The 576716-nt window shown below is 43.5% G+C and overlaps 2 protein-coding genes and 1 non-coding gene across 3 annotated transcripts in view; 1 reads left to right on the plus strand and 2 right to left on the minus strand.

Annotated features, from left to right (window-relative positions):
- Positions 1-27654: 27654 nt before the first annotated feature.
- On the plus strand, positions 27655-336226 carry TSPAN4 (tetraspanin 4). Its single transcript, XM_065404001.1, has 7 exons — positions 27655-27987; positions 237357-237548; positions 266537-266611; positions 312123-312224; positions 325406-325537; positions 332964-333047; positions 336158-336226. The coding sequence occupies exons 1-7, from the start codon at positions 27655-27657 to the stop codon at positions 336224-336226; spliced, it is 987 nt and encodes a 328-aa protein (XP_065260073.1).
- Positions 336227-375951: 39725 nt separating this feature from the next.
- CHID1 (chitinase domain containing 1) overlaps positions 375952-576716 on the minus strand; it is a 274987-nt gene continuing 74222 nt past the window's right edge. The window contains exons 9-13 of the mRNA XM_065403952.1: positions 553980-554081; positions 550737-550892; positions 381535-381615; positions 378128-378170; positions 375952-376107 (exon numbers count right to left, since the gene is read on the minus strand). Of these exons, the coding sequence (XP_065260024.1) occupies positions 376009-376107; positions 378128-378170; positions 381535-381615; positions 550737-550892; positions 553980-554081 (481 nt within the window). The 3' untranslated portion in view covers positions 375952-376008. The remainder of the gene's footprint in view (positions 376108-378127; positions 378171-381534; positions 381616-550736; positions 550893-553979; positions 554082-576716) is intronic.
- On the minus strand, positions 499317-499423 carry LOC135878801 (U6 spliceosomal RNA). Its single transcript, XR_010561408.1, has one exon. It is a non-coding gene; the product is annotated as a U6 spliceosomal RNA (small nuclear RNA).

Below are 576716 nucleotides of genomic sequence, written 5' to 3' on the forward strand. Positions count from 1 at the left end.
TCAGCTTGACTTTCAGAGTCCTAGGGTGAATTTGCAGGAGTTTGAAAAATTATTCTTGTAAACTGAGCACATCTGATTTAAAATTCCTTAAAAAACAAGGAATCCCATGATGGTGTTTTCAGTCATTTTTCAGAAGAGAACCATGCTTTAAGCAAACTCTTTCTAAAGGGTTTGGTTTTGGTTCCCATTTTCTTTGAAACAGTTCATCACAGATCCATACCATTACAGTACTACTCGCTTAACGTTGTAGTTATGTTCCTGAAAAATGCGATTTTAAGCAAAACAATGTTAAGCGAATCCAATTTCCCCATAAGAATTAATGTAAATGGGGGGGGGGGGGGGTAGGTTTCAGGGAAATTTTTTTCACCAGACAAAAAACTATATTTTTATATATATAAAAAAAAATACACACACACACACACACACACACAGAATATAAGTTTTAAACAAACAATTATATACTGCACACAGCAATGATGATTGTTATCTTGGTTGAAGTGGTGAAGTCAGAGGGTGTAAGAGGGTGGGATATTTCCCAAGGAATGCCTTACTGCTAAATGTGTGAGCCCTCAAGGGTTAACACATTGTTGTTAATGTAGCCTCACACTCTACAAGGCAGCACGAATGGAGGGAGGGGAGACAGCATGGCAGACAGAGACATACACCCTCTGTGTGGGGGAGAGAGAGAGATGTGCATTGCCCTTTTAAGTACGCTGACACCACTCTAAGTACATTGCCTTTTTAAGTAGATCAGAAAGTTGAGACAGCAGCTGCGGCCAGCAAGCTCTCTCTGTCCTGAGCCCTGTTGTGTCTCCACCCTGCTCTATATGGAGAAGGGTTAAGTGGGGGGCAGGAGTAGGGGGGAGGGAAAAAACCCTGACATTAGCCCCACTCCTCCCCCCTCCCCTGCACAGCAAGCAGGAGCTCCCAGGAGCAGCTCCAAGGCAGAGGGCAGGAGCAGCACATGGCAGTGGGGGGAGGGACAGCTGAACTGCCGGCAATTGGTAGCCTGCTGGGCAGCTGCTGCACAGGGAACTTAGGGGAGCAGGGAGCTGTTGGGGGGCTACCAGTCCACCCTGGTTCCAAGTCCCCACCAGCTAGCTGCAATGGGCTGCTCATCCTGCAAGCAGTGGACAAAGCAAGCGGCTGCCAAACAACGTTATAAGGGAGCATTGTGCAACTTTAAACGAGCATGTTCCCTAATTGATCAGCAACGTAACAACGAAACAACGTTAACTGGGACGACTTTAAGTGAGAAGTTACTGTACTATAATTCTCTGTCTTGTCCCATGGATGCAATGCTAGGAAACCCCTGAGATAACACAATGGTCTGAAAAAAGTTTGACAACAGCACAGCTTTGCAACTGAGGAAGAGCATATTGTTTTGTATTAAAGGGTTTCTTAGAAGGTGGTATTATCTTGCTCCATCAGTGCCTCACTAAAAGGGAAATCGTACTTATGTGCTAGACAGAAGGAGCATTGCTCTTCTTATCTGAAGGCGTCAATTTCTCCCCACCTATTTTCCTGTCAGAAAGTAAATGCCTTCCTAGTGTGATACTAATGGCTGCTGATTATAGGTTCTACCTGACAAGAATGTGAAGGTCAAGTTAATTTCCCTCTGCAAGTAAGGTAAGATGTGAGTTTCTATGGCAACCAGAATTCTGCCACCACCCCACCCCAAAAGCACTTGACATGTAAATATATTAAAAGATCACAAAGTTAAAAACTCTCATTCATAAAATGTTAAACTAATATAAAATGAAAGAATAAACCCCATAGCAATTGTATCTATTCCACATAAATAGCAATAAGCTCCAGGCTGACTTGATTTTCAGGGTTGCCCTGAGTTTTTTAAACTGTTCTCCTGTTGGTCTTGTAGCACATTAGGTATCTCCGACCCAAATGCTCAGTAGCAGTACTAGAGTGGCCTAAAGTGATAGTCTGTTCTAAATTTTGGAGCAATTGTAGTCCAAGGATATCCATCATAGACACAGCCATTGGTGGAATGGTAATATTGAGGTGGAGATCTTCCTATAGCTGTGTCTACACTGGTAAGTTAAGGACCTGTAATTCTCTGCTGACACTGGTAAAAACGCATAATGTTAGTACTGACTTAGTTCAAATGGCGAATGATGAATCCTCAGTTTGCCAGGGTAGCCGCAGCCATAAGAACAATAGCAATTTAGCATCACGATTCCACCAATGGACTATGACCATAATGGATAGCTATAAACTATTGTTACCCCCATGATGTGCCAAGTTAATATTATAGCTAAATCTTGTTAAATTAGGAACCTTGTGGTACCTCAACTGCACTGTTCTACAAAATATACTTTGGGTTTATCAGATAGAGCCTTAGCGCTTCTGATCTCCTGATAGGGCCTTATATGGGTCCAGTGGGGGATTTTTAAACAAAACAAAACTGCCTTATTAAGCTTGACTTCAAAGAAAGGATGCCAAGAGAGGCACATTCTCTCCATTGATAGTCAGCAGAGATCTGATTAATGCAATCTGCCTGCATGTGTAGCAAGCTGGAGGGGTCTGGAACTTGGCCTCTATTCAGTTAAAAAAAACAACATAGACAATAAGTCTAAGCCAGTGGGCTGAGACTGATTTTAAAATTAACTGGTTTAATCCTGCCTGGAATAGCCGATATATCACCAATCATATGCTAGTATTCCATTCTTCTTCTGCAGAGATGCTGCACTGGGCAGGAATGATGTCCCTAGCCTCTGTTTGCCAGAAGCTAGGAATGGGCAACAGGGGATGGATCACTTGATGATTACCTGTTCTGTTCACTCCCTCTGCGGCACCTGGCATTGGCCACTGTCGGAAGACATGATACTGGGCTAGATGGACCTTTGGTCTAGGGTGACCAGATGTCCCGATTTTTGGGTCTTTTTCTTATATAGGCTCCTATTACCCCCCACCCCGTCCCGATTTTTCACACTTGCTGTCTAGTCACCCTACTTTGGTCTGACCCAGTATGGCCGTTCTTAAGTTGTTAACATGACAGAAAGGGAGTAGTTGCTTCTTTTGTGGGAAACAAGTATACTCACAACAGGGCTGGCTTTAAGCCGATTCGGCCGATTCCCCCGAATGGTGCCCTGCGCCTAAGAGGCCGGGGCTGCCGGTGGAGTGAAAAAAAAAAAAAGCCGCGTCCTGCTTCTCCCCCCTCCCTCCAGCGCTTGCACCGCCATACAGCTGATCAGCGCAAGCCTGGGAGGGAGGGGGGAGGAGGAGGAATGCGGCGTGCTTGGGGAAGATGCGGGGCCAGGGCGGGGATTTGGGGAGGGATCCAATGGGGCAGTGAGGGGGCGGGGCTGGGGGCGGGGCCAGGGCGGGGATTTGGGGAGGGATCCAATGGGGCAGGGAGGGGGCGGGGCGGGGGGGGCGCGAGAGACAATTAGCGTCCCGGCGTGGGGCCCCGCACCTGCTAAAGCCGGCCCTGACTCACAACATACTAGCCACATGAATGTCCTTAACATCCAGGTACCTCATGCAGTTGCTTATCCTGTGTCTCCCCAGACTAGTCTGGTATCAGCATTGTCTCCATCAACCATTAATTGGTACAATTATTATTATTTTAAACAGATCAGATTTTTATTGTATTGTCCCTTTCGAAACACTGGGAGGTTTTTCTTTTCACAGATTCATCCCTTTATGAGTTATTTATTTAAAAGGCTTTCCTTTGGTATCTTGCCACATGGAAAATGCATTGTTTTGTCAGGCCTGTACCTCTTCAGCTATTAATAAAAGTGAGCTCCAATGTGTCACTATACATTTGTCTCTTTCTAGTACCCCAATGTTCCAATCTGCAACCTGTGTCCTAGATTTACAACATTAATTGTTTTTTTTCCTTTCTGGTGCAAAAGCTTTGTTTGTTTGTTTGGACTTAGATAAATGCTACAATCAGTGCCTGCCCTCTAGGTGTATCTTGATGTAACTTAAAAATATCATCAAAAATAATTTCCCAGCATAACTAAAACGCTCTAGGAGAACTCAGCATAACTGAACACCAGCTACTTAAACTTAAAAATTCAAATCTCCCTTTTACTCTAATGGTACCCACCAGCGCCCCTCCCAATTTCAAATGCCATAAAGGCAATAGGATTTGGGCTGTTTGGGACCAATGAGGTACACAAGTTCCATAGCTGCAGGACACCACAGAAAATACCCAGCAAGCAGCTTTGCCTCATTTATACCAATGGGGCTCTAGTTCAGGTGCCCCTGCTGATCTCTGTGTGTGATAGTATGACATAGGTGAGGTAGGAGAAGAAATCTTCCTGCTAGGTAGTTCCTGGATTTGATTCTAAGCTATATTTTGGGTTACAACAGTGGTGTCCTAATGACAGAGCTGCTGAGCAATAGGCAGTGACACTGGAAGATAACCCAATACTGTTACCAGTAGCGAGTTGTGACCACAAATCACTGTTTTCAATGTAAACTGAGAAGTACCGCTGCAAGGTAGTGCTGGATCTCACAGGCTGGTGACCAACATGTTGCTCCAATTGTATCTGGTAGGAAAGCAGGCAGAGCTTCACAGGGGCTGCACAGTGTGAGGGAAACCAAGTGGCCAAAAAATATAGACAACGTGGTGTTGATCCTTAGGTGAAAACTTAATCTGGCCCGTTCTCCAAGTGGACACAGATGCACACACTGTTGTTCTTGCTTGTCTCCCAGTGAGAGGGATAAAGCAAGTGTCAAAACAGATCACCCTCAAAACAAAAAAAGAATGGTGTGTCGTTCTGTGAAACAAGCTGTGTGAGGGAATATCTTTTATTGGACCAACTTTTGTTGATGACAGAGAAGTTTTCAAGCTTACCCAAATGAAGAGCGGCTCTGTGTAGCTCATAATCTTGTCTCTCTCACCAACAGAAATTGATCTAATAAAAGGTATTACCTCACCCACCATGTCTCTCTAATATCCTGGGACCAACCCGGCTACAACAGTACTGCCTGAAACAATGGAAGATGTTGTTCTGTGCAAAAAGGGTAGTTAGCAACAGAGTGAAATTCTTAACAATACCAATAGGTGCCACCAAAAGGCTTTTGGAATGTTGGCTTGGCTGCTTTTGTCTTCAGAACAATCAGATTTATATATAACTACTGCGTGAAACTGATGTTGGCCAATCAGATTGCTGGCTGTTTGTATTCTGATATACATCTGGGGGGGTAAAAGGTATTTGAGCAGTAAAAACCTCTTTTTCCCCCCCAATTAAGGTACAGAGTACTCTTAATAAATTATTTTTATGAATACTTTCTGGTTGGCAGAAGTACTGAGCAATTGAATTCCAAAGTCAATCAGAATGGAATTGAAGGTGAATTTGTTTCTCTTACAGAGAGAGATTAATAATAGCCCTGACTAGAGTCTGACCAAAGAGGAAGCTGGTAATGAACGGTTTGCTGCCCTCTCCCTTTGTACTACCTCCTGACTGGCAGCAACCCTGCTGTTCTAATGCTGTTCCCCAGTTTCCCCCCACCATACTCATCTCCCTGTTTTTCCAGTGGACCTGCAACATCCCCTGCTATTCCAGTTCTGGCCTCCAGTGCTCCTTCTGCACGGCAACACCCTTCTGCTAGGCCAGTCATGGCTCCAAACGTAGCTATACCAGTGCACCATGGTGTGCACCTGCAGTCCCTCTGATGTCTGTTCCTGTCCTAGACTCCCCTACTCCATCAATGTACCTTTTAATCCTGAGCATATTCCATACCTGGGCCTCTGCTGAGCAGAGCCTGCCAGTTGTGTAGGGCATGTGGTAAAATGGTATAAATGTCCAACATGGCCATCCTGTCTAATAATACTATGTAACTAGTATGATGCTAAACTCAGTTGCACATAGGTTAACTAAATTTATTTTTAAACTAGGATTCCTGATCCACTGTGTTGCCTATCACCTCAAGAATTCAGGTTTTCTGTACTATTAGAAGAAATATCTTTTGAACAAACCACTGTCTATCAGACAAAATGTTGCTACTGCAACACTGATAAATAACAGAAATATCCAGACATGAGCTATGTAGCAAGGGTCTCAGTACAGAGTAAAATGGATTCCCCATAATTTCTGTGAGAATTCTTGCAAATGACTGATTTTCATAACTTATCAGGTAAGTGAGCAAACAATAAAACATAAGGGCATTAATAATACTTTGCACTGTGTGGGGTCAGATCCAAAGCCCACTGATGTCAATGGGTATCTTTCCATCAACTTCATTGGGCTCGGATCTGGCTTTCCCCACTAAGGATCTAAAAACACTTTATCCCGTAAAGTATGAAGGCATTAGACTTGAGCATATTTGATTTGGCCACTTCTGCTTCAGTTTTACAGACTGAGGCCCAGAGATATTGTGACTTACCCATATTGGATCTAAAGCCCATAGAAGTTAATGGGAGTCTAATACTAGATGGAAATGGTAGAATTGTCAATAAAAAGGCAGAAAAGGCAGAAATGTTCAATACATACTGCTTTTCTGTATTGGAAACAAAAACCCAGTTGACATAGTTACATCCTGCTGCTGCTGATGATGATGAAACACTTTGCATTCCACTAATAACTCAGGGGGATGTTAAACAGCTACTAAAGTTAGACATTTAAAAATCAGCAGGTCTGGATAACTTGCATCCAAGAGTTTTAAAACAGCTGGCCGAGGAGTTTGCAGAGCTCTTATGTTGATTTTCAGTAACTCCTGCAACACTGGGGAAGTACCAGAAGTCTTGGAAGAAACTAATGTTGTGCCAATATTTTAAAAGAGTAAACAGGGCGACCCAGGTAATTATAGGGCTGTCAGCCTGACATTGATCCAAGGCAAATTAATGGAATGGCTGATACGGGATTAATCAAGAATTAAAGGAGGTTAATGTAATTAATACCAATCAGCATGGATTTATGGAAAAATAGATCCTGTCAAACTAACTTTTTTGCTGCGATTACATAGTTTGGTTGATAAAGGTAAGAGTGTTGCAATATTCTTAGACTTCTGTAAGGCATTTCACATCACATGACACTGATTAAAAATGAGAATGATATGAAATTAACATAGCAGAGCACACATTAAATGGATTAAAACCAAGCTGACTGATAGGTCTCAAAATGTAATTATAAACAGGGAATCATCATTGGGTGGGTTTGTTTCCAGTGTAGTCCCTCAGGGATCTTTCTTGGCCGTATGCTGTTTAATATTTTTATCGATGACCTGTAAGAAAACATACAATCGTCACTGATATAGTATGTGTCTGTAGAAATTCACTTCACTGAAACAGGGCTGAGGTTTCATACAATTCTATCTTCTGCTCCAGCTGATGTACTATATGGACCAAGTAGAAACTAATCCATGTTAGGGTGATTGTTAACATGAAATTGCTCTTCTAGTAAAATCACGAAGCACTGTAATGAAGGCTGTGAGTTGTTATAATGGCAATTAGCAATGTATCTGACCTTTTGCTCAGAAAAGCCCTTTGCTGGCACCTATTGGTACTGTTATAAAAGCAGCTTCAGAACAATTCTGTCTTGGCAATTCACCTGCACGATGTTAGTGGCTCTAAGTCGTTTTGCTCTGTGTCTCCACTGAACTTTCAGATTTGTAATGGAACTACTTATCACTAACTGTACTGCAGGAGTGCCTAGAAACATCCGCTGAGATGGGTGGTGCCTTCTATACGCATACATAACCAGGGAGTCCCTATCCCAAAGGGCTTGTAGTCTAAGAAGATTAGTCAGAAAAAGGTGGGGAGGGAAGCAGAGGCACAGAGAGGTGAAGTGACTTGTCCAAGGCCTCACAGCAGGTCAGTGGCAGAGACAGGAGTAGAACCCATGTCTTCTGACTCCAGTGTACTAGGCTACACACTTCTCAAGGGAGACAGCTCTCATCTGTCCCAGTTGTTGCTCACACCCCCTAACCAGGCACACACCACTTGTTAGCTGCCTTTGGTGAGAGTACAAGCCAGAAGGCACCATTTCCTTAAATTCAGTGAAACACAGCAGACAGTTTGGGTTTTCCTAAACACAGGCAGCTTGTTCTCAGGCACACTAGGGAGGGGAGGCTGTCAGGGAATGGTTGCGGATCCTTGATTCTCAGCTGCCCAGCCCCACTGCAGGAGGCAGCTTTAACTGATGCCACTGACATGAGTTCCCTCCAGGCCTGTATAGCAGTGGAGATTCAGGCGTAGAGGATCGTCATGCTGTCCCAGCCCTTCTCCTGCCCCACCTCTGTCCCCATATAGCAGGGTGTGGGAATTCTAACACTGGAGGCTGTAGAGCCATTTGCACCAGTTTTGTGCTGGCAGAGATTCCTCCTAGCCGGGGAATTCTCCAGCTGGAATCTCTGTCTGCTTTAGGTTTGCTTTGTGCCATATAAACAATAGTACGATGAGGGGAAGTGGAGAATGAGGGTGAGGCTTCAGGAGGGATCTAATTATATGTGGTAACTGTGCTTAATAAGACAAGCCAGGAAAAGGCTGTTAGCACTCAAACAGTACCGCCTCGGCACGTAAGACTGGCCTCTCAGTATGCTCAGTAAAGATCTCTATCCTACAACTATGCCATGCCTGCCTCGTCGCTTATTGCTAAGGAAACCTGGTGATGGAGATTTGTTAACAAAACAAAGCAAGAGCAGCGCAGAGTGAATTTGACAGATCAGAGAAACCAGCCCACAGGGTCCGATTCACCACTGCATTACCTTAGTCTGACACAGGTGTAACAGCCCAGTATGGTATTAGCTTTTTTGCAGAACCCCCATCTGGTGGAGCTGTGCTGTCAAGGAGCAGGCTGCTGGGGGACAGCACCAGGCCTCTGCACATATCTTTGGTGGTGGTTTGCAAGCAGGTGGAGGGAGTCACTGAATGGGAAGATGGGTGGGGAAATTTTCTCCCTTTAGAGCCCCTCAAGCACATTTTACAATAGGAGGCGGGATCTAGCCCTAAGTGGCTTTTTGAGGACTATACAAAACATCCTTGTAATTTACCCACTACCCTTTGTTACTCTGATGCACCTCCACATTTCATTGGTTTCTCTCTTAGCTCATTTTCTTTCTCTCCTCTCCTTGGCTGGTGCTCATCTGAGTGTTTAGGGACATGACAATGCACGGTAGGATGGTTTGGCCATTTCTGGCCCACCAGGCCTTGACAATTTGAATAGCTGAGTTAATCTTGCAACTTTCTCTCTTACGTGACCCAAGCATGAAGGTGCTCAGCAAATTTACTGTTGCCAGCTTTTGTGGGTTGATCGTGAATCTTGTGGTATTCGGTATTTCTTTTAGAATCCCAGTGGCTGTGATTACGTGGGAATCTCAGCTTTCTTTTTTTTTTTTTTTTTTAAAGTAAGTTTCTGAACTTCCTGGTTGGGGAGAGAGGCTGCAAAACCAGAAGGCAAATAAAAGGAACCCAAACATTTACTTTTTAAAAGATTATTTTTAAACCAATCTCATGATTTTTGGGGCTGACTCATGATTTTTAAATGCTTGAGGTTGGAATGCCACAGATTGATACAACATGAAGAAACAGAAGCCGAAATTAATTAGAATGGCTTCATCACAGTATACATCACCCAGGATACTTTTTAATTTTACTTTTAAAGGAAAACTTCAGCTCCCACTGCATTTAGTGGATGCAGGATCAGACCCATAGACTAATAAAAATATAATTCAAATTCCGAAATACACCTCTACCCCGATATAACGCGACTCGATATAACACGAATTCGGATATAACGCAGTAAAGCAGTGCTCCGGGGGGGCGGATCAAAGCAAGTTCGATATAACACGGTTTCACCTGTAACGCGGTAAGATTTTTTGGCTCCCGAGGACAGCGTTATATCGAGGTAGAGGTGTAATAAATCCCAATAGAAGCTGCAGCTGCTTCATGGCCATGGGTTGCTCTGACCATACTTAATGGAGCCATGTTGTTCCCTCATTTCTTTCCCTCTCATCCTGACTCTTTTGGCCAGAACTCCATGCAACATTCTGCTGCTCCCTTCACCCGCCTGGGCCTTGCTCAGTGAGGATCTCAGCTAGAGTGATAGACAGCAAATGTGAAAATTCGGATCAGGGGGTGGGGGGTAATAGGAGCCTATATAAGAAAAAGACCCAAAAATCGGGACTGTCCCTATAAAATTGGGACATCTGGTCACCCTAATCTCAGCCCAAAAGGTGCATTTACCCCCCCAAAAAAGCCAACTGAAAGTGGAGTTATAATGAAACTCCTGACACAGAGTGAACTACAGTGCTCAGTACCAAGCAAAGGCTATAATAAAAACGTAATTGGCAGCAGTATCCTGCTACCCATTACTGCCTAGAAGGAAATAGTAAACCTAAAACCTGCCTTCTGTAATGCAACTGGCTTGCGCTGTATGGATTGGCAGGCAGTAGATGACTGTAGGGTGACCTCTGGCCTGCATCGGCTGCTTGCCTTTGGGAAGAGAGAGGTCAAACTTGATCAGAGATGCAGCTTAAGAGGGCACATTCAGAGTCCAAACCCCCTGAGGTTTCCCCACATCCATTAGACCAAAGTGAAATGAGCTGCTGCTGCGAGGCTGGCTAAAGGCTGAATCCTCTGCATGGCTGGTGCCAGAGCGCAGGAATGATGCCTCACCTGCTTCTCTTCAGTACCAGTGCAAGCTGCATGAAGCCTCTGCACATGCAGCTGAATTGAAGAAGGGAAACAAAACCCATGCACAGGAAGAGAGAGGGCAAAATCTACCTAAATCTAATCTGAACTCTAACTAAAGCAAATGCTGCCGCAGATGTTTTTCAAGGTAGCAGCAGGAATGAAAAAGCCAGTGTACCAGGGTGTACGCAGGGAAAAATATATCATCAGTGTCATTGTTTGCCTGGCTGACTGAAGCCTGAGCAATTTAAAGGTCACTGGCTGGATCCTCAGTTTGTGTAAATCTGCATAAATCCATTGACTTCAGTGGTGCTGTATTTATTTACATTGGCTGAGGATCGGGTCTATAAATCTGAATCATGACTGAAAATGTGTGCATCGGAACAGTTCATTTCAGAGCCTGATGGTTAATCAGCATGTGGCATTAAAGGTAGATTTGGTTTAAGCAAGTACCACTCTGGTGAAGCCTGCCAATCCACCCATCTAGATGGATAACTGGTCTCTGTCACTGAAGTATCAGAGAGGTGCCAATTTATGGCAGGTGGGAACTTGGCCATGATGTTCTTCTCACTGAAATTCAAACCCGACAAAAACAGTTTTTAAAAATAAACATGTTATTCATCTTTCACCAATGTTTGTTAGTGAAATTCTGTTCACCAGAATGCTTGTGTAAAGAGACAATACAATGAATATGTGTTCAGACACAAATACTCATGCAGAGATGTATTCACATGAGTATTTGTGCTGGTAACATTCACACAGCCATCTTGAAACCACTTGATGGACTTGGGAGTCTGGTCCAATCAGGGAATAAAAAAACACTCTGTGACTTAGATGAGCAAACAAGGTGAGAATAGTAAATTGGAAAGTGAATACTGAAAGCAACAGTCGCAGTGAACAGTTTACAAGCTACTATGGCTTAAATATATTCCCATTAACCAATAATGAGGTAGAGGAAGATTTTCAAAGGTATGAAGAACAAGAAGGTACACAACTTCCATTGAATTGGGTGCCTAACTTCCATTTGAGCCTTTAAAACACTTCTCAGTATATTTTTAATAATGGCTATGTTTGTAAAACTCAAAGTCAGCTCGTAGATGATTTGCAAAGCAATTTCCCGAGCACTGAAATGCTTTAGTGTAATTGAACTCTTTGGGTTTAATATAGTGGTAGCTGCGGGAAAATTTATGTTCTGAGATATACGGGAAGTCAGACAACATGATCTAATTCTTCCTTCTGGCCTTAAACTCTAAACTGTGAAAGGGGGATAACTTAATTGACTACATGAACATTTGCACAGCTGTAGAATAAATACAGCTGTATTTTTCCTTTGCTTCATTAAGAGGTAGTAAATTGTTCCCAGTGTCTCTTCTGCCCTGCCCCCACAAAAGAATGGCAGTTTAACTCATTGAATTCTGATGAAGTGGATTTTAGCCCATGGAAGCTTATGCCCAAATAAATTTGTTAGTCTCTAAGGTGCCACAAGGACTTCTCGTTGTTTTTTCATTGACTTCTGTATCTTCAAGTCCTTTTTGGTATTTACCATCCTTCCTCATGGCCCCTTGATCTCTGCCTCTTTCTGCATAGGCAAAACTTTTTTGAAGGAGTGGAGTTCTTTTCTTAATGAAAAGATGCCAGGTTTATGAGAATAAAGTATTGATTTCTACTCTCCCTCTGCTCTGCTCAGCCAAAGAGGGAACTCTGTGTGTGCTGTGGTTATTGCTAAAGTTATTTGCCAAAAATCCATTAGTTGTAGTGTGGGAATAGCATCACCTCTGGCTATTGCCGCTAATGGACATTGAGCAAAGAGTGTGCCTGTTTTGCAAGAGGAGGCTACTAGGTCCCTGGGAAGAAACCCCACTACCCCGGCCTCTATCTTAGAGGTTTATCTAGGAGCAGGAGGAGATAAACTACTGCATTCATTTGGCAGATGGGCCTGGTTAATTTGCCATTTAGAAACTATTAACATTCTGCCTTCAGCCTAAGAACACAGAGACAAGTCATGAAGCCCACAAATAAGGACTCTTGGAGATGCAGAAAGTGTTTAGGAAAGCCCCAGCTGCTCTCCCCTCACATTGCCCTGCTCATCGGAGTCCTTGCAAGGAGGAGAGGGAATTCCAAAAGAGCAGCTGTTAACTATGCTATTATCAGGGAAGGCAGAATTGCACCCTGCTGCCCTATCCCTTACTTTAATCCCTATGTGTGAAGGTTTTGTGGGTCTGAGTTTGACATGGCTGCACTACTAACCCTTACTGACATGTGACCATCTCTGGGTAACGCCTCCACCCAGAAGGGAACATATCTCTGTGGGTAACTCCTTCCTGTACTGAAGTGTGGATATATCCCAATGAATACCTCCACCACCCCACCCTCTCCTTTACTGATGTATGTCTAGATCCCTGTAAGTAGCTCTCTCCACACTGCTGAGGTTGGAATAACCCCCAAAGAGCCTCATCCATCTTGCAAAGAATGAAAGTGTACCTTTATCCACCCTGGGAAAAATGCCAATGTGCTGCCGCTGGTTTTGGGGGGGGCATTGCCATCCAGGGTACGGTCTACTGAATTGTTTTGTTTTTAAAGCTGTTTTATTTTCCACATGGAAAGTGTTTTTTATTTGAAGTGTAACAATAAAAAATCTTGTAAGCCTCCTTAGTGTTTGAATGTTATTACTGCAAAGTGATTTGCTTTGAAATGCTGTGTGCTACACCTCTGTTGCCCTGAGCCATCTTAGGGAGTCTATGTAACATCTGAAGGCAGAGTAGAGCATGTCTTCTTGCTGGAGCCTCTGTCTCCTGACAGAGCTTAACATGGTCAATAAACTAAATTAAATCATGGCAGTGATATTGATTTCAGTTCCTTTGGTATGTGTCTCCAAACTGGGATGAAGCGGTGCTGTGGTACCAGAAAGCCCATTGTTTTACCATCTAAGGCATCATGGTATGTCAGAGAAGATAATCGGGATGGAGCAGAGACTGGAATGGATGCTGGTGTATATTTCTGCTGTCGTTAATACAGACACATGCACCAGGCACACTGGATGCAGGAATGGAAAGGGGTGTTAAAACAAATTAAATTGGTAAAATGTGATAGCACCATCTGAACCCAGCAATTTTAGTTTCTATTACACATTCATCCCTTGCTAAGTCACTGCTGTCTCTTCCTCCTCCATCTTCAGTCTGTATGTTTCCCCCACATAACTCCTAGGATGCAGGATCCTCTGCTGGAAGAATACTGCATTGCAACCCCTTCTCCAGTTATTCTGCTTCAAGTGGCTAAGAACTGCTCTCTGTGGCTTTCTCCTTCAGAGCCTACCTTCCTTTTCCTCCTCCTCCTCCTCCTTCCTGTTCTTGACTGCTGCTTAAGGATTTCCAATTGGGTACCTTTCAGAACAGCCTGGTGATACTTTGCAATTTGTTGTTCATATTATTTGTGTAAGGGCTTGTACGCTCAGTGGAGTAATGTGCACTATGCATGTGGGATTTCTAAAGTGCACTAATGTGATGCACATTAATTGCTCCATGTGGACACTGCTGGTGCACACTAAAGATTCCTTAGTGCACCATAACCTAGGTAACATACGTTATAGCACACTAGGAAATCGTTAGTGTGCATCAGCAGGATCTACATGGACCAATTAATGTGCATCGCAGGAGTGCGCTTTAGAAATCACACCCCTGTAGTGCACATTACCCCATTGTGTAGACAAGCCTTTAAACTAGCATCTAGAGAGGGCCCAAAGAAGATCTGGGCCTCATTGTGCTGGACATGAACATATGGAGAGCTGACAATCTAGATAGAGAAAGAAACAATTTTGTCCCCATTTTACCCCTGGGAGGAGCTGAAGCACAGAGAAACTTAGTGATTTGTGTCTGAGAAGAGAATTGAACCCAGATTTCCTGAGTCCTAGCCAGGTGTTTTAACCACAAGGTCATCCTTCCTCAGTCCCCAGGGCAGCCTGTCTAGTAACAGAGGAGCAGCTGCCTTGATGCCCTACTATTTTCCCCAATCCTGAATGTGTTTTCCCCTTCCCATCAATGCTCAGCACGGGTCAGTGGCTTAAATCCCTCTTAGGGCACTTACCAGCCAGCTCCTGCCCAGCCTGCTCTCTCATTTGCATGGTAGGGTTACTTTTTGGGATGATGATATTACATTCTATTCATTTTATTTTTTAATGAAAAAGAACCTTTTAAATGTTGTCAGCTCTGATCTAGAAGCACTTGGACTCTGCAAACAGATGTAAAGGTAGGCCCCACAGTGGCCTGGCCAGCCTTGCGGTTATCTCTTTGACAAGGCGGATAAACCCCCACCTGCTTTTATGGCAGGGGAAGTGGAGAGCTGCAAGTGGGTGCCAGACAGGCTTGCTGGGGAATGCAGCCATGGGGGAATGTTGCCAAGTTGAGCTAAAGCCAGTTATCTTATTATTGGGAACCACTGGGACTATAAGAAGAGAAGAGGTTGTTTTGAAGTCTGTCTGTTGCTGAGCTTGAATAAGCAGCTGAGACCAGACTATCCCTAGGGCCAGAGAAAGGGGAACCTCCTGTGTAATCCTCTGATTTGTGGTTTTTGTTATGTGGATTTTGTGATTTGTAGTTTGGGATTAAAAAGACCAGAAGACATGTAAAGTATGCATTTCTTTGTGCCGCTTGTGTCACTTTCTATAGATTTGGAGCTAACCAACAGGTGATGGACCCTTTATCATCTAATTGACTCCAGAGTTGTCAAGTTGCAATCAATGAGTGTCTAATATTTAAAAAAAGAAAAAAAACCTCCCTCTGATATGAAGCTATGGTACACTGGCTTCCAATGAAACGACACACTAGTTTATAAGATATGCAAATAGCTACGCTGAGGGAAATCAGATTTGTAAATTAGCCTGTGCCAAGGCTGACTGTGGCATGGTTCCCTTTTTATCAGAGTTCGACACCCAGGAACTGGTGAGGCCGAGGAGAGATCATGCCAGGTGCTTATGTAGTGCTTATGGCTGCATTCGGAGTTGCCAAATAGAGCATGTTGCAGCAGTGAAAAGATCCCAGGGTGAGACTCTTTGGAGCAATTTACCCATGTAGTGCAGGGATTGTGGAATTTGTGCCCTAGGTTTGTCAAGGAGAATGAGGTTAATGCCATTAGAGCAAGTTTTAACCATAAGGAATCTTGTATGATAAGGTGAATTTTAATGGGGGTATGTTTCTACTGAAGCCTTTCAGATGGTTATTATGCAGGGGATGAGGGGCGAGGCAGCTGTCATCCTAGTACAGTATCTTGCATCGGCTGAAGTGGGAGGAGTGGACACATGGCTCCTCTGGGAGTGTTGTCAGTTCCACGCTGTCGGCAGGCCATCAAAGGGCACTCACAAATAGAGTAACAATTCCAGCCCCTCCTCTCCTCTCCACCCCCGCGGTTTAAGAACTTGTCACATCCCTCACATGTCTGCCTGATCTTCACCAGTCCTGTGAGTATCCTGATTCTGTGGCAACCGGGTGAGCCTCCAAACTCATTCCTTCTGCTTCCCCTGCCCCCGTCACATGCAGAGGTTATACCCCCAAATGGAAATCTCGGGAGCAGATGACTGCCCTTCCTGTTGAATTACAAGGCTTGTTAAAATGCGGCTTTTGTCCACAGTAATTTAACTGCACAGGCATCACTGGGGCTGCATGATTGTTATAAACCTAGTCTGATAGTTGTGTAACTAATCCCAGTCTGATACGCTTATACCACACCCTGGCAGTGAGATCTGTGTGTCTAACTGAGGGGAGAATTCTGCTAAGGGGGCTGCACAGGTGTAACTGAGGGTAGCCTATCCCAGAGCCTGTTGAGGTAAATGGATAGACTCTCATTGACTTCAATGAACTTTGGATTGGCTTCCTAGTACAGTAGCCTTTTTGTCCTCTGTGATAGTCACAAAAAATAGCCACTGTCCCTCAAGTCTAGATTGCTAAGAAACCAGGGAAGGTTTGTTTCTAGCATCTCTATAGCTGGGTCCTCCGAGAATTGGAAGAATGGAGATGGTCCAGGCCAGTGCTTCTCAAAGTCGGGCCGCCACTTGTTCAGGGAAAGCCCCTGGCGGTCCGGGCCAGTTTGTCTACCTGCTGCATCTGCAGGTTCGGCCGATCGCGGCTCCCACTGGCCGCGGTTCGCTGTCCCAGGCCAATGGGGGCTGCGGGAAGCGGCGCAGGCCGAGGGATGTGCTGGCCGCCCTTTCCGCAGCCCCCATTGGCCTGGAGCGGCCAGAGATGGATCTGACCCATAACGTTTAACGTTCAGAACCGTTACTGTGATGCCCTGGCTGCATATTTTGCTGTGGGAATTTTGGGAGACTTGATAAAATATACAGTTAGAGAAAGGAAAAAGTTGTAAATCAAGGAAGTGAATGGGTGATCACTGTGCATTCTTCAGTCTCCATTCCCTGCCATCCCTGACAATGTCATTTGCAGGGAAACAACCTCAGACAACTTCCTTGTTTAATTCATAATGGTCTGATGAAGACAAGTAACAAACCAACCTACCTATGGCCACCCTGAGGAATGGCCATACATCTAACAAAGTAACAACTGCGTTGTGGTTGCGGGGTTGACCCTGAGAGTGCAGTGGCTTAGTTTTTTATACACTATGTTTGTTTTGTTTTTCTATCCAAATTCAGAATTTCAGCAAATATTCAAAATGGGGGAATATTTTGAAAATTCCTCTTAGGCACCTGTTCAATAAATGTATATGCTTTAGCTCTTCTCTAATCAGCAAAGCATTTAAATATGTGCTTAAGTTACACTGACTTCAATTGATACTTCAGTCTGTGGTTAAAGTTAAACATAGGCTTAACTGCTTTGGTGAATAGGCATGGACTTAGCATGCTTTTTATTTAACTTAAGTTGGCAGAATTGAGGCCTCATTGAGTAACAACATAAAAGTCTTTAGTGTCTAACAGTCAAGTAAGAAATTTAAACAGGGGAATATAAGGTTAAAGGTCATCTGTGTGCTGATGTAAATAGGTGGGTGCTGATCCAGTGATTTAAATGTAGCTGGGTCCGTTTGTTTTGTTTATATTTTATTGGTTTTTTTTCTCCCAAAAGGAGAGGGAAAGACGAAAAGAACAAAAAAAATAAAGGAATGGAAAGAAAAGGAAGGAAGGGGCAAGGAGAGTGACATCTCAGCCTCCATCTGAGAGGAATTAATTAAAGATTTGTAAATAGACCAGATCTTTTCAGATTTGCCTGAGGTCCCTCATATTGCTTAGGTGATAGAACAGGTTGCCTCCAGGGACAGAAGCTGGGCACAGCAGCTTAGCTGACCTGGCAGCTAGAGAGTGGATAACATTTAGGAGAAGAGGGACCTCAGTGGGGTCAATTTACGCCAGCAGAGAATTGGGTCCTAAATATCTTTGTTATAATTAAAACTAAATATTTTGTGAATTTAAATGTTTTCATTTTCAAGCACTTACATTGTGCGGTGAGTTGCAATATTTTATTCTGAAGCTTCTCTGCTGATTCTGCGTCTAAAGCCGGATCTGATTTCTCATTGTTCTGTATGCTAAGTATGGGGAGTCAGAAGACAAAAGCTCATGCCCCTGCCTGCACATAACATTTCTCAGGTAGCAGGAGTTCCCCCTTTTTTGCTTGAGTGTCTACAGAGATGTCAGGGAAAAAGAACCCCTGCTGTTTACTGTCAGTGTTTAGGATGAGATAAGCCTCCATGGTTCCTTATACATCAAGAAGAAAGGATAATAGCTGATGGCATTGTATATATCTGGCTAGTCACATTTTCCTTAAACAGGTGCATTGCCGTTTCATATTAAAATTTAATAGTCACCTAGTGTTTTGTTTATTATTCCTTTCCAAATACTCTGTTTAAGCCATTTAATTTGCTGCAGACTGTTTCATATTTCAGTTTAATTTTAAACGCTCTCCGGTGAAGCTTGCTTTATAAGGATTACATTCTGGATAGGTGCTGTAGAACCTCCGTAATATTTTGGCTTAGCTGCCTATAAAAAGTAATGTTCTTTTACTTATCCTCAGAAGTTACTATCTTTCAAATGGAAAAGACCGAGTCAAAAAGAAACTGTAGCTCCCCACAGGAGTTCAAGTCCTTTTTAAAAACAGAAGTTTATTTATATTTCATCTGGGATTTTCAAAGGAGCCTAAGGGAGTTAGGCACCAGCTGGACTTTTTTGAAAATCACAGGATCACACCCCTAAATATGGCCCTGATTCAGTAAAGCATTTAAGTATATGCTTAACTTTATGCACACGAGTAGTTCCACTCATGGGCGGCGGGTACCATAGACTGGGGAGGCTGTGCCTCCCCAAACAGCGAGGCAAGGCCCTGCTCACGCGGAGCCCCCAGGTTCCTCCCTCCTGCTTCCTGCCTGCTCTGCATGTGGCAGTGTGGCTCCAGTCCCCCTGTGCGGTGGCCCTGGTGTGTGAACTGCAGGCTGGGGGAGGCTAGCCCCCAGCCCCACCCCTTCTGCCCAAGGCCCCGCCCCTTCTATGCACCTCCCCCTGCCGGAGCTGGGAGCCCCTCACCACCGGCCCCTGCCCCAGGCTAGCCCCCCCCAGCTCTGGAGTGCCGGGAGGGCAGGTGGGCACGGCCCCAGCTCCCCAGTGCCAGGAGGGCAGGCGGCACGCGGCTGCAACCCCCCCACATCCTCCCAGCACTCTGGGGCTGAGGGGGCTAGCCTGGGGCAGGGACTGGTGGCCACAGTAGGGAGGGGCTCTGCGCTCCGACAGGGGGAGGTGCATGCAAGGGACAGGGCCTCGAGTGGAAGGGGTAGGGGGTAGCCTCCCCCAGCTTGCAGTTCACACGCCGCCCACGGTTCCACTGAATTGCAAATTAAGCTCATGCTCAAGTGTTTCGCTGAATTTGGGCCTAAGTGACCTGATCTTCAAAAGTGCCAAGCACCCAGCAACTCCCATTAAAATAGGGTTACCATACGTCCGTTTTTTCCCGGACATGTCCGGCTTTTTGGTAATCAAACCCCCGTCCGGGGGGAATTGCCAAAAAGCCGAACATGTCCGGGAAAAATACCGCCGGCCGGGCACTTCCCCTCCCGCGGCTGCTGTGCTCCCTACCTCGACTCTTCTGCTCTGTTTAAAGCTGAGCTGCCTGAGCGCTACCGGCTTTGGGCAGCCCCCATGCTTCCGGACCCTGAGCCGCCGGCTGGGCACTTCCCCTCCCGGGCTCCGGCTGCTGTGCTCCTCCCCTGACTCTTCGGCTCTGTTTAAGAGCCGAGCTGCCCGAGCGCTACTGGCTTCGGGCAGTCCCCATGCCTCCGGATCCTGAGCCACCGGCCGGGCACTTCCCCTCCCGGGCCCCGGGGGCGCAGGGTCCGGAGGCATGGGGGCTGCCCGAAGCCCGAGCGCTACCGGCTTCACGGTTTGCCGGGCAGCCTCCAGACCCTGCGCCCCCAGCTGGGCGCTTCCCCTCCCGGGCTCCAGCTGCGCTAGGGAAGCACCGGCCGGGGGCGCAGGGTCTGGGGGCGGAGCGCTCAGGGGAGGGGGCGGAGTTAGGGCAGGGACTTTGGGGACGGGGCGGAGTTGGGGCGGGGCCGGGCCGGGGGTGGGAAAGGGGCGGGGTCAGGGCCCCGTGGAGTGTCCTCTTTTTTTATTTTTTAAATATGGTAACCCTACATTAAAATCAGTGAGAACGTCTGGGTACTCATTGCTTTTGAAACTTATTTTGGGAGCCTGCGTATGGATGTAGGAGCTTAACTTTTGGCTTTTCGAAAATGTTGGCTTTAAATGTATGTTTTTGAAGATGCATGGAAGCAAACAGTTAATTTTGAACTTACTGTTCTGCAGCTGCAGTATTGAGAGTAATGCAAATTATATGCTGGCTAGGATACAACAAATGATTATCTTTGTTAAAAACCAATGGTGTTTCTTTTTCCCTTTTCACAGCTGCTTTAAAATACCTACTATCTCAAGTTACCATGCCGGTGGGCAGTTACAGTGGTTTTTAGGTCTGATTCATCACTTTGTACTAGACAGCAGGAGCATGTGTACTGGCTCTGTGTTTGAAGTGCTATTTCTTTGAACCTCAGCTGATCTTTCAGGTTAGAAGATGCAACCTAATTTTAAGAAAGCTACCACATATATTGCACTGGTGCTGTACAGTGCTGCTGACTCTGCATGGAAATGTCTGGCAAAGATTCTCTTTGGGCAACAACTCAGCTTATACAGAATGTCGCGTGATCTGCATTTCTATTCCTTTGCTCTTTATTACTGAGGGCATTGGCAGGAGAACTGGTCTTTTGCTTCTTAAGAGTTCATCTGCTCGAGCTGCTTATCCCCCATCTGAAGCAATAATCCTCTCTGCTCGTGACATAAAAATAAATAGTTATTCCTAGGGAAACTGTGGAAGCTCCTCACTTGGACCACTAAATATTAGACAGCACAAAGCACTAAAACCCCCAGGGAAAAATCCTGTGTTAACAGAGAAATGTACAAGAAACTTTAAAGGGCCCAATATGGAAAAGGAGGCCTGCAAGTCATGCACATAGAACTTTGAGCCTGATCCAAAATCCTCTGTCAAAGATAGTCTTTGCACTGATCCCACTGGGCTTAGGGGCAAGCACTGTGCTCGTGCACACACACATCAGCTCCTCTACTTTCTTTGCACTGCTGTTTGGGCTTGCAGGTGCTAGAATTGTCATGAGCAAATTCCATGTGCCCAGCTGAGGTTGTGGGTGTAAATTCCATCACATTTGCACTTCACCTTTGCACGTAGGTGAATGTGCATAAAAAGTGGGCCAATTCCTGCGTATGCAACTTTGCACATGCATAAATAAAGGCCATTGCAAATCATGCCCAAAATACCTTCTCTCTATCTATGATTTTATTATTTCCATAGCAACTAATTATGCCATGAACCAAAGATCATGACTTCAGGTGTATATCAGCAGGAGGAGAGGAAGAGCTGTTAAGTGAATATCCTTTTTCATGCAAATTTCCTTAATTTATAAGGAAAGATAATTATAGAAAACATATCTACTATATAAGTGGAATTGCTTCTGAGTTGAATGTTTTTCAAAGTTTTGTTGGCATCAGTAGCTCTTAAAAAAAAAAAAAAGTTAGGGCGCTTGGGTACCAAAAGACTGGTAAATTCAAATAGTTGAGCAAACCTCTAGAATGTCTGTTCTCCCCTCCCCTCCCCTATCAGAGCATCACTTACATTCTAATATCCATGGCTTAGCCTCTTTAAACTGAAAGTCTAGCTGCTAAAATTGCCAATGCGGGCACACAGTCCAATTCAGAATCTAGCCCTTTGATGGCAATGCTGTTTCTATAGGGCTCTGCATTTGAGGTGCAAAACTTCTTCCCGTCTCCTGCAGGAATTTCTAATTTAGAACAGAATTGATCAAAAAGAGGTGGATTCTATATGTGCATGTTATCAGCCACTGAATTACTGTATATTGATAGTGAGCAACAGATAGATATTAGACGGAAGAGAGAATAGCAAGCTCCCTGCCAAAAAGATGCCTTAAAACAGGGGTTCTTGGGACAAATTTTTTGGTGGCCACAGAGTGCGGCTGTGAAAAGTGATGTTAACAGACATACAAGTATTGCTTTTTACAACAGATTTACTCAGCCCTGTTAAGCCTTGGGACAAATTAAGCCCTGGATGGGTGGGGGGGGGGGGGCGGTCGGGGGAGGCAGCAGAGGCCAGGAGGAATGGAGTGGATGGGGGGGAGGCAGTGGGGGACTGGAGCCCGAAGACCTGTGGCCAGAGCATGCTGCCCCACCACTCCAGGGCTGAAGACTGAGCCCAACCGCCCCTGGGAAGGTGGGGAATTCACTGGCTGCCTGCTTCTCCAACACTGTGCCCCAGGTGTCTCCAAAGGGGGGGCAGGGCCCCACCCCTGCTGGCGCCCCAGCAATCAACACCAAGACAGTGCATCCAGGAGCAACCTCGGGGGGGAGGGGCCACTCGCTACTTCCCCTCCCCACCCCAACAGCCCAGGAGGCTGTGGCTGCAAGAAAAGCCCCTGGTGGCCGCATTTGAGAAATGCTGCCTTAAAAGAGCTGCCAATACTGTGAGCTATATTGTCACTGGGGTGGTGAAGGTTGAGGTGGAACCATCCTTCATATTGGGGTGCACTGGCACTAGCCCATGTCTGGCCACTTCAGTGTGGAAAGACTCCTGTCTGAAAGGTAGCCCTGTATGTTGTTTATTATTTATTACCCAGGAGCCACTTTTAGAAACTCTTTCTTCTGCTTCACATCTTGGCTTTATAAATAAATCCACATATGTGCATTAAGGACTGATTGTGTGGCAGGTTTTAATATTTGTGCTGTGCCATCCTCTCAAGAGTGTCAGGTTCCTTCCTGTTCCCCATGACCTTAGGTTGGGAAGTGGGCGGGGAAAGGAGGAGGAGGGAAAAGAAGCTTGAGAATTTGCTGTTTATTTTTATTGGGCGATTGATTTCTTGCCATGAGGGAGGGTCAAATCTGTTTTAATGAATGGCATTTGCACATAATGTGACATCTGGAGGCCAGTGAAAATGAACTAGTTTTGAGCCCCTCAGAAACAGGGTTTATAATGGAGATGTTAAACTGGTCCCTGTTACACTCTGGAAACACTGTGGGGCACCATTGTTGTTAATAAATGGTGACATGACACTATTTCAGCAGAGTATGAGAGGCATTATATCTAGTTTTTCTTTATATTGCTTCATTTATAATCGTGTGCATTTCTGTAGGCTCACAAGGGGTGTGTGCTAAATGGTGTGAATCACTTCTCACTCACATTGTACATCCCGGAGGCACATGGGTGTTTGCTGACCCCTAAGAAAGGGGCAGTGCTTAGCAACCTACATACACCACTCCATTCTTTTAATTTGGTAGTTCTTTTTATTTACATACTATGACATTATGGGCTGCAATCCAGACCAGTGAGGGGCAGTATCATCCCTGCCCTGCAACCTGGGATGCCTCACAATGCTTTGCTGCTGTAGCTCCCAACCTGGGCTCCTCCCAGACAGCATGCAGGTCACACCCTGAGTGTCTGTGTATAGCCATGGCCCTGGTCCAGCAACTCTGACACCGGCAGCCTGTCAGCAACACCAGTCACACTCTGGCTCCCAGCAGCGTTGGTTACTAGTTGCAAGATGACCCAAACACACTCCCAGTCCGGGATTTCCCCCAAAAAACGTGTGTGCAGCACTGTCCAGCCCTCTCCTGGACAGTCCAGATCTATTAGGTCCATTGCCCCCCCAAAGTGCTGAAAGAGATTCCATGCTGTTGTTCGCTAAGATGCAGATCTGTTTCCATCTGTTAGGTGATTGCCCATCAGCTTTGGCAAGGTGTCAGCTTGTCCTTTGACTTTGAGAAGCAGGTTTACTCATTCTCCAAGTGGTGAATGCACTTCGGTCATGATTTCAACTTATGTTCATAACTTCACATATAATGTTGCTACACACATTTCACCATGATTATGTTGACCAGCCAGTTATTAGTTTTCAAATGATACCTCACAAGGCATATTTTGTACAACGGTTATTACAGTAGTGGGTGAATACAGTGGTGCATGTGGCCACACATATATGGCCCCATCATAGCAGTAGCTGAGTGCCTCTCAGACATTATTTTAATCTCACAGCACCCCTGTGAGCTTGGGAAGTATTGTTACCCCTATTTTGCAGAAGATGAACTAAGCTACCAAATGACTTGTGCAAGGTCACACAGGTAGTCTGTGGAAGAGTTGAGAATTGAATCCAGATTTTCTCCTTCTCAGTCCACTCCTTTAACCAGAAAGCTAATCTTTCCTCCGTCCTACACCACTCTCCCATCCCCCATGTCAGTAGAGGTGGGGATTGCTGCAGAGGTGCTTCACTCTTTCCCATGGATGTCTTTTCGGGCTGTTTTAGGTGAAGTGGTTGTGGGTTTCCCTGCTTGGAGCATGGAATTTGCTCTATACAGCACCGAGATGGGAAGTAAGGGAGCTTTAATTATTAAAATCCCTGAGTTTCCTCAGGACCCCTGTGAGGATAAACTTGGATGGCATGGGCAGAGGCACAGAAAGCCTGCTTCTAAAATGCATGGGGAAATTCCCTTTGGATTATCATTACCTTCATTTAGGGTGACCAGACGAGAGGAAGAAAATATCAGGACACATGGGGGGGAGGGTCACCGGCGGAGCAAAAAAAAAAAAGGAATACCGCGAAATATCGAGACAAACACCTAAATACCTAGATATCTGGTCACCCTACCCTCATTCTGGGATATTGAGAGACGCCAGGTACATCGGGCTGCACCAAGTGGATGTGTGCATCAGCAGCACCTAGATATGTTTGGTATGAGCAAAGTGGTTTAAAAAGAAACAACTAGAATTAAATGATGATAGCAAACAATTTGTGTTGAGATGGTCATGCAGAGGCTGTTACCATACTTAAGTACTCTTTATCTAAAAAAAAAAAATATCAAACATTAATTAATCCCCATCATCCCTTTGTGAGGTGGGTCGGTATTGTTATGGACAGGGTACACTACCGATCTGTGTCTTACGAAGACGCTGGGGCCACCTCATAGAAGTCAGATGATTCAAATTTTCATCCTCTCCTGGGCTTATCTGCAGCAATCAGGGACCAGGTAGGGAAGGGTTAAGGTTCTGTAAGGTTGAGGCAGCTGAGCTCATCAGCCAAATGGGTCAGCCTGCCTTACATACCTAGACGGAAGCAGAGAGGGAAGCTACAGGAGAAGTAAGTGGTGAATCAGAACTCAGAGCTGGAAGGATTGTTTGTTTTGGACTGTTTGCGTATCCTAGATGAGAAGGAGTTTATATTGGGGATGGAGTTTGTACCTGTAAGGAAAGGGAAGGACAGCTGCTGTAGGCCTGAAAGAGCCCCACTTGTGAAATATCTTTGTTGTTATAGATAAGGAAACTGGGGTACAAAAAAGTGATGACTTACACAAGGCTGTAGAGGCGTGTGGGCTAAGAGTCAGAGTTGGAATGTTCTTAGCACCTAATGCAGTGCTTTCTCTCTAATACTAGCAGCAGGTGTGTGCTGTATATTTATATATTGGGGAAGAAGATGAATGGAAGTCTTCACGATTTATAAATGAACTGAATCAGGGGCTTGTTTGCAGGAATGAACTAAGAAAGGCAACTTTGCTGCTAAATACATTGATTGGTGTGTGTGTGTGTGTGTGTGTGTAGGTGTGCACGCGCGCGCGCATGACCTGGTTTTATTTGGCCTATTTCTTCACATGAACAAATCTTTAAAAATATCAGCCAGCCACCTCTTCACCCTGCCCCAATATGCATAGTAAGGGGCAGTCCCTGCCCCAAGGGCTTGCAATATAAATTGCTAAGACAAAGGATGGCAGAAATGAGGTGTTAATATTACAGATGGGGAGCTGAGGCAGAAGGAAATCAAAAACGTCTTGCCAGGGTCTCACAGGGAATATGTGACAGAGCAGGGAATTGAGTCTAGCTCTCCTGCGTTCTAGTCCAATGCTTTAATTACAAGCACATCCTTCCTCTCTGAGAAAGTTGCATTGTGTGAAAGATTTTCTACTAGTTGCTGAAGTGTTAGAGCAACTTGGGCCAGTTGTGGGGAGGTGAGCCCCACACGCAGAGCGTGACACCAACCCAATAGATTGGGTATGGAAAAACAGATAGGTAGGTAGAGAAGCAAATGTAATGAAATAGCCTTAAACTGAGTGACAAGTCAGATGGATACTGATTTGAAAAAAAGTAAAAAGAGAAGTCCCCACACTGAGTAAACATAATAGATAGGTCAAACCAGTTTTCAGGCAAGTGAGTTTTAATAGCATCTCCTGCAAAAACAAATATATATCCATGGGACTCTCATGATTTTTTGGGTCTAAAATCTGATAAATAGTCATAAGTGGATTAATAAATACATTTGCTGTCATCTATAGCACTCTCTATGTGTATGCCATATGCAGCACATTCTATATGTGTGCCTGTGAATCTGGATGTGTAATGTATGCATACCAATCCTTGCAGGACCAATTGCATTTCAGACCAAATCTAAATTCAGTTGCTCTTTGCTGAGAACTACAAATCGGAGAAGCCACTAGCAGCTAGGATGATTAAAACCTGCTCCAAGCTTTGATGTACACAGGACTGATAGAGAATAGAATTACCCAGGGGAATGGACCTGGTTAAATCTAAGATACATACTGTAGTCCCTCCACCTGTGCAGTGATTGGTTAAAAGCAGCTTATGTTGGATTTGCTGAGAAGAAACCAAGGGGAGGTTTTTATTTTAAACAAGGTAGTGGTGGTGCGGAGTAATGTTGTCTGAGGGTAATTTTGATTGGCTGGGGGAGGGCAGGAGCCGGAGAGAATGCTGAGCAGGCATTCATGAGATACAGTAAGAACGCTCATTCTCTCTGCCTCTCGCTTCAGATGCAGGGATGGACCACAGAGCTGTGACTGTATACTAGCAGAGAGCATGATTGGACTGGAGTCTCAGAGGAGTGTCAGCAGCACTGTGAATGAAGCTCCGTGGCTCACTTACCATAGGCTCTGACTGTGTGAGGAGAAACAGGGATCTTTAAAGTGAGCTGAGCATCTCAGGGCAGAGCAAAGTGGCAAAGAGGAATGGGGCATGGGAGCTGCTTGCCTTTTGGATAATTTCTGTTCTTGCCCACAAGTCTGTGCACCTTCCCTCTCGTGTGTTTTTAGCATGTGGAGCCAGGGTTTTATATGGCATTTGCGACAAAAGCGAGATCATACTTCCTTTTTTTAAAATTAATTGCTTTGGGTACAGTATATCTCTGTCTCTTCATTTGCTTTTTGGTGGTAGGGCGGGCTGGGGGGGGAAAGCGTGAAACCAAAGGGAATGTTTACTTGTTCAGAAGTCTCTCTCACACGGAAGCACGCTGTTCCCTAACTCCTGGCTGAGCAGACTCCAGTTTGCCAACCTCTACTTTACAGCACACTTAACTCCTTGACAGAATGGCAGACCAAAGAACAGCTGGTGCAAAGCAATAGGGGGATAAGGAGAGAGGAAAAAATAAATAAACGTATTGCCCCCCACCGCCAACATCCAACAACTATCACATCAGTAGTAACTGTGGAACAATCGGAAGTCACCATGCGCAGGTCTAGCACCGATGAATCGACCTATCACAGGAGTCCTTCTTTGGACAGCAAGGATTACAGTTTTCCAAATGGCGCCTTCCGTCGCTACAGCAGCATGTATGGCGGCCAGTTTGGGGCCGCCAGCAACTCATTTTTTGGATTCCACACCAACCCGGGCCCTAAAGCCACCAAGGCTAAGTACACGTCCCCCAAGGGGAACAAGTACGTTGTCTTTTACCTGGATCTCTCGTTTATTTTTCTCCTAGAGCTGAAGAGGTGCAGCATGGCTCACAACTGCCTGCAGTGCATCAAGTACCTAATGTTTGTCTTCAACCTCCTCTTCTGGGTGAGTATGCATCTGAGACTGGGAGCTGTTTGCCTTTGTTTCCCCTTTTTTTAGTAAGGGGTGGGGGGGAAACATTGGGTATTGAAAGTTTTGTTTTTTTATATTGTTTCCTCCAATTTGTGAGCACTGAAAGTTGGATGTAAGCAATGTCTAGGCCAATCTTTCTTTGGTTGTGGTAAGTCAGGATCAAGGTAATCTAGGTACCCTCCTTACCCTCCCGTTTCCCTGTGTTCTACACAGGTAGGTCGCAACACCGATATAGGGCAAAACATACTGAACAAAAGGTCACTTGTATGTATGCCTTTGACTACCTGAATACAATGGTTAACTTTAACTACATGAATAGACTCATTGAAGTCAGAGGGATTATTCACATGGCTAAAGTTAAGCATATGGTTAAGTGATCTTTTAGATCAGCACCTTGCAGCATTAAGCCCTGTATCAGGAGTCTGCAGGTGATTTTTCTTCCCCAGCAGTTGTGGGTCCTTGTGTGAATGTCTCTGAGCTATGGGTAGAATGCAATGCCTGCCTCGTCTAGTTTGGGTTATCTGAGGTTGTTATTCTGTGGCCTGGATTTACCCAATACTCACGCGTCACTGGAGCACACATGATGGCATGTATGTGCGTGCATCTCTACATCATCATTTTAATAGATAAAGCAGCTGGTAAAAGCCACCTAGTGGGTGTTTCTCTGCCAGGCGCAGGAAAGTGAGGGGTTTGGAGGCTGATTGAGGGAGCACGGTCAGGGATGTGGATCATGAATGCTGTTACCCATGTAAAAATGAAGTGACTTGATTGGCAAGGCAGAAGAGAAAGGGAGTTCCTCTTGTTTCAAAGTAGCCCCATCCAGATCTCTGCATGGGAAGGTGTTTTGTTGGAGTGCCTATCTTCAGTAACTCCATCTGAATTTTCCCATGGTGGATCATGAGCAGGGAATGGAAGGATGGGGTGACGTAAAACGATGGCAGCACCATATTGGCATTTGGGGGTGGTCGTGGGGGGCTGTGGTTGGAAATGATGCTTTGCTTACTACAGACTCTCCATTCTCTCATGTGTTGCCAGAGGTATAAGGAAGGGTGTGTGCGTGTGTGACAGTGATATTCTCTCTATCAAGCACTACTGTGCAATTGTCTGTTCCACGCATGCTGCAGTGCCTTGTGCATCAGAAATCACTGAGTGTAGGTAACTTCCTCTGGCACTAGTGTGACGCTCTGATACCAAGAATTCAGGACATGATAAACTAATGCAAGTCCACCGAGTTGGCCTCGTACTAAGAGGCACTATGAAATACAGAGAGGGTGCCCTTTTAAAGCCTCAGATAAGCTGATAGAAAGCATCTGAGTAGGACTGCGGTCTGTTTTCCAACTCACATTCTCACACACACTGCTGGGGGCAGAAATATCTCCTGATGTCTATCCCAGCTTATCCCCAAAGCTTCCTGAAAAGATGGGAACGCTGGCTCTCTTGCCCTTTTAAGCCTTATGCTTCTTCGAAGGCTATCGTCCGTCTCCGACTGAGATTATAGCGCAGTCAGCCAGCTGAAGCCTGTGCTGGAGAAATCCCACAGAATGTTGGCAGGAACAGTCCTTTTTGAAACTAGCCATGGCAGCCCCTCAAGGGATATTCTCTGTGAGCTGCTTCCTTTTATTCCATTCATCCTGCACCGATGCATATCCGTATATTTTACAAGGTATTTCTGCATGTAACGTGCATGCATTTACAATGGGCTGATGGCAGACTGTTTCTTTGGAGTGTTTCACAAAGGCAATGCCTTAGCAATCGTTCAGAGCGACAGATAAAGAGGGTTTGCTTTTCTCCCCTGAAGACATCAAAGCTTTCCTCAAGCATTGGGTGGTGGTGATGGGGGGCTGTTCGAAAAGAGAATACCATTCAGCCAGGAAGGCTCTGAACTAACTCAGCCCTGCAAGCAGGGGGAGGAGGTGGTGTCAAGTGCTGCAGCACACTCTCTATTTTGTTTCCCTTTGACATGCTTCCCGCACAGGAGGCAGGATTGACAATGACAGTGTCCGAATGAGATTTGCATGGTATGTAGCTGTAACTGTTGCAGATCTCCGGCTTCTCATAAGCTATTAACAAGCATAAAGGTTTAAGTGGATTCTCTCTAAAGAAAAGCAGAAAGGATGTATTTCCAACACTTGACAATTTTGCAGTGATTGTGGATTGATGGTTTGGGGTTTGTTTTGAAAGCTGTTGCCAGTCATATGGCTACTGCATTTGCTGAGAAACCAAAGAAAAAGAGTTTTCAAAGTGTCTGTGCAAGCAGGATTCATCTTTGTATGAGTACCTGCCAATGCTTTTGCTATCCCCTTATCCTGTTTCTCTTCCCTCAACTTTTCTAGATGGTTATCTGGTGGCAGGCAATAGAAAGCCAGAAAAGAAATAGTATTTTGATATCCTTTGCCTTTTAAATAGAAACGGCAGGGTTTTTTCCAAGAATAAAGAGAAGGCATTGCATTAAATGACAGAAACCTCATGTCTCCAATAGACTGTTCCCAATTTATGTTCTGGATGAGCAAATGCTTAGATTCTCTTTTCGTAAGGTATAATTCTACTCTCTTGTACCTTCCATCTGTTCCCATTGCTAGGCTCCATGCACGCCATACCTCTCCATTCACCTGTGGTGATCTCCCACCTAAAATGGGGGATAGGGGAGAATGATTCACCAGTGTGTAGCTCCAGTGGGTTCAGTATTTCATATCTCAGAGCTATTTTTGGTTCTAACTGCAGTGCATTTATAGAAGAGGAAATCCCAAAGGCCTGGATTTTAAACATTCCTGGCATGCTTTATTGGATTAAGTGTTGTACTCGCATTGTGACAGTGCAAGTTGTTGCACAACTTGTGAAATTAGAGCAAAAATCTCCCCTCTCCTGTTGCTGGGTAAAATACTGGGAATTTTTGCAGGTATCATTGACTGAAGGGCCTGACCAATGCTGGGAACGTGAACCACTCCGCTGGTAGTTTAAATGCTATTACACTGTGCCAGAAGTTATTTATGTAGGGCTAGATTCTAATAGTCTGAGTCAATAGTTCCTTCCTCTATGAAGCATCCCATTTGAAATCAGCCCTTACTCATAAAGTAGGGTACTACTAAGCTGGACTACACGTATCAGAATCTGGCCTATAATTATTAGAAAGCATCACTTGTAAAGGAATTGCCATAGTGTTATCAATTCCCTGAGAGTTGCTATATACAGTCATGATTGTATCACTGCATTGGCTTGTAAGCGCTCCCAACTTTAGACACATGCTATGTAACACTTGCCCGTATATATTTTTGCTATAGAGACTTGCTTTTTCCTCTGTTGAATCTCCATAATTCTGAAGTCTACAGATCTCCCTCTTCTACTGATCACTAGGCAGAATATTCTCCTTGTGAAATACCCAGGGAAGACCAAATTCTTTCCCTTCTGCCCTCCTCACTCACAAAGTTTCCTCATGACAGTCAGTGAAATGAACAACTTGCTTTTGTGCTTATAACCCCAGACGCTGCTGTGCCTGTTCCTTTCGCTAGAGTAGTGGTTCCCAAACTTTAACAACCTGTGAACCCCTTTCACCAAAATGTCAAGTCTCGCGAACCCCCTCCTAAAAAAGAATATTTCCAGGGTTTTTCTCCTTTACCTGAGTATAAATTATAAAAGCAGTGATCTTGGAAATATAAAATTTGTTTTTGTGACATGCTTATTACACACAATTTATTATTAATTATTATTTATCATTACAGTATTTTTATTACATTATGAAAACGGCAACACTCTTCCAAGATCTCACTTTCGTAGCTTGTATCACTTTGAATAAGCCTGTTATAAGACAAGGCTCCTATGTTTCATCAAGGAGTATCAGATGTGAAACAGCATGAAGGTATCTAAGAAGCCAACTCAAAGAGTTCCCCTTATACAAGCATTCAGGTCTTAAGCAGTTCAAGCAAACAACACACGTTACAACAAAGCTTAAACTTGTTCTTCATAATAATTTTAAAAACAATACTAGCTGCCTATTTAATTTTTAAAACAGCAAAAAATATCCACCTCCCTTTCCATTTCTTATAAGGAGTCTTGAAGTTTAAATCTCCTCAGTGTGATAGATATGCTTGCTTTGATCTGCTTAGCTCTTGGAAGTCCAGGGGCTCCGGGCTGCTGGTCCCGTGCTGCCCGGGGCCCCTAAGGACAGCTCTGTCTGCCATTAGGGAATTTTTCCCCGAGAACCCCCTGTAACATTTCGTGAACCCCCGAGGGTTCATGAACCCCAGTTTGGGAACCACTGCGTTAGAGGCTGTCTTGTGTTTCCAAGGTTGGATATGTTCTTAGGGCAGTATGAGCGCTGCTAAAAGATGAATATTGATGTTGTTTTACCCTCTGTGGCTCCCCAAACTGCTCCACGTGTTCCCACCTTCTTTCCCCAAAACTCGTTTCTAAGATGTATGGTTCTGTGTGTTTCCCTTTTCTGCTTGTGTTTCCAGTGTCTCTTGCTTTTCATAGAGAGTCCTTTGCTGGAGCAGGGACAGGATTGGTAGCATCTCTGCCACCACTAAAATTAAGAGTTTTCTTTGAAGCAACAGATAATGCACGAGCCAATATAAAACATCAGTAAAGAAAAGAAGCTGCACAACAATGATTTGGAAGAAGACTCGCATAGAAAACAAACAGTAACAAAAAACAAAGGAAGAAGGTCAGAGGCAGAGAAGCTTAGTAGTTATCGCTGATGATTTCTATGGAAATGTCCCCATGTTTTTAGGTCATTTCTAATATTAGTTCCAAGGCTTGAAATCCCTATCTTGTGAACATTTTCTCTCATACCAGTGAGAACACTGCCGGGGGGAGGGGAACTACTGTAATTTGTGTTACTAGTAGACTGGCACAGTGCTACCTACTGGACACATCTGAGTGTGATGAGTAACTGAGAAGCCTCAGAGCAAGACACTTGGTCTGCTTTGCTAGTGCTGAACCAATCCGCCTTTTGTTTCAGTTTCTAATCCATATAAAGTTTTTGACTGATACAGTTCTGAAAAGTCTGGCACTGCTTCACCATGGCTTCTGAATCAGAAAAATGCCGTTCTTTTAAACACTGAACTGCAACAATCCAAAATATGGTTTCTCTGATTGAAATGCAGCACTGTTAGACACTGTGTGACAGCTTTGGGGGTCACTGCTTTTAAAAAAGAGGTAATTATTGTTTAAAACTTCCAGCATTGCACCACCCAGCTCTCTTTGCCGGGTTGCCACATTAGCCTTTCACCTCTGAATAGATTAATTCCAATTCTAACGTAAGTCACAAGTGAAAAAATTATACTTGGCATCACCTTCTAGTGCTTAGAGGACACTGGCCCATGTCAGAAGTAAGCATAGTTTAGGGCTAGATTGCAAGGCTGGCTGCACTCCTACATGGGGTTGTAAGACCCTCCCCTTACACCTCTGTACAGGATATCTGGGTTTGCCTAGGTAAAAGCACAGCACAAGCTTGTCCCCTGACATGCGCATGCGCGCGTGCACACACAAGAGCAGATGAAGAGGTGGGGATTGGGTGGAGCCTTTGTTCTGTCCTCATCATGCACTAGCCAGCATAGCTGAGCTGGTGTGTCAGCGCCCCTTAGGAGCAACTGGGGAGGAGGAGGAGATGGGAATTCAGCTACAGTTCCCTCCTTGTATAACTCCTTAGGTGGCACAGTGATGCACCACCCTTTATTAAAGGCTGTGTCCTAGAGCAGTGCTTCTCAACCTATTTACCATTGTGGGTCACAGGTTGAGAACCACTGCGCCAGGCACACATTGGCTCACCCACCCTGCACTGCCAGTCTGCCCCTTTCCCTCGGGGGCAGACCCACACCACATGCCGCCCCCCACAGCACTCCCCCAACTCCCTATACCCAGCGCTCCCCTGCCCAGTGCCCCCCACACAGAGACCCCTCTACAGAGCAGGGCCAGGAGCTGGGACCCTGTGGCGCAGGGCCAAGAGCTGAACCCCAAGTAAAACCTGGGGGTGCTGCAGCACCCCCCACACACCCGTAGTTCCCAGGCCTATGCTGCCCTGCACCACCCACAAACCCTCCACTGCCCAGCGCCTCCACCTCCTCACTGCCTAGAGCCCCCCCCGTTGCCTGCCCCTCAGTCAGCCCCATCCCCTGCCAGACCGGAGCGGCAAATTTTGAATTTTTTTTAGCACAGTTGGGCCGCAGCTGTGTGCTAATTTGGGCTGCGGGTTGAGAACCACTGTTCTAGAGACACAACTCTAGTCCTTGGCATGTTATGTCTGGAAGAGGAAAATACTCCAAATGTACAGGCAATCCTGCACGTCCCCAACAGTTGGCAACGAGAAGGAAACAAATATATTATTGGATGGCTGCTCTGTAAACATTTCAATCTATGCACGTTGACCTCCCCTGAGCATGACCACTGGGAGGAGGTGGGACATTTCTTCAGTTCTGAGCGAGCAACTCTACCAGAAACCTGCCGACAAAATTAAATTGGAAGGAGCGCTTTTGGCTGAACCCATGTTTGCTGCCCTAGTTGTGAATGCTGAAAAAAGGTGATATTGCTGAACTGGGCTCCCCACCCCTCTGTATATGTCATTCCCCGGAATAGGACTGGGAATAACTAAAATGGCCAGGAATCTCATTGAGTGTTAAAGGATCGCCAACACTTCCCAGTCGTCCTAGGCAGCCAACTTTAAATTATTAGAAACAATACAACAATAGATTGATTAACTGGCAAAAAGTTCCCCCTTCTTCCACTAGTATCAGCTCGAGCCTTGTGTCTTTATCCCCTCACGGAATTTCTTGTAGTACTGAAATAGAAGGAGGAATGCTGCAGTTGCAGCTCTTATGTCGTAAGGGAGTGTTATGTGATTAATCCCTACTTCTAAGGGGAGGGAGTAGGTAGAGAAATTGGTAGAAAGCTAAGGGTTGGATTGTGGAGCCGTTACGCAGGCTGGTGTGAGCCCTTAGGTGAATAGGCTCATTGGTTTCAACAGGATAACGCATGTGAGTAAATGCTCATCCAGATGAATTAAGGGGTGCAGCTACTGTCATGAACCTGAGATCCTGCAATCAGGGGGAATTGTTCCCTTTTCTGCTAAAGGAACATGGACACTTATTTACCACTTGTGGTCTTACCCTAAAATTGAACCTTTGGGGCAGAATTTAACTGGAAAGAAAAATAGGCTTGTTAACAGAAGAGAAGGATTTGTCTTTATATCCAGTTGCCTATTTGTTAGGTACCTTCTCCCCTTACTCATGATGAGTAGTGCCTTAATCCACGAGTAGTCCCATTGCTTTACATGGAACTGCTTGCATAATGAAGTACCCTTTAACATGAGTATGGGCAAGGGCCACATCTGGCTGTACGAGTACGGTTTCATCACATGACATCATCTTTAATTAAAGATTAATTCCTGGAGACTCCAGGACAATCCTGGAGGGCTGGCAACCCTATCTACTAGAATTGCTATCAGGTAGATCCACCACATCTCATTTTGCCTGCTTTAAAAAGAAAAATAGTGAAAAGAATTGGGAAACCCCAGTGACTGACGGAATGGACTGTAGAATGTGGCATGTTTGGTTATGGAGAAGCTGGCGTGCCTAAAATGATCAGTATAATGGCTACTGCATATTTTCTGCGCAGCCCAATGGAAGATAGTAAATTCAACACAGTTGGGAGTCAAAAATCAGGATGAGATCGTTCCCAGCCCCTTCTCTCCGCTGTACTGAATTGGAAGATTTTGATGGCAGGCCTGTGCTTGCGACTCACGTGTGATTTCCGATCCATGGAATTATAATGTTACCTGCCATCACATAGTTCACTCTGTTTGTGATATACCCCTTTCCTCCACCCTGGGCCTGTGTTTTTGCGTAGTCCCTGCCTAGAAGAGTTTACAGTCTTTCTGCCACTCTGTGTTTGTGCAGTGCCTGGCACAAGGGGGCCGCATTTTGGGGTGATCCTTAGAAATTACTGTGATAAACATGATTTATAATAAGAATTTTTTTTGCTTCATTTTTATTAAATACATAATTTTTGGCTCACATGGCATGTTTGTATAAGAAACAAAATCTGGATAGTGCTGAAATTATAAATGAGCACTGTTTGGTCTATAAAAAAAATGAAAATATGGAGCTATATGATATGGCTTTCAACTGAAGAATACCCATGAGGGTTGCAATCAATAGATTATATTTCTTAACATTGTCCAACAATTGTCTCTGCTGAAAATGTCAAACTGTTACAAGATGCCATATAAGTAAATGTAATTAAATTGTAAGCTGTAATTGGACAGTCAGACTGTAATGCATCTCAAAATCTCTTCTAATTAAAAAAACCAAAAACTTATTTGGAACACAGCCGGGAAAAAAACATACCATTTGACATAATTTAGAACAATTGTCTGAGATTGGCCTTAGAGACTCTGTGCAATTGAAATAGCAATTGTAGGGGAACAAGGGGCTTATATGTTAGGACTGTAGAGCTGTGATCTAAATTTTGCCACTTCTTCCACTCAGCATTTCAGAAATATGATCTTTTCTTTCTACCCACAGTCACAAAACTCTCATCCAAGCCCTGAACATCTCTCACCTTGTCCTTTCTCAAATCTATTCAAAATATTGCTGCTAAGATCATCACCCTAGCCCATTGCTGTATGTCATCCCTCTCTTTGAGTCCTTTCTTCCTCACTTCAACCATAAACTTCTTGTTCTTACCTTCAAGTCCCTTCCCAATTCAGGCCCACCCTATCTTCCTATCTGATTTGAGAAAAAAAATCATTTAGATGAATGTTCTCACTTGGTATTTTTGTTGTCCCCCCCCCCGCCCCCGTAAAAATTCACCCTGTTCTTCTTTACAAGACTTTTCTGTGTCATACACTTTTAGGGATATTAGTTATCAAACACTGGACAAACGACACAATTTTCAAAAGCACCTAGATGGCTAAGCCTCTTTTGAAAATGGGACTTAAGGTGCTTTGGAAAATATCTATCTAAAATGTTTATAATGCTTTGTACTTACCTGCAAAGTGCTTATCAAACACTAGCATTCATGTGAGGTAGGCAGTTAAGTATTTATTGATAATATGGGCAATTTTTTTCAATTTCTGCAAACATTTTCATTAAAAAAATGACACCTTTCTGAGTCGGTGTCAGAGGTGGGATTAGAACCTGGTGGATCGTGGCTCCCAGTCCTTGTGCTATATCTGTATACCCATACTGCTATATCTGTTAACATGAATTTCTTTAAAGGAAGAATAAACTCTTGAGAACATGACCTACTTAGGTTTTCTTTTTAAGCAATTGTAAACTAAAATTCCTATGGAGTTTGTGTGTTCTTTATGAGGATACGGCGAGATCTTTTGTTGATATAATAAAGTTGGTTAGGGGTCTGATTCTTTACAACATTTTTAAACCAACAAAAATCCCTAGTGGAGATTCAGTTATACCAGCAAAGAAATCCTTTTGTTGGTTTAGCTTATTTAGTTTGGGAAACTGGTATGAGCATTATTGGGGGAGGGGGGGAACCTCTTGCCTGTATAAGCTGTGTCTCCACACCATGGGGGGAGTTGTCAGTACAGTTATACTGGCAAAACCTTTCTTTTCATAGGCAAGGCCTAAGAAAAACAATGCTGTCTTTGTTTATTTCAGACGGTTCTGAAACTGAAGAGAGAGAATTTGATTGATACTGGGGGAGGATTAATTTATGGGAATTTAAAAGTCTGGTCTAGTCTTCTCCAAAGATGACTTTGAACCCTTTGAGGTCTTTGTATAGCTGAAATTTGGGACTCTGACTCCAAGAGTTGTCTGGACTAAGAGGTTTCACTGCTTTGGATATTAACTACATGAAAATGAAATGGAGAAGGCTTTTTGTTGTGGGCTTTGTGTGTGTGTGTGTGCGCGCAGTGCCTGTATGTTTAAATTATGAGACAGCAGTAGATGGCACTGCAAACAGCCTTCTGCACAGACAGGTTTCCAAGTCGCTGGCTGGGAAGCTGGGAGTTTAATCTCTAGGGAAAGATACCAGCTGATGGCTGAGGCAGAAGGAGGTAATGGTTCCAGAAAGAGCTGCAAAGATTGTTGTCCACTGGGAGTGCAGGAAGAGGCAAACACCAATTCTTTTTCAGGCTCCTCTGTTTCAGGGGAATTTTTGGGGTGGACATTTGATCATTTTGCAAGAAAAAGACAATGTTTGAAAAAGGGCTTTGGGCAGATCTGCAACACAGAAACAACTTGCATTCTTGACAAAACCACCCAAAGCCCCAAACCATCCTAACTTTGTGTTTTGCAAAGAGTAGAACAATTGAAAAATTGACATGCAGTCTTCCATTGTTTCCTCACACTGGCCTTTCCTCCTTAGCAAACTCTCCAGTAACTCTTTTTTGCTGGGGAAAAACTTCCCTCACTCCCCCAAAATAGCTCAGCTCCCATTTAATAAACTCTTAAGGCTAGACAGGACCCCACTATATGTTTATCTAGTCTGGATTCCTGCATAACACAGACCATCGAATTTCACTCAGTTATTCCTGCAGTGGAGGGAATTATTCTGCCCTGCTATGCAAATAGGGTTGCCAACTTTCTAATGGCACAAAACCAAACACCCTAGCCCCGCCCCTTCCCTGAGGCCCCGTCTCCTGCTTACTACATTCCCCCTCTCTCTGTGGCTTGCTCTCCTCCACCCTCACTCGCTTTCACTTGGCTGGGGCAGGGGCTTGGGGTGTGGGAGGGGGTGAGGCCTCCGGCTGGGTGTGCAGGAGGGGGCTCCGGGTTGGGGGATGTGCAGGGGGGGTGAGGGCTCTGGGGTGGGGCCAGGGATGAGGGGTTCAGGGTGTGGGAGGGGGCTCTGGGCTGGGGCAGAGGTTGAGGTGCAGGGTGGGTGAGGCTTCTGGCTGGGGGTGCGGGCTCTGGGGTGGAGCCGGGGATGAGGGGTTTGCGGTGCAGGAGGGGGCTCCAGGTTTGGGGGGGGTTCAGGGCTGGGCCAGGGGGTTGGGGTACAGGAGGGTGTGTGGGCTCTGGGCTGGGGGTAAGGGCTCTGGGCTGGGGCCAGGGATGAAGGCTTTGGGGTTCAGGCGGGGGCTCTGGACTGAAGGGGGTCTCAGGGCTGGGGCAGAGGGTTAGGTTGCAGAGCGTGTATGAGGGCTCTGGGCTGGGGCCGGGGATGAGGGCTTTGGGGTGCAGGAGGGGGCTTCAGGTTTGGGGGGGGCTCAGGTCTGGGGCAGGGGATTAGGGTGCAGAGGGTGTGTGAGGGCTCTGGGGTGCAGGAGGGGGCTCCAAGTTTGGGGGGGTTCAGGGCTGGGCGAGGGGGTTGGGATACAGGAGGGGGTATGGTCTCTGGGCTGGGGGTGAGGGCTCTGGGCTGGGGCCAGGGATGAAGGTTTTGGGGTGCAGGAGGGGGCTCTGGGTTGGGGGGGTTCAGGGCTGGGGCAGGGGGCGCGGGGCTTACGTGGGGCGGCTCCCAGTCAGCGGCGCAGGGTGCCTGGAAGCGGCCAGCAGGTCTGTAGGTGGGGGGGAGGAAGGGCAGGAAGTTCTGCGTGCTGCTCTCGCCCACTGCAGGCACCGCCCCCCAAGCTCCCGGCTGGTTCCAGGGCGCAGCGCAGTGCCAGAAAGGACAGGTAGGGACTAGCCTGCCTTAGCACCACAGCACCGCTGACCGGAGCTTACCAGGGCCCCTTTTTGACCGGGTGTTCCAGTCAAAAACCGGACACTTGGTCACCCTATCCAAGCGATCCCAATCCAGTCTAGTAACTTGTGGTTGAACTCACCTGTTTAATTACCAATCAGTAGCTCTTCAGAAGGCAATTGTGCATGTCATATAAAAGATATTCTTACAGCAGTGGGGTTAGGAGGCCAGGTATTGTACCTCTGCGTTGGATGGGGAATCAAGGAAGCTGACTAACAGCAATGCAGAGAGAACAGGGACACATGAAACTGCCAAGCTGTAAATGTGCAGAGTTAGTGAGATTAAACCAGCTGTAAAACATACTTCCCTTTCTGTGCCTCTTGAACATTGTTGTAGTACCATCCTTTCTTCATTCTCCCAGGGCAAAGCTTCTACCAGGAAGAACAGAAATCTTAGCTGGGACTCTGGGGTCCTTTGCCTGACATTGCTGAGATCAGAGCACTTTGTTCTGAGCCTAGAGCTGAGTTTGCTTTTGTCTCTCAAGAGGGTTAAATCGTTTCACTGAGGGGAAAGAGGGTTTTGGAAGAAAGTACAGTTCCTTTCTTACCCCAGAAAGCAGAGCAAACCTGAAAGCTAAGCTTGGTGACAAGGTTACTGGGAGTTGAAATGATCTGCCCTTGTCAGTAGGCGTCAGTGCAATCACTAAGAAGAGCTATTGTGATTTGCAGGGAATAACTGAAGCAGTTGAGGCAACAGAGGAGGGACAGGCAGTAAAACCAACATAAAACAAAAAGAATCAATCTAAACTCCATCAGAGGCCAGCTGCGTTTCAGTAAACACCTATGGTACCTATGTTTCTGTAGTTTAATCCCACCTCTTATTGTGTTACCCACTTGTGATGCCAGCCTCCACACACTCTTGTCGACTTCTCCCACAAACATGCTAGTCCTTTCTAACATGTCAATCCTTAACACATGAACACCGTCCCTTAACTGATCCCTAAGGCCACTGAAAGCCAATGTGTATTTGTACCTAACAATTTATGTGTGTATTTTTACTTACACACACAATGTTATCCCCTATTCCACTCACTGTTTGCCTGCTTAGATGATGAGTTCTACACTGTTTCTGCCTGTGTAACTGTACAGTGCCTAGCACAATGGAGCCCTGTTCCAGAATGGGAATTGGGGATGCTATTAAAAATACAAATGATATATTGTTATTTTGTTTGTCCTTGTCCATACAAATATAAAGAAGGTGTCTCAGAGGGATGGTATGGATGCATGGCCTATTTTCCTATATTTCAGCGACATTCGTCATCGATGGAAGAACCCAACGATGAATGCAAATCCAGTCAGCATGCTGCTCTTTCTGACACACATTTGGCCTCATTCATGAAAGTATGGAACATTTTCAAGAACTGCTGCAATGTAAAGGTCTAATCCAAAACCCACTGGAATCAGTGGAAAGGATGCCGTTGACCTCAGTGGGCTTTGGATCAGGCCCTAGTGAAGATGTAGGAAAGAATGTAAGTGTATGCGTTAATGGGGGAATGTGTGTGAGTGGTATGGGTGCACACGAAGGTATGTTTCTATGTGCAGAAAGGTAAAGGTAGGGTTTTATTGAATAAAGCATGGTATGTAAGAATGGGTGATAATGGGCAACCTTTGAAAGGTTTTCAAAAGCTTGGGTGCTTGTTCTACCAGTTGGAACCTTATCAGCCCTGAGATTAACCTATTTCCATAGCTCAGGGCTGTGACAAATTGCATGCCCTGAGCGCTGTGTGTGCCCAGTGTAGATATAGCTAGGTCGACAGAAGAATTCTTCCATCAATTGAGCTACTCTCTCTTGGAGAGATGGATTACCTACATCAATGGAAAAAACCCTTCAGTCAATGTAGGAAGTGCCTATACTATAGTGACATAGCTGCAGTTCTACTGCTGTAGCATTTGTAATGTAGACATAGCCTCAGTCTACCAAGTTTCTCTGGAAACCTTCGAAAGCTTATGCTCAAATAAATTTGTTAGTCTCTAAGGGTATGTCTACACTACGAGGGTATTTCGATTTCACTTAAATCGAATATGTGGAATCGATATTGCAAAGTCGAACTTGTGTGTCCACACTAAGGACAGTAATTCGACTTTGTGAGTCCACACTAACGGGGAAAGCGTCGACATTGGAAGCGGTGCACTGTGGGCAGCTATCCCACAGTTCCCGCAGTCCCCGCTGCCCATTGGAATTCTGGGTCGAGCCGCCAATGCCTTCTGGGTAAAAAAAAAGGGTCGAGGGTGCTTTTGGGTAATTGTCATCATCCGTCTGTCACTACCGCCCTCCCTCCCTCCCTGAAAGCGCCGGCGGGAAATCAGTTCGCACACTTTTCGGGTCAGTGACAGCGCGGACGCCACAGCACTGCGAGCATGGATCCCGCTGCGACCATCGCTGCAGTTGTGGCACTTGTCAACGCCTCGCAGTTATCATCCACCTTTCCCAGAGGCAGATGCAGATAAACCAGGCGAGGAGGCTACGGCACCACGGTGAGGGCCTGAACTCTGAGAGGGGCACAGACCTCTCACAAAGCACAGGACCCAGCTCCGAGGACATCACGGTGACAATGGGTCATGTGGATGTTGTGGAACGGCGATTCTGGGCACGGGAAACAAGCACGGACTGGTGGGACCGCATAGTGCTGCAGGTCTGGGACGAATCCCAGTGGCTGCGAAACTTTCGCATGCGGAAGGGGACTTTCATGGAACTTTGTGAGTTGCTGTCCCCTGCCCTGAAGCGCAATGACACCCGGATGCGAGCAGCCCTGACTGTCCAGAAGCGAGTGGCCATAGCCCTCTGGAAGCTTGCAACGCCGGACAGCTACCGGTCTGTCGCGAACCAGTTTGGCGTGGGCAAATCTACCGTGGGGGTTGTTGTGATGCAAGTAGCCAACGCAATCGTCAAGGTACTGCTCTCAAAGGTAGTGACCCTGGGAAACGTGGAGGTCATCATAGATGGCTTCGCCGCGATGGGATTCCCAAACTGCGGTGGGGCTATAGATGGAACTCACATCCCTATCCTGGGACCGGACCACCAGGCCAGCCAGTACATCAACCGAAAGGGCTACTTTTCAATGGTGCTGTAAGCACTGGTGGACCACAGGGGACGTTTTACCAACATCAACGTTGGATGGCCGGGCAAGGTTCATGATGCTTGCGTCTTCAGGAACTCTGGTCTGTTTAGACGGCTGCAGGAAGGTATTTACTTCCCGGACCACAAAATAACTCTTGGGGATGTGGAGATGCCTACAGTGATCCTTGGGGACCCAGCCTACCCGCTAATGCCCTGGCTCATGAAGCCCTACACTGGCGCCCTGGACACTGAAAAAGAACTGTTCAACTACCGGCTGAGCAAGTGCAGAATGGTGGTGGAGTGTGCTTTTGGCCGTCTCAAGGGGAGATGGAGAAGCTTACTCACTCGCTGTGATCTCAGCGAAACCAATATCCCCATTGTTATTGCAGCTTGCTGTGTGCTCCACAATCTCTGTGAGAGCAAGGGGGAGACCTTTATGGCGGGGTGGGAGGTTGAGGCAAATAGCCTGGCTTCTGATTACGCCCAGCCAGACAGCCGGGCGATTAGAAGAGCCCAGCGGGACGCGCTGTGCATCCGGGAGGCTTTGAAAGCCAGGTTCCACAGTGAGCAGGGTAACCAGTGACTTTTCAGTTTGTGTACAGAGAAGCTGAACCTGCCCCCGTTTCTTTACCCAGTTAAGGATGACTATCCTCTCCAGTTACAGATCCCCTCCACCCCCTTCCAAAAAAATAAAATCAGTTTTACTTTTGTTATTGAACACCGTTGTCTTTAATACTGTTTTCGCGGGAATCTTTGAAACCGGGGATGCAGACTGTGGTGGGGAGCGGGTGTAGTGTATTGATGCAAATGATCCTTCTAAACTCCAGGAATGACAGGATTCACAGTGGCGGACTGGTTGTTTCAACGGAGCCTGCCAGCCCTCCTGAGTGGGACTGCGTGTATGTGGGGGCTATGTGACTTTATGGCAGGGGGAGGAGGGTTACAGATCCCCTGCTGCGTGGCTCTGTGATCCAGGACAAGGACCGCTGCATAAGATCTGTAACTGCCCTCCCCCGCCACAAAGTCACAGAGCAACTAACCCCCCCCGCCCCCCACAGAACATGAAAACCACCTCCCAGACTGACCAGGGTAACTAGTCACTGCACTATGTATGTGCCCTGCTGCTGGACCTGCCCCCGCCTCTGTAGCCTGCTAAAGGTGACTGTCCTGTCCAATTACCAAGCCCCTTCCCCCCCTTCAGACAGACTCTCCCTCAAAAGAGCCTGACTGAAACAGTAATGAACAGAAACGTATTTTTTATTAACAACCAGACAGGAAACTGGGGGTGAAAGTTGGACGGGGGCTTGGGTGAGGCGGGCAGGAAAGGACTTTTCAAATTTTGGGGAATGACAGCCTTCTGGTGCTTGAGCAGTCTGCAGGGGTGGAGTGAGAGTTTTCACGGACTCTACCGCCCCTCCTTCTTTGGACTTTGGGCGAGGGGGGTATGGGACTTGGTGGCGGGGGAGTGCGGTTACTGATAGACTGCAGCGGGGCTCTGTCCTCCTGCCTCCGTTCCTGCAGAACATCAACAAGGCGCCGGAGCATGTCCGTTTGCTCCCTCAGAAGTCCAAGCAGCGTTTGAGTCGCCTGCTGGTCTTTCTGCCGCCACCTCTCCTCACGTTCCATGTGTGTCCGGTGCATTTGGGACAAATTCTCCCTCCACTGGTTCTGCTGTGCTGCCTGGGCTCGGGAGCAGCCCATTAGTTCTGAGAACATGTCCTCTCGCGTCTTCTTCTTCCTCCGCCTAATGTGCGCTAGCCTCTGGGAGTGTGATGCCAGGCTGGGTTGGGAGACAGTTGCAGATGTGGCTGTGGGAATGAGGAAAAGGCAGTGAATTCCTCCGAAAGATAAATGTAGTTGTGAATCAAGAACATAGTCTTTCTCTGTGAACAAGACCATGAACCACACCTATCACATGCGCACTCAGGACAAGGTCGAATTTTCGAACCTCGCCTTCAGTGCCTGGGCTTTTGCACTGCCGATCTGGGAAGCGGGGCAGGACACGGTACTCTCTGTAGCAGGCAAACATGGTAAGCCATAGACTTGTGGCTGCTTAAAACTTTAGGAGTACCACTGGCCTCCTTTCACATTGAAAGCACTGCCAGTCTGTGCTGCCAGCAATCGGCCAAGCAGGAACTCTGGCCCTGTCCCACCCCCTCGCGGATGTGCCAGGGAAAGATCCCAGTATGCTGCCCCTCTCCCGCCCGCACCGTGTGGCTGTAAACCAGCGGTCACAGTTCTGTAAAGGAACTTGTTGCAAGCAGTCCCAATACTAACAGTCCCCTACCTAATTCAAAGCAGGTCATCATGAGCGACATTACTCTCATGAGGATCCCGGACACCGAGATCCAACGGATGCTTCGAGAAAGCCTGCAGAGACCGGGGCCCTATGCCGCCATGCTATGCAAGGCAATGATACCAGAGTACCTGCTTGTCTCCTGGCGCGGGAACGTCTCGTACTTCGGAGGACCAAGTAAAGCCGCTCTCCCCAGGAACCTGATGAACAGGCTATCCCATTACCTGCAGGAGAGCTTTGTGGAGATGTCCGTGGAGGACTATTGCTGTATCCCCGGACATATAGACCGGATTTTCATATAGCTGCAGTAGCAGGGACTAAAGAGTGGAGCAGCTTGGGCAGCACAATCATGCACAACCGGACACTGTTTGATTTTTTTTAAATAGTTGTTACTGATTACTTAAGCGCCCAGGGGGAAGAAATCATGAATCACAGATTGTTATTACTCTTACTAAAAAATAAAGGTTTATATGTTTAAAGCACTTACCGCTTGATCCTTCCCCTGAATCTGTGTCCGGGTTACATGCTGGGGAGGGTAGGTAGGGGATCTCTGTAAGGGTGATGAAGAGCTCCTGGCTGTCGGGGAAATCAGCTTGGTAAGCGCTGTCGACTGCCTCGTCCTCCTCATCTCCTTCCTCATCTTCCCCGTCCGCTAACATGTCCGAGGAACCGGCCGTGGACAATATCCCATCCTCAGAGTCCACGGTCAGTGGTGGGGTAGTGGTGGCGGCCGCACCTAGGATGGAATGCAGTGCCTCGTAGAAATGGGATGTGTGGGGCTGGGATCCAGATCGTCCGTTTGCCTGTTTGGTCTTCTGGTAGCCTTGTCTCAGCTCCTTGATTTTCACGCGGCACTGCGTTGCATCCCGGCTGTATCCTCTCTCTGCCATGGCTTTAGAGATCTTCTCATAGATCTTTGCATTCCGTCTTTTGGAGCGCAGCTCGGAAAGCACGGACTCCTCGCCCCACACAGTGATCAGATCCAAGACTTCCCGATCAGTCCATGCTGGGGCCCTCTTTCTATTCTGAGATTGCACGGCCATCTCTGCTGGAGAGCTCTGCATCGTTGCCAGTGCTGCTGAGCTCGCCACGCTGTCCAAACAGGAAATGAGATTCAAACTGCCCAGACAGGAAAAGGAATTCAAATTTTCCCGGGGCTTTTCCTGTGTGGCTGGTCAGAGCATCCGAGCTCGGACTGCTGTCCAGAGCGTCAACAGAGTGGTGCACTGTGGGATAGCTCCCGGAGCTATTACCGTCGATTTCCATCCACACCAAGCCTAATTCGATATGGCCATGTCGAATTTAGCGCTACTCCCCTCGTTGGGGAGGAGTACAGAAGTCGAATTTAAGAACCCTCTATGTCGAACTAAATAGCCTCATGGTGTGGACGGGTGCAGGGTTAATTCGATTTAACGGCGCTAAATTCGACATAAACGCCTAGTGTAGACCAGGCCTAAGGTGTCACAAGTACTCCTGTTCTTTTTGCGGATACAGACTAACTCGGCTGCTACTCTGAAACTTGCAAGGACAGACTTTCTTGTGATATTTTATTGCTTCTAGTTCTGTCTAGTACCAGGAAAAGCAAGAGCCTGAAAAAATGAAATAGATTTGAAAAAACTTTCAGCCTTCAACAAAGAAATGGGGTTCAGCTCAGATGTAGTTTGTGTTTTGTGCATACTGTAGAATTGGCTGGTTGTTTGTTTTATCCAAATGGTTTAATCACTTGTATGTGTGAGCTGGCTTTTTGTGGAGTGGGCGTTCAATTTTGGCTAACAAGATTCTGCCTCAATTAGAATTCTAAATAACAAGTGACAGCTGTGGGACTTAGAAATGTGCCAGCTTTGGAAGTCAGGTTATAATGATTACATAAGAACAGTAGGTGTACATATTGAACAGACTGATTTTGTCCCATGGCAAAAACATATACATCAGGTTGTACAAGGGACTTGAAAAGCATGTTCAATCAATTCTGTTGAAATAAATACAGATAGATAAGAGCCAGAACTCAAAAGACACTGTGCAAAGAGCAACTTAATGAAAATAATTAAATCTCCAAGACCCATACATGATAAAATACAAACCTCTTTTGACTATTGTTTAATTGGGACAGTGTTAATAAAAATATTATGAAATGAGGGTATATTTAGACAGTGTCATAGAGCGATGTGGTTTTTAACTCCATGTGAAATAGATGTCCAATTCTAGGCCCCAGTCTTCTGATACAGAAGTTGCCAAACAGAGGTTAAGGGGAGAAGAAATAAAGATGAAATGCAATGATTATCATATACTTATTCCACAAACAGCTTTAAGTCTTAGAGATTTTTTTTTTAAAAAAATAGGCATTTAGTTGTGATGGCTGCTGTATCAGGACAATAATCAGGATTTTAGGGTGTCCTTAATTAACAATATTCTGCACTCAAAAGTAGTTACTACAGAAGAGCGCTAGTGACTTTTATAAAAGAATTTCAGCATGCATTCTAAATATAATATGTGCTATACAGTAGAGTTGCTATTATAGCCTTTGTTGTAAACAATTATTTGCATACTTATTTATCTAATTGATGCTATTCCAGACTATTAGGTACTTAATTCATTAAAATACTCCCCCACTCCCATATATTTTAGCTGGATGAATTCCAAAGGAGCTCTGTTTTGGATCTCTTGGGCAAACAGTACACACACATATATTTTGGGGCATAAAGGCTAAGGTTGGATAGGCCAGGTGATTGTTAATGGAGTATGAATCCTTCCTCCTCTAGGTTGTCAATTAAAACATATCCAAGGCTGACTGTGACAAAGCCACCTCTGCTGATGAGGGTTCTGCTCTAGAGAAAGTACTTAAGGTTAGGGTTTTCAAAGGAGTGGGGTATGTCTACACTACCCACCGAATCGGTGGGCAGCGATTGATCCAGCGGGGATAAATCGACCCCCGAGCGCTCTCCTGTCAACTCCTGTACTCCAGCACCGCGAGAGGTGCAGGCAGAGTCAACAGGGGAGCGGCAGCAGTCGACTCTCCGCAGTGAAGACACCGTGGTAAGTCAATCTAAGTACGTCGACTTCAGCTACGTAACGACTTCAGCTACGTTATTTACGTAGCTGAAGTTGTGTAACTTAGATCGATTCTCTCCCCCGCCCCCGGTGTAGACCAGGGCTAAAAGACTTAGGTATCCAGCTTCCTTTGAATTTCAGTGGGAGCTTCGCACCCTAATTCCCTCAGGCCCTTTGAAAAATTCCAGTGTCAAGCTATGCAAGGATTTTTCTCTTTAGCCTCTTGAAACAGTTATCTTCTTCCAATATGTGGCCCCTGGCTTTGTCCACAGGAGCTCTGAAGAGCTGTTTTTATCTCCTCCTAGCTCCGAGCCAAATTATTCTCTTGGCAAATGTAGAGACTTAACAGAAAAATGAATCGTATCACATGCAATGTCCCCTACTGTATAAATTACATGGAAGTCTGGAGGTCGGGGTGATTTTCAATAAACCGAGCTCTAGCTCTGTCTCTAATCGTCCAATATAGTCCCTTGACCCAGGTAAGTGAAGCCTGATCAATGACAATACAGGACATGAATTTGTGTAGGGCTGCAGTAATCCTCCTGTGAATTGTACTTGCTGCGTTTGTCTGCTGGCTCTTGGAGTGCTGCAGCACCCTCCAGTGAGTTTTCTTGATGGGGAAGTGAGGCATCTGCCTTAAGGAGCGCTTCACATGGTTTCAGCCATGACTTTATGTACCTTGAGTAAATTGAATCAAGTGTTTTTTCTTTATGTGGTGAAACTTGTCTGAGGCCTAAATTGACCAGTGGTTTTGGGGCCCAATTTGAGACACCTTAAAGGGGACTGTTTTTTAGAAAGTGTTGATCAGCTACCTTCTGAAAATCAGGGCCTTTTAAAGCATCTCAAATAGGGCTCCCAAAATTGTGGCACTCAAAATCACGAGTCACTTTTGAAAATTTAATCACAATTTTTTTTTAATAAGGACTCAAGCATAGGGAATCTATGATCACCTTTGGATTTCTTTCCCTTTTCTGATGGTCTTGTGTAGCTTTTAGATTTCTTTTTCTTTTAACTCCAGCGTATAAACAGTTCTTCCATTTAGTCAGTTTTATCCTCAGAAAGCTGCTGGTGCGTTTGGATTGAGGGTGATGAGGAGGATGAACTGTACTGATGCAACATGGACACCTTAGAATCTTTACGGAATTATTTTTTCTGCTTTTTGAGCATGTTTTTAACCTTTCTTGAGCACTTTGTTTAAAATTTGCTGAGGCTGACCAGGTGGTTAGCTATGGACTTTAGTTCCAGGATTTTGGTCTAGGAGTCTGTCACCTCCGATGCAGAAGGAAATCGACAGAAAGTTCTTCTGTGCAAAAATCATGGTAAAGAGAATGGGGGGGCCTGTGTCGTAGGCAGCGGTAGAGCTGTTGGCAAGCAGTTCCCTTGGGTAGCTGCTGAAAATCCTGGCATAGGTTTTAACTAGTGTTCAGAAAAGATTCACTGGTCTCGGAGCTGATCAGCAGTGGAGATGCTTAAATCCATCTCAAGATTTTGTAAGGCTGCCATCTAGGCATCAGTTTACTTCTTTTTTTCTTTGGATGTCAAGTTCTTCAGTCTGTTGCCTCTCTTTGTGCCCTAATTGTGTCCAGCCCCCTGTTTTGGCACAAGGACACTCCCCACCCATGTTATGCCCCTGGGCACCTCTCCTGAGGCAAAGACTGCTCCAGCCTAGCACCCCCATTGGTGTGAGTCTCCTAGGAGGAGGCAAATAGGACATGTTGGTCCCATTCATCCCTTCCATGCAGACCAGTAATGCTGGACCCATGCAGACAAACACTGCACCTAGCTGTACTGTCCTTCCATCTCCTGATGGGGCAGTGTGTATCCTCATCACCCCTTCCAGAGAGCTGTGGCTTAGCACCCCGTGGGAACCCTTACTCCCCTGCCTCACTTTTCACCCTTCCATTGCTGTCTCACTGCTTGTTATGTCCCTGGAGGTCCTGTTTTCAGATTGATGAGTGCACTCTACAGGTGAATGTAGCAATTTGGTGCATGGATGAACAGTTAGGACAAATTGGGGGGGGGGGAGGCAGAATTATTTCTGTTTTGTTTTCCCTTTCTCTGTTTGTACAGACTTTACCATCCCTGCTTTTGCCAAGTCCCTGAAAGTATCTCCTAGGACCACAAGACAGATGGACCTGCTTATTCCCAGGTAGATTCAGCACCAAGGGACTTTTTAATGAGCTCCCTGCATGTACCTATGTACGACCGATTCTACCCAACAGTTCCTTTCTTCTGACTCCTGGCTGCCCTGTTTTAGGAAGCCCAATTTACAAAACTGTCTGCTTGTTTTGGAAACCTCATTAATTAGGTGTGCAGTCTTCTTTGTTGCTACCTCGGTACTTGAAGGGGTTTGTGCGACGACCTGAACGTTGTTTATATGTAGCAATCTTTTGTGTTTAATAGCCCCTGTTGCTGGGTTTCTGACTCTTCCCTCTAATAAGATGCATCGTGAGTTTGACAGAACGATCACGACCAGAAGAGTTTAATCCAGCACTGAGTAAGCTATTAAAGCTGTTTGATCATCTATTATTTGACCAAGTTCATCAAATTTGAAGGTAGCTTTGCATTTGCACAATTAAGATCAGGATGTAGCATTTATTTAGCAAACCAGTTCTCTGCTGCCCACTTCAAATGCAGCATCTCAAAGGGCAGATGTCTGTAAAGTCATCTGCCGTTGCGTCAATGATCCTGTTCCATTGGGGGGAAGAGTCAGTGGAAACCTCCTCTCTGTGTCTAGTGCTAGAATCTCTAATGGATGTTTGATTTGTCCCTCTTTGCAGCTCTTGATGTGACCGACCATGGGCTGTTTGTTGCTTCTGCAACTAAAGTAAGTTGGCGGTATGTTTGGAATTCCCCTCCCCCCCCCCCCAGTGGCTTCAGTAAATTGAGAAGACAAGAATCAACTGGTTTTGATGGGCAAGGGATTAGAAATGCAGATTCTCTTAAATATCTCTCATGTTGCCTAGTGTCTCTGAAGTATTTTTTGTGAGATGAGTCTAGATAGGAGTATCATCCTCTGGTACTTAAGGAACTAGCTGAAGCAGCCTCGGAGCCATTAGCAATTATCTTTGAGAACTCCTGAAGGACAGGAGAGGTCCCAGAAGACTGGAGAAGGGCAAACGTAGTACCTATCTTTAAAAAGGGGAACAAGGAGGACCCAGGGAATTATAGACCAGTCAGCCTAACTTTTGTACCTGTAAAGATACTGGAGCAAATTATTTAACAATCAGTTTGTATGCTCTTGAAGGGTAATAGAATTACAAGAACAGATCATGCCAATCCGACTTAATTTACTTCTTTGATAGTATTATTGACCTAGTAGATGGGGGGAAGCAGTAGACATGATATACCTTGATTTTGATAAGGCTTTTGAGACAGTTCCGCATGACATTCCAGGGAAATGTGATCTAGAGGAATTTACTATAAGGAGGGCAGACAACTGGTTGAAAAACTGTACTCAGAAAGTAGTTATCAATGGTTTGCTGTCAAATTGGGAGGGTATATCTGGTGGGTTCCCGCATGTTCAGTCCCAAGTCCGGTAATAATCAATATTTTTACTAATGACTTGGATACCGGGGGGAAAGTATGCTTATAACATTTGCAGATGACACCAAGCTGGGAGGGGTTGCAAGCACTTTGGAGGACAGGTTTAAAATTCAAAATGACCTTGACAAATTGGAGGATTGGTCTCAATTCAACAAGATGTTTTTCACTTGCACTGAATTTCAAGTGCAAAGTACTTCACTTAGGAAGGAAAAATCAAATGCACAACTACAAAATGGAGAATAACTGTCTAGGTGGTAGAACTGCTAAAAGAATCTGGGGGTTATAGTGGAACACAAACTAAATGAGTCATCAATGTGCTGCAGCTGCAAAAAAGGCTAATACGATTCTGGGGTGTATTAACAGGAGTGCTGTATATAAAACACAGGAAGTAATTATCCTGCTCTACTTGGCACTGGTGAGGCCCAGCTGGAGTACTGTGTCCAATTCTGGGCACCACAATTTAGGAAGGATGTGGACAAATTGGAAAGAGTCCAGAAGAGGGCAACAAAAATAATAAAAGGTTTAGAAAACTTGACCTATGAGGAAAGGTTAAAAAAACTGAGCATGTTTAGTCTTGAGAAAAGAAAACTGAGGGGTGAGCTCATAACAATATTTCAATATATTAAAGGCTGTTATAAAGAAGATGGTGATCAATTGTTTTCTATGTCCACTGAAGGTAGGACAAGAAGTAATGGGCTTAATCTGCAGCAAGGGAGATTTAAGTTGGATATTAGCAAAAACTTTCTAACTGTAAGAGTAGTTAAGCGCTGGAATAGACTTCCACCAGAGCTCGTGGAGTCCCCATCATTGGAAGCTTTTAAATACAAGTTGGACAAACACCTGTCAGGGATAGTCTAGGTTACTTGGTTCTGCCACGCAGGGGTGGGGGGACTGGACTTGATGACCTCTCGAGGTCCCTTCCAGTCCTACATTTCTATTGTTCTGTCATCAATACAGCTGTGATACATAACTGTACATCTCTAGCTCCATGTAACCTGCCAATTTGACCTCTGATTAGGAGAGCATGGCTGATGTCATTGGCTGGGTTGGCTGGAGCTCCCTCGTCCTCATCACAGAGAAAAGAGAAGTATTTGCTCCTGCCTTGTCTGATGGGACATATTTTGAGCACGTGAGGCAGGATAAGAAAGCTGGCATCACTTTCTGAAAGCCACGTGCATCAGACATGATAGGAAAGTGTTATTTTCAGTTGCGTATTTTGTGTCAGCTGCACCCTTATGTACCCTTCACTAACCCATAACACAATAACATATGCACTTGCTATCATGAAACTGGATCATGTGGCAGGTTCCTTCTAGCAGAGCACCTACACCCCTGGCAGTTTGTTCAGAATGTTTGCTCGCTGATCTAGACCTACTGCTCTCGCCTAGCATTCTTCGCACTGGCTTAAAGTTGTCAATCTAATCATTTTTCCAATTGTGGGCTCTGGCTCTATCCGAGACAGCTTCTTTCAACTTAGTGCTGATGGGTAACTGCTCTGGCAGTACCCACCTTTTAGGTAGGCATCTCGCCATCCCATCTCAGGTTTGCCAGTGATCATGCCTGTGCAGTGGTGAGTTGTAGACCTGCATATTTTTCTGGGTGACATCCCTCTTAGTCCACATCTTCCAAGTTTTAAAAATCTCCTTCAGATATTTTTATTGCAGGTGGGTTTATTATGATCACTCTTGAGTCTGTATTTACTACCTGCATCCCTGCCCCTTCTCTCCTTTTTGCATTGTATCAGTTGATTTGGAACACAATTTGCCATATTGGATTAGACCAGTGATTTGTCTAATGCAGTATCATACCTGCAAACAGGCAGTACCAGAGACTTCAGAGAAAGGAGCAGGAAACTTATAAACCTCTCCCAATGGGAGAATTTCTTTCTAATCCCCATTAGCTTGTGGCTGCCTTATACTTTGAAACACGAAGGTTTATTTCTGTATATATATTTTTAGTTTTATCTGATGCAATGTGTATGTTCTTGTTATCCAGATAAATGTCGAGGGTGACATCCTGATTCCAGTCAAGTCAATAGCAAAACTCCCATTGACTTCAGCGGGGCCAGGATTTTACTGCAAGTCTTTTTTTAGTGCTTTGGACTTGTGTGCATAACCCTACTAATCGATTTATATTCTTAAGACTTGGGCTTTGTATCCAAGCAGTTTCTACTGTGTAGTCTCCTCCACTCAGTAATGTTATCTCAGTAGATGCTATGGAGTTTTTCAGATATAACAATGTTCTCTTATGCTTGTGATCTATTCTGTCCTTTCTGTATACTGTCCCATTGCTTTTTGTCACTCCACTATGTTTAGGAAATGACCGTTATGTCAAAGTCCTCTTCCATTGCCAGGCATTCCAGTTCTACCTATTTTAGCTTTTAAGCGTCTCACATTAGTATATAGACATTTAAAACATTTATTTTTGGCTGCGTGCCTGTTTTTCTTTTAACTCCCTTGTCTGATACGCGGATACTATTCCAGAATGTATCTCTTTGATTTCTGCCTGTCTTTCGTCCAGTTCATCTGTTGTTGATCTATCCTTGGCTGCTGGGTACAGAGTTATCTTTTTATTAATGTTTTTGAATGTTAGAAGGAGGTTTTTAGTGTAACACAGAGCCCAGAGTGTCTTGGCAAGGAGGATGCTTTATCAATAATATTATCAGTACCCACCTCTGTTGATTTGCTTTACAACTTCTTGCCAACTTGGCCAGTAGAAGTGAGGTCCTATTTTAGCAGGAATTTTATTGACCCCTAAATGACCATCTGTTTTGTCTTCAAACACAGAAGTCAGTATCTGAAGTACTAAGCTATCAGGCACAAGTGCTATTCAGACAGCGCCGTTAATCACATGATGCCTTGCCTCAAGTCTAAGGATCTCAGACCTGATTTGCAATGAACTTTACAAAGCTGGACCTGAATTTGGGATGGATTTTTAACTCCACTAAGGATGGACAATCCTGCCTATCCAGGCTTTAGCTCTAATATGGACTTCATCTTTTTCAGCACTGTTCACTTCTTAGCAGCGGACCATGAGCAGTATCAATCCAGGGTAGAGGCCATGCCAGTTATCACGTCTCCCTGTTTATCAGAGAGCTGGTCTATCACAGCCATTTACTACTTGCTCTTTTTTATAGTCCCCTCCATATTATCAGAGGCAGGTTTTTTTTAACTGATGTCAGGGCCCGTCACAGGGTAGTTTGGCTTTTTAGTGGTTAGATCCAGGGGTGAACTCAAGGTCTCAGTCAGTAGTCATGCCAAGGGTCAATCCAGAGTCAGTCACTGGAATTAGGGTGAGGAAGAAGGAACAAGGAGCAGTAATGGCAGCAAGGAGTGGGAACCCAGGCAAGGAGGAAGTGACTTGGTCTCAGATATCTGGTCAGTAGCAGGCCTAGCAACTAGTTCAGGGGTGGGCAAACTTTTTGGCCCGAGGGACACATCGGGGTTCTGAAGGTGTATGGAGGGTGGGTGTAGTGTATGAAATTGCTCCCCATAGAAATGTGCTTACAGTGTACTACTTACGGCTGCCAGTCCTGGTGCTCTGAGCGGCGTGGTAAGGGGGTGGGGAGCGGGGGGGGGGGGGTTGGATAAGGGGCAGGCGGTTCCGGGGGGGCAGTCAGAGGACGGGGAACAGTGGGGGTTGGATAGGCATGGGAGTCCCAGGGGATCTGTCAGGGGGCGGGGGTATGGATAGGGGTCGGGGCAGTCGGGTCAGGGAGCAGGGGGGGTTGGATAGGGAGTGGGGTCCCGGGGAGCGGTTAGGGGCGGGGGGTCCCGGGAGGGGGTGGTCAGGGAAGAAGGAGCAGGGGAGGGGGTTGGATGGGTCAGGGGTTCTGAGGGGGGGAGTCAGGGGGCGGGAAGTGGGAGGGGCGGATAGGGGGCGGGAGCCAGGCTGTTTGGGGAGGCACAGCCTTCCCTACCTGGGTGTAGTGTATTAAATTGCTCCCCTGTAGGAATGTGCTACTTACGGTGTACTACAGTACTACAGTACTTACAGCTGCCAGTCCTGGTGCTCTGTAAGTAGCACATTCCTACGGGGAGCAATTTAATACACTACACCCGGCAGCTCTCACAGCTGCACTTCTCGGCAGGAGCTCGCAGCCCTGCCGCCAGGAGCCCTGGTGGCACAGCGAGCTGAGGCTGTGGGGGAGGGGGGACAGCAGGGGAGGAGTCGGGGGCTAACCTCCCTGGCCGAGAACTCAAGGGCTGGGCAGGACGGTCCCGTAGGCCGGATGTGGCTCGCAGGCCTAGTTTGCCCACCTCTGAACTAGTTGCTCAGACATGGGATGGGACAGGAGCAGGAAGCTGAGTCAGTGGGTGTAGCTTCTGGCAGCGGGGTTTTAGCTGCAGTTTCTTTGTCTGACATTGCAGTGTGATGGCACAGAGGGTGAAGTTCTAGCTCGGTAACCCTACCGACCTGGGTTCAAGACTCACAACACCTGATCAGTACAACAAAAGTATCTCTGAATGATTTATTCAGTTCCCCAGTGCTATGTTTGACACTGTGCAAGACTCAAAGTAGCTTAAAATCTAGTCAGGCTAGTCATCCACTGTGGTATCAAATGGCATACATCCCCAAATCCCTCGAAAAAGTATCCCTGATATGTACGCACTACAGCATGTATTTTAGTAGACATGGGTAGAGCTTCATATTTGGTAAGAAAATTAGTTGCTAATAAAGCACAGTGGTGTGCATATCTGCAACGTTCCAGGCCACATAACAGCACCCAGGTTATGGTCAGGTGCTGTCTGCCACTTTGACAGTCACAGAATACAACTCCAGAGCTCGCTCTTATTTCCATTGGGACTCCTCATTCCACCTCAGCCTATCGTGCATACGAGATACTTGGGCTCCAGTGTGCACAAGAATGTCATGAAGAACACTTGAAATTTTACAGGATAGCTAAATCCCATTCACAGGGATGCCGTCTGTAGCCTTGATATGCTGAATAGTTAAGGCTTCCCTTGCGGTGATGCATTATTTTTGCTTTGCCACAGCAGCAATTCCATCCACTTTCTACGTAAGCACAATCCTTCCTCCCACCCTAGATATTCCCAGTAGGATAAAGCTGTGTGCCACCCCTCTATTAAAAATGCAACAGACACACAAATCCATGGTGAAGTGTCATAGGGCACATCTACACTGGCAAAGTTACAGTGCTGGAAGTTACAGCGCTGCTCAGAGAGCGCCGAAGGAAAACTGCTGTTGTGTGTTCACACTGACAGCTGCCTGTGCAATAGCCTGTTCACACTTGCAGCGCTATTTGGAGCAGTGCATTCTGGGCAGCTATCCCACGGAGCACCTCTCTCTCTTTTGCCGCTAAGACTTGTGGGAAGGCGGAGGGGGTTGCAGGGCATCCTGGGTCCAGTCCCAATGCACCGTGATGCATTGCTTCGCATCCCAGCAAACCCTATGCTTCCGTCCACATTTGGCGCCATCTTTCAACAGTTTGTGTACTGCGTGCCCTGCTTCTTTCAGGCTGCAGGAATAGATCCTGAACTGCTGACCAGTATGCTGCTCGCTCTGACCAACATGTCATGAGTGGCAGTGGAGTTATTCCTTAAACTACAAAGTCAAGCGGAGTGTGACGTTGATCTCACCACGCATAGTAGCTATGACATGAGATTGCTTGTGGCTTTCACGGAGGTGCTGACCACAGTGGAACGCCGCTTTTGGGCTCGGGAAACAAGCACTGAGTGGTGGGATCACATCGTGATGCACGTCTGGAATGACGAGCAGTGGCTGCAGAACTTTCAGATGAGGAAAGCCACATTCATGGGACTGTGTGATGAGCTCGCCCCAGCCCTGCGGCACAAGGACACGAGAATGAGAGATGCCCTGTCGTTGGAGAAGCGCGTGGCGATTGCACTGTGGAAGCTGGCTACTCCAGACTGTTACCAATTGGTCGCTAACCAGTTCAGAGTGGGAATGTTGACCGTTGAACTCGTGTTGATGGAAGTCTGCAGGGCCATTAATCGCATCCTGCTCTGAAAGACCGTGACTCTGGGCAACATGCGTGACATTGTGGATGGCTTTGCACAAATGGGCTTCCCTAACTGCGGAGGGGCAATAGATGGCATGCACATTCCAATTCTGGCACCAGACCACCTAGCCACTGAGTACATTAATCGCAAGGGGTATTTCTCAATGGTGCTCCAGGAGTTGTGGATCACCGTGGACGTTTCACAGACATTAACGCAGGCTGGTCCGGAAAGGTGCATGACACATGCATCTTTCGGAACACTGGCCTGTTCAAGAAGCTGCAAGCAGGGACTTTCTTCCCGGACCAGAAGATTACCGTAGGGGAAGTCAAAATGCCCATTGTGATCATTGGAGACCCCGCCTACCAGTTGATGCCGTTTCTGGGCAATAGAGTTCAAACCGATGACCAGAGTGGTGAGATCAGGCATTGTGGGTCACCTCCCGGAGGCCAATCCCAGCGCTGTAAATCACCATGGTGTCTACACTGGTGCTGTAGCCCTGGTGCAGAAAGCTGTACACCTCTCGTCAGGGTGGTTTTTTTTAGAGCGCTACAACTGTGTAGTTTCTGTGCACTAAGTGGCTTGGCAGTGTGTACACCTCAGGAGTTACAGTGCAGAAAGCTGCTTTACTGTGCAGAAACTTGCCAGTGTAGATGGGGCCATAGTTGGACTTTGACCTCATTGTCAGAGTTTGGTGTTGTATGTTTGTTCTTAAAATATGCGTGTGTGTATTTGTATAAAACTGACAGTAATGCGCACACACTACTATAAAACTAAGGTTGCATGGAAAACACTTGGAACTAATCGTTGCTCGTCAGGAACACATTTTACGATATCCAGGAAAAGCAGTTACCTTCTCCTTTCTTCCAGTTTAATGCCTGAAAGATGACCCAGGAAAAACCTAGCAAATGCCTGCTTCATTAAATAAAGAGCTTACCCCATGCCTTTAAATCACTCATAGCTCACTTTTTATGATGCAGTTATGAATGATGTTCATTTTACATTTTGTAATTAGAGGGCAGAACAAATGGTGAAGCTTGCGCGTAAAGTGATGTGCCCATTAGAGTAAGCCACAGTGTGTGCTACTTAGTGTCTGCTCACTAGAATGTGGAGGTTTGTTCCCATTAAATGCTTTGTAAGGAAACAGGGCAGGCAGCAACAAATGTTCACCAAACCCATTTATCAGGGTATGTCCCACTGTGTCCTCCTGTAGCTTGGATTGTGGTCAGATTTCACAAACTAAACAGGGTTTGGGCTAGGTGGGGAGAACGTCATGGAACATCTAGATTCTGCAGAGGGTGATGGTGCTGATGCAGGAGTGCCATTCTTCCTTCTGAGGTGATGCTGAACAAGTGGCTCAGCCTAGCATTAGGGAGCACTGTGCTGCTGGAGGTGAAGTCTTTCAGATGAGACATCCCACAGAGGTTCAGAGCGTCTGTGGTCACCAAAGATCCCATGGCACTTTTAGTCAGAGAATGGTGTTAACTCTGATATCCTAATCAAATTTAAACATGCAGTAATTATAGTCCGACAACCTATATTTCCCCTTCAGTTTCAATTGGATATGGAATTCTTCATTCCTGTCTTACTGCTGTGCTGTTTGCTTTGTACTATTAAACAAGAGCTGCATTCCAATGCAGAGGTGACTTCATTTCATTTGTAAGTGAGGTACCTTTTTCTACTTCACAGGATGTTATGAGACTTCTTTCATGTTTGTAAAATGATTGATGTTACTGTAATGAAAGATTCTATAGAAATGCAAAGTACTATTATATTTTTTACTTATAAAAACTGAAAGGTAAAGTAGGAGAAACAAAAGGAGGAATATTAATTGATCTTAAGAATATGCAGTAGATTTCTAAGGTTTCTTTGATGTGAAAATCCCCCTTCAGAAGGAACATTTTCCTGCAAGCAAAGTGAGTGAGCCTGCCGTGCTATTATGGGAACAGAGCTGGATGGGGCTGAGATGCCGCAGAACATTGGCTTTGCTAGATAGCGAAGCTGCCAGGTGGACACGCTTTCCCTTTTAAAGTAGGTAGGAAAAATGGGTGGAAAATACATCTATTGTAGAGTTCCTTGTTGACTATCTGAGGCTCTTTTCACACATCACCCATTTGAAGAGAGTTTATCTGACTTTTGCCCTACGTCTGGACAGGTGAAAGCACCAGCTGACAGACAGAAGTTATTACTGAGGACACTTATGATTCAGAGTTTATCTGCAAGACACAATAAAAGGACTGCTCAGAACTTTGTGCATGCTCTCTTTCTCTCTCTCTCTGAATTCTTTAGTTTTTCCTGCCTGTCCTAATATTAATCTGCCCATTTCACCAATCATCTATCTATTCCCCGTCTATGCTATATGTCCTTTTACCTGCAGCTTCAGTTCCATAAAGCCTATATAGTGTCATACGGCAAATACAGAATGAGCCAATGCTATTTTCTTCTCTCCTCCATGCTGCTTCTCCTTCATTAACTTCTCTATTCTTTTTCTCCTCTTCCTCCCCTCTCTCCATTGCCTTCAGATTTCTACTTTTTAATAAATATTTGTATCCACTGAAGATTTATTTTTTATGGTTGAGAGTCCACTGCTAGAAATGCAACACTCCTATTCGTCCAACACTGATCATGACTATCCCTCCATAACTGTCAGGGTTCGTATCTTTAAGTCACTATGTGTTGGTGGTAACGAATTCTTAGAGCTACTAGGAGTGTTAAAGCTCCAGTGCCACTACTGTATTTACAAACAGACCCACAAACAACTTGCAGCACGTGTGCAGATCCCTGATGGAATCTCACCTTGTCCTTTGCCATCATGGTGTTAGTTTGGTGCTATACATCTGTCCTTCCATTATGGTGTCCTTTGTCTATCTCTGGTTAAATTTAGCTCAAATTTAAATTTAGCCTGGTTGTATGAATCAGGATGAGAAGTCACGGTGAGTCTGACTTGTCTATGGGCCAGATTCCTATACCTTTACTCATATTGAATAGCACTCTGCACACAGTCAGTGGTCCTATTGATTTCAGTGGACTACTTGCAGAGTAATCTATTCAAGAATGAGAATAAAAGTATCAGAATCTGAACTCTTACCTTCTTACGTGCAGAATTTGGAGTTGTCAGCATTCATTTTCCTTGGAATTCAGCTAGAATAAAGAATCGGTCTAATCCACGTCTCTTTCCTTCCATGAAACCGAAATACTCGCCGTGCTTATGATTAAGACTCTCCCAAAGAATTCTCAGCCAAACATTTCGTTACATCACAGCCCCATCCTACTAACTTAGTACCATCATTCATGCTAGAAAATACGTCCCCATGTACTGCTTTGGTATTAGACAGAAACCTTTGAAAAGAAACACATGAGGGTGAAAAATGTTGAATGGGAGTCAGTTGACTATCCTCCTGCTCCCGTCCCCAGCAGTGCTGCAGTACAAACGTCACAGTCCTAGAATTGTATGTTCACATGTTGCACTGCTGCCCCCAAGCAGATACACCTTTTCCCAGCATGGCCGCACTCACTGTCCCCGTTTTTCCGGGGCAGAGAGGGGAAAAGGTTAGCAGCATTTCAGACTGGCATTTGTGCTGCTTTCAGAGCTGTGTTTTGTCAACTACTTTCTGAGCTGCAGTCTTTTTGCATAACAAATGCACAAGTTCAGGGGGGATGAGGGAGAGAGGAGTGTTTCAATGATTAATACCACTGCAGGGCACCAGGATGTCAGATCCCAGCTGCGGAAAAGGAAGAAATAATCCTTTGCTTTTAGGAGAATAAAGAGGAAAGATTTGGACCAGCTTTCTGCTGCATTACCCTACAGGCTGAAGGCTGGATTTTTAAAGATATTTAGGCACCTAAGGATGCAGATGGTTGTTGCGTGAGATTTACAAAATGCTGAATTCACATTTATTACAATGGGAGTTAGGTGTCTAGGTGCTTTTGAAATCCCAATAGGCGCCTAGCTGCATCTTTAGGCACATTAATACCTTTAAAAATCTGCCCCTCAGCCCTTTTTTATTCCTTTGGAAATTGTTGAAGCCATATAGCAGCTACAGAATTTGGGAATGCCTTTGACTTAAGAGAAAGATGGCCGCATTTGATGGTGAGGATTCAGCAGTGACCACTGGTTATTTCATTGCCATAAAAGCAGCATCACAAAAATCCAGCGGAGTTACCAGGAAAAAAGAATAAAGTGGGGGCAGATCTTTGGCTGTGTAAATTGGAACGGCGCTAGTGAAATCAATGGAGCTATGCCTTGTTACACCTGCTGAGACTCTTGCTCATAGTAGGAATGAAAGGAACAGATCTGTCTAAAATTATAGACATGTGACAGCATTGATTTAAACAAATACCTCTTTGTAAGTGTAGTCAGCAGATCAAAGAAACAGGAAAGGGCTTGTAAGTTCCCATTTCCTTTGTACCACAGCAATTTTCTCATGAAATAGTTGGGTCAAAGGTTAAATTCATGAGCTGCTAGGAGGACCTCAGAGCTACCTCTACGGATTCTGCTGCCCTCATCAAAGCAGCAAATCTCTTCCCCCTACTCCCCTCCGCACACGCAGCCCTCCACATAGCCCCAGTTATGAAACATTTTGCTGCTCCCTTATACGTTGCAGGCTGTTTCATAGAGCCAGCCTTTCTCCTTCCCAAAGGGCTTTAACTTACGTTGTTAAAAGAATCAACCAACCCGATTTTGGATATGAAGAACCAAATTAATTAGTGGCGCGTAAGGGGGTGTAAGTTAGACTTCCTGAGACAATTTTGCTTTCAGTTACATTAATATAATAGAGAGTAACACCACTGAAGTCGATAGAGCTATTCCAGATTTCCATCAGTGTAAATGAGAGGAAAATATGGCTCCGTTACACTAGTTTTAGATCTGCTTATGCACACTAGGTATGGGAGTCTAGTTAAACTTACGTGCCAGTCAGAAGGGGTAAGCTAAAATAGGTAGGAGACTGTTGTGACGGGTTGGATCACAGAAACCCCCTTGGGAGCTGCCACCTGATGTGCCAAGACTACCCCTGCTTCTGTTTTCCCTGCCAGCTCAGGACTCCAGCACCCTGTCTTGCTGAGCCAGACACTCCTGTCCGGCTCCAACACAGGCCCATGGTCTGAATCACTTGTCCCAAAGCTGCAAGTTTACCTGAAAACAGCTCACAGAAGTGTGCTTGTCTTTAGCACTCAGATGCCCAACTCCCAATGGGGTCTAAACCCAAATAAATCCATTTTACCCTGCATAAAGCTTATGCAGGGCAAACTCATAAATTGTTCGCCCTCTATAACACTGATAGAGAGATATGCACTGTTGTTTGCTCCCCCAAGTATTAATACATACTCTGAGTAAATTATTAAATAAAAAGTGATTTTATTAAATACAGACAGTAGGATTTAAGTGATTCCAAGTAGTAACAGACAGAACAAAGTAAGTCACCAAGCAAAATAAAATAAAATGCTCAAATCTATGCCTAATCAAACTGAATACAGATAATCTCACCCTCAGAGATGCTTCAGTAAGTTTTTCTCAGACTGGACATCTTCCAGGCCTGGGCACAATTCTTTCCCCTGGTACAGCTCTTGTTCCAGCTCAGGTGATAGCTAGGGGATTCTTCATGATGGCTCCTCCCTCCCTCTGTTCTCTTCCACCCCTTTATATATCTTTTGCATAAGGCGGGAACCCTTTGTCCCTCTGGGTTTCCACTCCCTCCCCCCCACTGGAAAAGCACCAGGTTAAAGATGGATTCCAGTTCAGGTGACATGATCACATGTCACTGCAAGACTTCATTACTCACTTGCCAGCACACACATATACAGGAAGCCTCACAGGTAAACACAGTCATCTGCAGACAATGGTCCTTGTTAATGGGAGTCATCAAGATTCCAAACCATCATTAATGGCCCACACTTTACATAATTACAATAGGCCCTCAGAGTTATATTTTATATTTCTAGTTTTAGATACAAGAGTGGTACATTTATACAAATCGGATGATCACACTCAGTAGATTATAAGCTTTGTAATGATACCTTACAAGAGACCTTTTGCATGAAGCATATCCCAGTTATGTTATATTCACTTTTTACCATATTTTTCTAAAACTATCCCAGTTACATTATATTCACTTATTATCATGTTTTTATAAAACCATATAGACTGCACAACGTCACAACTGTTTTAACTTACACTTCCTTCCATTGTCTCAGCAGGTAAGCTTCAGCAGTTTGGACTCCTTTACAGTCAGGAGGTAGGTGTAAGTAGGCCTAAGGGAGGCTGAGCGTAAGGGGAGGTAACTTATGCAATATTGCCAACCCCAGATGTTCAAAAATCATGAGTCAGGCTCACCAAAAAAGAGATTGGCGTTACAATCATGAGACTGTGTAAAAATAATAGATGTGGTGGTCTTTTTATTTGCCTTCTGCTTTAGGGTGAGTCTTTATAGTGCACTGCGGTCACACTTGGAAGCTTTCCCCATGGCAATGAGGGCTAGAAACATACTTTTTCTTTAAGAATGAAGGCTGAAATCATCACGTATCCACTTGACTCCAGGAGCTGGGGCTTTAAGGAACACAATAATTGTCATGAGATTCATGACAAAATCATGAGAGTTGGCAACACTGCCGTGCACATCATCCCTGAGCTGCATTTATTTAACCAGTTTGTACAGTTTCCATTTCTGCTCCCGCACTTTGTTTGGATATGGACAGGCTCTGTGGGCTAATAGGCGATGTTGCTATAACTAGGGTTACTATATTTCAACACTGAAAAAAGAGGACACTCCATGGGGGCCCTGGCCCTGCCCCAACTCCGCCCCTTCCCCACCCCTGCCCCGCCCCAACCCCGCCCCTTCCCCGCCCCCATTTCAACCCCTTCCCCAAAGTCTCTGCCCCCTCCTCTGAGCACCCCACATTCCCCCTCCTCCCTTCCGCTCTGATCTTGGTTGGGGGTTGCTAAGTGCTTCCCTGATCCCCACTCGCCCTGCAGCCTCTGCAGACCCCCTTGCCCTGCAGCCTCTGTGACCCCTGCTCCCCACTTGCCCTGCAGCCCCTGCACCCCCCCTGCAGCCTCTGTGACCCCTCCTCCCCACTCGCCCTGCAGCCTCTGCACCCCCCCTTGCCCTGCAGCCTCTGTGACCCCTGCTCTCCACTCGCCCTGCAGCCTCTGCACCCCCCCTTGCCCTGCAGCCTCTGTGACCCCTGCTCCCCACTCGCCCTACAGCCCCTGCACCCCCCCCGCCCCTGCAGCCTCTGTGACCCCTCCTCCCCACTCGCCCTGCAGCCCCTGCACCCCCCCGCCCCTGCAGCCTCTGTGACCCCTGCTCCCCACTCGCCCTGCAGCCCCTGCACCCCCCCCGCCCCTGCAGCCTCTGTGCCCCCTGCTCCCCACTCGCCCTACAGCCCCTGCACCCCCCCGCCCCTGCAGCCTCTGTGACCCCTGCTCCCCACTCGCCCTGCAGCCCCTGTACCCCCCTGCAGCCTCTGCGCCCCCCGCCTGCCCTGCTCCCCCGCTCACCCGGCAGCCTCTGCCTGGCGGGGGCTTCGGACGCTCAGCGGCGACCGGGGCGGCGCGGGTCCCTGCAGCCCCGGCACACGCCGCAGTCCCCGCCCCGCGCCGCAGCCTCCTTCCTGCCGCTGCCGAGCACGTTCCCCGGTCTGTCTGTCCCTGCTGGAAACAGCTCCTGTGGCGCTGGGGCCGCAGGAAGGGTCCCCCAGTGGCCGGGGGGTCCCCGCCCGCGAGGGAAGCCCAAGCCGCTGGCTGGGCCCGGCCTCCCCGTGGTCCTGCGGGCTCGGCTGGGGCGCGCGGTCCGCCCGGCCTGCGGGGGCAGCAGCGGCCCCTCCGCCGCCTTCTGCAGCTGTGCCCCCCATCCGAGCTCGCTACAATGTAGCTGGGCGGCTGGGCTGCGCTGCGGACCCGGCGGGTCGTGCTGGGGTCGGGCAGACCCTGGCTTATGCCTCCCTATTTCCCCGGACATGTCCGGCTTTTTGAAAATTCCCCCCGGACGGGGATTTGAGGACCAAAAAGCCGGACATGTCCCGGGAAATCCGGACGTATGGTAACCCTACTATAACAGGGGCAAAAATTGGTGTGTAACATAAACCCAGCTATTGTCCGAGCCACAAGAGTCTTTCCTTCTGGCACCTTTCCCCAAGACACTGCTCTTCAAATCAGGCTGATCTCCAGCCTGAGTTAGGAAAGCCTTGGGGTTTTTTGGTTGATGTTTAGTCTTTTTCTTTTAATGGCTTGGTTAATCATTTGATGTCTGCAGGCTCTAATGCACCTGGGTGTTTCTGTTCCCGATTCATGGCCAGCTGAAGCTGTTCATGGGTGGGATAAAAACAAAACCAAACAGCTGGCTCTGCAGTTTTGCATGTACGTAGATGCAGTTTGCCCAGTTCGCTGGAAAGGCACAAATTCTGTTCCTCGTTAATTCATTAAAACTCCACTGCAGACCCTGAGTGTCTGCAGTAACATTAGAGAATCAATACCACTCTGCACTTTCTCCGCCAAGGTTCATTTTCTGAGCTGTAGTTTGTTTATGCACAGGGTAACGCTGACCTAGTCCAAAGGGGAAAAATAATTAATCTGCCCCTCACTTTCCTCCCCACATCTCCACCCCTCTATGCTATTCCTAAAGACAAACTTTATTTGCAGATTAAAGGTGAAATGGAAACAATATTTCTCTTGGAATTCAGCTGCTAGAAGATGGAGATGGGGATAGATTTTATTTAATCTGGCCTCCCATCCTGCAGGATACTGGACTCCTTGAATTGCCAGGATTCAATCCTGGCATAATTTTAGCCCTCTTCTTCCTTCCAAGCCCCCAGCTACATACCGAATTGGAAAGCTCTTCACTGCCATGATAAATATTACTGCCCACAGGCTACAGCTTTCCCCTATCCATCTAATAAGTAGTCACTTAGTGCTAAAGACAGGAAAGCTGCCTAAAGAAATTGATTGCTGGCGTGTGCAGCCTTCTTCAGGGGAAGGCAGCAATGAATACAGATGATGAGGAGGATGGGATTTCCTTGTGGGGAGAGAATCCTTCGATGTACAGGGGATTTACCATAGGCAAGTGACTCACAAGTGCACCTTGAAAATAGTAGGCTTGAAAGAAGTGCTATGCAGGAAGAGGAGATGGGAATATGGATTGGTAGCAGGTGGAAGGGGTGTTGAAACACAAAGGCAAGGTAGACATTAATATGTTACTAATCAGCATGTATGTGATGCCATGTTTTATCTGAGGTTTTCAACATGGGAGACAACAACACTGCATGTGTACATGTGCATTAGTGTTAGGACCCTGGGCTGGCTGGCTGGACTCGTTTTATGGGGTATGTTCTTAGCAGAGCTGCTTGCATTTCTGTCATAATCTGAAGGTCTTGAGTTTTGCCTTAGAGAGCACAGCATTTCCCCGCCCCCCATGTTATGCAAGAGATCAGACACTAGATGCTAGAACCCTTCTAGCCCCAAAACAAAACTATTAATTTAATTGACATAACAATTTTTAATACTAGTTAACTAGCGGGAGGGTCTGGATGGAAAGCACCAGTCAGCTCTGATTGAATTATTTCCATTGATATTCAGGTGTCATCTAATTAATAACTGTTCAAACAGACAGAAATATCCTAATGAAAAAAACTTCTATTTCTAGCTTTTCAAACTCTCCACGGACAGATGTGCTTAAAACTGCTTCTCTTTGAGCTCGTACCCAGCTACTACTCCAATCTTGACCTCCTTTTGTTCCACTTCCCTTGACTTTCCCTGGTGACAGAACTACTCTTTCCCCTTGTGTTTCCGTGTTATACATGCTTTCTCCCTCCTTCTCACTAAGCAAATTCCTCTCTACTTATCTTGCCTTCAAACTTCACTGTTCCCTTTTTATGATTGACTCATGGCATAGTGTTTTATAATTCTCTGCAGTGAGGATTTTATATAAAAATTAATTGTATTTTTTGCTCCCATCTGACTTTTGACCCCCCACAATTTTCCCTTTTGTTCCTTGACCTTTTAACATATTCAGTTGTACAGAAATAAACTCCAACCTGAGTGTGCATCATACACTCCAGATAAGATGATATGGACTTTTTTTTTTTATCTCTAGCAAACCATTCTTACATTCTATGCAGCATGGATTGATTTTGTTATCTTTCACTTCTCTTCTAGACTGCTCCTTGACTTTGGGATCAATCTTATCTCCTATAACTTTTCTGGTACTCTATATTTTTTTCTAGCCTCTTGATTGGATCTGACATGGGCATTGCTGTACAGTGATAGTGTAATTTCATACTCTCCTTTCAGATGCAGCATAATTTTCAGTGAGATTTTAAAAGTGTTTGCCATGCTGTGAGCCAATAATTCAGCTGGAAATAGGAATGCCCCAATTTAATTCATAGTAATGAATGTTATAACTACCAGAAGGTCCCGTGATGTGCAGAGAATTTCACTAACATTTCAACAGATCTGGCTTACATTTTTATTCTACCTTGCTGGGTATAGAACTAGGCATGTAAATGTTTCCAGGTACCTTGCAGTAAGCAGTGCATGTATGCTCTCTCTCTCTCTCTCTCTCTCGTATGCAGACATCAGAGTTTGATGTCCAGGTTCCTTAACCAGAGGACAGCCCCTGTATCAAGGGAGGGTAGGCATGGTAAACTACCTTTGAAATGTCAGGATGAGCACTCTCCCATCACATGAGTTATTGTCTGCAACGCTGTCCCACAGTCACTTAGTAGGGAGAAAACCAGGCCAAGTCAGTGCCTGGTTGTGACAACTCTGGAAGAGCCAGAGAGGAGCCTGGTCCAGGCTCTATGATGACAAGAAGACGAGGGCAAGCGATGGACTCATAAATGTATTTAGTTTGTTAGACTCTTTCTCACTGATGCTTCCACTCTGTAAGGAGGTAGTTTTCACTCCCTGGCAGCGCTGATCATCTGTGTAAGCTGTTGCAAGTTATTCCTTGTAGGCCAATAGTTTGGTTCATTCAAGAAATGATTAACAATCGAAGCTTTATCCTGCAAGTTGGGGAGAAAATCAGTCGCCTTAAATGCCTCTGCAGTGGTCTTCCACAAGGGTCACTCTTGGTTACTCTTTTGTTCAATGTATTATACACAGACAACCTTCCTGAAAAGCAGGCCAAGAAGTATGTGTATGCTGATGACATCTGTATTGTTGACGCTGGAAATACTTCCACAAGATTGAAGGGAATCTCAACCAATACATGGATACTTTGACCACTTACTTCCAGCAAAGGAGACTAATTCTCATTGAAATCAAGGCAGAGGCACTACTTTCCCTCTAAACAGTCGTCTTGCCAATCAGCCCATCTTGGTCCATGCCCATGTAGGGCTACTGCCATTCTATCTGGTTGTCACATACTTGGGAGTAAAACTCAACCATAGCCTGACACACTGGCGTCACCTGGAACACTTGAAAGTGAAGATCTATAAATTTAGCTTGTCAACACGGAGCTGAATGCAGCCACTTGTGTTATTAGTGGACGCTTGAATTATACACCAACATCCAATCTGTATGTGCTTCTGCACATACGTCTGTGCAGAAGACAAGCGTCTGCTTGGAGAGCTGTAACAGATGAAACCAGCCCATTACACCTCTGACTGACTGATGTCCCATTCTCAGACAGGAAACAACACTCAATGCCAACTTGAAGGTCTGCTAGTAAATCGGGGGGGAATTCTATTCCTGCAGATGGGAGTGTCACACCATGGCTGATCTCTCAACACCCCTTTGCTATGGCACCTCACACGCTCTTAGGCAAGAGGACTACTGGCACTTTCCCATGCATGGACGATCAGCGATGTATGGTATGACCATAGGATATGTTCTGCAGTATGCTTTAGTGACTGGAAATGGTGTGGATTTGGGTGTAAGGTTATATGGGGTCTTTTAAAACATCCACAATACAAAGTTTTGGTGCAAGGGGCCCAGTCTTCATGTCTGGCTGCGCTGTGCTTAGTACTGGAGTGGGGAGGGCAAAGGTGGCTGTATTTCGCTTTATGCCCTCTACCCCTCATCCTCAGGGCATCTCTAAATTACATGCAGCTGCCAGAGCCCCTTAGTGGCTGTTCTGGCAACTAGGGATGGCCAGAGCTCAGCATTGCTCCAGCCACATCCCCTTTCCTCTGGCCATGCTCCTCTTTGAGCAGGAGAAACGAGACTCAGGGTATGTCTACACTACGAGAGTAGTTCGATTTTACTTAAATCGAATATGTGGAATCGATATTGCAAAGTCGAACGTGTGTGTCCACACTAAGGACAGTAATTCGACTTTGTGAGTCCACACTAACGGGGCAAGCGTCGACATTGGAAGCGGTGCACTGTGGGCAGCTATCCCACAGTTCCCGCAGTCCCCGTTGCCCATTGGAATTCTGGGTTGAGACCCCAATGCCTTCTGGGGAAAAAATGTGTCGAGGGTGGTTTTGGGTAACTGTCGTCATCCAACCGTCACTCCCGCCCTCCCTCCCTGACAGCGCCGGCGGGAAATCAGTTTGCGCGCTTTTCTGGTCAGTGACAGCGCGGACGCCACAGCACTGCGAGCATGGAGCCCGCTGCGACCATCGCTGCAGTTGTGGCCGTTGTCAACGCCTCGCAGCTTATCATCCACCTTTCCCAGAGGCAGATGCAGATAAATCAGGCGAGGAGGCTACGGCACCGCGGTGAGGGCCTGAAGTCTGAGAGTAGCACAGACCTGTCAGAAAGCACGGGACCCAGCGCCGAGGACATCACGGTGGCAATGGGTCATGTGGATGTTGTGGAACGGCGATTCTGGGCCCGGGAAACAAGCACGGACTGGTGGGACCGCATAGTGCTGCAGGTCTGGGATGAATCCCAGTGGCTGCAAAACTTTTGCATGCGGAAGCGGACTTTCCTTGAACTTTGTGAGTTGCTGTCCCCTGCCCTGAAGCGCAATGACACCCGGATGCGAGCAGCCCTGACTGTCCAGAAGCGAGTGGCCATAGCCCTCTGGAAGCTTGCAACGCCAGACAGCTACTGGTCAGTCGCGAACCACTTTGGCATGGGCAAATCTACCGTGGGGGTTGTTGTGATGCAAGTGGCCAACGCAATCGTTGAGGTACTGCTCTCAAAGGTAGTGACCCTGGGAAACGTGCAGGTCATCATAGATGGCTTCGCCGCGATGGGATTCCCAAACTGCGGTGGGGCTATAGATGGAACTCACATCCCTATCCTGGGACCGGACCACCAGGCCAGCCAGTACATCAACCGAAAGGGCTACTTTTCAATGGTGCTGCAAGCACTGGTGGACCATAGGGGACGTTTTACAAACATCAACGTCGGATGGCCGGGCAAGGTTCATGACGCTCGTGTTTTCAGGAACTCAGGTCTGTTTAGACGGCTGCAGGAAGGTATTTACTTCCCGGACCACAAAATAACTCTTGGGGATGTGGAGATGCCTACAGTCATCCTCGGGGACCCAGCCTACCCGCTAATGCCCTGGCTCATGAAGCCCTATACTGGCGCCCTGGACACTGAAAAAGAACTCTTCAACTACCGGCTGAGCAAGTGCAGAATGGTGGTGGAGTGTGCTTTTGGCCGTCTCAAGGGGAGATGGAGAAGCTTACTGACTCGCTGTGATCTCAGCGAAACCAATATCCCCATTGTTATTGCAGCTTGCTGTGTGCTCCACAATCTCTGTGAGAGCAAGGGGGAGACCTTTATGGCGGGGTGGGAGGTTGAGGCAAGTAGCCTGGCTTCTGATTACGCCCAGCCAGACAGCCGGGCGATTAGAAGAGCCCAGCGGGACGCGCTGTGCATCCGGGAGGCTTTGAAAGCTAGGTTCCTGAGTGAGCAGGGTAACCAGTGACTTTTCAGTTTGTGTACAGAGAAGCTGAACCTGCCCCCGTTTCTTTACCCACTAAATGTTCAGTATCCTCTCCAGTTACATACCCCGTCCCCCCCCTTCCAACACACGTTTAAAAATAAAATCACTTGAATTTTGTTAATGAACACCGTTTTCTTTATTACTGTTTTCGTGGGAAAGTGTTGAACCTGGGACGCAGACTGTGGTGTGGAGCGGGTGTAGTGTAGTGATGCAAATGACGCTTCCAAACTCCAGGAATGACAGGCTCCGCGGTGGTGGACTGGTGGTTTCAACGGAGCCTGCCACCCCTCCTGTTTGGGACTCTGTGTGTGGGGGGGCTATGTGACTTTGTGGCAGGGGGAGGACGGTTACAGATCCCCTGCTGCGTGGCTCTGTGATCCAGGATAAGGACCGCCGCATAAGATCTGTAACTGCCCTCCCCCGCCACAAAGTCACAGAGCACCCCCCCCCCGCCCCCCAGAACACTAAAACCACCTCCCAGACTGACCAGGGTAACTAGTGACTGCAATGTGTGTGTGCCCTGCTGCTGAACCTGCCCCCGCCTCTGTACCCTGCTAAAGGTGACTGTCCTGTCCAATTACCAACCCTCTTCCCCCCCTTCAGACAGACTCTCCTCTAAAGAACATGATGGAAACAGTAATTAACAGAAACGTATTTTTTATTATCAACTACACATGAAACTGGGGGGTGAAACTTGGACGGGGGCTTGGGTGAGGCGGGAAGGAAAGGATTTGTCAAATTTTGGGGAATGAGAGCCTTCTAGTAGTAGAGCAGTCTGCAGGGGTGGAGTGAGAGTTTTCACGGACTCTGCCGCCCCTCCTTCTTTGGACTTTGGATGAGGGGGGTATGGGACTTGGTGGCGGGGGAGGGCGGTTAGAGATACACTGCAGCGGGGCTCTGTCCTCCTGCCTCCGGTCCTGCAGAACATCCACAAGGCGCCGGAGCGTGTCCGTTTGCTCCCTCAGTAGTCCAAGCAGCATTTGAGTCGCCTGCTGGTCTTCCTGCCGCCACCTCTCCTCCCGTTCCATGTGTGAACGGTGCATTTGGGACAAGTTCTCCCTCCACTGGGTCTGCTGGGCTGCCTGGGCTCGGGAGCAGCCCATAAGTTCCGAGAACATGTCCTCCCGTGTCCTCTTGTTCCTACGCCTAATCTGCGCTAGCCTCTGGGAGTGTGATGCCAGGCTGGGTTGGGAGACAGTCGCAGCTGTGGGAATGGGAAAAAGGGAGTGAATTCCTCAGAAAGATAAATGTAGTTGTGAACAAAGAACATAGTCTTTCTCTGTAAAGAAGACCATGCACAGCACCTATCACATGCGCACTCAGGACAAGGTCGAATTTTCGGCCTTCGCATTCAGTGCCTGGGGTCTTGCAGTGCAGATGAGAGAAGCGGGGCAGGACACCGGAATTTGTGTAGCAGGCCGACATGGTAAGCCGTAGACTTGTGGCTGCTTAAAACTTTAATAGTTGCACTGGCCTCCTTTCACATTGAAAGCAATGCCAGTCCCTGCTGCCAGCAATCCGGCAAGCATGAACTCTGCCCCTGTCCCACCCCCTCGCAGCTGTCCCAGGGAAAGATCCCTGTATGCTGCCCCTCTCCTGCCTCCACCGCGTGGCTGTAAACCGCCGGTTACAGTTCTGTAAAGGAACGGGCAAGCAGTCCCAATACTAACATTCCCCTACCTAATTCAAAGCAGGTCACCATGAGCGACATCACCCTGATGAGGATCTCAGACATGGAAAAACAAAGAATGCTTCGGGAAAGCATGCAAAGACCAGGGCCGTATGCCGCCATGCTCTGCAGGGCAATGATCCCAGAGTACTTGCTTGTCTCCTGGCGCGGAAATGTCTGCTATTACGGAGGACCCAATAAGGCCGCTCTCCCCAGGAACCTGATGCAAAGGCTTTCCAATTACCTCCAGGAGAGCTTCGTGGAGATGTCCATTGAGGATTTCAGCTCTATCCCCGGACATATAGACCACATTTTACTGTAGCTGCACTGGCAGGGACTAAACAGTAGAGCGGCTTAGGCAGAACAATCATGCAAAACCGGACATTGTTAGATTTTTTTTCAATAGTTGCACTGCCCAGGACTGAAACGTTAAGCGCCTAGGGCACACTAATCATGAGAAACCCATTGTTGTTATTGTTAATATTCCTGTTCTGTTAAAAATAAATGTTTAGATTTTTAAAACACTTACTGGATGATCCTTCCCCTGATTCTGTGTCCGGGTTAACGGCTGGGGACGGTTGGTAGGGGATCTCTGTAAGGGTGATGAAGAGATCCTGGCTGTCGGGGAAATCGCGTTGTAAGCGCTGTCGACTGCCTCGTCCTCCTCATCTCCTTCCTCATCTTCCCCGTCTGCTAACATGTCCGAGGAACCGGCCGTTGACAATATCCCATCCTCAGAGTCCACGGTCAGTGGTGGGGTAGTGGTGGCGGCCGCACCTAGGATGGAATGCAGTGCCTCGTAGAAACGGGATGTCTGTGGCTGGGATCCGGAGCATCCGTTTGCCACTTTGGTTTTCTGGTAGCCTTGTCTCAGCTCCTTGATTTTTACACGGCACTGCGTTGCATCCCGGCTGTATCCTCTCTCTGCCATGGCTTTAGAGATCTTCTCGTAGATCTTTGCATTCCGTCTTTTGGAGCGCAGCTCAGAAAGCACGGACTCATCGCCCCACACAGCGATGAGATCCAAGACTTCCCGATCAGTCCATGCTGGGGCCCTCTTTCTATTCTGAGATTGCACGGCCATCTCTGCTGGAGAGCTCTGCATCGTTGCCAGTGCTGCTGAGCTCGCCACGATGTCCAAACAGGAAATGAGATTCAAACTGGCCAGACAGGAAAAGGAATTCAAATTTTCCCGGGGCTTTTCCTGTGTGGCTGGTCAGAGCATCCGAGCTCGGACTGCTGTCCAGAGCGTCAACAGAGTGGTGCACTGTGGGATAGCTCCCGGAGCTATTAGCGTCGATTTCCATCCACACCTAGCCTAATTCGACATGGCCATGTCGAATTTAGCGCTACTCCCCTCGTTGGGGAGGAGTACAGAAGTCGAATTTAAGAGACCTCTATGTCGAACTAAATAGCTTCGTGGTGTGGACGGGTGCAGGGTTAATTCGATGTAACGGCGCTAAATTCGACATAAACGCCTAGTGTAGACCAGGCCTCAGAGTGAAAATAAACAATCTTTCCATCCTTTTCTAAGCGTTTATAGTTCCTGTTTCAAGGAAGGTAAAATCAATAGTATGTTAAGAACTGAAGACAGGGCCTGAGCCAAAGGATATTGAAGTAATTGGAAAGAATCTAATTGACTTCAGTGAGCTTTGGATCAGGCTCTTCTTCTGCATCCAGAACTACTAAGTAAAAAGTGGGGAAAGGGACCAAAAAATCTGAGTGCAGATTGTTTGGCTCTTGTCAATTGTGTTTTTCTTTTTCTTTTGATACTTCTTTGCTTTAGCTGCACTGTTTAGTTCCCCCACCTCCACCTTGCCATCGGCATTATCTACAAGCCATCACGTGCTATACCAGGCTTTGTTGACTACCTAAGTTAGGCTGGAATAGCTTGTTACTTGTGCTGTGCAGTTGGACTGCAATGCAACTGTAACACCCATAATATGTGCCTTCTGGAGGAAATGCTTTCTGATGGTAGGAGGATTGCAGCATTTTATGCCTACTTTGTGTTTACTATGTAGTGGTGCAGGGCAGTTAGGCCTCTAATGAACATGTGTGGTGGGGCAGATTTTCAAAAGCTCCCAGCATTGGCCCAACCCTGCGCCCACTGAATTCAGCAGTAAGAATTAGGTCAGTGCTGAGCACTTTTGAAAATCATACCCATGGTACACATAAGGTTTGTGCCAGGTCCTCAGCTGCTGTACTGGAGTGGTGCTGATTATGGGGCTTTTGGGGCTCTTCAGCCCTTCTACATGGTGTAAAGGGAGTGGAGTGGGCGTGAAGATCTCACCCGTGCTCTAAAGAGATTATGATCTAATTTTAGACGAAACAAGTGATGGTAACAAACAGCAAGAGGAGCAATATGATCATTTGTTGTATATACACTTTGATTCTGCTACTGTTGTATTATGTTTGTGCTTAAACAATAATAGTAATAAAGATTCTGCAGTCAGAATTCCGCTGATAATTTGGCTGGTGACATGCAAGGCAGAAAAAAATCCACTGTGCTCTTTGATAACTGTACTTGGTTGTGCAGTATAGATGAATAAAGACTTGTTTGTGTTAGTGAAGTAAACAGATGTGCTTCAAAGACACGCAAGGAGCAGATAGTGGAACAGCTTTACATAGCAACTATGAAGAAGCTAAGGGGATCAGAATCTAGCCATTATTTAGTATTTGTGAGCCTCCCAAAATGTGCTAGACATCAGATATACAAAACCAGATTGACACATTGCTATCTCTGGTGACAACCTTACTACTGTTATCCCCATATTCCCTTGTCAAGGGAAAGAGGTGTTTTTAAAATTCCATACGGTAGGCATGGCCATTTAACAGTGCAGCATCGCTGTATATATCAATCTACCGCTTGGATCAGTGTCACTGGCCGAATGTTTAAGAAAAATGAATGGGAGTGGCATTGGCGATTGGCTTCAGTATGGAATGAACATACTAATCAGTCTTGCACTGAATCCTGCAAAGGTGTCTGTTGGTCACAGTGGGTTGACTGTCATGCCAGATCATGAAAGAAAAATTACCTGCGCAATGCACACTCCACTACCAGTGATGGTAGCTTTTCAGGATGGGTAGAAAGACTGTCACAGATAGATTGGGGACTAGCTGAATGATACGGATGTCTCCAGTGGGACTGGATCGGTTGTCCATGCTGCCTGAGAACTGGTTCACTGACCCCAAATATCACCAGGTATTTCCCCTAACAAAAATGGAAAAACAAAGAAGCATTAAGTACTATCTGGAGTATAGAAGGAACAAGTATTATGTAAAGCAATAGTACTGAAAATCCTACAGTGATCTGCAGAAAATATCAGTGCATGTGGGGCCTAATCCAAAACCCGTTGAAATCAGTTGGGAGCCTTTCTGTTGACTTTGGTGGTCTTTGCATTAGGCACTTATTCTTCAGAGGAGAAGAATAACAAAATCACTGGAGAACCACCAGAGAAATCATGTGCAGGCTAGAGAAGGCGGCCATTTTCCTGCTGGCAGGACTGGCTGTAGGGACATCTAGGCTCAAATTTTCCAAGGTGCACCGTAAACTTCACATGAGCTGTTGTGCTTGTCTGACATAGGAGTGTACACAAAAAATGATGCACTTGCACAACCCTGATTTGTGTGCCCACTTCAAGGGTTTTATGCATCTAAGTCAGACGTGCACTTAGTTGCTCACCCTTTGCAAAATCTGGGCCCTAATGGGGAAGGATGATCTGCGTTGGATTTTTACTGGAACCATGGTGTCCAGCAGATCCAAAAGGACTGGGCTGAAGGAGATGAAGGTGATCAGTAATACAGACTGGAGTGATGATAAGAAAGAAGAGGGTTAGACGTAGGCAGAATAGGCTAGTTATCAACAACTCCATTAAAAGAAGGATGCGAAGCAGATGCTGATGGTAGACAAGATGTTTTTCACATGCCCTCACTCAGCTGCTTACAGACAAGAACTTGTGACTTTCAGTGACTCTCTGATGGAATCTTATTAAACCAGTGCTCGTAAATGGAATCATTTAGCAATTTGATTTGAAATCAAGGGACTGGCAACAGCTGTTTTTTGTTGTTGTTGTTTTTGTTTTAAAAGATTGGGAACAACAAAATGCATAATACGTATTCCTGGCATCATTAGCAATTCCCTCAGCTTTGTTTTCCCTGCCACACTGTAATGAGCAATGAACTGGGCTGGTATTAAACCAGGCTTAAGGAGCTATTGCTTTTAAAATTACAATTGTTTCAATACGTCCCTCTTTTTTTAAAATTAATTTTAAATAAATCCCATTTTGGTAGCTACCTTCCTGCTTCCTAGTGCATTTGCATTGTGTTTCTGCTGACACAAGTGGAATCCTCTCTGGTGCACTGATCAGACCCTCTGTGTTACCAAGTCCCATCATACAATAACAAAATGCACACTAGGAAATCAAAGCGCAGGAAATGTGGAACCCATGAAAGGAAATACTGCTTTATGCAGTGAATTGTCAGTCTCTGAAATTCATTGCTGCATGAGGTTATTGAATCAAATACAGTGACTGGATTTTTAAAAGGACACGATGACTCCAAGGCCACAGATAACATTTGTAATTGTGCAGGCTAAGTTAAAGAGAAGGGTAAGTTAACCTTATGCCTCCAGGTATCATGAAGAAGGGTTGTTTCTCTCCTGATCTTCCTTGAAATCATTGGGTTCTGGCCAATTTGTGGAAGCAAGTTACTGGAGACAGCTGGATCACTGGTCTCAGCCAGTTTGGCAATTCTGTACTGGTCACCCTATCTCAGAAAAGAAGGGGTCCATAGATGGGCAATGTAAATTACTAAGCGGCATGGAAGGAGTTTGATATGAAGAGTGATTGCACAGATTCAGACACGTAGTTTGTAGGGGAGACAAATAAGAGGGAATGTGATAAGAGATCTACTTAGATTAAGTAACTTTTTAAAATGGGCCATAGGTTTCTAGATCACTTAGGCACTTTTGAAAGTTTTACCCCAAGAGCTGTGTAGCATTCATGAGTACTCCCATGGTTGCATCCGAAAGAATTTTTAAAATATTCTAGTAAAGATACAAATCCTCAGGCTTCCAGGCTTAAGCCAACCAGTAAATGATGAGGACTAGGCTAAATTTCCTGTATGGAGCATGTTATTCCATAATTGTTATGTATGGGGTTTTTTTGCACCTTCCTGTGAAGCATCTGATACTGGCCACTGTCAGATTGGATATTGGATTAGATGGATCAATTGTCCTATCTGAGGTGGCAGTTCTCACGTTCCTATCTAAATAAGTGGTGGTGGTGACAGTCTGAAAAAACTATGGCATCATCTCTCTCACTCATTAATCTAAATGCATTCATTCATAGCCAAGACATTTAAAAGTGACTTGTCCTTTTGGGTGCCTCGGTTTTTATTATCCAATCTGAGACATTTTAAAGGGCCCAAATTTTCAGAAAATGCTGGGCTCCTAGCCTCTGAAAATCAGACCCATTTGAGATGTCTCAAATCAGGTACCCAAAATTGAGCCCCAAAATCGCTGGTCGCTTTTAAACATCTTGTCCTTAAGATTATAAAAGACCAGGATTTGTTACCTTTACTCACATAGAGAAGCACCTTAGCCTCATTGACTTTAGTGGGAAAGCTTGTGGATTGAGCTACTTCTTGACATGAGAGTACAAGTATCAGAATGTGGCCCTTACATTGGGTGAAAAGTGGAAGAGTGTATGCTAATTGCCCATGTGGCTGAGTGGTTCCATTTTGTTCTCAGTGTGAGTGTAAGAACAAATCCACCTAAACACAGTTTTACAGGACACAGCTCCAAAGAGGAGTCATTACTCTATCAGGTAAATAATGGCTATTTAGAGGCAAAACTCCAAAGCTTGTGTACATATTTACCTGATGCTTTAGTACCTGTAGGCAGAGGAGCGGTTATCCTGTCAGGCTTCTCAGGCTTCTGTTGTCAGTGTGTTTCCCATTCCCTTGTATACATATTTATAGGATCAGATTTAAGACTTCACACAAAAGAGCTAATGCAGGCAGAGGTGCGTTTTCACTCCTAGGTACCATGCAGCACTTCCAGCAGAAATGTCTGTCTGGAAATAAAAGCACTTCCCTTTAAAATATTCACAGCACAAACATGTTTTGTTTTCACACATTTAGGTGAATGTGAAAGAGGAAGGTGGTTGTTGTTGTTGTTGTTTTTTTTTAGTTCTTCATGGGGTCCCTCCTGGCTTCCCACTCTCTTTTCAGCCTAATTTAATGGAGCTTTCCCTGCTTATTACTGAGCAGTCTAAATACTTACTCCGGCTCTGTAGCAAGGACTGCTCAGCAGCAGCTGTTCTGGAGAAAAACCCTTTGACCAAAGGCTTCCTCAAGGTGGTAGGTCTCTGTTGTTGATAAGATTTTGAAGACTGGTAATGAGCCAGAATTTCTCTGCTCAGAAACAACTGACTAGTCAGGCTGTATCTAACCACAGCGTAGAGCAGGGGTCGGCAACCTTTCAGAAGTGGTGTGCCGAGTCTTCATTTATTCACTCTAATTTAAGGTTTCGCGTGCCGGTAATACATTTTAATGTCTTTAGAAGGTTTCTTTCTATAAGTCTATATTATATAACTAAACTATTGTTGTATGTAAAGTAAATAAGGTTTTAAAAATGTTTCAGAAGCTTCATTTAAAATTAAATTAAAATGCAGAGCCCCCTGGACCGGTGGCCAGGACCCGGGCAGTGTGAGTGACACTGAAAATCAGCTCGCGTGCTGCCTTCAGCACACGTGCCATAGGTTAGAGTGTTCAGTGTGTGAGAAGTTTGGAGGGGTAGAAATGATGGAGAAACTGGATTATAATTATTTGTTTCCATTAGGGCAGCAGAGGGATGCCCCATCTGAGTTTGGGGCTCCATTGAGCTAGGTGCTTTACAAACACATAGTAAGAGAGTATCCTTGCACCTAAAGAAATTACAATCTAAACAGACAACAAAGACAAAAGGTGTGAGAGAGGAAGTATTACCCCATTTTAGAGCAGGAAAATCGAGGCAATTGAGAGGCTAAGTGACTTGCCCAGGGTCACACGGGAAATCTGTGCCAGAGCCAGGTTTAATACAATTTATATGTCAGATAAAGCAAAGGCATGCTCTGATTTTTTACATGCTCTGATTTGTCATTTGGGTGCAGGCAGGCTAAGCTTGCTACCAGTATGATAGCTGGCCTTTTCACCACCAGCAATCCAAGCATCAACATTTGTCACAAATGAACTGAGTTCTACGGACTCAACACAAGTCCTGGTGTCCTCTCATGCATGCTACACATGGTTATTATGTAGGTTGACATGAGTGGCAGTTTCTGTTGAGAAGGGCCCCATTCCTGGAATAGCAGGAGGTTAGAGTGACCAGATGTCCCGATTTTATACGGACAGTCCCGATTTTGGGGTCTTTTTCTTATATAGGCTCCTGTTACCTCCCACCCCCATCCTGATTTTTCATACTTGCTGTCTGGTCACCCTACAGGAGGTGTTGCAAGCCAGGACTGAGGAATATCAACCAAACTGCCTGGAGAAGGCAATGCCTGCCAGTACAGAAAAAATATATACATAAAACAATGAAGAGTGTAAATAGGTAGAAATATTTTAGCTTTGAAGCTGCTGCATTGCTGCCAGAGGCCACCTCTCAATCCAAAGGCCATATGGGATTGAATTTGTAAGCACAGTGCTGCCGCTGTGGGACTGGCAATGAAAGCAATCTGTTGTGTTGCCTCACAGGAAACGCTGCTGTTGTAAGGGGCTCTGAAATGGACACTCCAGCTTCAAACCAAATTGTCCAGTCCTAGTTCGGCTGCATCTGCTGTACTTGAATAATAGGGGAGATTTCAAAGTTTTTCTTTTTTTTTTTTTCCTGTTGTCATAGGACGTCACTGATCTCCGTTTATTGACTTTCTGTACTGCACAGACATTTGGATGTTGTTCCACTAACTTTGCACCACTGCTGTCCCTGATGAGCTATTTGCTGTCTTTCCAGGAGTTTTAAAGCCAGGAAATATATATATGGAAGTATGGTTTTGGTCAGAGAAGTGACTAAGTAAAAATGACTCCTTCCTTATGCCTGAATCTGCCCCCAGTGTGTTTTCAAGTCATCTGCGTATTTTGACAAATCCAAGTCTTTATTCTTCTTCTCCCTGCAGAGCCCATAAAACTATGGAAGAGTGAGGTGGAATCTTTTCTGCCTACTGCATCTTTAACATAAATCATTAACTGAGTCCGGGTTATGAAATCTCAGAGTCTTTATTACCTGTGGCCCTGTAATAGGCAGGAGGAACACAACATGATTTTTCCACTCCTTGGGTGAGCTGGGTGATGGGCTGACAGAAAAAAAAATTGCTATCTTGAGTTACAAACTGAGCACAAACTCAATAAATGCAGAGCCCACAATGTCATTTATACAGTCACTATGCTGTCTGGGCTCAGTGATGTTTCTAGAGCCTAGCCCCACAATGGAAGATGGGGATTGGAAACATGGAGGTGCAGCTGCCCCTACAGGAACTCAAAGTCTCTAGAGCAGGGGTGGGCAAACTTTTTGGCCTGAGGGCCACACTGGGGTGCAAAACTGTATGGAGGGCTGGGTAGGGAAGGCTGTGCCTCCCCAAACAGCCTGGCCCCTGCCCCCTATCCAACCCCTCCCACTTTCCACCCTCTGACTGCCCCCCTCAGAACCTCCCACCCATCCAATCCCCCTGCTCCTTGTCCCCTGACCGCCCCCTCCCGGGATCCCACCCCCTATCCAACCTGCCCTGCTCCCTGTCCCCTGACTACCCTGACCCCTATCCACACCCCTGCCCCCTGACAGGCCCCCCGGGACTCCCATGCCTATCCAATCCCCCCAGTTCCCCGTCCCCTGCCCCGATACCTCTGCCCCATCCAACCGCCCCCTGTCCCCTGACTGCCCCCCAGGACCTCCTGCCCCATATCCAACCCTCCGGCCCCGGCCCCCTTACCATGCCACTCAGAGCAGCATGTCTGGAGCCGTGCCTCCTGGCCGGAGCCAGACACTCTGCCGCGCTGCCCTGCATGAGTGCGCAGCCCCGCTGCCCAGAGCGCTGCCCGCGCGGCGGCGTGGCTGTGGGGGAGGGGGGATAGTGGGGAAGGGGCTGGGGGCTAGCTGCCCGGCCGGGAGCTCAGGGGCCGGGCAGGACGGTCCCGCGGGCCGTAGTTTGCTCACCTCTGCTCTAGAGCATAGCTACTGTGTAACTCTGTTGTAGTATTTACTTCTTCCTGTAGCTGGTCCTGGCCCTGCTATCTCTCTGCTCCTAGTGTAGAAGGTAATATTTCTGTGGGTGCTAGTCTTAGTTGGTCTTTGTGCTCCTGGAGCAAGCTCTGCCATTGTGCCCAGCTGCTGGGCAGGGGGAGCATGGGGACCACTGTGCCTGTGCAATGGCTGGGCACAATTCGCCTCTGTAGTTGCATTTTCAGTCGAAGATAGATCTGAAGTGCAAAACTTGGATTGAGCTCTACATTTGCATTTCAATTTGAGACTGTTTTGATTAAGAGTTTTGACCATTATATAAAGAAGGCACAGCTGTAAGATTCTGATCTGGATTCTGCATTTTAGCACCTTTGCAAATCTCAGGGCTTTTTAGATTCATTCTTTTGGCTTGATCCCATTTCTACCTTTACATAAGGAGTGGGACGCTTCTTTTTGAGTCATCGACAAATGTAGGTCCATAGCATCCTGTGATTTTAATGACAAATACTCGTTCTAATTCCACACATTTAATGGAAGTTTTGGGCCTTTCACCTCTGATTTAGCAGGCTGGTCCTACTGCTCCTGAAGACTTAATGGAAATTAGGAAACAAAGGATTATGAAGTCCTAAATCCTGCTTAGAAATAGAGCAGACTCAAAACTGTAACTGAGAGTATCTGGAATTGAGAGCTGGGGGAAAACAGCGCTAAGTGAACATAGAAGAGGGGCTGCTTATTTTACTCTTACCTATCTGGTTACTTCTACTTTGCTGGTCTACCTGATCCACCAGCTTTTGAGCTCAGCAACTGATTAGCAAAGAATGCTTTTGTTGTTTGGAGACTCAAATAACATCTTCCCAGGCTGTACATTCGCGAGCAGTCTCACTGCCATCTCCAGGGGTGGTATAGTTTTCATGCCATGCTCGTGTCTTATAATTTCCCACCATCTTAGGATATGGTTTGTGGTTATGCCCAGTGGATCCATCAGGTTTCAGAACAGGAGTGAAATTGACTCCGCATTGCCAGTGTCATCTTCTGATTTGAAGAAACAGTACAAGGAAGGGAATTGATTTTCATCTGCATTAGCTGTCACCCTTAGTGCTGCTGAACAACCTAAAACAGCAAAACAAAACTAGGTGCAATCACGCCAAAGACACAGATTCCCCACCTGCCCATTCTGCTCTGATGGACCAATTATTCAAAGGTGTTTTTAGGAGTGGCTCCCCCCCCCCTCAGTCTTCCCCGCCCCCCAGTGAAAAATTTCAGCCCCCAAAAAAAAATTATCATAGTTTTCCTTCAGAAGTTTGGTGTTGTTTTTTTTTTTTTGAAAAACAGAAAATGTAAAGTTTTGGGGGTTTAGCTGAATTTCAGAATGGCCAAAAAATGAAAAATAGTGTTTTTCATCAGGCAAAAAAAGTTTTGGCTTCAAAAAACCATGAGATTTGACTCTAACATGATGGAATTAAAAAATTAATGTTGGGATCTTTAGTTGCCTTTTGGGTGCACTCGGGTCATGCTTTTCTCTACAACCATGAGGACTAGAAAATTCCTACAAAAACAAAAAATGAAAGCTGAAATCGTCCCATAATCACAAGATTCCAGGAGCTGGGGCTTTAAGAAAAAGCCCCAGTATCTTGAGATTTGCAATAAAATTTTGAGTTTGCAACACTGCAGAACAAAATGAAGAAACCCAAACCCTAATGATGTGTAATGCAGACACAGGCATTTGTCATCTACCATGTAGCAATTTGTCCTTTTGTTCACAGACTTTTAATTGGTGTTTTGTTTTTGTTAGAAGATGCTGCTTTAAGTGCAAGAGATTTGACATGCAGATAAATGCAGCTAGTCATTTCTTGAAGGCTGGAGTTCCATTTTATTACAGCACAAGAAAGAGTGTCATAAATTCACACACTCATGCACACTTGTAAACACATGTTTGTGCTCTGTCACATACACCCACACGCATGTGTGCACACATATATTTATACCTGCATATTAATTCAAATACATATCTATGTTAAGAAGTTATGGAAGTCAAAAGCAGGCAGAGGTATCAGGTTTCATAAGTGTAAAATCAAAAGTTTCCCTCTTTGCCCTTACTCATATAGGGCACCGATTCAGCAAAGCACTTCAGCACATGCTTAACTTTAGACACTTACCCACATGCTCAACTTTAACATTGGTTTAAGTGCTTTGTTTGATCACGGCACTAGTTAGACGCTCTCTCCTATGTGCTTTCCCTGTCTTACTCATACAAACATATGCTATTGTCTTAATACTCTTATGTCTATACTTTTATGCATAGATACATTTCCATCTCACGTAGTTATACGTATCATGCACAAACTTGAAAGCACACTCACCATTTGATAGCCATTCCCTTACAAGTTCTTGGCTTCTACTCTACCACAGGAAATTACTAGAAAATCTTTCTCTGGTAGGTGGTTTGCCGGTTCCAGCACTCAAACAGCATCATCTACACTCCAGTCCCTCAGAACCATTGGTTCAGCAAAGGGGCCCTGCCCTCATGGACAACAATAAGTGCTGCACCCAAACTGCAAACTTCCACAAAGAGAAAAGATGAAAAATGGAGGCCAACGTTTTCCAAAGGAGCCTCTGAATTTGGGTGCCCAATTCAAGCCATTTGAGGCTTGATTGTCCAATGTCTTGAGCATCAGCTGCTCTTGACGTCAGTTGGAATTGTGGAGGCTTAACCCTTTTGACAATGAGGTTCTACATGTGTCACTGCTGGGCCATCAAAATAAGCAGCTAGTCCTGAACATTTTGGCCTCATGTAACATCTTTTGATTAAAGACAAATGGTTTTTTTAAATACTTCCATAGGACATGAATGCCCAGATCCTTAGTGCAGGCCTTTTCTGCTCAGTTCTTTGTCCACTTATGACATCTTTTTATGCTGAATGATACCTGGTTAAAGGGTGTAATTAGATGGCTGGACTTCTGGGAGCACTCTCTGAGATTGGTGAAGACCACTTGCCAAACAGATAGAAAAGCTGTAGAATTCTTTCATTTTCCAGAGGCTGTTGAGCCAGTATCTCTTGAAGGTATTTATGTAGTTCCCAATACCATAATATCTGTAATCCTCACAACACCCCCTCTGAGATAGGGAAATACTGTTATCCCCATTTTACAGACAAGGAACAGACGCAGGCAGAGGCTAAGCGACTTGGCTAACATCACACAAGAAGTGTTTGGCAGAGCAGAGAATTGACCCTGGGTCTCCTAAGTCCCTGGCCAAGACCTTACCCCTGGACCATGTGTCCTCTCTGTATATTTTGCTTTCCTTGTGTACTGTTTTGTATTGTGGATAGCGAAAATGCACAGGACTGTCCCTGTGAGGAAAAAATAAATTTGAAAGAGACTGTGGCTAGGTCTGTAGGTGCAGTCTGCCTCAGCTATTTTAGAGTGTGTGTGTTTTTAGAGTTGTACTTATCTCACTTTGTTAAACCCAGAGAGCGATCCTGTCAGTAAGCAATGACCCTCCTGCAGTTTGCCTTGGGGAATAGACTAGACCTTAGAAAGACCCTTCTGGCTAGAGTTAGCCTCAACCAGGGCCGGCTCTAACTTTTTTGCTGCCCCAAGCAGCAAAAAAAAGCGCCGCCCCCCCGAGCCCCCCCCTCCCCCCCGCCGAGCGCCGCGCCGCCGGAGCCCGCCCCCCCCGCCGAGCGCCGCGCCGCGCCACCGGAACCCCCCCCGAGCGCCGCGCCCCGTGCCACCCCCCCGCCGAGCACCGCGCCGCCAGAGCGCCCCCCCCCCCGCGGAATGCCGCGCCGCCGGAGCGCCCCCCCCCCCGCGGAATGCCGCGCCGCGCTGCCCCCCGCCACCCCAAGATTGGCCGCCCCTGACCAGGTGCCGCCCCAAGCATGTGCTTGGTTGCCTGGTGCCTGGAGCCGGCCCTGGCCTCAACTATGGGAAGAAAAAGAATTATCTGAGGAGGGTTACTCATGTCATGCGATAAATATTGAAGGGAACCTTGGCAGATGGTTTCTGGAAATAAGTCACTCACACCTCTTGCTTTCTGAAGACAGCTGAGCGCAATGTTCTGTCCCACTGGCCTCTCACAGGGATATGAGGTGGGCTGAAGGGGCATAAATAGCCCAGGCGTGCAAAAGCCTGCAGCTGGGAATTTCAGTGGTGTTAGCATCTGTCTAACTTCCTGCATGCCAAAATGCTGTGCACTCTTAGACCTTGCCTATGCTTACAGCAGCCTGGGGTACGGGTAGCTACACACCACAGTGAAAGGCAGGCTCCATACACCCTTACTGCTATACGAAGCAGTGACAGGCTGTGGCAGGCAGGAGGCAGCTCTGCTGGCAGAGCCTTTCCTCACGGCCTCCCCCCTTCCAGAGTCTCTCCCCACTGCTGGAGCCTTTCCCTGCAGTGGGAGGAGCTGCTGGAGCCTTTCCCCACCACAATGAAAAATAGCAGTGGGGAAGAAGCAGAAAAATATGAATCACTGGAGTGGGAGCTGCCACTCATGACGTAGCCCATCCAACATGTGAATTTTATTACAAGTACCAGCCAGTATATTTTTTATCAATATATAGTTTCAGCCTTATGTTCACTGTAGAGTAGGGTGGTACCATGAAACAGAAGCAGCCAAATACATTGGGTATTCTGTGGGTTTGTTTGTTTTTCCAGAAGAAAAATGAGTGAATTTAGAAACCAAACAAAACTCACCTCAAACCTGTTTGTTCCCATTATTATTATTAATTCATTATTTGTACTTTGGTAGCATCTTCAGGCTCCAATGAGGGATAAAGACACCATTGTGCTTGGTTCTGCATACACACATAGCAAAAACACAGTCCTTGACTCAAAGAGTTTACAGTCTACGGCAGGGGTCGGCAACCTTTCAGAAGCGGTGTGCCGAGTCTTCATTTATTCATTCTAATTTAAGGTTTGGCGTGCCGGTAATACATTTTAACGTTTTTAGAAGGTCTCTTTCTATAAGTCTATAATATATAACTAAACTATTGTTGTATGTAAAGTAAATAAGGTTTTAAAAATGTTTAAGAAGCTTCATTTAAAATTAAATTAAAATGCAGAGCCCCCTGGACCAGTGGCCAGGACCCAGGCAGTGTGAGTGCCATTGAAAATCAGCTCGTGTGCCGCCTTCGGCACACGTGCCATAGGTTGCCTACCCCTGATCTATGGGCTTGCCTACGCTTAAAACGCAACAGCGGCACAGCTATGCCGCTGCAGTTGTGCCGCGGTAGCATTTTGGTGTAGACACTACCTGTGCTGATGGGAGATATTGACTACTCACAGCTCCCACTGACTGTTCGTCAATGAGAGCAGCTGGTGCTCAAATCATTGCACAATCAAGCCCAAAGTGATTCTCATTGCCTTCAGTTGGAATTGTGGAGACTTAGTGCTTTTGACAAAGAAGCCCTGCATGTGTCACTGCTGGGCCATCAAAATAAGCAGCTAGTCCTGAATATTTTGGCCTCAAGTAACATCTTTTGATTAAGAGTGTAGGTGTAATTGTGGGAACTTATCACCTCTGAAAACCAGATCCTAGATTGCTAAAATTGGACACCCAAAATACGAGGCTACTTTTGAAAACCTGAGTCTTTATTCTTTGCATTTTCCACATTCTAATTTAGTGTTCGTGAACGCAAGGGGCCACCTACCACTGACTTAGTGAGGAGAGCAGAGAAGCAGGAGTGACCAGCACATAAATGCTACATGCTCTTGATTCGGCTTTTCTTTGTCACTGGCCTTTTGGCATTGCAGTTCAGGAAATAATTGGAATTAAAAGGAAAGAAAAAGGCCAGTGAAATGGAGTAAAAATCAAGTAAGGACCGATAGCCATAAAGTGCTGATTAACGCCAGAAGCAGGTGGGAAAGAGGACCCCGCAACCTGAGCACTTTAGTTTACTCAACCAATTAATTGAGAGCATTAATGGAGAGAAGCATCCATTGTATGGTTTCCAATAAACCAGAACACTGAAAGCTCTTAGTTCAGCTATTTGGATGATCAAAGCAGCTTAAGCCCATTGCTCATAGGTTGAAGGTTATGAGTGTAAAATAGATATTAGCAATAAGCCCTAACATGTCATGCAATTAGGGCCAGCTCCAAAGCACATTAAAGTCAATGGATAAGAATTCCCTTGATTTAAGAAGGTGCTGGATTGGACCCCGTATAGTTCATGTCTGTGCTGCTCTGCTGCATGCATGGAGGCATGAACTTGAAGACCAAGGGCTGGATCCTCAGCTGGAGTAAGTCAGCCTCGCTCCACTGAAGTCAATGGATTTGCAGGTTTACAACAGCAGAGGACCTGGCCTCAAGTGCCTTTGACTAAGTATGCAGCTTGTAGCTATTTGATATAACTGAACTGCTTAAAGGGTTGTAGCTTTTATCATTTTTATTTTTGGTTGCACTTCTGTACAGTTGGCTGATGAGTCCCAACTTGTGCAACTATTGTACTTGAGACCTGCACAGTTGGAACCTCTGCTCTTCAGAAGGAGTAATTCTTCCTAAAGTTCAGCAAAGCCTCAGAGACCACAGGGGATCTGTAATGAAGCCACATTGTCTCCAAGGCAAGAGCAGCCTTTTTTGTTGCCAACAGTGGAATCTGTCCTGGCCTGAAGTAGCTGAGGGCAGCCTCCTCAGCTGTCTCCGGCCCAGAGAGCAGGAGATGTATTTGCACAGTGGCTCAGCAGGGGATGCATCCCAGAGCAGAGTAGTTTTGCATTTTTTCTCCTAGGGTAAAATTCTCTTCTCTGTTTCAAACCTTAGTGCTCCCCCCACCCCTGTGGATCTCTATTGTGTCTCCTGTACTTATTCAGCATGTGGAAATCTCATTGTAATAGAGAAATGCAAGGCCTGATTCACCATTGCACTGCACTTTATGTTGATCACTTACACCGGGCTACTATATCTGAAAAATAGCGTTTCATGATGACTTTGCTCTAGAGCAGTGGTTCTCATCCTTTACAGACTAGCATACCCCTTTCAGGAGTCTGATTTGTCTTGCGTACCTCAACTTTCACCTCACTTAAAAACTACTTGCTGACAAAATCAGACATAAAAATACAAAAGTGTCACAGCACGCTATTACTGAAAAATGGCTGACTTTCTCATGTTTACCACAGAATTATAAAATAAATCGATTGGACTATAAATAGTGTACTTACATTTCAGTGTGATACTTGAGCCTTGTCTGAAGCCGGAGCCCCAGGTGGCAGGTGGCAGGGCTGAAGCCAAAGCCCCGCCGCCCAGGGCTGAAGCGTGTAACTTAGCTTCGCTGAGCTCCCTGTGGCATGGGGCCCTGGGAAATTGCCCTGCTTGCCACCCCCTAACACCAGACCTGCACTTGCAACACCCCTAAACCTTTCACGCAACCCCCAGGTTGAGAAACTGATCTAGATGTGTTGAGTACCCCCTGCAAGACCTCTGCGTACCCCCAGGGGTATGCATACTCCTGGTTGAGAACCACTGCACTAGAGTAAATGACTACAGAAGGTGCAGGGCAAAAGAGAATCAGGACTTTGCCGTGGATAAGAGATCTGCAGTACAGATCAGAGAGGAAATATTTACTTCCAGAACTGAAGCGCATCCCCACATATGGCTTGCCTGCTCACTACAATCTCAGGCAAAGGGAAGGACCCTGTTGTTTGACTTGAACCTTATTCTCCGCTTGAATTTTCGCATCAAAATTCCTCCTGAAATCCTTGCTGTAGGGACCAGAGCGTGGGTGGTCAGGTCTAGTGGTCGGAACTGGGGTTGGAAGCCAGGAACCAAAGCCAGGATGAGAGCCGGAGCCGGAGTAAGGATCGTGCCAAGGTCTGGAGGTGGGCTCAGGAGTCACGCAAAAGGTGGATCTGGAATCCGTATCAGGAGTCACGGTGAATGTCAGGACTGGAGTCAAACTCAGACAGCTGTGCCAAGAGTCATGCCAGCATCCTGGACTATGATGGTCATGCCAGCTGGCTTTGAAGGGCTGACAGGCTTTAAGGAGGCCACACTAGTTTGAGTTAGTTCAGAACCATCTGGCATTCTCATCCAGCTCATCCTCAGGGGCCATAATTCAACTTCAGTTAACTGGAGTTGTGTTGTATAGATCCTTAAAGAGAGATCAGCCATAAATGGTTTGATTTCCCTTTAGAGAGAAACTGCTTTGTGTAAAGCTTTCTAACCATCTTGGAATGGCAGCTGTAGTCAGAAAGAGTGAGGAGGAGGGGAGCTTTCCTGCACAGTTATTGCAGCAGAGAGACATCTTGCCCTTTTCAAGACTAAAATGCCAACTTGCATTTCACTTTGCATCATTCAGGAACTATCTGCATGACTTGCAAGGGCACAGTGAGAGAACAAATGTACACAGGCAGCTGACCTTGACAGAGTCAGGCTGACATCTCCTTTGCCTGTGCCAGCAACATGCTTGTTGCTGAGCCAGATTCCCTGCTTATCCTTAAGCGTATGTCCTTTTCCAAGGGCCCCGATGGATCCCATTTGCCTTCAGTGCTTTGCTAGGTGGCAGCCTGGAGGTGGAATGAGTACTGGGGAGAGTGGGAGCTTGATGGAAAGGAAACCAGATGCCATATTGCCGTCTGTGCATGGAGGGTGAGTGTTCAGGTGGCAACACTAGAACCAATGAACCAACTTTGCCTTGGACAAGGAGCTCAGTGTCACTCCTGAAATGTTACCATTGAATCAGGACTTGCTGGTGGACCCCTACAAATCCGTAGATATCCGCAGACCGTTTTTACGGATTGGATGCAGATACAAATTTTGTATCCACGCAGGGCTCTACGTATTGGGCCAGACCCTCAGCGGGTGTAAATTGTACAGCTCCATTGAGTGAAATGAGCTCTCAGTGCTGATTTACCCAGCTGAGGATCTGGTTTATTTCAATGTGTTTGTCCGATATGAAGTTATTGCATGGTGTATATGTGTAAATTCACAGTATAAATAACCTTTAATAATAATAGCTGTATTTAAGTTCATTTACTTAATAGTCTTTCTCCTCACTAAGGTATTCTGTGACCCAGCAGAGGCTGTGAAAATCTCCTATCTTCCTCTATTAGTCTGTATCACACACCTCAAAGTTCCTCATTCCAGCCAGGGAGGGCTAGTTAAGAATGAAGGGGGTAGCAGTTGCATTCCCACAGCTGGGTGTGCAGCCTGTATAAGAGGCACAGTCAATATTAGCCCCAAGAAACCGGAGACTCTGTGGCAGAGGATTGAATTCCGTCTTTTGCACAGCACTTCCAACCACCAGTCCCCAAATTAAACCCCATCTCCCCCCTTTAAAGTGGACACTGCCAAGGAGTATTTTTAAATGATCGTCTTTTCTTTCCCCTGTTGATACTTATCAATTTGTTCTCCTCCATCATATGCGCGCATGTCCCCCTACGCACACCCTGAGTTGTTACTGCAGGGTTGCTTGCGAGCATTCTCCCCACCAATAAGAAAAAGGAGACACTGAATCTTGTTTCTTAAAACCAGTTGGATCTTAGCGAATTACCACACAGGCTCTGGCAGGATGAAAATTAAAGCACCTCCCTGCAAAGCCCCTGCAGTTGGAGTGGCTCTGCTGGTGTTCTTTACAGGATTGCTGCTGCTGTTAGTTGACAGTGGGCAGTAGTTAACTGAGGGACTCATTTAGTGCTTCTGTAGCTTTCTCTGTCCATCAATATCTCAAAACTTTTCACAAAGGAAAGGCAGTATCATTAGCCCCATTTTACAGATGGGGAGACCTGGAACAAAGTGAGGTAAAAAGAACTTGCCCAAGGTCACACCTGGAGTCAGGACCAGGCCGTAGGCATCCGGGGCGCCCTGGTCAGCTGCTAAGTTGTGATTGGGACATGAGTTGCGGAGACAGGAGTGAGCCTGGTCAGAATGCCAGGAAGTCAGGGTTAGGCATGGAGTTGCAGGTGGCAGGCAGATAGCAGGGGTGGAGTGGAGCCAGGTCAGGATACCAGGAAGTCACGGTCGGGCACCAGGTTATAGACAACCATTGAATAGCCAAGTCAAGGACAAAGAAGGGTCAGAAGCTGGAGTCTAGCACCTAGTAGAAACAGGCAGGTAGTCTGTGTTGTTGCTCAGACAGCTCCTCATGAGAGCTTCCTGGTTTAAATACTGGCATCAGCCAATCAGTGCGCTGTCAGGGGCTGCCACTGAGACACTGCTGGGTGGAATTTCCTGCTGCGCCTACCTTCACAGGGTCCTCCTGTGGAACCCAGCCTAAGCCTCCAGTGATGAGGTAGGGTTGTCAGGCGTCCGGTTTTCAACCGGAATGCCTGGTCAAAAAGGGACCCTGGTGGCTCCAGTCAGCACCGCTGACCAGGCCATTAAAAGTCCGGTCAGCGGCGCAGCAGGGCTATGGCAAGCTCCCTGCCTGCTTTGGCTCGATGAGGCTCCTGGAAGCGGAGGCATGGACAGGTGGCTCTGCATGCTGCCCCCACGCCAAGCGCCAGCTCCACAGCTCCCATTGGCGCAGAACCGCAGCCAATGAGAGCTGTGGGGGTGGTACCTGCAGGTGGGGGCAGCGCACAGAGCCGCTTGGCCACGCCTCCGCCTAGGAGTAGGAGGGACGTCACCGCTTGGGGAGAGCTGCCCAAGATGAGCGCCACCCAGAGCCCTCGTCCTGCACCCCCTCCTGCACCCCACCTCCCTGCCCCATTCTTGAGCCCCCTCCCACACCCAAACTCCCTTCCAGAGAATGCCCCCCACTGCCCCAGCCCGGAGCCCCCTTCCACACCCCAAACCCCTCATCCCTGGCCTCACCCCAGAGCCCACACCCCCAGCTGGAGCCCTCACCCCCTCCAATACCCCAACCCCCTGTCCCAGCCCATAGCCCCATCCCGCACCTTGAACCCCTCATTTCTGGCCCCACCCCAGAGCCCGCAGCCCCAGTTAGAAGCCATACCCATTCCTGCACCCCTGTCCCAGCCCAGAGCCCCCTCACACACTCAAAACCCTTCGCTCGCCCCCTAGCCTGGAGCCCCCTCCTGCACCCCAAACCCCTAATCCATGGGCAAACCCCAGAGCCCACACCCCAAACTGGAGCCCTCACCCCCTCCCGCACCCCAACCCCTGCCCAAGCCCAAAGAAAATGAGCGAGGGAGGGAGCGGGGATGGAGGGGGGGGGGCTCAGAAAAGGTGCAGGGGTGGGACCTCAGGGCAGGGAAAGGGTGTTCAGTTTTTTGCAGTCAGAAAGTTGGCAACCATATGGTGATGTGGAGGCAGCAGCAGCCCAGAACCCCCATGGTCACAGGTTCTATCCTTGCAGGTTCTTACACCCAGCATATCCATGGTAAAGACAGGAATAGAAGCTGACACCCAGTCCAGAGCCATAGCCCCTGGAACATGCTACCTGGAGAGACCCACCTCTGCCCCCCATAGATGGTCCATTATTTGATATTTCAGTCATTGGTGCCTCTGCTGAAATTGTCCTCAGGGTTGCCATGATAAATCATGTGGACACCTGTCAACTAGAAACTCAACCCAAACCAACAGCTCATTTAACGTAGGTACCTTACAGCAGTCAGGTGATAGTAACTGGAAAGTTACCATCAACCCCGCCTGGATCCTAATAATCAAAGCTAGAGGGAAAAGGCTAAGGTTCTCAGAGTTTGGCCATTGATTTCACCCTAAAAACAATGAGGAATCCTTGTGGCACCTTAGAGACTAACAAATTTATTTGGGCATAAGCTTTAGTGTGCTAGAACCCACTTCATCAGATGTTCATCATTACCATCCATTCCCTGTAAACGTAAATTTCCTGTTATAATGGGCTTACTCCATTATTACAGCGAAGAGCTGTTGTCAGCGATAGTTACTTTCATAGATAGGTTATACAAAGCGTAAGTACTTCCAACTATAATCTGGTCTTGATTAGGAGTAAAGATCAAACAATATTATTCATGTAAAAGCTAAAAACGAAATGCATTTTTATATAGAAAGGGTTTGTGTATGGGATGTTTTTATATTGTCCACATTCTATCAGGCCTTTTAAATTATTCTGGGACATCTGAGTAATTCCTTTCGGGTCCACTGCTTTTATCATGGGCTAATGTTTTTAAATGAGTAACCATTGCATACCTATTGGGATGATGGCTGACAGGCAGGCTCTTTGTTGTCCTAACTGACCATCAGAGGAACACCAACTATTCTGTTATGTTAGCTATTAAGGAGAAAATCAAGATGATCTTTCTGGATCCCTTTTTGCAAATGACCAGTAAGATGAGAGGAGATATATAAGAATATGCTTCTGACATTCTAAAATGCAAAGATTTAGATGACATTTTTCTCATTGATTTCGGAAACATCCCGAGTGAAGATTAAATTAAAATTACCTGCCTTGTACATGATTTCACTCGTTGCATGTTTGTAGAGGAAATCTGTACTTATGGGAGGCTCCATTGATACAAAATTTAATAGGCTAGGCCTGTATTTCTGGAAGTGGATGTAATAGTGAGGCTTATCAGTAGAAATGCAACATCTTTTGGGAAAGCCTCTTTAATGCTTCAGTGATATTGCAAAACACATTTTAAACACTGGCTGCTGTGTGTTGTTTTTCTTGCTTTGTAGCGTGTGTCATTTTAAATTGGATGCTGAGTCTTTGACTATGTATGGGGACGTTCCTCTGACTTTAACACATCGGCAATAACTATTAGTATCCATATGGAAAATAACTCTTATTTTACTTAGGGTGATCAGAGCCAATGCAAGGAAAAGCATAGTGGCACATGGAGGGGAAGGAAAAGGACAAAAGGAGATATTTTGCTTGAAAATGGTTGGATTAATGTTGGGCACTGGCTGCTATGAAGTTTGCCTGAGGTTGCCCACACCTCCAGTTAGTGAGCAGTAGTATCTTCCTTTCAGGGGGAAGGGCACCATACCAGTGTGGTGCTGCCATTTCCTGTGGAGCACAGAACCAATTTCTGGAAGGAAAATAGAGACGGTATCATGCTGTGTTTGGAGACTTTTGGATACAAAGCCTAAAGGACAAGCCGTATGCCTCTGGTGGGTGGAGGCTCTAAAACCAAGGCCTGGCGTATAATCCTTCAAGGGACGTGCACTATCCATCCAGCACAGCTCTTAAACAAGTGTAACTTGAAGCACATGAAGAGTCTTATTAAAGTCAATGAGACTGCTGTCATGTATAAAGTTCAGCAAATGATGAAGTGCTTTGCTGGATCGAGGCCACAGTGTGGAGCACCTTGCAGGACTGAGCCCTTACAGAATGCCTTTCAGACAAGCACCTCAAAACTCTCTGCAAATATTAACTAAGGCTCACTAGACCCTTGTGAGATAAATGTTACATAAGGGTAAACTAAGGCACAGAGAGGTGCCATGATTTGCCTTAGTGAGTCAGTGACAGAGCCAGGAATGAGACCCAGGAGTCCTGACTCCAAGTTTTCCTCCTCTAACCTTACGCAAATTACTGTTGGGGACCAGGAGGCTTCAGGCAAAGGAAGCTGGCTACGTATAGGAAGGGGACATCTAACTGTTCTAGGTGGTTCTTTGAATCTATTGGTGGACAATACAAAGGTGTGTTTCTTCTTTGGCATCCTTCCTCTGTTTAGTTGATACACTCCAAGGTCATTGCTGCCTGCCAGATAAGACATCATTAAAAACCACTCAGCTATAAATAGACCACAGTAAGCCAAGACTCCCCCGGTTCATCTCTCATGCCCTACTTCCACCTCTCACCGGCAGCTGTCCTTTTCCTTTTAATTAAAACTTTTTTTCGTGGATTTCATTTCCATACCACAGGGCTGGAGTTCTTCTGGGCTTGTAAAAAGAAGGAGTTATTAGCTGATGCATAGTGATTCCCAGTGGCCTTGATGAACCGCAGTCAAGGTCTGATGTACTGTTTAAATTTTTCTGAGTCTTTTTGCTTCTTGAAACTTCCAAGAAACTACATGGTTCAGGAATAGAATGAATGACATCCTTCTTTTCATTTTAGCTGTAATGCTCAACTGTTTAATGATCGGCTATGACTAGCTCTTTCAGCATGAAGCAAAATGTGTAGTCGTCTGTCAATTAGACTGTTAATGTACTTTAACAAATAATTTTCCTTGGTTTAATAAAAATACATAGGGCCACTTTCTGAGCTGGCGTAAACTAGCGTAGCTTCATTGACTTCAATGGAAAAATGTGGGTTTAAAAAAAAGTAGCTTTCTTTAGGTCTGCACAGCATTGTGCAGATACATTGTGAATGGTTCTAAAACCAATTAATAATGGTTGCAATGTATCTTTATTGTAGTGAAACATTTGGTACAGTGCCTCAGGAAAGCTTACTTGCAAAATTAATTCCAATTGGTTTGGATGTGAATGTAGTCATTCAGACTGAAAACCGGACAAAGAACCATGGAAAAAGGGAAGTAATAAATGACAATAGAGGATCTGATCCTGGAACCCAGTGCCTTAAGTGAGATTTTTACCATTGGCTTATTGAGTTAGGTAGGAGGTGTGTAGTGGAGTAGCACAGGGATCAGTATTAGGGTGTAGTCTTAGTTAATATATTTAATTATCTGAAGGGAGGAAGTGGTAAAGAGAATATTAATTTAAAATTGCATTTGCAATTAAATTGGGAGGTCTTGTGAATACCAGTAAGGACAGAGAAATATGACAAATGCACCTGGAAAGTTTAGAAATAGGAGGAAATTAAATTAAATTCAACCTTGAAGTATGTAAGCTAATACTTCCAGTAATATAAGTCACATCAGAAGTATTTGATGGAAGGATGGCACTTGGAAAGCTGTCACAGTGATGGGAGACAGGACACATTAGATTACAGTTGAGTTTGCAGTGTGGTAGGGCAGTAAAAACACCAATGTCTATTGAGGCTATTTTTGCAGAGGTATCGCAGGAAGGTGACAATCTGTCTCATGCATGAGCTTCAAATAAGATTTCACCAAAGTACCAGTTTTAGTTATGGGCACTTTGATACCAGAATGTTGTCAGCACACTTGAGTGGATTCAGAGATGACAGACAAAAATTATAAAGCGGCTGGAGAAAGTGACTTAGGAGGAAACTATTAGATAGGTTAATTGTGCATCTTGATTAAAGAAACCAACAAATTGTGGGAGATAGGGGTCATGATAAAAGCCTACAAGTATTTTAATAGTATACATGCAAAAGAGGGAGAGGAATTAGTTTGATATCAGGAGTGTGTAACTAGAAGTGAATGGATGAAATTCAGAAAAGACTTAATGTCAAGAAAGGTCTCCTTTGTTAAGTGGTGGAAGTCTTGTTCCTTGAGACATAGCATATAACACTAGACTGGACTGCTGGAAAATGCCGTGTAATGAACAGTCCTGCAAGGCCTGGGAAGTAGTTTAGCTGAACAAAGTAGGTCTTTCCAGTGTAATTTCAATGATAAGGTTGGAAGCTGTGTGTGTGTGTGCAGGGGGTGTAAATGGAAAAGAAGGAAGTCTGGATGTAGGAATTGTTAATTATTGATAAGAATCGGCTCTGAGGTGAGTCAGCTGACTTAGGGTTTGCCTACATGGTGTGGCAATGTTCACTAGAGGGGTGTGAATTCTAAGGCGCATGAACGTGTTGCACAATAACTGGCCAACATCAAACTTGCTGGCGCACACACTGAAAGTTCCCTAGTGTGTGTTAACGTAATCCTCTTGAAACAGTAACATGTGCTAGGGAACTTTTAGTTTGGACCAGCAGGGTAGACATGGGCCAGTTAGCAGGGAACGCGTTGCTGTGCTTTAGAATTCACATCCTTCTAGTGCGCATTGCTGCACTCTGTAGACAAGCTCTTAGTTAGTTAGAATTTGACTTTGGGCTGCGGGGTTTGCTTTTTTCCAGTAGAAGGCAATAAGATTTGAATGAGAATCACTAACATGCCTTAATAAGATAAAGTCCTTATTCCATTCTAGAATGTTCTGAACCACTTCAGGATTTGACAGGTTTAAAATGACTTCCCGTTCATTGTGGGCTTTTTGGTGGTCACTGGTCTTTGGCAAGGAGTGTACACCCTTATCTGAAACCCCTGCAAAGAGAAACTTGACAGGCTAAATGCATGCATTGACCTGAAGTTCTCTGACAAATTTTCATGCATTGGAGAGTGTCTGGGGAAGTGTCATTGGACTAGAACAGTGTTTCCCAAACTTGGGACGCCGCTTGTGTAGGGAAAGCCCCTAGCGGGCCGGGCTGGTTTGTTTACCTGCCCCGTCCGCAGGTCCGGCCGATCGCGGCTCCCACTGGCCTCGGTTCGCTGCTCCAGGCCAATGGGAGCTGCTGGAAGCGGCGTGGGCCAAGAGACGTACTGGCCAGGGGCTTTCCCTGCACAAGCGGCATCCCAAGTTTGGGAAACACTGGACTAGAAGATGATAATTCTTAAAAAAACAAACAAACAAACAAAAAAAGCTCCAGCTTTGCTTCTGTGATAAATTTTCCCTCATTGTTTCCTGGTTTGTGTTGTTTACAATGAATCTGAAGAGAAATAATAAGGTTTCACCACTTAGTCTTTATACTTTTTGCAGGCACTTTCTTTAAATTATTCAGTCTAGTTTTCCTTCAGTCACATAGAAGGATCAGAATACTACATTCTCGCCTGGAAACTGTGCCCTCTGGTGGGTATAAGGGAGGTGTCAGAGATTTAAAATGTGGGTCCTGATGTGTGCAGTGCATAAAAATCATTTCACATTAGGGGTTTGATTCTGATCCTACACCTTGGATTTCAATGGAGTTGCTTCTGATTGACTCTAGTGTAAGAGAAAGAATCAGGCTGCATGGTACACAACATCATGCCTTATTCAACATTTTGGGTCAGATCTTCATCTAGTGTAATTCAGTATAACTCTGTTGAAATAATGGAGCTATGCTAATTTACCACATCTGAGGATCTGGCCCACCCTATTAACAAGTAAACACAGAATAAAAATGAAACCAGATTGATTTTGAAATATATCATATCTTAGTCCTGCTTTCCAGTGCTTTGGTTCTTTGAATTAATAGTAGGAAGATCATAGATTGAACCCCTATACTAAATAACGTGATTTCCTAGCAATGGCTTTTATAGTAGTCTGGCACAAGGGGGCACTCGTTTTAATGACTTGCAAAACCTAATTCCTCCTTGCCCATCTTCGGGGCCTGTTAATGAGTTCACTCTTGTCTATCGAAGTCATTGAACATTTTGCCATTGACGTCAATGGCAGCAAATTCCATGGTTTGTTTTATTTAGGGGCAAAATCCTGGTCTGACTGAAGTCAGTGATAAAGTGTTTATTGACTGAAGTGGGACTGGACTTAGGCCCTTAAAGCATAAGGGATAACCTCAGGGCCCTCACTAACACAAAGCGCTGTTCTGTTTGCCTGCAGCAGTAATTGCAGTGCCAGCGTCAAGGTGATTGCTTTGGGAAATGCTTCAGGATACCTTGGGTCTGGAAGGCACAATATAATATAATCACGTTCTGTTCTGTGTCTATTCTATAAATGTACAAGGGGAAAAAAAAGTGATGCAGACAGAGAAACTTGCTCTGAAATGTCTGAAAGCCTAATGAGAATGGAATGACTTTTCTCTCTCTCATCATTCCCCTGTTCTAAACAAGTAGTAACAAGCTGGCTATGAGGCATTGTGAAATGTCAGAATATTATTATCTTAAGTAACTCTTTGCTGTAAAATGATTTTTCTCTTCCACATCATTTGACGGGGGGGGGGGGGGGGGAAATGTGCTTGGATGATGTTAACAGTCAGTGTTTTACTCTCCCCTCCCACCCCGCCCCCAAGGATTCATTTATGCTGGGAAAGGGGAGGGGGTGGACAGGGGAAGGAAAGAAGATGGTTTGTAGCCAACACACAAAAGTTGGAGTCAGAGGCCTGGGTGCTGCTTTCCTGACCTTGCCAGGAAGTTCTGTGGAACCTTGGGCAAGTCACTCAACTTCTCTGTGCCTCAGTATCCTCGTATACAGATAAATAGCACTTCCCAGTGCTCTTGTGAAGATTAACTCATTCATTATTCACAGAGTCATAGGTTTTTAAGGCTAAAAGGGAGTCCTTGACCGTCTAATCTGGACTCCTGTATAATACAGGCAAGAGAATTTCACCCCGTTGCTCTTGCATTGAGCCACAATATAATATAATCAAATTTCTTGTGTTTGACTTTGAATTCTTTGTGAAGCGCCTTGAACTGCTTTCTGGGAAGCACTGTAGAAATTCAGAATATTTCCCTGTCTGGAACATAGTGACAGCACTGCTGTGTGTGCTGTCCTAAGATCCTAAATGCAATAATCTTTTTATTATTCTTGCTTCTCCATTTCCCACCACTCTCTCTCTTTTCCCCTCCTTTGAAAAGCTTTGGCGCACATTCCCTCATCCCTGGCCCTTCCCCATATGTAGATCTAGACTTCCACAGGCTGTTCATCCTGGGTCGGTGATGTAAAATTGACTGATTTCCCCACCTCCTTCCACACAGCTTAGAAGAGAGCTGCATGCATATTTGGGGAACAGTTGGTCGATAGTGTTGCGAGTCTATTGTTAGCCTGCAGAAGTTACTAGTAGGTTGGGTTAAGCATGCAGTCTCCAAGTCCGTATGCTATTATGCCTGACTGGAACATGCTGGACTTTCTTTAACACTTGGGGGAGGTAATATCTTTTACCTCCCCCACCTTCTCTCTCTAATATTCTGGGACTGGTATGGCTATAACACCACTTCCTTCAGCTATATTATTTATCTTTGTTGTCTGAGTCAAGGAAGAACTTGTGCTTTTATGGACAAAGATCCAGTAATGATTCCATGTGTGATTCTTCATGCTTATTGGCAAATTCCTAATTAGACAGTGGCTGGAAGCCTAGATGCCATTACAAATAGGAGAGGTGAATCTTGACAGATAAGAACCTCACTATGACATAGATAGCATGTGACATAAATGTGCCATATGTGAACCAGATGGCCTTGGTTGCTGCTTAGGAAGTTGGGGGAGGAAAAGCTAGTGGGGAGCCCCGCTAAGTTTCTTAGTTACCAGGTGTCTCTCACTGTTTGGTGTGAGGAGAGGATTCAGTGAGTGATATAAATAGGATAATGAAGAACCATTAATTAAAACCAACAAGAAAACAAACAAAAAGCCCTTGAGCCAGTCTTTCTGTTTGAAATTAAATAGGCTTTTAAAAAAAAAAATTTCTAGGATTTCCCTCTTATCCTTACCTTTTACGTGATGAGTTTTTCTGAGATTCGCATTTAGAATTATCTTGTTCATGCTTCTGCCATGTGCATGTGGAGAAGAAAAGGTATTTAATGCTGTCAAGGCTGCTTCCCCACTCTGAACTTTAGGGTACAAATGTGGGGGCCTGCATGAAACTTCTAAGCTTAACTACCAGCTTAGATCTGGTCCGCTGCCACCACTCCCAATGTGCTAATTCCCTTCCCTGGGTAGCCTTGAGAGACTCTTCACCAATTCCCTGGTGAATACAGATCCAAACCCCTTGGATCTTAAAACAAGGAGAAATTAACCATCCCCCCTCCTTTCTCCCACGAACTCCTGGTGGATCAAGATCCAATCCCCTTGGATCTAAAAACAAGGAAAAATCAATTAGGTTCTTAAAAAGAAGGCTTTTAATTAAAGAAAAAGGTAAAAATTATCTCTGTAAAATCAGGATGGGAAATAACTTTACAGGGTAATCAAACTTAAAGAGCCCAGAGGACTCCCCTCTAGCCTTAGGTTCAAAGTTACAGTAAACAGAGGTAAACACCCTAGCAAAAAGTACATTTACAAGTTGAGAAAACAAAGATAAAACTAACACGCCTTGCCTGGCTGTTTACTTACAAGTTTGAAATATGAGAGACTTGTTCAGAAAGATTTGGAGAGCCTGGATTGATGTCTGGTCCCTCTTAGTCCCAAAAGGGAACTACCCCAAAACAAAGAGCACAAACAAAAGCCTTCCCCCCACCAAGTTTTGAAAGTATCATGTCCCCTTATTGGTCCTTTGGGTCAGGTGTCCGCCAGGTTACCTGAGCTTCTTAACCCTTTACAGGTAAAAGGATTTTGGAGTCTCTGGCCAGGAGGGATTTTATAGTACTGTACACAGGAGGGCTGTTACCCTTCCCTTTATAGTTATGACAAATGCCATGGCTGGTGATAATCTGATAATGGTAAGGAAACAAAAGGCCTTGACTATTTGGTTTGATGTTGTTTTTTTCTTGGTGCCTGTTCTCTGCTAAAGTCAAACATTCTCACATGCAGACACAGGGTGTGTTGGTGAAAGGGAGGCTTTCATAGGTGTGACATAGAGTGCTCTCTAAAGGTCCAGGGTACTGCCATTTGGTTAGCTGAAACTCCAGGTTAATTCACATTTCAGGTGTGCTTTCCCTGCCCAGCCTCACAGAGCAATGAGATTGTCAGCTAGGTGTAATAACAGGGCTGTGCTCCGACTCTTGTGGCTTCTTGAAAAGTGGTTCTGTTCTGAAAAGTGGCTATGTACAAATGGCACCACCTTATCCTTCAGATCTGGATCCTGTATGTATTCAGACTCTGAGGTACTGAATTCAGGGACAAATAGAAGATTTTACTTCTTTTTGCCCTATTAGCCCTGCAAAGCCACCATAGTTAAGGGGCAGTGAGACAGTTACCAATTCTTGTAGTTTTAGTCAGAGTCTTGCTCTTATTCTTAAAGCCCTAGCTGGAGTCGTGTCATTACTTGAAATCTTAGCTTTCATTTTTTTAAAGCGTACATTTTTAGCCTTCATGGTTGCAGAGAAATGTGAGCCAACTGTACCTTAAAGGTTCAGAACCAGAAGATAAATGAAAAGAACCATATATTAATCATGATTTTAAGGTCAATCTCATGATTTTATGGGGCCTGACTCGCGGTTTCTGTGTGCATGAGGTTGGCAATACTACATCTAGCTGGATTCTGTTCCTTATTGTGTCTCATCATCAGACTTTAATGTTACAGAATTCCAACCCGTTATATACCTTGGCAAACCCAGTAAAGCCAGTGTGGTAGCACAAGGTTCATTCAGGGCATAATTTGGAGACAGTGGGTCCATATAGGTGTCACTGAGGGCCTAATTTGGCCATCAGGAATTTTTTATCGGTGATGTTATGAGAGCTGGAAGGAGACCAGCTTGGTTCTCAGCTCCTTGCTCGAGTTTGTAGGACTGGCAGTTTGGAGGGGGAAAAGCATCTCTTGGAATCTGAGCTCATTTGTAAATTGGTCTCTGAACTGGAAATCATTCACACAAGCATGCCCTCGTTGCCATTTTCCCAGTGTCATCTTTCATATCAGAACTAGATTTTAAAGCCAGCTGGTCTGCACAGCCAGCGCACATTCTCTTCTAGAGCACAGACTGAAGCTATTTCAAAGCCTGCTGGCCATTTCCTCCTTCATCTGAAACCCTTCTTACCCAAAACTGATTGTTTTAAGCATCCCTCAAGCTTTGTGGCAGCAAGTGATGGCTCAGGGGACTATTGCCATGAGGAACTGAATACAAGAGCCAGGAGCCCTTTGAAGATGCTGTTGGGCCATGTAGTGGGGCTATCACTCTGGTGTGGAAGGGGTTAAAAACAGCCCTGGGAAAGGGCTGCCCTGGGGAGCCAATCAGGAGCCGGTTTGAGGCAGCCAATCAGGGCTGGGCTGGGAGTATAAAAAGGCCTAAAGGAGGAGCTGGGTCAGAGTCTCTCTCTAGCTTTGGAGAGAGATGGACCTAGTTGCCTCAAGGCGTAAAGGGTACCTTGGACAGAGCAGTGCTGGGGGAAGGGCAAGAGGAGCTGGGGAGCTCCAGCCTGGCAACTCCCCAGGCTGAGGCCTTGATCAAGGCCGACGCAGGTACTGGGGCTGGGAGGTGCAGCCCGGGAATAGGTAGAGGCAGCTGGTCCAACCCCCTTGCCAAAGATGAGTGGCCATTACGGACTGCAGTTTGCCCCAGTGAGAGAGGGCTAGGCGATGACTGGCAGTAGCCACTGAGGCAAGGTGGGTTTAGAGGGTTGGGGGTTCCCTGGGAGGGAAGACCCAGAGTGTGGGAACTGCTGGGGGCAGAACCCTGAGGTAAAGGGGCACCGGGGTCTGGGAGGGACATGAGGGGCCTGAGGCAGGTGAGCCACTGGACAGCAGAGGGCACTCCATGGCTGGAAAAGAGCTAATTCCCAGGACGACCAGCAGGAGGCGCTGCACCGGTGAGTCTCGACCTTGCTACAGGCCAGCTCAGCTGCTGCTTGCGCTGAAAAATAGGGCTGGGGAATCTGTATCAAGGGCAGAGGAGCAAATGGCTAAGCAAGCTCCACTTTTACATGTGCAATTTCTGTTTGCGTACAGGCTAAGGGTTTGCTCAAGCAAAACTGAGTCTTGCATATACACAGATACCAGCTTTGCCCTTGGCTGCACATGTGTATATTCATAGTTCAAAAACTGGGCCTGTAAGCACCACGCAGCGATATGCAGGCTACGGCAACCCATGGTCGTCATACAGATAGCATGAGGCAGCTATCTGTATGATAGGAATGGACTTGATCAAGATAAGTGCACAGCCATGTAATAGTAACATAAGTTACCATGTATTTACAATGAATTGTTTGGCACTAATTTGCCAGCATCACTTTTTACAAAACCATCCATGAACAGTTAAACAATAATAGAATACCAGTTTAAATGTATTATAAATATTTTTGGATGTTTTTCTACATTTTCAGATATACTGATTTCAATTACAACACAAACTGCAAAGTTTACAGTGCTCACTTTATATTATTTTTATTACAAATATCTGCACTGTAAAAATATAAACAAAAGAAATAGCATTTTTCAATTCAGCTCATACAAGTACTGTAGTGCAATCTCTTTATTGTGAAAGTGCAATTTACAAATGTAGAATTATTGTTTTCACATAACTGCACTCAAAAAACAAAACAATGTAAAACTTTAGCGTCTACAAGTCCACTCAGTCCTACTTCTTGTTCAGCCAATCACTAAGACAAACAAGTTTGTTTACATTTATGGGAGATAATACTGTCAGTTTCTTATTTACGATGACACCTGAAAGTGAGAACAGGCGTTCACATGGCATTGTTGTAGTGGGCATTACAAGGTATTTACGTGCCAGATATGCTAAACATTCGTATGCCCATTCATGCTTCAACTTGTAGATTGCTCTATCTTTTGTTTATCTTTTTACAGTGAAAAAATAATAAAAAATATAAAGTGAGCACTGTAAACTTTGTATTCTGTGTTGTAATTGAAATCAGTACATTTGAAAATGTAGAAAAATATTTATAATAAATTTAAACTTATATTCCATTATTGTACAGTGTGATTAAAACTGCAATTAATCACAACTGTTTTTTAAATCGTTTGACAGCCTTAAAAAAGGTGAAAGTTATTTTTGCCTGATTTCATTGCAAATCTACCTTTGTTTAAAAATTGACCTAACTTCACAAAAAAGTCAGTTTTCAACTGCAATTTCATGTTCTATGACTAGAAAATGGGTCTAAAAAAGGCTTATTTTCAAATGGAAAAATATTTTTTTCATTTATTTTATAAAAATGGGGTGCTTTTCACTTTTGTAGCAAAATGTCAACAGCACAAACATTTTTAGGATTTTTTGAATTTCTTTGCAAAAATTTCCCAGTTACATTTAATTAATAGACCTTTCCACTATGGCCCCAATCCAGCAAAGGAATGAAGTATGTGTAATTTTAACCAGGTGACTCATCCCAGGAGTATTCACATGGTTGAAGTCACACATGGTCAGTTGTTTTGCTGGATCAAGATATATATTATTTCTTATTTTTCACTTTTCTCTTCCTTTTTCTTGTAAATTTTTGCTGCATTCATTAAACCAGAAAACTCCTTTGTGCATGTGATATGTCTCTAATGCCCAGATATCTTTGGCTTTAGCCATTTTCTAATCAAACAAAATAATAATCCTCACATTGCATCTCCTCTCCTACCATGTGCTCTCCTGCTCAGAATAAACTGGCCCAGAGCTGGTTTTGATCTCCTGCAGAATAGTTAGCATCCCTGAAAGTCATTAAAACAAATTAATCTCTTGGATTAACAACATGCCTCGTTGCTTTTGTCCTGCCTCGACTAACAAGTTTTGACAAGCAAATTATTGGGTCAATAGCCCTTGTAAAATGGGTTGGGTTTGAGAAGCTGGCACAACATAGCAGATCTGCAGGGACGCTGAACCCAATTATCCATACCCTCCTTGGGTAATGCCAAGCTGTTGCAGGCTAATTACCTGGAGTTTTGCCTGGTTCTAATCAACTTTTTTCATTGGCTCTGTTCATGTCAAATGCAGCGAATTTCACTTCTGCATTAGTGGTTTTCTTTAAATTGCACCGCACCAGCCTAGTTGGCTAGCTTGAGACTTGATAATTAATATCTTGATACTGTATATTATTAGTGCTGTTGTTTAGTTTTAGGTGATAAGAGAATGTTGTTACCAAGCAGTTGGCTTTCGGCATCTATTTTTCCAGGAGATTGTCTCTTGTGTCTCTCCATCTTCTGATTCATATTCAGTCTCATGTTACTTATTGCCTGATCCAGCTGCTATTAAGGTCTGTAGAAAGACATCTACTAACTTGAATGGAGAGCTTGATCAGACTTCTACAGGGACACTGATTTAGGCACCAGTCTAGCAAAGTATTTACGCGTGTGCTTATATTCCACTGATTTCAATAGGACTTAAGCACATGCTTAAGTTCTTTGCTGAATCAGGGCCTTAGAGTGGATCATTTGTTCAATAATCTTTTCATACCGAGAATATAAACAAACATAACTCCTCCATTCTTGCTTTAGAAAAATGTTGAACAATTTTCAGAAAGAGCTGAGATTTCAATATCTACTTTTTTGTTGCCATTTTGGTCTTCAAACCATGTCTGGTTCATCATCTGCCAGAATTGGTCACGGGTGAACCTCCAAGTTCAGTTTCAGTTTGGACACTTGTCTATTTTACAATAGCTTGAATTTTTAGGACCGGATTCTCACTTACACTGATTTTTCAGCCATTGGATTTCATTTTGGCTTCATTGAAGTAAATGGGAGTTTCGCTCGGTGGAGATGAGATTTAGCCCACTGAATCCAGTGGGTTACTCTTGGTGTGCATTGTAGTGAGATCAGAATCAGGCTTCTCTGAGGGATCAATCCAAAAGATGCCGAGCACCCTGGCTCCATCCATCAAAGCACGTAGGCCTGGATTCAGCAAAGCACTTAAGCACCCGCTTAATGTTAAATACATCAGCAGCGCCATTGAAGCCAGTAGGACTAGTCACATGTTTAAAGTTAAACACATGTTGAAGTGTTTTGCTGGATGGGGCCAGAGCAGGACTGAGTTCTAAATATGCAAAGTAGGCTGGAGATAGGGGGACCAGATGTCCTGATTTTATAGGGACAGTCCCGATATTTGGGTCTTTTTCTTATGTAGGCTCCTATTAACCCCCACCCCCTGTCCTGATTTTTCACACTTGCTGTCTGGTCATTCTAGCTGGAGACCAGACCTTCTCTTAACACTTCTGATGCTCCCTACTTCTGGTCAGGCACATAATCACATACCCAACTTTCTACTTGGTATTTCAGCATCTCTGCTGCAGGACTTGTCTGTCACATGACAATGAACAATGAGGAGAAACATTAGTCAAACACTTTTAAACCTCAAGCTTTGGTGTGTTCTCATGTTGAGTTTTAGGGTGGTGGTGGTTTCTGCCTGTTCTTGGATTACCCTAAATCAGGGGTCTCAAACTCAAATGACCATGAGGGCCAGATGAGGACTAGTGCATTGGCCTGAGGGCCGCATCACTGACACCCCCCCACCTCGCCGCCCTTGGCCCCGCCCCCACTCCTCCCCTTCCATGAGGCCCCGCCCCTGCCCCGTCTCTTCTCCACCTCCTCCTCCAAGCGGTTTTAATAAAATAGATACACTCAGTAAAGCCCCCCCCCCCACTGCACTGGGCTGCACCACCACTCCACCCCTGCCTCTTCCAGGGGTGGCAGGTTTGTAGAAATTTTGGTGGTGCCCAGAACCTGCCCCCCCAAACTCCGCCCCCACCTGCTTAAGGCTCTGGGAGGGAGTTTGGATGGGGGAGGGGGTCTGGGGTGCAGTCTCTGGGATGGAGTTTGGGTGCTGGGTGCAGGCTCTGGGCTGGGGCAGGGGGTGGGGGGTGCAGGCTCTGGGATGGAGTTTGGGGATAGGCGGGGGTGCAGGGGTGAGGGCTGTGGGGCTGGGGATGAGGGGGTTGGGGTATTGGAGAGGCTCGGGGCATTGGAGAGGCTCAGGACTAGGGCAGAAGGGCAGGCGAAGGGCAGCCTGCCCTAGCGAAGGGGGGCACTAGGACCCTGTGGCAGCAGGTGATGCCGGAAGCTGGCAGAGCGGAGCGGAGTCAGCATGAGCTGCAGGCTCCGGGCAGTGAGGGGGCAGCAAGTGAGCCCGGGGGACACTCGGGGGAGGTGTGTGGGGGCGGCAGGCGGGGCCGGGGGAGAGACCCAGCCCCAAACATTGGGGAGCAGGGAGCTTAGCTGCCACATAAAATAACTCGGGGGGAGGGGAGTTTGGCGGCGACAGGAAGTAACTGTGGGGGGGGGGGCGCGGGGAGCTTGGCGGGCCGCAGGGAAGAGCTCCGCGGGCGCGTGTTTGAGACCCCTGCCCTAAATGGTTTCTGCTGTCTTTTGCCTGAATCAGTCAAAATCAGTCCTCATTTGACCGTAGGAAACCCCAACAAATGTGTTTTCTGTGGCTTTGTGTGTGCTTATGGAACTTTTATGGAATTCAGCTTGTACAGAGCCTGTCTTGACTCAGAAAAGTTTCATGGATCAATTTCTAATCCGTTAACCTTCCTATCTCTTACTGTCCTTCAAATCAAGTCTTTTTCTTTCATCCTCCTAATTGTATTCAAGTTCCATCCACTAAGATCTTGATTTATAGGGAGAACTTTTCTTACTATGATTCAGTGAACTATGTAATGGTACTTTATATTAAACCATCTGAGATAAATTCTGCATTTACTTCTTTCAGGGCATTTGTTTTTAACTAAAGGAGAAATGTAACTACAAAGTTGCATCAGGCCAAACCATATACCATAATAATTTGGGTTTACACAGCAGTCAGGACTGTAACATAATTAATATTTAGCATTCAATAGCTGTGTTTTGAATTTATTCATAATTATTTTTGTTTTTGGGAACTATATTTTAAAGTTTCATCCCGGATTTCTATGGTTTAAATCAGGGGTCGGCAACCTTTCAGAAGTGGTGTGCCAAGTCTTCATTTATTCACTCTGATTTAAGGTTCCGCGTGCCAGTAATACATTTTAACGTTTTTAGAAGGTCTCTTTCTATAAGTCTATAATATATAACTAAACTATTGTTGTAGGTAAAGTAAATAAGGTTTTTAAAATGTTTAAGAAGCTTCATTTAAAATTAAATTAAAATGCAGAGTCCCCCGGACTGGTGGCCAGGACCCGGGCAGTGTGAGTGCCACTGAAAATCAGCTCGCGTGCCGCCTTTGGCACAAGTGCCATAGGTTGCCTACCCCTGGTTTAAATGGATATTGCGAAGATAAAAATAATTTACTTAAATTCCAGAATCATCCCCTGTATTACTAGCAATATCTCAAGTTATTACAACAGCAAGTTTAAAAAGTTCTACTTTTATTTTCACCATTTGTGCTCACTTTATTTATTTTCTGCATTTTGCTTAGCCTGGGATGATGAAACCAAATGGATCACTTTTGGTCTGTAGTTATTTTCACTTTATGGTTCTCATTGACTAACACAATGCTATTGAATTTGGATTTTCAGTGCTGGAAGAGACTGGTTACTTTTTTAATAATCCTATCTTCTTGGGAAAAAGTTAATATTTCTATTCATACTAAATTGAATAAAATTTTGCATAGAACCCCATCTTCAGCTTAGAGCACACGAGAAGTTAAAATTCAGGGGTATGATAAGGGGCTTTTATCCACCTTTGTGCTCCCCCACTCCTTGGCGTAAGTTAAAGTTAGATGTGGCTGATCCCCAGAGTAAGTTAAAGCTGCTCTAAATTACACTCATTACCAGTCCTATGGGAGGTTATATGGGTGCTAAGACTGCTTTGTGCCAGTGATGTGGCATGAATACAGGGGAGAATGTGAGCCTTGTATTCCAAACCTACATTTTGGGTCTAAACTACTTGATACTATCCATTTAATGGAGAGTGTATGAAGCCAGGCTTGCAAATACTTTCAGGTGTTTTCTTTCTGATTTCTTGCTATCTAGGATCAGATGTGGTTAAAATAAAAAAGCAATTGAACTGAGCTGCCCCCCAAAGCAGTGATTGAGTATTCAAGATGACTATTTAGCATTTTTTCATTTCTTTCAGCAGTACAAAACAGACTGGTACACATAAGATATAATGCTGTGCTGCAGAGTTATTTCAAATAGGAGGAAATATGAAAGACTAAATTAAAAGTTATTTATAGCCAAAATGGCTTCTCTTGTCAGGTAATTTTCTGTAGAAAATGCAAATAAATCCAGGTTAAATGGTGATCAGTAGTTTATTGAATGGGGCATAGGGCAAATTCTTTGCATAGGGCACAACTGGTGAGCCTACAGATAAAGCATCTATTCAATCTCAGGAAATCTGCAGCATGAGCTAATGGGCAGTTAAGCACATATCTATAAGAAATCCATGTACAAATATGGGTTTCTGTTAGAAAAAAACAGGTGCACCCAATATATCCAGGGCTGAAAATGTGGATATATTAAAGAAATGTTATTCTATACATATATGTATTCTATTTATAGTATAGATATTAAGGTTGGTTGAAAATTTCCCTTCAAAAGTTTTTTTGATAGAAAATTGGGGTTTTGACAAAATGAAGCTCTTCACAGGAAGTATCTCCTTTCCAGGGGAAAAATTAGACGTTTTGCTCAAAAAAATACCAAACACCCGAAAACAAAATCAATCCAAAAACTCAAAAATCTGAATTTGGAAATGTTGCTGTGGTACCTCATTGATGTTGTAGTTAAGGCGTGTCATTACCCTGTTCTCCTCTATGGGCCAGGTTCCCCAGCTAGACTACATCTCCCATAATGCCCTGTGTCTAGGCACTCCTGTGATATATGGAGTAGCTTAGCAAGAGGGCAGACATGGTGCATCACTGGTTTTCAGCCTAAAATTTTCCACTTTCAATATTTTGTGGAAAATTTACTTTCAAAGATTTTTATTGAAAATCAGTGAAGTCCTTTGCAAGCCACCTGTGAATGACTGAAAGCCAATACTGTATATATAGTAGGAATGCATCTAAATCAGTCATGTTAACTGTTAAAATGTTTTCTAGAGGATGGGTTAGGAGGAAACCATACAAAATTCCATAACCAGTGAATCACAGATGTAAATATACACATGGGAACTGACATTGGGGTCCCACTGGGTTTGTACAGACATAGCAAGAGACAGTCCCTGCCTTGAAGAGTTCACAGATACTGAGCTAAACACGGTGATTAAGTGACTTGTCCAAGGTAACATGCCTGTGGCAGGGCTAGGAATTGAACGGCAATCTCCTGAGTCCTAGTTTAGCCCCTTAACCACACAACTATCCTTCCTGTTATTACATTTTGTTTTCCATTGGGTACTTCAGGAAAAATCCCTGGGTTAGCTGCATGCAGCATCAAGGGGAGTGAAGTCCCCTCATTTTGTGTTGAAAGTCTCTTTCAAAGTATAGTGTTGGGAGGAAACCAACATAATTTTCACCACAATTGCAAATTCACTGATGTTGCTTTACATTTCATTCAGCCCTAATTTCTATTGAATTAGAAGAAAAGTTGAACCATTCCCCTACCTTTATTTTCTTCTAGTATAAAGCAGCAGCAGCAGGTATAATACATGTGCCTTGACATTAAAAAAAAAAAAAAAAGAGGAAAATAAACCATTGGTGAAAGAAACAAGCCACTAGGGAATTTCATACTGGACTGAAAATCCTGTAATTCTGCAGTTACTCTAAATTAAGTCAGGTTTATTTACAAGGATTATTAAAATAGAAGATGGAATAGCCTTTTCTGTGGCCTTCACAGCTTGCCACTGTTTGAGTCAGAGTAATTATGGACATAAATATTAAGCATGATCCTGTGGGGGTGAAAGGAGGGAGGAAATGTAGGAAGCAAAGAGCTTTTAGAGTGTTCAGGAATGCACCCTATTATGTTATGGGGTTTGAGGGTCTGACCCAAAGCTCGTTCGAGTCCATGGAAGAACTCACTGAAGTCAGTGGGCTTTGGATCAGACTTTGAATGGAAAAGCCAGAGTTGTATGGAATATGATTGCTATGTTTTTCTTTTTTAAAGTGGTTTTGGAGTTGTTTTGGGCAGGGGTGCTGGGGGTGCGGCAGCACTCCCGGCTTAAAGTAGTAATCATAACCAAAGACATGGTTTCCATCATATACAGGGTTTACAGTTTTGTTTAGTGGCTTTCAGCACTCTCACTATAAAAATTGTTCCAAATCCCCTGGGTTTGGGTAGCAATAATTCCTCTGTTTGGCAATAACAAATGGTGTATTGAATCATCTTATGATTTAGGTAGTTTAGCATCAACACTTGGGATTGTTCTTCTAAGCCAGATGCTTAGAACTGAAAAGGGTGGACCAGTCCCTTGGATGTAGTGGCAACATGCTGCCATTTACAAGATCCAAGTTGTGGTCACAAGTTGGGCTCCTGTCCTCCATGTCAGTTGACACTTGGAGTTGTGTGATTAGCCCATGGAATTTTTTTTGAGGAATAAGAACTGGCAACTGTTCCCCAAACAAGTGCCTGAAAAAGCAGTGCTTAGCCTATTCTGAAGTAAGCCATGTTCCATGCTTTTTTTAACAGAGAATTTTGCTACAACACATGCAGTTTAAGCATAGGAAGAGACAGTAAAATTAGGGGGGAAATGAAAATCTCTAGGACTTCCTGGATTTAATAGACGAAATAAGTCTTATATAAAAAGTAACGGTTTGAGACATGTGGCAATGATCTAAGAGTATTGGTTGTCCAACGCACCCAAAAGGTGGAGTGTGCAAATCAGAGTGGTATTCAAGAGTGTCTTGCATCTCCTCCTTGCACCACTCAGATCCTGATGCTGCTCTATGTGTGGCCATTCCCCCTGCCTGAGGGATACTCTAATGCCTGACAGCAACAGCTTCAAGGGTCCGAAAATGTAGCCCTAGATTGGCATGACGGATGAATAAGAAGACCATGCTGCCTTTTCCCTGTTACATTGACAACAGAGAGTCTGTGTGATGTATGAGCTTCTACATTGGCTCAATGCCATTGGAGAATCCCCCACATACTGGAGTGAGCCTTCCCTGGACCAAGTTAAAGAGTATCTAGCTCTATAAATCTAAAATGACAGGATATTGAGTGGTTCAGGTGATAGAGGTCTGGAGTCCTTCATCAGTTTTCATTTCAAATCCAGCCCAGTTCATTAGAGATCAAAAGTTGTTACCATAAGATGGCTGTTCAGTGGCCTTTACAAAATGAGATAGTGGTCTCAGTCCAGTTCATATTGGACAAATGTGAATACTGCAAAAATCACCATTGTTCTATTTGGACCTAGCAGAGCCGAAGATAGACACAGGTGGAGCTGACAGAAACACAGCCGTCTGCTGTGGTAGCTTTATTGTTCCAACAGCAAAACAGAAACCAAAATCAAAGTGAGGCTCTGTGACTGAGCGCAGAATGACCAAACCATTTAAAGCTCAGGACATTGCGGTCCTCCGCACTACTTTAAAATACTTTCCAAATATATATACATTATTGTTTACATGGCTATCATAAAACACTGTGTAACCTAATTAAAAGTCACAGGTGAACTACTGCAGACTCTTAAACTGCCAGGGATTATTCTGGTTTGGAATAGCAGCTCACTTAGCTAAACAATGTATAAGTTCAGGTGTACGACTGGTTTTTGCACTGGCTTAGGATAATGTGGTGATGGTGATACGGCCATGGGGCTGAGTGATAAGAGCAGTCATTGGTAAGGCATCAACTGGATCTAGTATGGAATCAATTGGATGTGGTACCAAAGTTTCTTCCAAGTGGTCAAAATTAGGAGTTGTAACGGAAAGAGGTTCTAGCAGAGGAACAAAGTCCTACTGGAACATCCCTGGACTCTTGTACTTGTCAAGGCTGCAACTGATCCATGTGGTGTTTCTATAAAGTACTGCCAGATACTTTAACCATGAATGAAACAGGTCCCTTGCATTTTACAAGTTCTCCAGGTACCCATTTCACTCCACAACCAGAGTTGCAAGTCCATGCTAAGTCTCCTACTTGAAAAGAATGATGACAGATCTCAGGTTGTCGATCAATTTGCTTAGCTTAGGATTTGGCTACATGTGAGGCAACATCGGGACATAGCAGGTCCCAACAGTTATGCAAAGATCTCTTCAAAAAAAGAGTTGCAGATGACTCCTGGGTAATAGCATGTGGTGTGTTCCAAACAAGAAAGGATGGTATAGAGTAGAACATATGTGCTGAACTCCATTTGAAGCTAGGAACTTCTGACGTTCTGCAGAACAGAACTGAGGTCCATTGTCTCTTACCAACTGTAATGGTAGACCAGATTGGTTAAAGAAGGTGTGAAGATGTCCAGTGGTCCTGGTAGCTGTAGTAAAAGTTATTCTGAAAACTGCTGGCCGTTTTGAATGGGCGTTGATTATGGCCAGAAATGTACAAACTTCTAATCACTTGGCAAAGTCCACGTGTATATGTGTCCAAGGAGTCTGAGTCCACGACCAAGGGTGTAGATGAGCAGGGCCAAAATCATGCTGAATTTGTTGACATATAATACAGTACTTCGCCTTTCTCTCAACATCTTTTGTCTATCCCCAGTCACCAGACATGACTCTGGACTATATCCTTCATCTATACAATGCCAGAATGACCTTTATGAAGAGCTTTTATAAGCTGACTTTGAACTGATTTCAGAATGATCGCATTCCCCATGAAATGTAACCTTGATTCACAGATAATTCACGTTGACATGACACCAATTGTGTAAACCGGGGAATCTTATGATCCAGCATGATAACTTATTATACCGTTTCCTTCAGTGGTTTGAGCATTGGCCTGCTAAACCCAGGGTTGTGAGTTCAATCCTTGAGGGGGCCACTTAGGGATCTGGGGCAAAATCAGTACTTAGTCCTGCTAGTGAAGGCAGGGGGCTGGACTCGATGACCTTTCGGGGTCCCATCCAGTTCTATGAGATAGGTATATCTTCATATTAAAAAAAAAAAAATTGCCTACTCCTTTGCTCATGCTGGCTGGCTCATGCAGTCCCAGCAGCAAAAAGCAGCAGTCTGCCACTTTGTGTCTCTAGATGAACTTTTCTTGTATATATAACACTTACTTTCTCATTTTCTGCATTCAGCAGTGGGAGCACTGGACACTCATGGAATGGAAGGTCCTCATTGCCAGTGTTATATTTGGACTCAGAGAAGGAGGTAGATACAGGGGGAGCTGATAGAAACACAGCTCTCTGCTGTGGTAGATTTATTGTTCTGGCAGCAAAACAGAAACCAAAGTGAGGTTCTGCAATTGAATGCGGACTGACCAAACCATTTAAAGGTGCAGGGCATTACATCCACCAAGATCGTACTGACGGGTAGGTGGCTGTCAATCTCAGCAAAGACACCATGAATCGGATGGATGTGAAGAATGATCTACCCTTACATCCAGGTCAGGGTTGAAGCACATTGGCAGGGCAGAATGGGAAAACTTTCACTGCTGATACTTAGCTGCCTGTGTTGTACCTGTCCTGTGAACAGAGACTTCAGGCTCCAGGACCGTCATCCTATCACATTCCTAAAACAAATGCCAGTGCTACAGTCTGGGGGTGAAATCCTGTCCCACACTGAGTTAATAGGAATCTGGCCATTGACTACAGTGGGCCCAGGATTTCACCTCAGAAGTGTTATTTTGACTAATCCATGAGTAGCACTGGTTGAAGGATTTCAGACAAAAAGATTTTTGTCAAAATTGGCCTTTTTCCTAAAACAATTTTTTTACCAACTTTTTTCATTTTCCATAAAAAAAATTAAGTACCTTTTTATCAATTTTGTTTTTATCAAAAACATTGCTGAAAGTCTTGTCAAGAGTTCTCAATTTTTTGTACTTAAACTAGTTTTGGCAAATGGAAATTTCTCATAACATTTTTGATGTTTTCAATATTAAAGAAAATAATTTGAAAGGGGGGCAATGTAGCCTAGAGGATAGAGCACTGGACTGGGACTCTGGAGACTAGATTATTTTCCTGGCTTTGCCACTGGCCTGCTAGGTGACCTTGAAGTCATTGCACCTTTCTGCCTCAGTTTCCCCTTCTCTAAAATGGTGATAATGATACCTCCTTTGTGAAGCATTTACATCGGTTTGATGAAAAGTACTCTAAGAGTTGGGTATTATTAATTATTATTATTATTATTATTATTATTTATTTTATTATTATTTATTTATTAAAAATGAGACATTTTTGGGGAAAAGGATCCATTTTGAACACTTTGAAGTGAAACCAAGTTTCAACTGTTAGTGTTTTTCACCAAATAGTTTTTTATACTTTTGGCCACTTCTTTCTATGATATGTTTCCAGAGAATCTTCCTGTGACCACCTCGTGCATTTTGGGAGGTGAAGCAAATTTTTGTCGATAACTTGTTTCAGAAGTACAGTACTGCATAACAGCGAGGACAAAGTAGCAGGTAGCTGACATTTGGTGCTCTGTAATGTAATGTAATTTTCAAGACAAGCACTTCATTCTGTAATGGTTGAAGGTAACTATTAAATTACTGAGCAGCTAATCCAATGGCTACATTTTTGCTGTTCCTGTTGCTCTTCTTGTTTCAATTCTTAACAGGATCCTCTGATAGCAGTTTTCAGGTATCTAAAAGGGTGTCATAAGGAGGAGGGAGAAAACTTGTTCACCTTAGCCTCTAAGGATAGAACAAGAAGCAATGGGCTTAAACTGCAGCAAGGGAGGTCTAGATTGGACATTAGGAAAAAGTTCCTAACTGTCAGGGTGGTTAAACACTGGAATAAATTGCCTAGGGAGGTTGTGGAATCTCCATCTCTGGAGATATTTAAGAGTAGGTTAGATAAATGTCTATCCGGGATGGTCTAGACAGTATTTGGTCCTGCCATTCGGGCAGGGGACTGGACTCGATGACCTCTCGAGGTCCCTTCCAGTCCTAGAATCTATGAAAAAACAAATGGTAGCTCATTTTAATATAACAACAATGAACTTTGATCAGACTATATTAGTATAAAATGGAAAGAAATTTGAATGTCCCCCTGTCCATCCTGTGCTAAACCCGAAGCCCATGACGCAAAGCTTCTAGAGGTACCATAAAATCATAAGGGTGGATGAGGCCTCAAGAAGTCATCAGGCCAAGCCCCTTGTGCTGAGGCAGGACCAAGTAAATCTAGATCAGTTTGACAGGGAACTATTGATAACTACTCTTAGAGTATGATCTTTCAATCAATTGTGCATCCACTTTATAGTAAATTAATCTAGACCTCATTTCCCTAGTTTGCTGTAGAGAAAATCATGTGGGACTGTGTCAAAAGCCTTACTAAAATCAAGATATATCACATCTACTGCTTCCATCCTATCCACTAGGCTGGTAATTCTGTCAAAGAAGGAAAGTAGCTTTGTTTGGCATGATTTGTTCTTGACAAATCCTTGCTGGCTATTCCTTAATCCTGTGCTTTACATGGTTCGTATGTTGTTGCTAATAATGCAGAAAACACTGCTGGAATTAGCAAACCAAGGGTCATCTTTGTCAAGCTCAATAAACATGAAGTTTAGAATACATCAGGTGGTGATAGTAAACATCCTGTGTGTGTGTGTGTGTGTGTGTATATATATATATGTATGTGTGTATATATGTGTGTGTGTGTGTATATATATATATATATATATATATATATATATATATATATATATATATATATATATATATATATATATATATATATGAGACCCAGATTTTTAATAGGCTTCAAATCAGGAAAATTAATGCCTTTGTATGTAGCCTCAGATTCTTGGCACCAACTGGTGTGACTATTTATAGCATCAAAGAACATTATCAAAGACGCCAAGTGCTGTGACTGTTCATGATAATCAACTGCATTTTGAAGCTTTGTTCTAATGCTATTGATTGTTTTCAGAAGAAAGTATTCTACAGCCAGTTGCCAGGAGTGCACAACTAGTCAGAATAATATGCCTCTGTGTCTTTGAGGGAACAGTGGTTTCAGGGAATCCAGGGAAACACCCTTAAAGAAAGAACATTCAATACAAAGGAAAAACAAAGGCCCACACTGCAAGAAGCCACCAAATAAGAATTTCTAAAAGAGGTCAGCCTTTGTGGGTTTTCTTTCTTGTTTTGTTGTCCCTATATTTTTGCTGTAGCTGGACTGTGTGGCGGCTCTGTCGTCCTAATATGAATATTTGTTTTGGCAGGAAACAAGTTATCCACAATGTACTGCATATTAATAACATAATTAGGGAAGCATAGGAAATTGTAAGGAGGAGAAATATCCATCCAGTTCAACATGTTTGTTGGTTTATAGCCTTCTACTTTTTCATAAGGATCTCCTGATCCACAGCGCATTGAAGTTAATGGGAGCGTTTCCATTAACTTTTATCCCCTCATTCAGCTAAACCACATCTACATCACATAAGCTTTATTATAAAGTACTCATTCAAATCACATTCCTCAGTAGCTTTATTGTGTACTTATAGTCTGAATGAGGCATAGAAGTTTTGGCTGTTTTACGCCCTTTACTTGTAATACATTTGGATGAACCAAAGCTTAAAAAAAAGTTCCCAGTTCAGTCTCTTACTACAATCATATTTAACTTTGTGTTTCCTATTTCCTGCCCTACGTTCCTTTTGAATGCCTTCCTTGGTGCTTTTTAAGCTATTGTTGGAATTTATTGGCTGGAGTTGAGAAACATAAAACATCTGAGTGCTGTGATATGTGGAATTAAACTCTTCTTATTTCCTTGGTCTTTGAAAGATGTGAAATGTAACATTAATTTCATTTGCTTCGATTCTGAACGTTATCCTTCTTTTGCCTGTTAACTGCATTCCTCTTGAGACTCTTGCTGGCATACATGAAACTATTCTTCCCTCTCCTTTCTTTACCCCAGCACACAGATTGCTGGACTTCTCTGTGGATCCTATGCATGATGCAAGGTGCACTGGGACTACTGAGCAGTTGGCAGGATTTGGCACTTAATGAATTTAATGTTTTGAATGAAATAGATACGTATAGACAGACGCAGTTCTGGCTTCCACTGTGATCCTCTGCCAAGGTGTGGCAGCCTTGTTCTGGAGTCACCATTATTCTAGGGGTGTGAGGATGGTTTAATTTCTGTGCTCATTTAGGATCAGATGTAAAGCCCATTAAAATCAAAAGGAAGACTCCCGTTGAACAGCTATGTTTCTAGTGGGGCTCTGCAAGGATTGGTTCTTGGACCTATGCTATTTAACATTGTTTTCAATGTCCTGGAAGAAAACATAAAATCATCACTGATAAAGTTTGCAGATGACAAAAACTGGGGGAGAGGTAAATAATGAAGAGGAGCCAGGTTGCTGATTCTGTTAAACTGGACACAAGCAAACAATGTATTTTAATATGTCTAAATGTTAATATATATGTCTAAGAGCAAAGAATGTAGGCGAGACTTACAGGATGGGGTGACTCTCTCCTGGGAAGCAGTGACTGTGAAAAAGATGTGGGTGACATGGTGGATAATCAGCTGAACACGAGCACCCAATCTGACTCTGTGGCCAAAGAGCTAATGTCATTGTGGGATGCATAAAAAGGGGAATCTTGAGTAAGAGTAGAGAGGTTATTTTATCTCTGTATTTGGCACTGGTGTGACTGGTGCTAGAATACTGTCATGTTCTGGTGCCCACAATTCAGGAACGATGTTGACAAATTGGAGAGGGTTCTGAGAAGAGCCACAAGAATTAGAAGGATTAGAAAACATACATTATAGTTATAAACTCAAAAAGCTCAATCTACTTCTCTTCACAAAGGAAAGCATAAGGGGTGACTTAATTACAGTTTATAAGTAACTATATGGGGAATAAATATTTAATAATGGGCCCTTCAATCTAGCAAAGAAAAATATAACATGATTCAGTGGCTGGAAGTTGAAGCTAGACAAATTCAGTCTGGAAATAAGGTTTGTACATTTTTTTTATAGTGAGGGTAATTTAACTATTGGAACAATTTACCCAGGGTTGTGGTGGATTCTCCATCACTGACCATTTTAAAATCAAGATTGGATGTTTTTCTAAAAGATCTGCTTTAGGAATTATATTGAGGAAGTTCTTTGGCCTGCATTATACAGGAGGTCAAACTAGATGATCAAAACGATCCCCTCTGGCCTGGGAATCTATGAATCTGTGACCTGATTAGACATTTAATTTTGTTTCTCTAGCCACACTATAAACAGAGGTGCTAATTTTCTGTAACACTTAATTCTAGCATTTGGTGCCTGATGATGCATGCATTAGAGATTAGTCTAGAATACTTCATTATAATTAAATAATATAGAGACTAATCCTTTAAGAACTGAAACCACTAACCCATTTCACATAGACCACTAAATAACCTTCAGGGGATAATGACTTTCAACTACTATTGACTGGGTTGGGTTTGAGCTGGTGATCATAAGTTGAAGGGCTCTTACTTTCCGTAGTCTGATTCATCCATTTCCTGTCGGCAGTCTATAAAGATGGTGAAAAACCTCCTGATGTTTTTGCTCTTACTAATTGAAGACCTCTAGCTTCAATTTGTTGATACCCTAATCCTGTTATGGCTGATATCAGTTTGTGGTGGATGTTTTTGCCTTAAGATTTATGTGGTCAACATGAAACAATTGGGTTACAAAAAGGAATAAATGGAAAATTTCTGAATGTTCTTTCTTGTGGTGTTTTCTGAGAACAGCCTATCAACAGAAATTGGCAAAGGGGAACCTTCCATATAGCTATTAAAATCCTGAAAGGAATTTCCCTAAAACCAGAAGAAGAGTCTTCTCTAGGCTGCTGTGTGTGTGACAAGCTATTAATGGCTTTATCCCCTCTCTGATGATGCAGATTTATAGAAAACTGCAAATCTTAGCAGTGTAAATTCTTCAGGGCATAAACTGATTAAAAGCTAGGATCTGGTGGAACTTTCCTCTGTAGGCTAGTATTGTACAATTCAGTGCCGAACGAGGGTTTTACATCCTTCTCTGAAGAATCCCACATTGGTGACAGCCAGAGACAGGATATCAGGCTGTATGAAGAATGGAGCTTTTCTGGTATGTTACCATGGAAATGTTCAATCATGGGAATTCCCATGAGGATAGTCCTAAGGATACAGCATTTGACTCACTAGTGTAACCTGGCCACTTTCCCCTGCTCCGGTGGCACAAAGCCACTGCAAACTCTGACGCCCCCCAGGATTCCTCCTACACTATATACGGAGCATAGCCAGGCAAAGGTGGATGGGGCTGGAGTGCCCTTGTGATCCCCAGAGTAACTGCCTGTGGCATGGGCAGCCTAGGGCAATGTTTCTCTCTCATCTTTTTCATTTCTCTTGTACATAGCTGCAAACCAGTAACGCTGAGAGAGATTAAGAAGGTCACAACACCTCCTAAGCCCCTGTGGGTAGCAGTTCTTTGGGGGGAGGGAAGTGGGCCATTGTGCACCTACCTCACATAGGTGATCTATGCATGGAAACTAGTTAAACAGTTTTCAGAGTAGCAGCCGTGTTAGTCTGTATCCGCAAAAATAACAGGAGTACTTGTGGCACCTTAGAGACTAAGGTATATATTGAACAGTATCCCCGATAATGTCACAGCTAACCTGGTGGCTGAACTCTGTGACTTTGTCCTCACCCACAACTATTTCACATTTGGGGACAATATATACCTTCAAGTCAGCGGCACTGCTATGGGTACCCGCATGGCCCCGCAGTATGCCAACATTTTTATGGCTGACTTAGAACAACGCTTCCTTAGCTCTCGTCCCCTAACGCCCCTACTCTACTTGCGCTACATTGATGACATCTTCATCATCTGGACCCATGGAAAAGAAGCCCTTGAGGAATTCCACCATGATTTCAATAATTTCCATCCCACCATCAACCTCAGCCTAGATCAATCCACACAAGCGGTCCATTTCCTGGACACTACTGTGCTAATAAGCGATGGTCACATAAATACCACCCTGTACCGGAAACCTACTGACCGCTACACTTACCTACATGCCTCCAGCTTCCATCCAGGACACACCACACGATCCATTGTCTACAGCCAAGCTCTAAGATATAACCGCATTTGCTCCAATCCCTCAGATAGAGACAAACACCTACAAGATCTCTATCAAGCATTCTTAAAACTACAATACCCACCTGCTGAAGTGAAAAAACAGATTGACAGAGCCAGATGAGTACCCAGAAGTCACCTCCTACAAGACAGGGCCAACAAAGAAAATAACAGAACACCACTAGCTGTCACCTTCAGCCCCCAACTAAAACCTCTCCAGCGCATCATCAGAGATCTACAACCTATCCTGAAAGATGATCCTTTACTCTCACAGATCTTGGGAGACAGACCTGTCCTCGCTTACAGACAACCCCCCAACCTAAAGCAAATACTCACCAGCAACCACACATCACTGAACAAAAACACTGACCCAGGAACCTATCCTTGTAACAAAGCCCGATGCCAACTCTGTCCACATATCTATTCAAGTGACACCATCATAGGGCCTAATCACATCAGCCATACCATCAGTGGCTCGTTCACCTGCACATCTACCAATGTGATATATGCCATCATGTGCCAGCAATGCCCTTCTGCCATGTACATTGGCCAAACCGGACAGTCTCTACGCAAAAGAATTAATGGACACAAATCTGACATCAGGAATCATAATACTCAAAAACCAGTGGGAGAACACTTTAACCTGTCTGGCCATTCTTTGACAGACCTGCGGGTGGCTATCTTAAAACAGAAAAACTTCAAAAACAGACTCCAACGAGAGACTGCTGAGCTGGAATTGATATGCAAACTAGACACAATCAACTCAGGGCTAAATAGGGATTGGGAATGGCTGAGCCATTACAAACATTGAATCTATCTCCCCTTGTAAGTATTTTCACACTTGCTTCTTATCAAACTGTCTGTACTGAGCCATCTTGATTATCACTTCAAAAGTTTTTTTTTCTCTTACTTAATTGGCCTCTCAGAGTTGGTAAGACAACTCCCACCTGTTCATGCTCTCTGTATGTGTGTGTATATATATCTCCTCAATATATGGTTCACTCTATATGCATCCGAAGAAGTGGGTTGTAGCCCACGAAAGCTTATGCTCTAATAAATTTGTTAGTCTCTAAGGTGCCACAAGTACTCCTGTTATTTTTAGTTAAACAGTGTCCCTGTGGTGGTGCTTGGTATTGGACTAAGGCTGGCTGTGTCAAATTGTGGGGCTGAATCCCCCTGGTGGGGCCTAGACAGAGACTGGCTAGGGCCTAAATGTTTTTATTCACAATTTGGAAAATAAGAAAATGCAAATGGCTGCCTAGGATATTCTGACTCTGCCAACTCTGACTGTGGTCTCTCATTAAACCATCCCAGCAGGGTTTCCCCTGAAGTGACTCCTTCTGACATGTAGGGGCTGCTGTGGTGTCAGCACTGAGGCAGGGAGACTGTCTCTCCTCTTCCTCTCTCCAGGCTGCCCCAGCTGGTACCCAGTACAAGTGTACTGTACAAGTGCCAGGGGGATGGTGGTCACTGGCTGCCTCAGGGTGTTGCTGGCAAGGAGACGAGAGGAAGAGTGAGGGGACAGGCTGGGGAGATACAGGTTCCCCTTGAGCCCTTGTCCACCCCTTCCATGTGTGTTCTCCCTTGAGCCAAAGGGAGATTGGCAGGTCACTCTCCAGTTTCAGTCTGGGTCATGTCTCCAGCCTGGATAATCTCTCTGTGCACCCAGTAACAAGATCCTCCATCTTAATGGAGCGAGCCAGGGTAACTCTGGGCTGGTATAGCTACTTGCACTTTAGAATTCTCCTTCCTCATCAACAGCTGCTCTGTAGGAACATTGTCTCCAGTGCACAGGAAAGTGGGATCCTGAGCTCACTTGCTGTGATAAGTGTGGGCAAACGATAATAAGTTTTGAGAAGCACTGGACTACCGAATAGCCCAAGGTTTTAGCACTTCAGCCCAGGAAGAAGAGGATGATAACATTTGCCTTTTTAGTTAATCTGACATTGAACGTGTCACCTCTAGAATGCCTGCAGATCTAATAGAGGCCAAGAGAGAACGGTTAACCTGGTGTTTGGGAGGAGCAACATGAAAACTATGGTCCAGTAGAGCTCTCCGGTCTTTGCTTAAAAGAAAAAAATCATAGGTTGTCTCTGGAAATAATAGAATCTGACTGTTTCAGCCTTTCTGCTGGGAACTTTTATTTCACACTGAAGAGGCTTGTGCTATTAGTAGTGTGAAGTGTGGAAAAGATTAGTTACTGGCTTGAGGAGCTGGCATCTCTCCTTACTCACCTGTAAGAAATATGTAATGTCACTTCTCCCTGAAATCAGCATATAAATGTTTCATTAGGAACAGTCAGAGCTTTTCATACATTCCACAACTCCCCTGCAGCCACTGCCCTCTCTATAGCCATCCATTCCTGCTTGATTGCCTGTCACTGAGATTTACTCAGCCCACGTCATTGGGCACATGATTGAATTAACATACATACATAGGGCAAAAGGGTAAGGACTATTTTCCTGTGTGTCACAGGATGGAAAATGATTTCATGTCTCATTGCATGGTGGTGCATACACAGTTCATAATACAATCGGAGCGAAAAAGATTAGACTACATAGCACTTTCATTTAGAAACTGAAGACATTTCTTTCTTCTGCAGCACATGAGGTCAACATTTTCAAATTTAGGTGACTAGAGTTGGGCACCTAGATCAGTTTTTAGGCATCTGACTAAAAGTAGCCTGATTTTTTTGCACAGTTTCTGATCTTTCACTGGGCTCAACATCTCTAAAAAGCTAGCCACTTTTATTTAGGTGGCTAAATAATGGATTTAGAAGCTTAGCTTGAGGCACCCAAGTTTGAAAAAATTCACTCAATTTTCTAAATAAAATTGAAATAAACAGATAATCATGCCCATGCTCCTCTGCCCCCAGGTTCACTATGCCCAGGGGCTAAAATGGGCAAAAGAAAAAAGTAGTGGTTAGAGTTGAGTGAAATTTGGAATTTCCATCTTGCCAGAAGTTCCAGCTGTTCAACATTTGATGATTTGGGGGTCCCTTCTGCCCTTCAACTCCATGACTATTTGGTTTTGTCCCAAACTGTGATTGACAAGTTAACATTTTGAAATTTTTCACAGAAGAGAAATTCTGAAAAACTACAATTTGGAAATGTCGAAATGTGACGTTTTTGACTGAAACAAAAGATTTTGACATTCCCAAAACTGAAGTTTCATTTTTGTTTATTGAAGTGACTCAAAACACTTAGGTTCAAGTCAGTTTAGTATTAAACTGAATTTTCCCATGGTGGACACGTGAGAGCTGTAGTTCGGGAGCCTGATGCCTCCAGTCTCCCCTATGGGCCAGGCTCCCTGGCCATCTCCCATAATGCGCACAAAGACGTGACTCCCTTGATGTGCCATGCAAATTGGTCAGAGGAAAATCTGCATTGCATTATGGGAAACATAGCTCTCCAGGTACCCAGCCAATAGGAGAGAATAGGGGCTTGTCGACATGCATTACTCCGCACTAGAAGGATGTAAATTCCAGTGCACACTAGGGCATTGCGTACTAATAGGCCCATTTGGACCTTGCTGGTGCACATTAAACATTCCCTGGTGCACATTAATTAAGTGCTCTTTGAAACGGGATTTTATTAATATGCACTAGGGAACTTTAATGCATGCCAGCAGGGTCCAAACAGGCCAGTTAGTGTGCAAATGCTATTGTGAACTAGGATTTACACCCCTCTAGTGCATACTAACACACTGTGTAGACAAGCCCCTGGGCTGTGAACTACAGCTTCCACAAGGCAACACACTGATAGGAAAATGAAATATTTCGAGTTGTTTCCAAAACCCAAAATATAAGGATCCAACTGATCCAAAATGGAATAGTTCATTTTGGTTTCTCTGAAAGAAAATTGAAAGAAACTGCATTTCCTATCAGAAAATCATTCTGACAGGAGTCCCAACTATCTCCAGTAATGGTAGTCCTTTAGTCAAGCCCCACCCAGTTGAAATGCCAACATGACAGCCACCTTGTTAGAGACCAGTTCTTATCAAAGTTGTTCTCTAAATCCCATCCCTACTCTTTTTGTGATCTTTATGCTTTTGGGGGTAACATAGGGATACATTTCTTTTCTGGTAAGCCAACAGTTTAGTGTTTTTGAAACCAGCACACCAGACAGAGGCTCTCAACAGGGTGCTGAGACACTGGGGACATTCTTGTCTACTTTCTCTACAGGTGGAATGCAGGTTCAATGTATAATGTTAAATGAGCACCCAGAGTCAGGTTGATGGGAGGGAAGGCACAAGAGCAGCAAGTTCCAACAGAGCTTGCTTAAGTTTCTGGTAACCTCTAGTTCATCTTAGGCTTGCTGAGAAGCTTAGCCACAGGCATTATAATAGTCACTCCTATTCTAATAATGTGGGGTGGGATTTGGGGACATCTGAGAAATTACGTAGGCACTTCTGAAAATGCCACCCTCGATATCCATTCTTAAACTAGGTGGTGGCTATATCATGGGCGAGGGATGGTGAATAAAAATTTAGTAAAAGTCTTTCAGACTGTGTAAATATCTGGGATGAAGCCTCCTTTATCTGACTGCTCTGCAGTACTGCCAGACTGAAACTGATTTCCACTGTTGTCCGGACACTGGTCTTCAAGTGAGAACAAAAAAGAGCCTTAATCTGGAATGAAATATCTGCAAAGAACTCCCCCCTTGACTAGTCTGGTCTCTCTCCTCAAAATGTGAGCGTCAGTAGTTACAGATGTGTCTCAAGGACTCTGTTAGGCCAGAAGTGCATGCTCTTTGTAGATAGTTATTTTACTTCAAAGATGTCCAAGGTCACCAATACCATACAGCAGACCAAATTTTGCGCTCTCCTTCTCTCTTGTAATGTCTTGGAGAAGATGATGAATGTGTTCCACTCTTCATAGTCTGTGTGTCAGGAATATAACAGGAAACGTGATGTTAGGGGAACATAGAATTTGTCCTCACTGAATTAGACCATTGGTTCATGCAGTATATGAGCATATACAGCCTCTAACAGTGATTAGTACCTGACCCTTCAAAGCAAGGTGACCCCAAGTCCCTTTCAGTAATGTACCTAACCACTTGTACAGTATTGTCTGGTGGTGGTGTGGGTGGGAAGATTCTTTTCTGGCTTCTGAAGCTGGCAGTTTACACCCCAAAATATGACTTTTATTTACCTATGTTATCTTCAGTTACATAGTGACATACACTATTAGGGGCCATGAAAATTATCCAGCCCCATTTAAAATCCATGCCCTGCATCTGTCAGGAGGAATTCCAGCAGCAGTATATTCCACATACTGACTATATGCTGCCTTAAGAAGTCTTTCTGTCTATTGATTTTTAATTTGCTGCCCCATAACTTCATTGAATGCGCTAAATATTTTAAGTGATGGAAATGCAGAATAAAGGCACCAAACAAACGTAACAGTGTCCCCGTACCAATGTCCTGAGAGAACTCAGAAACACTGTGTCAACCTTATCCATCCATGATAAACAGCATAATTTCATCAGTGACCACAAAGACTGGAATATTTTGCCCTTCATCCGATAATGGTTGCGGAACTCTGGACTTCTCTATGGTTATGCGGAGTCCACAGAAAAATGTGCTTAACAAATTCCTGATTACAGAAGTATCAAGGAAACATTCCTTAGACTTCATTAAGATTCCACATGCCACCAATTATACAAGTGTTATTAAACCCAGCCAGTGTATCTACTTGGACAAACCTCCTACACTAAGATCATTAAGTTAAGGGCACTTTCACAAAGGGAACAAAGGTTAGTGTGGTAGTGAAACATCACACTCAGTACCAGGGACAAGCAGGTATGAAAACAATGCTTTGGATTGCATCTTTCCAATATTCTGTGCTCAAGTTGTACAAGTACATGAGTGCTTTTTTAATACAAAAAAGTTTTCAGTTGTACTCTGTAAACTTTCTTAGAGATTTAATGAAAAGAGAGAATGTGAGGAGGCTGATGTTCTGGTTATCCAACCAGTACAGTGCCTATTTCAAGTTTAAGAAGTCAAACTAGTTGTTGAAGACTTCTTAAAGCCCTTAGAAGAAGTCCTTGATCCAAAAATAACCCATTTTACAAAGTAGGTCTGATGGGAACAAACTAGGAAATATTGGGCTCTAGTGTTAAAAGGCGTGGTGTTAAGTGTGTTTTCATTTGGGTGTGTTAACAGTGCACTTCCATATTTATAAATGTTTGGGTTTTCCTTAAATTTAACCTTAATTCTGAATTTCCTGGCTGTTTCAAGGTTGCTTTTGGGTAATTGCAATGTTCTTGTAATCCCCCCCCCCCCCCCCCCCGTCAATTAGCATAGTCTGTCTTAAAAAAGATGCATTAAACTGGAATTGTTTTGCTTTTGTTTTTCATGTGTGAATAACAACACCTTGTACTTCTATGTGCTTTTAATCTGGGGATGTCAACGTGTTTTGCAAACATTGATCAGGCCTCATGGATAGTTGTTATACTCGTTTTATAGATGGGGAAATAGAGGCACAAAGATGTTAAGAGACTTGTCCAAAGGGCCACAATGACTGAGTCAGTAGCATAGCCAGAATAGAATCCAGGAATCCTGAACCCTAGTCCTATGCTCTAATTACACTTTATTCTGTTTTTATATGTTGTGCAGCACTTCTGGCCAATAATCTTAGAGGGTGTGGGTGTTGTTTGTGCAAATACATCATAAAGCTTAGGAGGAAATGATTAAACAGTCATGGCAACATGCAAAAACATAAATTACTAAGATTGTTGGTAGTATAAAAGCTTTAGAAATGATTATTGTTAGTGGGTGACTTGTATATAATGCCTTGGGCTAGTTTATCATTTCTACCAAGCAAAATTGGTCATTTAATTGAAATCTTATTCCTTCCCTATCCCATTTCTGCAACACGGGATTTAAAATGAGGAGTCTGGGCAAGATTTAAATCTTTTGTTCTTTTAGAGAATTCTGAACTGATATCTTGTAATATATGTGGCTTCCAAAGGGAGCAGATGCTCAGCACAGTCTTACAAGGTCTCTGATGCTGTCCTCTCCACTGCATACAAATAACTTATCACAAGACAATGTACTGTTGTCACGAGCACAGTCCCTCTGCGGCTTAATTGGTACACTGTGGATTACAAATATATATATATATATATATATATATATACACATATACACACACACACATATGAGTACCTATCAAGTGCAGGACTATGCCAGTGACAACAGTAGGTTGTCTTGTGGTGAGTTGGTGGAGCACCGTGGAGAATATATATATATAATTAATGCTTTAAGTTACAATGCACAGATTTAATATAAGAGCTTCTACTAACCCAGCATTTCCCATCATGTGAGGTGCTTCTTCTGTAGGGAGGATGAAGGGGTGTGAGCACAGATGTGTAAATAAGGATAGGTAGGCATTTAATAATACCTGGTGTGGGGGCACAAGTTGCTTCATTTTCCTAAAATGGGGGCTCAGCTATATGAAGTTTACGAAAAACTATCCTAACCCTTTCCCCTGGTGTCTTCCTTGACTTTGCTCCCTCCAGTTATTATACGTAATGGTAAAATAAAAAACAAAACCAGGAACTAATAAGATCTGTATGTAACAAAATATGGTTTTTTTTACTCCTTTCAACAGCTCTAACCCTTCTTATGCAATTATGTCTGATTTAAATTGGAGCTTTTTGCCTTTTTAAGTTTTGAAACTATGCAGATGTGTGCAATCTGCAATAAACAGAAAATCAAATGCATGATTGTGCCATATTTCCATTTCTGGGATGGTCAGTGCTGGGCTGCCTCTGAGACTGATGCAGCGTTGGGAATCCGTTAGTGCCTTGCTGTGCACTTCTAACGTACTCCCATTCTCCCATTACAGCCGACAGTGAAGGTTATTGTTCATGATAAACATTAGCCTCTCACTTCCTTCCTCCTCCTTCTAAAAGCTCCTTAAAATGCATCTCATCTGACCAGAATCTCTGACACCTGAGGCATTCATTGTCCTCCGAGAGTGAAGGAGGCTCCGATGCAGCTGTCTCTAGCAGCCCATCTAACTAATAGCAACATTGACTCCATGCAAAACTCTGAACAGAAGGCATCTCTCTCCCCTATCTCCCCCTTCTGTCTTCCATCACCCACAGCTTTGAGTGTTTAATGAGCATGGGATCTAACCAGAGATAGCCTCTGTGCATTCACTGAAGCTAAACAGCTCCTCTCTAAGCCAATCCAGCTTTGATTTAATTTGGCTCTGACAGTAATGGGGAACAATGGCTTTCACCATAGGAAGCAATTGGCTGTTAGTGGGCTCTGCTCATCAATGTTATCCGAAGGAAGATCTGCTTTGACATATTTCTGTCAAGGGGTGAACAGGGTCACGTCAGTTTTATATACTATGCTGAAAGGGTTCCTGTACCTGCAGATGGACAGTGGTTAAAGATGTCAGTGGAAGGACTGCATATCTGGCTGTATTAGAAGCCTGATCATTGAGCTGTATCCAGGTGTGTATCTGCACTCTGACAGCACCTACTTATTAGAGGTTTCTCTGTCACTGCTGTGGCAATTTCTAGAGTGTAACTTTTGACTCCCCAGATTCCATCTGTCTCAGTTTGCTTCTCCCAACTTTTAAAATACCTTTTTGTTGTTATTGCAATTAATTAGTGTTTTATGGTAATGACTTCAGTCCACAATGGAGAATGGAACTTCATTGTGGTAGGCACTATGGACAAACATGGTCTCCCAGGATAAGAGAGTCTCTACCCCAATGAGCTAACAATCTAGTATATGTAATAATAGTATTATATTAATGTGGGGTTGACACAATACCCCATATTTGTCATGGTGATATTATTATGATTATGGCATAATTATGATGCATTTTGTACAAGATGGGTCATTTAAGGTGTCATTGGAAAAGTTATAATGTGCTGAATATGATTATCCTATTTATATACATGTATCATTTTTGTATGTGAAGGTATAAATATTGACTATGTAGCTGTATTTCAAATGTGCTTACTCTGGGAACACCCACAGCTAGCCTTTCAGGTACAACAATGAAGAAGCTAGATAGTGCTGGTGGCCCATCAGCAAAGACAATGGGCTATGGAAGAGTTTAGCTTTCCTGTAAATGTTTCAGCCAGTCTGTAAGTAATGGCTGCTATGACTCAGCAAGGGCATGTGACCAGACCACATGATACTGAACTCCATTTTATGTACCTGTATTTTTCCACAAACTGGGCTGGGAACTGTTTTTGGAACCAAGGGTTCCCACCATATGTTAAGGCTATATAAGGTGGAGTCTGACATCGTCTAGGGGCCTCACTCCCCACAAAAGGACACTCTTGAAAATATCTTAGGAACAAAGACTGAACTGGGGGAAGCGCTGGTCCCAGGCTAAAGGAATTTCTAGCCTGTGTATGGAAACCTGGTGGACTGCTTGTATCATCAGCCAGAGTGAGAAGTTGCTAATTCATATCCAATCTGTCTAGTATGTTAGGCTTAGTTTGTAGTTTTGTTTATTTGCTAAGTAATCTGTTTGCTATTACTCATCACTTAAAATCTATGTATTGTAGTTAATAAACTTGTTTGTTGCTTTATCTAAACCAGTGTGTCTTTGAGTGAAGTGCCTGGGGAAAAATCTCAGCTTAGTTAACACAGGCTTGTTGCATATTCCTCTCCACATCGAGGGAGGGCGAACTGAGTAATACATTCGTACTGGTCGGGGTTTTGACCAAGGCAGGACGGTACAGCTCTAGGGTCTTAGGCTGGGGAGCTGGGGGTTATCTTGGCTCTAGCCTCTGTATTGTTGGTTCATGTAGTGGCTGGTTGGAGCCTGCATATAACTGCAGCTGGGTGTACCCAGCCTGTGTGAATGCTGGTGGGAGTTATGACATTACACCCCATATTCTTCATAGAAATATTGTTATGATATGAATATGGCATGATTAAAATATGTTTTATGCAAGAGGGGTCATATGAGGTATCATTGAAAAGGTTATGATCTACTGAATGTGATTATCCAATATGTATGCATGTATCATTTTTGTATCTGAAGCTAGGAATATTGAGCATATATCTGTATTTCAAATGTGCTACTTTGGGCGACACCCACAGCTAGCCCTTCAGGTACAACAATGGACTGTGAACGAGCTTCATTTTCCTGTGGACGCTCCAAACAGCTTGCAAGTAATGGCTGCTATGACCCTGCAGAGACATGTGACTGAGTCATCTGCTACTGGACCCCACCTTGGAATGCCAGTGTTTTTCCACTGGAAGACAAAGGGTTCCCGCCATACACAAAAGCTATATAAGGCAGGGGAGTGATGACATTGTGGTTCTCCTCTGCCTCCCTGCCCAAGGAGACACTAGGAAACAAGAACTGAATTGGGGGGAGAAGAGCTGAGCCCAGGCTGGAAGGGTGTTTAGTCTGTGAGTAATAATACCTGAAGTTTCAAGCTGCAGGCCAATGCAGTTGGCTTTCAAGAATCTTTGCAATCTGCCTGAAACAATATTTAGGGTGAGAAATTACTATTTGTAGCCAATTTCTTTAGTGTATTAAGTTTAGTCTGCGTGTTTTGTTTTATTTGCTCAGTAATTTGCTTTGTTCGGTTTGCTATCTCTTATAATCACCTAAAATCTCCCGTTTTTAGTTAATACATTTGTTTTGTTTATTGTAAAACCCAGTTTGTGCAATTTCTAACTGGGGGGGGGGGCGCAAGAAGCTCTGCATATCTTTCTTCACATTGAGGGAGAGGCGAATTTTTTTGAGCTTGCGCTGTGCAGAATTTTCTATACAGCGCAAGACAAGATACCCTTGGGTCTGCACTGCAAGGGAGTTGGGCACCTGAGTGCTGGGGCAAGTCCCTTAAGCTGAGTCTTCCTAGAACTGATCTCAGTGTCTGGGTCTTTCTGCAGCTGGGTGTGGCCCTGCCTGTGTGTGAGCTAGAGGAGGCTTAAGAGCCTGGCTCAGCAAGACTGGTTAAAGGGGCTCAGGCTGGCAGAACAGGCTCAGTGATATCTCAGTACATCAGGTGGCACCTTGATGGGAGGGGGGGCAACCCGTCACAGGAGTGAAGAATCGGTAGCGGTCTACAGCTTGTCACAGCAGCACAGTGTGAGAGGGAGCCGAGGCTGGTGAGGCAGAGGGCTCGGTGGTACCCCAGTTCCAGGTAGCACCTCGGGGTGACAACCCATCACATGAGGTTTTTTAAATTGCATTTTAGTATGTGTACTCTTTAAGACGCATTAAAAGTGATATGGGCCAGATTTTCAGAAGGGCTTTAAATTTATGTCTACATCATTTTTGCTCCTGTTTGTTAATATTGTGGTAGCCCCCAGAGGCCCTAGTTTGTTCCAGGAATCCAGTGTGCGATGTGCTGGATAAACACATGGTCCTTGCTCATAAACACAAACAATCTGATAAGAAAAAAGCAGACAAAGGGTGGGAGGTAGTACAACATATGAGCAAAGTGATCAGGGTGGTCATGAGCCTATGATGTTTACTATGTATTTGAATTTCACATAACACCCTTTAGCTCCTTTGGATATCTCAGCAAGGGCATGGGTCTGGCAATCCTCATGGGATTGTTGGTCCTGCTACATGTTTGCTTGGGTTTTTTTATGATGATTGTACTCCTAATGGATCAAGTGATCATGCATTATGGGAGCTACATGTTGGTTCAAACTAAACCTTGGAATTGAAATAATTGCCTGTAGGATGGAAGGTGAGAAGTAAACACCCACATGTGCTTTTTTTTTTTTTTTTTGAACAGTGAGCGATTAATTATGGGATTATACTAAATAGACATTTTGTTTCATTTTTATGCTGAAAGACTCCCAACTCAGCCTTCAGTGCCCTTAGCTAGGCTGCCGAAAGAGGAAATACAACTTAAGCAATTTACTTTTCAAAATGAGACATTAGCAATTTACTTAATTAACTACACGTACTGCTTTTTGCTCTGCACTTGAAATACTCACAGTAAAAGGATTTTTTTTTTTTTTTTTAGAATTAGCTCTGCAGTGGCAAAAGAAGCCAAGAATTTATCCTGTGTTTTATGGGAGTCGAAGGCTAGTTGTGTGCTTCCTGCTTCTGTTCAGTTTAGTTGATGGGTTCCTCTGGGCAAAGTGTATTCCTGGTCTGTGATCAGGGCCGGCTCTGGCTTTTTTGCCGCCCCAGGCAAAAAAGCCTCCTGCCGCTCCCCCCCCCCCCCCCAGGAGCCCGGCCGGGGCTCCGCTCTCCCCGGCGGCCGGAGCGCCGGGGGGAGGGCGGCGAGCCCGGCCGGGGCTCCGCTCTCCCCGGCGCTCCGGCCGCCGGGGGGAGGGCGGCGAGCCCGGCCGGGGCTCCGCTCTCCCCGGCGGCCGGAGCGCCGGGGGGAGGGCGGCGAGCCCGGCCGGGGCTCCGCTCTCCTCGGCGGCCGGAGCGCCGGGGGGAGGGCGGCGAGCCCACTGCGTCTCCGCTCTCCTCGGCGGCCGGAGCACCGCGCCGCGCCGCCCCCCTCCAGGTGCCGCCCCAAGCACAAGCTTGGTGGGCTGGTGCCTGGAGCCGGCCCTGTCTGTGATAGAAAGTTGCTGCCATCTACATCTCTCTTTTTATGATGGAAAAGATCATTGTCATTTTGTTGGTTTCTTGGATGCCATTTAGATTTTTCCCTTTAATTAGTTCCATATTAAAGCGTTACAAAAAATCATGTCTTCCATGTTCTTAAGTTCAGAATTGTGTGGGTTACTGAGGACTTTTAATTTTTCTTCCCCTTCTTCACTCCTCCCCATTTTTGCCAAGGATGTTTCAAAGGCAAATAGCATTAAATAGAAAAAAATCATTGAAAATATTATTTTAAATATATCAACAGCAAACTGAAAATAAATTCAAGTTAAAAACCACTCCAGTATATTCTGCTAGGGCTCAGTTTTGCTCCGTGGGGTCTCTGATCTTGGGAAACTATTCTTGAGAAGCAGTCAGAAGCGGACACATGGCTAGTGCTCAGATATATAGTGGGGGGGGGGGGAATGGCATTGGACTGTATTGACCCTTGGATGCTCATCTCTGTAGTTTTATTTTCCTTGGTGAGGTTACTTGCAGATTTTTGAATTACAAGAGATTGCTCTGGAAGCAAAGCTTAGAGTTTTTAAAGGGAGCTGTTTTTCCCCTTGGTAAACCAAATCTAACCATGATCTAGATTCTGCTATATCTATCTCAGGCAGTGTGCTCTAGTGGATAGGGCACTGGAGTGGCTCTTGGGTGACCTGAGTTCTACTTCTGGCTGTGCCACTGACTTACTCTGTGGCCATAGAAAAGTCACTTCACCTCTGTGCCTATAGTTTCCCCCTCCCATGCTTTGTCTTATCTGTTAAGATTGTAATCTCTTTGGGGCAGGAACTGTCTCTTACTGTGCCTTTCTGCAGTACCTAGCACACTGGGGACTACTGTAACACAAATATTAAATATTGGTAAGAATATTTTCCAAGATTTAATGAGTGGTGATGCCATGAAAATCTTTGCTGAACATTTTTTAGACACCATGTTTATCCAATATCCTGCATTAGTATCACAGTTCCAGGGTAATTGCACCTGCACTTCCCCTCCCTGGTCCCTCAAGGGCACCCAGTTAAGGTCTCCGTACATCTGTCATCACCTGTTTTTGGGTATGGACCCTTGTCCCACTCTTCTCTGATCGGGGTTTTTGTACGGCAAAAGCAAGACATGGCAAGCCAGTCTGCCTGAAGGCCAGTACCTGTGCTTTGCTTTCTCTCTCTGAAGGCTATGAACAGTGTATTGACAGAAGTTACAAGTTACCACGCAGCTCTTTCTAAGCCAAGCACCTTTATTTTTAAGGTAAAAGCAATATAGAGAAAACCTAATAAAAACAATACATAGATTTAAGCACACACTAAACATGCCAGGAGTCACTAGCAGACCAAAGTCTTTCCAAACCATCTTCAAGAGTTGGGACAGAAGCTCCTGTCCATTTGCTGAATCAGAAAGAAGCCCTGTGTCAGTTCAAGCTCATCCCTTTTACACCAGAAGCCATTTCTTTGTCTCCTAGTCTCTGGAAAACCCATCATAAGCCAGTATATGCAAACCACTCTTGAGGATGGTACCTTTCTAGAGTTGTTTAGAGTGAGGCACTGAGACTAAACACCCACCACTGTTTTTATTTCCTGAAGGTACTGTGGTAACCCTCCATCATGGAGTAGAATGTGATCATACATAAACCATACATAAATTTAATACAGTGGCCCCCAAAGATACTGCATGGAATTGTAATGTTTGTCACACTTAGTTTCTCTGTTTCTCTTCCTTTACTCTTTCCTGCTAAGGATATTTCAGGAAAAATAGCATATATATCTAAAATGTTTGTGACGTCTGTGACATTATTGACATGAACTGGGACTGTATAGATCATTGTTGCAACGAAGGTCCTGTAGTGGCACCAAATCTTGTATAAAGGGGGTCAAATAAGGTGTCTAAGACAAGATTATGGTTTGCTGGTTATGATTATGCTATCTGTATGCATGTATCATTTTTGTATTTAAAATTATAAGTATTGGCTCTATACTGTCTGTAGTTCAAGCTTGTGTTATGCTTCTGGGTGACAGCTGTGACAAAGTTCCTCCTCTGTCTTGGTGGGTCCTGCGCTTATTGGTGGATTTTCTTGCCTCAGAGATTCACCATGTGGGTTGGGAAACAGCCCAGAGACCTTCCCCTCTGGAAGAACCCACAGTCCAGGTCAATTGGGAGGTTTGGGGGGAACCCGGGCCCGCCCTCTACTCCGGGTTCCAGCCCAGGGCCCTGTGGACTGCAGCTGTCTATAGTGCCTCCTGTAACAGCTGCATGACAGCTACAACTCCCAGGGCTACTTCCCCATGGCCTCCTCCAAACACCTTCCTTATTCTCACCACAGGACTTTCCTCCTGGTGTCTGATAACGCTTGTGCTCCTCAGTCCTCCAGCAGCACACCCTCTTGCTCCCAGCTCCTCACACTCGCACCACAAACTGAAGTGAGCTCCTTTTAAAACCCAGGTGCCCTGATTAGCCTGCCTTAATTGATTCTAGCAGCTTCTTCTTAATTGGCTCCAGGTGTCCTAATTAGCCTGCCTGCCTTAACTGGTTCTAGCAGGTTCCTGATTACTCTAGTGCAGCCCCTGCTCTGGTCACTCAGGGACAGGGCCGACTCTAGGCACCAGCAAAACAAGCTGGTGCTTGGGGCGGCACATTTTTAGGGCGGCATGGCCGGCGCCAGAATGCCGCCCCTAAAAATGTGCCCCGGCCGCCCTAGCTCACCTCCGCTGCTGCTGCCACGGCGTGCGAATCAGCTGTTTCGCGCGCTGCGGCGGCTCGGGGTCTCCCCTCCCTCCCAGGCTCTCAAACCTGGGAGGGAGGGGGAGATCCCGAGCGGACGTTTTGCGCGCCGCTGCTCCCCCTCCCTCCCAGGCTTGGGAGCCTGGGAGGGAGGGGGAGTAGCGGCGCCCGCGCCGCGGCCACTCGGAGTCTCCTCCTCCCTCCCAGGCTCTCAAACCTGGGAGGGAGGGGGAGCAGCGGCGCGCGAAACGGCCGCCGCTCCCCCTCCCTCCCACCACACCTAGGAATGCCCGGACTTGTTTCTTGCGACTTGGTTGGGGCCAATTTTGGATGGTCTCTAACTTGTTCACTTGGGGTTTTACCAGACCTTTTCCCACAATGTAGCCAAGATATTTGGCCTCTGTAAACCCTACAGCACACTTGGCAGGGTTTGCTGTAAGGCCAGCTCGCCTGAAGGTATCGAGGACTGCCTCCACCTTCTCCAGGTGGGTTTCCCAGTCTGGGGTATGAATGACCACATCGTCCAAGTAGGCAGCAGCATAACTGTTATGTGGGCATAATAGCTTGTCCATGAGGCGCTGGAAGGTAGCTGGGGCCCCATGTAGTCCAAAAGGGAGGACAGTATATTGAAAAAGACCCTCTGGTGTAGAGAACGCAGTCTTTTCCTTTGCGTCTTCTGCAAGGGGAATCTGCCAGTACCCCTTTGTCAAGTCTAGGGTAGTCAAGTACCGGGCATTACCCAGACGGTCCACTAGCTCATCTATGCGAGGTATGGGGTACGCGTCGAACTGGGATACTTCGTTTAGTCACCAGAAGTCGTTGCAAAATCTTGTGGTGCCATCAGGTTTGGGCACCAGCATGATTGGGCTGGACCACTGACTGTGGGATTCTTCGATGATCCCCAACTCCAGCATTTTTTTTACTTCTCCTTTTATTTCCTCCCTTTTTGCCGCTGGCACCCGATAGGGCCTCATTGTTACTCTGGCCCCAGGGTTCGTGACGATGTGGTGATATGTCTCGGTTGTTCGACCTGGTTTTGTCGAGAACACATCTTGGTTCCGGAAGATCATCTCAGACACCTCATTCTTCTGGTCTGGTGTTAAATCGGGAGACACTCTCACCTGTTTGGAAGGCTTGTTTTCCTGGGTTAGGTCTTTTTGGACCGTTGCGCATGCCAGGGTTTCAGAAGGTTAACGTGATAAATCTGTTCTTGTTTTCTGCGTCCTGGCTGCCGCACCTTGTAGGTTACTTCCCCCACGGGTTCAACCATCTCATAGGGCCCCTGCCATTGGGTCAGAAGCTTGCTTTCTGCCGTGGGTACCAACACCATAACCCGATCCCCTGGTTGGAACTGTTGCACTTTTGCCTAGCGATTGTAATAGGTTCGCTGGGCCTCCTGTGCCTTCTCCAAATGCTCCCGTACAATAGGCGTAACCCGGGCTATCTGGTCTCGCATCTGCATTACATGCTCTATTATATTTCTCCCCTCATTGGGTTCCTCTTCCCAGAACTCTTTGGCGATATCTAGTGTGCCACGGGGGTGACACCCGTATAATAACTCGAAGGGGGAAAACCCAGTTGAGGCCTGAGGTACCTCCCGGATAGCGAACATAAGGTAGGGTAGTAGGGTGTCCCAATCCTTTCTGTCCCGACTTACCACCTTCCTTATCATAGCCTTGAGGGTTCGGTTAAACCTTTCTACCAACCCATCAGTCTGCGGATGGTAGACCGAAGTTCTCAGGGTATGTATATGGAGCAGCGTACTGAGGTCCTTCATTAGCTTCGACATAAATGGGGTTCCTTGGTCAGTTAATATCTCCTTCGGTAGACCCATTTGGGCAAAGATCCCCACCAGCTCTTTGGCTATAGTTTTAGAGGCTGTGTTCTGCAGGGGGACGGCTTCCGGGTAGCGAGTAGCATAGTCCAAAACAACAAGTATATATTGGTGGCCCCGAGCCGTCTTCTCCAGGGGTCCCACTAGGTCCATGGCTATTCGCTCGAAGGGGACCTCTATGATGGGAAGGGGTACTAAAGGTGCCCTCAAGACGGGGACTGTGCAGCTGACACTCCGGGCAGGAGGCACAGTACCTCCGCACTTCTTCATGTACTCGAGTTTTACTGGGATGGTGGGGTAGTAACTAACTGTCTCTTTGTGGCCTCTGATGGGCCTTCAGCCTCTCTCTTTTTCCACTTGGGCCCTCCTGGTGGCCCAGTAACCCGAACTTTAGGGCTTGGTGCTGCTAGTTTAACCCAGGGTGCCTCTTCCTTAACTGGTCGGGTCAGCTCCCTCGCTGTCCTTCGCCTCTCTACCAGGGTGACAACCTCGTCATAGGTGGAGGGTTCGTTCTGGCTTACCCAGGCAAGATGGTCTGGTGGTAGTCCCCTCATGTGTCGGTCGATGACCAGAACCACTAGTATCTCTTCCGGACTCCAGGACTCTGTTTGCAACCACTTTGCGAGATGGATGAGGTCATACAATTGGGACCGCGGGGTTTTGTCTTCCTGGTACCTCCAACCGTGATACTGCTGGGCCCGCACTGCTGTCGTTACCCCAGATCTGGCCAGGTTCTCTGCTTTCAGCTGGGGGTAATCTGCCGCAGCCTCTTCAGGCAGATCATGGTAGGTTTTCTGGACCTCCCCACACAGGAATGGGGCAAGGATGCCAGACCACTGATCTCGAGGCCAAGCCTCCCGTAGGGCTGTCCTCTCAAAGGCCAGAAGGTATGCCTCTACATCATCCTCCCGTGTCATTTTCTGCAGCCAATGGCTGGCCCGTATGAGCCGCGTCCCATCATGGCCGCGATTCAGCTCTGTAAGGGACTTTACCTAGTTTACCAGTTCCTGCAACATAGCTCGGTCTTGAGCAGCCTGGTCCATCAGCAGGCGATTAGTCTCTTGCTGCAGCCGCGCGGCCTCCTGTTGGGCGGCTGCCTGGACACGGGTAGCCTCCTGCTGGGCCGCCGTAGCTTGTATCAGTGCCCGCACTATGTCATTCATTGTGGTGAAAAAAAATAAACCCTCTCCCTTTTTTTTTTTTTTTTTTTTTTTAAATCACCCTCCTTCTTCCGCCGCACTGTGCACCCCACGATCCCACTCCTGACACCAGTGTGACAAAGTTCCTCCTCTATCTTGGTGGGTCCTGCGCTTATTGGCGGATTTTCTTGCCTCAGAGATTCACCATGTGGGTTGGGGAACAGCCCAGAGACCTTCCCCTCTGGAAGAACCCACAGTCCAGGTCAATTGGGAGGTTTGGGGGGAACCCGGGCCCGCCCTCTACTCCGGGTTCCAGCCCAGGGCCCTATGGACTGCAGCTGTCTATAGTGCCTCCTGTAACAGCTGCATGACAGCTACAACTCCCTGGGCTACTTCCCCATGACCTCCTCCAAACACCTTCCTTATTCTCACCACAGGACCTTCCTCCTGGTGTCTGATAACGCTTGTGCTCCTCAGTCCTCCAGCAGCACACCCTCTCACTCTCAGCTCCTTGCGCCTCTTGCTCCCAGCTCCTCACACTCGCACCACAAACTGAAGTGAGCTCCTTTTAAAACCCATGTGCCCTGATTAGCCTGCCTTAATTGATTCTAGCAGCTTCTTCTTAATTGGCTCCAGATGTCCTAATTAACCTGCCTGCCTGCCTTAACTGGTTCTAGCAGGTTCCTGATTACTCTAGTGCAGCCCCTGCTCTGGTCACTCAGGGAACAGAAAACTACTAATCCAGTGACCAGTATATTTGCCCTCTACCAGACTCCTGTACCCCACTGGTCTCGGTCTGTCACACACCCCAGACAAGTTGGTGTCAGCTCTGCCTAGCCTGCTTGATAGCCCGTTAAGGACCATCAGCTATACAATTGACCCATTGAAAGAAGACAGATACACCTTGTGACTCAGCAAGGTATGTAGGGACATGCCTATGGACAGAACTCTAAGGTTTTTCCATGTCATGTGATGGACAACTTGTCTTTGGGTCAAAGAAAGCAGAGACCACGTGGCAAGAGACTATAAAAAGCTGCTGCAGCTCCTCCAACTTGTCTTCAATCCTGCTTCTTATCTCTGGAGGGACTTTGCTACAAACAGAAGCTCTACACAAAGGACTGATGACCCATCCCAGCTGTGGATGTACTCCAGAGACTTGATTTGAACCTGCAGTTTATTTGATCACTGCTATAAGCCTGAACCAAGAACTTTGCCATTACTGTATGTAATTGATTCCATTTAACCAATTCTTGCTCTCATCTATATCTTTTTCCTTTTATGAATAAACCTTTAGATTTTAGATTCTAAAGGATTGGCAACAGCGTGATTTGTGGGTAAGATCTGATTTGTATATTGACCTGGGTCTGGGGCTTGGTCTTTTGGATTGAGAGAACCTCTTTTCTTTTACTGGGGTATTGATTTTCATAACCATTCATCCCCATAACGAATGGCACTGGTGGTGATACTGGGAAACTGGAGTGTCTAAGGGAGTTGCTTGTATGACTTGTGGTTAGCCAGTGGGGTAAAACCAAAGTCCTCTCTGTTTGGCTGGTTTGGTTTGCCTTAGAGGTGGAAAAACCCCAGCCTTGGGCTGTAACTGCCCTGCTTTAAGCAATTTATCCTGAATCGGCACTCACAGTTGGGTCCCACCAAGAACCAGCATTGTTACAACGCTGCGCTCCATATATTTAATGAAAACATGCTTATGAACATGAATATGATGTAACTGGAACATGCTTTTTGCAAAAGTTCTCTTGTAAGGTATCATTACAAAGTTATAATCTATTGAGTGTGTTCATCCTATTTGTATGCATGTATCATTCTTGTATCTGAAGCTAGAAATATGAAGTTAGAAATCTGACGTCCTATTGTAATTATGCAAAGTGTGGGCCATTAATGGTGGTTTAGAATCTTGATGGCTCCCATTGACTAGGACAACTAGTTGTGGATGGTTTATTTACCTGCAAGCCTTCCTTTGTACGTGTGGGCCAGCCCGTGGGTAATGAAGAATGAGGTCTTTCAGTGACATGTGACCATGTCACCTGGTAATGAAATCCATCTTAAATCTGGTACTTTTCCATTTAGAAGGAGGGGTGGGGACCCAGAGAGACAAAAGATTCCCGCCTTATGCCAAAGGTATAAAAGGAGGTGGAAGAGAACAAAGGAGGGCAGTCATGAGAAAGCCCCTGTTTTCCACCTAAGATGTCAGTTGGAACTAACAAGTACTGTACCAGGGGAAAGGATTGTTCCCAGACTAGGAAGGCGTTTAGTCTGTGAAAGAAGCTTATTGGAATATCTCTGAGGGTGAGATATTATCTGTAATCAGTTTCTTAATGTGTTAGGCTTAGACTTGCATGTTTTTGCTTTATTTTGCTTGGTGACGTACTTTGTTCTGTCTGTTATTACTTGAAACCACTTGAATTCTACTTTTTATACTTAATAAAATTGCTTTTGTTTATTAATTAACCCAGAGTAAGTGATTAATACCTGGAGGAGCAAACAGCTGTGCATATCTCTCTATCAGTGTTATAGAGGGCAGACAATTTATGAGTTTACCCTGTATAAGCTTTATGCAGAGTAAAACAGATCTACTTTGAGTTTGGACCCCATTGGGAACTGCGTGTCAGGGTGCTGGAGGTAACTAACCTGCAGAGCTGTTTTTAGTTAAACTCTGCAGTTTTGGGGGCATGGACCAGATCACAGTCTGTGTTGTAGCAGGCTAGCATGTCTGGCTCAACAAGTCAGGGTTCTGGAGTCCCAAGCTGGCAGGGAAAACAGGCTCAGAGGTAATTCCAGCACGTCAGATGACAGTCCCAAGGGGGTCTGTGTGACCGAACCCGTCACAGTGTTCATTTGTTCCTTCTGCTTATATGCCTAGTTGAAGGTCCTACTTATCTACTTGTGATGTCATAATCGTATATAGGGACAAACTCTGCCACCATTTACAGACGTTAAATAGTAGCTTATTCTGTGGGTAGTCTCACTGAGATCAATGACAAAGGGTGGCAAAATTGGACTCACAGTAACTGGAAGAACCCTTCCAGCCCTGGGGCCTGTCCAGTTTTACCCCTACATATTTATGTTTTCAACCTACAGGCTCTAATTTAAGTAATTTATTCAGGGTAGTATTCCAGTTTTAGTACCCTCACAAGTGGTGGTGGGGGGTGGGGGGCGAGAGAGAAGGAATTTTAGGACGTTTTTGTAGAGCTTTTTTATTCTGTGTGATATTAGACCTCTGAACAGTTCTGGAGTACTTTAGAACTTAGAATTAACAAAGGTTTTTTCATCTCCTCCTCACTATCTCAGACAAATAACACCATTGTTTGAGGGGGGGCGTGTCTTGTAATAATACTACACCCTGGAGGAGGAATATTTAATATCACCTAACTCTGAGTCTCTAACTTTAGCTGTAGTTGAGGGTTAATTTTTGTTGTCATTCATTTCAATGACAAAATGTCTTTTCAGCAGAATAAGAACTAAGTGCCTCCACTTTGAAAATCAATAGCAAATTTCGAATCCCATCAGCAAGCACGCAAGAAGCTGCTGTTGCCCAAATCTCTTTTATTTTCACCTTTAATGAGGTAGAAAGTCATCCAATTGATATAGTGTGCCCTGGCCCTTTTCTGGTAATTGACCTGGACTTCTGGGCCATGCCTTAATAAACCTGTTGTTCAAAAGGAGGGGAAGAAGAGAACGTTTGGTCTAGATCCTCTCCTATGAACCTTGACTCCCTTGTTAGTAATTTCAAAGGTCCCTGTGCCAATTCTTTGCTGGCTGAACTAGGTTGCTGTTATGACATCAAGATAGTGACCAAGAGATCATTTCATTTGACATCTGGGATGTATTTCTGCTTTTCCTAGAAACTGTTGCCAGAGACCTCAGCCTTAAAGGACTTCTTCATGGCTTTGTGAAGACCACTGTCCTATTCAGTTCTGGTACATACAGTAGTTGTTGGGCATTTCCCATGCATCTGACTGTAGAACTCCTTATAAGGAGAGGATACTGTGGTCCCTGATTTTTTGACTAAGGATCTTGAATAGGTAACTTCCTACCCTGTCTCCCTTTCTTAGAGTTCATTCAGAGGTCTTTTAATCTCTCTGAGATGGTCTATATATAGTCATAGACTCAAGCCACCTTATTTGTAGGTGAATCATTATTTATTAAGAAGAAAGAAACAAAATCAGAGATGGCATTCATCCCGTGGACTGATCCTTGTTCTGTTTCAGGGTGCTGGTCAAGGGATCACCAAATAGATGCAGCAAATCCTTCCCTGTTTCCTCAGTAGTGTGTAGTATTTGCTCTGAGAAACCCCATAATTGGACAAATACAGCTGTTCTTGTCAGGAAAGAAATTGCTAAGAAATAAGCAATTAATGGGAGCTCCTGGGTGCTCAGCACTTTTGAAAATCAAGTCACTTACATTCAGATATCTGCCGATGGGCTAAGCAGCTTAACTATAGGCACCCTGGGTATAAATGTCAAAAGTGCCTGAGGATACGTCTACAGAGCAATTAAACACCCACAGGACTGTAAAATTGCGGTGTAGATGTTCAGGCTTGGGCTGGAGCCAGAGTTCTGGGATTCTGTGAGGGAGAGGGGTCCCAGAGCCCAGGCTCCAGCCTGACCCAGAATGTCTACACAGCAATTTTTAGCCCTGAAGTCTTAGCCCCGCAAGCCCGAGTCTGCTGACCCGAGCCAGCCGCGGGTGTTTAATTGCTGTGTAGACATACCCTAAGTGACTTAGGAGCAAGTCACTTAGGCGATTTTGAAAATTTTACTCTGTTTTGAAGATCTTTATGAGAGAAAGAGAGAGTATAATATACAGTTGATATAAGCAACCTGTGGTTTGACTACTATGTTAAAAATAAGCAGTCTCTGTGGCTGCATGAAAATTGTCACTGGCTATTTTGTGCACAGCTGAGTGCTGAAAAATATTAACTCAATGCACTCACAAGCACCCATATACTATGGAGGCCCTATAAGTACTTAGATGACAGAACACAGATTTGATAGCTGCAGCAAAATGAGAAGCTTGACTTCTTCAAGTCTCTTCTGAAAGTTAGTGTCAGTGAGTCTACTGTATCATTTTTAAAAAACCAAATGTATAAAAGGCAATTACAGGATGTGACATTTTTATTGTTTCACACCTCCTGCTCTTATAAGAGCTTTCAGCGACTGCACCTTTCACATCAGCGCCAGGTGTTAGAACCATGGAGTGGGTGAGTGCACATGGCCAGCACAGTGGGGGAATTGGGTGCTAGACACGACCAGATGAGCTTGAGATAAGTTTGAGACAACTAGGTTTCCCGTTCGGTAAACATGTGAGGAAAATGTTTGAGAGGATGTCCATATTCCTTGGCTTGAAATTTAACTGGGAAATAAGTTCTAATTCTCTGGAATATTTCTCCTTATGTAAGGTGCTTATATATCCCCATTTACTGTAGTATCTGAGCACCTTGCAATATTCAATGTATTTATCCTCACAACACCTCCGTGAGATAGGGAAATGCTATTATCCCCATTTTAAATATGTGGAACGGAGGTGCAGAGAGACTAAATTACTTGTCCAAGGTCAAACAGAGTTGGTCTCAGAGCAGGGAAATAGAACCTGGGTCATTTGAGTCCCAGGCGAACATTGTATCTACTGGGCCATCCTTCCTCTCTTTGGTTTGTTTGTTAGATGTCATTAGAACCAGAACCCCGATTACATGCATTGTTTTTGTGAGTTTGCCCCTTGGATATTTAAGTGTTCTCATTAGCAGCATAAAACCTGCTAAAAAAAAATTACATTACATAAATAATGTAAATCATACTCTGTGTGTGTTTGTGTTTATATACATATTACATACACAAATTGTTAAAAACGTGTTAAGTCAAGCTCTTAAAACTTAGGAAATGTCAGAATTAAGGTTGCCTGTGCAACCATAATTCAGCCCCCATGTGTTTTTATATGTCAGTCTTTAATTACATGATCACACATTTTTTCCACAGGATCCCTGTCTCATTCAATGCATAGAATGGACTATGCTCACTTAATGAGCATCTGTTCAATATTTTGTTTTATCCTTATTGTTCAATGTGTGGCCCTAGGCTTTGTTTACTACACGTTATTCAAGCCCTGCTCTGAAGACAGGCAGCTGTAATTCTGGCATTTTCTAACTTTTGAGTGCTTGACTTTGCAACTGTCTTAGTGTTCTTTTTAATCTAGTGTGTGTGTCATTTCCTAGGTTTAAAAAAAAAAAAAAAAAAAGCAAACTGAAAAAATAGAAATGCCATCACATGGCATCATATTGACACTCACATGAGTCATCAGCATAGTTGGAACCTTTAGATCCACTGTCCAGACCTTTGCTATTTGAGCTAATGGAGTAAATGATAGCAATAGTAGGTTGTCATTCTGTATGTGTGAGATGAAAAAAAACACTTTGCCAGTGGGTTTGACAGATATTTGCTGACTACGGAGGAATGGTGAGGATTATAGTTTCCATGTCAGGCTCTGGAGGAGAGTTTGCTTCAGTGGATACTTTAGCACTGACTCTCCTGCCTGACTCCCCCAAAACTTGAACCTCTGTGTCCATCCTCTCCAACCTGTCCAAGTCCTGTCAGTTCCCCAGTCCTGTCTCCTCATTCCAGTCCCATTCTTCTCACCTATCCATTCCCTGAGGCAGACACCTGGCCTGAAAAATGTCAGCCTGAATGGTTAAAGTGTGACAAAGTTATAAGCAACTGAAAACAAGGTCATATAATGGGGAAGTGTCAGGTAACTTTAAAAATAGATAGTGCTACCATCCCTGCCTCTCTCTCTCTGTGTATGTGTGTGTGTGTTTATTTATGTAATATTAGACATACATTTATATTTGAAAGTCTAAGAATTTAATGTTCATGAGAGTGAAGGATTAATGGTACTAATGCCATGCAGGCAGGTAAGGAAGGTCTTATACCCCCAGAATCGAACAGTTCCCTGATGCTTCCTGCTCTTTCTTGGACACCCATACAATACTTGATGTGCTGTCTGATTCTCCTGAGACCGTAGCCCTCTGCTGCTATTCTCCTGAACCACCAAACATAGTCAAGTGAAGTCCCTGACCCTCTGCACCTGCACTGCAGTTGCTTGATTGATTCTTTTTCACTTGTTGAAATGATGGCCTCAATCTGGCCCTCTCCTTGGGACTCAAGAATGACTCTTGCAACAGTGCTGAAAATAGTGTTGTCCTATGCATACTAGCCTTTAAACAGCTTTCAGCACTGGTTCCTCTGGACCTATTGCTGATGCCGCTTGTCAGCAATGAGTCAATTTGTTATTGCAGATATGGCTTAAATAGAACAGGATGGGTTTTAGGTAAAGTTGTTACTCATGCTACTATAGGCGTTTCTATTTCGGAGGTTAAATATCACATTGTCCTTTCACAGAAAGCTATTATTTTGGCCTCTATCAGTTCTCTATTCCCAGACTGTTAGCCTGATATACTGAAGGTTTTGCAGAGGATACAATCCGTCAGTCTGGGATTAAAAGGCAACATTCTGACTGAAGCACATTGTTCACAATGGAGTCCAGCAGGTGTTGTTAGATACCAAAGCAGCAAAAGACAATCACAACTGTCCATTTTTTCACATCCATTTTTTCAACATTGCATTTCAGTAACTTTGTGTATGTTTTCATTTGTTTCTATTCTATTTAAATTATTATGCCTCACTCATCTACATGGTATGTGAATGTCTTTTGTTGGCTTATATTGTGATATTGTTCATAGGGGATTTGAAGTTTTCTTATACCAATGCCCATTCTTAAATGTCAGCTATAGAAATTTTTTTCCTGTAGACATTCTTGTGAAAGGGACTAAAGCACATAAATATGATTGAAGGAAGGACAGTGTTAGTGGGGGAACAACAGGGGCAGAAACTTATCACTTCAAAATATACACCAGCCCTTGGGCTCATATTCATTTTTCTCTCTCTCCAGCACAGACCTAAGTGTCTGAACATGTGTGCTGCACTGTTACTTTGAAGTAACGTTAAACTGAAGTCCAGTCCGTCCATCGCTGGATGTTTAAGCTCCTATGGCACATTTAAAATTGGAAGGTTTCATCCTGACCAACACTTCCCCTCTCAGTAAAAGAGATTCCATGTTGATGAGTCGGCTCCTCTGTTACCATAAAGTGATGTAATTCCATTGACTTCAGTGGAGCAAGATATGCCTATTTACACCAGTTGAGGATGTGACCCTATGTTTTTATATAGGCTATTGCTGAGTAGATAATGATTTCAAAATTTGCCTGAACAGTTACTGCACAAATTCTTAACTCATTTTGAAATACATTACTTTGAGTTTCAAAGGAACGAGACTAAGTAAAAGCAGATTTTATTTATATATATATAAATATATATATATATATATATATATATATATATATAAAAGAAAAGGACAAGTTTTAGTCTTTATGGTCACATAAATTTTGCCCAGATACTATGATGAAGGCCATATAAATGTGTGTAGCAATAATAATAATTAATAACTATATTCATTAAAATGTGTAAGTAGATGAATAATCAGTGCTATTGGGGATAATTTACTGAATTTTGTAACTTCAAGAAAACCTGCCCATAGATAGATATTAGAGCATTTTAATATTTGATGATTGAGTGTTCTGTAAATAAGCAAATGTGAAAATTATTGGTAGAACTACTACAGAGCTGAGCTATTTTCAAATTTTAAGAACAGGAATGCTAATATTCTTAAAAATGGGAAATAATTGTGTGATCCCCTTTGAATCTAGCTCATAGAGGGTGAAGGGCAACACAAGGCCCATGTGTCAAGCTGTCTGGAGTGGCTCACGTGCATGAGTACCAACCTCAGGGCAGACATTCAACAGCACTTTTATATTGCTTTGGTAGAAACAGCAGCAGGTTCACATGGCTGTGATGGCACGTTGAATAGACTTCCATCTTGAACAATTCTTTGCAAGTCTTCTCCTTTCAGCAAGAGTCAGTATGGGAGAATTTAGATTTCTTAAATCCCTCAGAATTGCTCCCTCCAACCTCATTTGTGGTTGGCCTCGTGCTCTACTTTTTCAGCCTCAGCTCTATAAACCTGTAAAAATGTTGGATATAACCCCACCATTGTAGCCATTGTGTTTTCAATTGGTGCCAGACTGCAACTTCCCAGGATCATCTAAGTATCTTCTCGTTTGTGACAAAAATCAAGCCAATGGATGTTAAGAATACGCCATAACTTTTGACACCGAAAACTGTTTCGCTTCCTCTCCTCATGTGTTTTTAACAGCCATGTTTCTGCTCCATATAACAGTGTTGTCATCACTACTGAGTTGAACACTCATATCTTAGTCATCACAAAGACACCCCGCCTCCCAAACAGGAGTCTTTGAAGATGCTGAAATGCCATTGATGGAAGATCGAGCCAATGTGTGACTTCTTCGGTTATAGAACTCTCTGTTGTCAACCGACTACCGAGATAGATAAACCTATTTACCCATTCAATGTCATTGCCATCTATGTGCAGCATCAGGAGATCATTCATTTCCATTTTATAGGAGACAATGAATAGCTTTGGTTTTATCACCATTGATCTTATGTCTTGTAGATTCTGCAGTTTTTCACAGCTCTTCCAGCATTAGCTGTAGTTGGCGAGTAGCCTCTACAAGTAAGACAATATCCATCAACATATTCAATATCCTCTAAAGAAGATTTAAATTTTATACCTCATACTTTGGCCTCAGTCAGCTTTATTATCAGCCTATTAAAACATAGGTGAGAGAACACATCCATGGCATACTCCTGATTCTACTGAAAACCTGCCTAATATAACTGTTGACCCCCACATAGCTAAATGTACCATGGTTCAGTTCCTCCACTAGCCACAGTAAGTCCTTAGGCACTCCATATTGGTGTTGCAGTATCCACAGTGCTGATCGATACACTGAGTCAAAAGTGGTTGCAAAGTCTATAAATGGGATGCTTAACTTCCTTTTGTCACTCTAGTTATTTTTCAATAACTTTCTGCAGAGCATATATAATGTAGACTGTAGATTGACCTGTATGGAAACTACACTGTGTCTCATTTTTGGGTTGAGACAGTATTTCGGTCAGTTCAGTGGTATGATCATAAGCGCCTTTCTTGGGACTGACAGCAGTATTATTCCCTTATAATTTGAGCAAGCTGATCGCTCTCCTTTTCTGAAAAAGGGACGATGCTCCCCCTTTCCCAATCTACTGGAATGTGGCCATTTCCCCAAACTTTTAAGACAACTCTGTGAAGCCAGTGAACTAAATCTGCGCCTCCACTCTTTAGCAATCCTGATGAAATATTGTCAAAACCCAGGTGCTTTATCATTTTGTAGCTCTTTGTCTGTAAGTCTTTCTCCATCACAGGCTTCTTTTCTGTTGGGTTCATTTTTGGATTAAGTTGTCTTTTACACCTTGGTGAGAATCTGATCATTAATTCACAAAAATGCTCAAATTGTGCATATATCCTGGCAGTATTTTCTATTTTTATCCAATACTGGCAGAAGCGGTGAGAATGGACACCCAACTGGGACCTTCAAAGTCTCAAATACACATTTCTGGTTATGTCTTTTAGAGGCTTCCTCAATACTCTGAGCCATACTTTTCCACCACTGATTATGATCATTCCAACAAGCCCTTTTGACTGCTCATCCAAGACATTTCTTTTCCTCTATTGCCTATGTCCTCCTCTCTTAACTGACTCGACTTTCACCTTCCAATGCTTTGATAAAAAACATGTTTTTATATTCCTTCTTTGTTAAAACATCCACAGATCCTTCAATACCCAAAGAAAACAAAAGGAGTCTGTAAGAAAGAGAGAAGGAAATAAAAGTTTGGTATATTTCTGATATGTATTGTTTGTACTGGGAATCTCGCAAGAAAATTGTATCCTGAGGATTTTCAGATTTTCTGAGCTGTGAGTTTGTTCTGCCTGCCAGCTAACACTAACTGCTGTTTGTAGGAGCAGACAGTGTGAGCATCCACTTTGTGTTTTTACAAAAGTTTCTTAAAAATTAATCTGAGACAAAAGGTTTCTTAAAATAAGAAAAAAAGGCTTTTCAGAGATAATTAAAGGTAATCAGTCCCTAGAGCCCAAAGAATGTAAAACCTGAGATTATTAGTATATGCCACACAGTGCAGTCTAGACATATTCTGCATAACAAGAGCCTTCTAAATCTATTTAATCAGTTTAACCCAGATTCTAAGTATTTTTAGCAGTATTTTTTAACATGAAGATTACTTTGTATTTTGTTATTTCATTGTCCAGTTTGTTTTCTTCTCTCTGCTTCCTGCAAATTTCAGATATTGGATGGGGAAAGGGTATTGGATTCTCAGTATATCGTGGGCTTCTGTCCAGTTGGAAGTGTCTTGTGATGATTATTACTTTGCTGAATAATGGCACATAGCCTATTTTTGTGGGGAATGAAGGCAGTTTTATGGCATCAGATGCCATAAAGATACTGTGCTTGTCTGCACATTATATAAGTCATCAGCATGTCTGAGCTGGGTTTTGTCCATTTTATAGTAAACATGCTGTATGTGAACACTGTAATAAAAAAGGAATGAGCTTGTTATGGGGAATAAATATGAAATTTGCAATGTTGTTTGGATCTAGATTTTTAAATAGTCAGTACCCTAGTGATTTATAATCAGAACATACAATTACTGTTGTGTGCATCTAGATTACAACTTCTGTGCATTGGTTGTTTACTGGTTTTAATTCTGAATTAAATAAATAAGTGCTATGTAAATGCTAAATTATGGATTCCCCATGTGCTAGTGCTGTGCCAGTCAGGATTGAGGATTCTGCATGTGCTAGCACTGGTCTGTAGGGTAGCAAAGAATTTAGCCCTTGGCATCTCATTTATGCATTTGTATGTTGGAGATGATAATACCTCCTCACCTCACAGGGGTATCGTGAGTATAAGTTCCGCAAGGTATGTGAGGCGCTCAGTGATAACAGTTAGAGCCATATAGAAGCCTAATGCTTTCTCCAGTGCAGGGGCTGGATAGTGGGCAGTAAATGAGATATAGGGCCACACCTTGAACAATAAAGTTTAAAAGAATATTGATAAGATGCCTGTCTTACTCAGCAGAGTTGATCCTCTGCACTGAATTAGAGAGGGATCCTGCAGAAAAAATAGTTTGTGATTGTAACGGGGTTTACTCACTGTGGAATTGCCACCTTGTGGACGCATATCCCTGTGGCTCTTTTCAGGTCTCATGCTCCCTTCCGCTCGTTGCTCACACTGCATCCCTCTTGCTCTATAGGACTTGCAGACAGTGCTCCCACTTTATGACTCAGCCCTCCAGCCAGGACTGTGGTGCTCCCCTTCCGGGGTTTCAAAGTCCCACTGAATCTGCTGTTCACATGCTGTTCCAGACAGTCTTCTGGTCCCAGGCCAGGTCCTGTGCCACTTTCCCAGAAGCTGGTAGGAGAACCCAGGGCCGCCCACTGCTCCAGGTTCAGCCCAGGGACCCTGAGTTCAGCAATTATGATCTACTTGCTACAGACCCTGTCACTATTTTTCTGGACATCTTCTTACTTCCCTTTTCTATCTTCTCCTCCCCACTGAGTTTACCAACCCAAACTCCCAGGGAGTAAGTGTAGACTGTCTCCCCTCTTTGACAATTTGCCAAACTCTGTAGCCCCAAACAAACTTCCCTTCTCCCAGGGAGTGACTGCAGACTACTTTCCCTGCGGCCCCTTTCTGTTCTCAGTTTTACACAGGCCCAACCTGCTCCTTCCCAGACGAACTCCATCTTTGGTTAGGCTTTATTGAGCCCTGGTAATCCTCCAGGTGCTGCCTATAAGGTTAATTGACCTAATAAGACCTAGTGTGCCTCGTGTGCGGTGGACACCCTATCACATTGGTCATTTAATTAAAGACAGTATCATAATGCATATTCACAAGGGGGCAGCGTCAGGCTGGCACAGGCAACCTTCATTGTTTCCTCTCCAGACCTTGGAGGGCTTCACTTTGGAATCTTACCATTCCTTAAATGTATTAGTTGTGTGTACTTTGTATTCTAACTCAATCACGGATTATATGCTATTATATTATTTAAGCCTGCGTTTCACACTACAACAGCTTGTCGAATAGAATATTCCATAACCATTTCTGCTTTCTAAGTACAGTCTTATAGAGCATCCTACAACCCAGTTCTACAGATATATTTTGAACTGAACCCAGGTTTTTAACTGATATTTTGATTCATGAAATCTAAGCTTAACCGTGGGGTCCTTTCTGGAGCCCACATTGGAGTGTTTAAAATCTACATACTTCATATGTCCAACTTTTTATTAGTGCTAATTCTGATTAGAAGAGATACAGGTCCTCAGAGTACACAATCTCTTTGTGAGACTTATTAATTGTGCCCTGTTTACACAGCTTGATCTGTTGTTTTGCTGGAAGTAATTTTGGCTGTTTCGGTTAACTCTGACATTTAATTAATAAGACCCTTTTCCTAAGACTGTGTACATCGACAAATGACAGACTAAATAGAACAGACTGTATTTGGATTCAACACAATGATTCAAGGTGATAAATAATTAATGTCTTTGGAAATTGGTAACACTGGAATTGCCTGTTTCGAATTATACGTTATCTAGATGGATGGTCTTGAGTTTTAGAGAAGCTTATCAGGTTCATAATGAGTCATTCCTTCCCTGCCTCGTGCCATCTTAACAAGAGAAGTAACATTCTTGTGAGCTACGTTTCCTAAAGTCCTATTATTTAACATCTGCGAGAGCACATAATGGCAATCCTATAAAACTGGCATTCATGTTATAGAATTCCTTTGGCTGCCGCAGAATCCTTAGTGGTTGTCAAAACAGCACCTCCTGCTCCCTAGATTGTATGACAGGATGTCCCAGGATGTCCTTGCCCCTAAAGACATGTCCTTTGCAAATCTACCCACCAGTTCTGTGTGAGAAATTGAAGATGATGGAAACATGTGTCTTGCATTTTCCCCATCCTGGAGCTTATCTACCTCAGCCACTCCACACCTGCTCTCCTTTGTCTGAAATAGGCTGCAGGATGTCTCCTTTGCCAAACTCCTGTCAAGCACGTCACCTTTTCTGAGCCATTATGACCTTGTCATGACTCAGGGCAGGGTTCCTCAGTGTTTTGTCCTTCTCAAGGCACTACAGCCTCACTTGTGCTGAAAGAGCTGCTCTTGGGAAAGAAAACTAGGACACCTCCATGGTAAAGAAACCTTGATTTAATGGGACTGCATCAGCAGTTTTAATGTATTAGTATTTTTATTGGACTGTATCATGAAGTAAGTGCATTAGTGTGGATCAGCGGTTCTCCGTTATATTTGTATTTTATAGGGGTTATCAACAAGTCAATGTGTTGAAAGCTCTGTTGGTCTGGATCAGCAAGTCAATGCATTAGTAGTTCATCCAAATGCCTAGACCCTAGAATCCAGGAATGTTAATGAAGTGGTGTTGTGTATCATTAGTCCAAGTATTATCCTTAGACTTTGGTTAGAAGCTAAGGTTCTGAACTTTGATGAGTATTGATTATCAGACAAGAAGATTAGCTTCTGTGTAATGTATTCAGTAGTGCAAGGAGGAGAAGAGAGATGGCAAGGAGGTTTTTTTTTTTTTTTTTTTTACCTGTTCCAAACTTAATGTATTGAGGAGATCTTTTCTGAGGAGAGTAGATTTGACTTCAAATAGCAGCTATAAAATTCCATTCAGATTTTAATGAGAGATATATGGCATGGTATCAGCTGGAATGTAGAACAAGTAATACAGGGAAGAAGGGCTTACAGATGCTGAGGAGTCAGTGTAGAGTCCTGGGTTTTGGCTCTTTTCTCTGGGCCCCCTGTCTGGATTTTTTGGATGCCCCTATGCGAGGGGCTGCTGTAAGCTGGACTGGATGCCTGTCAAGCTGTTCAGATCTCTCTCCCTAGCTGCTCAGAGTTCTATTGCCTGGCTTCTCATGGCTCTGCCATGCTTTCCGTGGCCTTCCCAAATCCATTTCCAAGAGCCTATCCAAGGTTACTGTGACTAGGGCTAGTTGAAACTTTTCAAATTTCAAAACAAAATTTCATCAACATTTCAACAGGACAAAAATGATTCCACTAATTTTTTTGCTATTTTTTCCTGTTTTCCAGCCAACTTCATTTTTAACATTCTTTTGTCCAGTAGCATCTAAACATTTTGTAGTTTAAAGTTTTATTTTGTTGTCTCAACACAGCAGCACGATTTCACCTAGGTCCCAGTTCAGGAAATCACATAACCATGTGCTTAAGTCCCATTAAAATCATGGGACTTAAGTATGTGTTTAAATTTAAGCATGTACTTAAGTGCTTTGCTCTATAGGAGCCCTAATCAGCTCTCTTCCTACATTGCTCACCCCTAGTTTATTGTTACTTCCATACTTCCTTTCCAAATACCCAGAGATAATGGGATATGTTGTTTAACTTGTAATTTATCCATATTCCAGTACAGTAAGCAGGTGAGAAGTCCCTGAGTTGCCCACTGATAGAGGTGAAATGCAAATGTGTAGGGTTTATAGATGTCACTGATCTCCCCACACTGGAACCCATAGGGGATATCATCAAATGACTAAAACCCATATTTGATGGGCTCCCCATCAATATTTCCTGAATCCCCTTTTCTGGCCTTCAAACCAGTGGCTCTCAACCTTTCCAGACTACTGTACCTCTTTCAGGAGTCTGATTTATCTTGCGTACCCCCAAGTTTCACCTCACTTAAAAATTACTAGTTTACAAAATCAGACATAAAAATAGATAAGTATCACATCACACTATTACTGGAACACTGCTGACTTTGTCATTTTTACCATATCATTATAAAATAAATCAGTTGGAATATAAATATTGTACTTACATTTCAGTGTATGGTATGTAGAGTAGTATAAACAAGTCATTGTTTTTATGAAATTTTAGTTTGTACTGACTTCACTACTGCTTTTTGTGTAGACTGTTGTAAAACTAGGCAAATATCTAGATGAGTTGATGTACCCCCTGGAAGACCTCTGCCTACCCCCAGGGGTACACCTATCCCTGGTTGAGAACCACTGCTTCAAACAACTGCCTACCTCTCCAAGCTCATCATCCGAAGCAAGCTCCCCACAGACCAGGACACTCCAACTCAAAGCCCCACCAGACCCTGCCAGAACAACAGATGCAAAACCTGTAGACCTATCTCCACTGTGATCAACATCACCCCCCAACACACCTTTCAAGATCCATGTGTCCTACGCATGCCTATTACATGCAGTGTACCTCATCAAGGGTATTAAATGTCCCAATAACAACTATGTGGGTGAAACCAGACAATCACTATGCTCCCGAATGAACTCTCACAGGAAAATGATAAAACACAAAAACCACCATATCACCTGTGGGTGAACTTTTCACAAAGCGATCCCTCTATATCTGACCTATCAGTCCTTATCCTCAAAGGAAACCTGTGTAGCACTTTCAATAGGGTGACCAGAAAGCAAATATGAAAAATCGGGATGGGGGTGGGGGGGTAATAGGAGCCTATATAAGAAAAAGACCCAAAAATCGGGAGTGTCCCTATAAAATCAGGACATCTGGTCACCCTAACTTTCAAAGACGACCCTGGGAGCTTAAATTCATACCTTTTCTAGACACTAAAAATCATGGTCTTAATAAAGGCACTGGGTGTATGGCTTATTACAACAATCTGTAACCTACTAACTCCCCTTTTTGACTTTTGACTACAGGAGTGTTAACAGGCCACTTCACCCTGAATGGTCCCTTAGAACAATGTTTCTTAATGACAGGCCCGTGGCAGCCGCCTTTCTGGTCCCTGAGATTTCCCTGACACAGTTTAGGAACTCAGTAAGCCAGTCCCTGGTATCAAAAAGGTTGAGAAACACTGCCTTAGACTGTTTGATCTTGTATTTAGCTGTGACACTCTGAGACTTGAGGAGGAGGACTTGAGGTGTGGCTCGAAAGCTTGTCTCTGTCACCAACAGAAGTTGGTCCAATAAAAGATATTACCTCCCCCACCTTGCCTCTCTAGAGGAAGGCAGCAGGAAAATCAAACAAAATACTTACCTTGCAATGTCTGGGTTAGTACTGATAACTCCATTACCCAGCCTGATCCCTCCAGCTACAGATTAACATCATGGACCATCAAATAATGAGTTGCTAATGAATCATCAAGTTTCACTAGCATAGGGCTATATAAAGTGGTAGTGCTTCTCTGGGTTAATCTGTCTTTTTCCCATTCTCAAGCAAACTAGCCCATTCAAATGTGGTATTGTGGCTTCCTGGGAAACAGAGATCTGATTTGACTATCCGCCTGAGGACTCCAAGTGCCTGTCATCTTTGTGTGCTATTTCTGCTCTTATCACCCATTGGGATGAGCGGCAGTGGTGGTGGCAGCATGAACACCACTCAATCTCTTTCTTTTCTCAGAAGCCCCTTTTACTGTGCCTTTATCATTCGGAGTGGTTTACAGGACAATGGGAAAAAAATAATGCTGCTATTGGCTTAGCGCTAGCCAAAGGGAAAATGATCCTAGATGTTTGTATCCATGTATCTGTATCAGCATGTCATCTGCCTGTGTGTTCCCAAGTGCTGAGTGAAATAAAGAAAACAAACACACTCAAATCACTTTCTCCCATTCTCCTTTGCAGCTGTAAAGCTGTGTAAAGTCAGGTGAAAGTGACTGGCTGTGATGCTTATTGTTTTAACTTGCTGGTAAATTCCTTCCAGCAGACTGAGAGACTTGCCACAGGCTGTTGGTTTGATGACATTATGTTCAGTTAGGGGAGGGAGGGTTCCTGCCTTGTGGAAGGGTAAGGACTGGGCCTGAGGAAGTGCCTTACTGCCTTCTAAGTTATTTTTAACATTCTGGCACAATAGGAATAAAGCTCACTGTGAAAATTATTTCCAGCAGTTTCCTTTGCTCACCTGGAGTTAACTGCTTGCTTGGGAAATGTGCTGTGGCCAGGACATACCCCCATCCATTCTGAAACTCACCAAAAACCAAGAGCAGCTGTTGTGCAAAGGTTGCATCCTATCTGTGATTTGCATAATATGTGATTTGCAACATAAGCAGGGATGTTTTAAAAGATCAATTTCCCTCCTCCTTAACAGCCACCATGTCTCATTTTGCAGAGCGCTATCTAGGACCTTCATGGGTCACTAACCAGCTGGATTATTGGAAGGAGGATGTATTTGTGGTTTGTTCTCCCTGTGTATGCCAGTGGCATAGCATGGAACCCTGTAGTCTTCGTTGCTTCCATTTACTTTTCTTGTACAATGTTTTGCAGTAATTCAAGGCTCAATTCTTCCACTTCGACCTCCTGAAGCACCTATCTGCCAAGTAGTCCTATTATTGAAAGCAAGCCTGTATTTAAGTGACCCAGATCCTCATCATTACAGCACCGAATGAATCTGTGATAGAGAAGGCAAGAGAAAGAAATGAGTGTTTTAGTCTGGGCTGAATGGTAGGGGACACAGTAATGTGAATGAGGGACTGGTGTCTATTGGAAATCATAGGCTAACGTGAAAAGGGCTGTTTTATGGTACATCTGGAATCGCAGGCTGGAGAGAGGCTGTGTGCAGCTCAAATTGTGAAAATCAACACTTCAGCCAGAATCCTTCATCTGATTAAGTTCCCAAAATGACTGGGGGGAGGGAGACACCTGGGGATTTCTGGCTACAAGAGGGAGGAAAACCCATGTTACAAGTCTGAGGAATTGCTCCATGACAAACCTGACTTGTACAATCCTGGTGTTGCCTCCCACATAGAATGCTGTGATTTAGAAACAGAAAGTGGAGTGTCTCCTGTGGATGAGGGAGGCTCTGCAAGCACAAATTAGTGAGGCCCCTGGATACTTAACCTGTTTAGTATCAGAGGGGTAGCCGTGTTAGTCTGGATCTGTAAAAAGCGACAAAGAGTCCTGTGGCACCTTACAGACTAACAGAAGTATTGGATCATAAGCTTTCGTGGGTGAATACCCACTTTGTCAGACGTCTGACAAAGTGGGTATTCACCCACAAAACCTTATGCTCCAATACTTCTGTTAGTCTATAAGGTGCCACAGGACGCTTTGTCACTCTTAACCTCTTTAGTTCTCTAGTTTATCTTTGAGATTCTATGCATCTTGGGTTTTTCATCCCTGGCTACTTTTTGCGGAGGAGGGATTTGTGTCCTTCAGCAGATAAGCCAGCATTTCCAGGAAAGCTGTTTGTCTGTTCTCTGATTCCCATACTGTGCTGAGGGGATTGACTGTCAGTCAGTCAGTCACAAGGGAAATCGTGACAGAAAAATTCCTTGATATGAACGCCACTCAAAAGAACTTGGCAGCTCCACAAAGAATGCCTGAAAACAGATACATTAGCCCTTTGTTTTAAAAATCACATTAATTTGCACAGGTTCTTTCTTGGCTGGCCTCTCACTCCACAGCTGGCCTCTCTGAGAGCTTTGTTCTTTATGTTTTGGTGTTGTGTGGAGTAAAAGAAATGCACCAGCCAATGAGCTCACCAAACTAGATAAAAGCCAAAGGATTTTGTGAGGGCAGACTAGAGTTAGTCCTTGCTAATGGACCAAAGAAGACCATACTACTCCAGTCTGTAGGTAATGATTCTGACCCACAGGCAGCTGTAGAACAGCAGGCTATAGAAGAGTGTAATCCTGTGGGACCTGTGTGGTCATCCATGGTTGGCATGCATGATCTGAACCATAGAAAATAATGCTGATCTTTAACTTACCTCTTTGCTCTTCCCACGCTCCTTTCTAATGGGGAGAGAGAGGATAAAATTCCCCTTGCACATTCTTGTAAGCCAAAGGTGCCGTGTGACTTAAGTCCTGAAGCAGCGGATCTTCAGAACATATATGAAAACCTTTTCTAATCCCACACAGAGTAAGCTGCCTCTGCCCCCCAAAATAGTTAAAATCTTGTGTATTGTTGCAATATCTATCTCAACACAGTCTGTTCTCCATATTGTCAGTCTGCAGTAGGTAGACCTTTAGAACTGGAGTAGGCGGAGCCATTATTACAAAGAGCATAACAAATTTGAAGCACAGCTTCAGATTTGTTCTGAATGCTTCCGTTTTTTGCACTAAAGAAAAAGGATATTTTCACAAAAGTGTTATATAAGTCATGTTATCCTTTGGGTATTATGGAGGAGTCATTTTATCAGGCACTCCAAGATGAATACATTCTCTTATGAATTGCCTTGTGTTCAATGAGATGATTTTTTTTTTAATTGATTCTTCCAGGTTGAATGCAGAAAATAAACAAAACATGGTGTTAAAGGTCCTACCCATAAACAAACCTTCATGTACATTATGATTAGAGAGAGTATTTTTTTCAGGTTTTGTCTGTCTGTGTCTATCAAAAATGGTTGAAATAAAGTGGAAGGAGGTCTGCATGAAATGTCAAAAGGGATGTTTTTAAAATGAAACATTTTCAGGTGTAATTGGTGGGGAAATAATCAATTCTTGTACTTACAGTGAAATTTAACACTGACCACTCAAGGGACTGTTGACTTTTCTGGTTCTCATAACAAGTAGCTGTATAACTCAGTGCAATTATATGGAGGAAATCTTGTTGGAACTGAGCTTTTAGTGGCCATTAGGACAGATGATAATGAATAGTAGAATAATGTTTGCACAGGTTTTACTGTACTTTTGCTGGAATGAGTTAATGTGCATCCTTCATCACCCATGTGCTGCTTTGCTCAGGGATCTGCCCATGAATGAGATGATAGGATTGTCAAGAGGGTGCGGAGCTCCCTGGCTGAAACGGGGGAACCATCTTTTCAAATATTTCAAATATGAAATAACAGTGTGGGATTTGCATAGACATTGAGTTTAACTCTAAAGGATTTATATAGCCGTTAAATTTAAATCTATTGTAAGTGGGTACAATATGTTGACAATGTTGCTCCTATTAAGGTGAATGGGAACTTTGTTCACATAGTTTTAAGGATAGTGGGTAAAGACCATGTTCTACATTTTCAAAAGTGATTGGTAATTTTGGATCTTGTAACTTTTAGTTGCACAGCTTGAGACACCTGAAAGGAACCTGGTTTTTAGAAAGTGCTGAGCATCTGCCTTCTGTAAAGCAGGCCCCATTAAGACATCTCAAGTTGCGCACCCCAAATCACTAATCACTTCTGATAATCTTGGCCCCATATTTTACTGTATAACGAGTTAATAATTTAAAACAGACCTCTAAGCTAATGAGGGTGACTACCTTCAATTCAAAGCTTTGCAACTTTAAAGGAACCGGATATTACACTTATGGCATTAGGGGCTTTCAAGTGTCTTTATACCACTTTCTTTTCCTCTACTGTGCTACTCCAACTCAACGATAAGTATGAGTTAGCTAAGATTCTGCCCTTGAATCCAAACCAGAGACCATTCTGCCCCAATATAATAGAGTAATAGGATTATAGAAACGTAGGTCTGGAAGGGAGCTTGAGAAGTTATTACTATGCTGAGGCAGGACCAAGTAAATCTAGACCATCCCTGACGTGTGTAGCCATCCTGCTCTTTAAAACCACAAGGATGCGGATTCCACAAATTCTCTCGGAAGCCTGTTCCTGAGTTTAACTACTCTTATAGCTAGAAAGATTTTTCTAATGCCTTTACCTAGATCTCTGTTGCTGCAGAATAAGTATGTTACTTCTTCTCCATGTTCACTGAAGGTAGGACAACAATTGATGACCATCCTTTTTTATAACGGCCCGTAACATATTTGATAACTGTTATCAGGTGCCTCCTCAGTTTTCTTTTCTCAGGACTAAACATGCCCAGTTTTTGTAAACCTTTGCTTATAGGGCAAGTATTCTAAACCTTTTGTCATTTTTGTTGCTCTCCTCTGGACTCTCTCCAATTTGTCCACATCTTTCCTGAAACGTGGCACCCAGAACTGGACACAGTTCTCTGGCTGAGCCCTTACCAGTGCTAAGTAGAGTAGAACAATTACCTCCTGTCTTGCATACAATATGCCTATTAATACACCCCAGACTGATGTTAGCCTTTTTCACAACTGCATCACATCGTTGACTCATACTCACTATAGCGCCCAGATCCCTTTCAGCAGTTCTACCACTTAGCCAGTTATTCCCCATTTTGTAGTTGTGCGTTTGGTTTTTACTAGGGCTGTCAAGTGATTAAAAAAATTAATAGCGATTAATCGCACTGTTAAACAATAATAGAATGCCGTTTATTTAAATATTTTTGGATGTTTTCTACATTTTCAAATATATTGATTTTAATTATAACACAGAAAACAAAGTGTATAGTGCTCACTTTATATTTATTTTTTATTACAAATATTTGCACTGTAAAAAAAAAACAACAGCATTTTTCAATTCACCTAATACAGGTACTGTAGTGCAATCTCTTTATCATGAAAGTTGAACTTACAAATGTAGAATTATGAACAAAAAATGCATTAAAAATAAAACAATGTAAAACTTTAGAGCTTATAAGTCCACTCAGTCCTATTCCTTGTTCAGCCAATCGCTCAGACAAACAAGTATGTTTACTTTTGTAGGAGAAAATGCTGCCCACTTCTTGTTCACAATGTCACCGGACTGTGAAAACAGGTGTTCACATGGCACTATTGTATTGTGTCATGTCACAAGATATTTACATGCCAGATGTGATAAAGATTCATATGTCCCTTCATGCTTCAACCACCATTCCAGAGGACATGCGTCCATGCTGATGACGGGTTCTGCTCGATAACAGTCCAAAGCAGGGCGGACCGATGCATGTTCATTTTCATTAACTGAGTCAGATGTCACCAGCAGAAGGTTGATTTTCTCTTTTGGTGGTTCGGGTTCTGTAGTTTCCGCATCAGATGGTTGCTTTTTTAAGACTTCTGAAAGCAAGCTCCACCCCTCATCCCTCTCAGATTTTGGAAGGCACTTCAGATTCTTAAACCGTGGGTCGAGTGCTGTAGTTATTTTTAGAAATCTCACATTGGTACCTTCTTTGGGTTTTGTCAAATCTGCAACAAAAGTGTTCTTAAAATGAACAACATGTGCTGAGTCATCATCCGAGACTGCTATAACATGAAATATATGGCGGAATGCAGGTAAAAGAGAGCAGGAGATGTACAATTCTCCCCCAAGGAGTTCAGTCACAAATTTACTTAAAGCATAATTTTTTAAATGAGCATCATTAGTATGGAAGCATGTCCTCTGGGATGGTGGCTGAAGCATGAAGGGGCATACAAATGCTTAGCATATCTTGCAATGCCGGCTACAAAAGTGCCATGCAAACGCCTGTTCTCAATTTCAGGAGATGTAAATAAGAAGTGGGCAGCATTATCTCCCGTAAATGTAAACAAACTTGGTTGTCTTAGCGATTGACTGAAGGAGAAATAGGACTGAGTGGACTTGTAAGCTCTAAAATTTTGCATTTTATTGTTTTGAGTGCAGTTATGTAACATAAAAAATCTACATTTGTAAGTTGCAATTTCATGATAAAGAGATTGCATTACGGTACTTGTATGAGGTGAATTGAAAAATACTGTTTCTTTTGTTTTTCAGGTTTACAATGTGAATATTTGTAATAAAAATAATATAAAGTAAACACTGTACACTTTTTATTCTGTGTTGTAATTGAAATCAATATATTTGAAAATGTAGAAAAACAACCAAAATATTTAATACATTTCAATTGGCATTCTATTGTTTAACAGTGTGATTAAAAATACGATTAATTTTTTTAATCACAATTAATTTTTTGAGTTAATTGCATGAGTTAACTGCAATTAATCAACAGCCCATGTTTTTACCTTTCTAAATGAAGCACTTTGAACTTATCCTTATTGTATTTTATCTTGTTGAACCAGACCATTCTCCACTTTGTAAAGGTCCTTTTGAAATTCTAATCCACCCATCCAAAAGGCTTGCAACCTCTCCCAGCTTGGTGTCATCTGCCAATTTTATAAGCCTGCTCTCCATTCCATTATTTAATATTGAAAATATTGAATAGCATCGGACCTGGGACCAGGGCCGGTGCAAGGATATTTCGCACCCTAGGCCCTGGGAGCCAGGGCTGTCCCTAGCTATTTTAGTGCCTTATACAGCCCCCCCCATGGGGGGGCTGTGTGGGGCCCCGCCCCAGGCCTCCACAGGAGGGGGGAGGGCTGGTCCCAGGCCTCCGTGGGGGACGGGAGGGAGGGTGGCTGGCCACTTCCTGTGGGAAGTGGAGTGACCCAGTCCCAGCCTGCTGTTTGGCGCCGCAAGCCTGGGAGGGGAGGAGAATTAGAGCGGGGGCAGCATGCTCAGGGGAGAAGGCGGAGCGGAGGTGAGCTGGGGTGGGGAGCAGTTCCCCTGCACGCCCCCCCCCCTTACTTGCTGTGGGCAGCCCTCCCTGTGCCCCCTGCCCCAGCTCACCTCCACTCCACCGCCTCCCCTGAGCACGCTTTTGGGCGCCCCCAATCACTTGGTGCCCTAGGCGGCCGCCTAGTTCACCTAGTGGTTGCACCGGCCCTGCCTGGGACTGATCCTTGCAGGACTCTGCTAGATACACCCTCTTAGTTTGACAGGGAACCACTGATAACTACTCTTTGAGTATGGTCTTTCAACCATTTGTGCACCCATCTTATAGTAAATAAATCTAGACCACATTTCTCTAGTTTGCTTATGAGAATGTCATGTAGGACTGTGTCAGAATCCTTACTAAAATCAGGATATATCACGTGTGTTGCTTCCCCCTCATCCACTAGGCCAGTAACCCTGTCAAAGAAGGAAATTTAGGTTGGTTTGGCATGATTTGTTCTTGACAAATCCATTTTGGCTATTACCTATTACCCCATTTTCCTCTAAGTGCTCAGAAATTGATAATTTGTTCCGGTATCTTTCCAGATATTAAAGTTAGGCTGATTTGTCTATAATTCGCGGGGTCGTCTTTGTTCCTCTTTTTGAATATAGGTACTTTGCCTTTCTCCAGTCCTCTGGAACCTCATCCTCATCCCCTCATCCTCGAAGAGTTCTCAAAGATAATTGCTAAGGATATGATTTTGTCACGGAGGTCACTGATTCTGTGACTTTAATGGATGTCCATGACTTCTTCGGCCTCACCCTGGCCTGAAGAACAGGAGCGACAGTCGGAGCTGGATCAGTCCCCAGGGCTGGGTCAGTCCCTGGAGGTCAGAGCAGCCCCAGAGGTTGGAGCAGTAGCCAAGGCTGCGTCAGTCCCCAGGATCGGCGCAGTGGCCGAGGCTGGGTCAGTCCGCGGAGCCAGAGCAGCCCCCATGGCCACAGCAGCCTTGGTGGTTGGAACAGTGGCCCTGAAGCAGCGGCCGGTGGTCAGCCCTCAGCAGCGGGGCTCGGACTGTTATTCCCACTGGATATTTTTAGTAATAATCAGGGACAAGTTGCAGACTTCTGTGAATTGTTGTTTATTGCCCATGACCTATCCGTGACTTTTATCAAAAATATCCATGACAAAATCTTAACCTTCATAATTGCTAATGGCTCCGACATTGCTTCAGCTAGTTCCTTAAGTACCCTAGGATGAATGTCATCAGACCTTGCCGACTTGAATACATCTAACCTATCTAAAAATTTTTTAACCCTTTCTTTCCCTATTTTGGCTTGCATTCTTTCCCCCTCATTAATATTAAGTGTGTTGAGTATCTGGTAACCATTAACCTTTTTAGTGAAGACTGGAGGAAAAATAGGGATTAAACACCTCAGCCTTCTTGATGTCATCAATTAGCAGCTCTCCTTCCCTGCTAAGTAAAGGACCTGTTCAGCCCCTGCAGAGATACTGTGAAGAGATAAGAAAAATCCCCGGGCAGGGAATATCTGACCCAGCAAAGTAGTACTTTGGTCTATGACGGGGGCCCCTGCATGTTTCTGCAATACATTTTCAGAACATATTTCCAGCATGCGTATATAATTCTTTGCACACAACCCCTACATACATCATACAATAATTTTTCAGGACCAGCATGTCACCGGTTTACCAAAGATATCTTATATGACACCTTTTAGATACATATTATGACAACAGTGTCTTGTGTGGGGAATAATGAGTGTGTCAGGTCTGATAAGAGTTACAGTATGGTACACTCTCCACCATTTGGGGCACCCAGCATCACAACTTCCCTCTATGAAACCCTGTCTTTTCAGCTGCTTACAACGCTGCCAAACTTTAATGGGTTGGGCTGAAATTTTCCATGCTGGTTGTCTGCCTCAAGCAGATTTTTTTAAGTTTCAGCTGAACTGGGTCAGAGGGTGAGGTTAGGGGAAAATGCTTTGTTTTGGCCCATTTAAAAAAATGGATGAGGATAAATGTACATTGAGAAGCCCTAGTGCTGCCTCCATACTTTGAAGCAGGGACTTGAAATTTGTCAAGGGATGTGCCCTTTGTTGTTCCTGTGAAAATTTGCACAGATTTGACATATTGTAAGTCTCTGAAAAATCTCGGTTGACCCATATTCAGTCAGTGGGACAGAAAGAGAGGAACAAGGGAAGGGGGGATTGCAGGAGCCAGAAGGTGGGGGCAGAAGAGGGAGGGGGATAGGGCGGGTTTGATTAGAGCAGGGGGCATGATCAGGTCAGAGTGAATAGGTTCAGAGGAGAATTGGCAGGGGAGGATCCAGAGTGGTAGTTGGATAGGAGAAGATGGAGGGGGGCAGAAACCAGCGTGGGGTAATAGATAGGAGCAGTGGGGACAGTGACAGCCTGGGGGACAGGGGCAAAAGGGTCTATAACCACTAGGACACAGAATCGTGAATTGAACCTCGAAGTCCTGAGTCTCTACAGTCCTCTGCTCTCAGCAAATAACTGAAGCCCACCGGCTGCGTATATCTCATTCCCCAGCTAGTGACTGTTCCATAGAGCGGACAACAGCCTACTACTGCTACCATTTACTCTATTAGCTCAAATGTGCTGTGGATCTAAAGGTCGGAACCTAGCTGATGACCCAAGTTGGGGGTCAATGTGGTTCCACATGATGGAATTTCAGTTTTTTAATAACTGACGGACTGGATCTAAGGGTGTGTGTGAGCTATTAATAAGTTTCCCAGGCAGTAAAGAGAGGCATGGGTCTATGGGAGGACAGACATTCAAGATTCAGTCCACATTAATTAAAAAAAAATGACATTAAATAATGTTAAGGTTGCAAAGTCAAGCACTCAGTTGTTATGAAATTTCTGAATTAAGATACCTGTATAACTTTTATTTGGCCCATTTGTACAAATGCGTTATGATGCAGTCTTTTGTGATTATTTGTTAATTTTCCTAAAGAAACAAATGAATTCAAAAAGGTAGACAACTTACAGCTTGTATATGTTACTAAATGCCACACATTTCACAGGATATCCAATAAAATTATGCAATTACACAACTTTACAAGTTGGCAGTGCCATGCAAGACCAGACAATACAAAATCAGACAATATTACACAGACAACATGTTAGAGTATGATGCAGCCTTTCATTTCATAGTCTCATACTATTTTTTTCCACAAAACCCCTATCTCATTCAGCACATAGTATAGATGGTGCTCTAGGAATCAGTCAGGGCTGTGTCGTTAATGAGGCTGTTGTCTGTAGGACCTCTGCCTCATTTGCTACACAAATTGGAAGGCATGTAATGAATGAGGAAGGGGATTGCCAGAAGAAAAAGGATGGTCTCCAGGTTAAGGAAGTTGATTCTATTCCTGCCTCTGCCATAATGTTCCTATATGATGGTAGACAAGTCACTTCAAGAAAAATGACAAAGTGTGTCCATGTCTGTGTCTGACGAAGTGGGTATTCACCCACGAAAGCTTATGCTCCAATACGTCTGTTAGTCTATAAGGTGCCACAGGACTCTTTGTTGCTTTTTACAGATCCAGACTAACATGGCTACCCCTCTGATACTTCAAGAAAAATGTTCATTTGGCCACTAATTGTGTGTGCTTCATTTTCTGGGTGCCCAACTGGAGAGACCTGGGGCCAGATGTGCCTATGTGCTGAGTGCTCACTACTGCAACTGAAGACCTTGCTTCTTCATAATATCCATGTGATAAATTCATTGATGTTTGTGAAGCACTCAGCTACTGTGGTGAGAGCATCACAGAAATGCCCTGGAGGAAAGTAATAATGCTGCAATCAGTGTAGGGTTCAGGTGGTGTGCATTAAAAAAGGCCACACATTGAATGTGGAGAATGAGAAGAAATATTGAACACGTTCGTTAAACGAGTCAGGAGTCCTGTGGAAAATATAGTATACGGCCATATAGTATAATGCATGTGCACTAGGGGGCAAATTAAGGTTGCACGGGCAGCCTTGATTCTGGCATATCCTGACTTTGCAACCTTAATATTCATTAAACATAGGGTTTTTTTAATGTAATCAGAATATGGCTCTCTTTACTGCACTGGTTAAGTGTTTGAGAGGAAGCAAAGACAACTGAGTAATTAATGCCTGAGGCAGGCCAGGTTCAGCTGGGAGGAGGTGATATTTCTCCATAAGTGTAACAAGTCATTAAGGGAGATTACTATACACACTGCCATTCAACATCAATGCTGATGCCTCATGGAATTAATAACACTATTTATATCAATAAGATTAGCAGCAGATAGTCTCAGTGTTATTAATAGTATAATTAGCAACACTAATTTTTTTCCCCACTGTTGTGGTATCTTCCGTTTTAGCACGTCTTAAAAGCTATCAGTGTTATCAAGTGGATGGCAGGTGTTGATTCAGAGAAACATCTGTCTCCAAATATATTCATTTAACCAGGCACATTTAATTTGGCAGGTAGGATGTTTTCTTCATCTTGTTCTTATTTTATTATCATTAGGGAAATGTTTTGGGACAATGCTGCACAGCCCAAATATTTCAGTATTATCCTGATTTCAGTGGCGTGATTTTGACATTCTGCACGTTCAGCTTGTAGGGCTAATGGAGCGTCCTGAAAATTGTTTGGGGCCATTGCATCATTAGGCAGTATGAACACACAGTTCCAGAGTGCTGAGATGCAAAACACCCTGATGATTGTAGAGGAGGACAAATGGCAAAAAGTAGCAGCAAAATACTTGTCGAAGACTTGAGAGAAGGATGGAAAGAGAAGACATAGTAATTGTGCGATTCCTTTAGGCCCCAATTTAGTAGACCATTCCTATTCTGCAAAACACTTAAGCATATATTTAACTTTTAAGCACTTGCTTAAGTACCATTGAGCATATGCTTTAAGTTGAACATACACTTGAAGGCTTTTCTAAAGAGAGATGGACTGCAGACTATGCTTAAACATTTTGCTGAATTGGTGCCTTAGTGGCCTCTGCTGTCTGACATGTGAAGCTAAAAAGGCACTGGTTTCAGAGGAGGTTGCTGTTCATAGTAGTTTACAAGTAACGTAATAGATGTCTGCACATTTTCAGACATGTAGGTTCTCAAAATGGTTGACGCAGCACACCTGACTTTGTTCAAGAGAACTTTCCATGTAAAATTTATAGCAGAGTGTAAAGTAACTTCTTGACCCATGGCTGTTGTACAATATTTCTTGCATGGTAGACGAGTTAACTCAGTTGTGTAATAATCAGCTTTGTGGAATAACTACTGTTATAATCTCGGTAGTTTTATTGTCCCTCAGGCAAAAACAGCTATTGCTGTCAAAACCATTCACAATCTACAATGTGCACACAGAATAATGGTTGGTAACTGCCCCAATAATTTGTATGGTGGTAGTTTTATTATTGTAATTTAAAATAAAAGGCCAAGGCTCAAAATGTTGAAATAAAGACCTTTGGTCTTGTCAGCTACTTCTTTCAATATGGTATAGGTCCTCAGTATTTTGACAGGCAACGCTTTCCCTGATCTCACTATCAGGGCTTGTGCTTTAAGGGTTGGACTGAGTGGTAGGCCAGAAAGGGCCAGATTTCTGATTCTATACAGCTTTTATGACTGGTGTTTTATCAACACTAGAGAGAGAGAGAAAAGAGTCCTCTTGGGGTACCATCAATATAGGGATATCAGTTGTGATTCACTGAGAGGATATTTGGATTTTCAGCAGGGGATAGAGAGGTACTTACAGAAACTACAGTGAAACTAGAGAACCTCTCTATTCATTAGTCAAAGAGCTTGCAACTCCCATTTAAAGGCAGGTGAGACACAGCATATTGAGCCAAAAAGTCAGTCCACGTCCCCAGAACATTTTAATATATAAAGTGTTGAAATGAACAACTATTATAGCCCCTTTTGATAAATCTTGTAATAGCTCAGTTTTAGCTGGAACATTAATCTTCATTTCTTTAGGGATGAGTTGTCACAACATACAACTGAGTGTAAGCATGAATGCTATTGTCATCAGCACATAGTTAAGTGTAATGAAGAGGATAGGCAAAGCATACATCAAAAACAAATGTTACTCACCCTGTGGACTTATTCATTTCTTTTCTCTGTGGCACTACTCGTGTGCTGATTCTGAGTGGTGCCGCATAGAAATGCCTTCATAGGAAAGAGATCAGTGAGTGATAGGATTCCACAGGAAAAACACTTGACAGCAACTAATCTCCCTGGTGTCTTGAGCACATGTAACATGACATAAGAGTCTCGTTCTATGTATAATGTCTTTCAAACAGAAGTGTCACAACACTTCCCCGATAAGAATGTTTTGTACAGACAAATGTTTTATTTTCAATGTTGATTTTAAAAAAAAATGCATTGTGACCTACCATGGTGCAATCCAGACTAATGAGCAGCTGTGTCACCATGTCCTGCATCCTTGGGTGCCTTACAATGCCTTGCTGAAGAAACTCCCATCTGGGCCGCTCACAGTCTTCCAGCATGCATGTCACACTCTGCCTGTCTGTGTGTAACTGCAGCCTGCCAGCCACACTTGTTACTGTCTGGCTCTCACCAGCTTTGGTTATACTGCAGGGTGACCCCCAACATACCCCTAGTCTTAGATTTCCCCCCAGAAATATATGTCCTGTAGTGCCCAGCCCTCTCCTGGACCGTACAAAATATTTGTTATTCCTTTAAGAGAATAAAATTCACACAACTTGTTACTCCAAATAGAGTTACCCAGACACTTCAATTTAAATACACTGGCTCGGATAAAACAATAAAACAAGTTTATTATCTACATAGAGAGAGATTTTAAGTGAGTAAAAGGAATAAGGCATACAAATCAGAAATGGTTACAAGAAAAATAAAAGATAAGACACTTACTAATACCTAACTTAACTCTATCAGATTCAAGCAAAGTTTCTTACCACATGCTTTTAGCAGTTTTACTGACCAAACTCTGTAGGTCAGGACCCCTCCCAGAGTCTCTAACAAATGCTTCCTTTGCGGCTTCAGGTGCAGCGAATGCAATGGGCAGGGAGAGAAAGAGGTGTTCTTTGGGGTATTTGTCCCTCCTTTTTATAGTTTCAGTCCCCATCTTGAAAAACATTTCCAGCTGGGTACTAAGAGACAAAGAATCCATATGGAAGGATATTCTCAGCTTCTTTTTTCTCACCTGTTTGAGCTTTCTTTGTTTCACTCCCTGTTTGATGACTCTGTTTGCTGCTTAAATGCAAATTAAGCAGAGAACACATTCCTTTCTTAGGACAGACCTGTTTGCCAACCTCAGCTTGTGCCAGGCTGTGGGGTTTGGAACATGTGTTAATAACACCATAGAGTGGAATCTTAGAACTTCACATACAATGCTGCCTCACATTTTATCAGGATGATACTCACCAACAAATTATGAATTTTCAAATGATTCTTTACAACATATGCATTGTGCAAAAATTATTACAATAGTGAGTAGGGTGTGAACAGAGAGGTGTATACTGTCACATGCACCTTAGCGTTTTTTTAAGAGTGCCTATCCTTACATCTAGCCATTAAAATACATTGGCAAATTTTACCAATATTGGAAACAAACATTTTGATCTCTCCATCAGCCTTCACCTCATAAAGATTAATACAGACCCACCATCTCTTTAACAAAATGTCACTCTTCAGACAAGCCTGGGAAAATAAATGGATTTTGTCGCATTCCCTGAAACTCAGCTGGGAGTCAGTAAGGGGGCATTTGAATTCTAGAGTTAAGGGCCCCTAGCTGAAAAACAGTGAAACAATGTACTTGTGCTGTCTGATTTGGGAGATAGTGATAGCACAGATATTAATTTATAATTTTTGAAAATCTAAGACAGGAAAAAAAGAGGTTGCTTCTATTTTTTATAACTGCACTTTGATAGTACATTCCAACATTTTGATTGCTTTTCCAGTGGAGGACCTTAAGGGCAAATAGGAAATAAAATGCAACACCATGTTGTAAAATAAAGCACAAAATGTTGAAGATTAAGTCATCTGTGTTAGAATACACTCGCTTCTGCTCTGTTATCCGAGGATGCAGTGCTCTTAGCCACGGGAAGGGTTTTCTGAAGGAGGCTGCCGCACTACCTAATGCCCGCCAAAGTGGGCTGTAGCAGACCAGCGCAGCCTAAAAGAGAGGAGTGTTGGCTAAGGAGGAAGGTACATGGTGATCAACCAAAGGAGATGGCAGTTCAATGCAGTCCAGTGGCAGCATTCAAAAGCAGGGCTCCTGTGAATCCTGAGATGCAGTGTAAAGCTGCCTCCCCTTGACAGCAGCCCTGGGCCTGGTGGTAATGTGCCATGGGTGCTCTGTCAGCCACCCAGCCACACACACCAGAAGAGGTGAAGCAGGCCCCTAATATGTATTTGTTTTCTGAGCAGATGGAAATGTTTGGCACGTTGTAGCTTTCTTCTTGCCTTGTGATCAGAATTGCCTTTGTTCTCATACTATCCAGCGTTAATATTTCCCACAGTCACACCTCACACACAGAAATACTCTATGGGATATTAGCAACATGACTGTATAACAGTAAATGACCATATACATAATAGAACATGGTCATTAGCCAGCTGTGCACATACAGCATCAAATGGAGGCAGCAGTATGCAAACCCAGGATCTTCAACTCCTAAGGCACAAGTCTTTGCACAGTGGTCTAAGGGAGCAGCTCTTCTTGACTATCTGTTTTAATAGAGAGTGCTGTCACATGAGCCCATCCATCCCAAGAGTATTTTATAGCAGCTCAAATGTCTGTAAGCCTTAATGTAGCTCTGTGAGAACAACTAATTGCCATAGTAGGCAACAGCTCTTGTATGATAATCACTGATCTATTGGCCATAATCATTTTTAAACCTCCCTGACTTTACTGCTATTTGGATTTTGACCAGTTTATGTCTTCTGATGCATCTAACTTAGAAATGGGAATATCTCATTGATGTCCTATATCTGTTCATCACATTATTTTATTTCTATCTATATAATTAGACACACAGAGAGAATACTTGAGAGCATGGTATAAAAGATTTTTATTGCCATGAGTTTTATTGGCAAAAGTTTTATGGTAATATCAAGTTATGTATATCATCCCAAACAAGTATAAAATCTTTATAAGGTACTACACTACACTATCATGTATTCAGCATATGCCTCCGATTTTACAGAACAGCTATTTTAGAAATATCAGGGTTTTTTTTCAAAACAGATACTTTTTTCATGCCACTGTGCCCATACATCCAAACTGCTATAGGTACCATGAATCTAACTATATAGTTCTGGGCACTACATTTCCCAGCATGCTCTGCTGTCTTGCTCTGGTGAGATGGAGACTGACTGGAAACACACCAGACCAGTTTGATTGGTTACCACTGAATGGGAGAGGGGAGTTTCCCACCCATCATCTAACTTTAGAACTGCAGCTCAGACCTTACACACACAGCTGTCTAGGTTTCTTTCCAAATTCTCCACCTCCTCTCCTTCAGCAACCATGTCCCTTCTCCCACAGATATGCCTTTAAGAGGAAAAACCTGTATTGAGAATAATAGTGTCCTTAAAGATTCTCATAAAGGCTGGCATGCCACCTTTTTCCATTCTTCTAAATGCCCCTCCCCCATCAACAAGCATAACTGCTGCTACTGGTGGTGGTGACAGTGGTTTTGGGGAGTGGAGTTGCAGGCTGTAAGTTTAGGAATGTGCAGTTTACCATTCCCTGCTAGTAGGTTGCGACAGACAGACAAATAAGGAATGTGTGTCAGGCAGGTTGGTCACCAAAGTAATCCCCTAGTGGCATCTAGGTGGCAGAATTCCCACTGATACATTCAAAGCGAAGACTGGGTTAGCATGGATGAGGATGAAAGGGAAATAATTTTATAGTGAAGATGCTTGACAGTGAGATGAACAGAATGAACAAGTAAGGCAAATTGTAGGGGTTTTTTGGTTAATTTTTTAAAAAGGAATTTGGGGCTTGTGAACGATGTCAGATTGACAGCCTTAGAGAGTGAAGTCCTCTATTGATCTAGGGGACACATACAACATAGGGCAGCAAGCGTATCAAACTTCCTCACTTTGCCCCACCAGTATGCCTCACTCCTGTTGTGAGGGGCCACCTTGGAGTGAGAGAGTAATAGCTCAGATCTTGTGCCCATTCCGTCCTGAACATCTCTGCTGTGACTTCAAACAAGGATGTGAAGTAGTGCCCATCATGCTGGTGGCTCTTGTGTTATGACCTGGACCAAGACCATTAAAACCCATCCCACGTGTGTCACCAAGCAGCCATCAGATGGTAACTTTTGACTGGGTTAGATTCAAATCAGTGAGAGAACTATCTATCGTAGGTACCTGTATGCTCATCATGATTGTAGTGTCTGAGTGCATCAAAATTTTTAATGTATTTATCCTCACCACACGCCTTTGAGGTGGGGAAGTGCTACTATCCCCATTTTACTGATGAGTCAAGGTGCAGAGAGGCTAGCCCAATGTCACACAGGGAGTCTGGTAGAGCAAATAATTCACCCCAGGCCTCTCAAGAGCCGAAAATAAACCACTCAAACATGTAGTTGTTTCTCCTGATTGTTTGCCGTTAATTATAAACATTGACAATACTTACAGACCTTTTCACCTTACTCCCATGCATTAAGTGCACATATAGCACATAAGTTCTCCTCAGCACTTTCCTGCTGTATCTGTGATGATGATGATAATCTGCAATAGTCTGATGATGAAAAAGGTTTCCTAGGACAAGGAAATAAGAGCCTTTTTTAACTAAAGTAGCTTGGAAGTTACATGTGCACTCCAGCCTGCTTAAATGCTCTCCCTCTTTCTCCCGATATTCACCTGTATTTCACAAACAGAGTAATAATGATGATCATGCAGAGCAAGGGACCGTAAAGCAGTTATCATCATCTTATGTGCTGTGGGTCAACAGGGCTGACAGTCCATTATGCGTGACTGCAGCACTGATAACCCTTTTCTGTCTCGCTGAGCATCTCCCTTTTCTGTCTCCATTGGAGCATCATTAAAACCACTTGAACATCCCACCACTGTCTTTGGACAACAATGACAGCTATCTAGGACACTTCCATACCAAGTACCTTTCTAGATGCACAGTAGCTGCATATGCTAAATAGAAGCCTAGCTAGCTTTATATAGCAAAAGAATAGAATTTATTTCAAGACCCACATATACTTTATAAGAAGCTTTTAAAAAAATTCTGTTTGGATATAATGTAAACTAAGTCATATCTTCTAAGGGTTTTTTTTTAATGTTCTCATTTGTTGTTTTTTTAAAAACGGAGGATGTCTTCCTATTCTTTGCCTGAGGAGATGGCCCAAAGGTTTGGGTTTATTTTATTATTATGTCAGGTGGTTGGCATTCATTTATTTCTGTCTCATGGCAAAATGACTAATCATTGAGACCCCAATTCCGCAAATACTTATGCACGTGCGTAACTTTATGCACATGAGAAGTTTCATTGAATTTGTGAGACTAGTCACATGTGTAAAGGTCTGCATGTTTGCAGGCTCAGGGGCTTAGATAGTTTTATTTGTGTTGTGTATTTTAATTTATGCAGAATCTGGTTACTCTATTCCTGCTGCTTACAACTGAAGTTGTAATGTGCTTTTGTTGACAAAATTGTTTCTGTAGCTACCAGTGCATGTCAGAAAGGGAACATTATGGGGTTGCGTGGAAACGGGACTTGTTTGCAAATAATAATGGTGGACACGTTTTCTTTAGGTACCAAGCCCACCTTCTGTAGTGGAACATTCATGGCTGCAGTGCAGTGGGCTGAAGCAAAAACCATTGCAGGCATATGGCTTAAAGGGAGCCAGGTGACTTAAAGGAGAACAGAATCTGACTCTATATAGGTAGATACCAGAACTAGATGAGCGCAAATTAGAAAGTGGTCTAAGTTGCAAATTTCAGATCCAGATTTCCAATGCCCAAAGTTTGAGAGTGTTTGAATCTCAGGTGTTGGATCAGTCCATTAGAAAGATAGGAGGCAGTTTGAAACTCTGACTTGGGTACAGATTTGGTTGCAGATACTGGACTCCCACCCCAAATTCTAGGGATTTAGGTTTGAGGTCTTGTTTAAAATTAATCTCTAATACAGACCTCTCTACACAATAGAAACAGCTTGGAACTACTGTTCCGCACTACAGTTCTTTGGTGCACCCATGCTATGTGAGGTCACGTCACTGCCTCCGTTATAAGAGAGAAGAAGCCATGGTAGGAATTGGAATGGAGAGAGATGCAGCAGCAGGCTGCCACATAGCTATTTCAGTGCTGCAGCTACTTGTCTCTGAAAAATTTCAAGGGCCAGCTATCAGAAAAGCATGCTGGGAAAGGTTCCTATGAAGAGGGTGAATCTGTAATGGGAATTTCAGTTTGCAATAGCTGTGTCTTTTTGTGGATACTATGTTTCGTTAATACAAACTGAGATGCAATTTTGATATCAAGCGCTTTTTGTATTTTGCACGCCATCATTATATCACACTTCATATATTGCTCCTATTTAGCTTTATCTTATGAAAATGTGTGCATAACATCCCTAGCAGCTCTATAGAAGCCAGAAATGAAGTGCATTGGGCACACTATATTTTCAAGTCAACAGTCTTTTCCCTAAAAAATTAAAGTAATGCAATGAGCAGTGAACAGCTTCACAATAGAGAAGCTGCTGTGCATGCATAATGAAAGTGGAAAAAGACAACCGGTAAAGGAGGAAATTGGCTTAAGCTTCAAGCTTGCAATGGCGTTAATATAAAACAGCAGTAAGTAGAGAAAATGAGTTAAAATAATTAATACAGTATCCTTATGTGATGATGAACAGTGTCCAAGTTGAATGTGAATTTTTGTTGTTGTTGAGATGAATGTTGGCTAAGTTATGAGCAAGGGCTCTGTGAAAGTTGGTGCTTTCAGTTCTCAGCAGTTTGCAAAATTGTTGTTGTTTCATGTTAAGCCCCCCCCCTCCATCCCCCCCCCCCCGGTTTGTCTTTGAGTTTTTGCTCAAGTCAACAAACAAAAAACAAAAAACTAAACAAACCAAAAAAACCCACCATACGTAGGCATAGGCAGAGCCACTATGTTTCACACAGTGTGCATCCAAAGTCATAAATCAGCCTCAGTTCACTCATATCTTGACTTAGGCAAGGATTTATCTCAAAATTCAAAGCCTTGAAATTAACCCAGAAATTGGGCTCTCCTAACTTCTGTTCTGTTCAGGTTCTGACACTTGTTCTTATCACCGAAGTATTAGGCAGTGTATCCTTAACTAGAGCAGAACTAATGCTAGTGCTTTGCTACTGGTCATTTTACATTTAAAATAACTCATAGCTGGAGAGGTTGTTATCATACAATGTCAAGTAAATGTACATTCCTGGAGACTTTATCTTACCTGTCTTAACGGGGATGAGTCTTTTATTTTATTTTATTTTATTTTATTTTTGAATATACAGGAACCCATTGCACTCTGAGGTCAATACACCCATTGTGAAAGGACTTTGTAATTCAGGTCTAGTCAATGAGTTTTGCCCAACCCAGCTCATTTCTCAGGGCTCATCTTCACTGCAGAGCTAACTTGAGTTATAACTGGAGTGTTGCCACTGATTCGAGTCCAGTCCCTGCTAGAGTGACCAGTCAGCAAATTTGAAAAATCGGGACAGAAGGTGGGGGTAATAGGAGCCTATATAAGAAAAAGACCCAAAAATCGGGACTGTCCCTATAAAATCGGAACATCTGGTCACCCTAGTCCCTGCACACAAACTCTTAGATTTGGTAGTACTTTTAAGTCGAGTTGACTGGTGCATCAGGGGATATAGGCTAACCCCAGGGTCTCAAACACGCGGAGCTATTTCCTGTGGCCTGCCATAGGTGCCGACTCCACCTCTCTACCCCTTCCCCCCCAGCTCACCGTGTCCCCACTCCTCCGCCTACCTCCCAGCGCTTCCCGCTGCCAAACAGCTGTTTGGCGGCGCTTAGGACTTTCCAGGAGGGAGGGAGGAGGAGCGGGGACATGGCGCGCTCAGGGGAGGAGGCGTAGAAGAGGTGGGGCCAGGGCAGGGATTTGGGTAAGGGGTTGGAATAGGGGCAGGGAGGGGGAGCATGATCTGTATGCTATTCTGGTTTATGCATCATCAACAGAACTTTTGATTATGAGTCTACTCCAGGGGTCGGCAACCTTTCAGAAGTGGTGTGCCGAGTCTTCATTTATTCACTCTAATTTAAGGTTTCACATGCCAGTAATATATTTTAACCTTTTTAGAAGGTCTCTTTCTATAAGTCTATAATATATAACTAAACTATTGTTGTATGTAAAATGTTTAAGAAGCTTCATTTAAAATTAAATTAAAATGCAGAGCCCCCCGGACTGGTGGCCAGGACCCAGGCAGTGTGAGTGCCACTGAAAATCAGCTCGCGTGCCGCCTTCGGCATGCATGCCATAGGTTGCCTACCCCTGGTCTAATCCAACCCCCATTGAAGTCAATGACATTCTTTCCATTGATTTCAATGGGAGTTAGACAAGACTCTAAATTCCAGTTGCAGAATATAGTACTGGTGAAGAAGCATAAGTGAGAAAAGAACACTGCTGGACTGAAATTACAAGGTACATTTACAGATCTGTGTAAAGGGGTCCACTCACCTCAGGAGCACCTCCTTGTGGGTACCCCACCCTTTTAGGCCTCTTGTAAGAATCCCTAATCCAGGACAGAACCACAGGGTTTACTCTCCTCCTGACCTCCTCTTTGTCTCTAGCCAACTCCCTTTCCCTCTAGGGAGTGGTTGCAGACTTCCACTCTGCAGCCTCCTTCCTGCTGTCAGTTCCTGGCTTTATCATCCTAGCCCAGGTCTTCCCCCTGCTGGGCTTCATCTTCCATTAGTTCTTATCAAGCCCTTGCTTCCCTCCAGGTGCAACATATAAGGTTAATTGGCCCTTTCTAGGCCACATTTACCCACTCAGGGCTTGTGTGGGATGGACACCCCATCACAGGCTGACAGAATTTTTTTTTAACTCATACAATTAACAAATTAACGCTGCCAGCTAAGTGGCCAAAAATGAAATGACTGTCAAAATTAGCACTGACTTTTCGTATTACAGTTTTTAAAAAGTTAATTCATTGACTTTTAATAGCATACTATATTACTCTTCATTTTTAACTATACTTTTGTATCGTTGGATGAAAAGGATTCAGTGATGTGGCCCTCGGGCCAATGTACTAGTCCTCATGTGGCCATCGTGGTGATTTGAGTTTCAGATCCCTGGGCTAACCTATAGCTCGAGTTAGCACAACTCAGCAACTGCTAATGTAGTCGCTCTGTACTGCTAATACAGTCCCTCTGTGCAGTAACACAATCACTCTGTGAGCTCCAGGGTCATTTCTCAGTATGGCTGCTTTCACTCAAGATAGGCTAAGGCAAAGTCTACACTACAACTACAAAGCCAGGGAGGTGAAGAAGTGTGATTTGTGACCAACAGCCCCTCATGTAGGTCAGCAAAAGCCCCTAATGTAGACACAGTTCTATGGGCAAAACCACACTTTTTCTGCTTTAACTTATTTTGCTCACTTATGTTAGGTAAGCTGAATCCATGATAGGAATGCTTTCCTGGTATAGCATACTGGTATAACCATATAGGCAAAATATTCCTAGTGTAGACCTGGCCTAAATTGAGAGGAGTAAACTTGAATGTAGATAACTTGAGTTAACTGAAGTGAAAACATAGCCTCAGCATGTGTCTACACTAAAGAGCCTATGCCTGGCAAAGTCTCCTAGTATGTATGCAGCCTGCACCGACAGAAGGAGTTTTTCTGTCAATGTAGGACCACCACCTTCCTGAGCGACATTAGCTGTATCGACAGAAGCCGTCATCTGTTGACATAGTTGCGTCTACACGGGGGGTTTTGTTGGCATATCCACACCACACCCGTGGCCAGCGTAACTTTTTAAGTTTAGACCCGCCTCAGTAGGGATGACAGTCTTCGTTTATAGCATTATTACTAAAATGCAATGTTGTGAAAGCTTTCACATACAAAGCAACAAAAAACTACCCTGGAGCTAAGTATATATATGAGTGACTTAGGGCAAAAAACATTACAGGGGAGCTTCAACTGTCCCCAAAACAATCACTATAAACTCAGGAAATTCAGAGTTAAGGTTAAACGTAAAAAAAAAAATCCAAACACATTAAGTGATGGAAATGCACAATTTGGATTAGGGAACCTGAAGAACTTTAACTTGGTAGTGACACTCTGATACAACTGTATAATTATGATTAATGCATAATAGTGTTTGTAATTTCAGACTAGATCAAACTGTACTTCTACAGACATTTGATTTTTTTCATTTATTTCCTGATGGTGTCACTGTAGGGCAATCCCTTTTATCCTGTGGTAAGGATGTAAATTTTCTACTAGAGCTTATAGCAGGGGTGGGCAAACTTTTTGGCCTGAGGGCCACATCTGGGTGGGGAAATTGCATGCAGGGCCATGAATATAGGGCTGGGGCAGGGAGTTGGGGTGCAGGAGAGAGTGCGGGGTGTGGGAGGGGGTGCGCTGTGCAGAAAGGGGCTCAGGGCAGGGGGTTAGGGTGTGGGAGGGGGCTCAGGGTGGGGGTTGGTGTGCGGGGTGCAGGAGGGGTTCGGGGTGTAGGCTCCGGCCTGGTGCCGCTTACCTGGAGTGGCTCCGGGGTGACAGCGGCGTGCAGCGGGGCTAAGATAGGCTCCCTGCCTGCCTTGGCCCCACTCCGCGCCACTCCTGGAAGTGGCCAGCACCCATCCCTGCGGCCCCTTGGGGAGTGGGGGCAGAGGGCTCCGCGTGCTGCCCTGCCCTTCAGGTACCTTCCCCAAAGCTCCCATTGGCCGCGGTTCCCCGTTCCCGGCCAATGGGAATTGCGGGGGGCGGTGCCTGGAGGCGAGGGCAGCGCACGGAGCACTCTGCTCCCCTCCCCCAGGGGCCTCAGGGACATGGTGCCGCCGTTTCCAGCAGTGGTGCTGGGCCGGCAGCGCCATGGGGGGGGCAATCCCACGGGCCAGATCCAAAGCCTGATGGGCTGGATCTGCCCCGCGGGCCGTAGTTTGCCCACCCCATCTTATAGGATGGATCAAAAAAACCTATAGTGGGGCGGTTTCCAAAAGCACAAATGGAGGTTAATATAGGAATCAGGTGACTGCCTTTTAAAATCTTTCCCTAGAAACTGTCTATTGTACAGTGGTGTAGTGTACTCTATAGGATTCTTCCCTGCAGGCAGGGCTCTGGAGTTTTGAAAACATTCCAGAACCACTATGTTTTGCGCTGCCCCTGATGGTTCTACCTTAGCCGTAATTGTAAATTCACTAATGTTATTCCGAGAACTACACAGACCTGCTGTAATCAGTTATGACGCACAATGTAAACAGAAGCTGCTAAGTGAATTTCAAATTACATTTTTGGGGAGGCAGATGAGTACAATCAATGAGCCTGATTTTTCCACTTCATTGTTAGGGTTTTATGCAGCTGTTTGTTTACTTACTACAATTACTTTAGTGGAATTCCAGTGGCATAAAAGCCGTGGGATAGAGTAGAGTATCGGGCCAATTATAGCAAAAGGAAGCAGATAAAGTTGTGAGCAAAGGTAAATTTTGTTTGCAAGTTTCTGAGAGTCAGGGAGTCGTATGTATTATATAATACCGTTAAAGGCATTGAACACTGTCCCTTCAGATTACAGCTGAAAAGTATTTTGAAGGCTTTGCTTGAGAATGTCCAGTTTCTGAGACTTTATTCTTCAGCTATTCCAGCTTAACTGCATTTACTGTCTGTTGGGGGACTAAATCCAGCTGCTTAGCGCTGGTGCTTTATTTCTTCTGGGTTTTTTTTTTTAAATTAACTGGAATCTCTGTTATCCAGGTCATCCATAGTTTACTGAGGAGTGTGAATTCATCCCTTGTCAGTCTGTTGTTTTCAAAAAACCCTTCTCAAATCAGGTGTGTTTTTAATGAGAGCGAGACTATTTAGACTGGCCCTTGACATTAATTTTCCTTTCCATACAGCTCCTACACATCAATTTTGATTGAACGAATAAACTCTCCCATCTAAAAATTATTCTGATAATTATTCCATGTCACATTCTTTTCCTGGCACAGGACCAATAAGCAGTTTTTCTTCTTTGTGCTTGTACAAGGAAAAGTGTTTCTATAGCTGCAGAGAAAAACCCTTCTGTGCTCTGTTTTAATTTGACCCTGTCAGAATGACACAGGCATTGTCCACATACCTTCACAAAGTGTGGGGTTTCTGTGCCCCAGTGATGAAAAGCAGTACATGAACCACTGCTAATAACTGTCTTTAGGACAGATTTCATCTGCAAATATAACCCCAGTGAGCAATTCACGTTAAATGAACTTTTAAAGCTGATTATGCACGATGGGGAGGGAGGAGGAATAGAGGCTGAAGTTAAAAGGAAATAGCTAGCATTCTAGATGTTGCAGTATCCTACTAGCAATGATCTCACACATGTTTCATTCTCAATTGAGAGAGTTTCTTGTTCAAAATATTTTTCCAGTAAATTTAATCCATGACTGAATTGTCATATTAAAATATACAAATAATCAAGAATTTATGTGATTGTGTACAATCACAGGACAAGGCATACGGTATATATGTATGTATATCTAATATAATAAAAATGGAGTTCAGTGTACCAAATCGTTTGTGTCTCCTGCTCTCTCCCTGCATAGTGGTTAAGGGGCTGGTCCAAAGTGAAATGGCTTCCACGGACTTCAGTGGGTTTTTGATCAGGCCCCAGGAAGTAAATACGTTTAGTAAATGACCAACGATGGTAAACAAACCCCAAAATAGAAGGCTTAATGTGTGAAAACAGAGAAAAAGAGGAGGATGGGAAACAAGGTTGGGAAAGGATGTGTCCCCTTCTTCAGATATGTCCTTAAATCTCTCCTTTGCTATGAGTAGGGCCCTACCAAATTCACAGTCCATTTTGGTCAATTTCATGGTCATAAGATTTTTAAAATTGTAAATTTCATGATTTCAGATATTTAAATCTGAAATTTCACGGTGTTGTAACTGTAGGGGTTCTGACCCAACTCTGAAGGCAATTGCGCAGAAGTAAGGGTGGCATGGTATGGTATTGCCACCTTTACTTCTGTGCTGCTGCATGGTGCCAAAGCATAGGAGATAAAGATACAGGGGAATGTTGACATCTCCAACACTCAGCAGAAAACGGAAGTTTGATTGAAACAAAATCTTGTAGGAGTCCAGTAATACCTCTTCATGATGTTATTTTGTAGTAGATGGAGTGAGGAGGAAGGTGATGTTAAAATGTTGAACCAAGAGCTTGACTAGTCATTTCAGAAATGGCAAGAATTGAATTCTGTATCCCATTTGGCTCCAGAAGAAAGGGCATAAGGCTTTTCATAGTGTGTATACTGTTGTGTTAATACTGTGAATGTTATTCCTCTGAATAATGTTTAATGTTGCAAGCAGCAGAGTATGCTCTTATTACAGTACACAGCAAAACGTTGGTACGTGAGCATGTGTTGTTTTTGCAGAGGGGTTGCCTAGGATGCCCAAGGTGTCTTTGTAAGTTTACTGGGACGCATGGCTGATGTACACTGTATGAATATTTAAAATTACTTCTGCGCAACCCTTTATAGGCTTCACTGAGGCTGCAGATGGGGACAGAACAGACTTTGGATTAAATAACCTAACCTTATGTAGCTCAGGGCATTACAGAATACTGACAAGTGTTTCAAACCCAATGTCAGAAAATCTTTGCACTCATCACCTACCATTTGTATGATATATTGAGTCCAACTCCCCGCCCTCACCACCACCCACTAAGATTTTGAACTCAAACAATGACACAGGTGATTGTGTGTGTGGAGTAAGGAGCCCCCAACTATTTGACTATGGTCTCCTTTTCACCCACTGTTTTGACCATTGACATATGCCAAAGAAACCGTCACACCTCTGAAATTCAGGTGAAAGAAGTTCATCCTACCATGGCCATGGGAGTTCTCTTGGGTCTGGATCAGGAAGCAGATGTGGAGTTCACAGGACCCCAGGCAGTTCTCATACTGCAGCCACCATCCGGCACCTTGCTCGTACCAGCGGAGAGTGTAGGCTGGTGGACTCTTGCTCACCATTGACATCTCCCACAAAGCTGCCGATCAGAGGAGACTTCTGTTTTCTCCAGTTGCCTCAGACTCAGTATTTGAGCCAGAAGGAGGCACAGGAAGTTGTCCAAGCAACTATGTGAATCTTTAGCTGGCTGTTATATTGGACCCTGCCTTCTTGCCTGACTCCTCAATCCTGTCTTCCTGCCTTGTACCTGATTGCTGCCTTCCTGTCCTGTTCCTGCCCTTCTGCCTTGTTCCAGATCCCTGCTTCTACACCCAGCTCCTGGCTACTGACTCCTGGCTCTAACCCTTGGCTTGACTCCTGGCTCTGGCTCCCAACTCCTGCTCTGACCACTAGGCCTAACCACCACTGCTGTGACCACTAGGTCTGACCACCTACCTCCTGGTCCATGACATTGGAGTGCTCAGCACCTTGCAGGACTGAACCATTAGACCCCAGCTTCATGCACAAATTTTGTAAAACTAGTCTAAGTGCAACACTACCATCCCCACTGCCTATGCAGTAGAAATGTATGTCCCTCAACACAGCGGTCTGAAGTGTAGTTTGTAGCTTGTAGATGCTTTTCTTTGTACCCAACATGCACCGTGGCGTCTTGATTAGTGGGTTTCCACCTTGGCTGCTGGTGTCACAGTACCAATATGATGAATTATACTGCCAGTAAACACTAGCAGAGAAGGCCACACTAATTAGGCTGAAGCAGTGCATATGTATTATCATAGGCTACACTTCAGGATTAAAGATGAAGACATCAGTGAGATGCATTTTTGGATTCCATGGGCCATATTTATTTATTTCTATTTTTACTACTATGCAGTAAAAGTTCCTATGCAATGCTCAGGGAGCCCAAGACTGTCTTTTAGAAACACACGAATAAAAAATGCAGACCCATCAATTACCTCAAGATCAAATCAAATAACCCAGTGACAACATAACTATAACAAAAATGAATGGACAGACGCATGCACACAATTCCCATACCACTGCTCCCAGCGCTACACAAGTGAATTTACGAAAGGATGGAGTAGGAGGTGTTTTGGGGCCTGATCCTGCAAAGACTTATAAACACCTGAGCTTACACTGAGTAACTTCATTGACGTCTGTGTACTGCACCTCAACACTCTGAAGTCCATGGGACTACTTATAGTGTGCAAGGTTAAACATGTGTGCAAGTGTTGCAGAATCAGACCCTTTCAGTGCAGAAAGATTATCCTAGGGGGCTAGTTTAAAGAGCTGTGTGGAAACACCAGTGATCTCCATGTTATTTAAGCATGTGCTGCTGAGACACAAGCTTGGCCCTAAGGCTCTTTAGGAGTTGCCAATATGGTCATCAGCTGTACAAAGTTCCCTGCACTGTGCAGCGATGTAGGTGTTCCTAATGGTATCCCACTTGTTTACGGGAACACGGAACCCTGCACTTAGCACTCGGCAGGTACAAGAAAAAGAAACTGGTATTATTTTAAATGCAAATGTATTAATACTTGTGAAGTCTGCACAATTATATCCTGGGAACCTTAAAAACAGAGGGTTAAAAAAAAAAGAAACAAAACAAAACAAAAGCAAAAAAAACCACACACACACACACAAAAAATCAAAGCTTTGCAGCTTCCTTTTCTGTTATTTTTTTCATCTCTAAGGGATATTGCCATGCTACTCAAAGCCCCTCGAGTGTGATGATCTATTGTAACTTAAAAGAAGTGTAAATATTTGCAATACATCTCTAAAGAGAGAACAAAGCACTTACAGTGTATAGTTATGCTGTTCTAATTTAAGAAGGAAAAAAGATAAGTTAGACTGACAGTTTAAGTACCAACATCAAAATAAACTTAAATGCAAATTTTATGTCCAAACCTCATCTGCTTTCAGTCCCCAATGGGGGACAGTGTTCCAGTGCCCTTACTACATTTGTCTTTCTTGCTGGGAAATTGGAGCGCTTCCAGCCTTTTAAATGACCTCATCTTTAATTTTATCCTGCTTTTGGTGTTCTTACTCTCATATATCTATACTGTTCCCCAGTATTTTTCCTTGGTCTTCGAGACTATAACTTACCTGCCAGAATGTTTCAAACACAACCACAGCTTACCTTTATGATTACATATAATTGTATTAACCATATGAATATATAATATGGATGGGGGAGGGGAGTAAAGGAGGGGAGGATGACTTATGTTTCATGAGCATTTCCAGTAATTTTAAAGACAAATGAATTTCACTGTTACCAAGATACTTTTTAGCAGAATGCTGCAAAGGTCCAGCATGCTTAATGTAACCTATACTTGGCAGAAAAATGAACAAGCTACTGTACCTTAGGGCTCATGAGTATCACGGAGCTGGACACAATTCAGCTAAATAGCTTTGCTCCCCGGGAGATGATTTTTTTTTCACAGCCAGAATAGTTTAAAGTGGCCTTAATGTAAACGAGATTCAGGCTCATAGTCTTATTTTCATCCCTGGGGGAATCAAACATGCATTGCTGGACTATATGAACAAAAACCACATGTGTCAGTAGCGGAGCATCCCATACCGTGCCCGCACACAGGTACAAAATGACTCGGGGAACCACATCTTAACAATGTGCCCTGTCGACTGCCGCAACAGAACTCCTCTCTGGGGTAAGTCACCGATTCTGGAGCCCTGCAGGCACAGCTTGGCTGACTGCTTCATCTCGTTTCGTGGCTTCCCGTGATTGTCCCAGAGCACATGATTGAAACCGATCTCTTCCCGCATCTAAGCCTGGTATCTTTTCCAGGTGCTTTTGCTGTTATCTTGGCATTACAAAGAGCAGGCTTGGTAGAAAAGATTAGCCAGCCTGCTGCAAAGCATGCTAAAAATACTCTGTTCATCACACACCTATTTCCAGTAATAACAGAAGCATAACTGATATAAGAATCAGAATTGAATCTTATTCAAAAACCAGTCTGTGACTGACACAAGAGTTCACAAAACCTGAGAGAGAATTAACTTTTCTTATTATCCATGAGCTACTGACTTCTTTTATGGGAATGGGGGTGGGGTGAGGGGACAAAATCTGTGCCTCTCCTCCTATAAGTTTGATTCTCAATATAGTCTGATAGAGCATCACAAATATAACACCCATGTGATGCATATGTTTTTCCTGCAAGTCATTTGAGCCTCTCATCCTCCTCCTCTTGTGCTCCAGAGAAAATAGGGGATGATCTGGATAAACTCCAGTTCTCCCCTCCTGGATTGCCATATGTGCTCTCATGTGCAGTGTGATGGAGGTGCTAGGTTATTCCAAACTCTTAAATCATTTGTGAAGGCAAGAATTGCCAGCAATGCACAGATCTCTCCCATTGTCTCTATTAGCATGGACAGATGCCCATTGTCATTGAAAAGAACAGACAGTGGGAGTACAACAGTCAGTGTGTTGGTACTCGCTTGTGCTGCCAGCACGGAAGCCTGTGCTGCAGCATCCTCACACCTGGTTTTAGTGAGCTTAATCCCACGGCTCTTTCTTCCCATTGGGCAGCAGCTGATTCTTGTGTGTGCCGCCGACTTGGAGGGACCATGTGCACAGACTCTCAGCCTACGGTGGCAGCATGTCCTCCCTCTTGCCGCTCACCCGTCCCTTCTCGAACGGCATCTCCGCATCCTCAGATTGGAGGAGAGCTTGGTAGCAAGAAGTAGGGATGGGATTTCCTGCCAGCTTCTCTAGCCAACCAACCAAGGCTGTGTGAAGGTGAAGAGGCCAGCTCCCCCTCTGCCAATCCCCAGACAATCAGGGCTCCACGGGTAGGGCCAACCCCACAGTAGTGCTGCAGATCTCTGGAGTAGGAGCTCCACAGCAGCTTATGAGAGACACGTCTTCTCAACAACCATGTCAAGAGCTGCTGTGATTCAAGTGGAAAACATTCGCTTCGCCACAAATATGCCAACGTCTGGCTCAATATTTGAACAGTTTTCCAGATGTCTCCCATGCACTAGATTTTTTTTTAAAAGGAGCCTCATATTCCTTTTCTAATCTCACCCCAAAGATCCCAGTGATCCAATAATTTATCGTGTTTCATTTAATTGTTCAGATCATTGGCTGTTGCAAAGTAGCATTGTGTCTCAACATGGGACTCCTTGGGGAGCACAACTTTAAATAGGAGTGAGGAAATAAAAATAACTTGTATAGCACTCTCCATTCAAAGATCTCCAAGTGCTTTAACAAAGAGGGATGGTGCATTATTGTGATCATGTTACAGATGGGGGAGCAGAGACACAGAAATGTTGAGGTCCTGATGAATTTAGGTGCTGAGCTGTCATGTCCCACTGAATTTAATTGGAGTTTTAGGAGCTCAGGGCTTCTGAAAACCAGTCCCTGAGTGACTTGCTCTGTTTGAAACATAGAGCCAGTGACAGAGACAGGAGTAGAGCCCATCTGTCTTAATGCCCTTTGGTGTGCTCTAGCCACTAAATGACTCTCTCTAGGCAGGCTACTGCTCCTGGAGTATCATATATTCTCCCCTTCAGACTAATGTTACAGCTATAGATGGTGCTTCACTCTTTGTGTTGCATCTAATTGAGTGTTAAATGGAAAAGTGTCAGACTGAGGCCTCTCCTCTATGTATGGCGGGGGGAGGGAGGAGGAGAAACAAAAACAAATTAGCTAGATTTTTATGGCCAGCCTCAAAGCCAAGCTGCTCCTATTGTTCTCCGAAAGGCCAGAGTGAAGGTCATGTGATCCTTTGCTTTTTCAGTAAACAGTGATTTTTTTGAAAAATGTGTTTCCTTCTTGTGCTCGTGTGCAATCATGTTGGTGCCGCTTGGTTTAGTCAGTTCATGTTAGCCAGTAATTGTTTCATTACTGTAAAAATGGATGTTGCGTTATTTTTGTGGCCGACAGTGTCCTTGTTTTCTGTGCTGTGTTAGAGGGATGTAATCCCAAATAGGCAATGACTGAGGCATTGTCTATACACGGGCTCAGCTCTGCTTTTAACTATCAGTGGCCAACAACAAGTAGAGCTGCATCAGTACAAACCCCAAGAGTAGACAAGGACAGACACAATTTATACTGGTGAGTTTGTCTTGTTTTCTGTAATAGGTAAGCTCCACTGGAGCAAATTTACAGCTTTCCTTGTCTATACTTGGGATCTGTACTGATGTAGCTACACCAATTGCTGGCTACCAGCGTTTGAATTCCAAATATAGAAGAAGCTGGTGTGTTGGTGACGACAGTTACATAGGTTCCCTGTATTCTTCCATCTTGGAAGTGATTTATGATGGATGGAGATCTACTAGGGGCTTTTTAACTTCAGTATGACAGTTTTGAGTCAACTGGAAAATCACATATGTTTTAGACTTATGTGATTAAAAACATTAGGTGACAAGGTTTCTTTAAAGCTTTTACAACACTTTAGTATAGGCCCACTGACATTTTTTTGCTTTTGTTTTCAAGGCCAAAAACTACATTTATGATACAGTCTTTAATTACATGATCACATACTATATTTTCCATAGGCCTCCAGCCCATTCAGTGCACAGGATGGACCTGCTTTGGGAGCGAATCAGGGTTATCCGTAAGACCCCAGCCTCATTTGTTGAGGATGTTGGAAGATGGGGAGTGAATGATGCAGGGGATTGTGGAAAGAGAAGGGATACTTGTCTTATAGTTGTATCAGCTGAATGCTGCCTTGGAGAATTGGATCCAATCCCTTCTTCTGATACAGGATTCCTATGTGCTGCTGGGCAAGTCATTTAAACCATACTTTTCATAGGTGCTCAATAATTTAATTAGGTGTTCTTCATTTTCTGGGTGCTTGACTTGATATGCTTGGGTTTGATTTGCAGAAGTGCTGAGCACTCTCAACTGCAACTAATGTCAATGGTAATTTTGCTTTGGACATATAAAGTGCAGTATAATGTCACGTCCTCTGAAAAATCAAGTCCTAGGTATCTCAAATTGGGCATCCAAAATTCAGTGAATACTTTGGACCTTAATCTCTCTGCCTTGGTTCCCAATCTGGAAAATGGGGTTAATGAGACCACCTTAGCTCACAGGGGTGTTGTGACATTAATGTTAATAAAGCGCTCAGATACTGTAGTAATGAATGCCATAGAAAAGGCCACGATAAAATGAATAATTCTGTCCATAGAGCATGGTTTGAATAGCATTACAGTAAATAAGGCCTAGGGCCATACATTGAATAATGAAGGAAAAACAAAATATTGAACAGCTGCTCATTAACTGAGCATTATTTGTTCTGTTTACTGAAGGAGACAAGGTTCCTGTGGAAAAAATAGTACGTGATCACATAGGTATTGAATGTACCAAAATGCATACACACCAGGGGGCTGACTTAAGGTTGCTCAGGCAACCTTAATTCTGGCAATTTCTTAACTTTTGAGTGCTTGATTTTGCAACCTTAAATGTTCTTTTAACATAGCATTGTTTGTTGGTTTGTTTATATATATATATATATAAAAATACACACACATTTATAAATATTGGCCTCAACTGCCCTCAATCCAATATTTAGTTGACTAATTTCTTGTCAGCATCTTGGTAGAGAGGTGGGTCTCAAAAGATTTGAAGGAGAAGGGTATAGTGACCTTAAGGATCAGTTCATAGAAGCATCCACTTGTAAATGCAGTGTGGAAAGGCCATTGTGGTCAAAGCAGACAAATAGAGGGAGAGAATCAAGTTTGGCATTGTCTGCACTAGGCATTGGCTTTCATAGATCTTCAGATTTTAAGGTCAGAAGGGATCTTTATGACCCTCTTGTCTAACTTCCTGCATAATGCAGGCCACAGAACCCACCCAGTGATGGCTCTCTGCCAGCTACCCAAAATGGCATGCTGGTAAGGCATTTGTTAGTTATCACTCCTAAAATATACTAGGCGGTTCAGTCAATATATGCAGAGAAGAGACAACAAATAGATGACAGATAGTGTGTTGGGAAGTAGGAGGCAATTTGGTAATTCCACCTCTTTCGCTTAGAACTGTTCAAAATCTCCTATTGCTAGTCAGAGGAGACGGTTAGGATATTTAGTCCTTTTGGATGAACTCTGTTTGAAGGAGGAAGACTATGGTGTCACATGGTAAATTCGGACAGAAGTGAGGATCCAGACATTGGGGCTGTATAGAAGGTGAGGGAAGGGGTGTGGGAGAAGAGAATGATTTGACACGTGGCTTGGATGGATCAGGTGAGTGGATCAGAATCAGTGTTGACAGAGCATCCGTAGTTAGCAATTGTGGGTCGGATACTTAGATGGTGCACTAGTGTCCAGCTGAAAACTGGGAGTCTTCAAAAGCCTAAAGTTAAGCCTGGAGATGGTTAAAAACCTGTGGCAACATTGCAAAGGGCTTCCGCAAAATGTGCAGTGCCAGTTCCCTGAGGAATTGATAGTGCTCCCATGAAGCAAGTTTCTCCATTACATTCTGGGGGAAAAGTGGTGCCTGTTTGGTGGGAGTGCATGGCTCTGTTCTGTACCTGGCCCTGCGTGAGCTTCAGTCTAGTGCTTTCATGGAGCATTGTTTGCAACTGAATGAGTGCCCTGTATTACAACCCCACCTGCAACATAGGGTATGTGCCATTTGTTCTTGCTTCTCCTCCACCTTCCATAGCTCTGCCATCACCCTCAGCCTGCTGCCCTGCAATCACTTGGATATCTCCATTCCGTGATGCTGTTTTGTTGTTGTTGAGGCAGGCAATGGGCCCCTTAAAATTCACTTTTCACCCGGGACCTGATTTTTATGGCTAATTCTTATGTAAAGAAATGAGCTGCAGAGAAGAGCTTTGCACATTAAGGAACCTGATGAATTATGCATGAGGCACAGCAGTCTGGTACAGGCAGTGTCTTTTTTAGGAGAGAAAGAGAGCAATATTAACAATTTACGCCATGCACTACCTCTAATTTTTTATAGGGAAGCAATAATGTTGGCTGATAGGTTGGGAATGAGCCATGTGGCTCCTCCTTTGGGCCCTTAGGGTCTATAAAAAGATATTTGGTAACAGGGAACGGAAGAGCAGTTTGAGCAAAATGCAGGAGAAGGGAGGAAAAGGGAAGGACACAGCAGCTCTGCAAGTCATTTGGCAGAGCTGTGCGAAAGAACAGTAGAGTCGGGCCCAGGTTGACGGGTCTGTGCGTGTGCATTAATCTCATCCATGTAATGGGCTGTACGGCCGACAGAGAAATTGGCGCGTAGACGTGCTTGATTCTACCACATCTATCAAAACTGTAGGCAAAGACGAAGGGATAAGGGGGACAATGAGAGGAAACAATTGATAATATGACTCTGTAGGGCCACGTTGATTAAAGAAAATTAAAATGACAAAATCCTGGCACAGTGCTTCCCTGATAAGCACGTTTTGTGTGTGGCAGCTGACTGCTGACAGCTCCTGGCTGCTGCTGAGTTCATTTTTTGTGGGAGGCAGTTAGCTGTTTACTGCAGGTGATGCTGTATGGGTGACTAGATTAGGAGATTTACCACAAGATGAAATGACCTAGAGGTAAATTCTCCAGTCCTGTGTCACCCCACAGTACAAAGAGATTAGTTTCCTGCTTGGTAGCAAGTCACTACTGCATACATACCTGCCAGACTTTCCACACATTGGCAATACTAGTGTGTGGGAGCTCAGTTGCTCACATAACATTTCACGGTTCTGTGTCTCCGCGGCAGCACCTCTCCTTATTTTACTTGTGGCTACTTGTTGTCAGAGGTAAATTAAACACCTTGCTAGGAAAAGACCACCTCTGACAGCGTTCAAAGAGGTCTGTGTCATTGAATCACCCCTTCATAGTAATAATAATATTTTGCACTTCTATAGGAGCTGTCATTCCCCAGCTCAAAGTGGTCTGCAAAAGCAATTACTCCTCCAAATACTCCTGAATGGTGTGAGAATATTGTTGGACTGTGTTTATGGTTGGGGAAACTGACACGCACAGAGGTCAAGGACAGTGTTTTCTAAAGCTTTATTTACACTTCTACCCCGATATAACGCTGTCCTCGGGAGCCAAAAAATCTTACCGCGTTATAGGTGAAACCACGTTATATCGAACTTGCTTTGATCCACCGGAGTGCGCAGCCCCGCCCCCCCCACACCCCTCGGAGCACTGCTTTACCGCGTTATATCCGAATTCATGTTATATCGGGTCACGTTATATCGGGGTAGAGGTGTAATTTTGGGAACCTCTGTTTCTAGGTACCCAACCTGAGATGCCTTAAGACTTGCTTGAGAGAGGTGCTGAGCACCTGCAGCTCCCAGCTGATGTGCTTGGCCCTTAGAAAGCCAGAATGTCTCTCACATTGGGTGCCAGGCAAAATCAGAGTCTGCTCTTAAAAATGTTGGTGGAAGTGACTTCTCCAAGCCAAGTGAATCTGTGGCAACATTGTAAATTGCCTTGACCCCTCCTCCCCTGCTTTAGTCATTATACCACAAACCCTTCTTTATACATGTTATTGTATATGGCATGAGCTTGTTTCACGTATCCCACTCCCCCCTATCTCCACCTGCATTCCCTCCCCTCTTATTAGGGGTCTAGTATTGGAACCTGTGTTCGTGTTATATACAAGTTGTTCTTCAAACTTTTCAATTCCTGTCTGGTACAAATAGATCTTGCTTTATTTTGGCCTCATAAATGGCTCCCTGATGCGGAGAAAAACCCCGTGGAAAAACAAATACAAAACCAGAGAGCTGTTCGGGTTTATTTGGGTTCTTGCAGATCCATAGTGCACAGCCCTCCTTGATATTAAAATTCTGATTTGAATGATTATAAACCAGTTAAGAACATTCATCCAATTAGAGCACTTTATTGGCTATAAGTTGCCAAAGTTTAGATTCAGGATATAAAATGCCTCGTGCACACGCAACATAAAAAAATCTCACTACTATCTTTTCCGCCAGAGCTCACTGAATTGTTCCACTTTACATTTACCGCTGTGTATGTGCAAAGAATTAAACCATCCTTCTTAACTGTAAACAGTAAACTACATAGTGTTCTCTAATTGTTTTTCTTTTTGGCAAAACTGCTTTATAACGTAATTATGCATGTGCCCAGGGGTATTATAGAATTGAATTATAGAGTCTGCTTCCCAGCACTCCCACCTCCGCTCAAACACCCCATAATTCAACTATAGGCCCCCCTTGGGAATCATATAATTATATAAGAGTAAGATAGGAAGAGTTAGCTCAAGATGCTCACTTATCTCCAGAGCCCCGTCTTGTTCGTAAGGTTGTGTTTTTAAAAATAATTATTTGTCCCTTTCCAAAATGGAAGGAATTCAAGTGAATTCCTATGAATATGGATGCCGTCTCCTCTCCAGAGATGAATAATCATGACATCCCTCTGCACACCAAGAAATGAGACATAGTGTTTGTGGGAAATGTTCTTAAAGGTAGTGAATCACCTTCTTGCTACAGGTAGCCCCTCCCCCAGTAAAAGAAGGGGAAATAAGTGTGAATGACATTAGATATAATGAAAGCGCCTCACCGAAAAGGCAGCTTTTAATTCTCAAATTGCCTTCTTTCTTTGATGACGGTTTTTTGTGCTTTCCCCTTAATTTCTGCAACACTGTGTGAAAGACGCAAGATGTTTTTAGTATTTTTGTACAAGACATCCTGGCAGTAGTGACTTACTGCTGGTGGGAGAAACTAAGGCCTGGTTCACACACAAAGTTGCATCAGTTTAATGAAAGGTATGCTTTTACAAAAGGTTTAAGTTAAGCAGAGGCAAAACTGTGTGTGCACAGTCTTAATTTAATTAATACTTGGCTGATTTCATTTTCCCATGCAATCTGATCTATTTAAAAACCTGGCTTATAACCAATTTTAATTAAACCAGTGCAATGTCTGGGTATAGACAAGGTCAAAAGCTTTCATCCTTTCTTCCTCACCTCACTCATACCCATGGGTTCTATAGCCCACTGAGGGCTAAGGGCCCGATTCATCATCACCCTGTAGTCATTCGCACTAGTGCATAATGAGTGCAGTGCACTACCTGATCTTTGCCTGGTGTAAATGACTGTACAGAGCAACAGTGAATTTGCCCTAAGGGTATGTCTACATTGCAGTTAGACACCAGCTGACTTGGGCTTGTGGGGCTCACACTAAGGGGCTGTGTGACGGGGTGTACCTACCCCGCACCAGCCCCGAAAGGGTTAACTGTGCTTCGCAGGCTGAGGAAGCCCCTCCCCTCAGCCTCTAGGCTGAGCATGCCCAGCAGAGTTGGAGTATAAAAGGAAGCAGCCCAGCTCAGTCTAGGCAGGCTGCTGAAGGGAGAGAACACAGACTGCAGGCCCTCTCCAGGGAGTGGCTGCAGGCCCCGACCTCAGGAACAGAGGCCTAGACGGACTCCAGACTACCTGACGAGAAGAGACCACGCCGGTGGGAGCTGGGCCATTGGAGACCTCAGACACTTGGGGAAAACACGGAGCTTCACCGAGGGAGAAAGGGGAGGAGCAGTCCAGAGGGCTTAGAATCTTCTCTGGTAAGTGGAAGTGAGAACTGGTCAGCGTGTTTCAGGAGGATCTTCACTGACTCGGTGGTGAGCACCACCGCCAGGGCCCTGGGCTGGGACTCAGAGGAGCAGGGAGGGCCCAAGTCCCTCTCCCCTGGGTGCCACACTCCCCTAAGTGGTGTCCCACTCTCCCAACTGGCCAATAGGCCACACAACCCCACAGAGGTGGGCTACCCTATTGACTCCGCCATTAGGCCATGCTGCCTGAGCTGAAGGGCTGTTTATTGACTCTGGCCATTGGGCCCCACTGCCCTGAGTGAAAGGGCCACTTACTGAGTCCAGCTATTACACCATGCTGCTCTGAGAAAAAAGGGCCACTTACAGACCCTAGCCATTTGGCCATGTTGCCCTGAGTGAAAGGGCTGTTTATTGATTCTAGCCACTAGGCCGTACTACCATGTTTGTAGTCAGGGTCACAAACATAGGACCTGACAAACTGCTGTTCAGCTCTTTTTCCCTTCTTCACCCCATACGTGACCCGTTCCCCGTGATGGGGTGTACCTACCCTGCAACAGGCTGTTTAATGGTGGTGTAGACACTCGGGGTGTATCCCGAGCTCTGGGACCACACAAGAGGAGTGGGTCCCAAAACCCAGGCATCTGCCTGAGCCCAAACATCTACACCGCCATTAAACAGCCCCTTAGCCCAAGCCAGTTGGCATGGGCCAGCTGAGGGTTCCAATACCCTACGTTTCTATTGGAACTGAGAAATGGAGAATGCGTCTAAGTCAATTCTTCTTGAGCCAGAGTGATACCCAGATTAGTTCTGCATGTCCCTTTAGGGTCATTCCAACCTGCTGCTCCTGTCTCTGTTAAGTGGGATTTAGGGCTTTTTTATCAGCTTCTGAAGACTTTATTCCAATCCCCCCTATGCTTTTTAATAAATATATTTATTTATTTACTTGTGAAGCTGTGCCCAGAGGAAGCAGATGAGATCCTGGTATTTTACCCAACTAGGTTGGCTTAGATTTACAGTAATCTGGCCAGGTCCTAGACAAAATCCTTCCTTCCTTCCCAAGCACGACATCAATCCAAAATAAGGTCCCCATCATGCCAGCTACTCCAAATGGGCAGACTCCTATGTACGTGCAGAGCCACACTGAAATCAGTGAGGGGCTCCCTGGGGGCACAGAGATCCACCTACATTGAACAGTTTACCAGATCAGGTCGTAAATGTCTTCCCCCTCTGGCATAAAGGCAAATCAAAACAAAGCTCCAGAATACATGGAACTAGTTTGCCTCCCTCATCTACAACAGCCAGGCTTCCTTTATCTTTTCCGACTTACAAGGCAGTGGATCCTCATTGCCTGATACTTTTTGGCTGTCTGGACCTCCCTGCCTGGTCCAGGACTTCTGTAGATCAGAAAAGATTTTTTTTCATAGGTTACCTCTGCTTGGATGTGTCCCCCAGTAGCCAAATGGTCATGCCACCAAACTAAATGGCAATGCCTCACGCAAAATGGGAATGCCCTGCTCTAAGCATTAGTGTGCACTTCTCTTGGAATCCGTTGGACCCTCATGCAGTGTCTTAGGAGCCTTCTTTTTTCCTTCCATTAGTGGGGAGCAGCTCCCAAAGACGACACAAGTCTCATTACCTGCTGAGAAGCAACCTGTTCCCCTTTCTTTTATTTGACTGTAAAGGGGATGAAAATGATTTGCCTAAACAGGCTTCCTTTGTTCATCCTTCCTGCCCTCCTCTCCAAAAAATAATTACCGAGTTCTTTACCTAAAACCCATTCAAACAAAAGAAGTCCTGAATCCATATCAATCACCACCCCATTTAATTTTTCAGATGCTGCTTGATTAAATTGCTGCCTAGACTCATCCTTTCTTTGATAGCAACTGGTGAATGCCTTGCAGTGAACTCAAACAGAGAAGTAATAAAGTGCTTTCTGTTGCAGGCGCTCCCCAAAGCACCAGACACAACACAAGTTATTAAAAAAAAATCAAAGAAAGTGAACTGCTATAAACTGTGTATTGGAAAAAAAATGTCCGGGGAAAGGAGAAGATTTACATTTCTTCTCCTCAATTATAAAAGCAAATACATCTTCATGGAGGGTATTTCAAAGTCAAAAAGAAACGTACAACATCGCATGGCTCCTGGCAAGTCAATAATTGGCTCTTTAGGGATACTGCCACTACGTGGCAAAGAATCTCCTACCCCCCAGAATACTTCCATCAGCATACAGTGGACTGTATTGTCTGGAATGAGTGGGCTAGCGAAACCACGTAATATACCAGAGTTAATACATTGCCATCGGATTTTGAATCTTCCCTGTTGGAATGCATTGACATCCGTGTTTAAGGCCTTGTCCACATGCAGACTTTGCACCAGATTTAACTAAATGTGTACATCTGACCTAATTTAGTTAAACCAGTGAGAACTGCTCTGTGGATGCTCTCTCTAAAATCAGTTTTAAAACACTTTATATTGATTTAGCTTCAGGCCTTTTCTTCACTAAGAAAAAAGGCGTGTTTTTTGCTCATGTTAGCTAACACATAGTAAGTAACATGAGGTAAAATCCTAGCGAAGACAGAGTAGTTTATTTTCACATGTGTTAGCAGGTCGGGGTCAAGATTATGCGGGAGCCTAGGGTTAACCTCAATCTGCTAAAACACGTGAAAACTACAAACTGCCTTGTCTTCTCTAGGATTTTACCTGATGTTAGTTACCACTTTAGCTAACACAAAGTACAGACACACACCCTTTTCCCCACCCCCCAGTATGGACGCAATCTCCATCAGCAACGAATCAACTCAAGCTAAATCAATATAAACCAGTTTTAAACCAAGTGTCTACTCAGGGGGTTGTATCAGTTTAACTAAATCAAAATAAAAATCAATTTTAGTTAAACTGGTGTAAGTTTCTGTGTAGACAGGACCTAACTTCAACACTGGTGCATGCCACAATGTTAACGTACATCAACATGACCACCTATTACCATGGAGATCACACAATCTGAATTGCTTACTTGAAGCTGGTGTTTTTGTGGATACTAGGGCAGTTGAATGTGATGAGGCAGTACTTCCTCATTCGGAGCAGTCCCGTGTTAATGCTGCATTGAGGAAGGAGATAGTTTAGTAATTAAAGCACAAGACCAGGAGCCTGGAGACATGGTTTCCATTCCTGGCTCTGCCAACAGACATCCTTCCATCTCACCTCTTCTATACCTCACTTTCGCATCTGTAAAATGGGGATAATGTTACCTGCCTCACACATGTTTTGTGAGGCTAAGTTAATTAATGTTGGTAAAGCACTCAAACTACAACTGCAATAAAAAAGCAAAATATGCTATGACTGTGGGCTTGTCTTTACTACTGGGGTAAGTCGACCTAAGTTATGCTACTCCAGCTATGTGAATAAAGTAGCTGGAGTCGACATAGCTTAGGTCAACTTACCCCGGTGTCTTTGCTGTGCTGCATTGACAGGAGACCCTCTACGGTCGACTTACCTTACTCCTCTCATTCCGGTGCAGTACTGGAGTTGACTGGAGAACGCTCTGCCGTCGATTTAGCGGGTCTTCACTAGACCCGCTAAATCGACACCCATTGCATTGATTGCAGCAGCGTCGATCTCCCCAGTAGTGAAGACAAGCCCTTAGTCCAGGGGTAGGCAACCTATGGCACGCATGCTGAAGGCGGCACGCGAGCTGATTTTCAGTGGCACTCACACTGCCCGAGTCCTGGCCACCGGTCCGGGGGGCTCTGCATTTTAATTTAATTTTAAATGAAGCTTCTTAAACATTTTAAAACCCTTATTTACTTTACATACAACAATAGTTTAGTTATATATTATAGACTTATAGAAAGAGACCTTCTAAAAACGTTAAAATGTATTACTGGCACACGAAACCTTAAATTCGAGGGAATAAATGAAGACTCGGCACACCACTGCTGAAAGGTTGCTGACCCCTGCAGGCTTAGTCACAGCAGTTGCACCCCTGCAGCCTTGGGAGCAGTAATGCAGCACTTCAGCAATGCTTTGCCAGGCTTATCTTTATTCAGCTCAGAGCAGGCATGTGAAAATGTTAGGGCTACTTTTGTAGTACTTGTACCTTAACAGGGAAATCCCTTATTACAAAGCCGATTCCTTAGCAAGTGCCATTGAAGCCTGGGATTCCACTGCAGCAAAGATTCCTTTTGGATAATGGGGACATTTTCGCCATATATGATCTTATCTCCTGTATGCTGGTCAGCAGGAGCACCGCCAGCTTTTCTGCCGCCATAGGCGGCGGAAAGTCCCGCCCCGAAATGCCGCTCCCCCACAGAGGCAGCGGAAGGTCCCGCCGCCGAAATACCACCGCGGTCGCCGCCCCCCAAATTGTAGCGCCCTAGGCAACCGCCTAATGGGTTGCGCCGGCCCTGCTGGTCAGTGATTTAAAAGACTTCTGACTGTTGTGCTTTCCACTGCTATGCTGACTTCACAGTTCCAGAAACAGGGCTGCTTCCATGAGGAGCTGAGGTTTGCAGAACTTGGAATCAGGTCACATCACTAAAGCTTCTGCTTTCTGGCACCTATTTGCTGAAAAATTCAGGGGCAAGAGATCTTTTCATACCATATTGTCCTATAAATATTCAGGCAAGTTTACTCACCACCTTACATTATATTTGCTCCATGCTCTTGAATATGCACAAACTCACTCGCTCACTTCCCCCCCTTTTCCTGGCAATCAGCCCAAGCTACTCTCCAGCCCGCAGTTGTCTAAAAGCAGCATGCAGCTGGGGGTGTGGAAACCGGGAGCTGGCATGAATAATTGTTGTGCTGTCTTGTATTGTAGTTCATGCACACATCCTCTCTCCTGAACAAACTCATATCATAGTGCTCTGCAAGAAAATCAAATCAGCCCACAAAGGGCAATAAAAATTTAAACACACTTCATAAAAAATTGGTGCATTACAGTAAAGAGGACACTAGTATCCCATTTTCCTAGGATGAGCTAATGATCAAGCATTGGGCTGCAGTAGAAAGCATGGTGGGACTCTGGTTCGGAGAGTTTCCCCTTCTCTCCCTGCCCCCCCCCACCACCTACATACTAAATCTGGACTTCCTTATTTGCTAGTATTTAGTTCTTTACTATGTTTTTAGTTTACACCCACAAGGTCAGCTTTTGCAGACCTCATTAGTGTGTGTTGTCCCATTGACTGCTTGGGTAAATAAGGGCTGCAGGACGGAGCCCTTACAAAGGGGCCAGACTGAATTTTTAAAATGTTCAGCCAGGATACCAACATTCTCACCTAGAGTTTTCAGAAAGTGCAGTTTGTAATTTTTAATTTCCGCAGGTCCCTGTTGGAGTCCTGGAGGAAATAACCTATTAGGGAAGGCACTTCTAACTGTGCAGTGCACCCCCCTGGCACTGCACCACCATGCCAGCAATACTGATGCTGGTGACTTGTGTTCTTTGCACCATCGCAGCATCATGTGCTGCAATTATTTGAGCTTTTACATTAGTATAACACAGCCATAACCTTTATTTCCAGTGGGCATAATGAGTTGGTCTACTGAGATCTTGAAACAGGTGTGAGATTAACCTTTGCCTCCTCTGTTATTATGTTAGCAAATGGAAGCTATTAAAAGACAAGCAGCTTTACATGGGGCAACAAATAGAATGTAGCAAACAGGCTTTGAACCTGTTGGTCTTCCACGATGCAGTCAAGTGCCTTGCTATCAAATAGCAGGTGCATGCTTCATCAGCAACTGGAGAAGTTGTCTGAGAGACAGCACTGTGCCCTATATGCATTCTTAATCAGTATGCTCTGGTGAAGATTTCTATAATATATTTATTTAGGTGCAGTATTACTAGGGATGTGACTTTAGTGGAATGACGTTCATCTGCTTAAAATAATTCTCAGGGCCTAAAAAGTGGCTGTAACATGGCACAAGAAGAGAGTTTGTTGCAAAAACAAAAGCTCAGGAGTAAGAATTGCTCAAAGCATCTGCATGCTTGGCAAAACCTTGGGTTGCCATAAGGCTGATAATTCATCAGGTCTGTCATAGACCATGCAATGGACTCATGCAGTTGCCTGGTTCCTGTTGAAACTTGAGCTGTAGGATTTTAAACCCCATGGAGAAGACTACCAAAGTAAAGGGAACCAAGACTGGTAGTTTCATCCCCTTAAATGACTGACTCTCCAAGCATAGCTATTAGGTGCTGGCCTCTGAGGTCCAGGCAAACACCTCTCTGTTTCCCTTCTGGCATGGCTGCTAGGGAACTTGCAAATGAGGTGAGAAGGAATGAAATTGGTAGGACCAGAGAGGCTTACACAGGCAGAAGAACAGGGATATTAAGATTCTTCATCATGAGTCCTCTTGCCCTTTCCCCCATGAAATATCAAACTCACAAGTACAGGACATATTGGGACAGTCTGTTCTCCTCTCCATGCAGACACGTGGATCCCACGGACATTAACAGGAGAGGAGAACAGGCCATTGGTGGAACAGTATCTCCCCTATGATCTGGCACAGTGTGTAGCCCATCTAGGAGTGGCATTTCAGAACGGGTGTGAGGTTTGTGGGATGTGGGTTGCTGGTGTAAACAAGAGTTTAGATTACCACAGCATAGCATTACCAAAACCTAATGGAAGACGAGGCCTTTTACCTTGGGCCTCTCTGTCTGAAATGCCCTTGAATGCCTGTATCAAAGTAGCATTCCCTTACATCTCACACAGTGATCTACAAAGAGCATGATTATCATCTTTCAGATTTGATTGAATGCCTTCTGCTGCCTCTTTTATTACTGTTAGAGTGAATCAGACTCTCTGCGTTGCTTCTTCCATGTTCCTCTCTCACACATTAAGTAAAAAGCTTCAAATACAGAGCTCTCTAGGGTGGGGGGGGGGATTTAAAAAAAAAGCAAAAATACTCCATTATTTATTTATGGTATGCCATCAGAACATATGATTCCTGCCCCAAGGGGCTTCCTTAGTAATCTAGACAGGCAGTACTTTTTAAACACACTGTACAGTAGATATCTAGATGAAGTCTCTGTCATGAACCAGTGCAGAGGGATTTTTAAAAACAAACAAGCCAACAATATTTATCTTCTTTTGGTGGATTGTGGCTGAAAGGCTTTGAGAGTTTGAGGAAGGATTCAAACCAGGAGAAGGGCAGGAGTTGCAAATGTAAAGGGTGAGGAAAGGAGCAAGGGATGGCAGAGGAATATGAAAAAGGGTGTTTATGAAGGAGGAGGAGGAGATGAGCAGAGCTATAAAGTACACACACACAGTTATACTCTGTCCTGAAGCTGAGAATGAGACACTCAGACTTGATATGAAATAGGAAAGAGGCCAGTGGACAGATTCAAAGAGGGCAGGGACATGATTGGAATGTGTCAGGGGAAGCTTATTTTAGCCAGGACATTTTTTAGATTAGATGAGAAAGGTGAGTGTAGGGAGTCCAGAGTAGAGGAGGTGTTGGGAGTTGAGGTGTTATATGACAACACCAGACACGGGTCTGTTGACGTCAATGTAGCTATGATGATTTACACCTGCTGAGAATCTGTCCCATTAGTCTCCCTTTTCCCCTTATTGCACGTGTGGTGATATCAGTTTGCATTTATAGTATCATCCAGCTCTTTTTTTTTTTTTTTTTGGCCTGCTTGATTTTTCTTGGACATTTCCTTTAAGTAATTTTTAAAGGGCATGTCAATTAGGCTAATATTAGTAATGTTCCACCATGCACCATCAGACGTTTTGAATACATGGCATTTAATAGCTAGAAGAGTAGCAGAGAACTTTTAATGAGACTCTCAAAAGAGCCCTTGGGTTCAGCGAGCTGTTGAATCTTTCTTCACTTAAGCCCCCCATACTGTGGTGCTTGCTGCTTAAAGACATTCAAATCTGACTTCAGAAAGAACTGTAATGGAAAAACTTGCTCACACATGAAAAGAACTGCATCTCAATTCTACTTTTGCTGTATTCCGATGCTTTATTTTCTTATAAGATTTTTTTGAGCTTGTGATAGAGCCTTCGGTGGCCAGGCGGCCTAGTGGCTAGATCGTTGGTCAGAAGGGGGACTCCGACCCTCCCCATGGCCCTGTGTAGTTCAACCCCTAAACAGGGGTTGATGGGTCTGCCTCTCTGCCGGGGGGGAGGGGTTCAAAACATACTTCCCTGGGCTACTTCTTATTAGAGTCTCTTTAGTTTGGGGCATGGCCCCGTTAGTTCAATTACCCCACAGTTGGGGCTTAGCTGCAGGTTCCCCTTAGCAGGGGAAGGCTTATTTGCCTTCAGTGGCTGTGTTGGCTGGCCGGTCGCTGAGCCGTCTCTTCAGGCAGGCAAACAGAGGAACTCCTGCTTCCCTGCCAGACAGCCTGCAACTGAGCCAGGCTCCCTCCTTTTATCCCCCCTCCAGGCCTGTCATTGGCTGCAGGTATAGCGGGGTTAGGCTAGCTGAGCCTTTTAACCCCTGCTGTGCCAGGTGGCAGTTTCTCTGCTCCTTCACAGAGCTGTGATGTGAAATTAAAAAAAAAGTCGTTGTGGCAACAAAATGAAAAGCTATTCTTACTGGATTTTACATTTTACAAAAGAGAAATAAAATAAATATTAAACAAATCAACACCAAAAAATGCAATGGCTGTAATAAAACCAGCCTTTTTCTGGCTTCTTTTGCTTGCACGCAACAAAAGGAGAAAAGAACTAGTCAAATAAAAGGGAAACTCCTTACCTGAGGAGGTTGTGAAGGCTAGGACTATAACAGCGTTTAAAAGAGAACTGGATAAATTCATGGTGGTTAAGTCCATTAATGGCTATTAGCCAGGATGGGTAAGGAATGGTGTCTCTAGCCTCTGTTTGTCAGAGGGTGGAGATGGATGGCAGGAGAGAGATCACTTGATCATTGCCTGTTAGGTCCACTCCCTCTGGGGCACCTGGCATTGGCCACTGTCGGTAGACAGGATACTGGGCTAGATGGACCTTTGGTCTGACCCGGTACGGCCGTTCTTATGTTCTTAAGCAGACCCTTCCTATGGTGAGGCTGCACAGCAGTATTCTGTGTGAATCCACCTGTAGAATGCACATTACAGAAGGCTTCTGCAAACAATGAAGAATAAGCAGTATCCATCAGACAGTGTCCTTTAAAGAAGGCAGTTGAGTCATTTGAGAAATATAAAGCACTTGAGAACCATGCATATAAACGTAAATAAATGAGATGATTATCCATCAAAGACAGTGCAATACGTATATTGGTCACAGTTATCAAAAATGACTGGTGATTTGGGGTGCCCATCTGGAGACATCTTAAAGGAGCCTGGCTTTCAGAAAGTGTGACGGACCCATCCGTGGGCAGTCAGCCCCCTGTAAGGTGTCTGAACTGGGTGTCCAGAATGGGTGCTCACTTTTGAAAATATCAGCCACTTGTTTTACAAGTTAGGGATAACTGGATATCTCAGAATGGGGGAAGTAAACTGTGTATGTGTAATCCCCACCCAAAATTAATTATAACATGGGAGGGTCCTTCAAAAAGTTTTATTTTTGATGCTAGTCGGAGTCCTCTTATGAGTGCAGAGTTTTTTGGGGACTTTTTGTACCAAACAGTGGCATTGGGACCATAAGGCATTACCACTGAACATGCTAAGGTTTATTGACTGACAGACAGCCTGATCCAAAGCCTATTGAAATCAATGGGAGTCTGGGTTTTGGATCAGGTCTAGAGAGTGGCATGGTCTGACTGCAAGGCTGGCAGCTAGGAACTGCAGCAGGTTTCAAAAGATATCTGAACGCAGCTATCTGTGTAATGTTTCCCTTCCAGAACCTAATGTGACTCAGATAATGATTCAATGGGAGGCACAAGGGAGAGGAGCACTAACAAGTTTCTTTCTACTAACTCTCCCTGACCTGGTATATCATTGATTCGTACATCCTTTGTTCCAAAGCTAGGCTGTGTCATCCTCATGGCCCATGCAGTGTGGGAGGATGTTGGAGAAAAGAAAAGCCTGCAGGTCCTATCCTTCCCTTTTGTACCAAATCCTCAGTCTAATCCCAGCAGGATTCCCTCAGAAAATACAATTTTAAAAAGATCTGGACTCACTGTGCCCCAGCACTTCCATAAGTAGCATGAGCTGCTCTGCCTCTCTGTTTAAAAGGATGATATTCTCAGCTGTTCAAACTTGGAAATGAAAAAGTTTGGTTAAAGAAAAAAGGAAAGAGAGAAATTCACTTAGGCTCTTTACTCTTGATGTTGCTCCTAGCACACAACGCTCTATAGAGGTTCTATTACTATTCCAGATCATCTTTTCTTTTACATAAAATGTCTTTTCCTACCCCACTGAAATAAATGAGATCATTCCCATTGACTTCAATGAGAGCAGGATAAAATCAGTGGTTCAAACACTGTGGTCTACCACTGACATTTTGTCGAATATTTCTTGCTGCTCTGCAGCGAGCTGCCTGGTTACATGGTATTTCCAGCAGCTACATTCAAATAGACAGTGAAGCATACATAAATATTTTCCTTTTCTGTCAAGTACTTGCAGTGTTTGCCACAAGGATATTATGCCATCTCATATGGAAGAGGGAGGTGGGCCACAAGACAATCCAGGATCAAGTCTCAGGTGGTGTATATTGGCATAGATAGCTCCACTCAAGTCAATGCGGCTACATTGACTTTCCCCAGCTTGGAATCTGGCCCTCTTAATGTTAAGTTGTGGTCAATGCTATGAAACCTTGGGAACACCTGCATTACGTCAGAGTTTTGACCTGAGAACTCTGATACTCTCAAAGAATTTGCATAATATATTCTCTCCCGGTGTGCATACCTGTGCATGTATGAGCATATACAGTTTTTCAATAGATTTTCTGTTTAGCAATTCCTTTCCCTTCACCTTAACACTACTGCATTGAATGTGGAATTATTTGATATGATCTGAAGCACAGAGAGAGACTGCAACTGGTTTGTTTCTCTCTCATCTGCTTTGACTGACTGCAGGCTCAGCTCATTATAGTGTGGAGAGCAGAGATCGTTTGTAGCAGATCAGGTTTGGATAAACTTTCCCGGGCATGTTCAGATTCCACCACATACCCAACATAAAACAGCTGTAAGCCCTGGGAAAAGGCAGTTTATTGATTAAAATCCAACTACTGGGCTTGCAGGCTCATGGCGTGTATCTATATTAATGCCCCAGTGTTGCCATCTTATTGCTAAATCTAAGCAGAAAACGTGGTGTGTGAATGCAAAGAATTTTTCATAAAGTCATCTATAGTCAGTCCAGGGAAAGGGATACTTGAGCAGAGGAGAAAAGTGATGCGTAAGTGCAACCTGCCTGCAATTTGTCTGTGAATTACATGTTTGTAAAATACTCTGAATTCAGCGGGGTAGGCTTCATATGATATTCAGAAAATTGGGTGTGTAGGTGAGTCTTCCCCCACAAGTATTTCTATGCACAGTCACTGCTTTCCTCAGTAATTGCCAACTCCAGACCTAAATCTCTCAAAACGTCTCAGACAGGATATATGGAATTGGAATTGCCTCAGTCTCCCCTGTATCGGTTGCCTGGCTGGTATTTTCTCCCAGTCAATGCCAGGATGACTATGGCTGCTCTCACATCAACCTGGTCTCTGTAGGACAGGTGGTCGCAGGACACTCTGGTTCTCAAGAGTGAGCTTTGCAATGGCCAGGGCCATCCAGAACACACTGCCGTGGGCACTACGATGAGGTACAATGTAATGCTCAGGCCTTGGCATTGCACATGATGCTGTGAAATGGTCCTGTAAATTCCCCTAAAAAATCAGAACTCTCCCTGAGGACTGAGTGGCCACAAACACACTGAATGCTACTTTAACATCTGGGCTGGAATAGCCTCCGCTTATCTTAAGCTTTCACTGCACTGAGGGCAATGGCTGGTGGTTCCACAGAGCAGCAGATTCACTGGTTTTACCCCACCTCCAAACCCTTCTGTCTGCCCCCATAGAGTTATGCTTCACATAGAGCACATACGCTGCACACCTACTGTACAGCATCTTGAAATCCAGACCCTGCTCCTTCTCTATGTACTCGCAACAGAGCCACACAATGCCCGCTCTGTGTGGGGCCCTCTGCACCCGTAGGGTAGGCGGTAGCTCTGCTCCTCATAACAGATTTTGAGCATCTTTGCTTTCCTTATAAATATTTCCATTGTTTTATTCTGCAGTGAGTACTGGCAACAGCACTAAAGTAATTCAGCAGAGGTTCTCAGGGCAAAATGCTTGTATACTGTTGGTTTTCTCACCCTATAGCAAAATTTCATTGTAAGTCAATTGTATCTTTAATAAGACTAGCTTGTCTAGAGCTGCACTTGGTTTGGAGATGGAAAGTTTTACTATGAGCCCATTGTCCCCTTGTCAAAGTTAATTTCCCCTCTTTCCCCCCTCTAGCCAGCTCTGAGGTAATAGTGTGCTTGTTTTGTCAGTTTATTAGAGAAAGAGAGAGAAGCCAAATGCTTTATTTGTTGAAAACCCTTTTCGGGGAAAGTCCCAAAGTCTGTTGAATGAGGTAATTGCCAAGAGCTTATTGTACCATTGAGCTGCTGGAATTTTTGGTTTGTTTTTTACTGCCTACACTCGCTGCTGTGTTGATACACAGATTGCCCTGAATTTTATTGATATAAGGGGAATGATCCAATTTTGAATGAATTCAAAAGAACTGGGCAGTGATGTCTAAATAAGAGTTCTCCAAATCAGTGCAAAAGAAAGCAGTGCTGTTTTACAAGCAGGCAGGGGGCCACTGGGAATCGGGATAGAGAGAAGAGTATGTGGGCAAATTCTCTCCGCCCCGAAGAAGAAATTATTTTAAAGGGGCATGGTGGTTGAGAAGTTTTCTCTAAAAAGGTAAAAGATTTGCTTTGGATGTATATACTTAATAGGTTCCACTGGGCAGCAGGATGGTCAGCCTGGTGCCTTTCGCCTTCAGTGTTTCTTACGTGTGTGTGTGTGTGTGTGTGTGTGTGTGTGTGTGTGTGGTCAAGGTCTGCTAGACATGTTAATTCCACTGCTGATTCTTGTCTTTTCTGCTTTCAAATACTTTCGTGGGCTTGAGAGAGCTGGACAAGATTGTACATGTAATGCCTGAATAGAGCTGACTTTGATGCAGGCATCAAGAGCATTGAGAACACGCAATGTTGCCCTTTGATCACAGTTCCTTGAAGGTCCTCTCAGGAGTATCATCTATCTAATCTATCTCTTATTCTTTTCGAAACCACCTCATTTAATCCTGGGTGCTTGCATTGGGTATGGATATTATGAGCTACAATTAAAGATACTCTGTAAGAAATAGGCTTTACTGGCCAAAGCTGTTTCAGAACATGTCAGTAACACAGAGACCCTAGTAAGGCTTGAGGATTTCAGCATGATCATTCATATTAATGATTCACAGTTGAGTAAGTCCTGTAACTAAGACCTCTGGAAAACCCAGAGAAAATAGATGAGCTTTGTACAAAGTCAAGAAACTCAGGATTTATTGGACCCAAGGAGGGAAGTGACTTCCAGAGTCAACAACTCCCAGAACCCTCAAGGCAACACATTGCCAGCGGCCTGTCTTTTAAACTAGTGGAGCACTAACAAAAGTGCTTCTGATCATCAAGATCTCCCATTGTTCCTCCTTTCCTGCCTCATTCCCTTGTCACTGTAAATGCTTGTCACGAAAGACATGCTTTGTATATTGTTGCTACAGGTTCAAAGGTAGAGAGCACGTGGCGGGGAAAGGCTGGACCTGGTTGAAAATTCTTCAAATTTTACAATTTTTGGATGCAATTTCAAAATTTGACAAACAGTTGGGAACATTTTTGACCAAAATGATTGTGAATTTGTCATTCAGCCCTAGCGACAGCCTGGCCTGAAGGGGAATTGGTACCAAGAGACAGCTGGGATATCTGGAGGGTGAGCAGCTGATTAATACAAGTAAGGTATGCCACTAGGAATGCCTTTGGGGCCAAAGGCAGGAGCCACTTTAAAGAAGCGAGTGAAGCATTAATTGGAGATAGCATATTAATCAACATTGCAATGTTTCACTGCCCATTTCCCTCCCAAATACAACCTTCTCTTCCCCCCAGCAAAGGAGTGTGTGCTGTGGTGAGATGTAGAAGGGTAGATACCTGGTAGACCCATCTCCTAGTTCCAAACATGCTGATGTTTAGACTTCACCAGAGTTAGACAGATCTTCAGCGTAGGAAAAAAATTAAAATAGGGAAACCCAGGATTTCTCCCCTAGGAAATGCTGAAATGCCAAATGCAATTTCCTGCATTTCAGCAGATTGATAAGACATCTCAGAACAAAAACACTATGCAAAATATGTAAGCGCTTACCTGGCATGTATCTATCTGGACTTCTGCAGTAGAGTAACTGGCTAATGACAAGTTATATTTTATTGACGTACCAGCAAGTGCAAACTAAAACCACTGGATTCCAAGCACATGTGTATATATCTCTTCTCAAATGCCAGGCACTACAATGCAGAGGCGGTGTGGGGTAAGAGGGGCATGAACAAAGGTGTTTTTGTCCCTGTTTATGTAGAAACTCCTGGTTCCCATGCCTGTATCCCAGGTCCCTATACTACATGATGGTGTTGGGTCAAACCTTCTGGTGTGTGCATTGTATGGTAATATGGGGGAGGTTAAAATTTCTACAAAACATGCACATACAAAGAGAAAGAAGGAACAATAACTCAGATCTTCCTTGTGTCTTCTTGTTCTCTTTGTTCTCTCTCTCTCCATTTGTGCCTGCATGTTTCATGTGCTCAGCCCCACAGGTTCAGAATTAAATGCCTAACGTCAGGCACCAAAGCCAAGAATAAATAGTGAGTTTGGGAGCCCAATTTGAGATGCCTTAAAGGGGCCTGATTTTCAGAAACTGGTGAATACCTTCTGAAAATCAGGCCTCTTTAAGGAAGGGACCCAAAACCACTAGTCTCTTTTGAAAATCTTGGCCCTAAAGCCATATATAGGCACCTCAATTAAAGAGGTCTTCAGAGGTGCTGAGTGCCTGCAGCTCTCATTGACTTCAGAGAGAAGACTTCAGTGAGAACTGTGGCTCTTCAGCACCTTGAAAATCAGGCCAGGATTATTCACTTGTTTTATTTTAGCAAAATTTGAATGATTACTCATCTCTGGCTCTGGTGTGCAATAGCCCCACCGAGCCTTTGCTCTAATCTTAGCAGTATTATTTATACGCTGTCTACAGTGATAGCTAGATATGGATTTAGGTGCCTAACTTTAGGTACCTACGTTTGAAAAATTTGGCTTTTCCACTGTTGGTTCCTTCTAATTGATTTTTCTTTCTTTGCTAAATGTTTCCCCATGCATTCACATTTCTCTTTCGTCCCCATTTCCCCCCAAGTCTTTTTCATCTGTTCCCTGACATCTTGGGCCAAGATTATATAATGAGATGTTCCACTCTGTTTAATGCCCCTTGGGGCAACAGTGATCAAGGAGTAGAACTTGTTGCTTCTTCCCACTCAACAACTGATTGGCTTCCAGCTGGTGCTCTGTGCTTCTGCTGAGAATTATTTCAGGAAGGTTGCTTACAAAAAATAGGGGCAATCAGTGCCTCTGAATGATCACTTGCAATAACATTCCTAAACCTGTGAGCTGCTAGAGAAAGTGGCAGCACTTTAACAATTGAGCAGCAAGTGATCCTGCCCTGTCCCCGGGTGTGTATGTTATCATTTGAGCAGGGTGGATAAGAGAACTAGGAAGCAGTTTGAATAGTTAGCAGAAGCCTGTCATCTCTCAGCATTCCAGTCAGCCTGGGACCTTAGAAACATAGTGGAAAGGTGAATTGTAGATCTCTTCATCAGAGGTTAACTTTACCAGTGGTTTCCCAATTTGCAAAGACCGGCAACACAAAATAGAGAAATTTATGATGACGGTCTCCGACTTAGAGAACTGGTCATATGGGAGCAATTTAAGCTTTCTATTGAGTGGTCGCACTTCATGCTTTCCTTACCCAAATTGATGGAGATGACCGTCTTTGAGGCACAAACCTCTGAGGTGGATCAGAGGCTATGGCCATTGAGTGGAAAGTCTTCCCATTTTAGTATCATTGAGGAATAAAGGGCTCCTCTAAAGTAGCAAAACCACTGAGATTCCATATTTCAGAATTAATGTAGAGGAGGATGTGGAAAGATTCAGCTAGGTCAGTGAAGCAAGGAAAATCGCTGAGGAGAGTAGGCCATTTATGCAGGGGCATTTCACCTGATGTTACCTTACTTTAGATTTACTCATTTTTTTTTGAAGCTTCTCAGACTCCCGATCATCCTCACTCCCTCACAACAGCTGCAAAACTATTTCTTGCAGCCATCCGCCATCTCCAAAGAAAGAGGACCTACTATGCAGCCCTCCCAATCAGTCTGCAGGCTGTAGAGGAGAGGGAAACTGAAGCGAATGTGAGCTCCTGAAAAGCCATGTTTCTTCCACACCGTCTTCCTCTGTGGTCAGGAAGCCTTGCATCAGAATTATTGGTATGGAGGCGTCATGGAGTTCATTGTGGAACTCCTGCATTGCTACTTCTAGATTAGCCAGCAGGCCTTGCTGTTATCTGATATGTGGCTCACTTGCCCTTGAGAGAGTAAACTTGGAATTGAAACCTTGGTGTCTCACTGCATGGTATGTAGTTACTACCACTAGGCAAGCCCTTACCCAGGGATTTTTAAAGGTTTTTGTGGTAGGCCCAGACAGAGTATTGAAGTCGGTGTCCCACAGAGGACTCTTAAGTCATCTGAAGGTGAGTGGTTAGAGGGAACACTATGCAGTAAGAGCTTTCTTCCCTTTTACTGCATTTCATCTGTTAAATAGTTAATGTGATTGGAGTGGAGACCTTTTAAAAGCATCAGGAGATGTTTTCTCATTACTGGTCTGTTCCATACATTTACCATTTGAAATCAATCATTTAGCATTAGGTGGCCAAGGGTCATTAATTAGCAGCAGCTTCTCTACAGTACAGCTGCAGACTCTAAGTGTCTAGATGGTGACATATGGGTAAATCAAAGAGAACATCTTGCCGCTGTTTCCATGTGTGTTGTTTTTATAGTGATGTCAAATAAGAGGTTTCTTCCAGACAGTTCTCCTTCTCTTTGTGTTTTCTCTTGTGGGCAGTTCACATGCTAGGTAAAAATTGCCTTAATTCTGAGAGGTCTGTTGATATAAATCAGAGCTTATTCATCTGCTCCTCAAATGTAATTTCTAAATCCATTTGGGATGAACCCTTTGTTTTTTCTAGAGAACCTGGCTGGGACTGGGACCTATTGTGCTAAGCACTGTACCAACTGTGTCAGCATGTACCCTAAGGAGACTGCACTCTAGATAAAAGACAAAGTGTGGGGAAAAGGAAGCATTACTGTATTTTTACAGATGGGGAAATGAAAAGCAGAGAAGGTGAAGTGACTTACCCAAGGTCACACTATATATCTTTAGGAGAGCCTGGAATTTTGATCCCAGATCTCTTGAGTCTCAGTCCAGTTCCACAAGACCATCTTTCCGCCTTTTTTTTTTTTTTTTTTTTTGCTGCCTTTAAAAAGTGATCTGTGGATGCTCTGTATGACTTTATGCCATGAGTGTTGCTGTGCTTTTCTGAATTGTAGTTTTTATCAAAAGCATGAGAATAATGCTAATTAATTTGTATATTAGCACTTTGTACCAAAGAACTCCCAGTTGCTATATGTGAGGAAGGGATACAATGTCCCACAAAACCCACCATGCTGTGGTTTATTTTAAACCCATGCAGGGGTTACAGTACTCCACTGCTGTATTTTGTGGCACTGGATTTGTGTTCAGTGCTCAGCATGGTACACAGGACTTAGCCCTAAAACTGTGGTAAACATGGCTAAATCCTACAAACCTTGCTGAACGTGGTACCTTTGCTTTTTCCTGGCCTTATAAGTAAGCCATAGATATAGCCCAGTTGCACTGTAATCCCATTCAAAATATATGTGGACAAGATTTTAGTACAGGAGTGTGGGGTAGGGTGGGCAATACCACTGTGAAATGGCGTCCAGGGAAGCTGGAACAGGAGCCCAGCCTGCTGTTCCCCTTAAGGAAACCAGGACCTCCCAATAAAAATAAACAGAAACGCCCACAATAACCAATCAAACAGAAACAACACACACCTCATTGCTTCAGGCTTCTCCTATTTTCTTTCTGTTACAGCACTTAAGTGCTGCCTTTACATGTGTCTGTGTGTCTCATGTTGTATTAAAGGAATGCAGTCTTTTGATGGGAATCAGTTTAGTTTGGGGTGATAAACCCCATTTAATTTACACCAAAATCTCCACCTTTCTGTTCTGTTTTGGTGGGCATCCCGGGATTACTAGATAGCCTAGTGTCACAAGAGCTTTCTGCAGGTTGCCTCTCTTTGCTGAAGGCTGTTGCGTTTGTGTGAAGGCCTCCACCTGTGGCATCTGAATCACAGTATACCCTGGGACATTTCAGCTTTGTCAGCTCAACTATTGTTAAGCTACAATCATTCATCATCACTGGCAATGATTTTGTACCTTTATTTTTTTAAAAAAACAGCTATAGTGGAACATTTATTTGTAAAGTTCTGTGCATTGCAAAGGCTTTAGAGATATAATTTATAAAGTCATATTTATGTAATGATGCTTCCTGATGGAAAGTGTTATGCTGAGAAAGCATTTGAGGTGTTGCTTAATTTTTATTTGGGCTAGAACGCTTTTTTTCCATCTTAGGCAAGAGCACAGAGAGATTGAGACTCTCCAGAAATCCAAATCCCTTTTCCCTCTGATAACAAGGGAGAGTATGTAAATAAAATCGACAAACATAAAAAATGCAATAAATGACAACTGCATCAGGAATTTATAACACGAGGGAGAAAAGCAATAAAAAAGCTATGAATTGGTGTCAGTCATACTCCTTCATCGAGGTGTGCTAAGCAATACATACACCAGGCAATGCAAGAACATAAGCAGAGCTTCCTAAATACATTCCATAGATATCAATTGGAAAGTCCTTATTAAACATATACATAATCTGACTTCCACATATAATGTACATATACAGGATGCTAACAAATCTCATATTCCTATTGGAAGGAAGAACACATGATACATTGTTTTAATTAAAAAGACCAGATGAGTTGATTGTTGAATTAATGTGGGGAGTATCATGGGATCTCATGATACGACTCCAGAAACGGCATTTTCTGTGTTACATTATGACATATACCATATGATGACATATTGCAATAGGTCACAAGGTAACTAGGAAGATAAACCCAGTCATCTCCTTCTGGGGCTCAAATGATGCGGCAGCAGTTATTTGGCCAAAGGAATACTTGTAGCTGGCAGCGAGTCAAAACTCCCTCTTTAGACAATCCCAATGCAGATGATTTGATTCTGATTTTACTTCAGGAGCTTTGTGATACTCCCACTCATTTGCTGATTTCCAAAAGCAAACAATACCATGGGCATTCCTTTTGTACATGGCTATGGAGTTGCTGATCGGCTACACATCTATACTCCATATAGTAGAAATGCCCCCATCCCAGTTGTTAGCATGATGAGAAGACTGGGGTAAACGCTTTCCTTTGGACATTGCAAGTGCAAAGAGAGGTTTATTTGAGGTGGTGCTTGTGGTACACTGTCCATGTCTGTAGATAGCTCGGGAGATGGTCCATAGTGTATAAAGAGCACAGCTTTGAGTGTAAGCAAGCCTCAGATGAGCTAGTGCACAGCAGAGCCTACAATAAATAAGTGATTATTTAAAAATGGCTAAAATGAAACGAGGGGATGGTCTGTGCTCTCTCTCTTACCCCTGCTTATGTAGGAGAGTTTTTTACAGGAAAAAAATCTAAGCTATAAAAGCAAGAGATGATAAAAACAGTTTTATTATAAAGGACTTCTCACATGGTGGTATTATGTAATTAGAATAATAATATTTATATAAGCAAACGAACAATACATTTAAAAGAAACCCTGAAAGGTTTCTGAATCACTTTCTCTCAGCTTCTGTTTAATTTCAAAGCAACCAGATGATGCTTTTACTCTGTGTATTTTCCGCTTGTCATTAGAATGTGATTATTTTTCACCAGTTTGGTATAGATCAGTGGTTCAATGCCCCATACTGGGAGATCCTGTTGCTACAGGTTTGGAATGCTACACATTGATTGAAGAGTACATTTAAAAGGAGTCTCCCCATAGAAAGCCCAGTTTAGAGAGAGACATTTGCTTCCCCCCTCCCAGTGAAGGGGCTAAGCTTCAGAAAGTGAAGTCCTTGTCTGCATCTTTATTTATTGTACATATTTTGTTATTGTTGGGCTTCCTCAGTTCCAGTGACTGAGACTCGGTGAGTGAGCTTCAAACCATCCTTCTCCAAATTTCTATGCCATGTCAGCTGGGGAAGGATTCAGTTCCTTGAGGGGAGCAGTTGGGAGAATAGGAATGTACCCAGAACTGGTGTGTGTGTTTGTGGAGGGCTTCAGGGAATTGTGGGTGGCAGTTTCCTGTCAAACAGGAGGAGGGAAGAGCCTACCGTGTACCCAAGCCAGGGCTATGATATATCACATATATGTTACTATCAGCACAGAGCACACAGTCAGAACAAAGCAGCGTGTGCTCCACACCATGTGTTGCTGGATCACATGCAGTAAGCATCACACTAGCATTTCAACCTGTCCCTGACCCTGGGTCCCTTTAGGGCTGCAGAGTTAGCAACATTGTCTGAATTTGCCCTGTGCATTACCTTTATTGCCACTGCGTCCTTTCCAGCAGTACATTGGCCTGCCAAGCAAGCTATTAAGCTTCAGGAGCTTGAATCTGATGGGACATGCGGGACAGCAATATATGTATTCAGTGAGTCAGAGAAGACCTATTAGATCATGCATTCTATATCCTTGCAAATACAGGTAATGTCCCTGTGATAAGGGCTCAAGCAGTAAATCCACAGTAAATTTATGGAACCTTACATTAGAAGATGGCAGCACTGTGCAGGTTAGGAACAATGGAGGTTGCTCTTAAAATCACCCGCAGATTATTAAGGACCAAGTGTATGTGCAGCAGTGGATCATGCTGTCAAAACCCCCTCCTATATTTCAGCACTAAGGAGAGCAGCATGCTAGTCTGCTTTCTACTTCAGGACTAAGGACAGCAGCATGCCCTTCTGCCTTTTATTCAGACGTATTTGCAAATCAAACTTGGGTTTATATTTTTGAAGAGGATTTCAGAATTTTTCAGCATGCTTTTTACAGTGGCAGTATTTTTTTTCTTTTTTATAGTGAAAATCAATTTTGCGTTTTAATTTTTATTATATCTACATCCAGTATGAAGTTTTCTGAAGCCCTCAGCCCTATAGTATCTCAGGCTAGGTCTACACTGGGGGTTGACCTAAGATACGCAACTTCAGCTATGCGAATAGCGTAGCTGAAGTCGGCGTATCTTAGGTCGATTTACCTGGCTGTGAGGACAGCGGCGAGTCGACCGCTGCCGCTCTCCCGTCGACTCCGCTTCCGCCTCTCGCTGTGGTGGAGTTCCGGAGTCGACGGCAGAGCGATCGGGGATCGATTTTATCGCATCTACACTAGACATGATAAATCAATCCCCGATAGATCAATCACTACCCGCCGATCTGGTGGGTAGTGTAGACGTACCCTAAGTAATTCTATATTGTATTCTATGATTGTACATACATCATAAATTAATGTTTGATTTTATTTGTTCAGTATATGCTGCCTTTTAAAAGATAATCAAGTCACTACTTACTCTTATATTTTGAGTGAAGGTAAAAAGGAGGTACTGTGTCAGTTGTTCCTGTGCCCTTCATGATTCTCCAGCTACTAATCTTAGAAACGTATGTGTCCCCCACTATCTGAGCATCTTATAATTTTAGTGTATTAATCCTCACTTTAGCCCTGTGAGAGAGGAAAGTGCTATTTTACAAATGGTAATGAACGACTTGCCCTAGGTCACATTAAGTCTAGGTCTATATTATGAGCGAGGGGTGTGATTCCCAGCTCACCTACACATACTCATGCTAGCACAAGGATAAATAGCATAGCCACAGTAGCACAGGCCCAGCTTAGCGAAGCCAAGTATGTACCTAAAGTGTTCAGATGGGTTTGTACTGCTAAACCGTGCCACTGCTGCCGTGGCTACACTACTCTTTACACTCAGACTAGCATGCGTATGCAAGCTGGGAATCAAACCCCTAGCTCGCAGTGTGAACGTAGCCTAAGAAGTCTGTAGCAGAATAGGGATTTGAACCTGGGTCTCTTGACTCTCAGACTGGTGCCCCAATCACTGGACCATTCTTCCTTTCAGCATACTGCAGGATCCTGTAAGTAAGTCCCCTCTAGTTCATCTCCTTTGCAAGCATCATGCTTTTTGCATTATGTGTAAATCCATCTCAGACCTTAAATCCCATAGTTTTCATTTCTTTTTTCAATCTCCTCTGCTATGGCTTTTTTAAAGTTACTGACCAGAACTGGACACAGATGTCCAGATGTGGCCTTGCCAACATTTGCAGTGGTGTCATCACACTGTTTTGTGTTATTTTCAAGACTGTGTTTGAGACCCTTTTGAGATCACTTTTCAGAACATAGGAACTCCAGACCACAACCTATATCCTTCCTTTTCTGTTTGCCTTTTCAAAACAGGATTCACTTCCTCTGTTGGATTCAGATTTCAGAGCTTGTACACATCTCTCTCTTTCCAACTATACTGACTTCATTATGATCATCCCAGGTGGATTTGGAAATGACATTTGAGGAGCAGATGAATAAGCTTTAACATTTTCAATTTTGCGTCAGTTAAAACTAGAACCTGAAGCAGATGTATAATCTTTTTCTCAACTCTTACTCATTCTGCAATCTCACTCTAATACATGCATTTGCTTTGCATTTTCAGTTAAGTTGTTATTAACTCAGTGCTTTACTTATCATACCTCCATGTGAATTAAAGTTTAGGCAAATTTCCAAATTAGATACTTGTGGCATTGATAAGTATCAATTTCAAACCACTCTGAGATAATTTTTTAATCTTTCATGTGTAACACTGCCATTGTAGGCCATCTTCATCTGTTACCTTTCTGCATTTTTGCATCCTCAGTCATTGATATGTTTTGCAGTATGGTGCAATTAAGCATACTACAGAAATTACTAATTAAAGTCAATGGTACTTAGCATGATGAAATGCTTTCCTGAATAAGGATGGACTTAAGCATGTGATTAATTGCTCTGCTGAATTGGGGTCTCTGAGCCCCAACCAAGACAGCTTCAATACGTTTTTGTACAAGGAACACCACATACATTTTTGGATTGGATATGATTAAGTTACAGATATTGTAGTTTTGTTCTGCTTGCAACTGCAATTGACATGGTAAATATATCTTAGAGGAATGAACCTGCCTTAGAGGAATGCTACTAATACAACATCAGAGATCAACCTAATAACCTCTGGTACACTTTCCCAATGGGAACATAAACACAGCATTCTAATTTCCTTTCCTTTATTTTGATGTCACTATTTGTACTCAAATATATTTCTTTGATTATATAGGAGTGCAACTTGAAAGGTTAATTAGGTAGAAGAAGAGTAATGAATTTCTGGAGAGGACATTACTTCACCAGTGGAAACTAGAAAAGTGTAATTTTAAATATGGCTGTTATTGATACCATCAAAACAAAGGCCCTTTTAGTGGCCTGCTGAATTATTCGTAGAATTTTTAGGACTGACAAGAAAATGCTTAGCACAGTGTATTAGCCTGGCAAATTCCAAAGCTCCTGAAAGAAAGCCTATCTTATAGGCTACGTTTGATTCAAAGGAAATAAAATAATATAAATTGCAGAGATGCATTGCTTGGACCAGGTGACAACAGATTACGCTGCCAGAAAGGGCACTGAGGATCAAGGATGCAGAGAGCAGGATGTTGTTGTGACAGACTGGATACAGTTCAGGATCACAGGCATCAGTAGTTGGCACACTCTACAGTAAACTCCAGTTAAACAATGAACAAACAAGCCCCTCCACTCCACAACCCTGGAATAAGACCCATTGCACTACTATGCAGGATAGATTTCAAGACCATGGATAATGACCCACTGAACTTCCCTTTCAATTAATGCTTAGCACAATGGAAAGCACCAGATTGCACTGCTGGGCAGGAGATTCATTTCAGAAACAGGGAAAGCAGCACATTACCCTGCCATTCAAGGTATTGACGTTTAAGACAACCCTATGGGCCAGATCCTCAGCTGATGTAAACTAGTGCAGTGATTTCATTGGAGCCACACTGATTTCTCCCAGCTGAGGATCTAAACCAGTAACTTTTGAAGGAATTTATCTGGTGCTTATGTAAATAATGGCCTATGTTTCGAGCTCGGAGTTTTATCAGCATTGCAAATTGTAGTTTTTTGTTGTTATAAATTCATTTTTCAACCAGATGAAAAGGAAGCGGGATGGCAGGCCAAAGATTTAGTTTCATAGAGCTTTTAATTTTTAATCCCTGTGCTGTTTATCATCTGCAGAACTGCAAGGAGTGGCAGCTGTAATGCTCTGTGCCTAACTCAGTCCTGTCCATCTGAAAGTCCTTACCTAGGGGTTGCAGGAATCTCAGTGCAAGAAGACAACAGCAAAATAAAATGACAACCAAGCAAAATAAAATACCAACATAAAAAAAAATCCAGCAAGAAATATATTTTGTTTTTAAAATGAAGCCCTGAACCTGGTAGTAGAGGCGTATCTGCATTGTGATGCGTTATTGACACGGAGTTATCCGCTCCATGCTGGGTGGAGTTGGCACTTTTGTTCTGAGCTGAGGCAGTGTGTGTTTTGGAAGCAATGGAAGTACAAACTAAAGTGAATTTAGTGAGGAATGGATTGCCCAGGCTACAGTCCTCTTTAGAGCAGCCTTGCACACTGCAAAATTTCTCCCCGCAGCTCAAGTGGTGCATCCTATTGTTGCAATCCTGGGCTGAAATACACTAGAGACACTGATGCTGTGTTGTGCCTCTAGACCAATAGTTTTCAACATTTTTTTTCATTTGCAGACCCCTAACATTTTTTGAATGGGGGTGCAGACCCCTTTGAAAATCTAAGACATAGTCTGTGGACCACTGGTTGAAAACCACTGCTCTAGATAGATGTTCACCAGGAATTATATTGAGACTACCAGACTCATTTTCATTTACAAACGTGGTAGATTTTATTGTGGAAAGGGTAGGACTTTTATTTCCTGTGCTCCACCAGCCCTCCTGAAGCATTCTTGTTCACATGAGCATTAACGTCACTCTAGAAAGGCTGCCCAATACTTTAAAATAAGAGCAGATATCTTCATAACTGCCTAGAGGATTTGGATAGCCACTTCCCATTGATTTTCATAGGAATTGTGGGGCAGATCTTCAGGCACAATGGAGCTATGACAATTCACATCCACTGAGGATCTGCCCCATGCATCCAGCTCCCTTAAGCAGTTCTGAAACGCTCACCCAAGGGGTTGAAGCAGTAGAAAGGAGGAAGAATTGTGTGTTTAGAAGGCTCACAGTTAAAATTCCTTTGATCTGTTCAGTGTATCATGACTCGAGTGCAGAACGCATTTGGTGCAAGTATTGTTTCTAGTTCAGAGAGTGACTCTCAGAATAAGTGATGAAACTGGAATCCATTTCTTGTAGGCACCTCATCTAGCATGTGCTTACAATTGTCACAGATCAAAAGTGCAGAAATTGTAACAAATCATCTGCGTGTCAGGCCAGTAGAGGACTCCCTCACCACTAGTAATTCTGGAGTAAGACAAACCTCCATTGAATTCCTGTGCCCATCTGTAAGGAAATATGGTTTATATGCCTAATGGATCTGAGCAAGAAAGAGAGAGATTTTGATTAGTAGCTAATTACATTGGGGATTTCTGTTTGATTTAAGAAGAGTAGCATTCTCCCAGGTACAACAGTCAGAGCTGAATTACAGCTAGGCGAGAAGCAGGATTAGGAGTGGTTTAACTAATTGCATGTCTGCAGCCCCCCACCCCTGAGAATAGGCTGGTGCTAGACAAATGAAGCAAGAAATTAAAATTGCACTAGAAAGTTCACATTCAAACTGGTGGTGGGGAGGGAAGGAGGGTGGGGTTTGTATTATCATTTGTCTGTGAAATGGGAGAAGATGGCAAGTTTAGCATTTCAGGCTAGTGAATGCTCAACTCAATGGAGTGACACCAGTTTACACCAGCTGGGGATCTGGCCCATTGTGTTCATCTCCGTGGCTTACCTTCGTCATTTAGATATGCTAAGTCACATAATGTTGGAGATCTTGAAGAGTTGTCTTCTAGTGGCTACAAATCCTTCAGAGGCTCCCTCCAAACATACTGGCATTAGTAAGTAGTTACCCGATGCAGGTAAGAGGAAAAACTCAGTGTCTTTAGTCCCAGGTATTGTAAAACAAATAATGTGTGCTTCGTGATGGGGGTGACACATTCATTCAGTTTACAGCAAATATGTCTCCTTCTAGAGTGCCCCGTTTCCCATTAGTTTGTCACCGCATAATAAGTTATGTCTGAAATACTCAGGCTTTTATTTTCCCCTAGGATATCTATTTAAGCCTTCTCCTCAAAATGGCTCTTCTGCTCTGTGTGAGCAGGGCAATTGATGCCTTTAACTTTTCTGTTGTAGTGATCTTTCCAAACCAAGTCAGTCTCATTACAGCCAACTCTTTAGACCAAGATTGTCCCTAGCCCTCGTAGAGATGCCCAGAATGAGAGGAAAAGGAAGAAAGGAACCTTACACAAGGGCCAGAGGAACTGGAGTATCTAAACCTGGGAAGCGCAAGGGACTGCTAGCTCCATTCACCCTCAAGAGCATGAAAGAGACTTTCATTGGGAGGAGGGAGCAAGGCTTCTGGTCTGTAGAGCTCAAGAATGGGTAGAGCCTGCGCTAAAGGACAGTATCACTGGAAGGCGTTCAGATGACCTAGTGAGGGGCATGGTCTAAGACCCTGAATAGCATATGATGGAATTGTCTGAATATCAGGGAGTGCAGACAGGTATTGTGCCGGTTTGAGAGACAATCCCTCCCTGAGCTCCTTCCCAGGCAGTGAAGTTCCCCATAACTCCCTATTCAGGGCAGTAGCTGAATAGAACAATCCATGGAGAATTTTGCTCTAGTATGGATGTTTTAAATGAATTTTGATGTAGCCAGGAAATAGTTGCTAGATCTGTTGAACTCTGCAAAAGAGATAAGGGCTCAAGCTCAGGGGATGAAGGAAAGGATCGTGTCCCCACTAACCAAAATATTTTCAGAATCTTTTTCTAATTTTATGTATTTCATTGTTATTTATTTATTTATTTATTTATTTACTTATTATTATTGCTAAAAGCCCCAGAGACAATCAGGGTCCCATTGTGTTAGGTACCGTAAATACACACAGTAAAACCCAGTCCCTGTCCTGCCCTTCTAATCTAATTAAACAAGAGGTGGGAGAAAGGATTATTATGCTTATTTTATAGATGGTGAGTCAAGGCACTGAGAGATTAAGTAATTTTCCCACAGTCATTCTGTGGAAGAGCAGGGAATTGAACCCAGATCTCCTAAGTCTCAATTCAGACCCTTAACCAGATGACTGTCCTCCCCCTCTTTTCCATAACATTTGGTGAATTTCAGAGCTTGGAAAGTAAAAGAGACATAGCATTAGCTGCATGTAGGTATGGAGGCCTGTATGTGTTGTCACCTTCCCCAGCAGTTCTGCGAAAGCATCCCATTCATGCCATATTGACACGCTCTGCTATTTCAGTCCTAGATCCACACTGAACAAACAAGTGCCACACTCCAGTGATTTTTGTGGGACGGACAAATGTCCACAAGGCTATCTGACTGAGTCCACCCGACATATTCCACTTGTGAATAATTGCTGATTTGAACCCCATTTCCCAAAGGAAGAGCTAGTCAGTTGTGTGTGCCCCCCTCCCAAACCCTTACTCCTCCATAATAGATAACCTCTAAAGTGTCATCTCATCTGGATGAACCACTAGCAGGTCCCCCACATGTACTTCTATAACAAGTTGTGATCAGCATAGGCCTGGTCTACACTAGGCGTTTATGTCGAATTTAGCGCCGTTACATCGAATTAACCCTGCACCCGTCCACACCATGAAGCTATTTAGTTCGACATAGAGGTCTCTTAAATTCGACTTCTGTACTCCTCCCCAACGAGGGGAGTAGCGCTAAATTCGACATGGCCATGTCGAATTAGGCTAGGTGTGGATGGAAATCGACGCTAATAGCTCCGGGAGCTATCCCACAGTGCACCACTCTGTTGACGCTCTGGACAGCAGTCCGAGCTCGGATGCTCTGACCAGCCACACAGGAAAAGCCCCGGGAAAATTTGAATTCCTTTTCCTGTCTGGGCAGTTTGAATCTCATTTCCTGATTGGACATCGTGGCGAGCTGAGCAGCACTGGCAACGATGCAGAGCTCTCCAGCAGAGATGGCCATGCAATCTCAGAATAGAAAGAGGGCCCCAGCATGGACTGATCGGGAAGTCTTGGATCTGATCACTGTGTGGGGCGATGAGTCCGTGCTTTCCGAGCTGCGCTCCAAAAGACGGAATGCAAAGATCTACGAGAAGATCTCTAAAGCCATGACGGAGAGAGGATACAGCCGGGATGCAACGCAGTGCCGCGTGAAAATCAAGGAGCTGAGACAAGGCTACCAGAAGACCAAAGTGGCAAACGGACGCTCCGGATCCCAGCCACAGACATCACGTTTCTACGAGGCACTGCATTCCATCCTAGGTGCGGCCGCCACCACTACCCCACCACTGACCGTGGACTCTGAGGATGGGATATTGTCAACGGCCGGTTCCTCGGACATGTTAGCGGACGGGGAAGATGAGGAAGGAGATGAGGAGGACGAGGCAGTCGACAGCGCTTACAACGCTGATTTCCCCGACAGCCAGGATCTCTTTATCACCCTTACAGAGATCCCCTACCAACCATCCCCAGCCGTTAACCCGGACACAGAATCAGGGGAAGGATCATCCAGTAAGTGTTTTAAACATCTAAACATTTATTTTTAACAGAACAGGAATATTAACAATAACAACAATGGGTTTCTCATGATTAGTGTGCCCTTAACGTTTCAGTCCTGGGCAGTGCAACTATTGAAAAAAAATCTAACAATGTCCGGTTTTGCATGATTGTTCTGCCCAAGCCGCTCTACTGTTTAGTCCCTGCCAGTGCAGCTACAGTAAAATGCGGTCTATATGTCCGGGGATAGAGCTGAAATCCTCAATGGACATCTCCACGAAGCTCTCCTGGAGGTAATTGGAAAGCCTTTGCATCAGGTTCCTGGGGAGAGCGGCCTTATTGGGTCCTCCGTAATAGCAGACATTTCCACGCCAGGAGACAAGCAAGTACTCCGGGATCATTGCCCTGCAGAGCATGGTGGCATACGGCCCTGGTCTTTGCATGCTTTCCCGAAGCATTCTTTGTTTTTCCGTGTCTGAGATCCTCATCAGGGTGATGTCGCTCATGGTGACCTGCTTTGAATTAGGTAGGGGAATGTTAGTATTGGGACTGCTTGCCCGTTCCTTTACAGAACTGTAACCGGCGGTTTACAGCCACGCGGTGGAGGCGGGAGAGGGGCAGCATCCAGGGATCTTTCCCTGGGACAGCCGCGAGGGGGTGGGACAGGGGCAGAGCTCATGCTTGCTGGATTGCTGGCAGCAGGGACTGGCATTGCTTTCAATGTGAAAGGAGGCCAGTGCAACTATTAAAGTTTTAAGCAGCCACAAGTCTACGGCTTACCATGTCGGCCTGCTACACAAATTCCGGTGTCCTGCCCCGCTTCTCTGATCTGCACTGCAAGACCCCAGGCACTGAATGCGAAGGCCGAAAATTCGACCTTGTCCTGAGTGCGCATGTGATAGGTGCTTTGCATGGTCTTCTTTACAGAGAAAGACTATGTTCTTTGTTCACAACTAAATTTATCTTTCTGAGGAATTCACTCCCTTTTTCCCATTCCCACAGCTGCGACTGTCTCCCAACCCAGCCTGGCATCACACTCCCAGAGGCTAGCGCAGATTAGGCGTAGGAAGAAGAGGACACGGGAGGACATGTTCTCGGAACTTATGGGCTGCTCCCGAGCCCAGGCAGCACAGCAGACCCAGTGGAGGGAGAACTTGTCCCAAATGCACCGTTCACACATGGAACGGGAGGAGAGGTGGCGGCAGGAAGACCAGCAGGCGACTCAAACGCTGCTTGGACTACTGAGGGAGCAAACGGACACGCTCCGGCGCCTTGTGGATGTTCTGCAGGACCGGAGGCAGGAGGACAGAGCCCCGCTGCAGTGTATCTCTAACCGCCCTCCCCCGCCACCAAGTCCCATACCCCCCTCACCCAAAGTCCAAAGAAGGAGGGGCGGCAGAGTCCGTGAAAACTCTCACTCCACCCCTGCAGACTGCTCTACTACTAGAAGGCTCTCATTCCCCAAAATTTGACAAGTCCTTTCCTTCCCGCCTCACCCAAGCCCCCGTCCCAGTTTCACCCCCCAGTTTCATGTGTAGTTGATAATAAAAAATACGTTTCTGTTAATTACTGTTTCCATCATGTTCTTTAGAGGAAGAGTCTGTCTGAAGGGGGGGAAGGGGGTTGGTAATTGGACAGGACAGTCACCTTTAGCAGGGTACAGAGGCGGGGGCAGGTTCAGCAGCAGGGCACACACACATTGCAGTCACTAGTTACCCTGGTCAGTCTGGGAGGTGGTTTTAGTGTTGGGTGGGGGGTGCTCTGTGACTTTGTGGCGGGGGAGGGCAGTTACAGATCTTATGCGGCGGTCCTTATCCTGGATCACAGAGCCACGCAGCAGGGGATCTGTAACCGTCCTCCCCCTGCCACAAAGTCACATAGCCCCCACACACACAGAGTCCCAAACAGGAGGGGTGGCAGGCTCCGTTGAAACCACCAGTCCACCACCGCGGAGCCTGTCATTCCTGGAGTTTGGAAGCGTCATTTGCATCACTACACTACACCCGCTCCCCACCACAGTCTGCGTCCCAGGTTCAACACTTTCCCACGAAAACAGTAATAAAGAAAACGGTGTTCATTAACAAAATTCAAGTGATTTTATTTTTAAACGTGTGTTGGAAGGGGGGGAACGGGGTATGTAACTGGAGAGGATACTGAACATTTAGTGGGTAAAGAAACGGGGGCAGGTTCAGCTTCTCTGTACACAAACTGAAATGTCACTGGTTACCCTGCTCACTCAGGAACCTAGCTTTCAAAGCCTCCCAGATGCACAGCGCGTCCTGCTGGGCTCTTCTAATCGCCCGGCTGTCTGGCTGGGCATAATCAGAAGCCAGGCTACTTGCCTCAACCTCCCACCCCGCCATAAAGGTCTCCCCCTTGCTCTCACAGAGATTGTGGAGCACACAGCAAGCTGCAATAACAATGGGGATATTGGTTTCGCTGAGATCACAGCGAGTCAGTAAGCTTCTCCATCTCCCCTTGAGACGGCCAAAAGCACACTCCACCACCATTCTGCACTTGCTCAGCCGGTAGTTGAAGAGTTCTTTTTCAGTGTCCAGGGCGCCAGTATAGGGCTTCATGAGCCAGGGCATTAGCGGGTAGGCTGGGTCCCCGAGGATCACTGTAGGCATCTCCACATCCCCAAGAGTTATTTTGTGATCCGGGAAGTAAATACCTTCCTGCAGCCGTCTAAACAGACCTGAGTTCCTGAAAACACGAGCGTCATGAACCTTGCCCGCCATCCGACGTTGATGTTTGTAAAACGTCCCCTATGGTCCACCAGTGCTTGCAGCACCATTGAAAAGTAGCCCTTTCGGTTGATGTACTGGCTGGCCTGGTGGTCCAGTCCCAGGATAGGGATGTGAGTTCCATCTATAGCCCCACCGCAGTTTGGGAATCCCATCGCGGCGAAGCCATCTCTGATGGCCTGCGCGTTTCCCAGGGTCACTACCTTTGAGAGCAGTACCTCAACGATTGCGTTGGCCACTTGCATCACAACAACCCCCACGGTAGATTTGCCCACGCCAAAGTGGTTCGCGACTGACCGGTAGCTGTCTGGCGTTGCAAGCTTCCAGAGGGCTATGGCCACGCGCTTCTGGACAGTCAGGGCTGCTCGCATCCGGGTGTCATTGCGCTTCAGGGCAGGGGACAGCAACTCACAAAGTTCAAGGAAAGTCCCCTTCCGCATGCGAAAGGTTCGCAGCCACTGTGATTCATCCCAGACCTGCAGCACTATGCGGTCCCACCAGTCCGTGCTTGTTTCCCGGGCCCAGAATCGCCGTTCCACAACATCCACATGACCCATTGCCACCGTGATGTCCTCGGCGCTGGGTCCCGTGCTTTCTGACAGGTCTGTGCTACTCTCAGACTTCAGGCCCTCACCGCGGTGCCGTAGCCTCCTCGCCTGATTTATCTGCATCTGCCTCTGGGAAAGGTGGATGATAAGCTGCGAGGCGTTGACAACGGCCACAACTGCAGCGATGGTCGCAGCGGGCTCCATGCTCACAGTGCTGTGGCGTCCGCGCTGTCACTGACCAGAAAAGTGCGCGAACTGATTTCCCGACGGCGCTTTCAGGGAGGGAGGGCGGGAGTGACGGTTGGATGACGACAGTTACCCAAACCCACCCTCGACACATTTTTTTCCCCAGAAGGCATTGGGGGCTCGACCCAGAATTCCAATGGGCAGCGGGGACTGCGGGAACTGTGGGATAGCTGCCCACAGTGCACCGCTTCCAATGTCGACGCTTGCCCCGTTAGTGTGGACTCACAAAGTCGAATTACTGTCCTTAGTGTGGACACACACGTTCGACTTTGCAATATCGATTCCACATATTCGATTTAAGTAAAATCGAACTACTCTCGTAGTGTAGACATACCCATAGTGGAGGAAGCTGTTTTATAACGAAGGGTTCTCATTTCTTTTGAATATGTCTGTGACAAACCAGAGCTGTTGGAGGAATAAAGGGAACAATAGCTTAGGTATGCCTTACGTTATTTAGGCCAATAACTATTACTAACAATGTTAATACTATGACAGTACTGTTCCATTGTATACTTTTATTCTTCTTTGTAGTTAGTGGTGATAGCGTATGCATATAGGAAATTACTTTATAGCCAGTGTGATTCTAAGAGGCTAACACGATTTGCCTGATAGTTTATAAACAGAAATAATAATAATATCTGAATATGTGAATTAGTTTTACTGCAAAACCAAATAATCTGAGTGTAATGTATGACCAATATCAGTTGATTTTTTTTAAATGCAAAAGAATGTCTGTCTAAACGATGAGATAGGGTGTGTTGATCCTAATCAGATACAACATGAAAATCCTTGATTAGATGCATTTTCTATGCAATAAAACCAATAAAAAATCACTTAGGGACACCAGGGCCATTATGATGAACAATGAGGCAATTTCTCCCACTATATCGTAAGCGAGTAGCTGTAGCGGCAGAATTAATTCCTCCAGTTGCATGCATGTATCTGGGGTTGCTTGGGATTACTTTGTTTACAGTGCTGTAGGATCAATTTTAAATGTATGCTCTGAAGTCTGAATAATTTATTTTCTAACCCATTAGAGTTATTCTAAAGATCTAATTTTACAGGCCGTTTTTCCACCCAAAGTGTGTGTGTGTGTGTGTGTGTGAGAGAGAGAGAGAGAGATACTTCATCTTTGCTTGGTTAGTGGGATGTTACCTTCAGTTTTGAACCTTGCTATAACTGTCCATGCCTTTGTCACCACCAGAATAAACCGTGCACAGTACTTGGAACTAAACTTGAAGACCATTTGGAAACTTCAGGTGGTACTGAATGCACCTGCCTACTTAGGGCTCAGTCATGAGCCCTGCTGCATGCCTATGCAGGGGAGGAAGGGACATAAAGATCCCCCTTATTCTGTTGCATGGTCTACCCATATCACTGAAACCTATGCAGAAGGGAGAGCAGTCGCCACCAAGCTGTTGCTTTCTCTCTTGTGCAGGTTGGCATGGAGTGGGTGGCTATGCGGGTAGAGATTTGGTTCCACCCCCATGCAATGCAACAGTCCATGCATCAGCGCTGGCGCAGAGGGGGAGCAACCTGTGCCTGCAAAAGGGCTGACAGAAATGACTTCCCTCCCCCAGGAGCATGGGGGAAGCAGGAAAGGGACTGCGACTCTGAGTCACAATATGCTGGGCTCTGCTCCTGGGGAAGTGTGGTTCCTTCCTCAGGCTGGATTCCAAGATTTCAATCCAGCCCTTACTTAGCAGTACATCTTGCAGGGAACACAGGACTCCCGCTCACTAGCGGGTGCACTAGCTGCCAGTTTGTTTCTAGGTGCAGTTCAGAGTATTCATTTTGATTAGTTTTGGTGCTGATTATTTCAGGGAGCACTTTTCTCCCAGCATTTGAGCCAGGTAGTTGAACCTGCTGGACAGCTTGACGTGAGAGTCCCTAGGCTTACATAATTGAGGGCTGAGTGCTGGGCATGTTCAGTGGAGGGCTCTTCACTCTGGAATTTGCTCCTGACAGAAGCTGAGTCTATTTGCCTTCTGGATGTCCTGCTGTGGATGTTCCTGAGCTGAGAGTGGGGAGTCTCTCAGTTGGGATGAGGTGGTCCTTTTAATGTCATGTAAACGTAACGTAGATGCTTCTAGCTTCTGATTGTGCAAGAGAGGGGTTTTGGCTGGGCATATTCTAAAGCTCCGGGCAAGAAACTGCTCACTGCTATTTTAAGAGGAAAAGGAAGGCGGGGGAGGGGGGTGTCAAGAAAAAGGGCTTCTTACTGATTTTTTTCCGTATTTGCTCCTTCTGCAACTGATGAATATCATATACCTCTGGTCCCCTTCAAAGAGGCCAAGGAATGAGTGCAGTTGGAGCCAACTCGGAGGAGCCTGGTACAGACACAGCTATTGAGCTCTTTCCTCTATTTTTGCTTATGCACAGAAGGAGAACACTTAAATCATTTTCTCTTTGTTCTTGCAGTTTGCACAGCATGCAAGACTTGCTGCACAAACATGCGGGGCCTAATTCTCCTTTTTCGCAGGCTCAATTCGCTTCCCTAGAACTCCACTGACTTCAGCATAATTGGTACCTAATGTACATGGGTTGGATTGGTGAACTGGGCCCACAGTTCAATATGTGCACATGACATCTCTGGGGAGTCTCCCAGCAGCATTAGCCATTTTTTTGAACAATGGGCCTATTTTGTATTAAAACATAGGTGTCTCTCTACAGGGTTTGCAAGCCCTATAGCTCCTGAACTAGGCTAGATTCTTACTGTTCATCTAGTCCTAATATGTATGCTGCTTCCAAGGACCTATTGTGTGCTGTAGGCACACAAGGAGTTAAATTCCATTATTAGTTTAGCAACACACAGTGAAGAGACCACAGTGTGTTCTCTCATGCAAGGCATTGTTAAATACAGTGAGGCATAATATGGTACCCTGTCTCTCAGCTGAGATCTGGCGAGTAAGGCACAGTGAAGAGTGGTGCCTGCCACCTCGGTGAAGTTAGTAATTATGCATTCCTGGTCCAAGCATGGCTGAGATCTCATGGCTGGGACTATTGGAAGAAGGTGTTGTCAAGCCATTTGAGCACAGGACGTGAGAGTCAGGACTCCTAGGAATGTAGACTGATCACATACATAGCCAGATTTACACTGGTGAAATTGTGTTCAGTGGAGTTTCTCTGGATTTTCTCTTGGGGTAAGTGAGAGTAGATTCAAGCCCCTACATTTCCTTCCTAGGTCTGCTGCTGACCCTTGGACCACGGTTATATCACTTAACCTCTCTCTGTCAAAGTTTACCTGTGGGGATAATAACTAGGTAGTAATAATCTCTATCCCACTTGGGGTGTTGTGGGGGTTAGCTAATCTTTGTGAAATGCTTTATTATGTGTATTATAGTAGTGCCGAGAAAGTCCAGCTAAGATCAAGGCCTAGTTGTCCTCGTCACTGTGCATATCCATAGTAAGAAACAGTCTGCTCTGAACAGCTGTCAATCTTCTACAAAAATAGACAACACGGATAACGGAAGGAAGGATTGTCATCCCCAATTTAGTTGGCAAACTACGGCACAGAGAGATCAAGTGACTTGTCTAAGATTCACAACAGGAAGTGTGTGGCAGAGCCAAGAATTGAACCCAAATCTCCTGGGTCCCAGTGCAGTGCTTTAACCACAAAATTATCGTTCTCCTCTGAGTACTGTCAGATTTTTGAAGGAAATGTGCTACAGAAGGATAAAGTATATAATTATGGAAATGAAACCTTGCTAAGATGAGCTGTGATCAGTTTCAGATCTTGTCTTGAGATTAATTTTTGGGGTGCCATTGGCAAAGGAGTGGTACATCAGAAATAACTGGGCAAAATGTTATCAAATTTTTAATTCAGAGGAGAATGAGTGGAGCTATAATCAGAAATCTGGCATATGGCATCATCTTTGATAAGCAGGTCCTGTCTCTCACCTGCCACATGAACTCAGTAAGGGCTTGTATTTATTTGCCAATATATCACACCACTGCCACAGTCTTTCTGCCGCTCTTTTGTTTCAGTGATTAGTGTCTCCTTTAACCACGACAATTTTGGACGTTTCTTGAACACAGGAAAGCTATCAGAAGCAGGCCCGTTAGTGGTTTTGTTTTTGTTTTATTTCACATCGCAGCAAGCCCTGAAAGCTGTCAAGAGCTATCATCTCATCACTCTTCCTCCAAGTGTTTGGCACAAACAAGGAGGAAAAGAACAGCATAAATAACCGAGTAAAATTATCCATAAATTGCAGCTCCTCAGATGTCAAGTAGAAATCAAAACAGACAGGCAGGCAGCAGGGAATCAACTGCAACAAAACTTTTACGGTAGTCTCTCTTTGCTCCAAAATCTATAATGTAAATAAACAAAGTCTCTCAAATCCGCAGACACTCAGGATGGCAGAGGTAGCAGCTTGTACTCAGAGAATGGTAAGGGCCAGTGTATCTCAAGTTGCTCAGCAACGGTCCATTTGGTCAGTTGTGGCCAGACTCAAAGCCCACTGGAAGACTCCCATTGACATCAGTGGGCTTTGGATCAGACCATTAGGCTGCTATTCAGGAAAGTGCGTAAGCAAATGCTTAAGTGCTGCTGAAGTCAAGGGGACATAAACACATGCTTAAAATTAAGCATATGCCTAAGTGCTTTGAATAGGGAGTGTGCTTAAGTGCTTTGTGGAATCAGGGCCTTAAAAAGCGGCATTGCTTAGCTCTCTAAAGGGAGTCCCTGCCTCTCAGGACAGAGCTTGCCATGTAGTGGTTTTGATGTGGGGCACTCGAAGCAGGGAACGGTTTGGAATATGGGAGGAATGAACGTAACTGCAGTAAGAAGGATTGGGCACGGTTGTCATTTCCCATGAGAAGGGCTTTGTGAAATCCCCTGGTGTGAGTCAGAGTGAGTTAATTGGTCCTATTGCTGAAAGAGTCATTCCCAAGACACTGGAATGGTGGTGCAATTGTCTCTTTGGTTGATCAGCTTTTCCTTTTAGAAGTCTAAAGACTCTGGGCCTGAGCATCAGCTGGTATAAATTGGTGTAGCTCTATTGAAGTTAATGGAGCTATGGTGATCTACACCAGCTGACAAACTGGCCTTAAGTTTTCAGCTCTGAGCTAAATGGGTACACCTGCAAACCTCAGCATTTGCATGTACAAGTGCGTCTGTTTGAACATGCATTGGTGTGGGGTGATTTTTGAGAGCAGGATCAATGTACTCATAACTAAAAGTCTGATACTAGAGGTGTTTTGGGGGAAATCTAGGATCCTAGGGGCAATCGTGTTTAGGCACGATTATATCCTTTATGCCCTTCATATGGCAAATAATTTAATAGGTGATGCTGGAACGGTTGCTGCAATCAAATCTTTCGGCTGCCGCATGAATAATAATGCTTGCTAGTGAGACGCACTCCATGCAGATTACAAAGTACAGTCATATACATTCACTATCAGTCAAGGCAACAAAATAACAATGATAAGTGCTATGATACGGGGATGACATATGCTGCATTTTATTGGTGCCTTGGAATTTCATAAGCACTGTATTAAAGATAATAGCTAAATGGATTGCAAATGGATGCCTCTGGTGCTCCTGGGGATCTGCACTCGTTACTGCCTAATTGAGACAGTTGTGTAGCCTTGTTGTGCCCAGTGCTCAGAGGCTGATTCTGAGGCATAGAATCATGAAATTGGAGAGAGAGAAAAAACTAAGGGGTATTTGCACCTATCTTCCCTGCTAGGGCAGGAGGGTCCTGAGAGTGTATTTCAGTTGTTTTGACAAGTCTAATTTTAACTGATTCCAGCCTTGGGATTCTCTGTAGATGCTATTCCAGTCTAATAGACCTTTATGCTTAAGAGATTTTTCTTAAGCTGTTGTTTCCTTTGCTTATTTTCGTTGCTGTTATTTGCATCCTCCTTGAAGCACACTAAACAATGACTAAGGGGAGGGATGGTACCTGAAGCATGAACACCTAAACAAATTGTTTAGTCTACAAACTACACCTCCTTGGAAATCTTGGCAATGACCGCAGGATGCATGGATTGGTTATTGTGTACATATATTGTATATAATTGTGGGAATCATATGGACTGAATTGTCCCTGGCTCTTGTGGAGGATGTGTGGCAGGAGATAGAATCATACAAATGTAGGGACCTTGAGAAGTCATTAAGTCCAGCCCCTTGCGCTGTGGCAGGACCAAGTTAACCTAGATCATCCCTGACAGATGTTTGTCCAACTTGTTTTTAAAAGCTTCTGATGATGGGGACTCCCCGACCTTCCTTGGAAGCCTATTCCAGAGCATAACTACCCTGGTCATTAGAAAGTGATTCCTAATATCTAACCTAAATCTCCCTTGCTGCAGATTAAGCCCATTGCTTCTTGTCCTACCTTCAGCAGACATGAAGAACAATTGATCACAGTCCTCTTTATAACAGCCCTTAAAATATTGGAAGACTGTTATCAGGTCCACCCCTTCCCCCAGTCTTCTTTTCTCTTTTTTAACCTTTGCTCGCAGGTCAGGTTTTCTAAATCTTTTGGAGCATAAGAAGCTGTTTGACATGCAGGCATCCCACATAAGGGCCAAGGACAATTGTTGTCCCTATGTTTGAGGGAAACACAAGGGCTATTTCCTCTATATGACACTCTGCTGATCTCGTGGGGCTGATGTGAGGTATTGCCCCAGCCCTTTACCACCCTGCCAAAGATGTTGGGAGCAACTGGGGGAACCAGCTAAAACATACTAAAAGATGGTGCAGTCTGTGCACCTTCCCTCAGCCTTGCCTTGAGCTGTGTGGCTCTGCACTGGCCCTCAGGGGGGATGGGGGCAGCGCAGATGCACAATCCAGCCCTAAATAACTGATTAGAATTATTCAAACTGAGAGATTACTTTGCAGTTTCCTTGGATTTCTTCTCTCTTTCGTTTCTGAGATCTACTGCCTGAGTTTGCGGCTAGCTCTTTCTCTTCCCTTTCCTGGTTCATGATTTGCCTTACTTTCACTCACTTTATGCAGACATTTAATTGATATGCATCTGAAAGAGAATGACACATGTGACTTATTACTATGTGAACATGGTTTCTTTCCCAGCCTTTAATTGATTTTAGATAATAAAGTGCATTTATAAAACTCAATAAAAAAATCTCTTATTTTAAAGAGAGAGACTGAAAGAAACCTAAGTGATGCTCTGCTGTGGGACTGTTATCAAATGAAATCCCCTTTGTTTAAGTCTATTTAATTTCACAGCTTTACTTGAATTGTTACAATTCTGTGGGCTTTCTCACAATTATAAACAGCAGGCTGATAAAAGAACTCATTTTTTAAAAAGTCCCAGTGAATATAGCCACCATAGATGTTGTTTTTGTGATGGAGCCTGCCCACACCTTAGTGCAGCCTTTCCACTTTTTACGTATCTGGGGAACCGTGTACTATTGCTTCTCACTTGGGCCTGTTCTAGACCAGCCCAAGGAGTCTTCAAGTTCTCTGCTGAGAATTGAATTATCAAAGTAACTAGGCCACAATTCGGGTGATCAGTGTCACTATTTGCAATACTAGGGAAGGGATCCTCTCTCCCACTATAGCCCCTGTATGCGGTAACCCTCCCCCCTTAATTGGCCATGGAGAATTTCCCTAGCACAGGCACTGCCTAGGACAGCCGTAAGGAGCACTTTGCAGTCCCTCTTGCAAGCCTTGATGTAGGGGGCATGCCAGGGGTGGGGGATTGTGTGTCATGGGTAAGAGGCAGAGGGGGTGTAGCACACACTGCTTTATGTGCAGTTCTCTGAGCTGCCTAAATAGTGTCTGGAGATATTTTGGCCCACAACCAGACCAGAAATTATGGGAGTTTCACCCTTGCCTCCCAGAGTGCCTGCTTTTCCCTCAGAGAAGGAGAGAGGAGGAGGTTGCCCTTGTGGTTAAGACACTGGTCTGGGACTCAGGAGATCTGGGTTCTGACTCTGCCACAGACGCATCATGGTCTTGGTCAGGTCACATCATGTCTCGGTGCCTGAGTTTCCCCATCAGTAAAATGGGGATAATAATGATTCTTTCCTCCACCCTTTGTCTGTCTTGTGTATTCGGTCTGAAAGCAGTTTAGGGTAGGAATGATCTCTTACTCTGTGTGTGCGTACGTGTGTACACAGGGCCTAGTACAATGGGACCTCTAGATACTACTGTGATATAGATGATAAAAATAATACTAATAATGGATGCTCTGACAGAGTTTCTTTGTTTCTCTTTGTTTTCCCAGCTGGGAGGCTGCGGGATCCTTGGAGTTGGCATCTGGCTGGCTGTTACCCAAGGGAACTTTGCTACCCTCTCCTCTTCTTTCCCATCCCTGTCGGCTGCCAACCTGCTGATTGTCACAGGGACTTTTGTCATGATCATCGGCTTTGTCGGCTGTATAGGTGCCATCAAAGAAAACAAGGGCCTCCTGCTGAGTGTGAGTATGAAGATACGCGCGGTCAGCAATGGTGTCCATTGTTTCCTGATGCTGGTGTCACTGCAATGCACGTTAGAGTGATGAACGGTATTTAAGAAGCAGACTGGTCAGTTCTGGGCCGGGACGAGGCATGAGTCATGGTTCAGTCATTCTCTGATCTCCCAGGTCATTCCTGAGCACGACTGCTTCTATTAACACTTCTGCCAAAGATGAGACGCTCACAAGAAGGGAGGGGTTAGCGATGGTGGTGATGCATTTGTGTGCTTCTTGGGGGTTGAGGGATTTACCTAGATGGCTTTTGCAGCATGCCCTTGAATTCCTTGTCCTTATTCATCCAGCTTTAGCAGCTACATCCCTTCAATAGCTACGTAGTGGGGCTGGTGATATGAGGGCCTGAGGTGGGGATCACTGACGAGGGGAGTGCAGGGAGAAATTATGAGTTTGACCTAAACTGGAATTGAGATGTGTAATCTTGATGCCACCGTTGGTTTTGCCAGTAGTTAACTCTTAAAAGGTTGGGATGTTGGCAAGCAAAGTTCCCAGCCTAAGAGTTAGGCTGTTAAATGAGAGGTTAAGGGTTAATAAGGTGTGGATAGTCCAGATTTAACTGAGGCCACAGATCTTGCTTGTGTTTTACTGAAACCTGATTTGATGCCACTGCTTTGGTTTACAATTGGTGCCAGTTACAGTTAATATTGGGTGAATATTTTGTGTAGCATGAGGCTAAGGGAGGATGAGTGAGGTCATGGTATTATGGCCACGCTGTTTATCCAGCCTTAAATATAGGTGGTTTCCCACCCCACAACTGGATTGAATCCAGTGTCCCAGGGTGGGGAGAAGCTGGGACTAGGCCTGGTAAACTGATTCCCCTGCTGCATTGCAAAGTCTGTGTGTGAGCTGAAGTTGTTCCCCACCACACACCTCAGCCTGCCAGGGCCCAAATGTGGGGTGAGTTGTGTGAAAGTGACCAGAAATGAGGGGGACACAAATTATTCTGTAAGGATATTTTTAGTTCTGTAAGATCCCCTTCTTTAGTGTATAGAAGGCTTTCTATAGCCTCTGTTTCATGATTCTTTGATTCTGACACATTTTTTAACAATGGAAGTGAGGGGCACCACATTTCTGTGGAATGTAGGTGACTTTGGCACTAAAATGAGCGATGTCCCTTGAAACCAAGAAGCCTCTGGGGCCTTTTTACCAGGGTGGGATGGAGGGTCTGAGGCTGAGACTGCTTGACGACTTTAGTAGCCTCGTGGGTGACAAACTTTCTGAATAAGTTAAGTGGCTATCATGGCAGCCATGTGGCTAACCCACATGCTTATTGGCTCCATGCTCATGCAACTCTATCCAGCAAGGTGCTGAGTCCCATGCGATTACTCACATGCTTAAGATGTTTGCTGGGTCACGGCCAGAGTACTCAGCTCGTTGTGAGACAGAGCCCATTGCTCTTTTGGGGGGCATATTGGGGCAAGGCAGCTAGAAATTGTGCCAGTGTCAGGGACTGATCATTACCACCTATGGGTTGATAGTGGGTGTCTACCTATCCTGTTGAAGTTGGGGGAAAATCTTGATCAGCTTCCAGTTAGTGGAAGCATCAATGTAGAGTCTAGGTGGAAGTCCTCTGGATGGACTCTCAGATTTGGACCTTACTTCCCCCAACTTTTAGTGTGAAAAATAGCTTGAACCTGTTGGCCTTCAGGGTCTGATATATGGATGGTCCCTTTACCAAGTCTAAGATTTTCAGGGGAGCCTAAGTTAGTTACCAGCTCCTGCTGAATGTTAGTGAGATTCAGAACTCTCATGGTAATTTGACAATCCCACTGCCAGCCTTTTGGGGAGGGAAAGGGATAACAGGGGCTGCTGTTTGTGAGTGAGATGGGATATTGTATGGGTCTGCTTCCACTTTATTAATTATTATTATTATTATCATATTCTGGTTCACGCTGCTGGTTTGGCTTGATTAAATTGTAATTTTAATTAATCACAGAAGTGTCTATAGCTTGGGACAGGTGTGTTTTTTTCCTAGATAAATTATAAATCAAAATAAATTCATGAACACAGTAACTGACTGAAGTAACTAGTTTAATATAGCTTTGTTCACTCCATATATGCTCAAGTACTACCCCAAGCCACCCTTCCCTTATGCAACACAATTTTCACAGTTACCCCCAAGATGATCTTCTACCAAAAACGGGCTGGTGTTGGAATCTCTCTGGGTGCCCTTTAAAAATCCCGACCTCTTGCCCCAAAACATACAAAGTGAGTTTTTGTTCAACTTTTCTGCTGTTAGTTCTGTACCTTCCCTTCTGTGCCACTTTTTAAAGGAAATATTCCTGTGAAATCAGTGGAGTGTCAGGACAAGCCTGCTAATTTTGGCAATGGGAAAGCAGTTAAGAGTTGGAAATCTTGTCTTCACGTGACTCACGCTGTGTTTAGCAATCATCAGAGGGGCGAGTCCTTAAACTCCCTTTGATGTCTACCAGGGCAGACATCTTTACATCTAGCCTTGTTTCTAGCCTCATGTCTATTCTTATTTAAACCTAATTCCTGTGATGACTGTCTGCTTGGTCCTTTCAGAATGGTGTGACATCACTGCAGATAGAGGTTTGTCATGGCTGTGATGTCAGTGACACATTTCTTAGACCGTGCACAATATAGTAGAATTTTGTTTTGTTAGTAGCATCTCTCATGCTAACTATTTTTTAAAAAGTCAGGCTGGGATTTCCAAAGGAGCCTAAGGGTTTTAGGCATCCAACACCCGTTAGGTCTCTGATCTCATTGAAATCTAACTCCTTTAAGCCACTTCGGAAATACCAGCCTAAAATAATAAATAGTTGCAGTGAGGCTGAAAAGGTATGTTTAGGGTGGGCTGATAGAGCTGGTTTAATACTATTAATTGAACACATTGCTTGATTAATTTTGCTGTTTTTCATTGAATAACATATTTGACTAATTCATTTTTCTGAGAATCAGCCAGCTCTAGTGGTCCATGAGAGAGGAGGCAAATATGGGGAGCTAGATGGGTACCAGAGACTGGCGAAGTCTTTGAAGAAGGTTGGAGCAAGTTTATGATGGCTTAAAAACAAAAGAAATTATTAACTGGATTCTGAAATGAAAGGGGAAACAATAGCGTTGTTTGAAGATGAAGGTGTATTCCTTCTTCATGGCTCATGTCAGAAACAAGGCTGTGGCATTCTGCCTGTGTTGGAGTCTGGTAAGGTGGAATTTGGGGAGGCCATAAAGAAAAGGAGTTTCAGTCATCAAAGCTAGAGGAGTATTTCCAGGAATGCTGTAAGGGTACGGCAAGTTGGCAGCTATCTGGGTTTCATCAAGGTATCCATGGAGAGATGCTGATTCCACTCAGTAGAATATCTGCACATCTCCAGTTAGCATGTTTCATTTACCTCCCTCCAGTCTCTTCTCAGTACAGCATGGGAGTAAGACGTGATCATGAAATACTAACCATAACTGGCAGTAAAGCTCCCCAAATGTTACAGTCATTTTACTCTCCTGCTGCTCTGCCCATGTATCTCTCTCCTCTAAATCCTTCACTGTCTTCCTCTCATATTCCACATCAAGCTAATTCTCTTGAAATCTCCTTCAAGAGCCTCATACCTGCACCTAGAGACAAGCTTGGGACTATGCAAACCATGCAGACACATGCGGTATTCCCGAGACCAAATCAGAGTTTCTGCTGCTGTCATCTGCACTGCATCCCCTCATATTGATCGAATGACAGTATCTGTTTCCTCCTGCTTTCCCCTGCTGGCTACCTCTAGGTCTGCATGGATTGAAGAAGGCTCCTATTGTCCTGCTTCCTCCTGCTATCCCACACGGGCTCCCAAGAGCAGCTGAAAAGGGAGGAGGCAGCACCTAGAGGTTGGACGTAGGTAGGGGGACAGGAGCTGCACAGGGGGTTATATTATCTGTAGCGGGGGTTGGATTCTGAGGTGCTGTGGGGGTTAGAAGCTAAGATGGATGATGCCAGAGAGCAAGAAGTGAAAAGGCTAGGAGCTGGGATGGAACAGGGAGAGGTGCTGGGGAGCAGAAGATGGAGAATACTGGGATAAGAGGTGGGAGTAGGACCTAGTTGTCTGGAGGAGCAGAAGCCACATGGTGGTGGGCAGTAGGGGGCTGAGTAAGGGGATGGGGGCTCAGAGCTTATCCTACTCATGCACTAAGGGAAGTGGTACTGGTTAGTGGTATGGTAGGAGATGGGTTTTTTTGAGGAGTGAGGAGGTTGGAGTGCAGGGAGAAATGAGCGGTAGGGAGAGAGTATGCTAACCCATTTATATGGTGTACTCTGGGTTGGAGGGAGGCCCAGAATCTGACCCTATATCTCCATGCATTCTGGCACATGACCTGGGCATTCCATTTGTCTGAATGTGATTGTTAGCTCTTCAATGCGAAGATCCTGTGGTGTTCTATATGAATGACAGTAATTGGCTGGGTCTGGCATGTGTAACAGTGCCAGGGGGGAATCTGTAAGTGGCAGAGAGGAGAGGGAGCAGAGAGATCTAAACAGGAATAAAACATTAAAACCAATGGGTTTTGTGTGGTGGGGTATAATACTCATAAATAATCCATACAGACATACTGAGCCAGATCCTCCGCTGGTCTGAATCAGCACAGCTTCAATGGAACCACATTGATTTCCACCAGCCCAAGGATCTGACCCATTTCTTTATTCATCATCCTGACCAGTCCTTGTGACTGCCTCACTAAACAAACCCATTCACATTATTGAGCACTCTGAGGAACCTTATGGAAACCTGAACTAAAGTGAGAACAAAATTCTTTTTGTAAGGAAACCTTGAGTATGGCCTACGTTCTGCATTCATATGAAGACAGGGTGAATGCGCACATGCCATCATGTCAAAATGTTATTGAACAAATAGCGGATACCGACAACGATCCTTATACGCTCCAGCTCTGATGTGAAGGAAGATAAACTCTCCCAGCATTAGGTTTCCCTAGAGAAATCAGAGGCATGAGTGTCTCTTGAAATAAATAGACAGCCTTGTGGTGTGTAATCTCACAACTGAATGCAGAGGCAAGTTGACGGCTGAAGCTGGGGAACAGCTCTCACTTGGTTTCAGAGAGACATTCTGTGGCATTACCTTTCTTTGGTTTCTGAAAATGTTACAACAGAAGCTCATCTCTTTGCAAACACTGTTGGGTCTTGGAAGCCGAGGTGCCCCAATGATCATCGTGCTGCAGTATAAGGTGTAAGGGCAGCAGTTGTTGACAAGTGAACTTTGGTGAGCCGGAGCCACTGTCCTGAGCAGGTGACTGAACCACCAACCGTCTATTCCTCTCCATGCCTGAAATATGGTTTATGCTGTAAACTGATCCAGTGCTCATTGAAGGCAATAGAACGAGTCCCATTGATTTTAATGGGCATTTGAGCGAGCTCTAAGGGTTTCTCTCAACATATGGCAAATCTTTTAAAGTACTTTCCGGTAAGATGGGAGTGCAGTTCTGCTTCCTCCTGGGAATCTGTCTGTTCTCATTGTGAAGGCTTTGAGCACCAATGCTCATCATCGTCCATGTGTTCCATCTCTCCCTATAATCTCTATGTGGCATCTTGCATCCACTGTACATACTGGCGTGTGTGTTTGTGTGTGTGCATATGCACACATGCCTGTGCGCTCGCATACACAGTTGTTCTCTGCTAAATAGAGTCACACTTGCTCAAGTTCTTGTGACTGTTTCCCTATAGTGGCTGACCTATAAAAATCTCTAAATGAGTAGCAGCCAATGAAGCTCAAGTGGTAAAGGCCTGTGTTTATGGAACTGAACTGCCTGAATTTTGTCAGTATCCTTCATATAAGTCGTTAGTGGGAATCTATAGTAGTTTTATGTTTGCAACCATGAAGCATAATGCATGCTAAAAAAAAAAAATCCCAGCTGTGGCTTTTAAATAATGATTGATTTATATTATTATTGATTTGTATTAAATTAGTCCCTTGGGGCCACAGTTGAGATCAGGGGCCAGTTGTGTTAGGTTCTGTACAAACTCTTAGTGAGAGACAGTCTTGCCCTGTAGAGTTTACTATCTAAATAGTCAAGGCAAATGGGAAGCAGCATTATCCTCATTAAACAGATGTGAAGCTGCAGCATGCTGAGATTAAGTGACTTGCCCAAGGTCACACACGGAGTCTTCAGAAGAGCTATCAACTGAACGCAAATCTTCCAAGTCCCAGTTCAGTGCCTTAAACACACAACCATCCTTTCTCTGTTTAGGGCTGTGTGCTTCTTGAGGCTCAATCTACTGCACCAGACCTTAAACAAGCTTTTAGCTTTCTAAAAAAAGTAACTTATATTTCTCTTTTTGCTGTCAGGCTAAAAGATGAGTAAACACCCCAAGACAGAGCTAGGGCTCAGCTTTTATCTTGCTGAAAGTGGCTAATTGGCTCAATTACCTAATTACCCTGAGCCCTGCTGCAAACTGGTAAGCCAGTCAGCCTAATAACAAAACTACTTTCAATTAACTGTGAAGCAGGAGATTCACAGAAGCCCTGTGAAAGGAGTTCCTGACCATTGTGTAATGCAAAACCTTTGAAAACAGGAATCCAGTGCTCAGTCCCCATAATTAGAGTCATTGGTAAAGTTGGTATTGTGTCCTTGGCGAGGTTTTGTGGTTATTTAACACACACTCCAATATCCATGATGCTTGAAATCATTTGTGTTTTAGGACAAATAATAGCCCTTCTCCTGGAAGGAGGCAAGGTTCATAAGGAATTAGAACCCTTTTTCAGCAACCTCTTTCATGCTGCCTGTTTTTTCAGGGTTTGGTGCAATGAACCAGATCCTTGGCCCCAGAACTGACAATGGAAAGTGGCCAGTCAGCTGATCTAAAGGGATAGCCAAGGCTTCTGTTTGTGTAGGGAAATCCTTGGGGGTGATAAAGGCAGCACAGTTGGCTCTACACCACCAACATCCCCCATCGCTGCATATGTGGCAGGAGTGGGCAAGGCCATGCCACACAACCGTGCGGGACACCAATCCTTATCTGGAGCAGCCATCTCTAGTGAGCCATTGTGGCCAACATCTACATTACACTGTAACGTAGGCAATGACTATGCTGTAATTGCGAGGTGTGATTGCAGAAGGTGTAGACCTACCTGAGCTAGCTTTGATCAAGCTAGGTCAAAGCTAGCTTGAGTAATAATAACAGTGAAGCGCCTGACACCTGTGCTACTGCTCCTTCCCTGCTGTGGTTCCTTGAGCTAGCTAGATCAAAGCTAGCTCAGGTAGGTCTGCACATTTTGTAGTCTCACCTCCCAATTGTGCTAAGAAGCTATTTAATCCCCCAGTCAGACTGAGGATCAGGGGGAGTGGAAAGGTGGGTTAGATCCATCTTATTTCTCCTTCCCTTGAACTGTGCTGAAGTGAGGCTAGGACAGGAAGCAATGGGCTTCAATTTCAGCAAGGATGGTTTAGGTTGGATATTAGGAAGAACTTCCTAACAATCAGGGTGGTTAAGCACTGGAATAAATTGCCTAGGGAGGTTGTGAAATCTCCATCTTTGCAGATTTTTAAGAGCAGGTTAGACAAACACCTGTCAGAGATGGTCTAGTCCTGCCATGAGTGTAGGGGACTGGACTAGAAGAACTCTCAAAGTTCCTTCCTACAATTCTATGATTCTAAGATGGAGCCCAGAATATATAGAAAAAAATCTACCCATCCATTGTATCCTGTTCAGGGTGTATGCGTTTGAATAGTGCTCTATTTGAAAGTGCTAATAGGGCAGCAATGAAGGGGGTTCATGGAGTGAGAGGAGCTGAAGAGTGGTTAATTAGAAGGTTAAAAAAAGAGAAAGATCATTAAAAGATGGAGCTATGCAGTTCCATTTAGTAAATGTGAACCTCATGTAAATAAGGAATAATTCCAATAAAGTCACTAGTGTAAACAAGATCAGAATCAGGCCGTGAGACTGTTTGCTCAGCACTATCTGCGAAAAGAGCCTTGACCAAGACTGTGTCTACACTACGAGCTAGGACTGTGATTCCCCAGCTCACATCCACATACTCCGGGTAGCTCGATGAGAGCTTCAGGTGGGTTTGTATTTGGCACTGCAGCTACTGTCCGTGCTACCACAGCTACACTACTATTTATACTCACGGTGACTCTCGTCTACTACCATGAGTATGTGTACATGAGCTGGGGAATCACCCCACTAGCTTGTAGCGTAGAGGTAGCCCAACAGGCAACTACTTACAAATGGTCTCATACTGCAGAAGATCTTATCTATGGAATAACCTCTGTGGGGAAACTGACTGTCCCTGAGGTTTTATACTGTGAATTCAAGGTTTCTTTGTACCCAGCCCCAGCTCATCTGTGGGCAGAGACAGAAATGAAGAAAACAAGGAAGAAATGTAATGACTGGGAAGAAGAGAACCAAAAAAGTGCTTTCCAGCAGCGTCATTGCACCCTACCAAAAAGCTGACAGCCAAAACTCTATCGGTGACAGAATTTATCTTGGCTCAGATAAAGAGGAGCGAAAAGCACCACGAATGACTTCCTTTCAGTAATGTTCTGCCACAGACCAAGTAGCAGATTTAAAAATTTTATTAAGCTGATGTTTTTTTTTAAAAGTGAACAGTACAGAGTTTAAGCATAGAAGTTTCTGGTTATCAGGGAATAACATACAGATTATCGAGGGGTGCGAAGTTCAGTTTAAGATTGGGTGGCATAAGGAATACATAATCTGCAATATCCCCGATTGGGGGTAAAAGGTTGAGGGGTCAAAATACAGACATTGAGATATGAGGGTATGAAGTTCATAGAGTGGCTATGTTCGGGTGTGGAGTATAATGAGTGGATATGATGATGAGGATGGATTGACCCTCATTTGGGGAGATTTAATGTTCAGGGAGTTTATGGTTCCAGTTCATATGATCCAACGGAGAAAGTCTCTTGATCCCTTTCTTGTAGTCAAAGAACGATGTCACTCCGGCTCACGCCTCCTGGTACTGTCGGTGGCCAGTGTTGTGTTCGATGTAGATGTCCCTGGACCATCGGATGGTGTCTGAGACCATGAGGTGCCGCCTTAAGTCCCATCTAGTGTTTCAGCCTCTCTTCTTTTAATGGTCTGAGACAGGGCTAGTAACAGAGAAAAATCCTGGCTGCAAATAGAGCTATTGGTGGGTAAGAGATGCAAAGACCCTCAGAGGATCAAGAAGACAAAGGGAACATAGATCTGCAGCTCCAAATGTAACCTTACAATGTCATTCACCATTAGGGTGACCAGATGTCCTGATTTTATAGGGACAGTCCCAATTTTGGGGTCTTTTTCTTATATAGGCTCCTATTACCCCTCACCCCCGTCCCGATTTTTCACATTTGCTGTTTGGTCACCCTCTTCATCATAGACCACTCCTTCCCCTTCTACACTAAATTGTAGCATTTTCTTTCTTAATATAGATCAATATGATATCAATACTAGCTGCTATGCTATCTGACCGTAATACACATAGAGAGGTTTCTTTTGTTCCATTACCAAGAAAGTGCTTTGATAGCAATCAAATGCTATAACACTAGAATGTACAGATGTCAATGAAGCTACACTGATTTATGCCAACAAGGGTCTGGTCCCTTTGTTTAAGTGACTGGCTGGTGATGTTGTTCCTGAGTGATGAATTTGTGATAACCTGTTTGCTGCCAGTTGCTGGCAGGCTGTAATTAATATAGGCTTCTAAAACATTATAAATACATCCAGAGAGCTCAGTGTTGACTTCAGTAGAGCTAGGCTGATTTACACTCACTGGGGGGCTGGTCCATAGAGTAACTTCCTTCTCTCCTGTCTAGCCATTGAGCTCACTGTCACTTTTCTTGTATTAAAATGGAACCTGGGCCCCGCCCATTTTAGGAGGAGGCACAGCAACTCAGTCTGGGCTTGCCTTGGGACTATGGCACAAGTTAAAACAGGTCTCACTAATGAAGCCTGAACTGGCCTCAGACAGGCAGAAGGATTCACTTGGCCTGTTAAGGAGAGGGGAGAGCAGAGCAGGAAGCGCCTGCTCTGAAGGAACTCTTGATTTTTCCTCTGGATCGTAACAACATTTCTGTTCGCATCCAAATCCTCTGTTCACCATTCCTGCTATGTTAACAGCACATTGTAAAATACAGCGATAATTGAATTCCTTTCATCCCAGCCTGAGAATGCCCCTGGCAGTTAGTTATCTCTATTCTGTAACAGAGGAAACTGAGATACAGAGAGGTTAAAAATCACCCCTTGGGAGGGCAGATTGGTGGCATTGCCATGGGAAGGTGCAGGTAGAGCTTCTCTGATGCTGCAAGGCTTTTGTATTTCCCTGTATGAAAGCAGATTCGGCTAAAAGAAATAAGCTGGTGCTGACTTTTCTATCATTAATTTTTGTAATGCCACTGCGAGATTGCCCCTGAGCATGCCTGACTCAGCACTCCCTGGGAAGCTTGTTTGGAACAGGATCTAGCATGGACAGGGAACAGGGCATTGGAGAGAAATCAGACAATTTAGCTAAGGAGAAATTAGCATTGCTATAGTGGGGCCTTGGTTTGAGTACTTATAGGAGAATACTCCTTGCCCCTCTCTCCCTTCTCAGCCACCTCCCCCTTAGCCTTTCCTTCACTTGCAAATGCAAGCATTGCCAACACTCCTTCAAGACCCTGTTTTCCGCTCATTTATTTTAATTAGCACGCCGACTCATTTTGGAGGGTACAGATGGGGGTGTAAATTAAGATGAAAAGCCTGACAGTTCGGGAGTTGTTTTTCTTCATCTCGTCTTAGTCAGTTCTCTGACACTGTCTGCTGATCAGCACTCTCAGACCTTTTATCCAAAATGGTTAGAGGAAGAGTTGTACTAGCGCTGCTTTTCCTGACAGAATGGACAGCCAGGTGTTAGAACTCTGTATAAAGTGGCTAAAGTTGACTGTGGCTCTTGGTAGAGAGGACAACAGAACACAGCTTGACTGTCACTTTCCTGACCCCAGAGGACCATGCAGAGCCCTCCAAACTCATTTCACTTAGGAACAGCTAGGACTGCCAGGCATCTGGTTTTCAACCGGAATGCCCAGTTGAAAAGGGACCCTAGCGGCTCTGGTCAGCACTGCCGATCAGGCCGTTCAAAGTCTGGTCAGCGGTGCTGGCTCATCCCTACCTGTCCTGGCACCGCGCTGCTCCACGGAAAGGGCCAACAGGTCCACCTCCTAGCTGGGGGGGGGATGGAGCTCCACGCGCTGCCCCCACCCTGAGCACTGGCTCCGCACTCCCATTGTCTGGAAACCGCGGCCAATGGGAGCTGGGGGGGGGCGCCTGCGGGCAAGAGCAGCGCGTGAAGCCTCCTGGCCCCCCTGCCTAGGAGCCGGACCTGCTGGCTGCTTCTGGGGCACAGCGTGGTGCCAGGACAAGCAGGGAGCCTGCTTTAGCACCCCTGCTGGGCCATTGGCCAGGAGCCACCAGAGGTAAGCACATGCCCCAACCATGAGCCCCTACCTCAGCCCTGAGTCCCCCACAAACCCGGAGTCCCCTCCTGCACCCAAACCCCTCATTCCCAGCCCCACCCCAGAGCCCTCATCCCCCCTGCTCTCCTGCCCCCGACCAGAGCCCGCAACCCCAGCCCAGAGCCCATACCCCCTTCTGCACCCCTACCCCGTGCCTCAACCTGCAGCCTCCTCCAGCACTCCAAATCCCTCTGCTCCACCCCCCATCCTGGAGCCCCCTCCTGCACCCCAAACCCCTCATCCCTGGCCCCACCCCAGAGCCTGCACCCACAGCCCATACTCCCTCTCACTCCCCAACCCCCTGCCGCAGCCCCCTCCTGTACTGCAAGTCGCTTGGCCCCACCCCCCAGCCTGGAGCCCCCTCCTTCACTGCAGACCCCGTACCTCCTCCCACACCCCAACCCCCTACCTCAACCCGCAGCCCCCTCCCACAGTCCAAGTACCTCAGCCCCACCCCCCCAGCCTGGAGCTCCCTCCTGTACCCCAAACCCCTCATCCCCAGCCCCATCTCTAAGCCCACACCCCTAGACGGAGCCCTCACCCCCTCCCACACCCCAACTCCCTTCCCCAGCCTGGAGCCCCCTCCTGCACCCTGAAATCCTCATTTCTGGCCCCGCTCTGGAGCCCACACCCCCAGTTAGAGCCCGCACCCCCTGCCCCAGCCCAGTGAAAGTGAGCAAAGGTGGGGGACAGCAAGCCACTGAGGGAGGGGGAATGTAGTGAGCGGGGGCAGGGCCTCAGGAAGGGGCGGGGCAGTGGGTGGGGCCTCTGGGAAGGAGCGGGGCTGGGGCGTTCAGTTTTGTGCGATTATAAAGTTGGCAACTCTAGGAACTCCACATAGGAGGAAAACTGTAGAGATGCTAAGTCCAGGCAGGAAGTTCAGGCTGAAGTTCTGTGATGTTACTGCTCGGAGTATCTATTAAAATGAAACCTGAAGAAGGGTGCGAGTTTGGATGTTCATTCAGGGTCTGTGTGCTCTGTTGAAAATGTGGTACTGGATCCAACGCAATCCCAGGGCCTTTTAGCTGCATGGCACATTCCAGTTAGCCATGTCAGATGGACCAGAGCAGCTACTGTTTCATACTTGGGAATGTGTTGCGATTCTAATGCCCTTGCCCATATTAAGTAGCACCTCACTCCACAGAGAGCTGCATTGATGTCAGCAGGATATCCATGGAGTGTGATGCTATTTAATATGAGTGAAGGGTATCAGAATGTGGCCCTAAATGGAAATCTTGGCATGTTCATTGACTCTCAGCTAGGAAAGATACTTTGAAACTTAGTCCCTTTATCTGCCTCTGGTGTGGAAGGGGAGTAGGAGTGAGTGGGACCATATTTCACCCCATCATTCTTAGAAGGAACTTTTTGAAACAAAGGTGCCTTTAGGAAGGATGATAATGTGTCAGAACACAGCAGAAATGCTGAGAGGTGTTATGATGCTATCAGAAATACCCTGTCTCAGGGACACTGGTTTTATAATGGCATTGTAGTGCAGTGGACTCAGCTGGCATCACTTTGAGACCCCCTCCCTCCAAAAATATTATGTTCTGAATATGCCCTTTCTCTTGCTACTTGGGGCATTCATTCCACAATCCAGAGTGCTCTCTGACTCTGCTTCTTCCTTCATAATTGCTCTTCTGTCCTCCTGCAGCCAACACTCCACCTGACCTTCCCTCCTGACTGCACCCTTTCTCTCCTCTCACACACAATGTGGCCCATTTTTTATGTTGCTCCATCCACCTGGAAAAAGCTCCTAATTGATGTTAGCCTGCAGCCCCCTCCCCTGCTCTTTCAGAAGAAACCTTCTGAAAACACCCTTGCTCTTCACTGAAACCCTGCACCAATAATGCCTTTCCCTTTGTCTCTCTCACTATTAGTACTGTACCTGAATGTCCCTTGTCAGTTCTTGAGGCAGGAATCTTTTTCTTTTTAGTTTCCCTGCTGAAAAGTACCATGCACAGTTACAGTATTATCAGGCCAATCCTGCAACCCAGCATGCATGGAGCTCTCATTGACTTCAGTGAAAATTCTGTTAGAACTCTGATTGGCTAATTCTGAAAAGAACATTGTAAACTCACTTCTAGAGCCAGCTCTTCAGCTGGTGTAAATTAACACAGCTCCACGGAAGGGAAACGAACTACGCCAGTTTGCCCCAGCTGAGGTTGTGGCCCCTAAATGTTGTTATGGGGTAATGCCACAGCTTCATCATAGTTAAGGTTGAGTGAAACTTTGTTAGAGCTGATTTTTTAAAGTGCTCTAAAATCCGCATATTCTACTAAAACCCAGGACTGGGACTTTCAAAATAAACTTGGGCAGTGAGGCTCTTAAGTCCCCTTGAAATTCTTGGGAACTGGGCACTTAATTCCAGGAGACACATTTGAAAATCCCAGTCCAAAGGTTTTGAATGGCTTGCACATATGCAGATCATTGTGATTCCAGTCATACTTCTTTAGCCTGTGTCCACCCCACACAAGGCCTGCAGGAGCTAAGTGGGCCAATTAACTGCCTAGGCTGCACTTGGAGAAGGAGACAGGGAGCAGGGATTTAATTAGAAGAAGCTCAGCTGGGCAAGAACTGGTGGGGCTGATATAAACCAGTAAGCTGGCAAAAGAGGAGGCTGCAGGGAAGTTGGCTGCAGTCACTCCCTGGGAGAAGTGACTTGTGTCTGGCAGGGCCAGCTCTAGACACCAGCAAAGCAAGCAGTTGCTTGGGGCGGCAGATTTGCAAGGGGCGCAAGAATCCAGCATGGGAGCTGAGAACCAACAGGGGGCCCTGGGAGCTGTAGTTCCTTGATTAGCTCCCTGCCTATAGAGCCAGCCCTGAAGCAGGGAAAGAACTACATTTCCCAGCATTCCCTTGGCCACTAGCAACAGGAAAGGGTGGGGGAAGGAATATGGTACTGAAATCTGCAGCTTGCTGTGAATGGTAGGAACAGAGCCAGCTCTAGGTTTTTTGCCGCCCCCCCCCCGCACCCCTGTATTGCCCCAGCCCTGGACTCTCCCCCACCCACACCCCCTGCTGCCCCAGCTCTGGCCCCTACCTGCACTCCCCTGCTGCCCCAGCCCTGGGCTCTTCCCCCCCCCGCACCCCCAGCTCTGGCCCCCACCTGCACCCTCCTGCTGCCCCAGCCCAGTCCAGAGGGGAGGCTCTGGACCTGGGCAGCTTTAGATACAGTACCAGGCACTTAGGAGGATTTCCACTTCTGAGCCATGGAAGCAGAAATTGACTTTTCCTTTCCAAATATAGCTAGTATTCAGAAAGGGAATCTAGCACCTGCCTTCCAGATTTGAACACCCTCAAAATTCAGGAGTGCTCAAGCTCAATTTGGGCAGCTGTTACTTCATTTCCCCCAAATCACATATACTGATCCACTGTAACTTGCTGTAGAAAAAGTAGAATAAATTGAGCAAGAAATGCTTCCCAGTGGTTATTAGGACTGGAATTGCTATTTTCAACAGCCATTGCTTGTTTTTTTTTTTTTTTTAAGTTTTAGTTTTATTTGTTTAAAAGGAAGACCGTGATAGTGCATTCCCCATAGAAACAAAGAATGGAACAAAAGAATAATAAGGGCACCTCAACTTTTCCTCATTTATGTAGGACAGTCTTATTATATGCATCCAGATATCCTCCAGTCACACAAGCTGAAAATTGTTCCACTTTACTGCAGTTCTGTAACCATATGGGAACCAATCCTGTCTGTGTTCTGTGCCCATCCGAAATTCCTGCTGAATGACCCGCCCTGGGAGCGAGTTACCAGTGACCCAGGGCTGGGGCGGCAGGAGGGTGCAGTTGGGGGGGGAGGAGGGGGAAAGCCCAGGGCTGGGGTGGGGGGCAGCCCAAAATTTTTTTGCTTGGGGCAGCAAAAAACCTAGAGCCGGCCCTGGTGTCTGGGGCTAGAGGCAAGTAGCCTATGGTTACTCCCTGGGTGGGGGAGTTTGGGCTGGCAAGCCCAGAGAACAGGGAGAGCCAGAGAGGAAGGCAAGGCTCAGGGGGAAAGCAGCAAGCTATGGGGCAGGTCAGACTTTAGCTGCTGATGAGAGTGCCCCTGAGTAGAGGGTGGGCCCGGATCCACCTACCAGCCCCTGGAGGAGTGGCACAGTGGATCAATAAAGGGAAGACTGCCATTTTGTATGGAGGGACTTTGATAGTGCCCGCCCCTTCTCTTCCCCTCTTTCTCCCCCCCCCCTCCCCGCCACCTGAAAGGGGAAACATGTGGTGACCTGCCCAGAGGGCCAAGTCACGAAGAGGGAGCCCCCGGAGTGGCAGACAGTGAGTAAACAATGGGAGACACCGTTGGAGGAGCATTCAACACCTGGCCAGAACTAATCCCCAGGATGGCCAGGAGGAGGCACCATTAGCAGTGAGTGCACCCCATGACATAGCCCAAGTGGGATCATGACATTAGAAGTACAGTAGATTGCTGCATAACAGATGGTAGAACTTTATTATGAAGGACAAGGGTGTAACTCCGGTCATATCTTACCTGTGTATTCCCTTAGGGCAGTGGAAGTGATAACACCAGAAGAGAGTGAAAAAGCCAGTGAGATCTTCCTTTAAGCCATAGTGTAATATTTTGTGATCATGTTTAGCTGAGGTTGTGCTGAGCATGTGCTTGTGATGTGACTGATGCATGGTTTTGGTATTTTATGATATTTCATTGATTTGGAATAAGTTTTTTACAAAAATCATAAAATGACTAGAAAGGCCACAAAATACCAATTGAAACTGCTGTGATATACGGTTCAAGGAATACATTCTAAATTGCTAAACTAATCAGATTGGATAATTTAAGTAGAAAGCACAAGTGAGACTAGAATAAAAGCTCTCAGAAAAATTCTATATCTAAATTGAGTCTTTTTCCTCTAAACTCCTTGAGTGCTGGTATATCTTGTACACTATTGCAACTGCTGTATTTACCATGACTGACCTTTAGTAAGGCATAGTGCAGTCCTTGTGCTACATCACATGACTTTCTTCATTAATTTCATTGCTGAGTTGCAACACCTCCCCTTCCTATTCCAACCCTACAGAAAGCTCTCCTAGTGCCTCTCAGTACTAGCTTGTATCACCTCTGTCAATCCATTTCTGTCCTTCTACTTTGGTTTTGTAATGTGGACAAATATTTGCAACTGGCTAGGAGGGCACCAAAAGGTCTATTCTCACTTAGGACCTAAGTTAGGATTTGAAATTGGTGATGCTGTGCTAAGGGCTAAACATGTGGTGGTCCTCTCCAATAGAATGGAAGAATAGACAGTTGGGATCATATGGCTACCACTCTCTGGGGCACGCAAGTCCAGATATTCAAACTGGCCTGTAAATATTCACATGCAGGTTTTATGCACAGCCATTTCCATGCACACATTAGATGGTTTAGATCAGGGGTTCTCAAACTGGGGGTTGGGACCCCTCAGGGGGTCATGAGGCTCTTACATGGGGGGATCACAAGCTGTCAGCCTCCAGTCCAAACTGTGCTTTGCTTCCAACATTTTTTTATATATATATATATAATAAATATAAAAGTGTTTTTAATTTATAAAGGGGGTCGCATTCAGAGGCTCGCTCTGTGAAAGGGGTCACCAGTACAAAAGTTTGAGAACCACTGTTTTAGATGCAGAATGGTGGTATTTGATTTGCTGAATAAATGAGTTACGTTATCCTCCCTGTCTAACAAAGGAAGGCCACCTTTGTGACTGTACTCTCGGACTTCTGGACCATGCAGCAAAACATGGTGCTTCATTTTATATCTTCACGCAGATAATGACTGCAGATTCCTTTCAACCGTATTGATCAGGGTGGATGACTGCGTGTGCACATAAATAGAGTATAAATATACACAGATCTGTAAGATATATCCGGCAGGCATCAAGCATTGCAAGTCTTTGTCAGGATCCCAGTGGATTAACTATTAAGGCTTTTACAGAATAATAGCTGGTGAACCAAATTTAGATACATGCTGTTTTAATAATGGAGTTTCTATTCATAGGGTTGCTCATAAACTCTAAAAATGCAGTAATGTATATGAGCAAACTTATCATTTTTATGTAGCAAAAAATGATCAGGGGGCTGGCGAGATTTACTTCTGAGGGAAGATTAAAAGAGCTAAATACGCAGAGCATAGCTAAGAGAAGACTCAGGTGGAACATAAATCTACAAATATTTCGGGAGTATAAATACTATTGGCAGAGGGGAATTATATAGTGCGTTACAAAGGGTTATAAGTTGGAGCAATGGGAGAATTTAGTCTGAATGTCAGCAAAATCTTTCTGACAGTGAGATGTGGAATAGTCTCCAAAGGGAAGTGGTGGAAACTTCATGGCATAGGACTTTTAAAACTAGACTAAAATAAAATAGAAATTGTACTGTAGGGGACAATCCTGCATTGCTCTGGATGGCTTTATAGCTATTTGCTCTCTCTCTAATCGATATGTTTCTCCATTGGGGGGTGGTGTGAAACTACAGTCCATGCCTTTTCCGGAGGCTGCAAGTGCCTCTTACAAAATCACCAGTTTAGCCTGGTCTAACTGATGCTTTTGTCACGGCTTGGTGTTGGACAATAAGACTATTGCTGTGCTGGTTGGTGATCACTCTAACTGTATTCTGTCAAACCATCTATTAGTTAAAGATTGCATCAGGAAGCTCAGAAAGTATGTAGGACAATTAACCTGGAGGTATGCATGGAGAGGGGAAACTGTTAATGTGATGAAGACCCCTCCTACTCTGGCTTCCAGCTTGGTTAAGTATTGATCTAGTTAACCCAGACCACAAATAATTTGTTTGGCTATCCACTGTGAATTTGGCTAGCCCATGTTAGATCTATATTGTTGTAAAATATGCAGGCCTAGCTTCTAGAACATGTCTTTTAAATAGCACTCCGTGGTGACTCTGTAATGGAAAGAGGTTTATCAGGTGACAGTGCTTAAATTATGATTAATCACTGGTCTTTAACTTGTTGTGGAAACCTAGTATAGATTACACATGCACTAACGGCATTAAAAGAACATTATTTAAGATGCAAAGTCAAGCACTCAGAAGCTAGAAAATGCCAGAATTAGGGTTGCTTATGTATTGACAGCAAAGGAGAGACAGACTTCCTGCTATCCATCCCCAGCCTGACTTGCAGCAGACCAGAGCAGCAATTGCCCAGCTGGAGCATGCTCAGTGCAGACAGAGTCTTCTGGGAATTTAGCTGTGAAGCTCTAGAAAGTCTCTACTGAGTATGTGTGAACTGTTGCTTTTCAGAGGCTTATAATTTGGCAAAATATGGGTTGATTTTCACAGGAATGCAACAACCAAGTCCTCTTGCCAAATTTCAAATCCCTGCTCCAAAGAATGGGGGTGGTAGAGCTTTTCAAAGAAAAGGTTTCCAGATTTTTTTTTAACATGGTCTAAACAATGTATTTTCCCCTAGCCTCTTTCTCAGAATTTCAGCTGAAATTTCAAAAATCAAACAAAATCCCCCCAAAAAACAACAATTCAACCTGATACTAACACTTGGCATGGAAAATTTCAGCCCAAAGAGTTAAAGTTTATAAGCAACTGAACACAGAGTCTTATAATGGGGAGTGTCAGGCAATCTCAATAATAGGCGATACTACCAGCCTCATCTACAATAATGGCAAAGAGACCCTCTCTGCTGTTGAAGGCTAGAAACGTTTGGTGTGGTTAGAGTGATATAATGTAATAATGGTATTTATACCTGGCTCTTATATGGCTCTTTTCATCAGTAGATCTCAAAGCACTTTATAAAGGAAGGTAAGTATTCCCATTTTACAGAAGGGGAAACTGAAGCAGAGAAAGGCAAAGTAATCTGCTCAAGATCACACATTAGGTCAGTTGCAGAACAGGAAATAAAACCTAGATCTCCTGACTTAAACAGTTTACATTTTTTTTAAAAACGCAAAAAATAATATTTCTCAAAACATACAACTGAAAAGTTTGTAGTGCAGCATGCCATTGCTTGTAGTGCTGCAATCCCAAAATTACTGTAATGATGCTATTTAAACAGTTACATTTTGAATCTTTCCATTAAAAAAAATCACGTTAGGCTATTGCAAGGAGCTCCAATCAAGATCAGGACCCTATTGTACTAGGTGCTGTAAAAACATATAGGAAGATCTAGTACCTGCCGTGACATGCTTCTAATATAGGGCCATGTCTACACTGAAAGCCTACGGGGGTGTGAATAGCAGTGGGCACCAAAGTGCTGCACTGTAACTCCCCTGTGTGGATGCTGCAGGCGCAAACTAAAAGGTTCCTAGTCTGCATTAACATAGTCCTCCTCTTCATACAGGAGTGTGCATTAATGTGAAATAGGAACCTTTTAGTTCGCACCTGCACCATCCACACAGAGAAGTTACAGCACAGCACTTTGGCGCACGCTGTTATACACTCACCCGTAGTCCAAACTGCAGAGCAGTGTAGACAAGTCCTAAGAAACTCCTTTACTCCTACATTATTTTATTGGCTGTTGACTTCAGTCATGGTTATTGTTCATGTCTTGGGCATCTTTTGTTATCATCTCCTGTCCTGACTTTGTGGGGAAGTTTTCCAAACAGCAGGAGGAGTCATTTCTAAGGTGCAAGTGCCGTTCCCATCCCATCTTTTCCTCCTCCTCCCCTTACTTTGGTATTCATAAAAATATTATCCAAGACAATGTAAAGAAATAAGTAAGCCTTTCATAATGTTCCTATTCCCTATTAACATATCAAATCAAGATGCCTTCTGGGAATTATGCAAAATAAGACTTTTTACGAGACCAATCAAATATTAAAAGCTTTTGCTTTTAAAAGTGGGGAAAAACACAATTGACTTTTTAAAATGAGCATTGATAAAATCTTTATACTGCACCACACCACTCTGTGTTCTGTGTATGTCATGTACCATTATGTTACAGAAATACTATTTTTAGAGATGTTTAAAACAAATGTATTGGGATGATTTTTGTATTCCTCTACCTGTAAGGCCGGAGCTAACATTTTCAAACACTAGTACCACCGATAAGCACCTGAATCCATGTTCAGGGCCCAATCTAGTGCTCAGCGAAGTCAATGAGTGCTTTTATTGATTTCCATGGGTGCTGGTTTGCCTCGCATATCTAAATAAAAGTGGCCTCATTTTCAGAGGCCTGGATCCCATATAACTTCTAGTGAAATCAATGACAGTTGTGGGTGCTCAATACCTCTTAAAATTTGGCCACTTTAGGTGCCTAACTTTAGGTACTGAAGTTTGAAAATATTGGCCCAGCCTTACTTTCCACAAGTCAAACTGTACATGGCTGAGAAGGGAGCCTTAAAATAAAAATCCAAAAGCCTCTAAACGTGACCTCCAATACCTTTCCTACACATACAAATAGCACAACTTAAAAGTCTGTTATCTTAGTGTCTATGTTGACTAGAAGTAAGTGTCGTGCATGCCAGTGAAAGGGCAGAAATCTCCACTTTCCAGTGCAGTAAAGCTCCTGTCCAACATTTTCAGAGTGAGTAGTGAATTTGACTTCCTCAGTTTTTTGGTACCCAACCTGAGATACCTCAGCATTTCTAAAAATGAAGTCCTTTTAAAGTGTTTCTCCTGGGGGTGCACCCAAAAATCACTTATTTACTTTTGAGAATCTTGGCAACTAATTTTTTTATCCTGTAGAGTTGCCAGTTGACAGGCCTTAAATCCATTTTTTATTTTATTTTTTTGGCGGTGGGAGGGGAAATTTCATACTGGGGAAAGGGAAATGTAGCAGGTTGATTTTAAAAAAGCAGAAATTTGAAGCTGAACAAAGTTTGGAACATTAGTAGTCTTAGCAGATGTGTATTAGATAGCAAAAGGCTCATGAGGTGAGTGTTGAAAATTGCTATTTGTCATTTGTATTTTCCTAGTGCCAAGGAGCCCCAGTTTTGTGCGAGGCACTATACAAACACAGGACAAAAGAAGTCCCTTCCCCAAAGAGCTTACAATCTAAGTTAGATCTGTGACCTTTTGGTAACACACAGTTTGATAGAAATATCAAATTTCTTTTCTTTTCTCCCTCCCCTAATGAGGTGTGTAATGAATGAGTAAACCAGACTTTAAGATCTTGGCTCAAAAAACCCCTGTGAATGGTTTAAATGCAAGAAGACTTAAGGCTTTTTGGTGACCTCTAAGGGAAAGGTCATAGTTTAAATTTGGGATCTGAGATGTTGTAAAGGGAGAGATGATGGCAAACCATAATGAACAATTGCTTCATATTTCTCGTTCGTGTCTCACAGGGGCATTTGAAAGATTGAACTCCAATTAAACAAAAAAAGATGGCTGACCTTCTGGTGACCTCTGATGGAAAGGGCAAATATTGTGTTTGAAGGAGATTCTATACTCAGTAAACCTTATACAGGGTAAACTCATAAATTGTTCGCCCTCTATAACACTGATAGAGAGAGATGCACAGCTGTTTGCCCCCCCAGGGATTAATACATACTCTGGGCTAATTAATAAGTAAAAAGTGATTTTATTAAATAGAAAAAGTAGGGTTTAAGTGGTTCCAAGTAATAACAGAAAGAACAAAGTGAATTACCAAGCAAAATAAAATAAAACACGCAAGTCTAAACCTAATACAGTAAGAAAGTGATTACAGATTAAATCTCGCCCTCAGATGTTCCAGTAAACTTCTTTTACAGACTAGCCTCCTTCTAGTCTGGGCCCAGCAATCACTCACACCCCCATGGTTACTGTCCTTTGTTCCAGTTTCTTTCAGGTAGCCTCTTTACCCCCAAAGGATATCTCTTGAGCCAGTTGAAGACAAAATGGAGGGGCTTAAATGGAGGGGCTTCCAGGGGCTTAAGTAGACTTTCTCTTGTGGGTGGAGACCCCCTCCTCTCTCCTATGCAAAATCTAGCTCCAAGATGGAGTTTTGGAGTCACATGGGCAAGTCACATGTCCATGCATGACTCAGTTTTTACAGGCAGCAGCCATTGCCCACATGCTATCTTGAATGTCTCTTATGTGGATTGGGGTCTTCCAAGATCCATTGTCAGTTATGTGTTTCTTGATTGGGCACTTAATTTGCACATTCCTTTCTTAAGAATCTGACCAAATGCTTTACTAAGGCTACTTTTAAACTCAAACAAGTACACAGCCAATATTCATAACTTTGAATACAAAAATGACAAGTGCATACAAATAGGATGAATATATTCAGTAGCTCATAATCTTTGCAGATATGTTACATAGCATATGTAGCATAAAACATATTCCAGTTATGTCATATATACATTCATAAGCATATTCCCATAAAGCATTATGGGGTCCAACATCACAATATGCTTTAGCACCAGGTACATTAATAAACCTAGAGGTACACACCATGCTCCAGATAGTGTGTACTGAAAATATACTGGTGTATAATTTTTATGAGCATGTACCATGAGTGGAGGGGAACCTTGCATGTTATGAGAGAGTCATCTTGTGTTTTGGTATGGCTGAGAGAACTGTGAAGTGCAACAAAAGCGTTCTGGCATGAATCTTCAAATGAAAGGCCACTAATACCATAAGGGTGACTGTGACAGCATATGTAGAAATACTACTACTACTTAGCACTTCACATGTTCCAAGTTCTATACAAACGTCACTGTACTAAATCCTTAGAGCATCCTGGTGAGGTAGATAAGTATATTAATTTTTTTTATTGATGTGGAAGCAGAGATTGTGACTTGTTCAAGGCCACACAGCAGCAAATTAGAATCAGAGCCAAGATTAGGCTGTAGGTCTCTAAAGCCCCAGTTCTGTGCGTAACAAACCAGACCATGCTGCCTCTCTTATAAATCCTTTGTTTTCTGTTATAAAGTGCTTGTGACTGTTTTTGATTGTCTGATCTAACATATACATTTTAAAAACATCCTACTTCAGTGTAGTTTTCTACCAAAGGGCAAATTAAAACCCTTGCCAGTCAATCAAGACAACTGTGTTCTGAGATCTAATGTGAAAGGGCCAAAAGGTGTAGTCGACTAGGAGGGCTTCTGAATTTCAGAAGTGTGCATGTGAGGAAATTAATATCTTGGAAGGAAGCAGTGATACATAAGCTGAACAGTCAGGATTTGTTTATCCAGAGTCGTTTGCAAGCTGCCTTTCACCTGGACTTAAAGGTTTAGACCCCCGACTACTCGAAGGTCATGCTCAATGCAGCTGAAGAAAGGTGACTGTAAGTCCTGTTTCTGTTTTCTTGATTCTGGGGCTGCCAGAGGCCAAACCTGTCCCCAGCACAATTTAATTTCCTGCTGGCTGGAGCAGTCTTGTAGGAGTGCCTCAAAAACATTCCTTAATGTATCCTCACAACACTCCTGTGAGGAAGGGAAGTATTATCCCCATTTTACAGATGGGTCCATGAGACACAGAGAGATTGTGACATGCCCTAGGTTGGACAGAGAGTCTGTGGCAGAACAAGGAAATAAACCCAGATCTTCTGAGTCATAGCCTGGTGCTGGATGAGGGAGCTGGCACTGGTTGGGGGTGGGGTTGCAAGTGGGGATCTTCCTTTTGTTTTCTCCTTCCTCCCCCCACACTGGCTGTGCTTAATTTTGGGGGCTGCATCAACTCCAAAGTATCCTCTTCAGCCCATTGAGTGTCCTCTTCTCTACTCCCTCAGGAGAGGTGGTGAGGGAGGGGTGTGAAGGAAGTGGAGGGGAAGGGCTGAGAAGTCGCACTGGAATTGGATTGGGGTGGAGCAGCAGCAGCAAGATAGGGAGGGATCTCCTTTCCTCCCCTTCCTTCACTCCCACTGAGTCCTAGAGCCTGTGGGATTATTTTTGGCTTAACCCCCCTTGTGAACCTCTGCCATGTTGACAAGCGCTGTGGTGAAGTATCTCTAGCTACAAGGTTAGATCAATCTTCTTTATGGAGTTCTACATGAACACTTTGCTTTGGGATTGTTGTTTCTCAGCACATAAATCTTTATTATATCAACAGCCTGTAGTCTCACAGGACAGCAGCAAAGCTTATTTTTTATTCTTCTTATTTATCACCCGAGTTCAGGAGCTCACTTGATAGGGGGCTGCAAAAGAAATGGTGAGGGTTTTCAGGGGGCATGCAGGGGTTGCGTAGGCTCTCACTTGTCTGCTATATGCCAGTCCTGCCTTGGCTCTCATGTTTGACTTAATTCCACCTTGGAAGTTAATGAAAAAATCAGGTCAGTTTGTGGCGGTAGGTTCTGGGGGAGTATGGTGGAGGAGTGCATGTGTCTGAGATTATGACCATCAGATCAGTGTGTGCAGGGTTAAGCTGTAATACCGCTACATCTGGGGGACACTGAGGAATTGTCTTCACTCCTTACAAAGGCGTCTTTTTACAGTGAGAAGTACACAATAGTTATCTTTCTGTAAAATCCTAGGTGGAGACAGGGTACCTGCAGTGTTTACCACAGGGTAGATAGGTGAGATGAGCACTGCACCTCCTTCCTGAGGTTGACTTCACCTACATGGCAGTCAAACTACAGTGCCTTGTCTCCACTATATTTTTACAGCAGGATAGCTCATGCATGTTAGTTAACCCATGGTAAAAATGTACCTTGTTTTGTCAGTGGAGACAAGACATGAGAGACATAAGGCTGAAAGCCTTGTTTAAAACAATACTATTATTTTGTGGAGAAAAGAAATCATCGTTTTGTTTTGTTTGTGGCTTTGGAGATGGAGAGAAATCCTAACATACTGTGGTTTGGAAAGTTCACAGAGCTATTCCGTTCTAAATAGATTTTTATGTTGCCCTTATTATCATGGTATTTGGGCGAACAACCTGAGACTCGGGACTAATTTACAGAAGTGCTGAGCACACTCAACTGCAGAAAATGAGGAATACACAGTAGTAGTAGTCACTGAAAAGTTTGGCTTAAGTGACTTGCCTGGCATCACATGAGTAAGGCTACATTTTAGTCACGGGTATTTTTAGTAAAAGTCATGGACAGGTCACGGGCAATAAACAAAAAGTCATGGCCCCATGACCTGTCCATGACTTTTACTAAAAATACCCGTGACTAAATCTTACCTGCTGGGAGGGGGGCGCTCCTGAAGACTGCTGCTGGGGTGTGGCCCGGGGCCCTGCTGCTTCAGGGCAATGCTGGGGACCAGTTGCCTGGGCCTGCCAGAGCAGCGGCCGGTGTGGCTGGCCCAGGGACTTCCCAGGCTGCTGGGGTGGTCCTGGGGTCAGCCGCACATGCACTGCAAAATTCATGGAGGTCACAGAAAGTCACAGAAGCTGTGACCTCCGTGAATGATTCACAGTCTTACACATGAGACCTCTGTGGCAGAGGCAGAAATGTAAACCACACCTCCCAGGGCAACATTCAGCTTCCTACCATCCTTTCTCTTCCTGCAATCCCGTCATTTCACTACACACATTCCAACTTCAACAAATGAACCTGTAGACAACACCCTCCTTTACTACGCAACCCCAGTTCATCACAAGAGCAGATCCATCATGTGCACAGAAAGTGGCATGGGTCCTGTATCAAAAACAGCATGTGATCCTGTAATTAAAGATTGTATCATAATGCAGATGTATAAGGAAACCAAATTAGATTTCCACAGACAACCTTAATTTGGACATTTCCTATCTTTTGACTGCTTGACTTTGCAACATTGTTAATATTTTTTTACTTACTTTATTTTAAAGCAAACATAAAGAACAGGAATTCCATCAGGTTGGCATCGTATTGACACCCACCCTGTGGATCCACCACCCACACCTCTGCCACTTGAGCTAAAAGCATAAATGATAACAATAGTAGGTTGTCATCCCCTGTGTGAACCAACCCTAGAAAGGGATGAGACACACACTTTGCGAGTGGGTTTTGTAGATTTTTGTTGAAAGCAGAGGCATGAGAGACTTGGGAATCTTGGGTTCCATTCCAGGCTCTGGAGAAAAGTGTGGTCTAGTGTACACAGACTCTTCTGCCCATTTCCCCCAAGCTTGGCCCCTTCTGTCCCATTTCTACTGACTTGTCTCCTCCCCCACCCCCTTCTGGGTCCTTGTCCTAGTCCCATTCTCTTAACCTACCCAGGCCAGTCTCTACTCCTCATGCTTCTCATCCCAGTGTCCTTACTCAGCCCATCCTAGACTTCCCCTCCAGACTCCCTGTCTGAATCCTAATCTCACCCCTCAACTTCCAGTCTCCTCCTCCCCTCATGTAGTCCCAGTTCCTCTCTCCCCACCACACTCTATTTCCAGATTTACAGACACCTTGTCCCAGTCTATTCCTTCCACGTTCCCACCCCCCTGCGGTCTGGCTTTTTTCCTCTCTGTATTCGAATCAGACAACTTCCTCTGCCACACTGCCTGCATCCCAGCAGAGGGGTCATTGAAAGCACAGGAGGAACAAATTGCTTGCTCTCCGTGATGGTGCTTGGCTCCACTCCAGCCCGGAGCAGCTGGGAGGAGCCATTATAAGGAAAGTTCTTCTGAATCCCTGTACACCTGGACTGGAGCATACACAGTCCTGTTACGCATAGGATCTGTGAGGGGATGGAGCATGAGTATTTGGTCTGTGGGGGATAGCACATGTGCAGTCTGGTCAGCACTGCAGGCTGGAGTATGCTCATTGGTCTGTGGGGATGGCAGCCTGAGCCAGACACCTGGCATGGAAAATTTCAGCCAAAATGGTCAAAGTTAGGAAAAGTTATGAGCAACTGAAAACAAATTCTTATAATCAGAAGTGTAGGGCAACCTTAATAATAGGGGGCGTCCGTGATATACTTACTCACCAGCTTTGGCCCGGTGCCCCCCTACACTCTCAAAGGGAAAGTGCAGTTTATGGACATACACAATATAATTCACATACATTTTATGGATACACCAGAATCTCTAATGAGGGGTGACATGTCCCAGTGGAGGTAGGTATCAAGGAACAGAGTGTTCTTGCAGTACCACGGCATTCAAGTACATGGTGATATACTTTGTCCCTGCTCACTGAATACTATGCTGCAATCTGAAATTGCAGTATTAAAGACCAATGACACATGGGCTGGTATTCACCAATTCATCCAATTTCTGGATGATAATGACAAGGAGGTCTGCCTGGGAGGTTGCTGCCATGAACGGGTGCCCTGACCCAGAATTGGGTGAAAGTAGATTCCGGTACTAGGGTCACTCTAGTCTTTAGATTCCAGCGAAGAAGAAGTGAAAATAAACCATAATTTAAGACTTTTGGGGCCAAATGCAACAAAATGTGTGCCATTGTACTGGTGGAAAATTGTTTTCTGTCTCCAGATCTTTTGCCCTTTATTTTATCACAGAAATTCATAGGTTCAAAGGTTTGGCTTCCACTCTTCAGGCAAAGAAAAGCTCTGATAATGCTTTTTTAGCCATTGAAGTTTTATAGGTTTGCAGCTGAGTGGCTGAAGCAAAAGGAGCAGTAGATTTTTTTTTTCCACCTCTGAAACCGAGGTTTCAATCAAAACATTCAATCAAAGTTATAAAATTCTAGTCTTGCAGGTAGGTAGGTGTGTGAACTTGTAGGGGGCAGTGGAGCCTGTGAGCAATCTTATGTCCTCCTCCTGATTTCTAAATAATCCTCTTTTTATAACACCATGAACTGTTAATTAGGGCCTGTTCCAAAGCCCATTGAAATCAATAAGAGTCTTTCTGTTTACTTCAATGGACTTTGCATCAGACCTGTTTATTGCAGGGAAACCTTGGAGATAGACAAAGATAGCTTAGTAGCTCTCTTCAGTCTCTTAACTCTACAGGGCCATTCTGCCATGACTGCACCACAGCCTGTCTAGAGTTGGAGTGGCAACATTTTTTTCTCATCACAAAACGTGAAAGGTGGGATTTTCAGAAGTGCTCAGTGTTGGCCTACCTCTGTTCCCACTGAAGTCAATGAGATCTGAGCCCTTTTGAGACCCCTACTTGAAATCCGTAATCCAGGAATTCATGTACTTTTATAAATCCCATTTTTGGCATTAGATGGGATGTTTCCTCAGAGCCAAGAAGCTAAACTGAGCAATTTTTTTTAAAATGCTATAAGTATAAATGAGACACCTTCCAGTTCAAACTTTTGAGACGTTTTTATACCTAGCCTGAAGAAGGCTTCATACTAACTTGTACACAAACATTTAAATGTTCCTTTCACTTTCCCAGTAGCCATAATGGAGTGACCTGTGGCTTCCTTGTTCCAGAGAGGGAAGCACCTTGTACGGAATGAGAAGAATAGAGATGTCCAAGCCATTTCATTAACTGCAAAGATTTGGTTAAACAAAACAAACAAACAAACAAAAGCCCCTGCTCTCACTGAAGTTAGTAGGAGCAGAAGCAGGCGGTGTGTGTGTGTCTGGACATACTGTGTCCCTGACTAGTCCTGTGTGTGCTTTCCAATGCTGCATGGTGCAAACACCTCACTTGCAGTAACTCTGTACCCTGCTGTCCATAAAACAAAAGCCCCCTTTTCATGCATGACCTGCCAAATGTAATTATTGTACAGCAGGAGGAAGATGAAACAGATTTTGATGTTTCTGGGTTTTTGTTTCTTCCCCTGTCCCCTCTTCTCTTGACAGTTTTTTATCATGCTGTTAATTATATTCCTGCTGGAGCTCACCATCGTGATTCTGTTCTTCGTCTACACCGACAAGGTAAGTCAGATTTTTCTCTCTTATTTCTCCTTTAGCAATTTTTTTTATGCCCCTTCCCTTATAAATAAGTCATGAAGTGCTCGCCTTGGCATGCACATCATGCTTCCCTCTTTCTCAAGTCACCCCTCTCTGAAGATGTGCTCTCAGAATACATAAACAGATTTCCAGGGCTTGAGTTTTGTGTCTCTCTTGCACGCGTTCTCTCCCCCCCTCTCTCATGCACAAGTCAAGGTCAGAGGTATTACCAAAGCAATCACCATTTAGGAAAAAAGGGAACGCTCAGCTGGGAAGGGATGGGAAAGAGAAAGGTACCTCAGAGGTGGATGCTAATAGCAATTGAATGTGTTTTTTTATTATGTTTACATTTCAGAAGTGACTTTGAGATTGTTAGAAAGTCTGGATGCCCGAGATGTAAAAGGCAGAGACAAATAGGTTGCCATGTGTCAAACTTGTTCCCGAGAGCACCTCTGGACAGTCTAATGAAATTCCAGCTAACTGCCACAGTGATAGTGTTAGGGGTTAATACAAGAGCCCTTCGTTTCCTGTGTTCAGATTTTACCTTGATGGACCACTGGTCTGATCCAGTATGGCAATTCCTGTGTTTCCACCACAAAAGAGCACAGCTGTTGTAAGGATAAACTGGATGTCTCTAACTCACTAGGGTTTTTGAAAAGAGACAACAAAATAAGGAGTCCAGAAGAAGCATTGGATTCAATATTTGTAGGCGTTCAGTAGGCTTCTATTGACATCTCTTACAATAGACTATTATGGAACTGCAGGTTGAATGATAAAATTCTGCCATGGATTAAAAACTGTTTAGGAGCTGAGAAGTGAAGAGCAGGAATAAATGTCTTTCCATTCTGAGAAACAGTCATTAATATCAAGGTGCTTCTAGGATTAGGAGTAGAATAGTGAATAACAAGATGGCCGCCATTTATTGGAAGGCACAAACTTATTTAGAAGACTAAAAATTGTGGATGATTGTGAGAGATTCTCCAAAAAGATCTAAAAGAACTAGTTTATTAGGCAACAGCATGGCAAGTAAAACTCAGAATTGACTTGCAAGATAATTTACATTGGAAGGGACAATTTAAAACTACTCATGCACGCGGATGGGTTCTGAGTTAGTTGAGACCTCTCAGGAGAAAGGTGTATACGTCACAGAGGACAGTTTAATGAAGGCATCTGCTGAATGTCCAGCAGCACTCCAAAAAGCAAATACAACATTTGGCTGTAGAAGAAGGGGAGTCGTATGGGAATTTTATAATGCCATTATGTAAATTGATGGAATGACTTCACAATGAATTCAGCATTGAGTTTTGGTCACCTCATTTCAGAGAAAGGTAATGAAAATGATTAGAAGCACTTTCATATGAAGAGGGATTAAAAAGTCTAGCATGATTTAGTTTGGGAAACGGACGATATTAAGAAGAGAGACGATAGAGGTATCTAAAATAATGAATGGTAAAGTGAAGGCCAACCACATTTTCCTCTTAACACAAGCACAGGAGGTGTACTTGAAATGTAAAGAAAGCATGTTCAGAAGAGAAGAAACACTTTTTACGTTGTATATAATCAACCCACAGAATTCCCTGAGGCGAATAGTTTAGTAAAATATGGGTGGGTGGAAGGAAAAGGATTGTATGTTTACATTAATAAATCATTCAATGCTGTTACACTGGCTGAGTTAATAGTTACAAAGGATAATAATCCTTATTCTTCAGGTCATAAATTGGTTGCTAGCATGAGTCAGGAAGGAATGCCATTCGCCATTTCCCCATGCCCTGTACATTTGCAATATTGTTTGGTTATGCTATTGATGAGGAGGGGAAGGAACTCACTTTCCTTTGAATCATTTTGTATAGAGCAGTGCTGGAGCCATGACAAGGTTGACCTCAAGAACGAATCTCATTCTAAAATGTATGATCTAGTTCAACCACATTGGACTTGCTTCAGGAATCACTAGGTGAGATTTTTATGGCCTGTGCAATGCAGGTGGTCAGACTAAATGATCATAATCCCTTAATCTTTTAAAACTAGAATACTAGACTAGGTGGATCAGTGGTCATTGTCTGGGTTGCGTTTCCTGTGTTTCTGCCCTATACCAGGCTTACTAAAAATAAATAAAACATTAGCAGTCTAAAACTAATATTTCCCTACAGCATGGTGAGAGTAATGTCAGCCCTCCTGATCTGAAGAAAAATATTGTTATACATACTGGTGTGAGAAATGTGGCTAAATCAGAGAAGTTTGAGCCTAATCGCTGGGATTATCCAGTTAATGCAGCTTGTTGGAATATCTTTTAATGAACACTGTATGCTAACATCCGCACATCAGAAGAAAACAGTATTAGCTTTTCAAGCCTTTATCACAAATAAGTCAGACTCAACAGGCTTCTGTGTAATAAACATATTCAGAAAGCAACAGGTTTCTGTAGTACCCAGAGGCCTGCTGTTGATTGGCTGTGTGTATGTAAGTGGTACACGTGTGTGTGTATAAAATTCTTCCCAATATAAAATGGGGAATGATCATTATATCCTGTAGTTGGCTTAAGAGGAGGCTAAACAGAGAAGGAACAGGATCCCCAACAGCCCTCCTTCACCCCTTGCTTCTTTGACAGTGTAAAGTTCATGAGGCCAATACTCTACTCCCTTATTACAAACATTAATTAATCCTCAAAGCACTCTGTGAAGTACGGCAGTACTACTATCCCCACTCAGATTGGGAGACTGAAGCAGCGAGGTTAAGGGACTTGCCCAGGGCTACAAAGGAAGACGGTATCAGCACTAGGACTAGAACCCAATGCTTTGCCTTAACCACAAGACTAAAAGAAAATAAAAATCTACAGAAAAGTTAAGAGGCTGAGCTGATTTCAGGTCTGTTTTCAGTGGTTGATTTAATAGTGTACTTCCACAGTCCGATGCCTCTTTTTCATTCCTTCTGCTGCAGAATGTGCACAATGATAAACTAGAGAGTGCAGCGCAGGATTAGCGAGGGAGTGACTATGCATCTGGCTACACGTTTACACTAACTTACAGTTGTCTCTTGGGCTGCAAAGTAGACTATTTCTATGTAAATCACCATGACACACACTTTAACAGCATGTTAACTATTCTATAGCACCAGCATTTTTTAAAATATTTTTTATTTGTTGTTTGTTTATTTTACAGTCAATCACTTATCAGGTTTTTTTGTTTTGTTTTTTCTGTTTTGGGAAAAGAACTGCCGCTCTTTTGCTCTGGAAGAGAATGCTGCTATGCAGATGAGCAAAATAACTCCCTGGAAAGCTCATCCGCTCAGACTGGGCTATTCTTATTAGTCAGGACAGAGGGGGTGGTACTCAGAAATTATGTTTGTTTCCATTCTTACTAAAAGATGCTTCTCTGAGTAATGAATTATTGAGCGTTGCTCATGCATTAGAATGGATTGCTTCCCCCCACCCCATGTGTGAAAGCTTGTCTCAATCTCAGGTTGGGTGAGAGAAGCATTCTGCTTTGCTTTATGGTCCTCTCCACGAACTGCTCATGAGGTGTGACACTCTAAAGTGAGAAGTTTTAGAGTGGTAGCCGTGTTAGTCTGTATCAGCAAAAAGAACGAGGAGTCCTTGTGGCACCTTAGAGACTCACAAATTTATCTGGGCGTAAGCTTTCGTGGGCTAAAACCCAAATTTGTTAGTCTCTAAGGTGCCACAAGTACTCCTCGTTCTAAAGTGAGAGAGGCTCGGAGAACAACCCATCAATACGTAGCATTGGAATGAAAGGGGAATGAGAGTAGCGTCTCAGAGCTGCACTGCGGATCTCTCTTTCGTAGTATGAGCTCACTTTCTGCACGCCATTCCTCTTGATGTCCTTGCCACTCACCCTCCATAACTCACCCCTTGAGTGCTGCAGACCTAGTGGAGTGTTGTGTATAGGTGCCACCTGGGGGGACGGGACTGGCTGTAGTGTGGGGAAAGAGAGGTGAAACTCTTCCCTCTGATTCTGGGTCCTTCAAAAGCAGTAAAGAGGTTGATCCAGGGGCCCTGCACAGTAGTAACAGAGGTGTGTTTTGGGGTGGCATGACAGAGAGTGCTCCTTATGTTTGGGTATATACATCCCTGAGCTGGCAATGACATCTGTGCATGCACAAACACATGCACATACACATCGTGCAGTTTAGTTTTGCCCTGGGGCAAGAATAATCTGTCTAAATGGAGCAGGTTGTGTGTGCAGCTGCTGCTATCAAGAGAATTCCTATTCCCATTATTGCCACTTCCGTAGCACGAATGCTCAATTCAGCCCTGGGGAAGCAGCCCAAACACCACTAACATCAGAGGAGGTATGTCCACTGACATATGGGTTGAATTTGGCCCTTACTATGTGTTCATTTTGCTTCCATCGGCACAGACTAGCACTTGACCCAGGATACATATTCAGGCCATTTTTTATGAGTTAGCTTTTATGATGTGTGGCTGCTTAGGTATTCTAAGAGGCAATAATGAAGAGGTTAAGCTCAATTTTACACTGACAAAAGCAAAGCATTGGGGCTCAATCCTACGAGGTATTGAGCTGCTTCTGGTTGCTGAACCCCATGAACTCCCAGTTGAGCTCAGCACTTCACAGGTTTGGGCCCTTTAAGAATATAAGCAATGCAAATAAGGTGCATGGTGATGTACCAGTAATAACTTTTCAGTCCCTCTGCTTTTAACATCTGTCTTTATTTTTATTATGACTGTTTTCCCAGAGGCACAGAAAAAAGTCTAGATTTACTGTCTTCTGTAACTATGAAGATCATTTTTCAGTATGTTTGCTAATTCACATGTCCCCCTTTTCTGATTTATAGGTAGTAGTATGTACTCCTGCTATTTAGTACCCATAAATGGAAAAGCATAAATAAACATTAACTTTATTATTTTTAAATGACAGACTAAAATAATACCAGGCGGTTTAAGGAATAGAAACATTGAAGGCTCTTTGAAGGGGGGTGGGGTTGATTATGGGAGCAGTTAGTGCCATTGGAAATTGAGGGTTAGGACTGGGATTTTCAGTGGGAATTGGGCACTTGGCTCCCTTAAAACCCATTGAAAATTGCCACCTAGAATCCCGGCACCATTAGCTGTGTTGAACATTACCAGCACAGGTAAGCATGTGCATATGTGTTACCTAATCTCTGCTACACACCTGTGGGGTAGATTAATGTGAGCAGATGCCTTTACCAACCTGCTCTCAAATATACTACTTAGAGGCCACAGTCACCTTCTCCTTGGAGTTTGGCTTTATTAGCAAAGGGCCAGATTGTGAACCTCTTATTCACACTGATGAGCAGTTACTCCCAGGAATAGTCTCTTTGTACCCAGCTGCTCACCAGTATGAGGAAGGGGTTCACAGTCTGATGAAAGAAATTAACATATAGCACCAAACTTTCTCCCACTTGGAACACTGTTGAGCTGTTGGATCTGATCAGTTTATGGGGAGAGGAGGCTGTGCAGTCCCAGCTGCGCTTGAGCTGTAGGAATTGGGATACCTATGGGCACGTTTTTTGAGGCTTATGCGAAAAGGGCTGTGATCGGGACATGCTGCAGTGCAGAGTGAAGATAAAGGAGCAGAGGCAGGCGTACCATAAGGCGAGGGAGGCAAACCGTCGCTCCGGTGCTTCACCTAAGGCCTGCCAATTCTATAAGGAGCTGGGCGCTATCCTTGGTGGCGACTCCACCACCAAGAGCCCCATGGATACTTTGGCAGGCCTGGAGGCGGTGGAAAGAGGACCTAACCCAGAGGATGAAGTTATTGATGAAAAGGTGGAGTGAGACGACGATGTGGAGCTTCCAGCAGGGTCACCCAGTGGGACAGGCAGCCAGGAACTGTTCTCCACTCCAGAGGTATCTAGCCAGTCTCAGCAGTTGCTTTCTGGTGAGCAAGAAGCAGAAGAGGAGAAGCCTGTTAAGTGGTTGTGGTTTGTGTAGTATGGAGGTGAGTTCAAGGTCTAGAAATGTGGGAGGCTGACTGTGTTTCTGTGAGCTGGACATTTCCCCATGTAGCTAATCAGTATGGCAGAACAGGATGTTGATGCATGCCGAGATCTCACGGGAATCCTCCAGAGAGATCTCCAGGAAACTTTCCTGGAGGTACTCAGCAATCCTCTGCCCAAGGTTCCTTGGCAGAGCTGTTTTGTTCCTTTCCCCGTTGTAAGAAACTTTCCCATGCCATTCGGCAATCACCTGAGCAGGGACCAAAGCGGCGCATAGGGAGCAGGGCAGAAGCCACAAGCATGGGGTAGATGTGCCCTCGCTTCCCTGCTTACCCTTAGCAGTGAGATGTCTGCTAGAATGACCCCTGCCTGTGAAAAGTGTGGAAGAATTTTAGAATTTTTTCCCTAGTATGCTGCGCCACGACCCTTGCAAAGAGTGTGTGCTCTTTTCCCCATGAGGCGCGCCCCACAGTTAGGGAAACCCATTTCTGTAAAACCGTCCACTATTTCACGCACATTTCCCAGAGTCACGGTCCTTTGTAGCAGGATGCGATTTACTGCCCTGCATACTTGCATTAAAGCAGCCCCAACGGTCAACTTCCCTACTCCAAATTGATTCGCAACCAACTGGTAGCAGGCTGGAGTCGCCAGCTTCCACACAGCGATTGCCACGTGCTTCTCCACCAATAGGGCAGCTCTCATTCTGGTGTCCTTGCACTGCAGCGTTGGGGCGAGCGCCACACACAGTTCCAGGAAGATGGCTTTCCGCATCCAAAAGTTCTGTAGTCACTGCTTTTCATCCCAGACCTGCATGACGATACGATCCCACCATTCAGTGCTTGTTTCCCAAGCCCAAAAGCGATGGTCTACCCTATGCAGCTTCGATTGTTTAGCCTAACCAAAAGAAGGCTGAGGGGAGATATGATTGCTCTCTATAAATATATCAGAGGGATAAATACCAGGGAGGGAGAGGAGTTATTTAAGCTCAGTACCAATGTGGACACAATAACAAATGGATATAAACTTGCCATCAGGAAGTTTAGACTTGAAATTAGATGGAGGTTTCTAACCATCAGAGGAGTGAAGTTCTGGAATAGCCTTCCAAGGGGAACAGTGGAGGCAAAAGACATATCTGGCTTCAAGACTAAGCTTGATAAGTTTATGGAAGGGATGGTATGATGGGATAGCCTAATTTTGGCAATTAATTGATCTTTGACTATTAGCGGTAAATATGCCCAATGGCCTGTGATGGGACACTAGATAGGGTGGGATCTGAGTTATTACAGAGAATTCTTTCCTGGGTGTCTGGCTGGTGAGTCTTGCCCACATGCTCAGGGTTTAGCTGATTGCCATATTTGGGGTCGGGAAGGAGTTTTCCTCCAGGGATGATTGGCAGAGGCCCTGGGGGGTTTTCGCCTTCCTGTGCAGCGTGGGGCACGGGTCACTTGCTGGAGGATTCTCTGCACCTTGAAGTCTTTAAACCACAAGTTGAGGACTTCAATAGCTCAGACATAGGTCAGGGTTTGTTACAGGAGTGGGTGGGTGAGATTACATGGCCTGTGTTGTGCAGGAGGTCAGACTAGAAGATCATAGACTCATAGACTTTAAAGTCAGAAGAGACCATTATGATCAAATAGTCTGACCTCCTGCACAACACAGGTCCCTTCTGACCTATGAGTCTATGAGTACTGGGACAGAAAACAATACATCATGGGACATTGAGCTCGGTCCCAGAATGTGCCGCGATCCTCTCTGCCTTCCCACAAGGCCTAGTGACAAAGTGTCGAGCTGGATAGGTACCCACAGTGCATTGCTCACACTGTCAATGATGGTGCTTCCACTGTGGACGTGCTCTGCCGACAGAGGGAGTGAGTGTGAACACATGATTCTGATTTTTATGATGCCAAATTTTGGCTGTCAACATCACTTTTGTCGACAGAACTTGGTAATGTAGACATGGCCTTGGAAAACATTTATACCACCATACCATTTGAACATATTTAGATTATATGGTGGTAAAGACACTAAAGTGCTGTCTGCAATAATCCTCCCACTGTTGCTACAGCTGGGGTGACTACACTCATTATAATGCAATGCTGGGAGAATTTCAGAAAAATGCTAGTGTGGTTAATGCCCGAGGTAGTTTGACGGTGTGCAGCAGGAGCCCTTGGGAATGAAAGCTAACAGGGTCATCATAAATTCCTTCAGGTATTTCTGCCTGGGTTTGCTGTGGTAACATGCCATGTTTAAAACTATTTCAGGTAATACTGGTTTTAACACCTGTGTGAATGGCTCTTGAGCAGACAGCATATTTCTTAACATGGCACTTCCCAGTTAAAACTTGCTGTGCTTTACATTTAAAGGAGTGGATTGAACATGTAGCCCTCATCTTGCTGTTAGCACTTAATCCCTCATTTCAGAGCACTACTGATAGCCGTAAAGGTCTGGAAAGTGTCCGTTATAACCAGTGAGTAACTTACAATAGTAAGTAGGTTGGTTTGCAAGAATTCTGTATTCTGTCCTCTGTAGAAATTTCTCTGTGCTAATTGCCTGTTATAAGGGTGATGTATTAGACGTTGGTCAAGCACTTTACATACTTCAGTGACATGGAATAGTGTTAAAAGGATGAGATAGTTAAAATGGAAATGACAGCTAGGGGTGTGTGTGTGGTTTATTTTTCATGGTAACACCATTTATCTTAATCAAGCTATTTGTATTTCAAAGGTGATACCATATTTTAGGAGTTGAAGCAGCATTGTCACAAGCAGCTAATTGTACCCAATTCATTTTGGCTCCAGTGCAGCAAAATATTTAAGCACATGCTTAAGACCATGTGCCTAACTTTAAGCATGTGCCTAAGTCTCATTAAAGTTAATTCATGGATTTAATTGCCTTGCTGGGTTGGGACCTCACTGAGGAAATTCTACTCATGGTGAATTCTTTTGGACACTCTAATGGATGTATCGTATAATATTTAATTCCATAGGGAATCTGGTGGCATTTAATTAATTTTGATTAATTATAAAGCTCTATTGGTTGTATTTTCCCTTTCATCCTCTATAACAGCTCCCTGCCTGGAGTCTTGAAGCCCTGTATTAACCTTTTATTTGAGGCAGAGGAAATCCTTGCCTGTGGGTTTGAAATAACAAACACAAAAAAGAAAATCCTTTACTTCTTCTAATTCATTTGTTAAAGCAGGAACTGAAAGAAAGTGCAGCTGCAAAATGCTGTTAGCATTGGTCACTGGGGGATACCGAAGTACTGATGACAAGAGTTAAGTGCACACTCTGAATTAGGTGTTCCTCAAAAGCAAACTAAAACAATAACTGAATATAAAATGCATTAGGGTTCCCCTATGGGAATGCCTGAACTGTGGTGCTCAGAGCTTAATGGAATCTTAGAATAAAGCGTTAGCAAAAATAATAAAATAAAATCCAACTCTCCTCAATAAAAGGGAAGCATGACTCCACACCAAATGCTAGTACCCACCTGTGTGAGGGTTAGCTACTTCAGTGGTCTGTTACCTTAACAGACCCATTGTACGTTCACAAGTGAAGGTGAGCTTGGTGTGTCTTGTCACTGTCACCACTGGATATTTATTCATATTGCAAAATCATCACACAATTTGGCATAGAGCCAGGAGCAGCTCTATGGTTTTTGCCTCCCCAAGCACGGCTGTCAGGCGGCTTTCGGTGGCACGCCTGCGGGCAGTCCGCTGGCCACGTGGATTCGGTGGCATGCCTGAGGTAGGTCCGCCGGTGCCGTGTCTTCAGCGTCCCCACCGCCAAATTACCGCCAAAGCTGTGGGACTGGCAGACCTCCCGCAGGCATGCCACCGAAGGCAGCCTGACGGCCGCCCTCACAGCAACCAGCAGGCCTCCCCCTGCGGCTTGCCGCCCCAGGCACATGCTTGCTGCGCTGGTGCCTGGAGCCGCCCCTGCATAGAGCTTCCACTCAGGAGAGGCCCAGGGCTGGACTACTAAGCTGGGAGGCTGGAAGTTCATTTACAGAACTGTATGGGGAAATCCTTCATGGTTGCTATCTGCACTATGCCTGGCTCAAATTGGTATGACCCAGTCCCTCACTTTCGGGAATATGAAATTTTACTTCTGACTTTTCTTTTAAATGGTTTGGTACCATTCAGGTAGCATACAGCAGAGGGTAAATCACCTCTGCAGCCTTCTTGCTAGCTGAGTGCCCATGTAACGCACAATCGAGGGAGTGGAGCACATCTTCATATTTTTTGTCATGGGAAGCTTTTCCATAATTAGATCAGCTGTTTCCCAGGCTTGTAGCCTGAACTGGAACTTTTGCAATAGATGCTTTTTCAAAGACAGGTGACCTCTGCTGTTTCATGCCGTATCTCTTCAGTTGGCTTCTCTCAAGGATGCCGCTGCAATATGAAAATATTAATAATTAATATTTTGTACAGCTTTCATCCAAGGATCTCAAATTACATTTCAAAGGGTGGAAAAGTAGATCTGCTCCTATTTTACAGATGGAGAAAATGAGGCAGAGAGAGATAAAGGGCTTGATCCTGTGAGGTGCACAGTGGCGCCTGAGAAGTACTGACTCCCAGTAAAGTCAATGGGAATTGAGAGCTCCCAGCACCTCTCAGGAGGCACTCAGCATCTCCCAGGGTCAAGCTCTAAGTGTCTCATCCATGGTCATTCAGGAAGCCAGTTCAAGTCTCTGGGTAGAGGGCAATGGGCTAGCTCGTCACCTGGTTGAAGTCAGTAGCACACTACCAGTTTATGCAGTTGAGCTACACTGATTTTAGGTGCTGATTTAGCCCCAGAGCTCCTGCTGCCCAGACTCTGCTCTGACGATTAGTATATGCTGCTGCCGCCCAGGATTCTGTCACAAAAAGAGAAGAGCAGCCGAAAGGAAAAGAGAGATTTCAAGGGCTGATATAATCAATAAATAACGGAGGCAGAACAAGCCATGTAAAATCAAACTGCGGCAAATGTAAAGGAATGACTGGGGTGGTATATTGAAACAGACAGCACCTTTTTTTTATTCATTCTAAGAACATTTTTGTAGTGTCAATATGTATTTTAGACAACTTAAGTTGACAGTAAACTAAATGTTTAGCATTTTTTACATATACAACAGAGGAAAGAAAATGACTTGTCACGTTATCTGACTGCAGGCTGGCCAATGGGCTACACCCTTAGATTTGCCAGCTGCCATTGAAAATAATGTTGGGAATAGACCACTTTATTAGATAAAATTTGCAGATGAAGTTCTTCATCTTCTCCCTTTTACTTAACTCAGCAGTGATGTAGCTGAAATTGTTGGTCATGCATCTCTCAAATCAGTATGATCAGTATGTTGGTCATGCATCTCTCTTTATTAACTGGTTTGGAACCTGACAGGCAGAAGTGTCAGACCATCCTCCTAATAGGTAATAGCTGATTTGTTTGAGCTCTAGGATTAGAATCCAGGCAACCTAGAGCATGGTGAGGTGACTTCCGTCATTGAAAGCCCATTTTGCACATAAAAGGACATATTGTGTTATTATAATAATAATAATTAATGGAGATATCCCATCTCCTAGAACTGGAAGGGACCTTGAAAGGTCATTGAGTCCCGCCCCCTGCCTTCACTAGCAGGACCAAGTACTGATTTTGCCCCAGATCCCTAAGTGGCCCCCTCAAGGATTGAACTCACAACCCTGGGTTTAGCAGGCCAATGCTCAAACCACTGAGCTATCCCTCCCTCCGTGGTGTTTCTCTTACAAACACCAGATCATGCATATAACCACACTGTGAGATCTGCTTTTCCTTCCTATGTATGTGCCTTGAGTCCTTGCCATTGGTGTCAAAGATATCATGGAGGACATCCTACAGTGCTATAGATACCAGCCCTCTAAAATGCTTGGAAGCGGTGATGGAGCTAATAGGTGGGCAGGGGTGGTCGACCCCGGTCCCCTTCCAGCATCCTTTAGATGTATGTGTAGTGCCTTTTCAAGCCAGGTATAACTAAAGCTATAATTGAAGGTAGCACCACCCATAACCCATCGCTCTCCCTGGCTCCACCAATGCTCAAAACCTGGCTTCACTATTGCTGGGAAGCAAACTAGCTGGAGAGCAGAGGTAGCTGGACCAAGTATATGAGTAGGGACTGGAGCCACTAAGATACATTAGGCAAATTTTGAGGGTATATAATATGGGCAAGTTACTTTAATTCAGTTGAGATCCTGGGCCCAGTGAGTCGTATTGAAAATAAGCATCATAGCCCAGCAATACTTGCTGATCAGTGATCTCCAATGGTGAAGACCGAGCATGTGATTACATACTGTTCACCTAAAGCAAAGAACAATTGAAAAGTTTTCCTCCAGAGATCAATGAAAGTTCAAGTCATGAAACACAGAAGAGAAAAGATCTTATGACTGGAAAACATGTTATTTAGATCCTTCACTTAACCCATTAGTCTTTCCTTCAAAGATTTGGCACCAAAAGAGTTACAACAACACTTGAATTAACCAAAAGTGCTTACAGAATATTGAAAAGCTAGGAGAAAAAGCAACATTATTCTTTATGCAACACCAAAAAAAAAAAAAAAATCCTGCTGTTTCCTTTCACCTTCTTCTTGATAAATTAGAATTGGCAGAAGATCAGCTCAGTCTATTCCAACAAAGCAAAGCAGTGGGCTTTTCAAGGTCAGACAGCTTGAGGAAAGAAGGAAATTGATTTTCTCTTTGGAAGGGGGCACTCAAGAAAGCAGGAGGAAAATGTGTCACAAACCTCCAAATCTGTTGAAAAGATCACCTGGTATTTAAGTAAATGTCAGTGGGCTGCTCCTGCTGCTAACACCAACAATACTGGCCATTCAGCAGTCATGTGCTAATTCACATGGCAGGCTGCGCTCAATGGAAAGCTGGCTCATTGTCTCTAGAGGTTAGAGCTGTGTTTGACACTGATTTATATACAAGCAGCAGAGGCAACCTTTTCATAATGACTGTTGTTATCACAGATGAGCACTGAGCAGCGAGCGAGGATTGCTTTTCTGATAGCCGATCATAAGTCTCCCCTCTCCCCCGCCTCCAAGTGTCAGTTTATATGTAAGAGACAATTCCGTAAATAGGGCCAGGACAGCGGAGTGGCTCTGTGCCTCAGGATATTACAACAGTTCTATGGTGTCCATTTTAGAACATCCTCCGGCAACGGTTACCAGGGAACATTAATGTGGGTGCGTGGGGCTGTACCACATGTGAATTAAATCCTGGCCCATTGAAGTCAATGAGTGTTTTTCCATCGACTTCCAAGGAGCAAAGATTTTTCCACTTGTGATTGACTTCTTAGTATCTCTCTCCCACTCCCAAACCCTCTTCCACCTTCTCTGTGAACTAGCACAAAGGACTATGTATTGCAGCGTTAGAGGATCCAAGTTTATGGTACTGCTGCAAGCATTGTGTGCAGCAAAAACCGAGTCACCCGTTCCTCTGTTTCCTTTGTCACCAGGAGGTAGAAATGCTATATTTCAATCCGTTTCAGTGGCTCTGCAGTGTGGAAAGATGATTTGAGTAGGAAAGTGCCATTCTAGCTTTCCTGTGAGTTAGTTACTCGGGCCTCTCTTTTTCCTTCTTTAGGTAAATGCTGTTGTCTTTAAATAGGCTGTTTAAAGTTAGAAGTCAAATCCAGTATTTCACAGCCAGCTAAGTGAAATGCTCTTGTTATGAGACTCTAGTTTTGGTGTGTATGGTTCCTTCGGTGAGGAGAGAAGGGTTTTATCACCATTGCAAATATTTAATGCTTGTGGGAGGAGCACTGTGACCAGTTCAGGTCAGCAACGACTTTGCAAAGGAGCCCAAATTACTATATTTTTGTCTGGTTGTGTCTGATCTTAATCTAGCACCATGCTCTTCTTGTTGGAAGCTGCAATCTGCTGAAAAGTTGTTTGAACTCTGGCTGCTATAGGAAAAAAAAACACAGTGTAAGTTTCGATTCATACCTTTTATTTAGGGACTATAGAGGGGGAAAAAAAATTCCAATGGCAGAATGTTCCTACTGTATGTCATGGGTTTGCAGTGATTATAGGCTTTTCTCTGGACTCTGTGTGGGTTGTTTTTCCCAACTGTACTCTCGCTGCTCCTTTTACTAGCTACTTTATGCGTTACAAGGGAAGGTTCATGCCTTCAGCTCTCCAAAGGGCCAAAGAAGTGCTCCTGGTATTGAAGCATTTTATCTATTCCCTCTGAGCACACACATTGTTTTTTGAATTTTCATTTACAATGTGGATACATTGGTTTGGCCGTATACTGCCAGAAACTAGCTGTATTTAGCGACTGCTAGGTATGGGGAAATGGGGAACATGGCTCACTTGCTCCCACTCTTTGGGTCTGTGGCCATATAGATCCATGCTCTGGATCCAGATTCTGTGTTCTGCTCTGGCCCCTGTGCAGTGCTGCAGCACTGTAAGGTGAACACATAGCCTGGGGAACCAGCTCCTGAGGTGTACCCCCACGGTAAGGGGTTTCCCTGTGTAGTATAGAGCTGCCAGAATGACTGTGTGGCTCCTGGGGCTGATCTAACCTGCACCAGAGGCCAGACCCATTCTCCATTTGCTTCAGAGCTGTAAAGGCGGTTTAAAGAACTTACCCCCACACCTTTCATTCCTCTGAACAAGACTCAGGCTTTGCTAAAACACCTAAAGTCCCTGAAGCAGTGATCAGCTAGCAAAGAGGAAAGCAGAAATCTTAAACTGTTTGAATCTAGCTATACAGTGGGCAGGCGAGAATTAGAAATTTATAAAGGCTAGTCTGTACTGAGGCCAATTAACTGGTGCCATTTTAAATGAGTAAGTGCTAGCTACAAAAAAGATGTAAAAAGTGAAGAGAGGAATCAAGTCTCGATGGGAGTAGGGAGATTTTGGAGGGCTGAACAATTATCTATCTATACCCAAGATTTTTTTTCAAGTGCTTAGTAATTTTGGTTGCTACACTTTTTAGGTGTCCAACTTGACACACGTTAGAGAGGCCTGATTTTTTCAGAGGATAGGTGCTTACTACTTTCTGAAAATTAGGCCTCCTGTAGTTGGGCACCTCAAATCACCCATCACTTTTGAAAATCTTGGTTGAGGTTCTTATATGATACCCATCACTCCTGCATCTGAGCACCATCTTTCTTCCATTCCATCTGGCAGGAGTAAACTGCTTGAGGGAAGATTTCTTGGAGTCAGGATGAATCTCAAGGAGGCTCCCGTTCTAAACAAAAACATCTTAATGGGTCCCCTTTTGCGGGTCAGTGATCAATAGCCACAGTAGTAAGCCTTTTAGCACTCCCCATAGAGAGAGAGAGAGTGTGTGTGTGTGTGTGTGTGTAGGGGAAGTTCCGAAGAAAAATGCAGTCATGGTGGTTAATATATTGGTTTTGGATCACTTTACTTGTGAGTTTCTTGAATTCTCATAAACTAATGGTGCACTCAGTGCTTGAGGAGTTACTTGTCCTCCATTCCAAGCAGAATAAAAGAATAAAGTAAAAGGACTCCATTTTACAAGACAGATTTATAAAAGTAGGTAGCAAGCGGGGAACCAGAGGTGAATTATACTCAAAATGTTGAAAATTGATTGTCTCCCCGCCCACCAGAAAATCCAAGTACTGGAGCAGAAGATTCCTGTCCAGTTTATGCCCTTTCCCAAAATAATGGATGTACATAGGTTGTATATTGGCAAATTGGAAAGGTGGAGAGATTAACTGCACTGATTCCACTGACTGTCCTGGCTCATGTGCCAAGGAGCATGGAAGGGTTGATGTAGAGTTGTCCCTACTTCCAGTGGACCTACTTTCTACCACCCAAAGGGCTCACAAATTTAAATGTATAGCTCCAGAAACAGATAGGCGGGGAGTGGGGTTCCCTTTTCTACACACACACAGATACACACAGTCTAGGCTAGAGATTCATATGGTGTGAGGCTGTCATCTCACAAGTGGTATGGGTGAGACGACTATCAAGTGAAGTAGAGTGGTTACAGCACCACTACTGCACATGAGAATTACTTTCCTTAGCCTATAAAAGAGGCCAGAAAGTTGTGGAGGGAGAGAGGAACCAAAACAAATCGCTCTGAAGCCTATCTGGATTCCCTCGAAGTTCTGAACAGGGGAGGAGACGCATTAAAAGGAGGGGTTTGGAGTTTTAATGCACGATAGATGGATGATGAGGAACCCAGGATTGATCTTTTTAAATTTTGTATGTGTAAAAGCTATTTAATGTAAGAATATTTAGAGTATTTAAATGTGGAACTTCAGTGGGTTTACAGTAATAGACCAATGGCTAGACTGAGTCTAGCCCTGGGCAGGTATGGTCAATCAGTCATGATGCCTTCTCTGTTCCCCTCTTATTCTGCAGAGGCAAGTTACTGCCACCCGTTAAAGAATGCAGCTCACTTCCCCCTCGTATGTGGCCAGCTGCTCTAGCCAGTGGATAGTGGAGTGGGGCTCAAGCATAGGTTGCACCCGCTTGCTTGCAGTGGGGAGTTCCCAGAGAGCAGGGGTTGCCTCCCCACATCATACCTGAACCCTGCATCTGGGTAGGCTGAGGAAACGGGATGGAGCTTAGTGGAGTCAGACTAGGGTAAGAGCTACCCTATGCTGGGAATAAAGATTCCAGTTTTCTTATTTTTTCATGATTAAAAAAAATAGTGAAAGCTAGAAATGATTGTTCAGAATGCTAAATGCAGCAGTTGTTACATTAATGTCCCTACATCAGTAGGAACGTGGACCGACCGCACAAGTAATTTTGTGCGATTAAAAACCAGCTCCCAGTGAGAGGAGTGATTCTTTGCTTATTCCCCATTAGGCCTGAGTGGATATGCTCATGAATCCCGTAACCTTGGCAGCAAGAGATCCTCTACGCCGCAGGAAAATGAATTACATGAGCATTGAAATTCATGCATGGTGAATATTGCAATTAATTTTGTTAAAGGCTCTCTTTATATATTTAGTTTGGGACAAGGAGGGAGGGGGAAGCTTATCATCAGTTATGAGTCTGAAGCCACAAATCTTGCACAGCCTTTGCTTTGAGATAAAAATGAACCTATAACGGAATCCCCAAAGCCTTTGTTTATTTTGTATATTACAATAAGGAGAATTGTTGAAGGCAGCAATATAAAGTAGTGTTAATATCACAATCCCCATGTTAAAATGATTTAACATGGAGAAAAGCATTAATAGCATTGTACAATGCTGAAAACTCTATAACGGTATTTATTAGAAGAATTAATGATTGTGAGTGGAAGCCCCCACTACTGTTATAAAGTTGGGCACAGGGCCGGCTCCAGGCACCAGCATTCCAAGCAGGTGCTTGGGGCGGCAGTCCGCGTGTTTTTTGCCGCTCCAAGCAGCACGCCAAATTGCAGCCACGGACGGCGGGGGCAGTCTGTGTGCCGTTAGGGTGGCACGCGCGTTTCCGTGGTGGCGGCAATTCGGCGGCAGCTTCTATGTTAAGCTGCCCGCGGCGGCAATTCGGCGGCTTCTGTCTTCCGGCTGAACATAGAAGCTGCTGCCAAATTGCTGCCGCCGCGGAAATGCACGTGCCGCCCTAACGGCACACGGACTGTCCCCGCCGTCCGCGGCGGCAATTGGGCGCACTGCTCGGGGTGGCAAAAACAGTAGAGTCGGCACTGGTTGGGCAAGTACTTTAGTTGTCCTAACACTACTTTAAAATAAAGGCAGACCCTGATCCCTTTCCATACATCAGTTTTGCCCTTTTATTTGCATGTACTAACTAGGTAACCATATTTGCAGATGAAAAATTAGATGCACCGCCATGTGTATTTGTGTGTGTAAATGCTCTCATTTATGGGCACAACAGGTGTGTGCGAATTTTTAATCAGCAGAACCATTAAGCTCCCAGCTGTAAATTTAGCCCCAAGCATTCTAAACGTATTTTCTTTGGCTTTAATTTAGATCTAATAAAGAAGATGTATGTTTATTTAAAATGCTTTGCATGGCAGCTTATTTAATATTCTTATTACAAAAACTATAAACCTACTCAAAGTGAACAGAGCAATTGTTTTAAAACAGACCCAACCTTTTCCATAAGTAGTTTAGGACCTGATCCTTCAGTGAACTCTGCTCAGGTGGACTCAAACACAGCCCCACTGAAGTCAGTGGGGTTCTCTGTGGCTGCAGGGATTCACCCAGGCAGACCACGTTCATTTTGTTTTCTAGCCCTTCTCTTCCTTTCTTTTTCAATTTGCTCCGAGTGTTCAGAGTTTTCACTCTTCTGGTTCCTCATGTGATACCAGCATGGGGGGAAGCTGTGGTGCCTTTTCAACTTTCCAGTTCCCTAACCCTTCTTGTGGTCAATTGAAATGAATTTCGCTGCTATCAGATGTGCAGAGATTTGTTTTGTCAACACACTCAGTGGTGTTAACCTGGTCTCCATTACCATCCCCTGCTACACAGAAAAGAGGAGAAGCAGACATCTGTCTGACTAATATAGAAATTTCCTGGTCAACCATTCCTTTCTTTGACAACATGGTTCTTACAACTACCTTACCTAGTGTTGCCTTCAGAGTTACTGGTTATCTGTAAAATATGTTAGTTATCATACCCCATCAAAATATATGACCAGCACAGACAACAATTGCTGGAGAAAGTGAATAGCTATATTTTAAAGAAAGAGTAGAAGAGTAGAGTGGCTGGCTGGCTAGCTGAATTTTTTTTTTAAAAAAAAATCCTGTTTACCTAGCTACCTATGGATAAGAGTAGCACAAGGGAGGTTATAGAAATATTTGAAGGCAGCGGTAGATGCATACAGGCTGTGAATGCATGCAATGGAGTCTCTCAGAAGGCACCTACATTACATCATTTGAAGGTTGTATGCCTGGGAGAGTTTCAGCTAGCAATACAATAGTTTAAAATGTATTCAAACCCCTCTTCTGCCCCATGTTCCCTGCCAGATCCGCAGATCCCAGTTGAGTAGAGTTCGTTCTTCAGCATTCTGAGGAGATGGGTTGACGTGATCTGTTGACGTCACTATCCTATTTCACTTGCTTCTGGAATTTTATTTACTCCCTTCTCTAGGAGAGGAAGGAATTTCACCTTACTCCCTCAAAAAATGGGTCTGATTCAGCATCTCAATCAGAAAACATTATTTTTTGAGTTCTGCTTGTTCCTCTGTGCCTGGGTTTTAGAAGGCAGTTCAGTAGCAGCTTACAAGCTCGCCTTAGTATGCCAGTCAAAAGAGCTAGGACTTCCTCTGCCTGATTCTCCCTGCAAAGATCTTGTGTGGAAGGTGGGAAAGTTTTCCCCACCCCCGTCCCTTCTTATCTTGTTTTCATCATGAGTCACACTCCATTAGCGCCCTAATGTTTCTATCAATAAATGATGGATTTGCCAATGGTGATTTAAGTTTAAAATTACTTGCGAAAACTTAATGAAGCCTGCAAATCGTGAATTAGATTTCAAAGAAATTGCCTCTGACAGTTAAAAACTACAGGGCCAAAGTAATTTCAAAGGTGGCATTTTCCTCATCCATAAATTATGTATTGGGTCAAAATTGAGGTGGTTCTTTAGGAATTACTACTATTTTTGAAAAGGAATTACAGTTTGCCTCTTCCTGCAATAACTCTCTTCCCTTTGCTGTGTGTGCTGGGATGGGTAACCTATTCTTCCAGGAAGGTCCAGCTTGGATGCAGTAACTGACTTTGAGTGGCAGCCTCAAATTTTAACCGAGGTTTCCAGTTGGTTTGACTTAGGTAAAAGAAGTTTAACAGCTTGCCTAGGCCAGTGACTTAGCCAGGACACTGTAGGGTTCTAATCCTGGTTCCCAGTCTTGTGCTCCAGGCTCTAGACTGCTTAATATTGTGCTCACCAACAGAAGTTGCTCCAATAAAAGATATGACCTCATCCAGCTTGTCTCTCTAATATCCTGGGACCAACATGGCTACAACAACAATACGTACAACATTGTCCCACATTCAAGAATTATGGAATAAGCCAATTGTATCTCCTCGAAAGAGGTTTAAGGGTTCTTACTAGGTTTAAATGGTCACTTTCATCAGTGTGCATGGATGGGGGAGAGAGGGAGTCTCTAGATCAAGGGGTCAGCAACCTTTCAGAAGTGGTGTGCCGAGTCTTCATTTATTCACTCTAATTTAAGGTTTCGCGTGCCAGTAATACATGTTAACGTTTTTAGAAGGTCTCTTTCTATAAGTCTATAATATATAACTAAACTATTGTTGTATGTAAAGTAAATAAGGTTTTAAAAATATTTAAGAAGCTTCATTTAAAATTAAATTAAAATGCAGAGTCCCCCGGCCCGGTGGCCAGGACCCAGGCTGCGTGAGTGACACTGAAAATCAGCTCGCGTGCCGCCTTTGGCACGCGTGCCATAGGTTGCCTACCCCTGCTCTAGACTGTTTAGCACCTCGGTGAAGAAAAAAACTCCGTTCCTCAATAGTGCCTTTGGTTTGACATGTTTGTTGCTGCTTGGGGAGTATTTATTTATCTAGCTTTGTACAAAATAATGAAAAATGCCTATCCCAAAATCTGGGCTTCCCTGACAGCTATTTAAGATTCAAATCTCATTAATTTATAGATCCAGCAATTTCACCTCAGCCCCCATTGCAGGAATAAACTAAGCAAGGAAATAACCATCAGCCCCACATCTATTCTCTCTGGTCTTCTGTCGCCCCAAAGGCCTGGACTTTCAGGAGATATGCCAGAGATGGACCTTCAGGGCATGTGCAAAGCCAACAGATGAAGCAAGGAAGGGAGGAAGCTCTCATAGCAAAGGGTTCCCACTGATTATAACTGCAGCAGTATTGCACAGGAAAGAAGTGATCTTCAAAGTGCATGAGTCATAAGCCATTTACGGCACTGTAGGTTACACCCAAACACCTTAAGCTATGCCATGAACCCAACAGACGGTCACTGCAGTTCCTAGAGAACTGGGGCCGAGTGATCACGGTGAGATGCACAAAGCTGGCAGCTGCATTATGCCCAGCTTTGGTTTCTAGATGGATTTAAGGTAAAGCCCCATGTGCAGTGCATTGCATTAATATAATCTCAAGGGGGACAAAGTATCGATGCCAAGAGCAAGGTACCATTCCTAAAGAAAAAGTTGCAACCTGCTGGCCAAATTAATAGATGTTAAGGCCAGAAAGGACTGTTATGATCATCTAGTGTGGCCTACATAGCATAGGCCATAGAATGTCAACCTGTAATTTTTTCAAGTCCATAACTTCTGGTTGAGCTGTAGCATATCTTTAAAAAAACAAAAAAAAAACCAAAATCTCCAGTCTTGATTTAAAGACAAGTGACAGACTCCACCCCATTCCTGTGTAAATTGTTCCAATGATTATTTACCTTCACTGTTAAAAATTTGCACATTATTTCTGCTTTCAACCATTGAATTTCCTTATGCCTTTTTTTCTGTTAAAAAGCCTTCTATGATCATAAATCTCTTCCCCATGAAGGTACGTGCAGACTGTGATCAAGTCACCACAACATTCTCTCAGATAAACTAAATTGATTGAGCCTCTCTATCTCTCACTATAAAGCATACTTGCCAGACCTTAAATCATTCTTGTAGCTCTTTTTTGTATCCTTTGCAATCTTTCCTCATCCTTTTTGGAGTGTGGGCACCAGAACTGGACATGGTAATCCAGTAATGGTCTCACTAATGCCGTATACCAGAGGTAATACCACCTTCCTACTCCTATTTGATATTCCCCTGCTTATACACCCAAGGATAGCATTCATCCTCCTAGCTACACATTGCTCTGGGGGCTCACGTTCAGTTGGTTATCTACCAGGATCCCCAAGTCCTTTTCACAGCTTTCCAGGATTCAGTCCCACATTTTATAAGTGTGACCTCCACTCTTTGTTCCTAGATGTATGCTTTCGCATTTGGCTTTGCTAAAACACATGTTTATCACGTGAGGCCATCTTACCAAGTGATCCAGGTGGCCTGTATAACTGGCATGTTCCCATAATTATTTACAACTCAACCAGTTTTTGTGTCATCTGCAAATTTTGCCAGCAATGATTTTATATTTTCTTCATGAGTAGGGATGAAGTTACTGGATAGCATTGGGTAGAGCCCTCTAGAAACATTTCCATTCCTCGCATACAATTACATTTTGTGGTCTTTGAGTTAACCAGTTTTTAATCCATTTAATATGGGCTGCATTGATTTTATTTAGTGCTATTTTTTATCAGACTGTCAAATGGGAGTAAGTCAAATGCATTGCAGAAGTCTATTATGTCAACATAGCCTTTATCTACTAAACTTGTGATCCCATCAAAATCAATATCATTTGTTTGACAAGTTCTAATTTCTAGCAAACTATGTGGATTGCCATTAATTTTGCCACTGTACCATAATTCTTTACTGCTTCTGTCCCATATCAATCTTTCCATGATGTTGCATGAGATCAAGGTCAGGCTAACCTTACTATAGTTTCTCAGGTGACCCTGTTTTAAATATTCAAAGAATTTGGACCCTAGTCGTCGTCCATCACCAAGAAAAGATAATCTACCAATGCAGCCAGCACAATAGCCCAATTGGTACCTGGAATGTCAGGAGTCAAAGAAAACTGAGGCTACTAAATACTCAGCCACAAACTTTTCAGTAGTTTTTAACTAAAAATGATGTATTAGATACAGAATGAAAATTAGTCAAATTATCAGCATGAAGGACTGAATTCCTTGAGTAGCAGTCATTTCTGAACTAGTAACCATGAGTATTCACACCAGGAACCTGATTTTAAAAGTTACACTGATCCACATAGGGAACAGAAAGTGACTGAGCATAGCCAATCAAAACCGCTCTAAATTGTGAGTACTGCATTCGCTATTTCAAGGAAATGAGTGTGAGCAAACTAGAGATCAAAATTATTTACAGAAATTATTTGGCAAATCATTTCAAACAAGTGCATTGGAGACAGTTGTGAACGGATTGCAGATAATTTGTGAATAGAATAGAAAAGTGAAATTTACTGAATTAAGTGATTTTTAACCCCCCCCCCTTTTTTTTTTTTGCCAGCTCCAATATTGGAAATTGAGAATGAGATTTAGATTCTTAAAAGGAGCCCTGAATTTCAGTGGGAGTTGGGCACCTAACACTGTTAGACTCCTTTGAAAATCCCAGTGTGAATTTCTCTTAAACAGGCGTGAAAAATGTCCTTATTGCTACTTTTGTTTTCAATTTTGCATATAGTCATGTCCCCTTTATTTTTGTTTTGTCTTGAATGACAGAGACATTCCCACAATTTTGTGAATTCCACATTATAATCCTGTCTTATTCTGGCTTCATTACTCAACAGTTCTTTTGGTGAGGAATTCTGTCTATCAGCTGCATTAATAGAGAGGCTGTTTTCTCAGTGCAACAGTGGAGGGTAACACTCTTTTTTAACATGTTAAGGGGGAAAATAAAAGCAAGTAAATGCAAAACAAGTCTGGGGCAATCATGTGTAGTACAATCCATGGAGGCGTTCCCGACACCCTTGTCATACATGATGTACCTGACCTTTTGCTTCAGTCTCTGCTCAGCCATGAGAGATGAGATAGCTCACCACTTGTGACTGAGGCCATGTCTGAATAAACTTGATTATAATTGACAGTGTCTAAGCCTGCCTGGATTACCGTCAGGAGCCATTCAATGCAATTTCTTGAGTGCAGCACCTGAGCTGTCCCAGCAAGATGACAATGAGTCCAAGTCTTCTGCCAATGGCTATTATATCATTCTTTTAAAGTGATAGGGGCTCACTTTGCCATTGCTCTGTGCTGGTTGTGGTCATTTAGAACAGTGCTATGTGCGGGTAATATACTACCAAATTGAAAGCTAGCATTCCACTCCTCCCACTTTGCACTGGTGTAAATGGTCAGACTCAGTGGATATCAGTGGAAAATCATGCCCATAATATATGTTTGTGTATGCGCGGATCATCTGATTCCCTCACAGCTTTACACTGAAGAGCCATTATGCCAGCCAAGGATTGCCATAGTGTGGCAGTGCCCCAGTCATGCACTCTCCCTGCATGCCAGTGTTGCAAGAGAGAGCAATGTAGGGCTAGCATAGCCAAGCTCTATGCCACCCAGAGTTTCCCCTACACTGGGAGAATCTTTGACTGTCTGGCCAGCAGGAGCAACACAAAAGTTGAGATGGGTGGATAGTCCTGCGATCAGAATCGGGCTCAGTAATGCTCTCTACCTCAGTATCATTAGAATTACATGCCGTGCTTTTCTATTTCAGCAGAGAAATCCAAGAGAAATTCATTCCTATTTCTGTGTGATAGCAGATGTCCCTCCTGTTTTGTTTTTGTTTTTTTTCTATGCCAGATTCTCATGGGATTTTCCAGATGGTGCCCATGAATTCCATGCTGTTGGTACTGCAGGTGATCACACAAACCTCGATTTGCTTGTTAGACCTTAGGTGATTTGAGTCTCTATGGCAAGCATTAGCACCACGAAACAGGCTAGAAGATGCACTGGTGACACTGGTGACATTCACAAGCTGACCCCATATGAGCTATGACCTTCCAGCTCTGATCATTTGAGCTCCATTGCTAATTAATCCTATTTGCAAGAGTCTTCTCAGAAGGGAGCAGTCCTAACTGAGCAAAACCAGAAACAGGCATGTTATGGGTTTGCTGTGCAATTTCTAATAAATTTGCTGTTTGGTGGTTAGTTTCCCACGACCATTTCAGATTTGCAAGAATTAATTGTTTGGGAGCCTAGCAGACATCAAACGTTTGAGAGCCTGATTTCTGCCAGATAGGTTTTCTGCATTTCATATATTGGTCCCTCCTCCTGGTTGTGTCACTAGCAATAGTGAGTTACTCGGCGACATAGAGTACCAGAGGCATCACAGAAAAGCGTTAGCAGTTAGCATAGAATCACAGAAATGTAGGACTGGACAGGGTCGCAGTAGGTCATCTAGTCCAGTTCCTGGAACTGAGATAGGACTAAGCATTATCTAGACCATCCCTGACAGGTGTTTGTCTAATGTGTTCTTAAAAACCTCCAATGACAGAGATTCCATAACCTCCCTAGGTTATTTCTTCCAGTGCTTAACTACCCTGACAGTTAGGAAGTTTTTCCTAATGTCTAACTTTATCTGCAATTTAAGCCCATTTATCACCCTCCTCTTTATAACAACCTTTTACATATTTGAATACTGTTATCATGTTCCCCCCTCAATCTTCTCTTCTCTGGACTAAACAATCCCAATTTTTTTTCAGTCTTTCCTCATAGGTCATGTTTTCTAGACCTTTAATCATTTTTGTTGCTTTTCTCTGCACTTTCTCCAATTTGTCCATATCTTTTCCGAAGTATGCTGCCAAGGACTGGACACAGTACACCAGTTGAGGCTTTATCGGAGCGGAGTAGCATGGAAGAATTACTTCTCATGTCTTGCTTACAACATTTCTGCTAATACATCTTTTTTTTGCAACACTATTACATTGTAGACTCATATCACTGGTCTACAATTTTTGAGAAGTCGTCTGCTTCAGAGATAAAATGTGCTATTTATTATGTATTTTGATGTGCTGAATTCAAATATGACAATTAAAACAACTGATTGGCTACTGTTTCTAAGATATTTAAGTTTTTACATTTTATGTCTATGTATATTGTGTAGATAGTAGAGTTTTAATCATAAATTGTAAACCTAGGTCTTTTCATGTGTTTATGGTTGCTTTACATGATAATATTCCACCTGTCCTGTTTATGTAACACTTTCAAAATCAGCAAAAGGGTTATATAAATAAAATGTATTATGAAACAAAAGGCAAAAAACTATTCTCTACATAGTTTAGTCCTAATCAGTGTCTACTCGGCGCTTCTTGGCTTGTCTCTTGTATTCATTAAATGGAGCATCTCTTGTCACTGTCCAGCAATAGTCTGCAAGCATTGATGGGCTCCATTTGCCCTGATAGCGTTTCTCCATTGTTGCAATGTCCTGGTGAAATCGCTCGCCGTGCTCGTCGCTCACTGCTCCGCAGTTCGGTGGAAAAAAATCTAGATGAGAGTGCAAAAAATATATCTTTAGTGACATGTTGCAACCAAGGCTTTTGTATGCCTTGAGGAGGTTTTCCACCAACAACCTGTAGTTGTCTGCCTTGTTGTTTCCGAGAAAATGTATTGCCACTAACTGGAAGGCTTTCCATGCCGTCTTTTCCTTGCCACACAGTGCATGGTCAAATGCATCATCTGGAAGAAGTTCACGAATCTGAGGACCAACAAAGACACCTTCCTTTATCTTAGCTTCACTTAACCTTGGAAATTTTCCACGGAGGTACTTGAAAGCTGCTTGTGTTTTGTCAATGGCCTTGACAAAGTTCTTCATCAGACCCAGCTTGATGTGTAAGGGTGGTAACAAAATCTTCCTTGATTCAACAAGTGGTGGATGCTGAACACTTTTCCTCCCAGGCTCCAATGACTGTCGGAGTGGCCAGTCTTTCTTGATGTAGTGGGAATCTCTTGCACGACTATCCCATTGGCAGAGAAAACAGCAGTACTTTGTGTATCCAGTCTGCAGACCAAGCAAGAGAGCAACAACCTTCAAATCGCCACAAAGCTGCCACTGATGTTGGTCATAGTTTATGCACCTCAAATTTGTTTCATGTTGTCATAGGTTTCCTTCATATGGACTGCATGACCAACTGGAATTGATGGCAAAACATTGCCATTATGCAGTAAAACAGCTTTAAGACTCGTCTTCGATGAATCAATGAACAGTCTCCACTCATCTGGATCGTGAACGATGTTGAGGGCTGCCATCACACCATCGATGTTGTTGCAGGCTACAAGATCACCTTCCATGAAGAAGAATGGGACAAGATCCTTTTGATGGTCACGGAACATGGAAACCCTAACATCACCTGCCAGGAGATTCCACTGCTGTAGTCTGGAGCCCAACAGCTCTGCCTTACTCTTGGGTAGTTCCAAATCCCTGACAAGGTCATTCAGTTCACCTTGTGTTAGGAGGAGGATGGGAGAAAATGTGGGTCCTGTGACATTGATGGTTCAGGACCAGAAGTTTCATCCTCTTCCTCTTCCTCGTCTGACTCAAGTGAGAATGATTCTGGTGCATCAGGAACCGGCAGTCCTTCTCCGTGGGGTACTGGGCGTATAGCTGATGGAATGTTTGGATAATGCACAGTCTACTTTTTCTTCTTTGACACACCTTTCCCAACTGGAGGCACCATGCAGAAGTAACAATTGCTGGTATGATCTGTTGGCTCTCTCCAAATCATTGGCACTGCAAAAGGCATAGATTTCCTTTTCCTGTTCAACCACTGGTGAAGATTTGTTGCACAAGTGTTGCAGCATATGTGTGGGGCCCACCTCTTGTCCTGATCTCCAATTTTGCAGCCAAAATAAAGGTGATAGGCTTTCTTAACCATAGTGGTTATACTGCGCTTTTGTGATGCAAAAGTCACTTCACCACAAACATAGCAGAAGTTATCTGCACTGTTCACACAAGTACGAGGCATCTCTGCTCACTTTGGCTAAACAGAAATGTGTCCCTTTGCAAAATCAAACACTGACAAATAAGAGCACGACACTGTATGATTTCTAGAGCTGATATAGGGCAATTTGTTCAGCAGAGTGATGTAAGCTTCGTTATGATTGCATCATCCATGACTTCTAGGAATAACATGATGCAATCCATATCATGTCTGATGCAATACCAGCTTCAGATTGCATCATTCATTGTTTTGCCTAAAAAGCAAGTACTGTCCAAACCCAGTCATAGATTTATTCATAGATCCAGTCAAAGATGTATTTTAGGCATTTCTGGTTTAAATTGAGATCCCTTCCCTTTATAACTCACTTATCCTCCGCCATTCCCAAGTCAAGGGTCGTATATACTGACCCAATAGCATATCTTGAAAACTAGAGCCAATCAACAATTTTAAGCATCATTTTCGTTCTCAGTGACCCAGAATTAGTAAAGTTTGACTACATTTATTTCAGAAGCATTTTGGCTGTAGAGCAGTGTATTCAGTTTGTGATCCACTGTAACCCCCAGATCCTTTTCTGCAGTATTCTTTCATGGGCAGTCATTTCCCATTTTGTATGTGTGCAATTGGCTGTTCCTTCCTAAGTGTAGTATTTGGCATTTGTCCTTATTGAATTTCACCCTATATATTTCAGGCCATTTCTCCAGTTTGTCAAGATCATTTTGAATTCTAATCCTGCCCACCAAAGCGCTTGCAGCCTCTCTCAGTTTGATATCATCCGCAAACTTTATAAGTGTACTCTGTATGCCATTATTCAAAACATTTATGAAGATAGTGAATAGAACCAGACCCAGGACAGATCCCCATGGAACCCCACTTGACATGCCCTTCCAGCTTGACTGGGAACCATTAAGAACTACTCTCTGAATATGATTTTCCAACCAGTTGTGCATTCACCTTATAGTAGGTTCATCTAGGCTATATTTCCCTAATTTGTTTATACGAAGGTAATGTGAGACCGTATTAAAAGCCACACTAAACTATAGATATATCACATCTTCTTCTTCCTCCCCCCCCCATCCACGAGGCTTGTTACCCTGTCAGAGAAGGATATTAGGTTGATTTGACATGATTTGTTCTTGACAATTCAGGTCAGTTCTAAAGGAGCATGTAGTAGTCATCCACCATCGCACTGCAGGTTCCTATTCTCTCACCCTCCTTCCATTGATCTGGGTCTGGTCTCTGTTTATGCTGTTGCCTTGTGACTAAGAGGAGCCTGAGGTTAACATCACGACAGGCATGTATGAAAGCAGCAGGAAATGTTTCCCCTCCTAAGAGTGTGTCACCAAGCCAGCACACTACGTTTCTGTCATCTGAAACGCCTGACAGAGATTGGTAAGAGGCAGCTTAAGAGCTAGTGCTTTAAGAAACGGGATACACATGGCTGGCCAGCCCAAGGAATTCACAGCAGTTGATGGCTATGGTATAAGACAGGGTGTATATTTATTGCCATCATTAGGGTTAACCTGGCATAGTTCTGGCGATGCTCTGATTGTGCGAGGTCCCTAAAGTTCTCCCTGTAAGTTTTAAGAATTTTTTAAATAGTAGGAGAGAAACTGGTAGACCAGAGGTCCCCAAACTGTGGTCTGTACCCCCCTAGGGAGGTATGGAGGAATGTCTGGGGGGTGGAGGGTGGGAGCGCCCCCCAGTCCCTCCCTGCCTCCATCTCTGCTTTGGTCCTGTCCCTGGCTCCCGGGCCTGCGCCTGGCCCCGTCCCCAGCCTCGGTGCTGCTCCACTCCCAGCCCTGCCCCCAGCCTTGGCCACAGCTCCATTCTCAGCCCAGGGTTGAGGCTGGGGGTGGGGGCAGAAATGGGGCTGCACCTGGCTGCAGGCCCAGCTGCTGGCTCCCACCACAGCCCAGCTACAGCTCCACTCCCACCCCCATCCCAAGCTTCAGTCCCTGGCCGTGGCCCTGCTCCCATTCCCAGACCCGCTCCCAGCTGCGGCCCCAGCCTTGGCCCCTCTTCCAGCTCTGATGGAGGCTGGGGGGCATGGACGGGATAAGGGTAGGATTGCCAGGTGTCTGGTTTCTGACCGGGCCGTTAAAAGTCCTGTTGGTGGTGCAGCGGGGCTAAGGCAGGCTCCCTGCCCTGGCTCCGTGTGGCTCCCGGAAGCAGCGGCATGTCCCACCTATGGCTCCAACGCGTCAGAGCAGCCAGGGGGCTCCACACTCTGCCCCTGCCCCCTGTGCCAGCTCTGCAGCTCCCATTGGCTGGGAATTGTGGCCAATGGGAGCTGCGGGGGCAGTACCTGCAGATGGGGCCATGCGCAGAGCCGCCTGGCCGTGCCTCCATGTACAAGTCGGAGGGGGAACATGCCACTGCTTCCGGGAGCTGCTTGAGGCAAGTGCCACCCGGAGCCTGCACCTCTGACCCGCCTCCACACACCCCAACCCTCTGCCCTAGCCCTGATCTCCCTCCCGCCCTCCAAACCCCTTGGTCCCAGCCCAGAGCCCTGTCCTGCACCCCAAATCCTTCATCCCCAGAGTCTGCACCCCTAGCCAAAGCCCTCACACACCCCAACCCCCTGCCCCAGCCTGAGTCCCCTTCCACACCCTGAACCCCTCATTTCTGGCCCCACCCCAGAGCCTGTACCCCCCTCCCACACTCCAACCCCCTGCTTCAGCCCAGAGCCCCCTCCCATTCGCCGAACCCCTCAGCTCCACCCCCCAGCCCGGAGCCCCCTCTGGCACCCCAAACCCCTCATCCCTGGCCCCACTCCAGAGCCCGCACCCCCAGCCAGAGCCCTCACCTCCTCTCACATCCCAACCCACTGCCTCAGCCCGGAGCTCCCTCCCACACTCTGAACTCCTAATTTCTAGCCCCAGAGCCCTCACCCCCTCCCGCACCCCAACTCCCTCAGCCAGCCCAGTGAAAGTGAGTGAGTAAGGGTGGAGAGAGCGAGCAACAGAAGGAGGAGGGGATGGAGTGAGCAGGGGCCGGGCCTCAGAGGAGGGGCAGGGCAAGGGTGTTTGGTTTTGTGCGAGTAGAAAGTTGGCAACCCTAGGTAAGGGGGGTGCTCAATCTTCAAAAGTTTGGGGACTGCTGTGGTAGACTGTAGTGGTGACTCTTAGGAAATGGAACTAGTAAACTTCATCCCCCATCAGGAACACTTTCTCAATACGTGAAAGTGACATTTCTAGCCCTGTACAATCCCTCAAAATTAGGTCCGTTTCAAGACATACATCCTCATCAGGGAACACGGCTGGACGTGCTCCCTCCTGTCAGAAGACATTCCTAGGGCTGAATTAAAATAAATAAAAAAGTGTGTGTGGGGGCTAACTTAGGGGACTGCTAATAAGATATGAAATCTTCCACTGTAGGCTTGTATTCACTAGAGTATTATTTTATCAATAGCTTGAGGCGTTTAGCACATTTGTATAGCCTAGTCTGGACACTCCCCCAAACATTTGTGCCAAACTAACATTACTTTAGTTTGATACCTGGAGTAAATCAAATCTCCTCAGACTAACCTTTACAAACGTGGCAGGTAATTGGCAGTCAGTCAACTCAAAGTAAAATCTCTGGTGTAGACATACCCTTTGAGGGCACTGATTCGAATGCAGCCAGGGTTCAGAACTGATTGAAAGTGAATGCCATCTGAAGGGGGTGTGGTGGCCGGCCTCTCTGATTTGATTTGCCGGTCTCAGTCCATTTCATAGTGAACAGGTGTCCAAATTCTATTCGACACCACCTTGCACCCTTGTTGAGTCTCAATAAAGAGGCCATTGACTAAACTGGGTCACGAAGAACTTTCCCATTCATTCCTAGCTGTGGCTCCTCCAGGTCAGGGTGACAGCAATGTAAATAAGCTGGTATTGCTGCTGGTGGGAGCTGTTTTTCTTTTGGCCATGCAGAGACTTTCAGACTCTGGAGCTGTCAAGCTGGTGTCCTTTATAAACACAAAAACTCAATAAAAGAAAAAAAGTTTTAAATTGCAAAGTACAGTGTCAGTTTTAAATCAATATATTCCGTCTTCCTGTGTAACAAAGTGATTTGTTGATGGATGAGATTTATGACACCAGATTGTATCTTTGCCTCCCTTCTCTTTGGATGAGATCCAGAAACTCCATGAAATCTTTACACATTATGAAAATGAGCTCCAGCTTGTCTCTCTGCCAGAGCCCTTGAGAGGAGAGAGCTGAACGCCCTCCATGGCAAATGCTGACTTTGATATCTAAACACATGGGTTGCACGTTTCCGTTGACACTGTGATGCTATTACAAATGGACCTGGCACCTACCCTGTGTAATTCTAAAAGCAGCATCTGCCATTGTCAGGAGGCACCGCTACTGTCTTCTGCTGCTCTCCTTGATGTTGTCTGGGATAGGAGCCAAACCTCTAGCCAACTCACAGTTGTGTATGGCAGCCATAAAATGCACGTCACATTCTGGATTACAGATTTTCCAGCAGAATCAGCTTGATATTTGGCTTTTTCCTCGAGATTTTCAAAGTTTCTCTCTTTTTCTAAGTTTACTGCTGCTTAGCATGGTTTTTGTTGTTTGCACAGCAAATGCTGCTCTAGTGATAGGGAAATACAGCCTACATCATTTTGCTCTGCTGGAGGGGAAATTGCAGTCTCTTTACACGTACTGTCCACATGGGGAAATTGCCACCTGTCCCAGTTTATTATCCATGAGCTATTGGGAAATGACTCCCTTCTCTTCTCCAGTCACCACCTACCATCTTCACCAGGACAGTCTTCAGGTGGGAAATGCAACCTTCCAGTGGGAAAAAAACAATTAAACAATGGAGATGGTGGAACATTTGTTCCAGATACCATTCATTATTTTATATATTCTTGTTGTGTCCCCTATTATTCATCTGCTTGCTAAAGTCAACAATCCCAATCTTTTCAATCTTTTTTCATGTGAATTTTTCTAGGCCCTTGATTATTCCACTACTCTCCTCTGAACTCTCTCAAGCTCTGCTATATCCTTTTTGAAATCCAGTGAGCAGTATTGTAGATAGTATTCCAGATGAGGCAACACCATTGATTTATATAGCGGCATTATAATATTTTTGGTATTATTTGCCATCCCATTACTTATGCATCCTAATGTCATTAGTTTTGACCACCGCTGAACACTGAGCAAATTTCTTCATCGAGCTGTCTACAAAAGCTGCCTACATCCCCTTCTGGAGTTGACATTAGTTTATTTAGAATCCTGCAAGATGTGTGAGCTGTTTAACTTTTTCCTTCCTATGTGCATTACTTTGCATTTATCAACATTAAACTTAATTGGTCATCATGTTTCCCATTCACTTAATTTGGTTATGTCCCTTTGAAGTGCCTCACAGTCTTTTCTGGATTTGACTAACCTAAAAAAAAACCACTTTATCATTTGAAAATTTTACTACTTTATTGTTCATCCACCCCCACTTTCCAGCTAATTAATGATTATATTAAACGTCACTGGATCAAATAGAGAACCTGGAGGCAGTCCGCCATTAACTTTTTGTCATGATGAAAATCAATCATTGATTCCTACTCTCTGTTTCCTGCCTCTTAGTCTGTTTTTGATCCATGACAATACTTTGCCTCTCAACCCAGGACTAGTTAGCTTCTTTAGTAGCTTCTTGTGAGGGACCTTGTCAAAACAAAGAATTCGGAGAGAGTAGTCAGATACTCTTTTCCTTTGCAGAAACTGTGCTGGTTAGACTCTATTGTAGCATGATCTTCCAGGTGTTTTATTATTCTATTTTTAATTACCATTTCAACCTATTTGTCACGTACAGCTTGCTGGTCTGTAATTCTCCAGATCACCTCTAATGTCTTTTTATTTAAATACAGATACAATATTTATTACCCTCCAGTCCTCTGGTATAGCAGCTGTTTTTAATGAGAGAGTGCATATTTTTGCTAGCAGCACAGCCACTTAATGTGTGAGGCCCTTCAGAGCTCTTGATGTGTACCACTGGGGCCTAGTGACTTACTGGTTTTTTTAATTACCAATTTGTTCCAGCACTCTTTCTTCTGATACTTCAGTCTCTGATTGCACATTAATTACCCCAGACCTGATATGTACCAGTAATCTCCCTTCAAGATTCAATTCCCGGTTCTTCCACAGACTTCCTGTGAGGAAAGTCACTTAATCTCTCTATTCCTCTGTTTCCCATCTGTGAAATGGGGTAATACTTGTCTCTTGAGATTGTGAGCTTTTCAGGACAGGGACTATCTTATTCTGTTTGTATAGCACCTAGCAAAATGGGGGCCTGATCTCGGTTGGGGCCTTTAGACATTACCATAAAACAATATTGCCATTGGGGGGGGGGGAGTAAATACTTGCCAGCAGATGTCCTTCTAAATATGGGGGTAAACTGCAGTATCTCAGATACCACTGTAGTAAGTAGTGGGCAAATTACCTTTTAGTGGTACTTGGAGATTGGGATCACACTCATTGCTACGCACAGGACAATACCACGTTTATATTGTGCCTTTTGTACCATGCAAGTGATTTACAATATACATCATTCTTTGCTACTAAGGCTATGCTGAGAACCAAACAGGACAGATACTTAGTCAGTAGAGCTGATGTGTGACCATCTGGAGTGATTTCAGGGAGAGATTTCCACCTTTGAAGTTCCTAGCATAGAAAAGCTCTGTACCCAGAGGCCTGACCCTGATAAAAGCCATTTTCACCTGAATCAGAAAAAAAAGCGAACGAGAAGATGATTGAACTGAAAAGAACCAAGTAGCTGCAGTGTCTTTTATATTAAAAAGGCTAACATGAAATCGAAAGGCATGGTTGTCAGCCCAGTTGTTACTGGGCCAATAATTTTGTGCTCCAAAATAATTGCTGGTTCCATCATTGTCACTTGGACAGAAGCACCTTCCTGTGCTTACATATCAGGTACCTAGATCCCTACCTGTCAAACAGTTGAGGCCACAGAAAAGGAAGCCAGTTTTTGAAAATCCATTACCCCAAAAGGTACAAACTGATACTAGTAAATACATTGGTTAATCCCAATAATGGCTTTAATGGCCTTTTAAAGGATTGCATGGTCCATACACTCAGGACTTTGTCTATATGGCAAGTTACTGCACAGCAAGCCATGGTGTGAATATACTTACAGTGCACCAGCCTGCTACCAGTACCATCCCATGTGGACACTGCTACCGAGCAGTGAAAGTCACAGAGTTCAGCTGGATGTTCTAACTGGCTTCACACAGTAATTTGCCATGTAGACAAGGTGTTAGATGCAGCCAACCTTTGAAAGTGGTGAGACAAGCAGGTCTGCCAGAGTCTGTCATCCTACGGCTACAGAAAGAAGATTGAGATATATCCCCCACTGCACACTTATGTCTCTTTCACAAAATGATACCACAGAAGGAGCAGTCTGAAGCGCTTCTATGCTGTCAAAACAACAGCTTACGCTGACTATGTGCTTCAGGATTCACAATTGTGCAATACACATTAGGATTCAGTTTGCAGTGGAAATGGGTCTGGAGGTGCCAGGCAATGCATTAGACTCTGAAAAAGCCTCAGAATTGATTTACAATAAGACGTTGGAACAGAGGATCCCAAAAAGGACCTCAGTTCCATCATTGTGCCTTAAATCAAACTGGATTCTATCTGCCATCAACAGTAACCAGAACAGACTGGGACAGCATCACAGATTCTGAGTCCTTTCAAAAGGAATTGCATATTGGAGATGGTGGAAGCTTGACAAGTTAACTGGATATATGAACATTAGACAGCTGGATATAAGGGATAATGAGGCTAGGTGATGTAAGGATGCAATGCTCTGGGCAGCGGGGCTGTGAGCTCCTGGGGCAGCGCAGCTGCAGAGCCGGGCCTGACCCGGTGCTCTGAGCTGCATGGTGGTGGCGGCGGTGGCGTGGCCCGGAGTGGCAGTCAGGAAGGAGGGAGGGTTGGATGGGGTGGCGGGGGGCAGTCAGGGGCAGGGGTTCCGGGGGCAGTCAGGGGACAGGGAGAAGGGGTGGTTGAATGGGGGCATGGGTCCCAGGGGGGCAGTCATGATGGAGGGGGGGGGGGGGTTGGATGGGGCGGCAGGGGTCAGTCAGGGGCAGGGGTTCCAGGGGCAGTCAGGGGACAGGGAGAAGGGGTGGTTGAATGGGTGCAGGGGTCCCAGGGGGGGCAGTCAGGACTGAGAGGAGGGGTTGGATGGGGAGGCGGGGGTCCAGGGGCGGTCAGGGGACAGGGAGCAGGGGTGTGTGGATGGGGCAGGGGTCCCAGAGGGGTTATCAGGGAACAGGGGGGTTGGATGGGGCAGGAGTCCCGGGGGGGGGGGCAGATAGGAGGTGGGGGCCGGACCATGACCCCCTCCCCTAACCGGCCCTCCATACAATTTACGAAACCCGATGCGGCCCTCAGGCCAAAAAGTTTGCCCGCCCCTGATTTAAGGTGTATGAGTTTATTAGAAAACTATGTATGGCCAGCTCCTCAGCTGATGTAAACTAGTATAGCTCTGCAGATGTAGCTCATGTGGTTCATTATGTAAACAAAGGGCTTCCTATGTAAAATATAAGGAATTCCTGTGATTATTAAATCATGTGGGGAAAACAGTACTTGACAATTGCCAGTGCTACACTGGGAGACTACAATGCAGGGCCCAGTCAGTGTGGAAAAATCATGTGATTCCACCCCAAGAGAGAGGTGACGGCTCAAGGCCTGAGGCGGTTGTGCTCAAAGAGACCAGGAGGGGATCAGAGGTGCATTCATCTAGTGACTGACAGTGTACTGTCTTTCAGAGATGATGGAAAACCAATTTAACAACCATTTGCAGTCATTAAATATCATGTGGTATTGTCTTCAAAGAGAAGTGAGTGACCCCAATGTCCTGGCTAATCTCCAGTGGGATTAATTACATTCTTACCTAAATTCACCCTCCAGTCTCTGGTGGAAATGTTCTTTTCTTCTTCCTATCCAAAACTGAGGTGCAGTTACAAAAAAAAAAATCACAGCTTATGCCAACAGAATTTATAGGACCAGGTTCCCAGCTGGTACAAATCTGACTTCAGTGGAGCTACTTGAATTTATTCCAATTAAGGATCTGCCTGATAATATCTGTGGTAGCTCAAAGATGCTTCCACTCACATTATATATGCAATTGTAAACCCTTTCCCCTTGAGAGCAACATCTCAAGCATCGTGGAAATTCTAAACTCCACCAACAGTTACTATATGTTATTCCTGATGTAACTGCATTTCAGAGGCTGGTGAAGAGTTTGTAAATTGGTTTGTAAGACACATTGGGATCCTTGTGGATGAAAGAAGGTTCAAAAATGAAAGTCATTGCTGCTAAATGCCCCTCCCCCTGCCCTTGTTTTAATGAAGGAAACCATTACATAGCTCTTCACTGCACCTGATAGAAAACAGATATGCTCTTGGAGGGAGTGATGCAATTTTCAGTAATTGAAAATGAATAAACTAAGTGAGGATTGTTCAGATGTTTCCTATTATTGCAGTAAAACATGGCATTATAATGTGCTGTTGATGACACTGATTTGAAACAAGATGCTGCAAGAATAACTTCGGTTCTCCTCATCTCACAACACAAGAATGAGTGGACAGTCAGTGAAACTGAAAGGTGCCATATTCAAAATTGATAAAAGGGAAATACTTTCCCCACATAATACATAAGTATACAGTGGAACCCATTGCCACAGGATGTCACTGAGCACAAGAATATTGCAATATTAATGAGGGATTGAATGTTTTAATGGATACCAGTATCCAGCATTGTTATAATTAATGCAAAAATAAAAGGGGGTGGGGTGGGGTGGGGATGGAAGAAATATAGAATTTTGCCTTAAACCCTGAAACAATCTTTATTGGGGTGAAATATTCATGGGGTGGGCAGAATACCTACATCTGCCTTCTGCCGGGTTTCTTGCACCTTCCTCTGAAACATCTGGTGGTCCATTAGGACCAAAGTTCTGATCTAATCTGGCAGTTCCTGTGCTTGCTGCCCACGGTAAAAGAAGGCTAACGAAGAAATATCTGCAGTACCAGCTTTACTCTGTAGGGAGAGGAACAGAAATAAAACCCCGTATGCATGATATATTCTGGGGCCCAGTTGACCGAGTAAAGACTGTATCTAGAGTGTCGCGGCTCGGACTGCAGTTGTCAGTGTGAACAGGGCAAAGCACAGTGAAATTTCCACCACAAATAGGGCAGGTGTATGAGGTAGATTGACCTCTCTGGCACATAGGCGGATGATGGATGAGAGAATGTGTGTAATCACTGGACCACATATGAAGGATAAGATGAGAAATGCTGTAACCTCTGATTCATAGTAGGAGGATGCAATAGACGAATTTTGAGAACATGGCCCATATATCCAAGGTGGATGAACAGTTCGCTTGTTAGTGTTTAGAGTGTATCAATGGTAATGGTATCAAATGGCCCATATTGCATATGAATTTGTTGATATATATGTGTGCGCCCAGGAAAATTATATAAAATAATTTATCAAAACCATGTTACTGAAGGGCTAAGTTATTAGACCTTTGTTGCCCAAGTCTAAATAATTTCTAATATAAATATGTATTAACACACACACACACACACACACACACACAAAAGTAGCACTCTTGGATAAAGTCAGCCTGTAGTATTTGTGAAAATGGTTATAAGGTATCTCTAAAATATTGATTTTAGTCTATACAACTCCCAGAAGAGCTTAAAAACTCCAGCCACAATACACAAAGCTCTTCAACCAAAATATATCAATCCTTACTTGTAATAAATTGAATCAAAATAGTCACTTGTGAAAACATGTTTGTCATAAACTCCTTTCTGCAGGTTTATGGTTTCTTATCTGCAACACTCCTCTGCAGCAGGGAAGTATGATAATCCCCATTTTACAGATAGAGAATGGAGGTACAGAGAAATAGTGACTTTCCAAGAACAGACACGAAGTCTCAGGGGGTAGCTGTGTTAGTCTGTATCCACGAAAACAACAAGGAGTCCGGTGGCACCTTAAAGACTAACAGATTTATTTGGGCATAAGCTTTCATGGGTAAAAAAACCACTTCTTCAGATGCATCAGGAAGTCTGTAGCATAACTGAGAGATTGTGGCTCAACAGATCCAAGTTAAACTAGCATCTCAACCACCAGGCCATTCTTTTCCCTGCAAGTTTTCCTAGGATCATCTGTTCTCGCTGCCTCCTTTGCCCTGAAATTCATAAAGCAATGCCAAGGTGTCATCATAAATCTTCCTTGGTGTCTAAGAAATGTTGGGTGCTAATAGCATATCAGTGAACCGGTTAAAATTTAGGAAAGCATTAAGAAATCTGACAGTGCACGTTTTTCCAGCCAACATGATTCTAAACGTGAAGGTACGACCAGCTGGGAAGTGTTATGGAATGAGCTAAAGTAAAGCAATTCACACAGTGAATACTCCAAAACAATAAAAAAAAATTCTACTCAATACTAGAGACATCTCAAATTTGAACAGAAACAACCACTCCTCCTCCCCCCGCCCCCTCGAATCCTACAAGCCATACCATGGAAATGTAGTGTTAAAACCAATACTACTAACATATATACCAAGTAAGCAATGACTAGTGATCCATAGCATGTTCTAATAGCTCCTAAGAGCCTGATCCAATTAAATTAATGCAAAGCCTCCCACTGACCTCACTGGGCTTTTTATCAGGCCCTACGTGATGTTCATTCTTTTGGCAGATGGGATAAGGAGGGTTTCAAGAGCCAGAATGCGGTGCAGTCCCCAACACAAAATAAGCCCCTCAGATTTTCATCCTTACAGTCAACCCAGGTGCTGGGTTAAGTCCTGCCCAATTTAAGGGGAGACTTACCTATCAGTACAATCAATCACATCTCTCCCTAGCAGGCAAAAGAGCTCCCACGAATGACCTTCTAGATTAGGGACTTTCTGTTTACATTCAGTGTCCCTCTCCGTGCTAGCTGTAAAGAATGATTATCAAGGCATGAAATTAAAAGTTTCACCCAGTGGGAAACAATTGGATATATTGTCATTTCCTTACAGCTTCTCCTCCTTTGGAGGGGAGGGAAGGTGGCAGGGAAGCAATCACCAGAAAGGTCAGGAACATTTACTTACCAATATTGAAATGCTGCTTAGCAGCTTTGTCCAGTTTGATAATTGCTGTTTGGGATCTCAGTAATTTGTGGGGGCTGGTGCAATATTTTGTTCATGATGCTGTAGGGAGCAGTGAGGCTTGAAATTAAAATTCTCTGTTCAGCCGCAGGTTAGAAACCTGGGGAATGCTGACAGCAAGCTCCTTGGGGACTCTCTCTAAAAGCTTTTCCAGGGACTTCAGCACTGACTCACATAACGACAAGCAAGACAACATGGTGACTTAGGAACACCACATGCAGCCCCTGGTGGTCCTGCTCACACATGAAGTGGCAATAGACACTCTCCTCCCCTCCCAGAGAGGCAGGGACAGCAGTATAGGGGGGGTGGCAGGAGGCGTCCTCCCCTCCAAAAGTAGCAGCAGAGACCGCTCCCTCTCAGAGAGCCACCTGCTACTCACCCCAGCGCTAGCATATAGCAACTTGGGTGGGAGGGCTGGTAGGCAGGCTTGGGCCTCTGCTTTCTTCTCCTGTCACAGAGTCCTCTGTGGGCATGGTATGGATGTAGCCTCCCAGAGCAATGGGTCTTGGAGTGAACACCCCATGGAGATGCATGGGGCAGTTCACCAAGCCATCGTACAGCTCAACATACGGGATGACCGAATGAGGTACGAGGGCCTGATGCAGTCATACCCCACATACCAAACCAATGCCAGAATTGTGACGGCAAAGCACTAAGGCCCAGATTTAAGGCTCCTAAATCACGTAGGCCTTGCAGTGCTGAGAAGAGCAGTGCTTAAATACCTTTAATCTGTGTCTAAGGGCCTAATCTAAACCCCACTGATGGGGTTTGAATCAGACTTTAAGGCTCTTTACCACCATTATAACTACATTTTATCAACTTCCGATTACTGTAAAGACTGGGACTAGCTGATTGCTGTGCAAACAGATGCAGCATATTGGTTCACCCTCTTTAGTCCTTGGAGAGCTACCGATACCTTGTGTTATCTCATCTGGAGCAAGAAGTGGAGATGCAAGGCTCTTCCATGGGGCATTGCCAGTCTCACACCTCATGCCATAGCAGGAGGTGGACACACTCCAGGTCTTCCTGGGGGAAAAGTCACATTAATTTCAGTGAGACGGGATCTGACCTTAGAGAAGATCCTAACATGCCGCTCTAGCAAGTGGTTCTCTAACACTGTTTTAAAATAGAGTTACCTGGTCCATACCAAACAGGCAAACCATGTTAGCAGAAACTGCACTGAAATCTGATATTATGGATGGGTAAGGTTCCCCTGGATATGGAGCCAAAGCAGTTATTGTAATTCACACGCCAACTTGCCATCTGTGAGAAACTGATGTTTCCTATCCTTTGCCTGATGAATCCCAAAGAGAGGGAGTTTGTTTCTATTCTAGTTCGAGGGTAATGGGAGAGTCACCCATCTTGTCCATTTCAGGTAAGGAAACCTCTGGTATTCCACACTCCTAATAATAGGTGTCTTAGTTAAAATTTCTCAACAAGCAAGACAATATTTTATTATGCTTCTTTGAATCTAGTCATTAAATGGAGTCATGCATTATGAAAGACATGACCTGCCTAAAGATGAACACAGCAGATTCACGGTGCAGAGTATTTGGTTTGTGTTAGGCATCTATCCTGATTGTTAAAAACCCAGTAAGCTGGTAGCACAGAGACAAACAAGTACAGCTGGCAGACTAGGTAGGAACATTTTCAGCAGGGTGGGATGATCTCTCTGCTATTTGTTTTTGGTAAGTTCATTCCTGAACAGCCCAAACTGAAGGCATAACAAGAGGAATGTGCGAGAAGTTCAGGGATGTTTTGAGTACACTGTGAATTTTTTATTTAAGTAAGAGGCAATTCAATTCGATATCAGACATTTTAAACGGTTTCTGGTGTTCTAAAAATATTTTGATGAAGGAAACAAACTTGGTATTAGCACAAAATGAGTGCCTTCTAGGGAATATCTACCGCCTACACTTTCAGAGTGGCATTGTGATTTAGTTACACAAAGCCCTGTGTCAAAGTCAATGAGAATCACATGACTAGAACCTCAAGCAGACCTTAAACATTTAGGGGGAAACATGACTTCAAACCCCAAGAGGCAGGTAATTCACAGAGAAGGCTACAGTGTTCAAGCAAGGTAGCATGTGGTCACAGGATTATTCTTAGCATGGTTAGCAGTATTATCTTTGTTAAAAGAAACAGCTATCCAACAGATGCTCTGAGGTCAGCAGCTCCTTCTGCCCCAAGCTCATGGCAATAAAATCCATTAATTAATGCAAGATGTTATTTATTAACAATTAACAGACTTGACTTGAATCAGTGCAGCCATGCATGCCACATAGCCCTTGTTCCCCTACATGGCTTCTGCACATCTCTGCTGCAGGCACAAGTGGCAGGGAGAACAAGGGCTATGTGCCTAGTACTCCTCTCTCCTGACAGAGGTGGACCACAATTTACATTCTGTTCTACAAATGTGGTTCTAGTCTAAAAAATAACTTTACAGGAAGAAGCAGCCTTCTTCCTACTTTGTCTCCATAACAAATTTGCTTGGACTCTGGGAGCCAAGTGGGTCCTTTACCTCATGCATCACCGCTACCAAGAGATTCTGCAGGTCAAAACTATGCTCGCAAGGAGCAAAGATTAGGCTCTCCTAGGCACTGCTCTGGCGAGGGAAGTCCCTGTGGCTAGCAGTGCATCCACTGGCTGCAGGAAATTGCAGCATTAGAGGTACATCATTGGTATTGTTCTGAGATGGTAGGGGAAAGGACAGTTGTATATCAGTGTATGGCCAACTGGCCAGAGCCACTATAAATGAACCCTATTACATATTAAGCTGTCTGTCACTAACACTTACTATTAGTTGCACCAACCTAATCAGCTGTGCATACAGAAGAAGAGAATGCTGATGTAGGTGTACTCAGCTAGCAGCATTTGACCTACCACTTATCTAGAGTTGTCACCAATCTACAGAACTGTAAGACAGTATCTCTATTTTTTTTTTTTTGGACAGTGACAAGCAAAAGGAGAGAGACACGCACAGACATGAGATTACAGAAAGTGCTTACTTCTCCAATGAAAAGCAAACAGGCACTGTCCCCTTAATCCAACAGATAGTGAAAATAATCAATAGCACACAATAGGGGTAAATTGGTTGACTGGGGCTAATTTTGGGTGCAGTGCACAGGGATTTAGCCACATGATGCCCATTAACCTTAGTGGGCAATGTGCTGTTAAATCCACCTGTGGAGGTGGCCCTGTGACGTCAGGCAGATCCATACAGCAATTTTTGTCTCCCATCCAGGGAAAAGTGGTAATCTTTCAGAGGGGTCTGTTCTTTTTTGCCGCTACAAGTTGCACATTAGTGAATCTGTTACATGTAAAATGTTGAGCAGGAATGCATGGTTAAGCAATCTATTATGATAAAATGAGAGCATGTTAAAGCACACCTGGACTAACAAAATATTGCTTCTGATCTTTCAGGCACTTTATAAATGCTGACTGGGTTATTAAAATTTATTGATCTGAAACAGAGCATGAAGGTTACATTTACTAGGGTGGTGTCTGAGTCCCGGTAAAACGGATTATCACGCTGTGCGGCTGTGTCAAATGGTTTGCGAATGCAGAATTGATTGAAGAAAAGGAATCTTGGCATTTTGTATCTTTCTAACAGCACATCATTTGCCTTTCAGGCAAACACCTCACTCTCTCATTTGACCTGGGCACCCTTGTTCCAGATTAGTGGAGATTTGAACTTTAGGATGATAGATTGGTCTCTTAATTTTAAAGATTAATTTGTAAAGCCTAAGAATCAATTTCCTAAGTATCCCTTCATTTTTCACCTCCAGGATAACAAAGTTGTTTGCCTAGATATCTTTCCCCACCCACTCTTTACCCCTCAATTATAGCCCTTTTCCTTTTCATTCCTCCCACTACTGTGAACTATACAGATGGGAAGTAGTTTGTCAACAATTCATTCTCCCCATCATCCCCGAAAGATACTAAATAAAGCACCAATCCAACTGATCAGCCACATGTTTCCATTCTATCTGGTGGCTTCTCCTCCACAGAACAGTGGTTCTAGATAAATTAGAGGGAGGGAGGGAGGGTAGGCAGAGAACATGAAACCCAAGTTTAATCTAATTCTGAAATGAGGGGTGAGGATCCCCTGCTCCTGCAGATTTATCATTCATGTTCTTTAATTTACCAAATGAATCCCAAATTTACTGACAGTGCTCACTTTCAGAACTCTCCTGTAACTAGGGTACCAGCTATATGATCCTGAATAAAATCACAAGCTGCTTACATGCTAAATATAGTGAAGTGCATAGAAGTCACAGCTCAGGATTGTCACATAATATAAAATGTTAACATGGCAATTACAGTGTTGGTAATCAAATACGACTCTCTCCTACACAGCATCATTGTGGCCTTTTATCAGTGGCTCATATTAATATAGTGGCTCTTGTGCAGCTAAGTTTGTTTTCATAGAATCAGAGGAGGAAGAGAGATCCAAGTGTAGCCTCTGTGCACAGTGGAGATTTCCTGATGGAGGATGTCCTAGACTTTTGAGGCCCAATTCCATACTGCCTTGCATGTTATGCATTTGTTTTACTGTTGCTTTATAGAATATCAGGGTTGGAAGGGACCTCAGGAGGTCATCTAATCCAACCCCCTGCTCAAAGCAGGACCAATCCCCAGACAGATTTTTGCCCCAGATCCCTAAATGGCCCCCTCAAAGATTGAACTCACAACCCTGGGTTTAGCAGGTTAATGCTCAAACCACTGAGCTAGCCCTCCCTCCGGAGGGATATAATATAGTTATACAGATGTCAATGCTACCAAATCAAAATTCTCCCCTCACGCCTCTGGGAACATTTTAGACCCACTTTGCCCAGGTGCAAGTGACTACCCGCCTTGCAAGGCTGTGGAGAATCAGGCCCTCAGTGTGTGCTGGAGCTAGAAAACCCTTGCAGCCTATGGTAACTAAGAACTAGCTTCACTCAGTCCAGTCCCCCTCAACTGGAAGAATGACTGGGGCCAGAGGGGGAACCTCTAAGGGTCATGGATTGTACTTCCTTTGTCCTGTATTGACTATGACACTGTACATTAGTTGACACTCTGCAAATGCAGTGTTTGATTTTTGCATTCGTGTTCTTGTTGAGAGTCTCAGCAAGGCAGTTAGGGAGTGACTAACTAGAAGCTCTGACCAGCTGTTCCCCCCTTCTCGGGTAGGATTAAAGCAGACTGGTGGGGCAGAGTATAACTGTGCACTCATCGTGCTATACCTATCCTATGGATAAACAGCCAACTTCAGCTGGGAGGACCATTAATCAGAACCTTTCACTTGTACTACGTCAATATGAATGCATCTATTCAAGAGCACCTCCACTTCGCAAACTGTATCTCAGTCCCCTGAGTGTCGATAATCTTTCTACATTATAGAGCTATTCCCTACTCCTCCCCAGGCTCCTGCATCCCTCTCTGTCAGACCCACAGCTGCTATAAAGAAAAAGCTGGAGCATGGGAATATGAGACAGGTGCTTGTGCTGACACCATAGGGAGGACACAAGAGCGGCTCAGAAATATTTTTTCTATAGAGAACAAATAGCCAGCTAGAGAGAGAAATGTGTGTGTGTTAGAGGGTGGATGTTATCACTTCTAGGCCTCCTCTGAAGAGTAACTAGAACTAGTCCAGACCCGCTTACCTTAGGGTTAGCTGAGAGAGAGGGAAGGAAGATGGACCCTGTGGTAGGAGGGTCTGTCACAGAAGAAAGGATAGACCATCAAACTGACTGCCCTGTTAGGTATCCACTTAACAACTGTTAGAGAGAGAGGCAGGAACCAGTTAGTTCTCTAAGCCACTCAGACACTGAGTAGCATTAGGTGATTAATTCCCAGTGTGAAGCTTCCCCACCCACTTGCTATATCACGGTCACCCTGGCTTCCCAGGGGAGCTCATCTGAGAGGTGGCACTCTGAACATTTTAATTTTCAGTGCACTTATATGCAGTGTTATTTGTTCTGTTTTCAGATTGATAAGTATGCTCAGCAGGATCTGAAAAAAGGGCTTCATTTGTATGGGACAGATGGAAATATTGGCCTAACTAATGCATGGAGCATCATTCAAACAGATGTAAGTCTAAAGGTTTTTTGTTTTGTTTTTCCTCTTAATTTATTTCTGGTCTCTTCAGAGGTCTCTTCTGGGATTACATATTCATGTGCTACCAACAATACCATGTCTCTCTTTATTTCTTGTCTGACCCTCCCCTGGGCCGGTGGAAGGATGTTTCACGCCCTAGGCGAAACTTCCACCTTGCGCCCCCCCCCGTCCCTGAGCCCCCACCCTGAGGTGTCCCCCCCTGTGGCAGCTCCTCACCCTGAGGCACCCTCCCTCCCCCGCCCCAGCTCACCCCTGCCCCGCCTCCTCCCCGAGCACGCCGTGGCTGCTTCACTTCTCCCGCCTCCCAGGCTTGCGGCGCCTAAGCTGATTGGCGCCGCAAGCCTGGGAGGCGGGAGAAGTGAAGCAGCCACGGCGTGCTCGGGGAGGAGGCAGGGCAGGGGTGAGCTGGGGCGGGGAGTTCCCCTGCGTGCCGCCCCCCCCCCCTTGCTGCAGGCGACCCTCCCCGCGCTCCACTGCCCCAGCTCCCTCCGCCTAAATGCCGGCGGTGACCGGGGCGGCCGAAGATCCGGCTGCTGCAGTCGCTGCCAAAGAAAATGGCGCCCCCCAAATCCTAGCGCCCTAGGCGACCGCCTAGGTCGCCTAAATGGTTGCACCGTCCCTGACCCTCCCCTGCAGCTAGACTTTTCTACACCCACAGACAAACCCACCCACCTGGTCACAATATCCAGTGGATCCCCTCACCCACACAGTGCTAGTTTCTGTGCAGACTCCATTATGCCTTGTTTTGAGTGTGGCCTCTTAACAGACTCTTCCAATTATCTTACATGAAGAGCATGTTTGCATCAGTTCCAATGAGGTTTGAACTCAACCCATAACAAGGTTTAACCCAATGTATAATAGTACAGAGGAGCGGCACATGAAAGGTAATTCGCTTCTGCTTTTCCAAGATGAACTAGGAAGGATTTGCAGTCATTTTCCAGAGGGTGGGACCCCCTTTTTATTCTTAAGTTCATTTCCCCTTTAGCAGCAACACTATGGCCATTACTTCATCATGGAAGGGCCCTGACGCCATTTCTTCCAAAGTCACTCATGCCACAGCTGGATCGTTGTGCAAAAAAGGTAGATCGGTAGATGAGCACAGCCATTGTTCTGCCCTGCTTTTCTTCCCCACTCTCTCATGTAGCTCTCCCCCAAATTGTCCTCCAGAGAAGCTGGCCAGGAAATAGGTGTGACTAGCCTCCCCTCCCCCATGTGGCTGCTGTACTTTACTGCAGCACTCTCTGAATGGCCAAAGGGGAGCACCAACTCCAAGGATATCCCCCACAATTATGTAAGCTATCCAAACTGACAGATGGGCTATCACATTTTTTTTCCTTTTGCTATCCAACCAGACTACCCTGGGATAAATCATCCTCTTCACCCTTGACTTCCCTTGGTGGAATCTGGGTTGAAATCTTGAATTATGCCTTTTGGTTTGGTCCCAGTCTAGACTCACAGATGGGTCACCCTATACAACACAAGTCATAACATATGCTACACTGTTCAGGAAGGACCTCTAGGACTAGAGCAATTAAGGATCATTGGCAGGGCCCAGAACTGGGATACCAGAGAATGCACAGGTTAGAGTTAAAGTGTGTTGTCAATGTTGCATAGGGACCAAGTTCTAGACACCAGAGGGTGATACAAATTAGGATCAAGGTGCATTGACAGAGCATCTCAGGAGTGGGATAGTCGTGAGTGCTATGGATTGGCCTTGGCTGAACTGTGTGTGAAAAAGGGTAGAACAACTCCAGCAAACAGTCTCTCATTTAGCCAGTGCTTTATATCTCTGGCTTTCATGAGCACTAAAATTCTCATCCACATTCTGAGGAGGAAAGGTAGAAGAGATAAAAATCAAAGTTGAGTATGTGCAATTTCTAAAAGTTTGCTGCCTGCAATCACAGTACCTAGATCATGAATGTCTATATTACTAAATGTCATATACAATTTCAAGTTGGAATGTTGTGGAACTTTGAAGCCACTCATCTTTAAAAAAAAAATACAATAGAGCAGGTTTCATTGCAGTAACCATTTCATTTGCTGTTCATTTTTCCTGGTGGTAACAGCACATACAGAAAATAAATATCATTTCACTCTATTGCTGAGAATAAAATGTTTGGTTACACTGACTTGTGATTGGAAAAAAAATACTACCAAGAAACAACAGATATGGAAAAAAATAGAAATTGATTTTCTTGCCAGTGTGATTTTTCCCTGAATATGTCTTTAGTTTTCTCTTCCCTGATGCCAAGAATTGAATGTGGGAAGGTCGTCCTGTTACAGCTACAAATGTTTCCGTGCTACATGTCTGCTATCATTTCACTTTGAGACTCTGTAATGACCAAATAAAGACTGGGTATTGAATGCTCATAAGGTAAATTTATCTTCAGTTGCCAGCAACATTCAGTAGGCAGACTAGACTGTATGAAATACAGTAGAACCTGAGAGTTCTGAACACCAAAGTTATGAACTGACCAGGCAACCACACACCTCATTTGGAACTGGCAGTGCACAATCAGGCATCAGGAGTGACCAAAAAAAAGAAAGAAACGAACAAACAAAGAAAAAAACAAATACAGTACAGTATTATGTTAAACATAAACTACTAAAAAAATAAAAGGAAAGCAGCATTTTTCTTCTGCCTAGTTAAGTTTCAAAGCTGTATTAAGTCAGTGTTCCATTGTAAACTTTTGAAAGAACAACCATAATGTCTTGTTCAGAGTTATGAAAGTTTCAGAGTTACGAACAACCTCCATTTCCGAGGTGTTTGTAACTCTGAGGTTCTACTGTATAAATTAAAGGTTTTAATATTTTTTATTTTGAGAGGTATTAGAATATCGACTCTGCTTAATTAATCTAAAAATAATGAGTAAAATGTAAGGAAACCTTGCTATGTATTTCCCTGGCTAACTTTTCTGGTAAAGGTTAAACTGGCTGCAGTGATGTTTCAGGAAGTGCTGGGTGTCAAGGCTAGCAGAATGAGTCCTGTTTCTTAGTGTTATGCAGGGCACAAAGCAGTCAAGATTTCTGGGTTGTTATGTGATCTTTGGGAGCCCATAACCTGTGCCTCTACTTCTCCATCTAAAATAGGTGTTTTGAGGCTTAATACTATGTCCAGTTCTGTTGTTCACTCTTTAAAAATATATGCTGACAAATTGGAGAGAGTTCAGAAAAGAGCTACAAGGATGTTAGAAGCCTGGAAAACCTGTTTTACAGTGAGACTAAAGAAGCTCAATCAATTTAGCTTAACAAAGAGATGGTTAAGAGGTAACTTGTCTTTAAGAGTCTACATGGGGAGAAGGTTTCTGAAAGTAGAGGACTCTTAAATCTACCCGACAAAGGTAAATACTGAGATGCAATGACTGGAAACTGTAGCTAGACAAATCAGACTAGTAGTAATTTTTAACAGTGAAGGTAATTAACAATGGGAACAACTTACCTAGGGAAATGGTTTATTCTCCATCACTTGAAGTCTTTAAAACAAGGCCGGATGTTTTTCTAAAAGGGCTGTTCTAGCTTACCTAGTAGGGTTGGGCTTGATGCAGGAATCACTGGGTGAAATTCTATGGCCTGTGTTATGCAGGAGGTCAGATTAGGTGATCATAATGGTTCCTTCTGACCTTAAGATCTACTAATGTTTGGAGAGTCTGGAGATCTTCACGTAAAAGGTTTATTAGTTATTATATTTCAGGAAAGAGCACACAAGATAATAGGAAAATTGCACAGCAAGACACAACAGTGTTAAATCTCTCACTTGCTAGCATGGTAACTGTGAGATTGTGTCTTGCTATAGTTTTTAAATGTGCACAAGTCTCAGAGCTGGGCAGTAGGGAGGACAATAAAGAGCTCTCCCAGAGCAGTTTTTAGCACACTGTCTAATTGCTTCTCATGCTTATCCTTCACAAATACTTAGTAACAGGCTGTTGCAGTGTTGCAGCAACAGCAAATCCCAATATAGTTAATTATGTAAAGCACTTTGAAGATGACTAGCATTGTATAAGTGCCAGTCTTTTGTTTGTTTGGTTTGTTTTTTCGTTCAAGAATAATTATTGCCTTCCTTTCCTAATCAGTAGAGTGTAATCAACTGTGGGGGAATTGTGAGTATATAGGGGACTATTGTATGAGAGATCCTGGCTCCGGCATTATGTTTGTATTCCTGTTCCTTAGTGGTTATTGACAGAAAAGCCAACAGAACTAATCAAAGTGCCATATGGGAGACTGGTTCTCAGCACGCCTTTCTCTAGTGGACCCAGTAGAGATCAGTCATTGGTTGGGCAATGGGCCATGCACATACATAGATGGAGAACAGCATCCTCAGGGGAAAAAAACCCTATGAGCAATAGCAAGAGCCTTAATGGAGTTTATCTTCTATCTCTACTCTCTCCACCCCCACAGTCCCCATCTTTGTGAAAACACCACGCTTAGCTTGCATAGAAGGATGGCCTTGTGGTTAAGGCTCTGGACTGGGGACCCTAGCAATTGTGGCCCTGCCACAGTTCATTTCTCCCTCCCTTTGTCTGTTTAGGGATGCGATGGTCACTTAGTAGGAGTTTGTACAGCACCTAGCACAATGAAACCCCCAAACTCAGTTTGGGCCTCTCTATCATACTGTATAGCTCTATACTCTCTATCATACTGTATAGCTCTATACTCTCTATCATACTTCACAGGAGGAAAAACAGTTTAGCCAGAAACAGAATCACATCCAGCAGCTGGTGATCTGGAGTCCCTGACTGATCCCCTATTGGAGAGGAATTTCATCAGGCAATGACGATAGTATAGATGAAGTCACCCCTGAAGGGTGATTTTGTTTCTTTCTCAAGTGTGAAAATCCTTAGCACTCTTCACATAAATCATCGAGTTCTTTCCTCAGTATAGGGAGGAAAAACCCTAGAAAATGTGATGACATTTCTAAGCAGGATAGACAGTGATACTATTTGTGCCATGGTCATTTTGAGTACTTACCCTGTAATAAAGACACATGGTGTTTCGGGTGGGAACCTAAGCAACTCAGATGGATGTGTTAAATATGCACATAAATGGCCAGATTTTAGATATTAACAAACACAGGATAGAGACCCCCAAAATGTGGAATTTATCGGATTATATTTTTAACTATGAATGACAACACTTGGTGCCGAGCAATGGCCAATCCCACCTCTAGGGTGAGATGTTAGGTCATTTACTCTTATTCAATCCTTGACTGCTCTGTTCAGATTGCCAGTGAAGAGATCAGCTTTGGCAATTCCTCTTGTGATGTAGAGACACATCCACTGGCACCAGGACAGAGAATATATACCTGGAATCTACCTGGATTGCAGTAAGGCATTTGATACAGTTCGACATGGGAAATTATTAGTTCAATTGGAGAAGATGGGGATTAGTATGAGAACTGAAAGGTGAGTAAGGAACTGGTTAGAGGGGAAACTATAATGGGTCACACTGAAAGGTGAAGTGTCAGGCTGGAGGAAGGTTTCTAGTGGAGTTCCACAGGGATCAGTCTTGGGACCGATCTTATTTAACATTTTTATTAATGACCTTGGCACAACAAGTAAAATTTGTGGCTGGAACAAAGTTGGAGGCATTGCCAATATGGAGGAGGACTGGAATATCATACAAGAAGATCTGGACGATATTGAAAACCAGAGTAATAGAAATGGGATGAAATTTAATAGCACAAAGTGCAATGTCATGCACTTAGGGATTAATAACAAGAATTTTTGCTATAAGCTGGGGACTTATCAGTTGGAAGTGACAGAGGAGGAGAAAGACCTAGGTGTACTGGTTGACCACAGGATGACTATGAGATGCCAATGTGATGCGGCTGTGAAAAAAGGCTAATGCAATCCTAGGATGCATCAGGCAAGGTATTTCCAGTAGAGACAGGAAAGTGTTAGTACCATTCTACAAGACACTGGTGAGACCTCACCTAAAATACTATATGCAGTTCTGGTCTCCCATGTTTAAGAAAGAATAATTCAAGCTGAAACAGGTACAGAGAAGGCATCCTAGGATGATCCGAGGAATGGAAAACATGCCTTATGGGAGGAGAATGAAAAAGCTTGGCTTGTTTAGCCTAACCAAAAGAAGGCTGAGGGGAGAGATGATTGCTCTCTATAAATACATCAGAGGGATGAATACCAGGGAAGAAGAGGAGTTAAGTTAAGCACCAATGTGGACATGAGAACAAATGGATATAAATTTACCATTAACAAGTTTAGGCTTGAAATTAGACAAAGGTTTCTAAGCATCAGAGGAGTGCAGCTCTGGAACAGCCTTCCCAGGGGAGCAGTGGGGGCAAAAAGCCTAATTGGCTTCAAGACTGAGCTTGATAAGTTTATGGAGGGGATGGTATGAAGAGACTGCCTATAATGGCATGTAGCTGATCTGTGACTGCTAGCAGCAAATGTCTCCTGATGAGACACTAGATGGGGAGGGCTCTGAGTTACTATAGAGACTTCTTTCTCAGGTGTCTGGCTGGTGGGCCTTGGCCACGTGTTCAGGATCTAACTGATCACCATATTTGGGGTTAAGAAGGAATTTCCCCCCAAGTCAGACTGGCAGAGACCCTGGGGGGTTTTCATCTTCCTCTGAAGTATGGGTCACTTGTAGGATTAAACTAGTAAAAATGGTGGATTCTCTGTAACTTGAAGTCTTTAAACCATGGTTTGAGGACTGCAGTAACTCAGCCAGAGGTTATGGATCTATTACAGGAGTGGATGGGTGAGGTTCTGTGGCCTGCAAAGTGCAGGGAAGGACTTACATATTAGGACTTGGTGCACTACATAGATTTATATAGTTATTTGAATAAACATGACTTAAATCCCACTAATTTAGGACTCAAGTCTGAGCTGAGGTCAGTGGAGTTACAGGTGCAAAACCATCAGGCGATGAGAATTGGGAATTAATTTTTAAAATATAGTTTTATACCCAACATCTTTGTGATCAAGATCTGAGCACGTTTGTTTGACCACCTTGTAAATAATTAGGTAAAGTATTTGAGAAATATGTGGGGAAAAAAGCAGGAGGACCCAAGTTCTGCTCAGTTTTACTTGTGTACATCCAAAGTAATACCATTCATTTCAATTTACACCAGTGTACTCAGACAGCATTTGAGTCTTATGTATTTTTTTCCCATGTGATTGAGCCCAGTTTAGATTCAAAACTAACTTCTGGATACTGCCACGGTAATCTGGACCATCCATCAAACATCATGATTTAATAAGTAATGCTAATTTCTCAAAGATCAAAACCATGCTGCTGCCATTGTGTGGTTATCCAGGCTATGAAGCGTCACTGTTGCCAAACACTGTCTCTGCCACAAGAACAGAATATGCTGTTGCTTAAGATCTGCTGAGACCGGGTCCCAGTGTCTGGGCTTTTTCACTTGTATTCATAAGGCTGTATCCCAACCTGGATGACTTCAATGAGTATTCAGCACAGAGACCACAAGCAGACTATAGCTTGCATAAAGGATCTTTCAAAATTTGCCTTAACTACTAGTGGAGCGAATAAAACAGATACAGGGCAAGTGACAGCCCCAGGCAATAAATACACAAGCCGGAGTGTAACCCTTTCTTTTTCATTGCAGTAAGATAGAAGCCTTGTGCACAGCGTTAAGTATGAACACTAGATATCCCATGCTAGGGTTAATTGCTTGTTAACACAGAAACAAAGCTATCTGGGAGCAATGTTGCATCCCATAAACACAGCACAGAAACTTTAGTGCTTTTTAATGCTTGTTGGTTGGCAAAGCTCTCTCCAACAACACACCCTCCAGATATACTGTTGGTCAGCCTCATACTGTCTGGAGTTGCAGGCTGCTGATTAAACATTTGGAAACCTTCCTCCAGTGCACCAGATGGGTAATCAATATGGGAGTGTGATTGGTGACTCTTTTACAAAGGAGAAAAATAAAGTGTTGTGACGTTTTGGGAGATAGAGCCTCCCACATGAAGAAAATCTGTTTGGGGTTTGTTTTTTTAAGTGAAACAAAGTAACAGCAGAAAACATCAATATTCCTAGAGATGCTCATCACCAGGGACTTATTGAATAGCTGCCTAGAAGCTAGTTTTGCTTGATTTCTTTTCTAACCCTATATTCTGTCAAACTATTGGACTATATTTTCTAAAAGGGACAAGTGACATTGGTGCCCAACTTGAGACCCTGTAAAGGGGCCTGATATCCAGAGGGAGGGTGATTAGTGTTTTCTGAAAATTCTCTCCCTTTTACGCTATCTCAAGCTGGGCACCTAAAAGTCATGAGTCACTTCTGAAAATGTAGGTGTATTGTTTCCCTCTCTTTGACAAAGTCATGGAAACTAGAGGCAGAATAAACCAATCAGCCCATCTTGCCTAACCCTGTTACTGGGGAAATGAAGGGGACAATACAGGACTTTAAATGCAAACTGCAAAGAATGAAGTGGGTTTGTGCCTGTAGCTTACTTTTCCACTATCAAGTGTCATGGCCTCGATTGCTCCTTGCTGGTTTTGCACCTGCCAAGGCAAATGCTTTGCCCCTTCTGGGGTAAAAGAAAATCCAAATAAACAATGGCTCCAAGCTGTTCTCTGCAGACTTTTTTTCTCAAGGGTCTAAGCTACCTCTTCAGGACCCCAATACAGGGGAGTTTCCACTCACCCCTCTCTCAGAACCTCTGGCTGTGGGCTACAAAACAGTGGTTGCACTCAAAGGTCATATAACACACTTTCTGTTTTCCCTTGGCCCATTACCTCTTCCTTCATTCTGCTCGTCCCTTAGCTTCCTTCCTAGAACTTGGCTATTTTTGGTTCTCTAGCTTAACACACACAACCTTTCCTCATGTTTCAACAACGCTTTATTACCAGCCCCCACACCCACTGCTCTGTAACAAAATCCACACAGCTTACCTTTCATTAAAATTCTGAACCTTTCTGACAACCTGTCTCTTAGGCCTCCAACTAGGTCCCTTCGCAGATTCCTCCTAAGCCTTTTCCAAGTCTTTTTTCCCTGAGTAGATCCAGTTTCTCCCCCCCCCCCCCCACCGCCGCCATTTAAAAAAAATCATAAATGTTAGGTATATGAAGACTTGTCTTTCTGTTTGGAGGGAGGATTCCTTGAAAAGAGACATTATTAAGGGCACAAGAGCAAACTATCCCACTGCGTAGAAAAGATAGGAAGTTTGGCAAGAGACCACCCTGACTTAACCAGGAGATCTTCAATGATCTAAAACTCAAAAAAGAGTCCTACAAAAAGTGGAAACTCGGTCAAATTACAAAGGATGAATATAAACATATAACACAAGTATGTAGGGACAAAATTAGAAAAACCAAGGCACAAAACTAGCTGGGGACATAAAAGGAAACAAGAAAACATTCTACAAATACATTAGAAGCAAGAGGAAGACCAAGGACAGAGTAGGCCTGTTACTCAATGGGGGAGGAAAGACAATAACAGAGAATGTGGAAGTGGCAGAGGTGCTTAATGACTTCTTTGTTTTGGTTTTCACCAAGAAGGTTGGTGGCGATTGGACATCTAAAATAGTGAATGCCAGTCAAAATGAGGTAGGATCAGAGTCTAAAATAGGGAAAGAGCAAGTCAAAAATTACTTAGGCAAGTTAGATGTCTTCAAATCACCAGGGCCTGACGAAATGCACCCTAGAATACGCCAGGAGCTGACTGAGGAGATATCTGAGCCATTAGCAAATATCTTTGAAAAGTCATGGAAGACGGGAGATATTTCAGAAGACTGGAAAAGGGCAAATGTAGTGCCCCTCTATAAAAAAGGAAATAAGGACAACCCAGGGAATTACAGACCAGTCAGCTTAACTTCTGTACCCAGAAAGATAATGGAGCAAATAATTAAGCAATCAATTTTCAAACACCTAGAAGAGAATAAGGTGATAAATAACAGTCAGCATTGATTTGTCAAGAACAAATCATGTCAAACCAACCTAACAGCTTTCTTTGACAGGGTAACAAGCCTTGTGGATAGGAGGGAAGCAGTAGATGTGGTATATCTTGACTTTAGTAAGGCTTTAGATACTATTTCACATGACCTTCTCATAAACAAACTAGGGAAATACAACCTAGATGGAGCTACTATAAGGTGGGTGCATAACTGGTTGGAAAATGGTTCCCAGAGAGTTGTTATCAGTGGTTCACAGTCATGTTGGAAGGGCATAACGAGTGGAGTCCCACAGGGATCGGTTCTGGGTCTGATTCTGTTCAATATCTTCATCAATGATTTAGATAATGGCATAGAGAGTACACTTATAAAGTTTGTGGACGATACCAAGCTGGGAGGGTTTGCAAGTGCTTTGGAGGATAAGATTAAAATTCAAAATGATCTGGACAAACTGGAGAAATGGTCTGAAGTAAATAGGATGAAATTCAATAAAGACAAATTCAAAGTACTTCACTTAGGAAGGAACAATCAGTTGAACACATACAAAATGGGAAATGACTGCCTAGGAAGGAGCACTGTGGAAAGGAATCTGGGGGGGGTCATAGTGGATCACAAGCTAAATATGAGTCAACAGTGTAACGCTGTTGCAAAAAAAGTAAACATCATTCTGGGATGTATTAGCAGGAGTATTGTAAGCAAGACACGAGAAGTAATTCTTCCGCTCTTCTCCGCGCTGATTAGGCCTCAACTATAGTATTGTGTCCAGTTCTGGGCACCACATTTCAGGAAAGATGTGGACAAATTGGAGAAAGTCCAGAGAAGAGCAACAAAAATGATTAAAGGTCTAGAAAATATGACCTATGAGGGAAGATTGAAAAAGTTGGGTTTGTTTAGTTTGGAGAAGAGAAGACTGAGAGGGGACATGATAACAGTTTTCAAGTACAAAAAAGTTGTTACAAGGAGAAGGGAGAAAAATTGTTCTTCTTAACCTCTGAGGATAGGACAACAAGCAATGGGCTTAAATTGCAGCAAAGGCAGTTTGCGTTGGAAATTAGGAAAAACTTCCTCACTGTCAGAGTGGTTAAGCACTGGACTAAATTGCCTAGAGAGGTGGTGGAATCTCCATAGTTGGGGATTTTTAAGAGCAGGTTGGACAAACACCTGTCAGGGACGGTCTAGATAATACTTGGTCCTGCCTTGAGTGCAGGGGACTGGACTAGATGACCTCTCGAGGTCCTTTCCAGTTCTGTGATTCTATGAAAAACAGCTAGCATAGGCATTTTCTAAGTCTTCAGTTCGAAAAATCAACTTGGGAGGCGTTCGAATTTTTAATAGAGTTTTTCACTCTCAAATATTTGTCAGATGCTAAGTCAAATAGTTAAAATAATAGTTTTGGATAGTCTTGACTAAAAATCTCCTCCCCACTAAATTGCTCAGTTTTCAGTCTCTTGTAGTATAATCCAGCTAGCTCTCCAGTCATCCAAGAGTCCACCATCAAAAACAGAACAGACAAGCCCTCAGATTTCAAATGTAAAAACAAGCAATGAAAGAACAATGTTAAAGGGAAAGACAAAGATGAATATAGTAAAAGAGCAAAAAGAAACAAACATTTTTCCTTGCAGGTCACTCTCTTTTAAAAATTTTAAATATATTTTATAAGGTGTTTTCTGATCTCACAAATCAAAAAAGTGCATGCTAATGACTGATCTACAGCACCAGCCAAAAATCAAAGAAGTGTGTGTGTGAGGGAGGGGAAATACTCTCCCAGCAAATGTTTCTGAGTTTTGCTGGGGGAAAATGTGTTATGTGAGAGCACAGAGAAACGTTTCTATTGAACACTGGTTTCGTTGTGAGGTGCTGCGTACTGTGCAACTCTAATGGCTAGAATGGCAGAGCCAATGCCTGCACATCTGTGGCAGTGTGCCAATAAGCCCTAATATTATTGTTATAAAGAAGAGTCTCCTTTAGCTCCCATGTAAGCAGCAGGACCTGAGTTTTGTCATTTCCTATGTGACCATGCATCCCTTACAAACAGCAGCAATCGTCCATACCGATTTTAAAAGATATCCCATATCCCTGAATCTGAACGCAACTTTAAAAATAAAACCTTGAGAGGTCATCATGGCTGTAAACTAATTAGCTGATGTGTTTAAAGAGTTTTGAAAATGTAACGTTCCTGCTCATGATTGGTGGGAACTAATGTTTGTATATCCATGCAAGGTATTTTGATTCATCGGCACTCAAGCGCCAAAACAAGTACTGAGTCAACGCCTATAAGAGTAGCACGGGAGGTGATGGATGGGAGATAAGTGCCAGTGAGCCTTAGCCCATTTCATGTGATGTGGGTGGTATTGAACCCAGCTTCCAGAAGAGAAAGATGGCTATAGAGCCAATCTCATGGATGAGCTATGTACATTTTCTGTATTTTCCTTCCCATTGCTGAAATGTAATGAAGCTTTCTCTTCAGTATCAGTTTATTCACTCTGAGTGATTGCTTCAGTGATGTCTCAAGTTTGTGCTCATGACGTCATTTAGTGTCCTCAAACTACGATGTTACTGAATTGTGCCAGAAGAGCGGCGGGGGGGGGGGGAGGGAGGGAAAAAAGCTTTAATTGAGGAACAAAGACTTTGACAGTCAATCATTAGTAATGAACAACAGAGGAGGACAGTGTGGTGGTAACTCTAATCATGAGACTGTCTGCTACAGTGTTCAATACAAAACACAGTCCCTTCGCCACTTGGAGGGTGGCAGACAAGCATCTCAAGGTCATGACTCCTGGCAGTAAGGAGTAAAACAGCATGTTAGTCGCTCTCAGGCAGATTAATTCTTTTAGGCAAAGTGGGAATAATCTTGTTCCATGGCTGTGGTTACTGTGTCTCACCCCTTTCACTGTTCTGGCACTACAAATGTTTGGTTTTGCTTAGTGATCCTTCCATCCAAGCTGCTCATGAGACAACACTCTTAAACTGCGTGGGAGACATGCAAGGGAAGGCGGGAAAGAAAACTATAGATGCTTTACCTGAGCAAAGCAGGGAGACAGGAGTTTATTTCTTTACTGTCTAACGGGCCCTCCCCTCCCCGTTAGCCTAATCCCAATACACAGAGTGAGGCAGTTGGAATAAGAGAATGCTTGTGCCCTGCAAGAGGTTTGGAAGATTCTTCCATTTCCTCAAAATAAGTAAAAATGCGGCATTATGTAATGAATGATGTCTTTTGCCCATAAACCCCAGAGCACACTCACAATGTCATCCTTGCTTTTTCCTCCTCCAGTTCAGATGCTGTGGGGTCTCAAACTACACTGACTGGTTTGAAGTGTACAATACTACACGGGTGCCAGACTCGTGCTGCTTGGAATTCAGCGAGAATTGTGGACTCCACTCGCCGGGGACCTGGTGGAAAGCTGTGAGTATTTCTCTCAGTCAGCTGCCAGGGCAGTTACCTAAGGCTTGTTTTAATTCAACCGACATAAGGGAGGTATGGGGGATGGCCACCAACAGGTCTACAGGATGCAAAGGTGGACTGGAGACATTAAAACTTGATCATCATAAAATGGCCTCACAGAGCTGCCAAGGGCCATTATTTCATCTTGTACCATGCAGTGAAACCAGCACCTTGAATAGTTTTCCAGAGGGCTGAGGCTTCTTCCCTCCCAAGAGACAGCACTGGGCTCTGGAAGTCACATGCATCTCTCCGGACACATGGCTACTGCTGACAATGATCTCATTGTTATGCTTATAAGAAGCACACGGAATCTTTTTTAAAAAGGGGATAAGGCAATATGCCGCGTTTATTGAGAGTACAATTTAAGCATTAAAATCAGCATCTGCAGCTCCGATGTTGATGCAGAACGAACCCAAAGTCCCATGGCAATACACCCTTCTTTTATAGTAATAAGTTCCCATACAAGTCTCTGGACCTTGCGGTGTCACACCGGAGCTGTCAATCACGAGGTATTCAAGGTTGCTCTTAATTAGCATTATTTTGAGTTGTTACCGGGAGGATCCGCAGCTGTTTCTTATCTGTCCCTTTGGCTCAACTCCTTATCTCGTCCTTGGGGTGTATGCCTCTGCTTTAATCTGCCATCCTGGTGATTGATAATAAATTACCATCCGGCCCAGTTGTCCTTTCTCAGTTAATTACCATACATTCGTCACTCACACCAAACAGTAAATAAGGCAATTACAGCCATAAAACTTCTGTCTTTCTAAGAACAAATGTTAACACAATCCGCAAAAAATAAACTCAGAACAATTTCTTCTTACTAATTCAAGGCTATAATTTCTTCTTACTAATTCAAAGCTAGCAAAATGGAGTATACGGCAAAATAAGCAAAATGGAGTACAATTTTACTTGAGACAATTTCTTCCCATTAGGCTTTTGGCCTACATCATGAGCAGAGGAGTTCCGACTGACTAGGAAAGAGACAGTGCCTTTCAGTTTACTGTTGCATCTGTAGGGGTGGAACAGGATGCAGCCAAACACATACCCTCATGATTATCAGAGGTCCTGATATAGAACACAGTAGCAACAGGTTGGAGTGGCACAGACATTCACCAGGCACTCGAGCTGTGTAACCCTGCAGAGTTCAATTCCTGACAGGGAGCTTGATCCAAGTCCCACTGAAGCCTTTCTACTGACTTCAGTGGTCTTTGAATCAGGCCCAGCATTTGTGAGCTCAACGCTGGAATTTATTCTCAGAGCTCAGAAACGAATAAACCCTGCAGTTTGCTTTTGTCAGACTCAAGCCTCCAGAGGTAAGCCCCGCCCCCAAATCCTCACCCAACTCTTCCTTGAGCCGGTAGCCAGACACCCTACCCATCTCCTAAATGAATCCTAGGACCCTCCTTTTATACCATAGATAGCTGTAGGGAAGGTCTTGGGGCCAGGGCAGCTACTGAGGTGGAATAAGGGAGTTTTGCTGCTTTCCAATTGAAGCAAAAAAGAAATTCAATTCTCAGCCTGATTTCAGTGACACTTCACAAGCATGGGCTGAAATTTCTAAACAGAGGCTGGACTCCAACCAAAGCTGGTTTGGTTCTAATCAACACGTCTCCCAGCTCTACTGTACAGCCTCCAGTTACCTTTACATAACACTTTGGATAAAGAAACAAACAGCTTTTCTTGTTCTTGAATATGGGGATGAGAGCCGGCGAGCAGGGCCAAACCCCTAGTCACTGCTGTAGATTAATACCTTTTTCCTTATACATATTGTGAAAGCAACACAGACTAGATGTTTAACAACTACACAGTCCATCAGCTGGGGCTGGGACTGGCACGAAGGAAGCAAACCAGCCACTTCAGTGAATGTGCGTAAGGCCTTAGCACGCTCCTATTTGTAAGTCAACTGCACACGCTAAATCCCTTTCTGTGCCACGTGAATGGCCACAAGAACATAAGAACGGCCATACCGGGTCAGACCAAAGGTCCATCTAGCCCAGTATCCTGTCTACCGACAGTGGCCAACGCCAGGTGCCCCAGAGGGAGTGGACCTAACAGGCAATGATCAAGTGATCTCTCTCCTGCCATCCATCTCCATCCTCTGACAAACAGAGGCTAGGGACACCATTCCTTACCCATCCTGGCTAATAGCCATTAATGGACTTAACCACCATGAATTTATCCAGTTCTCTTTTAAACGCTGTTATAGTCCTAGCCTTCACAACCTCCTCAGGTAAGGAGTTCCACAAGTTGACTGTGCGCTGCGTGAAGAAGAACTTCCTCGTATTTGTTTTAAACCTGCTGCCTATTAATTTCATTTGGTGACCCCTAGTTCTTGTATTATGGGAATAAGTAAATAACTTTTCCTTATCCACTTTCTCCACATCACTCATGATTTTATATACCTCTATCATATCCCCCCTTAGTCTCCTCTTTTCCAAGCTGAAGAGTCCTAGCCTCTTTAATCTCTCCTCATATGGGACCCGTTCCAAACCCCTAATCATTTTAGTTGCCCTTTTCTGATCCTTTTCTAGTACCAGTATATCTTTTTTGAGATGAGGAGACCACATCTGTACGCAGTATTCAAGATGTGGGCGTACCATTGATTTATATAAGGGCAATAATATATTCTCAGTCTTATTCTCTATCCCCTTTTTAATGATTCCTAACATCCTGTTTGCTTTTTTGACCCCCTCTGCACCAGGGCCGGCTCCAGGCACCAGCCTACCAAGCATGTGCTTGGGGCGGCACCTGGAGGGGGGCGGCGCTCAGGCCTGAGAGCGGGGCCGCGACTGGGCTCGCCGCCCTCCCCGCGGCGCTCCGGCCGCTGGGGAGAGCGGAGCCGCAGAGGGCTCGCCGCCCTCCCCCAGCGCTCCGGCCGGCCGGGGAGAGCGGGGCTACCCTCCCGCGACGCTCCAGCCAGCCGGGGAGAGCAGGGCTGCGGCCGGGCTCGCTGCCCTCCCCCCGGCGCTCCGGCCGGTCGGGGAGAGCGGGGCCCTGGTCGGGGAGAGCGGGGCCCCGGCTGGGCTCGCCGCCCTCCTCCTGGCGCTCCGGCCGGTCGGGGAGAGCGGAGCCACGGCGGGCTCGCTGCCCTCCCCCCGGCGCTCCGGCCGATCGGGGAGAGCGGAGCCGCGGCGGGCTCGCTGCACTCCTCCCGGCGCTCCGGCTGGTCGGGGAGAGCGGGGCCCGCGGCGGGTTCGCTGCCCTCCCCCCAGCGCTCCTGCCGCCATGGAGAGCGGAGCCGCGGCGGGCTCGCCGCCCTCCCCCCGGCGCTCCGGCCGGTCGGGGAGAGCGGGGCCCCGGCCGGGCTCTCCGCCCTCCTCCCGGCGCTCCGGCCGGTCGGGGAGCGCGGGGCCTGCGGCGGGCTCGCCGCGCTCCTCCCGGCGCTCCGGCCGGTCGGGGAGAGTGGGGCCCGCAGCGGGTTCGCTGCCCTCCCCCCAGCGCTCCTGCCGCCAGGGAGAGCGGAGCCGCGGCGGGTTCGCCGCCCTCCCCCCGGCGCTCCGGCCGGTCGGGGAGAGCGGGGCCCCGGCCGGGCTCTCCGCCCTCCTCCCGGCGCTCCGGCCGGTCGGGGAGAGCGGGGCCCCGGCCGGGCTCTCCGCCCTCCTCCCGGCGCTCCGGCCGGTCGGGGAGAGCGGGGCCTGCGGCGGGCTCGCCGCGCTCCTCCCGGCGCTCCGGCTGGTCGGGGAGAGCGGGCCTGCGGCCGGGCTCGCCGCCTTCCTCCCAGCGCTCCTGCCGCCGGGGAGAGCGGGCCCGCGGCCGGGCTCGCCGCCCTCCTACCGGCGCTCCGGCCGGTTGGGGAGAGCGGGGCCCCGGCCGGGCTCGCCGCCCTATCCGCGGCGCTCCCCGCCGGGGGGCGGCGGGAGGCTTTTTTGCCTGGGGCGGCAAAAAAGCCAGAGCCGGCCCTGCTCTGCACACTGCGTGGACATCTTCAGAGAACTATCCACGATGACTCCAAGATCTTTTTCCTGACATGTTGTAGCTAAATTAGCCCCCATCGTGTTGTATGTATAGTTGGGGTTATTTTTTCCAATGTGCATTACTTTACATTTATCCACATTAAATTTCATTCGCCATTTTGTTGCCCAATCACTTAGTTTTGTGAGATCTTTTTGAAGTTCGTCACAGTCTGCTTTGGTCTTAACTATCTTGAGCAGTTTAGTATCATCTGCAAACTTTGCCACCTCACTGTTTACCCCTTTCTCCAGATCACTTATGAATAAGTTGAGTAGGATTGGTCCGAGGACTGACCCTTGGGGAACACCACTAGTTACCCCTCTCCATTCTGAGAATTTACCATTAATTCCTACCCTTTGTTCCCTGTCTTTTAACCAATCCATGAAAGGACCTTCCCTTTTATCCCATGACAGCTTAATTTACGTAAGAGCCTTTGGTGAGGGACCTTGTCAAAGGCTTTCTGGAAATCTAAGTACACTATGTCCACTGGATCCCCCTTGTCCACATGTTTGTTGACCCCTTCAAAGAACTCTGATAGATTAGTAAGACATGATTTCCCTTTACAGAAACCATGTTGACTATTGCTCAACAGTTTGTTTTCCTATGTGTCTGACAATTTTATTCTTAACTATTGTTTCGACTAATTTGCCCGGTATTTTGACTAATTTGCCATCTGGGGGCTTGGTGGAGAGCACGCCACGCAGTGGTTGAGGAGGCTAAAGGGAATGCAGGCATCAGGGGAATGTTTTCATAGGAAGCACTTGTTGTGGAGAATTCAGGCAGAGTTCATGAGCTCCACTGGTCAAGCACCTCCTCTTGAAAAGCCAGCCCTGATAATAAACAATTGCATCAGCTGCAGCCCTCTTCTTGGGGTGGAGTTTTCAAAAACACTTAATGCAATGGGGGTTGTGCTCCTAAGTAACTTTCAGTGTGACTTATGTTCACCAGTTACTTTGGCAATGTTGAAAATCCCACCCAGGCTGGACTCTCAGGAGCCTGCAATCCTGCTCCTGGCTGTCCACAAATTCCTGGGGGGGTTGCTTAGTGACAACTGATGGCAGCAGGCTGGGGGGTGAGGGCGGGAGTTCTATATCAGGCTAAGGAGGAAAGGGAGATTCATGACCACTTATGTGAGCTTGGTGGGTGGCTGCCACTATTCTGAAGCTCCCCATGTAATTTATGCCATGCTGCATAGCAAGAGGGGCTGTGACCATGCGTGAGGAGTAGGAAGAATAGATAGGAAAGGTCCTTCCAAACCCTTCCCCAAAGCAAAATGTTCAGCCTGGGGAAATATTCTAATGGCAGGGAAAAGGTCTATGAAGAATTAAATATTTGTGGCCTCAGACTTTTACAAATTAATTGTCCAATTTTAAACTATAATGAGCCTGAAAAACAACTCATTTTTAATACAGGCTATTCCCAGCATTTGCTCAATAGTCACATGGAACTGTACTGCATGTTTGACCTCTTAAGGGATGGATACATCTTACTATGGTGCAACTAGAGCTCTTAAAGGGCTGGGCCAGTAACATCAGAACATGGTCTACATTGCAGAGGATGTGAGGGAGATTCCCAGCCTGAGTCATTCATTTTAGGTGACAGATCTGAGGAACTGTCCCAGATTGAGGTGTCAATAAAGGAAGTATGGGAACAAATTGATAAATTGAACAGCAATAAGTCACCACCACCAGATGGTATTCACCCAAGAGTTCTGAAGGAGCTCAAATATGAAATTGCAGAACTAAATGTGGTATGTAACCTGTCGCTTAAATCAGCATCTATATCAGATTACTGGAGGATAGCTAAAGTAAAACTGATTTTTAAAAAGGACTCCAGAAGGGATCCTGGCAAGTACAGGCTGGTAAGCCTAACTTCAGTACCAGGCAAGCTGGTTGAAACTATAGAAAAGAACAGAATTATCAGACATATAGATGAACACAATATGTTGGGGAAGAGTCAACGCAGCTTTCGTAAAGGGAAATCATTCCTCACCAATCTATTAGAATTCTTTGAGGGGGACAACACGCTTGTGGACAAGGGTGATCTGGTTGATATAGTGCACTTGAACTTTCAGAAAGCCTTTGACAAAGGCTCATAAGCAAAATAAGCAGCCATGGGATAAGAGGGAAGGTCCTCTCGTGGATCAGTAACTGGTTAAAAGATGGGAAACAAAGGCTCGGAATAAGATAATAAGATGGAAAATATAATGCCTATGCCCCTATATAAATCCATGGTATGCCCACACCTTGAATATTGCATGCTGTTCTGGTCGCCCATCTCAAAAAAGGTATATTAGAATTGGAAAAGAATGGTAATGAAAATGCTTAATAGTATGGAACAACTTCCATTTGAGGAGAGATTTAAAAAATTGGGACTGTTCAGCTTAGAAAAGAGACAACTAAGGGGGGATATAATAGAGGTCTATAACATCATGAATCAGGTGGAGAAAGTGAACAGATGCCTTTATGCCTTCACGCAACACAAGAACCAATGAAATTAATAGGGAGCAGGTTTTAAATTAACATAAGGAAGTATTTCCCACAATGCACAGTCAACCTGTGGAACTCCTTGCCAGGGGGTGTTGTGCAAGCCAAAAGCATAACTTGGTTTAAAAAAAAGAGTTACATAGGTTTATGGAGGATAGGTCCATCAATGGCTATAAGCCAAGATGGTCAGCAATTCAACGCCATGTTCCTAAATCTCTGTTTGCCAGAAGCTGGGACTGGACAATGAGATGGATCACTTGATAATTGCCCTGTTCTTTTTATTCCCTCTGAAGCGTCTGGCATCGGTCACTGTCAGAATGGGCTAGATGGACCATTGGTCTGACCCAGTCTGGTCATTTGTATGTTATGTTCTTAAGTGTGCCCCATGCCTAATAATTAAACTGGGAAGAAAATAATCGAGGAACTTCTGTAATGCAAACCTAAGTTATGCAGAATGGTAAAGGGTGGATACATATTGTAAAGCAGGTGGCACAACACAACAGCTCTTACTAGAGACTCTGATTAACTGTTTTCTTTATAGTATGTTATTTCAACCTTTTCACGTATTTCCATGTTCTAGGAAAACAGTAAAATTGATTTCAGAATTACAAAATGTTGATACTTAGCTCTTACAGGGCAAAAGAGCATGCCAGAAACCAGCACCTGCTCATTTTTAGTACGGGACTTGTATCTTCTGGAGCAGCAGCACCTCATGCCCACTGCCCATCCCATATGGCCTTTTGGATGCACATCCGTCTGCGTCATTAAAAATCAATGTTACATTGGAAAGTCTCAAGCCAGGAAGTCATTGTGTTAGTTACAATGCTGAAAAGACAATTCTAGCTATCCAGCAGCTCAGTTTGACCTGTCTCATTCCTATATGTGCCTTCACGTTCCCAGTGGACTAGAGGCTTATGCTTGTGTCTAATACAATACTCTCTGTTTCCTAGCCTTGTTATGAGACAGTGAAAATATGGCTCCAGGAAAACCTGCTAGCAGTGGGGATCTTTGCCCTGTGCACAGCTTTGGTTCAGGTAGGCTCTTATTTCAATTTCTTATTGCCTGAGTGATTGCAGTTGGATTACAAATTATTGAAACAAACTGGTTTCTACATTATTTCTTCCCAGCCTGTTTTTAACAATTTCCAAAATATTCTATTAAATCTTCCTTGGATTTTTAATGTAACCAAACTATCAGAGGGAAACTGCAATAATAAAAACTACATACAGTATATGTTACCATGAATATCTACACACACGCAGTTTCCTTTTTTTAATGCCCTAAATGATTAGGATATGATTTATTTATTTACTTTTTGTCACTCAACATGGCCAGCAAAACCAGACAGGTCAGTTTCATCTTCCAGTTCTCCTGCCTTAGCGTAAGACTGGGTTTAGCTTGCAAAACCAGCAGGGGAATGTTTATATTCAATTTTAACAAAGCACTTAAATGAAAGCCTCAATCCTGCATACACAATCATAGACTTGATTTTCTTTATGTGAGTATTCCCATTAACTTCAATAGCATTATGCACCTGAATCAAGTCAGGCATGTATTTATTTCTTTACAGGTGCAGGGCCTATATTTGTACTTCAAGCATGGCTATGACCAGAAACATGGCTAAATATTAACAGCCTGCTGATGCCTATGTCTACGTGTGCCTATGCTGCAATCAGAGGTATGACTGCAGCACATGTAGACATACCCAGTCTAGCTTTAATCCAGTTAACAGGAGTACCAATGGCAGCCCAGGCTTCAGTATGAGCTGTCCAAGCCTGACCAGGACCATGGATACTGACTTTGGCTGGCTAGCCCACCCTAAAATCAGGGCTGCTGTGGCTTCACTCCTTATGGTACTCGCGCTAGCTAGATTAAAGCTAGACTCTGACTGCAGCATAAACATACCCTTATTTTCTAGCAGTGACTTTCATATCTCATTCATACTCAGCTTACAAGTCGGAAGTATGATTACTCTACACTAACTGTGCAGTAACTCAGTTAAGAGGTGGTTTTATGCTTTGCATGCCTCCAGCAAGAGAGAGTCTGGAATCAGAACTGGCTCATGGTGGTGCTGATGATGCATTAGGCAGAATTGCATCCATCCAACACTTCCATAGTCTTCTACTGGCGCTGCAGTTTATGGCCCCGCTTTGGTAAAGCACATATTTGAGTTGGGAACTATAATAATGAGAAACTTACTTTCTTCTCAGACAGAGGTGAGTGAAGATGCTTAGGGAATGGATATGTGCAGGGAAATAGTGTAGCAAACAGAGCTTGAGCCTCCCTATTTGGTCTATAACCACACTTCAGAGGGTGGCTGTTGGGTACACATGCCACATTTAGGGAGGCTTTAAAAGATGTATTAGTTACACTGTTCATAAGCTCATATCATCCCTCCCCAATAGACAGTGTTTATATGTAGAGCATTTAAAATCATATTGTATACATCTGACCAATTGTAATGACTTGTTTTCATTAGGAAAACAATTTTAGACAATTTTTGAAATGTTTACTGGAGGTTGTAGTGAAAATTATGAAATGCACAGAAAATACTTGAAGCCTGAAAAGCTTTTGCCAGGGTCTTCCGCCTTATCCCCCCCCCCCCCCACCTGTTTGAACCTAATTATTGACTAAAGAACCAAAACCCATTGTGAGTTAATGAGACTCTCTCCATTGACTTATGTGGGATTTGGATCAGGCTCTAATTGCTTAGCAACTTTTTTGGCTGGCACTTTTGAAGTGCAAGGAAGTGCACTTGTGCAAGGAAGTCATACACAAGTAACCCCTTAAAAAACAACATGTACCTAGTGCAGTAGGAGAATCTTCTGAATTGGTGCATGCTAGGGGCCTCAATAAACAAATGTGCAAATTAACCCGCTCTATTGGAGACTGCCACATGCAGACATTCTCTGACACGCTGATCTGCTTTGAGTCAGGAAAAGGTCCGTGTTCTAATGAATAAAGCAGCTGCTTTAATAGCCAACAGAATTCCATTCCGTGGTAAAAAAAGCCAGAGCAAAGTCTGGAAGTTAGAGATCAAGAGCCATTTATTTAACCTAAAAATGTCTGTGTCTGTGCTCAGATAAAACTACCAATATCATTGCTCAAAGGCTATTTAAAAAATAATCCTTGTAGGGAATTGCCATTTAACCAGACTATCAATTGATTTTAAAGTGGGCAAACTAATCATTTCAAAGAATATATATATATAAAGAACTGCTACATGATAAACATTTAACCCTGAGGAGGTGATTACAACTGAGCTTTGGCAGAAATAGCAGCAGCTACACTTAGTTCTTTTATCTAAGTATTTTACAAATGAGGGTAAGGATCATGATTGCCATTTTACATATAGAAAAACTTAGGAAAAGAGATCCTGTGAGGTATTTAGGCACCTAATTCCCCTTGAAGTCAGTGGAAGTTAGGCACCTAAATACCTTTGAGGATACACACAGTAGGTCAATGGCAGAGCTGGGAATAGAAACCATTTCTCCTAACTCCCAACGTAGGGCCACAGCCTCTTGATTAATCTCAAGGCTTTGCTCAGGCCTTTGGGAGCGAGTGCACTGTTGACGGAGCCTGCTTATTTTTTTGTAGAGATGGACCCTGATGATTGTCAGCACTCTTCCCTCCATGGATATGTTTATGAAATCACATAGCTTTGGAAAATAGGAAGAACGGCACTATCCTTAAGTTTGAGACAAAAACATTGTCTCCCATAGTCATGGATACTGTGACAAATACAGACCCACGGCTGTCTGGGTGGGTCGCTACTGTAAAGTAAAATATCTTTCAGCAACTGATGCCTCATTATTTCCTGGCAAATAAGGGCTGCTTTTATACCTGGCACCAGAACTGAGAGCAGGGCCCTTGTCCGTCCATGTCCTCCTGCTGGCACCCCTGAATGAGTGGTGTGGATGGGAGCAGAGGAGTGAAGCAGAGCAGAACAGGAGCCTGTGATCACATAATTAAAGACTGTATCATAAGACGTATGCATATAGGGGCAAAGTCATGTTGCACAAGTAACCTTAATTCTGGCATTTCCTAACTTTTCAGTGTTTGACTTTGCACCCTCAATAAGGTGGATCTAACTCTTTTTTGTAATACTATGTCTGTCAATTTAATTTTTGTTTTGTTTCTTTAGATTCTTGGACTGACCTTTGCAATGACCATGTATTGCCAGGTAGTCAAGGCAGACACCTACTGTGCATAGAAACCATCTCAAGCCTCTATGCTTCTCCTCAAAAGGACATAGGAGAAAGCTCCTTCATGTTCATTCATCTGATCTTTTTTCTATGTAAGATAAACTGTGTATAATCCTATATCTCTGAAGATTTTGTAAATGACCCTAGTTTATTGAGGGAGGAAAAAAGGGATGGGGAGGGGAAAAAAAGCCAAGGGAAGATCAGTACTTGGATTGGCATAGGCAGGAGGAGGAAGTATTGTCTTTAGAAAAAAGAATGCTCCAACATGACAGAAGAAAACAGTTCCGTTTGCATGGACTGTGGCAAGACTGAAGATGCTGCTTAAGAGGAGCTGGTCTGCAAACCAGTGCTAGCATAGTCTGCAGACACTGAAAAGAGCTCCAGGAATCCAGAAAGGTTTCCTTCCAGAATATATTATGGGCTGATGTGTGTGGGGGAGGAGTGGAAAGTTAACTATCCTTCAGTATTGAAAAAAGAAGGCGTGGAATAGCTAATAGTGATGGAACTGTCATTTTACTACAGTTTGCTTTGTATGCAGCTAGTGTCACAGCAAGCCTCCAAACTGTCTCAAGAAGATTTTTGCAGCCAGGCATGGGTCATCTTCAGAAGTGTTTTTAGTTTCATGTGCTCTGAAGTCAGGAGCTAATCAGGATCTGAGTAATGAGATCTGCCTGGTAAGGGAAAAAATTCTTAGTGGACATTGTGTCACTTATTAATTTGCAATGGTATAGAACCAATAAGAGTGTACATGTATAATATATTCATAGACACTTACCATTCTGAAGGGAGGTAAAATAACCCTGCATCTCGCCTCAGAAGATGGAAGCTTTCTACCCCATTTCACATTCCAAGTGAACAAATACTCAAAGGGAAATAATGGCGTATTATTTCTTGTAGGAGACACTATCACTATTACCTCTGGGGAAACAAGTAATTACTTTCAGCTGTATCTTCATTTCTGTAAACAACTTGTGAGTGGGCTTTCTCTGTCACTCTCCTATGGTTTTATTTTTTCCATTCCTGTTTCAAGTCAGTCTACCAGCAACTATCACTCATTTCTGCACTTAAAGAGCTGTCAGCTGTTTCTTCACTGAATGTCATTAATTTTCCCTGGGATAGTATCATCTGCAGATAGTATAGGGTTTGTCTTGTCAAAGAAACATGTGTTACACAGTGCTTAAGACTTGAGATGTTTTCCTGCTTAGAAATGCTAAACTACTTATTTACAACATCTAAGGAAAATGGTTCCCAGTGGGAACTGGAGTCAACTTTCAAGCTTTTTTTCTCCCCCCCTTGTGCAGGCTTGCTCAGTAGCAACACCTGGCCCTGCTGGAATTTGCAAAAAAAGCATCAGTCACAACTCCTCATTGCAGGAAAACAATTCTCTGTGTGTGTGTTCCCACATTGTCATAATTGAAGAGAATGTGTGAATTGTGCTTTGAGGGAATTTTCATTGAATTGTAAGAAAACTTTTCATCCAGCAAACTTCTAAACTGAGGGTAGGCCCAATACAGCCTACAGTATTGTGCAATGTAGACATGCAGCCTTGAGTGACTGTGTCTGCTGGGCCATGCTCCATCTCGATCCTGGCAGCCAAGCCATGGGCAGTATCTATTCGAGAAAGGTTGCTATAACTTTAGTGTTTTATATGTGTTCTGTACCACCTTTACCCTTCTGCCATTAAGTGAGAAAACTGATTTAAATGAACCCTCTATTTAACTCTGTCAAATCCTGAGGTGGTGGTATAAGTCATTAGGCTTGGCAAAATTTTCAGAGAGCTGTAGCATCATGAACAGGGTTGCTGTGGTTGGAAGGAGGGGGCCTAACTGGGCCTTGTGGGAAGAACCATCCCTACAGCCAAGAGAGGTGTGGGACCTACCCAAAGCAACACCATGCTGCTCTGAGGTAAGGCTCTGCAGCAACCCTGAGCAGTGGCAATTGCAGTTGCTCGCCTTCTCCTCCTCTGACTTCCAAAGCCAAGTGTAGGTAGCTTGGTTTAGGCATGTTGATTCCAAGCTACTAAATAGCCAAGGTGGGTGAAGTAATATCTTTTGTTGGCCCAATAAAAGATTTACCTCACCCACCTTCTCTCTCTAAAGAACACATGTATTCATCCTTGAGTTACTACAGCTGGAGCAGAGTATCCAGACGCTTAATGGCTTAGTGCAGGTTCTTGCTGTAGTGTGGTTCACCCACGTGAGGAATAGGCTTCCTTACCACCTTTCTAGTGGGCACTGACATCTATCAACATTAATGGGAGTTTCACAAATGCAGAAGTCAAGAACCACTAAAGAGCTCCTGGGTATGTGTCACAAATCAGGCCTTTGTGGGCTGTTACCTGGCACAATGCAGAAAATCTTCCACATTTGAACAGGACTGAGACTAATTCTGTTCTTAAAGCACAGTTTTTGTTTGGAGTAGGTGGGGGAGAGGGAGGCAGGAATAGAGGAACACACCAAAGTCCAATTGTACAATTAGCATAAGTTCTTGCCCTGGCTCATTAGAACAGTTGTACTCACAGGCATTCCTGCTGACAGCTCTGGGTTCCATCTCTGAGGAGCGGAATAATGGAGTGAGGAATGCATTAACAAGACATTGATTTAAAAACGATAAGTGGACTGCTACAAATAGACTCATCTGTCATTAAAAATTATCATGCAGGCAGCAGTCCCAATGGCTCAGCTGAAAACAATGCATCATCATGTGGCAGAGCTGGATTGAAGGTTCCCTCTCAGGCTCTACAAAATGGTCTCAAGGGTAGGGAGTACAACCCATTCCTCATGTGAATCCCCTAGTTCACATGCAGAGCTCAGTGGAGACTGCAAGATTTTGGCCAAGTCCATTGAAGGAACGCACGGAGAAAAGGTAAAATGACTGAAGGCTAGAACACGCCTTTTGATTGTGCTTAAACCATTTGCCACAGTTTATGCTGCTTTACAATTATGTAAACTGCCTCTGTTTTTTAGCCTCCTAGGAGATAAGGTGTCAAGGTGTCACCCCAACTCTGAACTTTAGGGTACAGATGTGGGGACCTGCATGAGATAACCCCTAAGCTTATTTACCAGCTTAGATCTTATAACTGCCACCACCAAATAGTTTAAACAAACATTTATGGGAGAGTCATTTGGAAACTCTGTCTTCCCCCCAATATTTCCCCCGTCTTTATCCCTCTTTTCCTGGCAGGATTGGGACTGATTCACCTCCTACCAATTCCTGGTGAGCCCAGATCCAAAAAACCCTTGGATCTTAAAACAAGGAAAAATTAATCAGGTTCTTAAAAGAAGACTTTTAATTAAAGAAAAAGGGTGAAAGGAATACCTCTGTGAGATTAGCATGCAAGCTACTCTCACAGACAACAGATTCAAAACACAGAGGATGTCCCTCTGGGCAAAAACTTAGTTACACAAAGAAACCCAATTTGATTCTCCCTCTATGCAAAAGAAAGTCACAAAAGACAATAAACATAATCTAATACATTCCTTCTCTAAACACTTACTACTTTTAAGAAATGTTAGATGGTTGATTCCTGGATCCTTCACTCCAGCACAAAACTTACTGAACAGACAAAAGACTGATTTCCCTCCTCCCTCTTTGAAAACATCTTGTCCCCCCCATTGGTTCCTCTGGTCAGGTGTCAGCTAGGCTATGTGAACTTCTTAACCCTTTACAGGTAAAAGAGGAATTAACCCTTAACTATTTGTTTATGACATAAGGTGTGAGCATCTCTTTGAAAACCAAAGTAACTGGGGGGGTGTAAAGCCAGAAAGGCATTAACAGCAATGCAACAAGACTTTGTAATTTGTCTAATCTGGGTCTCCAGCACGGTGCCAGTGCAGATATTGGTGAACTGGAGTCTGTATTCTGTTATTGACTCTTTTCACATAGGCCACCAGACAGATGGTACAGAGCTTACAGACACTACCAACACAATCTGACTTCAAACCATTGCCCCATATTACAATCCACTTAAGCACCTCAGATTTTTTTTAAATGAGATATTCTGAGTAAGAGAACTGATTGGATGGTGTAGCTGTAACAACCACCACACCTTGTAAAAGACATTTCTTTAGTTCACATTTAACTTTAGACTGGTTCATTACAATCATCACATAGTACACCTGGCACATGTTAAAAGGCTCTATGTCGCCAGAGCAGCACAGACGTCATTCCAATTGCTCTCCTAAATCAATGTTTTTATGACTTAAGGGTTGGGTTGTTGTTTTTTTAATAAAAAGGAGAACTTTTAAAATGTAAAACAGGACCAAAGCCAGGGAATCCAGAGTTAAGGTTTAGACTATGTCCCTAATTAAAAGAGTCAGGCCCTTTTTGATTGATTTCACTGTATGAGGCCCAAATTTGGTCCTATTGAAGTTAGTGGGACCAGGATTTGGCTTTAAGTTTCTGTCTGCCATACTTTTAACTTTGCTGTCCTGTATCATAACTATTAAATATATTTATAATAAGGGTTTATTTTCCTGTAGCTGTCCATAGCAGCCATCTTTTATTAACTCTACACCCTGTAGCACAGACTCAATAAAATTCACTCCAGTTTCTGCTCTATATCTACCTGCCAAAAAACCCTGGACATGGTATTTCTTGATTCCCTTTGGACTTAGTAGTAATGAACTGCAATGATGTTGTATAAAAACATTAATCAGGCATCAGTAAATGTGGTTGCTACACAAAAGTCTCTAAAAAACAAATTAAAGATTGCGCAATTGAATATCTCCGGGGTTGTGACCCCCACCTCACCTTACCCTTCCAACATTGCTAAATGTGACAGTGGTCCCAGCTCGATGGGAGTGGGCTACCAGCATGAGGCATACCTGATACCCTCACAGCTGTTCTATAAACATAGCGTGAGAGGAAGTGGGGACATGGCTGATCTTTAAACTAGTACTTTAGTTCACAAGGGTGGGTATTCATGAATTTTATACACTGTATATTAGATTGTTCACAGTAATGATATCGCCATGGAAAATTCTGTTTGGAGTTACATTGTGAGTTCAGTTTGAATATCATCTGTACAATATCCCATTGGACAGTTATTGGTTACTTGGATTTTGTCATTGCAACAGAAGGAATGATACAGTTTTGTGCACCATATAGAGGACAACATAATTTAAAATATACATTTTATTTTTTAAAAGTTATTAAATATTCTTTAAAGTTTACAGCTGAATGTCTTGTGTTCTTTATAATGTACATACATATGCTGTAATATATACAGATGTGTATATATGCACTAGAAACTGCATAGCATGCTTCCATTTTCTCATCTCCCATCGCCTGCCTTTAATTTTAATCTATTTTATCGTATCTATTTTTTGCATAAACAGATTGCCAATTCCGCCAGGAAAGTGAACACCAATTTTCTTTGGTTAGGAGCAGATTATTTTATAGATTTCACAAGCCAGTATTCCTTTAAAAAGATGACAGTGGGAATTCATGTCAGTGTACCTGTTTAATCATGGATACACAAATTGTTTTATTGTGCTTGATTTTTAAATTTAGCTGAACATGATTATGATGATCAATTTTGAAACAAAAGGGATTCTCCTTTTTTTTTCCGAGACAGCAGGAGGCTGTCAATAATGTTTGGTTATATGTTAAAATGAAACATAGGAATTGCCATGGCAAATCAAAAGAGAGGTCCATCTAATTGGGTATCCTGCCTGAGCCCATGTCTACACTATGAATACTTTATCAGTATAGTATACCAGTATTCCTATATTGGTAAAGCACTCCTAGCAAGGACAACAATGCTTTTAATTTTTATTCCAACCCCGCCTCCTGCAAAACAAGCGATACCAGGAAAAGCAGAGTTTTGGCATGTCAATCAAATATCACACCTCTTCACCCTCAATCCCCGACCGACACAGCTGTGCTGGCAGAAATCTGCAGTGTAGACATTGCCAGGGAGTGGATACAGCAAACTGTTTCAGAGGAAGATGCAAGAAACCTCATAATGGAGAAGCCTGTCCTCATGGGACATTTCTAAGTGGAGCACAGGACCTGGTCCAAGAGGTGAATATAGCTGGACCGCTTGGTAATAGTGGCCACAATATAATTAAATTTAACATCCCTGTGGCGGGGAAACAGCAGCCCAACACTGTAGCATTTAATTTCAGAAAGGCGACTACACAAAAATGAGGGAGTTAGTTGAACAGAAATTAAAAGGTACAGTGCCAAAAGTGAAATCCCTGCAAGCTGCATGGAAACTTTTTAAAGACTCCATAATAGAGGCTCAACTTAAATGTATACCCCACATTAAAAAACATGGTAGAAGAACCAAAAAAGTGTCACAGTGGCAAAACAACAATGTAAAAGCAGCAGTGAGAGACAAAAAGGCATTCTTTAAAAAGTGGAAGTTAAATCCTAGTGAGGAAAATAGAAAGGAGCATAAACTCTGGCAAGTGATGTGTAAAAATATAATTTGGAAGGCCAAAAAAGAATTTGAAGAACAGCTAGCCAAAGACTCAAAAAGTAATAGCAACTTTTTTTTTTTAAAGTACATCAGAAGCAGGAAGTCTGCTAATCAAACAGTGGGGCCACTGGACGATTGAGATACTAAAGGAGCACTCAAGGACGATACGGCCATTGTGGAGAAACTAAATGAATTCTTTGCATCCGTCTTCACGGCTGAGGATGTGAGGGAGATTCCCAAATCTGAGCTATTCTTTTTAGGTGACAAATCTGAGGAACTGTCCCAGATTGAGGTGTCATTAGAGGAGGTTTTGGAACAAATTGATAAACTAGACAATAAGAAGTCACTAGGACCAGATGGTATTCACCCAAGAGTTCTGAAGGAACTCAAATGTGAAATTTCAGAACTATGAACTGTAGTTTGTAACCTATCATTTAAATCAGCTTCTGTACCAAATGAGAGGAGGATAGCTAATGACATGCCAATTTTAAAAAGGGTTCCAGAGGTGATCTCAGCAATTACAGGTCAGTAAGCCTGACTTCAGTACCAGGCAAACTGGTTGAAACTATAGTAAAGAACAAAATTGTCAGACACATAGATGAACATAATTTTTTGGGGAAGAGTCAACATGGTTTTTGTAAAGGGAAATCATGCCTCACCAATCTACTAGAATTCTTTGAGGGGCTCAACAAGCATGTGGACAAAGGGGATCCCGTGGAGATAGTGTACTTGGATTTTCAGAAAGCCTTTGACAAGGTCCCTCACCAAAGGCTCTTAAGCAAAGTAAGTTGTCATGGGATAAGAGGGAAGGTCCTCTCATGGATTGGTAACTGCTTAAAAGATACACTCAGCTCAAGTTTATGGGTAGCTTAAAAACTTGAGCTCAGCAGTTAGATTCCAAAAGAGGAAAGAGAAAAAACAAAAACAAAAAAACTTAACTACCCAGTTTGGGAATCCATATTTTACAAGTGTAGAAAAGGAAAGAAGAGTGCATTGTTACAAATCAAACCCTTCCATATTCTTTTGTTACTGATTTTCCAATTACTTTCTCTCAATTTACCAAGTTAGAACAAGCTAATACCTAGCATGCCATCTGAAAAATCAAGATGTGAGAAACTCTGCTTCATATCTCACCACCATTAGTAAAATCCATGGAACCCAAACCTACTTGACAATATTTTTGAGGTAGAATAGTTATTACTTCTGTGGCCTGCCAGTGCTGAGAGATGATATTAGGGTAAATTTTCCAACAGGCCTCAACTCAGCCTTTAAAACTGCACCCAAAATTTGGGGACTGACAAACTGCAAGTAGATTTGGGTTCCATAGATTTTACTAGTGGTGCCAACATGGAAAAATCAGGTAATTACACATTACGTTGCAAATGCAATTTGAGAGGTTGTTTTTAAAAAACAAAACAAACAAACAAAAAAAACTGGCCCATGGCTGCATGTATTTGCCATTCTTACACCATCACTTTTCTGCCTATGGCCATGCTCCTTACTATATAAATACTTCCCCATATAACTAACACCGGTTATTCTATTCAGTAGAAAATTTTACTTTCGCCTTCATGGAAGAAGAGCTTGGTTTACACTTCCTCTAGTAGTTGGCAGGCTGTTAATAGGATTACATCCACCAACACCTATATCAGTATAAGCCACCTAACTATATAGGTTACCTCACAGCCATCAATCCCCTACAGTGTATGCTCCTTTAATGTCGAAACGCTTTATCAGTTAATATGGTTTCTCCATCAACCCATGGGTAAAACTTGTGTCTTCAGAAATTGTTGGTCTATAAGTGGTTATGCACAAGAGGTGTTTAAATAGAGGCTTTCCTGTATTTGTGACTAAAGGAATGAGATCCTTACTCAATATGAACCTTCCAATACGTTCTCATGGAACTGTTAGTATGTGACTTTATTCAATGACAGCCAACAAAAAATATAACTATGTATATAATTATATATAATACAAAATTAGTTTTTGTACAAGGTACAACATAAAAAAGAGAATGTTAAAATGTATTGTTGTTTCTGTATTTATTTTACCATACTGGCAGTGATACAAGTTTAAGGTGTAAAAGCACTCATTCTGGAGATACTAATGACTACCACTGAAATAAATGGATTTCAGGAACTGGCTTGTTGAGAGTCTATTCAGATGCACCCCATCTTGCTTTTCTAAAAATATGCTTGACTATGGTGCTTATGCACATAGCTGTTTCAACACTGCCTCCTGCCCCAATGCTGTTTACACTTGCCTTCACAACAGACAAATATCTAGATTACAAAGGGCTCAGACATGCCAGATACCGAGTGCCCTGAGTAGCCACTGATATGAACATGTAAATTGCTGTATATGCACCAAGTATTATTAACTAGAAGAATTATCAAGACTTGGTTTACCGTTCTCCAGAGGCTAACAGTGTAGGGGTCATCTCTTCACCTGATTAGCCAGGAACCTCACCCACGGCAAGTGCATCATATACATATGCAGTTAACTTGCTATGAAGTTAAATCATAGTTCAGACAATTAAGACCTGTGATACAGAATATCTGAAAAACACCACATATCAGAATTGTTCCCATAGGTCTTATTTCAAATGCACATATGCACTTTTGATGTTAGTGGAATAGGGTGGTCCTAGTTTTTACCTGATGTGATGGATCTAGGGTTTGAATATGGCAGCACAACTTACTGAGGTAGGTGGAGTCTGCAAAGAAAGCAGTTTTTAGCTGGCTTTCAGTTGTCAAGCCATTGATTCTCCCCAGGGAATTTAACCCCATTTCCAGACCCAGTTAAGGTAGAGTAGCCAAAAGTACTCCAGGAAAAGAGACAAGGGGGGGAAACAGCTCATAAGTGCTATCAAGATTTCCAGTGCTTTCTTGAAAACTCTCCTCTAATACTATGAGCATGCAGCACAGGTGGGTTTACAATAACACAGGCTACAAAGAGTTTCTCTATATCCCTTGAGAAACCGCCCATTTCCCATGCATGGCCACCACTCTTGCAACCAATTAAATTTTAAAGTCAGGTTGGCACTAGCCAAGTAAGGGGAGCACTCACTATGGGTGAACTTTTGGGGAGGAGTTGTGTCCTCAACTATGAGGACAATTGCAACATCTGGACACACCGAAAGCAAACAGCTAGTCTAGAAAGAGAAATACTGAAATTTTCCACAGCAGCCATAGGTAGGAAAGGCTCTTAGCCTCCATGTGAACAGCTGAATTATGCTGCTTTGGGGTGTCAAAAGACAGAGAGAGAATCAAACCAAAACCTTGCGATAGGTCAGACTGGGAAACTCGGGCCCACATCTAAGTAAAGCCCAGTCTATGTGGGAATTGTACATTTGTAAAAACAAATAGATGAGAATGTATATGCTGCATTGTTATCCTGTACATTATCCCGAAATTAAATATCAGAATAGTAGCACAGCCTGCAGTCATGGAAACTTGCTAATTGGTACTACCTCAAACCCTGAGGCTTTAAATCCCACTTCGGGATAGGTCTTACGAGTTCAGGCTCTTCCCTGTTACATATTTGGCAACTAACTCCCTGGCTGCACTCCAAAGCTCATTACCTCAATACAACACTCCCTTCATCTCTGAAATGTCATTCTAGAGAAGTGCTCACTTGGATCCAGAACCATTCTCACCTGGAAAACTGGCATTTATTTAAAGCTATGTACAAATCAGTCTCTCTTCTCACAGGCAGATTGACTCTATATTCATACATTTACTTTTTTCAGAAATATAATGGCACTTGCCTGGTATGGATGACAAAATTCCAGTTTGTCCACAAATCCTGTTGCTCTGTATCTATCTATCACAGAAAGGGAGGAAAGGAAGAAAAAGGAAAGAATCACAGGAATGGAAGATATAGATGAGTATGCAAAGACAGGGTGATAAACCCTGATTGATAAACTTAACAGTAACAAGTCTCCAGGACCAGATGGCATTCACCCAAGAGTTCTGAAAGAACTCAAATGTGAAATTGCGGAACTATTAACTATGGTTTGTAACCTGTCCTTTAAATCAGCTTCTGTACCCAATGACTGGAAGATAGCTAATGTAACGCCAATATTTAAAAATGTCTCTAGAGGTGATCCCGGCAATTACAGACTGGTAAGTCTAACGTCAGTACCGGTCAAATTAGTTGAACCGATAGTAAAGAATAAAATTGTCAGACACATAGGAGAACATAAATTGTTGGGCAAAAGTCAACATGGTTTCTGTAAAGGGAAATCATGTCTTACTAATCTATTAGAGTTCTTCGAAGGGGTCAACAAACATGTGGACAAGGGGGATCCAGTGGACATAGTGTATTTATATTTCCAGAAAGCCTTTGACAAGGTCCCTCACCAAAGGCTCTTATGTAAATTAAATTGTCATGGGATAAGTGGGAAGATCCTTTCATGGATCAAGAACTGGTTAAAAGACAGGGAACAAAGGGTAAGAATAAATGGTCAATTTTCAGAATGGAGAGTGGTAACTAGTGGTGTTCCCCAAGGGTCAGTCCTAGGACCAATCCTATTCAACTTATTCATAAATGATCTGGAGAAAGGGATAAACAGTGAGGGTATGTCTACACTACGAGAGTAGTTCGATTTTACTTAAATCGAATATGTGGAATCGATATTACAAAGTCGAACGTGTGTGTCCACACTAAGGACAGTAATTCGACTTTGTGAGTCCACACTAACGGGGCAAGCGTCGACATTGGAAGCGGTGCACTGTGGGCAGCTATCCCACAGTTCCCGCAGTCCCCGCTGCCCATTGGAATTCTGGGTCGAGCCCCCAATGCCTTCTGGGGAAAAAAATGTGTCGAGGGTGGTTTTGGGTAACTGTCGTCATCCAACAGTCACTCCAGCCCTCCCTCCCTGAAAGTGCCGGCGGGAAATCAGTTCGCGCACTTTTCTGGTCAGTGACAGCGCGGACGCCACAGCACTGCGAGCATGGAGCCTGCTGCGACCATCGCTGCAGTTATGGCCGTTGTCAACACCTCGCACCTTATCGTCCACCTTTCCCAGAGGCTGATGCTGAGAAATCGGGCGAGGAGGCTACGGCAGCGCGGTGAGGACCTGAAGTCTGAGAGTGGCACAGACCTGTCACAAAGCACGGGACCCTGCGCCGAGGACATCATGGTGGCAATGGGTCATGTTGATGTTGTGGAACGGCGATTCTGGGCCCGGGAAACAAGCACGGACTGGTGGGACCGCATAGTGCTGCAGGTCTGGGATGAATCACAGTGGCTGCGAAACTTTCGCATGCGGAAGGGAACTTTCCTTGAACTTTGTGAGTTGCTGTCCCCTGCCCTGAAGTGCAAGGACACCTGGATGCGAGCAGCCCTGACTGTCCAGAAGCGAGTGGCCATAGTCCTCTGGAAGCTTGCAACGCCGGACAGCTAGCGGTCAGTCGCGAACCACTTTGGCGTGGGCAAATCTACCGTGGGGGTTGTTGTGATGCAAGTAGCCAACACAATCGTTGAGCTACTGCTCTCAAAGGTAGTGACCCTGGGAAACGTGGAGGTCATCATAGATGGCTTCGCCGCGATGGGATTCCCAAACTGCGGTGGGGCTATAGATGGAACTCACATCCCTATCCTGGGACCGGAGCACCAGGCCAGCCAGTACATTAACAGAAAGGGCTGCTTTTCAATGGTGCTGCAAGCACTGGTGGACCATAGGGGACGTTTTACCAACATCAACGTCGGATGGCCGGGCAAGGTTCATGACGCTCGTGTTTTCAGGAACTCTGGTCTGTTTAGACGGCTGCAGGAAGGTATTTACTTCCCGGACCACAAAATAACTGTTGGGGATGTGGAGATGCCTATAGTCATCCTCGGGGACCCAGCCTACCCGCTAATGCCCTGGCTCATGAAGCCCTATACAGGCGCCCTGGACAGTGAAAAAGAACTCTTCAACTACCGGCTGAGCAAGTGCAGAATGGTGGTGGAGTGTGCTTTTGGACGTCTCAAGGGGAGATGGAGAACCTTACTGACTCGCTCTGATCTCAGCGAAACCAATATCCCCATTGTTATTGCAGCTTGCTGTGTGCTCCACAATCTGTGTGAGAGCAAGGGGGAGACCTTTATGGCGGGGTGGGAGGTTGAGGCAAATAGCCTGGCTGCTGATTACGCCCAGCCAGACAGCCGGGCGATTAGAAGAGCCCAGCGGGACGCGCTGTGCATCCGGGAGGCTTTGAAAGCTAGGTTCCTGAGTGAGCAGGGTAACCTGTGACTATTAAGTTTGTTTACAGAGAAGCTGAACTTGCCCCCGTTTCTTTACCCAGTAAATGTTCACTATCCTCTCCAGTTACATACCCCATTCACCCCGTTCCCCCCCTTCCAACACACGTTTAAAAATAAAATCACTTGAAATTTGTTAATGAACACCGTTTTCTTTATTACTGTTTTCGCGGGAAAGTGTTGAACCTGGGACGCAGACTGTAGTGGGGAGCGGGTGTAGTGTAGTGATGCAAAGGACGCTTCTAAACTCCAGGAATGACAGGCTCCGCACTGGTGGACTGGTTGTTTCAACGGAGCCTGCCACCCCTCCTGTTCGGGAATCTGTGTGTGGGTGCTATGTGACTTTGTGGCAGGGGGAGGACGGTTACAGATCCCCTGCTGCGTGGCTCTGTGATCCAGGATAAGGACCGCTGCATAAGATCTCTAACCGCCCTCCCCCACCACAAAGTCACATAGCCCCCCCCACAGAACATGAAAACCACCTCCCAGACTGACCAGGGCAACTAGTGAATGCAATGTGTGTGTGCCCTGCTGCTGAACCTGCCCCCGCGTCTGTACCCTGGTAAAGGTGACTGTCCTGTCCAATTACCAACCCCCTTCCCCCCCTTCAAACAGACTCTCCTCTAAAAGAACATGATGGAAACAGTAATTAACAGAAACGTATTTTTTATTAGCAACTACACATGAAACTGGGGGATGAAACTGGGACGGGGGCTTGGGTGAGGCGGGAAGGAAAGGACTTATCAAATTTTGGGGAATGAGAGCCTTCTGGTACTTGAGCAGTCTGCAGGGGTGGAGTGAGAGTTTTCACGGACTCTGCCGCCCCTCCTTCTTGGGACTTTGGGTGAGGGGGGTATGGGACTTTGTGGTGGGGGAGGGCGGTTAGAGATAGACTGCAGCGGGGCTCTGTCCTCCTGCCTCCGGTCCTGCAGAACATCCACAAGGCGCCGGAGCGTGTCCGTTTGCTCCCTCATTAATCCAAGCAGCGTTTGAGTCGCCTGCTGGTCTTCCTGCCGCCACCTCTCCTCCCGTTCCATGTGTGATCGGTGCATTTGGGACAAGTTCTCCCTCCACTGGGTCTGCTGGGCTGCCTGGGCTCAGGAGCAGCCCATAAGTTCCAAGAACATGTCCTCCCGTGTCCTCTTCTTCCTACGCCTAATCTGCGCTAGCCTCTGGGAGTGTGATGCCAGGGTACTTCGGGAGACAGTCGCAGCTGTGGGATGGGAAAAAGGGAGTGAATTCCTCAGAAAGATAAATTTTTGGTTGAACAAAGAACATAGTCTTTCTCTGTGAACAAGACCATGCACAGCACCTATCACATGCGCACTCAGGACAAGGTCGAATTTTCGGCCTTCGCATTCAGTGCCTGGGGTCTTGCAGTGCAGATCAGAGAAGCGGGGCAGGACACCGGAATTTGTGTAGCAGGCCGACATGGTAAGCCGTAGACTTGTGGCTGCTTAAAACTTTAATAGTAGCACTGGCCTCCTTTCACATTGAAAGCAATGCCAGTCCCTGCTGCCAGCAATCCGGCAAGCATGAACTCTGCCCCTGTCCCACCCCCTCGCGGCTGTCCCAGGGAAAGATCCCTGTATGCTGCCCCTCTCCCGCCTCCACCGCGTGGCTGTAAACCGCCGGTTACAGTTCTGTAAAGGAACAGGCAAGCAGTCCCAATACTAACATTCCCCTACCTAATTCAAAGCAGGTCACCATGAGCGACATCACTCTGATGAGGATTTCAGAGACGGAAAAAGAAAGGATGCTTCGGGAAAGCCTGCAAAGACCAGGGCCGTATGCCGCCATGCTCTGCAGGGCAATGATCCCAGAGTACTTGCTTGTCTCCTGGCGCGGAAATGTTTGCTACTACGGAGGACCCAATAAGGCCGCTCTCCCCAGGAACCTGATGCAAAGGCTTTCCAATTACCTCCAGGAGAGCTTCGTGGAGATGTCCATGGAGGATTTCTGCTCTATCCCCGGACATATAGACCGGATTTTACTGTAGCTGCACTGGCAGGGACTAAACAGTAGAGCGGCTTGGGCAGAACAATCATGCTAAACCGGACATTGTTAGATTTTTTTTAGTAGTTGCACTGCCAGGGACTGAACCGTTAAGCGCCTAGGGCAAAGTAATCATGCAAAACCCATTGTTAATATTGTTAATATTCCTGTTCTGTAAAAAATAAATGTTTAGATGTTTTAAACACTTACTGATTGATCCTTCCCCTGATTCCGTGTCCGGGTTAACGGCTGGGGACGGTTGGTAGGGGATCTCCGTAAGGGTGATGAAGAGATCCTGGCTGTCGGGGAAATCAGCGTTGTAAGCGCTGTCGACTGCCTCGTCGTCCTCATCTCCTTCCTCATCTTCCCCGTCCGCTAACATCTCCGAGGAACCGGCCGTCGACAATATCCCATCCTCAGAGTCCACGGTCAGTGGTGGGGTAGTGGTGGCGGCCGCACCTAGGATGGAATGCAGTGCCTCGTAGAAACGGCATGTCTGGGGCTGGGATCCGGAGCGTCCGTTTGCCTCTTTGGTCTTCTGGTAGCCTTGTCTCAGCTCCTTGATTTTCACGCGGCACTGCGTTGCATCCCGGCTGTATCCTCTCTCTGCCATGGCTTTAGAGATCTTCTCGTAGATCTTTGCATTCCGTCTTTTCGATCGCAGCTCGGAAAGCACGGACTCATCGCCCCACACAGCGATCAGATCCAAGACTTCCCGATCAGTCCATGCTGGGGCCCTCTTTCTATTCTGAGATTGCATGGCCATCTCTGCTGGAGAGCTCTGCATCGTTGCCAGTGCTGCTGAGCTCGCCACGATGTCCAAACAGGAAATGAGATTCTAACTGCCCAGACAGGAAAAGGAATTCAAATTTTCCCGGGGCTTTTCCTGTGTGGCTGGTCAGAGCATCCGAGCTCGGACTGCTGTCCAGAGCGTCAACAGAGTGGTGCACTGTGGGATAGCTCCCGAAGCTATTACCGTCGATTTCCATCCACACCTAGCCTAATTCGACATGGCCATGTCGAATTTAGCGCTACTCCCCTCGTTGGGGAGGAGTACAGAAGTCGAATGTAAGAGACCTCTATGTCGAACTAAATAGCTTCGTGGTGTGGACAGGTGCAGAGTTAATTCGATGTAACGGTGCTAAATTTGACATAAACTCCTAGTGTAGACCAGGCCTGAGGCGGCAAAGTTTGCACACGATACTAAACTGCTCAAGATAGTTAAGACCAAAGCGAACTTCAAAAAGATCTCACAAAACTAAGTGATTGGGCAACAAAATGGCAAATGAAATTTAATGTGGATAAATGTAAAGTAATGCACATTGGAAAAAATAACCCCAACTATACATACAATATGATGAGGGCTAATTTAGCTATTACTAATCAGGAAAGAGATCTTGAAGTCATCCTGGATATTTCTCTGAAGACATCCATGCAGTGTGCAGCGGCAGTCAAGAAAGCAAACAGGATGTTAAGAATCATTAAAAAAGGGATAGAGAATAAGACGGAGAATATCTTATTGCCCTTATATAAATCCATGGTATGCCCACATCTTGAACACTGCATACAGATGTGGTGTCCTCATCTCAAAAAAGATATACGGGATTAGAAAAGGTTCAGAGAAGGGCAACTAAAATGATTAGAGGTTTGGAACGGGTCCCATATGAGGAAAGATGAAAGAGGCTAGGACTTTTCAGCTTGGAAAAGAGGAGACTAAGGGGGGATATGATAGAGGTATATAAAATCATGAGTGGTGTGGAGAAAGTGAACAAGGAAAAGTTATTTACTTGTTCCCATAATATAAGAACTAGGGGCCACCAAATGAAATTAATGGGCAGCAGGTTTAAAACAAATAAAAGGAAGTTCTTCACACAGCGCACAGTCAACCTGTGGAACTCCTTGCCTGAGGAGGTTGTGAAGGCTAGGACTATAACAGGGTTTAAAAGAGAACTAGATAAATTCATGGAGGTTAAGTCCATTAATGGCAATTAGCCAGGAATGGTGTCCCTAGCCTCTGTTTGTCAGAGTGTGGAGATGGATGGCAGGAGAGAGATCACTTGATCTTTACCTGTTAGGTTCACTCCCTCTGGGGCACCTGGCATTGGCCACTGTCAGTAGACAGGATACTGGGCTGGATGGACCTTTGGTTTGACCCAGTATGGCCATTCTTATGTTCTTACATGAAGGCAAATGGAGAGAAGTAGGAAGGATAATACTTAGCAATTAGAGAGCACTTTTCCTCTTTGTGGTGTGTAGGAAAAGGGTAGTATTCTGTTAAATAATTTGTGAATCCTCTAGTGGCTGGCACCATGTTCTATGTTTTAGAAGCTGCCAGGACCCCATCAGAGCAGCAGTATGGATGTAGCTAGGCCTTGTATGTTTGCGTTTATCTAGTAAACACAGTTATTTGGGACTCAACTGTGCCTGTGTAGTTTTTCAGATTTTGTTGTGTGAAGTCAGAACACTCTTCAAAGAGCTTTATAAACCAGGGTGAATAAAAATCAATGATTTAAAAAAAAAATAAAAAAAATTGATTTGATAAAATGCTTTTTGAGGAAAAAAACCTATGTAAAGACAGTTTTAATTAAGATGCATTATAGCTCAAAGATCTCTCATCATGGAATAGGGATTATAAATTCTAATTCTATAGTATGAGACAATATATTCATGTGATGTTTAAGAAAAGTTTAGTAAATAAGTTCCAATAGTTCATGGATTAGGGACCCAATCTTATGGGGTTCCAAAGGCTTCTGTATAGATTATTTAGGTTAATCTTTCTATCTACCCAATGGGACTCAGTGCTCAGTCTAGAAGATACCGTCAGAAATGCTTAGTTTTGCAGTTCTCAAACTGTGGATTTGTCTCTCCAGAGGTAACATGCTTGTTAACAGCAAAAATGTTTTTAAATAAATAAATAAATATATAGAGGTGAGAAATAACAGACCTCAACTCTATTGCCCCTCTGCAAATTTGTGTACAGAGAGTCAACCCCTTACCTCTCTCTAAAAGTGCAAAATTTCAAAAAGTTCAATGAATAGAAGATTGTTGGGGGCAGAATAGATCTGGACAAGGAGAAGAAGTCTGGAGATAAATGTGAGAAGCGAGGGACATATGCTTGTTTTGTTAAAATATTATATGTTTGCTGTTGAAGAAAAAAATCCAGAATGCTTAACGTTGTTGTTTTAGTTAAATAAAAGAATTTAAATGTCTGTCTGGTGATGTTCTCCTCCTAATACAGCATGGCAAGAAAATCCTCCAAATATTAATGATTAACCTGTTGAATTGGAGATAGTTCACCTCCCAATGACTTCATAAATATGTGCTTCAATTACCTTTGGTAAATGAAATAACCAATCATTCGTTTTCTGATATAGCTGTAAAACTAATCTGAAAAGTTTTCAAAATAAATCACTGTTTAAAAATATATAGTGTGTACCTTCTAAAAATGAAACCTACATCTATCTCTGAGTTGTGAAGAATATGTATTAAGGTTATATCAACCAACAAGTCTTCCTGACTAGTGATTTAAATAATAATTTAAATCAATTTGATTTAAATCAAATCCACCCTGTTACAAACAATTCATCTTCAGAACACACCTGTGAAGTAGGCAGGTCAGTAAATAAGTATGTTCCCATTTTACAGATGGGGAAAACTGAGGCAGTGATTAACTATTGAACTAAGGCCTGAGAAGGACTCTGTGTCAGAGCTACGATGACAACTCAGAAATCCCTAGGTCCCAGGTCCTGTGCTAGTCCCACACTCTCTTTCTCTCTCCCCCTCTCAAGAAGGGAAAGGGAAGTAAGGAATTGGATAAAGAAGGAAAGACAAAGTGGATAAAAAGGAAGGCATAGTGGGCAGGGAAGTAGACTGACAAGGGGAAGTGTGGATGAGAGAGGAGAGAGTAAGTTGCGATGTGAGGAGAAGAAAGGGGGCAGCTGAGAAGAAAAGTGGCATAATGACTGGATGAGTAAAGGAAGGGGTAGATAAGGGAGTGAGGAGAGCAGAGTGAGTGCAGGTGACTGAGTGGAGAGGGAAAGCAGCAAGATTTGACACTTGGGGCAGATCTGTGCTGAAAAGTGAAAATGGAGAGTGAGAGATGGGGTGGGTGCATGAGGGAAGGTTGCAGTCAGGACAGAGAGATCAGAAAATGGATGATGGAAGCCAAATGTATAATTAGGGGGATGGAAATGTGAGTGGGTTAACTTGGAAAGGAGGGAAGGAGAAACTCAATTCTCAACACTGCTCCCCCCCACCACCACACACGCACCATTTTTTTAAAGCTTTCAGTTAATTCAGAGATGGTGGTTCTCTCAGGTTTAACACAGATGTGTTCCCCCCAATCTGTACAATGCTCAGCACTGTGGTATCCGAACATCTATTATTTAGATCCACACAACATGAAGGGTCGTGATGTGCTCTGGAAGATGCCCTGGTTTTCTAGAACTGCAGCCCATGGCAACTAATCCCTTAGACACAGCCAGCATCTAACAATGGGCAGACACAGAACTTGCCTGCAGCAGCTGCTGCAGAATGTGACAGGCAATGTCTGGAGAAAGGGAACCAGTCACAAACAATGTCTAGGATTTAAAGATTCTGCACTACAATATTGCTCATTTGTTCTTCCCTGCACTCTGCTTTCATCCCGTTCCAACAGCTCACCTGCCCGCTCACTAACCTGAGTGAAATCCCCGGTTACTCCTCGTCCTAGACAGCTCAAGCTCATGGCTGTTTAAGAACACAAGACATCAGAGATGATGGAAATGGTTACCAAAAGTGAGGGGAACAAGACGTTTCCTCCTCTTAGTGTCTACAAACCTTTAGTACTTCCCCAGCCAGACACAGCATTCACAGCCAATGGAATGTGACCCAGGGAACAATGGACGGACTCGTGTGTAAGTTAAGTGTGCGGGGGAAAACTACTGGGCTCCAAGACATTTAAAAAAATTCAGTGCACCACAGACACAGACGTTAAGGTCAGTAGGGACCATGTGATCATCTATTCTGACCTCCTACATCGCAGGCCACAGAACCTCACCCACCCAGTCCTGTAATAGACTCATAACCTCTGGCTGAGTTACTGAAGTCCTCATGGTTTAAATACTTCAAGTTCCAGAGAATTCATCATTTTCACTAGTTTAAACTTGCAAGTGACCCATACCCCATGCTTCAGAAGAAGGTGAAAAAACCCCAGGGTCTTGGCCAACCTGACCCAGGGGAAAATTACTTCCCCGACCCTACATTTGGTGATCAGTTAGACCCTGAGAATGTTGGCAAGACCCACCAGGCAAATACCTGGGCAAGAATTCTCAGAGCCCTCCCCATCTAGTGTCCATCAGGCAATGTTTCACCAGTTCACAGACATACATGGAGCACAGGTGTCCTGTAGGCTAAAAAGGTTGATCACCAGGAACATAAATGCTATCACAGAGCACCTAAGAATGTTTGGTCAACGTGATCTATTCTTGACTAGCTGAACACCCCAGTGCCATGTTTACAAGAAGAGCTATTGCTGTATGCAAACTCGAATACTGGATGATATTCTCATTGTTATTGCTGATGGTGCAAGGTTATTTCATTTAGTGAGCTCTCCCTTAAAATTAGTTTCCCTATGTGCTTAAGAGCACATTAATGGCGAACTGAAAAGTTAAAATGAAAATAGAGATAATCCCCATAAATATGTGCACAATTCCCCAGTAACTCAGCTATCAGAGGCACTCCGCATAGTGGTAAATTGTCTTTTAAAAATATTAATTGATCTCCTCCTGTGAAATATTGTGGTTTTCTGGTTCACTTGATAGCATCTCAGAATGCAGTATGTTGTGACCACATCAATACCATGGGTAGGTAAGGCTGGTATTATTGATGTCAGAGGATATTGCAATGCTGGAATGTTTAAGTGAATCAGAACGTGCCAGAGGATCTTGCAGAGCAGGGTGAGGTGAATAGTTTTTAAAATGCAAGTTAAAATTCATCTTCATGCTGAACGGCCCCCACAGATGGGTTATTGGGGCGCACATCTCTAGGCTTGACTCTATTATTTTAATCTTTGCATTCACCTTTAATATCTCCATGCAGCAATGTTTGTTGATTTTAAAGTGTCAGCAAGTTCTCTGTTCAGGTAGGAGAATTGCTCATCTCCACCCTACAACTCCTCTGGGTCTCCATAAAATTGATCCGGGGTCAACACTAATATGAAGAGAGACCTCATGGGCTGAAGGTCTGAATAAACAGACATGCCCAGGAGGAATCCAAGCACCAATATAAAACCTGTCCCAAAGAAACCACACCAACAGGCAAGGTTGTACAAAAGTTTCAGTTATGTTTTAAATGCAGTTTTTGAAGCAGAGAAGAAGCTGATTCCCCAGGAGAATTGCAGAGCTACAATGCCTAAGCATATTTAAAGATTATCATTTGGGGATTTAAATCCAATTTTATGTTTGTATTAATCCACTGAGCTGCCAGTCCAATCGCAAATTGCCACTGCTCGCTCTCTTTCTCTCTCTAACAATAGAGAGCTTATTAAATATTAAGGTTTTAATCATAAGTACTTGGGTATGACTGAAAAAAATCCTAAAAAGTGCACAGAAGAAACATTTTCTAACTACCAAAAAAATATCTTCCAGGGAGAGATTAGATAAAGGCAAACGTCCCTGGACTAGTAGGAAGGCTATATAATAAATCTATTTACTTTAAAAGAAGCCACTATGTTTCTTTAGGTCACATCCTCCCCTGTCTAGACACAGATAGCCCAGTGTCCTGCTTCTGAAGGACAAAAACTCATATTCCTCCCTACCTTGAAATATGCCAACTTTGCAACTAGAAAGAGGTTCACCATAGGATTCACACTGCACTGACAATTCTGATGGGAGCTGTTGAACAGGGAAACAGAGAGAGAGATCAATGCCTGGCATGAAGTACAAGGCACATCAGCAGGTCTGATGCTTGATCAACCCTTCCCCTTATTGTACAGTGCTAGAGATCACCTGAGATATCCTACAATTCAAAAGCAAAGAGAGACAAAAATACTTATATTAGATTTTTTTTTAACACAAACCTGGCCCATTGGTGAGATTGCCTGAAAAGTCTTTTTTCCACCTAACAAACAAAGCACCCCACCCCAAGTAGCTATATCCGTTATTTTTCTATTCTGTTTTTCTAGCTATTTCATTTCAGATGTACCATAACTCTGAACTAACTGGGGAAACACCAGGATGAAATGTTTTAGCTGCTCTTATTGTTACCTGTTTTTGACATTTGATCCAACATTAAACAACAATGGGCCAGATGGCCACATAGCTTCAAGGACAAGACCCCTTTTCTTAGGATATGTCTGCACTAGAAATGCCGCAGCAGCACAGCCATAATGCACTACTGCAGATATTTACTATAGCAACAGAAGGGGTTCTTCCATTACTCTAGTTACTAGTTGTGTGGATTTCAGGAGATCTGTTGATCTCAGGGGCCAGCCAGACTTGTAGGATCTGTGTGGCATAAACTCCACCCCCTTTTCACAGAACTATTTCAAGGAAATTCAGGCACGGTCTATACTACAAAGTTAGGTCGGCTTAACTCCATCGCTCAGGGCTGTGAAAAATTTTCATGTGCTGTGCCATGTAGTTAAGCTGACCTAAACCCTGGTGTAGACACTGCTAGGATGATGAAAGAATTATTCCGCTGACCTAGCTACTGCCTCTGAGAGGTGGATTTACTAGAGTCTAGTATCCTAGACTAGCATCCTAGTACTAGATACTAGGGAATTTAGGGATCCCCTAGCTCTCTCCCTAATGGAGAACTCAGAGGGAGGCCCTGTCCACATCTTTACCAAGTCCCAGACTAGCAGCTGTCCACAGTCCACCTCTGCTCAATGCATGCAGTCCCCATGACAGTTGGCAGGTTTAAATCCCCACTCCCCCCCTGACAGGGAGAAGGAGCAATATGTTTGTCCACATGTACACTCCTAAACTGGAATTTTCCCTAGCAGCACCTAGACTTATGTAGGCCATCAGAGTAATGGCCAACTGTCCACCCTTCAACCAGCAGGCAATATTTGGGGGTCACACAGCTTTAAATGAAACAAATAGCTGGTTTGGGGTTTTGTCCATACACCCTCAAACTAGGGGTTAACTAGACCTAACGTATCACAGTCTTAGTACAGAGGGAAAACAGGGTGAGAGCAATACTTTAAAAGGAACAAGAAGCTCTGCAGAGCTACTGGCATTAGCACTATTGGGAGCCCCAGTGTAGACTAGCCACCAGCCACGCTTTTAGGCACCTGCTTCGAGAAGGGTTAGAGGACACTGTGTTGGCAGCCAGTCTGCTCTGTAGCTAACACAGGTGAAGCTGAACTGCTTTTGCAACAGAGATACATTTTTCCAAAAATTCCCTAGCATATAATGCAAAGGTACAGTGGAGACATGGTTGTTTGGTGGTTTGATTTTGGGATGAACCTCAAATTTACCAGATCTGTGTCACGTATGTGCCTGGTGAATACCCATCGGTACAGAGTAAACAGTGGTAATTCATCATTCATATAAGACTAACATAATTAACATTTCATAAAAATCAAGTTAAACTACATATACTGAAGTTGCTAGGAAATAAGGATGTGCTGAGGGCTAGAAAATATCCAGAGCTTCCACAAACTAAAAGATGCACTGTGCATTGGAAGGGGTAGACTAGCACTCAGGATTTTTTTCACTGTAAAATATACCCCTTATTAACAAGGGTTAGAGCAACATCGTCACTATACATCATTATATACAAACTGCTTACATGCAAAACTCAATGTTAAGTATAGAAACACTACCAGTTCCTCCATAACACACACGTATATGGTGTATGCGCATTTTAAGGTTTTCATTTACAAGAGTAATAGCACCTCTAAGATAAACTACCAAAAATATTCTGAGATTGTATCCAAGCACAGTTCCCCAAGGAGAAGAAGAGAGTACACCTACTCTAAACTTACCTGGAAATCATGGATCTCCACCTTCTTTCTAGTTTCACCATACCACCGTGCAGTGTACAAACAATGTTCTTAGGAGTGAAAAGTCACCAGGTTAAAACTAATGAATGATGAAAGGTCAACTGCAGGGCTTGCAGGTCAGTTTCTGAAAAAGCTAGAGGTTTGATTCTAAAATGCTTCTTCTAAGCTTGCTTCCTCATCTTAAGGGTTCTCTCTGTGAATATTATACTTCATATTGATAGCAACAGTGTTACAGTCACACACGCATGCACCTGAACATTTATTCCACATCATCATTCCTTAGAAATAGTTAATTTAGTTAAAATTGACATGTTAACAAATATTGCTTTATGTAGAGAAAGTTACAAAATATCACTGAATTACTTTTATGAACAAACCCAGAAGTGAAATATGTTGCTAAAAATCACATTTTACTTCTGTAAGCACAGGAGAGTAACTGTGTAACACTGCTCAACAACCCAAGGTACATTAAATAAAATGAGCAGTGTTTCAGCTTCTTTATGGCATCTCAATTATCGAACTGCTTTATCGACTACTTCATTGATAGGGAAGGAAAGTTTGCCTTTCCATGGCTTCTATTTTCCTCAGTGTAAGGTTTTGGAGACTTTTCTTATCATAATTTAATTCCTTTCCTTATCACGCTTGATTCTCAATGTCTAATTTAGTCCTCGCAGAAATGCACTGGAGGAGCACCACTCCAAGCTAAGCAGGGAACACTTCTCACAAACCCCATCCCAAACTTCAGTGCCTACTCCAAATGCACCTAGGAATAAAAGGAATTTACTCTCCAGTCAAGAAAGTGCAGTCAATTCTCAGAATATGGCGACGCATACAGACAGCTCAGTGCATACCTTTCAATCTGCCAAGCCCCAGATGTGGGACACCATGCATGACTAAGAAACAATTATTTATGCAAGAATCTTAAAATGCTGTGGGATACATCCCTAAGTGTAAATAACTAACCTCAGCTTCACAATTATTTTTATTTCTGATGAAAGTTTTCAACTATAAAAGTGAGGGGATGCTAATTTGTGTGGAAAGCAGATAACTTTGGGATTAAATTGAATGTCATCCCTCAGAATGCAGTAAATTTGTGCAATATGGACAAGAAATAGGTTGCTTTTGGTGTACTGCATCTCCACTGAACAATATCAGATGCTTATACTGTAGAACTGACATTTTGCAAAGGAAATACAAGACCGGGGGAGGGAAGCAGGGAACAGAGAATTTAGATTGCTTACTAGTTGCTGTGAATGTCTAATGCTGCTATTTCCATCCATTCTACTCAGAGTTTTAAAACATTTTAGTATGCAATTGGTCATCCCATTATCCCACTCTGTTGGCAGTTCCAATCATTCTGGGTGACAACCCTTCATTGCCACCAGAGAGGCAATACAAATTTAAGTGCCTGCCGTCTGCATTGCAGAATACTGATTGCTAAGTTCAAGGTTTATTTATTTATTTATTTATTTATTTGGTTCTGAGATTTAGAAGGGAATTCTTTCAAACTCAAACACTGACTGCCAAAATTCCCCCAAAGGAGTGATGCAATGATGATAGCCAACAGACCCTAAAAAGCAAAGGAAAACAATAAAAAAGCAGTACTCAGAAAGCAGCAGAATCAACAAAAACTTGTTATTGCAATGTCATGTTATAATGGGGACCTACTCTGAAAAGTGTACGTAAAAATGGCACTTCCTTACACAGCAGATCTGCTGTCTGTCTATTCCAAAACATGTCTTTATTTTGTGAAAAAAATATATACATTTTTACTACTTTTTATTCCTGCTGGCACTGCAAAGCTAATACAACTATTAGAGTGAGCTGGATTCTATTTTGGCTTGAGATTCATCAACAGAACTACTACTAAACTCCAGTTGCATGGGCAAATTTTCCTTTAGTTATGTCTGTTCAAACCCGTTGAAGACAATGGGGCTCCAGAGATGTCACAGAGGGCAAAATAGGACCCACAGGATCCTGAAAGAAAGACCACCAAAGCACATGTTTTGGCTCTCAATTCCAAACATCTCTTATCTATAAACGGAGTAAATCTGATCTAGAAGTGAGACACACACAACCATGGAACCCCACCATAATGCCGTTCATAGTCATTCTTCCCCTCCCCGTCCACTATCGTATTTAACTTTATGTGAAGAAGATGAGACATGTAGGATTTATCATGCAGGACCAAACCAATGGGTTGATCAGCTTCAGCACCTTTCATCCTGCTGTGGCCAATAATGCAGGCTTTCCAAGGATGATGGAGAACACATCAACAGCATTTAGACATTGGAAACATTTTCTCAGTGTAATGTGGGTGGCAGGGTATTTCTTCCCTCCTCCTGGCAACCATCAGCGAATGGCCTAGAGCGTGAGACTCAATTATTCTTACTTTATGGTTTACAATCATACAATCAACTGACCAATATTCATGATAGGTCAGTCACTCAGCCCTTTTTAAAATCTAGCAACCGTCTTTGACTCTATGACCTCTTGTGGCAGTTAATTCCTCACCCTGATTGCATGCTGTGCAAACAACTATTTCCATTCATACTTTCTAAATTTGCTTGCCATCACTTCCGTCGAGCGAGCTTCTTTTATTATATAATGTAGAAGGGAGGGACTGATCAGTTGTTACTATATAATTCAGAATTTAAGTATGTTGATTTCGCTCTGTGTTCTCACACCAAAATATATACAGATGCACATTTCATCACAAGGAGATTAGTTTTCAAGTGAATGATTTTAAGAAGATTATCACAATGTCAACACAGCTCAAAAAGGACCAGACGCTCTCTTTTGCAGTGGGGGTCTAGAGGATAGGACATGGGACTGGACATCAGGAGACCTGGCTTCTATTCCTGATTCTGATAATGACCTGCTGCATGACCTTGGAAAAGTCACTTCATATTGGTCTGCAGCATCCCCTTCATCATGTCTGATGTCTACTTAGACTGTAAGCTCTTTGGGGCAGGGCCTCTCTCTTATTATATGTTTGCACAATGCTTAACACAATGGGTCCACACCCTCAGTTGGGAAGTTTAGGTGTTATTGCAATTCTGCTATTACTCCTACTAATGGTGAGCACCTATAGCCCTTTACTGCAAATAAAAAAAAACACATTTCACTTATATATGATGAATTAGTTTAATATTGTAAGCATTTGAAACTCAAATTACATATTGGTATGCATAGCTGGGCAGGCACTGAATATGTACAACATTCACCTTGTGACCAGCAAGATTCACTCAATGGCAACTTTATTCTCTGCTAAAAAGTTTCACGTGAAATAATCAGAATAATCTTTTTATTTCTCACAAATCTATTGGCCAGAAGCACCACCTCGTCCTATTCCTTGGTGCCTGGAAAGGAGAGGTTCAATGCAGGAGAAAACTGTTGGGAATTAAAAGGATTGATCTTTCTTACCACAGAAGTCATACCTCAAACCAAACACCAAAGAGGAAGTTGAGAGGACAGCATGAAGGGTGATAAGAATAAGATGTGACACTGCCTCACTCAGTGAAAGTGGCACTTGGTGTTTTGAAGAGTTCATTCCAGTAGTAAAAAAAAAAAAGACACCATAAAGGAAGAGAGAAAGTACTTCACATTAAGGATTCTATCACTCTTGAAGTCAGCTTCTACAATGGGTGAGCCACCAGCAACAGAACAATCAATACACATGTAAATGCATAGTGCATCCTCTGGCTGCCATCCATTCTGAAGAGCTAGCAAAGGAGTGAAATGGACAGAGTACCTGCCCTAACTTCTTATAGGTTTCTCTCGTAGGCCTGCATACAACAACTAAGCTGTAAGAGGCTGTATTTGCATTAGACAAGTTAATACCTTCAACATAGCATGAGCCAGCAACAGTGCAGCTGCAGTAATACTAGTCTATTAGTGTAGACAGGACTTGGGCATTATTACTGCGGTATCATGAAAATCTGGGAGTTCTATCTACACCAGCATTTGCACGATTGCTACTTCAATATAGCAATCCTTGGTGATAGCTGTTGTAATCGAGGTACTAATTTTTCTAGTGTAAACAAGGTGAGGGAGTGCATTTACTGATGCATTCCTCTTCAAGTAGTTGCAGACATGGATTCCATTCAGGTGTGCGCACATCCAGTGCACTGAAACTAGAGAACTTTGCTTAGCAGTAACCATCAGGGAGGTGCTCAGTTCCAACCCCCCCATTCAGTTCCTTCTTACCACTTGTGGCCTGAGTTGGAGCATACAGTGTGGTGTCCACCTCATGTTCATTATCACAGTGTTTCCGTGGCGTTTTTCCTTTTAAAAGTTCGCTTAGTAGTACTTTAAGTGTTAGTTTAGTGTAGTGTAGTTATTAGAGCGTAGGCCAGGGTAATGCCTTCTCCGGGTTTCAAACACTGTCCATTGTGTAGGGTTGCTATACCAACTAGTGACCCCCCACACTCAATGTTTATCGTGTCTTAGTGAAAGGACACACTAAGGAAAGGTGCTCTATTTGCAAGTTATTTATGAAAAGAACACAGGTGGCAAGGGACTTGCGTTTAAGTAGCACCTTATGGAGCAGGCCATGAGGCCTGTGTTGGCGCCGAGGACCTCTGCAGATCGTCAGACCCTCCAGAGAGTACCTGAGCCAGTATGGACTGGGCTGTACCTCTACATTAAGATTCTTCACTTAAGAGGAAGAGAGATCATTCCCCTTCCTCTGGTCCCCTGAGGAAGAGATAACCCATAAAACAGACTGGGCTGCCCCAGAGCATGGAAAGAGTCCTCCTCCATGTCTAAGAGTGGTACAGACTGGCATTGAGAGTCTTCCTGTATGCAGGACAGAGCCAGGCCATTAACCCACTCGCTGGTACCGAGGCCTGATCAATAAGACTCTGTGCTGTTGAGTCCAGTACCAATGACAGCGATGTTGGCAACAACAGTCTCCACACTATCGATATACCAGGCAACAGCGGACTAGTCAAGCCGTTCTGTTCCGCTCATTCAAGAGCATTTGACTGTGGTGGCCTTGTTTTCGATGCCACTGACACTCCCCTACCACTGACGACTGACTTACCAGTGTCGATATCATCATCTACACCACCTCATACTCAGGGTCCTGGGTTTCTGTTGGCTTCCTGTTCAGTACTGAGGGGACTGCCAGAGCAGATACAATTTTCAGTACTGACGACAATTCCGGCGCAGACCATATCTGAGGGTCTGGTATCAACTTCATCTTCAGCACGGATGCTCATTTCAGTATGGTGAGTAAGTCTGATGCCTTCAACTGTTCCAACAGTGGTGCTGATGAGGCCAACGTGTTGGATTGTGGATGATTCAGGCCATTTGTTAATTCCACCTGGTGTGGCTCCTCTTCTACCACCAAACTACTTAGAAGAATCTTCAGGATAGAGTGCAAAGATGTCTCCCTCTCCCTTCACCTTCCTGGTACTGTTTTTGGAGCTAGTTGAGGCCACCTGGAGATCAACCATCACTACCAGGATTGGTACTGCTCCCACAGTAGGGACAAAGATTCCTGACCCAGCTCCTACTGGTCACCAGTGCTGCACCTCTACCCACAACAACTTCCTTGAAATCCCTGGGAGGCTCCTTGGTCGCTGAGGTCCCCATTGTCTGCTCATTACAGAGTTAGATCATCTGTTCTTCTGGTAGTCTCTGCCAGGGCCAAATTAACCTTTTGTGGGCCTGGTGCCAAACTTATTTGTGGGCCTGGGTGGGAGCAATGGAGCATGGTGTGGGGAGGTCAGTTCCCAGAACGAGGGGCCAGCCGGGGCAATGGGGCATGGCATGGCAGGGGTGGCCCAGCTACGCCCAGCCCAGTGTGAGGGCACTATTTACAAACCGGCAGTTGCCAGACACACAGTGGCCTGCCCAGCCCTGTGCTGCCAGCATACCCCTTCCCCTTGGGGGGCGGGCCCATGCCGCGCCACACAGCCCCCTACCCAACATCCTCCCAACTCCCTATGGCCAGAGCCCCCCCCGACCCACTACGCCCAGTGCCCCCCGCAACCTCCACCACACAAATGCACAGCACCCTGCCCAGTGCCACCCTGCCCAGCACCCCCACTCCATAGTGCCCCAATATACACATCTTCCCTGCCCCCTCACAGCCCAGCACCGCCCCCGCAAGAAACCCACTCCCCCACGCCCTGCCTCCCGGCCGCACTCACTGGGCCTGCTGGGGGGCAACTGTGTCTGCCAGGCTGAGCCAGCAGTGCAGCCAGAGCTGGTTCTGGTCGGGGAATCGCTCCGGTCCCTCGGGAGTGGTGTGATCAGCCAGGCCAGGGCCTGCTCCAGCCTGGCTCCCTCAAGATGCACTTCCCCTGGAGGGGCCCAGTCAAGCTCCCCGCACTGTCTCCTTCCCCCACGTCCCCCACCCTGGCTGAGTTTGGCCAGGCTTCTGCACCAGTTCCAGGCGGCTCAGCTCCGGGGAGACAGGCGGGGCCCAATAGGTAGTGGGAAGCAAAGACTGCCCAGAGCCGGAGGTGCACTGGGGTCTGGCCAGGAGGCAGAGAGGAGCAGGGGGGTGGGACCGAGGACGCAGCCGGCAGGCAGGCCGAGTGGAGCAAGCGGTGGGCAGGGGAAGCCAGAGGGGTCTCAGGGCGCAGTGCCCCTTCTGAGTATGGGCCTGGCTCCGTGGAGCCATTGTAAACCCGGGGCTGGTCTCTACACCTGAGTTGCCTGAGCCACCTCGGGGGGAGGGCCGTCCTCTGACCTGGTGCAACCTGTACCCTTGATGAGGTCAGATGTATTACCACAAGAGATTCCACTTACCTCTTCTTCCTCTTCACCAGATGCTGCTGCGGTGCCCAAGTCTTCATTTCCAGTACTGGAGGATTTTAAATCATATCATGGCCTCCTGAGATGAATGGCATTGTCAATGGGTATTCAAGCTGAATTTGTTATGGAGAACACCCATAAGCTAGTGGACATTCTTCAATCCTCAGCTTCCAAGAGTTTCTTCCCCCCCGCATAAATGAAGCAATACTGGAGCCTGCAAAATCTCTGTGGAATATCCCAGAGTCTAGAACACACAGAGCTAAGTGTACTCACAAGAGATATTATGTCCCCATGCAGAATTTCTAGTTTTTTCCTCTCACATGCACTGCTCAATTCCCTGGTTGTGACAGCAGCAAATGAGAGTGTACAGCAGGGGAGGTATAAATCTATACCTAGGGACAAGGAGTCTAAAAGGTTATATTTGATGGGGAGAAAAGTTTATTCAACCTCCTCACTACAAATGAGCTGAAAGTCATTGAACAAAACTGTAAACCCTGCATATGATGGAAACAACTTCAAGCCACATGGTGCTGCCGCATCCCCAGTACCCCTAGTTCCAGCACACCTGGTATCACTAGGTGGGTAAGACTGCAAATGTTGAATAGCTCCAGATGGCCAGCAGAGCCTATAATAAGGGGTCAGATGCATGCCTTAGCAGGGAATCTATATTTAAGGGATTTGGAATAGAGGCAAGAGAAATTTACACATGGATCTTTCCATAGTTATTAGAAACCCTAGAAAGTACACAAATGTCTCTCAATCATAATAGCCATTTGACATTTTGTGATCACAAAAACACTGCTCTGTTACGGAAATACACAATTGTTAGCAGTAAAATGTTGTTTCTGTGCATTAATACACTCTAGCACACCCCATCTAATAACTCATACACATGTAATAATTTCCTCTGACATCAAGTATACACATCAGATCTTTCCTCTTTCATACTTGCAACAAGCACAAGGATGCTATTTTAGCCATGTAACATACCTCTCATATCTTAACATTGTCTCCCTCCGCCTCCTCCTCAGTTGCAATATACTTTTCCCTCACATTTTATGGGTATAACGAATCTCCACTTTCATTAAAACACTTGATGCATGTGCATAAGTGGAATCAGACAGTCTGTTAAAACTTACTGCACATTCTCTCTTTGTATCACAAGCTGCAATCCCTGGATCTAAAACAAATAATACTAAGGGTATAATTCAGTCCTTGGGGTTTTAAAATTGTTAATAAACTTCTTAAATTGTGCTCTCAAGGTATGAGATTAGTCAATCTCCTCTGTGGAGCTGCAGCCTTGTATTCAGCTACAATCTCTGAATTGTTTTAAATGCAGTAAGAAGGAATTAAATGGAATTTGAAACCCTGACACATTGCTTGAAAATGAAAGTCCATAAAAAACAATTCCAAACCAATAGCAAAGTCATTTAATTCCAATAAAAAGTTTTGAATTAAAAAGTGAAAGCAGCATGAAAAGGACTGATATAATACATGACCATTTAGTGTTATTTTAAAGAGGTAATTGAATAAAATGCTTTGTGATATTCACTTAAGCTAATGATACCAGCAGGTTACCTAGTTCTTTGGGGGGGAAAAAAGTCTTTGCTCTTGGGCTGTATCTATACTAGAACTGCAACTGCAATGTAACCTCCTAGAGAACCCATAGCGCACAATGTGTCCAAACAAAAGTGCTTGCAGTGGGGCACAGGAGTGGACACCGCTTAGGTGTTTGCATTTGCTGTCCTTATCTACACTGACTTTTCTGAAAATCTCCAGCTGGTGCATCTCCTGTTCCGGTGCTAGCACTAGTGCACACTGGCCAGTGTGCCTTACCCTCTGTATAGTCCAACCCTGCTCACAGCAGGTCCTGATAACAGTATAGTAACACCACCAGTGTCTGGTCTACAGTAGTGCTCCCACCATCAGTACAGAAATGGCTGGAAATATGCAGAAAAAAGTCAGTGTAGATGCAGCTGCTCTGAGCAAGGCTAACCTGGAGTATTGTGTCCAGTTCTGGGCAAATTGGAGAAAGTCCAGAGGAGAGCAACAAAAATGATTTAAGGTCTAGAAAACATGCCCTATGAGGAAAGATTGAAAAAATTGGGTTTGTTTAGCCTGGAGAAGAGAAGACTGAGGGAGGACATGATAACAGTTTTCAGGTACATAAAAGGTTGTTACAAGAAGGAGGGAGAGAAATTGTTCTTGTTACCCACTGAGGTTAGGACAAGAAGCAATAGGCTTAAATTGCAGCAAGGGAGATTCAGGTTGGACATTAAGAAAAACTTTCTAACTGTCAGGGTGGTTAAGCACTGGAATAAATTGCCTAGGGAGGTTGTGGAAGGTCCATCATTGGAGGTTTTTAAGAGCAGCTTAAACACACACCTGTCAGGGATGGTCTAGATTAGTGTTTCTCAAACTGGGGTCTGCGAGGGTACTCCAGGGGCTCCGCCGGCCCCGTTGATCAACTCCTCCCCCTCCCTCCCAGTGATTCCTGTATGCCATGAAACAGCTGTTCAGCGGTGTGCAGGAGGCGCTAGGAGGGAGGAAGAGGAGCAGGGATAGGTGTGCTCAGGGGAAGAGAGCGGAAAGAGGTGGGGAAGAGGAGGGGCAGGGTTGGAGTGGGGGGCAGGGGTGGAGCCTTGGGGGAAGGGGTGGGGTGGAATGGGAGCGGGGCATGGGGCTGAGTGGGAGGCTTGGGGGTCTGCGAAAAATTTTAAATCAAAATGCGGGTCCTTGGGTTGCTGCTGTTCTAGATAATACTTAGTCCTGTCTGAGTGCAGGGGACTGGACGAGAAGACCTCTCAAGCTCCCTTCCAGTCTATGATTCTATAATCCACTGTTACATCCACCACTTTATCACTGCAGTGACAGGTGGGACAGGAAAAGCAACCATTGCAGAGGCAGTGGTACAATCACTCCTCCCAATATAATCCCACAATGCTCCAAAATACGTGAACAGCACAGCATACTGGCACTCTGACTACCAAACTACTCAGCTACTGACTGCATGCAGACCTGAGAACCACCAAGGTATTGCATGGATTGTCCTGACTTTGTCCATATCCCATACCCAACCAGAGGACACAAAGGTATAATAAAAATGAAATTTTAATAAGATTTCCTTAAAACTTCTGAACCCTTCTGTCTCTCAAGGATTCACCTCCCACCCCCCAAAAAATCAAAGGATCAAATCAATGGTTAGATGATGTACATTGCAGAGACTGCCAGTTTATTACCTCAGCAGTATCTCCCACACAATTAATTCAGAACGTAGCCCCAGACTTTTACAACACGTACACAGATCTTTGCACAAGGCAGAATATTTGAAGCAGCCAACACAAACAAAAAATTACAAATGGGTGCAAAGAGACACAACACACCATGGATATTATGCACCTGCGCCAAACAACTGTACTGATGTAACTCATGTCTGTGTGGTGTGGCGCTCTGTCCCCCTCTAGTGGCGGTTAGATCAGCTAGAGATTGATGAGCCTTGGCTAACAGAGGTGTGATTTTTAGCTCAGGCAGCAGAAGCTCCTGAATTAAGCTCAAGAGGTCCTAGGTTTGATCCCAGCTGCCAACAACTGAGGTCTGATGCCATTACACTTAGAATGACAGAATAGGTGCAACAACCCACATATGTTGCAGCAAGTTCCACGTGTACACATCATGCATTGTGTGCACCAGAAATAGGGTGGCTAGCATGTGGACACACTATTCTGCAATGATTTCCATTTCTTTAATACCAAACAGCTTTGTGTAAACAAAATCAGAAGAGTTAAACTTCTAGGGCATCAATACTCTGAAAACGGTATTAACATTTTCACATGAGCTGAAGTGCCTCTCTCTTCAAGTGAGATATGGGTAGGTAAAACCATGGAAATGTGGCCTACAAGGCTTAGAGAGCTGAGCATTCTTATGCAGAGATGCAGTTTAAAAATTAATTCTGTATCCTGTGTTCCTACACGAAATAATTGCTAAGTCTTACCATGATTGTGTCCTTCCTTTAACTGAGCACATTGACTGGATCAAAATTTGGACATCCTAGTACCATGTGTAGGTGACTGACCAGTTGATTCCTGGTTCTCTTGCAGATACTGAGATTCTATCCAGTTACAACACTAATGCCTAAGTTTGAATTTGAATATTTCTCACCAATGTGTTAAGACACTACTGCTAGTTTCACACAAATTTTGATGACAAGGGTCAATCATCTTTCAGGGATTAGCCTGCAGGTCATCAAGTTTCAAAGAATTCGTTAGCAGGGATTTTGCTATTGATGGAGAGAAGACAGTTGGTCAAAAGATATTCTTTTGTGAATTCTGCACTGGCTGCAAGTGTTCCTTGGGACAGAAGTTAATTTTTTTTTAAAGAAAATGCTAAGACAAAGATAAATTGTACAAGTGCCCTGGGGAAAATTGCCTTGGAAATATTTAGGTTCCAATGTAAATGTAGTGGTTCTTAAGTTTGATTCCAGCTAATTCCTTAAAAATGTAATCACCAAACTAGTAACAAAAATAAACCAACCAAACAAAAAAAACCAAAAACCCACCTGGTGCTTACACTTGAGAAAGTGCCGAACACAGTGACTCTAGATGCTGGAAAGTCAGTACAGGTTTATTCCACCCATCACTTTTAAGAAGATCTGTGTGATTCACTATGAAAATATTGCACATATTTTCCTATTAAAGACATAGTTTATTTTTGGTTTTACTTATACCCAAGTACATATTAAAATATATCCTGAAAACGCAAGGGATATGATTGGCAAAGACTGACACAGCACAATTCATTGGTTTGAAGGTAACACTTACCTTCCATACATATTTTTGTAAAGTAACTTTTTGTAATAAAGTTTAGTCATAATAAGACATTCAAGTGCCTACTTATAGCACTTAGGTTTAGGTTAAATAGGTGTGATTGAATATTCTATTTACTCCATGGTTACCTTCTGCATAAATGTGTTAACTGAAGCTGCTTCTTTTTTTCTATTGAAGAAACAATTGACATACAGGTGATAGCTGTTCCAACACAGCATATCTTGAAATGCTGGTAGATTGCAACCCACTGAGACACAGAGACGCACACTTACATAAATGTTTCTGCCGATAGGTTACACAAGGCCCAATTTTGGCTTTGGTGGCAATAATCTTTGCTTCACAAAGATATCAGAAATTGTCGAAGAACTTTTATGTTGATGACTCAATGAAATAATTAAACTTGGGGTAGTCCAAAACATGACTCTATAAAAAGAGAGGCTAGAAAATATTTAGGCTGCAATCAGTCTCTTAAGCTGCAGGTGAAGTGGAACCCAGCCATATTGCGCTGCTCTTTGTTTGACTGAAGGCAAAAACAATTGTACTGTATACTAATCAGAATTGTAATCTCTATAATGACAAGACACTCCCCAAAGCCCTAAGGAAATAACCAGAAGAGATTGTAGTTAAGCTTCCAATGAACAGTCATTATAGATAGGTTCAAAAAAAAAGGGCTGACAGCCCATAATACAAACTGCAAAAGCTATTCTGTATCATCATCTGAACCCTAAAGAAAGCTGATGACATTTCATTAAGTCTTGTTTAAATTTGAAGAATGGTTTGAAGGTTTCTCTCCTCCCATCACCCTTCACTTCACATTGTCCCCTTTCCCCACTCCCAACTTCCTTACCTAGAAGAATCTAAAATCATTTTTTTCTATCACGGAAGAAATATCAATAGGGCTTTTGGTTAGTTGTGTTGGCCATTAGCACTATTAATTTGAGACCTATGCATAACACTACAAAAAAGGAGCAATAAAATAGGCTTTAAAGCTGTAGCCCCGATGAAGCAATGTTTCACCGTGTCACAGGCTACAATATTGATTTTTCACAAAACACCGTCAAAGCTGGTTCGCCAACACAGAGGTTCTATACATGTTCCAGTTTTCAACACGGGTACACTTGACACAAGGGACATGTTTCCTTCAGTAATATGAGATGCTATTGTCCCAGGAATAAGGCCAAACTGATCCTCCTGATACATGACTTTGTTTTGGTTTTTGCCTTGTTAAAGCACCTAGTTATACACAGGGCTGAGAGAAATAGCTTTGCTTATTATTCAAAGTATGTTTGAAATGTTAATTGAATATAAAATGTTCACTCCATATCCAGAACTGACTGCAGGAGAACCAACTGCTACCTCTCTTCTCCTAATCCAAATCCAAGCAAGAGCATTGGAGTGGGGGAGGAAAAGTCAGTTAAAAAACAAACTCTGCTTTGCTACCAGAATTTTCCCCAGGTTCTTGACAAATTCTAATTCAAAGTTCCCCTTTGTAAGAGAGATTTAGTGTGACTCATACAGTCGTGCATTCTACTTCAAATTAAAGCTTTTCTGTTGCACATGATCTGAAGTCAATAATAATAATAATATATTCATGATGCCAGAAACCTGTTCATGGTTTTGACTAAAAGTTTAGTCTTCCAACATATTCAGCTAAAAGACCCCTACTGTTTAATTAATTATATTTTAGAAAAGTGAGCCAATGGAAGGGTCTGTTGAAAGAAACACTTTTCCCCTTCACCTTGTGGTGCAACAGATGTCACTTATTTTAATGGGAACAAAGGATTTCTAAATTGGGTCAACCACTGATTCTATAGGTCCAATATCCCTGCCCCCACAAAGCATACGTAGCCAATACATGCTTCCAAGAAAGAAGAACCTTCTATGCCCCCACAAAGCATATAGCTAAGGTGTTTAATTCTATACAGGTGGAGGAGGAAATCCCTCAGCCGCATTAGGAGTCAGTTTAGTTGTTTCCTTTAAAATAAAAAACAAACATTCATTCATTTAGCTATACTGCATGGGGGTATATTTTAGTACTGAAGAGATGTTCATATTAATGAAAGCTCGTACCTTTGCCTTCTTCTTCTGGTGTATTATTTATAAAGTATGATAAATGTGCAAGGCACCTTAGAGATAAAAGGCAACATCTGTGGCCTGAAGCACTTACACTATGAATGGTTTTAACTACAAAGTGCACTTCTCTTCTGGTGTTTATTTTTCAAGATATAAGCAGGGTTAGTTCGATCTTTCTGTCACGGAGAGGCGTTCATTCCATCTGCAAGGAAGGGGAGGACAGTTCATCGAAACGTGCAGCTCAGCCGGAAGACAGATGTGACACTTGAGCTTCACAGCAAACAATCAAGGAATACAAAAGAAGGCAATAAAAAGAATGTAGGAAGAAAAAAATATGTACATTGACCACTGCCATGAGGGGAGCTGAAATATTGTTTACTTCCCCATCCTCCAATTTTGAAAGTTCTAGCTAACTAGCCTAAAAATATCCGTGCATCTCACAATACAACCTGTTACAATTTTTATTTATCATTTGAGTGCTGAAACAAAACAGCTTTGTAATCCCATTGAAAGGAGAAAAAGAGTGGAATTAAATTCATTTGCTATTCTAGATCCCATTGCCAATGTTACTTTAAATTGCTTTTGACTGAACCAGAAAGTTCAGGTTAACTGAACAAGAGGATTCACAAAGCAAATTACCTCAGTACTAATGGCAAGGAAGAAAGATCCCTGATTAGTAAACCCTGTTGGATACTTTACAGTGTGAAGAGTTGAGAGATGCCAGAACTAAATCAGAGAGGTGAAAATCAATAGGGTTTTAATCAGTGGTGGATTACAGTGGGATTTATTTGCTTGAAACCAGCAGGAGTAGATAAATCCCCCACTGAGATTAATTACTAGCAAGGGAGGTGAGGGGGAAGTAGAGCAGTTATCTTAGTGGGAGCTATGAGTGGCAAGAAGAACAGCAGTGGATCTATAGGGCCAGGGCCGGCTCTAACTTTTTTGCTGCCCCAAGCAGCAAAAAAAAGGGCCGCCCCCCGAGCGCCGCGCCGCCGGAGCCCGCCCCCCCCGCCGAGCGCCACGCCGCGCCACCGGAACCCCCCCCCCGAGCGCCGCGCCCCGTGCCGCCCCTCCGCCGAGCGCCGCCGGAGCCCGCCCCCCCCGCCGAGCACCGCGCCGCGCTGCCCCCCGCCACCCCAAGATTGGCCGCCCCTTACCAGGTGCCGCCCCAAGCATGTGCTTGGTTGCCTGGTGCCTGGAGCCGGCCCTGTATAGGGCTACTGCTTAGATCTCTACAATCAATAGCCCCCCTTCAAATTCCCAGTACTCCCTTTTTAGCTTCCTACAAGGCATCTCATTTTAGTCCATGTGTTATTAAATACACAGAACTTGTGAAACTTGTAAGTGTGAATCACTATCTTGGAAGGTTTTTTTAAAAAAAAATACAAAAAGATCAATTTGTATGCCTTTTAAGCTGAAGGTTAGGTCATCAAGTATTACACCAAAAGCAGTTGCGATGAATTGACAGATCACATTTTGAGATGTCCCCTCTGCAGGCTTTCCAAAGCACAAACAAGTTGGATTAACAATTCACAGCCTTATTTTGAAAGGGGTTGAGCATCCACAGCACCCACTGAGGTCAATGGGAAACAGAGGAGCATCTTTGAAAATCAGGCCATCAGTGCTTAGCCATTTAATTTTATTCACTTCCCAAGTGCATTTTTAAGGCCTTTGATGAGAGAAGTTAGGATTTCCTCAAATTAAGCATTAATGCAAAATACACGACTACAAAGTGACCCATCCAGCAGATTAAGGATAAGACAGCAGTCAGACAAGCCCTCTGGTGAACAACACGTAACTTTAGAACCAAGTCCGGAATAAAAAGTTACCATGGTTTTGAGCTACTTAAGGGATTTGCTAAATACAAAAAACAAACAGAACAAAGTGCTGTTAGTCAGTGTTTTGATTCTCTACTAGCCTGGCAGAAATATATTATTTTTTTCCCCCTTCCAGTTTTATGCCTACCTTACCATTACATAAAGATCAATACCTGTTTACAAATGAGTTCTTGTACAAAATCTGAGACACTAAATTTGCCATGCACAAACCAGACTGGTAGGTCCATTCACTTACTTCTGTGATTACCAATGATAGATGAGACATCTACATCTTAAACATGGGTCAGAAGGATTACACTGTCTGTGTTATTTCCTTCTAGGAGATAGTGCATGAAAACTATGAGAAGTCTAGTGTTCTCTTGATGGTGGTCTATTTTAATGACTGTGTAAAGCAAAGGTTAGAGGCACAACTTTTGTTTCTGTGCATTTTCTCAAATACAACCATGTGTTGCAATCTGTACAGTAATTCAGAGCAGGTTCTTTATTGGGAAAAATGCAAATTCCATACAGATTTCATATAAATTACAAAAAACAAAATTATAAATCATCTCCCCACAAATACCTCACTTAATTGAATGTGCAGTCTCCATGAAGCAAATGAAGTCTCTCCAATTAGTCTACCATTTTAAAGCAGATCATAAAAATAATCCAAGCCTTGTCCCAGCTCCCAGATGGCTATTCCAGTCCCCAATTCCTTTGCAAGTTCTAAGCGCAACTGGATGGACTAAGAAAAGGATAGAGAAGGTAATCAGTTTTTGCTGAATATAAACATTAGAAACTGCATGCAGCCCTCTCTTTGTAGTATTAGACACAATGCATAACAAGATTTTTTGTTTAAGTATTTTTTTCTTAGGACCTGATGCCTGGAGACTATAGTTTTAAGTATTCACTGGTCAATAAGTGCAGAGCCAGATTAGTCCCACCAGTTAGGGCATTTTTTGGTGCATCAACCTAGCATATGATGATTAACTGGACATACAGAACAGCCTTGAAGTAAGCAATATTCGGAACTACGCACTGAAGTATTTTTATTTGGGCTATCACTTACACGATGTACTGCAATGCACACTTCGAAAACTGTGTCACCAGAGATTTCAATTCTCCCAGAAGTCTTAAGTCAATTAACACAACTTGTCACGTAGCAAATATTCTGTGTTTACAGAATGTCATCTCCTACCCAAGGCCATTCTTTTCACATTTCAGGGCAAACTCACAAAGAAAATGACATCTTAAAGGGATACTGTCAGGCTAGTATTTAAGAAAAAAAGTAAAACAAAAACAAAAACCCCCAAACCCAAACCAAACAAAAACAACAGCAACAAAAGATTCCTTATCTATGTTATAACCACAACTTTAGATTATTACAAGTGAAAGAATTTCAACAATTTTATGTTTGGCATTTCTCTCAGCCTGGACAAACCAAGATAGTATTTTTCTAGTCCACTTTCAGATTCTCTTGTACTAGTGCAGTGCTGTAAAGTCTGAACTGCAAACACTACAGGGAAGTGTTTAAAACTTGTTCTCATTGGAACTGAATATCATGAATATATCTGTTTGCCTTGGGGTTTGTGGCTGTTTTTTACAAAATCTGAATGAATTCAAATTTGAGCAGACAAGATACCTATAATTACCCAATTAAGATGAAGAAACTGGGTTGTGAGGGGGAAGCTAAAAGACAATTTGGTGTCACTAGCCGATTTAATTACTTTTATATGAGTGATTTTTCAGCTTTGCTTCAGTGTAGAAATCTCTCTAAACCTTTCATTACAGCCTGTTAAGAATGGAAGGAAAATTCTATTTACGTGTGTATAAATACACCAATTGCCACAGTACGGCATCTACTCTTCAGAGACGAAAGAATGCATGAAAAAATTCTCAAAAAAAATTAGAGGAATTATGTTCAAAACCCAGATGGAGTCTGCCAATAATGCGATAAAAGCATTCTGCAAGACCAAGGAGAATGTAGCTGGACAACTTTCAATGCAATCTGTCTTTGCTAAGGTGCAGCTACCTTGGGGTTTTCAGCACTTCCCCATGTGGCTCAACCACTACTAGCAAGAAAAGAATTTAAACACAGTGATAAACTCTTTCACATCCTGTCTACATTAGGGCCAATGGTGGGAAAGGTGCTCATGAAGCTGAAAGGAACATTCCTCTCCCACTTACATAATGTGGGCTTCTGATGGATTCATAATGGTTTGGTCATTTACAATTTGGCACTCTCTTTTCTAAGCTTAATATACTTTCATTATAAGCTCATTTTCCATTCCAGTTGACTCTTCAAGTCCGGTCTCTAAGGTTTGCCCACATATAGACTTACTGCACAGCAAGCTGGGTGTAAATCTATAGCGCACTAGTCTGCTGGGTGCACTAATTGGCGGTGTGTGGAGCCCGATACTGTGAACTAAAAGCTCCCTACTGCACTTTGACCTACATTTCTCTCTGTTTAAAATAGCAGTAGAGGTCAAAGCACTCTGGGGAACTTTTAGTGCGTAGTAGCAGGATCCACAACAGTGACTCAGTGCGCGGCAGGCTAGTGGATTGTAGATTTACACTCAGCTTGCTGGGCACTAACTCTCCACATGGAGAAGCCCTAAGTTGACGTGGGAGAATCTAGTGACAGAGTGGCCTCTTGTACAAAAACAAAGGATTCCCTCAAAAATGCAAGGAGGCAAAGCAGTATCCACCATCTTCCCTCTTTTTCTCTTATCCCCTTCTCATCTGAAGAAGGGACATAGACGTACCTTTAATGTTGGGTAGAAGACAACATGCTTTCCTCCTTTACTTCTGCAAAGCACAAGAAGAAAACTGAGATAACACAGTATTATTGGCACCCAAGAGTTAATATGAAAATAGAAAGCCAGTCTGAGGAAGGGAACTTTGTATAATAATTTGCAGAAGTAACCTTTGATTCTTTGCTTGTTACACAAACGGTCTTCGGGATATGTGCACTGTTTAAAGATTTATGATTTGATACAGTATTTCAGTGTCTTTGTATGTAGGTTGGTCTCTTCTTAGGCTATGTCTACACTACAGCTGGGATCGACGCTCTGAGATTGATCCACCAGCGGTCGATTTAGCGGGTCTAGTGGAGACCCGCCAAATCAACAGCAGATCACTCTCCAGTTGACCCCTGTACTCTACTCTTGATGAGAAGAGTAAGGTAAGTTGCTGGGAGAGTTTCTCCCATCGACCCCCCGTGGTGTAGAGCCCACAGTAACTCGACCTAAGGTACGTTGACTCCAGCTACGTTATTCATGTAGCTGGAGTTGTGTAGCGTAGGTCGACTTTCCGCGGTAGTGTAGACATAGCCTTAGCAACTGAAGACATGCAATATATTCCCAGGTGACATACTTCACTAGTGAAGCATATTTTCTGCTCCGGATCATATTAACATTCACCCTAGCTAAACCTCTGTAAAGTGGAAGTGGGGATGGGAAGATGCGAATTCTTTCCTGTAGCTTGGCTAACCCAGTGCAGACAGGATGATCCTCACAGTTGTCAATCAGGCAGGTGGCAGCAAGTCAGGAGGAGGAGAATTTTCAGGCCCAGTGTACTCTCTGATTGATTCTCTCTTCCAAAAGGCTCACAGATAAGAATGTTCAAAGAACTGGTTCCAAAGTTAGGTTATGTAGTGTTGACTATATTTCCCTTCACCCAGGTTTGATTTGCCAGAGGCTGTCCTGGAAGCGTGGCTGTACTGAGTTAAATAATGCCATTGAGCCAACCATTCAAGTACAGGATCTCGGATTTGCCTTTTGAGAGCAAGCCTCCATCTTCAGGTGCCAACAATACCTCAAAAAAAAAGGACTTCTATACAAACAATTAGTTAGAGGCATGCTGGGGTGTTAATATATCCCATGCTAGCTTGCTGCAGACTAACCTCCAGTGTGGATCCCCCAGTTTGTTAATGCACTTCCATCTAGATCTCTTTGAAATGGGGCTAGCTCAAAGCACATTAATGACCTGTTACTACCCATCAACAGGGTCCACACAAAGCAGATTCACACCCCAGCATGCCACAAGCTAGTTTTTGTGTAGACAAGCTCTCAGTCTTCAGTTGGACTTTGAACAGAGAAGTTGTAAACACGGATTATTGTTTACTGATTTTTATGCAATACAAAGAAAAATGTAATTGTTTGACATACACAAAGTAATTTCAAAACAGCATACCAAAGAATTCAAAATGAGAGATGATAGATCAGAGGCCTTCTCTTACAGAGTTACAGAAAAAAATCAAAAACTAGTCATTGAACAGTTAAATATCGTTAAACCTCCTGCATGGTGCCCTTTTCAGAAAAAGTATAACAAATAAATGCAGAAGATTATGTATTTACTTGAGCAACACAAATCCACATATATATGTTATTAATTAATATTATATCAAAATTCCTCAAGAGGGAACAATTTTATAAGCTTCCTTAAATAAGGTAAAAAAAACCCCTTAACACTCCAGTATGGCTGCACAGTTGCAGAGAGGCTGGGACAGGGCATGGATGATAGTGAGGAAGAAGTGCTGAAGAATGGATTAAATTCTGGTAAGAGGTGTATGTAGTCAGAAACCAAGCAAGGAAATACACAAGGAAGGCTACTGAGCCAGGGAAGCAATACCTGAGAGCTGAATTAGCCGATGAATCTCAACAATTCTGTCAGCTTTTCCTTGAGCAGCTGATTTGAGTTATGAAAAATATGGGGAATAATTCCTCACAGTTATAAGCAAATTTTAAAAGTATCATAAGTCTAAGAATGTGAGAGAAGTTTGTGGCAACCCTGGTGATTTAGCTAAAAAAATAAATGTCAAACTGACAGGGCCACATTTAAAAAAAGGGAGCATTTTAAAAATGTTTCACCCAAGAAGTTTCATGGGGGAAAAAAATCAATTGTTCACTGAAGAATTATGATGCTTTTTTAATGCAAGGACAATGCATCACAAAATTTACTTCATTAATTTATTTGGATTAGTGCATCTTATATAAGTTATAATATATTAGAAAATATACTGATAGAATTTTATAAAAGTAATGACATTTTGGTTATAGAATCTTTGCCAAAAAGAGAGGAGAACGCATGCAACTGATGGTCTCTTACAAGGTTAACAAATTGGGGTTTAGCAAGATGTTGCTATTATTCCTTTTATCTGTTTAAAACGGTTTTCTTCTAGTATCAAGCACTTATTTATTCTTGTATGATGACAAAGGAAAATAGCCTTATTTGTCCTCTACAACTTTTGTTATTTTGTATACCTCTTGATGCTCTTTTTAAGGCAGTTGTCCTGGTCTTTTTAGTCTCTCCAAGTCCCTTTATGGCTCCTCATTTTTATTGCTCTTTGCTGGGCACAGTCAATTTCTGCTACGTCCGAGTAACACTAAGGCTGAATCTGCCAGGCTCTGTTATTCCTAAAAGTGTTGCTCATATATATATATATATATATATATATATATATATATATATATATATATATATATATATATATATATATATATATATATATATATATATATATATTGTCAGACTTATGGCAAACCAGCTCAGAGGTTGCATCTCAGACTTTTGTTTAAATGAGCCTTGACAGATAACTTAGGTAGGGATGCTCTGCATACCCAAAATACTTCTGAAGATCTGATCCACCAGACTTAAGTGTTAAAGTTTGTTTTAGCTACATTTGTTACTTCATTCACCCTTCCCTGGCTTATTTCTGTCCCCTGAAACCCTCTTTTATGTTCCTATTCATGGCTACCATAGCTGACAAACTGCAGACTCTCAGGGCTTGTCTTCACTACCTGCCTGGATCGGCGGGTAGAAATCGATCTCTCGGGGATCAAATTATCGCGTCTCGTCGGGACGCGACAATCGATCCCCGAATCGACGTGCGTACTCCACCAGCGCAGGTAGGAGTAAGTGCCGTCGACGGGGGAGCCGCGGCGGTCGATTTGCCGCCGTCCTCACAGCGGGTAAGTCGGCTCGGATACGTCTAATTCAGCTACGCTATTCACGTAGCTGAATTTGCGTATCTTAAATCGATCCCCCCCCAGTGTAGACCTAGCCTCAGTATGCTGAATTCAGTCACATATTATAGAAGTAGTAATTCAGTGTCTATGGGACTCAGGCCCAAGAATATTCACAGAGCAGTAAGTAAATGACTGCCACTCACTTTTTGTATTCCAAATAGTGTTCAGCTATTTGTTCATCCCAAACAATTTTCGGTTTGTTTTCCTTCAGGGTTTCGATGTACCTATAAATTAAAACCACAGGTATAAAATTAGTTTTATAATTATTCTAGAGAAAAGTTTAAACCATTAAAAGAATGTTAAAGCTACTTATCCATCCAAGTAGCATATGTATAGAGCAGGTTGAATATTTATTAATAGTTTACTCAACAACATCCTTCGTCAACAGTCTAATATATCTTTTGCAAATCAGGTTTTTTTCCAGCCCATTCAAGCAGCTAAACAGATATGCAATTTGTTTTTTTTTTTGCAACTGATGAATTTACTCATATATGTATTTTCATTATCCAACTATTATAGCATACCCACTCTAGTACTTGAGCACATTTGAGGTCTGTTTCTAGGACACTGACGCCAGGGATTTGAACCAAATTCTCCCCAGCTAGCAATACATAATATTTACCTATAGGCAACAACATCAGCAAAAAGTTTTAAGACTCCTACACCCTGCAGAAAGCCATTTCCTAAAAGTGTAGGTTAGTTCTTTTCAAAATGAGCTGCTTGTGTATGTACTGTTTCCTCTTAGCACAGAGCTCCATGGAAGACATTTTTCACGTTTTGTTTTGTTCGATTCACTTGTTTGGGTACCATCCTTCAGAGAAATGACACACTTGCCATCTGTCACTGTTGGTGTCCTTCCAAGACAGGCAGAACCTAATCATGTCAAAATTTGAATGTGGAGTCCAAATCAAACCTGCACCTTCAGGAAGGATTTATTTTATTCAAAAAGGAATGATGGTCCAATAGTTTGGGAGTTAACCTGGCCCTTGGGAAACCCACATTAAACTCTCTCCGCCACAGACTTTCTTCCTACGTGACCTTGGGCAAGTCATTCAGTCTCTCAGCTCCCCATCTGTAAAATGGGGATAGAGCATTCCCTATCTCACAAGGATATTGTTAGGTTAATACATTAAAGACTGTGAGACACTCAGATACTATGGTCATGGGAGCTATATAATTATGATAGATATATTTTTCCTCTTGCATATCCTCCTGCCTCTTTTCAGCATGAATCTTCTTTGCCCAGAAGGCAGAACGTAACTTTTTCTGACTGGACATTGGAGTTGTTATTGATTGACAGTTCATCCCATTTCCAAGAGGCACTGCCTTCTTTCTACAGACAATCACAGATTTGAAACCAAATCCCCACTTGCCAGTGCATCACCTTACAATGGTCCCTACAGATTAACTGAATAGGCAATAAGAGAGCAGAAAGGTGATGTTAATAAAGACTACTCTTCTCCTGAATTTCTATTTCTGCAAGGTTGATTAAAACCATCTGATCCATAACATAGGACTCATTATAGCAGAAATTTCTCTGCTCCGAACAACATTTACAGGAAAAAAATAGACTTTAAATCTTTTTATTTTTAAATTCAAAGTTTCCATCACCCAAGTTCAAGATGGCATAACCGATTTCCATCAACCATTATCCTGACCTGTTAGTCCTGAAATCCCATCAGACTATACATTTCAAAAAAGAAAATGGTTCGTATTTCTGAGCTTGATAAAGATTTATTCTCCCCTTTCTTCAAATATTATTCCAAATGCAATTACAGCATTCACTATCATACAGAATACTTTCACCTCTCTGCTGTGGTTTTGCTCAGCTGAGCGTTGGTACATAGACGGTCTATGATTCAAATGGCATTTTTACGAGAGAAAGGAATTTAGTTTTATCTAGTGCAATTCATGTTGAAGCGATCTCAAAGTGCTCCACAACATGACCTAGAGTGTGCTAGTTCAGTAACTGTCAGCAAACATACTGTAGTACCGATTGTAAGGTCAGCAAGGGCTGATTTATACGGTAGTCTTGAACATTTAGTTTTTCACTGACAGGTAACATAGGACTAAGATCCTTATTCTTTTTTTGAAAAGTGCCATAGAATCTTGAACTTCCATTTGGATCATCATTAAACATGGGCAGCAGAGAGCTAATTTTCATATTTAAATTCAAGGACAGCACTTAGCACCTTGCTCCATTTCAGAACTGCATCATCGATAGTTATAACAGCACAAGTTCTGGTGTAGGACGTGGGCTTATGAGCATAAGGTCCAGAGATAAGTGCTACCAACTAAGCCATGCTGATACACATGGGTCTTCTTTTGTACATGTGAAGTTACAATAACAAATTCTAATTTATTTGCTAAAAATTCCAACAGCATTAAAGAATGGTAAACACTCATGATTTTTTTAAAAATCAGAAATGTAACATATAGCACCCTTCACAGCCTACTCTGTGTGTGTGTGTGTGTGTGTGTGTGTGTGTGTGTGTGTGTGTGTGTGTGTGTGTGTATTTAGGGCTGTCGATTAATCGCAGTTAACTCATGCGATTAACTCAAAAAAATTAATCGGGATTTAAAAAATTAATCGCGATTAATTGCCATTTTAATTACACTGTTAAACAATAGAATACTAATTGAAATTTATTAAATATTCTGGATGTTTTTCTACATTTTCATATATATTGTATTGTGTGTTGTAACTGAAATCAGTGTACATTATTTTTTATTACAAATATTTGCACTGTAAAAATGATAAACAAAAGAAATAGTATTTTTCAATTCACCTCATACAAGTACTGTAGTGCAATTTCTTTATCGTGAAAGTGTAACTTACAAATGTAGATTTTTTTTGTTACATAATTGCACTCCAAAACAATGTAAAACTTCAGAACCTACAAGTACATTCAGTCCTGCTTCTTGTTCAGCCGATCGCTAAAACAAACAAGTTACAGGAGATAATGCTGCCCACTTCTTGTTTAAAATGTCCCCTGAAAGTGAAAACAGGCATTTGCATGGTACTTTTGTAGCAGGCATTGCAAGGTATTTACGTGCCAGATATGCTAAAAATTCATACACCCTTCATGCTTCGGCCACCATTCCAGAGGACATGCTTCCATGCTGATGACGCTCATTAAAAAAATGTATTAATTAAATTTGTGACTGAACTCCTTGGGGGGAGAATTGTATGTCCCCTGCTCTGTTTTATCCACATTCTGCCATATATTTCATGTTATAGCAGTCTCAGATGATGACCCAGCACATATTGTTCATTTTAAGAACACTTTCACTGCAGATTTCACAAAATGCAAAGAAGGTACCAATGTGAGCTTTCTAAAGATAGCTACAGCATTCGACCCAAGGTTTAAGAATCTGAAGCGCCTCCCAAAATCTGAGAGGGACGAGGTGTGGTGCATGCTTTCAGAAATCTTAAAGGAGCAACATTCCGGTGTGGAAACTACAGAACCAAAACCACCAAAAAAGAAAATCAACCTTCTGTTGGTGGCATCTAACTCAGATAATGAAAATGAACATGCATCAGTCCACACTGCTTTGGATTATTATTGAGCAGAACCCATTATCAGCATGGACGCATGTCCTCTGGAATGGTGGTTGAAGCATCAAGGGACATATGAATCTTTAGCGCATCTGGTACGTAAATATCTTGCAACGCCGGCTACAACAGTGACATGAGAAAACCTGTTCTCACTTTCAGGGGACAGTGTAAACAAGAAGCGGGCAGCATTATCTCCTGCTAATGTAAACGAACATGTTTGTCTTAGCGATCGGCTGAACAAGAAGTAGGACTGAGTGGACTTGTAGGCTCTAAACTTTTAGATTGTTTTATTTTGAATGCAGTTTTTTTTTTTTACATAATTCTACATTTGTAAGTTCAACTTTCATGATAAAGAGATTGCACCACAGTACTTGTATGAGGTGAATTGAAAAATACTATTTCTTTTTTTTTTACAGTGCAAATATTTGTAATAAAAATAAATATAAAGTGAGCACTGTATACTTTGTATTCTGTGTTGTAATTGAAATCAGTATATTTGAAAATGTAGAGAACATCCACAAATATTTAAATAAATGGCATTCTATTATTGTTTAACAGTATGATTCATCACAATTAATTTTTTTAATTGCTTGACAGCTCTAGTGTGTGTGTGTGTATGTATACATACACACACACACACACACACACGCTATATGGTTAGTTATATAACCAAAATAGGACACACAACCATAATTATTTTTTTTAAAGTTGCTCATTAATGTGCTGCATTTACCACATACCGTTCACACCTGCACTGAACATAGTACTCCAGGGCTTCTCTGGGAGGCTTATCGCCACAGTATGCAAGAGCTTCACAAAAAGTAATGAGTTTATCTTCACAACAACAGTAAGGTAAGTGGTATTATTCCCATTTTAGAGACAGGGAAATAGGTCACAAAGATTAAGGCCAAAATTGTCAAAACTGTCCGGTAGTTGTGGGTGCCCAACTTGAGAAACACAGGACCTGATTTTTTACAGTATTTATCAAGAACAATAGAAATGCTATGTTCAAAGCACAACTATGACTACCTTCAGTTGCAGTTGTGAGTGCTCAGCACTTCCACAAGTCAGACTTCAGATGTCTCAAGCTGACCATCCAGAAAATGAGATCATCTGTGAAAAGTTTGGTTTAAATGACCAGATAGAAACTCTGACACACAGACAGGGATATAATCCAATTCTCCAAGACAGATTTCAACTGCCCTTACCCACAGACCATCCTCTCTCTTCCTGCAGTCCCCTGCCTCATCTGGTACTCCACTTGTGCAACAAATGAGGCAGAGCTTTTTGGGGAGGAAGGGTTGTTTTGTTTTTGTTTTGATTTTTTTTAACAGACAACAGCCTCACTCAATATGCAAACCTGATTCATTCCCAGAGCCCAGTCCATCATGTATACTGAATGGGGCATGGGTCCTGGAAAAACATAAATCTGATCTGAAATTAAAGATTATCATGATTCACATACACAGGTGACCGTTTAGTATATAGAACAGGAGTACTTGTGGCACCTTAGAGACTAACAAATTTATTTCAGCATAAGCTTTCGTGGGCTACAGCTCACTTCTTCAGATGCATAGAGTGGAACACACAGACAGAAGATATTTATACATACAGAGAACATGAAAAGGTGGAAGTACGCATACCAATTGTAAGAGGCCAATCAATTGAGATGAGCTATCAGTAGCAGCAGAAGAAAAAACTTTGAAGTGATAATCGAGATGACCCATAGAAGGTGTGAGGAGAACTTAACATGGGGGAAAAAAATTTCAATTAGTGTAATGACCCAACCATTCCCAGTCTCTGTTTAGGCCTAAGTTAATTGTGTCTAATTTGCATATTAATTCAAGTTCAGTAGTCTCTCTTTGGAGTCTGTTTTTGAAGTTTTTTTGTTGCAAAACTGACACCTTCAAGTCTGTCACTGAGTGATTAGAGAGGTTGAAGTGTTCTCCCACTGGTTTTTGAATGTTATGATTCCTGATGTCAGATTTGTGTCCATTTATTCTTTTGCGTAGAGACTGTCCAGTTTGGCCAATGTACATGGCAGAGGGGCATTGCTGGCACATGATGGCATATATCACGTTGGTAGATGTGCAGGTGAACGAGCCCCTGATGGTGTGGCTGACGTGGTTAGGTCCTATGATGGTCTCACTTGAATAGATATGTGGACAGAGCTGGCATCGGGCTTTGTTGCAAGGATAGGTTCCTGGGTTCGTGTTTTTGTTGTATGGTGTGCGGTTGCTGGTTAGTATTTGCTTAAGGTTGGGAGGCTGTCTGTAAGCGAGGACTGGTCTGTCTCCCAAGATCTGTGAGAGTGAGGTATCATCTTTCAGGATAGGTTGTAGATCTTTGATGATGCGCTGGAGAGGTTTCAGTTGGGGGCTGAAGGTGGCGGCTAGTGGCATTCTGTTATTTTCTTTGTTGGGCCTGTCCTGTAGTAGGTGGCTTCTGGGTCCTCTTCTGGCTCTGTCAAACTGTTTTTTCACTTCAGCAGGGGGGTATTGTAGTTTTAAGAATGCTTGATAGAGATCATGTAGGTGTTTATCTCTGTCTGAGGGATTGGAGCAAATGCGGTTGTATCTTAGAGCTTGGCTGTAGACAATGGATCGTGTGGTGTGTCCTGGATGGAAGCTGGAGGCATGTAGGTAAGTATAGCGGTCAGTGGGTTTCTGGTATAGGGTGGTGTTTATGTGACCATCGCTTATTAGCACAGTAGTTTCTAGGAAATGGACCGCTTGTGTGTATTGGTCTAGGCTGAGGTTGATGGTGGGATGGAAATTGTTAAAATCATGATGGAATTCATCGAGGGCTTCTTTACATGGGTCCAGATGATGAAGATATCTTCAATGTAGCACAAGTAGAGTAGGGGCGTTAGGGAACGAGAGCTAAGGAAGCGTTGTTCTAAGTCAGCCATAAAGATGTTGGCATACTGTGGGGCCATGCGGGTACCCATAGCAGTGCCGCTGACTTGAAGGTATATATTGTCCCCAAATGTGAAATAGTTGTGGGTGAGGACAAAGTCACAAAGTTCAGTCACCAGGTTAGCTGTGATGGTATCGGGGATGCTATTCCTGATGGCTTGTAGTCCATCTTTGTGTGGAATGTTGGTGTAGAGGGATTCTACATCCATAGTGGCCAGGATGGTGTTTTCTGGAAGATCACCGATGGATTGTAGTTTCCTCAGGAAGTCAGTGGTGTCTCGAAGATAGCTGGGAGTGCTGGTAGCGTAGGGCCTGAGGAGAGAGTCCACATAGCCAGACAATCCTGCTGTTAAGGTGCCAATGCTTGAGATGATGGGGCGTCCAGGATTTACAGGTTTATGGATCTTGGGTAGCAAATAGAATACACCTGGTCGGGGTTCTAGGCATGTGTCTGTACAGATCTGTTCCTGTGCTTTCTCCGGGAGATTCTTCAAAGATCACTTCAAAGTTTTTTCTTCTGCTGCTACTGATAGCTCATCTCAATTGATTGGCCTCTTACAATTGGTATGCGTACTTCCACCTTTTCATGTTCTCTGTATGTATAAATATCTTCTGTCTGTGTGTTCCACTCTATGCATCTGAAGAAGTGAGCTGTAGCCCACGAAAGCTTATGCTGAAATAAATTTGTTAGTCTCTAAGGTGCCACAAGTACTCCTGTTCTTTTTGCGGATACAGACTAACACGGCTGCTACTTTGTAACCAGTTTAGTATATGGTTTTCTCAGTTAAAAAAACCTGAAAAAGCAAAATTCCATGATATGGAATCATACCGACCCCATATGGGTCAGCAGCAGAGCTGGAACCCTCAGATCCACAGCATATACCTATCTACCACTTGAGCTAACTGAAAACTGGTAGAGGATAACAGCCTACTATTGCTGCCAGAACTGCCACTAGGAGGAAGATGAGAAAATTTGCCAATAGATTTCTCGACTGTTTTCTAGCCAGCAGCAGAATCCTGGATTCTGTTCCAGGTTCTGGAGGGGAGTGTTCTCTAGTGGGTAGAAACATTTCTGCCCATCCCTTAGCATGCCTCTCCTTGCAGCCCGCAGCCTTCTATCCTTGTCCCACCTGTTCCTTTCCCCACCCTTACCTCTGGCCTGACCCCTCTCTGTTCCTATCCCCCCCAGCATGCTCCCCTTTTGCTATCCCCTCTCTAACCTGCTTGAGTTACAGTGCCTGGCACCACAGCAGCCCCTGGAAACCCTAGGAAAATTATAAAGGCCCATTCAGCTGCTGCAATTCTGATCTGAAGTATGCTCAGTGCAGACTGAGCAGCCAGAACCTGGAGGACAGCCTCTAACAAAACTCTACTGAACATGTGCAAATGAAAAATGTGGGTGGATTTTCATGGAGACAGCAAAAGACATCTAACCCCTTCATGAACACCTTGCAAATTTCAAGTGCCTGCTCCAAAGCTATAAATTTAACCTTAGCAAAACTGTATTTTCCCCCAAGCCTCGTTCTCTGAAATGGCTGAACTGTTAAAAGATCAGCTTACGTCAGGCGCTTGGAATGGAAAATTTCAGCCTGAGCAATTAAAAATTTTACAAAGTTACAAACTACTCAAAACACATTCATATAATGGAAAGTTGGGCAACTTTGACCACAAGTGTCGCTGCCAGCTTCACCTATTGTATGAGAGACTCAAAACGCACAGTGAACTATCTATAAATTACGGTCAGACATATGCCAAAAAAGAGGTGGTCACATAGCGCAGTTGCAGACACAATCCATTATTCTTCCATACCGTTGACATTGCTTGGTTACAGAGCCTTATGGCAGGGTCATGTTGAAATATTGTTCCCTCAGCATTGCTTTCTATGGAATAAATGAGAAGCCAAAGGCTTACCCATGATCGAGCACTTTCAAGTCAGTCCTGTCAAAGCTGTGGACCTATGAACAATACCAATATGGCTAGGCCCACACACTAGTGTGCTTTGCAGCACATTCAACTATCAAATACGGGTCCAAGAGAAAGATTCCCAGGATTTATGGCAGTTGCTGTGCACTTCTTCTTACTGGTGTGTGAAAAATAGCATGGCACTGGAATACCTTAGGAGAAAAAAAAACTGGTGATCTACATCCCCCAAAAGAAGATATTTATCTTTAAGCATAACATTTTTAGCCTGGAATACAAATATATTAAAAAATATTCTAGAAACATATTTTTTGGCAAAGAACATACATGGGGAAAATATATAGCTTCATTTAATTTTGAAACCAGGGCTTTTATTTGATGTATCTATTTGTTTATTTTTGTAATGTTTCTAGTTCTTGGGAAACATTTCTAAAAGCACCTAAGTGACTAAGCATGTAAAGGCTCTCAAATGCCTACGTCACTTTTTAATAAAGTCACTCTCCAGTTTTTCATTTTCTTCTGCTTAATCTTTAGAGAAAGAAATTAACACTAAACATATTTCCCATGTCTCTTCTCTTTTCTCCTTTGAGTCCTCTTCTGAAGTCTTTGTGCACTGGGAATTATGGATGCATCAGGAGGTCAAAATCAGACCCACTGTCATCTTTTTAGTCAATACAACTACTTGACTGATAAACACATCCTCCACTCCAGTTATAGAAATTGACAGACCTGAAGACTATCCCCTTTTCTACTGCTCCAGCAAAGAATGCTGTGCTGAGGCAGCTCTGTGCAACACCAAAGTGTTCCAGAAAAAAGTTATGTAAAATCTACAGTAAGCTATTAAAAAGAAAAAGTGCAGCAGTAGCAGCAACTATGTGCCTAATTACATATGTAATAAGACAAGCAAATAAGAAAAATAAATTACAGGCTCATCCCCTACTAAATTTGAAATATGCACAGACGCATTAAGAGTATCCACATGTAGCATTTTATTTTAAACTGGCTGAAGCTATACCAAGCCACTCCTATGGTTATAAAACCTGTACATATCAGCAATTACATTTGTTAGAACACATATGCCTCTCAACATGCCAGACAACTGTACCTACGTATGGTTCAACTTGTAGAAGATAAGTTTTAGATTGCAAGAATCCACACTAACTGTATTGCCTCTTCATGCCACGTAATTAAGACACAGTTTGTTGCATTAGTTCTTTAAATCGAAAAGTCTAGATGTCGGAAGCCAAATAAAATGTACAAAATACCCTCCAAAGAATGCTCAGTCCAATGCACATGACACCTCACGTACAGGACGACACTGGTTATTTCAGAACTATCACATGGTGTATACTTGGATCACTCCAAAGAAAAGTGCAGCATATTGGAGGACAAATGCATACCCATAAAAAAAGACCTTTTTCAGTGAGGGTATTATACCATGGGCTGGCAATTCAGATGGTTGCCAGGAGTCCCGTTTTCGACCAAAACGCCCAGTCAAAAAGGGATCCTGGCGACTCTGGTCAAAAGTCCGGTCTGCGATGCAGGGGGGCTAAGGAAGGCTCCCTGGCTCCCCTGGCTCCGCGCTGCTCCCGGCAGCACCCGGTATGTCCCTGCGGCCCCTAGGCGGAGGGACGATCAGAGAAGGTCCGCGCGCTGCCCCTGCCCCCAATACTGGCACCACAGCTCCCACTGGCCAGGAACTGCAACCAATGGGAGCTGCGGGGGCGGTGCTTGCAGGTGCGGGCAGCCCGCAGAGGCCCCCGGCCCCTTTGCCAAGGGGCCACAGGGACATGCCGGGCACATCCGGGAGCAGCATGAAGCCAGGGTAGGCATGGAGCCTGCCTTAGCCCCGCTGCACCGACGACCGGGAGCTGCCTGAAGTAAGCGCTGCCTGGCCGGAGCCTGCACCCCAATCCCCCTCCCCCAGGTCGGAACCTACTCCCGCACCCTAACTCCCTCCGAGAGCGCACACCCCAACCCCCAGTCCCAGCCCTGAGCCCTCTCCTGCACCACAAACTCCTCATCCCCAGCCCCACCCAGAGCCCACATCCCCAGTTGGAGCCTGCACCCTCTCCCACACCGTAGCCGTCTACCCCAGCCCTGAGCCCGCTCCTGCACTCCAAACCCCTTGGCCCCAGCCCAGAGCCCCCTCCTGCACCGCAAGCCCCTCATCACCGGCCCCACCCCTGAGTCCACAGCCCCAGCCATAGCCCTCACCCCCTCTTACACCCCAACTCCCTGCCCCAGTCCGGAGCCCCCTTCTGCAGCCTGAACCCCTCATTTTTGGCTCCACCCCAGAGCTTGCATCCCCAGCTGGAGCCCTCCCCCCTCCCACACCCCAACGCCCCACCCCAGCCCAGTGAAAATGAGTGAGGGCAGGGGAAAGCGAGTGAGGGTGGGAGGGGGGATGGAGTGAGTGGGGAGCAGGGCCGGGCAGTGGTGCTCGGTTTTCTGCGATTAGAAAGCTGGCAACCCTAGTAATACATTCTATTTAATGTTGAATTTCAATGTCCACTATAACTTCCTCCTTTTTTAATTGCTCGTAACTTTCTCAAACCAATCTCTTCCTGGGTGAAAATTTCAATGCTTGATCTCAGGATGGGGATGGTTTTTGATGGTTCATTTTTTAAAACAAGATTGAGCAAAATATATTCTACTGTGAAGAAAAAGGATATAGCCTTCCTAAAGTGTGCATTGTAGCACAAGGTGATGGGAGGAGCTATACAAAGAAAGAAAGGTAGAGGCTACAAGGGATAATGGCAAATGTTTGATGGCTGCACCACATTTGTGAAATTGTTGTCAAAGATGAGTCTTGCACCTGAGTCTTCCATTTTACAGTCACCACTAAAATGACTGACATCTCACAAAGAAACAAAGCAAAGAAGTGTGCCCAACAGTATAAAGAACTGAAACTGCAGAGATCAAACAAAATATGGGGAACAACCTGAAGAAACTGCTCCCTACTAGGCAATCAAGTCCTACACTCAAAGGAGTCTTTCACTTAACACACCCATGATAGCCCTTCTATAGCTCTGAATGCAAATGCATGTGATCAGTTTCTTTCTTGCAATCACATACTTTTCAGCTTTTGGTTTATGAGTACAAGTGCCTGAAAAGGAGAAGTTTCTACTCTGCAGATGCAGTAGCAGGCTACAGTCAGCACTTAGCCCTGCTCTGTTCCAGTTTGTGAAGGAAGGTCTTTATAAAAGCAAACAAAACAAAAACAGGTTTAAAGTAGTGAGGTAACTACACTTAGCTCAGTCTCAGAAGTTACAAAGATCCTTAAGAAATTTTGGAAGAAAACTTCTGCAAAATTACTGAATATATTCATAGCTATTAAACTCAGCTATGAGACACTCAGCACTGTTGATTAGCAACCTCTTCAACTGTAACATGTGAAAATAAAATACGAAAGTGAACTGGTTAAAGAAAAACTATACCAAGAATGTTATGTCTCCCTCCCCCCAAAATGCAACCGGCTTGTAAAATTGCAAGTACAGAAGGCTTGTAATGCATCACATTTTAAATATTAGTCTTTAAAGATAGTATTTCAGAGCATCCCTCAAATCAACCAAGAGCCCTGCTTTATGAAATAATAAACATTCAGGTGATTTTTTTAATGCAGAAATCCAGGGCAGCTGTGATTGTTGGATGCATTCCTCCTCCAGTTTCTCAACATAAAGCTTCCTAGACTCAAATATGTCACTATTAGGATGCCAAACTATAAATTAGTAACTTTTAAAGAAGGCAAAATTGTATCCCACTGTACCACTTTCTTATGCATTGCAGAATCTAGCATTTATTTCCCCAGCTTTTTAAAGCTGGATATAAAACAAAGACAGAACATTCAATAAAAGGATGACAAGCACAGTGTGTCTTGGGAAAGAAATGGCACAATAATAAAACTGCAAGTGAAAGTGTACTTCACTGACATCAAATCAACTTTTACTCCAAAGATTGCGGGGCCAGATTCTGCAGCCCTTATTTAGCTTGCATAGTACCTCACTCAAAGAATATTCCTATTAAAATCAACGGGATTACTAGTGAGATAAGACAATATGCAACCTGAATAGGACTTGCAGAATCTAGCCCTATTCATACACAACAGTTTGTACATGGGGTACACACACAACACTTATCTCAGAGGCACACTTTCATTCCTGTGCATAGCTGGTGAAGGATTCACAAAATGGTCTGAAAACAATCTATATAAAGTAGCCTCTTCCTATATTAATCTTCTCTCTGTTGTTGCCTGCTTCTTTATTAGGTCAGTTTTTAACAGGCAATTATAGCATTTTGAAGATTTCCAACAGGGTGGCTCCACTGTTAATGTGTGTTTGTTTTAGTGACTTTATAAAATCATCTCATTGATTTTCCCACAATACTTCACCACTAACTTGATGGATAAGGCTTTTTAACACAGTCTTACTTACAGTCAACCTGTCTCCCTGCGCTAGAGAGGAAGGTATTGAGTGTTTTACCCGTAGCCATGTTGCAGTAGCTGAATAACTCACCAGTCCACTAGCAGGGGCACCAAACAACATTCCTTCCTACTACTCTGCACTTAAAAAGCACCTTGTATAGAGTTCTAAATATACTTCTGAAGCACTAATATTTTAAGGCACACAACTCCAAGGAATCAGGTTGGTATCCCATTTTTTAGAATGTTACAGAGATAGGGGCTGAGGTCAAGATTTTCCAAAGGGCCATCTGATTTTGGGTGCTCCTTGAGAAGTTTCAGGATGGAGACTCAAAATGGAAGTCCCAAAGTTAGTGGACACTTGAAAATTTGGGCCTGTGACTTGCCCAAGGTGGTTTAGCCCGTCAGCAGAGGACTCAAGAATAGAAATCAGATGTCCTAGCTTATAGTTCTTTACCCACATAATTATTTAAGTGTGTTTTCTAGTGAACAATTATTTGTCTTACTTTAAACTGTTGAAAGTTATAGAAATATTAGAATATAACTTACTTTTTAATGCTTTATTCATAATTTGCGGGGAGTCAGTCCCAAAACTACTTTTAGAACAGTTCACGGCAGCTATACCAAACAAAAGTAGGTGCACAAATGTGTCATTGTTCTGATAATCTGAACAAGGTTTGAAAGCTAAACCAATACTAGAGCTGGATGAAAATCAGAATTTCTGCCCCATATGAAGGGCCGGATTAACTCTCCTGTGGGCCCAGGGCTATTAGATTTTGTGGGGCCCTTGGGGGTTTGGAGTGGGGGAGTGGGCTCAGGGCTGGGGTAGGGGATTGAGGTGCGGGAGGGGGTGCAGCTCCAGCTGGGGGTGGGTGGGGCCAGGGATGGAACAGGGGGTTGGGGTGCAGCAGGAGGTTCAGGGTATGGGCTCTGGGTGGGAGTTTGGGTGCAAGAGGGGGCTCAGGGCTGGGACAGGGGGTTGGGGTGTAGGAGGGAGTGCGGGGTGCAGGCTCTGGCTGGGAGAGGCTTATCTTGGGTGGCTCCTGGTCGGCAGCGCAGCAAGGCTAAGGCAGGATCCCTGCCTGCCCTGGCTCTGTGCTGCTCTGCTCCCTGAGGTGGCTGGCATGTCCAGCCCCTAGGCAGAGGGGCCAGGCCGCTCTGTGCAGTGCATGCTGCCCCTGCCCGCGGTACCCAGCCAATGGGAGCTGCAGAGCCAGCACTGGGGGCAGCACACAGAGATTCCCTGAACGCCCCTTGCCAGTGCTCGCAGCTCCAGCCCTGGGGAGCGGGTGACGAGGCTCGGGGACGGGTGTCGCAGTGGGCCACATCCAGCCCACTGGCCTGCGGGGGCCCCCTTAGCCCAAGGCCATGGGCTGCAGCCCCTAAAGCCCCTACATTAATCCGGCCCTGCACACATGAAATTCCAATATTTTGACATTTGTGTTTACCCCAGATCTAAATAACAAGCAGAAGTACCAAAATTTTCACAGAACAGTAAGCTGAGAAAAATTCCGATTTGGAAGTGTTGGAACGAAATATGTTGAAACAATAATACAACATTGAAAGGATTCAAACAAATCAAAATATTTAGCTTTGGCTTGGTTATACACTGAACTGCATTGGCCTCATGCCTCCAGCCTCCTATGTAGGCCAGGCTCCAGGACCAGATTAAATATCCCATAATGCACCAAGTACATGGGACTCTCATGATGCACTGGGGAAGTTCAGTGGGAGGGCCGCAGTACATCATGAAATGTAGGTTAGCCAGGAAAGACGGTCCATAAAAGAGAAAGGGGGCATGAGGCACCAGGAGTACAACTTTCATGAAGCACGAAAACAGCTCAGGCAGATGCAGTTCCATGTCAAATGGACCCAAAATAAAATGCTACCAGTCAAGTCAACAAACTAAAATGTTTAGATTTGGGTGGACATACAACGAAACTTAGTTCAGATTTTCCCCATCAGAAAAACCAAAACAATTGGGACAAAAATCAAAATGTCAATTTTGCAGAAACTACCTCTGCCACGGAAAAAATCCTTGACTAAAAGTTCCTGACTACCCTAACACAACCCAAATAGCTTTTCCTTTACAAAACAGGGAGAAAAATGCTGCTTTTAATCATGAGTCAAAGAAACTGGAATCATGCACAAAGCCAGGCACAACAGAACACTGAAATGTGTCAAAATGCATCGGTTTAAGATTTTTAACTAATGTGACTGAAAACCTGCTCTACAAAAACGAGATCTTTATTTCTAAGCTGGGATATGTTTCCCAACCAATACAGATATGATGGATTGATACACAGGCTCACATGCCTGTTTGTTATACTTAATGGAACGCGGCTGTTAGTTCAGCAGTTCAATTTTACTTTGTGAGGATACAGATTTCAATTTGTTCATTCACTGTTTTCCATTTTTCAAGTCATCTATCTGCAGCAACAAAAGCTGAACCATGTTCTTTAGCGCCAGTGCAGATTACTTGTGACAGTAGCTGTTAATTAAGGGATTTTGTTGTTGTTGTTTTCGTCATTTGCAGCATCTCTGTGTAGTTTACTGGTAAGTTTCTGCTCTTCTAACCATAACCTAAAATTGAACTATCTTCTTACACCTAAAACATCAGGCAATCTTTCTCTTATATTTGCTCAGTTGACCATGAATTTTTCTCTTCAGTTTATCCAATCTAACACTTGACAGGTTACTATTTGCAGTGGGTTTGGTTTTGACAGCTTGGGCTGCCTTAACAAAATAAGCCGTTTGGCTTTAAAAGCATAGTGTATGGTCTAGACAGCAATGTCTGCTGCAAGCAAAGAGGACATCTTCCTGTCAGACAGCAGACAAGTTAATGGTAGGGTAATTTACTTCACCCATACAAAATCAGGATTCAAGGAATCTCACAAAACCAAGCAAGCACCTGAGAACTGAGTCCAATAAACCCTGCACAGTGAGTTGAGAGCACAAGTCTCTTTACCTACATTTTTAAACTTTAGACTTTAGCTCCTTTGCTGACAGAAAAATAATCCACAATTCTATCTAATTCTATCTGAGATCTCCAAAATACACCTTTAATTGGTATCAACTACATTTACACATAAAATTGTACTCTAGCATTTTGAAAAACTAAACTACACTTCCATAGTCTCAACTGGTTATTCTAACAAAATCACTTCTTTGTTAATCCTTTGCAGGATACAGATCAGTTCAGAAAAGACAGTTACCTTTTCCGTAATTGGTGTTCTTCGAGATGTGTTGCTCATGTCCATTCCACAATAGGTGTGCGTGCTCGCCACATGCACCAGTGCCGGAAAGTTTTTCCCTTATGTTCTTATGTACTACCCTTAGCACTACCCATTGGGGAGCGCCCCTAGCGACCCCTGGAGTCCCACTGCCATGGCGCGGTATAAGGGGCGCGGCGCGCTCCCCCCCACCCTCAGTTCCTTCTTGCCAGACAACTCCAACAGTGGGGAAGGAGGGCGGGATGCGGAATGGACATGAGCAGCACATCTCGAAGAACACCAGTTACGGAAAAGGTAACTGTCTTTTCTTCTTCGAGTGATTGCTCATGTGCATTCCACAATAGGTGATTCCAAGCTATATCTGTTGGAGGTGGGTACGAGTTTACAGACACTCGGGACGGAGTACAGCCCTGCTGAACCCGGCGTCCTCCCTAGTTTGGGGGGACGATCGCATAATGCGAGGTGAACGTGTGGACCGATGACCATGTGGCAGCCCTACAAATGTCCTGGATAGGAACATGAGCCAGAAACGCAGCCAACGAGGTTTGCACCCCAGTCGAGTGCACCCTCACAACTGGCGGCAGGGGAACTCCCGCCAGGTTGTAACAAGCACAGATACAAGAAGTGATCCAGTTGGAGAGCTGCGGAGTGGAGATCGGCTGACCTTTCATGCGTTCGGCCTTGACGATGAAAAGTTGCGAAGATTTCCTGACGGTTTTGTACATTCTAGGTAAAAGGCCAGAGCCCGTCTTACATCTAGCATGTGAAGGCGGCGCTCCTCACTGGATGCGTGGGGCTTGGGACAGAGCACTGGCAGGAAAATGTCCTGGCCCATATGACAGGCAGAGACCACCTTAGGGAAGAACGACGGGTGCGGGTGGAGCTGGACCTTATCCTTATGAAATACTGTGTACGGGGGTTGGGAGGTTAGGGCCTGGAGCTCCAACACCCTCCTAGCCGATGTGATCACCACCATCCTTTCCATGAGAGGTGGGACCAGGATCATGTAGCAAGCAGCTCAAATGGAGGTCCTGTTAGCTTGGCCAGCACCAAGTTCAGGTCCCACTGAGGGTCTAACATAAGGAAAGAGGCGATCCAAGCCCTTAAGGAATCAACCAGTCATGGCATGGGAGAATATCGTGTGGCCCTTACTGGCGGGTGAAAAGCTGATATGGCTGCCAGATGCACCTTTGCGGACAAGGGGGCTAGGCCGTGGGGCCTGAGATGAAGGAAGTAGTCCAGTATGAGCTGGATCAGGGCAGCCACTGGCGAGATGCCCTGATCAGCGGCCCACCAGGAAAACCGAGAGCATTTTGCCAGGTAGGCCTGACGTGTGGCGAGCCTCCTGCTTTGCCGGAGGATGCGCTGGACTCCCTCCGAACAAGTCCTCTCCTCCCGGCCTAACCATTGAGCAGCCATGCCATGAGGTGGAGGGCTGCTAGGTTGGGGTGGAGGAGGCGAACTTGGTCCTGGGAGAGAAGGTCCGGGCAGATTGGCAATGGCCATGGTGGGGCGATTGCCAAGCTCTTGAGAGTCCCATATCAGTGCTGTCTGGGCCACGCTAGGGCAATCAGAAGAATGCAAGTCCTGTCCGTCTTTATCTTTTCCAAGACCTTGCCGATCAGCGGAATCAGGGGAAAGGCATAGAAAAGCTGACCCGACCAGGACAGAAGGAAGGCGTCAGAAATCGTGCCCATGCCTACCCGTCCCCTGGAGCAGAAATGGGGACATTGGCGGTTCTGTCTGGTCGCGAAGAGGTCCACTTGGGGAGTGCCCCACGTTCGGAAAATCCTGTGCACCACCTCCGGGTGCAGCGACCATTTGTGCTGAGAGGAGACGTCCCGGCTCAGCTGATCCGCCAGAGAATTTTGGACGCCCGGTAAGTGGTGGGCTTCCAAGTTGATATTGTGGGCTATACAGAAGTCCCACAGCCTGAGGGCTTCTTGGCAGAGGAGCGGGCCTCTCCTTGCCTGTTGATGTGTAACATCGAGGCTGTGTTGTTTGTGAGGACCCTGACTACTCTCCCTGCTAGGCACAAGCGAAAGACCATGCAGGCTAGATGGACCGCCCTGAGCTCCTTGACATTTATATGCAGGGCTAGTTCCTGCGTGGACCACAGACCTTGGGTCTGGAGGTTTCCCACATGGGCTCCCCACCCCAAGTCCGACGCATCGGACACCAACTCTACAATTGGGGGCCAGCCCCTGAACAGGACCCCTTGTAGCATGTTCCCCGGGGTGGACCACCAGCAGAGCGAGGCTAGCACAGGTTCGGGCACAGTGAGGACTTTGTCCATCCTGTCTCTGGACTGGGAGAATACCAAGGCCAACCAGAGCTGGAGGGGCCGCATCCTGAGTCTGGCATGACAAACCACGTACGTGCACGCCAACATATGACCCAGGAGTTGGAGGCACACTCTGGCGGCCGTCACGGGAAACCTCATGATCACCCTGATGAGCTCCCTCAGGGTTTTGAATCTGTCCGGTGGGAGGGAGGCTCTGGCCGATGTCGCGTCCAGAATCGCGACAATGAACTCTATGCATTGTACTGGGACCAATGTGGATTTGGTGCTGTTTACCAGCAGCCCCAGTGTGGTGCACGTGTACAGGAGGAGTGTTACGTGATCCTGTACCTGTGATCTGGAGCTGCCTTTGACCAGCCAGTCATCGAGGTAGGGAAAGATCTAGACCCCTCAACACCTGGGCCGCTACCACAGACATACACTTTGTGAAGACTCTAGGTGCTGTCGATAGGCCAAAAGGGAGGACAGTGAACTGGTAGTGTCCCTGCCCTACCATGAAGCAGAGGAAACGCCTGTGGCCCTCAAATATATGAATGTGGAAGTACGCATCCTGTAGATTGAGGGAGGCGTACCAGTCTTCGGGATCCAGGGAGGAGATGATGGAGCTCAGAGAGACCATGCGAAACTTGAGCTTTACCATGTACTGGTTCAGGCTTCGCAGGTCCAGGATGAGCCTGAGCCCCTCTTTTGCCTTCGGGATAAGGAAATAGCAGGAGTTGTACCCCTTGTATCTGAACTCCGCCGGCACCACCTCCACAGCTCCTAAGCAAAGGAGCCTCCTCACCTCTTGCTCGAGTAAGCTCTTGTGAGAGGGGTCCTTGAAGAGGGACAGGGGAGGAAGGGTGGGCGGGAGGGGTACAAAGAAACTGGAAGATATAGCCCCGGGAGATGGTGTTGAGGACCCATCGGTACAAGGTCAGCAGTGACCACTCCATGAGGAAAGTACATAGGAGGTTGGAGACGGGAAGGTCGGGTGGATCCCTGGTACAAACTGGTAAGTCATCCCTGGGTGTCCCATCAAAACTGGTGCTTGCCCCCCTGCTTGCCCTTAGAGGGCCCAGGCTGGGGCGCAGGCAGGGATTGCCCTTGTGGGCACTTTTTATAGTCCCTTGATTTTTTTATAAGGGGGGCTCGTATCTGGAATGGGTGGCCTGACTGGGAGCCTGCTGCGGTTTGAATTTAATCCTGGCCGGGGCCGGGACATAGACCAAGGGTCTTTAATGTTGTGCGGGAGTCCTTAAAACCGTGTAACTTCACGTCTGTTTGTTCCGCAAACAGGGCCTTGCCGTCGAATGGGAGGTCCTGCAAGGAGTTCTGTGCCTTGCTGGACAATCCAGACAACAGGAGCCACGACGCTCTCCTAATGGACACCGCGGAGGCCATAGATCGTGCAGCTGTATCCGCAGCGTCCAAGGCTGCCTGAAGGGCCGCCCTGGTGGCCGCTGTGCCCTCCTCAACCAGAGCCTTAAACTCCTTCTTAAACCACTCCTGGAGGGAGTCCGAAAATTTGGGCATTGAGCCCCACAAGTTGAAGTCATATCTACCCAACAGGGCTTGGTGGTTCGCCATCCTCAGTTGGAAGCTCAAGGATGAATACATCTTTCTACTGAATAAATCTAGTCTCCTCGAGTCCTTATTCTTAGGGGTAGGAGCAGGTTGACCCCGATGCTCCTTATGGTTGGCTGCCTTGACCACTAGCAAGTTGGGGGCAGGGTGGGTATATAGATACTCGTGCCCCTTGGTGGGCACAAAATACTTCCATTCTGCCCTCTTAGAGATGGGGGCAAGGAAGCCAGGGTTTGCTACAGGGCATTTAAGATCTTTGGCTGGTGGCGTAGCCGAGAGGACATCGAAGAGGGAGACCGAGGGTTCCTCCACCTCCTCAGCTTGTAGGTTGAGGCTTGATGCCACCCTTTTCTACAGCTCCTGGTGGGCTTTCGTGTCCTCCTGCGGGACGGGAGGAGGAGGAACCGTGATTGCCTCATTGGGGGAGGATGAGGATGGGGGTGCTGTGTTCTGCATCCCCACCAGTGCCGCAGGTCCCACCACTTGGTCCCCTTCTAAGCGCGGGACTGGGGATGAGCTCTCTGCTGACCCTTTTCTGGGGGGCTCAGAGAGGGAGGCCGATGGTCTTTCTGAGGCTCCGGCCATCGAGCGAGCTACCACTGGCGGCTGCATTGGGGCCCATGGGGCCTATTGGTACCAAGGCGCTGGCCAAGGAGCCCGGTGCCACTGCACCTGCTGTGACACCGTCGGCGCGGACTGCCCCACCTGACTCGCCTGGCCCACCGACTGTCGATTTCGAAGGGAGGCTGGGCTGGCATACGATCTACCACTATCCCGGGATGGGGGACGAGTGATGGCGTTGCGAACGGTGCCGAGCACGAGACCGTGATCCTGGTGTGGAGGAGTGGGAGTACCATCTATAGCGGCTGCTCCGCGAACTGCTCTGATGGGCAGATCTGCGACAGCAGGGTGCTGGTGATCTATGCCTGGGGCTGCGGGAGCAGTGCCGTGGTGGGGACCTCGAGCGGTACGAACAGCGGGAGCGGTGTCGATGTCCGTAATACGAAGGGCTACAATAGCTTCTCAGAGACAATGACCTCCGGTGCAGTCTGTCCCTGTCCCGGCGGGGCATACTTTCATCGTGAGGTCTACGTTCCCTCGAGGCGGAGCAGTGCCTGGAACCCCTGCCTCTCAGCACCCAGCCAGACAACCCGGTGGGGGTCAACGGGAACTGGTGCGGGCCGCGTGCGGGACGGTCACTGTGCGGAGAATGGCGTCGGGAACCTTCCCTTGACCGTGAGTGGTACCGCCCAGGCGGCAACTGCAGGGGTCCGAGCAGTGGCTTGCCTCTGGACCGGGGAGCCGCTGGCACCAGTGCGACTGGTACCGATAGAGACATAACATCTCGAGCCGCCTGCAGGGCCTCCAGCGTGGAGGGCACCCAAATGTGGCCATTGGCGTCTGGGGAGGCCGGCTCAGAGTGGGCCGGGCTACTCCGCTCGACTTGAGTTGAAGGCTGCGAGGCTGATGGGGATCGAGAGCTGCCCGACGCGGGTCTAGTCTCTCCCCCAGTCTTGCTCCGGTGCCTTGGCAGAGAAGACCTCTTCTTCACCTTTTTAGAGTGTCCCAAAGACGGCGAGTGGTGGACTGGTGGAGGGCACTGTTGGTTCACTGTGCACGGATGCCGCGGTGCTGACTCACAGCGGTGTCGAGGTCAGGGCCGACTCCATCAAAATGGCTCAGAGCCGTACGTCCCACTCCTTCTTGGTCTGAGGCTTAAAGGATCTGCAAATTTTGCAGCGATGGCTGGGTGGATTTCCCCCAGACACTGTAAAATGTCAGTGTGCGGATCACTCACGGGCATAGGCTGTTTGCAAGTGTTGCACGACTTAAAACCCGGGGAATGCCCCAACCCGGGCGCACTTAACTATTCTAACTAAACTTTTTCTCTTTTCTTTTTCTTTCTTTCTGGTAACTACAGGTACTAACTAACTACGAACTAAACGAAGTCCAAAGAGGGAAAACTACAGCAAAGCTGGAGTAGAGCAGTTCTGAAGCACCTTCACTGGCAGCAAGAAGGAACTGAGGGTGGGGGGAGCACGCAGCGCCCCTTATACCACGCCATAGTGGCGCCACTCCAGGGGTCGCTAGGGGCACTCCCCTACGGGTACTGCTAAGGGAAAAACTTTCCGGCACTGATGCACGTGGCGAGCACGCACACCTATTGTGGAATGCACATGAGCAATTGCTCAAAGAAAAACATTGTTTCCTGAATCGACAAAATGGCTGTTTTCAGGGGACAGGGCAAATATATGAAGGAATTTCAATTTTTTTTGCTAGATCACTTTCCCTGAGAAATAAACAAAATAAGAACTTTCAGTTGCACTCTCTCAACATTCAAGTGATCATTTTACTTTTCCCTCAAGTTTTAAGTTGAAATTAACCATCAGAGAGAGAAAAAAATAAACACATGTAAAAGCATTCCAAAATGAACCATTTAATAATTAAAAAAAAAATCAATCTGAAGCAAATCTCCCAGGTATTTCCTACTTTATAATTAAAATGTTTTAATTAGCAGTTGTGACTGTCTTTTTTTCTTCATTAAGGCTATGTCTACACTGCATTTTCGTTGGTAACATTTTTTGTAGGTCAGGGGAGTGAACAAACATCCCCCTGACCAACAAAAGTCTTACCGATGAAAAGTGCCGATGTGGACAATGCTTTGTCAACAGAAGATGCTCTCCCACCAACAAAGCTAATGTCCCTCATTGGGGGTGGTTTTATTTTGTCGGCAGCAGAGCTCTCTCCTGCTGACAACGAGCGGCTACACTGCTTACCTTACAACAGCACTGTAGCAGCACAGCTACGCTGCTGTAAGGTGCGCAGTGTAGACATAGCCTAAGAAAAATTTGAGAAGCCTTGATTTAAAGCAGATTGCTTTTAGCACATCTATACTGTACTATATGTGAAAGTTAATTAGTAGTTGTCTGGCAGCTCAAATTGTATGATGATTTTTTTTTCAGATTTATAAAATCCACCACCAAACATACTAGGCACAGATATTAACAATAATATAGAACTGACAACAAACTTACAGCAACACATTTCCTTAAAAATTACCTTTGCCCCAATTGCTAAAAATCACTGCTATCTGACATCAGCTAGACCACATGACTACCAAGAACACCAGCTATCAACCTATGCAGATATTATGCAGATATTACTGGTACGTTGGCACCCTTTCCTCCATTTGTTGAGTCATCTGTTTATATATTTTCTAAATCCTACATTCTAAGTTCTCTGGTGCATGGAATGTCTATTTCTTTGGAAAGTACCTAGTACAATGGAGCCCTATTGCATCACCACAATACAGATATTATTATTAAGTTCCACTCAACATATTGCTGTCTCCTGACTCTATGTACTCTTTCCCCTTCCCCTGAAAAACCCTGGAGAATAGATAGGTCTTATAGTTTTTCCTGAAAGTCAAGAGACACTGACACTGTCAAGTGAAGATGGGAAATATTTCCCAGGCGCCTCTTGTTTAAACCAGGGGTTGTCTGCTTGTACACCTTAGCTCTAACTGCCACAATGTCACAAGAGAGGACACAAGCCCATTTAGTCAAAAGAAATTCACAAGCTATGTACACTTTTTTTCTGAAGGACTATAGGTATCCTGGTAACCACATGCTTACTGATGGAACAAAAATATTACCCAGATAACAATGGTGCAAATCTACAAGTATTGTCATCACTAGGAAAGAGTAGAATGTCCTTTCTTCCGTACAAACTTCACTGACAAAAATACTATGACCTATTGTAATTAGTAAAAAAAAAAAAAAAATTAAGTCTCTTTTGTCAAGAAAGTCCCTAAACTTCACACAAGATGTCAATTTTTAAACAGAATTTAGACTATTCGGATAAGGCTCTAGGTTAAGAAAGGATTGTGATCATTTGTTTTAGTCTTTTCTACCTCTTTCCTTCCCTCGCTTTCCTTGCTAGAGTCTTCTCAATTCACATACCTTTTATCTGCATCCCCCCCCCCCCCCATGCAGGATGACAGAACCTGGTCGGGTCATGAAATCCAGGACTTGTGTGGAAGGAGAGAAGAAAGAGTCTGGGGTCAAGCTGACACCGTCAGGAAAGCATAATTATTTGCCCCTTTATAGGAGCTTACTTCCATTATACAGATCACTGCACCTCACCACAGCTATCCTGCAGTCAGGACCAGCTCAAACTATCAAATCCATTTCTGAATCACAACGCCAGAACACAGCTCTGTGAATCAATGCAAAGCCAGAACTTATTCCACAGGCAATCAAAGCACTCCCAGCTCCTACCAGCCAGGACAGCAATACCTCCACAAGCCTGGGGTCAGGACTGGGTCAAGACCAAGGTTTTCAACATGAAATATGTATTTCTTCTGGAGACTAGGAATAGAAGATCAAAGATTTAAATAATTGATGTCAAATAATAAATAATAAATCTTATCTTCAAAATTAAACATTCATAATGCACAAGTTACTCTTGTTACAAATGTCGACTAAATAGAAGAAAAGAAGCAGAGTCAAAGAAATAACATCTGAAATGACTAAAATTTGCTTCCAAGTTTCTTCTGTAGCAAGTCTGATTGTGTAGGAGGGAGATAATTTGAAATGCTTTGTTACTACATACATTGATACTGCTAACTTAGCAGGTTACACTTTTACCTGAAAGTCATAGCAGCTAGTGCATAACTGTAGCTGACTGCCCAGAACTGTCTTTCCATGCAAGACATAAAAAGAGTCCTGACAAATTGTTAAAGACGTTAGATCAACTTGCAATGGTATAAATGTTTGTCCTTGTGTTTCAGATTCAAGGAATTACAGTACATTAGGACAGGTTTCAGAGTAGCAGCTGTGTTAGTCTGTATCCGCAAAAAGAACAGGAGTACTTGTGGCACCTTAGACACTAACAAATTTATTAGAGCATAAGCTTTCGTGGGCTACAGCCCACTTCATCGGATGCATATAGAGTGAAACATATATTGAGGAGATATATATACACACATACAGAGAGCATGAACAGGTGGGAGTTGTCTTACCAACTCTGACAGGCCAATTAAGTAAGAGAAAAAAAACTTTTGAAGTGATAATCAAGATAGCTCAGTACAGACAGTTTGATAAGAAGCAAGTGTGAAAATACGTACAAGGGGAGATAGATTCAATGTTTGTAATGGCTCAGCCATTCCCAGTCTTTATTTAATCCTGAGTTGATTGTGTCATTAGGAAGAAGACATTAGGAAGAAGACATGGTCTAGTAGACAGCCTCAGAAAGCTCAAGTTCCATTCCCAGAGCAGCCACTGACTGTCAGTGTGGTCTCAGGAATGTCGCATCATCATTCTGCTTCAGTATCCTTATTGGTATAACGAATACAGTAATACTTATCTCACCTCACAGGCTTGTTCTCAGAATCAACCAGTTAATGTACTAACCAGCTAGCTGGTAAAGTGCTTTGAAGGTAAAGTGCTAGTTTAAGAGTAAAATTTATGAACATGCTTAAATGACTTCGGACCCTAAGAACCACTTTCAAAGTAACTTAGGCACTTAGGAGTCTAAGTGTTATTGATTTCCAGTGAGACATAAGCAGTTATAAAAAGTTTAGCCTGATTATTAGCAGATTATTATTATTATTAGCAGATAAAATAAAAAAAGAACAAGTTAAAAATCACTTAGAAAAGTTAGATGCCTGCAAGTCACCAGGGCCTGATGAAATGCATCCTAGAATACTCAAGGTGCTAATAGAGGAGGTATCTGAGCCTCTAGCTATTATCTTTGGAAAATCATGGGAGACGGGAGAGATTCCAGAAGACTGGAAAAGGGCAAATATAGTGCCCATCTATAAAAAGGGAAATAAAAACAACCCAGGAAACTACAGACCAGTTAGTTTAACTTCTGTGCCAGGGAAGATAATGGAGCAAGTAATTAAGGAAATCATCTGCAAACACTTGGAAGGTGGTAAGGTGATAGGGAACAGCCAGCATGGATTTGTAAAGAACAAATCATGTCAAACCAATCTGATAGCTTTCTTTGATAGGATAACGAGCCTTGTGGATAAGGGTGAAGCTGTGGATGTGGTATACCTAGACTTTAGTAAGGCATTTGATACGGTCTCGCATGATATTTTTATAGATAAATTAGGCAAATACAATTTAGATGGGGCTACTATAAGGTGGGTGCATAACTGGCTGGATAACCGTACTCAGAGAGTTGTTATTAATGGTTCCCAATCCTGCTGGAAAGGCATAACGAGTGGGGTACCGCAGGGGTCTGTTTTGGGACCGGCTCTGTTCAATATCTTCATCAACGACTTAGATATTGGCATAGAAAGTACGCTTATTAAGTTTGCGGATGATACCAAACTGGGAGGGATTGCAACTGCTTTGGAGGACAGGGTCATAATTCAAAATGATCTGGACAAATTGGAGAAATGGTCTGAGTTAAACAGGATGAAGTTTAACAAAGACAAATGCAAAGTGCTCCACTTAGGAAGAAAAAATCAGTTTCACACATACAGAATGGGAAGAGACTGTCTAGGAAGGAGTACGGCAGAAAGGGATCTAGGGGTTATAGTGGACCACAAGCTAAATATGAGTCAACAGTGTGATGCTGTTGCAAAAAAAGCAAACATGATTCTGGGATGTATTAACAGGTGTGTTGTGAGCAAGACACGAGAAGTCATTCTTCCGCTCTACTCTGCTCTGGTTAGGCCTCAGCTGGAGTATTGTGTCCAGTTCTGGGCACCGCATTTCAAAAAAGATGTGGAGAAATTGGAAAGGGTTCAGAGAAGAGCAACAAGAATGATTAAAGGTCTTGAGAACATGACCTATGAAGGAAGGCTGAAAGAACTGGGTTTGTTTAGTTTGGAAAAGAGAAGACTGAGAGGGGACATGATAGCAGTTTTCAGGTATTTAAAAGGGTGTCATAAGGAGGAGGGAGAAAACTTGTTCACCTTAGCCTCTAAGGATAGAACAAGAAGCAATGGGTTTAAACTGCAGCAAGGGAGGTCTAGGTTGGACATTAGGAAAAAGTTCCTAACTGTCAGGGTGGTTAAACACTGGAATAGATTGCCTAGGGAGGTTGTGGAATCTCCATCTCTGGAGATATTTAAGAGTAGGTTAGATAAATGTCTATCAGGGATGGTCTAGACAGTATTTGGTCCTGCCATGCGGGCAGGGGACTGGCCTCGATGACCTCTCGAGGTCCCTTCCAGTCCTAGAATCTATGAATCTATGAATTATATTACGTTGGTGTACTAAAAATTTACCCTAATAAAAAGTTATAATTATGAGTTAAATAAAAATTTGTTTCTCTCTAAGCCTAGATCAGATCTCAACATACACTGTATGCAGGTATTATATAAGGAATATCTGGGGTTAGAAACTAAACAAAATTAAGATCCATTAAATATCTGTGGCATAAATCCCGTCATAAATAAAAAAAGCTGGCAGAACTGTGCTATTTTCATCACATCAGGTTAGTTTTTTGCCTTCAGATTCTTAAAAAAACAAAAATCAGTATTTTTCTTCTCACTCAAGACATGCAAAGTGGGGTTAAATTTATTAAGGTGCTATTACATCAGACTCTTGACTTTGTCTCATTGGATTTGAACCCTCACAGGAGACAATTTTGGAGGTCTCAATGCAGTGTATACTAGACAGTTTGTGATCACAATTAGGCATTAAAAACGGGGTAGAAAAATATTCCAGACTGACCTATTTTAAAGTTCTGAATTCTTCTGAACTTCTTTTCATTTTTAAAAGCCATTGTACTACTTGTTTCCAAACCTGAGTCAAAGGGCAGTAACATCCTCTAGTGGCTATGCAGTCATCATCCTTGATAACTCTTCCTGCATTTCAATCTCTGATCTTATGTCATTTTAAAATCTTAGCCAGTTTGCCCTTTGCTATTGTTACCAGCTGGGTCTAATGTGATCGAAAATTAGTGCGGGAGTACCAGTGTATTAGATACACCTGAGCTTATGCTGACTCAGTAACTCTTCTAAGGGCCCCACACACATTGAACAGAATGGGTGACTGTAGCGAGGCGGTGGGATACCCCACAGCCCCGCGGAGGGACGAGCCTCCTCTAGCACCAACGTAGGCGGAGCCAGTGGGTCCTGCGCCCGCCCCCCAGAGGTCACGGCGCAGGACAGGAAGTAGAAAAGCCACGCTGCAAAGCTCACTTGAAAGCCAGCCGCCGGAGAGGCCAGATGCCTGTGACCTAGCTCCGGGTTGGGGAACGCCAGGTCAGCCGAGCCTACCCCTCACCAGCTACCCCGAGGAGGAGCCGCGCCTACCCCTCGCCAGCTACCCTGAGGAGCAGCCGAGCCTACCCTTCGCTGGTTACCCAGAAGAACCGATGGTGCTGGAAACCGCCGAGGACACCGGCCAAACCCAGGTACCTTACAAGGGGGAGTCCGGAAGTAGCCCGGGGGCAGCCGACCCTGGCCTGGCCGCAGCAGGGCCAGAACCAATGTCAGTGTGTTGCGGTCAGGATCCCCACTGACACAGCAGCAAGTCTTCTGCCGCTGCTAGGGCCCCGGGCTGGGACGCAGTGGAGCGGGTGGGCCTGCGTCCCCCCTGCCACCACACGCACGGGTGGCAGTCTCCCCCTCGCACCAGACGCTCAGAAGCCTGAGCTCAAGACTGTTTGCTGCCCCGCCCTGACCTAGGGCCAGGGCTCATATTGAACTATTGGCTCAGCCCCTGCCTAAGGGCCCGAGCTCCTGACTGTTTGTTTACTGGCCAGCCCTGACCCAGGGCTTGGGTCCATAGCGAACTATTGCGAGGCGGTGGGATACCCCACAGCCCCGCGGAGGGACGAGCCTCGGCCGAGCCCTTCTACAGTGACAAAAACGGATCTCTGTGGTATCTCACATATGATCTCTTGGGGAAAAAGACTAATTGTCCCATACCACCCTTTGGGACCTCCCAGAAAAGTCTGGCAGAACTAATGAAGAGCAGCTTTGTTAACTTACAGACCACAGACGTACCAATAAACCTCATGATCAACCACATCAAAGGCATTCAACAGACTTAAACAAGTCAGACAACACCTTTTCCTCATCCACTGTTAAGACAGAAACCAGCACAAGCAATTCAGTTTCTCCCAAGCTGAGATCTTGGCCATCACTGACCTGGATTTTAGGAGGCTAAGGAGTCAAAGATATGGCTAGAGTTGACATGCCACATCCCTTCTCAAGAAGAGATCTGATACAGGTTAACAGTTGACAAGACTGTTAGAGTCAAATGATGGTTTAAACAAGTGCCACATAAAAGCTACAAAGACGGCAGACATCATGCCTTCCCACCCTGAACTTCTGAAGACATTTACCCTCTCCACCAATAATGATGTACTTTCATGATGGCTTTCATCAGTCATGTAAGGACATGGATACAACTCACAAAGCCTCTCTTAAGACCCACCAGAATTTCTAAGCAAGACAGTTCAAACACATGGCTAGCTTGCATGGAGAGCTGCAGGCTCTGTTCCATTTCCAGAGTTGGAGAAGTCAATCCAGATCAAAGCCATTATCTGAAAAGTAGCTTGAAAACTTAAATGAGAAACTCAACTAACCGACTGAAGGTAGCACAGATTTACAAAGCTGATAGCCACCTGGAACCTGCAGCTGTGCGAGATACTGTGGGGAAGGCAAAGTAATATTTCTTCTCCTCCCACATAGCCTCAGTGTAAGACTTGAAAAATTCTGTGTGATGCGAATATATTCCCTCTGGCACTTCTATGACCAGCACTCTAGCTATCACCACTCTTGCTTCATCCATCATGAGTCCCTCTGTAAAATATGACCTATGGGTGCAAAGCCAGTTGAGAAGTTAGTGGAGGATAAAAGAAGTTGCTATACAATCCTGCCATGCCATCAAAGTGATCTGATTGCTGAATAATCTTTCCTCAGCACCATCTGGAATCTCAGTTTCCTTCCACCTCTTGAGGGGAGGCCATTAAAAAAGAGCCAACTTGCCTCTGCAACTATGGTGTGCCCTGTCTTCAAATTGCAGGAAGCAATGGCCCATCTACAACAAGGATGTAACTTTCACTTTCCCCACCTGCAATCTCATTCCAATTACTAGATATCAAGGGTGACCAACTGTGTGAGTCAAGTCAAAAGCCGTCCAAGACAATAGCATGGTCAATGTGGCAACAACAAAACCCTGAAATACTGATAGTATTTCCTGCCCCAGGGATACTGCTGATGTTTCACTGTATCTGACCCCAACCAACTAGAGTTTTCATTGCTGCTATGCTAAATAAAAGCAAGATAGAAACATTCGATTAGTTCCACTTTGACTAGTTAGGAAAAATATGCTTGCAAAGGAATACTGGCTTTCAACACTTCCTTATACCTGGGTGTACTTATTGGAAACACTTGACTCAGATAAGAATTTTAATTCCCTACACTGCATGTAACACATCAAATAATCATGTAATCATCACTAACAAAATATTCACTTGAGGAGTATGAGAAATGATACAATTACTAATATCTCAGCTGTTACATTAATGTGTTACTTTAGTTAGGTGGTAAATATCACCATTGATCTCCTAAGGCTCATGCATTTAAAAAGTATTACAGGTTAGGTTCCTGAATGGAAGCATGTAGTGATGGAATTATAGTGGAGACCAAAAGAACCTGATCTTGCTACTAAATCTGGCACTGGACTGCCAAACTTTCCTGATAATCCTGATTACAACAGAGCTACCAGGCTAAATTTGCAGTTTAAAAAAAAGGGAATGTCAGTCAGATGTAGATAGGAGAAACTTCTGTACCCTACATAGAAAGATCATCATACTTCATAGCTCAAGCATGGATTCACAAAGCAGAATAATGTTTCAACAAAGGATTACAAAGTAGACTATTTTTTTTCCCAATCTCACCCCATAGCTTTTACCATCACAGTTAAGAAACCAAATATGTATTTCAATTACCAACCTCCTCCCTCCCACGGAAGCCTCTTAGCACTCTACACATTATTTAACTCAAAACTATTATCTTATTGATCAAACTGAAAAACCTGAGTTATAAACAAACTCCGTAGTCTCCTCCCGACTCTTATTCAGAAAAGACATCAACAGACCCTACATATCAAATGCATTCTGTAAAACAGGATTTTTTAAAATATCAACTAGCTTGTATGTATTTTTAATAAGCATGCTATTTTATCATTCCCAATATAGCAAGTTGTTTACCTTTATATTAAAGAAATCACAGATTCAATCCCTGACTTGCCCTGCCTTGAGATGATCCTAATTAAGAAAGGTAGCTATGCTAAAATGAAAACCTGTGATTGATCAGTAAACTCAGTGGGCGTCTCCAACATATTATGAGGCTGTAAAACTGTATATACTATTCCGTCTTCCAGGATTGAGTGAAATGGAAAATCAAGAGCACTTTTGCTGCTTTTTCAGTTTGTTTTTCTCATAGTGTTTGAAACTACATTTCTCGCTTCACAGTGGACCAGATTTTGACCTCAGTTAAACGGAGCTGTTCTGGATTTATACTAGAATAACTAATATCAGACTCTGGACCTTTGGTTTTGAAAAAACAGAATGATGACAAGTCTAGGCAAATGAATGTTAATGTCTCATAAATAATGCAATTCTCATAGGATTGGCACCTTGAAACACAATTTAGAACAATCTGGAAGGGTTGTAATTCCTCCTCTTTTGGCATGATTTGAATTACAGAGAGGATACAAAGTAATAAAATGATATTAATAGCAAAATATATTTTCAGCCAATGAGAGTGGGAATGTGTGCCTTTTTAAAACTTCCCTCACTGTGGCAGAAAATGTTGCTACTTCAGAACATGGATTTTACATATCTTTACATTTAATTTTAATTAACAAATATGCATTTGGTGGTGATTGGTTTTAAAGAAAAATCCACAATTTTCCACACAAAAAACAGCTGTACGCATTCTCTTTAACTGCTATGATGCACACAAACATGTTTGTGTATCTTTTTTGTTTGTTTAAAATTTACTTCAGCTGTAATTAAAGTCAAAAATATGGGCACAGGCAGGTGAACATTTGTTAACATTAAGATTCAGTTTTAAAGTAACTGACTATTTCATTCATTTGAAAGAGCTTCCAAAACAATATTTCCATTTACAGCAAAATGACAACCATCTGAAGCCCAAATTAAGGATAAATGACTGCAACATTTCTATCTCTTTTCTGAAATCAACAGTACTTTTAAATGTCCACTTCAACACAAAATGCTATTTTTCTCCTTTCAGCTATGTATAATTATTTCATTATCTTTACTGAAAGCAGCACTAACTGCCTTATTAACTCTAATCTGCAGCTCTTGATCAAACATATGTAAAGTTACTTGTACGCAAAGAATTTTCAGTTCTCATTTAAAGTTGTTGCTTTACCTAGAAGGATAGGAGGGGACTTTTCTATTTTTAGGATATTTGGGATCTTTCTCCATCGTAAAACTTTGTTAGCCTCTGGGAAATTTGGCAGAGTATTTCCCTCTTTCCACTGTTTAATGCCAAAAGATTTTCTTGCTCCTAAAAATAGATTCATCAGGAGAGAATCTGGCTGAAAATGTTCATATACATATTTACCCTAATTATACTGGGAATAATAAAACTATAGTACATATATGCACCTAAAGTTGTTCAGTAAGTAAATGCTTGGAGCGGCAACATCCCATTTACAATTGTGACTGTGGCTTTATGCCTTATACCATTCACCAAGGTGTGGAAAAAATCACCTAGAAAATTGTTTAAGACAAGGCAAAAGAAAAAATTTTTTTTTTGCAAAATATTATTCTAAACTAAGAGAAATAAACATGTAATAGACATGCTCTACAGAAATCCAGTCTAAAAAGCTGAATGAAAAATACAAATGCAAATACAAAGGCTCTCTAGACAACCAGGCACTAAGATTTAAAGGACCAGAGGACTGAAATATGACACATTTTATTATGGAGTAACCAAACAATGTCCTCTTGACTTTGTATAAATACACCAGTAAGTTACATGTCTTATTGCTTCATTATAAACCACTGTGTATGGAGACAAAACCTATACATTTGAATGTAACAAAGGTTTTCCAACTTTCAAAATAAAAACTATGTATTAAGATTTTTGTTGTGCACTTCAGCAGTATTAGAAAGATTGCACTGTTCTACCCACATTGTACTTGTTCTGTGAATAACTTCAGTCTTCTGAGCTATTAATGTAGCACCTTTCTTGAGCAGTACATTCAATGATGGAGCGAGAAGAAAATGAATTGTCCAGAGATATGAAAGATTAAATTAGAGCAGATCACTTGGGCCTTACAAACTCTAGTTCTCTCTTTCCCTTTCTTCTCACGCTCATTTTCCCCCCCTACACCTTCCTCAAACTACCAGTTCCCATCATTAGTCCTCCACCTCTCTCTGTTGTGTTGAATATCTGCTTCTGGAAACAGCATGAGTGCCATGATAGGATTAGAAAAGCGTCTTTAAGCAGTATTAACATGCCTGTTGTAGTAAGGACACCTGGAAGGTCCTGTCAGAATCGTAGTAGCCATGGCATATACCATCCCAAACCTTACTTTCACCTGTGCAAGTTCTGATACATGATAAATTGTCCAACATTTTCTTACATTTGGTGATAGCTGAGTGCAAAAAAATTCATGGAGACAAGTGTGCAACGACACCTTAAATTATCTCAAAGCATAAGACTATCTGGCCTTAGAAATTTCCAAAACGCTACTTTTTCTTTCCTAATTACTTCAACATCCCCTCAACTAGACACTATGTTTTCATGACTCTCCTTCTGGGCCTGGGGGTGGTTGAAACTCCCTCTGGAGCTCATCCAGGGAGCTCTGAGCACTAGCTTGCAAGTGCCTACTGAAAGCAACAAGACTTTCAGCCCACCAAGGGATTGAGCATAATGTCCCTGCAGTGCTCTATCCCCTACCGGCCCAGGAAGCAAGGGTCTGAGCTTGGAATTACAATTAATCCCATGTGTGGCAACACAACATGCTTCCTTTATGCAACCAAGAGAAGTTCCTAACGCTTTAAGATGAAATGCATAGCTAAGATTAAAACAGTCAAAGTTTTCAAAAATGCCTTAAATGAGCCTCTAAATTTGCATATACAAGTTTTCACTTCCAAAATATGTTTACGCATATGAAATTAGAGTGGGTCATTTGAATTTAAGCATTGGTAGGAATTTGGATGCTAAAAGTTGCAGGTACAGTTTTGAAAGCATCTTTCAATATTAGCCTGTATGGTCATCTGCAACATATTAGATTTCTATTCTTTTTTCACCAGAGAACAAAGATTTTTCTCCAAGGATCAAAGAAGTTATTTTTAGATACTACTGTCTAACTGCAAAAAAAAAAAGGGGGGGGGGGCGGGGATTCCAATGAACTATGCCTGGCAAGGTACTAAACAAGTTCACCATCATATAAAATCAACTTGTGTAATTAGAACAGAAGAGGGGCTAGGGGCAAGTAAAGCTTTACTTTTCATTACAAACTGCCGTTTCAAAGCCATATGGCAGGGGTACCACCTGGGAATTCTCTCTGCCCACGATGACTAATTGCCACAGCTCCTGCTACAATTATATCTACAGAGACAAGGTAAGAATGACCTTAAGTGGGAAAAGCACAAAAGAAGATGATATTGTAGCTAGATGTTGAAGAGAAACAGATGGGGCTGTCAGCTATAAAAATTTCAGCTTCCCAACTTTAAAGGGAAGAATCTGAACAATTTAAGGAAAACACTGCTTGGTATGGCTTGAAAATTCATATTACAATAATTAAAAGACTGACTGCCCTATCCTCCAGGGTTAGTAGCTTGTCTCCAAGGCTGTAGGTGGTGTTGTTTTTTGTTTATTTTTTAATTGTAATTGTGTGTATGCATAAGGAGATGGGTTATAATTTGTTCCCCTTTCATTCTCCCTAGTAGCTACTGTCTCAGCAATGTAATCCCTGGTATCACTTAAACACGGGCATTCTACCATAGTGGCACAATATTGCTACTGCTACTGGAAGCTGTAAGATTTTGATGCATTCCTGCAGCATAGCGTAGCTCTAAGTAAGGGACTATCACTGTTAGATGACAGATTCTGTACTTATCACCAAAGAGTCCTTCACATGAGTCAAATCCAAAAGTCACGAAGAGAAACAAAAAATCACGTCTTCAAAACATTCCAGAAACTAATATTACTGGCATCACAAGGAGCCTCTGGTACCTGCAGTGGGAGACTGAATTGGTTCCTCAAAGTGTGATTTCACGTCAGTAACTGCCAACACTGGCTGCTGCTGCTGTGCCGGTCAGTCAGCTCTTTTCAAAGCCATTAGATTGAGAGGTAATGAGGTGAATTTTCAGGATTGCTCATTTTGACTGAGTGCTTGTGAAATTTTGATATAGAAGAAGAAACCAAGAGAATAAAGTGATGGTGGTGACATATGATCAGCAGCTAGAGACTGGAGAAACATACTAGAAGAAGCACAACAAATTTTATTAAGGTGTTTGTCTAGGTAGTTGCCAGTCTGAGAAAAGGGAGATGATTTCTGTCCCTGGACTACTTGGGTAAGTAACAGAAAGTGAAACACGTTGCTACTTGGTCTGGGTTACAGGGAAAGAAGAGGGTTTTTTGATTGAAATCAGACAATCTACTTATTGGTCTTATTCATTTTCTTGACATGAAACAGATTTCAATTACAATTGGGGTCCTAACCCTTTTTGTTTGGTCTGCTGACAGAAAAGCTGCATTGTAACTATAGTAGGAACGTCGCTAATTACCTGCCTCATTTGCGATCAAATACAATTAAGTAGCACTAATTATTTGCTGTGTAACAGCTAAAGTGTGGAAGAGGGTAACCAATCTTTATAATAACCTAATTAATAGACCTGATTGGCATGCATTGTACCTGCATGAATATAACTGAACCTCACATACTCATAATTGGATCTGACTGGACACCCAGTTTTTAAACTAGAGGGTAAAACCCTCATTGTCACTACTAAGTTATTCTAAGGATGTATCCAAATAAGAACACAATAGGAAGTTCTCAGCTCAGAATAATCTCCCCAAAGAATTCACACTCTTCAGATAATCACACAGTATTTCACACCTCCAAAGGGTTTTACAAACATTAACTAATTTGGAGAGGGATGTGCAAGTAATAAGATTAAAATAAAATTTGGAAGAAGTTACTCACCTTGTGCAGTAATGTTGATCTTCGAGATGTCTCCCCCTATGGGTGACTCCACTGTAGTTGCATTTGTATTGCTGTGCTGCTGATTGGAGAACTTTGGTAGCAGTGTCTGTTAGACCCACACGTCCTCCTCATGCCCCGCCACAAGGCCAGCCAGCGCTTGCGGGCTAACCCTCCTCAGTTCTTTTTCTACCGCAAAGTCATTGACAATAGCTCGGAAGTAGAGGGGAGGAGGGTGGATTGTGATGCACCCATAGGGACACATGTCGAAGAGCCATCATTACTGCACAAGGTGAGCAACTTCTTCTTCTTCGAGTGGTGTCCCTATGGGTGCTCCACTGTAGGTGACTCCCGAGCAGTATCCACCACTGAAGGGCTGAGACTTCGGAGTTGGGTCAGTTACAGATGACAGCACTGTGGAGCCGAAGATGGTATCAGAGGAGTCGTCCCCATTGATGGCATAATGTTCTGCGAAGGTGTGGACTGTTGCCCATGTCACCGCTCTACAGATTTCTGAGATAGGGACATTCTTGAAGAAGGCGAGGGATGAGGAGATCGACCTTGTGGAGTGTGTATGAATAGTATCTGGAGGGGTCCTATTGTGAACTTGGTAACACTGTCCAATGCAGTTCGAGACCTACTTGGAGAGTCTCTGGGCTGATAATGCTGAGCCCTTGGATCTTTCTGCAAGGGGGAGGAAAAGACTAACCAAATCCAAAACCTGGACCATTTTTGCAGGTATATACATCATGTCAAGGACTTTCTACTGTATAATATCTCTTGTATCTCCTTCAAAACACGAGCTTTCTAGGTCTTGGAACCAAGAAGGAGCCATGCTTTCATGTAGGGTACGTCCGCTGTTCTGCAAGAGGAGGTATGGAGTGATTGGGAGAGGGATCGACGTCGTGAGCTGTGACAGGTAAGGGTACCAAGTCTCCCTCGGCCAAGTGCGATCAATCAATATGACGTGCTCCGTCTCTTTTATTTTCAGCAGGACTTCTGACAGTAGGGGACAGGAAGGAAAGGCATGGAGAAGATCCCCGTCCCAGGGAAGGAGTGCATCGCCCAGGGAGATTTGTTGTCCTATCCCTGCTCTGGAGAAGTAGCGTCAACATTTCCTGTTCAGGTAAGTGGTGAACAGGTTGTGGTCGGTATTCCACGGCACCGGAATAGATCGTTAAGTACCACTGGGTCTGGCTCCCACTCATGTTTGTGTGGGAATCTGCGACTGAGACTGTCCGCTATGAAGTTTTGTGCGCCCAGGAGGTAGGCTACTGACAGTGTGATGTCATGGGAGATGCACCAGTTCCATAATCTCATAGTCTCTGCACAGAGGAAGGGCGACCTGGCTCCTCCTTGTCAATTTATGTACTACATACATGCTATGCTGTCTGTTAGGAATCTCGTGTGCTATCCTTTCATCAGCAGAAGGAAGTGAGCGCAGGCAATCCTGATCGCCCTGAGCTCGAGGAAGTTGACGTAACTAGATATCTCTGTGGGTGACTACTTGCTGTGTGTCATGAGGTCGTTTAGCTGTACACCCCATCCTATGAGTGATGCATCAGTGGGGAGAAGCAAGGATGGGGGAGGGGAGTTGTGAGAAGGGGATCCCTTTGCAAACATTGGCTGGGTCTTTCCACCAGTCTAAGGAGTTCTTGATCCTGGTGGGTAGTGACAGAGCTTTGTCTAATCTGTCCCTGTTTGGCTGTAAACTGAGCTGAGTCACATCTGGAGGCATCCCACGTGACGCCTGGCATGTAGTATTACTGCTGTGCCTGCTGCCATATGCCCCAAGAGTTGGAGGCAGTACTGGCTGATATTTGCAGGCTGTTTTGAATGGTCTCTATGAGTTTGGCCAGATAAAGGAATCTGTGTTGAGGTAGAACACCTCTGGCCTGAAATGAGTTGAGGTCGGCCCCTATGAATTCCAGATGTTGCACTGGAATGAGGGTTGATTTTTGGCCATTGACCTGTAAGCCCTGGTTTGTAAAAAAGTGCATTGCAGCTTTGGTGACTCAGTGAGCCTCTTGGACAGGTCGGGCTCTAAGGAGGCAATAGTCCAGATAAGGGAAAATCATGATCTCTTGGGAGCATAGGTGTGCGGCCACTACTGAGAGAACCTTGGAAAATACTCTTGGGGAAAACAATAGCCCAAAGTGATGGTAATGGTCTTGTCCCAGAGTGAATCTGAAATTGTCTGTGAGTCAGTTGGATTGAAATATGAAAGTAGGCATCATGAAGGTTGAGGGCTGAAAACCAGTCTCCCTGTTCCAGCATTGGAATGAATGTTGCTAGAGTGACCATCTTGAATTTTTGAGCTTTGACAAACTTGTTGAGAGCTCTGAGGTCTATATGGGTCTCCAACCTCCCTTCCTCTTGGGTATTAGGAAATAGCAAGCCCTATAGATGTTGACGTACTGGTTTTAAGGCTCCTAACTGGAGAAGACTATCTACCTCTTGTTGTAGTAAATTCTTGTGAGAAGAGGGACAGGGAAGGTCATTGTGGAGGGGACAGGGAGGTCAAATGGATAGAGTATCCACTGTGAACAATCTCTTGGACCCATCAGTCCGAGGTTGTATATTCCCAGGTGCTACAGAATGCTGTCAAAAGGTAGCCAAAAGGGATGATAGCGGTGGTCAGCTGTAGCAGTTGGGGAGGAGTGGTCTATCGACCCCTCAACTAACATGTCAAAACTGGTTTTCGGAGGTAGACGCCTAGGATGAGGAAGGTTGTGGGCCAGATGGTTTACGCCTCCAAAATTTATTCTTTTTTCCTCTGTGGCTTGTATTAGGGTTGAGCAGATATTGAAAGGTGTGTGGTTTGTGCTGGGGCTGCCAACTAAACTTCCTCTTTTGTCCTGGCGTATAGATGCCCAGCAAATGGAGAGTGGCTCGAGAATCCTTCAGGGTGTGAAGAGAGCCATCAGTCTTTTCCGCAAAGAGTTTAGTGCCTTCAAAGGGAAGATTTTTGATGGTCAACTGTACCTCCTTCTGGAAGCCCGAGAGATGGAGCCATGATGCACGTCGCATCACCACTGCCATGGAGATGGAACTGGCTGCCGTACTGGCTGCATCGAGAGCAGATTGTAGCGTTGTTTTTGCTACTGACAGTCCCTCCTAAATAATGCCCTTGAATTGGTTGCAATGTGACTCAGGCAGCTGCTTAATAAAATCATTCAGTTTTGAATAATATAGGTAGTCGTATTTCGACATTGGGACTTGGTAGTTGGCAACTCAAAACTGAAGTGTGGCCAAAGAGTATGCCTTCCTCCTGAAAAGTTCCAAATATTTCCACTCCCTGTCATAGGGAGCAGACCTCATCTGGTGTTGACGGACATGGGAATTAACAGTGTTCACCATGATGGAGTTGGGTGGAGGGTGGGAGAAGAGGAACCCAGTCTCTCACGCTGGGACATAATATTTTTTTGTCTGCCTGCTTGCAGATAGGTGCCGCCAATGCTGTGGTCTGTCAGACGGTTCTTGTCAGGCCCAGAATGGCCTCGTTAATGGGTAGGGCAATTTTTGAGGAAGAGGATGAATGGAGCATGTCTAAACAATGATGATGGGTATCCTTGACTTCCTCTAGTGGTATTCGGCGAGTGTCTGCCACTCTCTTCAGTAGGTCCTGGAAGAGGCAAAAGTCATCTGCCAGAGATGGCAGGGGAGACATAACGGCCTCATTTGGGGAGGAGGACAATATGGTCCTTGGGGTGACTTCGTTCTCAAAGATTTATTTTAGAGGTTCTGAAGCTCTGGAAGCCACAGCCAAAGGGGTGTAGCCGAGGGATCTTGGATGGGGCTAGAAGCTCGAGAGGCATGGTGGCGATATACAGCCCGAAGGTCCCAGTATGGCCACTGAGGTGGTGGTGGCATAGAGGTTGGTGGTGGTGCCCATGGGTGGGCGTACCAAGATGGTGGTGGTGGGGCCAACTGAGGGTATCCTCATGGACCCTGTTGATATTGGGCATCGTAAGGAGTCTGGGAGGAGTACTACGATGCCAACTCCTCAAGTTTTCTATCTGAGCCCTCACTAGACAGCAGGGGAGCATGACAGGACAGCGGGAAAGACTCCTGTGCCAGTCAAAGACTCGGTGCGGAGGTTCTGGCACTGAGAAGAGGAGATTCCAGGATGTCCAATACATGGAGGTCCTTAGAGTGTCGGAATACTGGTGGTACCGACCAACTCGATGCCATTGGCAGTACCAGGTGGGATGGAGATCTTGTACGTACCAGTCATTCTGATGCCAACTGAGGCCTCACGCCCCCTCCCACACCCTAACCTCCAGCCTCTACTTCCACATGTATTAGGGAATCATCTTCTGGCAAGAGGTTTTGCAACATTAAGAGCATATTGCTATGACTTATACCTTCAGCAAATTAATGTTTTACAATTTGAACAGTCACCAAGATTATGTTTTTTCCATAATCAAAAAAATGTTAGCCATGAACAGTTTGTGGGAAACTCAGAAGACTGCCCAGATTTGCCAGACATTGAAACACTATCCAGAAAAGAAACAAAGTTCTTTCTCTCCAAGAGCAGACAGACAATTCTTAAATTCCATACCACAGGACACAGTAGGTGTTTCATATGAGCATAACAGCAATAAAAACATAACTTAAAATATATGGTAATTCAAGTAAAAAGCTAAATAGGAAGCTTAAGTGGTATCTTTAAGTTTGTTTTTATTCAGAAGCTAGAATTAGCCCTTTAAAAAGTTCCAGCACAAGCAATTCAAAATTTATGCCAACCACTGGAACTTTTTGATGTACTGTCCTGTGTTAACTTCAACCTCAAGCAAGGCAAAAAACAAACAAACAAAACCCCAGTATGATAAATGGCTCCATCTTGGCTCATTTCTTAGGTTCTCCTTTCCCCATCCCCTTAACATTAGGAGTTCTCATCAAATGAGACAATGGAACTATGATCAAAAATGAGACAATGGAACTATGATCAAAAATCATACTTGACACATTGGTTTTGAAAATCCACCCCTACTATTTTTCCAACTCTAGAAAGTAATAAACCAATCATTTCTTCCATCCTTGAACAAATGCAGAATTGTTCCATACAGTATTGTCTATGCTCCTTTGCCAATCTAGTTTAAATATCTCCAGAGATGGAACTTCTATACAATTGTCGAACTGTGGCCTGAGGGAATTTTTATTACACACCTTTTCTCTTTCTTAATTTCACCACATTACACCTAGGGAATATGGATATCACATGCTGAATTATGCCCTTCCATAATTGGCATTCAGAGCTGACAAATGTTTGTGGTTAGGATTCTACAGAACACTTAAAATACGTACAACATGGCTAACTGAAGAAAGCGTTTGGAAAAGGGTATAACTTTTTGGTAACCTGGTGACAGAATCCATTTTGTCTCAAAGGGGCACCAGTTTGTCAGCAAAGCAGTTACAAATACACTGTTAGAAAAATGAAAGGTGTAACAAAGCCACTCCATAGGACTAAAGAGGTTGCATGGACCCAAAACTAGCAATGGTGCATTATATGGGTAACAGGGTCTTCCCATTCATTCTAAGTTTCAGACAGGTGTCTTAGGGAATTTCTGGACAAAGTTGCCTTTTTGTCTCTGAACAAAGTAAATTTTCATTCTGTAATCAAAGCATGTTTGAATTTTTGTTTAATATTTACAAATTTTAAGCAATTCCATATATTGAAATCCATATTACTGTGTTATGTTTTATCTGGGGAAAACACCCAGAAGATACATGAAATTTGAAATATTAACTTAAAATCTAAGAGTTATTTTTATAAGAGTACTTAGTGTTCTCACTTGAGGTTTTTCAAGAGAACAGGTTATAGTAGCTACAGTATGTAACAGCAAGATAATATCTGCTTCTTAGCCTGTTCCTGCACTAATCTGAAAGAAGTGGAGATGGGGAAAAAATGATCTCGGCGTTGATCACTTACAAGATGGGCAATATGCTCAGAGAAGCATGTGATTAGGAAGAGGCACGGATCAGGAGAAAAACCAGCCCAGAGGCATATTCAAAACAGAGGGAACAGAAAAAGAAAAAAAAAAGAAAAAGAAAAAAAGATGTGCCCGGAGAAGCATACTCTTATGTTCAGTACGAAAGGCAGAACACAGAAGGATGAGAAAATGGCATACAAATAATTCTGGTTGGAAATTTTTCACAGAGCTTTAATCACCAATAATACTTCAGAGGTTCATGATTTTCACATTTGTCTATAAAAGGACACATAACTAATGGACTTGTCTCTTAGAACATTTCTCAGGAGGAGAAAAGGATTGTGCAGTCCTAGTTCTGGTCTGATTTTTAAAGCTACTGTCAAAACAAGACATTAAATTAGAGACTGATGTCACTTCAAAAGTTACACCTTACGAGCAAGAGCCTGGAAGAATGTGGCACTGCTCATGCAATGACTGACTGGCCCTCTTGATGTTGAAAGAAGTGAGTTCTCAAATATACAAGTAATCTTTCTGAATGGCCCAGCACTGAAAAATGAAGCTGCAGTATTACAACTGTTTCTGGAAGTAGTTAATATGACAGCTTCCATTAGCACAAGCAAACTCAGAATAATTTAACTCCAGCGTCTTTTGAACTTAACTAATTGGTTGCTTAAGTAACATTGCCTTCAAAATATAGTTTAATGTAATCACTGTAGGTGATAAGTACTAGTAACGTTCAGAACTATGTATCCCAGAGCATGATCAAGTGTAATGAACCTTACTGATGATTTATCACACTAGGTGACCAAGTCAGAAAAAGTCAGTCATTAAGAAATGATTTCCCACTTTCTACAAAATGCAAAGGCTTCACGAGAGGAGAAAATAGCGTGAAATGCATGATCTTACTGATACCGAAACATCAGTTTATTAATTCAAGATTGTTCTATAAAATTCTCAGATTTCAGAAGTGCAAACAAATCATTTGACTAGCTATTACTCAAGCTCTGCTGGGCCAGGTGGAAGCTGATCCGTAATTATGCTTAGCATTTGACATTCTCAAAGCACTTCACAAGGATTATCCAGTTAATCTTTTGAACATCCTATTTTCCAAATGGAGAAAGAGGCAGCGACATTAGGTGACTCTCAAGGTCAGCAGTATACATTCCACTCCCCCTCAAAGTCATCCCTGAGACAGGGGTTGGGACACGTACAAAAAAGTGGTTCAAGTGTGATTGACAATCAGTTATTGTGTACTTCTAGCTTCTTCTAGTAAACAGGGTTTGTTTAAATACATTATTTTTAATACCATTACAACAATTAAAATAATTGGTGGGCAAAGGGGCCTTACATATTTGATCCATTTCCATTTGACAAACTGGGATGCTTTCCCTGAAAAGAGCTACGAACAGTACAACTTTTGATTACTTCCCGACACAGACACCAGTATTACAGAGAAAGTATTATCTTTGTAGATAAGACTGTAGATTTCAATTTAAAAAACAATTTGTTTCCTTCCATCAATATGAAATATGACTTAAGTTTTACAGGTACATTCTATCAGGGAAATTTCAAACATTTGGGGTTCATTATCTGAGGCATACAGGAGATATGAAATAGTTTTTTTAAAAGGACTGTTCACTTTTTAAAAAAGCTCCTTAACTTTTATTTGCTGTCCCTTCTCAAAAAAGCACTTAATATACCAATCTTAAAATGTGTTATTTTCTGCTAGCCTCAGAGTAGAGCCTTTAACTTGTTTTGGTAAGTGTGCTAATTAATTTTTGACCGCATAATCACATGTACTCCAAAATGTCGCTGTAAGTATAGGCCAGTCCCTAGCTGTCTAGTATCATATGGAGTATATCATGAGCTCAAAGGCAAGTGTTCTATAGCCTCCCAACCTCTAGCCTATGATGGGTTCCCATAAATAGTCCCAGCAAATGATTCTTTTATTAAGGCTGCCAGAAATAAAAGGTGCAAACACCTTAGACACAATTGTTTCAACAAAAAGATAGGAGTGAGATAACTCAGCCCCTAAAGGAAGCTCAGTCCAGTCCAATAGTATAAAAGGTAATAAGGTCCCAGTGTAAACTCTCCACATCATACTCTTGCCTGAAGGCTGCAGCCCTTTGTATTGTTGTTCCTCTGCCAGCAACAGGATGTGCCTTGGCCCAGCAATTAGGCCCTCCATTTGCAGCTCTGAGGGTGCCTGCTCTTCTGACTTTTTCTACAGACAGTTCACAGGCTACAGCCTTTTGTCTATTTCTTCTGTTCACACAGCCTCTGGCTCCCTCTGGAGCCTGGTCCTCTCTGACCTCAGGTTGCACTTTCCTGTAATCTGGAGATTATGGAGCATTCTGGATGTTGAACTGGAGGTTAACAGTGACCAGTAAGAAGTCAACAACAGGTTCATTACAGTAAGTTATCTGAACTTTTAACAAGCCCTCATAGTTTGTAATGTCCACAGATATACTGCACAGAGTTTGAGAAGTCTAGAGGCCAGTCCACTCGTTTCTTAATTTAACTGTAGGTGGCCAACATACGTTAGAGACACCTTCAAATGATTGCTCCAAAAATTGAACTACCACCAATACAGACACACCTGTATAACACATCTGTACAAGAGCCCCCACTCAAGATCTTCATTACAAATTGTAGTGACTGCCTCTGCCTCAAATCACTGCATGTCAAGTTAAAACTTCAAGAAGAAAGCTAAGGAAATTCACATACAGAAAACTAAGTTAAAAGAGAACTAAGGTTGCAAAGAAATCAGTTGCTCTGAAAAACATGCTTTTACAACACCGTAGTTATAAAAGTGTTTTTGATTGCTAGAAAATTTTAAGTTAAAAGATTTAGGAAAAAAACATTAAAGTCTGGGAGTCAGAGTTTTATTTCTTCAGAAAATCTTAACCCTTCCTCCTCCCCTTTCTTTTTTAAACATATGCCCACCATACCTCTCCAACATATTTGATGTCCACATACTTCAACAACATCCCATGCTGAACATACTGATGCTGAAACTATGCTTTCATTATATAAAGAGACACTTACCTATGGTCTTAGATTACACGGTATTAGATGTTATATGAGCGGCTACTCCCCAGATCCTCCTCTAACTCATCCCCCTTTATTAGCTGACTACACTAACAGCTTATCTTTTACATTCCATACACAGTGTGTCCGCGCCGTCTTTGATTTATGCTTAATGAAGAGGCCACAGGGTTTTGTTTTTTTAAACCACATACTGAACAATCCCCTAACTACTAATCCAGTATAAATCACAATGTCAAGCCTAACCTCTCTATAATTGTTACAAGAACCACTTGAATCATCATCAATCTCCTGACGTGAACCTATACTGAATGAGCACATAAAGGAGCTCCACCCTAAAGCCAATGATGGCCCACCGATCAGAATGTATCATTCTCCAAAACATACTGGATGGGTCAGACTTATCTGTATCACAGAGAAGTTAGAGGGAAAAAATCAGACTGTGAAAAGTAACCATAGTTGTGTGTGTAACAGACGGCATACACTGTGGTGGGGCACAGCAACAAGTTTGAGATTATTTGTGGAGCCTTGTTTTTGAGTTTCTAGACTTTCAAGTCTTTGTTTTTTTGAAAGTTTTTTACATACATTTATAACTGTAACGGACATTTCCCAGTAGAGTACAATAATTTTAGACTTTGTGTAGTTCAGAATCTTCGTACAGAACTCATGTGCAAGAAAAAGTGTTTACATACAAAGCCGAATAAAGAGACTTGCATTTCATTACTTATCTACAGACTCCATCCAGAAAAAAAAAAATTCTGTAGCAGTAACAAGTCCTGACTTGGATCAAACAAAAACTAGGTAGGTTCTGTGTAACCTGAGACATAATAATGTGTGCTTGAACTTTTTGACTCCCCCTCCCTGTAATATTCCAATAGGTTCTGAACACAATAAATTAATGACAGAAAGATACTGTATAGCTTTTCTTCTCCAGAAGGCAAATATCAAAGAGAAAAGACTTTGTTTGTAGTGAAGGGAACAAGGGAATGTGAATGAAAGTGGTCTTGCACCCATGAAAAGGAAATTCAGTTTCTATTGCAGCAGCCAAGGACGCAGGCAAGGGCTGTAACACACTTGGGACCATATTCTGATATGATTGCATCTCCCAATGACTTCAGTGGGAGTTTTATCCCCTTGTTCAAGGGTATAATTTGGACTAAATGATTAGATATCAACTTCACTATGCAAATAGACCCCAGTTCAGTAAGGGACTTGAGTACATGCTGAATGCTTAATTATTTTGTTGAATTGATGCCTTAAATGAGTATCCACAACATGAACCCTATATAACCATCCAATCACATCCAAAAGGCAGGGGTGTATTTTGGGTCTTCCACAAAAGAATGAAGAGCACTGCACTGCACAACCACTGCAAACATCACAGAGGCCCACTTCTGCACCTTTCCTTTTCCCACTGCTTATTTTAAGCAAATTAAAGGAAGTTCTGAGTCCCACAATCCTAGTTATAATTTTATAGCACTTTGTAAAGATGTTAGCAAAGCTCTGGTGAGCAGAGGAAAATCTGCCTTAAGCCAAAACAGTTGTAAGTCTTCTAGTTCTAAAAATATTTCCATGACCTATTAAGGTCAAATAACCTTGTGCTTAAAACTCCTGATTTCTTATGTTGAATTTCACAAATTACTACTCTTATTGCGTAAAAAAAAAAGTTTGGAAGAACTTTAGAAGAGCATTAGGAGATAAGCATGTACTAGGAAATACTGCACTGCTACTCTGATAGACATAATACCTACCCAAAATAATTCTAACTCATCTTGAAGAAATGTATATCCTAAAAAATAACAGTGCATAGATAGCATCATTATATTTTTAGTAATCCAGGAAGGATTACTAGCCTGCAATCAAGCAGAGAAGGAGATCAGAGAGGGCGATTAGAGAAGAGGAAGAGGAGGAGAGGGATATCAGGGAAGGATAAAACAGAGATTTAAAATTATAACACTGTTACGGACAAAAGCATAAATTAAGAAAAGATGAACTGGTTAAAGAGTTTTAAGGATTGACAAAAAAGATTAGGAATGTTAAGAAATGGATCATAATTAAAATGCTAATGACTAATGTTATCACTAAAGTAAAAATATTGCTAAGGAACAATTTAGGTCTCCAAATACATTTAAAAGGTATAAAAACAACACGACCTCTCTCTCTTTTGGGTGGGGTTCAAGTGACACTTGCAAAATTCTACTTCCTTGTCACACTGGCTGAGATTTGTCAGGACAGGAGGAGTGAAATAGCTTTGTCATTATTCTTATTATAAGATTGGATGAACGGGTTGTGTGCTTGGGCTGGTAGAAGGTTATGATGATTTTACAAGGAATGCATGTTGAGAGCACATATCACTAGTCAGGCAGGAGACATCATCAAGACTCTGAAGTTCTATTGCTGGTCACTGATTCCCTTTGTGACCTTAGACAAGTCATTTGCACTACACCTGGGTTCCCCCATTTGTAAAATGATGATAATTCTGAGCCACATTTGTAAAGAACTTCGGGATTTATATAAAGTATTACGCAACCTTCCTAACATAACCTTGCAAAACCTTCTTAGTTCAAACCTTTTATTCCAATTTATTTTGTGCAGAAACTGCAATTTTACCATGTAGGGAAACTCTATCAAGGGTTTGGTAGTGATCCTTGCATGATTTAAATCAGATTTTATCCCACACTTCCAGAAGTGCAAGACAAAATAACTTAATGCTCCTTGCAGTTTGCAAATATCATGCTTCTACTTGTTAAAAAAAATACTTTGTTACCTACAAAATATTTGCAGCTGAGAATTTTTTGAAAAGAATATTCCACAGTATTAAGTATATTCTTTAGTTTATTAATATATATGTCTTTGTATGCATAATGCCTTGGTATCTTGTCATGTTATCAGTTACCTCCTTGAAATTCAAGAAAAAATTCAAATGTAAAATAAGATGTTGGGACAGAGCACTAAAGTCAAGACACACAGCTTAACGAATGCCAATATCACCAGGTCTCTTCAGAAAGCATTAAAGGAACTGACAGTAAGAAGAAGAATTTGGATGACTTCTTGGGCGACTTTAAGTTTTGCCTTTCTTATTAAGGATATATTAAAACATTTCAATATTTGAAGTCAAATTTAGCCAGCTATCGAACCACAGTAATTATTTTTGTATTTTTTCAAACTTATTAAATTAAAGTTATAATAAAATGTTAACATACAACACCAGACAGGACTTATTACTTATTCAGAATAAGGTTAATATTCAAAAAACCTAGCTAAAGGTTGTGGCTTGCTGGCTGGAAAGCTGTCTCCCTCTGAGTCTGATAAAAAGGGTGACCAAATTTCTAAATACCTATCGCCCTTGTTGGCACTTCTTTTGTGTAGGTACTTGGTGTGAAAACTTTTCCATTAGAAGGCCAGTCCATATTTTACTATACCACAATTCCATAGTAGAAGTCACATTTTTCCATTAATATGCAATACAAAGTCTTGCCACTAACAATGAAAAGGATATTAATGTGTTGTTCTGTTTAAAATGTAGATCCTTTACTGGAGCCAGTGCTGCTGCCGCACCACCTTGGCTTGAAGTAGTAGTAGTAATAAACACCAAATACATGATTTCCATCATTAGACACCCCCCCCCCCCCCCACTATAAAAATTGTTCAAGCACTCCTGACTGGAGCATTAAGTAAGCAGGTCAGGGGACTTCTAGGAAGCTGGCATTTTATTAGAGAGATGAATACCTTTAATAATTTCCTCCCTAAACCATTTAATGCCCAGACACAACTACCACATGTACAAATATGTTCCCACTTCTCTGTAACTCTTCCAACAGTGCACCTCCCTCATAGCAAAATACAATGGATTTTAAGTGGAGTCAAATGCCATCAATACAGTAATTTATAAAAAATATTGTTATGAGCTATACAAATTTAAGATGTATGTCCCCTTTCCCATATCACAGTAATTATTTTTAGGTTTACATTTTAAATGCAGAATCTCTCAATACAATTGAAAACAAAATCAGCATAGACCTGTTGACTCTCAACTCTTCTTTGTGTACTAATCTAGGTTTGAGGCTTTCGAAGGCACTATTATATACCTGTAAAATGCCAGACAAATTTACAAATCAATTAAGGTGTTTGGTGCACTAGTTGTGAAGTTTTCCAGTTTGTTTTTGATTAATCGTTAGAAATAAGTGGTTTGCAATGGCAAACATGGAACCTCTCAAATGAACCAACAAGAACCTTTCAGTTGCTGACCAAGTCATTCTACTTGGAAACCTGCAATCTGGTTTAGCACCTCTTTTGGGATGCACAGTGAGTTTCAATCACTTTGATTTTTTTAAACAATGAGCAATATCTATAGAGGGAAGTCAAATTCCCAGCACGTGCCCCAGATGAAGCAAGATAGAACTGGATGTCTAAAGTGAAGCTCCAGAATCTCAAAGTGGCCCAACAGATATTCATTAAAAATTGAATGTCAAACTCCATTTCAATTCATTTACAGAACATTAAATACACCAAAGGAAGGACTGATGAGTGACATTAATGCACCGATTGCCTCAATGAAACATGTGGGCTAACTGAATGAAGTAATTTGTGGAACATTCATTAGCTTAGCTAGGTCAAATACAAAGGAGGACCTTGTAAGGGAAAAATATGTGGCCTGCTAAATCTGAGATGTCAGTTGGGATAATGGCTGAATTTAAATATGATTTCAGAGGGAGTGAAGAAATACTTGGTGAATAAATTGTTTCTAGTGACTAAATTGTGTTTAATATTTACTTCTGCTTTGTGATACTTGAGAGCATGACAGTTGATCTATTTTAGCTATTTATACAACATAATATAAAGCATTCTTTGACATACCAATGCAGAATCCAGATTAGTGGGGGGCTGTGTCACCCCTGCCCTGCAACCTTGTGTGCCTTATGGTAGTATTCCCACCTTGGCTGCTCACAAACAGCCTTCCAGCATTCAAGCTGCACCCTGAATGTTGGTGTATAACTGCATCCTGCCAGCTACACCCTAGCTGTCACCAGCCTCGGTTATACTTCAGAGTGACCCCAACACACTCCCAGTCCAAGATCTTCCCAAAGAAATGTATGTCCTGTACTGCCCAGCCCTCTACTGGACAGTACAAATATATTAAGCCTGTTATTAATTTAAGGGAATAATATGCCAGTTTATTATTTTAAATAGAGTACCCAGACTCTCCAATTTAAACACACTGCATTAGATAAAACAATAAAACAAGTTTACTAACTACAAAAAGACAGATTTTAAGTGAGTACAAGTAATGAGGCATAAAAGTCAGAAATGGTTACAAGAAAAATAAAGATAAAATGTTACTAGTGCCTAACTTAACAAAACTATATTAGTTTCAAACAAAGTTTCTCATCACAAGCTCCAGCAGACTACTGACCAAACTCTCAGGTCAGGACCCCGCTTACAGGAGTCCAATTGCTGTTTCCTTTTGTCTTCAGTCCCCCTCTTGAAAAACATTTCCAGTGGAGACCCAGGAGACAGAGTGTATGATGAAGGATATTCCTTATTGATTTCTTTCACCTGTTTGAACTTCATTTGTTTCCCTTCCCTGCTTGATGACTCTGCTTACTGCTTAAATGCAAATCAAGGCAAGCACACAATCCTTTGTCTAAGACAAACCTGACTTTGGCCTGGGCAGGGTTGTGGGATATGGAACACATGTTGACATCATACAGGGGAATCTTATAACGTCACATACAATGTTGTCCCACACATTTTACCAGGACAATACTGACCAGCATATTCTGAGTTTTCAAATGATACTTTAGAAGGCATACTTTGTACAAAGATTATTACAATGCTGTTTGGGGTGGGAACACAGGGGTATAGTCTGATTCACACTCCCTTTCTACTGTGGCGTTAAGACTTAATCAAGACATGTTCCACAGGGGACTCTGAAAGTCACAAGCAACTTGTCAGAGTTCACACAAAAATATAGTACTTTGCAAACAATCCAATGAATTTAAAGTGATAAAAGACGCAACTTATCAGGGCTTATATTGTGTATAAAGCAACTCAAACAAAAAGTATTAAACTTGCACCTTTATATGGCTGGACTGTATAGACAAGACAGTACAAATCCTATTTAAAGGTGTTTAATATGCATGACAAAGTTCAAGTACTCTTTTACATACACACCATGGCAAAACATCTCACTGCATTTTACCAGACATATTAGCTGCCCAAGGCTACTGCTGATTCTAAGATGGCCATGTTGCATACTTGGCTTGATCTTTGTTGAAACTCAGTTCTGATTTAACCATTATTTGGAAAACTGCACCACTTTGTGAAAAAAGGACCATAGCAATTTTTTGCAATGACAGCAACATCAAAACAAAATGGTAAACGTGACATGGGATTTATAATAGACTGACTTGAAACCAGCATGCATGCTGTTCTGAAGTGCTAATGGCCAAAAATGCAAAGGTTTTGAAATTGAAATCTTTATAGACCAAACATCAGTCTCCCACCATTTCTCCAGTTATGAGAGCATAGGGAAGAAAAACTGTCAGGCAGAGCCAGCTCAGGGACAGAGACTCACCTGGCAGGAGCTAGCATAGAAACAGCTATAGCCACAGACCTTTGGACACAGATGATAGCCTGCTTTCTACTTTCTTTCCCCTCTACCAATTGGCTACTTGATCCAATCCTGTCCACCCCCTCACTCGGTCTAACAAACGTCTACTAACCTCCAAGTTCTGTTTCTCTCTTCCAAGTCCTCCTCTCCCTTCAGCTACTCCTCTCCTAGCAAATCCCAGCCCCCCCAAAATTAAAACTAAAGCAAAAAACATGGAAATAATATTTGCAAATCACATTGTTCCCTCTGCTTATAGGTTAAATCCACATACACACAATTTGTCCCTCTTGTCTATTTAGATTGAAAGTTCTTTGGGGGTAAGGACTGCCTATTATTCAGATATACAATGATTAGCACAATGGGCTTTAATACAAATAAATACACACAGTCACCCAAACTGAAAAAAAATGCCTTTAAATATGATGTGAAACAGTGTTGTCTGTCGGCCATACATATCCAAACACTTCCAAACTTCTAGAGAAATAGCTACTTAGACATTCCACATGAGTTCACTAGTTTTTCCTACTGCTGCACAACTTGTAGTATTTGTGGAGGTATGTTTCCAATTGTTCGCTTGAAGAAATCTTGTTCTTTTTAAAAGTTGTGCTACGATGTGCAGCAGGAGAATGCTTATTTGAGACATCTCAGGAGGCAAAGATTTTCACTTTGAATGGGTCAGACAAGTGGCACAGAGGTTAGCAAGGTTATAAAAAGAACAAACAGCAATCTTTTAACCTGAATCTAAGAAAACCCAGGACAAATGCCTTATGAATTCACTGTTTCACAAAGCAACAAAATCATGGGGGCAAGAAAATTCTTGAAGGCAAGTTCTAATTCCTTCACAATGCTGTTTGAATAGCCAATGCCACTGAAGGCCATCCACGAGCAGAGGACTGACTTATTCTGATTACATCTTCCTTGTCACCTGCAGCTCCTCTTTCACACTGAAGTGAGGTTGCTCTCATGAGGTTGTATTAAATTAACGTAATTAAGAACCAGTTTTTCCTAAACTATCAGCAATCACCCCTGGCTTGTGCCTTCACTTATTTGTTTTACATGACGTGCTTAAGCACATTCCTCCCTTACAGATGTTCTAACAGAATGGGAATTCTTCTCCAGGGGTAGAATGTGAATGTTCTGCCCAGGTACAGCAAGGTTGGAGCATTCCACAGAAGTCCTCAGCACAAGGAAGAAACCTAGAATACTTTCCCCTTGTTTCAGACTTCACTGAAGAAAATGGAGTAAGGAACCACTGCGACCTGAAATCAGCACGAGGGAACTTCACATTAAGTTGTGGAGTGACCAAAAAAGCGATTAATCAACCCTCTACTGTAGACTCCACAGCACTGAGTGGGCCAATGTAGAGTGATTTGAGAGACTTGCTCTGGGGCAAGAATCTGCAAAAGACTCACTTGCCAATAACTCTCATTTTTGGCTGTCTCTGAAGGACTTCCTAGAGTCAGTTGCAGAATCACTGGAAGCTCTCATCCCATTTTTGTCCTGTTATCTTCAAGTCAGGTTTCTTCTTTGTCCTGTTATCCTCAAGTCAGGTGACAATAAAAATAAAGTATCACAATTCCTTGTCAACCTTATGTAGAACATCTTTTATTGACTGAATTAAGCTCACATCTCACACTGAATTGAGAGTATTTAAAATTTTATATCTCCTTCATAAAAAGTTTCCCAACATTTCAATTAGTTATTTTGACATGGCTCTGATTACAAAATGCCACCTGCTCCTGGTTACGTGTCATGGGAGAGAGGGGTTGCAAGGCATCTTAATCATTAGCTCTGAAAGGCTGAGAACTCTACTATAGAATTTAATAGAGAATTAAATTCCTTCTATAGAAAAACAGCATAGGATGGCTCAAGAGACAGACAGAAACAATAAATCCCTAGTAAATTCTGTAGGTTTTTAAAATGGTTTCTGTTTAACCCTATTTCTTCCCTATTTAATTCTATAGAACATCTCCATAAGAATGATCTTTTGCCATGAACAAAAAGGAGAGCCTCGCCTAAGAACTTTCCAAACTTATTCAGGGGGTGGGGAGGGAGGGGGAAAACTCACACACCAGGGAAGAGCCCCTTGGGTCTCTTCTCTTGGGAGGAGCTGCTGTGAAAAGCTGCCCATTTGATTCTCTTCTTCAGAAAGAAGACCAAGGGGAGGTTTGGGCTTGGGAAGAGCTGGGCTTGATAAATCTGACTCTTCTTCTTTTCACGTGGGTATGAAGTGAAGAGCAGTCACAGGGCAAAAAAAGGCTGCTGCTTTTTCCCCCACAGGTGGAAAGAGGGACTGTGAGAAGCCCCAATTTCTCTTTAGGAGAATCTGGCCACAGGAAGTCACTCCTATTCTTATAGTTTAGTAGGAAAATTAAGTGAAAAGGCCATCCCTCTGGTGATATGCAGGTGGAGTGACTGTGCATGGACAGGACTGCCTTATGGGAGGCAGTATCTCTTAGGAGCTGATGATGTACATTCTGCAGTTTGGGTGTATTATGGAAGGAGAAGCTTACATGAGGGAGGCAGGTGTCATGCAAGGTGCATCTTCACTAGGAAAAAAAGGTGTGTTCTTACCTTGAGTTAAAATCCTAGTGAAGACAGTCACCAACACTCCCCTCATAAGGCTGTCCTAATAAAACAAACTTCTTTGACCCCCTCCCAATGTTTGCTTTCCCTTGTGAAGGCCACTTCTCTGCCATCAAGTCTTCTGTGGTTTTCAAAAGGGGAAGCAGACACTGTGTGGAGTGGGGAAAAGGGGGTTAAGGAAGTACAGTAACTCCTCGCTTAACGTTGTAGTTATGTTGCTGAAAAATGCTACTTTAAGTGAAACGATGTTAAGCAAATCCAATTTCCCCATAAGAATTAATGTAAATGGAGGGGTTACGTTCCAGGGAATTTTTTTTTCTCCAGACAAAAGATATATATAATATATATACACACACACATACACAGTAAGTGTACTCTAAGTACACTGCCTTTTTAAGTAGATCAGCAAGTTGACAGCAGCTGCTGCCTGCAAGTTCCCTCTGTCCTGAGCCCTGTGGCATCCCCCCCCCCCCCCCCCCGCTCTATGGAGATGGGGTACAGGAGCAGGGGAGGGGGACACCCTGACATTAGCACCCTTCTTCCTCCCTCCCTACACAGCAAGCAGGAGGCTTGCACACAGGAGCAGCTCCAAGGCAGAGGGCAGGAGCAGCACACAGCAGTGGGGGGGAGGGACATCTGAACCGCCCGGCAATTGATACCCTGCTGGGTGGCTGCTGCACAGGGAACTTAGGGGAGCTGTTGGGGGGCTGCCGGTCCACCCTGGTTCCAAGCCCCCACCAGCTAGCTCCAACGGGCTGCTCTTTCTGCAAGCAGCGGACAAAGCAGGCGGCTGCCTAAAAACATTATAAGGGAGCATCGTGCAACTTTAAACAAGCATATTCTCTAATAGATCAGCAACGTAACAACAAAACAATGTTAACCGGGACTACATTAAGTGAGGAGTTTCTGTACAGTACATTAGGGCAGTCTTATGAGGGGAGAGATGGTGCATCTAAGGAAGGAGCACGTTTGAAAAGCATCTGAAGAGCAAACAAGTGGGAGACCACCACAAAAAATTAGCAAGAACCTTACAGGGATAGTGTGAGTTCCTACTGTGATGGATGACAGTAGATAAACTGGAGAGTAATGTATGCAATTGGCCTCTCCACCATGATCTCACTTTCTGGGAAACGAACCATCTTCTAGAACATAGCTCACCTTACATCGTATGTTTTTCCTTTTCCCAGTCTCTCCTTCAAACTCTATTCTAAAGCACCATTAGCACTTATTACAATTTAGCAGGGAATTTTGTTAGGAGAGTCTGAGTTGGGCTCTAACTGATAATGAAGAGACAGTAGTAAGTGTGAAGGAATGGTCACTTTCTTACAGACTGGATTCCACCCCACCACGGGAATGATTAATGCTTCTTTAATTACAATGAGTGATTTCCTTAATGGTAAAATCCACAAACAATGCTATTCTTATCTATTTTGTATTTCAGACATTTATTCATGCAGAAGCATGTTATCTGTAAATAGACTGGGTGAAAGTCAGCAATAGATTTTTCCTTTTAGCTAAAAACTGAAAAAAATATTGAAAATACATAGGTTGCACTTTTTTTAGTCCTTTCCATCCAAATAGCTTAAAATGTTTTCTGAACATTAATGAGTTAAGCCTGTGGAGTAGGCAGTATCAATAGGCCTATATCATCCCATTCTACAGAAAAGGAAATGGAAGCACAGAGAAATTACATGACTTGAGTGAGTTCACACAGGAAACACACAAGAGAGGGACAGCTCAGTGGTTTGAGCATTGGCCTGCTACACCCAGGGTTGTGAGCTCAATCCTTGAGGGGGCCATTTAGGGATCTGGGGCAAAAATCTGTCAGGGACAGTACTTGGTCCTGCTGTGAACGCAGGGGACTGGACTTGATGACCTTTCAAGGTCCCTACCAGCTCTATGAGATAGGACAGAGCCAGGAATAAAACAGAAGCCTCCCAGTCTTATGCTTTAGCCATGAAATCTCAATTCTCTTATAAATTCATCTTAAGTTAAACACATGACATGCTGCATTTGTAGACAACTGGTGCACTCTGTCAATCAATATAGTCAATTAAGAAATTAAGGTTATGAAGAATTTTCATCAAATATTACAAGCTTTAATCCATTACGTGTTTCCACTTCAGTTATCAATAATTAATGTGATTTTTTAAAAACTCATCACACCAAAAAAATTGTCAGTAAAGTTAGAAAATATTTGGGAACAAGCAGTTATCTATTGTAATTCCTAACAATACAAACTGAATTCTTCCAAGTTTGATGTATAAATGGCACAGCAACACGTCACCTGGATGTAGGGCCCAATGCTGCAATACGCTGAGCACCTCTTTGCAGAGGCTAAATAATTACAGGTCTTATTAACCCCCCTGATGATTTTCAGGTTCTTAACATACCAAAACCACCACACTTCATTTCAAAGCCCACTAACATTGGTAAGCGACTATGTGATCACCTATCACATCATTTAAAAAACCCAAGTACTTAAAAGCAAGGAAATGAACAGTTAAGGACATAATACCTCTTGCTCTGCCCACAGAATTAATACACATTACTTTTATCAAATATAAAAAATGTATATTTATTGCTAAACCACTACAGCTCTTCTGTGGACTGGCGGGGGGTGGAGGAGGTGGGCTGGGCTTATGCATTATGTATCAACTCACTGTTACTATATTAGAGACTCAAATAAATTCGTTAGTCTCTAAGGTGCCACAAGTACTCCTGTTCTTTTTGCGGATACAGGCTAACATGGCTGCTACTCTGAAACCTGTTACTATGTTGTTATAAAGGATATTGTAAATATTGACTATGTCCTATTTATCAACTGAGTTGAATTTTGGTAAAGTACTTGTTTCTTGCGAAACGTTTAGTATATGTAATGAATAAAAGAGAGTAGAACTACTGATTAGATATTTATGAGGGCTGTATTTATGACATTAATTTGCCATTAAACATGAACATCTATAATTTGTTTCTTTCAAAATGGATGTGTGCCGTGTTTAGAATTTAAGATTACTGATAAAATAATAATTATTTTTATCACAATTATGATGATCTTCCAGCAACTGAACAGCAGGCAGAGACAAGCTACATTTCCTTATCTTTTGCTATTTCTCTATCTTCTCCCCTTTGTGTGCATTTATCTAGTCTTTAAATAGGATCAAACCAACAGAAATGGAGAGCTACCACCTAAAATTTCCTTCCTCCACATTAAAAAGAACACTCAATGCCATTTAGGAGAGTCAAGCAAGTGTTTCTCCCTTTAACAAACTACACAGAGAGTTTGTTAAAATTAAAATGTACTTTCAGGTTTTAAAATGTTTGGACTTTTCTCCCTTATTAAAAGAGACAAAGTAAATGTTAAAAGAACTTCCTAGTTGATAGTGTAAAACAAGAGAGAAGTCCTTAGGAACAGAACTTCAAAACACAAGTTACCATAAGGGTAACTAAATTACAACATTCTAAAAACCCTATCTATTCCTTACAACAGCATGAACAAAGTCAGTATTATAATGGTTGAAACTGTAAACTCTAGGAAGGCAAAATATACCTTCTACCTGGGGACTATATTAACCCCGGCCTAGTGGCTCCAAAAAACCCACAAGCATCTACCAAAAGAGTTGCATGAAAATCTGTTCATTTGAGCTACAGAAATATGCTTATGTCCTTTCTAAGTTGTAACCTGCTAATAGAAGGCAACTTATTCTCACAGTGTCTGATCCCACTCCCACTGAAATTCATGCAAAAATCCTACCCTGACACCATTTGGAGCAGAACTGGGACCACAACTTTCACTGAGATCAACGGGAACAGGACTGGGTGCAAAATCTAGCCAAACAAGTCAATTTAGCATAACTACAGCCTATTTTATTCAAAGATAGCTGCCACATGAATGTTCAAGGAGATTTAACTACATGGAAAGTGCAGGGGCACCGACAAGCCATTAATGAGCTAGAGGGAGACAGAAACAGATCAAAGTCAACCTGTCATATCAAATTTTGTTTTGACAAACTCTTCCTAGAAACACCCTCCTTTTGCCTTCAGGGTAAAGGTGGCAATTTTCATGTTGCGTCAATTTCAATCCAAAGTTATAGGGGATATAAAACAGGTCTTTATAACAGAAGCTGACTGGACCAACCCCCTCCGTCTGTTCACATAGTATATTGCAGTTGTATTGTCCGTACGCGTCTGAACCAACAAGCCCCTGACTTGAATGAGAAAAGCCCATCAAACATTGTGAATTCTTGAAGCTCAAGGACAGTGATCTGTAACAACAGCTCTTGTTCTGTCCACAATACTTGGGCTCACAAAGTCCCTAAATGTGTACCCCAGGCTATCACAGAAGCACCAGTAACGATAGTCTTGGTCCGGTGGGATGAGTAAAAGGCACAACTCCACATACATTGCTCTGATCTATCGACCACTGTAGGAGACTCCATGACTGCAAAACAACCAGGGTCAATGTCCAGAGGAGGAATATTTGGGCACTAAACTTCAAGCACCCCTGAACCAGTGTGTGGGATCACTATTTGAGATAGCCCCCATACACAATGGACAGTGCTTAATGCCTGGTAAGCACATACTACTGGGTTTTGCATCAAACTAACAAAAACTAATGGATACTAACTAATTACAAGAAAAACAGAGAGAAGCTTGCTGTGATGCAGTAACCATGAGGTAAACCACACAAGGAGCACCGACTCAGGCCACAAGTAGTGAGAAGGAACTAAGGGGGTTGCGGTGGTGCCACCCTTATACAGCCTCGGGGGGGAGGGGCCAGGAGGCGGCACAGGGCACATGTGCCAACTCAACAGGTACTGCTACATAAAGCTCTCTGGCTCTGACATGCTGGACGTATGCACACCTGAGTGGAGTACATATTTGAAACCACTTGAAGAACAGTAAGTCATTCAGGGTGTCAACATGTTAAACTCTATTGAGAGGATGAGCAGAAATGAGACAGGGTACTGTTATCCAGGAAGGCATTAAAGGGTGCCATCAACTAGTTGTTTGACCTGTAGACAATGGTAAAAGTGCTTGAAGCTGTGGCTCTGTTAATCAGATGACAGGGGTTCTCATTTATCCTTCTTTTTTCCCTTTGGGTTTTCAATTTTCCACAAAATCAATAGGGTTTTGTTATCACATTACATACAAAGAGAAATGCTGTTGAGCATAATGCCTCTGCAAGCTCAATCAATGGTACACCTTCATGTGGAAAACTATGGGCAGGACTGGTCACCCTTCCTCTAAGAGGGTACTGTAGAGTTGGAGGGGGTTCAGAGAATGGTGACAAAATGATTAGGGGCATAGAAGTCTCGTGAGAGAGACTGAAAAGTCTAAAATTGTTTACTTTGAAAGGTGACATGATAAAAGTATATAAATAATGAATGTTTTTTAAAGAACGTAGATAAGGAAGCGTCTGTTCTTCCTGTCTCAGAACACAAGAAAAAGGGGACATGCAATGAAACTGAAAGGTGGCAAATTAAAAAATAAGAAGGAAAAACCTCTCCATACAATGTGTAATTAGATTGGAACTGTGCCACGGAGAAAGAGAACTTTGGGTATTTATATGAACAAAAATATCTAATCCCTCATTGAATCTTAGAGCTTCTCTGCATGGTGGGGTAATGCACTCTACAGGGGTGTTGTTTTCTACAGCTCACTAACGTGCTGCACATTAAATGGTCTGTGCAGACCCTGTTGGTGCACACTAAAGGTTCCCTAGTACGCTTTAACATAATGTAGACATTGCTGGTGCACACTCAAGTTTCTCTAGTGTGCTTTAATATAGTGCTATTTGAAAAAAATCTGTTAAAATGCACTAGGGCAGTGCTGCTCAAAGCCGGTCCGCCGCTTGTTCAGGGAAAGCCCCTGGCGGTCTGGGTCGGTTTGTTTACCTGCCATGTCCGCAGGTTCGGCTGATCGCGGCTCCCACTGGCCGCAGTTCGCCGTCCCACTGGCCGCAGTTCGCCGTCCCAGGCCAATGGGGGCTGTGGGAAGCGGCGCGGGCCGAGGGATGTGCTGGCAGCCCTTCCTGCAGCCCCCATTGGCCTGGAGTGGTGAACCGCGGCCAGTGGGAGCCGCGATCGGCCGAACCTGCGGACGTGGCAGGTAAACAAACGGGCCCAGACCGCCAGGGGCTTTCCCTGAACAAGCGTCGGCCCGACTTTGAGAAGCACTGCATTAGGGAACCTTTAGTGCAAACCTACAGGGTCTACACAGACCAATTAATGTGCAACATGGTAGTGTGCTTTAGAAATCACATCCCCATAGTGTGCGTTACCTCTCCGTATAGACTACCCTTACTGAGTTCTAACTGTTAATGCAAGTGAAAATATTGGATGAATTTTGGATTTTCCTCTGAAGTATCTGGTTCCAACCACTGTCAGAGTCAGGATATTGGACTAGATGGACCAGAAGTCAGATCCAATAAGCCAATTTCTATGTTCTTATAAAGAAACAAACATTCATAGGATGCATGCTCTATCATAGAGCTAACATGACCCATCTCTTTGCAGCCCACAGCTTCTTTATGACTCATTCTTAAGCGCACATGCAATGGGAGCTTGCCTGAACACACTCAGTGCACTCACACTAGAGCAGGAAGAACTTTGTCCAGAGGCAGACCCGTCTAATATTTTCAAGAGTTAGCAATAGTAAGCAGGAGCTGTATAAGCTTCTTTAAATATATGAGGTGCCTCAATCTTGACCTGTAATAACAATTCCTACACTAAGTCATATCAAATTTGTGGAGTTTGTGCGATGTGGACAAAGCATCTTACTAGGGACTAGGAAGAGATCAAATTTCTTTATCTGTAATCAAAAGAGAATTTCAAGACAGATCTCCAGTGGTAAAAAGCTAGAGCATGAAGCCAATGTCACCTTGTACGGTTTAATACAATCAACTACAACATGAAAATAGTGAACTGTGTAATGGGGTAAATGTCCAAGTTCATGAAAACTATTTAATGCTTTTGATGTTCATAGCTTGACACCTAGCATGGTGTCACCATCATTGCACATCTCACTCCCTACATAAGTAAAATGATTAATTTCTTCTAGTGTTTCTCCATCTAGTCCGATGGTTGCTTTTGGGACATTGATAGCCGTATATTTGGTCTTTCCACTTGTTTTGCTGTGTCTGTCAAAAGCTGGGTCTCTTCTTTCATTAAGAGATGGGTTTGAATTAATCAGGGTGAAGTCGTCGGCAAAAACACGAGGTCATCCAGTACTGCTTTATCATTTGTCCATAAAATTACAAGTGCAAACAATACTAGGGACATAATACACCCTTGCCTCCAGCTGTCACTGCAAACCACTGGCATCATGTCTGTACATTACAGAGCAGAGTCCTGGAAAACTATAATAGAAATGGATAATAACAACTCATTCCAAAGTAAATGCTTCTGGAAGATCTTCAGAGTTCATTGGAAAGAGTTTAGCAGCATCAGAAATTCTAATTAGTGCAAACAAACCTAAAGCATCAAATATAGTAAGAAGAGGATGGTGGACATATTTAGGACATGCTTTAAGAATGCCACCAACATGACTTTCACATCCAGTGATAATAAGGACACCACCTGGGAAGAGGACAAAAATGGCAACCTAAAGAAACATTATACAGAACAATAGAGAAAGAAGCCTGTGACTGGATGGACTAGGTCTGGAGGCCTCCTGCTGGAGGTCTCGTGGCCCTGCCTCACCCTGCCCCAGAAAAAAGCAGAGAAGTCCTCCAGGTAGCTAATCAGAGGGGCTGCTGGAGTAGCCACTCAGGGGCCAAAAGGGCCACATAAAATGAAGTAGCAGAGGCAGAGCAGTCAGTTGTTGCCTGGAGCTTGAAGAGGGAGGACAGAGTGCCTGGCTGGCTGGAAGAGCAGCAGAACCATGGACAGGTCAGTGTGGGCAGGCTGAGTCCAGGGGACTGAGCCCAGAACCTAGCCAGAACAGGCAAGGATACTGTGATGGGCCCTGTTGGTCTGGTTCAAGACTGAGCCCAGGGAGGGCCGCCGAAAGGACACCAACTGAGGGTACTGAAAAGGGTCTCTGTTGGGCTGTTAATGAAGGCAGTGTCTCCAGGAAGGAAGCCTTGGGGCTACTGCCCCATACCAGAGCCATGAGAAAGAACTAGAGACTGTATACCCCGGAAAGGGGGATAATGTGTGAGACACTGCCAGAGGGTTAAGTCACTGAAGACCCACCAAAAGAACCATTGGCCAGGGGGGCGCTTGCGAGAGGCAGGTGCCACCCTGTTGTAAGAACTGAAAAAAAGCAGGCTCACACCAGACCAGAAAGGTGGACCCACAAGAGATGGGTGCTGCCCTGTTCAAAACTGAGAGTATGTCTATATTACCCGCCAGATTGGCGGGTAGTGATCGATCTATCGGGGATCGATTTGTCACGTCTAGTGTAGATCCCCGATAAACCGATCCCCGATCGCTCTGCCGTCGACTCCGGAACTGCACCACAGCGAGAGGCGGAAGCGGAGTCGACGGGGGAGCGGCGGCCGTCGATCCTGCACCATGAGGACGTGAAATAGGTGATTCTAAGCCAATCTAAGCTACGTCGACTTCAGCTACGCTATTCTCGTAGCTGAAGTCGCATATCTTAGATCGATCCCCCCCCGCTGTGTAGACCAGGCCTGAGTGATAGCAAGCACCAGAGAAAGGGGGTGTTCACAAGAGGCGGGTGCAAATGCCATTACAAAGCCAAATCCATCAACATGACAATCAGAACCCTGTAGAGACCAGCAAAAGACTGAAATAAAATGGTGAAAACCACTTAAATAAATGGCGAAAATGGACACAAACTTGAGGGTGCAGTACAGCAAAGAAAGAAAAAACATCTAACATGGAAAACTAGAGGGAGATTTTCAAAGGCACAAATGGGAATTAGATGCCTAATTCCCACTGAAGGTCAGTGTGGGTTAACTGCTCTTTCTGCCATTGAAAGTCTCCATCCTCTGTTGTTGTGAGCACACATTTACTGCTTAGTAACAATGCGACTATGTGAAGTACGTTAGTATGATTACAGACATGAATGAAAGTACATTCCCATTGCTTAGGTTCCAGCATCCTGGCAACAGACTTGCATTAATAATTTTGAGTTTTTCCACAGAGTAGTACACACAATGGCTTTCATTTACTTCTGCTACATCCATGTAGTTGTAGATATTGTACTGGTTTTAGTCACATTAACATGATTATCTTTGCTTTGCCTTTCCATCTTTTTGCATTTCCTCAAAAAGCAACATCACAATAGGATTCCTGTTGCTTTTTCTCATAACTTCCGCATTGGAAGGGCATGGAAAGGAAACCCCAAATCTTTTAAATCTTAGTTCTTGTCATGAACTTATATTGTCAACATTGCAGCAGTTTATCAATAGATTGTTTCCATTTTGCTTTTGTCATATGTGATTAATTCTCACTTGCATGGACAAATTTTTTTCCATTAAGTCCCCGCAAAAAGTCACAGCATTATCAGAATAAGATTCTTAGTGCCACCTAACTTAAAATCACTGTAAACTGAACTGAAGCTTCTATTTACTTCTCAAAGAGCAGCCCCTGTGAGCTACTTTGGAAAATGTGTGTATTTTCTGGTTCCACTTGATAGTAACACACTTTTAAACATGTATTTCCTCTTCATTAGGTAATAGCTTAAGTTCACTACTTCTTAGAAAGCATGTTAGTGTAAAAGCCTAGAAATGGTTTACATGTAGAGTGTGTACGGACTTGTCCACACACCAAATGGAACCAAAATTTCTATCAGCTGTAAATCACACCCTTCATTATTTCAGTTTAAGTCGGTGGGTGGACACTAATTTCAGAATAACTGTACCCTATTTTGATATAACTTATGTCTATTCTTTAGTAGATGCACTAACTTAGGGCTGTTCTACACTAGGAACTTACTTCAGTGTAGCTACGTCTCTCAGGAAATGTGAAAAATCCATATCCCTGAGAGACGTAGCTATACCGACCTAACTCCTGGTGTAGACAGTGCTAGGTCTACAAAATAATTCTTTCATCAACCTATCTACCACCTCTTGAGTAGGTGGATTCCCTACACTGACAGGAGAACCTTTCCTGTTGGCATAGATAGTGTCTATACTGACGAGCTACAGCATAGTAGTGTTTTAAGAGTAGACATAGACTCAGCATAAAGGCAATTCTTATACTAAAGTAAGTAAGGGTGTGAATTAAAATCAATTAATTTATTTCAGTTTCATTAATTATGTAGACAAGCCTTAAATCTGTTTTATTAGCAGGCTTCACCCTAAGGGTTTATCTTCCCTAGATTATTTTTTTTACTTTGAGCTAATTGATCCTCAATTAACTTGAGGGTACTTTACTTTGTAAATACTAGTCTGGGCACTCCCCAAATGTTTGTTTCCGGCTACAAATGTTTGTAGTTTACTCTGGGGATCAGTCTAAGGTACCAGGTCTAGACTAGAAACACAGTGTCGGTTAAGGGGTATGATTTTTTGTGAAGTTTCTAATATGGCAAGAGCTGTACCAGCAAACCAGTAGGCCTCATTTTAGTTAAACTACACGTATTTGCAGCCTGGAACAAACTTTTGTCAAGTGCCCAAACTAGGCTTTAATAGAGGAGTTTGAGATCAGAAAGCTTGTAATGCTATGTAAAGACAGTATCTTGTTAGTATGCTGTACTGAAGTGAGATATGGCAGATAAAAAGAAGTCAGGCTAAGAAGCAATTACATATAGAGATCTTCATCTGTAGCATAACATGGAATTAACATCTTTTCAGACAGAGAAAGATGATTCAACTATTGAATTTACAATTTTATATTATAGATTAAAATTTCTAAAACTCTGCAGCTTTCAACTTGTGACTGAGGGGCTGGGACTTTTAAAATCGGTTTAATGCAGGTTTAATCACATGCATGCCATAGAGTGCTTTTCAAATGGATTGTTTTATCGGTTGCTGTAAATCAAATATTCTCTAACCTGCAGGAATTTATTAATATATGTGGAATAATGTCTCCCCTCTTTAAGTTTGGAAGACAATCCACTTATTCCCTCCTTACAAACAATAATGTTGTTAGTTAGAATTAATAAGTACTGGTTATGATTCAGCCTCCTAATACCAAGATTGATCCATGGGGTATTTTACAGCTTGTTAAAGTTTATTGGCCATCACAGATAATCAGTAAAAAATGTTTAATTGATTAATTACCACAGCTGTTGCTGTTAGAGGTGTTTAAGATTATTGCAATGCTCACAGTAACATCCCTTCCTGAAAACCAGTTACCTGACATTTATTTTATAGGAGAATTTTATTGTGTTTTTTTGAATTGCATGTTATACTTAGCAGCTTTTAATTTTTAACATGATTGTTGAGGAAGACTGCTTAGGCCAGGGCTTTAGCCGCCTTTCCCTGGTAACTATTTAGAAAAGGGAAAAAATAATAACAAAATGCCTTTCAATATTGTTATGAGATGAATTAAACCTTGTTATGGGTTGAGTTAAAACCGTGTTGGAACTGATGTGTGAACATGTCCTTCATTTAAGATAACTGTAAGAGTCAGTTACGGGGCCACACCTAAAACAAACTATAATGGAATCTGCCAAGAAACCAACACCATGTGGATGGAGAGTTCTACTGAGTATTGTTCTGACCAGATGGGGTGTGCGTCTGTGGGTGGAAACCTCTCGGTTGGGATGCTGGGAGGGGCAGACAAGAAACAGAGAAACTGAGGCCATGGCTGTGTCTACACTGCCACTTTCAGCGCTAAAACTTTTGTCGTTCAGGGATGTGGGGAAAAAAGAAATTTTAGCACTGAAAAGTGCCAGTATAGACAGCGCTCCCGCTGATAAAACCACCACCACTTGTTCGGGGTGGGTTTTTTTTTAAATCGCTGGGAGAGCTCTCCCCCGGCGATAAAGCATGTCTACACTGCCCACGTCACCGCCCTATAACGTGGGTAGTGTAGACATGTGAAAAAAACCCCACCCCCTGAACAATGCTAGTTTTGCGGGCATAAGCGCTTCTGTGCACAGCACTATCTATGTTGGTGGGAGGGCTGCCGCCGCTCGTTTAGGTGGTTTTATTACATTGACAGGAGAGTTCTCTCCCTTTGGCATAGAGCGGCTACACAAGCAATCTTAAAGCAGCACAGATGCAACGGTACAGCTGCGCCACTGTAAATTCGCTAGTAGACATGTCCCTCAGGGACAGCAAGAAAGCCAAGGAGCCCGTAAGCACCGTGCAACCTTGGCAGAAATCTAGAGAGCTTCTGGGTCTGGTGTTGGCTAAAGAGACTTGGGACTGTAAGCAAAGAAGCTATCCCATTTTTGGTTCCTCCTGTATTTGGAGAAGCAGAACTTTGTACATTCTTTGTAAACAAGCAAGACTGCATCAAAGAAAATACCAGACTCCATCATTGATGTCTACTCCCCACGGGTACATCCACAGTGTCCTGAGCTTTGTCTAGCCACTCAGGTTGTAAAGAGGCAGCAGTATCTTGACTCCCCCAGCACTGACCTAGCACATCTCTAGCTACAAGACCAATGACATGGAATTACGGTACCACTGACTTGCTATGAAACTTCACCATTTGTTTTTTGAGTTTACACTATTTTATAGCTACGTAGCAACTTCACATGATTAAAGAAAGTATTTGCATCAGAAAATATTTAGCAAGCAAAAATTGAGCCATTAGGAAGACAAACTACTATTGTACTTCCCAACTGATATTAGCTAAAAAAATTTCCTTTACTTACACAGTTAGATTTATTTGAATGCAATTTCAGGGATGAAATTGGCGTCCGTGACTGCAGGAACAACTTTCATTTTCTCCATGTAACCCCCAAGGAGATTACCTAGATTCCTGGGGCTCTGTCTGCTGGCAACCAATAGGGAGCCAAGGCAAACTCAGAGTCTGCCCGGCAACCAACAGGGAGTGAGATGCCCCCCCAGGGAGTTCAGGAAAGGGGAGAAGCCATTTTGGAGTCAGTCTGGAGCAAGCCAGGGCAAGTGCAGGACTGGCTGTGTGGGGAGTTAGTAAGTCCCAGGCTGCATGCAGGGTTCCCCCGAAAACTGGCCTCTAGGGACCTGAAAACAAGATCCTTCACCTGGGTTTTTCCTTCTCCACTGGTGATTCCCATTCTTTGTGGTCGTTTGGGCCAGAAGACCCCAGGCATGGTTCGCCCTCCATGGCGAGAGCCGACCCTGGGCTCATCCACGACGCATTATGACCATGATAGCTCTGTCGATGAGACACTAGGGAAAGTTGTAAGAGTATCCAAAGCTGTTTTGTCCATATCCCCACATGGTAAGATTGACTTAGGAGAAAAACTTGAGAAGCACAGTAGCAGCCTTCCTCATACAGTGATGATGGAGTCCTCTGATGGAGATAACCTCCCTAATGGTCTGATGGTTCAAAGAAGTTTATTGTCCCTACTACAGATGGAGGAAGCTGGCATTATGGTAAGAGTAAGAAATGAAACCAACCATCCCATAGCTATCAGGAAAGGAATGGTGTTGGCACGACTGTATAGAGTAGAGACTGTCGTAAACCCTGCAACTGCAGCCAGAAAGCCCTGTAAGGCATTGGATCCTGATCTTTTTAATTTTGGTAATTCTCCTGTTTCTCCCAGTTGGAAAGACCGGTTGAAAAAACAGCTAAGTGAGAGACCTAATGTGTTTTCCACTGAGGAATGGGATGTGGGGTGTGCCATTAATGTGGAACACACCATTCGTTTGGCAGATAACAGGCCTTTTAGGGAGAGGTCCCGAAGACTGGCACCTGCAGACACTGAAGATGTGAGAAAGCATATCCAAGAACTATTGGAAGCAGGAATAATTTCTGAATCCCATAGCCCCTATGTATCCCCCATTGTGGTGGTGCGGAAGAAAAATGGGACTGTGCGCATGTATGTGGACTATCGCACACTGAATAAAAGGACCATCCCAGATCAATACACTGTACCCAGGGTAGATGATGCCTTAGCTTGCCTAGCAGGAAGCAGATGGTTCTCTGTCTTAGATTTACGAAGCGGCTACTACCAGATCCCGATGAGCTCTGAAGACAAAGAGAAAACAGCTTTCATTTGCCCTTTGGGATTCTACCAGTTTGAGAGGATGCCCCAAGGTATCTCGGGAGCTCCTGCTACATTCCAGCAGTTGACGGAGAAGACAGTGGGGGATATGAATTTGTTAGAAGTGCTGGTGTATTTGGATGACTTAATTGTTTTTGGGAAAACTCTGGAAGAGCATGAAGCTCGACTAATGAAAGTGTTAGACCGCCTGGAAGCTAGTGGAGTGAAACTGTCACTTGATAAATGTCAATTTTGTCAGAACCGAGTAAAATATATAAGCCATATTGTGTCAGCAGAAGGTGTGGCGACTGACTCCAAGAAGATTGAGGCATTAACCACCTGGCCTATACCCAAAAATCTGAAAGCTTTACAATCTTTCCTAGGCTTCTGTGGATATTACCGCCAATTTGTAAAAAATTATTCCTCCATTGTGAGACCGCTCACCAATTTGACAAGGGGATACCCCCCAACGTGGAAGAGATCACCCCAACATAAGCTTGTGAGTCCTCCTGAGAGGTATTTCAAGGTGAATGAGCCATTTGGGGATCGTTGGACCGAGGAATGCAACAACACTTTCCATGCCCTTATTGAGAAACTCACCACTGCACCAGTGTTAACCTTTGCAGACCCTACCACGCCCTATCAACTGCATGTAGATGCCAGTCTTGATGGATTAAGAGCAGTTCTCTATCAAAATTATGAGAATCAATGGAAACCTGTGGCCTTTGTCAGTCGAGGGCTGACTGCATCTGAAAGACACTATCCTGTGCACAAACTTGAGTTTTTAGCTCTCAAATTGGCTGCTGTGGACAAACTTCACGATTATCTATATGGAGCGAACTTTGTAGTAAAAACAGATAACCCACTTACTTATGTGCAGACCACAGCTAAACTAGATGCTACTGGTCAGCGATGGATGGCTGCCTTGGCTGCTTATGACTTTAAGCTGCAGTACCGTTCGGGTCAAACAAATGCAGATGCAGATGCATTGTCCCGTCGCCCTCATAACCCACTCGAGGAAGAGTCTGAGTGGATGGAAATATCTCCTCCTGCTATTCGTGCCACCTGCAAGACCATAATAGGAAAACTGCAGCCCTTACAGAAAGCTGAATTTCTTTTCAGGCATTAAACCAGTGCCTGTAGGGGAAGATGACTATGACACTTGGAGGCATCAACTAAATCAGCTGATGCAGGAATGGCAATGTAGTGAGGCTAAAAAGAGGAAACGTGTGGCAGAAAGCCTGCGAGGACCTGCAGGGAATGTAATCTGTGCATTAAAAGCCAGCAAGCCTGTTGCCACTGTTGATGACTATCTCTCGATGATGGAGGGTCCCTTTGGGAGCCTAGAGACAGGGGAAGACCTCTACTTTCAATTTCGGTCCTGTTACCAACAGCCAGGTGAAAAACTATCTTCCTATCTTCACAGATTGGAACCATCCCTTCAACTGAGCATCCGTCGTAAAGGCACTGAGAGGAGCAAGGAACACCGAGTACGACTAGAACAGGTCATACGAGGTGCCATTGATGACGACTTTCTAATTATGAAATTGAAACTTGTAGACCAATTGGACAGTCCTCCAGAATTCCATCAATTGCTGCGAGAAGTCCGGGAGGAGGAGGAAAAGAGAACTGTTAGAGAGAAGAATAAGATCTCAGTCAGCAGGACTGTTGCTCCTAACAAACTGAAGGATGACCCTTATCTGTCTACCACTGAGGACCTCCATCCACAGCTTAAAACCCTGACAGCACAGCTCACTGAATTTATGACAAGTAAGATGCCTCAGAGGTCACCTAGTGAAATTCTGCCACCAACTTTGACAGAAAGAAAGTACCCTCCTTTTCGCCCAGGGAGAGGGGACCCCAACAGAGAACCTGTAAAGAAAACCTTGGTAACCCTCCCAAGGAAAAAGAGATTCTGCTACCAATGTGGTGAGGATGGCCACAACCGGAGGAACGAAGAGAAGGTAGCACAACGAAAAAGGGAGCATACTGGGAGCCATTACAGTCAGCGCTCCACTAAGTTGTGTTATAAACAGCCTTCCTGGAGCCCATTCCCAGAGGGATTGATAGGCCCAGCAGCGGTAGTTAATGTGATGGTAGAAGGGAATCCTTGTAGGGCCCTGCTGGACAGTGGATCTCAGGTCACCATCATTACTAGAGAATTCCATCAGCAATTCCTGCCTCAAGTGAAAAAAAAAATATATGGAGATATACCTATCTCATAGAACTGGAAGGGACCCTGAAAGGTGATTGAGTCCAACCCCCTGCCTTCACTAGCAGGACCAAGTACTGATTTTGCCCCAGATCCCTAAGTGGCCCCCTCAGGGATTGAACTCACAACCCTGGGGTTTAGCAGGCCAATGCTCAAACCACTGAGCTATCCCTCCCCTATTGCTTGTCCCATAGCAAGTGAAGATCTATCCTCTAGAGGGATTGGCAATATGGAGCCTTAGCAATGCTAGTTACTCGTATGATGGATATGTACTAGTGACTCTAAGTTTTCCTGCAGAACTGGCTGGATGTCTCCAGGATTGTGATACTCTGGCTTTGATTTGTCCTGAGATGCAAAATTCTGATGGCATTCCCATATTGATTGGAACCAACAGCAACATGTTCCAGTCTTTGGCCACTCTTTGTGGGCGTTTGGGCCAGAAGACCCCAGGCATGGTTTGCCCTCCAGGGCGAGACCCAACCCTGGGCTCATCCATGACGCATTATGACCATGATAGCTCTGTCGATGAGTCACTAGGGAAAGTTGTAAGAGTATCCAAAGCTGTTTTGTCCATAGCCCCACATGATATGGACTCCAAAATGGCTTCTCCCCTTTCCTGAACTCCCTGGGAGGGGCATCTCACGCCCTATTGGTTGCCGGGCAGACTCTGAGTTTGCCTTGGCTCCCCCTCCCTGAGCTGCCAGCAGACAGAGCCCCAGGAATCTAGGTAATCTCTTTGGGGGTTACATCCACTAACAGTTTATTGCAAACAGAATAGCTGCAATAGAAAAGAGCTTTAAAATATATATCAAGAATGTATTTTAGTTACTAAAAACCCTTATTGACCCCCTGTTGTAAGAAAAGTGAACTACTGTATCATATCTTACGGGTCTATATGAGTTTATTGATTCTTCCAAAGTTCTGAGAAGCATCTTTTAAGAGCAGCCAAAAAAGTCAATACCACATTAGGAATGTCATACAGAGTCAGGACTTTTTTACATTATAAGCTGGCACAGAATTATGCTTGCTGAATGTCATATGTATTTCAAGGCTTCAGACCCAGAGCTACTTTACATACATTTTGATACGTAGTTCCCAAATCAACACCATTAATGACTAGAGCCAAGTCTCTTCTGGGACAATGCCAGAGTCACAGAAAGAGGGAACCGTTTTCTGTGCATTAGCTTCACCCCATATGGAAGATGTCAGAGACTAAGGCTCTGCTCATGTATGTTTGCAAGGCAAGACAACCCCACTTGTCCTTGGTGGTTCAGCCACTTGGGCAGACACCAGTAATTGATGCATAGGCAGAGGTTAGTAGGAGAGATGGTCAAACATAGCAATCCTATTCAGAGCTGATGGTTGTGCAGAAGAGGCAAGGTGAACTGGACTAATGATTGCTATGAGGGGGAAGTAGAGGGAGTTGGAGGTTTGAGTGGGACAGTGAGGGCTAGGAAAGACTATCGGGAAAAACAAGGAGTGGGAAATACAAAGTAGAAAAAATCCCAACCGGCTCAGAGGGTGGAGGAACATCTGGGCTGAGTCACTGCTGATTTTTGTCAAAGTGAACGGACAAAGAAAACCTACATACATCAGCTACTGCTTCCACTCAGCATGCTGTCGCTCAATACTCTGAATTCTTCCTGAAATGTACCGCGAGTCTGGCAGTCTGAGGAGATCTAGAGAAGGTTCTAGAGCACATTTCCTGCAAATCTCCGAATGAAGAACACCAGCACACCAATCCATTTTCTCCAGATCATGCCTATACATTTCCCCCTGCCCTTACCAACATGGAAGGGGAAAGAAAGGGGAGTTACACACCTCTACATTGGAAGCAACAAGATGCAGCAAGAGGTAAACCTCTCAAAATCCCCTCTGGATTTTCCATTGTGTAGTAGCTTTTTGCAAAGCAAAGGGTGTCAACAGCAGTTAGCCGGCAGAACAAAAAAGGAGGTCTTACTTATTTCTTCAGGTATATCTATAAACCATTTTAAGATTAATATTAAAGGATATACACATTAAATAGTTGACAGAACACAAGGCATACTGATTATTCAAAGAATAAAATGTGACTATTATATATAGCACAACCTTCCTACTTGGTTTTGCAGTAATAATCTGATACTGATATGAAATGCAAGTATTGTACAGTACTCTGAAATCCACTGACAAATTATCTTTAGTTGTTTAATGCACACAATGTGGTTATGACAATCTTTCTCTTGTTCCCTTCCTCTTCACTGGGTTTTGTACATCACGAGTGGAATAACTATGCTTAGACAGTAATATGCTGGAAGATTGTGGCATCTGCTTGCTAATTATATACAATTTGTTGATCAGTGTTGAAAATGAATTAATGGATGATATATGCATGGCATTTATCTTAAGCTATTATAAGTCTGTATTCATGTGAATAATGAATGAAGCAACACAGGATTTTGCCTGCAGTCCTACAGGATAATCATATTGAATCAGCATTTTAACAGTTTATTCTAGTAAGTTAAAATGTTTTCAAAACAAATGTGAGTTGTTATTAAACCAGCTCAGTTACAATACCTATTCACTATTCACAAATGTTTGTTATTGTAGAATGCATCTGCTAATAAATGCAACAATGCAAGACAGTTAGATTCCAGTATTTCAAATCCTTCAAAACTTTACTTTTTAAGTCTATTCATGTGGGAGGGGAGGAAGGAAGAAGAGAACAGTCCAGGAAGGCTGTGGAGATCATACCTCTGACCAAAACACTGACTGTTACCTAGAAGGTGCAGTAAAACGAAAGCATTTTCAATTCTAAACCTCAACTGCAACCTCTATCACCACCAATTTATTTTTCTGCTCTGATCATTTGCAAGAAACACCATCACTGCAGACTATTAACTTCTTAAAAATACCCATGTAAATGTTTTTATTTTATAAGTGTTCCCTGTCATTCTACTTCTCTGAGGATAAGTACTGAGGGTTTTCTGGGAGTTCCAAGACCACTTTGATACAAAAGCTGCTTTTAACTGGGGGCTTCAACAGACACATGTTGGAGAACTGAGGGCTCTTCAATGCTTCCTGCCTTACCTTCTTCTGTGGAGGCTCTGCCTCAGATGAAGAAGTGCTCAGCATCGCTGTCTTCAAGCACTGGACCTTAAGTAGGTCCAGAGGCCATGTCTTGGCAGAGGCCTTTGCTTCAAAGGTGGCATGGCATGCTTGATGAGGCAGGTCCACTAGCTTACACTGATTGATACAGGCTGAGCCTACAGTAAGCTCCAGTGGTCAGCTGTCTTGGCTCATTCAGGTTTTTGTTTCATGAGTTTGGCATGAGACTGGCTTGGAGAAGTTTGAAGGGCGGATTTAAGGAATTTTCCATGGGGCAACTCAAGGAGGGCTTAGATGTGCTCCCCAGGTTTTCTTATTGCTCAGTGTGACCGTGCAAAGCACGTTTGGCACTGTTGGGTATTGTGGCTGGCTCAGAGGCCAATTCAGTGAAGGCATTTGTCTTTCATGGTTGTGATTCCACCATGCTAAAATGCCTGCAAGCCACTAAGCAACCTTCTTCCTTAGTTGTAGACATTTCCTTTTGAAAGGAAAGGAAAATGATAGAGGGACATCAGAGCACTATGCACACATACAGAGCACCCAAGCATGCACTGAGGAGTGAACACTGAAACTGCTGGCACTGAAACAAGTGTCAAATAATCAAAGTACTAGAAAAAACACTGGTGCCAACACAGGCAGTGAAACATTAAACCACAAACCCCACAAGTGATGAGTCCCAGAAGCTGGAAATGGATGACAGGGGACAGATCACTTGATGATTACCTGCTCTATTCATTCCCTCTGAAGCACCTGGCATTGGCCACTGTCAGAAGAAAGGATACTGGGCTAGATGGACCATTGATCAGACTAAGTATGGCCGTTCTTATGTACTTATGCCAAGATAGGCTCTGATGTGCCAGATTACAAGTGCTGAGGTTGCAAAACCAAGAAGTATTGAAGTATCAAGGCAGGTGTTTATCTTCCTCTTCTACTTTGTTTATAAGCTCTTTGAGGAAATGACTGCCTTTTCACTGGGACCTGTTAACGCTACTGGGATACAAACAACAAAGTTCTGAAGTCCTGGAAAAATGTAACAAAGTGCTGGATGACTGAGGGCATTTAAGTACCCAAGGCAAAAGCCACAAAATATTTACATTTTTGAATGGACAAGACTATATAATAGGGCTGAATCTAGAAGATACCCAAATGCTTTGCAGGGACCTGGGGATAGAAGGGAAACAGTGACTGAGGAGGTGCAACCCTGCAGAGAGCTCCTGTATCAACCATGGTCAAGAAGGATCTGACTGGAGTGTTCCAAAGGTGATAGTTAAACTTAGGTGGTGCAGCATGTTGGCCATTAGGATCCTGACTTGTATTTCATCCCACTACTAGTGCCATCACAGGACAAAAATCTGTCAAGAGTTTGGTGAGTTCCACTAGTCTCCTGTTTGAAAACTGAAATCCATACACCGGAATCCCGGTAGATGGTAACCGGAGGGAAAACTACACAGTACAACTAGCCCTTATGGTATGTGTCAGAATCTTAGTTTTCTCAAACTTAGGTGGAGTTTAAAGTCAAATTTAAGAACATGTTTTATTAAATATGAAACTATGCAGAGAAAATTTGTTTTTAAGTGCTATGAACCACAGCAGTCAACAAATCTCACATAAGGCTTTGCTATTACAAAACTAATTCCATCTGTTAACACCAGATGAACATAGAAGTGCTGGGCTTACACTACATTAATTAGCATGTATCTCAATAGAACCTTGATAAAACTTCACACTTTGGTTGATCGTACAGACTATCTGCAAAGCACTCATTAGGTCCAGCTGGGCTGACTAAGAAAGCCCAGATGAAGAGATGGCCTTTTGTATCACTGCAGGCTTTAAAAGGCTTCCATTTTTCTCGGAGACAAAGATCTAACGCATTTGCAAGCCTGAAGAAATGCACAGTGGTAATGAAGCAAGATCTGCAATAACATGCACACAGGCAATAAGGGACTCTTGTGATTATCTGAAAGACAGCTCTTCACTTAAACATTATACAAGTGTGTCATGAGGACATAAGAATGGCTATAACGGGTCAAAACAATGGTCCCTCTAGCCCAGTATCCTGTCTTCCAACAGTGGTCGGTGACAGATACTTCACAGGGAATTAACAGATCAGGGCAATTATCAAGTGATCCATAGCCTGTTGTCCAGTGTTAGCTTCTGGCAGTCAGAGGTTTAGGGACACCCAGTGCGTGTGGTTGTGTCCCTAACCCTCTTGGCTAATAGGCATTGATGGACCTATCCTCCATAAACTTATCTAATTCTTTTTTGAATCAAATTATACTTTTGGCCTTCACAACACCCCCTGCCAACAACCAGTTCCACAGATTGACAGTGTGTTGTATCAAGAAATACTTCCTTATGGTTGTTTTAAACCTGCTCCTTATTAATTTCATTGGGGGACCGCTGGTTCTTGCATTATGTGAAGGAGTAAACAAGACTTCCCAGTTGCATACAAGACAGTTCCATGAACAATCTTTTGCCAAGAACTCAGCTCATTACAAAATTATCTGACCAGCATTGTAAGATGGGCTTTTGTTTGCTTTCATTTAAAGAAAACCAAGCTGTACATTTGTTACTGTGAGAGTCAGGCATAATTCACTACCAAAGATGATTTGTATTTAAGCAAAAATGGCTCTGGAGGAAGTGTGTAATCTACTTCAGAAATATGTATAAACTGTTATCACACTATAATTTTAAGGCCCTCTCCACCTCTTTTCATGTTTGCACAAACACTGCAGTAACTAGGCACATAAAAGCGTTTCTGTAAAATTAAAGGCGCAGCATACTATCCATCATCCAAGAGGAGTGTCTACTGCAGTGGAATCCTGTGCTTTAAGCGGACTACTGAGATTCATTTGTTCTGTAGGAGTGCTGCAAAAGCAATCCTCGAGCTGCTATCAATAGCTCTGATTATGAGGAGACCAATGAAGCAATGCCAAATTGCTGTGTCATCTGGTGCTGCTGAAGTGCTGATCTGCTGCCTGCAATTCAAAACCATGCTGAAACAAGAAGAGAGGGAAGACATGAACACATGGTGGACTGCTCAGACCTGCTTGTTATATAGCAAGGGATTCTGATGATCTTTCCTATAAATCAACAGAGGACTGGAAACAGCAAATGAAGATTAGGCTTGCTGTTCTTTTATACTGAACAGCATGTTTCACCTTACTTCAGAGACTAGTATGTTTACAAGACGATGGACAACCCTCAGATATCCACCCCAAACACATCGCCAAACTCATCCATCTCATCCTCACCATAACAATTTTACATTCAACCACAAACGCTTTGTCCAAACCATGGGAAGAGCCATGGGTACTAGCCATGGATACTGCCAACCTCTTCATGGGCCACTTTAGAGAAGAATTTCTGGACAAATGCACCACAAAGTCAATGATATACCGAGATATATCAATGATATTTTCATCCTCTGGGCAGACAATAAACTCCCTCATAGATTTCCACCACAACTTCAACAACCATCACTCATCCATTAAGCTTTTTTCTGGAACACTCCCACACAAGCAACAACTTCTGGGACATCATAATCAGCTTCAGCAATGGAACACTACAGACAACTATATACACTTCTACCCTGATATAACGCTGTCCTCAGGAGCCAAAAAAATCTTACCGCGTTATAGGAGTGCACAGCCCCGCCCCCCCCGGAGCACTGCTTTACCGCGTTATATCCGAATTCGTGTTATATCAGGTCGCGTTCTATCGGGGTAGGGGTGTACAAGAAACCCATGGATCAACACACCTCTCTACATAGATCCAATACCACCCCAAACACACCAAGAAATCGGTTTTCTATGGCCAGACACCTCTGATACCACAGAATACGCTCAGAGCAGAAAGTCCGGGATAAACACCTTAACACACTTAAAACCACCTTCTCCAAAAAAGGATATTCCATCAGACAAGTAGATCACATCATGGAACGGGACTTCCAAATACCCCGACAGAACCTGCTTCAATTCAGAAATAACCCTCCCCCACCCCCTGACTGCACACCCCTAGTTGTCACCTACCGCCCCATACTAGAACCCACATAGGGTATCATCAAACAACTACAACCCATACTCAATGAGGACCCCAACCTGAAAAATCTTTCTTGAACTCCCACTTCTGGGCTTCAAACCACCACCCAACCTCTCCCAGCTCATCATCAGAAGCAAGGTCCCCACAGACCAGGACACACCAACTTAAAGTGGCACCAGACCATGCCAGAACAACGGATGCAAAACCTGCAGACAGATCTCCCCTGCTACAATGATCGATACCCCACATACCACCCATTTCAAGATCCATGGATCCTACACAAGCCTATCACATGTGTACTTCCTCCAGTGCATTAAATGCCCCAATAAATATGTGGGTGAAACCAGACAATCACTATGCTCTCGAATGAACACACATAGGAAAATGATAAAAGACAAAAACAGCCTATCATCTGTGGGTGAACACTTTTCATGAAGTGACCTTTCAGGCCTCATCCTTAAAGAAAACCAGCACAACACTTTCAGAAGACAAGTCTGAGATCTTAACTTCATAACTCTGCTAAAACAACAAGGAGTCTGGTGGCACCTTAAAGACTAACAGATTTATTTGGGCATAAGCTTTCGTGGGTAAAAACCTCACTTCTTCGGATGCATAGAGTGAAAGTTACAGATGCAGGCATTATATACTGACACATGGAGAGCAGGGAGTTACTTCGCAAGTGGAGAACCAGTGTTGACAGGGCCAATTCAATCAGGGTGGATGTAGTCCACTCCCAACAATAGATGAGGTGTCAATTCCAGGAGCGGAAAAGCTGCTTCTGTAATGAGCCAGCCATTCCCAGTCCCTATTCAAGCCCAGATTAATGGTGTTAAATTTGCAAATGAATTTTAGTTCTGCTGTTTCTCTTCGAAGTCTGTTTCTGAAGTTTTTTTGTTCAATGATAGTGACTTTTAAATCTGTAATAGAATGACCAGGGAGATTGAAGTGTTCACTTACTGGCTTATGTATGTTACCATGGTAACATACATAGATACAGACTAACACGGCTACCCCCGATACATAACTCTGCTAAAACACTAAAAATCATGGACTGAACAGACACACTGGATTTATAATTTATTACAACAATCTGTAACCTGTCCCACCTTACATTTAGCTGAGACACTCAGAGTACCTTTCCCAGACCTGAAGAACAGCTCTATGTGGCTCGAAAGCTTCTCTCTCTCACCAACAGAAGTTGGTCCAATAAAACATATTACCTCACCCACCTTGTCTCTCTATATTTGAAATGCAACTTCTGTGTAAAGTGAACACGCTGAGAGAACTCGCTTCCTAAAAGGAGGGTATGTATGTCTCCTTTACCTATTATACTGTTTTGTCTTTAGACAATACATCTGGCTAAGTCTGGTTATTTGGTCTCCTGAACATTTTAAAGAATGAACTGTGAGTGCAGTCAAATAATTGGCTACACCTTTGAGTCAGTCGGTGCCATTGTTTATTACCCGTAATATTTACCAACTGTTTGTTTATATTTAAGATGCACTTAATTCTGACTTTCCCAACTCATAATTTCACTAAAGACCAGTCTTGATGTACCGCAGGCTCCTCTTCAGCACCAATCCATTAGCTGGTCCTTGATGGGCAGCACATTGTTCTTTTAGTGCACTTTAATTAGCCATGCAAAATACATGTGTACACTGGAGGAGTAAAATTGTTAGAAATGTAGAGATGCAGTGCATGTGTGGTTTTTTACACAATATGAGGGAGAAAGATGGTGGGGAACCCCACTTCGTTTTCAGATGTCAAATGCATATCTGGTACATAAGTTCCACAAATTAAAGTAATCTGAGTTGGTTACAATTCCCTGTGCAAGCATACAATTAATAAACACAGGAATAAACTTTGCCATGCAATTTGTGCTAGCACTCACTCTAATTTCCCAGACAGCCACAGCCTCATTACCTCCAGATTTGTGCATCTCATTATGATGCTGACACTGGCATTTGTGTGATTAGTGCTGAAATTACAGATTCATCCTCATTTAGTGTGGTCTTTATTGCTGTTAATTAGGCAACAAAATGTGAAAACTGTTACGACATTTTAATTATCTGAATGCAAGGAGATTTTTATCCAAAAAAAAACAAAAAACCCCACTTCGTGGAAACAGTTGCTGGTTCCAATGGAAGCAACTGATTAACAAAAGCCTGATGATTTGCTGTGCCATTAGGTAATAGTTAAGATGACAATATTTTCACTCGTCCTATCTGCACCTGCCAAATTGTAGTTTTATTTTCTGTAAGTTAGCAGCCTAATTAAGTGAGACATAATTAATTTTTTTTTAAAAAGGAAACTGGGCAATTAATTTGATGTGATACTTTGTAGCAAGGTTCCCTGATATTATCAAAATTGCCATATCTGTAAACAGCTAAATGTTAATGGTGATACAATATCACTACAAAGAAGGGAATGTGGATCGGTGAATAGATTCAATTATGTGAATTTATTTCCATGTTATTTATGAATTAATAGGAAAAGGAGAGGTTGATTACCTTGTTCAGTAACTGGAGTTTTTTGAGATGTGTCCCCCTATGATGCTCCATGTCAGGATGAGCATGCGCCTGTGCACTCTGGATCGGAGACACCCCACGCTCTGGTATGAGGGCATATAGAGAAGGGCAGACCTACCTCCACTCCAGTTCCTTCTCACCCATGAAAGTCCAATGAGAGACTCCAAGGCAGAGGGGAAAGGAGGCAGGTAGTGGAGCACCCATAGGGACACATCTAGAAGAACTCCAGTTACTGTACAAGGTAAGTAACCTCTCCTTCTTTGAGTAGTGTCCTTATGGGTGCTCCACATCAGGAGACTCTGGAGCAGTACCTCTACCACAGAGACGGGTGCTGAGGAGGTGGATTAAATATAGACTGTACAATAGCATTCCTGAAATCCACATCAGCTTTGGAAGCAGTCACAAGAGTGTAATGGGAAAACATGTACTGAAGACCAGGCAGCTGCCCTGCAGATGTCTGCAATAGGTATGTTTCTCAGCAGGGCAACAGACATAGATTGAACCTGATGGAGTGAGCAATAACTCTCTGAGGAGGGTGAACTCCTGAGGCTTTGTAACAGATTAAGATGCAACCCATTTGGACAGTCTGAATGGAAATTGCCTGTCCTGAAATGGAGATAAAAACTCTAGGTGAAGCCCTAAAGGACCTAGTTCTGTCTAGGTAAAAGGCAAGGGTTCTTCTTACATTCAGGGTATGAAGGCTCATTTTTTTTCTCTTGAAGAATGAGGCTTGGGGTAAAACACCAGTAAGTGAATCTCTTGGATGAGGTGGAATTCTGAGGAAGCTTTAGGAAGGAAGCGAGGGTGGGTACATGTGTCACCTTGACATGATAGAACACCATGTACAGTGGATCAACCATCGAGGCTCCAAGCTCCCCTGCCCTCTTGGCCAAGGTACGTTTTTCTCATTGTAGATTTTTTTGAAGCAGCACTGTTTGTAACTCTGGGGAGTGGTCTAGTTCTATACTAGAAAGCCACCTATTAGCCACACCTTGGGGTGAAGTGCCAAGAGGTTTGGGTGGATGGTGGATCCTGACTCCTCGGTGAGAAAATTCACTGTCAGAGGAGAGGCAGTCGTAGAGACATGCAAACCAGCTCTGCAAACCACACTGGTCTTTGTCACTACAGTGCTATGAGGATGGCTACTCTTTGTTCTTGTTTCAATTTGTTCAGAACTCTGACCAGTGTGTGTCTGGGGGGGGGAGGAGGGGAGGGGACAAGCATAGGGCATCGCCTATCAAGTTGCAGCCATGCCCTACCTTCGAGCTGAATCGTCACTCTACACTTCACAATGGATGAAGTTGTGAAGAGATCTATCTGCGGATGGTCCCAGGTAAGACATCTCTCTTGGAATACCTCAATGTTCAGTTCCCACTTGTGGTCAATGCTGAAATGTCTGCTGAGGGAATCCACCACTATGCTCTGTAGTCCTGGTAGATAAACCGCTGCTGAGCTCTGTGTGTGGTGTGATATGTACCAGTTGCATAATTTTTATGGATTTGGCACATAAGCACTGAGAACTTGCTCTTCCTTGCCAACTGATGTAATACATTAATGCTAGACAACAGTGCAGTGTTCTGACTGAGGCATCCCTAATGTGTGGAAGGAAGTGCCAGCAAGAATAACAAAGGGCTCTGAGCTTTAGTACGTTGATGAGAAAGATCACCCCTTGAGGGAACTACTTGCCCTGAGCTGTGAGGTTTTGCCTATCAGAGGCATCTCTAGTGATGATCCTTGCGGGAGGGGACTGTAAGAACAGAACTCCTGCACACAACTTCTGTAGACCATTCCACCAATTTAAAGAATCAAGAACCCTCTGGGGTATGGATACATGCTTAGATAGGATTTCTTTGTTGAGGGTGTAGATGGTTCTGAGTCAGGCCTTAAAACACGAGTGTAATCTTGCCAAGGGTTTCACAAACATGCAGCCTACCATAAGGCCCAGAGGTTCTAGGCACGCCCTTGCTGTGGTTTACGGGCTCTGTTGTATTGTTGAGACAAGTGTGGACATAATGTTGAATCTGCCCCAGGTCAAGTATGCTCAGGCAGTAGAGGAGTCCAGAGTAGCTCTGATGAAGTCTATTTGTTGGATGGGTGTAAGAGTAGACTTTTCAGCATTGAGGCGGAGGCCCAGTGAATGGAACAGTGATAGGGCTTTGTTGTCTGTGCTTTGACAAATGACTGACCTTGCAGTGGCCAGTCATTCAGAAAGGGGAAAATGATTATTCCCATCTGACGAACTTTGGTAAAGACCTTTGGAGCAGTAGGAATGCCAAAGGGTAGGATGCAATACTGGTAGTATCTGCTCACCACAAAACATAGGATATCTGTGCGAAGGAGGCCTGGCAATATGGAAATAAACATCCGGGAGGTTGAGGGAGACAAACATAACTTCCTCTCTGCACCAGGAAGATTAAACAGCTAAGGGTGCCATTCTGAACTGTTGAGCGAGGACAAAGGTGCTTGGTGTCCTGAGGTTCAGAATTGGTCTCCATCCCGTTTTACTTGGGGACCAGGAAATATCCAGAATAAAAGTCTTTCCCAACTAAGTTCAGAGGGACAGGTTCGATAGCTCCCAGCGCTAGGAAGGATTGTACCTGCCTCAAAAGACTCTTGTGAGAGGGGTCCCTGAAGAGGGAGGAGGGGAAATGAGGGGTCAGAAGGGAGCTGAATTGGATAGAGTAACCTGTAGGTGTCAATTCCAGGATCCATCTGTCTGAGATGAGGCGTTCTCAGGAAGGTAGGAAATGGGAATGACAGTCCCCATAGGGCTGGAGGGGGGAGATATGTGCAGCATAAAATCTGAAGCAGGAGAGAGTTTGTGACCCTCAACCAGTTGTTGAGGGTGTTGTGAGGATGTCGCTGACTGGGAGGTTGCAGTAGTAGACAGTCCTTTCTGAGAGAATGTAGAGAGCCTGGGCTTCTTCCTGTGAGGCTCATGCATTTTCATGGACTCACAGTGGACAGGGTGAGACAGTTCAGCTGTCTGTGACCTACTGTACTTTCTCTTTGCCACAGGCGTATAGATGTCCAGAGATCGTAGCATTGCCCAAGAGTCCTTAAGAAAGTGAAGGGACCAGTCCGTGGTGTCGCTGAATAACTGGGCTCCCTCAAAGGGATTTTGCACCTCCCAAGGCAGACCAGAGGACTGCAGCCAAGAAGCTCTGTGAACAACTACTGCCGTAACCGTGGAGTGAGCAGCTGTGTCAGCAGCATCTAGTGAGGCTTGAAGAAATGCCTTGGCAATTGTCTGGCCTTGTGTTATGAGGGCTTGAAATTGCTCCCCCTGATCCTCTGGCAGGTGTTCAATAAAGGATGAAAATTTGGAATAGTTTGAAAATTTTTATTTTACCATCAGGGCTTGGTAATTGGCTACTCAACTGCAGTGTGACAGAGGATTAGCTTTCTCATCCCAGAAGGTCCAGTCTTTTTTGTTCTTTACTGGATGGAGTAGAGTGGAACCGATGTTGTCTGTTCCGTTCATTGACTGCTTCCCCAACCAGAGAGGTGGGCATACGATGGAAAAAGAAATATTCCGATCCTTTGGGTGGGTTGTAGTACTTTTTGTCCACCCATTTCACATGTAAGTGGTATAATAGCTGGGGTGTCCCACACTGGAACATGCAGGGGCCAGGAGAGCATAATTGACGGACAAGGTGATTTTGTGCTGAGGAAAAGCATGAAGAATGTTCAACAAGGAGTGTTATATCTCCTCCAACAGGACATGTGGGGTCTCCACTATACGCTTTGTAACGTCTGGAAGGCTTTGAAATGGTCAATATAAGATGGCGGGGGAGGGCTGACAGCCTTGTCTAGAGGAGGGGGATTTGTGGGAAGGTGATGCTGCTTCTTTCATAGGAGGCTCTGCTCCATGCAAGCTCCTGCCGTGGAGAAGAACCCAAGAGTGGTGGCTGTTGCTCTTGATGTGCCTCTAATGGATGGGACTCAGAGCAATGGGTCACCAGGGGTTCCAATAAGCACTTTGTGGTTGGGAGTAAGGGAAAGGGGCAGGACTCCGCTCTTGTCCTTGCCAAGGTGGGATGCATACCCTGCTAGGAGTTTCGTTGTTAGGGTGTGCCCCGAGTGAAGGAGGTTGAAAAAGGGAACCCTGCATAGACATTTCCAAATCTGATGAGGTGGCAAGTGGAGGGGCAAGTGGCATCAATACTGGTGGTTGAGTCAGTACCAGGACCTGAAAGAGGTCCTGTAATTGCACTGGTACCAGAGGCTGTCGATATGACACCAGAGTTATGAGGACTGGATGCTATGACAGAATCGGTGGGTTAGAAATTGTTGAAGATGGCAACAAAGAGTAAGTAGGCTCCAGCAGGTGAGATGGTACTGGTGGCCAGTAGGCACTGGAGCAAGAGCATTTGTCCTGACTGCGGGAACAATGCCGATCTCAGCACCGATGGTGATCTGGCGGGCGGGTGACCGGTGGCTCCATTCAACTGATCGGTCCCATGATTGATGCCGAGGCATTGGAGACACGAAGGGTCAGTCTCAACGCTCATGCCAGGGGGCACGTGCCTCCACAGGTTTGCGCCAGGTTACTGGTGAGTCGCGCCTCGAATCCTGCTGTTGGTGCCCAGGTTCAATAGACCGAAGAGGGCTTCTCTGAGCCTGCCTCCGTACTTCCGAGTCGTGACGGCTCCATGCGGGTGAGCACTGGCAGGATGTCCCCTGCGATGGGAAGCAATGCCACTGAGGCAGGGACATGCGGAACGGTCCCAAGGCTGGTTTACCCCTGTACTTGGGAACCGCTGGAGCCGGTGGCACCAGTACCGTCAGGATCTCCTGCACAGCCTGCAGGGACTTGGGCATCGATGGGACTTCTAGTTGACGGAGGCCCTCGTCTATGTCTGGTGTGGCAGGCATAGTACAGGAGGGGCTAGACCACTTGACTTGAGTAGGGGCCCAACTCCCTGACAGAGGTGTTGAGCTGCCCAACACAGGTCTTGGCTCTCCTCCGGCCCTGTCCTTTCCCTTATGGGAAGTGGGAGATCTTCCCCTCATGGTCCTCTTGGGCTTTTTGGCCAGGGATCAGTGCTGGCTTCTAGACGGTGCCAGTTGGGAGTTCCACACCAACGGTGCTCGGGGCTGAGTTGGACCTCTGCTCTGGTGCCAGGGGCAGCGCCGACTCCATGAGGATGGATGTCTCTCTCTTTTTTTGTTCGGGGTTTGAATGATTTACAGATGCAACACTTGTCACTTATGTGTCCTTCGCCTAGACACCTTAGACAACTAACGTGCGGGTCGCTGATTAGCATAGGCCGCTTACAACGATCACATGGCTTAAAGCCTGGGGACCAGGGCATGCCCCGTCCCTAGGATGAGTCCCATCCGGAACCAACTAAGGGTAACTACTAACTATATACGACTAATTTACAGGAAAAAACGTTCATGAGACACACTGAATGAAGCGAAAAGCTAGCCGAAGCAGCAGACGTTCCAGCACAGTCACTGGCGGCAAGAAGGAACTGAGGGTGGGGGGAGCCGGCAGTGCTCCTTATTCTGCGGCATGTGCGCGCCACTGCAGGGGGCGCCAGAGCCAGTCCCCTCTGGATACCACTGAGGGAAAAACTTCCAGCACCGGTCCATGTGGCAAGCACACACACCTAATATGGAATTGACATGAGCAAGCACTCGAAGAAGAATATCACTTGTCCTATACAAAGGGTGTGGGAGTTAGTTTGTAAGTTTAAAAAACAAAATCCCACAGAATTCACCCTGCAGGGTAAGAAATCCTCAGCAAAACAGAGCATCCAAGTTCAGGTCTGTAGTTTTATTTACGACCTTGTGGCTTGCTGTGCAGCATATTGCCACAGGCATCGGCTGTCATAATGCCTAACAAGAACCTTATTTAGAGTTAAATTCTGCCCTACTGGGAGCTGCATATGAACATATGAAGACAGAATCTGGTCCTGAAACCTGATTTCTCAGCCTCAGACCACAATTCCCTGACAGACACTCTCCTCCTATGGGTACCATACACAAAGACATGCCTCCCCTCAATTATATTTGGAAATAGGACTACTTGAAAGATAAACTGACTGAATTGAGTATTCGCTGAGAGAACTTTAATGACTACACATGGAGGAAGGCTTCTAGGACTGACTGCCTAAGAGTAAAGGAGCTAGCCCTTCCGGGGAGAACAAGTTGCTAGATAATTTCTCAGAGTCCTGCTAATGGGCTATTCAAAGCTGTGGATCACCATCACACATGAGAAGAATAGTGTTAAAGTACCTGTACATTTACCCCTTGTCCACACTGGCTAGAGCAAAGAGAAAAACTAATTCATCTTCAGTATTTAAACTATCACATGTGATGTTCCACAAAAAACCTGAAAGTCAGTAAGAATTTTCAAGAAATCCACATGCGGAGCTAACACTCTTATCTTTTTCTAATACTCAATGATTTAATATGTAGAAATAAATACAAACTTACATAGTGCTTTCTTCATCTATAGCCAGTCTCTTTCAAAAGAACTTTACAAACGTAAGTATCACGTTTTTCAGATAAAAAGTGCAAACATTAAATAACTTGGCCAAGATCACACAAGTCAGTGACAGAACTGGCAACAGAATTCAGGACCCAGAATCCAGGTCCAGAACTCAGGTCCCAGTTCCTTGCTGAATTCACTAAGTCACAATTCCTCACACCATTTATGTGTAAAAAGAGTAAGAGTAAGAAGCACTTATTCCTGACATTATCATGCAAGGAGATGCACATGCATATTTATTCCACCGCAAATATATAAACAGCCCACGTGAAGCCATTTTGTCTCCTTTGTGAACCATGAAAAAACTGCAAAATAGGAACAAATTTGTCTCTTGCTTTCTACTCAAAGACATTTCCCAGCTTGTTACTTTTTCTTATACTCTATTGTGATCAAGTCTAGTCTTTTATGTCATTGTGTCATGGGATCTATCCTCTAAGTCCCATTGAGGAGATGACATAAAGACAGAACATGAACTGTTACCACATGTATTCTTAATAGACTTTCCTTCTTCCCCCACCCCACAATAACAATATTGCATTATAATCTGTTTACTTGGCACAAGTCTTGTTTAGTCCTCCATTTTTCTGTTTTGGCACAGAAACAGTAATGAAGCATCAGTTTGAAACACACATGTGGTACTAACATTGTACAGCTGTCACAGAACAAGGACTTCCACCAGAAGAGATGTTGTTGGTACCATTATGCCAACTGTCCATCTCAACTCAACACATTGGTCCCCACTGAAGATGGCATATCCTCCTACAATGTGTAGGCATGGTTCTGCCCTAACTCATGAGCATGAGTGCAGGCAGCTAACTAGCCAGTTAATGCAAAGTGGCCATGTTAATGAGTTAGAGTGCTCAAGGCAAAATTCCCAGCCATGAACATTAGAAGAGATGTCTCTTCTATTAGGACAACCATGTTTAATGAGAATGGTCACTCTTCAATTTCATAGCTGAATTAACTCTAAAAATGAATAAAATATGTATCATTCATAGATACCTACAGCTTTTGCTTGCAATTAGGGAGAAGAGTATTAGCATAAATTTGATCTTGTTGGTATTCCTGAAACCTGGTGGGATGATTGACATGACTGGAATGTTAAAAGCAATGGTTATAATCTATTTCGGAAAACCGAGTGGGCAAAAGAGATGGGAGAATGTCCTAACAGATAAAGTACAAGATGGTAACAAATAGTACCCAAGATTCTGTACTAGTTGTTGTCTGCTGACCATCAAATCACACCAGAGGACAGGATGATCAGTTCCTTATACACCTATCTATACTGTGTAGGGGGGAAAAGCTGTATGATTATGGGAGACTTCAATTTGAGTAACATATACTGGAGATCTCATGCTGCCAGCACTAAAATATCCTTGGAATTTCTAAATATTATAGATGACAATTTTCTAACTCAACGAGTGTTGCATCTAACATGGAACACTTCTATATTAAACCTCATTGTGACAGAGAAAGAGGAACTGAACACAGCACTAAAAATTAATGGTAATTAGATTCAAGTGATCATTACTTTATTACATATATAATATGCAGAATCAAGTCCAGAACAGTAATTTTTATACTTGATGCTTCAAAAAAGCTAATTTTACAAAGCTGAAAACAATGAGCCAAATCACCTGGGAGGAAGAATTTAATCAGAAAAAAATTGAATGATAATTGAGAATTGTTTAAGAACACTTTACCAGATGCCCAAAAAGCCACATCCCACAATTGAGAATGAAACCCAAACTGATAACAAAAACTACTGTACCTGGTTTAGAAAAGTGAAGGCAGCTATAAGAATAAACAAAAAATACATAACAAAGAGATGAAGGGGGAAGTTGACAGTAATTAATATAAATTAGTACCTAGGAATTGTAGAAAACTGATAAGGGAAGCCAAGGGACACAAGATGAACTCTATCACTGACAGAGTTAAGGACAATAAGAAAGAGTTTTTAAAATATATTAGGAAGAAAAAGAATCCTAGCAATGGTACAGGTCTGTTACTAGATTGAAATGATAGGATTTTCAATAACGCAGCAGAGTGTTCAATAAATATTTATATTCTGTATTTGGGAAAAACAGATGATATAGTCATCTATGATGATGATGATAACACTCTTTCCATTCTACTAATATCTTGGGAAGATGTATAACAGCAGTTACTAAAATTAAACATTTTAAAATAAGCAAGTCCAGATCACTTACATTCAAGAGTTTTAAAAGAGCTGACTGAGGAGCTCATTGGATTTGATTTTAGATATTTAGAAATAAAATGTTGATTTTAGATAAGTCTTGGAACTCTCGGGAAATTCCATAACAGAGGAAGAAAACTGATGCTGTGCTAATTTTTAAAAAAGATAATCAGGATGACCTGGGTAATTATAGGCATTGGTCCTGGGCAAGATAAAGGAGTAAATAATACAGGATTTGATTACACTGGTCTACAATTTTTGAGAAGTCGTCTGCTTCAGAGATAAAATGTGCTATTTATTATGTATTTTGATGTGCTGAATTCAAATATGACAATTAAAACAACTGATTGGCTACTGTTTCTAAGATATTTAAGTTTTTACATTTTATGTCTATGTATATTGTGTAGATAGTAGAGTTTTAATCATAAATTGTAAACCTAGGTCTTTTCATGTGTTTATGGTTGCTTTACATGATAAGATTTCACCTGTCCTGTTTATGTAACACTTTCAAAATCAGCAAAAGGGTTATATAAATAAAATTTATTATGAAACAAAAGGCAAAAAACTATTATGTACATAGTTTAGTCCTATTCAGTGTCTACTCGGCGCTTCTTGGCTTGTCTCTTGTATTCATTAAATGGAGCATCTCTTGTCACTGTCCAGCAATAGTCTGCAAGCATTGATGGGCTCCATTTGCCCTGATAGCTTTTCTCCATTGTTGCAATGTCCTGGTGAAATCGCTCGCCGTGCTCGTCGCTCACTGCTCCGCAGTTCGGTGGAAAAAAATCTAGATGAGAGTGCAAAAAATGTATCTTTAGTGACATGTTACAACCAAGGCTTTTGTATGCCTTGAGGAGGTTTTCCACCAACAACCTGTAGTTGTCTGCCTTGTTGTTTCCGAGAAAATTTATTGCCACTAACTGGAAGGCTTTCCATGCCGTCTTTTCCTTGCCACGCAGTGCATGGTCAAATGCATCATCTGGAAGAAGTTCACGAATCTGAGGACCAACAAAGACACCTTCCTTTATCTTAGCTTCACTTAACCTTGGAAATTTTCCACGGAGATACTTGAAAGCTGCTTGTGTTTTGTCAATGGCCTTGACAAAGTTCTTCATCAGACCCAGCTTGATGTGTAAGGGTGGTAACAAAAATCTTCCTTGATTCAACAAGTGGTGGATGCTGAACACTTTTCCTCCCAGGCTCCAATGACTGTCGGAGTGGCCAATCTTTCTTGATGTAGCGGGAATCTCTTGCAAGACTATCCCATTCGCAGAGAAAACAGCAGTACTTTGTGTATCCAGTCTGCAGACCAAGCAAGAGAGCAACAACCTTCAAATCGCCACAAAGCTGCCACTGATGTTGGTCATAGTTTATGCACCTCAAAAGTTGTTTCATGTTGTCATAGGTTTTCTTCATATGGACTGCATGACCAACTGGAATTGATGGCAAAACATTGCCATTATGCAGTAAAACAGCTTTAAGACTCGTCTTCGATGAATCAATGAACAGTCTCCACTCATCTGGATCGTGAACGATGTTGAGGGCTGCCATCACACCATCGATGTTGTTGCAGGCTACAAGATCACCTTCCATGAAGAAGAATGGGACAAGATCCTTTTGACAGTCACGGAACATGGAAACCCTAACATCACCTGCCAGGAGATTCCACTGCTGTAGTCTGGAGCCCAACAGCTCTGCCTTACTCTTGGGTAGTTCCAAATCCCTGACAAGGTCATTCAGTTCACCTTGTGTTATGAGGTGTGGTTCAGAGGAGGAGGATGGGAGAAAATGTGGGTCCTGTGACATTGATGGTTCAGGACCAGAAGTTTCATCCTCTTCCTCGTCTGACTCAAGTGAGAATGATTCTGGTGCATCAGGAACCGGCAGTCCTTCTCCGTGGGCGTATAGCTGATGGAATGTTTGGATAATGCACAGTCTACTTTTTCTTCTTTGACACACCTTTCCCAACTGGAGGCACCATGCAGAAGTAACAATTGCTGGTATGATCTGTTGGCTCTCTCCAAATCATTGGCACTGCAAAAGGCATAGATTTCCTTTTCCTGTTCAACCACTGGCGAAGATTTGTTGCACAAGTGTTGCAGCATATGTGTGGGGCCCACCTCTTGTCCTGATCTCCAATTTTGCAGCCAAAATAAAGGTGATAGGCTTTCTTAACCATAGTGGTTATACTGCGCTTTTGTGATGCAAAAGTCACTTCATCACAAACATAGCAGAAGTTATCTGCACTGTTCACACAAGTACGAGGCATCTCTGCTCACTTTGGCTAAACAGAAATGTGTCCCTTTGCAAAATCAAACACTGACAAATAAGAGAGCACGACACTGTATGATTTCTAGAGCTGATATAGGGCAATAGGGGAAGAGACTGTCTTTGAAGGAGTACGGCAGAAAGGGATCTAGGGGTTATAGTGGACCACAAGCTAAATATGAGTCAACAGTGTGATGCTGTTGCAAAAAAAGCAAACATGATTCTGGGATGTATTAACAGGTGTGTTGTGAGCAAGACATGAGAAGTCATTCTTCTGCTCTACTCTGCTCTGGTTAGGCCTCAGCTGGAGTATTGTGTCCAGTTCTGGGCACCGCATTTCAAAAAAGATGTGGAGAAATTGGAAAGGGTCCAGAGAAGAGCAACAAGAATGATTAAAGGTCTTGAGAACATGACCTATGAAGGAAGGCTGAAAGAATTGGGTTTGTTTAGTTTGGAAAAGAGAAGACTGAGAGGGGACATGATAGCAGTTTTCAGGTATTTAAAAGGGTGTCATAAGGAGGAGGGAGAAAACTTGTTCACCTTAGCCTCTAAGGATAGAACAAGAAACAATGGGTTTAAACTGCAGCAAGGGAGGTCTAGGTTGGACATTAGGAAAAAGTTCCTAACTGTCAGGGTGGTTAAACACTGGAATAAATTGCCTAGGGAGGTTGTGGAATCTCCGTCTCTGGAGATATTTAAGAGTAGGTTAGATAAATGTCTATCAGGGATGGTCTAGACAGTATTTGGTCCTACCATGCGGGCAGGGGACTGGACTCGATGACCTCTCGAGGTCCCTTCCAGTCCTAGAATCTATGAATCTATGAATTTGTTCAGCAGAGTGATGTAAGCTTTGTTATGATTGCATCATCCATGACTTCTAGGAATAACATGATGCAATTCATATAATGTATGACACAATACCAGCTTCAGATTGCATCATTCATTGTTTTGCCTAAAAAGCAAGTACTGTCCAAACACAGTCATAGATTTATTCATAGATCCAGTCAAAGATGTATTTTAGTCATTTCTGGTTTAAATTGAGATCCCTTCCCTTTATAACTCACTTATCCTCCGCTATTCCCAAGTCAAGGGTCGTATATACTGACCCAATAGCATATCTTGAAAACTAGAGCCAATCAACAATTTTAAGCATCATTTTCGTTCTCAGTGACCCAGAATTAGTAAAGTTTGACTACATTTATTTCAGAAGCATTTTGGCTGTAGAGCAGTGTTACAAAAGAATTAAAGGAGGGTAATATAATTAATGCCAATCAACATGGGTTTGTGGAAAATAAATCCTGTCAAACTAAATTAATATTTTTTATGAGATTACAAGTTTGGTTGAAAAAGATAATATGTTGATGTAATATACTTAGACTTCCATAAGGCACCGGTACCACATGACATTTGGATTTAAAAACCAGAACCATATAAAACAAACATGGCATATATTAAATGAATTAATGACTGGCTAACTGACGGGTCTCAAAATAGAACTGTAAAAGGGGACTCATCATCCAATAGGTGTTTTGAATGGGGTTCCGCAGGGATCGGCTCTTGGTCCTACGCTATTTAACATCATCATCAGTGACCTGGAAGAAAACAAAATCATCACTGATAAAGTTTGCATAGGACACAAAAATTGGGGGAGTGCTAATTAACAAAGGTAACAGGTCACTGATACAGAGCTATCTGGATCACTTGGGAAACTGGGTGCAAGCGGACAATATACTTTTTAATACGACTAAATATAAGTGTATACATCTAGGAACAAAGAACATAGGCCATAGTTACAGGATAACGGACTATCCTGGGAAGCAATGACTCTGGGCTGTAGCCCACGAAAGCTTATGCTCAAATAAATTTGTTAGTCTCTAAGGTGCCACAAGTACTCCTGTTCTTTTTGCGGATACGGACTAACACGGCTGCTACTCTGAAACCTGAAAAAGGGTTGGGGGGCCGTGATGCTTAATCAGCTGAACATGATCTCCCAGTGTGATTCTGAGGCCAAAAGGGCTAATGTGATTCTTGGATGCATTAACAGAGCAATCTCAAGTAGGAGTAAAGAGGTTATTTTACCATTCTATTTGGCACTGGTGCGACTGCTCCTGGAATACAGTGTTCAATTCTGGTGTCCATAATTAAAGAAGGATGTTGATAAATTGGAGAGGATTCAGAAAAGTGCCACAAGAATGATTAAAGGATTAGAAAACATGCCTTATAGTGAGACTCAAGGAGCTCAATCTATTTAGCTTAACAAAGAGATGGTTAAGGGGTGATTTGATTACCATCTATAAGTACCTACATGTGAAACAAATATTAGATAATGGGCTCTTCAGTCTAGCAGAGGAAGGTATAACTTGATCCAAAGGCTGGAAGTTGAAGCTAGACAAATTCAGACTGGAAGTAAGGCGTAAATTTTAATAGATGAGGGTAACTAATCATTGGACCAATTTACCAAGGGCTGTGGTGGATTCTCCATCAGTGACAACTTTTAAATCAAGAATGGACGCTTTTCTAAAAGATATACTCTAGGAATTATTTTGGGGAAGTTCTATGGCTTGTATTATAAAGGAGGTCAAACTACTTGATCACAATGGTACCTTCAGGCCTTGGAATCTATGAAATAATTCCTTTTTGGTTCTCCACGCAAAACGTGCCACAAAAAAAATGTTATTTTTTTTGTTGAAAAAGTCAAAAGTTTGCCTTTGAGCTCTAAAATGTGAAAGAAATATCCATATAACATTTCTGCAGAAGAGGGCCCTACATTTTCATAATCCAGAGTACCAATAGGCAAGAATATTTTCAATACAAGCTTTCTAATGAGTGTGGGTGATTTCCCTAACTATACTGAAGTTACACAGGGCTGGAAAGTAGTTTAAATGGATCTTAAATAAGTGCACTGAAATCCAATACAACAGTTTTAAAAGAATGACCCTATTTGGCAAAATTATACATAACTCTAATATTTTATTTAGTTTTTGTAAGTGTCTTAGTGACACTTGAAATAACCATTTGATATTGCAATATTTTTATCAACTTTTTAAGTTCTACTCCCACATTGCTAATTTAGAAATTTTGAAACAGAAAAATGACTTCCTTCTCTCACACAATCCTTCTTGTACAGAAAACATGCACAAATGTGAACTCATATTTCAGTGTTAAGACAATTCAAGACTATTCTTTTCATAAGAGAGCAGTCATTTTGTGAAAAGTCTTAGGAAAGAACTCCAAAAAACCTCTAACTCACTAGCTTGTCTGTGCTAAAGAACTACCCCATTTCAGAGTTATGCACACTACATTAGGCAGTTCCAAAAGGGTTCAGTCCAAAAACTGCTGAGTGTCCACAGGAGCCTTCTTGGTTAAGAAACTGGTTTATCATGTTTGCACACACAGCACTCCCTACAACTGTTGTGTTTGTAATTCTCACACTACCAGGCACAGATGCTTCCTTTCCGTATTGTTTGTGTTTCTCAAGATGTGAAGAATCACTGGTTAAAAAAGGTTTACAAAAGGGTGTATTGTAAAAACAGGTTTGTATAGCAGATAAGTTAGTATTTATAAAAAGGTTTCATGCCTAAGGTGACTGACTTCCTCTTCCTAGAGTTATTTAAAAAATCCAACTCACACTCAGGGGAAACATATCTATACACTCTAGATGTTGAAAGGGCACATTACCTAGAGATAACCAAATGCTATTTATAGACTTCGGGGGGAAATGCCAGGGAAACCTGATTTCCAAACTGAGGCTAAAATCTAATTATAGTTTTCCTTCTAATAATTTGCATTGTGTCTGCTTGCTTCTATGGCTGGCTGGAACTAGAGCAGTTTGAGTATTGAGTTGAGAAGGTGTCACAGAATGTTCTGAACTGTCACTGGAGGTAGAATGGAGTATTCTGAAATTGTACTGGAAGGGCTAATAAACTGGTGCAGCTGTACCACCTGCACTTGTACTCCACTCTAGCACTGAAACAGTTCAAACTGAAGTAGTGTAGATCCATACAAGCTAAAGAATCGCAAATGAATGAGTGCAAGTCACAATGGTGTTGTGCCCTCATATTAACATCCTCTTTCCGGTACGTCAGTGCAGGGCATCCACACATCACTGTGTGCAACTACTGTAACTATCATTCCGTTGTGGGCATCTAGCACACAGTACTCAGCATGGCTCCTCAGAGAGGATGGTTGCCAAAGAACCAACTTTAAGTCCTAGGCATGCATCTTCTGCCCTGTGTCCATAATGCCATGCTTACTGCCAGATCATCTATTGCACCATATAGTCTACTGTTGGGGTCCACTAGGCATAGCTACCAGGTAACTCGGGAGAGCGGAAGGCCAAAAGATAAGCAGACGAATGGGAATTTTTCTAATTGTAACTGCTAGAGAAGGGAGGGGTGGGAGGGGTAAGAGGGAGTAACAGACAAAGGCTTACACAGAAACAGCTTGGAGTATAAAAGGTAAAAGTTGTTTGTATTTGTTGCACTGGATTTGAGTCATGCTGGTCTCCTAGTGCCATTTCAGAGCTCTGAAATAAACTTGGCTTGCTTTCTCCCCTCGGTGTCTTTATTGGTGCCAAGCACACCGGGCGACGGACCATTGTTGTCCCCTCGAGCCCTTTTGGGCGGGCAACACTACTACAAATATACAAATTCAGTGTACACAAATATAAACATTCAATGTCTATATTTTCAAAATACAATGAGCAGAAGGGGATGCTTTCATTTGATAGTCACCTTTGTGTATTTGTTACTTGTGGGATTTGGCAAACAAGACATCGAACTACAGGATTGTCTTGCAAAGCTGCAGCTGTTGGAGGTTGCACAGATGTTCTTGCACAAGGATTACATTGCTCTACTCTACATAAGGGAGTGTACCCCTTTAACAGCCTCACTTCCTTCTCCAAAACTAGAGTAATGATTTCATATACAACTCTAAGGTGGCAGGACACTGTGACTGCACAGAGGCGACCCCCAAAGAACAGTTACTGGCGAGTAACCTCTTCTTTGATCTCTTTCACCAGAGTAAACTCTGTGTATTCCCATTTGAGGGTGACAATGAGCCTTGCTCCTGAGTGGTTGGTGGTTGAGGAATTATTTAACTGAATGTGACTGTACCACCACTCTCCCAAATTGGGCATCAGAGCAGGATGTCAAATCCGAAGAGTGGAAGTATGCACTGAACTCCGTGTTGTTACTCTGCATATCTCCAGGATAGGAATGTATCTCAGATATGCCATAGAAGCTGCAGCGGCTCGGTGGAGTATGTGTCTTTATTCCATAACGGATTGTGGCTCTCGCTAAGATATGCTCTATGCACCTCTTTATCCAATGGGGTAGCCTCAGTTTGGAAATCAGGTTTCCCTGGCATTTTTCCCCAAAGGCTATAAATAGTGTTTGGTTCTCTCTAGGTAATAAGTGTCCTTTCAACATCTAAGTGTATAGACATGTTTCCCCTGAGTGGAAGTTGGATTTTGGAAATAACACTAGGAAGAGGAAGTCAGACAACACCATGGACATGAAACTAGCATGAGGGCTCATGATCAGGTGGCCTTCGAACACTTCATGCATTACGGGCCACACCACCATACACCATGGTACATACTTTTTTTTTATGGAGGTAAGGAAGGGCGCCATTAGAGATGGGGGAAGCTTCTCTAGAATATCTAAGAGGCGAAGAGAATGTACTGACTAAACTCATGGTATCAGGCACTTTTTCAGATAATCAGGCCTAGCAGTTGGAGCATGGGTTACAGCTGGGAAAAGGGTTGGACCTACGCCAAGGATGGTCCTGGAATCGAGATCCAGGGACAGGCCGAGGTCAAAACTGAGATCAGAGTCTGCAGTCAAACCAGGATCAGAACCTTAGCCAGAGTCCAGGCGCAGACCAGAGGTCAAAGCTGGGTGGTCAGAATTCAAAGACAAGAAAGCCATCATTGATCATTGGGCTGAACACTTTAACAGTCTACTCAATCATCCATCTACAATTTCAGAAGCTGCTATCAATGGTGTACCTCAGTTCTCTTTACACAGCGAATTTGTTAGACTGCCAAGTATTAGCGAAACGGAAGTCATTATCAAACAACTGTCACAAGGAAAGGTACCTGGCTTAGATGAAATACCGCCAGAAGTCTATAGGCATAGTGGTTAACCACACATCTCAAATAATCATGCGACTCTTCAATGTCATCTGGGAGCAGGAGACCATGGCTCAAGACTTCAAGGATGCCTCAGTTGTCCATATATACAAATGCAAAGATGATGGAGCATCTGTGATGATTCCGGTATCTTGCTTCTTTCCACTGCTGGGAAGACTTTGACACCTCTCTCAATAGACGCTCCACCATCACCAATAACATCATCTCAGAGTGTCTACATGGCTTTCGGAACAGTGGATATTTTTGTTGCTCGCTAAATAGTGCCAGGAACAAAACGGCCACCTTTATATGGTGTCTGTAGAACTAACACAGGCTTTCAACATTGTTAATTGCAAAGGTGTCTGACAGATCTTGCCCAAAGTTAGGTGCCAGCACACCATCATGCGATCATTCCATGGTGGCATGCTGGCTAGAGTGCTGGAAAATAGTATTTCATCAGAGCCTTTCATTGTCATAAGTGGCATTAAGCAGGGCTATGTTCTTGCACCTATACCATTTACCATTCTCTTTGGTGATAGCACATATGCTAGCGAGTATGCTCAAAGACTGAGACAAGTATATTTACATGCAATTCCACACAGAAGGCAGAATGTTCCATCTCCAGAGATTTTGTGCTCACACTAAAGTGACTGACTTGCTTGGCTGATGACTGCGCACTCGTAGCACATACCATTGAAGACACCAACTTCTAATTGACTGCTTTTCTAGATTGACAAAGTGATTTGGATTCAACCTCAAGAAAACCAAAGTGCTTTATCAGCCTGATCCAGGAAAAATTTATTTGCCCCCCCCAAATCACAGTTGATGACACACTGCTTAATACAGTAGAAACATTTTGTTATCTTGGCAGCACTTCATATAATTATACCGTAGTTGACAATGAAATCAAGCAGCACATTTCTAAAACCAGTTCTGCCTACGGTTGACTTTGTTGCTGCCTGTGGAATGTGGTAGGCATTACGTTCGCACTAAGATTAATATCTACTGTGCAATCATATTGAGCACTCTTCTATACATCTGTGAAACATGGACACTCTATACCAGGCACTTGAAGCAGTCAGAGCATTTTCACATGCTCTTTCTGCATCTCATCTGTAACATCAAGTGAATGGACAGGATACTAAACATCGAAGCCCTGGTCTGTTGCTGCATGACTAGCATTGAATCCCTAATCATACAGGTACAACTTCATTGGGCTGGTCACCTCATATGTATGCATGATACGTAAATCCCCAAACTCACATTTTATGGACTGTTGAAAATGGGAGTATGTACACTGGGAAGCCAATAAAAACAAACTAAGGACACTCTCAGAGCTCACCTAAAAGCTGGACAAGTGGACCCGAACACATGAAAAGCTGCTGCTGCCGCCAACAGAACAGGAAGGCAGCAAGATCTGTTGGTCTGTGGTTAGCACCATTGAGAACAGCAGAACAGAAAATGCCAAAGAGACGCGTGAGCGAAGAAAGCATGCCGTGGCAAAAACATGCGGCCAAGTCTGCCCAACGTGCAGACGCATCTGCGGATCCCTCATCCGATTACATTCGCAAAAGATGACACACTGAAACAAATGGACTCTCACACGTGGACTACAATGGGAGACTCCAACACTTAAAAGTAATTCCCATGTAATTCACAATCCACATAAGTCAATAAAAGAAAAGAGAGTTTCATCAACAATAACACCATTGTTATTCAATATTTAGTAGATGGCAATGACCACTACATTGAATATGACAGGTTTCAGAGTAGCAGCCGTGTTAGTCTGTATCCTCAAAAATAACAGGAGTACTTGTGGCACCTTAGAGACTAACAAATTTATTAGAGCATAAGCTTATCCGAAGAAGTGGGTTGTAGCCCACGAAAGCTTATGCTCTAATAAATTTGTTAGTCTCTAAGGTGCCACAAGTACTCCTGTTACATTGAATATAAATCAACTGAATTGAATATTGATCAATTAAAGTGTTAGGGTTTTTTTTTCAGGTTCTAAGTTAACCACACACAAATCTTCAGTTAACTACTAAAGGCAACATTTGTAAACATCTAGTGTACTTCTGTGAATAACTTACTTCTGTCTAAGCAGCTCTCCAGTTAGCTAAGTATATAATAGGTCTGTTTTTTAAGCTAATAAGAATACAGCAGATCAACAGTACAGTTATCATTCACACAAATGGATCAGCAGCCATCAAACAAAAATACTACATCTACATTAACCGTTGATAGACTAGTACAGAAATTATTGTGATAGAACCAATGGCTCTGGCCTTCAATATACTCATCAGTATTGCAATAGTTATGCATTGAAGTCAAACCTATAAGAAGCTCAGATCTCTGGATAACAAACTTTTGGTTAATGAGAGTACAGAAGAGCAACTAGTAACTTGAAGGACTTCAGAATATTGCTTAAGGAAAACACCTGGAGCTCTTCTTCACGGACTATTCAAAATCAACCACAAGGTAAGATTTTTTTCTCATTTAATATCCACTATCTGCTTTTGTTTTCATATCCTTGAGCTTGCTAGATTGTGGTATTTACAATCATTTCAACATCAGAAGGGCAAATATCTACCTTACTACTAAAACTGTAAAAATGAGCAAGACATGGAAAAACTAAATTGGCTATGTCAGACAGGATGCCTGGCTGTTGTGAGGCAATTAAAATAAAACAAATTAATAAAGGTTGATTTGATAGCAAGGGAGATATACCCTATTAATTAAAATCCAAACCAAATCAGTAGTGACCAGTAGATGTTACAACAAAGGCTGTTTGGTCATCTCCCATTAAGTCACTTGAGTTTAGTAGTTTCAATTCAGATTCCACTGGATTCACAAACACACAAACCATAATTCATACCATCTCTTGCCCTTTGTCTTTTCTAATTAGATCACAATCTCTTCAGGGCAGAGACGGTCTTTTACTATGCATTTGTACACAACGCCTAGCACAAGTCCTGATCTCAATTAGGTTCTCTAGGCACTATCATAAATACAAAAATATAGTCAATGGAAGCTACCAAAAGGGATTATATCTGTCTCCTTTATTCCTTAGTAGTTCAATTTACTGTGGTCAGAGAGCTACTGTCTCATCTATGCTTACAGATCATGGGGATGGCTTAAGAAAGGAGCTTCAATTTTCACTCTATGGGCCAGATCCTTGGTCTGTCTAAGCACTCAAGTCTAAACCACCTTTCCATTACCCTAATCCTGAGGCCTATTCACTTTGAAACATAACTTAAAGCAGCACTCAAGACAGCTCTAACTTGCATCAGCAGTTAGTCTCCTAGTAATCCTTCTGTCAGATGGGGATCACCAGAGTACAATGCACTCTTGTCACTCTCCACTCTTGCCCCAACCCACACAGGACCAGAAGCAGGTGGTGTAGACATAGCTATGTCAGCTTTACACTATTCAGTGATTCCACTTTACATAATTCAGTGATTCCACCATTCGGGACAGCTTTCTGGCTGCATCAAGGTATCTGAGCAGCACAAAGCATCTGGAAGATGAAGGAAAAGATTTGGCCTTGAGTTATCCAGAGGTCATGATGAAAATTAGCAAGCATGTGTTGCCAACGGTGATATACAGGGCAATTCAAGTTGTCTGGAAGCCAGACAAATGGAAACAAAAGATGAGATATTGCTGAACAGAGAGGCTTCAGCCAACCTTGCTTCACTTTCAGTGGGCCCCTGGACATAAAATAACGATGTGTAACGGAATCATCAACTCTGAAGATGGTACAGCACAGTATAGTCTACTGGATGTATGCAAAACTTCCATTGTGTAAAGAGCCAAGACAGATGATACAGCCTTCCAGGTTCATTTTTGGGATCTACTGCCCTTTTACGGAACATTTTGCCAAACTTCAAATATATCTTTGTTATTTAAAAGCTTTTGTACCAGAATCTGTAGAAGATTGATTTACTTCATATGAAGAGGGAAAATGAAATCACATTTTTATTAAAAACTATAGCAGCCCTTAAACAATGGTGGAATTCTCTTCCCCAGTGTCAAACACAGGAATAGAGTATCCAAGAGGTGTTTGTGCATGTATATGGTTAGAACTTGAGACTTTTGAGAGTCATGCAATCTCCATAAATAAAAATGCCATTCAACTTCAGAGATCCCAGAGAACTTTACAAACTACATTACAGTACCACTGAAATGAAGTTTGGGATGGAAGGCAGTATAAGAGGTCAGCCCACAGAATAATAAAGCACAGTGCAGGAAAGACATTTTTCATCAGTGACCCTGGGCCAAACCCCTGCTCCTAAAGAACCAAAGGATCTTCAATGTTACACAGACAGGATCTCCATTTTCAAGGTCTGGGGGGCAGCCTATTATAACCTGAAAATACTAGCAAGTTTGCAGATACTGAACAAAGATACCAAGCTACACAAAAATAGGAGACAATAAATATAGTTTGGGAATATAGGATTTTTCTGTAACATGATTAGTTTTTAACAATGTGTTATATTGTTAAAGATACCAATGGTGTTCAGTGGATAAGATAATTAAAAATAGTCTGTATCACAGTTCCTTGGTCAGGTCTACTCTTTCAATTTGGGTATATAAAGGCACATGTGACAGATAGTAACTGTCTATGAATGTAGTCCAAGAATTTCACATATTAAGAGAGTACACTTAATTAAGAACCAACTTTACAAAGAAGGACCCAGCCTCCTTTGCAGATACTTCATCAAAAGCCTGCTTCTCAGTTTAAAGCCCTAGTAAAAGATTTTGGCTTTTTTTTTTTTTTTTTAAATCAAGAAGTCAAATCACACTAAACCAAAAATCCAGTGGGCAAAGGCTTTTCTGGGTTTTAAGTAGTAGAAGACATATCTGTGGCTAAATAGCAACGGACAATTGACATAGTACTAATTTGGGACAGATGCAAGTCTATTTTCGTGTACATCACATAATTTACCCAGTCTGAAGAGTCACAAAACATTCAATCCAAGCTTTAAGTATTCTGTCGAGCAATCTTCCCTAATGGTTTATAGGTTCGTATAGCAGAATCCCTGCAATACTAACATCTGCGTCCTCAAAATTATGCCTAAATTTACACTGAAACCTAAAGTGTCTGTAGTGGGAATTATATACTAGTGAGAAACTCCTTCCTCGTGGGCATGATTCTGCAACTGCCACTTACCTCAGGTTCCTGAAGACAAAAATAGGTATTGCCATACTGGAACAAACCAGTGGTCCAAGTCCAGTACTGAACAATATATTTAAGGTGCCATGCTATTAACCTCTTTCTGTTCTGTGAATTGATCATTTATTCCTATCAATTCCTTACTCATTTACCTCTTTCAAAAGAAATTCAGGAGATAGAAAGGCAAAACTTACTTGGTTTGTCCCTCTGTATTATATTTCTATTTACTTGGAGACAGTGGACCCGTACTGTTTCTATTGAAAATATTTCTTAATGTCCATCATTCTTTTTTATGTTTTTCCATCCAAAAAAATTATTCAACTGTTTTATTTTAATAAAGGGAAAAAAGACTACTGAGAAAAGCTGTACACTAATAAACAACTCTACACAGAATAATAGTTGTGATGGAAAAAACTTATTTTGGAAAAGGGAACTAATGCAAACTTTATGCACCTTTAAAAAGAAGTTATGCAACACTAGAGGCTGTGTCAGAGAACTATTATCCCCTCTAGAGTTAGGAAAGATGGATTGCCCTGTGAAAGCCTACGGATTCTGTCAGGAACCTGGGCCTCCCGAAAAACTGAGTGTTTAAAGATGAGCCCTCCCCTTCTGTCCCACATCCCCTTGACTAACAGGGTGTAGAAGTCACTTTAAAGCATAATAATACGTACATGTTTAATGTATGAAGCACCCCTAGAAAAAGTGCTCAGTTCTGAAGAAGAGGGAGTGACAGAAGTGCACAAAGTTCTCTCCCCAATCTCATAGCTCAAGCAGCAATGGTCAGTCCATGATCCCGGTCTATGTTCAAGTTGTCAAACGTACAATGGGTACTATTTCTCCATAAACATAATATTATGTACATGGTACTGTTTGTTCACACAGAGCAACTCCAGTGACAACTTTTGTTGAAATAATTTAAAAGTAGTTTTTGAATGCTTTAATAAAAAGGGAACATAATCTCAAATCATTTGGAAAAATCACCTACTTGAACTTTAGGTTAAGCCTTCTTCCTTTGTGTGTGCAAGCTATGGCTTCTGTGCTAGGTAAAAAGATGAAAGTGATCACTAGAAAGAAAAAAAAAAAAAACAGAGCTCTGAATGTGAGCCACATTGGAAAGAGTGTGATAAATGTCTTTCGCCTCTTTCAGACTGAACATTTTTCTTTACAGCTACAGTAATCAAACTGCAATTTAATTTCATACATTGAAGCACTAATCCATAAGAAAGTTAATAGCCTGAAAAGCCTAGTTTTCCTATGGTAATGATCCATTTTGAAAGGACTGTTTCTTTCTACAAAAACACACATATTGATCTAATAGTTTTGGTTTTTACATTATTGGCTAGACTCAGCATGGACTGCAACAAATGAAGAGACTAAATTACAAAAACTGGTTATCTGAAAAGAATGAATGAATGATGTAGGAGAAAGTTTTCATAACAGTTCAAAACCTAGTAAAACAAGGCAAAAACAGAGCTGTAGCCACAGTAGTGCAGCTAACCTAGGAACAGAACCTGGCTCCTTCCAGACACTAATGCACCCCTACGATACATTAACTTTTAGTGATATTGTTTGATTTTTGCTGGGGTGGGGAATAAGATAATTTATAAAAAGATGGGAAAGGCAAAGTATCTTTAAATCTGCATTTTAAAATCACCTTCCTCTGCCCTGGAGAGCAACAACTAGAAAATTTAAAGCATCCACATTTCTTCACTGAATTAAAAAGACAACTTTTAAAAAAATTTTCTTCGTGTTTACTGGAAATGTTAGAAACACTTCTTCACATGCGAAAAACTCAGAGTAGCAGCAACTGCATCTCAAGAGTAGTGATTAGAAGCTTGCTAGAAGCAAAAATCACCTTAGTACCTTTATTCAAGTGTTCCTCCCCTCACTTGTTTTACTTAATAAATTATAGATTCCAAGTCAAATCACATACATTGTGTTTACAAGCATACACACATCTGAAGACTAATTAAATGCATCAACAACACAGCTGTACAGCAATAGCTTCAAGGAATCTCATTTCAAAGATATACTCAGGATCACAAATCCCAGGGATCTGAACATTGTCCTCAAAACTGAACAGTTACATTTAACTTTTAAATGAAGGACATGAAACATGCATGGGGTAATGAATAATCTCTATTATTTTAGGGAGTATTTGTTTTCTAAAGATGAATTTTCACTCAGGAAATCTCATGAACTACTCTTTCAAAATAAAAATGCTAATTTTTTAAATCATAAGTTGCAAAACAGAAATGATAAATATGTTTTTTTAAACCAGAATGTGAAAGTAGAAACTTCCTTTTCTATTTTACAAACACATTAGTTCAATAAAACAAGTTTTGAATTCTAGTTCTCTTAATACAGCTTTCCATATCTCAGACTGGACAGCAAAAACATCCATATTTCATTTTGGTTTACAGTTCATTTCACTTTAATGTTCTCATGCACCATACTAAAAGTGTGTTGAAAACACTACAAAATGGTGCTTTGTTAAGATTGTTTCCACTAGAATTTTATTTAAAAAAATCATGGAAGCCATTACTTATTATTTTAGGTTTCAAAGATGATTTTTGAAAAACCTATCTCTTGGGCCAAATATAACCTAACACCATCCTTTTAAGTTGCCTCATCTTCCAGTATTATTGTGATTATTCTTAGAACACTTTAAGTGAGCTTTAACGTCCGACACCAGACCAGTGTGTGGCAGCAAACTACCTCATCTCCCAAAATAAACTTATACCAGTTGGATTCCTTTTGGACAATGCCAGCAATCACTAGCTTAATTTGTTAGTAGCATTCTGTCTAGGCTGGGATGTGAAGTGCACTCAAGTCCCAATCAGGGCCGGCTACAGCTTTTTTGCCGCCCAAAGAGGCGAAGCGGAGGAAAAAAAAAAAAAAGATAAAGCCGCGATCGGTGGCAGCTCTACAGCGCCGCTTAATTCTTCGGCGGCATGTCCTTCGCTCTGAGAGGGACTGAGGGACTCGCCGCTGAATTGCCGGCGAAGACGTGCCGCCACTTTCCATTGGCCACCCCAAGCACCTGCTTTCTTTGCTGGTGCCTGGAGCCCAATTCCACAACTTAGCTTTGGAATGGTATCTTTCTGTTAATGACCTATATGGATTGCATACAGTATGATACTCTGATCAGAATATTTTGAGTAATCAGATTTTTGTAACACTAGCAAAATAATGGATTAGCATATGAATACACAATACATTGGCATTGAAACAATTATACTGATTGTATTTCCATTAAATATTCTTTATGCCTAAATTTTACCCCACACAGTGGTACAAATTTATTTACTGAAAACCATTTTCTTTTCTACACTGTCAACTGATCCACATTTGAAGGGAAATACTATGGAGGTATCTATCTTTCCACCCCACCCCGTCAAATATTCCCAGTTTTTGACAGTCAGGGGAGTGAGAGCTCCCCTCTACAGTAAGCATCATCTTCCCTATGTTGTAATCGGTTGTAGCTTCCTGTCATATTTTGCAGAATCCATGCTTCTTCCCTCCCGTTGGACTTTCCAGTAAAGTCTGATTCATATGAACAGCATGTAACATCCCAAGATTATGAGTTTCAACATAATACCAAGCAACCCTCCTTTCCTGCATTATACTTCCACAAAGTAAATAAAAAACGGAGTTGATAAGATCCTACCAGCTCCTTTTGATTGTTTAAATAATTTAGGTATAAATCAACCTTTGTTCAATATATATTATTGTTTCTATCTACCCTGCAATAATAACAAAGTTCCCTGGTAAGAGGGAGGGAGGCTGGTAATGGTAACTATGAGCAGCATATGGATTAACTGCAGCTCCTGTAAGCAGCCCTGTAACCTTTGTGGATTTTTATTTATTTATTTTTTTTACTCTTCTAGCCCTGATACTCAATGGATCATAACCGTTATTTCATGCTTCTTCTGACAACCATATAATAGGGTTATTTCTCTTCTTGCTTGGTTATTACTCTTCTTCAGTGGAAAGACACCACTACACACAAAGCTGTACAAGGGTATTATGCTTCTTCTACAATATAGGCCAGTTTGTGGATTTAAGCCACTTGCTGCACCAGAGGAAGAGCTTGAGTAGAACCTAAACAACAGGGGGAGCTCCTGGATGAATTCTGGCAAATTGCTTTCTCAGCCAGAACACCTACGGGTGGGAGAGGGAGCTTCTCAGATGGAGGCCAATAGAATGGGAGTGACACCACCCTTTATGCCTTGACTCTTCATGCCAAAAGGGCTAGTCACAATCTGGATCTATACCTGCAGTTAAACATCTCTCTAAATATTTACTTATGCTTCGGTGAGTTGGTATAGATATTGAAAAATCCTTCTATAAAATCTAACCCCATTTATTAAAATACCTTCACTAGTGTGTGGAGATAATCTTCTACATTAGTAGTGTGCTATCCGCACAATTGTGTTTTGCAGAATACTGTACTGAAGAACATTCTATTTTCTTACTGTAGGTACTTGTATTCCCATTTACAATAAAAACTATTTTATTCAGCATATCTAGATTAATACAATTAGGTTTACCTCTAAACGAAGAAAAACACATCAAGTTACCCTATCAGTGTAGGAGAACTGGGCCAAATGAGGAAGCTGCTATTAACTTTTGGAAGAATAAAAGCTAACGCTTCCACATTAACTGGTCTTTTAGGATTTCTAATAGCCTGACTCTAGCCTACTATGCGACTGTAGGACTGACATGTTTCTAATGAGAGGTCAATTAAACTAATCTCTCATACCATGGTGAAACACAAGATCGGGATTTGGGGAGCCTTCTCTGATAACATCTGGCTGCATTCCAGTTTACTTTCCTTATTTATGAACAAATTTCCATCAGGTGTTCCATTTCTTATTGCAAACGTGAAGTGATTAGGGAGAAAAGGTCTCGGTAGTAGCAAAGAAGAGACAGTCAACAGTCAAAACTGCAGGAAAAGGCCAAATTAAAATTAATTAACCTTAGCATCTGTCAAGCTGACAGATCGCAAAATAAAAAGTGACTCAAAAATACAGAGCACTGCGAGATGAATACTACTGTTTCCTTACTACGCAGCAAATTATCTTGTGAATCAATTGTCCTCATTGCTTGAAAAAGGGACATTGTGGATGCCAGCGACACCTGACAAAGTGGTCTGATGCTAATGCAATCCAGCTGGGTACTATGCCTCACTAAAGCTCTCTCCATCAACCTGTATTTGGTACATGAAGAAAACACACTTTCCCTAGTACCTCTCCTATTTTCTTCCCATAGAGATTCAGTCATTTCAACATAGTTATTTATGTAGAACAGAGACTAGAATCAGTCTTGCAGTCGTATGAGGCAGAGATGATGTGGAACAAACCATGGCAAGAAGTTAGAGGACTATATGGTTCTGATGGAATCTAGAGTGTAAAATTGCTAGAAATTTTTAAATACTAAGTATTGAAAGGTGTTGGGGCAGAGAGTCCCTTTGTTTTATAATTTATAACAGCACCTAGCACAATATGGTCCTAGTCCATGACCAGGGCTTGTAAGCACTACCACAATAAAATAATATTCATGAGAAAGTTTGGTTGAAGAGAAGGTAGGCCCTATTGCTTTCTCCATGAAACTCACTCCCAACCCACTTCCTTTCTCGCCATCTTTGTAACTGATTTTTCTTCAACACCTTCACAAGCTTCCTTTTCCTCCCTCCATCCAGTATAGCACCTTCCCTTTTCCTACATCCCACATGCTGTTTCTTTTATCTGGTTCCTCACTACATTCTCCCCTCTTCGATTTCCCTTCCCTCCTGGCATCAGACTGCGTCCTTGATAGGTAACCCATATTTACATAGCTTCCACACAACAGGACCACTGCTGCACAGCATTCTTCCAACCTGTTGTCAGAGTGCCTGGAGCAGGGTACACCCATCTGCACTTTTCCCATGTACTTCAGTCAACAGAATGTCAGACACTCTGCAGAAACACTTCTAGTAGTGCAGGAAATCAATAAGCTGCACTCCACCAACATTAGCCACTGAAATCAGTGGATGCTAATCCCTGCAATATAATAGGGAAGGAAACATTTTATAACCCTGGTTCATGTCAGTCACCTAAACTAGGAAATAACCAGTGTTTTACCTGCATTGTGTGTTGCATCTTTAATTCACACCACTGGACAACCTAACTGCAGAACTATCCTGGACAATCTGGGACAGCCAGAATAATAATTCAGATGACCTACCAAGTATTAACCCTTCTTTGGACACCAGTGCCCCATTCGGACAGTAGCACTGCCGTCCTGACAAGCAGCAACAGATATGCAAGGTCTTGCACATGAGCTTTCCAGTGCAAGAGAAGTCACTGATGCAGAGCATGGGTATATTCTGAATGTACCTTGTTTTATATACACATACAAAACAGCCCTGGAACTGAAGTGATCAAACAGGGAATCTCACCCAAACACCACTGCCCAGATCCCAGGGAGCAACTGTGCCTCAACTGAGACTAACCAGATACCAAGGTAGAGAGCAAGGTATCCTGGTGCTCACACCACTTTCTTTCTAAAGACCACTGTTTACACAGAACCTTGCAAAACAAACCACCACAGCATGTCTTCCCAAGACTGAACAGTTGTTCTCATCCTAAGAAGAGGTTGGAATATTAATAGCACCACAGTGGCACCGGCCACAACAATACTATAGAGTAAATCATGAACAGATGTGCTTCTAGGATGCATGATTGAACTAAAAAAATCAATTACTTCTATCCCAGCTGAACACTGAATGAAATCCTACAATGGTATATGGTGCTCTGAGGGATCTCTTATTTGGTTGTTCCTTTCTTATGTTTTAATGCTTTAAGACAATAAAATGGTCAGTATTTGAGAGAAAGGAATATTTATGGCTTTTACAATGATCATATCAATCTCGCAAACAAGATTACATCCCAGAGAGAGAGAGAAAGAGTCAAGAGTTGTCTTAGAGGTCCGTATATTGTCCATTACCAGAGTATCTAATCACCTGCACTCAGGATGCCATGGTGATTAACAAGTTCACAGAAAGAGCAAGCACAAGCCAAACTAATATGTAGTTCAAAACTAAGTTTTTTTCCACAGGTGATGCTATCTGAGACAGACTGCTACAATAAGACAGTTCTTGAAATAAAAAACAAACTTATGAGCAGCGCCATACAGAACATGAGATACGAAGAACAAATATTTTATTAAGTTTATAATAGCAATAGTGACCTTCAGTCCAGGTATTTCCTTGCAGTTAATGATCAGTTGGCGGACTTGAGGCCCCATGGAGCATTACTGCTTAAGTATGAGTATTAAACATTGATTTATACAAATCAATCACATATGGTCATTTATCTGTCCTAGGAAGATGAATGACTCTGTATAAATCAGTGATATGGCGTATAGACTCTGCTCAGCATTGAATTAGTAGTGTGCTTTTTAAATTGGCTCATTTGAGGGGCTGGCTCTGTGCCTACTATAAGAGTTTGAGAAATGCTGGATAATTGTGTGGGAGAATAAAATATTAAACCTAGAGCAATTGTCGGAGGATAACAATTCTGTTTCAGATCAACTTTCGAGGTTTCAAAATTTGTTTTCATTCTGCAGCGGAACAAAACAGAAACTTTTCAACTGTTTCATGCAAACATAGTTGTGTTGAAATGCCCATGTTTGGCTCGAAATCTGAGCTTTTAAATTTGGGAAGGTTTGGTGGGCCCAGGGGCTCTCTGGTTGCTTTTGACATGAAAGAGAGCAAGAGCATACCCATGGAACCAAAAAATAAATAAATCTTCCTGATAACAACACTATCAAAACCAGGTCTCAATGAAACAGAGATTATTTCATTTCACTGAAAATGTTCCAGCCAGCTCTAATCAAGTCTAAGAATTCCTCTAGTCTATATCTTCTTCAAGATAACCTTAAAATAATGTAGCTCAGTGCAAAGAATCAAGACAATATTTCCCCAGTATGAAGATTTATACTATTATAATTATATTATATTTAAGGATAAGATTTTGTCATCGTTATTTTTAGTAAAAGTCACAGACAGGTCACGAGCAATAAACAAAAATTCACGGAAGCCATAACCTGCCTGTGACTTTTACTAAAAATAACGGAGGGGGAGAGGGCTGGGGAGGGGGGAAGGAATGACAGCTGGAGCCCCAGTAGGGGGAGGACTAACAGTCCCAATCCCACCATCACGGGGAGGGGACAGCTCCAGCACCGGCTGAAGCGGGGTGGGGTGTGTGTACAGCCCAGACCCCGGCCACAGCCAAAGGGAGCAGGTGAGGGCTCAGAGCTCTGACTCCAGCACCCACTGCAGCCATTAGGGAAGGGGGAGTGAACAGGAATGGCTCAAGCCCCAGCCCAAGCCGCAGGGGCGCACAGCCCTAATCCAAACTGCGGGTACACGGCCCTGGCTCCAACCCCGGCCAAAGCCATGGGGCGGGGGAACATAGCCCTGGCTTCAGCCACAGCTGCTGGGGCGCACACTCCCAGCTCCAGCCACAGCTGTAGAAGGGGTGCACAGCCTTGGCTCTGTGACTTCCATGACTAAATCATATCCTTCATTATATTATATATGCAGCGTGACATCATCTTTATTCTAAAAGGCAGAGCAGGATAAGAATACAATGGCTCACATTCTGACTTCAAGGAGGTAGCAAGGGTGCAATTAAGGGCAGAATTTTGATTTGGATTTATGAGTCTAAATAAGTGAAGACGGTAACAAATATAAATTTAAGTCTTTTTTAAAAGATTTTTCACACATTTGGGCACCAAAGAAAAAACAGAACAGCTTTTAAGCGAAAAATAATTAATGTTGATAGATGTGGTGTGTAGAAGTAGTCAATTTCCAATAACCATTTGTCAAGCAAGCAGTTTGATATTATTGTCACTAACTGGTAAGAAGTTACATCAGTGAAAGCCACTAGAACTTTTAAACATTTGATTTTTTTTTTAAACTTGTGCTGACAAAACTGAGGAGAGAGGAAATCACATGCTACAGCCTTTTAAGCCTTAAAGTATAGAATCTTAATATGTGGAAGTCATAGAACTGATTAAAAATATATCGCTGAGATCTGAAAGCTTAGATTTCAATTACAAGTTTATCAACTTGAATAAGAAAGTTTGTAAACACCCTTTATTTTCCAGTCAAAATCTGAACACTTCGGGTCAGAAAATCAAGGGTATAGTACACAGCCACGGACAATTGTTAGGTTTCTGCAAGCTAAATATGCATTAGCTACACACTGTGGGTGTATAATGTATACAATATAAATTACAAGACAAAAACGATCATTCCTCACAACTATAAGGAATTAGTCAAACATCACTAGGAAATGAAAGCAATGTCATTCTTTCATAAGTCATTTAGAGTACCATAGTCATACAAGTATCTAAATATAAGGATTAAGGGTGAAGTCTAGCCATTAAAGTTATGAGAAGAATTTTACTATGGTGCCTCCAGGTTTTCAGTTAATATGGAGTTTATCTTCACACAATACCATCAGGGTGTCTGAATTAAGTTTATATCGATCTAGATAACTGGTTTGGAAGATATGAATGATGCAAATTAGATTGAAGCACATAGGAGAGAAATTTAAGGCGAATGAAAATGTAGAAAAATAGTCCTAGAAATAGCTGAACTACTGGGATATGGAAAGAGGGCAAGATGGGAGTAAAAAAGTATTAGGTACAGAAGACATTAAGGTTCAAGCACTTCCCTGTGTTTCGTTTCTTCCAAAGGACTAATATCCATGTTAAAATCAGAAGTTTTCCCTCCTAGTTCAAGATTTAGAATATTTTGCTAACCGTGCTGCAGCCTATGAATTCATACTTTCTAAATGTCTTAATAAATTATTCCCAAATGTAATGATATTCCTGTTAAACATTAATGCACAACAATTTCTCCCAAAGATAAATTCAGCTGAATCGCATTTCTCAGTGACAGAAGTATAAGCTTAGAATCTGGGGCCTCACACAAGCATTCTGAATGAATTTAAGTATTTGAATTGCAAAATCTTAATGGAGGAACCAAGTTAATTGTCTGAAGAGTGGTTACCATGCTTTTGATGCTAATAAGCAGCCTATTTGGGGGCTAGTCACAATAACTTGGCAATGTGTCTTTAGAACATATTGGTATGCAGATAAAGATTCTCTCACATTGAATACTCTAATTTTCATATGCGCAAGCTTAGTACTAATAACATCCTTAGTTTGATGGGGTTTATCCAATTTAAATTAAGATAATTTTCAACAAGTCTTCACTAAATGGAAAAAAAAACTTAGCAGGAATTTCTGTTCTTTTAGAAAATTGTATTTCATGACCGTCAAATAATCCTTTTTGAAAGAAAAGTCACCTGTACCTTTAAGGGTCTCCCCCCCTCCCCCCCCTTTACTCAATACACAGTAAAAGAAAATAGTGATGTAAGGTTTAAGCATAGTAAGATCAAATCATAACTGATTTTCTCAACTCAATTCAAGAAGTCAACCTAGCTTTCGTTTGGTCTCAGCTTTAGTTTTGTATTACTAAATGCCTTTTGCAGAAAGCAAAAGATTTGAACTTCTATATAGGGTACTTAAAAAACCTAATTAGAGTTATTCAACGTTATCCCAGACAAAGAACTCAGTGCAAGATGATTCCCCACAGAAGATTCCTGACAGTGGGACAGACTGGATAATCAAATTCTAACAGACCTTGTTCCACAATCCAATAGTTTTATAATGTAATTCCAGCATCCAAAAAGCCAGCATTCTGACTAGTGTGCTAGTGGTCTTTGTCACTCAGATGAATATCTGTACAGAGTGGGGGTTTTTAAAAGGCACTGTTAGATTATTAAAAAAGCAGCAAGACTATAACAGAGAAGCAGGAATCACTTGATTTTCTTTCCAACAAGCATTAATACTAACACTGCATATGATGGAGCAAAAAATAAAATCAAAGATTGGAGTTAAATATTTTTCTCTCATTTATAATGATGATTAGGCAGATACTTAACAGTCCAATATCTTTATCCACCAGATGATCATTTGCTCGGGTCTAGTCAGCAGCTGTGAGAAATAAAGGACAATTATGATAAGTGTTATCATTTAAGTTATGTTCACTGATAAATGTACATGGCTTCATAAAATAGCCTGCATTGCTTTTAAGCAGAGTTTTAATATTGCCTATAACAGTTTATTCACTGCTTGACCTTTTATGTGGGTGAATCACTTTTGATCAGGCGGCACACCAAGAAGAGCTGAAAGAAGTGCTGTGTACGGCGTCCTTTTCCTCAGAAGGCAGAATGAATTAGTGTTAGCCATTGAAAGATACAGTCTAAGTCTCACTTAGCATGAAATAGGGAGAGTTTTGAGGTCATCTTTAGAAGAGCAGTTTACCCACCCCAGTTTCCATTCAGGATGTGCTTACTGATAAGGATAAATGCCATCCTAAATGTGCAATACACAAATAAAAGTATGCATTTCTTATTTTCCGCAGAACAATTCTGCTAACCAAGACACTCAGGTCCAATAGTCTCCATATGCAAGTCCACAGTAACCAGGTGAGTTTAATCGTCCTTTTGATCGTCACATTAATATAAAGTCATTTTTTCCTTTTTTTTTTTTTTTTTTTTTCAAAATCTGGGTCCTCTCATGTGTACAGTCAAGCACAAAGTTAACCCTCCATACAAGACTGAAATCTATACAATAAAAGTCTAAAGAAACTTTTTTTAAAAGTACAGCGTTGCATATGTACTTAGATATGAAATCTCTATACAAAGAATCACAATACTGGAGTTACACAGATACATGAAGTTCCAAAACAATTAAATATATTAGCGCACACTAATGTACCAAACCCAAACACAAGGAGCTCCAACATCTGACATGAAAAAAATTCATATTACTGTTCTCCCTGGGATATTTCAAGACATGACAATTAATGTCAATTCCAAGCTGTACAGTTTCAGCATGGAAAACAAAACAAAAAACAAAAACAAAAAACCCCATCTTGCTACTCTACAGGTTCATTTTAACACTCAATGGCCACGTCTATCTAAGTGTGAAGTTAATGTGGCTTTGTTCTATAAGCAGTATCCAACCCTTGATAATGCTGGAGTGGGAAACAAAAATCCCAGTCAAATTTAGGATCAGGTAAAGGATACACTACAGGCCCTTTGACCCAGCACCCCACCAAGAGCCTTATGCCATAATCTGCAGTAACCCTGGAGGACAAAAGAAAACAAAACAATTTTTCTAACTGTCTCTAGAAAAAAGCAGCATTATACACTAGACCACAGCAGAGATTCACACTTACAAGGTATAAGTAGAAGAAAAACAAACAAGACAAAAAAATAACGTGAATAAACCCAAAAGAAAGTTTACTTATCTGTACAGTATCTGTGTGGTCCCTATCTATATTCCTCTCAAGGTATGCACGTACTTTATACTCCTGAGACCAGAAGATTTTCACTGGTCCACGCTAGCGCTCTGAAATGAGGGCATAAGTGGCAGCATGGACCGACTGCCTCTCTACTTTTTTCTACTGTGAACAGCCCTAGGATAAGGTTCTGACGCAGAGGGGTAGGAGGTGGGGAGTGAAATACAGATAGGAACCACACAACTTGAAAAACTCCAGTTACTATACAGGTAAGTAACCTTTCTTTTTAATTTGAGTAATGGTCCCTTTGTGTATTGCACTTGAGGTGACTCACAAGCAGTATTCATTGAGGAGAAGTGTGTACGGAATCTTGCTCTACCTTTGACTGGAGGAATGCTCTGCCTATGGATTCATGTGCTGAATAAACTTGTACCAGAGCATAATGTTTGGCAAAGATGCGAATAGAGCTCTACAGGTCTCCAGAAGAGGGACATCTCAAAGTGAAGCTATCGCTGCAGCCTGGATCTGTTGAGTAAGCCCTCAAACCTTACTGGGGAGGGATTCACAGTTACCCCGTAACAAAGCCGGACACAAGCCAAAATCCATTTGGAAAGTCTGTGTGAGCAGATTGCTTCCCCTCTGTCACCAGATCTATAGTTTGGATATAGATTATAATTGATTGTTTAACACAGAATAGACCGGCAGGGTTCAGCCAGATCAGCTACAGCATCAGAATTGTCATTAGTGTGAGAATCTCAATGAGCAGATGAGAACCACTTAAAATTTTGGAATAATTTTTGAATCATCAATAATTCTATTAGCACAGCACACAGAACCACAAACATAGCACAGCAAACGAGTTAGAAATAATACACAACGTACAGCACATGTATTATTTACACCATCCTTTGCAGGGAAACCCAAAGTGTCAGTCATTATCCTCCTCCTCATCATCATCACTGGTGTCTCCCACAGCACACAAGCCAGGTAACATTTTTTATAATGCATTACGCTGACACCCCTTGTATCTTTAACATTTTCATGAGGGTTTCAGCCCCTTTTTCCTTATCTGAACTTCCACACCCCAGTTTTGCTGAAGTCCCCCATTTCCTATAGGCTAATTAACCATTTAAATCAAACTCATTAGCATTTATGTCAATTGGTTGCCATAAAATCATGACTGGTGTGGAGAAAGTAAATAAGGAAGTGTTATTTACTCTTCATGACACAAGAACTAGAGGTCACCAAATGAAATTAATAGGCAGCAGGTTTAAAACAAACAAAAGGAAATATTTCTTCACACAACGCAGTCAACCTGTGGAACTCCTTGCCAGAGGATGTTGTGAAGGCCAAGACTGTAACAGGGTTCAAAAAAGAACTAGATAAATTCATGGAGGATAAGTTCATTAATGGCTATTAGCTAGGATGGGCATGAATGGTGTCCCAAGCCTCTGTTTGCCAGAAGCTGGGAATGTGCGACGGGGATGGATCACTTGATGATTACCTATTCTGTTCATTCCCTCTGAAGCAACTGGCATTGGCCACTGTCGGAAGACAGGATACTGGGCTAGACGGACCTTTGGTCTGACTCAGCTTGGCCATTCTTATGTTCTTATAGGAATATTACAATCAAACCTTGTGCGTTTCAGTTATACATATTGCCTAAAAATATCCTAAACTGTAACCTGTGTTTGTGGTTTCTTACTTAACACTAGTTGACTAATTTTTAATACTTGCATACTGTTATACTTTACCTTGTGACTTAAGGTGACTTGCCTGTCATCTAATCATGTCAAGCCCAATCCTTAGTTATGCTAAGCCATCCTTACCTTATATGCCTTGGGACTGTTGACTCACTACTTGCATTACAGCATTAATCAATATCTTTCTTTTCATGTACATATATGCATGCAAAGCTACACCTCTCATTCATTCCCCAGCAAAGGAGACAAAGCATTTTGAGGATTTCCTAAAGGGTTTTGCCCTCTGCAGGTAGAAGGCCAAGGCTCGACATACATCCAGAGTGTAGTTTTTTGTCCTATTTGGTAGCATGAGGCTTCAGAACGTGTCAAGTACGTAGATAACATGATTTAGAGGAAATTACAAAGTTACTTGGGAATGAATTTGAAAGTAAACTCCGGGAAAACTTTGTCCTTATGGAAGACTATATAAGGTGGATCAGCCACAAGAGCTTCCACCTCCCCTACTCTTTTGGCTGAGGCGATGGCAACCAGAAAGGCAATCTTCAAAGATAGATAAACAAAGGAATACAAGGCTAAGGGTTAGAACGGAGCCTCCATTAATGCCAATAGGACATAGGCTGAGATCCCATGTGGGGTTAGATTTCAGTATCAAAGGAGAGGATCTCACAAGTCCCTTTAGAAACCCCACTGTAATAGGATGGGTGAAGACAAAGATGGTGAAAGGCATTAATAGCTGCCAAGTGGACCTGCAAGGAGCTGAGAGATAGTTCCGACATTTTTAGAAAGAGGAAATAGTCCAGAATAGTAGGGGTCTTGACTCCCTCTGGGGGTATCTGGCAATGCTGGATCTTTTCCATTTTGCTGTGTAGCATTTCCTCATGGAATCTCTTTCACTATTGCTCAGGATGGATTGTATCACTTCCAAGCATGATTTTCTAGGTCCATTGCTCATACAAATACCATGCCTCTGTCCTGAGTCAAGAAGCCTGGGAAGAGCTGAATATGGATGCATATTGGGACGTTTGGTGAATGCTTGGGAGCTAGAACTGCCTGCACCACCCGGGAGCAATCAAGATCACAGATGCTCCATTCTTTCATCTTCCTCAGAACTTGAGGCAGGAGGTATATGGCCTGTGACTGGAATGTAAAAACATCACACCACTGCATGGCTTATATGTAGTTCAAATGAAAGCAGTATCACAGAATCGTAGAACCGGAAGGGACCTTGAAAGGTCATCGAGTCCAGTCTCCTGCCTTCACAGCAGCACCAAGTACCATCCCTCACAGATTATTTTGCCCCAGATCCCTAAATGGCCCCCTCAAGGATTGAACTCACAACCCTGGATTTAGCAGGCCAATGCTCAAACCACTGAGCTATCCCTCCCCCCTTATATGGAACACTTCACGAATTTGCGTGTCATCCTTGCTCAGGGCCCATGCTAATCTTCTCTGTATCATTCCAATTTTAGTATATGTGCTGCCGATGTCATCACAGTACATTTAAATGTAGACAACGGAGGCAAGAACTTGGCCCTTATACCAGTTTCTCCCCATGTGTACCCAGTCAGCCAATAAGCTAACTAGAAAAGATATGATTTTTTTGAGTAGGGCTATTCTGGAACTAAGCACAGTTCAGTAAATAACTGGTGTAAGTGTACCTACCTCAGTACTATGTTAACTGTTTACATTCTTGTGACAGATCCCAGTTAAATATAGCACATAACTGAAGAATCCATTCTCAGTAGATTTAATAAAGGAGCAAATAGCTGTATGAGCCAATCAACGGTTACTGACGACTGTACTTTTCAGCAGCTGTTCAGAATGCAAATCCCTGCATTTTGGATACTAACCATTCTTTAGCTTAACCATGCAAATTCCTGCACTCCGATTTGCTACCACCATCATTATAACTTCTACCACACCTTCATCTGAGGGTTCAAACATGTTTTACAAATAGATTTAGTTTCAATAGAGAGAAAGGCAAGTATCTCCTTTTTATAAAAAAAAGGGGGAAAAGACAGGCTAAATGATTTGTCTAAGGGCACACAGAAGAGCTAGGACTCCAAGCCAGCTATCTCTGGATCCCACTTTACCACTAGGCCAAAGGAAAAAAGCCTCACTATTTTAACAATTATGTATCACAATACAACAATTTCATTGCGCTTCCTGTTAATGCAGTAGTAGATTATCTTGAGCTAACATACCCCACTCTTCATCATTAAAGTTCGCTTAGATATGTTTATCAGCTTGGTTATCTTGGATGCAGGAATCACTTTCAAATTATACACGAAGAGGTATTTAATTACATCTAACCTAAAAATTTTGTTTTTAAATTGACTATAAAGGCAAAAGGACGAGTATCAGAACCTCATGTCTCTAATGCAATACATGTACACCTCTACCTCGATATAACGCTGTCCTCGGGAGCTAAAAAATCTTACCGCGTTATAGGTGAAACCGTGTTATATTGAACTTGCTTTGATCCACCGGAGTGCGAAGCCCTGCCCCACTGGAGCACTGCTTTACCACGTTATATCCTAATTCGTTTTATATCGGGTAGCGTTATATCGAGGTAGAGGTGTATCTGTGGCAAATCATGCAACCCAATGTCTGAAACATAGTGGTCACTCACAGTTTAAGTTATGTTATCCTTCTAAGAATATATTCTATATAATAACTGCACAAGTAAGCCCTACAACTCTATGATCTTTAGGGGGAATATATAGCAATTAAGAGTCAAATCAGGCATCTGACCAGATTGAACTCTGGGAATAAAGAACTGTATTTAAAAGACTTCATTCTCCCAAAATTAACAATTAGGAGTTTTAAAATCTATGTTCATTGATCTATTTAAATGCTCATTAAATGTAAATTCTATTTTCCTTAACATTTTATTTGGAAATCTAATACTGCTGAATTACTAGAGTAATGGAAGAAATCTATGGGCTGGTCTACACTGGGGGGGGGGGGTGTCGATGTAAGATATGCAACTTCAGCTACGGGAATAGCATAGCTGAAGTCGACGTATCTTATTTAGACTTACCTCGGGTCCTCACGGCGTGGGATCGACAGCCGTGGCTCCCCCGTCGACTCCGCTACCGCCGCTCGCCCTGGTGGAGTTCCGGAGTCGACGGGAGCGCGTTCAGGGATCGATATATTGCGTCTAGACGAGATGCGATATATCGATCCCCGATAGATTGATTACTACCCGCCGATTCGGCAGGTAGTCTGGACGTACCCTTTGTCAGTGACAAACTGTAATGGATTTCTTACATTAGTTACCACTTTGCTTTTTAGATAAAAACTTCTGATGAGTTGGCTTGCATTGTCACCTGACCATCAGTGAAAATATCCCCACCTTGAAAAGATTTTGGGTGTTGCATTTATTCATTTATTTACAGTAGATTCTTGGTGTTCGATTCAAAAACAAAAATGGACTTGCTCGAACATTAATCTGCTTAATTTTAATCAAATTAAACCTAAGTAATTTATCTGCTATGCATTGAATACAAAATGTGCATACCAGTGACAACGCTGATCTCATCAGAATCCTTGATCATCCAGTCACAGTCTGATGAAAAGCATCTGCTCCGGCGGTCTGCTAGTGCATTCTGTAGATCTGGGAGCTGAATTGCCATGAGACATATTTGATGCCAAATGCTCCCATTCTATAGACGGACCGCTTCTTGATAGAAAGGGGAAGAACAAACCCACCTCTGCTTGTCGATATGAAACTTGCCTGTCATACTGTCAGTCATAACTTGAATGATCAGTATTTGGATCATTGGTAGGAAGTACAGGAGTACAGGCTCTGTGAACCACTCTGAGCTCTAATAGGTTTATATATAGAAAAGTCTCCTCATGGGTCCACAGACCTTGTGCATGAGGACAGCCCATAAGTGCTCCCCGTTCCAGAAGAGACAGAATGTCCATCGGTCACTAAAGTTCTGATTGGGAGGGATGGGAAAAAAAGGAACTCTCAGGTTGGAGTCCTTCCACTAATTTAAAGACATGAGACCATTGTGAAGGATTGAAGAGGCATGTCCAAATGGTGTCTGCTCCGTGCATATGCTGATTTTAACCAGCTCTGTATGCAAAGTAAGTGTATTCTGGAATGCTGCTAGATGACCATGCAGGAGGCCATGTGCCCAAATAGACAGGACAAGACCTTTTTCTTCAGTATTAGGAAGTAACTGGAGTAAAAACCTTTCCTTCTGTATTGTAAGGGAATCTTCTCTATAGATCAGAGACAAAAAAGTGAGGCCACCTCCTGATGTAAGGGGTTGCTGAAAAGGGATAGGAAAGGGGCTGTGGGTAGGCGTAATACGGAACTGTAGAAAAGATCCCACTGAAATGATCTCTAGGGCCCACCAGTCTGTTATCAGGTTCCATGACTCCTTGAAAAATTGAAGGCAATTCCCAAATGAGGGGAAGGAAGAGTACGGAGCCAGAAGACTGACCACAGAGTGACTCTCTGCCAACCCATCAAAATGATTTTTTTCATGTAGATGCAAAAAGGGATGAAGTCATAGCGGAAGCAAGTAGTCTTCTCCCCCCCCCTTTATTTTTTTTAAAGGATGTCTCTTTCATGGAGGCTCGCTGGTGGAAAAAGGTACTACGTGAAGGTCTCTGCCAAGCATAAGAGTGTGGTCTCCCGTTTTTCTTAGGAGTTGATGTATAAACTCCAGAAGAGTGAAACATGGCCTAGTAGTCCTTTAACAAGTTAAGGGGCTTGTGGGTTTTTGCACCAAAAAGATTCAGGCCCTGAACAGTAAGATTCAGGCCCTGAAAGGTCGACTGCACCTCTCTTGGGATGCCAGAATCTTGGAGCCAGCATGCCATTCTCATAACAATGGATACTGCCATGGACCAGGATGCAGTATCGGTAGCATCCTGAGCTGCCTACATGGATGTCTTGGGAATTAACCACCCTTCTGAAATCAGAAATTTAAACTCCTCTCTGTTCTCCTGTGAGAGTTTGTCAAAGTCTGAAAATTTACTGTAATTTTAAAAGGTCAAACCACACCAATAATGCCTTACAACTTGCAGTCAAAAACCACTGGCTGGCAAACAAACAACTCTTACATCCCAATAAACAGAGTCACTTTGACTCCTTATCTCTCTGTCATTCATGGCTGCTGACGACAGTTCCTTTCACTGGTCACTACAGCCACTAGTGAGCCCGATACTGGCTGAGTGTATAGCTACCACACCCCAGTGGATACATCTGGTACCTCTTACCTACTTTTATAGCGGTAGAAAAAGACGGTTACTTACCTTCTGTAACTGTTGTTCTTCGAGATGTGTTGTTCACGTCCATTCCACATTAGGTGTACGCCCGCCGCTTGCATGAACGTCGGAAACTTTTTCCCTCAGCGGCTCCCGTCGGGCCCGCAGGGTCTCCCTTCCCGCCAGAGCGGCGCCCCGCCCCAGCGTATATATACCCCTGCTGGCCCAACCCTCCCTCAGTTCCTTCTTGCCGGTGACTCCGACAGAGGGGAAGGAGGGTGGGAAGTGTAATGGACGTGAACAACACATCTCGAAGAACAACAGTTACAGAAGGTAAGTAACCGTCTTTTCTTCTTCGAGTGCTTGTTCACGTCCATTCCACATTAGGTGACTCACAAGCTTACCATTGGAGGAGGGTAGGAGTCAAGGAATAACTGATTGAAGCACCGCCCTGCCGACCATCGCGTCCTCTCTGGTCTGATGGTGGATCGCGTAGTGGGCTGTGAAGGTATGAACCGATAACCAGGTGGCTGCCTTGCAGATCTCCTGAAGCGGGACCTGCGCCAAGAAGTCCGTCGAGGACGCTTGGGCCCTAGTAGAGTGAGCCCGGATCGGAGGTGCAGGCACGTTGGCGAGCTCGTAGCACGTGCGTATGCAAAGCACGATCCACGCCGACAGGCGTTGCGTCAAAATAGGCTGGCCCTTCATCCGTTCTGCAATGGCCACGAATAGTTGAGTCGACTTGCGGAAATGCCTGGTACGGTCCAGATAGAAAGCCAATGCCCGCCGCACATCGAGGGTATGCAGGCTACGATGGCGTGGGTCCGTATGGGGCTTGGGGAAGAACACCGGCAAACAGATGTCCTGCCCCATGTGAAAACTCGTGACCACCTTAGGGAGGAACTTAGGGTGAGGCCTAAGTTGCACCTTATCCTTATAAAAAACAGTATAAGGGGGTTCCGAGGTGAGGGCCCTCAGCTCCGACACCCTCCTAGCCGAGGTGACAGCCACGAGGAACGCGACCTTCCATGAAAGGTGCATGAGGGAGCAAGAGGCCAGGAGTTCAAAGGGGGGCCCCATGAGTTTAGTGAGGACCAGATTGAGGTCCCACGGGGGTAAAGGTGGGCGAGTGTAGGGGAACATCCTATCCAGCCCCTTGAGGAATCGGACCACAGTGGGGTTGGAAAACACGGACAGCCCCAATTCCCCCGGGTGGAACGCCGATATGGCGGCTAGATGCACCCTAATAGAAGCGGGGGCCAGGCCCTGGCGCCTAAGGCTCAGCACGTAATCCAGGATCATCGGTATCGAGGCCCGCAAGGGCTGGACGCGCTGAGACTCACACCAGAGGGAGAAGCGCTTCCACTTGGCTAGGTAGGTTGCCCTTGTGGAGGGTTTCCTACTACCCAGGAGGATTTGCTGGACCTCCTGGGAGCATCTGTGCTCCGCTTCATTTAGCCAGAGAGCAGCCATGCCGTGAGATGCAGCGATGGCAGGTTCGGGTGGAGTAGGCGACCTCGATCTTGTGTTATGAGGTCGTGATGGAGGGGGAGGGTTATCGGAGAGGCCACGGACAGCTCTAAGAGAGTTGTGAACCAGTGTTGACGTGGCCACGCCGGGGCGATGAGAATGACCTTCGCCCTGTCCCTGCGGGTCTTTAGAAGGACCCTGTGGATGAGTGGGAACGGGGGGAAGGCATACCGCAGGCTCCTGCCCCACGGGATTGCAAAGGCGTCCGCCAGAGAGCCCGGACTGCGGTTCTGGAAGGAGCAAAACTGTGGGCACTGGCTGTTGTCCATGGTGGCAAACAGATCCACCTGGGGAAACCCCCACCTCAGGAAGATTGAACGGAGGATGTCCCGCCTCAGCCTCCACTCGTGTGTGAGATAGGACCGGCTGAGACAGTCCGCCAACCCGTTCTGGACCCCGGGGAGATATGCAGACTGGAGGTGCACTGAATGGGCTATGCAGAAGTCCCAGAGGAGGAGAGCCTCGTGACAGAGAGGAGAGGACCGGGACCCGCCCTGCTTGTTTATATAAAACATAGCGGTAGTGTTGTCCGTCAGAACTGACACGCCGTGCCCTCTTATGGTGGCGTGAAAGGTCTGGCAGGCGAGGCGAACCGCCCTCAGCTCCTTCAGGTTGATGTGAAGCGACTGTTCCTCCCTGGACCACAAGCCCTGAGTGCGTAGGTCCCCTAGGTGCGCCCCCCAACCCAGGTCCGACGCGTCTGTCACCAACGTCAGAACTGGTTGTGGGGCGGCGAACGGGACCCCCGCACAGACCTGCTGTTGGTCGAGCCACCAACAGAGGGCGTTCGATACCCGAGCCGGGATCGTGACAACCATGTCTAATGGGTCGCTGTTGGGGTGATATACTTGGGCCAACCACAGCTGCAGAGGCCGGAGCCGGAGGCGGGCGTGTCCAACCACGTGGGTGCATGCCGCCATGTGCCCCAAGAGCTGTAAGCAACGTCTGGCCGTGGTCGTGGGGAATCTCTGGATGGAGGCCATGGCCTCCTGGATTGCCCGGAAACGCGATACGGGAAGGCTCGCCCGTGCCGCCACCGAGTCCAGGACTGCCCCTATGAACTCCAGTCTCTGTGTGGGGACTAGTGAGGACTTGGGCACATTGACCAACAGGCCGAGATCGCGGAACACTTGTAGTGCCAAAGTCACGTGGGCGTGAACCTCTGCCTCTGACCGGCCCGCTAGGAGCCAGTCGTCTAGGTATGGGTAGACGCGCAGCCGTCGTTTCCGAAGGAAGGCCGCCACCACGGACATGCATTTCGTGAAGACACGTGGGGCCGTTGCGAGGCCAAAGGGCAAGACCGCAAACTGAAAATGGCGTTGCTGGATAGTGAAGCGCAGGAACCGCCGGTGAGCCGGGCGGATAGCGATGTGAAAGTAAGCGTCTTTCATATCGAGGGCAGCGTACCAATCCCCCGGATCCAGGGAAGGAATGATGGTACCGAGGGAGACCATACGGAAACGTGGTTTTTGCAAATACTTGTTCAGCTTGCGAAGGTCCAGGATAGGACGGAGGCCCCCTTTCGCCTTGGGAATGAGGAAGTATCTGGAATAGAACCCTTTTCCTCTGAGGTCTGGAGGAACCTCTTCCACCGCCCCTACCGCGAGGAGGGTCCGTACCTCCTGCATAAGGAGTTGCTCGTGAGAGGGGTCCCTGAAGAGGGACGGGGGGGTGGGGGGGGGGCGAGGAAAACTGGAGGGCATATCCTGACTCTACCGTGCGGCGGACCCAATGGTCTGATGTTATATGGGACCAGGCACGGAAAAAACGGGATAGGCGGTCCCTGAAACACAGGGGAGGATCCGGGGAAGAGATCGGTACGCTGTCCTCGATCGCGTCTTCAAAATCCTTGTTTATTGCCCGGCTGCGGCTTGTTGTTGTTGCCCTGGCCTTGACCCTGGTTAGGCGTATTGTTGCGCCTACGCCTATTGTCTCTGCCCCGCCTACGGTAAGGTTCGTGTCGAGGGCGAGGCTGGTACTGCCTCTGTGGAGGCTGAGGTTTAAAGGGTTTCCTCTGCGTCACAGGGGTATGCATCCCCAAGGACTTGAGGGTAGCCCGCGAATCCTTGAGGCCATGGAGCCTGGCATCTGTCTGCTCCGAAAACAACCCTGTCCCTTCAAACGGAAGGTCTTGGAGGGTGTTTTGCACCTCTGGAGGAAGACCAGACGCTTGCAACCACGCTGAGCGTCTCATTACCACGCCGGACGCGATAGTCCTAGCGGCCGCATCAGCCGAGTCGAGCGAGGCCTGTAACGAAGTCTTGGCCACCGCCTTTCCCTCGTCCACAATGGCCGCAAACTCGGGCTGCGATCCCTGAGGCAAGGCCTCCTTGAATTTAGACACCGACGCCCAGGAGTTAAAGTTATGCCTGTTGAGGATCGCCTGCTGATTCGCGATCCGCAACTGGAGGCCTCCCGACGAGTAGACCTTTCTGCCGAACAAGTCTAATCGTTTCGCCTCCTTGGCCTTGGGGGCTGGGGCCTGCTGGCCATGCCGCTCCTTCTCGTTGACCGCCGAAACGACCAGCGAACATGGGGCTGGATGGGAGAAGAGGAAGCCAAACCCCTTGGATGGGGCAAAGTACTTCCTCTCGACACCCCGTGCGGTCGGCGCAGAGGAGGCTGGCGTCTGCCACACAGTTTTATAGTTCGACTGTACAGTCTTTATTAACGGAAGAGCAATCCTGGAGGGACCCTCCGGGCTGAGAATGTCTACCATGGGGTCCTCCTGCTCGACCGTCTCCTCCGCCTGCAACCCCAAGTTGAAGGCCACCCGGCGGAGCAAGTCCTGGTGTGCCCGGTGGTCGATTGGGGGAGGGCCGGACACTGTTGTGCCCGCCACGGCTTCATCTGGTGAGGAGGAGGAGGTCATGGCCTTTTGAGCGTCCTCATCCTCCTGTAAGTCCTCCTCAGCGGGCTGGCCCTCCGGGGTGCGTCCCCTGCCCTGGGTCACGGACGGTGCCGGGCTCGGTGCCGAGTCCGCCCTTTCGGCCTCAGGTGGTCTGGAGACCGTAGCCTCCGCACGGGAGGTGGGGCGGCACCGTGGGGAGCGGGACCGGTCCCCTGAAGGGCCCGATCTCGAAGTTCTGGATGGCGGGCCTTGCTGATGATAGGCCCACGGGGTCCAGAACGGCCACTGTCCCGGATGGCTCCAATGCGGTTGCCAAGAGGCCTCGTGCCGTGCAGCGGCATGCCCTCTGCGGCCGTATCTCGACAGCCCCGAGCTCTCTTCCGACGCAAGCGACGGTGACCTGGAGGGCCACGGCGGTGCCGTGGAGCGGTGCCGGTCCGGTGTTGGGGAGCGGTGCCGTCGGGACCGGGACCGTGAATAGCGCCATACCGATCTGGATCGAGAACGGTACCGTTGACCGCGGGACCGGGAACGGCTGCGGGAGGACGGTCTTGGGGTCCTCACCGTCGAAGCGTCCCGGTGCCTGCTTGGACCGGGTTGCTGGGACGGTGCCTCGCTCGCGCCGGGGCCCGTCTGCTTGGAGGCCCGTTGCGCGGCGGGAAGGCGGGAGTCCACCGAGGCAGAGCTCGACCGGGACCGGCGCCGCGAGCGGTGCCGAGATGGCGACCGCGATGGGCGCATCATCGCCGGCTTGCCCTTGGAAGGCAGTCTCGGCGGAATGTCTTTGGCGCGGAGTGTGCTGACGGAGGACAACTCAATGAGGTCCTTCGCCGCCTCAAATGTGTCCGGGGTGGAGGGCTGTTCCAACAGTTCCTCCAGCCCCTCCTCCTCACTCGACGCGCTTGTCCCGGGGCTCGACGGGCCTTTCGGCGCCGGAGCCACTGGTACCGGGGCCGGCACGGCTTTGGACGCACTAGCGGTCTTCGTTGGTGCCACCTTCTTGTGCGGGGAGCGACCCCGGGCCTTGGGCTGGCTCTTGGACTTGGCCGGCGAAGCAGACCGGTGCCGGGCGTGATCTCGCCGAGGCGGCACCGTAGGTTTAGTCTGCACCGCCTGTGTCGGGTCGCGGACCGATGCCGGGGCACTCCTCACCGAAGCCGACGGTGCCGTGGGAGCGGAGGGCTGTAACGCCAACTCCATGAGGAGCTGTTTTAGGCGAAAGTCTCTCTCTTTTTGAGTTCTGGGCTTGAAAGCCTTACAAATTTTACAGCGCTCCTTCTGGTGTGCTTCCCCCAGGCAACGGAGACACGACTCGTGCGGGTCGCTCACTGGCATGGGCCTGCGGCACAAGCCTTGAAGCCTTGGGCGTGCGGCATGCCCCGCCGCCCAGGGCCGGTGCCGGGGTTGACCAAACCCCTATCACCAAGAGTTTGTTTGGTCTTTGTAACAACTAAATAACTACTTAACTCTAACACTTACTAAACAATGAACTGATAACTATTGCTAATGGCTATGCTAAGGGACACTCTCAAGTGAGAGAAGAGTTGTTCCAACGTCGCCACGGGCGGTAAGAAGGAACTGAGGGAGGGTCGGGCCAGCAGGGGTATATATACGCTGGGGCGGGGCGCAGCTCTGGCAGGAAGGGAGACCCTGCGGGCCCGACGGGAGCCGCTGAGGGAAAAAGTTTCCGACGTTCGTGCACGCGGCGCGCGTACACCTAATGTGGAATGGACGTGAACAAGCACTCGAAGAAGAATTACTGTCACTGATGTTTTCCATGGATGCTAAGCACTATTTAAAAGCTTAATCGATGGGAAGTACCAGGTGCCCAGGCACAAAGACATGGAGAATGTCCAACAGTTTACATGAGGTTTCTTGTACCTTCTCTGCCAGTATCTCAAGGGAATTGACTATATGTCTGAGCAGATCTTGTAATCTTTTCTAGTCATGTGGGTGAGATGGTGTGGATGGGACATTCAGGGACAAAAATGTTATTGCAACTGGCATTGTCTGATCCTCATCCTAAAGTGCTCCTCCTTAGATAGGTCCTCAGAGGGTTCAGATTCATGGGCTGAAAGCTAAGACACCCCAGGTCCTTGGAAAGGTACAGGAGAGGAGGTTCTGATGCTAGGAGGGGGTGCAGGAGTGTGATATCTCAAGGGGTAAAGACCACGGGGGTTACAATAGGTTCACACGGGAACACTATAAGGAAAAGGGCCTGGGAGCTAAGGAGAAGGGTACCAAAGCATATGCCCACTTTTATATTCCCTAACAGATCTAGACATCTATGAAGCCCTTGACTCTCTCTCCGAATCAGAAGGTTCAAACAAGGGTGCCCTTGTAGCATATGCAGGTGATCTCTCCTCCCTGTGCTGAGAATGTGAAGGTGAAAAAGAGCATCTCACGTCTAAGGGAAGGGGAAGGGCAGGCAAAGCCAGAGTGCTAAGTTGTGTTGTAAGTCTGGATATAACTGGCATTGGGGAAGCACCCAGTGCCTCAGAGGTAGAGGGGAATGCTACCATGATGGGGATATTTAACCCTCTGGATAGCAGTGGAGATTTCAGCTCATTCTACACCTGAAGATCCCTCAATACTGCATACTTCTTCAGTACCAAGAGGGATGAAGCCATACATCTCAGTGTGGGAGTAGAAAGCATTAAGGGTTTATGGTGCCATGTGTCCAGTACCAACACATTAAGTGGAGATGTGAGCAGTGCCAGCCAGGCCAGTACTGACAGAGCTGATACAAAAAGAGCCAGCACAGAAGTGCTCAGTGCCAAGGTACAACCTCATGCTATGGCCTGGTACTAGAGGCAAATAGCTATGAACCTTGAGACAGTGTCAGAATCCCAGTACTGTGCAGCCTCAGAGCTCCCACAGCACCCAGCTCAGGCTGTGGACTCTCCTTCACTTAGGAACAGTGAGGTGATTTGGGTTTCTTAACTGGGAATTCCCAGTGGGGATCTGCCTCTGCTCTTCCCTAAGGAAAATGCTCCCTCTTCTCTGACCACCTGGCTTTTTCAGTCCTACCTGAGTCCAAAGCTGGAATGGTCTTTGAAGACAGAGCTTGGGAGCCAGTGGAGATGGAACTCACCGCGGCACTTCTCCACTGAGGTGGCACTTGTCCAGGGGAACTGCCTTGCACTGATCAAAGACTGGCCGTATGGAGTGTCTAACAAAAATGTTTTAAGACGTACCCCTGCCCATCAAAGTCCTTTTGGAAACTACTTCTACACCGAGCATTTGTCAGGGATATGTGTGTTCCAAGACAAAAAAGGCACCTGGTGCATCCATTAATAGGTATCACAGCCTAACAGGAGGGACAAAACATAAAAGCCTGGTGACTTAGGATGGGCCATCCCTAAGTCCTGGTACGCAGAAGAAGTTCCCAATTAGAGAAGAAAATAGAATAAGAAAGGTAAAACTTCCAAAACTATCACAAAAAGTTTCCAATAGGCAGACTATCCTTTCTACAGGTAACTAACACTAATGCATACAACAATATACAAAGGGAGTGTGAAAATAAGTTGCGCAACTCATGGACACCACAGGCGTTAGGCAATGAGAAGGAACCGAATGGCAGTCGAGCGTGAACCACACTTTATACCATCAATACATAAGGACACTTAGGGCTCATGTATGGCCCCAATGGACACGTCTGGCCAAGAGACTCCATTCTTGAGCACATGGGCCACATGTGCACAAAGAGTGGAACATATATGGACATGTACCCAAAGAGGAACTGAAATGTTTATAACTGAACTAGCTGAAGCACCAATGTTTCAGTGCAGCCACACATCAGTTATACTAGATCACATTAAGGATGTCTGCACAGTTTTGCCCTGCACCCATATCAGTGCTCTGTGTTCCAGTTCGACTGCAATCTTCTTTGAGTTTCCTGGGACAGATCCTGGAAACAATGTTTTGTGGGAAATTTTCAAGATGCATAAGATACCTCTAGGAGCGCAGAGGAATTGAAGGAATAAGGTCAAGTTGCCATATTCCCCTGGGGAAGTCCCATAATTCCCCTGGACTGATGGCAATTCTAAGCTGATTTTGCAATAAGGGGGTCAAGAAGAATATACAATTTGGTTAGTGGGAGCTGTTGGTTCTCAGCATCTGTGAAAGTGATCCACTTCTATTTACTTTAGCAAAACAGATTTTAAATATTCAGAACCATGGAGACTTTTCCTCCATATTGTAACACTTAAAAGTAGGTCATATTTTGATCTCTAGTAACAGGGTCATTTTATTTAAAAAACCACTTCAGTACTGTTCAATTAAATAGATCCTGTATAGAGTGAATTTAGCTCTAGACATGTATAAATGGATTATGGTTTAGCAGCAGCTTTACTGGATCAAGTACAGCAAAACTGGATCAAGTATCAATTAGTATATGCCAGGACAAAACACGGTGCTCTTATTACAAGACTTTTACAGCACTCAGTCTGACAATACTATTATACCTCTGCTCACAACTATGTAAAATCCCCATTATAATGACCTTCAAGATGAATATTACAAAGTAGAATTAACATTCTTGACTGTCAAGGATGATCTTAAGAAAGGGAAACATTCTAAACCTTCACACCTTACACTTGCATTAAATGGGGCATGCAACTTGGAACCTACTTAAATTACAGGTAGTTAAAGATACTACATCTGTTCCTGACTCCCCCTCCAATATCTGATTTTACAGACAATTTTTTCTCCCCTACAAAAAGTGCATCCCCCCTCCCCATTGCTCTGTGAAAGACCACCACGGTCTTTCAGTTCCCCTGAATATGGGGGGGGGGAGATGAAACGATACACAAAGTGCTGTCAAATCCACAAAGTAAATATGGTGAAAGAGAAAAGTGTAACAAATACTAATTAAAGTACCATATTTTCAAAATCAAAACCAGGACCCTATGTGTCAACATTCTTCAGGATCTCACTCTCTCTCTTACACACACACATACACACACACACACGGCCAAGTGCTCTACATTCTGGCTCTTTTCTTTGATGAGCTCTACCTGTGTCAGAAAAATCACTCCTGAAGTCATGGAGCAGGTCAGAGAAAGGCAGTGCTCAGTGTCTTCCCTCAGTGTCCCTCCATTTCTCCACTCTCTATGGTCCCAACCACTATAGACAGGATGGAGTTGGAGGAACAGATGGAGTGCCAGGTCCCCATCCCGTCACTCCCCACACCTCTACTAGATGGCTGGAGCAAGACTAATTAGCCAGGATGATCTCATGAGACCCATCTTGCAATACTGCTGCCTGATGAGTTATAACAAGCCTTGACCTTGGCCAGTGGTTGCTGTGAAACACACACTTACTATGTGATGAGTTCAACACACTTATCAGTGCCAACTCTTGCAATTTTATAGCAAATCTCATGATTTGGAATTTGTTTTTATAAGGTTAACTCCTGAAGTTTGCTCCTTATCTAAAATTGCCATCATCTCCCATTTCTGTCAACAAGACTGAAGCTACAAACTGCACTTAGCCAAGATTCTCCTGTAAGAAAATGGCAAAGAGTCTGCTCCATCTAAAGATGGTGTCCCCTTAGTCACACAGTGAACCAGGCAGGGAAAGGAGAATGTGGAGGTGCAGGGAATGAGACAGCAGGGAGGGAGAATGGATTAGGAAGTGCGACAGAAAACTCAGGAGTCAGAGGAACTTGAGGAGACATTTTGATTGGGATTAATTAACTAAATGACTGACATAATTCATTTTAGTTCTTCCGGGACATATGTAAATCTGGGACTGTGCCAGTAAAGCTAGGACTTACGGTCTCTGATTTCAGATAAAAGCTTAGATGGCATATTACTTGTAACAAAAGGTAAATAATTCAGACCCAAGTGTGATTTTTTTTTTGGTCAGACATAAATGACAATGCTCTGAAACTTGGTGTTACCTACATTCACGCTAGATCTGGAGACATCCATAACCCAACTTAGTACAATTATACGGCCTCTCTTTTATCTTTAGCTAAAGGATGCCAGTGGTCTCATAATGGACACAAACTAAAACTCAGAATCCGAAAAGTTAGCTATAAGAAGGCGCATATTGTACTAACAGGAACAAAATCTAAACCTTTGGATAAGCTAAAACATAAAGCTCTTAAGTGCACTCCTGGAGGAAAGGATTATACAGTACCTACTTTGTCAATTTAAGGGCCATAGGTCAAATGACTTGCTCAAGTTCACAAAGAAAAAATCAATAGTAGACAGGAAAGCAACCTAGGAGTCGTAAATCCCTGTTTCCCTCTCTAACCACTAGTCACCCTTTGTACCTTTCAAAAATAAGAACTACCACAAAAACCATTACATTCTGTATACACTTGATTTTATAGCAACTTCTTCAAAAGAATGATGGATCAAATCAGACAGGATCTTGTCTGTGGAAGTTTAAACGAGCTATCCTCACTCCTGCTCTGCAGGTGGTATGTGTTCTTTGATCTTACATTCAAGTTTGCTTTGTAGTAGGTGGGATTTTTCGCCCTCACCTATACTGCAGTTAATTACTTGGCATATTGATTGGAAATATAGATTTAGCAAGAAGGTCTCAACAGTCTGGATAACAAGGAAGAAAAAAATCTTTAAATGTTCATGTTCACCTCAGTGTCCAGGTTGGTTGTAGTCAGTGGTGAAAGATAGGGGCTTTAATCCAACAACTCTGGAAAAACGTGTTCTGTGTACTGAGGGACGGCTGTCTGAAGCCACAGGCTTCAAAACCTTCATGCTGAAAGTTAGAATCATGAATCCATATTTAGACACCTAAATAGAAGTACGACTACTGAGGTTGCTCAGTATTTCTGAAAGCCAGGACATGTAGGTGTCTAAATATGGATTTAGGAACATAACTGTAGGCACCCAGGTTTGACAACCGTGGTCTCAAATGATAATAGACAAGTACACCTACCCCATAAGCAGACGTCTCCTTCAGGACCAACTGAATATTTGAACCTGTGATTGAAGTGTTCAAACAAAAGGGGCTTGTAACCTGGGCTTGGGAGACTCATTTTTAACATATACTAAAGCATTGGGCGATGGCAATTCCAAAAAAAGACTCTACTGCTTGCTGATTTGTTTTTAATACTGTACATAAGCGAAGAAAGATGGCTACGAAAAAGTAAAGCCTGCAAAATTATTAAATTGACAGAAAACTGGAGGCAAGAGATCCATCACAGTGAAACTTTTGTAGAATGGCAACAGCCGCCAAGGCACAGCCATCTAAGGTCAGTACTACAGCCTACTGTCCTTTTGGTTCTATTGCGGTTTGTTTTTAATCAACTGCTTTAAATTATAATCATATGAAATTATACGGTTCAGTGACTGTGCGCTCCCACCTTACACAGGTACCTAACAAATTACAAACAAATATTCCTTGCTCAATACATAGACATGAGCAATTTAACAAAGTGTAATTCAATTAAAAAATAAGCATTTTGTCATCCATTGGTTAGTATAAAATACAATATCGTGGGCCACATTTTTTACATTTTCTATTTCTTCCTTTAAGAACCACTATACATTTAGAAGCTGCAGATTTATTTTTCTAAATACATCTGACAGGAATAAATATTTCTGCACATCTGAAGTTAAACATCCCTAGTTCAATTTTTCTATCAAAGGCTACCAGAGAATACAGTAAGGCTGTGAAAAATAAAATTAGATTTCAGTTGACAGAACAGCTATGTACAACTGAATGACATTTTAAAATAGATTGATTCTAAAGGATGCTATTAAAGGGTTGTAATACATTTTCTGAACTATGAATGATGAAAATTAAGTTCTCCTATTAGGAATTTAATGTAAAGATAAGAGTAACTGGATTAAGCTCTACTGTGTTTGTATCAAATTTTTTTATTAATTGTGTATCCATGTTTTAAATCATCAACTCATTTATATTGACAGATCTGGCACTTTTTCATTACTAATGGAAGGTGTCTAAAAATGAAAGCACCAGTGGTGAAGTACCAAAATATCTGTATGTGATCATGGAGACTACAGCAATCATGCATGCAGAAGCAGACTGAAGTATTCAAAGACATTCAAAGCAGCAGATAAGCAAATGCTAATATACAAGACAGACTGAACACTGATCTCACTTTAAACAGCCAAGCAGGAAATGGGATGACTATGGAGATTGTGACCTGGGTTAGTCAAGATAACTAAAGTGATCTGCGAACAGCTGTGGAAGAGAGAATATTAAAAAGATAGAAAAATAGAGTAACGTACTAAATACTCCCAATCAGCAGTATTTCCATTCTGTTGAAACCTTAAAACTTCTAAAGATATCAGCAGAGTGAGGTAAGCATTGCTTCAGTGCATCCTCTAAATTCAATGTAAAGAAAATATCAGAACTAAAGACATCTTTAAAACACCTAACAGACCCCCAATATCTGACCAAGGTGAATCTTTAAGGAGACACAAAGCTCCACAAAAGTTCAGGTGATAGAAATCAGCATATAGACCATAGCCTGCACTGTTTGTGTGTGTATGTATATTACTGAGAAAGAGAGGGCAGTAAGCACATTATCTGAGGCCTGCTCTGCAATTCTGTCATAGTAATTTAGGTGGACTCAATTTGGAGCGAACCATTGTGGTGGGTGGCAAATTAAAATTGGCAGCTAGATCAGATTATATTACACAGAATAGCGCACCAGGAAACAGCAATGCGTATAGTGACAGTATATCTAAGCCAAATATTTTCATGCTTGCCCCAGGATAGTAAAAGCCTTTTCAGTCCTCCAAAATTTAGCAAAGACATTTTTCTTTTCCTTCTACTAACTAAGGGGGCATTTCTTTTTCTTTTTTTTTAAATGGCCATGGTATTTAAGTGCAGAACAACCTACTGGAGAGTTCTGAAGAAGTTCCTTGACCTGCACTCACAGCCTTTCCCACCCCTTAAATCCAAGTCCTCATGTGTATGTGTGTGTATTTTAAGTTTATCTGCCTCCTGTCCACATCATAATATTACTGACTTGTACCTTCCTCCTCTCTATTTCAGATTGGATCCTGGAGCAAGATGCTACTTGTTGGGGAAGAATTTACTGCGCATTATGAAATGTGACCCTGTTCCTCTGTCGTACAAGTTGATATTATTTGAGAATTACACCAAAGATTAGTTACAGATAGTTAGTTGGGAAGATACAGGAGCTTCATTCAAAATACTTTAGCTCCCCATTAGGCAACTTCCCAGACCGTATATTCTTAGGTTCACAATTAGTGGACACTATGACAGACTGTACCCTTGTGTTCATCCTTTTTACAAAACTATGGTAAATCTTGTACAAAGTATGCCTTCTGAGGTATCATTTGAAAACTCATAATTTGCTGATCATTATTGTCCTGGTAAAATGTGTGTGGCAATAGTGTATGTAGAGTTATAAGATTCTACTATATGACATTGCTGAGACATGCGCCAAGTTCAGAAAAGCAGGCACAGACCAGTTCCTCAGAGACAAAAGACAAACTGATGCCTCAGCCAGGTGTCAACACAATCAAATGGACTATCATCTGATTAAGTGGCCATTCTTTGGCAGGAAGAAGAGTGTGAGCAAGAAATTTACATCTTGGCAATAGAAAAGCTTGAGGGGTTCCCATGTAAACAGACTGACTATTGCCTGAAACCCAGTGGGAGATGATTCTCAAAGAGGAGAAAATGATATAAAAATGAAGAACAGAGAACACAAATCACCTCTCTCCTCTCATCTCTACTCATGGCATCAACAACATTTGAAAGACAAATGAAGCATCATTGAACTGGAGCAGTGGTCCTGGTTGAAGAAATCCCCTGTAAGCATGTGGTGAGAGAAAACTTTTGCTTTGAATTCACTTAGTTTGATAGGTTAGGTATTAGTTTGCATTTTACCTTTTATTTCTTTGTAACCAATTCTGACTTTTCTGCCTCATCCCGTGCAATCACTTAATATCTATCTTTCTGTAGTTAATAAACTTGTTTTATCTAAGCCAGTGTATTTGGATTGAAGTGTTTGGGAACCTCCATTTGGGATAACAGGGTTTGTGCATATCATTTTCTATTAATGAAATGATGGACTTTCTATGAGCTTGTATTGTCCAGAAGGAAAGAGCAGGCCTGTAGAAGACACACATTTTTGGGGACAGGTCTGGGACTGGAAAATTGCTGGTGTCACTCTGCAATATAATTCAGGAGTGGCTGGCTAGAAGCACTCATATAACTCAGCTGGGAGTAATTTACATGCTAGAGGCTGTGTGTAAGCAAGGCCAGGAGTGGTTGCTCTCATAGCAAAGCCATGTAAAACGCAGCCCAGATTGGAGAATTGAGGGGACAACTACCCTGGGGAATGTCACAGATATAACAACTTGAGATTTGCCATAATATCTCAGAAATTTTTAATTAAAGCCATTTTGTGGCTGAGCAAAAAAGGAGTTAGTCAAATTTTGCATTATTTAAATAAGATTGTGATAACCAAATGCAACTGTGCAATTACTATTTTACAACCATGCAACAAAGCTAGTGCTCTATATTCTGCTTATGGATTTCCATTGAGAAGATTTTAATGCTAAAGACTGGAGGAAAACCTATTAATGTGTAAAGAGGTTTCAGGTCTGGGTTGAAATAGGTCAGTGAGGTTCTGTGAGTAAGCCTGAGATATCAGTGCCTATAGTGCAATTGTTTAGGTTTGTCTTGAATAGAAACAGCGGTTGCACTTGGGGTCATACTTTGCTAGCATGTTAGCTAAGCGTAAACTAAACTCAGTTATTTTTCCTGTCAAGACAAACCCTTAGAGATAGAAAATTGCAGTCTCCAGTGTGGATCCAGACTGATCTTTCACGATTACATTCACTTAGAAAAATTAAAATAGTGGCTAAAAATTTCAAACAGGAGCCTTACTTTAGATTCCTAATTCCATATTTAGGCATCTAAGGGTGGGCTTTTCAAAAGCTAAAGTTACTTATCAGCATTTAGGCAGTTTTGAAAATCCCACCTTTAGGAACATCCTAAAGTTAGTCTCCCATTTTCAAAAAAATTAGCCAGTGCCCTTTCACCCATTAGTAAAACATTTCAAGCCAAACACCCTGGTCTAAGGGGCTTGTTTTGCCACTACAGAAACAAAATAGCTTTCTCCATTTAGAGTCCCATGTTAGTAATGTGCACCTTTCCTTTTTCCAATTTAAAATATTTTACTTTCCATTGTTATGCATTTTATGAAGTAATAAAAAAGCAAGAATAAAAATATATCAAACTTAAAGAACAAATTTAGCTCTTTAATATAAGAGAGTGACCTTTGGGTTTAAGGGCCCATTAACTACAACAATGGGTATTTCTTATGTGTGTACAAAAAAAACATATAGGACATTTTCTCTTTATCTGGTTGACATTGAGTTAAGATAACAAAAAAAAATCACATTTTTAAGTAAAAGACAGATAGGTTTAAAATGTATTCATTTTCTCATTAGAGAGAGAACTGACTGAGAGCACTGATCTATCGAGTAATACAGACAGAATTTGTGTAGCCTTCCCCGAACAGTTGCCAATATATCTCAATCCAGATATTTAAAACTAAATACAAGTTGGCATCCTGTTCGTTGTAAAGTGTCAAAAGCATGCAATCTACTGACGACAGAGCATCTTACCTCTGCCTGTGTAATCCACATACTTGCATTTCACAAATTAGTGATATAAATACAGAAAAAAGTAGGGTGAATTTCTAGCTCTTGATTTGTTTTATGGTACTTTGTGTACTTGAGGATTTATTGGAGACAGGCCAAAATCATCCAGAAATTGGGTGTCACGGGCAGTAGGAATGCTCATTAGCTGTTTGAAGCTACTTTGGTGATTTCCATTGTGGTCAAGCAGCCTGCTAGGACATACTCAGAATCATTCTCTGAGACCGGAACCAATGGGAACCGAAGGGCAGGAGAAGGAGTTTATAAATATGAGGAGTGGGAGCCAGACTGGAAAATTCAGCAGTGGAGCAGCTCCAGGATCAGAAGTGTTTTCTGTGTTCAAGGGACTTTGCCAGTTTTGTTGGATTTAGATTGCAGACTCCCTCACCCCACAGAAGGTGGAGAAGAGGACTAAAATTGCTGCAGGCTGTGCAAACTAAATACTGTAATTGCAGACACTCAAGGTGAGTTTTATGAAGCCTGCAGTCTTTAAAAGGAGCTTGCATGCCCTCTACAGGGTTTGGACACCATTTCACAGAGACAGAGAAGGGTAGAAACTCCCTCCCAGAAAGGTCCCCTTGGGAACTGTGTGTATTTGCAAATGAATAATTATATTTCTCATTTGAACTTATGATAGTAACAAGTACTAAAACTTGGGAGGGGAGAACCCTGAAAGTGTTATCTTTAAGAGTTGTTATTGACAATATTCACAATTGTTTCAAGGGTTCAGCACAGCCCCACTATCTTTTCTACTCTTGTTGCACCCAAACATTGTAAACAAATCCTAGTTTTTTAAATGATGGGATTCCCAGGCTGATTTTTACACAAGCAGAAGCCAGACAAAAAGTAACACATGGAGAAAGTTCCCCACTCCTTTTGCTCTTATGTTTTCACTCTGGCATTGGCTCATCTGCAGTTCCTGACCAGAAAAGCATTCTTGCTCTTGACATGCCCAATTTCCCCCCCAAACGGTGCGGTGGTTGAAATGTAGACAAAGATCCATTAGGGATATAACCAAGATAACTAAACATAAGATAAAAATCTGGTGTAGCACATAAATTAACCCATGTCTTCTGTGGAGAAAGTCTAGCACATTAATCCATGCTAATCTATTTAAAATTTCAGTATTGCAGCCTGACAGTACTGCAGAGCAAGCACACAAAACATGCAGTGAAAAGGTCACAAATTGAAAATCAGATATCCTGTTGAAGCAATGACATTATAAATGAGCTAGAGGAAATTATAATCCCATCAGAATTCAATAAAAGGTACTGATTCATTCAAGCTTGAAAAAGGGATGATGTTTGGCATTCTGATGTAGATGTAAATGCAGAGTGAAAGTGTATATGCAAATATCAGCATTTAGTACATGGCACTTGAACAGAAATTCTAGCATTTTATTTTCAATAAATAAAGAAGCAAAAAAATAAGACTGGCATATTCCATCTATTTATGTATCATTTAACATGTTTCATGGGCGAGAGGTAAAAATTCACCCTGAACTTACAACTCCAGCCAATGAATGGCAAAGTAATAATGAACTGTAAAAGAAAACATTCTCTTTTTGATTTGAAGTCCATTCAAAATTTCCAGTTTAGACATCCATCACCAACTCCACAGACTTAGAAGCAAGGGAAGTTTGCAGAGTTACATTCCTATAAAAACTGTTCTGTGAAGAGCTGCTTTATCACAACTTTTGAATAGAGATTGATAATTAGAGCTCTACACAAGGTTACTAAATGACTACACCAAAACAAAACAAAAAATGTGTTCAGGCTATGGAATGAAATTCAGAGAACAGATTTCAAGTTCACGGTCTATTTCTGCTCTACCTATCCTCTCTAGCAGACAGATTCCCACTTCCACTCCACCAACGATGTCAGCCTCGATAGCTCATTTGGAATTTTTCCAACATGCATTGTGTAAGGAGCAGAATAGGGAAAGTACATGTAAGGAGCTCCCTACAAAAACAGAAAGCCCACATAATTCTCCTTTAAATATCTCCTTCAAGTCCATCTATGCTGTCATGCCTACAAGGCACTTCTCATTGACTAGACAATGGGTTTGCTGTGACTACTGCCACCTTGTGCTCCCTCCTCCCTACATCTGTTATATTCACTTGTCTAGTTTTAAAGTTAGATTGTAAACTTTGAGCAGGGACTGCCTTATGCTTACACAGTGCCTAGAACACTGGATCCCTAACCTCTAGGTGCTACCACAATAATAGATGTATGGAGGTCGCTATAAATTAAGTAATTAAAATTGCTTTGTATCTTTTACATTTTGGCTTTTCCAACTTCTCAAATGATCTTTTGAGAATGATTTTATAGAATGATTCCCTAACCCCAACAAATAAATGAAGGTTAAAACCAGCAATACTTGTCTCTCTAAAAATGATACACGAAATCTCTCTTACACTGGTAAAAATCCATATTATGACAAACTAAATTTTCAGTCTCTGGGATCCGCTGTTCCAGAGAATTGTTCTAGTTCAAAAGAAACTACTCCTCATGCACTCTCACACTTAAACTGTGGCTTTTACAACTACTGATTGGAAGCAGCATGTCACCTAGATTTCTTAATTCATAACTCTGGAGAGCTATTTAATTGGCAACTTCTAGTAAGGAATATGGATAAGTCAATGTCAGAAGTCTGCTTCTGCATAACATCAACTACGTTAAGTATGTAGTTGCCTATCACCTTGGTATCCAAGTGTCAGAAGATAAATTGCAGACACGTGTGATAAGCACCTTTGACTGCTTCATCAGCCCTATGTCGACTAATCCATATTCCCAAGCATTCTGCAGGTTAATGAAACCAGATTTTGATCTCTAAACAATTTCAAACAACTTCACCCCAATATTAGTGAAAGACACTACAGAAGAAAGCAAACTAAACTATCTGGAACCTCCTCCTTGCACCATGAGGAAAAAGAATATTAGTAGGCTAGAATATTAAGAACATTAAACAATCTTTCATGTTTGTTTATCAAATAGCAAAGTACATGAGAAATTTCACGTAGACTGGTTCAAATTTGACTAAGGGTACATCTATACTTACTTCCTGGTCCGGATGTAAGCGATCGATCTTCTGGGATCGATCCCGGAAGTGCTTGCCGTCGACGCCGGTACTCCAGCTCAGCGAGAGGAGTACGCGGCATCGACGGGGGAGCCTGCCTGCAGCGTCTGGACCTGCGGTAAGTTCGAACTAAGGTACTTCGAATTCAGCTACGTTATTAACGTAGCTGAATTTGCATACCTTAGTTCGAAGTGGGGGGTTAGTGTGGACCAGGCCTAATTGGAGATTAAGGGTATGTCCAAACCAGGCTTATAACAGCAAGCTACAACCTTCACTATGGAGGAACTCTACTCTCTGTAATGTTTGTTACACAAAGAATATATACGATATATTTATACATTTAGATACATTTAGATTTTAACAGCATGAGTTATGGAGGATCATTATAACAAGCTTGGTACATTAACGATCTCCTTTGGGATATATATCTAAATGATTCATCTACATGTACTCAACTCATGCGTGATAAAATCAAGGATCAATCCCATAGGTTCTTATTCCCCACAGCAATCATAGCTCTCCCAACACAATCAGTGCTAAAATGTATTCTTTCTGTGTAACTAGTCATATTCTCAATCCTTTCCCTGCCTTATTACTATAAATTGCTGAATTTGGTGAAATTTAACTCATATCCATGCTAATTAAAAGCAATATAAGGAAATGCAGAGTGACAGCTTAATTGACTTTACTTTTTAATCCCAGAAGTTCCAAGTGACCAGGACATTAAGCTCTTAAAGTAGAAACAATATAAATAAAAAGTTATTGGGACTCCCAGACAGTAGTTACTGACAACACAGTTTTTGCTGAAACATGAAAACAGTATCTTTGTAAAAAAAAAAAAAAAAGACTGATGTCTTCAGTAACAAGTCTAATACTAGCAGTCACATACTGTTTGAAAAACTTCTTCAGTGAAAATTACTGGATGTTCAATCATATGGAGAAGTTTTAAGTTTTTGTCAGCCAAATTCAGTTTCATATGGAAATGAGAAATACCACAGCTGGGATGACAAAAGTCAAGTTTTACTTGAACATGGAATGGATAAATAGCAACTGGCAAAAAACATGTAACTGAATTTAAGATAGAACATTAGTGATGTGTATGTGACACTGTATTCAATTACTGAATCAAAGTGTTACAGTTTTAGTACTGGAGCATTTTTTCAGAAAGGCAGCCAAAATTTCATAGTATCCTGTAGTCAAACATAAAATGTATCAGGTATAGTTAGGATATAGAGGTGAAATACACCTCTACCTCGATATAACGCTGTCCTCGGGAGCCAAAAAATCTTACCACGTTATAGGTGAAACCGCGTTATATCGAACTTGCTTTGATCCACCGGAGTGCACAGCCCTGCCCCCCCGGAGCGCTGCTTTACCAAATTATATCCGAATTTGTGTTATATCGGGTCGCGTTATATCGGGGTAGAGGTGTATAAGTATTAATTAATGTTGTAACACAGGACCTACAGGAGAAACCCTTGATGACCATTGGAAGCTGCTGTGAAATGTTGGAGACTGCCTTAAGGTAGCCACCTGTTACTATGGAGATAACATGATGTAAATGTTAATGAGTAAAAGGGGAATTAACAGTTTGACTCTGAAAAATGGGGCACCCCAAAAGTAGTGGGGTATGGAAGTTTAAATAAGGAAAGGGGTTAAAACCTTCATAAATATGTGGAAACCCCAGTGCATGTCAGCCTAACACATTATAAAAGCTGTGTCCTGGCCTGTGTGCTTTGCATGGGGGAAACACCACGATGACGACCATTGGTGGTGATGGTGAGGATAGGATGAGGACTAACACTTTGGGTTTTTCCACAAAGCATAGTATGAGTAATGTAAATATTATGCATTCTGTACTGGTCTCTCTCTCCTTTACCAGACTTCAGTGTGTGGATTGTTTGGTTGGTTAAAAGTAATTACAGAAAGACCAATATGTAATCTCTCTCGTGCACCGTGGGGTCCCCCATCTATTGGTAACCTCTCTATTATAATTAATCTTGGGGTTGAACTCTCACAGATTTAAGTAGGTGTAAACCCTCACCATGAGCCTGGTAATTAAAGTAACCCATAACTATAGATAAGGCTATACTCCCCTTGCTGTTTCACATATAATCATAAAAAGGCTGTTGTATCCCTTTCTTATTTGCATTATAGTAGTGCCTACAGGCCGCAAGGCAGGCAGGGTTCCTCACTGTCCTGGCATGAAGAATGTGAGGAGGTGTTCTTTCAAATCACAACTAAAAATGGTAGAGGCATGGGGGGCCAACTGAACTTCAGTAAGTTCATTTGGTGGTGGAGTCTGAAATGGAGTAGAAGCACTGGGAGAAAGTCTTGGCTATACGGACTTTCTGAGAAGATGATAACCCCCTGAAATGAAGGCTATGCCTGAAGGAATAAACTTGAGTGAACTTCCTCTTCTGGTAACTAGGAGAAAAGGACTATGACTACAATGCGGGGGGGGGGGGAGAGGAGGATTCTGGTTGAGAGGGTCCCTTATAGGTCTATTCTTCAGTTGCTTTATTCATATTCTCAACGAAAAATGAGATCCTCACAGGGAAGGTCTTCCAGTCTGACCTTTGGCTCCAGAACTGAGAAGTAAACGCTCATTAGATTACAACAGAAGTTGACACGAATCTGTCTGCGTTACATCAAAAATATTCTGTTTGAAGAGATTGAGCATGCCCAAGATGTCTTCATTCAGTTCAAGAAAAAAGACTGCAGTAGCATAAGCCCCCGCACAATAAGAGATTCATTTTCTTGATCTTACTGGAAATACCACATCCATGGCAATGAGGAATAATACAGCTAAGGCCTTGGCACTGATCCTGTGGTCAGTCTGACTATAACCAAGCGTGGGGGAGGATAGAGCTCAGGAGGGGGGGCTGGGTGTGGGGGGTCCAGATGCTGGGGAGTGGGGCTCAGTGGGGTGGTGATCCAGGTGCAACTGGTTGAGGCTCGGTGCGGTGGGGATCCGTGTGTGTGGGGTGGGGTGAGGCTTGGTGGGAGGGTCTGGGTATGAGGGGGTCTGGATGCATGGGGGTTGGGTGGATGGGGGAGCAGCTCCCTGTACAGTGATCCCTATCCCTGCAGCTGAGGAGCAATGGGTTCAGGAAGCTGGGTGGGGGAAGAGTTTTCAGAGCTTCCTGCAGCCTTGGGAGAAATCTGGGGGGTGTCTGATCCAGCCCCAGATGCCGTGCAGGGGAAGAGGAAGTCCTGTCCTCCCCAGCTCAGCTGGGACTAGCAGCTGAGCGTGGCGCAGGGTATGAGCCACCAGCTGGGTCTTCCCCAGTCCTGCCCCCTACCCCACAGTGATTTACCTCTCTGCCGGCTGCCCTAGGCACTAGAAACATACTGTTGGGGACGGTCACATGACTGCTCATGGCTTCCCTTTGCTTCCCCATCAGAAAGTCACTTTTCTGCAGGGAAGCAAAGAATTCTGTAGGGGACATGAATTCTGTGCATGCACAGTGGCACAGAATTCCCCCTGGAGTAAAAAGGTTAAGGACAGAAATTCATTAACCTTACACTCTTACTGTACCTTTTTTTAAAAGATGAAGCATGTCAGGATTGAAAGTTATCAGTAAAAACTTAATCAAGTACCTGCTATGCAGCTAGTAGTACCAATAAGCTGTTTGCACAAATCAAAAACTGTTAATGTTGTGGAACATTTGCACTTCAATTCCTTCAGTGTCTGTAGCTATACTTTCCATTAGTAGTTTCTGTATGTATTACTTCAACACTTGTTCATAGCTTTTTGATTCCAATCCTATTTCTTGATGGGTTTTGCAAGTTCTTCCATCAGGAAGGAGACAATTACACATATTTTGTTGGTGTAGTTGATACTTCTGTCATGAAGTTTAACATCTGCATCGTAGTTCTTGGCCTATAAAAGGCCTGCACGTATGAATATTTAAATTGCTCTGCAGAATTCGGATGACTTTTTAAAAATGCATAAGGAATGCAAAACCATAAGGAAACACTAGAGGCAAAAGTTACCCAAATACATTCCTTTAATTTGATTGCTAAACAACGTCATCTTGGTAAAGAAGGCATTTTACACTTTCAAGACGCGCACAGACTATCTCAATACACAACCAAGAATGACAGACGTGTCTTTATTGTTTCACTGAAGAAAACACTGAACTGTGTTTTGTCAGGCAAATGTCGAAATTTGGGGTTTACACATGCCAGAGTTTGCCTCAGAAAACTTTAAATAAGGCCTTATTATCAAATGAAGTAGTATTCAGTTGTCTCACAAAAAAAAAAAAAAATCAAGTACGATAATTATATTTGAATTACAAAGAAAATTTCCCCCTTTTAGATCTACTCTGCTGATATTTGAACTAGTTAGAAAAGCCCTATAAAAAGAGGTAGAACATCAGAGCTAATCTCTGTCAAATCTGAAGTTACATGTGGCCTCTGCAGACACTTAGAATGAATGGTGAAGTGTCAGTGAGGGCTGACAGATCACTACATCCTACTTCATTTATTTTAATTGCCCCTAATTGATACTAGGGTCAAAATCAAAGTCAAGCCATAGTGGTGAAAAGGCTGAGGCTTCATTGCCAAGATGAGATGGAGAACAAAGCTCGAGGGCTTTTTTTGCTTTATTTGAACTGTTACACCGAATACCATTTTACTCTGCAGTTTCTTTCCAATAGCCAGTAGGGCAGAGGGAGTGGGTTGTGTGGTATTTTGAGAACACCCACTGCACTGTTATACCAGTGACAACAAATGCCTTCCACGAAAAACAATCTCAATATTAAATAGAAAAAATACATGCCGTGTAAGCAATTACTGAAGATATTTTAGCTCCATTCCATACTACAAAAGCTTTCACATCCCTTCTTCTCAGATGTGTTTTTTCCTGCTTAATTTTAGGCACATGCATAGCCCCATTAAGACTACTCAAATGCTTTGCTGGAGTAAGGCCCTATTGGATCTGGCCTTTGTGATCATTGCTGTGTCCTGCTTTAGACAAGTAAATTCAATCTCCATTTAGCTGTGAACATTCACAACTTCTGTCAGACTAAGTCAGGGGTAGGCAACCTATGACATGTGTGCCAAAGGCGCCATGCGAGCTGATTTTCAGTGGCACTTACACTGCCCGGGTCCTGGCCACCAGTCTGGGAGGCTCTGCATTTTAATTTAATTTTAAATGAAGCTTCTTAAACATTTTAAAAACCTTATTTACTTTACATATAACAATAGTTTAGTTATATATTATAGACTTATAGAAAGAGACCTTCTAAAAACATTAAAATGTATTACTGGCACACGAAACGTTAAATTAGAGTGAATAAATGAAGACTCAGTACACCACTTCTGAAAGGCTGCCGACCCCTGCTGTAAGTCATCCTAGAAATATGGCGTTAAAGTGCAGTTAAGAAGTGGAGGAAAGGAGTAGACCTTACCAAGATTCAAAATGTAGAAGAATATGCACCCTGACAATATGCTACAGAACTGGAAGCCAAGCCAAGACAGATATCAGGGCTTTTGCATCCATGCTACTGGAAAGCCTTCTAGGAAGAGCAGAGTTCACTGCTGATAGAACCTCTGATGCAGGTATATCTTTAAAACTACTGGCAGCTACTACTGGTGTCTGTGCTGTGCACATAAGCGCTCAACATAAATCACTCAACATTCTACCACAAGTTTCTGCTCCAAGACATCACTGCTCTAATACATTTCTGAATTGTTTTCACACACTTAAGAGATCTGTAATTCACCACCTAAAGTTATTGCATTGTCAAAAATCTTGAAACAGATCAGAAAGTGAAATTGGCTTAAAAACCCTCAAAAAATGGCTGAGTATTATCTTACAAATTCATGCTGAAATTCAAATGGTCTGAGAAAAAGGTTTCCTCCTTGACTGGCAAGGAAATATTCAGTTTTCCCCAATTCCCACCCCCCACGCAAAATACTCCACAGCCTCTAGCCCTATTCCCCTATTGGAACTCTGTAGTCCCAGCCTCTCAACCCTCTCCTAGCCTTTCTTTTCACGCTTTCCCCTTCCTGGGGCTTCTCATGCATTTTCCTTCCCCACATCCCACTCAGTCACCATAGCAGGAGAAGGCAATGCCAATGGGTCTTGGACCAGCTCTCTAGTTCCCTCCCCTTTTTAAGGCCTTGTCTACAATACACAGACTTTGCCAACTCAGCTATACTGGCATACTAGATACAGCTTATGCCTACAGAGGGAATTTTCTGCTGGCATCGTACCACCTCCCCAAACAATATTAGCACAGCATTCTTCTGGTGGCATAGTTGCATCTACACTGGGGCTTTTGCTAGCATAGCTATGTCACCTAGGGGAGTTGTTTTTTCACACCTCTGACACAGCTATGCTGACAAAACTTTGTTGTGTAGACCAGGCCAAAATTAGAAGACTCCTTGTTCTATAAACCATCAGAGAGCAGGGAGAACTCTAAGTAGGTAGGGGAAACATGAGTAGCCTATGGTTAGAAGAGGGAAGAGCACTCAACTTTGTTCTCCCAGGCTCAGGTCTACAATATCATCTCCCCACCACTGAAGGTCCTTGCTCACCCATTAAGTTTAATAGTAGAAGCAATCAGGTGAAGATGGATTAGGGCAACAGTCACATGATGAGATCAAAAAGAGTGAGCTGTTTGTGTATATACTGCACAAAATCTATAACTAACTAATTCATTCCAACAGTGGAATAATGAATTATCTTAGTACCCAACTGCCGATCACAATCTGGGTCAAGCGTGGAAGTGTCTATAAGGACAGATGGAATTCAGTTCTGACTACTCTGGGCTGCTTTTTTGGCTCTCATTTATTACTGCCTTAGTTCAGCTATTGATCTGCTATGCCAGCCAGCTCCAGTACCAGGATTGTTGCTGAGACTGCATATCTCTTGCCTGATTTTAGAAGTAGGACTATTTCAGCTAGAGGAAGGAAAGATAAGATAACATCACATACTCTTTTTTATTTTGAATAGCATGTAGTTCTACCACTTTACATCCTGAGCAAGTGTGGAAATTCAATTCACTGAATAGATTAATGTTAAACTGTAAGAAATGCAGATTAGAAAATCAGTTTATTAACATTAGAAAAACTGAGTTGCTTTCTTTTAAGCCTTAAAAGAAAATCCTGTCTGTTCAAAAAGCACCCAGTATACATCAAACAGCTTCCCTCCTTTAAGGAAATACAAATGATCTCATTAGTGTCAGTTTACTAGTAAAGAAAACAGGCAATTAGAGTCTGGTGCTATTTAATCCCGTTCTGTTCTACTGTAGCCTATGATAAACAAGTACTGCCTTACAATAGCTGTATCCAGAAACATATATGTCATTAGTTTATTTTTAAACAGATCATTTTTCCCCATCATCAGACATACTAATCAACAGCAGGTCTTGTCTATTGAATCAAAATCAATGGGGAAATAGATTAGAAAGTGACATTTACCAAAACAAAGGAAGTGCCAGTTTTAGGGTGAGATGGAAGAGGGAGACAGCAGCTGAAAATCTGCTCTGTACAGCTCACTGTATAACCCACTTTGTGATGCTCTGAACCCCCTCTAGTTGTGGATGGGCCAGAGAGGTTGATGAGCATAATACAGCCTTGGCTAACAAAGGCATGTCATGCTAGGAGTCTATTACAGGCCACCTAACCAGGTGGAAGAGGTGGATGAGGCTTTTTTTAAACAACTAACAAAATCATCCAAAGCCCAAGATTTGGTGGTGATGGGGGACTTCAACTATCCGGATATATGTTGGGAAAATAACACAGCGGGGCACAGACTATCCAACAAATTCTTGGACTGCATTGCAGACAACTTTTTATTTCAGAAGGTTGAAAAAGCTACTAGGGGGGAAGCTGTTCTAGACTTGATTTTAACAAATAGGGAGGAACTCGTTGAGAATTTGCAAGTAGAAGGCAGCTTGGGTGAAAGTGATCATGAAATCATAGAGTTTGCAATTCTAAGGAAGGGTAGAAGGGAGAACAGCAAAATAGAGACAATGGATTTCAGGAAGGCGGATTTTGATAAGCTCAGAGAGCTGATAGGTAAGGTCCCATGGGAATCAAGACTGAGGGGAAAAACAACTGAGGAGAGTTGGCAGTTTTTCAAAGGGACACTATTAAGGGCCCAAAAGCAAGCTATTCCGCTGGTTAGGAAAGATAGAAAATGTGGCAAAAGACCACCTTGGCTTAACCACGAGATCTTGCATGATCTAAAAAATAAAAAGGAGTCATACAAAAAATGGAAACTAGGACAGATTACAAAGGATGAATATAGGCAAACAACACAGGAATGCAGGGGCAAGATTAGAAAGGCAAAGGCACAAAATGAGCTCAAACTAGCTACGGGAATAAAGGGGAACAAGAAGACTTTTTATCAATACATTAGAAGCAAGAGGAAGACCAAAGACAGGGTAGGCCCACTGCTTAGTGAAGAGGGAGAAACAGTAACAGGAAACTTGGAAATGGCAGAGATGCTTAATGACTTCTTTGCTTCGGTCTTCACCGAGAAGTCTGAAGGAATGCCTAACGTAGTGAATGCTAATGGGAAGGGGGTAGGTTTAGCAGATAAAATAAAAAAAGAACAAGTTAAAAATCACTTAGAAAAGTTAGATGCCTGCAAGTCACCAGGGCCTGATGAAATGCATCCTAGAATACTCAAGGAGCTACTAGAGGAGGTATCTGAGCCTCTAGCTATTATCTTTGGAAAATCATGGGAGACGGGAGAGATTCCAGAAGACTGGAAAAGGGCAAATATAGTGCCCATCTATAAAAAGGGAAATAAAAACAACCCAGGAAACTACAGACCAGTTAGTTTAACTTCTGTGCCAGGGAAGATAATGGAGCAAGTAATTAAGGAAATCATCTGCAAACACTTGGAAGGTGGTAAGGTGATAGGGAACAGCCAGCATGGATTTGTAAAGAACAAATCATGTCAAACCAATCTGATAGCTTTCTTTGATAGGATAACGAGTCTTGTGGATAAGGGAGAAGCTGTGGATGTGGTATACCTAGACTTTAGTAAGGCATTTGATACGGTCTCGCATGATATTCTTATCGACAAACTAGGCAAATACAATTTAGATGGGGCTACTATAAGGTGGGTGCATAACTGGCTGGATAACCGTACTCAGAGAGTTGTTATTAATGGTTCCCAATCCTGCTGGAAAGGCATAACGAGTGGGGTTCCGCAGGGGTCTGTTTTGGGACCGGCTCTGTTCAATATCTTCATTAACGACTTAGATATTGGCATAGAAAGTACGCTTATTAAGTTTGCGGATGATACCAAACTGGGAGGGATTGCAACTGCTTTGGAGGACAGGGTCATAATTCAAAATGATCTGGACAAATTGGAGAAATGGTCTGAGTTAAACAGGATGAAGTTTAACAAAGACAAATGCAAAGTGCTCCACTTAGGAAGAAAAAATCAGTTTCACACATACAGAATGGGAAGAGACTGTCTAGGAAGGAGTATGGCAGAAAGGGATCTAGGGGTTATAGTGGACCACAAGCTAAATATGAGTCAACAGTGTGATGCTGTTGCAAAAAAAGCAAACATGATTCTGGGATGTATTAACAGGTGTGTTGTGAGCAAGACACGAGAAGTCATTCTTCCGCTCTACTCTGCTCTGGTTAGGCCTCAGCTGGAGTACTGTGTCCAGTTCTGGGCACCGCATTTCAAAAAAGATGTGGAGAAATTGGAAAGGGTCCAGAGAAGAGCAACAAGAATGATTAAAGGTCTTGAGAACATGACCTATGAAGGAAGGCTGAAAGAATTGGGTTTGTTTAGTTTGGAAAAGAGAAGACTGAGAGGGGACATGATAGCAGTTTTCAGGTATCTAAAAGGGTGTCATAAGGAGGAGGGAGAAAACTTGTTCACCTTAGCCTCTGAGGATAGAACAAGAAGCAATGGGCTTAAACTGCAGCAAGGGAGGTCTAGGTTGGACATTAGGAAAAAGTTCCTAACTGTCAGGGTGGTTAAACACTGGAATAAATTGCCTAGGGAGGTTGTGGAATCTCCATCTCTGGAGATATTTAAGAGTAGGTTAGATAAATGTCCATCAGGGATGGTCTAGACAGTATTTGGTCCTGCCATGCGGGCAGGGGACTGGACTCGATGACCTCTCGAGGTCCCTTCCAGTCCTAGAATCTATGAATCTATGAATCTATGAAATCTCAACCAGCACTCTCTACAGCCCCAGCCTCCCAAATCCAGCAGCATTCACTCAATTACACACTCACTCACCAGCAGTAGCCCCCCATCCCTCCTTTAGCACACACCTCCCATCATGCACACAGAGCCCCGCATTACCAAATACCCTTTAGCAGCACAAATCCAGCACATCCATTAACCAAAACCATCCTGTATAGCAAATAATTCTGTTTATTGCCATGACTACAGCCAAAAAATTCTGTATTGCCACAAAGAAGTAACGAATGCATTTAATACGGATTGCCGAATTGAAGTCAAAGCAAGAAACAACAGTTGTTTTGGGAACTGTGCGTGGAGAAAAGTTTAAATCCTCCATTCTGAAGTCCTTATTAATTACAATACTAAAAAAAGTCAAGTGGTTGAATGTTTCAAAAAATGTACAGTTAATTTCATTACAAGTTAAAACAATGGCTGCTTATAAATTACACTATTTTACCTTATAATACACAAATAATAGCTCAAAAACCACCACCTAATCGTAGAGTGAATAACAGATAGATGTACCATGGAAGCCTCGCATAACAGAACATTTCAGTGGGAAAGAACTTGTATGCAATACATTCCTTGCAGTACAGATCCTTACTACTGAATTCTTTAAGCAGTTTTTACAGTGGGGGGGAGGGGGGGAGAGACTGAAGCCTGAGCCCACCTGAGCCCCACTGCCCTGGGCGGGGGAGGGGGCAATTACAATGCTTGGTGGGCAAATCTAATGCCAGCCTTGGCAACCCCATTAAAACGGGGTCGCAACCCACAGTTTGAGAACCACTGGGACAGACTATACTGGCGGCGGGGGGGAGAGACACAGGGAAGGAGTGACAACCCTGAGTGACAAGATGGGTTAAGTGTCTAAGGCCTTGGCTACACTTGCGAGTTACAGCACTGTAAAGGCTCCCCCAGTGCTGTAACTCACTCCCCGTCCACACTGGCAAGGCATTTGCAGCGCTGTATCTCCGTGGTTGCAGCGCTGCATGTACTTATTCTAGTTGGGTTTCTGCCATTGAAAAACTTCTTGACATGAGACCTGGAAGTGTAAGAGCCTCCTTAGCATAAAGTTCCATGCTCTCTTCCATAAGACAAAATCATGTCTCTTAAGAGTCTGCCTACACCCCCTTAAATCAGCCCTAATAAGGATGCAGCAGCTCACCCATCACATAATCATCCCCCTCACCAGTTCATGGAAGCTTTCATTTTAATCAGTTTTGCTGACATGAAATTCAGAGGAAACCACTTCTAAAATGTCACTTTTTATTACCTGCTATTTACAGAATAGCAGTAGAATTTTTATACATCTTTATACTGCTTGGGAGGCATCTTATTTTGTCTTTGAATAGCACAATGAAATGTCAAATCAGTTTCTCCTACGTTTCAACAAGCAATTTATGCCAATCTACTCAAATGTGTAAAAATGACCATAAAAGCCCTATTTGGATTCTTTCTTTGAAGTTAAGCACGCACATTATCTCATGGCAGTGGAGTTATTCATTTATCTATTTTAAATATCTACATTTGGAACAAAAACAACCCTTAGGGGCAGAGTACATTCAGTAATTGTATTGATAATATTTACAGCCAGGTAAAACATTCAGAGTGCTTCTTCCTGTCACAACTGAAGGTAACTCCACCTGAATTCCCCCTCTGTGGTCCCTTGAGAGCACCCACTCTAGGTTCCTGGCTCCTGAGCAGTCACCTCTCTTGGATAGAGACCCATATCTCCCCCACTGCTGATGGGGGGTTTTTAGGCTTCACAATTCCCTGCCTGCACGGTGATATCCCAACCAATCTGGATTGTCTAAACAGGCCAGAGTCTGGCCTTTGCTTTCTCTTTGAAGGCTATAAACAGTGTAATTGCCAGTGGCTAGAAGTTACCACACAGGTCTTTCTAAGCAAGCACATTTATTCTTAAGATGAAAGCATTACAGAGAAAACATATTAAAAACAATAAAAGAAACTATGCACATGTGAATAAGATTACCAGAGATCATCCCACAACTCCAGCAAGGGAGGAGTCACTCCTTCAAACCACACAAAAAGGTTTTTTGTAGTTTCAAGTTCATAACAATCAAGTTCGCACAACCATTAATACTTCAATCTTTCTTTCATATAGCTTATGCCTTTGATCTTGGCCTCATGTAGCAGGTGATCAGATGATAATGGTCTGCTCTTCCAGGCAAAGCTTCAAAAGGCTGTGGTTTTGCATAACTCGGGGAGAGGAATTGCATTCACCTCTCCCTAGGTATTTCCCCCAGGAAATCCACTTCACACGCATTGTCCCACATGACCATACTTATCTGACACATTGTTCAATATAGTTCCTTGATCATCCAGGCCCACAATACTATATAGCCTTTCCATTTAATACAAGGGACTCCAAAGATACTTAAATTTAATTCAATAAGGTTTTTCAAGAATATTGCAGGAAATTGTCATATCTATCACACTTCCCTTTAACAGTATTGTACAAATTAATGGTTCAACATACACATAGTATATTAAGTTTAACTGGGACATGCGTAATCAGGACCACTGATTTACTTAAAGCTCTCCCAGGGAACAGAGTTAGCCTAATGATAATGAATACTAATCTGTTTCTGAATCAATTAGTAGGTTAAAATCACTAGGAATTGTACCAACAAAGGAAGATGGTCCCTTTCCCGGACACCCATACCATCTAGGAAAAACAAGTTGGCAGAGAAAGGGAATACAGACAAGCAAGGTGGTAAGGATAATGTTTGGCACAAGTAGGTTTTTATATCTATATAAATATGTGTTTATAGAAATTTTAGCTTTCTCTACTTTCTCAACTTAGGATGAAGGCTAAGTTGTTTGTTACTGGTTATAAAAAGGGCCTGTTCGGCCATGTAAGGTGTGTCTCTCTTCTGGCATGAGCCGATCAGAGCACTCGCTCAGCTGATCGATCAATAAAGAACTTGGTACCCGTCTTCTTGTCTCTCCATGCCTCCTTGGTGTAATTGGGTAAGCTCCGGGGAGAACGGGCCCTATTTGGCTAACAAATTGGCGACTCCGCCGGGACTTCTCTCCCTGTAGGGGACACTGACCGCCGGCCGAGGACGACTCCGGAGAGTGGCCACCTTGAGCTGTTGGTTTGCTCAAGCTCCGGGTCGCCACAATCGACAGGGACGGCTGCGCCCCCTCTATAGAGAACTCCAAAGGACACGGAAGCGAGACGGTACCAGAAGAAGGGGAAGTCTGACTGCTGGACGCAGCCACTCCGGGCGGTAAGTGCGTTTACCTCCTGGGTTTTGAGGAATAACGCCCCCGAAGTGTGGGTTGGACAGTGGAAGCCCCTTAGGCAGCCTGTGCACAGGAAGGGTGTATGAGTGTTAAAAGCTGTGACAGTATTATGAATGTCTTGTTACTGTGTTGTTAAATGAATGAGTAACGTCCAATGAACAAATGTTTTGTGGTCATGGTAACTAAACCAGGTAACGGCTTATGAATAATTTCACTAACTTCACTAGTTCGTGGGCCGTACTGGACAATTACTGGGACGTAGAAAAGCCCCAGGGCTTGCTTTTATTCCTGGTAGGGGTACTGTTCTTTTTCATTTTAATGATATGCTGGAAGCCAAAATTGTGATAACCAGGTCTAGGACTTAAACCGACTCTAGCCGCACCGAGACTCCTGCGAGGGGAAACCCCGTGACCAGGATATCTTGATCGCAAGGGGGGTCGGTCGAACCCGTGACCAGGTTTAATTAAACACGAGCATAATGGGGTCCGGACAAAGCACATATGCTGGGACACCCTTGGAATGTATGTTAAATAATTGGAAGGCATTTAAACGCCAGGCTGATTATGGAATGGTATTATGTAAAGATGATCTGATAATGGAGAAGTTAATTATGATTATGACCATGAGCTGTCTTTGGAAATGAAACGTCAAAAGATTCAGAGAGAACTCATGAAGCTGGAACAGGAAAAATATAGAGGAGCTCTTGGAGATTGCGTTAAAGGTTTATGATCGCAGAGACGATGAGGAACGGAAAAAGGGGGCCCGCATGCTGGCGATGGCCCTGAGGGAGGGAAGTGAGGAAAAGGGGGGCAAGACTAAGGGGCGAATAGGACCACAGGGGAAGGGAAAGGACCCCCGTTTGGGACGAAATCAATGTGCTATCTGTAAAGAGGAGGGACACTGGAAGAACGAATGCCCCCAGCGACATACCATGGGCGAAGGATATAGAAACAAAATCCCACCAATTTGTTTGTAGCCCTTCCTGTCCCATTGTGCTGCTAGGATGGGATGTCCTTACCAAATTACAGGTGGAAATCTCGTTCAATAATAATGGGACTATGGAAGTTAGGCTCCCTAAACAACAAACTTCTAATTATCAAATGGCCCTTCTGAGTGCTGAAAATCCCCCCCCCCCCCGGCGCAGCCGGAGGGTGAGAGGGACCAGCTGCCGGGGGTTAACTCTGAGGTCTGGGCTGAGGAGGGAGGCTTCGCTCGGGCTCGAAACGCTCTACCAGTGCATATTTCCCTTAAGGAAGGAAGCCGCCCAGTCCGAATTCGACAATACCCCCTTAAGTTAACCACTCAGATCGGGTTGAAGCCTCTGATTCAAAAGTTTTTGCAGTACGGCTGGCTAAGGGAAGGCACTTCCCCGTACAATACTCCGATAATGGGAGTGCCTAAGCCTAATGGGCAGTATCGATTGGTCCAGGACCTAAGACAGGTTAATAAGTCAATAGAGGCCCCTTATCCAGTTGTCCCAAACCCTCATACTATCTTGGGCCAAGTCCCCAAGAACCACAGCTGGTTCTCTGTGATAGATTTAAAAGATGCTTTCTTCTCTATACCCCTTGATCAGGAGTCTCAGAAACTGTTTGCCTTTGAATGGGAGGACCCAGATACCCATTACAAGGCTCAGTATCTCTGGACTGTTGTCCCTCAGGGACTTACATGTGCACCCGAGATTTTTGGCAGCCAGCTAAAAAGAGATCTTGCCCCGTTCCTGGCTAGACACCCCTCATGTAATATAGTTCAGTATTGTGATGATCTGCTCTTAAGTACTGAGACGGAGACAGCTTGTAGAGAGCAGACTATAGAACTCCTTAATTTTCTTGGGGCTCAGGGGTACAAGGTTTCCAGGGAAAAAGCCCAATTGGTTAGACAGCAGGTCACTTTTCTCGGGTATCATCTTTGTCAGGGACGTCGTAGCTTGGGTAAAGACAGGATCCAAGTTATACTCGAGAGTCCTCGGCCCCGAAGTCCCAGAGAGTTGAGAGCTTTCCTGGGACTAATCGGTTTTTGCCGGCTTTGGATCCCTGACTATGGAGGGAAGGCCAGACCACTATACGAGTCCCTTACTAAAGAGGGTCTGCTCCATTGGTCATGGACCAAGGAAAAAGAAAAAGCATTTCAAGAGCTTAAAGAAGCCTTAGTTCAGCCTCCCGCTTTAGCTCTCCCGGATTCCCGGAAGCCGTTCACCCTATACGTTCACGAGAGGGGAGGGGTGGCATCTGGAGTCCTGTGCCAAAGGTCGGGACCGACCTGGCGACCTGTAGGTTACTACTCAAAGGTATTGGACCCGGTTGCCAAAGGCTGGCCGGCTTGTTTACGAGCTGTGGCTGCGACCGCTCTCCTTGTGCAGGAGGCTGAAAAATTAACCTTGGGTGGGGATACTGAGGTTGTGGTGCCCCATGGGATACCCCAGATACTAGGAACAGGAGCCGGGGAAAAGCATCTAAATCCCAGTCGGCATACTAGATATGAGGTGGGGCTTTTGTTGGCCCCTAACCTGACTTTCAAAACAGTTAGTTCCCTCAACCCGGCTACCTTACTGCCTGATCCCCAAGTTCCCTGTAGGACCCGCCCCACTCATGATTGTATTGAAGTCTTGCAACAAGAGACTAAAAACCTCGCCCTGATCTTTCAGATTTGCCCTGGCCCAATCCCGATATCGAAGGATACGTTGATGGATCTAGTTATGTAGTAGATGGGAAGCGATTTACAGGAGCAGCCGTCGTAGTTAAGAGTGGAGAGGTGTACAAGTTTAAGCTTAGCCCCAATTTATCTGCCCAGGTGGCGGAGCTGGTGGCTCTTATTAAGGCTCTCCGGTCAAGCATGGGTCTCAAATTCTCCGGCTTTTAGAAGCAGTACAACTCCCCTCAGCAGTAGCAGTGGTGCATTGCAAAGCCCATCAAGGGAAGATCAAGATGTAACCAAGGGCAATGCCAGAGCAGACAGGGAAGCTAAGCGTGCTGCTACCCTGAAATCACCAACAGAGGAGAATGCCCAAATGCATGCCCTCATCCCATCAGTGGGTGAGCTTGCAGCCCCTCAGTACTCCCAAGAGGACAGAAACCTGGCTGACAGTCTCGGTCTCCAGGAAAACGAGGGATGGCTTTATTCCACAGAGGGAAAAATCCTCCTGCCCAAGGGCCTGATTCGACCAGTGTTGCAGAAACTGCATCAAACCACACACGCAGGCAGAGAGGCTCTTACCCAGCTCATGAATAAATATTTTCTAACCTCTGGACTTAAACCCCTAGCATCACAGGTACAAGCTGAATGTTTAATCTGCCAAAAGAATAACCCTCGACCAGGAGTAGCAGTGCCACCAGCCACCCTGGAACCTACCCCAGGCCCAGGATTGGTGTGGCAAATAGACTTTACTGAGTTTCCCAGGACCCAAGGGTACAGGTACCTCCTCGTCTTGGTGGATCAATTCTAAGGAGGAAGACGGGGAAGGCATTTAAGGTTTAAAAGGGAAAGCTATTGGACACCAGAGGTTGTACAGTGTGGAATCCTCAGAAGTGAATGTGCTCGTCCTGGTTTGTTGCTTCAAGGCTCTGTACAGAAGTTATGTTACTGGAAAGGATGGATAATGGCTATGTGTATGTGTTGATGGTTGGAGAAAAGGTGTATGAGTGAAGAGTGGAAGGTTCCTTTGGAAGTTAGAAGAAGCCGAGAAAGGGAGAAGAGGAATAAGCATGGAATGAGTTAACTGAGAGGAAAATACAGCTAGCAGGCTCATCCAAGGACAGTGTTCACAGCTAAGACTTGGCTGACCCCCAAGAGAAAGGGGGGCCTGAATGTGCCCAAGCAACTGTGAGATCTGCAAAATACTGCAAGGCATAATGAGGACAACAGAAGGGTTAAGAGGCAGTTTTGCTGAACAGTATTGGCCCAGGGATTTAAAATTCCCCCACTCTGTTTGGACAGGCTTTGGCCAGAGACTTGGAGGAGTGGGATAATTCAGACAGAGCCCTCCTGCTGCAATATGTAGATGACTTGTTGATTGCTGCTGTGGGTCTAATCCCTTGTCTCAGAGCTACTGTGAGTTTCCTGAACTTTATTGGACTGCGAGGATACAGGGTATCTCAAAGCAAAGCCCAAATTGCTCTTTCAGAGGTTCAATATCTGGGATTTCACATCAGGCAGGGAGAGAGACAGCTCTCAAACGAAAGGAAGGAGGCTATCTGCCAAGTTCCCATCCCCAGCAACCGTAAACGGCTTAGGGCATTCCTGGGCATGGCAGGTTTTTGCAGAATATGGATTCCAGAGTTTGGACTGTGGGCTAAACCTCTGTATGAATGTGTTAAGGGAGCGGAACATGACTGTTTAGAAATCATAGATGTTCAGTATTCTAGCCGCCCAGATCTAAAAGATCAGCCACTCCCAAATGCTGACTTGGAATGGTATACAGATGGAAGTAGTACTGTTGTGGATGGGCAAAGGAGGGCTGGTTATGCTATTGTGTCTCTTCATGATACCATGGAAGCTGAGAGTTTACCGGCAGGAACGTCTGCCCAGCTTGCTGAACTAGTGGCCCTGACCCATGCCCTTGAGCTGGCAAAAGACAAACGGGTTAATATTTTTACTGATTCAAAGTATGCTTTTGGGGTATTGCATGCTCACGCTGGTTTGTGGAAGCAAAGGGGAATGCTAACAGCCCAAGGCTCTCCGGTTAGGAACTGGGAAAACTATTAATTTGTATACTGACAGTCGTTATGCGTATATGGTGGTGCATGCCCACGGAACCCTGTGGAAAGAAAGGGGCTTCATTACGGCTTCAGGCCAAAGAATAGCCCATGGGACCCTTATTAAGTCATTGCTTGAGGCCCTGATGCTCCCCCTCCGGGTCGCCGTAATACACGTGCGTGCACATGGGAGGGCCCCGCGTAAGGGCCTGAAACTTTCACCCTTTGAGCTGGTCTTTGGGTTCCCTCCCCGAGTACTCATCCCGGGGTACCGAGAGGATGTAAACTGGGAAGTAGGGAATGACTCCTTGTGGAAGCAGGTTTCTGCGCTACAATCTGTTTTGTTACAGCTACATCGATACGCGGCGCCTTTCCAGACCCTTCCCTTGGATCAACCCGTGCATTCATTCCAGATCGGTGATCAAGTCCTTATCAAAAAGTGGAAGCGTGATCCCCTCACGCCACGGTGGGACGGCCCGCACACTGTATCGCTCATCAGCCAGGCCGCCGTTAAGGTCCTCAGGAGCGACAAGTGGACACATCATACACAGGTAAAGCGGTTTCTGAATCCAAACCCGGAGAGCAACACAACCAAAGAGGACAACAGCCCTCTGTCCACTCCGGCTCCGGAAGCCCGGGGTGGCACAGGTGAAGACTCCACCTGGGAGTACCAAGGACTAGAGGGACTAAAGGGACTGTTTAAGAGAAAGGGACAATGAAGCTATCCTTTGTGTTTCTGTTATGCATTTTCAGTTATTCATATGGTTGGGAAAAACAGGTTTTTGCAATTAGGGGAAATAATAGCAGATTCCTTTAACCTTACCAATTGTTGGGTATGTGGCGGTCCAGGAGAGTTAAATGAGTGGCCCTGGGTAGCCCAGCCAGTACAGACCTAGGGTGGGTGGGACACAGATTGGTTTACCTCCTGGCTGCCACAATTGGGATGGCTACGAAAAGGTTTTCTCCTTTTTATATTTTTTGTTATCACACTATTCACTCTCGCTTGCTTTACCCCTTGCTTGGTTGCGGCAGTCCGAAGACTGGCTAATCAGGTTACATATCAACAGATGATGATATTATACCAGCCAGTAGGAACTGAAGAACAAAGGCTATAAGGCTCTTAAAATGCTTTTAAGGGGGGAAATCTGATGGAAAAGGCCTAAAGGCCTAAGTAGAACTAAGGACGTGCATTCAACCTTGCATTTAATCATGTTAGCTATTTGTTATTTGTTAATCAATTTAATTGGCTCACTTGGCTCACAAGTATATGCAGCTGTTTCCCCATATCTCCCCAAGGTTTTTAGTGCAAAGGGTCAGCAAATGTACCTTGTTTTCCCTTCAAAATGACAAATGTATCCGCCACAGATGTCTCTTGTATCCCCCTCCCCAAAAAGTAAGATATGTATCCTGTGTAACCTATTATCCATAAGTCAGCGTAATGACGCAAAAGGATGAAGGCTAAGTTGTTTGTTACTGGTTATAAAAAGGGCCTGTTCGGCCATGTAAGGTGTGTCTCTCTTCTGGCATGAGCCGATCAGAGCACCCGCTCAGCTGATCGATCAATAAAGAACTTGGTACCTGTCTTCTTGTCTCTCCGTGCCTCCTTGGTGTAATTGGGTAAGCTCCGGGGAGAACGGGCCCTATTTGGCTAACAACATGATGGACTTTAATGACCCAAGTTCAAATGTATTCTAGCTCACAAGCAACAATGACGTTTAAGGGCCTCGATCTTGTCTATATAACAAAGTCAACACATACTTCACCGATATTATCCACCAAGGAACAGAGTAGCATTGGTGAACTGGCAGAGCCACCCAAAGTAAGCCAAGAAAAAGGAGCATATACTATTGCAAGTGAAACGTAAGATGAAAGTTCACAGGGCTAAGAAAGCTTTTGAAAAGCAAATAGCCAAAGGAAAAATAAATATATGGGAAGCAGGACTTAGCCTGTCAAAGAATAAATGGGCCTCCTGGTCTACCAAAGATCTAAGGGAAGCAATAAAGGGTAAGGATATTGCAGATTTTTCAATATTCAGAATGTATTAAGGAGCTTCTCACCCTAGATCTACTCTTTTCAAGTAAGGATGAAGTACTGTCAGATTGAGATATCAATAGATGACGTGCTGGAACAAATGGGTAATTAGATCAGCATGTCACCAAGACCAGATGGTTAAATTCTGACAGGATTTTAATATAGTGGCACATTTTAATGACTGCATCTTTGCAGTTTAGAACTTCATGCTTGAGGACCGAAGCACAGCAAATACTGTACCTCTAAAAAACAGATTACATTATAGATCCACACGTCTTATTTCAGAAACTGGGCAAAAATCATTTGAGACAAAAAGGAGAAACCAACAAGGCTTCTGTGAAGCAAAATCATTATGGTATTTGGTTGATTTAAGTATCAGCGATGTCCTATTACTTGTGAGATGGACTCATTAAAACAGCAAAAAATATATGTATTGAGCTGCACTGAGATATGAACACATACTTATTGCAAAATGTAAGCAGCATTACTAGTAGTTTCTAGCATAACTCCCAATGATAGATAGCATTGTGCTGTAAGAGAAAAAATGTTTTCATTCCATTTAATTAAAATATATCCACACATTATTTTTTTTATGATGGACATAAAGGGAAAAGGATATTCTGTATGTCTATTCAGACAAATTATGATTGAGAATTTACACCTTCAGATTACATTCTACAATAAAAGCCATTGGCTAGATATTTTATGCAAATAGAAATGCTACAGAAAATTATTTTGTGATCTTCCTGATTAGAAAATATTCAGTGCATGAAGTCTGCCTATAGTCACAGCCTCACTCCATCCACTGCTCACTACAGTGTCATCAACCATCCCTACCATGGAGGAAAACACAAGGCCAGCAAAGGTTTCAACACTTATGCACATTTAATAACGTTAAATATCTAGATGCAACCAAATCCTTAAGTGCATACTATATTTAAAAATCAAACATCTTGCACACAGACTCATTGACTATGAAAGGCTTAAGACATATTCCAACTGTATCCACTTAAAAAAAAAAAAAAAAAAGGATCAGACTCGTCCCCATACAGTCGCAGGCAAAGGCCTATGTAAGTATATGCCCAGGTCAATACTGGGCTCTGGGGGACATTGAAGACAATAGTACCACCCACTCAGCACCTACATGGGAGGACTATTAACACAAGCTCTTAATGTTATTCTGCAGGAGTTGACAAGCTGAAGAGGCTGTCTTCCAGGCAGCCAGGACTCAAGTCAGAGTACTGCTTGACCACTTTACAGGTCAAACCAAACACTTGGGATTGTACCCAGAAACAAACTGTAAACCAGGGCAGACTCAGGAGCACAGGCACGGTGTACAGTGAAAAGAGACCATAAGCAAGCCATACACCTTTTTACACTAGGTAAAGTTACAGAGTTGCCGTCAGATGTAGCCAGGTCCAAGGGACCGCACAGCAGAAGGCAGACACTGAAGTGGGAGAGCACAAAGGGGTAATCCAGTCACACAGTTTGAGCACACCAAAGGGGGCAGCAGGAATAAAAAGATGACCAGAGAAGCAGAAAAGACCTAAAGTTTGCAGAGCCTTAATGTCTGAGGCAGAACAAGAGAGGAAATTTATTCTTGGTGGGTTGGGGGAGGATAATTAAATGAGAATAGTAACTAGTGGCATTGAAGTGATGCAAGGATGCAGCTATTTAGCACCCTATGGTACAGAACTTAGATCACCTTGGACTGGAGCCTGATGGGGAGGGTAGGCCTGGGCTCCCCTACCACCACTTGAAGGTGGGATAACAATAAGAGTCTACCGCTTGGTGGGGAATCCAGCTGGAGAAAACCCTGAATGCACAAGGGACCAGACACCAAATCCTGGAGCTAAGGAGAAAGTCCTGACACCCTAGTGGACACCAACAGACTTCTCCGTTATTGGTTTTTTCTTTCTGTATATCCAGAAAGGGGCGGAGTATAGCTCATGACTTGGCCGGAGGACTGAGCCACAAAAGAAGGGACTGATCCCATAGGCCAGAGTTGGAAAAGAAAGGGGGACCACCTGCCCGATCACTAGGCACCACTGCTGGTAAGAGTCACCTTTCACAACAGCTTTTAAAACAAAATATACACCTGTGCCCAGAGCTCTGGATAGGTGCAGTTTTACAACAGAATAATAAAATTAGACAACAGGAAAGCCACTGAGGGTTTGAAGAGATTGGTTGTAGCCAGCATTGGGCAAGATGGATTTTGTGGCAAAGTTTTGGATGGATCGAATGGGGCAGGAAGAGACACAAAGGCAGGAGAGAAGGCTGCAGTAGTTTTCAGTGACAGCTCCCTCCCCTTGCTGCATCTTCAACTGAATACACTAATTCCATCAGAAGGATAGTCCTTCAGTCTTTTCCTACAATATAGTTAGTGCATTGCCATTTAGGCTTCCTCCCACACCCTCCAGCTCATCTGACAAGGAAGGTTAGAGGGTAAGGAAATAAACCTAGCCAGATGTCACCCTGTTGAGTTCCTCACCCTCTTCCCACACAGGGAAAGCAGAACAGTCATTCACCTCAAAACCAAGGCAGAAAACATGAATGAACTTCTGCCAGACCCTCCTTTTCCTTTCTACTGCTCACCCCGGGCCCCAATACTTCATTGAGATGACTTCCATTTTGGTTGACATTAGTGTTGTCTTGACAATTTCTCTCTTATTTAGGTTTCAGAGTAGCAGCCGTGTTAGTCTGTATTTAGGCGTGCTTAAATAATGCACATAACTGACAGGATAAAGGTGATGTTTTGTTCATGGAATGTATTGTGTTGGAAGACATAGCTAAGAGGAAGTTAATCAGCATAATAAAATACACAAAACGTAACGCTAAAAGTCCCTTTACAGGGGAAAAAGCAGGGATATGATGACATGAAAATAGTGTAGACAGCAAAAGTTATGTAAACTGAAGTTTGCACATGCATATTGTATGGGTTATGTAAGTCACAATACTTAATGCTGATTGGAAGAAAGCTAATGAATATGTAATGTGGAAAGGTATAAGAAATCAAGTGAACACAGGCTCAGGTTGGAGAATACCTGACTATAGACTGAGACAACCAGGTGAGCTTCCCAAGCTACCCCAAAACTTGGTAGCTTGAGCCCCTCATTGTTCTGCCTTATCTATTTATCATCTATCAAATATATGCTCAGAAACTATAGATGACAGCGACTCTGTCTGAAAATTTATAAATAAAGGCCAAAACTAATTAAGTCTCAATTAAGTTGACTCACGCCTCACCTTGCACACCCCACAAGCAGTATCCCAGAACATCTTTTCTTGTAAACTGAAGTTTATGTATGCTGTGATTCACTGTAACATAATAGTGTATTAATCCTATTCTCAGTACATTTTCCTCCCCCCAAAACAGTGCTCCAGTAATCAGATCTTAATGATTAAGTATAATAAAATTCTTAAGAGTATCTACAATATTTAAAAGACAATGTATACACTGACTTATTGTCAGTGAAAATCTTAAGACTCACTCCAACTCTCCATTTATTCCCTTAAAAAAAAAAGGATCAGACCTATCTCAGCAGGCCACAAGCAAAAGCCTGTATAAGTAGATGGCCCTAGCAAAGTGTCTTAAAGGTCAATCTTTGGCTCTAGCAGAAAACCATGATGAACAAGTTCCATGGCCAAGGGCATATTCCTTACCCCTTCGTTATCTGTAAACCACCAGTAAGGGATCTCTCCTCTGAAGTGCTGCAAGCAGTGAGGGTTCATGTATATGTAACAGATGTTGTGTACCAATTTCCCATATTGGCCTGCAGATTCAAGAAACCCCCAAGTCAACAAAAACAGCATCCCCACTGGATGTGTGATTAATGTTTTTCAAAGAGACGCAGGTGCTGAAAGCTGGCGCTTCCTTTTGTCTGTTACAGCTGTCCCCCTGCTGCATTCCTTTTTCCCCTCTCCTTTCTGTTTGTCCTGTGTGGCCGCCCCTCCCGGCCATTGTGCTAACTAAAGTCACAGCCCTATTCATAGGAATGGCTTGTACAGACTAACTGGAGCCATTGCTCTGCCTAGGGAGGGGGCTTCTTGCTTCTTTGTTTGGTTCCTTTGTTCAGACCCGGGCTCGGTGTGGGGGGGCGCTGCCCAGAAATGCAAGACCTGAAGTGGCCAACTAATTAAGCATATGAGTCATACCTGTGGCTCAGAACATGCCCAGGCATGCCTATGCTTACCTGCAGCCTTTCCCTGCCTTCTCTCCTCCCCTGTATCAAGAGGAGCCAATCAAAAGTACTGGTGGGAAACTGCCTGAGTTTGCCTTTAAAGCCGGACATTTTCTGATCAGACCTCGGAGAAGGTCCTTGCTTTGCCACCTGGTCTGATCAGCTAGGGGTCTTTGGGGGGCCCTCTCCCTGCTCTCGTTTGTTTTTGAGCGTACCCCCGTTTTTAAACTCCCCTCCCACGAACAACGAATTTGTGCCTGGAGATCTCCTGATTATTGTAAGCGAATCGAGTCCTCTCTCCATCCTCCGATGCTACTGCCGTTCCTGTCTCTGTGCTTGCTGCTGTCCTGGGGAATGGTAAGAACTCCCTCTTGCAAACTCCCCCTGTCCTAGCTGCTGGCCTTGTTTCCCCAGCAGACAGACCCAAGCTAACTCCTTGGTCTGTAACTGTAATCTGTTTCTGGCTCCGCAGCGCCTTTGCTGCTAGAAATAAGCCTGTGCCGCTGCTAGGCTGTGCCTTCCTGGACTGTATCCTGGGCTGCCGGCTTGCAGCCACCCCACTGCCGCGGCCACCACTAGTTAACCCCCCTGCCCCCCGGGTTGTACCCTGGGCACACACCACTCTGCCCTCTGGAACTGCTCCCCCTCCCGATCAAAGAAGTGGCAGGGAGTGTAAGGTGCACCTATTAGAATCAGGTTCTTAGTCCAGATAAATTGTAATTTCATTTTGCATAGCTGTGGTTAAGTTAGGTTTAAAGAATTGTTTGTATTGTGCTCTGTAAGTTAGGTTTAAAAAATTGTTGCATTGTGTTCTGTTACTTGCTAATTTGTGTAGTCTTGGTTAAGTTAGATCATAGATAAGATTTTGCTGTGTTCTGTATAATTGTGGTTAAGTCTGTCTTCCCGCTACCCTCCCTCCCCCCGAGCTTGCCCGTGTCTCCCCCCGAGCTCCCCAGTCACTCGTTGCAGTCTCTCTGCTGTTTAAACTTGCAGCCTGTCTGCTCTCTGTGTCTCCCTGAGTTTAAATCTCCCTCCGCAGCGCCTCTGCCTTTGGTCTCTGCTCCACCACGTACTCCTCTTCCCCCATCCTCACTCCTCTATCACTGCCTTTCTCTCTCTCTCTCTCTTTTAATCCCTTCCCCCACGTGCTCACCCCGCTCTTACTGCTGCCAAACCTCAATTGTATTACTAAAGTCTAGCATAAACCCCCATCGGTTACCCTTTTTCTTTCTAACACACCTCACATTTTACATTTACACCACTGTGACATATTTTTACCTAGAGTTGTTGGTTATTTAACACATTTTACCCATAACTGTTAGTTGGTTATATGCTGCTGTAACACACCCTTTACATAGAAACTGTTAGCTACCTGTTACATTTATACTTCAGTGTTAATTGGTTACCAACTGTATTGTACCCCACTGTATTGTACCCCACTATTGAAACCCCCTATCCTATTTACTAAAAGAAACCCCTCCCCAATTGTCTACCTTAACAAACCCCATACCCGTCACTATTGAATTTTCCCTGTTTTTGCATTTTCTTAATAAAGCTTATTTTGCACCCCACCAGTGCAGTAGTTGTCCCCCAAGATCCCCTACCTGCTGGCAGGGTCATTAGCCAAGGGCATATTCCTTACCCCTTCGTTATCTGTAAACCACCAGTAAGGGATCTCTCCTCTAAAGTGCTGCAAGCAGTGAGGGTTCATGTATATGTAACAGATGTTGTGTACCAATTTCCCATATTGGCCTGCAGATTCAAGACACCCCCAAGTCAACAAATACAGCATGCCCACTGGATGTGTGATTAATGTTTTTCAAAGAGACACAGGTGCTGGAAGCTGGAGCTTCCTTTATGAGCAGTTTTTTACCAGTTAAAATAAATAAAGTTAATTTCACTCTAGAAGATCATCAGCCAGTGGTACTTTTCAATAATAGATCCAGATTCAACTTCTAAGGCTTGGTCTACACTTACCCCCCAATTCGAACTAAGGTACGCAACTTCAGCTACGTGAATAACGTAGCTGAAGTTCGAAGTACCTTAGTTCGAACTTACCTTGGTCCACACGCGGCAGGCAGGCTCCCCCGTCGATGCCGCGGTTCCCCCGTCGACGCCGCGGTACTCCTCTCGTCTAGCTGGAGTACCGCAGTCGACCGCGATCACTTCCTGGTTCGACTTATCGCGTCCAGACAAGACGCGATAAGTCGAACCCAGAACTTCGATTCCCAGCCGCCGAACTAGCGGCTGGGTGTAGACATACCCTCAGTGTGTATAGCTAAGATACCAGAATTTAACTATGCATCCTCAAAATACAACTCTGGAAAAAAATTAGCTTAAACTGTGAATCTGTTTTTTATTAAATAAAGCAGAAGCACCAATTACAAAGCTGCATACATGAATAGAAGCAATTGTTTAAAACTGAAAGCCTACTAAGTTAAAAAAAAGTATCTAGACCGTTGTTTCAAATTACTTTTGCTAACTGAAATATGACAATACTATGCACTGCCACTGACTTCAGTGGCAGAAGGACCATTCCCCTGAGTAGTAACTACTTTAACTCCATAGTATTCACTGCAAACTCTCTTACATCTCTAAATGTATTCTCTATTGGAAACAGTTATAGTAATTTTCTACACCACTTAACTAGAAGGGTTTTTTTCGCCACTAACTCAAAGAGAGCATGATTGGATCCCATAATATACTATAGAATACACTATAAAAGTAGATACTATATAGCAATACAGTATAGTTATTATTGGAAACTTCACTACAGACAGTGCAGTATCATGAAAGCCAGGAGATAGTATTCCTATATTCCTAGGTTTCTATACATAAAGTATTGTAATGGAAATTATATTAATTATACTATCTACTAGAGTAAATATACTAGTAAATACAGAAGTGTTTCAACACTGTAGCATTATTTCTGCAAAACCAGTATTGCACATTTTACTATAGCAATATGATAGATTTACTGTAGACAAGATGGGTGAGGTAATATCTTTTATTGGACCAACTTCTGGTGGGGAGAGAGACAAGCTTTCGAGCTACACAGCGCTCGTGTCATTTTGTTACCCACAGCAAGAATCCTTTAACATAAAAGCTTCTGTTCTAAGTAACTGTTTCTTCTTCCCCATCCCTTAGTCAATGTCATTCAGGCCCCCATTATTCAGCTAGATTCAGGAACGATTCATCATCTGCAATGAACTGCATCTACAATTTTGCACTATAACAAATTGCCAGGAAAAGGCATTAATAAAGGGCAGATAAGGAAACTGTGGGAGCAATTCATGTGGGCAACAAATGTCTGCACAAATGAAGGCCAAAACAGAAAATCAGACGCTCAACTTAGAAGTATTTGCCCAGCTAAGTTGTATTTTACTGCTTAATGGACAAGCAATAATAATTATCCTGGGTGCATTGGTTAACTAACACATCTGGCCTACAGTTGAAAATGAGAATTGTACTTTGTGCTTCAGGTTCTTATACTTACACACAAAACTACTGAACAAAGTTGATTTACCTGCCAAAAATCCTTGTTCCTTCTCTGGCTCAGCCAGCTATATCTAGACTATATTTTGGAAAGAAGACAAATGGCTAATTATGTGTGGGTATCACCCAAAATTGGAAGAGCCATTTTCTTCTAAAAACCAAATTGGAGTTCCAGGCTATGTTTGGTAAAGTTGCCTTTATTTCTCTTTATCTGCTTGTAGGTTTTATTCTCAAGGCAACTTCTTGTACCTTTTTCCTTGAGACACCATTTACAAAAACAACTGTATTGTGGCAGCATATTGTGGCTGTAAAATGAATACTGAAATTAGCTTAACAGATAATTTAAGAAGCTGAGAAAAACAAAATGGAAAACAATACTTCAGAACATTTTAACAGAATTTCTGGCTTCCAAAAACACAAGTCAGTCCCTTTGCATACAAAGTCCCTACTCTATTTTCTATGGCTGATGAGAATTTCTTCAAGCTATAACTTAATTTAAAGCCTTGATCATTTTTGCCACTGCCATTATGATTGTAAGTCAGTATTTCTAAACACTAATTATTAAAACTGTGAAAGACATCAACTTTAAATAAAAGTTTGCCATCTGTAGGCATTTTACCTGTTACCAAGGATAGGCTCTCCAGAGGCACCCAGTGCTGAATAGTCCATGCCATAGAAATTCAGCCCCAGAAGAATTTTACTCCTCCATTTGGATTCAGGATCAAGCACCTGAACACAGGCCCGTACCCAGGGAAGAGGGGAGTTTGGGCCAGGCCTGTTGGGTCAGCAATGGAATAAACAGGATGTCAGAAACAGTAAGTGTTCATTTTCAGATAACAGCAGCTTTGTATTCTTGAACTAATTATAACTTGATGAGCAAACTACGGCACATGAAAAATTACAAAGGCTAAATGGACAGTCTCTTGTAGTCTGAACTCTAGTTTGATGCACAAAGCACACAACCTGCTTTTCAAATGACATTGTGACCCCTTTCTAGCACAAAAAGGCAAAGAAACATCTCACATAAGTCAGAAGAGAAGGCTTCCACCTAGCAGTTTTTCCACTTCACTGGGCCTGGGATAATGCCCACAAGAGAATTCAAAATACTCAGTGCCTTGAGTTGTTTTGTATACCATTCTGACCTTTACTGTTATGTTGCAATGTAACACACCAGACCTAATCCTGTTCATTTTACTCACACAAGGAGTCAATAATTGGCAAGCAGGATTTAATCCATTGTTGCTTAACACTCCTACCTTGTGGTAATGAATGCAGAATTATCTGGATGGGCAATGGCATCATAAGGAAAAGCCATGTTTGTAAAATGAACAATTGGACCACACAGACTGGCTGTCGTCATGTGCACCAAGCACTCAGTACTCTAACATAAAGAACAACATATTCCAGTCTTGTGAACATCAATGGATTTCACCCTCTGGTGGCTATCTACCTCAAAGTGTTTTGGATATCTGTACAATTAAAAATAAAATCAAAATAGTAAGCATACTGTTCAGAAAATACTTTGCGAAAAAATATGAGTTGTTCATATTTAAAGGTAATGGTGTAGTGCCAAAATGGGGGCAGTGTCCTGTAGTTCATATGTTAAGACTAGGCATGGCAGAATTTGATTTTTTTTTTTATAATTTCAACAGATGCAATGTTTATTTTTAAGCATTTTTTCCTATTTTTATCAATTTAAATTTCACAGTTGCGGGAAATTATAGGGAGTCAGACAATTATTTCATGACAGTAGATGTAGAAATTCAAAAATGTAAAGCTTTATAACCAGTAAAACACTAATTTTCAACATCGTATGTCGAAATATATAAAGTATCTAGCCTTAAATCAAACTCTAATAAGTTCACAAGGAGCATTTTTCTTACATTGTCTAGCTGTAAATTTTGACCACCACTGGAAGTATTTTTCATTGGTTTGTGCATGTACAGTAAAATTGATGCTAACCAACATTTACCAATTTAAAAAAAACCTAATCCTCCCAAGCCTAGATAAGACCTATCCAAGGAAATTCAGAATAAAAGATTAAAACCAGTTGAAAAAATCCTGTCTCAAGCTAAGGTACTACTATAAAATCACATCTATTTAATAATGGAAATGGCGGGTGTTATTACAGACTCTAAAAGAAGTGACTCCTTGTGCAGAAAGAGCAGCTGCACTGCAGCAACAGCAGATTTAAGCAATTGTGTGCACCAGTTAAAGAACTGACTCAGAATGTCTCCATAACACCGTTTAAAACCAAAGTCGCTGTTCCATCAAAATTCCACCTCAAATTAAAATGATATCTTATAGCTGTTTGATTTTGATACCAAGCTCAAGATCAAACAAATCTAATACACTTGTGCAATTCTTTAATGCAGTTAAGTTTTTAAGGCTTTGTTTATTCAGCTAATAATTTATCACTTGCTAGATTCTCTATCTTGAAAGTGTCTATACAGTTAATACATATAGAAGATAATGATGCAACATTGTACATTTTAAGAATACAGTCTTAGCAGTATTGTGTTCCATTGCCAGCTACGAGTAAATGTCAGTCGGAGAACCTAAGCAAAAACTGCCGGGGTCACTTTGACAAGCTTCCTGTTTTGTCACTATTTTTCACTATTTTCTTATGGCTACACAATCAGTGTAGCCATAAGAAACCGGCTGCATATGTGGCTGGGACTGGAACATGTTTCAGCACAGAGAATTTAACAGAAATATGTTCAAATCTCAGTTCTCATTCCCAGCTATTATTTTTTTTAATTCTAGGGCTTTAGGAGTGGATTGTTGAGAATGAGTGGTGGAAACTGAGAAAGAGTAGTAGTAGAGGCAGGATGTGGGAAGATGTGGGAATGAGAGAGATATATAAACTCTTTTCCAAAAATAAAGACAAGCTTCTTTTAAACATTTGATTGGAAAAACAAGCACCAAACACAAACCTGTCTAGAGGTTATCAAAATGCTAATATACTAGATATGACAAAGATCCCTTAGGAGTGCTACAGATTAGTACAAGTGAATGGTATGATATTCCTAATGGCAGGGAGATTTTACTAACACACCTCAATACTGACCTTAGGAAACCAAATTTCAGCTATGTATTGTCAATTTAGCAGGAGCTTCAGAAGCATATTTTTATCAGGAACTTGAGTTTGAAGTCAACCACGGCCAGTGGGAATGAAAGTACACCTCTACCCCGATATAACGCCGTCCTCGGGAGCCAAAAAATCTTACCGCGTTATAGGTGAAACCGCATTATATCAAACTTGCTTTGATCCGCCGGAGCACGCAGCCCCGCCCCCCTGGAGCGCTGTTTTACCACGTTATATCCGAATTCGTGTTATATCGGGTCGCGTTATATCAGGGTAGAGGTGTATTTAGTATAGCATTTAAAAACAGTTTCTTAAATGCTAGAGTCTACTCTAAGACCAAATTAGGCAAGTACAAACATCAGTTGTGCACAATGCCATTTTTCCACAGAATGAAAGTACACTTGTACATTCACCCTATCATGGGTTTTGAAACTGCACCAACTAGGGTCTGAAAGCAAAGCAAAGATCATCTTACATAAAAGAAACTAACGTCCAGTTACTAGCAAACAAACTCTTGAGCTGAGGTTCAAAACCCTTTAAGAGATCTGGATATCCAATTACCATTAAAGTTAATGAGAATAAAGTATCCTAATCTTAGACATCTTTGAAAGTCTCAGCCTTCATCCATAATCCTAACTGCTAACCCAAAAGCCTTATCTGGTGTAGTTAGAACAAACTATCCATTCTTCTTGTGATCAGCCAAGGCTGTACCTTTCACAGCTACATAACTGACAATTAATTTCTGGTTATCTGTGCCCAGCCATGTAGCCTTACCGCTGTGGTGTTGAATAGTCGTATGTCATGAGACTGAAGCTGTCCATTACTGGGGCCAATTGATCAAATTCTTTCTTTGTGAACATTCCCAGCTGATTGGTCCTTTCAACAAACAAACAAAAAAGACAAAGTATTATATATTTTGGGTTGCTCTCTCCCCTAGATTAGGGGAATTAAATTTAATTCAGTTTTATCACATAGCACAAAACTTTCATTTTGGGATTGCAGTAAGACGCCTCAGTGACGTTCTTAAAATGAATCCTTAAGACAAAATATTGAGTACTACTACATTGCCTATGGGAAAATGTCAAAGAACTGGACATCCATAATATACTTTTAAAGATATATTTGCAACATAAGTACAATTAATATCAAAACTATGTTCTAATCAAATTTCTTCATGTAATATTGGACTGAACCAATACACTAATAGTCTTTGACAAGCCAAGCAATTAATTGTTTTTAAAGTTGCTATTTCCATTTAAAATGCTAAGCTATTCTGAAAAAAAAAACAGATTTATAAATAATTAAATGAATCGAACTGTTCCTACAAAAACATGAAATAGATAATTTCTTGAGAAAATGCCCTCCCCTCATATTCATGTCATAGGAAGTGGCAAAAGTAGTCTACGCTGCACTAAGATAACTATTTTCTCAACATGCTAAGCCCATTTTGTTTCTTTTTAACCACTGCTAATACAACCACAAAGTCCCAAATAATGGAATGACAACAACACCGGGTGCTTTCAGCAATAGATGGTGGTATGTACACTTGCTTCGAGGTTGGACATAAGTGCTGCACTAACAGCAATAAGGATTACTTTAACTCTGAGAAGGTGTTGCAATTACTGAATTTTGAGATTTAATTTACCAAGGTCAAGCAGTTTGACACCATTTAGCAAGATGTATAGCTTAGAGAGCCAAAACACTGTTTTTCCTGTGAGATCTAGTATTTTTGTACAAACCTATATAAGAGGATGAATGAATTCCCTTATTAAATTTAGCCATTTTCCTCCAACAACTGACTTTAAGCAATGACCCATGATCCTATATGAAGGAGGATGGGAATCTAAAACCTGGAGAGTGTGGCAAAGGGAAAAAAGGAACAAAGAGGAGAGGTTTGTTTCCTGGAAGATTAGTAAAACCTGGAATTCAGGTTAAATTGAATTGGTAGAGGGGGAAAAATGGCAAAATACTATTCTATAAATGCCTGCCTTGAATTTTCTTGACTTGAGTAGAGCAAGGACCAATGCATCAGTTTCTCTACTGCAAGCTTAAGTAAAGGGATGAATTTAACAAATTTCTCTTATAAAAACAACAAAAATCTCTCAGGGTTTTTTGTTATTTTTAGAATGACCCTTACTTATGTAACCAAGTGTCAAGTCTCCAACCCAACTTCATGTATTTTGTTAGTTCTGGGCATTTGGAGGCCCCTGAATTTCTTCTGTTTTCTTTTTAGGTAGGCTGGGAAATACTCACTAGGTACTCTTTGAAATTCCTTCAAAGAGCAATGGTCATAACATCAGAGAAAGGGCAAGTTAAAGCAGCATTATGCCTCTTCCTACCACTCTCCCCAGGAAATATAAGACAGCCTTGATAAAAACATACCCCAAAGAGTGGGCAGGTATGGGAGAAGACACTGGAAGGAACACCTGTGTCCCGCCAGCCATAGGGATCTGGGAGAGCTGGGGAAGAGAGAGAGAAAAGGGAAACAGCTCACTCCCTCCTAAGTCAGAGCTAAACATAGAGAGGAATTGTACAAAGGACCAATGAGTGTGGGTTGCTACAAACTCCATTTTACTTAACAGAAAAGAGCAAAGTTATGTACTTGCAAGTACATGTGGTGCTATTCTGTGTGTCACCCACAAATAAAATGTAGTGAACATAATTCCCATTAAAGGAATTAGAGGGAAAGTATTTCAGAGTTCAAATTTTTCCTGACCAATAGCTTTATAGGAACACAGTTATTAGGTCTAAAAATTTACGACTATCCTTTATCTAGAAATGCTGCAAATAAAACTAATTCCTGCTCCACCACTCTGGGAAAAAAAGTTAATGGAGCAGAAATTAAGAAGTGGTGTGGAATAGTCATTTTCCATGTGCACGTTGACATACGTGGACTGAGTATGAATGATATTTGCAAGTCAGGTCACTTAACCTGACAGCACATATTAGAATCAGATTATTTACTTCCAGTATAGATAAACATGTCAGCAACTGTTTTGTTTTGATATATACTATGGTAGCCTCGTGTTCCAAGAATCAATAATTTAGTTGCCACACGAAGGAGTCCTTCTCTTCTTCTCCCCAAGGCTTCAAGCACAAATTAAAAAAACAATCTCCTCTTCTGGGACCCACGTGTGAGCCTCAGTCTTCTCAACCGTGATCTGCCTGGCATTTTATTGCAAATTTAAATCACAAACTTTCTACAAGAATAAATCAAACGAAGAGTGTCTTTTTGTTATAATGTCATGGTAACCTGAACGCCTGTAGGCAAAACAGTTTCCCTTCCACAACCCCAGCAAAATGCATTTTCTGTAAATTGATTCTGATTATTTCTGGGAGGAGGCATAAGGAGTAATTATACCAAGCATTAGATTTTTATGGTATGTTGTATTGCTTGGTAGATTAAGCAGGGTAATACTTTAGTGAAACTCAACGATGCAACTTGCCCACCCCAACTTTTTCAAATGAACTACCAAGGAATAGGGAAAAGGCATGCAAAACACTGTCATCGTCTCACACACAGAGGCTTGTAACTAAACTGTTTCAAATAAGTGTAACCCTCCGCATGCTGGGAGTGGCGCTCTGTTCCCCTCTAGCAGTGGCTAGGCAGCTAAAAATTGATGATCTTGCTACAGTCTTGGCTAAGAAACGTGTCTTTTAGATCATACAGTAGCAGCTCATGCATTTAGTTCCAGAGATCCCAGGTTTGATTCCCACTGCCAACACCCCTGTGTGAGGCGGCGTTACACAAGAAAGGACGATTGGCCAGGAACAAAGGCCTACAGAAACATGCTCCATCGACAGAGGGTGTAAACATCTATCACTTTCAATTCAACATCAGTCAATCAATTCTGCACAAACAATTTGCAAAACCCCTCAGCTGCAGAGATGGCGGGGGGAGTCATTTTGCCCAGCGCAGGGCCTTTCAGAAATGTTCTCAGTAAAAGAATTGATACTTGAGGATAGAAACTCAGACTCACAGACTTTAAGGCCAGAAGGGACCATTATGATCATCTAGTCTGACCTCCTGCACATCACAGACTACAGACCTTCACCCACCCACTCCTATAATAGACCCCTATCCTCTGGTTGCGTTACTGAAGTCCTCAAATCATGATTTTAAGACTGCAAGTTAAAGAGAATCCACCATTTACACTAGTTTAAAGCAGCAAGTGACCCATGCCCCGTGCTGCAGAGAAAGGTGAAAGAACTCCCAGGGTCTCTGCCAATCTGACCCAGGGGAAAATTCCTTCCCAACCCCAAATATGACAATCAGTTAGACCAGGGGTCTCCAAACTTTATGAGACAAGGGCCATATTAGATTTTTGAAGGGGCTTCACGGGCCGAAGCATCTGTGAAAAAATTAAATATATGCAAAATTGTTAAAAAAAGAATTATTATTTTAGGATTAGTGAGAAGTATGGTACTGATGTTTTTCTGACAAAATTGCATTTAGCTGTGGTTCAAAGTTAGTGTTCCCTATCATCAAAATTGATTGTAAATGTTCATCAGACAAGGTCGATCTGTAGTTGGATTTCACATATTTCATCATCGAAAATGTTTTTTCACACACATAAGTAGTGCCAAACACTGACATTAATCCACAGACAAAGTTTTTTACATGAGCATATTGATCACTTGGCAGGCATTTATAGAACTCTACCAGATTTCCTGCCTTATATTTGTCCTTCAACAAGTCATTGGATTGCAGGTCAATCACTTCCATTTGAAGTTCAGGTGGCAGTTTTTCGAGATGGCAATCAAATGGGTTTTGGAAGATCCGTATTTCTCCTGCATTCACATCAAGGTCAGAGAAACGCTCCTGGAACTGTAGTTTCAGATCAGAAATGATTTCTTGTGCAAACCTAGTTGGGAATCGTGATTCAGTTTCTTGGTTGGTTGAACTTTTCACAACATGTAAAATGAGCAAAGCAGTCCCTCATCAGTTGGGACTCGAAAAGAACTAGTTTTTGCCTGAATACTTTCACCTAGGTGTACATGTCACAGATAAGCCCGTTTTCCCCTTGTAGTCTAAGATTGAAGTCATTCATGTGCTTGGTCAAGTCTACGAAAAAGCTAATTTCCAAAGCCATTCACTGTTTGTGAGTAAAGGTAGAGGTCGTTTTTTTTTTTATTATTATTTAAGAACATTTCAATTTCAGTTCTAAACACGAAAAATCGTGACAAAACCTTTACACAGCTCAGCCATCGAACTGAAGTGTGGTAGGACAAATCGTGATATTCTGATTCTATTTCCACCAGAAATGCTTGGAACTGACGATGGTTAAGTCCATACGAGCGAATGAAATTCACGGTTGAAACTACTGGTTCCATAACACATGACAAATCCAAATATTTCCCACACAATGCTTGCTGATGAAGAATGCAATGAAGAATCATAGGCTTGGGACAGCCCGCACTTTCACAAGCTTTGTAGATTTGTCCAACCAAACCTTTTTTTGAACCGCACATGTTTCTACCTCCATCGGTTGTAAAGCACTTCAGTTGTTTTCATTGCAGGTTGTATTGAGAAAGTGACTTTTCAACTTCTTTGAAAATCTCTTCACCTGTGGTTGTTCCATGCATACTATGCACAGAAGCTAGTTCTTCCGTAACTTCAAAATTACTGCCGACCCCGCGAATAAACAACAGCAGCTGCTAAGTATCGGAAACATCGGTTGACTCGTCAAGTGCGAGGGAAAACCACTCAAACTTCTTAGCCTTTTGATTCAGCTGGAAAATTATATTACTGCCAATGTCCTTGATTCTGCGAGCAACTGTGTTCGCCGAAAGACTAATTGTCTTAAATAAATCTACTTTTTCTGGGCATATTTCTTCGGCTGCTTGAATCATACATATTTTAACTAGCTCGCCATCAGTAAATGGTTTTCCTCATTTTGCTAATAGGTGTGCCACTCGGAAGCTGGCTCTTGTTGCAGCTTCGTTCTCAGTTTTCTTCTTCTTCAATATAAACTGTTGTAACGATAAGCCACGTTTCATGGATTCTAATTTATCTGAACGTAGCTTTCCTGTAAATTGAGAGTAGTTCGACAAGTGCTTGGTTTCATAATGTCTACGAATGTTGTATTCTTTTAGCACTGCGATAGTTTCGTTACATATTAAACACAATGCTTTACTACCTGATTCGATAACGAAATAGTCCACACTCCATTGTTCTTTAAACACGCGACATTCAGAATCAACCTTTCTCTTCTGTCCTTTTCCCAACATAATCGCCCCAATAGCAATGGACTTAAACACAACGAATATACGTTTGTCACTAGTCTGACACACGCTAAGACAAAAACCGAGGGAAACAACAATGACTAATCACACATCCGGTTCCTTCTGCCACTACTAACCTACCTACTGTGTGCTAATTGGCTCTGCGACCCTGGCAGGAATGCAGTGATGTCATGAAGTTCTGCCACCGCTCTGAGGTTTCCACTGCTGGCCCCTTGCCAGCTGGGGTCCCGCCACTGGCCCCACCCAGCGCCCGCTGTTGGCCTGGGTGAAGGAACCCAGGCTGGCAGCGGGCTGAGACCCTGACTGGCACGAGCCCGCGGCAGGAACCTCAGAGCAGCGGCGGGCTGAGCCGCTCAGCCTCCCGCTGCTCTGGGATTCCCGCCATGGGCTCCTGCCAGCCAGGGTCCCGCTGCCCGATGCGATGTCGGTTGGGGGGCTGGACAAATCAAAGCCGTGGGCCATAGTTTGGAGACCCCTGAGTTAGACCCTGAGCATGTGGGCAAGACCCAACAGCCAGAAACCAGGAAAGAATTTTCTGTAGTAACTCAGAGCCCTCTACATCTAGTGTCTCATCACCAGCCATTGGAGATATTTGCTGCTAGCAGTGGCAGATCGGCTACATGCCATTGTAGGCAGTCTTATCATACCATCCTCTCCATAAACTTATCAAGCTCTGTCTTGAAGCCAGTTAGGTTTTTTGCCCCCACGGCTCCCCTGGGAAGGCTGTTCCAGAACTTCACTTGTCTGATGCTTAGAAACCTTTACCTAATTTGAAACCTAAACTTGTTCATGGCCAGTTTATACCCATTTGTTCTTGTGTCTACATTGGCGCTTACCTTAAATAACTCCTCTCCTTCCCTGGTATTTATCCCTCTGATGTATTTATAGAGAGCAACCATTTCTCCCCTCAGCCTTCTTTTGGTTAGGCTACACAAGCTCTTTGTGCTGCTAACATGCCTTTCAGCTGACAATCTCAAATCACTTCAAAGTTTAAATTAATCCTAAACTCCACTCTAAGGCAGATATTTCCTCTAGTATACAGCTGAGGAAGTTGATATACAGAGGGCCAAGAGACTTGCCTGGTGATATATAGCAAGGCCCTGAGAATCAAGGGACTTGCAATCCTATGTTTTAGCCAAAAGCCTGTCTTTCATCTAGGCTTTGAATATTAAGCATGTATTAGAGTCAATGCAGTTGCAGTGACCCCATCACCATTTATCAGAAATATGTAATGTGCATCCTGGAGGAAGCTCGTCATTAATTTCTCAGTTGACTGAAGGTGATTTGATCTGTTCACAGAAGTGCAACTATTAAGGGGGAGAAGTTAGCTGTGCAAGCACACAATATAAAAAATCAGAATATTTAAAAGAACAATATCTCAAGAAGTTCTTTATGTGGAATTAACTTTGCCCTCTGAATGGCTGCATTTGCATTAGCTCTGAGCAGGGCCAGTTCCAGCGTTTTTGCCGCCCCAAGCAGCGGGGGGGGGGGGAGTCACAATCAGCGGCACTTCGGCAGCGGCTCTACCGCCACCACTTCATTCTTCAGCGGCAATTCGGCAGTCCGAGAGGGACTGAGGGACCCGCCGCCGAAGAGCCGGACGTGCCGCCCCTTTCCATTGGCCGCCCCAGGCACCTGCTTGCTGCGCTGGTGCCAGCCCTGGCTCTGAGCTTACCTCAACACAGTTAAAAAGGTGACTGTGCAATTTGGGGCCTAAGCAAATATGCTTTTTTTTAAAAAGTGTGAAATGAAGCACTGAATGTGAGAGAAGTATGATCTTCCAAAAGGAAGATAAAAATAGAAATCAGTTGTTAATGTGTGCAAACATACTGTAATTATGCAATATCTTCTATAAATGACATAATTCAGTATCAAGAGAAAGTACGTATTGTGACAAAGTTCCTCCTCTGCCTTGGTGGGTCCTGCGCTTTTTGGTGGATTTGCTCACCTCAGAGGTTCACAGCAGCCCTCAGTTTGGCCGCTTCTGTTAGAGGCTCAAACCTGCCGTTCACTCAGCTAACCTCATCACTGGCCAGCAAGGGGGAAACGGAGAACAATTTCCGCAGTCTCTGTATCCCACCTAGTGGGTCAGGGACAGGCCAGATCCCTTTCCAAATTAGACCTTCCCTTCTGGTGTTTCTCACAGACCAGGTCAACTCCTCCTATGTCCGATCAGGAGTTGGGGGGATGGAGGGAACCCGGGCCCGCCGTCTACACTGGGTTCCAGCCCAGGGTCCTGTGGATAGCAGCTGTCTACGTTTCCTGTATCGTGACAGCTACAACTCCCTGGGTTACTTCCTCATGGCCCCCCCAGCACCTTCTTTATCCTCACTGCAGGATCTTCCCCCTGAAGACTGATCACACTTGTACTCCTCAGTCCTCCAGCAGCTTCTTACTCCCTGCTCCTTGCACACCCTCCAATAACTGATGGGAGGTCCTTTTTAAACCAGGTGTCCTGATTAGTCTGCCTGCCATAATTGATTCTAGTAAGTTCTTAATTGGCTCCAGGTGTCTTAATTAGCTTGGTTCTAGCAGATTCCTGATTGCTCTAGGGCAGCCCCTGCTCTGGTCACTCAGAGAATATAAAGCTATTCATCCAGTGGCCAGTATACTTGCCTTCTACCAGACTCCTGTACCCCACTGGTCTGGGTCTGTCACAGTATAAAAGAGGGGGGGAAGTGTTCCTTTTACATGTTAGGCCATGTCAAATCCTTTTACTCCATTCTAAAATGCAGGCATGACACATATTTGCATCTGGGTTTTTCTCCCCTCCCCCCCACCAACAAATGAGGCTCAGTTTCCTTAATATTCTACTCAGACACATTCGGGGAGTCCCACTTGATTCTTTAAGTAATCAACTGTTCAATGCAATTATCTCTAAAACCTATTCAACACCAAAAAATTCCAGGCATCCAGTTTTGGAAACAGCCTAGATTTAATTTGAATGCACATGCCGTGCCAAAGGCATTCCCTGAGTAGAAGTTCATTGCAGAAAATTTTCCTTTGATATTTAGCCTTTATTTGCTTATTCATTTCATCCCACTCCTAACTTTTTATTAGGCTAAGTAGTTCCTTTAACTTGCTATGGGTTCACACATTTCAATATATAGGCTTACGTCCCCACTTGGTCATTGCTCAGACAAGCTATAGATTCAGGGTAAAATTGTTATTTCCCTTCAATCCCCCTGGCCATACTTCTTGTTCCTAGAAACTCCCTCCAATTTGTCAGTATTTTTCTGATGAGTCCTAAACTAAGCATAGCATTCCATGTGCGATCACATCACAACCCTACAAGAAAGCACCTATTTCTTATACTATATCTGAATATGCAGTCCAAAACTGCACAGCCCATTTTTGCTATTCTGCTGTCCATGTTACTTCTAAAACTATATATGATTCTGAAATGTAGTAAAGTCTTTGGCATTACTGATTTCCATGTTTCTCTTTCCCATTAAATAGATTATTTTCAGCCCTCAGTGGTGTTATCAAATACTCTTTATTTATTGTAATCTGCAAATTAACATGCTCTTTCTACTGGAGACATATCTGATGTTTAACAGCTGTCTTAAACGACTCTTGCATTACTCCAATTCCTACTTCTACCAACTTGGTATTCTGACATTTATCATAACTTTGTTTATGGCACTTTTTTATTCACAGGTCAGCATTTATATCAAAGCCTGTATGAACTGAGTACCAAGTTTTGAGGTACTGTCAAAAGTTCTTTTAAAATCATATTACAATGCATCTACCACTTACCCACTAATTTTTAAATTTCTATTACAATCAAGCTTGTTTAGAGTTATTCTTTAATCTCATGATGCTTCTTGCTCATGGTTCTATTAACCTCTGCAAAATTTGCAATTTGTTCTTTGACTAGGAAAAGGAGGCTAGACTTACGAAATGGCTATTGCCAGGACTACTTGTTCAAAGTTCCATTTTATATTTGTTTTTTTCCCATCTTCTGGTCCCTCTCCAGTTTTCTGTGTCCCTTCAGAAGTAATTGACATTGGTACAGTATATTTACTACAGCAATTTCTTCAGCATCCTAGGATGCATATCAACTGGACTTTTTAAATAGTTTATGTTCAGATAGTCCAAAAAAAACCATCTGGGCTTTATTGGTAAGTATTTTTACAAGTTTCTCACTTCGTGACCATCTATACCATATTTCTTGTTGAAAAATAGAAAAAATATTTGAGCATATCAGCCATTCAATCCACTTTCATTTACTTTTAAATGGACCTACTTTTTCTGCCATTTGTCATCTCATTATACTTACCCCGCAAATGAAGCAAGGTAAACACAAAGCTTCCTATAACTCATTCGGCTTTTCTCTGCAAGTTTAAACTATATTCTTGTTTGGTTACCTCATCTCTTTTCCACTTACAGTACAGGGCTTTTTCCTCTATCCTCAGGTCTTTGAACACTCCTTCATGAAGGAGACTGTTGGCTCCTTATTCACTGTATGCTTCTATTTCAGAAGTCATCTAGTCAGTAATGGCTTAATTGTCATATCTTGTAGAACTCCCCAATTTCTCCCCACACTAGTAGTTGGCAAAGCTTCTCCCCACACCAGACCTTCCTTACTGGATTTCATATTTCCTCAAAATTAGGTTCCCTGAAATTTAACACCTTTGTACTATTGAATTTTGTGATCTCAGTGCCCAGAATTCAATTTGCTCATGGTCAGTGGTTTCAGGATCCCTTTTTATTCTTACATTCAATCTGTTCTCCCTTATTAGTAGGAAGTAGAGGCTGGCTTCTTTCACTGGAATTTCTACCTTTTGGATCACACGAATGCAGACATTGCTAATGCTAGCCAAATACAAAATAAGATATACGGTGGCTCAGATATTTTATTTCCTAGAATGAATCCTGGGGGGAGCAGTCATTTTGGTAAATGTAGCTGCAACAATAAGCAGAAGTGTCAAATTCTGGCTCACCAAGTCAAAGGCAGGATAACAGCTCCCTGAAGCACTTGTCGCCTCGTAAAGCAACATTTTGAATGATAAGTAATCTGTGCTTATGATAGCATTGGATGTAGCAGCCAGGTCAATGCCTTGGCCTTGACAGGACTCTGCAATAAAGAGCCATGAATGATAATTACTGACATAGTCCTTGCTGTCAGGAAAGCACATGGACATGCTGAGTCAGGATGCATAAAGGGAAGATTTCCAGAGAGATAAAAGCAAACAATACACAGTGAGTGGTGAGTTCAATGTAGGTTGATGGGGACTTTAAAGAAGCGCAGCAGCATCTCCAGCTCTGCTTGCCAGTGCTAAGAGATGCAAGGCCAAGACTAAAAGCACCCTCCCTTTTGGGCCATGCAGTTCTTGAACTCAGATGGGCACAAGAACTGAGATTGTTGTTCGTTCCTACATGTGAGGGTGGAAGGGGAAAGGCTTGTGCTATACCTTCCTGCATACATGTGCACAGGCCAGATGAAGTCTCTCCCTCAGCATGCACATTCATGCACATAACATATCAAAGCTCCAATAGAGCCCTGCTTTATTCAGTGAGGGCCTCAGAAAACTTGCATGCTTAATATTCAAATAAGTTGTTATGCATTTTGTGATACAGCCTCCCTTTGCTCATATCTTTGGTAAGTGCTGAAAACCATACAAGAATTCAGAGATTGATTCTGGGGTTGGAAATCTCACTGCATGCAAGTCAAAGCTAAATTTTCACTGGAATACTCAAAACGTTTCAATGAGGACTATTTTGCCATGCCATATTAAAACTGTCTGCCTCCAGCCATTACAGCTCTACAGGCACTGAGCATTGCAAAAAGAAAATGGTTGCTCTTTTGAGAAGTTGTTTTGGAGATTTGCAGTAAGTCATTTTGTTGCTGGAGAAATCAATGATACTGAGTCTAGAGTAGTGTATATTACTTACACGTATTTACACCTCTACATACATGAGTACTGCTCATCTTAAACAGCAGTTAGCCAATTTGCACACAGAGACAATTCCCGAAGGCCAGCTCAGTCACCACAGCTCAACTATAGCTCCCTCCATTGCGGTCCCCTCCAACTCTCTAGCCACCCCAGAACACTCTCCTCACTAATACACTAGCAATTTTGGAACACTGTTGTCCTCCCTTTCCCAAACCCCTGTGTTTGATACTTGCAAGACCTCTTCTTAAGCTTCTGTCATGACCCCACTTCTGCTAGTGCAATTTTTATTTTTTACACACACGTGCACACGGATGTATTCCCCCCCACCCACCAATACAAAACCTTGTTTTTGTCAAATTGCCTGATGGCCAAACCATTTTTGCTCACACAACATAAAAGCCTACCTTCAGTAAGAGAAAGCATGTCTGCAAGAGTTCATCCCAAGAGTGAGCAACTGAAAATGTGGAATTCTAATGGAAACACAAAAACTTATCCTTCCAGATCTAATGAGTAGGAACTTATGATGGCTATATATAAACCCCACATCTGTAAGGAAAAGGTTATGCAGTTGTTCTGGGCCCAGGCAGCCCCAACCACCACACCTGCAAAGCATGCATGACTTGGAGGAGGAGCTCAGAAGGAGAACAGGCCAGCTCAGTAGGGCAGCAGACAATGGAGGTGAACTGACCTACATTCTGAGTTCCTAGAAAGGAGCACTGCAGGCGCTCCAGCTGCCTGAGGCCTGGCTTTGTAGCGATGTTGCCAAACCCAAAGGGAAGAGATTTGTGATTCTCAGGAAGTCTGAGACTTTATCTTTGATTCCAGTTATTTACAGTCTTTATCTATTGTGAAAAGAGGGAACTGGTAGGAAGTGATCCAGAGAGGCAGCAGTATAGCACTCTGGGGTTTAGGAAGTAGCTGCTTACAACTGGGCCGTGGATTAGAACCCAGTGAAGGGGTGGGCCCAGGTTCCCCCATCAAACCCTAGGAGCACCAAAGGCAGAAGCCTAATCATGATATGGGGAGTCTAGATAGAGAAGGCCCTGAAGACAGAAGAGTCAAGCTCCCAAGACCCTGAGCCTTATGCCCCTCACTTTAACTAGAGGGCTATCCATTGCTGGACTGTTTATATACCCTGAAAGGGATAGACATCCATGCGTGACCTGGGCAGAAGGCTGAGCCAGAGAAGGGGAAGATCACCGCAGAACCAAACTAGCTGTCAACGGGGAGTGCCAGCAAGGAAAAGAACCTGCCACATCATTGTGATAACTGGGACTACAAATTTACCCTAATTGTGAGCTCAACTGTTTAAAAAAAAAAGTACTTGAACAAATTATAACGTCATAAGACATCACATAATTTATAATAAATGTTGACGGGAAAAGGTATGAAAGAGATGAAAAGACTGAATTAGTCCAAACAAAAAGGCTTATTGATATAACTCAAGAACTATGTTAAGACCATGCTAGGGAAACAAGAAAAGCATGGAACCAGAATTGGTGTGTTTGGAAAAAAGGCCTAATTGGTGGACAATATAATGAGGAAATGGGCTATTCCATTTCCTTTATGGGTCCTTAAAGAGACTTTGGGGAGAAAAACTGACTATTGGAGCAAGCTTCACCATCATACCTGCCAACCCCCATTATCTTCTGGGACCCTGGGTCTTCATCATCTTGATCCTGAGAGATGTCCAGACCAGACCAGGCCAGATCAGATAGAGGGTCCCAGATAACTTCGCCACCCCTACCGGCTACAGCTGAATCCCAACCACCACCTGGGATTAAATGGACTTTAACAACAACTGCTCCATCCCATCCCAACTAATTTCTTCTCTTTTCCCCAAAAGGACATTTATTACCATTTTTGATGCCATTCAAGAGATGATCACACAAGGGGTTTTTTCCTTCTAAAACTCTCTCCATCTAATGGGGAAAGGGAATAAGGGATGTAGTTAAAATGAAAGCCCTAAGACTTCACATTTCAAATGATTGAACTGTCTTTCCTTCTTTTCTTTATCTTCAATAAAAGGTTAAAAGGATTTTTAATGGTGTCTTTGCCATGATACTAAGCAGACTGAGGTCTCGGTATACCAAATCCCAAACCTTCTTTAACACTGTTTAATGTTCGACATTAAACATTACTGGGTTATGTTAACACCTTTGGCCCAATTATTCCATCTAAATTAATACAGCCCCTCCCCCTCCTTGGGCAGCACCTGCAGTGAATGATCTTCACAGAATTGCTTGAAAATCCCCTGGCAATTATTCGGTTGGATAGTATAGCTCAATATATCATCTCACTAACTGGGTAGTTTGCATAAGCTAACAGTATTAACTGAAGATTGAGTCAGACCCAGGGCCACAGGAGAATATGTACAAGTAGGTCACAAAAGTGCCTAAAAGAGGGAGAGATCCATGATATCAGGAAATTGACATCTGAAAACAGAGAGGCAAAACTGATATAGTTTCAGAGCCAATCGCCAGTAAATAAAAGAAACACAAGTGCTAAATTGTCTGGGTCTAGGAACATGCAACCCCTTTTTTATTATTATTAATTATTATTATTATTATTATTATTGAGGAAATTCCTATAATATGGAAAAAATATTTTGACATGCATATATTTTAATGCCTGAAATGTTAACTTAGCAATTCACTCAATGATTAAAAACCCCACTGCAACTAACCATGTATATTAAAACAGTAATACCAACAATAAGGAATGTTTAAATCTTGCATTTAGATAGATATCTATAACAACCACCCTTTGTATTATAAACTCTCTTTCTTTTCTCTACAACAGTTTAAAATGCACAACAGTCACTACCTGAAAATTGAGCTTTGCACAGTCTGCAGAATGGATGTAAACTAGTTATTTATACTGAGATGCTTTTAATGTTTAACATATCTATCACTGGGTCTGTCTTTTTGTTCTGTGTTTATACAGCACCTAGCACAATGGGGTCCTGGTCCATGGCTAAGGCTCTTACGCAATATAGTAATACAAATAACTAAATCTGTCTGTATAAACTAGGAATTTACTGTTTGCATAGTGTGCGTAACCAACTGACTTAGGCTGGTGTCAGGTCTGTAATAATATTTACATTAACTGTATTTCCAACCCCAAGTTTTCAAAAATCAGGATTCAGACCCCCAAAATTGTGAAACTGATTTTAAAAAAACCTCACAATTCATAAATAAATAAATAAAAATCAAGTATGTTGCTTTCTGTTTTCAGTTTTTAGGAAACACTCATCACATTTTCAAGCTTTTCTCCACAGCTATGAGGGCAAAAATCTTGCTTTTTAGAGATGAAAGTTGAGATATTAATCTTTGACAAGCCTCCAGGAGCCGGGACTTTAAGTCACGAGACTCACGATAAAATTGCAAGGGCTAGAAACGGTAACGGAAAACTGAGTTTACATGATAGAACAGGTTTAAACTAGGTTTGTGAAGCATCACATAAACATGCACCTGTATAAAGTGCTTTAAAAAAGTGTACTTACTCTACTCAGACAAAATTCCCTATTCAATGACTGCAATCTAGGTCTTGTAACAAGAATTCAGGGCCCAATTGTACAACCACTGATCATGCCTTGTAGGTGATTAGGACTCTACTCATTTCCTTCAAAAAGAACTGAGAGCACTCTATCATAGGAGGTGCTCATTATCCTATCAACTTAGGACCCTATATTGCAGCAAGAGTCACCTGAATTAAATTGATTTGGTATGAGTTATATCTTCAAAATATGAGAGAACCACCATGTTCCTACTTGTTCACATACTTCAGATGTACATTTTGACTTTTTTGTACTAATGCTATATGAATCACTGTACTATCTTAGTTAGTTATTTTTAAAAACTGACTATTTTGTTTGTTAAACACACACACACACACACCCTTAAACCTATTAATGGTCACCATAGGGACCCCTCGTTTTTTGAGCATTGTAAGAGCTATTCGTTTTTGAGGTATGAAAAAATTTGCACGTACGCACTTTTAAATGTTATAAGAAAAATAGAAGTGGGCAAAAGAGGGGATTACTTACCACACATAATAACTGTTTTGGACTATTGCCTCCAGAGAACCATTCAGTAGGCATTGTGTATCCAAGCACACAGTTACAGAACCTAACATTTTCAGAAAGGTTTTGTTCTTTCTAAATAGTAGCCGACAGCTCTTATGTTTGTATACATAGCATGACCTCCCCAAGATAGTTATGGGATTTGAGAAGAAAACAGGCAGAGAAACTGACTTCAGAAGAAAGTCAGAAACTTTCGATGAAGTGCAAAAAATGCCTTGTTTATCTAAGGTGGACTAGCTGTCAGAGCTTTTACCTCTAAGACCCTGCTGGACAAGATGATTGCTACCATGAAAGAGAACAGCAAAAGGTGGAACAGAGAAAAATTCCAGGGGCACTTTTGTAAGTTTGGTGAGCGTCAAATGCCCACCAGCATCACCATCTTCCTCGGGTAAATCTTCAACCAGTCATTCCTTATCCATGAGCTGATCTCGTCCAAGCACTGGAATATCTTGGTAATATGTGGTAAGTAGAGCTGTGTCATCTGTGTATTGCTGGCACTTCAGTCCATGTTGTCTTATAATTTCACCCCAGTGGTTACACATAGATGCTGAATATGACAGAAGAGATAACTGATCCTTGTGGTCTCCACAAGGTCTAGTTGTGGACGTGTAGCTTCCCTATCATCGCTACTCTTTGAGTGCATCCCCTTCAGGTAGAAGTCATACCATTTTAGCACATTACCCGGGCCCCTGACACCTCTCTCAGGTAAGAGAGCAGTATCTCATGGTCAATGATGTTGAATGCCTGTGGAGAGTTCCAGGAGGATGAAAATAGATGTCTGCCCTGTATCCATCGACAGCAGAAAATCATGCACTAGTACCACTAAAGCAGTTTCAGTTCCACGTCCTGACGTGAATCCAGAGGGTGCAGGTTCTAGAATACTAGCTTCAGTTAGATGAGCTTGAAATTGTCCTTTGAGTAGCTTCTCTATAAGCTTGCTCAGGAATGGACAAGCTTAACTCATGCCCTTGCCATCCTCCATATATTATTCCCCCATATTATGTTTGGAGCAACCTAAAACTGATCAGCTTAAACTAGGGGAAAAATTCAAGCTACTTATGCAGTTTTAAGGCCTTTTAAACTGTAAAAACCACATTCCAAAAATCAATCAACTTTTGAGTAACAGCAAGAGAGTCAGGGACTGACCAGGAAAATGCTCCTTAAAAAGACAACATCTTAAAGTGTGTACTTTAAATTATGTACATACACATGTATGAAAATTGCTCACAGCTTACAATACTAGAGGCATGGAAAAAGTACTTGGCCTACAGGCATTGGTTGATTTGTCCTATGGTTAGTAGCAAACATATTATGGAAGCACCCAGAGGCCACAAATTGGAATTGGGGTCCCAATATGCTGAACAAATTATAAATGGATTGTAAATCCTCCAAGGAAGGTATTATCTCTACTCTAGGGGCAGGTCTTCACAACGGGGGGGGGGTCGATTTAAGATACGCAAATTCAGCTACGCGAATAGCGTAGCTGAATTCGACGTATCGGAGCCGACTTACCCCGCTGTGAGGACGGCGGCAAAATCGACCTCCGCGGCTCCCAGTCGACGGCGCTTACTCCCACCTCCGCTGGTGGAGTAAGAACGTCGATTCGGAGATCGATTGTCGCGTCCCGACGAGACGCGATAATTCGATCCCCGAGAGATCGATTTCTATCCGCCGATTCAGGTGGGTAGTGTAGACCTAGCCTAGGACAACAACAGCTTGACATAAAGATGAAGGGAAAGCCATACATGTAAAGGGAGAGATTTCTTTGAGGGTCACGCCAACAAACATTATACAGGCTGAGCCATAGTTCAAAGTGAATGGTGGTTTAAATTCAGAAGCAGAAAAGTTAAAGTGTCTACACCCTGTAGTTTCAATACCTTCAGCTACTTTAGCCATAGCTGCAGTTACTCCAGAACAGGAAACTAACATTCAGATTTCTTCAGAGACCCAAAGTGCTATTTACCAGTTGTTCACTAAGGATGCCTAGATTTGCAGTATCAACACTTACTGTCACAACTAACATATATCCTACTACGTATGCCCAATTTTCTCCACTTGCTGTGGATTAGCATTCTAGGCCTTTTTAAACTATTCAAGTATTTTTAATTTTTTGAAGGCAAGAACCTCCTGACTGACTTCTTGGAATAGAAGAGTGCGCCAATTTAGAAAACTAACAAGCCAGTTGGGAATGTCAAATGCAAGAGCTGCAGATTCATAAAGTAAGAGTGTTGTCAGAGGACAGTTCACAAGGCAAGAGTGCTTCAGATCACTGGGGAATTTTAACTGCTGACTAGCTGACAAGTAAAGACTTACTGCATTCTGATCTGGAAACAAAATAGTACTTACATACCATATGAAATTTCTGCAGATCAGTGAGGGCTGGCATTTTATCTTGATACATATTCCCCCGTCCCCCATCCCAGCTGTTGCTTTTGCAGTACTTGCTCTCCAAACAGAAACGAGCACATGATCTGCTCCTGCTGTGCAGAGGTCAACACACTTTTCCAGAAGCCAAAATCATTACCTATGGCCCATCTGGTGTAAACCAGAAACAGAAGTCAAGAAGTAGGGAGTTTGCCAACAATGTCATGTCCTGAATAAAAAGTATGTAAATGTTAGTCAGCAGACATCAAGGACTGAATGGGCCTGGAGCTGTCATCCTCTTCCCATGACAGGAGAGTAATCCGGGTCAGGGTTGAGGCACATAGGCATGGCATCTTGGACTGCCATTGCCAATGCTGATATTTTGTGGATAATTTGAAATTTTATACCCAGGGCTGGTCAACCAGCTTAAAAAGATTCATATATAATCACAAATCAAGGGCATGACTATTGGAGGGAAAGTTTCTTTCCCTACTCCTTACTGTATTGCCTTAACCCATTTTAAGGGTCCAGCTCTCTTCAACTCCTTTGCCTCCATCCCTTTTGTTAAGTTAATTAAGCAAGATTATGCAGAATGAACATCTGCTGCTCTTCCATTAGTTTCTCTTATTTCCAAACTATTCCAACACCCTTGATGCCAGGGCTCAATGCCCAGGCAAGCCATGCTCCAAAAGCAAAGCTTTACACAGGGTGAGCTTGTATCCCTAAGCATATGAATCTGATTTGAAAACACTAACATGCCAAATGTAGAATTTACTCCTCCTTACAAAGATTAATGAGTCCTTTTTATTTTTGCATAACTGTCCGGTATCATACCAAAAGGTATCTATTTCCCCTACAGAAGTTGGTTCAGAATCAGGAGCTCTGCAAAAGTTAGGGTTGAGAAAGCATAAATTTCAGATATTGGTCTGTACCAGGTCAACTGACCTACAGATTTGCTCACTGTCTTAATAAAAGGCATTGAGATCTTATCTAATAGGAATTCAAAGCTGTATTGGACATTTACACCAGCTTCAGTATTTGGAAGTGCAGCCTGATAATAGTTACATTAATTTTAAATAGCAAGGCATAGTCTTTGAAAGCCATTTATCTCCAAGAATAGATTTGTTTCTGAGCTCCTCTAAAGAATCTATATAAAATACATTGAACCTCCGGTGTCTGCAGTCATTCCCATGCCGCAATGCGTTGGCAGCCCGACAAACAGCAGCAAACAAGGGCAGTCACTGGTCTGAACAGCATGCAAGAGAAACACAGATTCAACTTAGTGCCTTTGTTCAGACATCCACATTAACAGCAGCCATTAGAATAAGGTTATCAAGAACAAGTCTGATCAGTAGGGCTACCCTTTATCTTTTTATAGAGAGGAAAAAACCTAATGAGGATGATGGGAGTGTTTATAACTCAGTGTTTGACTCTGTGTTATTACCGTTCCTTTAAAAGGTTATTAAACATTGCCAATGACAGTTACTCAGAAGCAATTACCAGAATCATAAGCTATCCATTTTGCAACTCACCTCAAATGACCCTCACTTCTGCAACTAATAAAAATAAAATTTAAAAACGAGACTTTTAAAAGTGAAACGATACGAACACAAGAGTGGAACAAGTAACCTCATCACCCTATTTTATTTAGGTCTCATCTATTTCTGCATCAGTGATGATAGCTATAAAGTCAAATGTATCTATACTCATAATTCAGAAGATCACAATATTACTGTTATACAAGTGTAAAATATTTGGGCAGCATTCAACAGTTGCCACCTGCTCAGTGTCCCATCCAGACAGGTTAATACTGAGCTGACTGTAATCTGGAGCTGGAGGCTGGCTGATGGCAATGTCCAGGACTTAGTTTTATCTGGACTAGTAGCTAGTACTTCATCCACAACCAGATCAGCCATCAGCTGCAGGGATTCACCAAACTGAGCCAGGAAATCAACGTCATCAGTGTATTCAAGATCTCAAAGCTCTACACCACTGAGAGCCGCATGCTCAAGCTTATCCATCAACCAATCAATGGAGACATTGAACAGCAATGGTGACAGAACACAGCCTTGCCAAACGTCCATGGAAACAGGAAACCACGATGTGTATCTGCCACTGACTCAAACCCAGCTTTCTGTTCCATTATGGAACTCTTCCACTAATAACACTATCTTCCTACGGACACTGAGTCACCTCATTAGACCCCACAAACATGTTCCATGCACTGAAACAAAGGCCTAATGGAAATCTATAAAATATGCTGTGCCCATTTATTAAACTCAATCATTTTCTAAAAAAAGTAGCCTTAAGGTAAAGATCTTTGTGGAACAACCAGGTATCAAGCGGCACTGAGTACCCAGACCTTTGCCATGAAGTGCATTGTTGATTGAGATATTAACACAGAAGCAAAGACTTTCCCTGGGATCGACAACAGTGTAATACCCTTATAGTTATAAATATTCGGCCTATCACCAATTTTGAACAGAGGCAGAATAAATACCCATCTTCAGGTTGCTCAGGATGATATTTGTGTGCCAGATGTCTGGAACAGCATGTGCAGCCATGGTGCAACAATACTCTCACCTGTCTTCAGCATCTCAGAGGTAATGTTGCAAACCTCTGGTAACATCCCAGTCATAAACTTATGGACTGCAATCCAGACCTCCTCTTGGTTGAAGAAAGGTGACAACTGAGGAGTATCTTGAAATGATCTTTCCAATGAAGCAACTGATCCTGAAGATTCTTGCTGTTGCTGACATCCAGCTGCTTTACTTGACAAGCTGTGGCCACCTTCCCCCACAACCACCACTAAGTTGAGTCGTGGGTGTGGAGACTGCACCTGGCAGCATCCTGGTCTAAACTGACTGCCAGAGTCAACCACCAGGATTCTCTATCTTTCTTACACGATGACTTGATGATGTCCCAAAGTCAAATCCATTCAGCCTTTGCTTTTGCATTCAACAAACAATTCAAAGACTCAAATGGTAGCCTTGTTTTTAACTTAGCTCTAACTGCAATGAGCATCTCCTCGCTGATCCATGGTTTATGTTTAAAGGGCTGAGGCCCCAGCACTGAACTGACAACAGTCAGCACGAGTTGATCTGAAAATGCCTTTCTTCATCAGATGACAGAGGAAGAGCGCTTTCAGTCTCTGATGCTTCGATATCCTTCAACAGCTCAGAACAGAAAGCTATCTGGTTGAATTGAACTAATTTTAGCCTATTAACTGATTTTCTTTCAAGTCAGAGGCACACTTTTGTCAGCAGAAACTGATGTCCAATGTCAAATTCAGCACCTCTACAAACTTTTACATCCATGACCATTGACCGATGTGATTGTTAATGAGGGCATGATGAATAACTGTCCTAGTGAAACCATCTGGGCTGTACCAGATCTGCTTGTGAACCTTTAGGTGACAGAAATGTGAGTCAGTGATCACCACGTCACTGGCAGCCAGAAATTCCAGCAGTCAATGCCCTTTCCTGTTCTCCTGCCCGACACCAAACTTCTCAAGCATACACTTGACTACGTGTCATTAGCTTTTCCTATTAGCACATTAAAGTTTCCCTGGATCATGAGGACATCTCTTCTTGGAGCTTCATTAACGATTGACTGGAGCTACTGGTAAAAGTAATCTGCGGCCACATCATTGGTGTTAATGTGACCACAGTGTAAGGACGGTAAGATGCTCGCAGATGCCTGGAATCAGACAGTGATAGGTCGCTCATTAACCACCTGCCAACTCTGCAATGCCCACCATGCACTGGGTGAAAGTACAGTGGCTATCCCTTGCTAAGGCAATCTATCGGGGCAGTCTGAGTGGGGGGGAGAAAATGTGTGGTCATCAACTTTCTTTTCACGGCTTCCTAGCCAGAACTCGTCAGATAAAGCACAGATAGCAACGTTCAGACTTTTAAACTGCACGACGGGGAAAACAGCTGTAGCTCTTTCGGACGTTGTTCAAATGCTCCAGGCACCATTTTATATATGATACAGGATACCGGAATGGCCCTTTTACAAGCTTTCATTGGTCAATTTCACAGCAGGAGCAGAGAAACTCTTGGCTGTTTGCCAGTTAACTATGGGTCTTGAACCCTGGTCTACAGGGTTCTTAGAAGCCAGTAAGTTCCAACCTGCTACACAGTGACCTGCTAACAGTTGCTAGAACTAGAAGCTGAACTCTGACAGAGGGCTTAAGTCCTGAGATCTGAATGGCAGAATTAGGGGTGGGGGGCCCCCGATTGTATTTAAACCAAGCATAGGAACAAGAAGTTGTCCAGGAGACTGGGTTTCCCCTGCTTAGGACCGCTTCGCTTGTGTTACTTCCTCCTACTGCCTGACTCTGATCTCCTAGTATCTGACCCAGCCTGGCTCCTGCTCTGACCACTAGGTCAGACCATCCATATCCTGGTCATGACACTGTTTCAGGTACCAGGACAACTGACAATAGTGTTGCAGGTGATCAGCTTCAGTATTAAACATCCTCATGATGTGAACGTACTGACCATGAAGGGCTCTCCACATCCTGAGACCCCACTTTTCTATGATACCTACAAGAAAATGAACAATTAGTCTACAGCGTGAGGGACAACATGGTATAGTTGATTACATGGAAATAAGGTGGGGAAAATGTATATAATTTTCACAATTTGATGTCATCCTTCTCCTTCACTTTTTATCTATTGCTTATCTTAGTGGATCATTGCCCGCCCAAACAGCTTGTCTTCCTGTGTTATCGGAAACACAAAGCATAGCCAGCTCACTCCATGAATATGTTACCTATAGTTTATGCATACTAATGATTTTAGCATTATTTCCCATATGTAATTTCATATTTCAAATATGAGGGCAATCAGAAAGAAAGTCTGCCACCAGAAAAGGTCAGGACAGTGTATCAGGAGTATTACTGCTTTCACA

The sequence above is a fragment of the Emys orbicularis genome, chromosome 4, assembly GCF_028017835.1.
Source record: "Emys orbicularis isolate rEmyOrb1 chromosome 4, rEmyOrb1.hap1, whole genome shotgun sequence".
NCBI lineage: Eukaryota > Metazoa > Chordata > Testudines > Emydidae > Emys > Emys orbicularis.

What these genes read in the sequence shown, in the direction of transcription:
- TSPAN4 (XM_065404001.1), top strand. Translation starts at nt 27,655, where the DNA reads ATGCGCAGGTCTAGCACCGATGAATCGACCTATCACAGGAGTCCTTCT. An exon ending in TCTTCAACCTCCTCTTCTGG is followed by an intron (nt 27,988 to 237,356) that starts GTGAGTATGCAT and finishes TTGTTTTCCCAG; the next exon opens with CTGGGAGGCTGCGGGATCCT. An exon ending in TGTGCACAGCTTTGGTTCAG is followed by an intron (nt 333,048 to 336,157) that starts GTAGGCTCTTAT and finishes TTGTTTCTTTAG; the next exon opens with ATTCTTGGACTGACCTTTGC.